Source organism: Leopardus geoffroyi, chromosome D1, assembly GCF_018350155.1.
Source record: "Leopardus geoffroyi isolate Oge1 chromosome D1, O.geoffroyi_Oge1_pat1.0, whole genome shotgun sequence".
NCBI classification, from domain to species: domain Eukaryota; kingdom Metazoa; phylum Chordata; class Mammalia; order Carnivora; family Felidae; genus Leopardus; species Leopardus geoffroyi.
Window position 1 is genome coordinate 45,035,071 of NC_059329.1, and position 576,716 is coordinate 45,611,786.

The 576,716-nt window shown below is 38.2% G+C and overlaps 1 protein-coding gene and 3 long non-coding RNA genes across 7 annotated transcripts in view; 2 read left to right on the forward strand and 2 right to left on the reverse strand.

Moving 5' to 3' along the window:
* Positions 1 to 44,406: 44,406 nt before the first annotated feature.
* Positions 44,407 to 200,019, forward strand: LOC123601051. 2 transcript variants are annotated; one of them, XR_006713953.1, is made up of 5 exons: positions 44,407 to 44,514; positions 179,161 to 179,332; positions 184,405 to 184,517; positions 184,769 to 184,866; positions 199,737 to 200,019. It is a non-coding gene; the product is annotated as an uncharacterized LOC123601051 (long non-coding RNA). The 2 variants fall into 2 exon arrangements; XR_006713952.1 differs by lacking the exons at positions 44,407 to 44,514; positions 179,161 to 179,332; positions 184,405 to 184,517; positions 184,769 to 184,866 and adding an exon at positions 188,774 to 189,093.
* LOC123601049 lies at positions 96,195 to 274,158 on the reverse strand. Of its 2 annotated transcripts, none has more exons than XR_006713949.1 (5): positions 273,994 to 274,158; positions 193,910 to 193,979; positions 178,697 to 178,791; positions 136,000 to 136,116; positions 96,195 to 96,381 (listed from the first exon to the last, which is right to left on the reverse strand). It is a non-coding gene; the product is annotated as an uncharacterized LOC123601049 (long non-coding RNA). The 2 variants fall into 2 exon arrangements; XR_006713950.1 differs by lacking the exon at positions 96,195 to 96,381 and adding an exon at positions 132,797 to 132,907.
* On the forward strand, positions 274,141 to 325,688 carry LOC123601050. Its single transcript, XR_006713951.1, has 4 exons — positions 274,141 to 274,198; positions 275,145 to 275,254; positions 280,121 to 280,265; positions 325,502 to 325,688. It is a non-coding gene; the product is annotated as an uncharacterized LOC123601050 (long non-coding RNA).
* A 146,597-nt stretch (positions 325,689 to 472,285) lies between these two features.
* TMEM135 (transmembrane protein 135) overlaps positions 472,286 to 576,716 on the reverse strand; it is a 264,516-nt gene continuing 160,085 nt past the window's right edge. For both annotated transcript variants that reach the window (XM_045483689.1, XM_045483690.1), the window contains 10 exons: positions 560,204 to 560,250; positions 510,278 to 510,319; positions 499,386 to 499,532; positions 496,397 to 496,466; positions 492,860 to 493,027; positions 489,026 to 489,089; positions 487,961 to 488,037; positions 481,746 to 481,844; positions 480,889 to 480,956; positions 472,286 to 478,443 (listed from right to left, as the gene is read on the reverse strand). In XM_045483689.1, coding sequence (XP_045339645.1) covers positions 478,311 to 478,443; positions 480,889 to 480,956; positions 481,746 to 481,844; positions 487,961 to 488,037; positions 489,026 to 489,089; positions 492,860 to 493,027; positions 496,397 to 496,466; positions 499,386 to 499,532; positions 510,278 to 510,319; positions 560,204 to 560,250 — 915 coding nt within the window. In that variant the 3' untranslated portion in view covers positions 472,286 to 478,310. The remainder of the gene's footprint in view (positions 478,444 to 480,888; positions 480,957 to 481,745; positions 481,845 to 487,960; positions 488,038 to 489,025; positions 489,090 to 492,859; positions 493,028 to 496,396; positions 496,467 to 499,385; positions 499,533 to 510,277; positions 510,320 to 560,203; positions 560,251 to 576,716) is intronic.

The window sequence follows — 576,716 nt, forward strand, 5'->3', positions numbered from 1 at the left end:
TGATTTTCAGATGGTCTTCATATATCCTATATATTAATCCTTTATTATATAAGGTGAATATATTTTCTTCTAAACTACCCTTTTCCTTGAAACATTATTTATGATATTCTCATATAGATGTTTTAAAATTTTACTAGTGACATCTGCCAAACATTTTCTCTATAGTTGATACATTTTTTGTCATGTTTAGAGGTTCTTCCTAAAAGCATATTAACTGCCTTAAATTTTCAAAATTTTATATTATACTTTATTTTTTAATTTTAATTTACTACTTGCTTTTTGAAACATTTAAAATATTTTTTTAAAGTTTTCTCTTATTTACTATTTTCTTGGTATATTTGACACACAATGTTACATTAGCTTCAGGTGTACAACATAGTTATTCAACAACTCTATAGTTTATGCTATGCTCACCGCAAGTGTAGCTACCATCTATCACCATATGCCATTGACTATTCATTTGGTTGTATATTGTGAGATAATATATAATAAGTAACCAGTTACTACATACATACATATTAGTTAAATAGTTCATTCTTTCTCAGTGATTTAAAATGCTATTTTCATCATTTGTTATATTCTTATACCTAAGTGTGTTGTTTGATTTTATTCTGTTTCACTAATCCATTTTACATTTTTACATTTTGAACACAGATGCACAAAATTGTATTAATCATATCCCTTGTTTTATGACATGTTGCCAACATTGGTACATGAATTACATGGTTTCATTTATTTGGTTGATTTGGCAATTTAAACAACACCTGCAAATCTAGTACTGAGAGCAAAATCCAGGACTTTGACAATGACCTACATCTAATTATTTGGTTATCTTCTTCCAGTCTTTTTTTAAAACAAGTTTTTATTTAAATTCCAGTTAGTTAAACGCACAGTGTAGTATTAGTTTCAGGTGTACAATAGAATGATTCAACACTTGCATACAACACCCTGTGCTCATCACAGCCACTGCACTCTTTAATCTCTATCACTGTTATTTTTTTCCTGTCTAAATATTTATTTTAATGGAAGTGGTTTTAGTATTTTTCACCCTTGAGAACAATATTTGCTGTTAAGTTTTAGTACAAATCCTTCATTATATTTCAGCAGTTTTCCTCTTTTTTCATTTTTACTTAGGATTTTTATTAGGAATTGTATCAAATTAGGCTGGCTCTAAATATTAAATATGGGAGCTTTCCTTCTTTTTTATAGTTTTGACTAAATTAAATGGCATGGAAGTTATCATTGTTTAAGAATAGATAAAAGCTAGCTCTGGTGATATCTATCATCTTTTTAACGCACCCTCCCACCTAACTTCCTTCTGGTAACCATCAATTTGTTTTCTATATTTGAGAGTCTATTTCTTGGTTTGCCTCTCTCTTTTTTCCCCCCTTTTCTCATGTGTTTTGTTTATTAAATTCCATATATGAGTGAAATCATATGGTATTTGTGTTTCTCTAACTTACTTTGCTTAGGATTTTACTCTCCAACTCCATCCATGTCATTGAAAATGTGAAGATTTCATGGCTGAGTAATATTCCACTATATATATGTATATATATATATATATATATATATATATACACATATATATGTATATACACATACATACATATATATATATATATATATACACACACATACATACACATACACACACACACCACCACCACCTCTTTATCCATTCATCAGTGTCAGTGGACACCTGGGCTAATTCCATGATGTGACTCTTGTAGATAATGCTGCTATAAACATTGGGGTGCATGTATCCCTTTGAATTAGTAGTTTTGTATTTTTTGGGTAAATACCTAGTGGTTCAATTGCTGGATCATAGGGTAGTGCTGTTTTTAACTTTTTGAGGAACCTCCCTACTGTTTTCAACAGTGGCTGCACCAGTTTTCATTTCCACCAACAGAGTAAGTAGGTTCCCTTTGCTTCATAACCCCACCAATACCTGGTGTTTTTTTTCTGTTTCTGAAAGTGAGGTGATACCTCATTGTAATTTTGATTTCCCTGAGGATCAGTGATGATGAGCATCTTTTCATGTGTCTGTTGCCCATCTGTATGTCTTCTTTGGAAAAATGTCTATTCATGTATTCTGCCCAGTTTTAATTGGTTTATTCATTTTGGGGATGTTGAGTTTTACAAGTTCTTTATATATTCGGATACTAACCCTTTATCAGATACATCCTTTGAAACTATCTTACCCCATTCCATAGCTTGACTTTTAGGTTTCTTGATTGTTTCTTTCACTGTGCAGAAGCTTTTTTATTTAGATGAAGTCCAAATAGTTTACTTTTGCTTTTCTTTCCCTTGCCTCAGGAGACGTATCTATTAAGAAGTTGCTACTGCTGATGTCAAAGAAGTTACTGACTGTCTTCTCCTTTAGGATTTTTATGGTTTCAGGTCTCACATTTAGGTCTTTAATCCATTTTGAGTTTATTTTTGTGAATGGCATAAGAAAGTAATCCAGTTTTATTCTTTTGTATGTTGCTCTCCAGTTTTACTAACACCATTTATTGAAGAGACTGTCTTTTTTCCATGGGATATTATTTCCTGCTTTGTTGTAGATTAATTGATCATATAATTGTGGTTTTATTTCTGGGTTTTCTATTCTATTGATCTGTATCTATTTTTGTATTAATACCATACTGTTTTGATCACTATAGCTTTTTAATATAACTTAAAGTCTGGAATTGTGACGTCTCTAGCATTGCTTTTCTTTTTCAAGGTTGCGTTGTCTATTCAGAGTCTTTTGTGATTCCATACAAATATTAGGATTATTTGTTCTAGTTCTGTGAAAAATGCTGTTGGTATTTTTCATAAAGAGAGAGACAGAGACAGAAACAGAAACAGACACACTTAAGCAGGGTCCACACTCAACATGGAGCCCAACATGGGGCTTGATCCTCTGACCCTGGGATCATGACCTGAGCCTCAATCAAGAGTTGGACGCTCAAGTGACTGAGCCACCTAGCTGTCCCACCTGTTGGTATTTTGATAGAGATTGCATTAAATGTGTAGATTGCTTTAGGTAGTAACATCATTTTAACAATATTTGTTCTTCAGATCCATGAACATGGAATGTTTTTCCATTTCTTTGTGTTATCTTCAATTTCTTTCATAAATGCTTTATAGTTTTCACAGTACAGGACTTCATCTCTTTGATTAAGCTTATTCCTAGGTATTTTATTCTTTTTGGTGCAAGAATCAGTTTTTTGGTGGGATCTTTGAGTTTTTTATATATAATAATATGTCATACACAAATAATGTAAGTTTGACTTCTTCCTTGCCAATTTGGTTACCTATTATTTCTTTCTCTTGTGTGATTGCTGTGGCTAGAACTTCCAGTACTATGTTAAATAACAATGGTGAGAGAGGACATCCCTATCGTGTTTCTGACCATAGAGGAAAAACTTTCAGTTTTTTCCCATTGAGGATGATATTAGCTGTGGGTTTTTCATATATGGCCTTTATTATGTTGAGGTATGTTCCCTCTAAATCTACATTTTGGAAGGTTTTTATCATGATTCAATGCTTTTTCTGTGTCTACTGAATGATTATACGGTTCTTATCCTATTCTTTTATTAATGTGATATATCTCATTGATTGATTTACAAATATTGAACCACACTTGCAACCCAGGAATAAATCCCACATGATTGTGGTGAATGATTCTTTTAATGTGTTGCTGGATTCAGTTCACTAGTATTTTATTGAGAATATTTGCATCTGTGTTCATCAGGGATATTGGCCTGTAGTTCTCTTTTTTAGTGGTGCCTTTATCTGGTTTTGATATCAAGGTAATGCTGGTTTCCTAGAATGAATTTGGAAGTTTTCCTTCCTTTTCTATTTTTTTGGGAATAATTTGAGAATAGGTATTAACTCTTCTTTAAATATTTGGTAGAATTCACCTGTGAAGCCATCTGGTCTTGGACTTTTGTTTCTTGAGAGTTTTTTGATTACTGATTCAATTTCATTGCTGGTAATTTTTCAAATATTGTATTTCTTCCTGATTCAGTTTTGGAGGTTATATGTTCTAGGAATTTATCCAATTCTGCTAGGTTGTCCAATTTGTTGGCATATAATTTTCATAATATTCCCATATAATCTTTTGTATTTATGTGCTTTTGTTATTTTTTCTCTTTCATTTCTGATTTTGAGTCCTCTCTCTCCTTTTTTTTCATTTGTCATGAGTCTTGCTAAAGGTTTATTAATTTTGTTGGTCTTTACAAAGAGCCAGCTAGTGATTTATTTGATCTCTTATATTATTATTTTAGTTTCTATTTCATTTATTTCTTCTCTAACATTTATTATTTACTTCCTCCTACTGGTTTTGGGTTTTGGTTGTTCTTCTTTTCCTAGCTCCTTTAGGTGTAAGGTTAGGTTGTTTATTTGGCATTTTTTCTTGCTTCTTGAGGTAACCTGTATTGTTATAAACTTCCCTCTTAGAATTGCTTTTGCTGCAGCCAGAAGATTTGGAGCCATTAATTGTGTTTTCATTTTCATTTGTTTCCATGTATTTTTAAATTTCTTCTGTGATTTTCTGGTTCACCCATTCATCGTTTAATAGCATGTAGCATAACCTCCATGTATTTGTGGTCTTCCCAATTTTTTTTCTTGTGATTGACTTCTAGTTTCATAGCATTGTGATCTGAAAGGATTCATGGTATGATTTCAAACTCTTTGGATTTGTTGATGTCTGTTTTGTGACCTAATATGTGATCTAATCTGGAGAATGTCCATGTGCACTGGAAAGAATGTGTTCTCTGCTGCTTGGGGATGGCATGGTCTGAATATATCTGTTAAGTGCATCTGGTCCATTGTGTCATTCATTGTTCCTTTGCTGATTTTTCTGCTAGGTGATCATCCATTGATGTAAATGGGGTGTTACAGTCCCCTATTAAATTGTATTATTATAAATTAATTCCTTTATGTTTGTTATTATTTGTTTAATATGTTTTATAAATATATATATATTACAAATGTTTTATCTTTATCTTGTTCGGTTGTTCCCCTTATGATTATACAGTCCCCTTCTTTGTCTATTTTTACAATCTTTATTTTAAAGTCTAGTTGTCTAATATAAGTATTGCTACTCTCACTTTCTTTTGACATCTATTTTCATGATATTTGTTTTTCTATCCCCTCACTTTCAATCTGCAGATGTCTTTAGTTATAAAATGAATCTCTTGTAAGCAGCATACAGATGAGTCTTGCTTCTTTTTTTTTAAATCCATTCTGATACCTCATGCCTTTTGATTGGAACATTTAATCCACTTACATTCAGAGTAATTGATACATATGTATTTATTGACATTTTTTACTTGTTTTGTCATTGCTTCTGGAGATTTTTCTCTGTTCCTTTCTTTGTCACTTTTGTTCTCTCCTTCACACCCAAAGGGTCCCCTTTATTATTTCTTGCAGGGCTAGTTTAGTGGTCATGAACTCCTTCAGTTTTTGTTTGTGTGGGAAACTGTTTTTTTATCTCTCTTATTCTGAATGGTATCCAGCCTTGCTTGATAGAGTTTTTCTGGATGCAGATTTTTCCCATTCAGCATGTTGAATATATCATGCCACTCCCTTCTGGCTTCCCAAGTTTCTGTTGAGAAACCTCTAGGTACCTTTATGGATTTTCCTTTGCAAGCTAAGGATTTATTTTGTCTTGCTGCTTTTTTAGTTTTTGTTGTTGTTGTTGTTGTTGTTGTTGTTGTTTCATATCACTATATTTTGCAAATTAAACTACAATATGTCTTAGTGTTGGCCTGCTTTTGTTGATTTTGATGGGAGTTCTCTGCATCTTATGGATCTGGATGTCTGTTTCCTTCTCCAGATTAGGGAGGTTTTCAGCTGTTATTTGTTCAAATAAATTTTCTATTATTTCTTCAAATAAATTTTCTGTTCCCTTTTTTTATGTCTTCTTGGACTCCTATAACATGAATATTATTATGTTTTGGTGTCAATGAGTTCTATTAAGTCTATTCTCGTGTTCCATAATTCTTTCTCTCTTCTGTTCAACTTCATTACTTTCCATTATTTTTGTCTCCTGAGTCACTAATTTGTTCCTGTTTCTTCCATCCTGGTGTCCAGTGCATCAAACCTGTTTCCAATCATTTAGTGTATTCATCATCTCTAATTGATTCTTTAACTCTGTTATCTCTGCTTTATGGGACTTACTGATGTCTTATTTTCTCAAGTCCAGCGAATATTATTCATTTTCATTAAAAATTTTTAATGTTTATTTATATTTGAGAGAGAGTGAGACAGAATGTGAGTGGGTGAGTGGAAGAGAGAGAGGGACACACAGAATCTGAAGCAGGCTCCAGGCTCTGAGCTGTCAGCACAGAGCCTGATCTGGGGCTCAAACCCACAGACCATAAGATCATGACATAAGCTGAAGTCAGACACTTAACTGACTGAGCCAAGAAGCCATCCCAGTCCAGTGAATATTCTTAGGTTTGTTACTTTAAATTCTCCATCAGGCATGTTAGTTATATCTGTTTTGCTTAGATCCCTGGTTGTGGCCTTATCTTATTCTTTAATCTGGGATAGAATCCTCCATCTCAGCATTTCATCTACATCTCTGCCTTCTCTGTGTTAGAAAAACCATTTATGTCTCCTGCTTATGAAAGTAATGGCCTTATGAAGAAGAGGTCATGTAGTGCCCAGATCCTGGTGCTTCAGGGATTTTCTCTGGTGTGTGCTATACATACTCTGATATTGTGTTTTGGCTGCTCTATCCTTCAGCCAGTTGTCAGCAGAGGCTCTCCTTTCCTGCTGTGGGCAGTGCTGGGTCCCTGGCCTGCATGTGACCAGTTTTAACCAGGTGGATTTCTCGTCTGCTTGTGAAATGAGACCTGTCACCACCTCCACCGGAACTGAGGCCCTGCAGAACTCTGGTCAGGAGATGTGGTGTGAGAAGGAGTTTGTGCTGGTCTTCTGGGGTAGGGTACTGCCACACTGGTACTGAGGCAAACTTGACTGAGAATGGCAGTCCCACCAGAGTGCAGGGTGTTGAGACCTGGTATATGCAAGTTAGGCAGCCAGTGTTGGTTCTGTACTGCTTCCCACAGGTCGCTCCTGATTATGTTGAGAGGTAGGGTAGGGAAATGGCACTCTCCAGCTGTTTTGTCCCCAGAGAGGCATCTCCATGAACACTGCTTCTTAGAACACATTCCCAGAAGAGCGAAAAATCTTCCCACTCTGTGCCCCAGGCAGTCTTCAGATCATTGTTTCCATGCTGTCTTCCCCCAGTCGTTTCCCTGCCTTCTCTCCAGGAATAGTACAGTTCCCTCTGGGCTCTATCCCAGCCAAGCCTGCTGACCTTTAAAACTTCAGGCGCTAAGACTTGCTGGTTTCAAGAATTCACAAAATTCAACGTCTCTTGTTTTCTAAGCCAAACACTTTGGGGAAGCATTCTTCTTGTGCATTTTCCTATGTGCTCCTCTCTCCCTTGCCCTTCTCTGCAACCAGGATTCTCTCTACTCCACAGGACCTGTAATCCACTTCTACCCTAAACTATGTCTCCATAGTTCCTACTTTCTTTGAGTGGCCTTTTCTTTCCCTTTAGTTGTGGAGTTTGTTCTGTCAGTCTTCAGGTTGATTTCTGGTATATTTAGGAGGATTGATAGTTACCTTGTTGTGTTCCTTAAAGGAAGTGAGCCTAGGATCCTCCTGTTATGTGCCAACTTCCTCTCTTCTACTTCCTCCTACCTTGTTTCCTGACAAACCCTTCATTCTTTTGCTTTCTTTGTAAATACTACATGTGATTTATAAATTCTATATGTACTCTAGAATTAAAATTTTTATTTTAATTTGCTCCTTTTAATATAATGGTTTCAGAAACACCCTTAGGATTTGCAGGGCCTTGGAGAATTTTTTTCGTGAGACCTCTGTCTAAAAATAATTTGAGGGGCGCCTGGGTGGCGCAGTCGGTTAAGCGTCAGACTTCAGCCAGGTCACGATCTCGCGGTCCGTGGGTTCGAGCCCTGCGTCGGGCTCTGGGCTGATGGCTCGGAGCCTGGAGCCTGTTTCCGATTCTGTGTCTCCCTCTCTCTCTGCCCCTCCCACGTTCATGCTCTGTCTCTCTCTGTCCCAAAAATAAATAAAGGTTGAAAAAAAAAAGTTTAAAAATAATTTGAATCACTCCAAATAAGCATTCCAGAAAACTTCTGGCTGCCTAATCTTATGTGATCCCGTGAATGAATTACCTTTCTGGCCTATAAGAGCAATCCAGTTGTCAGACTATCCTCCTGGAGCCAGGATGCTGCCATTGAGTCCTAGGAGGACATCATAGGCATGAGTCTGGAGCTCCTCAGAACATTTGATCAACTCCGCCATAAAGAGTCAGAGAGTTCCCCAAAGGGGAAAAAAGGTAACCAAGGTCCATAGGTTCTAGTCTGGTATCAGGGTCACCCACCTGGATGGCATTTGGGATGAGTCTGGTCCTACTCATTAGAGGGAAACTTAGAAAATTTTGAGAAAGTCCCTCTAAAGCATAGAGTTCTTTGAGGTAAGGGCCCAGGGCAAGCACCCCTTCTTGCCTAGCCTATGGGTAGTATTGATAAGTATAAAGTTATCTCTTGGATATATAGCCAGGAATAAGTAGGTTATATAAATATTCAAAATTAGGAGATAATGCCACATATTTTTACAATGTAGTTGCACTATTCTGTGTTCTTACCAGCATGTGAATCTATGAGTCTATGTTCTGTGTCTCCAAACCTTCTCTAACACTTGGAAATGTTACGGTTTTTAATTTTTCACAAGCAGGTATAAAATATATTTCAATATAGTTTTGATTGGCATTTACCTAAATAATAACATATTAAACATATCTTTCTATGTTTACTTTATTCATTGCTTCACCTGTGAAATGTCTGTTCATGTTTTTGGAATTCTTGTGATATTTCTTATTAAAAATGTATTTACATTTCCTTTATGAATCATTGATATTAAGCCTTTATTGGTGGTATATATTGCTAATGCCTCCATTTACAATTTGTCTATCCTTGTTTTTTGAGGTGTTTATGAATCATAGTTGTGTATTTTCATACAGACACAATTATATATTTTTACTTTTATATTGAATAATCTTGTTATTTTGCTTAAAAATATTTCTCCAAAATTGATCTAAGAGGTATTTAATTATATAATATACTAAGGGTTTTAAAGTTTATTATATTTATTAATCCATCCCAGACAGGGATCAGAATATTTTCTGCAAAGAGGTAGATAGTCAATCCTTTTGGTTTTTAAACCCAAATGATTTGTTTTATTTATTTGTTTGTTTGTTTGTTTACTTATATTTTTTTATTTTTTAAAAATTTACATCCAAATTAGTTAGCATATGGTGCAACAATGATTTCAGGAGTAGATTCCTTAATGCCCCTTACCCATTTAGACATCCCCCCTCCCACAACTTCTCCTGTAACCCTCAGTTTGTTCTCCATATTTATGAGTCTCTTCTCTTTTGTCCCCCTCCCTGTTTTTATATTATTTTTGTTTCCCTTCCCTTATGTTCATCTGTTTTGTCTCTTAAAGTCCTCATATGAGTGAAGTCATATGATTTTTGTCTTTCTCTGACTAATTTCACTTAGCCTAATACCCTCCAGTTCCATCCATGTAGTTGCAAATGGCAAGATTTCATTCTTTTTGATTACCGAGTAATACTCCATTGTATATATATACCACACCTTCTTTATCCATTCATCCATCGATGGACATTTGGGATATTTTCATTCTTTGGCTATTGTTGATAGTGCTGCTATAAACATGGGGGTGCATGTGTCCCTTCAAAACAGCACACCTGTATCCCTTGGATAAATGCCTAGTGGTGCAGTTGCTGGGTTGTAGGGTAGTTCTATTTAGTTTTTTGAGGAACCTCCATACTGTTTTCCGAAGTGGCTACACCAGCTTGCATTCCCACCAACAATGCAAAAGAGATCCTCTTTCTCCGCATCCTTGCCAATGTCTGTTGTTGCCTGAGTTGTTCATGTTAGGCATTCTGACAGGTATAAGGTGGTATCTCATTGTGGCTTTGATTTCTATTTCCCTGGTGATGAGTGACATTGAGCATTTTTTCATGGGTCGGTTGGCCGTCCGGATGTCTTCTTTGGAGAAGTGTCTATTCATGTCTTTTGCCCATTTCTTCACTGGATTCTTTGTTTTTTGGGTGTTGAGTTTGATAAGTTATTTACAGATTTTGGATACTAACCCTTTATCTGATATGTCATTTGCAAATATCTTCTCCCATTCTGTCAGTTGCCTTTTAGTTTTGCTGATTGTTTCCTTTGCTGTGCAGAAGTTTTTATTCTGATGAGGTCCCAGTAGTTCATTTTGCTTTTGTTTCCCTTGCCTCCAGAGACGTGTTGAGTAAGAAGTTGCTGCAGGCAAGATCAAAGATGTTTTTGCCTGCTTTCTCCTCAAGGGTTTTGATGGCTTCTTGTCTTACAATGAGGTATTTAATCCATTTTGAATTTATTTTTGTGTATGGTGTAAGAAAGTGGTCCAGGTTCATTCTGCATGTTGCTGTCCAGTTTTCCCAGTACCACTTGCTGAAGAGACTGTCTTTATTCCATTGCATATTCTTTCCTGCTTTGTCAAAGGTTAGCTGGCCATACATTTGTGAGCCTATTTCTGTGTTCTCTGTTCTGTTCCATTGATCTGAGTGTCTGTTCTTGTGCCAGTACCATAGTGTCTTGATGATTACAGCTTTGCAGTACAGCTTTAAGTCTGGGGTTGTGATGCCTCCTGCTTTGGTTTTCTTTTTCAAGTTTCCTTTGGCTATTTGGGGTCTTTTCTGGTTCCATAAAAATTTTAGAATTATTTGTTCTAGCTCTGTGAAGAATGCTGGTGTTATTTTGATAGGGATTGCATTGAATGTGTAGATTGCTTTGGGTAGTGTCGACATTTTAACAATATTTATTCTTCCTATCCAGGAGCATGGAATGTTTTTCCATTTTTTGTGTCCTCTTCAATTTCTTTCATAAGCTTTCAACTTTGATGTTGTAACATGTAAGAAGTTATAGGCATAAATTAATGTGTGTGACTGTGTTCCAATAAAGCTTTATTTATAAGAACAGACAGTAGCTTGGATTTGACCAATAGACCATTGTTTGCCAACCTCTGATCTAGTATTTTTATTTTTATAAATGACGTGGAGCAGGGAACTAATATCTTTTTTCATATAGATTTAGCAATTAATTTAATTTCCAGTCATTCAATAGTTATACTTTTCCTCACTGATCTGTCATGAAACCTTATTCATATGTCAGGGTATATATATATATATATATATATATATATATATGCATCTGTATGGACTCTGTTCTATAACATTAATACATTTATTCCTATAGCATTATTATATTTTCTTGATTAATATAGCTTCATAGAAATTTATATATCTTATAGGGAAATTTTTATTTCCTTCTCTTATTCTTCATAAGTGTTTAGCTATTCTTGGCTCTTATTCATCTAAAAGTAGATCATATCCTTTCTTTGTCAAATGAAATATTTACCTACTAGACTGAAATATAACTTGTAGCTTACTTAAGTACGATAATCCCTGATGATGATTTCATGACATAATTCAATCCCCATCTTATTTAGAAACAGTTATTCACAAGTTATACTCTAATGGGAACAAGGCATTCTAATGATAAATTTGAATTATTTCAATTATTCCCAGGTGTGATGTAAAGTTTCTTTCAATAATAAATTTATCTAAAACTTTTAGTATTTGTTATTATTTTCAGATACTAAAGTCTATATAAGATATTATGATAATTATGCCTAGTTGCTGAAAAAATAACCTTGAAATCTTAATGGTTTTAAAATAATAAAGGTTTACCTTTTGCTCATATCATAGTCCAATGTAAATAGGTAATAGCTGTACTCCATGCAGTCATTCAGGAACACAGAATCTTTCCATGTCATGTAAACTCCATCTTTAAATAACATTTCAGTAGGACAGGAGAAGAGTATGTGAAGAATCATCTAGATGGTCTTATGTGTCAGTCATGGAACACATCACTTCCACTAAATTCTGTTGGCAAGAATGAAGTTTATCATGCTAAATTTACTGCTAATGGTTACGATATGCAATCTTCCTGTTTAACCAGGAAGAAATGAAGTAAATTTTGTAAATTTATAGCACTTTCTCTGCCACAGATGATCTCTTATATGTCACAATGTATGTTTTTAATTGGTTTAAGTTTGTATTTAAGTGCATCATGGTGTTTTATAAAATTATGTTGACTTTTAGAAAACCATTAGTTTAAAAAACTTAAGGAACACTTAAGTGTTGGAAAGGTCTGAGTGTTTTACTACCAAATGCATATTTCCCTGTAAAAAACATATAAAAATCATAGACAGAAATATATAAAGATAGATCTGCTGAGCAAATATGCTGAGGCTATACTAATTCACTAGTAGAACTATAAGAATTATTCATGTTTATTTAAAAGATAAATGTAATAAATAAATAAATATCTAAATATCTATTACAACTGGAATGTAGAAGGTATTTTCTATGTAGGAAAAGACTAAATGCTAACACCTTCATTTCTATTTTTATTTCATAGGTTAGGTGTTTATTTTATAAAACTTTTTATGTAATTTTTCTTCTCTGATATCTTTGCAAATAGGTATAAACCACTATTTATGAAGTCATATTTTAAAACTTCCACCTTACCTTCTTAATTTTCCACATTAACTTTAATAACTTGAATAGATAAAATTGAAACCATGGTTTACAGTAAATAGTGCCTCCATTGTCATGACAGAAAAAAATTATGACTTGTTAATAACTGCATGATGCTGACATTGCCACTGTTCTGAGTGGATTTATAACCTTAGTGAGCCAGTAGAAGTCTACAGGGTATTGTTAAAATAGAAGAGCAAGAGATTATTGAAAAAAAGAAGATCACCAAGGAAACTGCCTTTCCCTGGATATTTCACCCAAAGACTTTTATGGAAACATTCATATACATTGAATAAATAACGAAAAATTTTAGAAAAGATTAATTTTGATGAAATCTGAATCTTTAGAACAATGGAACAAAACAGATTTGCTCTGCTTACTAACAGAAATATTTTCTGAGGGAAAATAGAGGGAATTACTACCCCAAATTTCAATAAGCTTATATTTTTAAGGAATCTCAGCAAGTTGAACAAACACATAAAATACCCACAGAAAAAAATAACACTATAACTCTCTGTATTAACCTTTTTTAAAAATAAAATTAAGGAATGTTTGTAAACAAGATGTTTTATTTTTAATTCAATTATTTTTAAAATAAATTTTGGTACTTCCATGGCATAAAATGTATTTTTGTAAACAGAGGTCCAATTATAAAATTTTGCTGCTAGGAATAAAATACTTCACTTATGGCTTTACTTGTGGATGTTATCCATGGCGGGGGGGGGGGGGGCGGCGGGGAGGGGAGGCAAAAGACCAAGGGAAGAGAAATGGCTTCCTATTAGATACTCAATTTTCTCAAAATTCATATTTAAATAGCAACTTTACATGCTGAGAATGAATCATTTCCCCATTCATTATCACATGTTAAGTTTATTCCGTAGAAAGGAGAGATAAGAAAAGAAATTAAAGCAAAAGAAAGTAGATTCTTCCAATTTCCTAGATCCTCACAGCCAACACTCTTCTATGTGTTCAAAGGACAAATTAGGCTTGAATATTATCCAGATACCACATTTTCAGTCAAGTTGTATAGAATCAACTGAAATTCTTCATTTACCAGCTGTGGTTGGCAGAATAATAGTCCCCCAACGATGTCCACATGCTAATCCCTAGAACCTGTGAATACATTACCCTACAGGGCAAAAGAGACTTTGCAGATGTGATCATGGTTCAGGACCTTGAGATGGAGAGATTGTCCTGGACCATCTAGGTGGGTCCTATCTAACCCATGAGCCATTAAAAGCAGAGAATCTTTCCTTGATGTGGAGAGAGATGCCATGTGAAAAGGACTCCATCTGCTATTGGTGGCTTTGAAGATGGAGTGAGAGAACATAGGCTTGAGCAGCCTCTAGAAACTGAAGAGGCCCTCACCTGGCAGCCAGTAAGAAACAAAGGGGGAAAGGGGTGGAGGGGTGTCATCAATTCTGCCTACAACCTACATGATCAGAATTGGATCCTTTCCTAGGGCCTCCAGAAAGGAATGCAGCAGCTCTGCTGACACCTCGGTTTTAAGCTAGTGAAGCTCATGTGATACTTCTGGCCTACAGAATTGTAAGTTAATAAAGTTGTATTGTTTTAAGATGCTAACTTTTTGATTTGTTTTAGCAGCCATATAAAAATAATATACAAGCACTTCAGTCCCATCCAAGACTTTTCTGTATTAAAGATTCAAATTTTTGGCAGCTCCATCTTCTATTACTCCCATAACACAAATATCTGCTCCGATCAAATTTTTGGTTCCCAGACCACAGCATTCATTTTATGCTTCCACGCTTTGGCCCATGTTACCACTTCTGCCTTAAATGAAATGTCATGTCTTTTGTGCAACCTACACAAATCTTCCCAAATATAGCTGACCATTCCCTTTCTTTTAATCCAAATGTGTGTTCTACTCCACCTGTGATATCACAACTATTACCTGTTAATTTTAATAATTTCATTTTAATAGGCAGACTTTAAAATTTACCCCACAATTATTAAAAGTGTTTTTGTTCGTTAGGAAGCATTCCATTTTGTTGTGAAATATATCTTAAACAGTCAACTTCAGGTAAATGTGTAGCACCAAGATCTGGATCTTGGGTAATGTCAAGGCTTTAGATAAAGGATAGTGTTTAATGGAAGAAGCATCATTGAGAGATCCAGGGGGGATTTGAAAAAAGGCAGTAGAAGGAGAACAAGAGAAGGTATTAGAGGAGATAATCAGGAGGACATGACCACCAGTTGACCTTCAAGCTAAATCTGGGCTATCAGAGAGTCCTCCCTCCCTGCCCTGTCCTTGGAATGTACACCCACTGTTTCCACAACTGGAGCCATTTTAGGGACACAACTTGAGAGAGATTGAGACCATGTAGATGGTACATGCCACTGAATCCTGTTAAGGTCTCTGTATAAACTCATCAGATTCTGGTGAGTAGATGCAGATATGTACTTGTCTTGCTACTGCCTGAGACAAGCCTTGTATGTAAGTTCTCTTGCTTGTTAAAACTTCCTACCAATCTGGAATAGTCTGCCTCTTTTTTTTTCCAGTCTCTCCTTGACTTCCATGTACGGGGGCTATTTTGCAAACCAACAGAAGGGGAGAGGAGAAAAACAAGAGTGTGTGCTGTATTATATTATATACTACTCTGCCTAACCCTCAGTGTTATTTATTGAATATGTAAACCATCCTCTTTTCAGCATCATTTGATTTTAGCCCTGTGGAAAAAAAATATAAAAGATACTTAATGCAGAGATGGAGAAAGAAGACCTTATTTTTACACTGAAACTTTCTATTAGAATTACAATCTCTTGCTCGTCATTGAACCATGTCATATCTCAATTCAGAATCTTTAGGATAAATTTTAAGAAAGACACATTAACCAAACATTTAAAAAAGAGTTAATACCTCTTCTTCTCAAATTATTCCAGAAAATAGAAAAGGAAGGAAAGCTTCCACAATTATTCTATGAGGCTGCCATTACTCTTATACCAAAACCAAATAAAGACATTACAAAAGAAGAGAACAACAGACCAATATCTCTGATGTACATAGATGCAAAAATCGTCAACAAAATAGTAGTAAATCAAATCCAATAGTACATTAAAAAAAATCACTCACCATGATCATGTGGGACTTATTCTCAGGATGTAAAAGTGGCTCAATATTCACAAATCAATCAATATGATACATTACATCAACAAGAGAAAGAATAAGAACCACATTATCATTTCAGTAGATACAAAAAAGGCTTTTGACAAAGTACAATATCCATTCATGATAAAAATCCTCAACAAAGTAGTTTTAGAGGAAACACCTCAACATAATAAAGGTCAGATACAACAAATCCACAGCAAGCATCTTACTCAATGGTGAAAAACTCAGAGCTTTCCCCCTAAGATCAGGAATAAGACAAGGATGTCCACTCTCACCACTTTTATTCAACTTAGTACTGAAAGTCCTAGCCACACCAATTACACAAGCAAAAGAAATAAATGGCATCCAAATTGGTAAAGAAGAAACAAAACTTTCACTATTTGCAGATGACGTGATTGTATATGTAGACAACACTAAAGACTCCACCAAAAAGCTACTAGAACTGATAAACAAATTCAGGATACAAATTGTAGGATACAAAGTCAATACAGAAATCTGTTGCATTTCTTTGTATTAATAATGAAAAATCAGAAAGAGAGTTAATTATAAACTACATTTACAATTGCACCAAAAAGAATAAAATACCTAGGAATAAACTTAAGACCTGTACCATGAAAACTATAAAACATTAATGAAAGAAACTGAGGACGACACAAACAAATGGAAAGATATTCCATTCTCATGGATTGGAAAAACAAATACTGGTAAAATTTCCATAGTATCCAAAGCAATCTACAGATTTAATGTAATCCATACCAAATGCCAATAACATTTTCACAGAACCAGAACAAATAAATCTAAAATCTAGGGGTGCCTGGGTGGCTCAGTTGGTTAAATGTCTGATTTCCACTCAGGTCGTAATCTTGTGGTTCGTGATTTGGATCCCCACATCAGGCTCTGTGCTGACAGCATGGGAGCCTGGAGCCTGCCTCAGATTTTGATTCTTCTCTCTCTTTGCCCCTCCCCTACTCAGGCTCTCTGTCTCTCTGTCTCTCTCTCTCTCTCTCTCTCTCTCTCTCTTTCTCAAAAATACATACACATTAAAAATAAAAATCAATTTTGTATGGAACCACAGGAGACCTCAAATAGCCAAAGCAATCTTGAAAAAGAAGAGAAGAAAAAACTGGAGGTATCACAATCTCAGATTTCAAGATATACTACAAAGCTGTAGTAATCAAAACAGTATGGCACTGGTACAAAAATAGACACATTATTTGCAAGTTTTTACTTAAATTCCAATTAGTTAACAGTGTAATATTAGTTTCAAGTGTAGGATTTAGTGCTTCATCACTTACACACAACACCCAGTCCTCATCACAAGTACCCTCCTTAATACACATCACCTATTTAACCCATCTACCTACTCACCTCACCTCTAGTAACTCTCAGTTCATTCTCTACAGTTAAGAGTTTGTTTCTTGGTTTGCCTCTCTTTTTTCTCCCCTATGTTCATCTGTTTTGTTTGTTAAATTCCACATATGAGTGAAATTATATGGTATTTGTCTTTTTCTCACTGACTTACTTAGCTTAACATAATACTCTCTAGCTCCATCCATGTCATTGTAAATGGCAAGATTTCATTCTTTTTTATGGCTGAGTAACATTCCACTGTATACACACACACACACACACACACACACACACACACACCTTTTTTATCCATTCATCAGCTGATGGACATTTGGGCTCTTTCCATAATTTGGCTATTGTTGATAATGCTGCTCTAAACATCACGGTGCATGAATCTCTTCAAATCAGTGATTTTGACATATAGATCAATAGAACAGAAAAGAGAGCCAAGAAATAAACCCACTATTATATGGTCAATTAATCTTCAACAAAGGAGGCAAGATTATGCAACAGGAAAAAGTCTTTTTAACAAATGGTGTTGGGAAAACTGGACAGCAACATGCAAAAGAATGAAACTGAACCACCTTATTTTACCATATACAAAAATAAACTCAAAATAGATTAAGGATCTAAATATGAGACCTGAAACCATAAAAATCACAGGCAGTAATTTCTCTGACATTGCCCATAGCAGCATTTTTCTAGATATGTCTCTTGAGACCAGGAAAACAAAAGCAAAAATAAATTAGTAGGACTATATCAAAATAAAAAGCTTCTGCACAGCAAAAGAAAAAAAATCGATAAAACTACAAGACAACCTATCGAGTGGGAGAAAATATTTGCAAATAACATATCTGATAAAGGGTTAGTATCCAAAATATATAAAGAACATACACAGCTCAACCCCCCACCCCCAAACAAATAATCCAATTAAAAATCAGCCAAAGACATGGACAGATATTTCTCCAAAGAAGATATACAGATGGTCAACAGACACATGAAAAGGTGCTCAACATCACTAATCAGGGAAATACAAATCAAAGTCAGAATGAAACATCACCTCACATTTGTTAGACTGGTTAAAATCAACAACAAAGAAACAACAGGTGTTATTGAGGATGTGGAGTAAAAGCAACCCTTGTACACTGTTGGTGAGAATACAAACTGTTGCAACCACTGTGGAAAACAGTATGGATGTTCCTCAAAAATTGAAAGTAGGATTACTGTATGATCCAGCAATTCCACTACTTGGTATTTACTCAAAGAATACAAAAAGACTAGTTTGAAAGATATATGTACCTCTATGTTTATTGTAGTATTATTTACAATAACCAAATTGTGAAATAAGCCCAAGTGTCCATTCATAGATGAATCAGTAAGGAAGAGGTGGTGTAAATGTATATATATATATATATACACACATATATATATACACAGTGTGTATATGTATATATTATATTATATTATATTATATTGTATATTATATTTATTATATTTATTATATATATAGTGTATATATATATATATATATATATATATAAAACGGAATATTACTGAGCCATAAAACAGAACAAAATCTCACCATCTGCAACATCATGGGTGGATCCATACAGTATTATGCTAAGCAAAGTAAGTCAGTCAGAGACAGTCAAATACCATATGATTTCTGTCATATGTAGAACTTAAGAAACAAAACAATGAAATGAACAAAGGAAAAAAGAGACAAACGAAAAACCTAACTCTTCATTATATAGAACAAATAGATGGCTACTGGAGGATAGGTCACTGGGGGAATGGGTGAAATAGGTGAAAGGGATTAAGAATACACTTCACTTGACGAGCACTGAGTAATGTATAGAATTATCAAATCACTATGTTGTACATCTGAAACTAACACAACACTCTATGTTAATTACACTGGAATTAAAATTAAAACAAATTTTTAGAAAGAAAGATACATTAGGACCAGAAACAAACATCATTTTCTTAAAAATATTTTGCTCAGGATCTTTTCAAACAGCATTTCTTTTCAGCAGCGAATTTGCTTTGATATTGTTGTTTCCAACATCTGTAAAAAGGAAAAAACAAAAGTAAAATGAGTAGGAGCAGATGTCAGTGAATTTCCGAGGTCAGTTAACCATTCCAGGTGGTAGGTTCCCCAGAAGGGCCAAGGGTCTGTGCGAATGGTGAGTTTGCGGAAGGATCCAGGCTCTGCAGAGAGCTACAAATGGCAAAGTTAATCTTGCGATTAAGATATGACAACTTTTACCTCACATATTTTTTTTAAATTTAGAAAATGGAAACTACTCTCCCTTTCCAGCTATGTAGCAGCAGTTTTTCTTACTTGGTGTTTCAACGCCATTAGGTTTAACTTGTCTTCATATGTAGGTAATAACTGGGAAAGAGTGAGGTAAGCAAATGACCCAGATAATTCAGACCAAGCAAACAAACAATAACAAAAAGTTAACCTCTAATCATCAACTCATTTAGCTATGAAATGCCATTCTAAACACTATTTGTAGGTAGTAAAGGCTCTGTAAATTGTGGAAAAAATAACTTGTAATTCACTTTCATTTGAAATGGTGTAGCTTTGGGGCACCAGGGTAGCTCAGTCAGTTGAGTGTCTGCTTTTGGCTCAGGTCATGGTCTCACCATTCGTGAATCCGAGCCCTCAATGGGGCACGCTGCTGTCAGTGCAGAGCCCACTTAGGATCCTCTGTCCCCCTCTCTTTCTGCCCCTCCCCCACTTGCATTCTGTCTCTCAAAATTAAATATTTTAAAAATAATAAAAATAAAATAGTATAGCTTCTATGATGTCAAAATCGTTCATTTTCATTAACACCTACTGTGCCTTGAAATAAATGCATGTCATGCTAGATGCTGAAGTCAGCAAAACACAGCCTCTACATTCAAAGGGTTTACAATTTAGTTGTAGGTGTTGGGGAAGGAAGATGGGCAACAAATAGGTGCCCTCAAGTTAACAGATACTAAATTCAGTCTCATAAGTTGTCTTACTATCATTTTCAATTGCAGGTATAGGAAATTTCTGTGAGACTGTATTTTTTCCAGAGAAAAGGCTGGAAATTCATAGTGCATTAAGGTCTAAGTGCATCCTGCTCTTTTACCTCCAGATCTGGAGCTATTATCCCAACCATAAAATGCAGACCCTCAAAGCTAAGTTGGTTTTAATGGGTGTATTTGAATTTTAACAATAGCAATGAATTTCTACACAGCTCAATGAAAAGGACAAGCCCTCCGATGCTCCAAGATGCAGGTGATATGTGTTTGGGAAATCAGTGAAGCATTAAGTTAAAATTCTTAAGATTAAACACAAAGAAGTACTTTTAACACTTTGATGGTAGGATGCAGGCATTATTTGTGTGTCTTCTGTTGTGTGTGTGTTGGTACTGTGTTGGATCATCAGAATTTAATTCTTCAATCAGTTTTTGGTGCCAAATTTTGGGAGTTGGGAGAAAAGATTAAGAAAATATATGTGGTGCCTAAAATATTTTGACTAGCAACCCAAGGACTGCAAAATTGAGTGAGACTTTGACCCACCACAAAGAGGAAGACCCCATCACCCCCGCACCCACCCCCCACAGATGCTTCTTTAGAGGGATTATATGTGGAGAAAGGGAAGTATAGTTAAAAGCAACAGAGTTATGGGGATTCAGTGAGGGATTTGGAACCTCTAAATTTATGAAGTGTGCATATGTTGTGTGTTAAAGGGAGAAGCAAGGAAAGAGACTCTTTCCATTTCTAGGAAAAATCAACTACTATAGGATGATATTCCTGGGGAAAGAGGCTGCAGCAGAATTGATAATATTTTGCTGAATCAGTACTTTGGTACTTGAGTTGTGGTTTATTTTATGATGACTTGGTACTTTTGCAGACAAAATTAAATTGGTTGAGTGAGTTACTTTGCTAACTTTGAAAGATGTTAATGTAGGATGTGTGTGTGCATGTGTGTGAGAGAAAGAGAGAGAGAGAAGATATGTGAACTTAAAAGGAAGTTTACAGTGGAGCAGAACTTTTTTTTTTCTTTTAAAGAGAACAGCCATTAAAGATGCTTGCTATTTCTGTTGATAATGGTGGCATGACCAAGCTACGTGTGACCAAAATGTTACTGGTTTTTAAAATGTTTATTTATTTTGAGGGAGGGAGAGGGAAAGGGAGAGGGAGAGGGAGAGAGAGAGAGTGAGAGCGAGAGCCGAGAGCCGGAGCAAGAGCAGGAGCATGAGTCAGGGGAGGGGCAGAGATACAGGAGAGAGAGAATTCCAAGTAGGTTCCATGCTGTTAACACAGCGGGGGGGGGGGGGGGGCTGGGGGTCATTCTCATGAATTGTGAGATCATGACCTGAATTGGAATCAAGAGTTGGATGTTTAACTGACTGAACAACCCAGATGCCTCAGAATGTTACTATTTTAAAAGGTCATCATAAGGATCCTATTGTTATAGAAAGCAAAGTGAATACCCACAAATGGTTGGGCTGGTGGGGGTGGGGGAACAGGATCCTTTTTTGGCTCTGGGAGATTCTAGGCTTTAAATCCTATTTGAAGATGAAGTTCCAGGATCTTTACTTATTTCTCATTTATTTGACCTAGTTTTTCAGGTAAGTTTCTAGAAGGAAAGATGGCAGGATGGAGATTATTTCTCTTTGAAGACTAAAGTTATTAAGCACTCTAGCCAGCTGGCAGAAAAGGACAACAAAGCCTTCCAAATAATATTCATAATAAGTAAGGGGTGAGCTATCTGGTTTCAACATGAAAATCCATATTGTTCTAGGGAGGCAAAGGGTTCATGGCTGGTGCTGAAACCCTTCTGAGGCATTACACTGATACCATAAAGGGACCTTATAACTTACAACCCAAACGAAGAGCTGTTTAAAAGTGGTAGTATGAGGGAAGATTGCTATTAATAATTATACCAAGAAAAGAGGCATAAATTGAGGCTGTCCTGGGAAAACTGGGGTACAAAACCCTAGACATTTGAACTGGATTAATGGGGTGGTGCGTCTCTTTTGCTACAGCAGTTTCCATGGTGCACAAAATTTTGCACCAATGTATGAACTCCCTGATTTGAAATTAATACTCTGTGGTGGTGAAAGTCTTGATATTGGGTCCCTTTGATTTGTTGTGAGGAATACAAAGTATTGCTGGGATTTGAGTAAGCCCTGGTGTGAGAAACTGGAACTTATTCCTGAGCCCACAGTAAAAAATACCTTCTCACCAGTGGTCTAGAGATACCATTTTTATCAGCATAAAAGAGGACCTGACTTACAAATACAGCAATATTAATGTTGGACTCAATGCTTGACTATGTGAATCAAAGATTAAATTAATGGTAACATTGCTTGTTCCTATGCAATAAACTAATAACTCCTTTTCTTCCTAAGGTATGCAATGATTTTCTAATAATCTGTTTCTAAACCATCTAAAGCTTTTTCAGTCTCAGGTGTGGACCTGATGGATTGGTGCCTTGGTTAAGCTTTACTGTTTTTCCTGGTAGCCTGGAGAGATAAGAAACTTCAAAGCTGTGTGAGCACAAAATGTTAGTGTTTATTGAACATTCATTAGCATGTGAAAGAAAAGCATTTTTAAATTTGGTGTTTATTATTTTAAGTCTTTGTTGGCTAGATCTTGTTGTGGAAAACAGAGGAATGTGAACATATGTTTGAGATTTTGAATTGGAGATACATAGGATGATAAAATATAAATAAAAGTAAAACCATAAATTATAAAAAGGATGATGCTGAGATAGTCAATTAATTAGGCTTACTTAATAAAGTAATTTTAATTGCCATTCCTTTCTTATTATCAGAAGGAATACTAACTTCCAACATTTTTAGGAGAAACAACTTGTTTTTTCTGTTATTATAAATCACCAGACCAGGAGAGATTGGGAGAGAGGGTCAAAGACTGCACACTAACATTAAGGATACACCTAATTGAGTAGCAAGAAACCTCTGGGAGGGGAAACTAGATGCTGGCTGTCCTTTGGTACCTTCTTTACCCCTGTTTCGATGAACATGCTAAATAGAAGGTGATCTATTCCCCTAGATGGTAAAGCTACAAACTAGGGATGGGATAGGAAGGTGATGGATCAAATTTAGATTAAAAGCACAACTAGGTATAGGAAATTGAGGGTTCACTGGTTACCCTTTCCTGTTTTAAAAAAGTGGAAAAATTAAGTTAGGAAATGATTATAATAGAATAAAGATCTCTTAGATTTAATTGTGTTCCTTGATGTTTAGAGACTCATTTATTAGAGATTATTGGCCTTTGGTTAAGGATCTCAACGCTTCTTTTTCTCTTAGCTCTTTTATTCTGCCCTACATTTTATTCTTTAGGGAAAGTAGTGTACGTAAGTTTGCTTCAGGACACTGACATTTATTATTTATTGCTTCTCAGTGAAAGGACTGGTCTTTCCCTCCTTTGAGTTTCCATTTCTCTGCCTTGATTTGTGGCCCAGGTTAAATTGATAGTGTAACTAGAGAGAGGATTTTTTTTCTAGCCAAGAATTCAAGCATCCTCTACATGAGCCTTGTCCTGCTACAGCCCCCTGTATACTGGCTCCATACTCCCACCACCCTTCCCTCCTCACCTCCTATAGGAAATATGCAGTGATGTCCCCAGAGGAAGTGTATTCCAAGAAGACTGCCAATCTCACAGTGAAAACCCTAAGTCTGGAGTTCCACTTTTGGGTAACAAATTCAATTTCTTTGTTTGACATTAAGACTATCATTCAGCTTTTTGGTTTCCTTTCCTGTCAATTATTATGTTTTATCTTTCATGAAATATGTCCATTTCATGTAATTTCTCACATTTGTATCCCAAAGTTCTCTTTTCTTTTAATGTGTAGAGTCTGTGGTGACAAATCCTACAATAAGTATTCATTGCTCATATTATTAGTTTGTTATTTATCTCTTTTTATTTTTTTTTTAATTTTTTTTAACGTTTATTTATTTTTGAGACAGAGAGAGAGAGAGAACATGAACAGGGGAGGGTCAGAGAAAGAGGGAGACACAGAATCTGAAACAGGTTCCAGGCTCTGAGCTTGTCAGCACAGAGCCCGACGAGGGGCTCGAACCCACGGACCGCAAGATCATGACCTGAGCTGAAGTCAGATGCTTAACCGACTGAGCCACCCAGGCGCCCCTATCTCTTTTTAATATAATTTATTCATACTCTTTACTAACTTTCTTTTATTGACTTTGTTTTGCTTTTCTGGTTTCTTCAGATGGAGTTTTACACTGATTGTAGATCTTTATTCTTTCCTAATATATGAGTATTAAAATTTCCACTTACTATGTTTAGCTGCACCCTACACATTTTGATATGTTGTATTTTAATCATATCAGTTCAAAATATTTTATAAATTTTTATGTAATTTGTTTCTTTTATTTTTTAACATGAAATTTATTGTCATATTGGTTTCCATACAACACCCAGTACTCATCCCAACAGGTGCCCTCCTCAATTCCCATCATCCACCCTCCCCTCCCTCCCACCCCCCCACCAACCATCAGTTTATTCTCAGTTTTTAAGAGTCTCTTATGGTTTGCCTCCTTCTCTCTCTGTAACTATTTTTCCCCCTTCCCCTCCCCATGGTCTTCTGTTAAGTACTCAGGATCCACATATGAGTGAAAACATATGGTGTCTGTCTTTCTCTGTATGACTTATTTCACTTAGCATAACACTCTCCAGTTCCATCCACGTTGCTACAAATAGCCAGATTTCATTCTTTCTCATTGCCACATAGAATTCCATTGTACGTATAAACCACAACTTCTTTATCCATTCATCAGTTGCTGGACATTTAGGCTTTTTCTATAATTTGGCTATTATTGAAAGTGCTGCTATAAACATTGGGGTACAAGTGCCCCTATGCATCAGCACTTCTGTGTCACTTGGGTAAATTCCTAGCAGTGCTATTGCTGGGTCATAGGGGAGATCTATTTTTAATTTTTTTGAGGAACTTCCACACTGTTTTCCAGAGTGGCTGCACCCATTTGCATTCCCACCAACAGTGCAAGAGGGTTCCCGTTTCTCCACATCCTCTCCAGCACCTATAGTCTCCTGATTTGTTCATTTTAGCCACTCTGACTGGTGTGAGGTGATATCTCAGTGTGGTTTTGATTTGTATTTCCCTGATGAGGAGTGATGTTGAGCATATTTTCATGTGCCTGTTGGCCATCTAGATGTCTTATTTAGAGAAGTGTCTATTCATGTCTTCTGCCCATTTCTTCACTGGATTATTTGTTTTTCAGATGTGGAGTTTGGTGAGTTCTTTATAGATTTTGGACACTAGCCCTTTGTCTGATACGTCATTTGCAAATATCTTTTCCCATTCCGTTGGTTGCCTTTTAGTTTTGTTGATTGTTTCCTTTGCTGTGCAGAAGCTTTTTATCTTCATGAGGTCCCAATAGTTCATTCTTGCTTTTGATTCCCTTGCCTTTGGAGATGTCTCAAGTAAGAAATTGCTGCGGCTGAGGTTAGAGAGGTGAAACTCCTCTAGGGTTTTGATAGTTTCCTGTCTCACATTCAGGTCCTTCATCCATTTTGAGTTTATTTTTTGTGAATGGTGTAAGAAAGTGGTGTAGTTTCATTCTTCTGCATGTTGCTGTCCAGTTCTCCCAGCACCATTTGATAAAGAGACTGTCTTTTTTCCATTGGATATTCTTTCCCGCTTTGTCAAAGATTAGTTGGCCATACTTTTGTGGGTCTAATTCTGGAGCCTCTATTCCATTGGCCTATGTGTCTCTTTTTGTGCCAATACCATGCTGTCTGGATGGTTACAGCTTTGTAGTAGAGGCTAAAGTCTGGGATTGTGATGCCTCCCGCTTTGGTCTTCTTTTTCAAAATTACTTTGGCTATTTGGGGTCTCTTGTGGTTCCATACAAATTTTAGGATTGCTTGTTCTAGCTTCGAGAAGAATGCTGGTGCAATTTTGATTGGGATTGCATTGAATGTGTAGATTACTTTGGATAGTGTTGATATTTTAACAATATTTATTCTTCCAATCTATGAGCACAGAATATTTTTCCATTTCTTTGTGTCTTCTTCAATTTCCTTCATAAGCTTTCTATAGTTTTCAGCATCCAGATCGTTTACATCTTTGGTTAGGTTTATTCCTAGGTATTTTATGATTCTTGGTGCCATTGTCAATGGGGTCAGTTTCTTTGTTTGTCTTTTTGTTGCTTCATTATTAGTGTATAAGAATGCAACTGATTTCTATACATTGATTTTGTATCCTGTGACTTTGCTGAATTCATGTATGAGTTCTAGCAACTTTTGGTGGAGTCTATCAGGTTTTCCATGCATAGTATCATGTCATCTACAAAAAAGTGAAAGTTTGACTTCATCTTTGTCAATTTTGATGCCTTTGATTTCCTTTTGTTGTCTGATTGCTGATGCTAGAACTTCCAGCACTATGTTAAACAACAGCGGTGAGAGTGGGCATCCCTGTCGTGTTCCTGATCTCAGGGAAAAAGCTCTCAGTTTTTCCCCATTGAGGATGATGTTAGCTGTGGGCTTCTCATAAATGGCTTTTATGGTGTTTAAGTATGTTCCTTCTATCGCAACTTTCTCAAGGGTTTTTATTAAGAAAGGATGCTGAATTTTGTCAAATGCTTTTTCTGCATCTATTGACAGGATCATATGGTTTTTATCTTTTCTTTTATTGATGTGATGTATCACATTGATTGATTTGCGAATGTTGAACCAGCCATGCAGGCCAGGAGTGAATCCCACTCGATCATGGTGAATAATTCTTTTCATATGCTGTTGAATTCAACTTGCTAATATCTTGTTGAGAATTTTTGCATCCATATTCATCAGGGATATTGGCCTGTAGTTCTCTTTTTTTGCTGGGTCTCTATCTGGTTTGGGAATTAAAGTAATGCTGGCTTCATAGAATGAGTCTGGAAGTTTTCCTTCCCTTTCTATTTTTTGGAATAGCTTGAGAAGGATAGGTATTATCTCTGCTTTAAATGTCTGGTAGAATTCCCCAGGGAAGCCATCTGGTCCTGGACTCTTATTTTTTGGGAAATTTTGATAACTGATTCAATTTCTTCGCTGGTTATGGGTCTGTTCAAGTTTTCTGTTTCTTCCTGTTTGAGTTTTGGAAGTGGGTGGGTACTGAGGAATTTGTCCATTTCTTCCCGGTTGTCCAGTTTCTTGGCATATAATTTTTCATAGTGTTACCTGATAATTGCTTGTATTTCTGAACTATTGGTTGTAATAATTCCATTTTCATTCATGATTTTATCTTTTTGGGTCTTCTCCCTTTTCTCTTTGAGAAGCCTGGCTAACGGTTTATCAATTTGTTTATGTTTCAAAAAACCAACTCTTGGTTTCATTGATCTGCTCTACAGTTTTTTAGACTCTATATTGTTTATTTCTGCTCTGATCTTTATTATTTCTCTTCTGCTGGGTTTGGGATGTCTTTGCTTTTCTGCTTCTATTTCCTTTAGGTGTGCTGTTAGATTATGTATTTGGGATTCTTCTTGTTTCTTGAGATAGGCCTGGATTGCAATGTATTTCCTCTCAGGACTGTCTTCACTGCATCCCAAAGCATTTGGATTGTTGTATTTTCATGTTCATTTGTTTCCATATATTTTTTAATTTCTTCTCTAATTGCCTGGTTGACCCACTCATTCGTTAGTAGGGTGTTCTTTAACCTCCATGCTTTTGGAGGTTTTCCAGACTTTTTCCTGTGGTTGATTTCAAGTTTTATAGCATTGTGGTCTGAAAGTGTGCATGGATCTCAATTCTTTTTACTTATTAAGGGCTGTTTGTGAGCCAGTATGTGATCTATCTTGGAGAATCTTCCATGTGCACTCAAGAAGAAAGTACATTCTGTTGCTTTGGGATGCAGAGTTCTAAATAGATCTGTCAAGTCCATCTGATCCAATGTATCATTCAGGGCCCTTGTTTCTCTATTGATCCTGTGTCTAGATGATCTATCCATTGTTGTAAGTGGGGTATTAAAGTCCCCTGCAATTACCACATTCTTATCAATAAGGTTGCTTATGTTTGTGATAAATTGTTTTATATAGGGGTGCCTGGGTGGGTGGCTCAGTCAGTTAAGCATCCAACTTTGGCTCAGGTCATGATCTCGTGGTCTGTGGGTGTGAGCCCCGTGTTGGGCTCTGTGCTGACAGTTCAGAGCCTGGAGCCTGTTTCAGATTCTCTGTCTCCCTCTCTCTCTGACCCTCTCCCGTTCATGCTCTGTCTCTGTCTCAAAAATAAATAAACGTTAAAAATTTTTAAAAAATTGTTTTACATATTTAGGGGCCTCCATATTAAGTGCATAGACATTTATAATTGTTAGCTCTTCCTGATGGATAGACCCTGTAATTATTATATAATGCCCTTCTTCATCTCTTGTTACAGCCTTTAATTTAAAGTCTAGTTTATCTGATATAAGTATGGCTACTCCAGCTTTCTTTTGACGTCCAGTAATATGATAGATAGTTCTCCTTCCCCTCACTTTCAATCTGAAGGTGTCCTCAGGTCTAAAATGAGTCTCTTATAGACAGCAAATAGATGGGTCTTGTTTTTTAATCCATTCTGATTCCCTGTGTCTTTTGGTTGGAGCATTTAGTCCATTTACATTCAGTGTTATTATTGAAAGATATGGGTTTAGAGTTATTGTATTATTTGTAGTTTTCATGCTTGTAGTGATGTCCTTGTGGTCCTTGCAAGGATTCACTTACAGAGTCCCCCTTAGGATTTCTTGCAGGGCTGGTTTAGTGGTGATGAATTCCTTCAGTTTTGTTTGTTTGGGAACACCTTTATCTCCCCTTCTATTCTGAATGACAGACTTTCTTGGTAAAAGATTCTTGGCTGCATATTTTTTTCCATTCATCACATTGAAGTTTTCCTGCCATTCCTTTCTGGCCTGCCAAGTTTTAGTAGATAGGTCTGCTACTACCCTGATGTGTCTCCTTTTGTATGTTATGGCCTGTTTATCCCTAGCTGCTTTCAGAATTCTCTCTTTATCCTTGTATTTTTCCAGTTTCACTATTATATGTCATGCAGAAGATCGATTCAAGTTACATCTGATGGGAGTTCTCTGTACTTCTTGGATTTCAATGCCTGTTTCCTTCCCCAGATTGGGGAAGTTCTCACCTATGATTTGTTAAAGTACACTTTCAGCCCCTTTTTCTCTCTCTTATTCTGGAATTCCTATGATATGGATATTGTTCTGTTTGATTGCATCACTTAGTTCTCTAATTCTTCCCTCATACTCCTGGATTTTTTTTTATCTCTCTTTTTCTCAGCTTCCTCTTTTTCCATAATTTTATCTTCTAATTCACCTATTCTCTCCTCTGCCTCTTCAATACGTGCTATGGCTGCCTTCATTTTATTTTGCACCTCATTTATAGCATTCTTTAATTCCTCATGACTATTTTTTTAGTCCCTTGATCTCTGTAGCAGTAGATTCTCCGCTGTCCTCTATGCTTTTTTCAAGCCCAGAGATTAATTTTATAACTATTATTCTAAATTCTTGTTCTGTTATATTGCTTAAATCAGTTTTGATCCATTTGTTAGCTGTCACTACTTCCTGGAGTTTCTTTTGAGGAGAATTCTTCCATTTCATCATTTTGGGTAGTCTCTGTGGTAGCTCCAAACTGTAAGGCACTTCTCCTGTGCTGTCTGGAGTAACTTGTGTTGATGGGCAGGGCCACAGTGAGACCCAATGTCTGCTCCCAGCCCACTGCTGGGGCCACAGTCAGACTGGTGTGTACCTTATTTTCCCCTCTCCCAAGGACAGGACTCACTGTGGAGTGGTGTGGCCCCTGTCTGGGCTCCTTGCACACTGCCAGGTTTGTGGTGCTGCTTTGATGGGATCTGGCCAAGGGAGTATTGGCCAGGGTGGATTCGCAAGGTACACAGAGGCGGGAGGGGCAGGCTTAGCTCTCTTTGTCTTTGGTGGTCTCCTGTGGTAGGGGTCCTGCTGCACCTGGAAGGCGCAGGCCCCTGGGAGGGATGGATCCACAGAAGCACAGCATTGGGGTTTTTGCGAGGTTCAAGCAAGTTCGGTGTCAGGAACTTGTTCCCTTTGGGATTTCGGCTGGGGGATGGGAGAGGGAGATGGCGCTTGCCAGCGCCTATGTTCCTCGCTGAGCTGAGCTCTGTCTTCCGGGAATCAACAACTCCCTCCTGGCATCCTCTCACCCTCCCAGTTCTCCGAGAGCAAAGCTGTTGATTTTTAACATTCCAGGTGTTGAGTCCCGATGGCTGTCAGAACTCACAGAGTCCAGCCCCTCCACTTTTGCAAGGCTCCCTCCCACCAGTCCATGTAGCACATACTGCCTCTCCACCCTTCCTACCCTCTTCTGTGGGCCTCTTGTCTATACTTGGCTCTGGAGAGTCCATTCTGCTAGTCTTCCGGTGGGTTTTCTGGGTTATTTAGGCAGAAGTGGGTGGAATCTAAGCGATCAGCAGGACAAGGTGAGCCCAGAGTCCTCCTATGCCATCATCTTTTTTTTTTTCTCATTTTCGTGTAATTTAGTCTTTGACCCATGAATTATTTAAAAGGTGTAGTTTAATTTCCAGATGAATAAGGCTAACTCAATATTTATTGTTATGTAGTTCAAATTTAATTACACTGATGTTAGAGAATACACTCTGCATAATTCAGATTTTTTAAAGTTAATTGCCTTGTTTTATATTCCAGAGGATGGTCTGTCTCAGTGAATCTATCATGTGTACTTGAGAAGAATATGCATTCTTCAGTTATTGGATGGAGTACTCTATAAATATAATTAGATTAAAGTGGTTCATAGTGGTTTTGAGATCCTTTATGTCCTTGTTGAATTTTTACTTAGCTGTTTTATCAATTGCTCAAAGAAAGTTGCTCAAATCTATTGATGAAAAAATTATCTCCTATTAATTCTCTCAATTTTTGATTTGTGTATATTGAAGTGCTGTAATTAAGTGTGTAGACATCTTTGTTATTTCTTCCTGATTATTTCTCTCATTTTTATAAAATGTAATCTGTGGTATTTCTCTTTTTATTAGAGTCTATTTTATCTGATATTAGCATAGCTAGTTCAACCTTCTTATGGTTACTATTTGCATATCTTGTTTTTTTCATCTACTCATTTGAAACCTCTCTGTGTCTTTATATTTTATGTGTGACTTTTATGGCAGCATATAGTTTGGTCTTGTTTTTACCCATTTGTCAGTCTCTATTTGTTAATCGCAGTATTAAAACCAATAATGGTTCCTGTAATTATTAATATATTTTAATTTAGTCCTGATGTTTCCTTATTTGTTTTTTGTTTGTATATTTCCTTATTTTTTATTTTTTGGGAGAATATTTTTAGTATTTCATCTTAATATTATTTGGCTTTTTTCATATATGCAACTTTGTGTGTGTGGGGGGGGGGTCATTTTTTTTAAATTTAAATTCAAGTTGGTTTAGTTAATATACAGTATAGTTTTGGCTTCAGGAATAGAACCCAGTGATTCATCTCTTACCTATGATACTCAGTGCTTATCCTCAAAAGTGCCCTCCTTAATGCCCATCACCCATTTAACCCAGCAACCCTCAGTTTGTTCTCTGTATTTAGAGTCTGCTATGGTTTGCTTTCCTCTCTGTTTTTATTTTATTTTTTTCTTCCCTTCCCCTATGTTTGTCTGTTGAATTTCTCAAATTCCACCTATGAGTGAAATCATATGATAACTGTCTTTCTCTGACTAACTTATTTAGTTTAGTATAATACATTCTATTTCCATCCACATTGTTGCAAATGGCAAGATTCATTCTTTTTAATCACCAGGTAGTATTCCATTGTATCTGTATACCACATCTTCTTTATCCATTCATTAGTCAATGGACATTTGGGCTGTTTCCATAATTTGGCTATTGTTGCTAATGCTGCTATAACCATTGGGGTACATGTGCCCCTTTGAATCAGCATTTTTGCATACTTTGGATAAATTCCTAGTAGTGCAATTTCTGGGTTGTAGTGTAGTTCTATTTTTAATTTTTTGAGGAACTGTTTTCCAGAGTGGAGGATATTTTATTTGTAGTGGTTCCCTGGGGATTACAATGTACATAACTTACCTTCTACATTAGAATTCTACTTAGAATTTCTATTAGCATTCCCTACAGGAAAGATTTGTTAGTAACAGTGCTTTTCATTTTATTTCATCTGAAAATTTCTCTATCTCATCTTCATTTCTGAAGGATATTTTCATTGGATGTAGCATTACAATCCAATAACATAGTTTTCTTTCTTTTATCACTTTAAAGATATTTGTCTTCTGGCCTTGGAGCTTGCTGTCCTCCTGTAAGCAGTATGTTATTTTCCTCTAAATGTTTTCAGAACTTCATATTTGAATTTAGAAGTTTATTTGTAATGTGTCTAGTGTTGTTTTCTTTGAATGTATCCTTTTTAGAGTTCACCAATCATCTTGAGTCTATAAACGTATGTTTCTTAAGAGAATTGGGCATATATCATGAAATATTTCTTTTGTTCCAATATCTTTCATTTTCTGGAATTCCAAACATACATATATTAGACCTTAGATATCTTATATGTCCATGAGGATCTGTCCAATTTTTTCTGTCTTTGTTATTTCCACTGTCATATCCATTTTGCTTTTGAGTCTATCTTGTGTATTTTTTATTTCAGATATTAAAATTTTAGTATAAAAATTTCCTTTTTGAAAATATTATTTTTATTATTTCCTGTTGAGATTTCTTATCTTCTAATCTCATTTCATGTGTTTGATTTATTTTGTTTGTTTTTGACCTCATAGAGCATAGTATTGCCTTAATCTTTGTCATGTTGGCATTGTATACCTTGCTTTTTTTCGTGTTTTCTTTTTTAGAGAAAGAGAGAGATGGGATATATTTTCCTGGTCCTTTGTATGTCACATAATTTTGGATTGTATCAGACTCTATGACCTGTTATAATATTCTGTAGAACACTGATATTTTTATATTAGCAGACAATCAACAAGTGAGATATGGACCCTAAGTTTTGTCCTGTTTCCTGTGAGTGGTGGTTCAAACCTCAGTTCAGATCCTTAAATCATTGCTATGCTTGTTTATAAGTATTATTGGAATGCATAATTTAAAAATTACTCTGAGACTTGTACAGATGACCCAAATCTATTTATTTTTCAAAACTTTTGCTGTGATTATTTGAATCTGCCCAACCATTTGTATTTCAGAAGTTAGGTGCAGTCTTGTGTTAGTGGTTCAAACCTCAGCTCAGTTATCTAGGTCTGTGCTATGTTGCTTCGGGTCTGTCCCATGCATGTTTGTTCAGAATTTTGGCTAAGGTTTGCCAATTAACTTTAAATTTCCCCAAATACACAAGGCAGATTAATTAGGTGAAAGTGAACTTTTGTTTTAGATTTACTTCCAAGTTAGCCACTTATGGATGAAGAGTTGTAGAAAGCTCAATGCTGAAAATGGCAAGAATAGCCAATGAAAATTAGTAAGGTATATTTTGAGAAAAGTAAAGGACATGATATAAATCTGAGAGGGAGTTCAGCATACTGGTTAAGAGCATAAGACCTGGGATCAGGCCAAATTGGAATAAAGCTTCACATCTCCTATAATATAGCTCTGTAATGTTTGGGAAATTAGCCTATTTGAGCCTTAATTTACTCAACTACAGTGGGAATAATGATTCCTCTCTCATAAAGTTCTCATGAGAAGTCCATATAATTGTGCAAACTGCTTGGCATAAGGCCTTACACATAATGACTTTTCAATATATTGCAAGAAAATATTAAAAGAGCACCTGAAACAATTTGAAATAATGGTAGTGTTATGGGTTAGAAAAACCATGAATTCAAAATGAGTATGTTTCTGTATGTTTTAGTTTCCATACGCATCAACTTGAAAGAATCAGAATCCTTGTTCTCTTATTAAAAATTTTTAAAATGTTTACTTATTTTTGAGAGGGAAAGAGACAGAGTATAAGCAGGTAGGGGTGAGGTGGAGGTGGGGAGGAGCAGAGACAGAGGGAGACACAGAATCCAAAGCAGGCTCCAGGCTCTGAGCTGTCAACACAAGAGCCTGACACAGGGCTCAAACTCATGAACCACAAGGTCATGACCTGAGCCAAAGTCACACACTTAACTGACCAAGCCACCCAGGTACTCCAGTCCTATGTCTGACCAGTGTGGGATTTGGAGAGGTGGACATAATTGGGTGTAGCTGTCTACAAAACATGGAGGCATTAACATAAGTTTTGTGGTGCCCCCTACTCAGTGCATCTCGGTAGGGCCAAATGAGCTGTCTAAACAAGGAATCTATGATCTAAGAAAAACAAAATGTTTCTGGGTCTCAGAATGGAGGGAATATGGAGGAGGTGGGGAAAAGCTCTGATATCCCCTAGCTAAAGCCCCCACTCTGCCTATTTCAGCCAATACACTCTCCTACAGCTTGTTTCCATGGCTTCAAAGCCCAGCCTGGCCAAATATAAACTTCCCATTGAGACAAATCTCATACTTTTTATGAAAAATGCCTTTCAAATGGTAGTGGATCGTGTGTATGGTAGAGGTGGAGGTTTGCTGATAAGGGCAAACTATTTTGACCAACACGGAAACTTGTATGTTTCAAAGTAAAGTCATTTCCAGGAGAGTCAGATTGAAGTAGAGATAATATGCAAAAGATAATATGCAAAAAGAAAATAATGAACTGGTTAGTTTGGGTCAAAGGACTATGAGAGAGTACACTCATTTGTGTAGTTCACAGTTTATTGTAATTTTTGCATACACATACTTGTAGAGCTATTTATGGCACACATTAATTTTCCAGATACCCATCAGGAGTTGCTCTCTGAATAGGTCAGTGAGAATGGAAGCCTCCAAATGTACAAGAGGTTCCTTTTGGGCTTAGGATGTCATTAAATGGGGGGAGGCCTAAGAGCCTCTTCGCACAACTTTACTTGGAATGCAGGATTTCAACTTGTCTCATGTGACCTTTCACCAAAATATAGCACAAACAATTTAAAATTTTATTTTTTTCTTCTCTCTTTCTCTCTCACTAACACAGTTTAATGATGCTTCATTGTTTCTTCTCTAGGGAAATTCTTGACCTTCTCTAGGGCTGCAGGTTCCCCTGTCATCTTCTTCTTCCACATTATTTACTCTGGTATAGTAAGCTGAAAATCCTTATTCTTTCTCTGAACACCCCCTTAGGATGTTTTTCTTTGTTTATTCATGACACTTCTCAAATTTCACTTTATTTGGACAGCAAAAAATCAGGTTATTCAACAATAATTGCATCCGTCAGCCTCTGAGCCCTATCAGCCTCTCTTCCTGTGACAAAATGTATCAAACAACAAAAAGAAAGGGGAAAATAAAGGGAGGAAAGGAAAGATAAAATATAGCCAGGAAAATTTCAGAAAACAGAGAACTACTTATGTAATTTATCCTTCTAATGTCCCTTAATAGAAAGCAGAAGTAAGTTGCAGGTGAGGTGACCACACATCCAATATTGCCCAGGACATACTGGTTTATGATTGTCCTCACATCCAATCCAGTTAGCACCATCTTTTATTCTCCACGGTGTCTAGATTTGTTATTCTCCACGGTGTCTAGATTTGATAAGAAGAATGAGTTTTTCATATCAAAGTTGAATTGTACATTCTGAGAAGCAGGCACAGCATATCTGAAATTCAAGACTGTCTCTGGTCTTTGGGAGGCCTGGTCTTCAGACAAACATCCAAGCTCAGAAACATTCATCAAGAAAATGTGTTCTAGACAGAGAACATTCACTCATCTTTTGGAAGGGATTCTACCCTCGTGCCCAGAGTATTTACCAGGTAGCTACAATTTAGGAACAAAACCAAGCCCAAATAAGAGATTAGAACATCTCTATTCAGGACATGTGTGTTTTTGGGGATGAGTGGGTGAGAAGGGTGGGGATTTGGATGTAAATAAAGTTAATGTGTTAATGGATGTAAATAAAGTTAAGTTCAGAGAAAAGGGGAAGGACTTTAGAACCAGGCACATCTGAGTTGAAGACCCATATGTACTACTTATTGGCTGTGATGCAAACTTCCTAAGCCTCAGTTTCTTCATCTATAAAATCAAGCCAACAAAATGGAGATGAAAATATAGATATTAGAGGAGTTATAATGATTAAATATAAAGTATAATTACTTGAACAGAATAGTAATGATAGCTTATATTTTTACAAATGCTTAGAAGTATCAGATACCATTCTAAGAACTTTATATTAATTCATTTAATCCTTACAAAAACCATAAGATGAGAACCTACTGTTATCATTATCATTTTACAGGTGGTGAACAAGAGGTCAAAGTCCCAGGTGGCCAAGAATAAGGGAATCTGGATTTGATCCAAGCAGGCTGTTTTCAGAATTGTTCTTGGTCTAGGGGTTAGGCTGTTTTCAGAATTGTTCTTGGTCTAGGGGTTAAGCATGACCTTAGTATTTACACAGGTGTTCTCTGGAAAGCAAGCAAAAGATGTTATTAAGAGGGGCAAGGAAAAGAAAATTAATTGTGAATAAAATGGAAAATGTACACAAATAATAATAGTTGAATGTGAACCACCCTATATAGATAACTGTCTGAAAAGCTCTAAGTCAGATTTCCGTATGCCTTACACAAAAGAAACATTTATGTACATCAATAAATTTTACATTACTTTTGATGATAATGCCATTTTAGCACATTTCTCACTTTTGGAATTTTAAGAAGTGAATTAATATGAAATTAGTGAAATAGAAGAAGTGAATTAATATGAAACAGAAGCTCTTAAAATAGATACATCACTGGATTAAACTGTGACTAACTACTACCTTAATTTAGGATCAGTATAAAATATTGCAAATAAGCTTTCCTCCCAGGATGCTGTACTAGTGATTCTGAGAAGAGAACCTATGTTGTACTGAATAAACAGGTGGGCAGTCCTTCCATTAGACTTTGTAGAAAAGAAATCATCCTGATTATCATTCAGGAGTGCCCCACTCTCTGATATTCAGGAAACCAGTAGTCAATTATGTAAAACTTACTTAGGCATCTTAGCTCTGTGCTGTTTGTTTACTTTGAAACCAAAGGCTCATGCTAACTTTCCATGTTTTTCAATGTCACCAAAGGAGGAAGGGAATTTACTTCTTTTCTCTAGTTCAAGCTCCAACAAAGTTTAATAATCCCTTCAGCAATCACCATCCATTTTCATTTGTAATGTCTAACATCTCCCTCTTTCTTATGTCTGTTATTACTTCTCTGTCCTTTCCCTCTTTTTCTTTTCTTTATCTCTTCCTCTTTTCACAAAGATAAGAATATTTCTAGCCTCCAAAAGAAGGTGGGTTTTTTTTGAGCAAAGGAATTTGCAAGTTATTTTCCTATTTCCTGGGGCTCAATCTCACTGATGACATTATGTAGACTCACTGGACTACATAATGAAGCTATGACATACATCACAACGATCAACCTGACAGAAGCCATTTGAGGTACCGGAACATCTTCCTGTACTGGCTACATAAAGATTCATTCTTGGTATATACTAAGAGTTTGGTTCAATTTCTGGTATTAACTTGGTTATCAATAAATTATTATGAATGGATTATGCTGGCCCAAATGCTAGCACAAGAACCTTGCCCCAAATTTATTAGTGGCCAAATCAGATGCATCTCCTATCTTCTATTTCATTGTTTTTTTTTTCTAATAGTAATATTAAGAGGGTTTCTTCAAATATATCTCGATAAAAATCCTGCTGCTCCTACTTGTCACTTAGAAACTTTAATAGTGTTATCCCATGAATATAGAGTAAATCACATAATTTTACTCATTCTACTCAATATAATCTTGGTAATATGTAATTAAGGAAAGAGCTTGGCTAGTTTGGTAATTGTTTTACACTGAAGAACAGTAAATGAAAAAGCAGGCAGTCACAATTAGAAAGAAACCAAGTATAACCTATAGTCTGGTATTCTTATGTTTGATAACCACAGGTCAGAACTGAAACATGTGGACAACCATCTGCATGAATTATGAGTTTTCTGCAGCATTTCTGGTCATTTAATTAACAATGTATTTATTGTGTGTCTTTACCTGCAAAGCTTTATATAACGTAATTAGAGATATCAACAAATAAGACCATGGTCCTTGATCAAAAGATACATGACAGAAATCTATTAAATACATATAAAAGAAAGAGGCAGAGACAAAAGCACCAGTAATTCACTTTCTAGTAGCAAAATTTGTGAAAGCCATTAAATAGAGGATCTTTTACTAGACTATTGACTGCATAAAAGTTATTCCATTCTAACAGCTCTCTAGTATCCTGTGGATAGTAGCACACTTTACCAAATCAATTATATAGCATAGTGGTTAGAAACATGGGCTTTTGGCTAAGCCTTTTGTTGGCTGATGGAGCTTGAATAAGTGACCCGTAAAATGGACAAAATACTAAAATTTACCAGCATTGTTATTAGGATTAAGCAAGATGGTGACAGTAATGAGTTTTATTCAGTGTCAGCACATAGTAAGTACTCAGTAAATGTTAGCTATTTTTAAAGTTAATGGAAGATGAGCTGGCAGAACTATTTTAGGATGTCATATGTTGTTTCCATAGTATAGGATTTGAATTAAAACAGAGAAATATGAAATGACAAATACCCACCATGAGGTTCAGACACACCCACATCATTGGCATTTTCTTCATCCCAGAAAAGCTTTGGGCTAGCCAGGATACTTCTTGGTGATAAAGGAAGAAAGAACACCAAGATTTCAGGGGGATAACTCGATTCCTCTTAGATATTTTCATCTCTACAGAAAAAGTCAGATCGCCCAGAGTCACATCTTCACCAGTTGAAGAAAGATCTAACATCGGTTTGAATTCGAGGGTGAAAGATGATTATTGTTAATAAGTAGCTACTGATTCCTGAGTCCAGTTGCTGCATAAAATGAGCACAAGCATTGTTTTCTATACTGAATTCACCGGGAAGTGCTGGACACATATCACAAGGTATTAAGCAACATTTACACGTGGACTATTCACCAAGTATTTACTGATAGCTTGCTAAGTGCCAAACACTGATTGTTTAAGAGTAGTTAATTTGTGGAAAGATTAATTCAAAAAAGGTAAAAACTATTGATTTGTAATCTTAGATGCCAGGAAGATCTTCAAATATCTTTATATATGTGCTTAATATTCTATATTTTCATCACTGCTTTACCCTATGGGGAATGACTATTTAACCTAGTAAGATGGGAAGTGCAAAAGCTTTAGTCAAAAATTAGTTTGGTGGTAAGTACTAACATTATCTGTATGATCTGGAACAAAAGTCTTCATTTACTTAGTCATCAGTTGGATCATCTATAAAATTGGAGGAATAATGCCTGACTCATTTAGTTGTTATAAAGTTTGAGTCATAACCATTGGCTAGCATCATTTTGACCCTCAGTAAACATTAGTTTACTTTGGCCCTCTCTTCATGGCACTAACTTATGCCTTTAATTTTCTGCTAAATACTTGTGACTGGTGCAGGTGTAGATAATCAGAGGGACATTACCGAGCTTTAAGTCATGCCTACCAAAGCAAATTCTAGGTCAACCTTGATGCCTCTATTGGAAGAACTGACAACAGAAAAATCTCATTCCTTCAAGAAAAATGTATTAGGTATCCACATTATGCTTGGCATTAAAGATACAAATGTGCCTTCATGGAGCTCACGGATAAGCCATACAGTACTTTAAACAAGGTATATGTGCTCATATGGGGGAAATGTGTGGTCCAATGGAAGTATACACGAGGCATTCCAAGGTCAGTTTTGAGTTCAGGCGTGAAGTGATCAAGGAAATCTTGCTAAAAGAGAATAATGAAAAGAATTGCAACAGCAGCCATTTACTGAGTGCTTGCAGTGGTCATTTTATAAAACTTAACCCTCTTATTCTATACAATGTCTCAATGAAGAGGATTCCATTTTATACCCATTTTTTTGATGAAGAAGATAAAGTACCCGTTAGGTATTTTTATAATGACACATCTAGTAAATGAGGCACAGAGATCTGATATCTAAATAGAAACTTTAAGTAGTTAAAAGAGGAATTCTGGAAAGAGGGGAAAAAGGTTTTAGGCAGAGGGGATTCGAGTACAAAGGGCCAGAGACAGCACAAAAACAGAGACTGGTAGTGTAATAGGAACTAAGAGTGGGACTGGGGGAGAAAGTAGAGGTAAAACCTCAAAGGGAAGCAAAGACCAGATACTCAGGAACTGAATACATCAGGCAAAGAAGTTTCAGCGCTCTAGAGGACCGTGAAAAGTCAGTGAAGGATTTAAATACTTGCCAGAGCTGAGTTTGCAGTATAGAAGAAACACTTTAGCTAGAGTACAGAGATAAGATTGGAGGAATGCAGTCAGTAGTGAAAACGGACAATTAGGATTTTTTTCAGTGGCCTAAGGTAGGAGCAGAAAGGACGATAAAGTGGATGGGGCAGACAACTATTTTAGATAGTTGAGTCAACAGCAGATGGTGATTAACTGAAGAATTTGAATGAGACAGTTGTCAAAAATATCTCACAGGTTTCTGGACTAAGAAGCCAGGTGGAAAGAATTTTCATTTGTTGGAAAAGGGAGTGCCAGAGAAAGGACAGATTAAAGAGAAATATATTGAGTTTAATTATCTAATTGTACAATTATCTGTGCAACACCTAAAATTGGTTTTAAATGGGATTTTCAAAGGATAATTTGTCTGAAAGGTTCAAGTCTTTCAAAAAAAGTCAGTGTGAAGGATTTTATCAGTACTTTTGTAATGGAAATTGCATTACCATAAAAGCATTCCCCGCATTATCATGGCTATAGATTATGTGGAAAATTTAAGACTTGTTGAAGGAAAAGTGCATGTTAAAAGCTATATTTAGTATCCTGGACCTAATTCTAATGTGAAGAAGAGTAGATGTCCTGACGTCAATGGAGAAAATTCAAGCATCAGACCATGTACTGGATGACTGTCTTTTGTATCTGTATTGGTTTTCTAGGGCTGCCCTACCAAAGTACCACAGACCAGGCAACCTGAACAATAGTAATTTATTTTCTCACAGTTATGAAGGCTGGAAGGTCAAAATCAAGGTGTTGGCAGAGTTGGTTCTTTTCTGAATGCCCTGGTTGAAGGATCTGTTCCAGGCCTCTCCACCTGGCTTGGAGGTGTCTTCTCCTATGTCTGAACATGGCCTTCCCTCTGTACATGCCTATGACCAAATTTCCTTTCTTATAAGGACACCAGTCATATTGGGTTAGGGCCAACCCTAATGATATCATTTTAATTTGATTGTTTCTATGAAGACCCTATGTCAAAATATGATCACATTCCAAGGTACTAGGGGTTAGGACTTCAATATATGACACTAGGGGCAGGGAAGACACAGTTCAGCCCATAATAGTATCTTTGGTAATATACCCTAAGCCAAAATCAGAGACAGTAGGGAGTTTATTCCAGAGGTTTCAGAGATAGTAGTCACAACATCCAGGTTCCAGATTCGTGGTGACAGTCAGCATGCCCAATACTTAGTGCCTTTAGTGGTGACAGTGCCAACCACAAGGCCTAATTCCAGCTGCTGACACTGGTAGGCTCACTTAGTAGTTCTTCTGGCTGCTTCCAGCTGCTTGGCATCCTTGGTTTCTGCCCATTCTTTTAGCCTATTTCTCCAGCTTTTCTAGGATTCTACAAGGCACCCAATGCTTTACTTTCTTTAATTCAGTTAATCATATATGGTTTCTAATGTTTCTAATCTAAAACCTTCACAACTAGAAAAAAGCATTCATAGATTTTTCTGCATGTTGAATTAAGACTTACTCTTTTCTATGGTACAGGACCAAGAACAGACTGCAGAGCCAGCAGATCTGGGTTTCAGTCTTGGCTCCATTATTTGCCAGACACATGCACAAGTTTCTCAAATTGAGCATCAGTTTCCTCATAAGGAAACTGGAAATCATGTAATACCAAACATTTATTGGGCACCTATCAAATTATAGGCACTGTTCTCTTATTTTATATATGTTATGCCATTTGCTTCTCATAACAACCCATGACCATAATTAGTATTAATATTAATATCAGTTTTTTAGATAAAGAAAATGATGCTACATGCCAATGACTCCCCAAATGCTTGTCCCAAACCCAAAACCTATCTTTTGAGCTTAAGTCAATATACCCAATGACAATTATGACATATTGAAAACCTAATGTATTAATAGCTAACTCTTCTTCTTCTTTCTTTTTTAATAAGCTCCACACCAAGCATGGAGCCCAATGTGAGGCTTGAACTCACAACCTTGAGATCAAGACCTGAGCTGAGATCAAGAGTTGAATACTTAACTGACTGAGCTACCCAGGTCTCCCTTAAAAACCTAACTCTTCAGCTCTGATTCCTTCCCTGACTCAATAAATGAGGACAGTCAAGTTTTTCAACCCTAAAACCTTTGTTATTATTGATAACTCACTTCTCCTACTTCTAATCATAACTAAGCCCTGATTAGTTCACCTCTGTATTAGTGTTCTATTACTACAATAATAAACTACCACAAATTTAGCAGTTTAAAACAACATCGATTCTCCCAGTTCTGAAGGTCAAAAGTTTGGGCACAGTATGACTGAGTTCGTTCATAGCCTAGAGTCTCACAAGTCTAAAATCAAGATGTTGGCAGGGATGAGTTTCCTTCTGGAAGTTCTGGGGGTGAATCCTTTTCCAAGCTCATTAAGACTGCTGGTTGAGTTCAGTTCCTTGTGGTTATAGGACTGAGGTCTCAGTTTTGTTGCTGATTATCAATTGGGGGCTGGTCTTTGATCCTAGAAATTGATAGCATTTCTTCTCATACCTTCTGCAGGGTCCCTTCAGCAGTAGTGGCTTCAGAGCTCCCTCATGCTTTGACTCCCTCTGCTTTCCCCTTGTACTGTATACCTCTGCTTCCAGCTGGAGACAATCCTCTGCTTTGAAAGGCCTTATATAATTAGATTGAGTCCATCCAGAATACTCTTCACATCTTAATGCCAGCTAAGAAAAAAAATGCAATTGCCTCTGCAAAATCAATTTTGCCATGTAATGTAACATATTTACAGATTTGAGTGTTAGGATATGGACTTCTTTGGAAGGAAATTATTTTGCCTACTATAACAAGCTGGCAGGTAAATCTCTTATTACGCATAGATAATAGCAATGTTACATATTTTTAATGTTTATTTATGTTGAGAGAGAGAGTGAGCAAGCAGGGGAGGAGCAGAGAGAGGGGGAGAGAGAGAATCTCAAGCAGGCCCCATGCTGTCAGCACAGAGCCTGACATGGGGCTTGATCTCATGAACCATAAGATCATGACCTGAGCAGAAATCAAGAGTCCAACGCTTAACCGACCGACTCACCTAGACACCCCAGCAATGTTACATATTAAGAGTTATACACTGTGGAGCTGGACCCCTTGAAGTTCTTTTACCTATTGGCTATTAACTTGGACAAGTTAGTTAACCTCTTTGTGCTTCAGTTTCTTCACCTGTAAAATGGAAGTAATAATATTGTTTGCATCATAAAATTCTTGGTAAAATTAAATGCATCACTGTATTTATGGTTTTTAGAATACTGCCTAGTACCTTGTAAGTGCTATGCTTTTTCTATTGTTACAAATTGATACTTAGTATGAAGGGAAGATCTGTGGGAAGGGACTGGAAAGAGTCAAGCACAAAAGCAGAGAAACTGGTTAGAAGACCATGGGAACAGTGCACATGAAAGACTGATTTGGGCAGTGGAGATAGAATGGAATATATTTGAGATATATTTTGAAGGTTGTAGTAGGCTGAATAATGTCCTCAAACAAAGATACCTATATCCAAATGTCTGCAATTTGTGAATACGTTATGTTACATGGCAAAGAGGAATTTGAAGATATAATCAAACTTACTGACCTTAAAGTCAGAGGGAGAATAGCTGCAATTACCCAGGTAGATCCAATCTAATCACATGAGTTCTTAAAGAAGAGAATTGTTTCCAGCTGGAAGAAGAAAAGGGCTTCAAAGAGACGAGGTATAAAGAGAGGTCAGAGATCCCAAGCTTGAGAATGATGTGGCGGATTGTTGCTCGCTCTCTGTCAGAGGGCCTTGTTTGTAAGGCTGGAGAGAGACTTGAAAATTTAAGGCAGGCCCCCACTTAACAGCCAGCAAAGAAATGGGCCTTAGTCCTACAGCCACAGGAAACTATATCCTGCCAACAATCGAATGAGCGGGAAGCAAAGCCTTCCGGTAAAAGCCCAGCTGGCTGATGCCTTAATTTGGGGTTTGTGAAACCAGGAGCAGAGACACCAACTGAAGCAGCCTAGCTTTCTGAACTACAGAACAGTGAGTAACAAACTTTTTTCAGGTATTTTATTTATTGTTTTTGTTTGTTTTGTTTTAAGCCACTAAACTGACTCATTGTGGTCATTTGTTATGGCAGCAATAGGAAACTGCTGCATATATATATTGATATCAGTTATCCTCATAGACTGAGAGTTTCATAAGCACAGGGATTGTTTAGCTCACCACTCTACCCCAGAGACCTATTCCACTGTTTAGCATTATACTAGGTGCTCAATAAGTATTTTGTTGCAAAAATGAGACAATGAAAGTTTGTATAACTTGACTAATGTCACACAATTAGTGTTTGAACCAGGCCTTGACCTCATGCAAGAACACCATCTATAACGAATTGTTCTGAACACTGGAGAGTGTATATAAAGTCTCTGATGTGCAGTTGACATTCAGTAGCTATTAAATCCTCCATTTCCCCTTAATTATCCTGACCCCAGTTCAGACTGTCCTCATTGTACTTCTGGCTAATACTAATGTCCTAATGGGCTTCACTGACTTTAAGCCCTCTCTCTTCCAATCAATTTCTTACCAGATTAATATTCCACAAACACGTTAGGTGAGACAATGTCTTTGCAAGAACAGGGCCAACTGTAAAGTCTATGTGTTATTACTATTATTACCATCACTCCTGCTTCTATGCTGCATTAAATCTGCTGAGCCAAGCTTCCAAGGTGCCAGTGTCACAGACACTTCCCCTGTTCTCCCAGATATGTTTCTCAGCATTCCTCAGTATGTACCCATCATGCAAGCAAAGCCATCTCTTCTCTTTTGGAGAAACAGCCTAGACTATGACCCTAGACCGTTGCTTATACCCTTTTTGGCTCCCCTTTGTAAATTTTGCTCTGGCCTCAGCTTTAAAACCCACCTCCTTCTCACAAAGTTTTCCTTAACTACGATAACCATTGCTGGTCTCTGAATTCCCATAGTACTGAACTCTGATCCATGCTCTTTTGTATTTATTTATCTGGTGTATTCCACATTCCTAAACCGAATGCCTTTTATATAACAAATATTTTTCATGGCATAAACTGTGACCTTTGCTCAATACTGTTTTGGAGATAGGTTTTGGCTCGTTGATATGTGTGGGTATGAGTCTTGCCAGCTCTACAGTAAACCCCTTGCAGAGTCACTTGAGAAGCTGACCTCTGGAGTCAAACAGGTTGCATTCAAATCCCACCTATATCTTACAAGCTGATTGACCTTGGGGAATTTCTTTAATTTCTCTAAAACTTAATTTCCTCGTCTATAGAAAGGAGAGAATAATGATATACTTCATTGGGTTGTTGCGATGGGAAATACATTTGTGTAAAGCTCTTAAAATATTCTCTGGCCTACAAGTGTTTGATACACATTATCCATTGTTATTTTTTACTACTTTAACCACTATTCTGTGTCTTCCACAATGTCTCTTACAATGCTGAGCACATGGTGTTGGATAAATATCCCTCACTAAATAATTATTGAAAAATAAGCTATATCAGATGGCTAATCTAGCAAAGGAAAATCAGGGGGAAAAGGTTCAAAGAATTATCAGCTGGGGGCGCCTGGGTGGCTCAGCTGGATAAGTGTCCAACTTTGGCTCGGGTCATGATCTCACAGTTCGTGGGTTTGAGCCCTGTGTCAGGCTCTGTGCTGACAGCTCACAGCCTGGATCCTGCTTCAGATTCTATGTCTCCCTCTCTCTCTGCACCTCTCCCACTCACACTTTCTCTTTATAAAAAAAAAATAAATATTTAAAAATTAAAAAGAATTATCAACTGGACTGAACATTCAATTGACAGAAGCCAAGAATTAATTAGGGAAATGAAGATAGCCACAAATTATTCCAGTGTATATAAATCAAGCTAAGAAACAGGAAAGTCAGGATTATAGGGTAATTTTATTTTTTGAAAAATTTAAATTGCTAATTAAATGTGTTTTCAGTAAAAAAGAAATTCCAGCAATAGAGAAAGTTGGTAATATGACCTTTTATCCTCACCTCCCACTATTCCCACAGCTCAGAGGTACCTACTAGGAAGAGTTTGTCTGGTTTTCCCAGAATGTTCTGTGTGTGTCATTACTTACCTTTCCAATCCTCTATTTGCTCATTTTGAGAATGAGCAAATACAAATTTTTTGTAGGAATGTTCCAAAAATTTAATAAACTACACAATATAATAACCAAAGTTAATTTGAGGACAGCATAACTTTATAGGCATAGAGGGAAAAGAGCAGAGATCTGTCAGAGTATTTTTAAGGTGAATCAGAGATTAATTCTCATGAAGGTAGTAAATCTCAAATGTATCACTAAAGATTATTATAGAGCATGCTCTTTCCTAAATCCATTCAAGTGATTGTACTGTTCAAACAGAAGGTTGTAGATGAATTAGCTTTTAAAAATGTTTAAGAAAGAAAATAAATATGTGCATTTATAATTATTCATCACAAAGTCATTGTGCCAAATTTAAAGCATGTTGTTTAGTAATCAGAAAAGCTGATGAATAAATTGGGAAAAAAAAATAGAGAAAAAGAAAATGAATAAGCAATCACTGGATAGCAAAAGAGTAAATGAGGAAGTTAGAGCATGGAGCCCATGCCCATGTGCACAGGATGAGTCTCTGCAGTGTTATTGTCCAGCACTTGCCCTTTGAGCAAGAACAACCTAGTGAACTTCCCCTGGCCTCCTCGTCTGCTGGCAGTATGCCAGACAGAGAATGAAATGGACTACCATAGCTTTCCCTTTCTACCATGCATCTTCACCTCCTCTTGCCCTGTTTCACTCTTTGGACTCCTACTTCACCTCTCAGTGTTATATGATGATGATAATAAAGACTGATGGTGACAGCGGTGATGATGGCAGTAGTTTAATGACAAGAGTATCAATGGCAGGCTAGAAACATACATATTCAAAAAATGTACCTTTATTTTATTCTTCTGCATCTAAATCACATTTCTATTTCAAGTTGCAGTTCCTCCAAGTCCATTTGAAATCTCCCCCGACTCTTTTCCCAGGGTTGTGTCTGTGTTATCACATGGTGACAAGGCAATGGGGTGTAGGTGGGTGGCCTTTAGGATTCATCACTCTTTCAACCCAGCTTCTATTCCTGTCTATAGATCCTTCTGATATTCTTAAGCCATCTGGGAATTAAAAAAAAACCCTCTGGTGTTATCTCTCATCCTTTACCATCTCTAAGACTCTGTTGGGTACACAGGAGACATTCTACTGCACCTGCCCACACTGGGGTACCTTGGAACTCTGTGAGCTGCGTTAAACCCATCAGTTTAGGCACAGCCCATACTATGTTCAGGAGGCAGCATGGCCTGTCAAATCATTCTCACACTTTGAATATCTGACGTCTCCTTATACCACATGTCTCTAAAGTCCTCTTCTATTTCTAGCTGGACAGAGTTTTAAGAATTCTCCTTTTAAGCATTAATGTGAATAGAGTAGATCGGACCTCCATGGCTAATACAAGGTAATGTCCTCATTTTAAGGTACATAACCTGAATTACATCTACAAAGTCTCTTTTGCCATGTACCATAACATATTCCCAAATTCTAGATATTAGGGTATGAACATCTAGGGGTGTGGGCTGGATTATTCAGGCTAACACAGTCTCCAAAATATACAGCAAATATGTTCAGTTATCTTTATTCCCGTTGCCCCAAATAAGTCTTTTATTTGGATGGTTTCATTGACTTCTCAGTTTCCCTGCTTTTGTTCTTGCCCTTTTCCAGTGTCTTCCTACAGAGTAGTCAGAATGATCCTCTAAAATATGTTACTCAAGTACTGCCACTCTGTAGCTTCTATCCTTCTAAAGTCTAAGTTCTTCAATCTGATCACAGGGACTTGTGGGCTCTGATGTCCTTTTATTATCACTAGTCTTTTGTTTTTCCTCACTCTACCCCTTTGTCACCAGGCTGTAATCCCACTGACTGCTTGGAGTCACTGAGATCTACCAGTATTGTCTTACCCTTGTTACTGCCTATCCAGAATTCTCTGTGTGGGCTACTTCCTCCTTACCATACTTCTCTCTACAGCCTGCCTTAGCTGTCTCGATTTCTTCTTTCAGTTTTGCACTTAAAGAGCTTTTTGTGGCCCACCATTGAGAAAATTGGTCTGCATCTGTTTGTGATTCCTATGGTTCTTTCTCCCTCGCTTGGACCATGTCCAGAAGGCAGCATAAAAATTCCTCCTTATTAAGGGCCCCACTTTTACTCTAGCTTTTCCTTAAAGTTTTCCCTCCATTCCTGTGTCAGGATGCTATCTAGTTTCTATGGTGTGATGCAGATCTCTGAGACTGTTTTCTGTGTTCGATGTTTCTTTAGGACTTGAACTTCAGAAACTCAAAGTACTTTTCTATAAGTTTATTAGAACTTCCCTCCCCTGAATCAGTGGATGACATGGACCACATGTCAATGAATAAGTTACAGGGCAACAAGCTTGACTGAAAAATAAATCTGTTAATATTTTAAAATATCATCCAGACATAACGATAAAAATCATGAAAAATAACTACCATTCACTGAGTACTACTTATTGCCTGTAAAAGTACCACTAAATGCCATATGTTTTGTTTTAATATTGATTTATTTATTTTGAGAGAGACAGAAATAAAGAGAGACAGCCGAAGAGGGGCAGAGAGAGGAGAGAGAGAATCCCAAGCAGGCTCCGTGCTGTCAGCATAGACAGAGCCTGACAGGGGGCTCAATTTCATGAGATCATGACCTGAGCCAAAATCAAGAGTTGGTTGCCTAACCAACCAAGTCACCCAGGTGCCCCAATGCTACAGTTTTAATCTTCAAAATAGTCCTGTGCCATAGGTAATATCCCATTTTATTGATGAGCAACCTGAGATTTCAAAAAGATAACAAAGTGCTATTTTCAAAGGCTTCTAATCAGAAAGATCAGTGTCTCCATTCTGGCAAAAATGTTGAGTTGTTGTTGTTGTTGTTGTTCATACCTGCTTTGGGCAATAGTCTTTTTTGTTCCTTATAGGCCCTGGAGCCCTCTTAATGACTTTTTCTCTTGGAATTTGAGGAAACATCTTGAATGCCTTTCTCATGTATAGTAACTGTGAGGAGACGTGTGGTATATATATTTGACAACATTGTGATTCGTCATCAAACATATTAGAACAGGTGGTTTGAGAGTGCAGTCACCATGCAGAATTTAGAGAACTTAGAAGATTTGAGTTCAAGGATGATAGACATGATCAAGAAATGCTGATGAAGCAGTCAATTCTCCAAAAGAGAAGTTGTGTCCAAAGCTGGGAATCTGTGGACATCAAGGAGCAAGAGTTACTTGAAAGAGCCAGAGAGATAAGGGAGAAAAGCTGAGGCAAGGTGTCTTTTAGGTGGAGGGGTCTTTAGAGGGATTACTCAGGGTGTCCCATTTAGCATCACACAGTCCTCAAAGAGCCTTGCTTTTATGTTCCCAAGAGCCTTGCTTTTCTGTTCCCAAGGAGGCTCCAGGCTTGATACTAACCAGACTGAATTCTCTGTGAATATTCTGTGGTGCAGACCTTGAATGATTTACAAGTAGAAACTTTTGAATCTAAACAAAGAGTCACAGGAAGAGAATACTTCTCTCACTTTAGTTTCCTAACATGCTTAGGTGTTTTATGCCAGCAGGGAGGGATGCAAACCCACATCCCTATAATACAGATGGAAGATAGTCATATATCTTAAACATTTTTAACTGCCAACCTGAGTAGGGTTTTAAAAATGGATACCTGCCTTAAAATATCCAGATGGAACTAGACCAAATATTTAATAAATGTAACAGTTATTAATAATGAATTAATAAGGCATTCTGAATATCTAAGTAAGAAGGAGAAAATTTTAGAAAATCTAAACATACTTTATAATAATTTTAAGTCCTCTTTGGTGATTTAGCATCAGATCAGCAAATATTTATGTTTTCATAAGGTTGAAGTCAATGATTTTAACTATTTTTAATGTTTTATTTCAAAATAATTTTGGTTTACAGGAATGTTGTAAAGATAGTACAGGAAGATCCCATATATTCCTCATTCATTCTTTCTGATGCTAATTGTAAATTACCATGGCACATTTGTCATAACTAAGAAACTATCATTGGTAAATTAATATTACCTAAACTCTAGACTGTGTTTGAATTTCATCAGTTTTTCCACTGAACTCCTTTTTCTATTTCAAGATCCAACCCAGGACACCACACTGTATTTAGAAGCTGCTGGGTTTCTAGAAAGCTAACTATAGCAGACAACCTATTTCTTCATTTTGTAAGGTGCAGTTTACAGCAGTTTCTTCATGTTGCTAGAACTTGTTTGAAAAGAGATACATTCAATCTGCTGATGGGTTTTGTCTGAAGTTCTGCAAATAAGTCTTGTCTCTAGGTGTACTAATTATTTTGGTAGTGGGAAGACCAACTGGGTGTTAAGAAATTTTTGGAGATAGGTCAGTATGCAGCAGTAATATAAACTTGGGGATTTTTGTTTCCTAGTTTAGACCAGAGCTTCTCACCCACTGACATTGTTCCTAAATCAACACTACTATTGGTTCAGATGAATATATTTTCAGTATGGGGTCAATAAAAGAAAAAAACTATGATTAAATTTTATTATTATGGTTATGTGTAATGATATTTCCTTAGGGGTAAATAACATTTAAAACAATCTGACCAATCATGTTCTTCTCAATTAGATTCATATTTTCCATGGAGTACTTCTTAAAAACTTTAAAGACTACTAATGAGAGAGAGAATCCAACTCGGACCCTTGAGATCTGGCAGCTTATTAAAAGAGCCTTCCAAAAGAGAAAAAAAAATACATATATCTTTGAAGTGTTTAGCTTTGACTTAAAAAGTCATACATTTTGCATTTTATTCCATGATGTATTTGCTTTGTTTTCATATAAAATTAGTGTTCTAAATTATTTAATACCAAGTCAAAACTGAGTTCTGTTTATCCTGTGCCTTCATAAACCATCTTGCACCCTGATGGTTGAGGGTATGGCTGTCCCTTCTTGATGAGCAGACCTGTTAATGGAAGTCCATGCTAATCCAGGTGTTTGTTTAATTGCAGCCCTGATTAACCTCTTTAACCAAATCTCTTTGTACAAACATTATTATATTTTATACTCAGGAGAAAAATGTCCTAGTTCCAGGACTTAAGTCTTCATACTTCTGAATTAATAAATATGTGGTTCCTTCTGTCTTCAATGTACTTCCAACTTTATTCACCTACCAACTCATGTGTATGATGAAGAAGTTACAGACATAGGCCTTGGAGTCAGGGAAGCTGGGCATCTGGTCTACTCTAAACCAACATGTAGGACACTCTTTACCATGTAGTCATGGCATTTAAACTTCTAGCACTGTTGTATATCAGCCAAATGACCTTGAACAAAAACTCCACTAAGCCTTAATTCCAACAATGTTAAATTGAGATTGATCATAGTAACTAGCTTTCAGATTTATTATGAGAATTAAATGGTATGGTGCATGGAAAGCATTTAGCCAACTGTCTGATCCATAGTCACAGCTCAGTTATTTTGTTAGTATATTTTAAGACCCAGTTCCAATGTCATTTCTTCTGTGGAGTCTTCCTCTTTTTTCCATGGAGAATTAGTGGCCTTTACTTTGGGTCTCATTGCATTTTTGTTTTACTTAAAATATAGAGGATTGTCATAGGTGAATCATCATATGCTTTTGAGTAATGAGATTATAAAACAGCAGGTACATTATATGTGTGAGATAACCATGTTAACAGTGGAGTGTTTTCTTTCAACACCTCTGTATTTTTCAAACTTTCTATGACATGCATTTTAGAATCTGAAATGAAGAAAGCAATGTAATACTGTTCTAACCATCCACATTAAATTTATTTTATCAAAGTAACACATGCACATATTTCCCTTTTCTGCCACTCCCTAACTACTGAATCCTGATCCCCAAAGCATATCATTTTCAAATCTTTTGATTGTTTCTCCCATTTGAGATTCTAAATAACATGCACATATTATTCCTCCATTTTTCCATCTTAAACTTCTTTTGGCTTTCTAGTATAGAAAGTCTTGGACCACTTCTCTCTTGAGCCACAACCTAATTTTCCAATATCTTTGTCCATCCTCTCAGTACAGTTAGATTATAGGAGTTTTCATTAAATCATTATACCACATTGTTATTATGACTAAGTATAATTCATACCTTCACTATGCAGTTTATTATGTTTATCTTGTATATTTTGGTTTCCTGGAATTAATCATTGTTACATTATTTGTTTGTTCAAAGATTATGTACCTATCATTGCTTCTTCTCAAACTCTCCCAAGAAAGAGCCAATTACCTCTTAATAGCAAATGCATCCAATGGTCTTCCCTGCACCACCCCCATTTCCACAGACCTCTTTCCTAGACCCCTTGTGCTTTTGATCACTCGGGACTGCTTCCTGAGATTTCTAGGCCTCTCTCGTGGACTGAATTCTGTCCCTCTAAAATTCATGTTGAAGCCCCCAACCTCCAGTACTTCAGAATACTAGGATATTTGAAGATAGAGCCTTAAAATAAGTGATTAAGTTAAAATTAGGTCATTAGCATGGGCCCTAATGCTATCATTATCCTATATTTCTACCTTTTATTTTTTGAATCTCCAATATTTTATTACGTAGTCAGTGTTTGTTGCTATTTAGCCACATATTTACTACTTCTTTTGCTTTAGTTGCTTCTTGCAGTTCTATCTGGGAGAAACTCCTTTCTGTTTTAAATACACCCTTAAGAATTTCTTTTGTGTAGGGCTATTGCTGGTAAAGGCTTTCTGTTTTTGTTTGTCTGAAAATGTCTTCATTCTACTCTTGTTTTTCAGAGATGTTTCTAATGGGCTTAGAAATCTAGATTGTAGTTATTTTCTCTCAATACATGGAATATATCATTCTGATTTGTATTGTTACTCCTGAGAAATTGTCTCCCCTTTTATCACTACTTTAAAAGCCTGCCTGCTTTTAAGATGATCTCTTTTTCTTTATTGTTCTGTGTTTCACTGTAATGTATGTAGGATCTTTTTGTTTATCCTGCTTGTGATTTATTTGGCTTCATAAAAGTGTGGATTTGTTTCTTATTTGTACTACAAAATTGTCAGCAGAATTTCAGTTCAGTTTTGCTAATGTCCATCCCTTTTCTTCTCTTGGAACTCTGAGATGTGTTAGATGTTCTTACTCCAGTTATCTGTGTCTTTTTGCTCCTCCTTTATATATTCCATGTCATTTCTCCATACTGGTTTGAGATAATTTCTTCAGATCCATCTTCTACTTTATGAATTCCCTATTCTTTTCACTCTAATATTTGGCTCAACATGCCTGTTCAATTTTAAGCTATTTTCAATCTTGTTGATTTTAGTTCCTCCTCTCTAGACATTTTCAACGTGTTTTATTTCTTTAAGCATATTATTTATTTTAAGCACTGTTACTTGAAATCTATATGTGATCACTTACTGTGATTTTTTTTTTTTTAACTCTGGATCTGTTATATGTTGTTTACAGTACTTATTAATGGTACTTTGTTTCCTTGTGAATCTAGTTTTTATTTTTATTTTCTTTTTCACGAGCTTATTTTCCTTGGAGGTTTATTTGAGGAGAATTATTTGAGGCCTGAGATGAAAGTGAATACTACAGAGGTGACTGGCCAAATGCTGGACCACTCTAAATCTGTGACTGGGTTTCTTTTGAATCAGAAGTTGAAATTACATATCAAAAACTTGGGTAAAGGCTATGTTATGGTTGTCAATTCTTGGTCATTTTTCATTTGGGATTCAGGGTCAAGGTTCAAGACAAAAACCTTTCAGTCCACTGAAAGAGATTTTATTGGTTTTGGATTTGGTGCTAGATCATCCGTATCCCGAAGAAGTCCTTATACTTTTATGGGCCCTAGCTTTACCAGAGAAATCCATTTGGCTCCCTGTTTTTGGCAGTACTTGGACTTTGTTTCCTGTCTTTTTCATTCCTTGAGTCTATGAAAGCCAGAACTCAAGTTCATATAGTTTGGCAGTTGTCCTCAGAGTGAATTCCAGCCACAGAGCTCTACTTAGTTCTTCAAACTAAGAATTTATTCAAATTAATATTTGAATTAATAAACAATAAATAAATATTGATTATTTATTCAAATAAATGTATTCAAATTTATTTTTATTTTTTTCTTGTTTATTTATTTCTGATATAGAGAACCAGAGTGCAAATAGGGGAAGGGCAGAGGGAGAGAGAGAAACACAGAATCTGAAGTAGACTCCAGGTCTGAGCTGTCAGCACAGAGCCCAATATGGGGCTCAAACAGCAAAATCATGACCTGAGCTGAAGTCAGACACTTAACCAACTGAGCCACCCAGGTGCTCCTTCAAATTTATTTTTAATATCTTATCCAGGATTTTTAGGTTGCTTTAGCAGCGAAGGTTGATTCAAGAAACTGACCTCTTGTGTTATCAATAAAGACACTCCTGCTGTTGCTGATACCACACTATCAATTATAATGTATTGAATGTACTTGCTGGTGTTTCTTTTTCCTACTAGACTTGGAGCTTCGTAAAGACCGTTGTTCATCTCAGTGGCTGGCTTATAATAGGGATTTCGTATATCCCTATAAATAATAAATAAATATTAGTAGGATATTATTCTACATCAAATTACATGTTTCATGCCCTTTATTGATTGACTTATGTAGTACATTTCTGACTTATGATTAGGAAAGATAAGGAAATTGGAATTTGAAATTTCAATTGGTTCAGTTGTCGTTAAGTGTTTGTGTTCCTCTTTTTTAATGGAGATATAATTGATATATAACATTATTTTAGTTTCAGGTGTGCAACATAATGTATGTTTTCTGTGGCATAACATACAGGAGAAATTTATTAATGTAATTATTAATTCAGTGTATCACCTCATTTAAATCCATAAGAAACGCAAACCAGTTGCCCTCACAGCATAAAAACAAAAATAAAATTAAAAAATCCTGTTATATAACAGTGACTTTTTATTGTCTCATTTTTCTGGTGGCCTGTTGCTATGGAAATCTCCCCATATATCTGCAGACGTGAATCACCGGGTAGCACTACATCTGCAGTGTACCATATGGCAAATTTACTACAGCCAAAGGAGGCAAGTAAAAACTCCTTAAACAAATGGATTCACCACTTCGAAGGTTGAAGCAACTATTAAGTAGGCTACATTGCTTGTTTATTGGCAATATCAAAGTTCACAAAGGCATTTGTCCTGAACAACTGAATACATAGGCGATGAGCTGGTACTTGGAATGAACAGGCCAAAGGGCTGCTGGGCGGGGTGCTCAGGAGAAAATGCCCAACCCCATTTGGTAAGCAGGGCCTCTACCCTTTGCAGTTGTCTGGTCTCCACCTGAATCCACTTCATTTGTAGTGCTCATAGAATGATCCTGCTGTTTAGATCTATAGATACATATCTATAGCTCTTGGAAAACAACCCCATGTTGGTTTCATAATAAATATTTAACATACAATTGGATTGGTGGATAGTAGACTTGGGAAGTTAATTCTTGATGTGTCTGCAGTTACAGCTGCTGTGAGCAGGGGATGGTTACCATTTGTGGACCACCACACATGCTAGGCTTTCATCTAAGTGTTTTACTTACATTATTCAATTTTTATTTTCGAACCTTCCTGCCAAGATATGATACCCATTTGATTTATAAGGGCACAACAGTTAAAAGATACTAATCTGTTATCTATAGTTTGCAAACGTGTTGTGAAGTTTAGGTTCTGCTGCAATTCTGACTTCAAGGCCTGTTCTCTTGTCACTGTATAACAATTTCTCTTTAAGAGATGTTTATGAAGAGCAGAGGTCAACACTGTACTCCAGAGTCGGACTGCCCAGCCCAAAAGTCAGCTGTATCTTTTACTATCTTTGTGACTTCAGGCTACTTACTTGACTTCTTCTATCTTCAGTTTCTCCATCTGTAAATAGGGGTAATGAAAGTACTTACCTAGGGGGATTCTTAAGAGAATTAAATGACCTATGGCAAAGGGCGTAGCAAGTACTAGGTAAGTGCTCAGTAAGTGTTAATTACTATCACTATGTTCATTCACTAATTTTAAAATATAGCATACTAGTGTTTGGATACACAAGGATGAGTAATTTTTTTTTTTTTCTTTTAGGGCAGTAGTTCTCAAACTGTGGTTCCCAGACTAGCAGCATTACCATCAACTAAAAACTTGTTAGAAAAACAAAGTAGCAAGACTTATCCCAGATGTACTGAATAAGAAACTCTAGGGATGGAGCCCAGCCATCTGTGTTTTAACAAGCCCTCCAATGATTCTGATTCACGCCAAAGTTTAAGAAGCATTAGTGTGGGAGAAAAAACGTTGTCTTTCCCAGTTTTACCCAAGGCCAACTCTGCTCAAAGGATGTTTTTGGAACCAATCCTGAGACACTGATTTTTCTAGAATCAATCCCCATGTCTTCAAGTGGGTGATGCAATCACTTTGTTCTATGGGCCCATCTAATCACTCAGATTCTTGATTAAGAGTTAATCATTTTGTCTTGACTGCATTTGAAATGATCAATTATTTTATAATGATTTGCTCTTCTGTGGAATGAGATCTAATGCTGTGATTATCATAGCCATTAGAAGACACTGCTGGAATTTCTCCAGGGTTGAAGCAGACAGAATATTTGAGGTGCCCAAAAAAACAGGCTAGCCTCTATTTCTCCATGAAAACCTAACATTTGATTAATTTTTCTGACTAGGAATTATTTGAACCAACTTTGTAAGGCTTTTTCTAAGTTGCACATTGTTTGTGTGGGTTCATAAGTGGAAAATGACACATTGGCAAATTTTCAGACTTAGCCTGCTTCAATGCAAGAAAAAAACTCCATGCATCTGAGCCTCAGTATGATTAATTTAACACCATCCTCAAAAATGAAAATTAAACCACTCATTTTACCAAAGTCAAAAGAGAGGCAATGAAATTAAAATCATTTTTATTAAGACTGTTAAACAAATAAGGATGTTTAAATGGTTTAAATGTTGAAATCTCCCTAAAAGTTTTAAAGCTATTTACCTTTCCTAAATCTCTTTACTTAATCTATAAAACAAAGGGGGTTATTTCAGTTGATTTCTTAGTGTTGTTGTTGTTGTTGTTGTTGTTGTTGTTGTTGTTGTTTTTCCCCTAGCTGTCAGAAAAGAATGGTGCAATGAGTATGTGGAAAACTATTATTTACATTTAGAAATAGAATGTTTAAGTCCTTTGGGAGTCCTTTGGGAGTAGACCCACATCTAACTTGATAAAAATTTTAAGCAAGTCCTTTTGAGATCTCCACAAAAACTATCAAGTTGGTAGACTTCATAGCAGTTCCTGAAACTGTTGGCATCTAGTAGCTATACAGAAGCTTTTGATTTCAGCAGATGGAAAATCCCAATTAGGTTGAGGTTGTTTATCTGTCCAGCAGAGCTTCAATATTTTTATTTCATAAATAAGTATATTAATATTACCTATCTCATAAAGTTCTTACAAGGATTGCATAAGGTTATCAGTGTTAATAAACCTAATGCTTGATTCACACATAGAAAGAGCTCCGCATACATGTCATTATTGTTCCAGCACAGTAGTTTCTAAACTTTGTCATGTATCAGAATCACCTGGACTGATAATCGTTTTAAAAAAAAGATTCTCAGGTCTCCTTCCAGAGATAAGGCGGATCTACCAAATCTGCATTTTTATTTTATTTTATTAAAAAAAATTTTTTTTAATGTTTATTTATTTTTGAGACAGAGACAGAGCATGAACGGGGGAGGGTCAGAGAGAGGGAGACACAGAATCTGAAACAGGCTCCAGGCTCTGAGCTGTCAGCACAGAGCCATGACGTGGGGCTTGAACTCACGGACCGCTAGATCATGACCTGAGCCGAAGTCGGCCGCTTAACCGACTGAGCCACCCAGGCGCCCCAATCTGCATTTTTTTTTTAAATTTTTTTTTAACGTTTATTTATTTTTGAGACAGAGAGAGACAGAGCATGAACGGGGGAGGGTCAGAGAGAGGGAGACACAGAATCTGAAACAGGCTCCAGGCTCTGAGCTGTCAGCACAGAGCCATGACGCGGGGCTTGAACTCACGGACTGCTAGATCATGACCTGAGCCGAAGTCGGACGCTTAACCGACCAAGCCACCCAGGCGCCCCCAATCTTCATTTTTTTAAAAATATAATTTATTGTCAAATGGGCTAACATACAGTATGTAAAGTATGATCTTGGTTTTTGGGGTAGATTCCCATGGTTCATTGCTTACATACAACACCCAGTGCTCATCCCAACAAGTGCCCCCCTCAATGCCCATCACCCAATTTCCTGTCCCCCCACCCCACCATCAACCCTCAGTTTTTTCTCTGCATTCAAGAGTCTCTTCTGGTTTGCCTCCCTCCCTCTCCGTTTGTAACTATGTTTTCCCCCTTCCTTCCCCCATGGTCTTCTGTTAAGTTTCTCAAGATCCACATATGAGTGAAAACATAGGATATCTGTCCTTCTCTGACTGACTTATTTCACTCCACATAATACCTTCCAGTTCCATCCATGTTGCTGCAAATCACATGATTGCATTCTTTCTCATTGTCAACTAGTATTACACTGTATATATAAACCACGTCTTCTTTATCCATTTATCAGTTGATGGACCTTAAGGCTCTTTCCATAATTTGGCTATTGTTGAAAGCACTACTGTAAACATTAGGGTACATATTCCCCTATGCATCAGCACTTCTGTATCCCTTGGGTAAATTCCTAGTAGTTCTATTACTGGGTCTTAGGGTAGTTCTATTTTTAATTTTTTGACAAACTCGCATACTGTTTTCCAGAGCCAGCGGCATCAATTTGCATTCCCACCAACAGTGCAAGAGGCTTCCCATTTCTCCACATCCTCACCAACATCTGTAGTTTCCTGAGTTGTTCATTTTAGCTACTTAGACTGGTGTGAGGTGGTATCTCAGTGTGGTTTTGATTTCTATTTCCCTGATGATGAATGACATTGAGCATCTTTTCATGTGTCTGTTGCCCATCCAGTTGTCTTCTTTGGAAAACTGTCTGTTCATGTCTTCTGCCCATTTCTCCACTGGATTATTTGTTTTTTGGGTGTGGAGTTTGGTAAGTTCTTTACAGATTTTGGATAATAGCCTTTTGTCTGATATGTCATTTGCAAATATCTTTTCCCATTCTGTCAGTTGCCTTTAAGTTTTGTTGATTGTTTCCTTTGATTTGCAGAAACTTTTAATCTTGATGAGGTCCCAATAGTTCATTTTTGCTTTTAGTTCCCTGTCTTTGGAGATGTGTCAAGCAAGAAATTGCTGCAGCTGAGGTCAAAGAGGTTGTTGCCTGCTTTCTCCTCTAGGGTTTTGATAATTTCCTGTCTGACACTTAGGTCTTTCATCCATTTTGAGTTTATTTTTGTGTATGGCATAAGAAAATGGTCTAGTATCACTCTTCTGCATGTTGCTGTCCCAAAAGACTCCACCAAAAGGCTGCTAGAACTGATACATGAATTCAGCAAAGTTGCAGGGTAAAAAATCAATGTACAGAAATCGGTTGCATTTCTATACACCAATAATGAAGCACCAGAAAGAGAAATCAAGTAATTGATACCACTGACAATTGCACCAAGAACCATAAAACACCTAGGAATAAACCTAATCAAGGACATAAAATATGTGTACACTGAAAACTATAGAAAACTTATGAAGGAAATTGAAGACAAAAAGTAATGGAAAAACATTCCATGCTCATGGATTGGAAGAATAAATATTGTTAAAATGTCAATGCTACACAAAGCAATGTACACATTCAAAGCCATCCCAATCAAAATTGCACTGGCATTCTTCTCAAAGCTAAAAAAAAAATCCTAAAATTTGTATGGAACCACAAAAGACCCCCAATAGCCAAAGTAATATTGAAGAAGAAAACCAAAGCAGGCATTGCAATCCCAGACTTTAGCCTCTACTACAAAGCTATAATCATCAAGAAAGTATTCTATTGGCCCAAATCTGCGTTTTTAATAAACTTCCTAGGTATTTGGAATACAGCTCATCCTAGGTATTAAGATTTTCCAAATAAATAGAACAAATAGAAGATAGATATCAAGACAGAATGAGAGGGAGAAATACATTTATTTTAAGTAATGCCATCAAACTAGAAATTCAGACAAGAATTGATGCTTCAGTCTTGAATCTGAATTCTACAAGGCAGCATCCTGGAAATTCAGGGAGGGTTTTATGTTGTCATCTTTAGGTAAATTCATTCTTCAAGAAAGCTCAGTCTTTAGCTCTTAAGACCTTAAACTTATTAGATGAGGCCCACCCATATCATGGAGCATAATCTGCTTTACTCAGAGTATACTGATTTAAATGTTAGTCACAACATAAAAAATATCTTAATAGCAACACGTAGTTTTTGACCAAACAAGTGGGTAGAAGGAGAAGGAATGGTAAATTGGACAGATAAGAAGAAGTAGGGAGAGCAGTTTTGTTTGGGGGTTTGGGATTTTTTTTTTAAGCATAAAGCCCAAGAGCAATGTTGTAACCTTTTGGAGGTTAAGCACATTTAACCCTCTTCTCAATAGATATGTACAGTTCAAGAGACCTGGAAGACTATGGGGTTGTGGGAAGAGTCCATGAGTGGTTTGAGGAGTAGGTGGTATATAAGAAAAGGCATCACTATTTACCTTACATTATTAATACTTTTAATGCTGTAGGTATTGCTGATGCTTATAAGTAAAAAAAAAAAAAAAAGTGTGTGGGGGGCGGGGGGTACACATGGGGAAAGACAACACAGAACCTGATTCTAGTGCCCAGTCACTATCAGGGGACTGGGGCCAAGACTAAATGGGTCAGAGGTTGGGAAGAAGCAGCCAAACTAACATTTTTGAGCTCCTGTCACTCAGAAACCATGTAGCTACATCATAAAGATTATCTTATTTAATTCAAAAAACTTTTTGAGGTTTTTACAAGTGAGACACTTGAACCTCAGATTCCTCAGGTAAATTACCTAAAGAGGGAGAGGGAGACAGAGGATGCAAAGCGAGCTCCAAGCTAACAGCAAAGAACACGATATGGGGCTTGAGCTCACTAATAAACATGAGCTGAAGTCAGATGCTTAACTGACTGACCCATCCAGGCGTGCCTGTGCAACTTTTTAGTAATAGATCCATAGTTCAGATCCAAGTCTCTCTGACTGGAAAGACCGTTCTTTCACTGCTTCCTCATGAGGTAGGGTGCTGTGTCAAATTTACACAGACTGCTTCAGTCCAAGGTGGGCCTCTCGAAAAGATGTGGATTCTGTGTTCCTTACAGTACATACTTCTCTCATAAACTAGCTCAGCCTCATTGTCTCATCTCCTTGTGGACAAGTGAGAATATCTATGACAGCCCAAGGTCTGAGGTCTTAGGCTTTTAAATTTGGTTTGTGGAAAGACTAAGACTGGAGTGTGATCTGCAGAGTTTGAAGACAAACGTGTGTGAAAGGATGTACCCGGGGTTGAAACTTAAATTAAAATCCTGGCAAATAGAACCAAAGCAAACATCTGATGGAGTCAGAAAATATCAAAGTCTGGGGCTTTTGGAAAGAAATGAGGTTTGTCAAACCAGAGCAAGAAGCATAAGAACAGAGGAGAGGGTATGTGTGTGTATGTACTTGAAGCTTCCTGGGGTAGTCAAAACTTAATAAATAGAATCAGATCAATACATTGTGTTATATCCTTGTTCCCCATCATTTTAAGCTGTGTGACCTTGGACAAGTAACTTATACTCTGTAGAACTCAAGTTTTTGCATGTAGAAAATGGGTTTAAGGTTCAACGAACAAATGCAGGTGAAATATCTAACCTTGTCTCCATAAGTGCTCAATACATTGCTGCTGCTTTTGTTAATTATTATTAACCATAGTTGAGAAGAAGAGCTATGAGGCTTAATATGTTTGGTGCTTCAGGAGCCACACTTGACACCATGTTCTCCCAGAAGATCCTGGGAAATATCCTTGACTTATTTCCCTAGTATTGGAGAAAACAGAGAAGCAGTTACATGGATCTCCAAGGGCCTAGGTGGGGCAAGAGACTGGGTGATTGTCAAAAGTACCTGCGATGCTATACATCTCCTGGAAGGGAGCTAAGCTGGAAGAAATCCAAACTTGTTTCTCCACAAAAGGAGTTAAGAAGTCAATGCTCACAGCCAAAACCAAGAAACTGGGAGGAACCAGGAAAGCTGAGAGTGAAGACCAGAGAACGGGTATTCAGGAGTCAGCTAAAATGGATCCCCAAGATTGGGTGACCACTCTGGGTTTGGTAACGTTTTAAGAGGCTCTAGTGAGTGGGGTTATTTTTCTTTCTTTTTTCTTTTTTCTTTTTGGTTCTAAACAAACAATTTCACTTAATAAGAACAGGAGAGATAGAAGAGGGGATAACTGTTAATATCTAGATTGTGACTACTTGTGAGAGCATTGCTCTTTGAGAATCCTATGCCTGAATGCAAACATTAGATCTTACACTATCACTCAAGACTTTAATCCTTGAAGTGGAGAAAGACATTTGGCAACTGTTGTCCTCTATCTCAAATCTTAAGACTTCTTTCTAGGGTCATAAGCACATTCTGGTGCTCACCCACCCAAAGTACCTTCATTTCCTGCATCAGAGCAGATAAACTAAGGGCTCTTTATCTGATTTTCTCTCCTACTCTTCTCCCCTTGGTTACATGCCTCCTGGAAAGAGAGAAAGAACAGTCTTAACCTTGAACATAATAAATTGATTTCACCTTCAGACTGGCACAGTTCTCCATCAACATACTGTGCTACCTTAATGCCTGGGTGGATTTTGAAGGGCTTGGAAATCTTCCTCCTCATATCTTATAAAATTCATCGCTTGAATAAATTCCTCTGAAGTTCCTCAAATGGTCTTTTCTGCTGTTCTTCTTGGACTGAAGATATGAAATACCATATGCATTCTCTTAGGTTTAAGGTATCTTACAGAGCCACAAAATTTTACCCCTCACCACTCCTCTTTACTGCTATATGTTACTAATGGGGAGTGGGAAAACAACTATGGCTTTGGCTGTGGCTGGTGGGAAGCAGTGTGTCTTTCTTTTATAAAAGCTTGAATTTCTTGCTATAAAGTGGCATTGCTAATTTTCAGGGAATTTCTTTAGAATATAGTCATTAAATTTTTTTTTTTTCATCCCTGGGGAAAGAAAAGGGAGAGCCCAGTTCCTGTATTCAACAAGACCATTTAGAATCCATGATTGGCTATATTTCTCTAATTTGTAGGGGATTAATGAACTGCTGACCTAAATTTTTTAACAGTGGCAAAATGAGAATTGTTTCCAAGCAACCAGAAATTACTGACAGGAGGATTAAATATTTAAGCATTTTTCACAAAAGCCGAGAAGTCTATTCTGCTGGTGAAATGAATGGAAGATATATGATGAGAAGCCTGGGCCTTCTTCAAGACCCAAATAGGGGCTTGAGAGTCAAGCATACACAGCCCCATTTATTGAGGTATCCCCAAAACCCCTCCATCATGTTATCTTTTTCTGATTGAATATAAGTAATAGATGTACATAGAGTATTTCCCCACAAAAACCTGCAACTAAGTGTCTTCTTCACTCTTATAAACTCTTTTTTTCATAGCCTGAATTTTTATATATATGTAGAGCACATTAAATGAGACAAAATAGTCTCAGGCCAGTGATCAACACATAGGAAATACTCAACACACAGGAAATATTCAACGCCACTTCAGAGGTGATCTAATCGTTGGTGATGGAGGGGTGAGGGGGTTGTTCTTAGGGCAAATCAGAGCCTCACCAAGATTAACAGAAAGCTTTTTCATTTAGCAAAAAAGTTTTTGATTTTTGTTTAAATTTGAGTGACCCTCATTAGGTCAGCCCTCTTCATCTTACAAATGAGAAAAAGAAGATGTTTGCCCAAGTTTACTGGAGGTGAAGTTGATATCTAATTCCTGAGTGCTGAATTCTGCTCTGCTTCCTAGTGAACACTGCTTAACCAGTCTGAAACTCTCTACCAACCTCCAGGCCCATAGTTTGATCTATGGAAAATCATTGGAGCCAGATAGTTCTGAAATTCTAGGAGGATACAAAAGGTGTGTATTTTGTAACAGAAACAAAGAAAGTTTGGATGGTTCCTTGGTAATTACTCCCTGTTTAAACTACAATTTGAAATTATACACCTTAAGCTTTTTCCAGATTTTTATCACCTCTCACACATGAAAGACCACTGGTACATTTCTTACATTTGCTAATTCTTGGATATTTGTAACATAGTAATAATAATCATTTAGAGAAGATACAGTTAGAATTTTTAAAACAATAAGGACAATCTCTGGTGCCTTTTCCTTTGCCCTGAATTTTTAAAATAAAATTTATTGTCAAGTTGGCTTACATTACAATACTCAGTGCTCATACCAAGAACTGCCCTCCTCAATGCCCATCACCCATTTTCCCCTCTCCTTTCTCCCCTCACCCCCCCCCATTCACCCTTAGTTTGTTCTCTGTATTTAAGAGTCTCTTGTGGTTTGCCTCCCTCCCTCTCTGTAACTATGTTTTTCCCCTTCCCTTCCCCCATGGTCTTCTGTTAAGTTTCTCAAGATCCACATATGAGTGAAAACATAGGATATCTGTCCTTCTCTGACTGACTTATTTCACTCTGCATAATACCTTCCAGTTCCACCCATGTTGCTGCAAATCACATGATTGCATTCTTTCTCATTGTTGACTAGTATTCCATTGTATATATAAACCACATCTTCTTTATCCATTCAGGATAAAGGCTGATGGATCTTAAGGCTCTTTCTGTAATTTGGCTATTGTTGAGAGCACTACTATAAACATTGGGGTACATGTGCCCCTATGCATTAGCACTCCTGCACCCTATGGATACCTTCATAGTAGTGCTATTGCTGGGTCATAGGGTAGTTTTATTTTTAATTTTTTGACGAACTTCCACACTGTTTTCCAGAGCTAGCTGCATCAGTTTGCAGTCCCACCAACAGTGCAAGAGGCTTCCCGTTTCTCCACATCCTCGCTAGCATCTGTAGTTTTCTGAGTTGTTCATTTTAGCCACTCTGACCAGTGTGAGGTGGCATTTCAGTGTGGTTATGATTTCCCTGATGATGGGTGATGTTGAGCATCATTTCATGTGTCTGTTGGTCATCTGGATGTCTTTGGAAAAGTGTCTATTCATGTCTTCTTCCCAGATCTTCACTGAATTATTTGTTTCTTGGGTGTGGAGTTTTGGATGTTCTTGGTAGATTTTGGATACTAACCCTTTGTCTGATACGTCATTTGCAAATATCTTTTCCCATTCCGTCATTTACCTTTTAGTTTTGTTGATAGTTTCCTTTGCTGTGCAGAAGATTTTTATCTTCATGAGGTCCCAATAGTTCATTTTTGCTTTTAGTTCCCTTGCCTTTGTAAATGTGTCAAGCCAGAAATTGCTGCAGCTGAGGTCAAAGAGTTTGTTGCCTGCTTTCTCCTCTAGGGTTTTGATAATTTCCTGTCTGACACTTAGGTCTTTCATCCATTTTGAGTTTATTTTTGTGTGTGGCGTAAGAAAGTGGTCTAGTTTCATTCATCTGCATGTTGCTGTCCAGTTCTCCCAGCACCATCTGCTAAAGAGACTGTCTTTTTTCCATTGGATATTCTTTCCTGCTTTGTCAAAGATTAGTTGGCCATACTTTTGTGGGTCCAATTCTGGGTTCTCTATTCTATTCCATCAGTCTATGTGTCTGTTTCTGAGTCAGTACCATACTGTCCTGATGATTACAGCTTTGTAGTAGAGGCTAAAGTCTGGGTTCCTGCTTTGTTCTTCTTCTTCAATATTACTTTGGCTATTCAAGGTCTTTTGTGGTTCCATACAAATTTTGGGATTGTTTGTTCTAGCTTTGAGAAGAATGCTGGTGCAATTTTTATTGGGATGGCATTGAATGTGTATATTGCTTTGGGTAGTATTGACATTTTAACAGTATTTATTCCTCAAATCCATGAGCATGGAATGTTTTTTCCATTTCTTTGTGTCTTCTTCAATTTCCTTCACAAGCTTTCTATAGTTTTCAGCATACAGATCTTTTACATTTTTGCTTAGGTTTATTCCTAGGTATTTAATGGTTCTTCGTGAAATTGTAAATGAGATCAGTTTCTTTAATTCCCTTTCTGTTGCTTAATTACTGGTGTGTAAAAATGCAACCAATTTCTGTACATTGATTTTGTACCCCACAACTTTGCAGAATTCATGTATCATTCTAGCTGCCTTTAGATGGAATCTTTCAGGTTTTCCATGTCATCTGCAAAAAGTGAAAGTTTGATGTCTTCTTTGCCAATTTTGATGCCTTTGATTTCATTTTGTTGCCTGATTGCTGATGCTAGGACTTCCAACCCTATGTTAAACTGAAGTGGTGAGGGTGAACATCACTGTCGTGTTCCTGATCTCAGGGGAAAGCTCTCAGTTTTTCCCCAATGAGGATGATATTAGCTGTGGGTTCTTCATATATAGCTTTTATGATGTTTAAGTATGTTCCTTCTATTCCGACTTTCTCAAAGATCTTTATTAAGAAAGGATGCTGAATTTTGTCAAATGCCTTTTCTGCATTGATTGACAGGATCGTATGATTCTTATCTTTTATTAATGTGATGTATCACACTGATTGATTTGTGAATGTTGAACCAGCCCTGCAACCCAGGAATGAATCCCACTTGATCATGGTGAATAATTCTTTTTATATTCTGTTGAATTCGGTTTGGTAGTATCTTGTTGAGAATTTTCGCATCCATATTCCTCAGGGATATTGGCCTGTAATTCTCCTTTTTAGTGAGATCTCTGACTGGTTTGGGAATCAAGGTAATGCTGGCTTCATAGAATGAGTCCAGAAGTTTTCCTTCTGTTTCTAGTTTTTGGAACAGCTTGAGAAAAATAGGTAGTAACTCTGCTTGAAATGTCTGGTAGAATTCCCCAGGGAAGCCATCTGGTCCATGACTCTTATTTGTTGGGAGATTTTTGATAACTGATTCAATTTCTTCACTAGTTATGGGTCTGTTCAAATTTTCTGTTTCTTCTCATTTGAGTTTCAGTAGTGTGTGGGTGTCTAGGAATTTGTCCATTTCTTCTAGGTTGTCCAGTTTGTTGGCATATAATTTTCATAGTATTTTATGATAATTGCTTGTATTTCTGAGGGATTTATTGTGATAAATCCATTTTCATTCATGGTTTTATCTATTTGGGTCCTCTCTCTTTTTTTGAGAAGTCTTGCTATGGGTTTATCAATTCTGTTTAATTTTTCAAAAAACCAACTCTTCATTGATCTGTTCTACTGTTTTGTTTTGTTTTTGGTTTCTATATTGTTTATTTCTTGTCTGATTTTTATTTTTGCCCTTCTGCTGGGTTTGGGGTTTCTTTGCTGTTCTGCTTCTAGTTCCTTTAGGTGTGCTGTTAGATTTTGTATTTGGGATTTTTCTTGTTTCTTGAGACAGGCCTGGATTGCAATGTATTTTCCTCTTAGGACTGCCTTTGCTGCATTCCAAAGGGTTTAGATTGTTGTGTTTTCATTTTCATTTGTTTCCATGTATTTTTAAATTTCTTCTTTAATTGCCTGGTTGATCAATTCATTCTTTAGTAAGATAGATATTCTTTAACCTCCATGCATTTGGAGGTTTTCCAAACTTTTTCCTACGTTTGATTTCAAGTTTCGTAGCATTGTGATGTGAAAGTGTGCATGGTATGATCTCAATTCTTTTATACTTATTGAAGGATGTTTTGTGACCCAGTATGTGATCTATTTTGGAGAATGTTCCATGTGCACTCAAGAAGAATGTATATTCTGCTGCTTTAGGATGAAAAGTTCTAAATATATATGTAAAGTTCATCGGGTCCACTGTATCAATCAGGGAAATTATTTATTTATTGATTTTCTGTTTAGATGATCTGTCCATTGTTGTAAGTGGAGTGTTAAAGTCCCCTGCAATTACCACATTCTTGCCAATAAGATTGCTTACGTTAGTGATTAGTTGTTTTATATATCTGGGTGCTTTTGAATTCGGTGCATAGACATTTATAATTGTTAACTCTTCTTGATGAATAGACCCCATAATTATTATATACTGCCCTTCTTCATCTCTTGTTATAGCCTTTAGTTTAAAATATAATTTGTCTGATGTAAGCGTGGCTATCCCAGCTTTCTTTTGATTTCCAGCAGCATGATAGGTGGTTCTCCATCCCCTCGATTTCAATCTGAAGCTGTCCTGAGGTCTAAAATAAATCTCTTGTAGACAGAAAATAGATGGGTCTTCTTTGTTTATCCATTCTGATACCCTATGTATTTTGATTGGAGCATTTAGTCCATTTACATTCAGTGTTATTATTGAAAGATAAGGGTTTAGAGTCCTTGTATTATCTGTAGGTTTCATGCTTGTAGTGATGTCTTTGTGGCCCTTGCAAGGATTCACTCACAGAATCCCCCTTAGGATCTCTTGCAGGGCTGGTTTAGTGGTGATGAATTCCTTTAGTTTTTGTTTGTTTGGGAAAACTTTATCTCTCCTTCTATTCTGAATGACAAATTTGCTGGATAAAGGATTCTCGGATGCATATTTTTCCTGTTCATCAAATTGAACATTTCCTGCCATTCCTTTCTGGTCTGCCAAGTTTCAGTAAATAGGTATGCTACTACCCATATGTGTCTAATCTTGTAGGTTAAGTCCCGTTTATCCCTAGCTGCTTTCAGAATTCTCTCTTTATCTTTGCATTTTGCCAGTTTCACTATATGTCATGCAGAAGATTGATTCAAGTTATGTCTGAAAGGAGTTCTCTGTGCCTCCTGAATTTCAATTCCTGTTTCCTTCCCCAGATTGGGAAAGTTCTCTGCTATGATTTCTTCATGTGCATCTTCGTCCCCTTTCTCTCTTCTTCTTCTGTAACTCCTATGAGACAGATATTGTTCCATTTCATTGAATCACTTAGTTCTCTAATTCTCCCCTCGTGACCCAGAATTTTCTTTTATCTTTTTCTCTTCTTCATCTTTTTCCATAATTTCATCCTCTATTGCACCTATTCTCCCCTCTGCCTCTTCAATTCTTGCTGTCACTGCCTCCAGTTTATTTTGTACCTCCTTCACAGCATTTTTTAACTCATCATGACTACTTTTCAGTTCCTTGATCTCTGTAGCAATAGATTATCTTCTGTCTTCTATGCTTTTTTCAAACCCAGCAATTAATCTTATGATTATTATTCTAAATTCTTGTTCAGTTATATTCTTTATATCTGTTTTGAGCAATTCTTTAGCTGTCATTTCTTCCTGGGATTTCTTTTGAGAATTCTTCCGTTTCTTCATGTTGGCTAGTTTTCTGTCCCTTATGTGTTTTAAAAGCTTGTTATGTGCCCTGAACCTGTTATCACTAATATTAAAGAGGGGACATATACTGTTCAGTGCCTGGCCCTTCAGGAGGTTTTTTTTTTTTTTTTTTTTTTTTTTTTGGAGAGGGTTACTTGCTCTCTGTTGTTGTGACTTTGGTTACTTTATCTCCCTTCCCCTAGTGATGTTTTGGACCCTCCACCAGATTTGCTTTGATTTGCTCATTGAAGTAGCCCTGGAAAGGAAAACAAACAGACAAAAACAAACAGAAAACAAAAACATGCACACACACACACACACACACACACACACAATCCAAAAGAAAAAAAATCAAGCAAACATAACCAACAAAACAAAAAACCCAGAAACACCAGCTACAAATAAATGACAGGGTGGAGGTAGTACTGATTGAAGAGGCCTTATCCCACACAAAGAGAGAAATGATGGGGGCAGGGAAAAAGAAAAAATAAAAATTGACCAGGCAGAGAGACTATAGGCTTAATCCAGAGAGAGAGAAAAGTGAAAATAAAGAAGTGGGTGGGGTAAAAGAAGAGAAAATAAAATTGATCAAAGAAACTATACAGTTTAATCCAGAGAGACAGTAAGGAAAATAAGGAAGGAGGTGGGGAAAAAGAAAAGATAAAGTTTCCTAAACTGAGAAACTATATGGCTTAATCCAGAGAAAGAGAAAGGAAAATAAGGATGGAGGTGTAGAACATGTATCAAGAGAATGGATTTGTCTGCTTAAACAGACAAACAACCAGAGTAACCAGACTGGAGGAGGGAAGACAGAAGAAGAAGAAAACGAAGGAAGAATATATATAATAAGAATTGTCCGAAAATTAAACCAGGCAGTGCAATAGCACTGGTCTGGAACAGGGACTGTCTGGTTCATCAGTGTCAATCCAGCTCCAGTAGCTATGCAGTTACCAGGCACAGAGGGGTGTGCTTTAGTGTAAGTGGGCCCTGCCTCCACTGTGGGCATGCTGTCTATTCCCTGAAGTGTCCCACCTATGGCCCATCAGGTTGTCCCCATGGGTCCCTAGAAGCAGCTCTGCCTCTTTTCCTCCCAGAATCTTGGGGTTCAAAGTCCTTTGGCCTCAAGAGGGCTTTGAGAGATGATGGAACTTTGGATCCCGCTATTTCTCTGCCATGTTAGTCCCTCCCTCCAACCCCTCCTTTCTGAGGAACTGCACCTTTGACCCGCTCAGATCCTCTGGGGGAGGGTCTTGCCAAGCAGTGGCTGGGTGCGGGCCCATCCCTAGGAACATTGATGAGACTGTGCTGCTGCCAGTGACCATAGACTGTGGCTGGGTGCCAGCTTGCCCCAGAAAAAGTTCACTTGATCTTGTAGCAGCAGCATTTCAGGGATTATGGAAAATCACAACACACATCTGGAGCCAGGATTCCCCCCTAATGTCCTAGTTCCAAAACAAGTGTATGTGGTTGTTCTCTGGGGTCTGCTAGGAACTTTGCCTGTGGGTTGGCTTCACAGCCTCTACTGAATGTCCTCCCTTCAGGGGAACCACCTTTCCACGTGTGGCCCATGGACGCCTTGGACCTCACTCTCTGCTCCTGGGGATTTGCCCTTCCCACCAGAGAACTGCCATGTATTGAACTCTATTTGTAGAGTTTTGATGGAATTTAAACTCTCTCCTTTCTCCTTTATCCCTTTATTTTTTCAGCCCTGCAGCTGTTTCCACTTTTCCATTTTCTCTTTAGCTGTTTATGGGGAGGGGCGTGCTTTTCCTATACTCTCCCCCTATCTCCGTCCTCTCTCCATAAGCAAAAACAGCTCCCTGCTGTCCCTGGCTTCTCTTTCCTCCACTTCACCTCTCTCTTCTGAGTACCTGCTGAGTTACATGGTTCAGGTTTTGCGAATTATTGTATTAATCATAAAATCAATTTTATAGGTGTGCAAGATGGTTTAGTGTTGATCTGGCTGCATTTCAACAATAAGAGATGCAAAAAAAATCCATGCTGTTCAGCCATCTTGCCCCTTTCCCTGAATTTTAAAAAGCAATAAAGTGGTAAAATAAAGACTTGATTAAGGCAGCCAAAATGAAGAACAATTATATGTAGAGGTGGAGAACAGAAGAAAAAAAATTTACAGGGGAAGTAAGACAAGCAGCCCCTAAAATATTACAAAGAATGTGGGAAATGGAGTAAGCATTCCAAATAGAGGGTCTAGCACTCAAAAGAGGTATAGACCCAGGAGATTCTTGAGGAATTGAGGAGCAAAATACTCATGAAGAGTTAAGAAGCGACGAATAGTTGAGTATGGTCTTCTCTATTAAGCATGATAACATTGAAAATTTTAAGCAGGTGAGTATATGATCCTATTTGCAATTCAGAAAGAAAGATTTATGAGTGGATTCTACTTACTATCTCCATCTGTGCTAATAGAACTTTGCCCTTCTCACAGCAGAAAGAATGTAGCCACTGAGTTCCAGAATTATTCATAACAAAGATGTAGCTAGGATTGGATATCCTCCAACTTTATGATTCCTGGCTAATATAAAATAAAATCTGAGCTCGTTTTGCAACTTAAGCCTCCTCTCTGACTTTGTGTTAATAGGGAATCTAAATTTTTCAGAAATTTTTTAGGTATTGATGGGAAAATATTTTCTCCTACCTTTTTTTTTTTTTAACATATCTGAGAGGTGACAGAATTTGGACAACATTTGATTGGCATGCAATTTAAAGTAGTAGCTTATTCAGGCAGCAACTTCAATTAATATCTGAATTCCTTTTATTTTACATACAAAAGAGATATGTAAGAAATTAATAAACCTATGTTTTCTAGTTTATAAAGAGTAGGAAAAAGCTTGAGAAATAAATCCTCAATATTATAATCAGTTGTTTTATTTTCTGGACTTAGTGTCCTCCAAGTTTTTAAGCAGATAAGATGGAAGTAAAGGATAAAAGGACAGAAAAATAAAACTGGTTTTGGGAATAAACATTAACCCTCTTGATTTTTTTTTCCCCAGAGCTTTTGCTATAGGTAATTTCTGTCCCTCTGGTTAATTCTTTTAGAAAGTGCTATCATGGTCCCTCTGAAAATGAGAAGTCTTCCCAGGGTGATGTGAATATGTGTCTTGATTTGATATTATAAGTCCAACTTCACACCAGTTCAACAGGCTGCATGAAGTTATGGTAAGCAAGAGTCTGACGCCATGACTTACCATTGTGTTGCTGGAGGCACAGCTTGGCAGAACCCCAGGCTGCAGCTTTGGTTCAAGACTAAGAAAAGATTTAGTGTCTACTACGTTTGAAGGATTGAATGTGAAGATTTTTTTGTAGTCTGGGCAAAATAGAAGTTGTGCCATTTTTTTTAGGATTTCCTAGTAAATCTTTTACAACCTCTTACATTCAAAACTTCATTGTCCTTATATTTTAGATGTGGTTCTGGTGAATAGCATATGACTGAATTTTGTTATTGTTTTTTTCCAATCTAGAAATAAGTTTCTTTTAGTTAGATCAGCTATTCCATTTATATTAAATGAAATTATTCTCATCTGTGTTTAAAGCTACTGTTTTATTATATGCATTGTCATTGCTACTTCTGTATTCCTTTTTCTCACTGCTCTTGTCTTCCATTTGATTGATGGCATTTGGCACCTCCAATTCTTTCCTCTCTACTAGTTTAGAGGTTATATGCTACCTGTTATTTTCACAATTAACCTTTAGCATGCATCTTTAATTTATTAAAGCTTAGTTTTAACTGCTGTCTTTATTTTCCTCCAAGAAAATGCAAAGAACTTAGAATGCTTTGATTCTGTTATTCCTCATAACAGATAGGATATTGTTGTTATGCACTTAAATGATACATGTGTGACAATATATTCATATTCATGTTTCATGTACATATGAATATTGATATCTTCTACAAAATTTTTAGTATCTTATACTTGATTTTATTTTAGAGTTATCCACCATTTTTATGGCTTCATTTGCTTTTTTGCTTTCATCCGTTTCTGAGCTTTTCCTGGTATAGTGTTCATATTACCTCAACTGCATGTTGAGAAATCTTAGTAGACTGGATCTATTGGCTGTGAACTCTCATTTGTTTTTATTCCAGAAAAAGTGTTTATTTCACCTTTATTCGTAAGAGATACTTGCATTGTGTATAGGTTTCCATACTGTCAAATACTTCTTTTCAGTATATTGAAGACCAAATTGCACTAATTTGCACTGCTAATGTTAATTTGTGAAGTTAGCTGTCATTTTAGTTGTTGCTTTTTGAAAGGTACTTAGTCTGGCTGATTTTAAGACTTTTTTAAAATTGAAGTATAGTTGACATAAAACATTGTAATAGTTTCAGTTGTACAACATAATTTAATAGTTGATAATTATATACATTACTCAATGTTCATCATGGTAAGTGTACTTACTATCTGACACCGTACAACTTATTACAAAATCATTGACTATATTTCATAGGCTGTATTTTTCATCCTTGTGACTTATAAGTGGAGTTTGTCTTTTTCAATTTCCTTAGAGTATTTTGCCCATTCTCCCCACCAGCTGCCCCTCTGGCAACCACCATCTTGTTCTCTATTTATAAGTGTGTTTTTATTTTATTTTTTATTTAATCTCTTTTGTTTTTTACTCCATATATAAGTAAAATCATACGGTATTTGTCTTTCTCTGTCAGACTTATTTCACTTAGTATAATACCCTTTAGGTCCCTCCATGTTACTGCAGAAGGCAAGATCTCATTCTTTTTTATAACTGAGAAATAGTCCAGACTTTCTGTGTGTATGTATAAATGGTACACATGTATAAAAATGTACATAATCTATACTACATCTTCTTTATCCATTTACCTATTGGTGAATATTTGGGCTGCTTCTATATTTTGGCTATTGTAAATAATGTGGCATTCAACATAAGGCTGAATTTATCTTTTTGATTAGTGTTTTCAGGGTGTTTTTTTTTTCGGGGGGGGGTTGGGTGCAGGTGGTAAACACCCAGTAGTAGAATTACTTTATCATATGGTATTTCCATTTTTAGTTCTCAAAGAATCTTCAAATTATTTTCCAGAGTGGCTGCACCAATTTACATTCCCATGAGCAATGTATTTGGATTACCTTTTTTCCACATCCTCACCAACATTTTTTATTTATTGTCTTTTTTTATGTTTACTTTTTTAAATTTATTTTTTTATTTACATTCAAATTAGTTAGCATATGGTGCAACAATGATTTCAGGAGTAGATTCCTTAATTCCCTTTACCCATTTAGCCCATCCCCCCTCCCACAACCCCTCCAGTAACCCTCTGTTTTTTCTACATATTTAAGAGTTTTAGGTTTTGTCCCCCTCCCTGTTTTTATATTACTTTTGTTTTCCTTCCCTTATGTTCATCTGTTTTGTCTCTTCAAGTCCTGATATGAGTGAAGTCATGATTTTTGTCTTTCTGTGACTAGTTTCACTTAGCATAATACCCACCAGTTCCATCCACATAGTTGCAAATGGCAAGATTTCATTCTTTTTGATTGCCGAATAATACTCCATTGTGTGTATATACATACCACTTCTTCTTTATCCACCCATCAATGGACATTTGGGCTCTTTCCATACTTTAGCTATTGTTGATAGTGCTGCTATAAACATGGGGGTGCATGTGTCCTTTCAAAACAGCACACCTGTATCCCTTGGATAAATACCTAGTAGTGAAATTCCTGGGTCATAGGGTAGTTCTTTTTTAATTTTTTGAGGAACCTCCATTCTGTTTTCCAGAGTGGTTACAACAGCTTGCATTCCCACCAACAATGCAAAAGAGATCCTCTTTCTCCCCATCCTTGACAACATCTGTTGTTGCCTGAGTTGTTAATGTGAGCCATTCTGATAGGTGTGAGGTGGTATCTCATTGTGGTTTTGATGTGTATTTCCCTGATGATGAGTGACATTCAGCATTTTTTTCATGTGTCAGTTGGCCATCTGAATGTCTTCTTTGGAGAAGTGTCTATTCATGTCTTTTGCCCATTTCTTTACTGGATTCTTTGTTTTTTGGGTGTTGAGTTTGATAAATTCTTAGTAGATTTTGGATACTAACCCTTTATCTGATATATCGTTTGCAAATATCTTCTCCCATTCTGTAGGTTGCCTTTTAGTTTTGCTCATTGTTTCCTTCACTGTGCAGAAGGTTTTTTATTATGAGGAGGTCCCAATAGTTCATTTTTGCTTTTGTTTCCCTGGCCTCTGGAGACGTGTTGAGTAAGAAGTTGCTGCGGCCAAGGTCAAAGAGGTTTTTGCCTGCTGTCTTCTGGAGGATTTTGATGGCTTCCTGTCTTACATTGAGGTATTTAATCCATTTTGAATTTATTTTTGTGTATGGTGTAAGAAAGTGGTCCAGATTCGTTCTTCTGCATGTCGCTGTCCAGTTTTCCCAGCACCACTTGCTGAAGAGACTGTCTTTATTCCATTGGATATTCTTTCCTGCTTTGTCAAAGATTAGTTGGCCATACGTTTGTGGGCCCATTTCTGGGTTCTCTATTCTGTTCCATTGATCTGAGTATCTGTTCTTATGCCAGTACCATACTGTCTTGATGTTTACAGCTTTGTAGTATTGCTTGAAGTCTGGGATTGTGATGCCTCCTGCTTTGGTTTTCTTTTTCAAATTTGCTTTGGCTACTTGGGGTCTTTTCTGGTTCCATACAAATTCTAGGATGATTTGTTCTAGCTCTGTGAAGAATGCTGGTGTTATTTTGATAGGTATTGTATTGAATGTGTAGATTGCTTTGGGTAGTATCAATATTTTAACAATATTTATTCTTCCTATCCAGGAACATGGAATCATTTTCCCCTTTTTGTTTGACTTCTTCAATTTCTTTCATAAGCTTTCTGTAGTTTTCAGTGTATAGATTATTCACCTCTTTGGTTGGATTTTTTCCTAGGTATTTTATGGGTTTTGGTGAAATTGTAAATGGGATCAGTTCCTTGATTTTCTGTTGCTTCATTGTTGGTCAATAGGAATCCAATTGATTGCTGTGCATTGATTTTATATCCTGCAACTTTGCTTAATTCATGAATCAGTTCTAGCAGTTTTTTGGTGGAATCTTTGGGGTTTTATATATAGAGTATCATGTCATCTGTGAAGACTGAAAGTTTGACTTTCTCCTGGCCGATTTGGATGACTTTCATTTCTTTGTGTTGTCTGATTGCAGAGGCTAAGACGTCCAATACTGTGTTGAGTAACAGTGGCGAGAGTGGACATCCCTATCTGGTTCCTGACCTTAGGGGGAAAGCTCTCAGTCTTTCCCCATTGAGGATGATATTAGCATTGGATCATTCATATATGGCTTTTATGATCTCGAGGTATGATCCTTCTACCCCTACTTTCTTGAGGGTTTTTATCAAGAGAGGATGTTATATTTTGTCAGATGCTTTCTCTGCATCTATTGAGAGGATCATATGGTTCCTGTCCTTCCTTTTATTGATGTGATGAATCACGTTAATTTTTTACAGATATTAAACCAGCCCTGCATCCCAGGTATAAATCCCACTTGGTCGTGATGAATAATTTTTTTAATGTATTGTTGGATCTGGTTGGCTAATATCTTGTTGAGGATTTTTGCATCCATGTTCATCAGGGAAATTGGTCTATAGTTCTCCTTTTTAGTGGGGTTTCTGTCTGGTTTTGGAATCAAGGTCATGCTGGCTTCATAGAAAGAGTTTGGAAGTTTTCCTTCCATTTCTATTTTTTGAAACTGCTTCAAGAGAATAGGTGTTAACTCTTCCTTGACAGGAAGGTTTGATAGAATTCCCCTGGTAAGCCATCTGGCCCTGGACTCTTGATTTTTGGCATATTTTTGATTACTAATTTGATTTCCTTACTAGTTATGGGTCTATTCAGATTTTCTATTTCTTCCTGTTTCAGTTTGGGTTGTGTATATGTTTCTAGGAATTTGTCCATTCCTTCCAGATCGCCCATGTTGTTGGCATATAATTGTTCATAATATTCTCTTATTATTCTTATTTCTGCTGTGTTGGTTCTGATCTATCCTCTTTCATTCTTCATTTTATTTATTTGGGACCTTTCCTTTTTCTTTTTGATCAAACTGGCTAGTGGTTTATCAATTCTGTTAACTCTTTCAAAGAACCAGCTTCTGGTTTCATTGATCTGCTCTACTGGTTTTTGTTTGTTTGTTTGTTTGTTTGTTTTGGTTTTGATAGCATTAGTTTCTGCTCTAATATTAATTATTTCCTGCCTTCTGCTGTTTTTAGGTTTTATTTCCTGTTCTTTTTCCAGCTCCTTAAGGCATAAGGTTAGGTTGTGTATCTGAGATCTTTCTTCCTTCTTTAAGAGGGCCTGGATTGCTATATACTGTCCTCTTATGACTGCCTTTGCTGTGACCCAGAGGTTTTGGGTTGTAGTGTTATCATTTTCATTGGCTTCCATGTACTTTTTAATTTCTTCTTTAATTTCTTGGTTGACCCATTCATTCTTTAATAGGATGTTCTTTAGTCTCCAAGTATTTGTTACCTTTCCAAATTTTTTCTTGTAGTTGATTTCAAGTTTCATACATAGCATTGTGGTCTGAAAATATGCACGGTATGATCTCAATCTTTTTGTACTTGCTGAGGGCTGATGTCTGTCCCAGTATGTGGTCTATTCTGGAGAACATTCCATGTGCACTGGAGAAGAATGTATATTCCATTGCTTTAGAATGAAATGTTCTGAATATATCCGTTAAGTCCATCTGGTCCAGTGTGTCATTCAAAACCATTGTTTTCTTGTTGATTTTTTTATGTTTATTTACTTGTGAGAGAGAGATACAGAGAGACAGAATATGAGTAGGGGAGGGACAGAGAGAGAGAGGGGAGACAGAATCTGAAGCAGGCTTCAGGCTCTGAGCTGTCAGCACAAAGCCTGATATGGGCTTGAACTCATGAACTGTGAGATCATGACCTGAACTGAAACCCTACGCTTAACCGACTGAGCCACCCAGGTGCCCCAACCTTGTTGATTTTTTGGTTAGATGATCTGTCCATTCCTATGAACGGGGTGTTGAAGTCTCCTAATATGGTATTACTATCAATGAGTTTTTTATGTTTGTGATTAGCTGATTTATATATTTGGGTGCCCCCACATTTAGCACATAAATGTTTACAATTGTAGGTCTTCTTGGTAGATAGACCCCTTAGTTATGATATAATGCCCTTCTGCATCTCTTGATACAGTCTTTATTTTAAAGCCTAGATTGTCTGATGTAAATATGGCTACTCTGGCTTTTTTGTTCACCATTAGCATGATACATCGTTCTCCATCCCCTTATTTTCAATCTGAAGTTGTCTTTAGGTCTAAAGTGGGTCTCTTGTAAACAGCATATAGATAGATCTTGTTTCTTATCCATTCTGTTACCCTACGTCTTTTGATTGGAGCATTGAGTCCATTGACGTTTAGAGTGAGTACTGAAATATATGAATTTATTGTCATCATGATGCTTGTAGAGCTGGAGTTTCTGGTGGTGTTCTCTGGTCCTTTATAATCTCTGTTGGTTTTGGTATGTATGTGTGTATTTATTATTTTTCATCTTTTCTCCCCTCAGAGAGTCCCCCTTAAAATTTCTTACAGGGCTGGTTTAGTGGTCACAAACTCCTTTAATTTTTGTTTGTCTGGGAAACTTTTTATCTCTCTCTCCATTTTGAATGCCAGCTTTGCTGGATAAAGAATTCTTGGCTGCATATTTTTCTGATTCAGCACATTGAATATACCCTGCCACTCCTTTTGGCCTGCCAAGTTTCTATGGATAGGTCAGCTGCAAACCTGATCTGTCTTCCCTTGTACGTTAGGGACTTTTTTTCCCCTTGCTGCTTTCATGATTCTCTCCTTGTCTGAGTATTTTGTGAATTTGACTATGATATGCTTTATTGATGGTTGGTTTTTGGTGAATCTAATGGGAGTCCTCTGTGCTTCCTGGATTTTGATGTCTGTGTCTTTCCCCAGGTTAGAAAAGTTTTCCGCTATGATTTGCTCACATAACCCTTCTTCCCCTATTTCTCTTTCTTCCTCTTCTGGGACCCCTATGATTCTGCTGTTGTTCCTTTTTAATGAGTCACTGATTTCTCTAATTCTTAAATCGTGCTCTTTTGCGCTAATATCCCTCTTTTTTTTCTGTTTCATTATTCTTTATAAGTTTGTCCTCTATATCGCTGATTCTCTGTTCTGCCTCCTCCATCTTTGCCGCTGAGGCATCCATTTGAGATTGCAGCTCAGTGACAGCATTTTTAATTTCATCCTGACTAGCTTTTACTTCTTTTATCTCTGACGAAAGGGATTCTAATCTATTTTTGACTCCAACTAGTAATCTTATTATCGTGATTCTACATTCTAGTTCACACATCTTGCTTGTATCTGTGTTGGTTAAGTCCCTGGCTGTCATTTCTTCCTGCTCTTTTTTTGGGGTGAATTCCTTCGTTTTGTCATTTTGAAGGGAGAAAAGGAATTAATGGGGTAAAAAAATAAAATTAAAAAATTAAAAACACACACACACAAAAATGAATAAATGATGCTAGATCCTAGGTATGTTTTGGTCTGGGTGTTGATGGTGGCTTGATAAATAGAGAAAAAACAGGAAAAAAAGAAAAAAAGAAATCATTAAAATTTGAAAAAATGAATACACTGATATAGACTAAAATAAAATGATGGAAGTAAAATAGAATTTGAACAAATTTACACAAAAGTAAAAAATATAGTAGAAAAATTAAAGAAAAATATTTTTAATAAAAATTGAAAATAAAAATGAATTTTTTGTCTTTCTGTAGTCAAGAAAAAGAAACGAAAGAGAAAAATAAAGAAATAAAGAAAACTGAACAAATGGACTGGCTAACAGATTGAAATATGACTGAAATTACTTCATTTTCCCCTAGAAGTCAGACCATGAAGCACTTTATAGTCCATAAACTAAGCAGGCAGTGAAACTTGTGTTCTTGAAGAGCAAGGTTGGCAGTTTGGTGGGGCTTTGTGTAACAGCTCCATTCTCCACAACATGGTGCTGCTAACCTTCTGGGGTGAATTGTTGTGGTGCTTGTAGGTGCATGCAGGGGAGCAGTGAAAATGGTGTCACCCAGTTACCCAGTCTCTAGTATTGGAACTCTGTTGTCCCCAATCAACAGTTGCACACCCATCCTTTGTCTTCAGTTTCCGTCCATTCCCTGCTTCCACACTGTCTGTGACCAAGCCCCAGGCTACACCTCCCTCCTGAGTTTTGTCTCAGATGTGACTGCTTTCCCTGGCCCCCCACTTCTGAGGGACTGCAGCTTTGACCCACTCCTCCCCTCTGAGGAGAGTCTCATGGAGCAATGGTTGAATGCCGGCCACACCCAGGAAAGTTTGTGGGACTGTGCTGCTGCGGATGCCCAGAGACTGCAGCCAGGTGCCAGCCTGCCCCAGAAAAAGTTCACAAGACAGTGTAGGAGCAGCACTTCAGGGATTATGGAAAATCATAACACACATCTGGCACCCCCAATGACCTTGTTCCAGCACCAGCACATGTGGCCATTCTCTGGGGGTCTACTGGGCCCAGGTGGCCTCACAACCCCTACCAGATGTCCTTCCAGCAGTGGAACCACTTCTCCCTGTATGGCCCGAGAACCTCCCAGACCCTACTCTGTTCCTGAGGATTCACCCTTCCCACCAGAGCACCGCCAGGTTGAGCTGCAGAGTTTCAGGCTCTGAACTCCCCTTGTTTACAGTCTTAATGGAATTTAAACCCTCTCCTTTCTCCCGTTTTAGTTCAGTCCCTGTGGCTGTTTCCAATTTTCCACTTTCTCTCCAGCTGCTTTTGGGGACGGGTGCTTTTCCCATATTCCCCCCCCCATCATGTCTCTGTCCTCTCTCTGCCTGCAAAAGTGGCTCCCTGCCCTCCATGAATTCTGTCTCCCCAAGTTCACCTCTCCATGCTGCATACCTGCTGAATTCTATGGTTCAGGTTGTGCAAATTGTTGTGTTAATCCTCAGATCAGCTTTCTAGGTGTGCAGGATGGTTTAGTGTTGGTCTGGCTGTATTTCATGAATGCAAGACATACAAAAAACTTCCATGCTGTTCCACCTTCTTGGCTCCTCTATACTTACTGTCTTTTTGATACTAATTACTCTGACTGGTGTGAACTGGTGCCATACTGTGGTTTTGATTTGCATTTCCTTGGAGACTAGTAATGAACATCTTTTCGTGTATCTGTGGGTTATCTGTATGTTTTCTCTGGAAAAAAGTCTTTTTAGGTAATTCACCCACTTTTTAATTATACTTATTTTTGGTGTTGACTTGCATAAGTTCTTTATGTATTTTGGAAATTAACTCCTTGTTGAATATATAAATTGCAAATTTTTCTTCCATTCATTAGGTTGCCTTTTTCCTTTTTTTGATGGTTTCCTTTGCTCTGCAAAAGCTTGTCATTTTGGTGTAGTTCCACAGTTCACCTTTGCTTTTGTTTCCTTGGCCTGAGGAGACATATCTAGAAAAACATTGCTAAGACAGATGTCTAAGAGATTAATGGTTACATATTATTTTAGGATTTTTATCATTTCAGGTCTCAACTTTAATCCATTTTGGGTTTATTTATGTGGATGGTGTAAGAAAGTGGCCCAGTTTCATTCTTTTACATGTTTCTGTGGCATTATGTCAGCACCATGTGTTGAGAATACTGTCTGTTCCCATTGTGTATTTTTGCCTCCTTTGTTTTAGATTAATTGATCATATGATCATAGGTTTATTTCTGGGCTCTTTGTTCTGTTCCATTGATTTGGGTCTATACTTGTGCCAGAACCATTCTGTTTTCATAACTATAGCTTTTTAATATATCTTAATCTGGGATTACGATACCCTCAGCTTTATTCTTAGAGTGCTTGGGATATTCAAGGTCTTTGTGGGTCCATAAAATTTTAGGATTATTAGTTCTAGTTCTGTGAAAAATACTGTTGGTATTTTGATAGGGATTGTATTGAATCTGTATATTGCTTTGGGTAGTTTTAACAACATTTTAACAACATTTCTTCCAATTCATCAGCATGGAATAACTTAATATTTTTGTGTTGTCTTCAATTTCTTTTATCAATGTCTTAAAGTTTTCAGTGTATACGTTTGACCACCTGGGTTAAAATTTTTCCTAGATGTTTTGGTGCATTGTAAATGGGTGTGTTTCCTAAATTTCGTTTTTAGTTTTTCCATTATTATTGTAAAGAAACAAAACAGATTTCTGTATGTTAATTTTGTGTCGTGCAATTTTACTGAATTCATTTATTCTGATAATTTGTTGTTGGAGTCTTTAGGGTTTTCTATATATAGTATTATGTCATCTGAAAAGAGTGACAGGTTTTCTTCTTCTTTACCAGTTCAGATTACTTCCTTTTTCTTGTCTGATTACTGTAGCTAGGACTTCCAACACTATGTTAAATAAAAGTGTCAAGAGTTGACATTTTGTCTTATTCCAGATCTTAGAATAAAAGCTTTAAGTTTTTGACTATTGAGTATGACATTAACTGTAAGTTATTTATCTATGTCCTTTATCATATTGAGGTATATTCCCTCGAGACTCACTCTGGAGAGTTTTTTCATAAACAGATGTTGTATTTTGTCAAATGTTTTTTTCTGCATGTACTAAGTGATCATAATTTTTTTAATTTTATTTATTTTGAGAGAAGGAGAGCATGCAAGCAGGGGAGGGCAGAGAGTGAGAGATGGAGAGAGAGAATCCCAAGCAGCCCTGTGTTGTCAGTGCAAAGCTTGACGTGGGGTTTGATCTCATGAACCTCAAATCTCTGGGCCAAAATCAAGAGTCTGTGCACTTAACCAACAGAGCCATCCAAGTGCTCCATAGATGATAATATTCTTATCAATTCTCTTGTTAATGTGGTATATCACATTGGTTGACTTTTGGATATTGAACTGTCCTTGCATCCCTGGAATAAATGACATTTGATCATAGCATATGTTTTTCATATTAAAATTGGTTTCCCAGTATTTTCGTGAGGATTTTTAAAAATTTTATTCTAGGGGTACCTAGGTTGCTCAGTCATTTAAGTGTCTGACTTTGGCTCAGTTCATGATCTTGCAGTTTGTGAGTTTGAGCCCCACATTAGGGTGTCTGCTGTCAGCACAAACCCCACTTTGGATACTTTCTCCCTCTCTTTATACACCTTCCCCACTTTCTCTCTCTCAAAAATAATAAATTAACATTTGATTTTTAAAAATTTTAATTCCAGTATATTTAACATACAGTGTTCTATTAGTTTCAGGTATGCAATATAGTGGTTCAACAATTCTATACATTAATCAGTGCTCATCATGAGCCCAAGTGATGTAAGTGTACTGTGAATATCTTTAATCTATTTCACTCACCACCCACCCATCTGACTTCTGGTAACCACCAGTTCTCTATACTTAAGAGTATCTTTTTTGGTTTGTCTCTTTTTGTTGTTGATCATTTGTTTCTTAAATTCTACATATGAGTGAAGTCCTATGGTATTTGTCTTTCTCTGACTGACTTATTTTACTTAGCATTATACCCTCTAGATCTATCCGTGTTGTTGCAAAAGGCAAGATTTCATTCTTTTTTATGGCTGAATCATATTCCATTGTATACATATATATCCATTATATACCACATCTTTATCCATTCATATATCAATGGCCACTTGGGCTGTTTCCAGATCTTGGCTTGGCTATTGCTATATAACCTAGCAGCATATATCTTTTGGGATGCATATATCTTTTCAAGTTAGTGTTTTCATATTCTTTGGGTACATTGGAATTACTGGATCATATGGTAGTTCTATTTTTAATTTTTAAAGGAATCTCCATACTGTTTTCCCCAGTGGCTCCAATGGTTTGTATTCCCATCAACAGCGCACCAGGGCTCATTTTTTTTCAACATCCTTACTAACACGTGTTGCTTCTTGTATTTTTAATTGTAACCATTCTGATAGGTATGGGGTGATATCTCACCATGGTTTTGATTTGCATTTCCCTGATGATGAGTGATGCTAATCATCTTTTCATATGTTTGTTGACCATCTGTCTGTCTCGAAAAATGTCTAATCAGGTCCTCTGCCCATTTTTAATCATATTTGTGTGGAGTTTTTTGGTGTTGAGTTGTATGTATTTTTTATATATTTTGGATTTTATTATTGGATAAATCATTTGTAAGGTAGATTGCCTTTTTGGCTTAATGGCTTCCTTTGCTTTTCAAATGATTTTTAGTTTGTTGTTGTCCCAATTGTTTATTTTTTCTTTTTTTCCCATTGCCTGGGGAGGCATATCCAGAAAAATATTAATGTTGATGTCCAAGAGATTACTTCCTATATTTTATTTTAGGAGATTTATGGTTTCAGGTTTTAAATTTAATTCTTTAATCCATTTTGAATTTATTTTTGTGTGTAGTGTAAGAAAGTGATCCAGTTTTTTTTGTTTTTGTTTTTTTGTTTGTTTTTTTGCATGTAGCTGTTCAGTCTTCCCAGCACCATTTATGGAAGAGGCAGTCTTTTCCCCATTTTGTTTCTTCCTTCCTTTGTCATAAATTGACTATCATTGTGGGCTTATTCTGAGTTCTCTAACATGTTCCATTGATGTAGGTATCTATTTTTGCTTATTACCATCCTGTTTTCATTACTACAGCTTTGTAGTATAATTTGAAATATGGGGCTATGGTACCTCCTGTTTTGTTCTTCCTTAATATTTTTTCTGCTATTTTTGGTCTTTTGTGGTTCCATAGAAATTTTAAGATTATTGGTTCTAGTTCTGTGAAAATAGCTGTTGATATTTTGAATAAGGATTACATTACATCTGTAGACTGCTTTGAGTAGTATAGATATTTTATATTTTATAATATCTTATAATATTCTTCTAATTCATGATCATGGGGTAGCTTTCCATTTCTGTCTCATCTTTGATCTCTTTCATCAATGTTTTATAGTTTTCAGGGTTTAGGTTTTTCACCTCTTTGGTTGAATTTCTTGCTAATTGTTTTATTCTTTTTGGTGCACTTGTAAATGGGATTGTTTTCTTAATTTTCCCTATTTTTTCATTACCAGTGTATAGAAACAGATTTGTGTATATTGGTTTTGTATCCTGAAACATTATGAGATACATTTATTAGTTATGATAGTTTTGTGAAGCCTTTAGGGTTTTCTATGTATAGTGTGTCATCTGTATACAGTGACAATTTTCTTTCTTACAATTTGGATGCCTTTTATTTCTTTTCTGATTGCTGTGGCTAGGACTTCTAGTACTGTGCTGAATAATAGTAGTGAAAGTGTACATCTTGTCTTGTTTCTGATCTTAAGGGAAAAGCCTTCAGCTTTTCACCATTAAGTATGATGTATGCTGTCGAGTTTTCATATCTGGCCTTCATTATGTTGAGGTATATTCCCTCTAAACCCACTTTGTTGACAGTTTTTATCATGAACAGATGTATAATTTTGTGAGATTTTTTTTTTTTTGCATCTATTGTGATGATCATATCCTTCATTTAGTTGATGTGATATATTCACTGATTAATGGATATTGAACCATCCTTATATCCCCAGGATAAATCCTACTTGAATGTGGTGAGTGATTCTTTTAATCTATTGTTAACCACAGTTTGCTAATATTCTGGTCAGGATGTGGTATCTATGTTCATCAGGGATATTGACCTATACTGTTTATCTGTTTTAGAGTCTTTGTCTGGTTTTCTTATTAGGGTAGTACTGGCCTCATAGAACAAACTTGGAAGCATTCCTTTTTTTATTTTTTGGAATAGATGGAGAAGAATAATTATTAACTCTTCCTTAAATGCTTTGTAGAACTCTCCCATAAAGCTATTTGTTCCCGGATCTTTGTTTTGTTTCTCTGTTTGATTATCAATTCAGCTTTTCTATTTCTTCCAGATTTTATCTTGGAAGATTTATGTTTATGGTAATGTATCAATTTCTTCTAGATGGTAAAACTTGTAGGCATAAAATTTTTCATACTTTCTTAAAAATTTTTGTATTTCTCTGGCACCAGTTGTTATTTATGTTACTTCATTATGATTATGTTATTTTGTTCTTCTCTTGAGAAGTCTGACTAAAGGTCTATCAATTTTGTTCATCTTTTCAGAGAAGCAGATCTTAGTCTCATTGATTTTTTTTTTGTCTTAATCTCATTTATTTCTTCTCTAATCTCTATTATTTTCTCCTTTCTATTAACCTTAGGCTTTGTTTTTCTTTTCCTGTTGCTTTGGGTGTAAAGTTAGATTGATATTTTTCTTGTTGAAGTAGGCCTGTATTGCTAGAAATTACTCTCTTAGAACTGCTTTTGTTGCAACCCAAAGATTTGGGGACTGTTGTTTTCATTTTAATTTGTGTCCATACATTTTTTTTATTTCCTCTTTTATTTCTTTACTGACCCATTGGTTGGTTGGTAGCATATTGCTTAGCCTCCATGTGTGTAAGTTTTTCCAGTTTTTTTTTTCTTGTAATTAATTTCTAATTTCACATAATTATAGTCAGATAAGATACTTGGTATAATTTCAATCTTCTTAAATTTATCCTTTCATTCCTCTCTGCACTTATGGGTGGCCACATCAGAGTTTGGTTCTAAGTCCTGTCTCTGCCTCTCTGCCTCTCTCTCTCTCTCTCTGTGTGTTTTTTAAGGTATTTTCTCTCTATAACTAGCTGTGGAAGGCCTGATTGTCCAATTTGTTTCAGGTTGTTTTCAGAGCGAGATACAATACATGTAGTTGTTGTCACCCTGTGTTCATGAGATAAGACAAACTCAGGGTCCTTCTATTCTTCTGTTTTTCTCTCTTTTTCCCACATTTTTAAATGAAGTGTTCAAGTAATTTTCAATCTTTTGTTTATCCAGGTGAATTTTAGAATTGCTTTGACACTCCCCACCAACCCCCGGCTCCCAAATTCTTCAAAGGTTTATTGACTTGCATCAAATTTAGAAATTAATTTCAAGTAAATAGTGTGTGTTAATAGTTTTTTAAAAGGTTATTCATTCATATTTTTAAATATTATATTTTGTCTTATTTAAACGTTGAAGTAAACTTTTTGTCTGATAGTTTGTACTTTATTTTGTTAAGATAAATATTTTTACCCTTTTGTATTTTAAACTGCTTATTTCTGGACTATAAGAAAGACATTGGTGTTTGCATTTTTATTTTGTTATCTTATTGAACTATTTTTAATTGTCTTTCAGTTAATTCTCTTAATTTTTTTTACTATTTTTTAAAATTTATACCCCTGATTTAGATCTTTAATTTCTCTCAGCAGTGTTTTATAATTTTTTTTTAACGTTTATTTATTTATTTTTTTGGGACAGAGAGAGACAGAGCATGAACGGGGGAGGGGCAGAGAGAGAGGGAGACACAGAATCGGAAACAGGCTCCAGGCTCTGAGCCTTCAGCCCAGAGCCGACGCGGGGCTCGAACTCACGGACCGCGAGATCGTGACCTGGCTGAAGTCGGACGCTCAACCGACTGCGCCACCCAGGCACCCCAGTGTTTTATAATTTAAAGTGTATAAACCTTGCATTTTTTTTGTTACAATTATTTCCCAACATTTACTTTTTTTTGAAGTTATTATGAATGGAACTATTGCCTTAATTCCATTTTTGGATTGTTGCTACCTAGTATATAGAAATATAGCTGATTTCTATATATTGATCAGTTATTCTCTAACCTTACTAAACTTGTTTATTAGTTACAGCCGGTTTGTTGTTGTTGATGGTGGCCTATATTTCATTTCTATATACTGGATAATGTCTGAGAATGAAGTCAGTTTTTTCTTCATTTCAAATATGACACAATAAATCCTTCCCTTCTCCTTTTCCTTCTCCCTCCCTTTATTTCTCCTTTATTTGAAAGGAGGGTTTGTCACATAGGCTAGAACCCACAGGACAATGTTGAGTAGAAATGTTGAAAGCCCATACATTTCTCAATTATTTCTCAGAAAACTTCATGTATTAAGTGACTTTCCTTATTCTCCGTGGTACTTCTATTCACTATACTATTGTATCTCTACCTTTTTTAACATTTATTTTGAGAGAGAGAGAGAGCGAGCGAGAGAGAGAACACAAGTGGAGGAAGGGCAGGGAGAGGGAGACACAGAATCTGAAGTAGGCTTTGGGGTCCAAACTGTTAGCACAGAGCTGGACATGGGGTTCAAGCCCATGAACCATGAGATTATGACCTGAGCTGAAGTTGGATGCTTAACCGACTGAGCCCCCCATGCGCTCCTACTTTTTTTTTTAAGTGTGTTTATTTATTTTGACAACAAGAAAGAAAGCATTGGGAGGGACAGAGAGGGAGAAAGGGAGAATCCCAAGCATTGTGGACTGCACAGTGTGGAGGTGTGGAGCCCAATGCAGGGCTGGAACTCCAGAAACATGATATCATTACCTGAGCCCAAATCAGCAGTCACATGCTTAACCAACTGAGCTACCCAGGATCCCCTCTACCTCTAAAAGGTCAACAGAAATAGTATGGAAAAACCTGAAAACAAGTGAAGATGGAGTAAGAAGATTTCATTTGATGGCTTTGTGAGCGAGGGAGAGATATAGTTTTGAGTAATGATATAGTTTTGAGTAATGATATAGTTTTGAGTAAAGATATAACGAGCACGGAAGTTTTGTTAATTATAACTTATTATGTAAGTGCCAGTTATTAGTGTGATTTTAGAAGGGAAGGGTGAAGAAACACTTAGAATGGGATGATTTACCCAATCTCAGAAACCTACTTATTGCCTAACAACTGTACTCAACAACTCTAGCTTGCTTGAAATGAGTGTGATTTTTCAGCTAAACAAACAAACAAAAGAGCCTTTGTGTGTACATCATCTTACCATGAACTATTACCCTTGTCTAACAAGCCTTAGATCACTGAGTTTCTCCCTCCCAATGTCCTTTTTAGGATAGGTATGGGGTGGAGGCTTATAAAAGTTTATTGAATTAAATGAAGTTCAGATATACCCATTGTTAATGTGCAAATGACCAAATAAGTTACCCTTGGAGGGTATCTCGGTTAAGAACAGAATGTGTTTATTACCAATAACTCTCAAAGACATTTTTAACATAAAGACTGGAGATAGGGGACTTTGAGCTGAAATCATTGAGACTTAATCTCAGACTATTTCATACAGAAATTAGGCTCCCAGTTCTATGAATGGGGAGATGCAATTATTTAGGAATACTTGTTATCAGCTGGCATTATGGCATAATTTTAACTCACAGTGGATCCAGTGAGCCTGAGAATCCATCTTATGGTTATTTACCTGGTTTATCATTTATGGTTTGTAGACTAGCTGACAGAATCTTCTCTTTGATCTATATACCTGTGGAATAAAAGCCACTATTATAGCAATGGACATGCACAAGTCTCTGAAACTGTTCATCTCCCACTAACCAAGGTAGGAAGTTAGAAACAACATCTTATCCAAAGAGAAATTGCAGAGATTAGTGACATTGCCAAAGATATAAAGAAGTGGTAGATGCCATTTAATTAACCTGTAGCCCCTGAAAACCCAGGAGGATTGTGGTTGATAATGAAGGAGCACTGTAAACTTAAACAGGTGGCAACAATCTCAGCCTCTGGGCTGGGTGTGGTCTGGGTATTGGCACAAGTCAACATAGCCTCTGGCACTTGATAGGAAGCAATTTGGCAAATGTTTTCTTCTTGAATCTCCCTCATTGGGGAAAAAAACTGATTTAGCTGCTGCCACTATGAAATGACAAACCTGCCCAAGCAGAAGCCAGTAATAATTCCTCATTATGTAACAGTTTCTTGAGAAGCCCAGCCAGCCAAGTGAGAGCTTGAGTACATTGGACCTTTTCTATTTTATTTTGACCTTATCTGTATTGTAACCTGATGTGTGATTTGACCCTACCAACATGGAAACCTTCTCTGGATATGTATTTCCCCTCTTTTCCTACAGTAATTCTTCAAGAACCATCATCTCAAGTCTGATCAAATGTTTCATCTGTTAATCTTGGTGAACAAAGAGGGTGAGACAATTGACATATGACCATAGCATCCACTAGTCTTATGTTATAGACTAAACCTATAATCCAGCAGTATAATTTAACAGTGGAAGACCTATTGATACGTAGTAATGTGACAGTTCAGGGTTGGAGACTGTACTCCAGGTTATAGTACATGCAGTAAACCTATGCTCATGGTGCTGTGTCTCTATTGACTAGAATACACAATTCCAGGAACCAAGGGTGAAAGTGGTATTATCTCTAACCATCATCATTCCAAGTTATCCACTTGCAGAATTTTGTGTTCTGTCTTTAAAATCTTAGGTCTGCTATGTTTGAGGCCAAGTTTTCAGTGGGTGAAATTTCTACTAAAGAAACTGTAAGGATTCCTTTCAACTTGAAATTGTGATGACATCGTGAGGCTCTCAAAATCCCTAAACCAGCAGGCAAAGAAAATAACTCATATTGGGAGTAACTGACTCCGACGACCATGATGATGGAACTGCTGCCACAAAATGGAATGGGAGCAAGAATGAGTAGATCTGAAGTCCAGGAGGTTTACTGAGGTGTCTATTTTTTTTTTTTTTTTTTTTTTTTTTTTTTTGCTCAAGGATAGATAGACACGTGTTGGAAAGAAGTCCTAACAAAGGCAAAATGATGAAGAAATCAGATTACTTGGAATATAGATGTGGGTTATCCCACCAGACAAATGACCCAGACCAACTCAAGTGCTGACCAAGGGTTAGCAATATGTAGAATGGCTGGTAGAGGAGAGGATGAGGATGATAATTATAGCCATGTGAGCAGCTGTGGCCATGGGGATTATAGCTTATTTTGTTCCCCTACTCCTCTGATTGTCTTTGCAGAGATTGTGCCTGCTAACCATCTAGAAGGGACATCCACAGTAGACTGGTTGAGAGCACAGGTGGATCAAGAGTGGGCAAGAAATCTAGAAAATACCTCTAATGCATTGTTACAAATCTTCTCAGCTACACCTCTTATTACAGCCATGGTTGCTTTGACCAGTTTGGTACAGGTTCCAACCAACTTCATACAGTTACAAACTGACTCACCAGGCTCCTGCTACTTACCCCTTGCTTTGCCCCACAGTGGAAGGCAAATCACCTGCATGTGATGTGCCCACACATGTGCACATCAGAAGTATGGAACAGTCAACCTACAAAGTTAATATTTTACCAATGGGAGATAGAAGCCAATGGACAAATGCTTTCTCCTTATTCCTCCTGAAAGACATCACTGAGGCATATTTTGTACTGCTCCTCAGATGTTCTTGGATCAAACAGCCAATAGTATATTACATTATTATATAATAATTATAATTAATATAATATTACATATTATATATAATCATATATATTATTATATATAATATATAATATATAGTTATATTATATATTATATATTAATTATATAATTATTAATATATGGCATTATTAATATAGATTACATGTTGTTAATATAATAATATATTCCTCTATGTGTTCTGGCTCCTTTCCTGCTTTGTTCCCCTGTCCCCCATGTGTGTTACTGGAATCACACACCCCCCAGTAGGGTACTCCCACAAAAGCCTTTGTTTCAGAGCCTGCTTCGTGGGGAACCAAGATAAGATGCTCTGTCAGAAAGCTATTATTAGATGTGAAGTCCAGATGATAAACAATGCTGTGACTTACCTAGAGTCTCACAGATGGTGATCATCTGATTTCTATCCTTATCCTATTTTATGGCTCAAATCTTGTAGTGTCTACACCAGATCACGTCTCAGTGGGGCTGGTAATGCAATGACTATTGAAACTAGGACGTAGTTAGGCCATTGCCAGTTCTAGTGACTGTGACTTTAATGTCAAATTTTGTGGTGTTTTTTCCTAGCAAAATCAGAGGCAGAAGCATGCAAGAAAATAGCAGATTCTGTATTTTAAACAATACAAAACTGGAATGCTATCTACCTTAGGTAATCCTCTATTTTCCAATAACTGTGAAGGGGCTGTATACAGACACTCGCATCACAGTGTCTGTTTGGAAAAAAAAAATGTGTTCCTGCCCCCGCTTTTAAAAATGATACACTGAGGCCTAGAGAGATTAAGTTATCTGTCTAATTTCATAAGCTTATTAGTGGCAATATTTAAGTTGTGACTAGATAATCTAAAGAACAGTGTAATTATGCTTTTGGTAAGTTTAAATACAGGTCTATGGAGGAATCTGGGAATTTTTGATAAGGCCCCGAGGGCCCTTGTAACACTATATTTCTGTGATCCTAAGTAATCATCACATCCAAAGAATTAATTATGCCACATGATATTTTCCCAGTGCAATACAGATGGCTTCATTTTACAAATTTAGGCTCTAGTCAGAGATGATTCACTGGCATTTTAGAGGTACTGTTGCAACTGTTCCCCAGAAGAAACTCAAATAGGATGCTTCAAATTGCTGTCTATTGAAAAGATATGTTATTTAGTGACAAGTCCCTTTACATCTGAAAGGGAGATCCAGCAATTTCTGTGTGCACACTTAGTATATGCAGCCAAACTGCCCTTCTGAGATTGAGCTACAGTGGGTATACCTGTGCATCAGGGTCTAGAAGCCTATCTTGTACCACATGCCAGATTAGCTCAGAACCAAATGATGAAAGGCACTGTCAAAAGGTCCTAGAAACCCTGAGTCAGGACAGCTAGAGAACATTGGCAGAGTACAACCTTCCATTAAAAATTTGATGCTTAAATCCCTTCCATAGCCTCCCTCTTGTACAGATAGCTAGGCCCTCTCTGAACCCACCCGCTAGCTGAATTAAATACCAAATCTGCCAATGTCCAGATTAAAGTAAACCCCGTTTTACTTACTGCATGTTACTTTTGGCTATAGAATTATCTTCGACATTCCATCCATTTGGCAAATGTTTACTGAACAACATACACATTGGCTTCTTACTGGCAGTAGAGACATAAAATGACCACACAGTTGTGTGTACACCTTGCCTCATTCCCAAAAGGTACTGAAGAACATAAATATCTCCCTCAAAAAACACTAAGTGTGGAGCAGATGCCAAAATGTAAGCCATGGTTACTATAAATATGATAGAGGTGCTTAGAGGAACAGCCTTTCTGCCTGGGTGGTTAAGGACGGTTTCCTGGAGATGGGATGCCTGAGCTGGATATACTGGAGGACTGTCAGGATTACTTAGATAATAATGGAGGAAACAGCCTACCAGTAGCAAAATGTGCAAAGGGTGAGAGTACATGATGCAGTCAAGAGACAGCAGTCAATTCAAGGAAACTGGGATAAGGTGCCTGTGAAAGAGGTGGATAAAGTTGGGCAGGTAGACAAGGCCACATCATAGAATGCCCTATAGGAGCTTCAACTCTATCCTACAATCTAGGAAGGCTGATGATGAGGTTGAAATAGGGTAGTGATAAGTTGAGATCAATCACTGAAAAGGCAGTTAAACTAATTATTATAGCATTTTGTAAACTGGATTATAACTTTGGCAGGTCTCCCCATACAAGTCCTGCCAGTAAGTAGAATAAGTGGAAACTTTATCTGCTACAGTGCTGAGGGGAAGTCCATGAGAACTATAGCTCCCCATTGTCTTCCTTCTACATTAGAGTAAATTTCCTATTTCAGAGAGGAAAGAGATGTAAATTAATAAGTAATTTTAGTGGCAGTACTGTTAATAGATGATTATGTTCTTTCCAGCTGTCCCTTCATTTATTTCCTACCCTGTGTCTCTGGCTGTCACCTTTATGCTATTTGAACATTTCTAAGTCTGGTCATCTCTTGCCTGTCCTTTGTGCATTTAGCAGAGTTTTCCTTTGTCTCTGTCCTTTGTTATCCAAACTCCCTATTAGAGGTTTTGGTATTATCCAAATTCTAGGGTTCTCTTTACAGTCTTAATCTCTTGGAAAATTAAGTTGGTTGGGCTACATTACTATTCCATAAGTGGATTTACATACTGCCTAATGCTAATCCATAATATAAAACTGGTCCTTAGGAAAATGAAAAAAAAATACACTGAGGGATTTGTGGTCTTGTGTTCAGTTTGCCTTTGGATCTCAGGTGACAATGATGGATTAATATTATTACTTTAATAATTATAATTCTTGTGACATATTCCTATCCTACATCCATGCATAACCCTTCTTTCTTTCTTTGCTTGCTTGTTTGAAATAATTGAATTCAATAAATAAATTTATATCTCCTACCCAACATGGAAACTAGAACATGGACCATAACTTTTATTTGTATATGTAATTCCCACTCAACTCATTCCCATGCTTCCCTTTACTTGTGATATTTTACCCTTTAAACAATTGTATATGGGCACCTGGGTGACTTAGTGGGTTAAGCATCAACTTCCGCCCAGGTCATGATCTCGAGGCTCGTGGTTTTGAGCCTCGTGGGTCAGGCTCTGTGCTGAGAGCTCAGAGCCCGTAGCCTGCTTCAGCTTCTGTCTCCCTCTCTCTCTTCCCCTCCCTTGCTTGTACACTCTCTCTCTCTCTTAAAAATAACATTAAAAATAATAAACAATTATATACACAGATATATGCATAAACACTTCTATGGAATCCCTAAAAGTGTATCTTTTATTAAGATTCATACTTTTTACGTGCAGCTGTTCACTTATCCTAACTGTTGTGTATTATTTAACTATGTTAAATATTTCACATGTTTATTCGTTATTATTCTCCTGTAGATGGTCATCTGTATTATTTCCCAGATACTTCTAGTATGACGAAGGCTGCCTTAACATTTCTGCGCACATCTCCTGGGGTATATGGACAATAGTCATTCTCAGATACAAACCTGGAGGTAGAATTGCTGGATATTAGAGTCTGCGTGTTTTCCACACAGAAAGATGCACTCGGTGGAAGGACTCTCTTTAGTCTTTCTTAAATATGCTCTTTTATGGTAGCAAATGCCCATTTTAATTAAATGATGCTAATAATAGATAGCACTTGCTGCTTTGAAGAAAGTATCCACTTTTATTAAAATTAACGACCTCACATTTTATTGGGATGTTTTACTACCCTGTGAAATTCTAAAGTCTAGGGAACCCAAGACAAGATCCTATCTAAGAGAAAGGAAAATTTTATCTCCCTCTGTGAAGGAGCCATCATCATAGCACTTATCTCACTGTCATGAGGATTAATGAGATAAATAAATTATAACCACTAGTATACGGTAATTGTTCAGTAAGCTAATGAGGCTGCCTTGGTTTCAGATGGTAACTTGTGCTTGCTGCAGCATTTAGAAGCCTTGGTGAGAACTGCCTTTCATGGAGTTTTCACTCCTCACCTTTATCTGTGAAACTGATATAGGAGCATTCAGAATACAGAGTTAACCCTTGACTGTGATGCCCTTCATTTTGAGGTAATTCTTTTATATTTATTTTGACATTATGGGGAAAGCAAGGCCACTGCACAGCAGGCATCTTGGAATTGAGTTTCCTCTGATGCTGGGTCTTTGGTCTGCTTCAGTTTCCTTTTCTGAGGATACAAACATTGGTGGGTCAGTGTGGAGCAGCCAGATCTGAAGGAGGCACTAGAAAACAGAAGAGGGAGGAAGCTGTCAGTTTGTTAAAAGAGAAATTAACTTTGCTCCAGTCCCAAGGCTGAGAGTTATCTTCTCTGGAGAGCTCCCTGATGGTCTTCCCTGGTTGGTCACTGAAATCCAGTGGATACCTACATGAATTTAGCTTCATATAGGAAATAATTGTGGAAATGAAGACCTCAGGGCATCCAGACTTCATTTACATTCACTTAAATTATCACCTGCTTGTCCAGTTGTTATTTAAATAATGCAACAAAATACTATTGCATAAACTCCAGCAGCCCTTGTCATTTGTTTACATACAGAGGGAACATTTTTATCTCTTGCTAATAGTTGGTTCTTTGCAAGTGGAACTGAAGACAGAGGTCTGTGTTGATGCTGGGCTGTTTATGCCACGAGGGAAAGGGCACTAACATGATAGGTAGAAATGCTTCCAAAGCAAATTTATATATTTTAAAAATCAATATATGCTTTTCACTTACTGTATGTCAAGCTCTGTGCAGGATACTGAGGATACAAACATGAATAAGACATTTCTTCCTCCCGTGAAGCTATTGGGACATAGGACATGGGCAACTTAAACAATTACACCATAGCTAGTAACTATAAAAACGCTATATGGGCAGGTGCTACCAGAACACAGGAGTGGCAGCTAACTCATGGGGGATGTTTAGGGAGCCATCATATGGATAAGGTGCCATATAGGTAGTGCCTTGAAGCACATGTAGGATATTTACAGGTAGAGAAAGATTTCCTAAGAGAAAACCATTTGAGCAAAAGCATGGGACTGAGAAAATTCAGGGTCTCTTTCAAGATCAAGGCCTTCTTCACATGCCTGAGAACTCAGTGCCATTTTCCTGCTCATTTCCCTCCTGCCATGCCCTACAACAGTGCAGATTAAAAGCCTCAGATAAAACACATGAAGCACACAGTGCTTGGCACATGGTTACTGGTCAATAAATGATGACTGTCCTTATGATAAGGTTGCTAGTGTGTGCCTTCTATGTTTGCCCAAGTTAATCTCTTAGCCTCTGCCCATAGGACCATAATAAAACAACCATCCCTCATTAAGCTCACAGTAAGTAGCACTGAGGCAAAAGCATGTGAATTACAGTTTCTATTTATTGTGTGGATGAGGTGACTGAGCCTCAGGGAAACGGAGCAACTTGCCTAATGGCACAGAGTGGTGGCATTAGAAACCAGTCCAAGTCTGCCAGCCTCAAAAGCCTATGCTTTTTCCATTGCTCCATATGATTTATCATATTGAATCCATGATAGATCTTCTGGGATTGACTAAAGTCAAAAAACAACCCTCAGCATCCTCCAAATCAGCTCCTAGCCTGGATATTTGAAATATCCTGTTTAAGGCACCCACAGTTTCTGCTTATCTTCCAAAAGCATTTGAAAATTACATCTCTTGCTGTGGCACACAGGTCTCCTTCCTGCTACCTAGGTCAGAGCACTTGGAAACTGACTCCACTTAGTATATAAGCAGTTTATGCCAAGGCTTTGAGACTTTAAATGATGTTCTCATCAATACCTTTATTTCTTCTCTTTTCTATTATGCATTTAACTTTTACAGAGTAATCATTACATAGTATTCACTCACTGTCTTAATAATCTATCTCCTACTGCTGACTAAATCCCAAATACTGAGCTTCAGAGTTAAGATGAAAAAACCCTACCCCTCAAGCAGTCTCTTAAAGGCTGCTTTCAAGTGTTTCAGTTTAATTGGGAAGAGAAGAGAAGATTATATGCAGGATTGAGGACTTGCATTTTCCATTTCTCAGAGGACTTATGACTTTCCAAGCCTGTGAAAGAATATGACTCAAATCTAAGAAGTCAGTGTAAGCTACTATCTACCTAAATCAGGAAGCCTCCCAGACCCAATCTCTAATCATCATTAACATTATAATTAATTTCTCCTTTTCTCAGCTCTGCTGTCTGAGCATAGGGTTGACCCTATGAACGCATTTTAGCATAGCCTAATGAACTGTTATTCTTCAGAAGCTCATTGTGAGGGTGAGGACACAATTTTATTCAACTTTGATCACAACATCACAAGGTTTAGACTCAGAAATGTTCAAGAAATACTTGCTAAATTAACAGGACCAAGATAAGAAGTAATTATCTTTCCAGCAGAAGAAGACACATGTCAAAATAGATGTCTTAAAAATGTTTTCATTCAGCTTGTGACATAGAAAATTATCTTAAATATAACACTTCCTGATGTTCCTGCTTCAATATTTACTAAAACTTCTCTAAACATTGATTAAGCACTGATATGAGTCAGGCATGCTGCAAATGTAAGAAAAACAGTCATTCCCCTTAAGAGCTTTGCAGTCTTTTAGTGGAGAAAGCCCCCAAACTCACAAATCTTGTAAAGCAAGATAGGTGTTTCACTTACAGGTATGTGAGGATGCTGAGGGCATGGCTTACAGTAGAACAGTCAGATAACACTTCAAAGAGACAAGGGGGTGAAGGAAGAGGAAGGACATGTAGGGCAAAAGAAACAGAGGTAAAGAAGTGTAATATATTCCAAGAATGTCAAACATCAAGTGTGTCCTGGGCATAGAGATCATGGAGGAAGAACAGGAGATTGAGAGCTGGGTCTAAAGTTTTGTTTTTTCTTTTTAAATTATTGACATATATTTGGAATACAATGTCGCACATAAGTATAGTCACCATCTGTCGCCATACAACATCATCACAATATTATTGATTATAATAACTTTGCTGTATTTTTCATCTTTGTGCTTTATTTTATAACTAGAAATTTGTACCTCTTAATTCCCTTTGCCTATTTTGCCCATTTCCCCACCCCTCTTGCCTCTTCAACTACCAGATCATTCTCTGTATTGGAGTCTGGTTTTTTGTTGTTGTTGTTCATTGTTTTGTTTTCTAGAGCCCACATATAAGTGAAATTATATGGTATTTGTCTTTGACTTATTTCACTTAGCATAATACTCTCTAGGTCCATCCATGTTGTCACAAACGGCAATATCACATTCTCTGTTATGGCTGAGTAATATTCCTTTGTAGGTTCATATATTGCAACTTCTTTATTCATTCATCTATGTATTTACACTTAGACCATGTCCATATCTTGGCTATTATAAATAATATTGCAATAAATGTGAAGGTACATATATCTTTTCAAATTAGAGTTTTTGTTTTCTTTGGTTAAATATCCAGTACAGAAATTATACTGGATCATACGGTATTTTCATTTAAAAATTTTTAAAGACCTCCATATTATGGCATGGTTGCACCAATTTATATTCCCACCAACAATGCACAAGAGTTCCCTTTTCTCCATATCATTGCTGACATTTGTTATTTCTTGTCTTTTTGATACTTTCCATTCTGACTGGTGTGGGGTAATATGGTGATTTTGATTTGTATTTCCCAGATGATGAGTGATGTTCAGCATCTTTCATGTATCTGTTTGCCACTTATGTATCTTTGGAAAAATGTCTGTTAAGGTTTTCTGCCCATCTTTTAATTGGACTATTTGTAAGTGTGTGTGTGTGTGTGTGTGTGTGTGTGTGTGTGTGTGTTGACTTGTATAAGTTCTTTACATATTTTGGATATTAACCTGTTGTTGGATATATCATTTCCAACTATCTTTTCCCATTCAGTAGGTTGACTTTTGTTTTGTTGATGGTTCCCTCTGTTGTGCAAAAACTTTTGAATTTGATGCAGACCCAAGAGTTTATGTTTGCTCTTGTTTCTCTTGCCTCAGGAGACATACTCAAGTATGTTGCTAATGCTGATATACAAGAGATTATTACTATGTTTTCTTCCAGGGAGCTTATGGTTTCCAGTTTCCAACTTAAGTATTAAATCCGTTTTGAGTTTATTTTTGTGCATGGTATAAGTGGTCCAGTTTCATTCTTCTCCATGTAACTGTCCAGTTTTCCCAGCACTATTTACTGAAGTCCTGTCTTTTCTCCATTGTGTTATTGCCTTCATTGTCATAGATTAGTTAGCCATATAAGTGTCATTTATTTCTGGACTCTATTCTTTTCTATTGATCTATATATCTATTTTGGTGACATTTCCGTGTTGTTCGAATTGCTATAGCTTTGTAATATATCTTGATCTGGAATTGTGATATTTTCAGCTTTGTTCTTTCCCCAGATTGCTTTGGTTATCCAAGGTCTTTTGTGGATCCATACAAATTTTAGGATTATTTGTTCTAGTTCTATGAAAAATGCTGTTAGTATATTAATAGGGATTGCTTTGAATATGTAAGTTTCTTTGGGTATATTATGGGCATTTTAACAATATTGATTCCTTCAGTCCATGAGCATGGAATATCTTTCCATTTGTTTCTGTCATCTTCAATTTCTTTCATCTATGTCTTAAAGTTTTCATAGTATAAGTCTTTCACCTCCTTGGTTAAGTTTATTCCTAGGTATTTTATTATTTAATTTTTTTTAATGTTTATTTTTTTAAGGAGAGAGAGAGTGTGAGCAGGGGAGGGACAAAGAGAGAGACAGAATCCAAAGCAGGCTCCAGACGCTGAGCCATCAGCACAGAGCCCAATGTGGGGCTCAAACCCATGAGCCATGAGATCATGACATGAACCAAAGTCAGACATTTAACTGAGCCACCCAGGTGCCCTGGGACTGTTTTCTTTATTTCTCTTTCTACTACTTTGTTGTCAGTATATAGAAAACAAATTTCTGTATGCTAATTTTGTATTCTGAAACTTTACTCAATTCATTTATTCATTCTAACAGTTATTTGGTGGAGTCTTTAGTGTCCTTTACATGAAGTATTATTTCATCTGCAAATAGTGATAGTTTTGTTTCTTCTATACTACTTTGGGTGATTTTTATTTCTTTTTCTGATCTGATAGTTACAGCCAGGATTCCCAGTACAATGTTGAATAAAAGTAGTGGGAAGACCTCCTTATCTTGTACCTTGTCTTGGAGGAGAAGCTTTCAGTTTTTCCTCATTAAGTATGATGTTATCTGTGGGTTTTCCATATACTGGCTTTATTATGTTGAGGTATGTTATCTCTAAATCCACTTTGTGGAGAGGTTTTATCATGAATGGACATTAAATTTTCTCAAATGTCTTTTCTGTGTCTATTAAGATGATCATGTGGGGTTTTTTTCTTTTAATTTACTTTTCAATTTACACCCAAGTTAGTTAGCATATAGTGCAACAATGATTTCAGGAGTAGATTCCTTAATTCCCCTTTCCCATTAAGCCCATCCCCCCTCCCACAACCTCTCCAGAAACCCTCTGTTTGAGAGTCTCTTATATTTTGTCCCCCTCCCTGTTTTTATATTATTTTTGCTTCATTTCCCTTATGTTCATCTGTTTTGTATCTTAAACTTCTCATATGAGTGAGGTCATATGATATTGACTAATTTCACTTAGCATAACACCCTCTAGTTCCATCCACGTAGTTGCAAATGGTAAGATTTCATTCTTTATGATTGCCAAGTAATATTCCACTATATATATATATATATATATATATATACACACACACACACACACACACACATACATACACACTACATCTTCTTTATCTATTTGTCCATCAATGGACATTTGGGCTCTTCCCATACTTTGGCTATTGTCGATAGCACTGTTGTAAACATCGGGGTGCATGTGCCCCTTTGAAACAGCACACCCAATCCCTTGGATAGATACCTAGTAGTGCAATTGCTGGGTCACAGGGTAGTTCTATTTTTAACTTTTTTGAGAAACCTCCATTCTGTTTTCCAGAGTAGCTGCACAAGTTTGCATTCCCACCAGCAGTGCAAAAGAGGTCCTCTTTCTCTAAATCCTCATTAATATCTGTTGTTTCCGGAGTTGTTAATATTAGCCATTCTGACAGGTGTGAGGTGTTATCTCATTGTGGTTTTGATTTGTATTTCCCTGATGATGAGTGACGTTAAGCATTTTTTCATGTGTCTGTCAGCTATCTGCATGTCTTCTCTGGAGAAGTGCCTATTCATGTCTTTTGCCCATCTCTTCACTGGATTATGTGTTTCTTTGGGTGTTGAGTTTGATAAGTTCTTTTTAGATTTTGGATACTAACCCTTTATATGATATGTCATTTGCAAATATCTTCTCATTTCATCAGTTCCCTTTTAGTTTTGCTGATTGTTTCCTTTGCTGTGCAGAAGCTTTTTATTTTGATGAGGTCTCAATAGTTCATTTTTGCTTTGGTTTCCCTTGTCTCTAGAGACATGTTGAGTAAGAGTTGCTGTGGCCAAGGTCAAAGAGGTTTTGCCTGCTTTCTCCTCTAGGATTTTGATGGCTTCCTGTCTTATGTTTAGGTCTTTCATCCATTTTGAGTTTATTTTTGTGTATGGTGTAAGAAAGTGGTCCAGGTTCATTTTTCTGCACATGTTGCTGTCCAGTTTTCCCAGCAAAATTTGCTGAGAGACTGTCTTTATCCTATTAGATAGTCTCTCCTTCTTTGTCAAAGATTAGTAGGCCTTACCTTTGTGGGTCCATTTCTGGGTTCTCTATTCTGTTCCATTGATCTGAGTGTTTTTGTGCCAGTACCACACTGTCTTGATGATCACAGCCTTGTAATATAGCTTGAAGTCCAGGATTGTGATACATCCAGCTTTGGTTTTCTTTTTCAAGATGATCATATGGTTTTTGTCCTTTCCTTTGTTAATGTGATAAACCACATTGATTGATTTGTGGATATTGAATCTTGCCTTCCTAAAATGAATCCCACTTGATCATGGTAAAAGATTGTTTTAATGAATTGTTGAATGTGATTTGCTAATATTTTGAGGATTTTTGCACCTATGTTCATCAGGGTTGTTTTTTTGGGGGGAGGGGGAGTGTCTTATTTTGGTATCACAGTAGTGATAGTGTGTAGAATAGTTTGGTAATTTTCCTTTTTCTTCTATTTTTTTTTGGAATAGTTTGAGAATAATAGGTATTAACTCTTCTTTAAGTGTTTGGTAAAATTTACCTGTGAGGCCATTTGGTCCTGGACTTTTATTTGTTAGGAGTTTTTTGTTTTTTTGTTTTGTTTTGTTTTTGATTACTGATTCAATTTCCTTACTAATAAAGAGTCTGTTTAAGTTTTCCAGTTTTGTCTAATTCAGTTTTGAAAGATTGTGTATCTCTAGGAATTTATATATTTATTCTAGATTGTCCAGTTTGTTAGCATATAACTTTTTATGTTGAGATATTTTCTAATATTTTGTATTTCTGTGGTGTCCATTTTATTTCTATTTTGTTTCTAATTTTGAGTTTTCTCTATTTTTTTAATGAGTCTGGCTAAAGGTTTATCAAATTTGTTTTCAATGAGCCAGTTCTGAGAATCATTGGTCTTTTCTATTGTTTCTTTAGTCTTGATTTAATGTATTTCCACTCTAATTTTAACTACTTTCTTCCTTCTATCAAGTTGTTTTTTTCTTTCTCTAGTTCCTTTAGGTGTAAGGATCAGTTGTTTATTTGAGAATGTTCTTGTTTCCTATGGTATGCCTGTATTGCTGTAAAGTTGCCTTTTAGAACTGATTTTGTTGTATCCCAAAGATTTAGGACCATTGTGTTTTTCACTTTCATTTGTCTCCATGTATTTTTTTATTTTGTCTTATTTTTTTCATTGACCCATTAGTTTTTTAGTAGCCTATTGTTCAGCTTCCATGTTCTTGTGTTTTTTGTTTTTTTGTTTTTTTTTTTTTTCCAGTTCTTTTCTTTTGATTCCTAACTTCACACCACTGTGGTCAGAAAAGATGCTTAATGTGATTTTATTCTTTTTAAATTTGGGGGGGTTTGTTTATGGTCTAGCATGTGATCTATTCTGAAGTATGTTCCATATGCACTTGAAAAGAATGTGTATTCTGTGTATGGGTGGCATGTTCTGTATATTTGTGAAGTCCATCTGGTCTAATGTGTAGATCAAAGCCAGTTTCTTTGTTTATTTTCTAGTTGTATGATCTATACATTGATTTAAGTGAGGTGTTAAAGTCCCCTAATATTGGTATATTACTTTTAATTTCTCCTTTTATGTCTATTAATATTAGCTTTATGAATTTAGGTACTCCTATATTGGGTGCATAGATATTTATAGTTGTTAAATCTTCTTGTTGGATTGATCTTTTCATCATTATGTAATTCCTTTCTTTATCTCTTGTCACAGTCTTTGTTTGAAAGTCTACTTTGGGGGCTCCTGGGTGGCTCAGTCAGTTAAGTGTCCAACTTCAGCTCAGGTCATGATCTCACAGTCCTTGAGTTCAAACCCCATCTCAGGCTCTGTGCTGACAGCTCAGAACCTGGACCCTGCTTCAGATTCTGTGTCTCCCTCTTTCTCTGCCCCTCCCCTGCTCATGGTCGGTCTCTGTCTCAAAAATAAATAAAAACATTAAAAAAAAAGAAAGTCTACTTTGTCTGATAAAAGTATTCCTACCTGCTTTTTTTTCTTGTTAATGTCCATTTGCATGAAATATATATTTTTCCATCCCTTTACTTTTAGTCTATATGAAGTGAGTCTTTTATAGGAAGCACATACATGGGGCTTGTTTTCCTTATCCATTAAGTCACTCTAAGTCACTCTATTTATTTATTGATTTAGTCTGCTTATATTAAGGTAATTATTGATAGGTACCTACTTATGGAAATTTTGTTAATTGTTTTCTTGTTGTTTTGTAGTTCTTTTCTGTTTCTTTCTTTCTCTTGTGTCTTCTCTATTGGTTTAATAGCTTTCTTTAACATTATGCCTGGATTCATTTCCCTTTATTTCTTGTTTATTTCTTTACTAGAGTTTTTTTTTTTTTTAATTTGTGGTTATTATGGAGTTCATACATAACATTCTACATGTAGAGCAGTTGAGTTCGTGATCACTTAAATTCAAAAAATTTCTGGGGTGCCTGGGTGGGTCAGTTGGTTAAGCATCTGACTTCAGCATCAGGTCATGATCTCACGGTTTGTGAGTTTGAGCCCCGCATCAGGCTCTATGCTGACAGCTCAGAGCCTGAAGCCTGCTTCGGATTCTGTGTCTCCCTCTCTCTGTTCCTCCTCCACTCACGCTCTGTCTCTGTCTCTGTCTCTCTCTCTCTCTCTCAAAAATAAATAAAGATTTTTTAAAAATTCAAAAAATTTCTAAAAGCACTCAATTTTTACTCTCTGCTCTATGTATATTATGTCACATTTTACATCTGTTTATTTAGTATATTTCTTCACTAATATTTGTAGATACTACTTATTTTTACTATTTTTATGTTTTAATCTCCATAATGGCTTTATAAGTGACTAATATATTTACTATGTGTTTGCTTTTACTAGTGAAACATTTACCTTTCATAATTTTCTTCTAGCTATGGACTTTTTTTCCACTTACAGAATTTTCTTTAATGTATCTTGTAAGGCTGGTTTAGTGGTGATGAACTTTTGTTTGCCTGGGAATACATTTATATCTCTTCAATTTTGAATAACTTTGCTGAATATTCTTCATTGTATGTTTTTCCCTTTTAATGCTTTGAATATAGTGTACCATTCCCTTCTGGTCTACAAGATTTCTGCTGAAAAACCACCTGATAGCCTTATTGAGTTTCCTTTGCATGTTAACTGTTTTCTTTTGTTGCTTTTTAAAAATATTTATTGATTTTGAGAAAGAGAGTGTATACACATGAGCAGGGGAGAGGTAGAGAGAGGGAGAGAGATAATGCCAAGTAGGCTGTGTGCTGTCGGTGCAGAGCCTGCTGTGCTTGAACTCACAAACCCTAAGATCATGACCTGAGCCAAAATCAAGAGTCAGCCACTTAGCCAACTGAGCTACCTAGGTACCCTTCTTGTGGCTTTTTAAAATTCTCTCTTTTATTTTTAGTTCTTTAATTTTTGCCATTTTAATATGTGTCTTTGTGTAGACCTGCTTGGGTTCATCTTGTTTTGGGTCTCTGTACTTTATGGACATGAATGTCCATTTCCTTACCCAGATTAGGGAAGTTTTAAGCTATTATTTCTTTAAGTAACCTTCCACCTTGTCTCTCTTCTTCACCTGAAACTCCTATCATAGGAATATTACCACACTTGATGATGTAACAGAGGTTCCTGAATTTATCCTAATTTTTTAATTATTCTCTGCTGTTTCAGCTGGTTGCTTTTCATTACCCTGTGTTCCAGATCACTGATCTATTTTTTCTGCATCTTCTAATTGACTCTTGATTCCCTCTGGTGTATGTTTTAATTATTTTTCAGCTCTGACTCATTCTTCTTTTTCTCTTTGTTGAAGTTCTCACTGAGTTTATCCATTGTTCTCTCAAGTCTGATGAACATTTTATGACCCATTACTTTGAATTCTTTATCAGGCATAATGCCTATCTCTGTTTCATTTAGCTCTTTTTCTGTGACATTTGTCTTGCTATTTTATTTGTAACACATTCCTCTGTCTCCTCATTTCGTCTGTTTGTTTCTATATATTAGGTAGTCAGCTAAATCTCCCTGTCTGGAAAGCATTAGTCTTGTGTAGAAAGGTCCTTGTTGTGTCCTATTCAACCCCCCTGGTCACCAGGAACCTGTACTCCAGGGTTGTTCCCTGTGTGGTCTCCATGCTCCCTACTATTGTGACTGAGCTGGGATTGCCGTGAGCAAGCTATTGGATGGGGATGCAATGACACAGTTCACCTGCTGTAGTGGGCAGCATTTGCTCACTGTGTTGTTAAAAGGCCTGGCTGCAGTTGCTGCGGGCTTGCTGGTGGGTAAGTCCAGGGCACAGCCTGGGAATATGAAATTGCTGTGATAGCCAGGGGTGAACCAAAGGGCAAAGTTTGCTCCCTGTACAGCCACCTAAGAGGTCTGCTGCAGGAAATTTGAGCACTGGTGTGTGGGTTTATCTAACCCCTCTACTCGGGGCAGGAGTTATTTTGGAGGCCTGTCTGCTGGGGTGGTCAGGTCAGGTGGGACAGATTGCAGGGGAACGCTGAGGTGGGGCATGTAGTTCCAACAAGGTAGACGGCGAGTGCTAGAACTGGCTTTCAAGCATTGGCTATCTGGACTGGGGGAGAGCAAGAAAAATGGTGCCTGACAACACTGTTGTTCCTGAAGAAATCTGCAGATTTCTGCCCCTCGTGCACATATCCTAAATCAGTCAATAAATCTCCTTTATGTATATATCCTTTATAAATATTTCAAAGTGCTGCTGTTGTGCTGTCTTAGGTTGAGTTATTTAGTATGCTAGCTCTTTAAGGGTGGGACTTGGTTTCCTAATTGCCCTCTAGTTCTCTGAGTTGAGCCTGCTGAGTTTTAGCTCCCAAAGTGTAGCTCAACCTATTTTAAACGCCAGACATTATGGGGACTTGTCTTTCCAGTGCAGGTGCCCAGGGATGTTGGTGTTGGGTATCAGTCTGATCCTTTCATTCCTCTGTGCTTGTGATGACCCTCTTATTTGTGAATAGTCCCAACTGGGGATTTGGTTCCTGTTTGCATCTGCTCCCCATCGACTCCTTTTGATGTCACTTTCTCTTTACAACTAGCTGTGGAAGATCTGTTCTGTCAGTCTTTGTTTTCAGAGTAAGCTGCAATACATATAGTTCTTGCCTCCAAGTATTTGTGGAATGGGTGAGCATAGGATCCCCCTACTCTGCCATCTTCCCTCTCCTTCCCTGAGGTTAAATATAATTGAAAGAATCTGAAGTATATCATCTTGTGGTCATTGATAACCAACTTAAAAAAAAAAACTTGGAACATCACATTTTCACTTTCTCCCATGGAAATAAGCAGTGTGATAAAAATCCCTAGTAACCTGGCATACTGGTCTCTTCCTTTACATTCAAGAAAGCATGGTATAATGCCACAAGAGGAGAGTGATCTTATTTTTGGTATAGTTTTGAATTGGCTATAGTCAAAGAAAATAAGTAAAAGATTTACATTTCCACATTTTAACTCTTTTTAATAGAAATTTGATTTGTGACAGACTTTATTCCCTCCCCTCCCTCACTGTTCCCCAGTGTGCTGTGTGCCAACATCTTAACTGTGATCTGAGAAGTATGTGATTGGAGAATAGGTCTCTATCAGTTAAATATTTTAGGATGATGGCAAAAGGCAGCAATTACGACCGTAACTGTCCCCAAATTCTAATGTTAAAAACATTAGAAATGTCATTTACACTGTGCATATTTGTTCTATTCCCAGGAACTTGAAAAAAATTTAAATTTACTGTCTGTAGCAGGTTTGGAGTTTGCAGACCTCCCCTTCGCCAGATTGCCTTTAGAGGGATGTTTTTTTACACAATACATCCAGTTTTGTTGTTATTTCAAACTGATCTCCCCACCTTGGTAAGAAGTCACCAGTCTAGCAATTAGGAGCTGCTGTGCTCACTTGTTTTTAGCTAATGTCCCATATTGAGAAAATTGCATTTTACTTAGCTTGAGCTCTATTTTTGAGTGATGCTCAAGTTAAAAGCAGGTGTGCCTGATAGCACTTAATTTCTTCAGTGGCTAAAGTACTATAAATGAGATGGCCCATGTAATCAGACTTCCAGTGAACACAGAATCATTAATTTTAATTTTCTCTTCCCCTACTTTCAGTGGGGCCATGCTCTTTTGCCTGGACTATTACACTATCCTCCTAAATGGTCTCCCTGATCCAATCCAAGCCCTCAGTCAATGTCTGTAGTGCTGCAGGAATGATTCCTCAGCAGACTGCTTCCTCTCTCTGCCCTTTCATAAAACTTTTAAGGGACTATCCTGGCTTTTGAGAAACTAAAATTGAAAGTTCCAAGAATTCTTTCAAATCTTTCTGCTAACCTGAGCTATTAGTTTCCTTCAACACACCAATCTCTAAATCTCTGCCTGCCTCATGTCTTTAACTACGTTCTCTGAAATAAGTTACTTCCTTAAATGTCTTCCTATCCCCATTGACTTTACCCTTAAAGTTAAATTGAGGTTTTGTGATGCCATTCAGTCATCTGTCTTGGGAATCTCAAGACTTTCTAGGTAAAGTTCATTGCTCATTCATTCGTGGAGTCAATACTTACTGTCTTCTTTGTGCAAAGGACTGTTACCACTGTTGGAAATACAGAGATGAACCAAGGTTCTTGCCCTCCTTCATCTTCTATTCTAGTGTAGATCATATAATTAAGGCAATAGTTAAATGCTTGAGAGTGTAATTCCGTGTAGTAAAAAGTGCATTGTAAATAATAATTTAGGACACATACATAGAGCTATAAAAGCAGTAAGGAGGCTTTTATATATTCTATAGCTATAGACAGCATATACTACTTAGGGAAATTGTTGCACGTATAAATACGTGTTATAGCTCCTTAAGGTGACAAATCCTATTTACTTTTGTCACCTTTAATCCCTCTGCAAAACACTCAATAGTATGTGCTGATGAATTAAATGTACCTATGTATAAATGGGTAAACAAATGAATTATTCTCAGCTATGTTTTATCTTGAATTCATTAGAAAGGACATCCTTTGTAAACAAGTAATACTCCCAAGATGACAAACTCATTTCTTAACCAATACTGGGGCTCTGGCCAAAAACCAAATTATCTTTAGCACATGGATTACAGTAATAAGATACTTCTTAAAACCATGCATCTGGGCCATTTGATATCCAAGGTATCTTCAAAGAGAGATGGAGCCTCTATTACCTAATCTATGTTCTATAATTTTATAAATGAATACATCATTTTACTTCTTTAAAAACAATAAATCTGTAATATCAGTTTTAAGAATAGTTTAAACTAAGATTTTGTTGTAAAACAATTTTCTGGGGGAAAGAAAGCAAATTTTGGCTAAAGTTTGGAAGAATCCATATTGTAAAGTAATTTTAAATGTAAAGTCATTTTAAAGTCATTTTAAGGGGCGCCTGGGTGGCGCAGTCGGTTAGGCGTCCGACTTCAGCCAGGTCACGATCTCGCGGTCTGTGAGTTCGAGCCCCGCGTCAGGCTCTGGGCTGATGGCTCAGAGCCTGGAGCCTGTTTCCGATTCTGTGTCTCCCTCTCTCTCTGCCCCTCCCCCGTTCATGCTCTGTCTCTCTCTGTCCCAAAAATAAAAATAAACGTTGAAAAAAAAAAATAAAGTCATTTTAAAAGTAATTATATTGCCTAAGCATTATATAAAAGTCCATCCTTTTTTAAAAGATTATTTATATTTATCATAATAAGTATACTCTTTAATCCCTACCACCTATTTCACCCACACACTCACCCTCTTCCCTCTGGTAACCATCAGATTGTTCTCTATAGTTAAGAGAATGTTTCTCGGTTTATCTCCTTCTCGCTTTTTTTTTTTTTTTTTTTTTCTTAGAAGTCGACATTTAGAGTGGACAGCTGATGCCTGGCTCCAGGTTGTCCATTAACTTACTCTAGCACTTATTAAATATTTTACTCATTCTGTCCTTGGTTTCCATGTCTGTATCATGGGCTCCTATAAGCCTGCAATATATCTCAGAGCTCCCAGGATCCTCTGCCCTCTTTATAGATCTATATGAATCTAGTGGGGTCCCCAACTCTCACTAGTGGAATGTTCTAAAACAAGAAGAAATCAGGGTAAGAGTGCAGCATAGAACAAAGCAAGTGTCCCCTTAGGGAATCATTGTTAATTTCTTTTTGTCGTGTTTTCTTTTTGTTTTTTGTTTTTTGTTGTTTGTTGTTGTTGTTGTTTTGTTTTGTTTTTAAACAAAGCATAGTACAAGGCAATATTTGTTGAAGTTCTTTGGTTGCAGGCAATAGATATCCCGTTATCAACTCTACTTAATTTATGCCAAAGGTAATTTATTGAAAATCTGTGAAATAGCTCACAGAATTAAATAAAAATCTGAACAGGGCTCAGAAAGGACCAGAAGTAGGCCAATGCTGAAATTTAGCATAAACTAATGAAGAATCTCCTTAGGGCTTCACCATAGGGAGGAGTAAATCCCATCAATGACCTTGCCATTCTCTATTGCTCAAAATTTTAAATCTAGGGATAGAGGACTTGATTGGCTTTCCTTGGGTCACCCCTATGTCAGGACAGCTGGGTGGTGAGGCATTTTGATTGACAGACTCACTATGAATGTATCTAATAGAAAAGATGCAATTCCCCAATGGAGAAATCAGATGCCTTTAGTAGAAGAACTGAAAACAGATGTTCAAGAAGCAGAATGCTCACCTCAAGCAAGGTTTCAGATCAAGAAAAGGGTTGGCAAAATTGAAAGAGAAATGATTTTGGCATTATATGCCCTGGAGTTCAGATCTGAGGTCTCCTACTTAGTAGCTATTATATGGAGTTTATTTTGCATTCCCCAGAGGTTTGTTCTTAGGATAAATGAATCTATACAAATTAGTGTCTAACTCAAAGTGAGTACTTAACAAATTGCATCTATTACCAAAGAATGAATGTGCTTAGGGTATTTAGGGACAAGAATGCATACATATAATGACATGTCACTGGAGAACCCTGAATGCCCCTAAAAGGACACAGCTGAGAGACATTCAGGAAGCAGCTTCAGGATGTGTGTGTTTCCACATACCTGATTCCAAAAATCAGTATCCTAAATTAATCTTGGAATTGCCTACTGCTGTGTCCTCATTGCAGTGCCGGCCTCCTCTTTTCATTATCTTTGGCCTAAAGATCAAGTAATGGATCTTCAAGTAATGGAAGTTCAAGTAATGGAATAGAGGGAGTAAATTGTAATATTTGATTAAAATAGGAGATGTCATTATTCATGCTCATTCTATTCATTTGATACTTTCCAAACATAACCACATTAAAATCAGTGTTTTTAAATGCAGAGCATACTAAGATATGTGATGGGCAGGAGGAATCTGTGAAGATGTAGGCAATAAATGGATATATTGCCTACAGAGAATTAAAAATAATAATAAAAAAAGCCAACTAAAGGCTATCTGCTTTTTTTTTTATTACCACTATATGCCGGCAATTCTAAATGATATCCAAGATAAAATAATCTCCTCTCTTTTCCTCTCCTTGATTCATCTTTATAGGTGTGTTTTTCCTGTCATATTGCTAAATTTTAGAGAAAAATTTCCATCTCTTGTTCAATTTTGTAGCTTCTATAATAACTGGCATTGACTTTATGCTCACATGAGGGAAATGGGTCTGGAGCTTCAGCAGAGTGATTTATTTGGTTCAGGTTACTCTTTTTAATATAGATCTTTGATTCAATAAAGTCAAATCTCAGATTCCTTGTGTAACAAATAGGATAATAATGCTCACCTGTGACTCTGAACACTGTGATGAAGATTAGCAACAAAATAGGTAAGATCCCTGGCACAATGCTTTCCACTCAGTCTTTCAAAAATGAAGGGTAGTTATCATGATGTCTTTGGAATCATTATTAAGTCAGCAGATATAATAAAAGTATATCACGTGCCAGGCTAATTTACAAGAAAGCAAAGGTTAACGAGACATTTCTGTTGCCCTGGAGCACATCAGCAACAAACATACACTTCAGAGTGGTCCAGAGTCTCTCAGGTCCTATGGAAACAGCTGATGAGAGTATAAGGCAAGGCATAAAACCAAAACCTTAAATCCTATGGGGAAATAAGCCCTTAAGGAGAGGTTTCTTTTTTTATTAAAAAAAAAAAAAAACTTTTTTAACATTTATTTATTATTGAGAGACACAGAGAGACAGAGCATGAACGTGGGAGGGGCAGAGAGAGGAGGAGACACAGAATCCAAAGCTGGCTCCAGGCTCTGAGCTGTCAGCACAGAGCCCGATGCTGGGCTCAAACTCACAAACCGTGAGATCATGACCTGAGCTGAAGTCGGACGCCTAACTCACTGAGCCACCCAGGCGCCCCAAGGAGAGGTTTGTAAGAAAAAGTAACAGGTTAAACAGAGTATATGCTACCTAGAGACATCACTTAATGGAAAAAATCAAGTTAATCATTCAGAAGTTAGAAGAAAATATGATAGGAAAATGCTTCTCTAAAGATGTTAAATTAAAAAAAAAGACACAAATTATAAATTGTGATATGGAAAAACACAGAATAATTAGTGGAATAAATTTGTCAAATTGTTAGAACTGGCTATCTCTGGGTTCTGGGGCCACAGGTAGTTTTAATTTTCTTTCCTGTAAGCATGCAATTTATCACTTCAAAATCAAAAGGGATAACTATAAACTCAGAATTATGGTCTATGAGCTGTTGAAAACTAAAAACTACATTTGCTACACATAAAATTTTATTGACTAGGCCCTAGAGAAAGTGGTGGCTTTAGCCAATAAACTCTGAGGAATCTTTTACTCTTTGGACCTCTCCTGAGTGAGATGTGACTTGTGTGATTTGCTTTTAGAGAAAATAGCACCGGAGGTTACCTTGCAGAAGAGAGTGAAGGGAAGCTGCAGAGAGTTGTGGCAAGCTTGCTGGAATTTCAGAATGTATTTTAAATGCTCAGTTCTTTACAAGAAATTCTGAGCCTATTAGATAATGAGTCATTGATTTTGAAATAGGCTTTCTCATACCTCTCATCCTTACCCCAAATACTTTTCTGCTTTCCCACTGGTGAGAACTTATTTACTTCCCAGTGCCCCTCCATTTATGAGTAGCTCCAAGAAGACTAGACTGGCTCTCCCAATTCCATTTTCAGCACTGAATGTGTGTGTCTTCAAAGTTCATATTACACTGCCCAGAAATATTGTTTGTTGGTATTTTTCTCTTAGTGGAATGTGGTTACCATTATTCTGCTCTAAATATCCTGTGCCTCACAGAGTGCTTGTAACATGATAGAAGATGAATAAATGGTTCATCACCACATGTCAAATCCAAGTAACATTTCAGTCCTTACCTTACGTGACCACTAATGCTGTTGTCTGCCATTCCTTCACAACTTTCTGTCCTCCTTATCCATCTACTGAGGATTGCTCCTCAGTCCTTTTCATTACCAATATCCTGAGTATGTATATTTTCTGAAGTTCAGTTCATAACTCCTTTCTCTTCTGTATGGATACAGAGCAGACTCATTTCCTTCTCTCAATTTCTGTCCACACAAGGGACAATGATTTCCGCATTCCTTTTCCCAGCCAGACCTCACTACTCAAATCCACATCCACCCCACGTGTCCCACCTTTATCCAGATACTCTACAGGCACTCACACTTAACATAGCTATATCAGGACTCTAATTTTATTGTGTACCTACCTCCCTTACCCAAGATCAATCTCTTCTTCCTGAGTTGTGTATCTCAGCGAGTCTCATTCTTTTTTTCAACTTCTTTTCCCTCTTTCTCTGTATTATGTTGAGGAACAATTTCTTCCTATTTTGTATCTTGTAGCTATCCTTTGATTCCCCTCCTTTCTAATTTCAGGCCCTTATCAACTCTAATGTGGACTATGGAAATAATCTAATAACTGATCTACTAAACCAAATTGTTAATAAAGTGATAGTCCTAAAGCACAGTTGTTATCATGGCACTCTCCTGGTTCATGTCTCTTTATCACCTACACAAAACCTCCTTAGGTAGTAGGTTCTGTTCTCAGTGAAGTAAACCCTTAATGGTCAACATTAAGGGTGTTGAGGTCAACACCCATTGAAGGAAGAAGAGCAGGAGAAGGCAGAGGGAAAGGTCAAGCTGTGATGTGGACCCTGTAGCAGCCTCTGGACCGCTCCTTTTCCTAATGCTCTAACTTCCAATCATATCAACCTCCTTACAGTTCCTCATTAGCTCAGCTTAATATTTTCTGTCTTTTCCTTTAGATAATATTCATCATTCTCTCTTTGATCTCCCACAGTACTCAGTACTACTCAGTATTATGGTTTTGATTTTTAGGTCTATTTTTAGTAGATGCTAAGCTTTTCGAGATAAGGTATTCAACTTACTCATCATTAATACTAGGCAAAAAACATATATAACGTGTATCCGGCACATAATACCCACTTATAAAAATAGTATGGAAAAGATGGATGGCTGGAAGGATAAAAACATTATGGCCATGCCCTCTCATGGTATATATGTTGAGACCATTGTGAGATAGTTAATCATTGTTCAATTCTAGTGTAGCATTTCCTGGAAGGATGCCATTCTCTGGTTTTCATTGGAGAGGAGCAAGGAGGGGCAGAGGCAGTGTGACTTAAATAGATGAGACCCAAACCAAACAAGTCAGCAAAGCTAGGAATGTGCAGGGTTATTCAATAGGCAAGAGAGTATTTAAACTCCCACATGGTACAGGCAATAGTGATCAAGACCCTGAGTTGAGAGAGAGAAAAAAAAAAAAAAAAGGACTAAGAACACAGAGTTATGTTTTGTCATAGAATCTCAGAATGCCAAAAAAGATCTTAGAGGTATTCATCAAACCTTTGTTCTTCAGAAGAGAATGTTAAGGTCCTGGGAAATAAGAGATCAGAATCTACCCATCTATCCACTCATCTATGCAATGATCAATCCATTCAATATTCATTTGCAGTTTATGAGAACCTACCATGTTTAGATACTCTGCTAGTCACTGGGGACACAAACATGAGTAAGTCATGTTCTTTTCTATAAAGTAGTCCTCAATATACTAGAAAAGAAAGTGACATAATTAAAAGACTGAAATTCAATGTGATGGGTACATTAATATAAGATTGTCTATCAACTGAAGATAAGAAGGATGAAGTTCTCATCTTTGAGTCTGGTGGCAGGGGGGAATTGTCAAGTGTTATGGTAATTGATAATAAGCATGAGCCCCAAGAATGAAGTCAGATATGGGGCGCCTGGGTGGCTCAGTCGGTTGAGCGTCCGACTTCAGCTCAGGTCACAATCTCACGGTCCGTGAGTTCGAGCCCCGCATCGGGCTCTGGGCTGATGGCTCAGAGCCTGGAGCCTGCTTCTGATTCCGTGTCTCCCTCTCTCTCTGTCCCTCCCCCTTTCATGCTCTGTCTCTCTCTGTCTCAAAAATAAATAAAAACGTTAAAAAAAATAAAAAATAAATAAAAAAAATTAAAAAAAAAAAGAATGAAGTCAGATATGGAGTCATAGGTTATGAGAACCAGCATCTCTCTACTTTTCTCTGGCTTCAGAACAGAAAACCTGTATGAGCAGAATCAAGAAGATAGATTTCTCTGAACTAAAGGAAGAAGTGGAGTTAATTTCTGACATGCTTCTGACATGTATCTGTGCTTAGCTTTTACTTCTGCTTCTTTCCATTCCAGGAATTAACAAGGGTCATGACATAAGCAGCACTGGACTCATTCTAGATTTTCATAGTTGAACTCACTTGAGTCCATTCATCTGTCTTTGTTTAAGTAAGAGAGAGGAAAGAATGAAGGAAGAGAGGGAGGAAGGAAAGAAAACTTCTAGAAACAAAGACTGAAAAATAGCACCTTCTTTTCATAGACTTCATTTTTAACATGGTTTCATGATAGCTTTAGTAGCCTGGTGATTCCACAAGCCTTTCAGGGATCAGGCATGAAGCCAGTAAGTCATGAAATTGATCCTATCCGTTATTTCAATGAATCAGGTCAGGGTGACACAAAATTTCTCAGACTTAACCTTAGAAAATAAACTGAGAAGAGGTGTTGGGTGTGTATTTAATCAGACGAAAATTTGTCTCAGAAAAAGAATTAATTTTCTAAGAAGTCATTCTGATTTGTGACTCTTAGATTTATACCAGCAGCTATTCCAGTACTGAAGTGCTCTTGCTGGAAAAAAGAGCAGGGTGTGGAAAGCATTAAAAGAAAAAGCCAAGGGGGGCGCTTGGGTGGCTCAGTCCATTAAGCATCTGACTCAATTTTGCCTCAGGTCATGATCTCATTATTTCATGAGATCCAGCCTCATGTCAGGCTCTGCACTGACAGCATGGAGCTTGCTTGAGATTCTCTCTTTTCCTCTGCCCCTCCCACCCCCCATACGCTCTCTTTCTCTCTCAGAATAAATATTAAAAAAAAAAAAAAAGCTTCGAAGTTAAAAAAAATTAGGGATGCCTGGGTGGCTCAGTCGGTTAAGCATCCAACTTCAGCTCAGATCATGATCTCACAGCTTGTGAGTTTGAATCCCACGTCAGACTCTGTGCTGACAGCTCAGAGCTTGAAGCCTTCTTCAGATTCTGTGTCCTCCTCTTTCTCTGCTCCTCCCCTGCTTGTACTTTGTCTCTCTCTGTCTCAAAAATAAATAAACATTAAAAAAATATGTTAAAAAATTAGGAAATACAAAATACACTAAATTGTCTCATCTCTGGTATTCAGATACAAGTTGAGTATTTAAATGGTATGTGCTCAAATTAAGCTCAAACTCTACTCAGTTTCACCATAAAAGTGTGTACTGAAGGATGCCAGGTAGTTTACCATATTTCTTTCTTAACATCTTATTCTAATTTTGAAATAGAAAAACAAGATAATGAAGAAATTACTGAAAAAGCAACTACTATTTGTCCTTGAGTTAGTTAGCAGTTAGTATAATTCCATCTCTAGGACCAGATGCTGAAACTTACTGTTACATCACAAATATCATTTATGTCTTTCTCTATTTCTATACTTTGAACATTAGATGTTCTTACTTCATTTGAGCATTGTCTCTGTTTACAACATTTGCACTAAATTGAAAAACACTTATAAACACTCTGGGGATAGGGTGTGAGTCTTTATATCATCTTGCCACAGACCTCACTATGACCAACCATTTGCGTGCCTTCTTGTGAATCTTTCATTGGCTAGACTAGAAACAATGGTCAGTGAATCATTACAGTATCTTCACTCAACAATGAAGTTTCACTAATATTCACTATACTTGTTAAGGCAGAGGCAGTAGGTTCATAGAGACCATGAAAAGATGTTAACAAGAATAGAAATAAAAATTACTTTCTATCTGATCCTATGTAAAATCCAAAAATAAACTAACCAGGCTCTTGACTTCGTCAGTTTTTCAGTCTCAAAATCAGAAAATTCGAGGTAAAAATCAGGAGCATAAATGGAAACGACTGGACATTTTACCAAGGATTCAACAATTTATTAAACTTTCTAGTATCATGTAATTATTTCAGAAAATACTCTTGCTTTCTCAAGTCTAACCTAAACTTCCTTGTGGAGATATAAATTTATTCCTTCCTGCCCTATTTCCAGACATCCTGGGGGATTGCTTTCCCCTCTTTTTATGTAATACTCTTCCTTGGTTTGAGACTTAGGAAGTTTACTCTCTAGCTTTTCTTTCAATATCTATGGCTCTACTAATGAAAAGAATATGCTCCCATGTATACATTATTGTTGAAAATACTTTTGTAGAGACAGAACTAGCGGTTAGGCTCATGTGTATGTAAAACATTACCTGCCTCTCTCCAGAACCTTTCAACATTCTTAGGATGGCCCTCTATGGTGGCTTGCTGTGTTGGATCACAAAATAAGGCCTCTCCAGCTACCAAGTGCCCATAACAACTCAAGGCATTCCTTTTTCCTGAACCCTAAACTCCTTCCAGCCTTTGCTTAGTCCTGGCTGTAGGATTCTATCTAGAATATTGCATACACCCCAGGATTCTGGCTCATAGAACCCTACTGATGCTGTGTCCTTCCTCTCATACTCCTGGATGAGGTGATAATAAGGTACAAATCTGCTTTCTCCATCACAGATACAGACCTGCCCAGTGGATTTGACTGGGCCAATTTTCTACTTGCTAGTATCACAATTCCACAGGGTCCAGGAGATCTACTTATGGGACAGCAAAGCTGTAAATCCATTCTGAATGATAAACAACCTGGGATCAGTCGCTATGGTTGGACAGGGGTCCTAAGAAAGGGAGGAGCCAGGAGAAGAGGAAAGAATAATATACAAATTGATGTCTTTGGAAACAATGGCTTTCAAGATGTTATTCCTGGATACTTTGATTATATTAGAGATGAGGATCTTAAGCTCCTTGTGACAGATTGGGTGATTATATAACTTCCAAAGGCAACCCCTCAGTCAGCCAGTGCCAAGCCCTGTGCAACTCCTGAAGGGGTCTGTGTAAGTACACCAGTGTTCTTACACTTTGGGGACCAATGACTGAGGAGATCCAAATACCCTCATCCTTTGTGTTCTCTAGGGTAGCTTTCATAATGGCATTGTTCTCAGAAGAGCTATTAATGGCAGCATGCTAGGAGCACCATTTCCTTTAATCTTTGTGAAATCACTAAATTTTTCATTTTGCTACAATTTTTCAGTGATAATATTCTAAGCATTTGAAAGCAAGAATAGTTTCTGCTTTTGATAGATGAAGCCAGATGGACTCAATAATAATTCTTTTAAATATATTTTAATTTGGAATCCTGCCTTTAATCCACATATCATAATGTCTCTACCAAAATCTTAAGGCTATGAAACAAACGCTTTGTTAAACTCCCTCCAAAAAAATTTTTAAAAAAAGACCTGGAAATGATGTCAGGGCACTAAGAAAATTAGTTCTTTAGAGTAGATAAGAAGAAGGAATGAAAGGGTGTTGAGGGTAAATCTTGGCTTTCAGAATAGAAAGCCACAAAAGCAGCCAGAAGGAAATGGAATATTTTTAAACTGTGACAAATGGCTTAATGCTTCTTATATTAGCTATTAACTGCTGGGACTCATTAGGCATAGTATGCAAAAGGCAATAATTGAATGTACTAGCACTCTGCGGTGCCACAATGGCTTTCCTATTTCTAGCGTCCACTGTAATTAGGAATCCTCCTCGATATATGGGACTGAGAAAAGAAATGCTGTCCTTGAATCAAGCTGGTCTGGTTCAAGGCATTTTTATTCTAACTTTAACTCATAAAGGTAGACATTCCAATTTACTAGATACAGAAAACCTCTTTTTGGTACTTCTGAGTACAGTACAGAAAATCTTCCCAAATGATGGTTTGAGGAAATAAGGAAGATAAGAGACTTTATGTTCTTTCAGAGCTCAAGTCCCCACAGCCTTTACCAGGCCTTATGGCTGTTCTTCACTGCAGTCCATGTATTCTCTAACCCCTTCACTCTCTCCTGCAAGATGTCCTCTCAAGCAGGGTCCCTTCTTTCATCAGGTCAGTTCCCTGGACTTAAAGCTACTTATCAATCTTTTCAGCCATCCCTACACATACACTCAGCCTGATGGCCTTTTCTACTTGCATTTAAATTCAACCTACCCCCTTTTATCACCATTCATAAAACTTTGCTTCTTTCCAAAACAAACAAACAAACAAGAAAACAAACAAACAAACAACCATATCTCTCCATGAATAGCGCAACAGAACTAATTGTCAAGTCCTGAGTCTCCACTCAAAAAATCACACATGTGTAGGATATGAGGGTTTTGGCCAAAAAGTTCTCAGATTTCAGTTAACAATAAGCTTGGAGTAAACCTGAATAATGGGATGCAGTTGATAAAAATCTCACTTAGCCCTAGGTTGCACTGAGAAACATATAATGGCCTAACAGAAACAATAATCCTTGTATATGTGGTATCAATCATATGTCAGGCAGTATGTAGCACCTGGAAAGTGTGTTCACACCTGGAATATTGACAAAACCAGGTGTACACAAGAGAGAGACAAGAAAATACTTAGTGACTTGAAAAATATGTACAAAAAACAATAGAAACATATAGGGGTATAGAAGACAAATGGGATATTTTCCCATCCAAAATGGTCCCCTTCCTGACTTCTCATTTCCTTTTCTGTCCCCATCCTTACACCAACATTCACTCAGTCCCCATCATACACCATGTCCTGTCATAGGCAGTAAGGAAATCAAGGTGATTGATTAGGGACTGGTCCCTGAAGTTCCAAGCCACTCATCCTCAGAATCCAAACACTGAATGTAACAGTGCAACTCTGTCACAAACACTTCATGCCAGGTTGCTTGTGATGGGTGGCACTTACACACACTTCAGTTAATATTATTATCTGAATGAGGATTGCATAGTGGAAATAACATGGGCTTTCCAGTCAGATATAATAGGGTTAAAATTCATTCTGACCAATACTATCTGTGAAACCTCTATTTGAAGAAGATTTGGATTACATGGTGATAATGATGACCCAAATAACACTGATAAATGCTCCGAGCTAAAGGTCTGCCACATTGTAGTTACTCAAAGGTGTTAGTTTCTAAACCTCTCTATTCTTACTAGTATGAAAGCTCCTTTTAACTTTTTTGAATTTTTTCCTGACCTGTTAATCCAGGGCCTAATGGACCTGACAAACATAAGTTAGGTTATGTGTTTTATTAGATGAGTTATAGTTCTTTGTCTTAGAGGAGTATTAGAAAGATTAACTAGGCTTGCTTTTTAAAAACTATAAAACACCATACCTATATGTGATGGTGATGATGACCATGACCACAATAAGAAGGGCACCATATACACTTATTGACTACAGTATCAGGAAGTCTAAGGGGTGAATAACTGTTAATAATAATGGTAGTAGCTCACCACATTAAGTATAACAACTGGTCTCTCACAACAACTCTTTGAGAGAAGTACTATAGTTTCCCCCATTAAAACAAAGAGATTGTGATACCAAGGGATTAAGGAATCTTCTTAAGAGACACATCTAATAAGTCATGGGTCTGTGATTCATGGTCTGACTTCAGAATCTAAGTAGAAAAAGCTCCATTGTTAGATCCAAAGAGGGTGGTGCCATAGCTTTGGTCAATGGTCTCTGCAGGCTCAATTCATATACATCAAAACAAGCTGCTTTATTTTTCAGAAATCCTGAGACTGTTTCCAGCTCATTCTGTACATCCTTTGCCATGCAAAAATAGGCCTCTTTGCACCCTGAGAATAATGGACTGAACTTGGCAGAGATTATCATGATGAAAGCCACCCTGCTGACTGTGGTTCTATTCATATATTTTCATTTCTTCTGTCAAATCCACTTGTTCCGTGCATTTGCAAATGGCTGTGCTTTTCCCCCAAGCAACTCCTTAAGTAAAGACTGTTGCTCTTTCCTGTCACCAGGCTTCATGGATAATTGGGAAGTATCCATGAGTGTTGGCATTTCCACAGCAGCTGTTGACTCACGCTCACTCACAACTGGGAAAAATGCTTTAATTTCTAAGGAAACAAATCTTCAGTACAATCAAATAGATATGGATTGTGACAGGCCACCATGAAATGACAAACATACTTAAGAAACCTTCCTTCAGCTGTATGGATCCAAATGATCCCAGAAAATAGAGTGAGGCTCCAGATAGGCAGGCTTAATATACCTAAAATGATTGCAATATAGCAAGACAGAATAAAGATAAAATAGAATTTCCAAAGTTTTTCATGAAAATTGAACTATTGACCTATTGGAGAAACTATAATAACTACCATTTGGAGGCTTATTTTGAGCCAGGAGTTAAGTCAGGCATCTTACCTCACTTGTTCTTCCATCCACTGATCCATTCTTTTGGGAAAATGATAAAGCACCTACAGTGTGCCAGGTGCTATAGTAAGGGGTTGGAATAAAAAAATAATATACATGGTCCCTAACATCACAGAGCTCATAACCTAGTAGAGGAAACAAATGTTAGGCACATTGTTATAAAAGTAATTTTTTTCTGAATTCAAGTATAATTAACATACAGTATTATATTTTAGGTTTATTACATAGTGATTCAACAATTCTATACGTTACTTAGTGCTCACCACAGTAAGTGTAGTCACCATCTGTCACCATACAACATTATTAAAATATTATTGACTATATTCCCTATGCTATATTTTCATCTGTGACTTATTTTATAACTGCTAGTTTGTACCTTTTAATTCCTTTTTTCTATTTTTCCCACCTCATCCCAACTCCCTATGGAAAAGCATTTGTTCTCTGTATTTATGAGTCTGTTTGTTGTTCTTTTATTTCTTTGTTTTTAGATTCCATATGTAAGTAAATCATATGGTATTTGTCTTTCTATGATTTATTTTGCTTAACATAATACCCTCTACATCCATCCAGATTACCACAAATAGCATGACCTGATTCTTTTCACAGCTGAGTAATATTCCATTATAGATATATCCCACACCTTTAACCATGCATTTGTTGATGGACACTTGGATTGTTTTCATATCTTGGCTACTGTAAATATTGTAATAAACATATGGGTTCATATATCTTTTTAAATTAGTGTTTTCATTTTCTTTGAGTAAATACCCAGTAGTGGATTTACTGGACCATATGGTATATTTTTAGGATAAAAGTAATTATTTAAAATAAAACTTTAATGTCTAAATAGGAGAATTACTTTGGCCTCTCTATAGTTCCTGATGGAAGAGGCTGTTGAATTAAGAGATTAAGTATAGGTAAAGGTCAGGAGTAAAAGCAAGAAGGAGAGGAAAAGAAGAAATTTCATGGGAAAAGTTCATTTAGACAACTTTAAAAGGCAAGTGTTGTTCTGTTACTGTAGAGCTAAGGACACTGAGGCACAGAGTGAATTTGTAACTTGCTTAGTGCTTTACACTAGTAAATCCTAAATCTCCAGATTTGAGCCCAAATAAACATTTTTCCCTAATAAGTTCTTTTCCTTAGAAATTGTTTAACAGAATATCTTTCTATCCATCATTAATACTTAACCTTTAAAAAGAGATACTTTTTCTGTTGTCAGGGATTTTTTTCCCTCCACACCTATGGATAATAGATGAATGTAACTTTTAACTTTAAAAATGACACCTGTATTCAAGACATATAATTGAAAGGGACTAGCAATAATTGGTTTCTTTTCTATTACTAGTAAAAGAAGTCCTCTTCTGTCCTTTTCAGAATTCTGTCATCAAGAATGATTTAATTCTGATACATTAAAAATAAAATAAACAGATATCCTAGTTTACAGTTGTGTGAGGTCCTGATATCGCAAAGATTGAGATAACAGTGAATAGAGTTGTGACCACCTGAGGGTATCAAGGAAATTTCCTTCCATGTTTGAAGGCATTTTATTACTAGAACTCTTCACTGTGCCAATTTTTTGGTTTTTTTTTTTTTTTTGGCTTACAAAGAGGCAATAATAGTGGTAGTAACACAACTTCCAAAGGTAGTTATCATTTAGTGGGAGCCTATGTACCAGGCACTTAGCATTTTATTGATGTTTAAGATACACATTTTGTGGGTTTTTGTACTCAGTGAAAACTTAAAATTGATTGACATTTTTCTTAGTTGTAAATGAAATAATGCATGCTCTTGTCATCAATGATTTCTTCAAATCAGTAACATATGACAACATATTTATATTTAATCCTCACACCAATGAGGATTCTTCTATGAAGAAGTCTCAATATATTTATTTTACAAATAAAGGAACTAAGTCCTAAAAAGTTTAGGTAACATGTCTCAGATTACATAGCCAGTAAGTGGAAAAACTGTGATTCTGACCCAGATCTGTTTGAGTAAAGTTTGTGTTTTCTTTAATCTTTGAAACACAATTGTGTCCTAGAGGTTTGCTTTAAAATGACCTAGTTACCCAAAGGGTCATCGTTAGATCAATATTGTTTTCTCTTTATGTTACTGCACGTGCAAATTTATTACACGTGTTTGATTTCAGATTTAGCCTATTCAGGCACATAGCATGAGAAAATTTTGTATCGTATTCTACAAAGAAACTTAAAGTTCCAGTTGGGTTTAAAAACAAATAAATAAATAAAGCTTCAATAAAGGAGTCTATATCTCAGCAACTTAGAATAGAGGCTTTGATTTATGCAGCTTGGGTCTGAATTTTGTTCTTAAACTTACTAACTTTGCAAATCTGAGCAAGTCTTGTACCTTTTTTTGAATGCAGTCTCATTGTCTATTATATGGTGCATGCAATGTTTTTTTTTTGTTTGTTTGTTTTTTAAATTTTTTTTTCACGTTTTTATTTATTTTTGGGACAGAGAGAGACAGAGCATGAACGGGGGAGGGGCAGAGAGAGAGGGAGACACAGAATCAGAAACAGGCTCCAGGCTCTGAGACATCAGCCCAGAGCCCGACGCGGGGCTCGAACTCACGGACCGCGAGATCTTGACCTGGCTGAAGTCGGACGCTTAACCGACTGCGCCACCCAGGCGCCCCTGCAATGTTTTTATACAAACGCTTATGGTGTCATCTGGTGACACTATAGCTGCAGCTATAGTCAGGAGAATAAACACAGGGATAAGTCTCCAGTTTCCTTAGCACACTGCAAAGAGCATGCTTTGGAGGAGCCATAGTAGGACACACCGTGGAGTTATGGTCCAGGAAAGGATCCTTTTGTCACAAAGTGACAAGGAAATGCAGTAGCTGTGCCACTGCTGACCCTTCTGCCATGAGTTCTAGTCTACATTAAGTGATTTGTGCTTGCACAGCTGCTGGTATGAAATATCTCTTCTATCAAACAAAGGGCACAGAGCCACAGGCATTACTTGGTACAAGCTGGAAAGCCAAGATAAAAAAGGTCAGCAGTTGCATGACAAATTAACATACCAATTCTGAAGTTAAGGAGTATTTTGAGAATTTAATTAGGATATACAAGTGCTTAGCACTACTTAGGATATGGTAAGGTTACAGAACATGATGATAGCAATGATGGTGATAATCACGATCATGAGTATATGAATAAGACTATTTTATCTTAGATTCTATGAAAACATGATACTTTGACCTATATTAGGCACTATGTTGATGCTAGGCAAATTGTCTTATTTACACTCCATAAAAACCTTGAAAAGGCTATCACTATCTCTATTTTGTAGATGAAAAGATTAGGGCTCAGAGAGAAGACCCAGGCTTTCTGCCTCCAAGCATGCCATGACACTATAAAATCTTAATAAAAAGAGTCCTTTTTAGGGGTTCCTGGGTGGCTCAATGGTTAAGCATCTGACTCTGACTCAGGTCATGATCTCACAGTTTGTGGGTTCAAGTCCCACATTGGACTCTGTGCTGATAGCTCAGAGCTTGGAGACTGCTTCAAATTCTGTGTCTCCCTGTCTCTCATTCTCTCTCTCAAAAATAAACATTAGAGAAATTAAAAATAAATAAGAATAAGATTAAATAAAAAAGAGTCCTTTTTATAAAAATGTTTGTCACAGGATCATTTTCTGTATAATATCTTGTGTATTTCAGAATATTTTATGCACATTTCCTTGGTATTTATTTGCTACCTGTGGAAAGTAGTTGTTGAAAATACGATAATATGTGAATCAGAAACCAGATTTTATCTTTCCCCTTTCAAAACCCAATAGGCTCATTAGTAGAGCTTCTGTTGAAAATTCTGCCAGTGGCGTATATTGCTGAGGATTTAGAGCAACTGGAACTCTTATAAATTGCTGGTTGGAAAACCAGCAATTTCTTAGGAACATAACATGCATCAACCCTGTGACCCATTAATTGAACTCCTAGGTATTTATCCAAGAGAAATGAAATAAATGTCCAGAAAATATTTATACATGAATATTCATAGTCACTCTATTCATAGCAGTCCAAATTTGTAAATGGCCCAAATGTTCATCATAGCAGAATTGGAAAACAAAATGTGGTAACTCAAATAATGAAACACTACTTACAACAACACAAATGAATCTTAAAACTCATTTTTTTTTCCTGTGGATACCATCATTTCTATGATGATGATATTCAGAACAGTGGTTGCCTGGGTGTTGGGGATTGACTTCAAAGAGGCATAAAGAAATGTTCTTGGGTGATAGAAATGCTCACTATCTTAATAGGGTGTGGGTTAGGTCAGTATATAAACTTACCAAAACTCATTAAACTGCAATAGTTAAGATCTGTACCTTGGACTATATATAAATTATATGCAATAATAAAAATAAAATATAGCAGATGCTACAATTAGATTTGCATCAAACTAGTATCTCACTGTATCTCTTCAGATTGAAGATTAGTTTTAAGGATAGCCATAAGGACAAATTCTGAGATAATTTTTATTGCTTAAGTTCCAACCAAAAGTGCTTTTACCACTATGGCAGAGATTGGTAATTACTCCCTAGTATCTCATCACCCCTTCTGCTTGTGTAATTCCCAAGTTTAGCTAGGCACGTGGATCACCAGCTAAAGACCACGCTCCCTAGACTTTCTTGAAGGTAGATGTGGACACATGATTAGGTTTGGCCTAACTGAACATAAGCAATGTATGTAACTTCTGTATTATCACCTTAAAAGGGAGGCAGCATACTTTCTCCTCCCCATTACCCTTTTCTGCTATGCAAAAATGTACTCCCAGCAGATGTGGTGTTGAGCAAATCTCAAAAATGCGGATAAGATAGTGAGGGAACGTTAATACAAAAGGAACTTGGATTCTCTCTCTGGTAAACCACCTCACAGTCCTGGAAAACCTACCGAGATTTCTAAAGCAGAAAGAAACTTCTCCCTTGTTCATGCTACTGTATTTGAGAAGACTTTTTTATAGCCACCTCATCCATAATCGAATCAATGAAACCATCCTATGTCTGGGCAACCTCCTTAGGACCTGCCTAATGCATCAAGGGATGCATTAACATCTGCTTGAGGAGAGGATTGCAGAAAGGTCTGATGGGTCTGAGGGATCACTGTTTCTTGCACTGGATCCTTGGCACTAACAAATGAACCTTCAGCCCCAAATGCAGCAGCATTTTTGAGAGAGATACAGGCTGGACTCTACCTCCAGCTACTCCATGGCTCACAAGCCACGTCATAAACATTTACATCCCAGGTGCAAAGGACTTAAACAGCCAGCAGATGGATCTTCATAATGAACATCTCAGGCTGTGTTTCTCTGGAGGAAAAACTGTGGAGCAAATCCAGCATCCTTGCTCACAGATTTTTTTTTTTCCTCTGCCTGCCCAGAGAGATTATTTCCTGTCGGTTGGATCTGACTTTCAAGATTTCATTCCATCTCACCAGTCGATAGTTTGTTTATTTTAGTGTCATTTGCTCCTGGTTTTGACACAGCAAACTTGTTACATCACACTGCTTTTTAATCTGTCTACATGATGACCTGTGGGTCAATTCTTACTTTGCTGATATGAATGAGCCTAAGCAACTTAATTAACCTCTTAGATATTTCCTTTCACTTGGCAACTTCCAAAGTAAATTCATTTTTTTTTAGAGCACATTTTATCTTCAAACAAGCCTTGAGTTGGGAAATTTTTAGTATCTCCATTTGACAGATGAGATACTTGAGGCACGGTGAAGATAATAAATATGTCCAAGATTACATAAAGTGATGGTGTGACACCAGGTGTCCTGGTTACAGATCTAATACTCTCTTCATGAAGTCATGATCTCTCTCCTTGATATCTTGTTTGAAAGGTAGGATTACAGACATAGGCAGATCACTCACTATCTAGGTGAGGGCCTGATGAGGAAGGACAAAAAAATAAGGGTTTTTAATTCCTACAATTTAATCTTCTTTCCCTGTTTTGGCAAATGGCACCACACTGAATCCAGCTGTCTAAGACAGAAAAATAGATTTTATCCAAAACATTTCCCTTTTAATCATTTCCTACAACAATCATCTGCCGAGTTTCATTCTTTCAACCTCTTTATTATCTCAAAAGGTATGTCCCACTCCTTTATTTTCATTGTTACTGGGTAAGGCTTTTATGATACCCAGCCTGTGTTTAATCAATAACATTAGAACTTTTATGCATGTCTCTATTTTTTATCTCTTCCAATCCATCCTGTCTACTGCTGCCTCATGATCTTTCTATAAGCAGTTCTGACTCTGACACTTCCTGCTTGAGCTACTTTAATTGCTTCCTTTAATTTTCTGGATGAAATTTAGGTTCTTTATCATTGTATACAGGGCTCTTCATATTCAGAGTCACATGCACTTCTGCAGATTCCTTTCTTTCCTTTGCCTGCACTCACCCTTTGTTCTGCCTGTACCGAGCTACTTGAGCCTTCTCTGATGTGTCCTTCTATTTGCTATCTCTCTGCTGACATTTGAAAACTCAAACATATTTAGAGACCAAGTGAGTAACACAAGTGTGTAAAGTAGCCTAGATGTAAGGTGATAAAGAGCAGGGGAAAGTGTGGCGTGTGTGCAGAAAAGCATTGTAAGTCAAATTTCAGCCCTGTGTTAAGATCAAACAACTGCTCTGAAGCACTATTCCAACTGCAGGCTGCCAGATGATAACCCTTAATGTTTCCATGCTTGCTCATTCAAGTATCACCAATGTCCTTCCCCTTTTATTTTGTCTCATTCAGCTCAACTAAATCTTAAGTCTCAGCATGTCATCCCTTCCCTGATCGCAGGCATCCTCATTATGCATAAATCCTCTCCTAATGTGTGGCCCTTTGTCGTGCTTTTGCCACCTCAAATACAAGGTGAGAGCCTTGGTGGCAAAGGCTGTTTATAACTTGTTTAACCTCCACTTTCAGTGCTTAGCAGACAACTAGTGTTCAATAAACGTTTGAGTGGATGACTGTATAAGTAAATCAGTTTGCTTGAATGGGAGGAAAGTCCATGAATAAATGGCCTGGATATAGGATTCTGGGCTACATATCTGGAATGTCTATGTTGATGGAGAATCAGTTTTCCTCTACCATATCCACCCTGGTTTTTTCATGGTAGAAGGAATAGCTTTTCTATAGCTCTGAGGTGTAATTTTTCTCTTTAAGGTCTCCATGTTCCAATTTTGATTTTAAATAGCTAGATGTCTGCTTTCTGGGCTTAAACAGAAATACCCCCCCTCTTTTTTCCCCCTAAAACTCACAACTAGGATTTTGTTTTGTTTTCTTTTGCAGTTAATTGACTGACATTGGATGGTATAAAATAGAGAAATGCCACCTCATCAGAGTTTCATTTCCAAACAAATACCACATTATGAAAAGCAATTAAATATAAAGATCATAATCTGTCTTCAATAATCTATGTGTGTATAATGTAGCAAGTTAACAAAGATAATAGGATCATAATTGGCTTAGAAAATGAGGTTGGAGGAATCAGGACATGAGATGGGCTTCAGGAGGAATTAAGGAGCCAAATATTAAGTGTCTTTGGCATAAGGAAAAAGAAAGTGGCTAGTGGAAAGAATCCTTGTAGGAGGGGTGTGTCTTTATGATCTCAGTAACAAATTAGGTTTGTTCTTATTACCCCCTCCCTAACAGTTGGCCCCAGAAGAAAAGAAAGAAAGGCTCACTTTTTCCCCTGAAAGTTTGGTGTTTCATAAACACTGGGTGTCTAATAACTAGAAAATCATAGCTCTCCTGAATAGCAAGAAAGCAGAAATAGAGGGTGCCTGGGTAGCTTAGTCAGTTAAGCGTCCAACTTTGGCTGAGGTCATGATCTCACAGTTCGTGAGTTAGAGCCCCCCGTTGGGCTCTGTGTTGACAGCTAAAAGCCTGGAGCCTGCTTCGGATTCTGTGTTTCCCTTTCTCTCTGCCCCTCCCCCCACTCACACTCTGTCTCTCTCTCTCTGTAAAAAATAAATAAACATTAAAAAATAAAAAAAATAAATAAAGCAGAAATAGGAGAGACATCCAGAATTGAAGTTTGAACAGACCTCACAAGGCAGATTTGTGAAGGGAATAGGGGCGTCAAGCTGCTGCCTAGTTAGAATGAGATCATTAAGGGAATGTGATTGTAATCAAGCTACTTCTGTGAATGACACCAGGATCCCACATCTGCCTGAGACTGCAAGCTCTGAAGACATCACTGATTGAAGTTGGAAAAATGGTAATAGTAAATTGGAGCCAGATAGACTGCTTTTCTCTGAATTAAATGATCAGTGTACCTCAGAATAGAGAAAGGCCTATTGTAAAACAGTCAGGAGAGACTATAAAAAACCTTTTGTTCTATTCCCCTGACTTTAGGGGGAATGACATCTGAGCCAACATGGGTAGAAGTAAAGATCTGCTTAACTTGGAGCAAAGGAGCTCCTTCCACTAAGCCCTCTAAGGAGTGATTTATAGGAGTATTTACCTAAATGGAGTATTTTTTTTTCCATTTATTGGGCCAAATTTCTGAAGACAGGAGAAGTAGCAAATTTGTGGATTCTCTGTTGCCTATCACTTTGTGGTGCAGTACACAGGGATCTAGTTGGCAGGTCATTGGACACTAGAAGATAGGCACTGGGACTTTTCAGCTGCATGATTGGGGAAGCACCAGCCCATGTGCTGACAAAATCAAAGGCTAGAGTCCAAGCCTTGTGGCTGGTCATGTGGTTATATGACATGGAATGAACCTTGGCCTCCAGCCTTGTTCCATGACCTGAGCATTTATACTTGGAAAAGATACCCACCTTAGGTATGATTAGAGGGCTGAGGTCCCATGCCATTCACCCATTTAAACTACCTCAGTGGTCTTCCACTGCCAGTAGAATAACACCCAGACTCTACAACAGGGCATGTGTGGCCTTTCAGGATCTAAGGCCTAGCCCCCTGTTCAAATGGATCCATACCTCTCCCTCATGTACTCTACTTGGGAACCACTGTGAGGCCAGGCTTCTCCATGCCCCTCAGCCTTTGCACACATATTCACTTTGTCTTCAATATCCCTACTCAAACATATCTATTCAGATTCTTACCTATCCTTTGGCACCTGCCTTGGCACATTATCTTATGATGATGCTTATGATGATGAAATGGATCCCTTCAAAAGATATACTTCCTCCCTTTCTTTGGCCACTATGCTCCTCATGCATTCCTCTATCACTGTTTATATGAATCAACACAAGAAATCGGTTAAAACAGTACTTTGCAAATAGAATGCACTAGTAAATTTTAGGTGGTAGTATTTTTTTAATCACATAATTTTGCAATTATCAGTTTATGTCTGTATCTGTCTCCACTACTAGACTATAAACACCTTGAGAGAAGGGACTGTGTTTATCTTTGTACTCAGTGCTGTCTCTCCAGCTCTGTCTCCAGTTAGAATACAGATAACTCTTATTTTTATGTCCCAGGAAGGATATTGAATTTTGAAGCTTAGAAGGAAAGAAATACTTGGGTTCAAATCTGAACTCTTCGACTTACTACCTGTGATTTTCAGTAAAATTCTTAACTTCTTAAATCCTTATATTCCTCATTTTTAAAATAGGGGAAGAATAACAACATCATAAATTTTTTCTTAGGACTATGTGGGGTCCTATTTATTAAGTATCTGGCCCACAGTAGGAGTACATGGATATACGACTCTGACCTGGAGATAAAAATCATCAGAATGCTAGAGATGGGAATGTGTTAACACAAGAAATTTATTAAAGAGAAAGCTCCTCCAAACTTCAGAGTTTATATATTTTTAAAAACGAGTCATATAAACTTTTAAAACAACTTTGTTCTTTTACTGTGAAATACAAAAGAATGTAATTGTGTGCAGTTGGCAAAGATTCTTACCCTTAATGTGAAAACTTGAGGAAATCCAAACTGCAATCTAGAATTTTAAAATTCAATCCAGAAAAAGTAGTCATTTCCCTTAGAAAGTGATTCAGTGAAGAAGTACTTGAGCTTAAGGGAAAAGAATTTAGGACATTTAAACTTAAAAGAATAATACCTCACTTTGAACCTGACGTTGAAGGAATAAGGAAGATTTAAGTTTTTGGATGAGGCTGTTGCTCTCTTGTCTCTCTCCTCTCCGTCCCTGCCTCCCATTCTCTTCTCTTTGCAGAGCAATAATTATCAAAAAGAATCAAATACCAAAGGCTTTAATTTACTGCAGAATCACTCCAGGTAAAGTCATATTATTCTTTTGTTGCCCATGTCTGTCTTTTTGATTGAAGAATAACAGGAGGAAATAGCTCTATGAAGGAATGAAGGAAGAATGGCTTCTGGTTATTTAACAGTCATTACTGGGGGGTGAACGGTCTCTGCAGTGCTGCATTCTACAGAGCATGAGGGTGCATTTAAAATCTTTTCATCTTCCTGTCAGATTTCCTATGTTTTTAGGCACGGCATTCAACCTCACATATTATTCCTTTGTTATATGTTTGGTTGTTTTATTTCTTAAGAATAATGACCCAGACTTTACATTATTCTACCAAATAAGAAGTCTAATTTTCTTTGCATTATTTTTATTGAAATTCACAAAAAAATTGGTGAGTAAAGGAAGACGGATGTGATGGCTTGCACTTTAAAAGGAAATGGAACTGACAATTCAAGAAGTCAAGTGATTTTGCCCAAGATTACATAATACATGACTCAGACTAGTAACTCTAAGCTCTGGACTTGGTCAGTGCTGCTAGCAGGTGCTGACTGGCTGTGGGCAGGGCAGGAGTACCGGTCCATGAGTGATGTGGATTCTGAACTCCAGGCCTATCTTACCAAGTGTTATAGCTGTTCCACTGATGCACTCATGCATCCTCTCTTGTTTCCATTGCTTTTCTGCTCATGTGGAAGGAAAGAAGCTTACTTCTGGAAGGATGCAGAATCCACAAACTGTTCCCCCACGCTCTCCTCCCCCACAAACACCACAACTGCTACCAGTTGTTCTGATCCTAATTTGTATTCCATACTTAGCAAGTCTCAATTTCTGATATGCATGCAACGAAGGAGGGTGGGAAAAGGGAAACAGGATTTTGAAGCCTTATTGTCTAGTTGAAAAGTGGTGTTGCTCGTGTCCACACTACTACCTTCTGCCTTGAGATGAATGAATCTGTTTGGCTGAGCTTGAGTCAGTCTCCACATTAGTTCAACCATCTTTGGCCAAAAGTTGAGTCAGCTGATACAAATACAGTCATTTAGATGGACTCCTTCATCAAGTCCTAGCAGACAATACCAGAGAAGGGAGGCTAAGGCTGAGAGAACCCAAATAGTGGCATTACTCAGGTAAAGGAGTGGGAGATGAGACTTCTGGCATAGGATAGCAGGGTCTGTCTGGGTGTGCAGGGCATAGCAAATCTGCTTGGTATTGTTCAGAAAAGACATGTTTTCCTTAGCACCTGGGGGCTAAGAAAAGTTTCCCAGTCGAATATGTCTTTGTAGGAGTTGGGGTAGAAAAAGAAGAAAGGTAAACATAAGACATTTGTCTGCTATACTAAATCCTTTAATATGGTTCTATACTTTGACCCTGAACCTGTATACTAACACATATTTGGTGCCATGAGATCCTAAGTTACTCAAACATAGAGCTAACTTTGCTCATGGGATTCATTCATTCCTTTACTTCAGCTGGCACTATTGAAAACTTGGTATTTTTCAAGTCCTGGAAATACAAATATGTATGAGATATAGGCTTCAGGAACCTCAAAGACTGGTAGAGATAATAGGGATGTAAATAACTAAATGCAACACACTTGAATATATACAATATGCCATCAGGAAGCTACAGAAAAATGGATTCCATCTAGATGGTTAGCAAAGACTTTAGAGGGAAACTAAAAGAATCTTAGGAAGAAATTCAACTTGATTTATTCAACAACTATTTGACACTCTGGTAAGTCCTAATGAGTAAAATAATTTGATTCCTTTATAAAGGATTATTACATTAAATAGAGTGGCCATGGATGGACTCTGAGAAGAAGATATTTGTGCTGGTATCTAAAGGATAAGAGGGATAGGTCATGTGAAGGAAGGACAAAAAGACCATTTCAAGTAGATAGAACAGCACATATAAAAGTCTCACAGAAAGAGGGAGCTTGGAATGTAATTAAAATAGAAGACAGGCATAAAGCAGTAAGAGAAGAGGCTGGAGGGCAGTATCCAGATCATGCAGTGTCTGCTACACAGACAGAATAAGTTCAGGTTTTACCTTAATTGCCATGGGCAGCCATTAAGATGGTTTTAAGCAGACCTAAGACCTGATCTGACTCAGTCATGGTTTGTTCCAGGAAACCATAGGTTAAAGTGTTGCTGGAACATAGCATAAGTGCAAAAAGAGATGGAAAACTGTTAGAATGGGATACAAAGGCCAGAACACCTCAGCTGAGTATCCTCCCTTCTCATGATGATAATGGAGGGGACCCAGCAAACAATTTTTTTTAAAGAGGAGCTATCTGATGAGATTTCTATTTTAGATTGTTCTTTTCTAAAGATGGATCAGAAAGGGACAAGAGTGAGCAAGCCCCTAAAGACCTCAGATATGAAAGTACCAACAGCAACAGCATGGGTTTTCACAACACCGTGGCCTTCAGCAACATGGGAGAGATGCAGTTGGTAGTGTAGATAACCCTTCTGAGGTATACTCTCAACTATTTCTCTTAATTTTAGGGATCATGAACTCAATAGAGAAAAATAGACTGGAATATTGGGAAACATAAACATGGGAGATTTTTTCTTTTTCCTTCAATTCTTGTCTATTGCTTTCTTACACTAACGCAGTATCTTAATGGTCTAAACTAATAATAGTGTTATGTGTCCAGTTTGTAACATACCTAGGATTCTGGGAATGGTGCAATTTCTTAAATTTGGTGTATATAGGCTTCTCTTATGATCTATTTAAGTGTCTTATTACCCCTCTAGAAGTTTGGGAGTTTATTGGAGTAATTTAGGATGAGAACATCAGAACTTTGGAGGTGTCATTTCTAGTGTAAGAAATCCATTCAGCAGCTGTGGAAAAAAGAGTTGATGCAACAGGCAACCCAAGGCTAAAATGGAACAGAATTGGAGACACAGGTGGGATGTAGGAGATGTTTCATACATATTTGGGGAACTATTTTGACTTAAAAACTGAGAAAGTATTTGAGAAATTTTAATTTGTATTTATAAACTAAATGACCCTACAGTTAAGCACTTGCTTTATTACAAGGCTGGTGTGAAGAGAGGATAGTCTCTACCAATGTAGCCTAAAAACACACTCATAAGTCAACTCATGTTAAACTCTAAGGGCCTGTTTGTTCAAACTGATTTGACTAGTAGTAGTAGTAGTAGTAGTAGTAAAGGATATAGTGGCATTACCTGTTATACCTTTGTAATATCACATGTTTGTCCCTGGCGGGGAACTCCCATGGTTCATGTGTTTTCCTTTTAGAAGTACGTACTGGCAATTCCACTTAGAACATGACTTGGTTATTTCTAAAATAAATAGAAAAATAGGTAAAATGGAAAGTAATAATTGTGTATATTTATATTAAATGAAGATTACATAAGTAATTGAATTAAAAATACTTTGAAAAATGATATATAAATAAGTATAAGAATATTACTTCCAAAACTTCTAGAGAATGCATATTTTTCAACATAATGAAGGAATAATTAAGATAGTGGTCATCATACTGGAACTGAAATATGTCCAAATCAGTGTTTGACAGTCTAGATTTTTCTAATTTGGTTGCCTCATCATCACCTTACTGATGCAGGGACTTCAGCTATCATTCAAATATGGAACTTGGCTTTGCAATTTCTTGAGCATAACACAATGTTGTAATCAGACATATTCAAATTTGGTATTTCAAGAGTCATTGTCTTCTCATAGAATAAATGGAATTTGATACTGTCTTGAATATCTTGACAGATGGGCTCATCATTTCAGAGCAGATGGCAAGATGATTAGGCTAAACTGAAATCTTAAATACTAGACATATGAGCAGCTATACAGGAGCTAAAGACACTGAAAATACCTCTTTAGACAGCCTGAATTTTAGGGGGATATCTGTTTAAACCTCAAATATTCTTTTGCTCTGAGGGAACTTAGATTTTCCTTATAGCAAATACATTCTGTTGTTGAAAGAGTAGAGACTCGTTGTCAGGTTGACTTGAGTTTGAATCTAGATTTGCTGTTTGCTAATGTGTGATGAGATAGTTCAACTCAGTTTCCACATCTGTGAAGGCTGGGTCAATTGTACTGGCCTCATGGAATGGTGGGCAGGGGAAAATTTACTGATGTAGCACATGTAAAATATCTCACAGATATCCATTCCTCACAAACACCTTCCTTTATTGACCAGCAATAAAATTGTTCTGCATTTATAAATGAAGAAAAAACAGTATATTTTTTCACAAACATGATTGTATGGGGTTTTTAAAGATATTTTAATAAAAAGGACTCTAAGAAACAGAAAATAAGAAAAGGAAAAATACATATATAAATATACCAGCATGCAGGCATACATGTGGGAGATACACAGTCATTTTATCTTTATTTAATACTAAGTACAGATTTTAAAGCACTTTTGCAATCATTATTTCATTTAGTCCTCACAAGCATTGAGTAAAGCAGCAATATCTCCACCAAAATACATTTTTAAGGCTAGAACTCAGAAGTTAATTGAATTTCCCAGTGCAACAAAATACAAGTCAGACTTAAAACTGATATTTACAGATTCTTGGCCCAGATCCAAAGCAAAGGGTATCTGAAGTCCTGCCTAGTCACAGTCTCTGCTTTCCCCAATATTGATGCAGTGAACATTGTTGGTTATGTTCTCAGCATCCGCATCATCTTCCAACCATCAATATACCCAAATTTTGCTTTGGAGGAATCATTACCCATATATTCTCAACCACTTAATTTGAGTTCTATTGATTCCCACCCTCAGATCCATGAGTGGTTCATGATTTGCTAAAGCTAATTTGTGTTTTTAATCCTCCTGGTTGTGATGATAGAATTTGGAAAGAGGCACAGTAGTCGGTCAGGGTCAAAGAGATGCAAAGTGACTTTTGCTGTATAACCTGAGAAAGAAAAGATTTCTCTCTCTTCTTTGAAACTATTTCTCTGGGGATTGTGATGTAAAAGTGTCAGGAATAAAGCCAGCAGGCACTTTATGATAATCAGGGGGAACACTTGAGTGACCAGGGCACTGTAAAATCTGTGACAGAACCCAACCTTGCAGAGATCAGAAAGTCAGATCCTTGTTGCAGCACCTGGCCCCCAGATCAGGCGATGACTGAATTACTACTAAACTTTCAGTTACATTAGCCTTTATTGAATGTCCTTTATTGTTCAGGACAATTTGAATTGGACTTTCTTTCCTTGCAACATTAAGGTCCTGTGTGAAATGCTGTGGCTAAAATTTTGGCAATAAAAATAGATACTACTTGGGGAAACATCTGAATTCCTTGGAAAATCTATCTCTGGAATGCCATTTAAGTCAATCTCGAAAAGAGCTTACTTTTGAAAATTTTACAAACAACTTTTTAATGAATGCACTTGACTATCATTCCATCAGCCTATAAGGGATTTAGCAAATACCTCTGAGCCAAGTGTACAGACAGGAAAAAATATAACCCTTGTGGCTGATCTTAAGGCACTCATAAACTGATTAGGTAAGTAGGGCTAGCAAACATGACCCAGTGAAAAGTACTAGGCTGCATATGCCCATGTTACATGGTGTGGGATAAATTTGAGTTCATAGAAATTCTGAATATCAGTAACTTCTTAGCAGAGTTAGGAATGTTCTCATGGAATAGTTGAGACCTGGTGACTCTGATATTACAACTATAGTGTAATAAGGAAAGAAGTGTTGATAGAGCTGTAATTTTGAAAAAGAGAATTTGGGATGCCTCAGTGGCTCAGTCAGTTAAGCGTCTGACTCTTGATTTTAGCTCAGGTCATGATCTCACAGTTGTGGAATCCAGCCCTGCATCAGGCTCCATGCTGAGCATGGAGCCTGCTTAGGATTCTCTCCCTCCCTATCCCTCTGCCCCTCCTCTGCTTGCACATGAGTGCACTTGCACTCTCTATCTCAAAAAAAAATTTTTTAATAAAAAAAAAGAACTAACATTTCAGATGTGTAGGATGTTCATAACCCTAATGTTTTACCATTGGCTATTTCAATAGCCATGTAATATAGGAGAGGAAAGTTGGTCTGGGACACAAGAGACATGAAGTCTTGTTTTGGTTCTAATATTTATTGCATTATTTTTAAAAACCTTATTTTGAAATAGAGATTCTCAGGAAATAGTGAGAGTGTTCTAAGAGGTCTCATGCACTCTTCATCCAGGTTGCCCCAATGGTGTTTAGCTCTGAGTTATATTTTCATGTGTAGACTAGGTAACTAATGCTTCAAACAAGATGCAGAACTATTCCATCACTGCTAAGACTTCCCTCATGCTCCTTCTTTATAGCCACTCCCTCTTACCACTGGTAAACCATGACAATCCAGCTCTAAAATGTTGTCATTTTAAGAATATTATATAAATGGAATCCATTTTATTTGTTTTGGTTTTGTTTGTTCATTTCTTTTTCCTGCCTTCTTTTGGGTTATTTGAATATCTTCTAGAATTCCATTTTGATTTATCTATTATGTTTTAGAGTATATCTCTTCACATAGCTTTTTTAGTGGTTTCTCTTAGGTATTATACATACATAACTTATCAGAGTCTGCTGCTGTTGACATTTCATCAGCTCAGTGAAGGATAGAAACCTCACCTCCCTTTATGTCCTTTCACCCCCCCCATTTATACTTTAAATGTCTTACATTTTCCTTTGCAAAAACCAATAACACTTGTGATGAGCACTAGGTGATGTATGGAATTGTTGAATCGCTATATTGTACACCTGAACCTAATCTAACACTGTATGTTTACTATATAACTATAGTAGAATTAAAATAAAATATAATTAAAAAAATTTAAATCAATAACTACATCAGTGTTATAAATTTCGTATCAACTGTCAAGCCTAATTTAGAAAATAAAATACAAAATGATAAGTCTATTGTCATTACTCATAAAATTTAATTCTTTACAGTGTATTATTTTTTTCTTTCCTGGTATTTATGGAATCTTTTATAATTTCTGTGTAGAGAACTTCCTTTTAGATGTATTCTTTTATGGTAGGACTTATGGTAACAGATTTCCCTAGTTTTCCTTCATCTGAAACTGTCCTGTGTTTATTTTTTTCTTTCATTTCTGAAGGATATTTTTGTTGGCTATAAGATTGTAAATTGACAGTTCTTTTTTTTTTTTTTACAGCCCTGGGAAAATGTTGTGCCATTTCACTGATACTTCCCTCTGCCCCCTCCATTCTGCTGTTGAATCTGTCTACTGAGTTCTATTTTAGTTCATGTATTTTACAGTTCTAAAATTCCATTTGGTCATTCTTTAAATCTTCCATTTCTTTCCTGAAACCTTTCCTTTTGCTCATTTGTTTCAAATATATACATAATTATTCACTGAAGAATTTTTATAATGACTGCTTTAAAATCCCTTTTAGATAATTCTAACATCTGTGTTACCTCATCCTTAGTGTCTATTAATATCTTTCTCTTTCAAGTTGAGATGTTCCTGGTTCTTTGTATGACATGTGAGTTTCTATTGAAACCTAGACATTTTAGATTCTATGAGGCTCTTGGTCTTATTTAAATCTTATTTTAGTGGGCCGCCTTTGACACTGTGTCAGCAGGGGAAGGAGAGGTCAACCATGTCATTACTGACTGAGTAGAAGTCCAGGTGCCTCACTTGGTTTCAGTTAACACTGTCAAAAGGAAGAGATATCGTATTGCGGTGCTTGGGTGCCTCAGTTCATTAAGGGTCTGATTTTTCATTTCAGCTCAGGCCATGATCTCATGGGTTGTGAGTTTGAGCCCCACAATGGGCTCTGTGCTGATGGCACAGAGCCTGCCTTGGGATTCTTTCTCTCCCTCTCTCTCTGCCACTCCCCCACTCACTCTCCTCCTCTCTCAAAATAAACAAATAAGCATTTAAAAAAAAAGAAGAGATGCCTTGTTACTGCTGCACATGGATGGTAGCTCATGCTCTCCACTAGAATTCTGCTGATACCACATGGCTGGGAGGAGGAGTGGTGCCATTTTGTTGCTCTCCACCTGGCTCCCACTAGACCTGCAGGGAGATGGCCTCATTACTACTGGGTGGTAATAAATTCTTGACTCTCCACCAGGCCACCTCTGATAGAACCCCAGCAAGAGGGGTGGGGAATGCTTCATTGTTGTCAGGTGGGTATGGAAGTCCAGCTCCCTATGTGGTCTCCATTGACAGTCAGGTGGCCTGGGGAGGCCCACTGTCACCTAGCAGGATAAAAGTGCCAGCGACTGTAGGCCTCTGCTCACCTTGCCACTGGGGCTGGGGCATATCATTACAGCTTGTCAATAGTGAAGGTTTAGACTTTCCACTTCATCTATGTTACCTGGAATTTCATACAGGACCTCAGCTCTTTTCTGTGGTGTTTGGCCAGAGCATGTCCTTGTCTAAAAGTTTTTTGTCTTGCTATGATGTCCCTTTCCTCGTCCTATGGTGAGAGAAAGAGAATGGGTTTCTCTTGGGGTATTTCTTTAAATCTGTACCCACTGGTGTTACTGAGTTGCTGATTTCTCTACCATGCAGTTTGGGATATATGATGCAAAAGAAAATCCAAGTAATTTACCACTATGTTATTCCTTGGACTCCCCAGGCCTTGGACTGTTTGTCTTTTTCTATTTTTCAAAGTTATGTTTGTTTGATATATAATGTCCAGGGTTTTTAACTATACTTGGGAGCTGAAATAGGAAAAAGTAAGTCTACTCAATGTTTTTAGTGGTAGAAAGATTTGTTTTATCATTTAAGTAAGCTTAGAGGCTAGCAGCAGTCCAGTGCTGATGCTAAAACTAAGACTAGACACTAATCTAGAGTTATCATAAATATCAAATTAAATAATATGTAAAATTGTAAAATGATGCACATAAAGAAAAGTGGTTGTATGTGTACTTTCCATATATCTATGTGGATGGTCGTATATATGTGTGCATATACACATACATACACACACACAAATATGTGTGTATACACAAATACAATTATATCTAAAAAAAAAAAAAAGCCCCCAGTGTTTCCCAGGGATCTTTAAAAGACTATAGGAAATAACTCAAATAACTAGTCTCTGTGGTTAATTATATACTATAATGCTTCAAAATTTTTACTGTCTGATTATGTGATGTGAAAATAATTTCAAAACTAAAAAATAATGAAACCAGTAATTGAATGGCCATTTGAAAGGGACCATCTCTTCTGCATTATCTGCTTGGATTGCCAGTGATCCCACAAACAATATGATGGTAACATTTCCAAATTAGCTTTGCTGAGAAATCATAGCCTAAAGAGCAAGAGATAATTTTATCTAATTTTTATTTTATCTAATCAACTTTATCAAAATTAGTAGTACTCTTTGAAATATAAATGATAGAAAAATCTACCACAAAATGGTTTAAGCCAAAAGAAAAGAAAAGAAAATTTATAGTCTTCTGTAACTGAACAATTCAGAAAAGAGTCTCTAAATAACATTTGATGTAGTGGCCAAAATGTCTACAAAAATCCAAATTTCCCCCATCGCTACTTCACCTTCATGTTATCGCCTTCATTCCAATACTATCCATCATTACTCTTGACAGTCTAACCCGTTCCAGCAGTTTTAACCTTTATTCTTTTTTGGGGTGAAATACCACCATTTTTAAGAAAAATAATGAAGAAGTTTCCAGCAATTTTTTTCACATGGCCTATAATTTACAGCCCATTATTGGCCTGAAATGGTTCTCATGGAGCTTATTGTCTCTGATAGACTTGATATCTAGTTAAGTTCTATCTCAGAACCAATGCCTCTGTCTGGGGGCTAGAGCACAGTGATTGACTTTACATCTGTTCAGGTTTCACACAGAAATATTTTGAGATATAAAAAAGTATAATTTCCATTTTAGCATGATTTACATTTTATGGATGAGCTGGTAAAGCTGGGAGTCAAACATGGGTGTTCTGACTTTAGTTAAGACTTGTTACACTGCATTATCCTATGTGACTAATGATAAGCTCTCATGGTAACAACCATCAATCAGTAACAGTTAAATGTACACAATTTGTAAAACATACTGTGCAGATGAGCCAACCCTTTGCTACTGTCATCATGTAATGTCAAGAAGTTGATATAACTCAATAATTATACAGTGGTTTGACAACATGAAACACAGGCAAACAAACCCATAGGAAAAACCTGATACTTGTGCAGAGTTAGAAACAGATCCACAAAAAGGAGGAAGAGAGGGTAATATTGCCTAATGAGATTACAATGAATAAATTTGTTGTGTTTTCATTATTATTTTTATAAAAACTACTCAGATAGTCATGGGAACAGAGCAGTTTTCTAAAAATCCAGAGTTATCAGCAGTCTTAAAGAAAACCACCAACTAATATTCTGGGGAATTTAATAAAGACACAGAAATTTCTCATTTGGCAGACATCATTGAATAACAGCTACAAATCCCACCCTCAACATTTATACCCATATGCAATTTCTTTTATAATTCCTGTGAACTAAAATAAGATTATAAGTTTAGATGATAACCTTTCCAGTAACCCTACCATGACTGCTCCTTGCAACTTAACCTCCCTTGTGTTATTCCTACAACTTCCCCCACCCCAAAAATCCAAAGAACAGAAGCACACATATGAAAATGGTAAACTGACAACTGATCTTTGAAAAATGCCAGTCTTATTTGTCAGTCTCAGGCCTAGCAAACCCTCTATGACCCCTCATTGCCCATACATCACATGATTTAAACTCTGATCCCTCTATACAACTTTCAAAAGTCTACCATTGTACCTACCTGTTGTCATTTCTTGCCAATTCTTGTTATTTTTCAAATGTTTATTTATTTTGAGAGAGAGAGAGAGAAAGAACATGTGTGTGAGCAGGGTATGGGGCAAAGAAAAAGAAAGAGAAAGAATCCTAAGCTGGCTCCATGCTCCAGCTGAAATCAAGAGCTGGATGCTTAACCAACTGAGCCATGCAGGCACACCACTTGTGCATCCATGTTTAATCACCCCTCATTCCTGTCTCTTAGATCATTCATTGTTCCCTTAGCACACTCATACATCCATGGCTCTCTTTGATTATACCATACACTCTAACTTCATGTCCTAAATTTTTTCCTCCTCCTCCATCATTCTTTTAAACTTCCCATTATTGCACTTGTTAGCTACCCTTTCTTCTCTCTCAAGGGTGACTTCCTCTGAGAATTTCCCAACTCTTTCATCATGCTCCCATTGAAGCAGTACATTACTCTGTTTTTAGTACATTTTCTGTACTATGTGACCTAATTACCTAAACATTGATAGTCACAAACACATAGCAGGCATGGGATAAAGAGAAGAGAAAATCCCTGCCAGTGAATAGCATACTTTCCATTTGGGAGATAAAATATAACCAGAAAATTTCCATATTATATGGCTAACTGCTAACAAAGCATGTATGTGTGCCATCATAACACAAAAGATATGTAATATAACTGAAGAGGACTTGTAGAGATGACAACAGCTTGGCAGATCTTTGTAGGATGAGTATCCTAATTATTTGTTTACATGATTGTATTCCCTACTTGAGCACAATCCTTTACTGAAATCCCATTCTGATTTTCATAATGTTGAATGATGTCCAGCCAAGTGTAAAACAAAATAAGATATTAGTAAATGTTTATTTGTTGAACAAATGATTAATGAATATATTTATTAGGGGGCGCCTGGGTGGCGCAGTCGGTTAAGCGTCCGACTTCAGCCAGGTCACGATCTCGCGGTCCGTGAGTTCGAGCCCCGCGTCGGGCTCTGGGCTGATGGCTCAGAGCCTGAAGCCTGTTTCCGATTCTGTGTCTCCCTCTCTCTCTGCCCCTCCCCCGTTCATGCTCTGTCTCTCTCTGTCCCAAAAATAAATAAACGTTGAAAAAAAAATTAAAAAAAATATATTTATTAGGCACATTGCCTCATGGATGCTTATAGGTCAAATAGATCATTGCTTATTTTTCTCTGACCAGTTCATGACACTGGCAAGTGAAGATATAATCAATCAAAAAAGGAAAAAAAAGAATTCATCCAAATTAAAGCCATGATACAGTTTAATATCAGCCTATCTCCTACATATTCGTCCTGGAAGAATAATCTACATGACAAATTACGCTGGGATAAAGGGAATTTGATAGTATCATACAGATAGAAAGTTTTGAGGCAGCATAATGTATTTAAAAAAATACTACAAGTCAAAATTTGACTCTGATAGTTGTTTCCTGTGTGATTTTATTTCACCTCTGAACCACAATGTCTTCAGCAGTAAAATAGGGACAATAACAACTTCCTCCAGGTTTACCGTGGATTCAAATGCGACAATGCTTTTGAAAGTATTTATCTCAATATTTAGCACATCATAGGTACTAAATGAATTTTTATTAATACTTTAATCAATATTTTTTTCTTTATAATTCTGATCAATCCTTAACTTATACTTGATATTAGAGTAAGACACATGGAGGTTTACATGCAACCTATAATCATTCTCTATTGATACCACAGACAAAGTCTTTAAAGGAGGTTGGGGTTCTGTGATCCCATTAATCAGGGCCACCAGGAACAGTGGTCCAGGTTTCCCACATGAGCACCAACCTGGGAAGGGCTGGAATGGAGCTGGCACTTTTCACATTAAGTTGCTGGCCTGCTTGCATCCAGAGAGGGTACTTTGTACCAAGGCCTCCAGTGGGCTAGCTCAGTCCTGTCTTTTATTGTATCGCCTACAGCACAACTGTGGACTGTGACAAAATAAGATTGTAAATCTCTTGCCTGATTTGAGGCAAATTCTATGAGCAAGTCACTTTCTATTTTTCAAGCAGAAAGCCAATATAGTTTTTGGACAAAGGCAAACCTCAGTGTTTTGAAATCATTACATATTCTAATCTCTTACTGCATTCTATATTATTAATTCACTTGGGATGAGATTTCAGTTCTTAGGGTAAATTAAATAGAAAAAAAGCTATAAATCTATAGGAAAACAAGGAAAATTGTTAATTGTTCGATCAATTCCAGTGGTCTTCAGACCTATAAAGGGGAATTTGACAAACCATATCAGAGAGAAGAGCAGAAAATGCCGTAATTTTCCTTAGGGACTGAGGAAAGAGGCTGGAGATATTTATTCATGCATGGTTTGGGGGCCCAATTGTACAATTATTTGCTTTTGCATCTTAGTTCTAATTACTTATTTCTATTGGTCATCCAAGACCAGTCTCCACCCAAATCCACTGGGGTGAGGATGAGAGTGGGGGGAATCTTCAACTGGGTGTCTAAAGATGAGCAAAAAACATGAAATGTCTCTCATGTTTTAGACTCTCCCATAAGTACAATTGTATGTAATCATCAAAACAACCCTTCTACTAGGATTTTTATCTCCATTTGCAGACACTAAGCTGAAGCCAGGAATAGTCCCAGAACTGCTAAGAGACCAAACCACTGTCAGAACTGCATTTCCTGAAGTCAGGTTCTATGTTCTTTCCACTTTATCATAATTCCTTCTGATAGCTCTGACCTAGAATGTATCTTCAAGGTTTGCTTCAGCTATGCCAACATCATCGGAGGATTTAAAAAGCCCTAATGCTATAAAAACCTCTCCAGAGCCCAAAGACAAGTTCAGATGAGAGGTGGGGTAGGAGCCAACTGACCAGCATTGTCCACTAGCACAATCCCTCTTCCCTTACCTTATTACAGTGGCCAATGTGGAACAGCTGCCAAATCCTGCCAAACCCAGTGCAGCTCATTTTCCCTCTGCACAGGCGAGCTTCCTGCCTGTAATTCTGTCCCTTTAATGCTTTGCAGCTGGAGAAGAATAAGAAGTCCTCTCTCAGAAGAGAGGACAAAGTAAGGCAGCTGCATTGGCTAGGGGAGGAGGGGAACTTGGGGAAGCTTTCCAGAAAGCAACCATCTCCATCCCCTGGAATTGTCACCCTGGTCTCCTTATTTATTGGTCACATGGAACAGAACACATAATGTGATCCCATCTAGATAACTTCGTGGGCTCCATTTCCAGTCCTTTCAGGTCAACATTGAGTATTCATCACACTTTTCTGGCCCCTGTCCCAAGGACTTACCATGTCATTGCATGTACCTAGAGCTTGTGGCTTCTCTGGAATGACTATTTTCACTTTTATCAATTCAATTTCAACATCTCTCATTTTAAAGGAAAAGAAAAATGTTTGGATGTGTCTGACCTCTTCTAAGTCTTTATGAAATCGTGGTGGAAAAGGAACCACCTACAGAGAAAGAAGGACATTTACTCTTTCATGAGTATATCATTGGTATGCAAAGATTTGGAAGTGATTAAGAGCAACCCTGCATTGGGCTGTGTGCTGACAGTGCAGAGCCTGCTTGGGATTTTCTCTCTCTCTCTCTCTCTCAATCTCAAAATAAATAAATAAACTTTAAAAAAAAGAGCATAGGACTTGGCATCACACTGTTAGGGTTCTGATCCTGGCTCTTCGATCTACTAGTTGTTGGGCAACTTATTTGATACCACTATGTAAAATAGAGATATTACAAATACATCAATCATGCCTACTGCATTGTGGAAATCAATTGGGAAAATGTGCATAAAGCTTCCGGCATGGCACTTCTCAGAGAATAAGTAACCAGCAACTACTCATTGTTGTATGTGTTGATGTGTGGTGGTCTGGTACAGAACTGGGTTTGCAGGAGCCAGAGGTGAGATGTCATCTCTGACTTCAGGGATGATTAACAATTCTAAAACAGGGTAGAAGTGAAATTATAATACAGGAAGTGTTGAGCAACAGATACAGAAGTGATCCGAAACAGGAAGCATGAGGTTTGGTCTAGGGCTGTCCTTCCCCTGAGTTCCTTCAGCATCTTGTTCTTAAATGATGGTGGTACATTCACTCCCTAATAAAATAGCTTATTCATTTACCCTAGGGTACTGAGCCACTTGAGGGCAGGAGTTTTGTCTTGTCATACTCTTTTTCTTAATACTCATGTCTTTTTTTTAACATTGTTTTTGAGACAGAGAGAATGAACAAGCAGGGGCAGGGCAGAGAGAGAGAGAGGGGAACAGAGGATTCAAAGCAGGTTTCATGCTGACAGCAGAGAACCCAATATGGGCCTTGAACCCAGGAACCATGAGATCATGACCTGAGCCAAAATCAAGAGTCAGATGATTAACAGACTGAGCCACCCAAGTGCCCTAATACTCATGTTTTAAACCACAGCTTACATAGAAGCCTCTTGGTAAATATTCAACAAAATAATACATGGTAGGAGGTGATATGTAAAACATGTTCTGGGTACAATAAAGAGGCCATTCAGGTTTAAGTAGGTTTATGTAAAGAGAAAATACGAAGGGCTGTATTATGTTATGGGAAGCCTAGTGTGCTAGAATAAGAAATTTGAACTTCATCATGTACAGCCATTAAAAATTTCAGAAGACAGAAGAAGCAACAAAAGAAGTATTTAAATTTTAGTTTGAATATGGTGCTCAAGGAAGAACATGAAGAAGACAAACCAGGTAACACATTAGGGTAACAGCCCTGAAATTAGGTGCTAGGGGTCTGAGCTGAAGTAACAAGGACAGAAATGAAGTGAGGACATTTTTGAAACACCCCTGAAGAGGAAGGTGTAACAGGACTTGGTCACTAATTGGATACATATGGTAGAAAGAAGTGGGGAGGGGGTCATCTTTGAGCCTGATCATTGCAGTAGTTCTGGCAACCAATGGGTCTTGAACCCTCCCCCTTAGAAAGGAGATATCTAGATGAAAGAGCTGCCCTTGATTTGAGTATTTCTCACTTGTTCTCGCCCTCCTTTCAAATAAGAACCGGGATTAGAAACCCTGTGGAAGCCAGTGACACGGAGCTCGTTCCTAACAGATAGACAACAGGAAAGTCACCATCTCTCACCCTGACAGCAACCATCCTTCCATTTACCTTCTCATCCATCCATGCACTTGTCCATCCAATTCTCCTTCTAACACATTTCTTGAGTACCTTCCGCAGGCCAAACACTGTCCTGCTTTCTAAATACTCCATAATCACAGGCAGTTTGCTGCTCCTTATGAGTCACACGACTGCAAAAGCAACGGTACAGAGTACAGAATGATCTTAATTTTTTTTTATTACATTGATTGGTTCTGTTTCTTCATGGGGACAGCGGTAAATTGCTCTTTTAAATTTAGCTTTGAGACACTATAATTTCAGCTCTAAGTGCAGAAATTGAACTGCTTTTAGGGATAGCAAAATGATGGCAGTATCCTGGTGCTAAAATACAATGACAAGCTAAAATACAATGAACCATTACATTGCGCTATGGGAGCTATGTATCCGTGCTGAGAAGGGCAGCATGCTTTGTGAGCACTATACATAAACACACTCCCTGAGTGTTCCCTTTCTCTCTATAAAGCAGAGATGATAATGCATGCCTACTGTCTGAACTTGACAGGGTTGGTGGAAGGATCACAGGATACAAGATCTGTGAATGTGCCTTGTAAAATGTACTAATAAAAGGGAATATTATTTTTGTCATTAGAGTTTTGGGGAAATTTTTGAGAGGACTATTTGTCAAAACTGTTCCCCGAGTCTCTCTTATAACGTTGTATTTGACTGGAGAAAGCAAAAATGTGAATCCAGAAAATAGTTAAATTGAAAGGTTAATTTTGTTGCTATCTAAGTGACCCTAAACTAAATGTTTAACCTTTCAGTTTTCTCATCCTTAAAACAGAGATGATCATAATACATGTTGTAAAGTATTACTGTAGGTCTCACAGCTCCCCAACCACTCCCTAAATCCATCACCCTGAAAAAAATACCATGTTTCAGATGCAGCACAGAGCTTCACTTCTATTTTAAACTCCTGGGAGCTCCACCCCTCACCTGGGTTTCTAAGCATTCTGTTCATGTCTTAGGAGAATGCTGCCACATTCCTAAACAGTGCCTCTGATAGACACTTATGCCTTGTCTTGCCCCATACTCGAGGTGGCTTGCAGAGTTGTCTCATTTGAACTTGTAGCAACCCACACAGTGCCTACACAAAGCATGTGTTAAATACATGTTCACCCCAGATGAATGAATAAAAGATACATATGACAATGCTTTGTAGACTATAGGAGAGTTAGCAGTTAGGAATAATTCTGAATCTCATTTGTCAAATGTTACAGTGTGTGAGTGAATTCATGCCAAAACAAAAATGGGTTTTAACCAGGAAGAACAGGGCTTTTATAATCTCTATAACTGTGTCTCTCAACCTGGGAGATTTTGCTCCTTAGAGGACATTTGACGGTCAAAACTGGAGGGGGATGCTACTTGCATCTAGTGAGTAGAAGCCATGGATTCTGCTGCTAAACACTCTATAAGACACAGGACAGCCCCCATAGCAAAGAATTATTTGGAGAAAAATGTCAATATTGCCAACACTGAGGAACGCTACCCTAACCTTCTTGTCTCACTTAGAGGATAGGCTGTCTTTTAGGTTGTGCTGGTGATTTGACCTTTCATAAATCTGTTTGACACTCATCATCCATAGATTTCACAGAAGAGACAAACATGATTGTTCCATAGACAACTACTTTTACAAAACAGGCTGAGGTTTGCTCAAGATAATAGTAGCAAGGACTGCAGACAGGACTTAAGTGAGTAATTGCTTTCCGTGTTTTTGCATCCCATGGCAGGCTGCCCTGGTTGGTCTTTGACTAGGGCTACAAACTCTGTCAGGAAATCCAGGGAAGAAACTGACTTACCTCCTTCCAGGAGGAAATGTTTTTTTCTAAAAAACATTAACTTTATAGTGCTATTTCCTCAAGGACTAGGACAATATAACCACAGGAACAAACCTATATAAGGTTTTTTCAAAGTGACTTTGTTTTCCTCTGAAGGCTAAAACCCTTTCCTCTGACTTACCTAATGTCCCTTTCCACCTCACTCATTTCTGCATCACAGCCACAGACATCCTATCTTAATTCCTTGAACATCCTGCATTCTGGCTCATCCCTCTCTCAGGAGCATCCATGCATTGCCTAGTTAATTCCTACTGATCTCTCAGAGCTCAGCTCAAATATCACCTCCTAAAGATTGCCCGCTGTGGCCCTGCATGAAACTAGGCTGCCGGTTGGACCCTCATCTTGTGCCCAGCCATCCTCCCTAATTCTTATCACAGCTATGGTTAAATTCATTATCTGTATCTTCTCTGTAGCAGGAAACATTTCTATCTCTGCAAGTAAGCTTTACATGTATCTGGCATACAATCAAAATTTATTTTCAGTAGAAAAAATAACTTTTTAGGTATAGAGTATCCCCAGTTGAAGTTGAAATGATATTTGGCAGGGAGTTCCTAGTTCAGAATAAAAAAATCTTAAAAAAAGAGCATACAAAGATAATGTAAGTAAAAAAACTGAGGTTGAGTAGAGAAGGGACTATAACTTGTCTCCTACATCTAATTATCAACTAGAGAGGAGATAAGTCCTTTTTACAATTAGCAAAAAAAAAAAATGTTAACTGCTGAAAATATGAAAATATTAAGAAATGTGTGGAAAACTTTGTGAAAACACTAAAAAAATCTATTGAGAGATCTAAAACATTTTGTAAATGAAGAAACCAAACAGTTCAAAAGTGTTGGTTCCCCCAAATCAATTTATTGATCAGTGTAATCCTATTCAAAATCCCAGTAATATTTTTACATAATAAAATGGTTTAGATAATCACCTGGACTACTTTACAGTCTAAAATAGGTAAAAGAATTTTGAAAATGATGCAATCAGAACTGATCTAGTAAATAATAAAACTTACACTGATTTTTTTTTCAACATGGCACTTAGATAGAAATCAAGGAACAGAGGAACAGAATAGAACAAATAATCAAAAACAGACCCAAGTGTATAATAAAACTTGGTAAATGATAAAGGAATCATATAAACCAATGAGAAAAGGTTAATTGCCAAAAGAACCATTGAACATTTCAGGGAAATATCAAGTTACCTTACCTCTTACCATTTACCAAAATAAATTGTAGTGAGTTAAACATAAAAAGTGAGTAAGTAAATATATAATGATGAAAATAAAACAAGATATAAATGAATATTTATAGTTTTTCTTTGGATGTAGACTCTCTGAGGATAAAAGCTATGGGAGAAAACACAAAGGAACAGATTAGGATATTTGTTACATGATATTGGTGACTTATTAAGATGTTCCAGCCATCATACTCTTTGCTTTATCTATGTATTGTTTGATGAAAATTTATCAACCACTATGAACTAAGTGAAATTGATATGCCCATTTTATAGAGAAGAAAAGTAAGGCAGAGAGCTGTTAAAGTAATTTGACCAAGATCACACAGCACAGAGATGGCAGAGCAAGGATTCAAACCCAGTGAAATAACAGAGCCTCTGTTCTTTATCCTGGTGTTCTTTGGGATGCTACAAAAAAATAAACTGTAGATCTAAGCTAAAAATCATTAAAGAAAAAAACCATAAGGTAAAAAATTTTAAAACTCCCATTAAGTAAAAGGCAAATAACAAATTGGGAGAAATATTTTCAACAGATATGACCATAAATATATGTCCATTACTTGAGTCTATCCTCTTTGTTCCTATTCTCCTTATCTTAGTAGTCTGTATAGAGGATACATATTCATGTGTGCATAAGTGTGAGTATGTGTGTGGTATATAAAGAGCTTTCATAAATTAATAAAAAAGACAACACTCAAACAGGAAACAAATGGGCAATAACATGATCAGAAACTTCAGGAAGGCTTAGAAATGAAGTATGGTGTGCCTGGGTGGCTCAGTCAGTTTAGTGTCCAACTTTGGCTCAGGTCATGATCTCACGGTTTGTGGGTTCTGGCCCCATGTCAGGCTCTATGCTGACAGCTCAGAGCCTGGAGCCTGCTTCGGATTCTGTGTCTCCTCCTCTCTCTCTCTCTCTGCCCTTCCCTCGTTAGTGCTCTGTCTCTCTCTGTCTCTCAAAACTGAATAAAAACATTAAAAAAAAAAAAGAAATGGACTATAAACAAACTAGTAACAAATCATCAATATATTATTTTCCATCAATTCAGAAAATATTTACTGATAAATTAGTACAATGTTTCTGGAAACAGTTTATAAATATCAAGAACATATTAAAAATGCACAATTAAAAAAATTTAAGATATTTCCAAATTCTATTAGCCACCCATTTTATAGAAATTTTCTGAGGTGTAATGAGTTATATAGTGGTAAAGCCACAGAAACAACATCAATGGCAGCATATTGTTCAGAATAAACTAAATGTACAATTAGAAATGGATAGGTCAGTCATGTAATATCTACAGCATAAGTTTCTGAACAACCCTATTTTCATGAAATATTTAATAATGTAGTAAAATGTCTCTGATAGAAAATCAATAAAAATATAGCAATATTCATCCTGTAGAGGGCAGACAGACATTTTAAGGAGGCCTAATAACAGCCAAAATGAACCTTAAACTGCTGCCTCTCCCAAGCTGTGCCTAAAGCCCTCAAAACCAGGGAGCTTGGATAGTTGACAGAGCAAGGGTTGGCCTTCCTTAGTGCTTTTCTATCTTGGTTAATTGACTAGAATCCCGTGTTAAGTTTGGGGAACAATGGAGGAACCAGAAGGGGAATGGAAAAGTGAAGTACTCCATCCCACCTATGGCCAAATCTCTCCATTCCCATTGCTACGGAGAACACCACTTAGATTGTGACAAAAGGACCTTAATTCTCTCCTCCCCCCCCTCCTTCCCCTTTTCCTCCTCCTCCCCCTCCCCCTCCTCCTCCCCCTCCCCCTCCTCCTTCTTTCTCTGTTTTAGACAGAGCTCTTAGACAAAGAGATCCTAGTCTTGGATCTCTTTGCAAACAGCTTCCTGGGTTTTGCCCTAAAATGGAAAGTAAAAGAATGCTCAAAAATTTTAACAGGACCTTGTTGCTAGGCAACCATTTCCTTTGTCTCTAAGTATATGGAATATGACATTGTTTGGAATGTGTTTTTAGGCCTGTACCTTAATACAAAGGAGCAAGGTGGGAGGTTAGGGAGGAGGTGAGGGAAGAGGTGGTGAGATAGAAACCTTTAGATTGAGACAATATAAACATATAATATGAGGGGAAGAAAAACCAAAAGAACTCACCATAGACATTTCAACCCACCACCACCATGTGGTGACTAAAACTTCAAAATGGATTTTTTTTTTGGTGAGAATAAACATATGGTTATAAGCATATTCTTACCTTCATTATGATCTGCATATTTTCTCTCTACAGGAAATGTAAATATACTCTTGATATCTTTTTACAGTCACATAATACGAAAGCAGATAAAGATATGTTGTGATTGGACTTGTTCACAATATACCATAGGCTTGAATTCCTCAAGTTGTCTATATTTACAGGACAGGTGGGTCTCAATTATGTACCTACCTCTGTGTTCTCGTTGGCCTGAAGACAGCCTATAAATAAGAACAGACAGTGGTGTCTATTGGCCAGAACAAGTTCACAACTCACTTTTGACTCTGTTCTCAAAAGTATCATTTTTATTTGTTCAAAGGCAAGGATTCTAATTGGGCAGCTTTTTTTGAAGAAATGGGTTGTAGCAGGTTATGAATAAATACATATAGAGATACTTTTTGTTCTGCTTGCTGGCTGGCCTGCCATGGTAAAAGCCATCACCATTGGGGTCACACACAACTCAAGACTTGGGTGTAGTTAGGGAGAATGGAGTGAGAAAGACCCATCAGCTTGCTGTGATTCTAGGGTCTGGCCATTTGCAGCCTAGAAAAGAGAACTTCTCTATCTGTTCTAGTTTACTCACCAGAGATCATACTGGGTTTAGGGCTGAAGGACTTAGCACTGAAGTTTTGCTTCATCAGTAAATAGGACATTTTTCTATGCACACATTTCCCTTTAGGACCTTGTAGTCAGGAATGGCTGGCTGAGGTCAGGATTTAGGAGTTCTCTGGCCAAACACATATTAACCTCATTATGATTCACAACATTGTTAAATGGCAGAGAAGCAAACTTGATGGGATTCCAAAGATTTGGCTTTTAGCTCCTACTTCACCGTAGATAAGTAGTCATATTTTGGATGGTTCTTTATCCTCTTAGTGTCTCATTTTCTATTATTAAATAAATCCTACCCACAGAAGCAGGTATAAAACATATGTTGAGGGTTTCAAAAATAATAAGATAGACAACTATATACCTAATACTCAGACTAAGAAACAGAATACGAGTATGTGAAAAGGTCCTTGTGCCTCGATATGCCCTTCCCCATGAGCATCTCCCTTCTTTCCTTTTTCCTCAAGAGGAAACCCTTATCTTGACTCTTGTTTTAGTCATCCTGCCACTTTTTGGTGATTTTTATTTTTACATGGTTTCAAACTTAAAGAAGATTTGGAAGAATAGTATAAGGAAATCTTGGATATACTTTACCCAAGTTTGCCATTTGTTTACATTTTACTTATTTGTTTTATCATTTTATATATGTATGGACCATTTGAGAAGAAGGTGGAATTACTTTTCTCATTTGCTCCTCAATGTGCCTCTTTCCTAAGAACAAGATCAATGTGTATTCATTCCCTAAACATAAAGACACTCTCTCATATACAGTTATCCAAAATTAAGAAATTTAATATTGCCATAATAGTTTTTCTCATCCATTTTTTAATTTTATTAACTTCTCCAATAATATTCTATAAGCCTTGATCACCCTAGTCCAGGATCTGACCCAGGACCACCAATTTATTTTATTTGTTACATCTCTTTTTAGTCTCCTTTACTCTGGAATCATTTCTCAGTCTTTTTTCACCTATCTTGACCTTGAGAGTTTTCAAGAGAATGGAACAATTATTTGGTAGAATACTCTCAATTGGGTTTATCATATATTTTATCATGGTTACATTTAAGTTATGTATTTTTGTCAGGATGCGAGAAAAGTGACATTATGTCTCCCATAGGAGGCACATAATAGCAGTTTGTACTGATATTGGTGATATTAACATTATAACTTGATTTAGGCAATGCCTACCAGGTTTCTCCATTATAAACATGCCATTTTCCCTTGTTAATAGGTATTTTGTGGGGAAATAATTTGAGATTATGTAAATACCTTAATACCCATCAAAGACTACGTCTTTTGTATCTCTCTATATGTGTTGCAATGCTGCTGAAAGTTTTTTCCTTTTCTCCCATTTATTTATTTATTCATGTTTTATATTGGTATAAATTCATGCGTTTTTTTAATGGGTAAATTGTCATAGATTTGGCCAATGAAGCTGCTAAATTTGTCTCTGGTTTTGCTTTATAATGTTGTCATTATTCTTTGAATAACTCCTTATTTTCTGGCAAAGCAAGATGTTTCAGGGTCAACTCATGATTTCCCTTCCTCAGTCCTGGATCTGTCCATTTTCCTAAGGAATCTTGTTTCTTTTTTAATAGAAAAAGATATTTATAAATGAAGATCTGTGCTGAAGGTGTGCTCATTGCTGTTAATATGTCAATATGTCATGGCCTTTAGACCATCTTGATAGACATACCTAGGGAATATTTCCCTCCCCCCCCCCCACACACACAAATACTCATAATACATAGTAGTGAGAAACCTGGTTTTCTCAACACATTTAATCATTCAATCAAGCTTGGAATACACAAAACATAGTTTCAGAATTGCTATTCCATACCACAGCATAAATCAAACCTACTAATTACAGTTCAATATGATTTACATTTTTACTTATAAAATTTATATTCATTAAACATAAAAACCTTAGATATAAAATTTCATGAGTTTTGACAAATGCATACATGATTCACACATCTGTTAATAATACATAGAATATTTCCATAACTTCAGAACATTTCTAGATACATTTTCCAAATTAACATGCCTACATCTTCAGAGTGTTTTGAATGTTTTCAACTATAGATTAATTTTCCCTATTCTAGAACTTTAAATAATTTGAAGATAATTGTCCGTGGTATCTCATAATCCTTGAACATGGTATATCTTGTTTTTATTTAGGACAAATGAGTTTTTCTTAGCAATGTTTAGTAGTTTCCAGTATATAGGTATCAAACATTTTGTTAATTTGTATCTAAGTATTTTATGTTCCTCTTTTAAGCTACTATGAATACTTTTATTTCATTTTCTAAAAGTTTGCTGCTAGTGTATACAGCTACAATTTTTGTACACTGAACTTTTATCCTGCAACCTTGATAAATTCACTCATTAGTTCTATTACTTCCTTTGTCATTTCCTTAGCATTTTCTATAGAGAGAATCATGTTTCCTGCAATAAGAAACATTTTCACTTCTTTTTTCCTCACATGTAGTGACTTTTATTAGCTTTTAGTGCTCCATTGCATTGTTAGAACTCCTGATAGAATTAAGAATTAAAGTGTGAAACAAAAAATATGATATTGACTTCAGGTTTCTCCATAAATGATTATGGTCAAATTAAGGTAGTTCACTTCTAGTCTTAGTTTACTGAGAGTTTTTATGATGAATCAGTATAGACAGTTATGATTTTTTTTTCTGAATGTGAAAATAGGAAAGGATAAGAAAGGACAGGAAGAGAGGAAAAGGTAAAATTATTCGGTGCCACTCAGCTGGCAACCTTCCTCACATTTCCATCTTTCAGTGATTCCTCTCTTATCTGAACTCAGATTGCCTTAAGAGTCAGTGCTTAATTGTTCTCTATTATGTGTGTGTTGATTTTATCTTTACTGTCAAAGTAAAAAGAACTTTGAGGGTAGGAATACAAAGTTTTGCTTCTCCCTATCCCTTTCTGCCCTTGTATTTGGCTGGGCTCACAGAGATTGCTTGATCACTTTCAACACTGATTTTATAAGTAATAAAGTGCTAAAATTATTTACTATTTTAGAGTTCTGCATCACTGCAGTCTCAAGAACATACCTATATGACTTGTTAGTGACCACAGAACTCATTTGAAACACAGCAAGAAAAAGAACTCAGATTCTTTGACCCTTCATCCACACCCCATCTTAGTGCACCAGGCTGGCTTATCCCCATTGTTCCTCCCAAGACCATCTCTGAGGTCAGTTCTTACATCAATAAGGATCATACTATAGCCTAAAAATTGGGTCAGATCAGGATATATAGACACAGAGCCACCGTTGGCCTCTTATCCTCCATAACCATGGAATTAGCCCATCAACAAGTTTATACTGAAAATGCCCAGTGGCCAAACAGGGTCTTTCCAGACATTCTGCAACTTGGCACAAATTAGTTTCTAGTTAGATATAGATTGTATGTTGTACCCAATTCCTATTTGCATACAGATCTCCTCTGGTGTGGATAACTCTGGAGAAGGGTCCTCCAAAGGTTCAGAGTAGGCTATAGTTAAGGTCACCATATTTGTTTCAACTGCTATAAATGTTGCATCTGTGTAGGTTACGTGGTAGGGAAAATTGTCTGTACCACATTCACATTAGACAGATATCAACTTGACTGAGCAATCCTCAAGACTCTGTCAAAGGGAAACAGAGATCAATGGAGGGTACTTGGCTTCATTTACCCTGAGACTGAAGCAGGGTCTCTACTTAGTTTTCCAATTTTATTTCCTGCCACTCTCTCCTTTGCAGTGCATGGTCCAGCAACTCTAAAATATTTGTCATCCCTACACACAATACTTAGCTGGAGTTTTTTTTTTTTTTTTTCCTTCATAGGCTCATGCTGTTCTCTCTACTGAGAATGTCAATAACTTTTCTCCTTCCCTCCCAATCCTCTCACATACTGCTTTTCACCTAACATCCAGTCACTTCACAGTATTTATTAAGTACTACCTGTGTGCCAGGGACTTTGCTAGGTGTTGGAGATACAGAGGTGAAGATCATGAAGTTCTTGCCCCACGAGAGCTCCCAGTGTGTTGTGGGGCTGACAGGTAAATAAGCACTGACAGTAAAGACTAATACTGTGATGGGGGACCACAGGATCCTGTGAAGGCACAAAGAAGCATCACCTATTCTGGCCTTGCAAGGCCACTGAAGCCTGGTGGAGGTTATACAAGCTAAGATCTAGAAGAACAGGTCTTAGGAATTAGCCAGCAAAAGGGAAGAAATGTGAGAACCCAAGCTATAGAAATTGGACTCCCAGCTTCAGGACAGAGCTCAACTAATTTATCTTCTAGAAGACTTTGCTGACCTGTCCCAGGATGTCAGTTGTCCTCTGATTTTTCATCACTTCTTGTGCAGATTCCAGTTATGACACTTAACCACTCTCTGCCATAATCTTTCATGTGTCTTTCTTCCTTAGTAAACTGGGATGTCTTCAGACCTGAGCTTTATTCACTATACTTGCAATATTTAGTGCTGAAACTGGTACTGTATGATTGTTAATAAGTGTTTGGGGATGTGAATGAATAAATAAATGGACCACCAACACATGTGGAGCTCTTCTAGAGGAGATGATACCACCTGTGTAGCCGACTACACTGCTCCAATCACCCTGTGCAAAATTTGTGACACCAGTCCATACCAGGCTAGGGCAAGGTCTCTGGTGGCAAAGGAGAGCAACCAGGTTTTCACCCCTTCTTGTCATCATTTGTGACTTGTAGAACTACATGGGCCACTATTCTTTCCTGGTTGCAGGAAAGGGATTCCAAAAGATGTAGGCTTTCAGAATTGTATTCTTCTACCTAAAAAAGAGTTCCTGCATCTCCATTGTCACATAGTTTTCATTACATTTTAAGATGTGTAATGAAGACCTATTGTACATCATGAACTATCAAATAAAAATGAAATGGCAATCCACTTTTGACTCTCCTCCCTTTTTCTACAGCCATGATGGGAATCATTTTACCTATATGTTGTTGGTAGCTGACACTCCAATCCTCATGCCCCCTGTGATTGGTGTTGGGGAAGTAATGAAAAACAAAAAATCTCCTGCCAACCCAAGAGAATCCTCTCTACAAAATATAGAAAAGAATGAAACAGTTTTATCGGTGATTAAGCATTAAACCAGGCTGCAATGCAGATCACAGGCAATTGCTAAAGAGATCACAAAGACAAAAAGAAACCTTACCCTTCATAATAGATGGGCAGATACATTCCATTATATACATGTTAATTATCTTTATCCCAAGGAAAATAAACTTTTATGACAAGCAGATAATTACAATTGGAATCAGGTGTCTAAGCTAAACTCACACAGGGACAGGGAGACCTGGGTACCATTCTCCCCATGTTCACATTCCAAAGGGATGCGAGTAGCCTCCCAGGAAAACCACTCTTAGGAGGCAGAGCTGACCAGAGGCTTGTTTAGCTTTTAAAAGATTTACATACATCTGAAGCAGACAGAGAAAGCATTTACAACTTCAAGTTTTCTAAAAGAATGCTAAAAGAAAATGGAAAGGGTACTTTCCTTTCTGTTTTGGAACCAGAGAAAATTTTAAATTCAATTTTTTTCTATACTTGTATATACCCTTATGTTGCCACTTCTCATTTATTTTATTCTTGTACCTGATCTGTCTCTATGTAATCTGTGACTATGATTATCTTTTTCAACTTTTGATTGTTTCTCTCTGTCCGTATTCTGTGTGTTTCTTCTCCATGAAACCTGTGATTTGACCACCTGTCCTCCCAGCCTGTACACAATGATTGGTTAGCTTCAGATAACCCTGGATCCCATCCATCTGTCCTTTCTATTGACTGTGACTGGGCACATCCTTAGAGCAATTCTTCTTAAACTTTAATGTGTATAAGGTCATCTTGGGAGCAGGGTAGGGCTCAAGATTCTGAATTTCTAACAAGCTCTTAGATGAGGCCACTGCTGCTGCTTAGGGACCATGTTTGAGTAGGAAAGCCTGGGAGCAGGACTAGTTTTTTCTACAGCCTGGGACACTGTTTATCTCCTATTGCCTATTTTCTTCATACAGACTGTTATTATTAATTTATTCATTTATTCAGTAATAAATATTTATTGAATGCATTCTTTTTAGGCAATGTCTCTCTCTCTCTTTTGTCCTGCTGTGGCTGACACTCCCATCCCTTCAAACATAACACTGCAACTTGGAACAGATTCCTCTCTAACCACTTCAGCCAATTCCCTGTTCTCCTATGGCATGTCCCTAAGACTGCATTCTTTTCCATGTGGATCTCCCAGAACATTTCACACTACAAATATTTTCTCCCTTTGTCTTTCTATGAAAATTAATCACAAGTTGGAATATATCCCTTTGTCAGAGTATATGCCCTGGCTTTTTTATTTGGAAAATATAGTGTCAGAGCATAGAGATTTTGGCTGTGAGTCTGGTCCCTTACAGCATGCAGCAAGTCATTGCTGGCTTCCGGGCAACGTTATTAAGGCTTCTCTGCTTTGTGGACTGTGGTTGTGGTCCTCTATTTGTCAGAAACGGGGAGACAGGAGGGGTTCTGAGTGCTTTTCAGCACCAGCCTTCCTTCATTATCTTACTCTCTGTGACAGGTAGGGCCAAAACAGAGTTCTCTGTGTCCTGGATGACATTTTAGTGTGTCCCCTGCTGACTGAGTTCCCCTGAGTGGAGACCTCCAAGATCAGCAGGCCCCTGAAGTAATAACCTAGAGGAATTGGTACTGAGTCCCTTAGAACTGGTTACTCCCCCACTTTCAACTGCCATGTGGTCTGATCTTAAAAAATTACTTTTAAAGTATTTTCTTTGATCTTCCAAATCACTGTAAATGCTCTCCAATTGGCATCAATTCACATCAAAGTGATTACTTGCCCAGCCCCACAGGAGTCCATAGCTTTATAGATGTCAGGGTTGCAGGCAGCTCCTTTCTATAGCCTCACTTTTTTGGAGAAACTAATCCAAGCTGATTTGCTGTCAGCCCGGGATTAGTACAGCTTGCTGTCTAGCCTGAAACAGCCTGAACCTGGAGTCCACTTCTCCCACCCTCCCTCACAATAACACCATGTAGTCTCCTCACCATGCAAGGCAAGTGTTCACTAGTTATTAGTCACATACACAAATGTATAATTGTTCATGTACTGAAGTGCTGAAAACTCAGGCAGTCAGGTGCTCAGATCAAAGTGGAAAAAGTTTGCAACAGACCATGTTGATATTGATATTAAGTCAATTTGGGATAAGACAGGGAAGTGTTGCTGAGCATCGCAGACCCTTGCCATCTGTCAACTCAGGAGAATTAAGATAACTTGAGTTTCTATGACAATTCCAAGGTCTAGAAGACAGAGCGCATGCTGCTGTAGACATGGCAGGCTCCAGACACGGTGGCACGAGGGTCCTACCCTTGTGGAACAGGGTTGATCTTCTTGCCCATCCATCCATCCACCCATCCATCCAAAAGGCAGGCCTGCAATGGCTTCTTATTCAGCAGTGTTCCTGAGATTTCAGCCTGTGAACACCAAAGTCCTGCAGGGCAATTAACTCTTGACTCATCAGAAAGCCAGACTCTGTGACCAAAGTGGGTCCAGAGCTCTGGAGGCAGAGCTCAGGTGAAAGCTAAATGGAGTGCCTTCTAAAGGGCTCAGTATGTTATGACAAGCATATTTTACAACATGCAATAACTCATCATCTCAATAATCTGAGAAGGCTTATTTTGGCTTAGATATTTTAGAAAATATAAAGGATGGTTTTCAGTATGAGCTAGGTCATGTTTTTAAATTTTTTTATTTGGTTTTAATCAGAGTAGTCATGATCCGTAGATACAGTTCACTGAAGATGTTGAACCCTGAACAAATAATTGTGAGGAAGGGAGAAGATCATTTTTATATTAGAAATTTTAAAAATCCTAGTATAATAATCCATTATATATATTTCATATTATAATTTTTAATTTATGTATTTTATATTCTATATTTTTGGTCTCTTGGCAAATATGGCATATTACATTCCTGGGGATTTGAAACTACAGTCAAGTTAGGTGTTAAATCTTGGTTTACTAGACTTGAACCTTAACCTAAGTGATGCCATTTTGGTCCTGTGGTTTTCTTTTTTAACAGATATAGAGTACCTATATAGATATATATAGGATATGTATATAGAACACATGCACACACACTAGGATATAATACTCCAAGTGGTTATGTAATGATGCCTACTTCAAGTATATATATATTTCTATACACAGATAGTATTTACAAAAAATATGATTATACTGACTATAAGGTAAACTACCATATATAATATTTTGGACATATGGTATCTGTGCTAATAGAATATATAATAGTATTTAACTATATAAGATACATACTTTCATATGCACAGAAAACTGCTTCTCCTCAAATAAATAATTGGCAATTTCCCTGAATTTAACTGCTTTAAAGTTTCAAGGGACGTTCTAGATAGAAAGACTATGCCTATAGTCTGAGTTAATACATCTTTTTGAAGTTGACTTTTTCATGAGCTTTTATTTAACTAAATTATGCACATCATAATGCATATTTTGCAATCAATTATTCACCAGTGCTTTAACTTTCTCAAGCTAAATTGCTACTCTGTGTGAAAGAAGAATGGCTGTTTTGAACCTCTTCATTACTATCTAAGCCAGAAATTTTTATCATTTTTCTGTAAACCTGCAATCAACTGGAAGCCCATTCACTTTAAAGTTCTTGGCAACAATTCATCCTTCTCTCTTATTAAAGGCCCAGGGCACGTTTCTAAGCAGAATCATGGACCTGGAACAAACTGCATTTTATCTTCACAAGAATCCTAAGAAGTAGATACTATTATCTCCATTCAACAGATGAGCAAACTGAGACTGGTAATATGTTAGCAGAGCCAGAATTTAAACTCAAGTATTTCAGACACAAATCATATACACTGCTTGCAGGGTTATGCTGCCCAACATAAAAAGAAGGAAAGAGTGCTTACAGGTGTAACTGAGATTCCTACACTGTTGTCACATGAGGAAAGGACACAGATGAGGGTTTCGACCAATAATACTATTTTTAAAGTTTCTTATAAAAGTTTATCTCCAAATAAGGGAGATGTTTGCATGCTCCCTTTTCTATCTATGCTAATAGTACCTTCCCTTTTAATTCACTCAGACTGGAAACTCCAATGTCCTATGCTAACCTACTTACCCTTCCTCCCTTGTGACATCAAACACTGAGTGGCCCCCTTTAGAAAGATCTTGCACATCTATGTTTATCCCCTCACACCTACAGTTCTACAGTGGCCTCCTCAACTTTCTTTTTTAAACATAAAACAACATTTTATTAATTTCAGGTATACAACATAGTGATCCAACAATTCTATGCATTACTCTATGTTCACCACAGTAAGTGTAGTCACATAAAAATCTACTACAATATTATTGACTGTATTCCCTATGTTGTACTTTTCATATGCATGACTTACATATTTTATAACTAGAAGTTTGTACCTCTTAATCCCCTTCACCTATTTTGCTTGACTCACTCACCTCCTCTCAGGCAACCATTGCTTTGTATTTGGTTGTTGTGTCTTTTAGATTCCACATATAAGTAAAATCATAGGGTATTTATCTTTCTCTGACTTAATTCACTTAGCATTATACCATCTAGGTTCATCTGTGGTGTCACAAATAGCAACACTTGTTGCTCTCATTCTTTTTTATGGCTGAGTAATATTCTGTTGTATAAAATATACCACATCTTCTTTATTCATCTATTGATGGATACTTGGGTTGTTTCCATATCTTGGCTATTGTAGATAATTCTACAATAAAAATAGAAGTGCACATATCTTTTCAAATTAGTGTTTTTGTATTCTTTGGGTAAATACCCAGTAGTGGAACTACTGGATCATATGTTATTTCTATTTTTAATTTTTTTAAGTTTATTTTGAGAGAGAGAGAGAGAGAGAGCGCACACAAGAGTGAGAAGGAGAGGGGCAGAGAGAGAGAGGGAGAGAGAATCCCAAGCAGGCTTCACATCATCAGCACGAAGCCTGATATGGGGCTTGATCTCACAAACTGAGAGATCATGACCTGAGCTGAGATCAAGAGCCGGATGCTTAACTGACAAAGCCACCCAGGTGCCCTTCTATTTTTAATTTTTTTTTTTTTTTTGAGGAACTTCCATACTCTTTTCCACAGTAGCTGCACTAGTTTACATTCCTATCAATGGTGCATGAGGCTTCACTTTTCTCTAGATCCTCACCAACATTTATTATTTCTTGTCTTTTTGGTACTAGTCATTCTGAATGGTGTAAGGTGATATTTCATTGTGGTTTTTATTTGCATCTCCTTGATGATGAGTGATGTTGAGCACATTTTCCTGTGTCTGTTGGCCATCTGTATGTCTTCTTTGGAAAAATGTTTATTCAGGTCCTATGCCCATTTTTTTAATCAGATTGTTTTCTGGGTGTTAGGTTATATATCATTTGCAAATATCTTCTTCCATTCAGTAGGTTGTCTTTTTGTTTTGTTAATGGTTTCCTTTGCTGTACAGAAGCTTTTAACTTTGGTATACTCCCAACAGCTTATTTTTCGTTTTGTTTCTCTAACCTGAGGGACAGATCCATAAATGTGTTGCTAAGGCCAATGGCTAAGAGATTACTGCTTACGTTTTCTTCTAGGAGTTTTATGGTTTCAGGTCTCAGCTCTAGGTCTTTATCCATTTTGGGTTTCTGTGTATGGTGTAAGACAGTGGTCCAGTTTTATTATTTTAATGTAGCTGTCCAGTTTTCCTAACACCATTTATTGAAGTGATACTATTTATTTTTCCCCTATTGTATTTTCTTGTCCCCTTTGTCACTGATAAATTTACTGAATGGGCATAGATTTATTTCTGAGTCCTTTATCCACTTCCATTGATCTCTGTGTAATTTTTGTGCCAGTACCATACTATTTTGATTACTATGCTTTTGTAGTATATCTTGAAATCTGGGATTGTGATACCTCCAGCTTTGTTCTGCCTTCCCAAGCTTGCTTTGGCTATTCAGGGTCTTTTGTGTTCCATATAAATTTTGGGATTATTTGTTCTAGTTCTGTTAAAAAAATAGTATTTTGATAGGAATTGCATTGACTCTCTAGATTGCTTTTGGTAGTATGGACATTTTAACAATATAAATTCTCCTGAACCAAAAGCATGTAATAGCTTTCCATTTGTTTATGTTGTCTTCAAATTATTTCATCAGTGTCATATCATTTTCAGAATAAAGGTTTGTTTGTTTGTTTTTTACCTCCTGGGTTAAATTTATTCCTAAGTATTTTATTCTTTATGGTGCCATTGTAAATGGAATTGTTTTAATTTCTCTTTTTGCTGCTTCATCAGTAGTGTAAAGAAATGCAACAGATTTCTGTGTATTAATTTTGTATCCTGCAACTTTAAAGTATTTATTTATTAGTTCCAATAGTTTTTTGGTGAAGTCTTAAGGATTTTCTCTATATAGCATCATCTCATCTAAACAGTGACAGTTTTATAATTTCCTAACCAATTCGAATGTTTTTTTTTTTTTGTTTTTTTTTTTGTCTTAATGCTGTGACTGGGACTTCCACTATTATGTTGAATAAAAATGAAGACAGCAGACATCCTTGTTTTGTTCTCAATCTTAGAGTTTGGAAAGTTTTCAGTTTTTCATCATTGAGTATGAAGTTAGCTGTGGTTTTGTCATAGATGGCCTTTATTATGTTAAAGCATTTCCCTTCTAAATCCACTTTATACAGATTTTTTTTAATGAATGGATGTTGAATTTTGTCAGATTCTTTTTCTTCATCTATTGAGATGATCATATTGTTTTTACTCTTTCTCCTCTTAACGTGAGGTATCACACTGAAGGATTTGTGAATAATGAAACATTTTTGAATCCCTGGAGTAAATCCCATTTGACCATGGTGAATAATCTCTTTAATATACTCTTAAATTTGTTTTGCTAATATTTTCCTGAGGGTTTTTACATCCATGTTCATCAGGGATACTGGCCTAGTTCTCTTTGTGTAGTGTTTGTCTAGTTTTGGTATCAGGGTAATGCTGGCCTCATAGCATAAATTGGGGCATTTTCCTTCCTCTTCTATTTTTCAGAATAATTTGAGAAGAATAGGTATTAGTTCTTCAATTGTTTTGTAGAATTCACTAGTGAAACCATTGGTGTGTGGACTTCTTTTTGAGAGTTTTTTATTATTGATTCAATTTTGTTACTAGTAATGGGTCTGTTCAAATTTGTTATTTCTTTCTGATTTAGTTAGAAAGTAGTATGTTCCTAGTAATTGACCCTTTTCTTATAGGTTGTACAATTAGTTGGTATATAATTTTTTTGCATCAGTCTCCTATATGTCTTTGTATTTCTCTGGTGTCAGTTACTTCCATTTTATTTCTGATATTAGTCATGTCCTTTCTCTTTTTTCTTGATGAGTCTGGCTAAAGATTTATCAATTTTGTTGATCTTTTCTAAGAACCAGCTTTTGAATTCACTGAGATTTTCTACTTTTTTTAAAAATCTCAATTTAGTTTATTTCTGATCTGATCTTTATTATTTCCTTCTTTCTATTAACTTTGGGCATTGTTTGTTTTCCTTTTTCTAGCTCTGTTAGGGGTTAAGGTTAAATTGTTTGAGATTTTTCTTGTTTCTTGAGGTAGACCTATATTGCTGTAAACTTCCCTTTTAAAACTGTGTTAGCTGCATCCTGAAGATTTGGGAAGACTGTGTATTCCTTTTCATTTGTCTCCACGTATATATTTTTTTTAATTTCCTCGTTGATTTTTTCATTAACCCATTGGTTGTGTAGTAGCATGCTATTTAGCCTCCATGTATTTGTGCTGTTTTTTTTTTTCTCATATTTGATTTCTGGTTTCTTACTCTTGTGACTGAAAATTATTTCAGTCGTCTTAAATTTATTGAGACTTGTTTTGTGTCTTAACATGTTACCTGTTTTGAAGAATGTTCCATGTGTTGAAAAGAATGGGTATTCTGCTATTTTGGGAGGGAATGTTATATATACATACATACATACATATATATATATATATATGTGTATATATATATATATACACATATATATATATATGTATATATATATGTATGTATATGTGTGTGTGTGTGTGTGTGTGTGTGTTAGGTCCATCTAGTCTAATGTATCATTCAAAGCCACTGTTTACCTATTGATTTTCTGTCTGGATCTACCCATTCATGTAAGTGAGGTGTTAAGTTCCACTATTATTGTTTTGTTGTCAGTTATGTCTGTTATAGTTGCTTTGCATATTTAGGTGTGTCTCTCTTGAATGCACAGATATTTAAAATTGTTATGTCCTCTTGTTGAATTGATCTCTTGATCATTATATAATGCCCTTCTTTGTTTCTTATTACATTCTTTGTCTCAAAGTCTACTTTGATGTAAGTATTGCTATCCAGCTTTTTTTTTTTTTCACTTTTATTTGCATGGAATATCTTTTTCCTCCCTTTACTTTCAGACTATTGGCCTTTAGGTCTCAAGTAAGTTTCCCGCGGGCAACATTTAGAAGGGTCTTTCCTTTTTTTTAATACATCTGGTCACCCTATGTCTTTTGATCAGAGCATTTAGTCCATTACATTTAAAGTAATTACTGATACTGTTGAAGGAGTGTTTTTTGCCATTTTGTTAATTGTTTTCTGGTTGCTTTTGTTCTTCTCCATTCTTCTTTTGTTCTCTTCACTTGAGGTTTGATAGCTTTCTCTGTGTTATGCTTGAATTCCTTTCTCTTTATATTTTGTGTATCTATTGTAAGTTTTTTATTTTTGGTTATCATATGGATCATATATAACATCCTGTGTATATAGGAGTCTGTGTCAAGTTAATGGTTGAATTTGAGCATGTTCTAGAAGTATTAATTTTTTACTCCCCCCTCTACATTTTATGTATATTATGGCATATTTTACCTCTTTATTTTGTGTACTGTTAACTAATTTCTGTGGATATAACCAATTTTACTACTTTTGTGTTGTAACCACCACACTGGCTTTATAGCTATTAATCTACACATTTACTGTATGTTTTCTTTTACTAGTGGAATCTTTTTCTTTAGTAATTTTCTTCAGTTTATGATCTTTTCTTTTCAATTTAAGAAGTTCCCTTACCATTTCCTATAAGGCTGGTTTATTGATGATCAACTCCTTCAACATCTGTTTGTCTAGGAATCTTTCTCCTTCAATTCTGAATAACATTGCTAGCTAAAGTATTCTTGGTTGTAGTTTTTTGTGGGTTTTTGGTTTATTTTTGTGTATTTTCTGGGTTTTAGGTTTTTGGGTTTTTTGGTTTTATTTTCCCTTTCAGCACATTGAATATATAATGCCATTGAATATATAATGCTTTCTCTGTGGTAGAAAAGTTTCTGCTGAAGAAACAGCTAAGAGCCTTACGGAGTTCCCCTTGCATGTAATTGTTTTCTTTTTTCTTGCTGCTCTTAAAATTCCCTATTTATTTTTCATTTTTTCTACTTTCATTAATATGTGTTTTGGTATGGACCTCCTTAGGTTTATCTTGTTTGGAGCTTTCTATGTTTCTGGCCATCAATGTCTGTTAGAATTTTCACCTTTTATTTATTCAAATATGTTTTATGCCCTCTTGTAGTGAATATATTATTATTCTTGATGATGTCATTGACATCCCTTAGCCTATTCTCATTTTTATCATTCTGTTTTCTTTTTCCTATTCAGCTTGGTTGCTTACTATTACACTATCTTCCAGATCACTGATCTATTCTTCTGTATCTTCTAATCTCCTGTTGATTCCATCCAGTATATTTTTCATTTCAATTATTGTATTCTTCAGCTCTGACTGGTTCTTTTTTATATTTTCTATTTCTTTGTTGAAGTTCTTACTATGTTAATTCACTCTTAAAGTTGAATGAGTATCTTTATGACCATTGCTTTAAACTCATGAGGCACCTGGGTGGTTCAGCCAGTTGGGCATCTGACTTTTGCTCAGGTCATGATCTCATGGCTCATGGGTTCAAGCCCTGTGTCGGGCTCTGAGCTGACAGCTTGGAGCCTAGAGCCTACTTCAGATTCTGTGCCTCCTTCTCTCTCTGTCAAAAATAAACAAACATTTAAGAAATTAAAAAAAAAAAAAACCTCTATCAGGCATATTGCTTATATCTGCTTTGTTTAGTTCCTTTTCTGTGATTGTTGTCTTGTTCATTTATCTGGGACATGTTCCTCTGTCTGATTTTGTCTCACTCTCTAGATTTGTTTCTGTATATTAGATAGGTCACCTACATTGCCTGGTCTTGAAAGTAGTAGTGTTGTGGAGGTCCTGTTGCAGCCTGTAGAGCAATACTCCCTGATTACCAGTGGTATCCTCTGTGTGGGCTCTGTGTACCCTCTCGCTATGGCTAAGCCATGCTTGCTATGGGCACACTGGTAGATGGGCCTGGCCCTCAGCTCAGCTGGCTGCAAGACCCACTTTGCCCACATTCGGCGGGGTTTGGTCCCTGTGTGGCAAAAGAACTAGGTGGGCTCAACACTCAGTGAGCTATCTGCATTTAGCCTTTTTGATAGCTTCAGGCTCATTGAAGGGCAGCGCATGCTCCCTATGCAGGCAGCTAAGAGATCTGGCTGTAGGAACTGTGGGTATAATGATATGTGGTGTTATCTATCCCCCAACACATAAAGGGCAGGTTTCACTTTGGAGGGGTGCTGGTTTCAGCAGGGGTTGCTTTCTAGGTGTGGCAGGGAAGGAGCTGCTTTGAAGGGGTACCTGCTGCAGCAAGCAGATTAGGTGAGACATGTCTGTGGGGAAACACTGACTCCCACAAGCACACAGCTATCTAGGCTCATGGAGGGGAAGGAAAATTGTCTGCCAGAGCTTATGTTCCTGGAGAAATCTCTTATGGATCCCTGCCCCTCAGACACATGTCTTAAAATTAGTAAATCTCTGCCAATCATACCTCAGGACCTTTTCAAACTGCTGCTTCTATGTTATCTCTGAGGCTGAGTTATTTAGTATGCTAGCCCTTTAATGGTGGGTACTTGGTTTTTTGTCTTTCCAGTGCAGGTCCCCAGGGCTGAGGGTGTCTGGTGTGGTGTCTATCTTCTTAATTCTCTGTGCCCGTGAGGTTCCTAGTGGGTAGTTGTACTTGGGGGGGTGGGGGGGAGGTTGGTGCCTGACAATGTCTCTATGCCTCCTGTCATTTTTTAAAAAAATGTTTATTATTTTTTGAGAGAGAGAGTGTGGGGAGGGAGGGGCAGAGGGAGAGGGAAAGAGAATCCCAAGTAGGCTCTGTCAGCACAGAGCACAACCCAGGGCTCCATCTCACAAACCATGAGGTCATAACATGAGCTGAAATCAAGATTCAGACACTTAACAGACTGAAACACCCAGATGCCCCACTTTCTGCCATTTTTGATGTGTCCTTCTCTTGACTAGCTGTGGAAGATTTATTCTGACTCCTGAGGTCTTTTTCATAGTTGTAACACATGCAATTATTGCTTTGGTGTGTCCAGGGGATTCGGTGAGCTTAGGAACCTCCTCCTCCACAGTCCCCAAACTCTAAACTTACTTTCTTATAAAATATTTCTGATGGCTTTTCGCTGTCTTCAGGATAAAGTCAAGGCTTTCCAGGTGTGTGAGACTCTAGTTACAAGCTGTCTTCCCCTTGTCATCCATACTCCCTCTACCTTCCCATGACCACAACAGTAAGGGCTGCCACTGTAGAGAAAGTGGTAGGGGCAAGCAGTATGCTCTAACCTTTTCTGTACTCCTGATTAAACTCTCAAATAGCCTCATGGAGGGGACACTAGAGCAGGGCATAGAACCAAGCCTTCTCTCTGACTCTGAAGGCCTTACTCTTCACCACTGCACCACTCTGTCTCTTTTAGGGCATATGGTTTCTCCCCGATTTTTCCAAGTACCCCACACATCGCCATCTCTGTGGCTTGGCCCTTGTCCAAGTTCTTATCTGGAATTCTTTCCCCCTTTCAACCTGTTAAAATCCCACCCATTTTTCAAACCTGTATTATTGTTATATTCACTTAAGAAACTTAGGGTTTCTTTAACCTTAACATTTATTGTGAAATATATCAATACAACAGTTGTATTTGCTCGAGACATTTTTATTAAAAACAAATTTTGTTAAGGCCCTCTGAGTTTATTCTCGTCTATCCCAGAAAATATCCTGAAATTTGTTTTTATTATTGCCATGCGTGTATATTATTGCCAGGCTGCAATAAATATTCTTATACAGGTACCCATGTATACATGTGTGAATGTTTCTAACCTACAATCTAGTCACAGAGGAATCACTCTGTTGTAGGGTATGCACTACTGTTAACCTCTAGCTCTTGCTAAGTCCAAAGTGGTTGTACATATTTATACTCCCACCAGCAAAGGATAAGAGTTTCCATTCCTCATATCCTTGCCAACACTTGGTATTTTCAACCTTTCAGTATTTGCCAATTTGTTGAAGTAACATGGCATATTTTCATTGTGTTGTTTTCCCCTCATAATTAATTAATTTGATCTGTTTTTTGTGCATTTATCAGATCTGGGTTTTTCCTCTTTTCAGGAATTTTCAATCCCCTTTTCCAGTTTTCTTTTGGTTGTTTATAAAATTTTACTCATAGCTATTACATATGCACACTAAATACTAATTCTTGGCTACATATATTATAAATAGCTTCTCCAAGTCTGTCGTTTATCTTCCACTTTGTTTAGAGGTCTTGGCCACATAAAAGATTTAAATTTTAATGCAGTCAAATCTATTTTTTAAATGTTCTGTTTATCAAAAAAATTATTCTTGGGGGTATCTGGGTGGCTCAGTTGGTTGAGTGTCTTACTTTTTAAAAAAAATTTGGGTTTTTTTAAGTTGTTTTTTTTTTTTTTTATTTTGAGAGGGAGAGAGGGAGAGCAGGGGAGGGGTAGAGAGGGAGAGAGGGAATCCCAAGCAGGCTCTGAACTGCCAGCTCAGAGCCTTATAAGGCACTCAATGCGGGGCTCAAGGTGCCTCGAGTGTCTGACTTGATTTTGGCTCAGGTCATGATCTCACTTTGTGGGATTGAGCCCCATGTGGGGCTGCATACTGACAGCATGGAACCTGCTGGGGATTCTCTCTCTCCCTCTCAAAATAGATAATAAAAATAAAAAAATTATTCTGTGCACAGTGTATTTTATGTTACGCATTCAAGGTTTGGCTCTTCATAATTATGTATTTAATCCACTTGGAAGTCATTGTACACAGTGCTAGAATAGAAATCTCATTTTATTTATCTACAGTTTACTTCTTTCCAAGACCACTTGTTGAATAATATATTCTCTTTCTACTGGTTTTTATGCAACCTATATTATAATTTTTTATATATAGTGGATCTGTTTCTGTGTTTTTCTGATAAAGTCATCTATTTATCTTGCATCAAAGTCACATTGTCTTACTGACTAAATTATGTCAGCAAGACTTATCATGCTTGCCCTGACCTTTACATCTGTTCGTTCTTACAGTTAGTTTCAAACAAATTAATCCTCTTGTATACTTTTACTGAATTTTTAATGTTCCAATTTCATTTTCAGATCACTGGACTTTTAATATTGTCTCTGTACCCATGAATATGATTTATCTTTGAATTTAATGTGACTTATTTTTATCTATTTCAGTAGTTTTATACTTTCTTTACAAAGACCTTTCATATTTTTTATCCATTCATCAGTTGATAGACATTTAGGCTCTTTCCATAATTTGGCTATTGTTGAAAGCACTGCTATGAACATTGGGGGGAAAGTGCCCCTATGCATCAGCACTCCTGTATCCCTTGAGTAAATTCCTAGCAGTGCTATTGCTCAGTCATAGGGAAGTTCTATTTTTAATTTTTTGAGGAAACTCCACACTGTTTTCCAGAGCAGCTGCACCAGTTTGCATTCCCACAAGCAACCAATTTGACAATAAATTATATTTTTAAAAAAAGACAAAACATGATAATCATCAACAACAAAAAAAGACCAGACCTTGCATAGTTTTTAGATCAAATCCTAGGTCTTTTTAGAATCATTATGGTTATTTTATGAATTTATAATTTTATAAATATGGTATAAATTTATATTTTATAAATTATATTTTTGAATTATTTATTCTTGTGTGTTTAAAAATCCAATTAAAATTGACCCTTGATCAACATGGGGATTAGAGCTGCCAGTTCCCCCAAAGTTGAAAATCTTTGTATAACTTCTAACTCCTCCAAAACTTAGCTACTAATAGTCTACTATGGACTGGAAGTCTTACTAATAACGTAATAAATTAGCATATTTTGTGTGTTGTATGTATCCTATATTTTTACAGTAAACTAGAGAAAAGAAAATGTTATTAAAGTCATAACAAAGAGATTGTTAGCACTGTTCTGTTTTTACACAAAAAAAAATTCCATATGTAAGTGGACCCATACAGTTCAAATCTGAGTTAAGGGTCAACTATAATTTCATATAATTGTGTTTATCAAACTTCCTAAACTCTGTTCTAAATTTTTTTTCCATAGGATTTCTTGGATATTTTATATGTAGAATTATATCACCAATAATAGCAATTGCTTTGTTTTTACTTTCTAATTGCTACAGTTTTCATTCCTTTTTCTTCTCCCTGAGATGGCTAGGACTTCCAATGTAGCTAATCTGAAGCAGTACGAGAAATTGTCCTTAACTGTTTCTGATTTAAAGGAATCTATTCTGTCATTTTATAATTATATAAGCTTTAGAGTTTGAAACATACTCCTTATCAAGTTAAGAAAATTTCACGCAATTTTGACTTTGTTAAAACTTTTCATCATAAATGAATTTTGGATTTTATTAGTTTTTTTTTGCATCTGTTATACTCTACATAATTTAATATGCTAATAAAATGAATCACATTGGATATTCAGAAAACAAAACACGGTCAAGATTCTTTTATTAACATTGCTAAATTTACTTTGGTAATACTTTAGCAATTTTGTTCTGACCTATAATTGGTCTGTATAGTTTATTTTTATTATGATGCCCTTGATTGATCTTCATATAAGATATAATGTAAGACCAACTGCATTTATCAATCAGAATAATCTAAGCTGAAAAAAAAATCAGTGGTTAAATGCAACTTTTTTTCTCCTACAACATACACAACTATCCTAGCAGGGGCCAGTTCTTCTTCTAAGTCATACCAGAACCCAAACTGGCAGGTACTTTGCCTCCACCAGTGATCTGTGAGCATTCCAGTAGACGAAGAAAACACAATGAATTACACATTTTCACCTAAAAGAGGAACCTGTTAATTTCACACTTATTCCACTGGCCAAAATAAGTCACAATGCCATGCCTGTCGGGTAAGTGCAACCCCCATGTTCCCAGAAGGAAGAGAATCAAAATATTAATGACTATATTGCTTCACAAATAAGAGCGTTTCTTCTATGTTATCTGGGGAAAAAATTGTATAATTTGAGATTGAGATTGAATCTTCCGGAAAACTCCTGGAAACCCATGCAGATCTGATGCATTTTGAAAGGAACGTGGTTGGAAAATTTTAACAATTCATTCATTTTTGTTAATTAACAGAGGCCTATTTGAGTTTCCTGTTTTTCATTATGTCTACTTCAGCTTAGAATTTTCTATGACATTGCCCATTACATCCAAATTTCCCAATCATTGCCCTCAATTGTTCATGCCATTTCTAATGATTTTTAGAAATATCTAACAGTCTTCACTTTTTTTCATGATAATCTTAACAGAATTTTAACAACTTTATTAGTCTTGTAAGAAGCTAGTTTTTGGATTTTTTGATATGCTTTACTATTTCTTTTATGTCATTAATTCTTTACTTTTTAATTCTTAGCTTTTTAATCTTTGGTTTTTCTTTTATATGAAAGCTTTTATTGATTCTTAGAATGTTTTACTATAATTTGTTTTGATACTTTACATATATTTACACATATATATTTTTTAAATAGTATATGTAGCCATATACATTTTGATATTTTCATTTTGACCTAAATATTTTCCAAATTCTATAATGATTCCTTCTTTAATCAACACATTATTTAGCAATATGTATTTTTGGGAAAAAATTGTATTGGGGATAGTTTTTAATTATCTACTTCTTTTTCTGTTTTAAATTGATGTACAGTAGGGGTGCCTGGGTGGCTCAGTCAGTTGAGCATCTGACTTTGGCTTGGGTCATGATCTCTCAGTTGACAAGTTCAAGCCCCGCGTAGGGCTCTGTGCTGACAGCTCAGAGCCTGGAGCCTGCTTCTGATTCTCCCTCTCTCTCTGCCTCTCCCCCATTCATGCTCTGTGTCTCAAAAAGAGATAAACATTAAAAAAAAATTTAATTGATGTACAGTTGACATGATACTATATTAGTTTCTGGTATGCAACACAATGATTCATCAATTATCATGACAAGCATATCATAATGTATACAAATATCGTCACCATCTGTCACCAAAGTTACTAGAATATTGTTGACTATATTCCCTATGCTGTACTTTTCATTCCCATAACTTCTTTTATAATGGGATGTTTGTACCTCTTAATCACCTTCACCTATTTTGCCTACCACTCTACTTTCCTCCCCTCTGACAACTACAAGTTTGTTTTCTATATTTAGGAGTCATTTTTTTGTTGATGTTTTGTTTGCTCATTTCTGTTTTTTAAATATATTTCACACATATAATATTTGTCTTTCTCTGACTTATTTCACTTAGAATAATATCCTCTAAGTCCATACATGTTGTTTCAAATGGCATGGATAAAGAATATGTAGTATATATATACAATGGGATACTCAGCCATAAAAGTGACTCTTAATGTAATTATAATGTCATAAAACATGGTCTGTAAAATTCTGATTTTGGGTTTTAAGTTATATTTTGTACCTGAAAATATGATCAATATTCATAAATGAATCCTGCATAATTTGAAAGGAATACATATTTTTTAAATGTATATATTTGTTTTGGGAGAGAGAGAGTATGAGCAGGGGAGAAGCAGATAGAGAGGGATAGACTGTCAGTGAAGAGCCTGACATGGGACTCAAACTCATGAACCGTGAGATCATGACCTGTGCTGAAATCAAGAGTTGGACACTTAACCAAGTCACTCAGGCACTAATGTCCATTAGATCAAGCTATTGATTATGTTATTCAAATTTTCTATAACCTTGGTATTTCTTTTTGTTTGCTTTAATTTACTGAGAAGTACCATTCTTTAGTAGCTAGTAATGCAAACTGGCTGGATTCCAAAGCTGTCTCTACTATTTACTAGCTGAGATCTTGGGCAATTTCTTTAACCCCTACATGTCTCAAATTCCTGATCTACAAAGTTAATTGAATAATAACAGTTGGCATATAAAGTAGTTGATATATAATTAAAAATAATGGCTAACTTTGTAATTTATGTCAGCCCTAGAAAATTATTACAAACAGATTAAATGTCTCACTAAATCAAGATTCAGAGTTTCTTAGTTCTCCTGAAGACTCTTAAGAACATATCTGATCTCCTATGTTTTAGTGCCTCTCTCATTTTCTTTCATTTCTCACAGTTGTTTTCTCATTATATCTGTTAAATTCTTTTAGTGCAATGGTATATAATTTATCTGTCTCAAGGAATGGCACTACCATCTTACCAATAACTCAGGATATCAGGATGTTGTCCTTGTCACCTATTTCTCCCTCACTTCGTATGTCTAATAAATAACCAGATCCTGCATTACTTTCCCATCTCTTAAATCCATAGAGTTTGTTTTCAGTTCCAATATTACTTCCCTAATCCAGATCACCTTCATTTTTCCAAAAGAATTGTACTTAGGATACTTGTTTCACCCACCTATCCAACAAATATTTATTAAATATATACTGTGGGACAAGCACTTTTCAGGGTGCACTGGATACAAAGATGAATGAAAAAGAGATGTGTCTCTGCCCTGATAGAATTTATAATACAGTGTGGGAAATAGACATCAATCAAACACTTTCACAGACTAATGGAAAACTGTCTAAATAACAAGAGCATTGAAGGAGAAGTTTCATAGTGCTGTGATTGAGGCCCTTTGAAAAGTTTTTTCTTTCTTCCTCTAGACTGGAAGTCAAGGAAAATGTCTGTGAGAAATGAAAAGGGTGTTAAAAAGGGATGCTTGAATTTATGAGTCATTAACTTTACAATGTAGCTCCAGTGGTTTTCCAGGTTTACATTATATTCCATAATAAGCTTTTTTATATTAAAAAAAAAACACACAATAAATAAGATATTTGAAATAGCCTTGGATCCACTACTTTGTTTCACTTGAGGTGTGTTGAGGTGACAACAGCCCTGTGGCCTACCTGTTATTTCAGTCATGATTCTACATGGTAATGCCCATTTATATGTTGATCTCTTCCAATAGGCTGGAACCCTCTGGAAGACAGAGGTATGCCTTAACTACTGTGCTTCAGACACCAAAACCCTGCTAAGCACTTGGTGGGCCCTACATAAATGTGTTTGAATAAGCTCAAAATAACAGACATTTGGACTCCTTTCTAAATAGCTCATTGCATGTGAATGTCCTCAGGATGCTGAAGGGGAAAAAGAACAGCAAGAACTTGGATCCCCCACCAAAGATACATTTTTAAGTAGAGAGGTTTTTTTTAACCTTCATCATTGTTGAATTTCATTCACGAATGAACAAGAGAACGATAAACTTCAGACCTCACTTACTCCCCCTCCAAAGTGTACCTGGTTATCCATTTGTCCAAATGATTCTTTAATGTGAAACCCTCCATGTGACTTCCAAACAGTGCCAATTATTTTCTGAACAGCAACGAGTCAATGAGCCAAATTATGTGTGTTTTCTTATCATACTCTAATTAAAATTCTTCCCAGTAGGTAAAGTTTCTTAGTGCAACATTAAAATATTACTCTATAATTCAAGGTCATGTTTGCACTGAACAAATTAGCTTAATTCAAGTGTCACATTGATTAGGAATATTGAGTCTATGCACAAATTCTTTTAGTGCTTGGAATGCTCATGGAATGGCTGAGTAATCTTTGGATATTGGCGTTAAAAAAAAAACCTCTGTAGAGGAAGAAAGATGTTGCTTACCTTTCCTTGGGTTACAGAGTGAAATCCAGAGCATGTCTTTTTTTTTTTATAGCCATCAATGATGATTTGAAACATGAACAATGAAGTACTTCTTACTGAAAATAGGTAAATAGAAGATGCTCCAGGCATTCTAGAGAGTGAGAAGTTGCTTAGCATTTAAAATATTATAGGACTAAACAAACTGGTTGCAGACATTAATCTAAAATGCAAAGGATAATCTTCATTAGACATATAGTTTGGATATGTGTCCCTTATTTTGTACTAGTTTATACTTAATATGGAGTGTTCAACTCTTTTACGTCATAAGAAAATATATGCAAGTCCCATATATTAATGATTGGGAATATTAATTTATAATTTTTAAGACAACCAATCTCTGGAAAAAGAAAAGTCAGAAAACAAGGGTTCGTTTGGCTTCATCCTTCATTGAGGTCATAGAATGTTGCCTCTGCTTCTTTGCCTAGGTCCATCACTCCCTCAGATCCCTCTAAGACATCTGCAAAAAGGAACAGTGGTTCTTTTAAAAGCCAGCCAGCCTTCCCGCTGAGCATGCAAGTTCTGCCACTTATGGCTGGAGGTTACTTCCTGTGTGCCATCCTTACCCAACTGAAGGTGTCTGACTGATGCTCTGTGTTGGTAAGTACTGCCACTTATTTTTGACGTCCATTGTAAGGAGAGTATAAGTGCCAAATATTTGCATAACTGTCCAGGCCTATAAATAAATGTAGATTTGTGATTGTATCCCACTCAGCCTTGTTGCTCAGGTTGTTGGTTTACTTTTTTAAAGTTGTCCATCAAGTCTCCAGAGAAAGACCCAGTAAGTTACAAGCACACTCATTCTTTGCCCCCTGTCTACAATGCTGATACCCATGTCTTAAAGTTAGGATTGATTCCAGAAATTGAAAGTATTTCTAGCATCCTGCTGTTTGGGGTGGGTGAGTGTTATAGGCTCCATGAGAAAAGATAAGGTTGGTCTAATTTAAAATCAGCCTGAGTTGTTGCATTAGATTCACAATAGGTTTGGCTACATCAAAGAGTCTCACAACCAATGTTTCAACTATTTAATTTTATGTTTTATTTTCTCCAGGCCAAAAGGTACCCTCAGAGAAAAAGAAAGAGGGATTCACATGATAGTAGGTCTGTCCAGAAGTTTCTAGGGCAGTTTGGGCACTACTGAACAAAGAAATAAAAGTTCACCGGTGCAGAAGAACACACATATTTTGGTAAAATTTTTAGAAGCTACTGGGGAAATGCTTGGATATGGGCTATTTAAACAAATTGTAGAATTAAACTTACTGAATCTTACTGAATTCTTTTCCAAGTATGAGCTTCTGCAATATCAGTTGTCCTAGAACTTACCTGACATGAAATGCAATCAAGAAGACAAGAAGACTATGACCTCAAGCAATTTAAAATAGCTTTCAAATACAATTCCACAAGAAATCAGAAAAAAAAAATACAAGTCTGTCCAGACATGGTTAAATTGTTTCTAAAAAGAATTTTTTTTTCTTTATGTTTTGCATACATTGGAAAGGGGAAGCAAAAAGTATGCATGGTATTTAGTCAGGGAAATAGAGGCTAATCCATGATCTTCTCAAGCCTTCTAGGATGACCTCTGCATATGTTAGCACATAGCCTTAGGTTTCTTGCCTTTGTAGATTCTTGAGACCACAGAGCTGCATCCCTGGGTTGTCTTTATCACAGAGTTCCTGGTGAGTCTACAATGTAGGATACACCTTGGCCCTGGGCTACCACAAGCAGCCATCCTGAATGGATATTTACATGGCTGGATCTGTAGAACTCCCATAAGAAAATAACATTCTTTTTGTGTACTGATCTGGAATTTAAAGCAGTATTCTTCTCCTAAGAATAAGAGAAGAAGGAATTTTGATTTAATGCTCCAACTCAGAAAAGCTTAGAAGTAAACATTTCAGCATTGTCACAGACTTGAATTTGGTAAGGAGAATTAACGTAAGAGAAAAATTCAACATCACGATGAGCAAGCAGCACTGAAACAAATTAATCCAAAGAAATGCATGAGACATAAAGAACTGCAGCATACAAAATGCAGTATTTTGCTGGATGAATTACTTTATGACATTCATGAAATAGAAATGAAGTAATAAAAATGTTTCCTCAAAATATTTTGATTTTGAGGCTGCCTCAAATTTTGGCTAAAAATCTATATTTATCTCAATTTACTAATATCTACAAACTCAGGCTCAATCTTCTATAACATACCTTTATGTCTTCTGGAACTCCTAACATGTATAAACTCTGAGTCGGGTCCTATAGGATATATGACATAGTGAGTAATAATACTAATAAATAATAGACACTTACTGAGAACTTTCCAGGTGCTGACAGTTTTAAGCACCTGACATGTAAGAACTCAATCTTCATAACAATTCTATTAGATGGTCACCATTATCATTTGTTAAAGAAGATGCCAAAGTAAGCATTGCTGAGAGAATCATTCAAAATAGGTCCAGGAAGATACTGAGGAAGCAGGACCTATGCACATCTCCTGTTTGAATTTTAAGAACACCATGAACTCTTGACTTTTGTCAATTTCAACTTGTCAGTGGCACCTGGACCAGCTCCTCCAACACATCTTTCCTCTTTGGACTGGAATAGAGATATAATGGAGCAACTTCTAGCTAAGCAGCCAATACTGTGTCAGTCAATTTAACTCTGGCAGTAGGAACCATAATTCTTTCAAAACAATTTATGTAACCTTTTGAGTGTTGCCCTTACAAGTCTGCACTCCCTGTTTGCAATTCAGAGCACATTTTTGATTTCAATGGACTTTATAGACTGCTTCTTCTGGGTTGCAATTCCTGAGACCTTAAAGAAATATTTTTGGTTGCTTTCCTGCCTCTTGATCTTCTTGGGCAACGTTACATGGCTTAATCTGCAGGATCTAAAGTGCCTGACCGCCATCTGTAGCACTGTTGCCATTTGGGTAAGGTCAGAACAATGGCCCATTGTGCTCTGTGCACTCAGGCAGTTAACTCCAAATTTTTGAAAGCTAATCTGAACCTTTCCAAGTGATTCTCAAACTTAGCTGAAGCTTCTCAACCCTTTCTCTACCTCCACCTCCTCCACCTGTGTAACCTAGTTTAGCTGAACTTCCATTCAATATTGACAACTCAGAGGTTTCTCTAGACCCCTAGTCATCCAGGTTCCTTTTAAAGTTAAATGTAATGAAGGATGCTGAAAGGACTTCATCAGTTACCTGTACTTCTTGGACTAAGGCAGAATTAGAAGCCATTTCTAAGGACTTCTCTGTGGCCTTGAGGACCCTTTAGGATTTGCTAAAGAAATTATTTACTCTGACCTATGAACCTGGGTATTCTGACCTTTATCAATTTATCCATATACTTGGACATGCAAGGGAATAGATGGAAAAAGTAAGGTAGACAAAGCCTTTTGAAGACTTTGCTAAGCAAGAAGCTACAGATAAAACAGGAGCTTTTAAGCTAGCTAAAGATTTATGTAAAACTATCCTAAGATTTTTTTCCCAAAGACTGCATATTGATGAAAAATTTAACAATGTACTCAATGACCAAATGAATTTTATTATTATTATTATTATGACAAATGGGAAAACACTTTTAAAGAATACTCTTGAGATTCATCAGGCACTAATAATCAGGGACATGCAAATCAAAACCACAATGAGATATCACCTCACACCTGTCAGAGAGGCTAAATCAATAACATAAGAAACAAGCGTAGGCAAGGATGTGGAGAAAAAGGAACCCTCCTGCACTGTTGGTGGGAATGCAAACTGGTGCAGCCACTGTGGAAAACAATATGGCAACTCCTCAAAAAAATTAAAAACAGAACTACCCTATGATCCAGGTATTCTACTACTGGATATTTATCCAAAGAAAACAAACACTAATTCAAAAAGATATATGTACCCTTATGGTTTTACAGTATTATTTACACTAGCCAAGACATGGAAACAGCCCAAGTGTTCATCCACAGATGAATGGGTAAAGAAGAAGTGGTATATATATACACAATGGAATATTACTCAGCCATAAAAGAAATGCAATTTTTCCATTCACAATGGCAAGGATGGACCTAAAGGGTATAATGCTAAGTTGAATAAGTCAGAGAAAGACAAATACCATATTATTTCACTCATATGTGGAATTTAGGAAAGAAAACAAATGAACAAAGAAAAAAGAAACCAACATAAAAACAGACTATCACATACAGAGAACTGATGGTTGCCAGAGGGGAAGTGGGCGGGGGGGGGGGGGGGAATGAATGAGATTAAGAATACACTTATCTTGATAACCCCTGAGAAGTATATAAATTGTTGAATCCTATTGTACACCTGAAAGTAATACACAATCTATATTAATTATACTTAAATTAAAAATTAGGGGCGCCTGGGTGGCGCAGTCGGTTAAGCGTCCGACTTCAGCCAGGTCACGATCTCGCGGTCCGGGAGTTCGAGCCCCGCGTCGGGCTCTGGGCTGATGGCTCAGAGCCTGGAGCCTGTTTCCGATTCTGTGTCTCCCTCTCTCTCTGCCTCTCCCCCGTTCATGCTCTGTCTCTCTCTGTCCCAAAAAAAAATAAATAAACGTTGAAAAAAAAAAATTTTAAAAATTAAACAGATCTATAATCTAAGAAAATTTGATGTTTATTAAGTAACTTTAAACAAGTTTACCTTACTAAGTGTATTTGTTTATTTTGAAAGTGAGGGAGAGAGAATGAGTGGGGGAGGGGTAGAAAGAGAAGGAGAAAGAGAATCCTAAGCAGGCTCCACTCTGTCAGCCTGGGACCTCATGTGGAGCTCGATCTCACAAACCGTGGGATCATGACTAGAGTCCCATGCTTAACTGAGCCACCCAGATGCCCCGTGGTTTCTTTACTACTAATATAATCTGCCTGGGTAACAAAAATTCTATGTTTTGTCTGCATCACATCTTCGATTAGTTAAAAGGAAACAAAACAAAACAAAACAAAAAAACGAACTGAGTTTTCTCTATTCAAAAAGAGCTAAGGCTTTTGCAGCTATATCTGTCCTTGAAATCTTTTTGTCACTTCAGTGAAGTAGATAATTAAGTAGCCATGCATCTAATGAAACTTTTGACATTTTTTGACAAGCTTTCCCAAATCAAGTTTGAAATGAAGTCTTTTTGACCTGAAAGAAACTTTGGGACTTTTTTTCTAGAGGGTCCCTGGAATATTTAAAAGTTCTATTAAACTAAGTTTATTTGATATGTTAAATTACATGGGAAGCATTGTCAAATAAGAATACTAAACCCTCTTTATGTTGTATTTGTGTAAGTGTATGGTAAGTGTTCCAAAAATTATATGGAGGTTCTAAAATTCTGACATAAGTTTAATGAGAATCTTCTCCTTATAGCAGTATACCCAATACTCCTACCCCTATTTCCTTTGATCCACAACTGATAAAAAGGGATACACTTCAATTTTACAAAAGCCTGATCAAATCCATAGGGACCAATCATACTACCAAAGAACAGTCTTTCCACAGCATGCTCTAGAAATAAAAAGACATTGAACATTACAACCATCAACCTGGAGACATCATTTATTGGAAAAAACACTTGCACAAAGGTTCTCTCCAGTCTCACTGGAAGGGGCCATACAAGATGGTAATCAACCTTTACACCATTAAATTAGAAGGCACAGATTCATGTTTCTTATTTTTTAAAAAGGCTCTCATATCCAGCTGGACTACTAAATCAACTGGAGACCTCAAATTGACTATATTCTGAAAGAAGAAGCAGACAACATCTGAATACACTGCTTTCCTGAAAGTCAGGACCAGGTCAGTACAATAACTCTTTAATATTTGCCAAAAGTATAATGAAAACTTTTAAATTCATTGAGATCTTTGTTCTACTGTTTACCTGGGTAGGAATTCTTATGAATTTTGCTGTTTGATACTCAGTAGGACTTCTTCTCCTGTGGTAGCCAAATCTCAAAGCTTTCTGTATACCTACTGTTGTTCCCTTCCTGATTTTATATGTATAAATATCCAAATGATGAACTTTTTAATCTTACTAGTTTTTCTTCCAGCTTTCATCTCCTTTGGTACCTAGAATGGTTAATGTTATTATTCAAATATATCAATCACTAGTGGATTGGCCATAATTCCTCTACTAAAAGTTTGCAAAGTAAATAACAACTAGTAGTATGCTAATCTCTGAACTTCTCAGATGTTCCCAACTTTACCATAATTTTTGATAAGGAGCCTTCTGCTATAATCTACAGAGTCCAAGCTTTCATCCCCAAACTCCTATTCCATGCTTTCTCTTGATATCCTATCTAGCTTTTCCTCCCTGCCCCCCCCAACCAAATAATGACTATTAAACTCCTAGAAGACAGATTCTAGGCCCTTGTATCTGCAACACATATGCACAGACCCATATTTGTCTGATAATAATTCATCACTTGCTTACCTGACCCATTCACTTGACTACCCCTTCCCAAGCTTGCCAGCCTAATGAAACTTGTGGGCAACTCCCTAAGACTGATCCTTGACTTGAGTTTGTTTCCTCTTCATTTCCTGTAAATGAATCTATAAATACTGTCAACATGTCTGGCTTTCTCTGTGCACTTGATATATTTTTGTTTGTGGATATAGTCATCAATCTTGGGCTTATAAATGTCTTAACAGTTGGAGAGGCCTTAATAGCTTGTGTTTTGGGGAGAATTTAATATCTTCCTTCACTATTCTCAAAATGACTACAGCCACTACTGCCAAATCTCACACAAGAAAAAGAACATTGTTAATACTTGATATTTACCCTGATGAGGAACCTTCAGGATATGAAGACAATAGTTATGGTCATAGCCAATGCTGCTAACTTCCTGCTAGATATTCCACCAGAGATGAGTTTAAATAATATCTTAGAATCATAGGTTCATGGCTTACAGTAGGCACAGCAGACTTTGAAATTTTGAGAAATGTTGAGAAATTTTAAGAAATATATCTGCTTTTATTAGCTGTGGGTCAGAGGAGGTAGAGGCTAAGTGCATTGGATACCCTGGTGACCATCTCAAAGGATGAGAGTCTGAGTTTCAAAGAGGATGGAATTTAGAGGAAATAACAGTAGGGGTTTGGGCCAAGGTATTTGAAGGGTCTCTACAAATTTTGCCAACTGAGTCTTAATAGTGCCATTAGTGTGTTCAACTAACCATGATGATTGAGGATGATCTGCACACACACACACAAAAAGTGTCATAAAACTAGCCAAACAGAGTAGACCTGTCCAAGGCACATGACCAGTAAATTGATTTCCCCTATCACTCTGAAGTTCAAGAGGATTTCCCCAAGTAAAGATAATTTTTTTTTAACAGAATTTTTTAGCTATAGAAGCAGCAGTGGCCTGAATACAAGGGACAGCTTCAGTCTGGTGAGAAACCATGCAAGGACTAAAACATCCATGACATGAGAAATATACATGAAATCCATCTTCATTTTTTTAATGTTTATTTATTTTCAGAGAGAGGGAGAGAGAGAATCCCAAGCAGGTGTCATGTTCAGCATGGAAGCTGATGTGGGGCTGGATTGCACAAACGTGAGATAATAACCTGAGCTGAAATCGAGTCTGATGCTCAACTGCTTAAGCCACCCAGGTACCCCTGAAATCCATCTTGGTGAACAAGTTTCCCTGGATTGTATTTTGAATAGGTAGGACAAGTGAGGTGAACACTTTTTGTGACCTTATTAATATTTCCCTACCAATATTGGTTTATGAATGCTATCATTGTGTTAGTAGTCTAATGGTTTAATGCAGCAATAGTGGTAAATAGTGAAAATTTTAGAATTTCTGGTAGGGCTAGATATTTTAATTGGTCAAAACTAGAATTCCTTTTATTGAATTAGCAATTACTAGATATCTCTTGTCAATTTTCCAAATTATCATTTGGAAGAACACTTCTTTGGATCATTACAGAGATTTGGCTATTGGTTTCCTTGAGAGTAGCATTTGAGGCAGAAATGTCAGTGAGGTGGTTTCCTTTGAACTCCAGTGAGTTGAATTTGGAAGGCCCAGGGCCTTAATAATAGCCAGAGCCACCTTTAAAAGTATCAAGTATCAAGGGGCGCCTGGGTGGCTGTCGGTTAAGTGTCTGACTTCAGCTCAAGTCATGATGTCATGGTTAGTGAGTTCAAGCCCCACATCAGGCTCTGTGCTGATAGCTCAGAGCCTGGTGCCTGCTTCCAATTCTGTGTCTCCTCTCTCTTTCCCTCCCCTGCTCGCACTCTGTGTCTCTCTCTCTCTCACACAAATAAACATTAAAAAAATTATGGCATCTAATAAATTTTGGACATGGGGCCATTTTTAATTTATCCCAGAAGTACAGCAACAAAATTTTCATTATTTCCATAACATTCCAAAGTCATGAGCTATCCCAAAGGAAAACTGGCTATCAATATAAATGTTTTCAGCTTTGCTCTTAGCCTAATTACAAGGATAATTAAAGGGAATCCCAGATTATTTCTTCAGTGACCTTAACTAAAAATGGCAGGAATGGCTCAGAGGTAAAGGGGTTATCCCTGTGCCATGGGTCTAGTTGTTGAAGAGGCAGAGGGGTAGGTGGTGTTCAAAACACTTTGATGTCTAGAGCAAAAGGAAAACTCCTCAACAGTACAGTATGAATAGGAACAGCAAGTTCTGAAAGGAATCGGATAAAATGCCAGCACAGTTCTAATAGGAATAGTCTGAGTCCAAAAAGGAATTGACTAAAGGCCAAATTAGTACTCTTAGAAAGGACAAGACCTTAAAACAGATCTTGAAGAAAGCCTGAAGAGCCAAAACACAAAGAGAGCAGAGCTCAAAACCCAGAAGAAAATTAACCTTCAAATTCCAGAGTCAACAAAAAAGCAGTGAGTCCAATTAGTGCTGTGAGTATAATTTCCTATTTGCACATCAGCCTCACAGTTGTTGGGGGTTGCCTCTGGATCCTATTTCTTATAATTACATAACATTTACCTTGAAAGTTATTTTACCAGCAAAAAATGGGGTTTATTAAGGAATAAGAAAATGGAAATTCAAGACTAGCACCTTAAGGCAAAGCCATAGGTAAGTTCAACAATGTAGAGGAACATTATTTTATGTAGAAGAAGCAGGATCTTATCAAGGATTGTTTTGAATGAAAATCCATGGGAAAAAAGCAAGAATTCAGGGTGCTGATGGTTTTTCATTGGCCGAGTTGCAGGGATAGTTGATTTTGATTTCTCATAGGAGATGCTTTCCCTATTGGGGTTTGTAATTGACATTAAGTGATAGGGCTCCCCCTCTTGCATGCCTAGTCTACTTTAGTGAGGTTTACATTTATTAATTTTCACAACCCAGGATGGTTCAGTCTTAGGTTCTCTTGCATTTTTAACTGGATTGGAGCTGTCTTGAATTCATGTTTTTAAATTACATTGTTGATTATTATTTTAATTTGTGCTTTATTTGCTATTTTCAAATTGCTTATGCTATGTATTTCTGGTTATTGTTGTACTACTACTTAAAATGTCAGACTCAAAAACATTCATCAGATGTACCTTTTGACTAAAGGTAATGAGAACCTAGTTGGTGTCTACACCTTATTTCTTCAAACCTCCTTATTACTCAAATGTGGCCATAAGACTCTAACCTATCATGATTGTTGAACATCTCAAATATCAATAACCTAAAAAACTCCTTGTCTGCAGGACATAATGTACCCAATGCAGGTTGCCAACCACTCTGCAGTGAAATGGGCCTCACAATTGATCATTAATCCTTTCCTGCCAGAAAGATCGATCAAAGGAGAATAAGTAAAAGAAGATTCCAAAGTGAAGTACCTATAAGCATTGCTAAAAGAGTCATTCAAAATAGGGCTGGGGAGAGGTTCAGGAAGCAGGGCCTATGCACATCTCCCGTTTCAATTTTTAGAACACCAAGAACTCTTGACTTTTGTCAATTACAACTTGTCAGTTGCACGAGGACCGCTTCCTGGAACACCTCCTACTTTGGACTGGAATAGACATAATGTAAAAACTGTTAGCTAAACAGCCAATACTGTACTAGATAGTCAGTTTAACTCTGTCAGCACCAATCATACTTCTTTCAAAACAAGTTATGTAACCTTGCAGGTTTTGCCTTTATAAGCCTGCATTCCCTGATTGTAATTCAGAGCACACTTTGTTGTCAGTAGTCTGTGTGCCTCATGGATTGTAATCCCTAAGATCTCGATAAATGGAGAATAAAATAGGAGGCCAGATAATAGCTAATAGGAATTTTTTTTTTTTTTTTTTTTTTTTTTTTTTACAAAAGACCCCTGGTGCAGGAGTGGTGACTGATATGCAGAGGACAATGCAGAAGGAAGTCAATACTCCCAGCAAAAGTCAGGCTCAGGAACTGGAGGTAAAGTATTGGTGAAGGCTTGTAGTAAGACACGAGCCTGAAAATAAGACACCCAGGGCCTCTTCCCATCCACAAGAATAAGTCTCTGGGGGAATACAGAAGAATAAGCTTTATAGTCTGGAGAAACTGGGCCATAGGGGCTGGACTTGGGTACACAATCAAAAAGCAAGGCTGGAGTTCTCCACAGAAACAGGTCATGGACTCCCTCTCATGACCTGATCTTAACAGACATAAAGAGATATATTGATGGTTATACAATAATAGTAGAGTACTTGAACACCCCATTTACATCAATGGATAGATCATCCAGGCAGAAAATCAATAAAGAAACAATGTCTTCGAAAAACACACTGGGCTAGATAGACTTAAAAAATATATATGGAACATTCCATCCCCAAACAGTAGAATATACATTCTTTTCAAGTAAACATAGAACATTCTTCAGGGTGGATCACATGTTACCCCACAAAACAAGTCTTGATAGATTTAAGAAGACTGAAGTCATAATCATGCATCTGTGCTAACCACAACAGTATGAAACTAGAAATCAATCACAAGGAAAAAATGGCAAAAAAAAAAAAAAAAAACCCACAAGTATGTAGGGACTAAACAACTAATAGGTCAATAAATCAAAGAGGATCAAAAAATACATGGAGACAAATAAAAATAAAACACAACAGTACATTTTGAGATGTAGTAAAAGCAATGCTAAGAGGGAAATATATGGTGACACATGCTTCCTCAACAAATGAGAAAAATCTCAAACATTCTAACCTTCCACCTAAAGGAATTAGAAAAAGAATAATAAACATAAAATGCAAAGTCAGTAGAAGGAAGAAAATAATAAAGATCAGAGTAGAAATAGAGAATAATAATTTAAAACCATGGAAAAGATCAATGAAACCAAGAGCTGATTCTTTGGAAAGATAATATTGATAAACCTTTAGCTGGACTCACTGAAAGAAAAATACCTAAGTAAAAAAAAAAAATTAGAAAAAAAGGAGAAATAACAACCATACCAAAAAGGATTATAAAAGACTACTGTAAGTAATTATATGCTAACAAATTGGACAACCTAGAAGAAATGGATAAATTCCTGGAAACATACAATCTTTTAAAATTGAATCATGATGAATAGAAAATATGAACAGACAAATTACTGTAAGGAAATTGAACACATAATCAAAAGACTCCCAGCAGACAGGTCCAGAACCAGATAGCTTCACAGGCAAATTCTTCCAAACATTTAAAGAGTTCATACCTACTCTCCACAAAATGTTCCAAAAAATAGAAGAAAAGCTCCCCAATACATGCTATGAGGCCAGTATTACCCTGATGCAGAAACCAGAGAAAGAAACTGTGAAAAAGGAAAACTATAGGCCAATATCCAATGAAAATAGATGTAAAAATCCTCAACAAAATATTAGCAAACCAAATTCAATAATACACTAAGAGGATTATTCACCATGATCAAGTGGGATTTATGCTGAGGATGCAAGGATGGTTCAATATTTACAAATCAATGAATGTAATATACCACATTAACAAAACAAAGTATCAAAATCATGATCATCTCCATCAGTGCCAAAAAAGGATATGAGAAATTCAACCTCTTTTCATGATAAAAACTCTGAACAAAGTGGTTTAAAGGAAACATAACATAATAAAAATAATATATGATCAGCTAAGATCATAATCAATGGTGAAAAAACTGAAAGCTTTTACTCTGAGAAACGACACAAGGATGTCCACTCTCATCATTTTTTTAACATAGCACTGGAAGTCCTAGCTACAGCAATCACAAGAAATAAATGGTATCCAAATTGGTAAAGAAGAAGTTAAACTGTCACTATTTGCAGATGATATGATACTACACATAGAAAACCCTAAAGGGTCCACCCAAAAATTTATAAGTAATAAATGAATTCAGCAAAGTTGGATTATACAAAATTAATACACAGAAATTGGTTGTATTTCCATATACTAATAACAAAATAGCAGAAAGAGAAATTAAGAAAAAGTCTCATTTATAATTGCACCAAAAAGAATAAAATGCCTAGGAATAGACTTAACCAAATAGATATTGAAGATGACACAAGTGGCAAGATATTCCATGTTTATGGAGTAGAAGAATTAATAGGTTAAAATGTCCATGCTACCCAAAGCCATCTACAAATTCATTGCAATACCTATCAAAATACCAATAGCATTTTTCACAGAACTAGAATAATTGTAAAATTTGTATAAAACCACAAAAGACTCCTAATAGCTAAAACAATCTTGAAAAACAACAAAGCTAGAAGTATTACAATCCCAGATTTCAAAATACACTACAAAGGAGTCTGGTACTGGCACAAAAAAAGACAGGTTGATATAAAGAACCCAGAAATAAATCCACACTTATATAATCAGTTAATCTATGACAAAGGAGGCAAGAATATGCAATAGGGAAAAGACCAATGTCTTCAATAAATGGTGCTGGGAAAACTGGATAGCCACATGCAAAAGAATGAAACTGGACCACTTTCTTATACATACACAAAAATAAACAAAAATGGTTTAAAGACCTAAATGTGAGATATGAAACCATAAAACTCCTAGAAGAAATCATAGGCGGGGCGCCTGGGTGGCTCAGTCGGTTAAGCGGCCGGCTTCAGCTCAGGTCATGATCTCACGGTCCGTGAGTTCAAGCCCCGCGTCAGGCTCTGGGTTGACAGCTCAGAGACTGGAGCCTGTTTCAGATTCTGTGTCTCCCTCTCTCTGACCCTCCCCCGTTCATGCTCTGTCTCTCTCTGTCCCAAAAATAAATAAACGTTAAAAAAAAAAAAATTAAAAAAAAAAAAAAAAAAAGAAATCATAGGCAGTAATTTCTTTCACATTGACTTTAGCCACGTTTTTCTAGATATGTCCCCTCAGGCAAAGTAAACAAAAGCAAAAATAAACTGTTGGGACTAAACCAAAATAAAAAGTTTTTTCATAGTGAAGGAAGCCATCAAGAAAACAAAAAGGCAACTAACAAATGGGACAAGATATTTGCAAATGATATAAATGATAAGGGGTCAATATCTAAAATGTATAAAGAACTCCAACTCAACACCAAAAACAAGAAATAATCTAATTGAAAATGGGCAGAGGACCCAAATAAACTTTTTTTTTCCAAAAAAAATACAGATATCCAACAGATACATGAAAAGATGCTGATCACTACCAATCATCAGGGAAATACAAATCAAAATCACAGTGAGAGATCAGCAGTCAGAATGGGTAGAATCAAAAAGGAATAACAAGTATTGAAGAGAATGTAGAGAAAAAGCAACACTCATGGACTTTTGGTAGGAATGCAAATTTGTGCAGCCACAGTATGGAGGATCCTCATAGAAATACCATATGAACCAGTAATTCTACCACTGGGTATTTACCCAAAGAAAAAGAAACACTAATTCAAACAGATATTTGCATCTGCATCACGATGTTTATTGCAGCATTACTTTACAATAGCCAAGGTATGGAAGCAACCCAAGTGTCCATTGATAGATGAATCAATAAGGAAATGGTATATGTACACAATAGAATACTACTCGTCCATAAGAAAAGAATGAGCTCTGGTCATTTGTGAAAATATGGGTGGACCCAGAGGGTATGATGCTAAGTGAAATAAGTTAGACAAAGACAAATACCACATGATTTCACTTTTATGTGGGGAAAAAAAAAAGAACAAATCGTAAAGAGAAGCAGAGAACAAACTGATGGTTGCCAGAGCGGAGGGGATAGGAGGATGGGCAAAATGGGTGAAATGCATGGGAAGTATTGGTTTCCAGTTATGAAATGAATAAATCATAAAAAGTTATAGCATAGGAAATATAATGGATGGTAATGTAATAATGTTGTATCAAGACAAATGACAGCTACACTGGTGATGAGAATAGTATAAGATATAGACTTAGTCACTATATACCTAAAACAAATGTAACATTGCATATCAACTATACTTCAATAAAAAAGTGGATATGTACAACCTGTGTATTTAGTGGCCCATTCAACAACAGTATTAGATTCAAAACATAAGTGTCCTGAAAATTTGTTTAAAAAAATGGTTAAAAACAATTTAAATCATGGGGTGCCTGGGTGGCTCAGTAGGTTAAGTGACTTGATCTCAGGGCCATGAGTTCAGGCCACATATTGTGCTCCAAAAAAAAAATTAGATCATATTTAAAGCCTCCAGAAGAGGAGTCATAAAGAGGGCCATTGGTTACACGCAGCAAAGTGTTAAAATCCTTTTCCTCAGCTTTTTCCTCATATCCTGCTATTGCCTTAGTTTTCCAGTCCTATTGTATAGAGTTCCTTGAATTTACTTGAAACTCAGCCTAAGGTGCTGTGTCTGTCTCAATCTCACCAGTTGCCCCCCGGCCCCCTCTTGATTCATTCTCTAAAAGACCTCTTTTCAGGCCATAGCTCTACCCACTTCCCTGAGTAGAACCACAAAGGCCAGGGATCAGCAACCCTCAGAGCACAGGAATTCTTACCGAAGAAGCTGGGGTAGTGCAAAGCTGCCTGAACACATTGTGAGCCCATCATATTTGATGCATGACTATTTTTTCAGTCTGTGGAAATGTTATGGATTTTTAGTAACTCTTCGACACCCAGGGTCCCTGGCCTATGATGGAAACTACTACCTCATTTTCTACTTCCTTGAAATCTCTGCAGGACCCAGTTTAACAATTTACACAGGGTGTTTTGTGACAGTACAGGGCAGCAACAATGTCTAAATCCAGACTCATATTGAAACATGTCCACTCCAATAAATCAATGTTCTTACCTTGACTAATTTATTGACTTACTTGGCTGGGAAAAGGTCATGAACAGCATTGGACTGGATTCAAATTGATCTAACCACCAAACAGCAACAAAAAGAAAGCATTTCATTATTTACCCCACAAATTGGTCAGTTTTTTATATATTTTTTTCTTATTTCTATAACAATATCTACAGACTCACATCTGGCACTCTACACAATTTATTTGAAAATACTAAAAACCTCAGCAGAACAAAAGTTAAAAAGTTGAGAAAGGGATACAAGAAAAAGAAGGGGGCAGGAATAAAGTTATCTCATTTATTAGAATTAGAATCCTGGCATCTCATTGTTTTAGCACAAATAGGGAAACCATGTTTGTCCCAACATAAAACCTAAGTCTATAGCAGTCTAAGATGAAAATTTTCTAGGCCTTCCCTTAATTGGACAATGTCACCTTGTCTCCCTGGAAGATAACCAACCAAGAAGGAAAATGAGCAAGAATACAAATAGATAATAAATACATATATAGCATATATCACCATGTGCCATGAATGGAGAGCAGAGAGACAGTGCAATAAGGGACAACATTAACCCAGATTTAAGAGGTTTTGCCTTAAGACTGGGCTCTCCCACTAACGGTCAAGGTGCAGGTAGCAATTCTGTTAATCTTCATCTTTCTAAGGGAATTTTGGCCAGGTGATCCCTAAGATTCTTCTTAACTCCACAATTCAAAATCTCCTTTTGGAGTCATACTCATCCATTTATCTTTAATTCTCAAACACAATTGAAAGAACATCAACTGTGGAGTCAGAAGAAATGGGTTTATGTCCCAGTTAGGCCCTCATTTGTATGATATTGGGCAAGTCATTATCTTCTTGTCTTCTTTTACTGTTTATTATTATTACTTCCTCAATATAAAATAATGTTTTTCTTATATTGCTGAGAGGGGTAACTATAATAGCAAACATATATTGTAAATGATTAAATACTATGCAAATTTTGGTCATTAATATTTTCACGGCTCTGTCAACAGGGTTTCTTCCTCTATTGATAGTAAGGTAGTAATGTATTGAAATTTTCCAAGATAAAGCCTAGTGTGTAATATTCCTCCTCCCCCAAAAATTCATTTGCACAGACCCAGTGGCCAAAATTGTGGATTATTCTTTTGATTAATTATTCTATTTTAGAAGTCTGAACTAATTTCCATAATAAGACATAGGAAAGATCTCTAGCAATATCTCTTCAAGTAATTAAAAACCTATTATTATAATTTCCTTTTTAATTAAATAGGCAGTGGAACAGTGTCTTAGTTCAGGCTGCTAAAGCAAAGTATCATAGACTGGGTGGCTTATCAATGGAAATGCATTTCTCCCAGTTCTGGAGGCTGAAAGTCTGAGTTCAGGGTGCCAGCATAGTTGAGTGCTGGTGAGGAGAGCCCTCCTGTGTGTTGCAGACTGCTGACTTCTCATTGCATCCCTCACAAGGCAGGAAAAGAGCAAGCTAGCTTTCTGGTTTCTTCTTATAAAGGCACTAATCCCACTCATTAGGGCTCCACTTCCTGACCTACTTATTCCCTAAAGGTTCCACCCTCCAGATACCACCACACCAGGGACTAGATTTTAACATATGAATTTAGAGAGACACAACATTCAGTCTGAAACAAATGGTGTTATACAAAAGTAAGAGAGACAATTCAGCAAATTCAAAAATGCTGATGTCATTCAAAAAAGTCTACAATGAAAATCTTCTATTTTTATTCTCTTTATACACCAAAGTATAGGGTTAAAAAAGTTCTTTCTAGATGTTGATTTTCCCTTCACCTTCAGAACTTTTGGACTTTTTTCCCTCCAGACTCCTAAATGATTTGCTGAACCTTCATTGTCTGTCTGACCAAGAGTCACCAAGAGATATTTACTCTGGGGGAAAATAAATTAAAAACCAGCAGTGGCTGCTGTCTTCACATGGAAAGTTATGCAAATGTTCATCTGTTCTTTTGAAGCCTTGAGCATCCTGTGGGACCAACAGTCTTTTTGCCAGAATTCATAATCCTACCGTTTAAAGTGAAGGTGCATTTACTTATCAGAAGGAAGCTAGCCAACAGGTTTTACAGTATCAGAATGATCAGAAACTGCTTCCAAATACTAAATCTCATGGTGGAAATATGGTTCTTTGGGGCTATTGGAAGTATCAGACTCTTTCCCCTGAACTTTCCTCTCACTGGCCCATAAGCTGATTGGAGCAATCTCAGCCAGAGGAGCCTCAGAGACGAAGAAAAAAATTTAGTAAAATCTTTCATGGTGCTTTTCCCCAAATAAAACTTTGACTAAATGAAATGCTCCCAAGGAAGTTGTTAATTGGATTGTTTGGTGAATAAATCAATACGTAAGAATCCATTTTTCCCTCAGCTCCTGGCTAAAAAACATCTTCTCAAAGAAAGAGGCCCAATTTCCTTGCTACCTACAGCATTTGATTCAGTGCCAAACATTTTTGGGAAAACCTGTGTCTTAGCATATTCATAATCTACAGAATAAACGCAATAACGGAGGGTGAGGAAAGTCTCAAAGGCTATTCTTGGGGAAAGCCTAGCTCCATGTATTTTAGCCTCCCTAGAAGGGCAAAGAGGATGGAGATTATGTTAGGAACCTTATTTCTGTTACAGCCTTCTATCTTTATGACCATCCATACAGGCAGGTTACTCAGGCACTCCACAGTTTTAAAAAAAAATTCCTATTATAAGCAATACCTAATGATAAACAATGAATAAAATAGTCTCTGTCTCCTGTCCTTATAGTATGGCAAGACAGACATGCTAAGAACTACAGGTGCGATGAGCTTAAAAAGAAGTGTGGGGTGTTATAAGAGCATATATAATGAACAGGAAATACCTGAGCAAAGATGGAGAAGGTGTGAGGGACAGAACAGTTATTATCTTTTTTGACAGAGTGCAAGTGAAGCCCCAACAGATTAATTATCCCACAAGTGAGTGAAGAGACAGGATCCAGATCCAGATTCCTGTCCTTCAAAGTACAGGTACTCAGAGATTCCCATCTGAGACTCTGAGTATATCTTATCTGCTCAGTCCTGCCTGGGAGCAATTGTCCTCAGGTTTTTCTCCTAAGTTGGGGAAGACACAGGAGGGAATAAATTTAGTCAACTTCATTTTAACAAAGAAAGCAGATAACATCTCTTTAAAATGTTTTCTAGAAGTGATTCTATAAAAGAATCATGTATTACTAGCTGAGACTTGTGCCATAATAACTCTGAAAGTACTAAAGCTTGGGACTCTGGGCAAATTTGGAAAGATCAGCTGTCAGAGCCCACAGCACCCACTTTTAGAATTTGTGTTCATGGGCCCTACACCCTAACCTACTAGGCTCTGGATCACACTGCATCCCAGATGCCTACAGTACAGGCAAATGCTACATAAGCCTCTTGCCAATCTCACAACTCAGGAATCTTTCTTCAAGGACCAGAGAGCCATCTTTTTGAAATGTAGTTACCAAGGAAGATAAAATGCCCAATCTCCCAGTTTGGGGGAAGAGCTGAGCCTAACTTCAGCAATCACCTGACTCCAAATTCCAAAACCTATTTCCAGTCATACATGTAGGAGGTAACTAGCAAGTTTATCTTGAAGACATAAGTGTAATGGGTTGCACCTACTTTGCTATATAACAGAGTGATTTCTTTCTGTCTTTGCAGTATCTTTAGGGGATGGCCTGTAATGTGCATCACATTCTGCTTTAATGCTTACTCAATAGTAAGGCTGTTGGCTTTGTCTTGTAACCTATGTGGAAAGGTGTTGTAATTCGGGAGATTTTGCTTTTAATGATCGTCCTCCAACCACCCCCACTCTGCCATTTTCCCACTGATAGGAAGAGGTGAATTTTATGACGACTGCCTACAGTCCAGACAGAGTGTTGCACTTTCACCAGGCTTGCAAAATCAAAGTGTGAATTGTTCCCATATAATCACGTGAGAGGCAATTTTCAGCAGCATGTTTAGCCACGCTCACAGAACACAGGGTCAAGAACAGCTTGAGTCAATCTCCTTGTCAATCTCCCTCAGTGACAATTTAATAAAAAACAGAATTTAAATTAGAAAGATGAAAGTATCCCCCTTGCAGGGCCAGAGCATTTGTAGAAGGAAGAAAATGAAGCCAGGCTCCCAAATCTATCAAGAAGAATGTGAAGAAAAGCTTTGGAAAGACCAGTAACAACACTCTCAGGCTTGTTGCTTGTGTTATTTTCCCTGTAGTGCTTAACAGTTGACTGCAGTGAAACAAGCCCTGTGCACTTTGACAGCACCAGCAGGATGGAGACCAGTGGAGGCTCTGCTTACAGACTTTGATGGGGAGACGCCCAAAGGATGGGGGTCAGATGTAAGAGGAAGAGAAAAAAAACCCAATACCTAAGACCTCCAAAAGAGGAAAGGAAAGCCAGAGAGAAGGCAAATATCTGTAGGACCCAGGGACAGTGCCCATTTCACAGGATGCTCTGCTGGGACACCTGGAAGACCCCTCAGATCCCCTCACCTGCAGGCTGAAATGCCTGATTTTCTACCATCTGGACCTTGTGGATTTCATTTATGATCTGATCCTTGCTCAGTGGATGAGCACTATTTATTGAGCACTTGGTATGTGCCTAGTAACTGAGGTAGGATTCAAACACTCAGACACACCCTTTGTTTTGGAAGTAAGATAGGTAGATGTATCTGTCTGTCTGCCTATCTGGACTCCTAGATCTTTGTATTCAGGTATTCATTCAAATGTCCCCTCTACCTAGAGGCTTTTCCTAACCACCTATCTGAAGTAGCCATTTCATCTCTTACAACATCCTAAAGGCACTCTCTGCATGGCTCTTATTCCTACTTGCAGAGAAACTTGTCTCTCTCCTTCTCTGTTTCCCAAGGGTGAAGAGCAGTACTCAGTACTGGCACTTGGTAGCTTTGTTTACTTAAGTAATTCACTAGTTGATGGCAAATTCCCAAAGGACCTTTGGGTCCGTTCAGTCTTTTTGAGTTAGAGGGAAGTGGAGAGAAAGCACAAGGGCACTACTGTTTGTAGCCAATAATAAAAAAAAAAGTTGGAGAAAGGATTTTTATGAAAAATAGTTTTCTAATTTCCCAGTTTTTCCTAGGGCTACAAATGGCACCAAAGGAAGTGGGTTTTAGTCAGGAGTCCTATAAATGCAGGGCTGCTGCACTCTGATATCCCCCAGCTGGAAGGAAACTGCTCCTGTAACTTCCCTGGTTGCTCTGTCACTTGTCATCACTTGTCATATGTCACTTGTCATCACTTTGCACTCAAGTCATCTTCCTGCATGTTTGCGTTGCTCCAAGGACCACTCCTGGGTCTGAGTTCACTCCTTCTCCTCTTCTTTCCCTCCAGCCTCCCTCCCTATAGCCTGGGCAGTGGTCAAGGTCAGTCTTACAAATGTGGATGAATGAACTGCCACAAGGCAAACCCTAAATCTTTAATGTCATCTTGTTATTTAATTTTCTCATAAAAGTGTGATAAAAAAAAAAATGATGACATTCTATTTAATTGAAGCCACCAACAGATGGTTCTGGTTAATTGAGGTTTTTTTGGTAGGCTCTCTTTACGAAAGACCCTGTCACACAGGCTTCTTAGCATCTCCTTCCATGCCCCAGAGCCAAGTGCTTGGAGAACATATGCTCTTTTTGAGAACTCTAGTCTGTCTGCTCTGGGAATTCTTCCAAATTCCCACTAGTAGTGCTCATTATGACTCTATTTCCTCATAAAAATACCATAAGGGTAACACCACCACATATTTTTACAGCCTTTTACAATTCACAAAGCACCTTGACATCCATGGTCTCTTCTTTATCACAGGCTGTTTGCTCCTTAGATAAGAGAGGCTCCATTTGAATCAGGATTCCAGAGGAAAAGCAAGGATGTACAATGCCTTCTAGAAGGAGAATAAGGAGTGGACATATCCTAATGCAGCTTCTCATGAGATAGCAAGAGGAACACATCTTTGCCCCTAACATCAGCAAGCTTGAGTGCCAGTGCCTTCAAGTATCATTGTTATCATGTGGTGTCATTATTAATAATGGCTAATTGTTTACCCTGTACCTGCTAGGTAACATGTCCTAATAAAGGTTACAGAATCTCATGTTACTGGTATGGATTTGCTGAGAGGAGCGTTGGGGAATAAAGGCTTTCTTGAAACCAAAGCCTAGGCCAAAGCCTACCATATGTACAACAGAAGATGAAGCTTCTCTGTTAAGTGATAGTGATGGCTCGGCCCTCCTGAATCCTCTTTCCTCCCTTCACTGATGACTCCTGCAGCCATGAAGACAACTCTGGGGACTTCCCAGGGCTATTCAGAGCACACCTGGAAGATGGTTTTGAGAGGACCTTGACTGGGAGAAGCACAAGAGAGGAAAGAGGAAGTGAGAGGACAGGAAGGTCACAGAAAAGCCATTTTCCTGTGACACTCCAGCTCCTCAGAGTGTGAGGGGCTTACGTAACAATAAGGGCACATCCTCATGGCAGACACAAGCCTGTGTTCCCCCAGCACCCTTCCCCACCTGGACACCTGCTGCTGGGAGCAGCTGTCACCCTGGACACTTCCCACATCTCTCCACTTAAGTGCCACCATGGAAGCAGAAAGGAAGTCCTGATTCTGCCTGCTGTCCATCCCCTGACATTATCGAGTCCTTGTAAAATGCATTCATGCCAGTTCAGAGCTCTGCCTGCAGACTTCAGGGAACCTTGAGAAGTCTGACCTCCTTGTGTTTCTCTCCCTTGTGCTGGGCCTGACAGATACTGATCTAGCAGAAACATGGATGGCTCGGGGAACTCACCTTGCCCCGACTTCTGCAGCAACCTCTCCACAGACTTCGGCGAAGGCTCAGGAGCTTGTCATCTATCATACTTACCTTTCATTTTCCAGACAGCCTCCCTGGGTGTTTTCCTACCTTGTCAGTGCTAATAGAGCCTCTCCGTGTGAGAGGGCCCATCCAGTTTCTGCCCTCCCTACAACACAACCCTCCAGAATCACAGTACTGAAAACACATAAATCAAATCCTTGCCTTTCAACATCACGTTATCCTAAAAAGCATATTTGGAATTAGGTGTACATAAAAATATAACCTCTGCATTTTTCTTAGCTCCAAAATTGAGTGAGCCATAGTTGCTACCTCAGAGAATTGTGATTGCTGAGATGTTATGTCAAGTGCTCCGTGCAGTACCTGGCATAGGAAGTACTCAGTAGATAATAATGAGTAAATAGCTTGACATGTAACTCAATACAGAGATAAGTAAATGAACAGATAAATGAACAGTAGAGCATAGGACTCTGGGTTAGTTACCATTCTCTTTCCTTTCCTGTGGAGATGATAATTATTACTAACATTTATACTTTAAGCAACTTTTTGCGATTGCTTAGAAACTCAGATCTCGTGTGAAGTCAAGGCGTATGCTTTAAGATATAACCCAAAACGCGGTAGAGGTAAGTCATTAAGAACATGGGCAGTGGGGCCAGACCACACTGGACCAAATCCCGATGTTGGCCTTAATAACTGTGTTACCTTGTGTAAGTCACTTAACCTTGCTGTGCCTTAGTTTCCGTGTCTGTAAAACAGAGACAGTGATAGTACCTGACTCATGGAGATGGTATGAAGAGTAAAGGGGATAATCCATAAAAGGGCTGACTGCAATGCCTGGCATAAAGCAAGGTGCTCCCTAAATCCACTGATGACATAGAAATCTGCTGCTGCTGTTCCTATTACCACAATGACTCTAAACAGACAGATTTCTACTTGCCTCACTTCAGGATTGCTATCCCTGAACATTCCTTCTGCTCATCTCACCCCTGGATTGGACCCATTTGAGATTAACCCATTAACCCTTGAGATTACCCTCCCCTTTTGGGCAGCACACAGGCACTGCCAGACACCCCACTTGCCCCCATTCAGCCTTCCTTCTCCTCCCTACAACTTGAGCCACTGAAGTCCAGGATGCTTTGAAGGCAAGCCACCCTTAGTTATTGTGGTTATGACAAGGCTATTCTGCGCACCCTGCATATCCCTTGCATGGTGTACGTGTACAGGACTTCTAATCATAGAGCCAGCATAAAAACAGAAGAATAAAAATAAAAAGGATTTGAGTTGTGGGTTGTGAAATTGTGACACCCTGTACAGCCCAGGCTGAGGGAAGGTTAGCTCTAAGACAACCATCCATGACACCGTGGTACCTTCAAAGCAAGATTGGTCTCATTCCCTGGAGGTCTGCTGAGATGCAGGACCTGGGGCTCACCCTGGGGCTTCCATCAGAGCAGCCAGGATCATAGTGAGGAAGTTCATAGGAGCCAGACAATGCCATTGAGGTACAGGTGAACCCAGAGTTAGTGCCTGCTATTGGCCTGGAGAATTTTAAACATACAAAGATAGCTGGAGCAGGTGGTAGATGGAAGGAAGTAAATAAAGACAGCTATGGGGCAGCTTGGACTGCCATCTTTTGGTATCACCAGGATGCCTGAGTTTTCCCAGAGCCCTTGTTGGTGCTAGAGAAGGAAACAGGCTTGGATCACTATCCAAGAAAAAGGGCTTTTAAATAAGGAAACACAGCATCTGGGCAGCTCAGTCAGTTAAGCGTCTGACTCTTGATTTCAGCGCAGGTCATAATCTCATAGTTCATGAGATGGAACCCCACATCAGGGTCTGCACTGACAGTGAGGATCCTGCTTGGGATTCTCTCTCTCCTCTCCCTTTACCCCTCTCATGTTCGCTTGCTCACTCACTCACTCACTCACTAGCGGGAAGGGAAGGGAAAGAGGGAACTCTATTACAAAGGACTATGGTTTTACTGCAGGAAGACAAAAGCTGGGGAGGGTCTTAAAATATCAGCCAAGGAAGCCATCAAAAGGAATGGTGCATTGTGATGGCCCTTTAAGAGCTTCCTAGGAGCCCATATTCCTTCTCCAAGAGGAAGCCGGCAATGAAGGTTTGCCACTCAGCAGCAACAGCCAGATTATAATAGCACCAGTTAAGTGACACCTTTTCCTTTTATCTACTGAGTCTCAATCCCTCCCTTACCCAGATTAACAAAGAGCCAGAAAAAGAGAGGGGGGGGGAGGTAAAAAAAAATAAAAGTTCTTTTCCCCACTACATGGCTCTGAGCAGGAGTCTGCTGCTGACTGTCTCCAAGAGGAAAACCTTGATTTATAGCAATAAGCAACTTCCATGGGGCAGATCCTCCCACCATGGCTGCTGTTCATCCACCAACACATCACTGAATTCAGAGTTGGAGGAGATGGTAATAATTGGCTTTTCCTAAGATCTCCAGCATTGCTGAGCAGAGCATGAGCTGGGGTGAGAAAGGTTGGGGTTAGGAATAGAGGAGAGTTTGAATTAGATAGGAGATTGAAGTTTTTATTTATACTGGACAGGATTTCTTTATAATTGGAAAATGAGGCTTGATAACCAAAGTGGATCTATTCTTATAGTTGAATGTGATCAAGACACTTCTCTCCAGATGGTATCAAGATGTTTGAGATCAGTCAGACTGTTTTTAAGACAGCGATGACTAAGAAGCAAAGGCACTCTTGGTATCTCACAAAGTTCATACTGTTTAATATTCAGGTTATATTTCAGTCCCAAAGGCTCCCTTAGGGGTTTATCATCCATCACATTCCAAAGGAAGAATCAGCCTTTGTGGATACTGTTACCTCTCCCTCGCTCCAATCATCCTCCTTCAGGGAAATGGGGCTGAACTGTTATAATGAGAGCTCATCATGTTTATTTGGAAGAAAATTTTTAAAAACTGAAAGGTATGAATGCATCCAGTTTCCAGTTACAAAATATAATTCCAGGCTAGTGGGAGCAAGACTAGTGTAGGGAAGTCTGTGCCCTGGTCTGGTTGCCTCCACCAGCCCCTGGATTGTCCCTGTGCTGTGCATGTCCATTGTACTGCAGACCCTCTGGGGCAGCTGAGCAAGACCCTCAGGAGCCCACCTACAGTGGAAATGTCCATTGAAGGACATTAGGCCATAAGAACGAAGGATTACTTTGGAAAGAGACATCACTGGGGGCTAAATGACTCTTGACAAGAAGTTCATTAGACCTTGACCCATCATATAGACAGTTATACTCCAGACATCCCCCACAGGCACAAGTATCAGCTTGGGCCAAGCTACCATTATGTCCTACCGGGAGAAGGAGTCTCCCAACTGTACTCCCTAATCCTGTCTTTGCTTAATATAGTCTATTACCTCCACAGCAGTAGAGTTATCCTATTAAAACCTAAGCCAAATCCTCTCTGCTGAAAAACAAAATGAAATGAAGTCTCCCCCATTTCATTCAGTAAAAGCCAAAGTCCTTCTAATGGCCTAGGCCTACATGATCTGCCCAGATAATTCTCTGGCCTCAACTCCTACCACCCTTTGATCAGCCACCCTGATCTCCTTGTTATTTCTCATACCACCAACCAGATCCTATCTCAGGGCCTTTGCACTCTGTTCCTTTACCTGGCAAAACCTTCCCACCAGAGGCCATGTCATATACTCTTCCATTTACTTACGGTGTCTTCTCAAAAGAAGTATATCTAGCAATGGCTTTCTGACTGCCTTATATAAAAAATCTCTTGCCCTGTCCCAGAACTTACTGTCCCCTTCGTTCCACTTAATATTTTTTACACAGTTATCACAAACAATCTGTATATACTACCTTGTTTACTGATTATTGACTTTATATTTACACTGGAATGTAAACCCTCTAAGAAAAGAGACTTTACCTGATTTGTTTTTTAAGATTTTATTTTTTAAGTAATATCTATACCCAATGTGGGGCTCAGATTCACAACCCCAAGATCAAGAGTCAAATGTTCAACTGACTGAGACAGCCAGGTTCCCCCACCTATTTGATCCTTAGCACCTTGATGAGCACTGAGCATGTAACAGCAACATGACAGATATCTACTGAAGGGATAGGTGTTTCTCCTAAGTAATATACGACCAATGAACAAAATCTGGGGACGAATTCCCCTAAGTCTGTGGAGCAAGAGGCATTCCATGAATCACCCCTTTCTCTCCTCAGCATGAGGACCAAAGTGGAAAGATTCACCCAGTTTGGAACCGTTTTTTTTTTGTTTTGTTTTGTTTTGTTTTGTTTTGTTTTGTTTTGTTTTGTTTTGTTTTGTTTTGTTTAGAGAAAGGACACTAAGCCCTAAAGAGAGGAAAATAAACACAACCAAAAATATTAAATTCCTCCAGAGTTCTGTTTGCCCTTATTTAGTCACATTGACCGTGTAATCATCTCCTCCTTTTCATATCTAATTTTTCTTCACTCTCTTGATTCATCCCTTCCATCCACATTTCTCATAATTTGGGAAGTAGTAGCCTCAATAGATCTGCTTAGCAGTGAGCCTATTTTGTGCTTCATCTCCTTAGCAAAGAACTCTCTTAAGCAGGTCAGATGTCCAATGCCTAGCCAGTGAGAAATTTTAGCTGAAATAACATTATTCAGTTTTTTACTGAGGTATAAATTACATATAGTGAAAAATACAGATCCTAAATGCATGTGTAGAAAGAAGTTTATAGAGCTACAAACCTGTGTAGCATGCACACCAGTTGAGACAAAGAACATTTCCATTACCTCAGAACAGTCCCTGGTGTTTCTTACAAGCAAATTACTGTAACCTCTTCAGAAACAACCACTGCTCTGCTTTCCACCCACAACAATTGGCTTTGCCTACTTAGGAATTCTACATAAATGGAATTATATGTACTCTTTTTTTTTTTTTTAATCTGACTTCTCTTGGTTGTATTTTCAAGATTCATCCATGTTGGTGGATTTATCAGAAATTGCTCCATTTTATTGCTTAGTATTTCATTGTGTGCATAAACCACAATGTATTCATTCATCTACTACTGGATGTCTTTGCCCTTTCCACATTTCAGTAATTATGAATAAACCTGTTTTGAACATATGTATACCAATATTTTTGTGTGTAGACAAGGTGTTTTCTTTGGATCTATCACATGTTTGTTTTCTTTTGTTTTTGCTCTTAGGTAAAATAGATATATAAGATTTATATGGGCAGTTCTTAATTTTTCCAATAGAGTTTTACCTTTTAATTGTAGAGTGCTTGCATATTTTTAATAGAATATGTCATATTTTTATGTTATAGCAAATTGTATTGTTATTTAATGCCATATTCCAGTATTGCTAGTTCATAGAATAAAACTGATTTTTGTTTGATTTGTATATATTGTATCTTTGATACATTCACTTGTTAGTGAATTACAATTAGAATTTTAACATAATAAGCAAGTGGTCTGAATATTTATTTTCCTTTCTACTCCTTATGTCTTTTTCTGTGTATTATTGTACTGTCTGGTACCTTCAGTAAAATACTGAATTGTAATGGTAAGAGTGAACATCCTTAAATTTTCACAATCTTACATATTTCATCATTAAGTATTATGTTAGCTTTAGGTTTGACAGATATGACTTTTATCTGGTTGAGGAAGCTTCTGTGAATTCCTAATTTGCTAAGAGTTTTTATTTTTGTTTTATTTTGATGACTGGGTACTGAATATTTAAATTTTTTTCACCTATTGAAATGTTACTTTTTCTTTTACTCTGTAAATATATCGAATGACAGTGATTTATTTAACAGTATTAAGCCAAGCCTGAATTCCCAGAAGAAATTCCATTTGCTCTTGATCCATTATCCATTTGATATATTGTTCTATTTTATTTGGTAATACGTTTTTGAAGATTTTTGCATTTCTGTTCATGACACATATGGGTCTATAGTTTTCTGTTCTAATCTTTGTCTGGTTTTCGTAACAGGTTAGCACAGGCCTCAGATATTTTCTAGAAGAGTTTGCATAAGATTTGTATTATTTCTTCCTTATATGTTTTTTGTTCTTGTTTTTTTAAAGGTTTAAAATTTATTTTGAGAGAGAGAAAGTGCAAGTAGTGGGGGTGGGGGAGCAAAGAGAGAAGAAAGTGAGAATCCCAAGCAGTCTCTGAACCATCAGCATGGAGCCCGACTCAGGGCTCGAACTTATGAACCGTGAGATCATGACCTGAGCCCAAGTTGGACGGTTAACCAACCAAGCCACCCAGGCACCCCTTTTCCTTGTATGTTTGATAGATTTCACCAGGGAACCCATCTGGCCCTAGAATTTTCTTGGTGGGAAGTTTGTTAGCTATAATACCAACTTATTTAGTGAATAAAAAGTACTTTTAAGATTTGTTTTTCTGTCAGTTTTGGTAAGGGATTAATCAATTTATCCAGTTTATGGGTTTACAGTTGTTCATTTCTATTTATGCTGTGTGAATTTCTAAGCAATACAACACTTTCAGATGCTGATAATTTGTGTTTTCCCTCATTATTTTCACGATTCATCTAGCTTCAAGTTTATAAATTTTATTGATTTTTTAATGGACCAACTTTTGCTTTGTTGTTATTTTCTACTCTTTGTTCCTTTTCTTCATTAATCTCCACTCTAATCTTTACCATTTCCATGGATTTGCTATTAGATAGCTTTAGGTTTTTTTTTTTTTTTTAATATTTATTCATTTTTGAGAGACAGAGAGAGGCAGAGCTCCAGGAGGTGAAGAGCAGAGAGAGTGGGAGACACAGAATCCAAAGCAGGCTCCAGGCTCTGAGCTCCAGGCTCTCAGCACAGAGCCCAATGCAGGGCTCAAACTCACTAACCATGAGATCATGACCTGAGCCAAAGTCACAAACTGACTAAGCCACCCAGGCACCCCAATAGTTTTAAGTTTTAATGTTGGTTCTGCCACTGATTAGCTGAATAGGCTTAAGAAATGGATTTACCCTCCCTGAAACTCATTTTCTTCATCTGTAACATAAGGACCATAATTCCCACTTTCCATAGTTTTTGTGAGTCTTGCAGTAGTTATAAGTTACTTAGTACAGTATCTGGAACATAGAAAGGGCTCTGTGGCTGTCAGTTCTTCCCTTCCCCATATCAGGGAGTAAAATGGGACTTGAATAGGGAAAAGTTCATGTATCTAATAGGGTCAGGAGATTTGGGTTATTTGGAAAGTCACTGTGTCTCTGAGTCTCAGGGTGTATTGTTCTTTGTCTCATGAGAGATTGACCAAGGGATCACACAGTTTTCTCCAGATGCAATAAACATTCCATGTGTCTGTGAATAAAGAGTAGGTCTCTCTATAACCTCATGACTCCACTCTCCCAACTAATACTATTCCTGTGACAACTAACAAAAAGGCAATAGAAAAAAGTTAGGGAAACAAAAGATCAAAGGAAAATAGAAGACAGGCTTCAAAGCACAGAGAGAAGAAGGAAAAACAAGGCAGGGGAATGGAAAAGAAGTACAAGCTAATGGTAGACAGCAAATAAGGCTGAGAGCTGTGTTGCTATTGGCACTGTCAGCTGAGAACCTGCTCATCAGAATTCATAGAGATGATACGGGAAAGAGAGAAGCCTGTCTGGGCTGGGGGCTGCTTTGAACAGGGCTCAGATCTTCCAAGGCAGAAACTGCCTAGAGCATCATAGCTTAATTTCTGAACTTCCAAATCACCAACTGAGCTCAGCTTAGAAGTCGTAATTCTAAAGTTTTAAATTTTAACTTTCAGGAAAAAGAAAAATATTCATTTTTCACTGGTTCTGTCCCCAGAATACTTAATCCATATTTTCATTTGGAAGGAGTCAGTGAGAGAAGAGAGTGAAATGAGTGGAAAAGAATAGAGGAAGAGTGATCACCAATAAGAACAGAGTTAGCCAAACTTACTGTGCCCTTAGAATGGGTCAGATACTGTTAGGTGCTTCTGCATATTCAATTTCAATTCTTCTTCACCATCCAGAGAAACAACCCAGGTGGAATAACACTGAAGGGAGAATATTACTGCGCTAATTTGGGGACAGTGTGTTAAATTTTAAGTACATGTATGTTTTCAAACATAGGTCTAGGAGGCAAGAGGCATGTCAGAGAGCCTTACTATGCAACATTTGGTTCAAGGATCAAAGGCATCTGATCACCAGGGAACTTATTAGATGTTCAGAATCTCAGATGTTTTCCCAGATCTTGAGTCAGAATCTGGTCATTTGTATGCACCCTAAAATTTGAGAATCCTTGATTTAGAAAATGAGAAGATAATGCCAATTATCCCTACTGCAATTATAACAGGCCATTTACCTTCAACACTCTGTTTTCATTCCTTAATAGTGATGGAAAGTACAATTAAGGTGGCCATTTTCCATGCTGGGTAGCTACAGAATAGGGAAAGACTTGGGCTGCAAGCTTCGCTTTGTCACCACTATTATGACACAGAGAAAGTTACTTTTTTTAATTTTGCACTTCTGCTTCTGCAAAATGAAGCCAATTCATGTAATTAAGAGTGTCACTGGGTCAAGAGCAAGATATGAAATAGATTATGAAGCATGCTATATCTCTCCCCAGGAACTTTCTTCAGCGTCTCCTAATAGCCTACAAATTAATGAACACTGTCCTTCAGTGACATTCAAACCTCTTTAGCCCTCTTCTGCTTCTCAATCTTCATTTCCTCTTATATTTTCCCATGAATCCAATATTGCTGCCTTTTCCTCAAACATAACACTCACTTTCAGTTTCTACCCCTACTTCCATATTTTTCCTTCTGCTAGGCAAGGTCTCCTCTCTCCCTCTCACTACCAAAATCCTACTCACTCAGGAAGACTCAGGTAAAATACATCTGTTTAATCAAGTTGTTACCAGTAGCACTAATTGGACATCATTCAACATTTTTCTGCTCAGTTACATGACTTTCCCTTTTCTCTACAATAGTACAATTTCATTATTTTTTGAGTTGGAGCTAGTTGTGTATATATCTGAAATCACCTTTGAAACACAAATACTCCAGGAAACGGTTATTACTTGTTATTCATCATTGTTGTCCCCTCAACCACCAGCATTGTACCTTTTACATAATCTATAATAAAGAGTTGAGGAAATTAGAAAGGAAAAAGGAAATTTCAAGACACTGGAGATACTTTGAAAACATCCTTATGTGGTAGAAATAAAGTTGCTAATGAAATATGTGCCTATCTAATAAGAAGGTGGTAGAGATGGTATGCATAATTCTATAGAGAAATCCCATTACATATATCGCAAATGCTTGCTGTGTGCTCTGTGATGCCTAAGTGCACCTCTAAGCTCTCCTTTAGTTTGGGACAATGGAGAGGCAAAGTCTCAACCATTCCCCCTTAGACTGGAATTATCTTGATTACTGCTCATTTGCAGTTAAGGAAGGCTAATGTCTTGTGAAAGCATGGACATCCTTAAAAAGGGCATGGAGGCTAGTTCTCACTAAAAAAATTCAATGAGAGAGATTGTTGCAGAGAAGATGCTGAGAAGGAAATCAATAAATCTGGATTCACGTTCTAATTCTGGAACTATGGGACTCAGGGCAAGTCACTTGACCTCTCTGAGCCTTAGTTTTCTATCTTTCAAAAATGATTCCAGCAATCAAATAGGTACGATTGCTTATCTCTTTGTAATTTATAAATTGTAAAGAACTATGTATATACAGCATATCATCAGTAAATTCAGCTAGCAGGACAAACTCAGAGCAGCAGACTATAAACTACTAGGCACTAGAAGCCAATGACTGCATAATTTAGACCTATCCTTCCCTCTGTGTTGTGAGAACAAGTAAGATAGACAAGTGACACATTTCTTACTATTTTTCCTGTTATGGCCCCAGACAAAGTCCCCTGTCTTATTTCTACTGAGCCAGAGGACCCACGGATTTCCTCTGCACCCCACCTAGTTACTGAAGGAGGAGTTCACTGTTAGAGTCCAAAACACCTTATAAAAATGGCTAAATTGTCAGGAAAAGAGAAAGTGAAGTTGAAGTCACAATTGCCATTTTCCCCCAGAAATACTCTGAATGAAAAGATGGCCCAATGAGGAAGGAAGCAAGATGGTTTTATTCTATTTACATCATTTAACCTCTAAATACACAACTTCTAGCACAAGAGTGAGGAGGTAAAGAACATAGGTTTTGGAGTAAGACTGCCTGGAGTTTAAAGCTAGGTTCTTTTGAGAGCTAGAAGGGGCTGAGATTTGTACTCTACTAGCAAGCTAATAAGTTAGCTTATCACAGTTTCAAGGATGCTGGTATTAAACGTAACACTCCTGGATCAGAGACAAGGGATAGTTTATTACTCACAAAATATCAGTAGAAAGAGCATAAGCATTTTTATCAGTTCTCCAAGCCCCAGTTCCCATGGGGTGATGCAAACATGTACATGTACACCCCATGGGGTTAGCTAGTATATGTATGTGTGTCTATATATATACACACACACACACACAGTAGGCTATGTTCCAGAAGAGGAACTCTGAGTTTGAGTAACCCAAATCTTTTATAATGGGTGGTCAACATGCCTGTCCTATGCTTCATCGAAGAACCTATCTTACTGTCTTCATTGTACTAGACATTAAGCCTGCTTAACCTTTGCCCCGAGGAATAGTATCCTTATTTTCCCAGACTCTTCACCCTGAAAACATGCTTGAAAAGATAGTCCAGAACAAAGGCAATCAGTGGCTCTGCTCACAAGTTGAACAGAAACATGAGAAATCCATGGAGAATTGCCTCTCAACAGGTTCTATCACTTAAAGGATATGATTAAAAATTGTTTTCCTTCCCTCTGATTATTGGTTGTGGGTTTGTCTGTTTCTATATAATGCAGGTAATAGCACATATCTTACAATAGGATGAAAAGTAAATATTAAGTGCTCAGCATATTGCCTCATACCTCAGTGGTAACTAGTTTAATGCAGAATGACAGTGGAGGAGTATGTGGAAATTTCTTCAGACCTTCTCCTAACCCATAGTACATTCTGATGGATCAATAGGTACATAGGCAGCTCAGTATGATTCTCAGGGCTAAGTAAATATAAGAGGCAGCACAATATAGAAAAATAAGTCTATTCACCTCTACAAATTACCAAATAGGTGATGTTGGCCACTCAACCTTGCTCAACTTTATTTTCCTCACCTAAAAATGGTCTAACTTACCAAGTTATTATAGCATTTAAATGAGACAATTATGTGATAGTATTTATCACATAGCAGTGCTGTTCAGTACATAGTGGTGGACTATCATTAAGTACAGGTAATCTCCCAAGTCAGTTGGTTCAAGCTAACACTGAAAGTTGCTTTCAGAGCACTTTCATATCCACCACCACCCTTTTAGAACCCCTGATCCACCCATTAATAAAGAACTGACTGAACAGCCATCATGTACTATGAACTATAGACCTGCAAATTCCCTCCACCTGCCCAAGACTCCACACTTGGTCCATTAGTAGGGACAGGCAATGTCCTATTGAGAGCAGTATCTTAAAATTATATAACATGGCCTCTTAAGATCTAAGAATCCTAGATTTTGAGCTGGAATGATTGGTATATTAGAATCCCAGATCTTTGAGAATGTACTTCTCCTCCATAGAACTTAGTTTCACAACCTTAGCAACCTGAGCTATGACTTACAAAGACTAGAAAAGTCTTTCTCCTTCTCTTACCCACTGACAGCTCATGTGATCACTTCTCATTCTGTCCACCCATCCAGTGTATCCCATTCCCTTTTCTAGCTTTCCTTTCTCTGTTTAATCAAATTTTGATCTATTTATTAAATAGGTATCTGTAACTACTGTGTGTGATCATTCAGCTAAATGTACTCTATACACAGTAGGTAACTATAGGAAGTACCAAAAATTGTGAGGTTATATGATACAGATTCATGAAGAGAATCAACCTAGTTGGGATTGCAGAGATGTTCACATGTGAAAATTTTAAAAGAAATAGCAAAAATAATGCAATCATTCAAGATTCACACACATGTGCATATATATGGAGCCAAGTGCCCATTTTTCTTTAGCAAATTCATCACTTCTCCAAGCTCAAGTCACTGGTATTAGCACATGAAATGAATACTAAAATAGAGACACAACTATGTAATTGTAATTTCAGATAGATAACAGATACACTATGTACTAGTAAACTTCCTAGTGTCTCTTAGAGTTATAGGAATGAAGGTGAGGGGCAGGTGGTAAGACTGACTGTGCCATTGTCAGCTCTCAGGGTAGGAGAGGGGTTAAGAATGTTGAAGAATAGCAAACACCTTTGTCATCCCTAGCCATGAAGTTTCAGTTGAATATGTCAAAGGAAAATTTTTCTTTTAAAACCCCTGAAGAAGCAGGCTGTGTTGATGACAATAGTTCGGTAATCTTTCCTTGGCCAGATGGTGCTTAGCAAGTGTTTGTTGAATGAATACATGAATGTATAGCCCCCATTATCAGTGGAATTTTGCCATCTCCCTTCATCTGGGACACTGAAGGATCCTGGGCAAACAGCCCACCAAGAATTGTTCTGTTTCCAATTATGTCTTTGTCTTATAAACCGTGAACTCATGTATAAACCATGTGGTGCAGACAGCCTAATTTAAATCCTGAAAGACTTAGGGAAACATTATGTCTGCTCAGGAGACTCACAATGTGAAATGAGACTCGCAGGCATTGTTAACCATAAAACGCCAAGGAAAAGGGAACATTTCCCTCAGGCAGCAGCCTCATAACTCCTTTTCTCCACAGAAGCCTCATCTTTTGTTTTCAGAGTTTGGGCAGAGGGGGATGTCTGGGGTGTCCTCACTAAGAATGTAAACTCTGAATTTCAAAGAAGGCGGGAAGCTGTTCTGGGGGGAAGAACAAGAGGATCCACTTCAGATGGAGGGGACAGCCTGGGGATTTTCCACATTATATCTTATTTTAGGGAATATGCTCCATTGTCATCCTGAGAACACATCAGTATATATAAATATATACATTTATATATCCATAGTATTATATTCAAGTCCTAGAACAGTCTATTCATTTTATATTTACTTAATAAACAATTATACATGTCTTATTAGTTACCAAGACCCTAATTATCTATATATACTGTCCCATTTAATCCTCACAACACCCCTGAGAGGTAGGTAGCATTACTGTCACTACAGACATGTTATGGTTCAGATCAGGAAAATGGGGCTGAAAGCCTAATTCAAGCTAAAGCACATAAATTGTACAGCTGGGCTTGGGACGCGGACATGTCTGATTTTAAAGCTCGTATCCCTTGTACAGAAGCAATAGTGACTGCCACTCTTTTTCACAGATCTGAAAACAAATAAAAAGGAAAGGTTATCCTCTGGAACCATGACACATTCATTCAATCCACCTCTGAGATGAACTTCAAAGGAGATTGAAAAGATACAGAGATAAAAGAAAATTCAAGAATGCAGCCTGTCCCAGAAAGTATCATTAGTTTAAGTGACACCAAGATGGTGATAATTCACAAATGTCTGTCTCTGAGCCTCTCCTCTGAACTCCAGCCCTGGATAACCAACTGACTGCACAACATCTCCACTTGAGATCTAGCCACCACAGAAAATCCTAACATTTCCAAAATAGAGTTCCTTATATTTCCCCTAAATGAGCTCCACTAGGCCTTTCCCGTCTCAAAAAACAGCAATTCCATCCTCTTTTCCTAGACCACACCCCATTTCAGAAACTCTCGTTGGTCTTGCCTTTCAAATATATCCCGAATCTAAAGGCTTCTCAGCATCACCTTTACTACCACCCCCATTTAAGCCCCTACCATTGGGTCATTGCAAAGGCCCCTTTTAGTTTCCCTGCTTTTGCCCATATCCCCTTGAGCCTAATTTCAACACAGTAGTAGAGTGATCCAATCCAGCTTCCTCTAATGGCCCACTTACTTGGAAGTAGGACTTAAAACCATTTCAATGGCCTGCAAGTCCATTTGTGATCTGTCACCATTCCCCCATCTCACTACCACCCCCATCACCTCTCTAACCTCATTTCATACTTCTGCCACGGCAGGTTGCCTGGCTCTATCTATCATATATTGGATTCCCTCTATATTGAATGAATTTTTCCCAGATGCCCACATAGCTTTTCCCTTCACCTTCTTCCGGTTTCTTACCCTAATGTCACTTTTTTTTTTAATTTTTTGTTAATGTTTATTTATTTTTGAGACAGAGAGAGACACAGCATGAGCAGGGAAGGGGCAGAGAGAGAGAGGGAGACACAGAATGTGAAGCAGGCTCCAGGCTCTGTGCTGACAGCTCAGAACTCACGAACTGTGAGATCATGACCTGAGCCGAAGTCAGACGCTTAACCGACGGAGCCACCCAGGCGCCCCCCCAATGTCACTTTTATGGAGGCCTTCCCTGGCCACCAAATCTAAAATTGCAGTGCCTCTCACCACACATGTTTCTTATTCCACATTCATCTTTATTCTCCCTCTTAACACTTGTTAAGTATCAGCATGCTATGTATGTTGTTTTGTTTTGTTTTTTAACATCAGTTCATTCCAATTTATGTTCCAAGAGTACAGACCCTCAATAAATAGCAGACCCTCAATAAATATTTGTTGAATAAATGACTCAACGAATACCTGTTGTTGGTTTAAGGTAGGTATCTTTTATTGCTGGCAAGGAGTTTCCTGACATCCTCTGTTTTTTTCTTTTAAGTATTGGATGTTCATTTTTATCAATACTGGGATTATCACATACTTTATTCCATCAACTGTTAATATGAAGATTTTACTTATAAACGTCCTGCTAATTCAATCATCTTATATTCTTCATATAAATACTACTAACAGTAAATGATTTGCTAAACACTCTTTCAAGCTCAATCTGCTAGTTTATTTAACTCCTTTAAACAGTTTTTTTTAGTATGTGCTATGTTTGTCTGAGTTGAGGATAAGCATATGCTATCTTTATCAAATTATTTAGATAGTTTTTCACAATTTTCTATACTTTTATACAGTTTGTGTGATAAAGATATTATAAAAGCATAACTTGTTCCCCCAAACCTTTAACAGTCTAAATGTTTTTGGAGATAATTCTTTAATAATTTGTCCATTTAGTTCTTCGTTATTAATGGATTCAAGTTTTTTTACTTGTTTTTGAGTCACTTTGATAAGACATTTTCATCAGGCATTCATCCATTTCACCAAATTCCCTATATATTACCATGCAGTTTTTTTCTAGTGTATTTTTCAAATGTTAAACTCTTCTGTGCTTGTTATTATAAACCCTTTTCATTGCAGCTCTTGTTCATTTGGATTTCTCTCTTTTCTTTATTAGACTTTCAAAAGGATGAGTTCATTTTTTTTTTTTTTTCAAAGAAATAGCTCTTGGATCCAATTCTATTCTTTTATGCAACTCCTTAACTTTTGCTTGTATCTTTATTTCTGTCCTATTTAAGAAATACCCATTCCTCCAGGGTGCATTTTAAGTTTGCTACCTAATTCTACTTGTTTTATTATTCTTCCTCATGTTATCTTCTTTATCCCTCTCCCTTGTCATTATGAATCATACTTATCTTATAGGGCATCTTTTTTTTTTAATTTTTTTTTCAACGTTTATTTATTTTTGGGACAGAGAGAGACAGAGCATGAACGGGGGAGGGGCAGAGAGAGAGGGAGACACAGAATCGGAAACAGGCTCCAGGCTCTGAGCCATCAGCCCAGAGCCTGATGCGGGGCTCGAACTCACGAACCGTGAGATCGTGACCTGGCTGAAGTCGGACGCTTAACCGACTGCGCCACCCAGGCACCCCTTATAGGGCATCTTAATAGCTTCTCAGTTCTAGCTTCCTGCTCTTGTTTCATGTAAGTTTTATCTTTTTATATCTCACAAAACTTTCCAAGAGTTTTCCAAGCACCTGGGGGGAATCTTCATAAGTTATTTACCAGAGGTAAATTCTTCCTGAGTCCTTAGGTCAATTGCCTTTTTCCCAGTTTTATAAATTTGGGGGATTTTGCTTGTTTGCTGTTTGGGTTTTGTTCTTGTTTGTTTTTTCTGCACAGGCTAATGTTTGCCTTTGGACAGAATGCATGGTGGTGCTTGACCTCATTCACCACTTAAGTTCTAGTGGTATCCTCTTATATTGTTATCAGGAAACAGATCAATCACAATTCCTTGTTCTAGTCTGCTTTACTCGTCTTCTGCTGGCCTGAGATGGGATCATATCTACATTCCTATACTCCTAATTCAGACAATATATGCGATTAAACCTTATAGCCTCAGCTGTGTTACCCCAAGTGTTCTCCCAGTCTCAACCCCTAGCTGTAATACTTTACTACAAGTCTGGCATCTCTTGGAAACATTTATTCATATATTCAACAAATATTTGCTGAGCACTTTACATGTGTAAAGCACAGCTCCCAGCATTTGCCTCCTTATTTTCTGAGAGGCTATCCTCTGAGTCCTGTTAGTCTAAAACAAGTGATCAAAAATTGTGAGCAGATAGGGACAATATTTGCACTACCTCACAATAGTACCCATTTAGAGGAGGCGTAGTGACTTAGTTCAGGCTTCTGTAACAAACATACCATAAACTGGGTGGCTTAAACAACAAACATTTATTTTTTCGTAGTAGTGGAAGCTAGGAAGATCGAGGTACCAATAGATCCCATGTCTGGTGAAAGCCCTCCTTCTTGGCTTGCAGATGGCTGTCCCTTCTCACTGTATCCTCCTGTAGCAGAGGACAAGCTCTGTGTCTTGTGTGTTCTTCTCGTAAGGGTACTAGTCCCATTCTTAATGTTCCATTCTTACGACCAAATTACAGCCCAAAGGCTCCATTTCCTAATACCATTACATTACAGGTTAGGATTTTAATCTATGAACTTCGAGGGTGGGGGGAGGGTGGAAACAAACATGCAGTCCCTAAAAGAGACATAATTTTCTGGATGATAAAGACCTGGGTCTCTGATCCAGAATGAAACAGAAAACAAAGGAAGAAGAATGTTCCTCCCTCTTTCAGGCCAGTGGTCCTGCTGTTTCATGAAGTGACACATGATTCTAATACCAGTTATTGTTATCAATCCATCTTTATGAGTCTTAGAGTAATAGAAATTAGAACTCCTCCTAGATTCTTGTCATAGGGTGTCTCACAGACTTTGCTTTTCCAGTACTTTCATGTTTTTAAGGGAATGTAACATTTTATACTGAAGGTCATTCAGGCCATTCTGAGTATCCCACTTCCACAATCTGGCATCTTCCTAGGCACAGGCAGACCACTCGGGCACTCAGGCATATTCTAGCTATTGGGGCATTAGGAGAGCAACCATGCACCATGGAACTCTGAAATAGTTAAATGAATCAGCTCCTCAGAGTGGAATATAGTTTCAAACCATAAAACCAACATTTCTGTTGTGCTTCAACGCGGAGCCTGCTGATGTCCATTTGGGTAACAGGCACAGCATGTGCTTACAGGAACAGCTGCCTCTCTTTTCCTCCTTTGGCAGCCAGGACACTGAAGTTAAAAGGATCTGCTATTTTCCTTCTAGCTGCTACCAAGTAGGAAGCAGTGCAAGACCTATAATTCTCTGTCCCATGTAGTGTCATCTGGCAGGGGCATGCAGGGGAGAGCCTGAAAGTTACCAGATACCACCTATGCAAAGGATCCAGCTCCTGTATGGACAGTTGTGGTGTATGAGAAGCATTTAGAGTCAGTTATGCCTTCAGAGTCAGAGAGAATGAACTTTGGAATCAGAAATGAAATTTTAGCAAGTTACTCTTATCATTTTCTCATTTCTCATTACTTTCAAAGAATGAAAGTAATGGTCGTTATCTCACAGTGATATAGAGAGGACCAAATAAGATAGTATATGTTACATTTCTGGCATATAAAATATGTTCTCAAAAGGATAGTTCTGACCAAGGCCAGGACTAGGTTAAATCAAGTAAGGTATTCTGCATCGGCACAATGTTTAAGGGGGCACCAAAAGCCCCAGTAACCAAAAGAGAACCCTGTTTTATTTGTCCCATCCTAATCCCAGCCCTGTTTTCAGTACAATTTTATTACAAAACCAGGAGCCATCCAGTGGGGCTATAGTTTGCTGGTTTGATTTCTTAAAAATATTGCATTAAAATATTATTTATATTGATTACTGAGTTGGGGGACAACTGCCTTCAATGTTGTTCCTGAGGTGAATTCCTCATTCACCTAACCCTACTCCAGGCTCTGGTTCTTCTGCTAAGCACCATTTCTTAGTAATCTATTATTTGCTGTTTTTAGTATCACTGAGAAAATCCACATGCTCTCTCTTCCTTCCCCCAAACCTCTCTCCTTTCTTCTTCTCTACTTAGCATCGAGATTATCACCATCCCCCTAGCTATAAAACGTGGACACATTCATTACATATTATTACAAATATTACTATAAAAAATACTACATTGTATTACAAACATGGCCATATTTAAGGAAATGGCCCAAACCTTAATGGTCTTGTCCAAATTGGCTTGGACAGTAGGAGGCCCTGGCTTCTCTAGGAATTCCATACAAAATATTTCCACAGTGTCTAGGGTACTCACTAGTCCAAATGTCCTCAAGGCCCCCAAATTTTATAAGCACCAAGTAATAGGACTTTCCCTCTGAAAAGCTATGATGGAGGTGGAAGGAGTCTTGCAACAAGTTTTAGGGGAAATACGGACATGTGTAAAGTATAGGTATCTTCAGGGAACTTAGTGACTGAAGGATGGAAATAAGAAACGGTGTAAAACAATAACAGCCCTTCATTGGGCATTATGTTAAATTCTGTTATATGTATCATCTCATTTAATCCTCATAAAAGGATGTATAATGTATATATTATCACTCCTATTTTGCTGGTAAATAACTGATTGGGCACAGACTGACTTACACAATCAGCTAGTAACTAGCATTTTTTTCTAGGGTCTTTCCTGCTTTTTCCTTCTTCATCATGTATTCAAGACATACATGTTAAATCTCCACCATGTACAGCCCATGAGGAGCAAAAGTTTATCAAGCCTTCTCCCAGAGAATTCACATTCTGCCTGGGATATGTGTATAATAGAGGTACACAGGGGTTTCCAAGGGAACCCACAGCACCCGGCCAAGATGGGTGTGGTCAGCCTCCCAAACTCAACAAGCCCAAATCCCAAAACCTAGTCCTCTTCTAAGCGCTCCCTGTCTCACTGAATGAGTACCACCATCCACTTGTGCAGGCCAAAAACCTAGGATGAATTCTTCAGTGCCCCTCTCCTCACTCCCTATATGAAATCAATCAGTAATTTTCATAATTGCCTCTTAAAATATCCTTAGAATCTGCTCAATCTCACCCATAATCTAAAACAAGCTACTGCCAGCACTCACTTGAATAACAATTACTTTTTCCATATTTACTTGCCCACAACCCTCTTTCCACCAAGTCATCCTCCATATGGCCTCCACAGTGACCTTTGTAACATGAACATCTTACAGGCTGGCCTGCAATGGCTTTGGTTTCAAATTAAGGAGTGGATTCATTAAAAATGTCCACCATTCCTGATGTGGTTGGGCTCTTGCCTCCCCAGTCTCATCCAAGGACATATTAGCCTATGATCCCCCCTACTCTCCCTCTCCCCTGTACCCCCAACACTCATGTTCTCTCAGACCCCAACTCATGGCCCCCTCCAACACAAGAGACTATTTCCTCTGTAAAGTCTTGCCTCCCCTGTTCTTCACCAGTTACTTCTCGTCCTCCAGGATCCATTCCTTGGGAAAGCCTTGTCTGACCCCTGACTATATCACCCCCTCTGCTATGGGATCCCACATAATGGAGCCTCTCCATTTCATGCCACAAGTTCGCCTTTGTCTGTATTCTAATAGAATAATCCTTATTAAATGAACTTTATTTAAGCATTAACTATGTAATCTGAACATCAAACTGTAACATGAGGGCAGAGACCATGTCTCATTCTGTTCATCAATGTATCCTCAGCTCATAACACAATGCCTGGCACGAACTATCAGTTCAAAAAATATTTGTTAAATTTTAGAACAAAATGCCAGGAAGGAAAAGAAATGTCAGTAACTCCTCCAGATAAAAAGGCTTCCGTTAAGCATCAAAATATTTCATTTTAAAGCATTTCTTAAAATGTTACACTTTCCTTATCTTCTTAAAGTACACTAGAAATAACTCAATATTTAATAAAGGCTCTAAATCTTTATTAGGAACCTTAGTTATCATATTTTCTTGTAACACTAGCTGGCTTTTGACTTCTGTGCTTTTTAGATTCCTCAGCCTGCATGTCAAGGATTCCTGCTCTCTCCCTTCAGAGTTGGCAGTGTCCTTTCTGGCTAGTGTCAGTGTGCCTGCCTCTAACAACCTCTTTCATGATTTCTTATTTGTTGCTTTGAATCTCTGGCAGACTGGGAACTAGATAACCAAGCCGGTTGTATTGAGTGTGAAGTCACATTGACACGTTCCAAATGAACCCAGAGGGTTCTTCTAAACTCGAACTAATAACCTCCAGAACCCCCTGCATGCCTAAGACCAGTCGCTCTCACCCCACTTCTCAACATTCCTTTGCTTCTTTCTCTTTTTTCTCTCCCTTCCTAGCCTTTATTTGGCAATATTGGCCTTCTGTGGACTTGGCAGCTAAGAGAAAATTTCCCTTTCCCCTTATGTAGCAAACCCACTAACATGGCAGACCTAACCATCAGGGTTTTGATGCCTTTGTTGGTTTTCACTATTTTTAGGTACTCAGTAAAATATGCAAGAGTTAATTTCTCCCCAAGTCTCATGCAAAATCTCAGAATTGGAATTTTGTTTTTGGATAAATGGGGTTTTACCGTAAACAGATACCAAAGACATCAAGCAGTTATTTGAAGCATGTGTCACTTTTAGCAGAAGGATCAAGCTTGGTTATCAGTGATAATGAGCGTATTCCTTGCTTAGTCATAAAGAATGTCCCTATTTTTCTATCCAGTTAGAATATTAATTACTTCCACCTTGAGTTAAATGAAAACAGGAGGGAGCCAAACTGCTAATTAAAAACTTGGGAATGGTTTTGCTGGCTATGGAAGAACAGCAAAGCAAAATAAGAGACTGGTATAGGGAATTGCTCAAGTACAGAGCAAATGAGAAAGCAGCAACTCTCAATTCTATCTTGAATTTGAGCACTTGGCCCTTTCAAGTTGATTGCATGCTTTAAAAACACATTAAGGAAAAGCAAGGAAGATGGAGAAAACAAAATTTAGAATGGCAGAGTTCCTACAAGCTAAGATTCAGACTCTGATCCAGAGGGCAACTTCTTAAGTGATTTTGAAGACTTGGTCTAACACTTAGCTTTGCTACAGCAGCCTTTATTATGTTAGGCAATTACCCCCTTGATGCATATCTGATGTTAATGGCAGGTTAAAATCAAAGGTGATAAAAAATGACAGCACTGTCTGTTCCCTGGGGAAAAAAAGTTATGACCACAATTTTATACAAGCTAGGAAGAGGCCAAAGATTCACTGCTTATCCTGGGCTGGAAGGCAATCTGATGAAAAACTAAAAGGCCAGCAAGAATCTAGGTGACTGAGCTCAGCCAACAGCTGGCCAAGCAGGGGACTCAGAATCAGACATACTTACATATACTTACATATCCTCTTGCATTTGTAAAATAACGCTGACTCTAAATATAGTTTATTTAAGGTAAGGTCCCACTCAGGTACATTTTTATACTGTTTTCCACCCAAAGGGCTTGCTTGGCTCTTAGAATGGACTTAAAAATGAGGCTATTCTGAGAAGCTATCTTTGTAATAGGCAAAATTCCTACTATTCCGTTAGTAGAGATAGGAATGATGAGAAGGCAGCTGCCAAGGTGTAGAAGGTGTAGAGGAAAGAGCCCAGATGCAGAGCAGACAATCTGAATGCTAGCTTCATAATGTCATTCAGTAACTAGCTCTGTGACCTTGAACAGAGTGGGTCCTAAAGCTTCTGGTCTAGTTTCTTCAACTTTAAGTAACAGAGTTTGGCCATATTCTTCTAAGCTTATAGTCAACTTAGAGAATCTGTGATTTTTAAGAATTTCGAGAACTTAAATTTTTATTGTTTATCATGGTATTGGGTGTTGGGGAGGATAATGATGAATAGAAATTCTAGTCTGCAATTCTACTGTAAGTAGAAAGAATACTAAACTTGAAGTAACAGGTAGCACTTAAGTTCTCTAAGCCTTAATTTGCATTTCTTAAAAGTGGGCATAACAGTAAGGTACTTTGTAGGGTTGTTGAGTAGATTAAATAAAACAATGTGTGTCTAAACGATTTCTGTAAATGTTTTAGGAAATCATGCTCCAGGCCCTCAAGGACTTTAGGCTAGTTTATTGGGTGGATAGGAGGGGCCAAGTCAACAGAGAACCATGGTTCTCAAACTTGCAAAATACCTGGAGGTCTTGTTAGAGATGCAGACTCTGGGGGTGGAACCCAAGATGCCACATTTCTAACACACTCACAGACATGCTACTGATGCCTAGTTCACATTTTTAGTAGAAAGCCTATCAAATGAACGTGTTTAAAGCAAGACACTGTAGAATAAAGCATGTGCATGATGCATACCATGAGTGAAAGCCTCTATTCCTTTCCACATACCTAAGTCCTCTCCTCCTTTGAAGACCGGTTCAAGCAGTATGGTTCAGACTACTGCAGCCCTCTATAAACCCTTCCTTCTTAAGCGTGGTGCAGTACTCTGGATTCAAATAACTTTCCCAGGTAACTGTGATATCAAATTGGTTCAGCACCAAACACTACAGAGGTAGTTCTCAGCCCTGGCTGCACGTTAGAATCAATTGCAGAGTTTAAAAATGTAGAGGCTCAGCCCCTAGGCCAGCTAATTATATGAAATCCATTAAAGCACCACAGGTGGTTCTAAGGTGAGCCAAGTTTGAGAACCACACACCATACTCAAATCTACGAGTGAGGGCAGGGATCACGTTGACTTGGTTTACCACTGTATTTCCAGTGCCTAACACAGAATTTGGCATTCAACAAATACTTGTTGAATGAATAAGTCAATAATAAATAAGTGAATAATAAATAAACAAATGAAAATTCAGGCTGTCAGCCATTTCCTTAATCTCTTTTCTGATGCCCAGCAAAACTACGTACTAAAGCATAGAGTTGAAGTTAACCTCTGGAGCAAATTGCCAGGATTGCAATCCTAACTCTGTCACTGGACACCCATGCAAACTCAGGCAAGCTTCACAACCTCTCTGTCCTTCAGTTTCCTACTCTGTGACATAGGGATGATAACAGTATTACCTACTGTTTAGAGTTTTGTAATAATTAAATGAGTTAGGACATGGAAAACATGTAGAAAAGTGCCTGGCACACAGTAACAACGTATTAATTGACAACTATTTTTATATTCCATCACTGAGCACACAGTGGTTCTTAGAGTTCTGCAACTGGTCAGATCAATGAGCACTGTCCTGTCATTTACCCGACTGATATTTCTTAAACAGCATCTCTATTCCAGGCACAGAGAATCTGTGACTATAGATATAGCAGCAAAAGGAGAGAAATAGGACTGTTCTTACATTACTTAAAATATAGTGGGCGAGGCGTACACTGAACAAGTTATTTCAAAGTGATGAGTAATAGAAAGTTATTTTAAGTGTACTGACTATTACAAAGGGGAAAAGTATCATGAAGACCTAGAAAGAGGGTGGGAAGGCGACTACAACAATGTACAACATGGGCAATTAATACTTAAGGTTGGAAAGGCCTCCGAGAGAAGGAAGGATGTTCAAGCCTATTTGAGCAAAGAGAGGTGGCAGAGCCTTCCAGGCAGAGAAGAATGTTTATAAAAGCTCAGAAGCATGGAAGAGCAAAGTTTGCTTTAGGCACTGAAAGAAGGCAGGTGTGGCTGAGACATATAATCACGGAAGGCTTTGGGACATATGGTTGCTTAGGTTGGGTTTTGAGGCCAAGTAAGATTGGGAAGGCAATGAACAAAACAGAGGGAGTAAAGACAGGAAGGTGAAAATTAACACAGCATTTATTCATTCATTTTCTACAGCGTGTTAAAGATAGGCAGTGAATGAAAATACAAAATACCCCTGCCTTCATGGAATGTACATTCTAGTTGGGGAGGTGGACAATAAGCAAATAAACCTAGTAATTAAATAAGATAATGAGAGGTCATTACAAGGGCCACGTAGGATATACGCAAGGTGACATGCTGGGGGATAACAAGAACGTATGTGAGTCAGAAGGAGGAGGTATGTCTGACAGAATTAAAGAGGACCTATTGATCACCATGTAATTTGGCTCTATGGGACCAGGCATGCCAAATCATAGCCACCATAGAAAGCCTGGCAGACAACTTCGATGTCTTTAGATACAAGGCTGCTTCCTTTGTGTCAATCTGCACTTCTACCCTCTTTCTCTCTCCTCATGATTCCTTCCTCTGCTCTACTAAGCTTCCTTTATTAACATCGCCTTTCTTTCCTTGTCTTCTAAAAATAAACTGGAGAAGTGAGCATCACATAGAAATCACTGGCATGGCCCAGATGTGAAATCAGAAAGAAATAATTTTGAGGTATAAGCTCCAGTCTTTATTAACTATAGTACTTGAAGCTTCGGTTTCCTTTTCTATAGAATGAAGTAATAATATTTGTATTAAACAGAACCAACAGGATATGCATATATAGTGTGTGTATGTATGTGTATATATATATATGTGTGTATATATATAAATGTGTGTGTGTGTATATATATATATGTGTATATACGTATATATGTGTGTATATATATATACACACATACATATGTATATATATATATATATGTATACGTGTATATATTTGTATACGTGTATATATATATACGTGTATATATACGTGTAGAGAGAGAGAGAGAGAGAAGGGGAACCTGTAAGGAATTGGCTTATGTGACTATGGGAGCTGATTGGTCTGAAATCTGGAGGCAGGCAGATGACCCAGAGAAGAGTTAATGTTGCAGCTGCAATCTGAAGGCAGTCAACAAAAGCCATCTTAAAGTGCTCAACAAATTGGATGAGATCCAACCCAATATGACAGGTAATATAAATTATTCAAAATCTACTGAATTAAGTATGACTCACATCTAAAAACCACCCTCACAGCAACATCTAGATGATTTTTTACCAAATATATGGCCACCATAGCCCAGCCAAATTGACATATGAAATTTACCATCACACTATCCTTTTACCTACACCAAGGATGTTACTTGGATCACACTGGTTAATATACATGGATGAACTTGGGCAGGTCACTTTGTCTCTCTAAACCTCAGTTTCTTCCTCTGTAAAATGTAAGTAAGACTACCTATTATCACAAATCAAAATAAGAATGAGTCATCACCTCACAGCTGTCAGAATGGCTAAAATCAACACAAGAAACAACAAGAGTTGACAAGGATGCAGAGAAAGGGGAATCATCTCGCATTGTTGGTGGGAACGCAAACTGATGCAGCTGCTCTGGAACACAGTATGGAGGTTCCCCAAGAAGGTAATAGAATTATCATCTGATCCAGCATTTGCACTACTAGGTATTTACCCAAAGAACATAAAAACACTAATTCAGAGGGATATATGCAGTCCAGCGTTTATAGCAGCATTATCTACAATAGCCAAATAATAGAAACAGCCCAAGTGACCATCACTGATGAATGAATAAAGAAGTGGTATGTGTTTATATATATGTATAATGAAATATTATTCAGCCATAAACATGAATGAAATCCTGCCATTTGCAATGACATGGATGGAGGTAGAGGGTATAATGCTAATATAAGTCAGTCAGAGAAAGGCAAATGCCATATGATTTTTACCCATACGTGGAATTTAAGAAATAAAACGAACAAGAAAAGGAGGATAAAAGAGACAAAGCAAAAAACGGACTCTTAACTATAGAGAATTGATGGGCATGGGGGTGCAATAGGTTATGGGGATTGAGGAGTGCACTTGTGATGAGCACTGGATGATGTACAGAATTGCTGAATCCCTATACTGTACACCTGAAACTAATATTACACTGTATGTTATCTAACTGGAATTTAAATAAAAACTTAAAAAAAGAAGACTACCTATTTCATAGGGTTGTGATGACAACCAAATGAAGCAATCTAAATAAAAACTAAGCACAGGGACTGACACCTAGTAAACTCCCAAATAATGTTTCCTTTTACTATTATTTTTATGTTAGTATTATTTGCACTGAGCACTTCACATTTTCTTAGCTGTTAACCTTAGCATACCCTGCTATGCATACCACTTTCCTCTTTGACTGAATTCTAACCACACTTCAAGATTCAGCTTACATGTAAATCCTTTCCTGACATCCTTTGCCCTGCATTCTGGATTAGCTGCACTGTTTTCATACATCTTTCATAGCACTGAGCTTACTTTTTTTGTTTTGTTTGGTTGGTTGGCAGATTTCATCACTAACATAAATTATAGAGGTAAGTAGGTGACTTTAATTTCCACGTCCTATCACTTAACACAAAGCAGAACACAGAATATTTGATACAGTTGCAAAATGAACAGAATTACCCAGATCTGCTTATGCTCATGCAATGAAACATATATTTGGAGGCACTTTACCCTCTTCAGATTATACCCATTTGTCCCTCCTCATACATCTATGGGGACCATGAGAGCCCCAGCCATTCCAAACCTCTGGAATCACAACTTTTAATATTTATTCTCTATTTCATTATATTAAGTGACATCCTTCTTCTGTTTATTACAACTCTGTAGTAGGCAAGTAGAAAAATATGTTCGATGTTCATTAAATTGAAATAAATTGACACTGACATACTATAACAGATTCAGTAGGTAGTTGCTGTAGAAAAGTCAGGGATAGCTTGTTTATACTAGCAAGAGGGAATGTTTGGGGGATGACAGAACAGTTCTGTATCCTAATTGAGATAATAGTTACGTGAATCTTCACTTGCATTAAAATTCATGAAACTATATACCCAAAAGTCAATATAACTGTAGCCTAACAGAAATAGAAAAAAATCAATGTGCAGAAAGTGTACACAGTGAGGGACAATATATAGACAAGTCCAGACAATAAAACTTTTATGACAATAAACAATTTTATGACAATAAAACTCTAATCTATTACCCCTGCAGCAACCAAGCCAGGAAGCCAAACCATAACCTCTGTAAACAATGGCCCAGAATGGCCCATGACGTGGTGACAACTGTCAGTTTCTCTACTTTCTGTCCCCACTTCCGAACTCAGGACCAACAAGAGTAGGCCAAACCAATCACTAGGATGCCTTATTTCTAATGAGTCCACCTCCAGCTTCCCTAGGCCAACAATCTGCCATCAGGGCACATCTGAAGCCTTCCCTTTTCTTTGCTAAGATACTTTCCCACCCTCAGTCAAACACAGTGATAGGGGCTCTCTTGCTATAACAAGCTCTAAATAAGCAGTTTCTAGGGGTTTTTTTTTCTTATGTAAATGGTCTTTGTTTATTTCAACAGCAGTATACTATCATTTGGGATAAAATATAATTGTATGCATGTGTTTGTATATGCATAAACTTTAAAGTACACGTGCACACATGAAAACAGAAATGATGTTGCTTCCTAGGAAGGGAACTGGTTGGCTGGGTAATAGACTGATTTTTCTGTATTCTCCTTTTGAACCTTTTGGATACCCCACCACCATTAAATCAATGATTTAAAAATAAAAAGTAAAATAAAAGGGGAACCTGGGTGGCTCAGTTGATGGAGCATCTGACTCTTGGTTTCAGCTCAGGTCATGATCTCACAGTTCATGAGTTTGAGTCCCACCTTGGCACAGAGCCTAATTGGGATTCTCCCTCTCCCTTTCTCTCTGTCCCTCCCCCATTCACATACACACACAATCTCAAAAATAAACATTTTTAAAAAGTAAAAAAAAAAAAAAAAAAAAAAACTAATATAAATAAATAAATAAATAGTAAAAGTGAAGTTCACTAAATTATGAAGACCTCCGGACTAGAAGTATTAATTATTCAAATTCACAAATGATCACAAATAGTCTCTCAAAGTAACCAGCTTGATAATTATTATGTTTAGAATAAATCAGTGATAAGGAATTTGGTGAGTTGTTTGACAGCTCTGAGATTCGCTGCCCCACGAAGACAGTACCAGCCTGGGGGGTGGGGGTCATAGGGAGGATTAATTGCCACTTTATATGTGTGGCACCTGTCATATATTAAGTGCATTTGCTGGAAAGACTAACTGCTGAAGAAAATATAACCCAACACTTATTTTAACTCAGACACAGATGTTTCTTTCTTGCTCACAGACCAGTGAGGGTAAACAAGGTAGCAGGTGGTGCAGTTGCTCAGGAGCACAGACTAACTGTGGTCCTGCCATCTTCAGTGTGGGGCTTCCAGTCTTCCTGGGTAGTGTCCCTATCCATCTAGCACAAATGGGAAGGACACAGGAGGCTCGATAGCCCGTACCTCGGAGTTGGGACTGTCACGTTCACATTTAGGACTGCCAGATTTAGCAAATAACAGACATCCTATATTTTATCTAATTAATTTGAATGCCACATAAATAACAGAGTATTTATCTTATGTTTTTATTATTACTGTTTTTTTTAGAGAGAGTGTACATGCAGCAGGGGAGGGGCAGAGGGAGAAACAGAGAGAGAATCTTAAGCAGGCTCCATGCTCAGTGTGGAGCACGATGTGGGGCGCAATCTCACAACCCTGGGATCATAACCTGAGCCAGAACCAAGAGTTGGATGTTCAACTGACTGAGCCACCCAAGCACCCCCACAGTATTTTTTCAGTATAAATAGTATGTCCCATGTAGTATTTGGTACATATTTATAATGAAAAATATATCTAAAATTTAAATTTAACTAGGTATCTTCTATTTTATCTAGCCATCCTGGGCCACATTCCATTGGTTAGAATAAAACACAAGCCCACATAAAACAACAAAGAAGGCTAGAAAATGTGGTTTTGTTGTTTCCTCAGAAGAAGGGAAGAAGAGTGTGGGTCTTGCTAAGCAACTAGTAGTCTACGCCATGATAAGAAATGAACACAGTTTAGGTCCCTTCCTTTTTCTACGCTACAGGTGTTACAGGACCTACAGAATTAATACAAAATAGTTGTTCTTGAGCTTTTGCAGGAATTAGAATCTTCTAGAATGCTAGTTAAAAGATTCACATCTTTTGTCCCAACCTTGACAATTCCAAATTCTTTCCAATCTTAGAGACCAGAATCTCTCATCTTAAAAATATATGTATTTATTTATTTTGAAAGGGGGAGGCAGAGAGAGAGGGAGAGAATCCCAAGCAGGACCCACCCTGTCAGTGCAAACCCCAATGTGGGGCTCAATCCCAAAACCACGAAATCATGACCTGAGTCCATATTAAGAGTCGGATGCTCAACCAACAGAGCCACCCAGGTGCCCCCAGAATCTTCTTTCCTAACCAGTGCCTCAGGCTCCATTTCAGACAATGGAAGCAACATATCTTGGACTCTTTGAAACTAAGACATAGGTACATAAAAAAATTAAGGACTAATCAAACAGTTTGAAGCGACTCAGGCTATAGTAGGGCACAAACCTGAGGTTTTGTATCACAATAGACAGAGGCATTGTTTCCAACACTACCTGTGCAGGAAGCCAACCTGGAACACTGGCCTCAAACTTTGGGTACAGAGCACAACTCAAACACCTGTCAAAACAGGCTCTGCAAAGGTTCTACCACTTGGAGCAGGTCCTTGGTAGACTACAAAAATCAAATAACAAGAAGACAGTGACACAAGGTTGGCATCCTTCATCAAAGTCAGACAGTCCTGGACCCTGTGCTGCATGGCAAGCCTCTGGAGGCAGCAGTACAGCTGGTGTGGACTCTAATAAACTGCCTCCTTGGAGTGATAGGACTTGTGAAGCTGCTGTCTCAGGTAGTTTAAAGAACAAGAGAATTATTTTTTAACAAATCCTCTTGTGATGGTTGAAATCCCAGCATTCATTCGTATTCATTTTGGAAGCTGGCACCCATCACTTAAGGGACTGGTAATAAAATTGACAATCTGCTACCGTGGAACTCATGCAGGTGTTATTAACTTTAACTGAATTGATCTCAACTAGATCACTGTCAGAGATGATATGGTAACAATTGATTTTTTTTCCAGCTCTGAGAGCATTATCAGTTGACTTATTTCCATTTCTCCAGTTTTATTTTTTTTTTTTTCCTTTTGGTTGAAGGTTTATGGCAGCATTTCTTTCTTCTTACTTTCTCATTTCAATTTGTAAATAGTATGTTTTTAAAGCACAATATTTAGGGAGAAAAGGCAACGCGACTTCAAAAACAACTCATCCAAGCCCATAAATTTGGCAGCTGTAGAATATGTTTAAACAGGCATTGAGAAAGAAGGGCACTTTCTCTGAACGTGATTTATATCAACCATGCATTATGGACTGTTATGCCCACTGTTATGGACAAACTGTGCCCCCCTCCTACAAATTAATATGTTGAAGCTCTAATGTGCAGTCTGACCATATTTGAAAGAGGTAATTAAGGTTAAATGAGGTCATAAGGGTGGGCCCTAACACAGTAGGACTGGTGTCCTTCTAAGAAGCAACACCAGGGATACACACACACAAGGGAAAGGCCAAGTGAAAACACAGCAAGAAAACAGCCATCTGCAAGCCAAAGAAAGAGGCCTCAGGAGAAATCACACCTGCCAACACCTTGATCTTGGACTTCCAGCCTCCAAAATTGCAATAAAATGAGTTTATTTTGTTTAAGCCACCCAGGTCTGTTGTATTTTGCTATGACACAGGGCTTACCAATGCACCCACCTACCCAGTACCTTAGAGGAGTGCAGTTCTGTGTAGTACAGTGTTTCCTAATAGGCTTGGGAAGAGCACTGCATGTCTTCTAGCAGCATCAAGGTGGATGGAGGCACCAAGATGCTTACTCTCTGTTCCCCATTCCTAGAACATGCACCTGCCTCTCCTGTTGTGCTCACCTGAATCAGAAGCCAGTGCAGAAATAAAGGCCCTACAGGGAAAGATGGAGTGTGGAACTCTGATATGGCTGGCCCTGGCCCTGTAGTTTCCTAGCACTGTGACCTTGGGCACTGTGTCCTTGGGCAGTGAAGCTCCACAGACTACTGGGTTATTATTTGGACAATAGGGAGAACAATACCTGCTTCTGAAAAATGTTACAGTGATCCAATAGAATAACAAATGTGAAAGTATCTTGTACAGTGTAAAGTACCAGACAAACTAACAGGCGTAGTAAGGCTCTGATAGTAGAGGATTATAAAAGTCACTCTTTTCATTTGTTACCTCAAATACTTCAAAAATTTATATTTTAAACTCATGACTATCCAGAAGGAGGTAAATCAGCTCTTCTACTGGCTGGAAATTATTTTAACAAAACCAGGAAGACAAGGGTCTGTGCCAATAGGATGCATAAATTAAAGAGTGATTCTGAAGATGTAGGAGTAAACAAGGACAAATCATAAACAATTCAAGGTATAGAGAAAAGTCAAGAAAGCTGTTTCCTTAAAGTACAGGCCCTGGACTCAGGTAGGTCTCAGTGTGAGTAAGCTTTTCATCTTTCTCTTACAAACTATGTATTATGGGCAGGTTATTTAATCTTTCTAAGTCATATAGGTTTATTGAGGGCTAAATAATATTGTGTGTGTATATTATATATATACACATATAACATATATGTGTATATGAACTACTTTGGTGCTTTTTGTATAAGAAATGTAATTACTTCTTGTCCTGATTTTACCAGCAATTCCCTGTGTGACCTTGAATTCACCCTTTTAAGCCCCTGTTTTCTTACCTGGTTTCAAGGACTTCCTTCTGGCATGCTATCATTTTAAAATAGTGAACATTGTGGCTGTATCACAAGGCTGATAAATAATTCAGGGTTCTTATGTAACTATGAAATATAACTTACAAATCAGGACTAAAAAAGAACAAAAAACAAACAAACAAAACCAGTGATTAGATTTGAAAATGGTTCTCCATAAGCATACAAGGTCATAAGCAGAAAACTGCGTCTCATGAGTCTTTTTCCTCCAGACCGAATGGCCATTCAAGAAACGGATACCACGTACCTACTATGGGCAGAGCCCAGTTCTAAAAGCTGAGCATACTGCTGGAGCAAGCTCATGCATGGTGAACTGTACAGTGTAGAGCATTCACTGCTGTGCAGTGCAGAAGACTTTAGGATAGATCCAATGAGAGCAAGCTAAGCACTGAGAGGAGGTTCAAGATGCAGAGTTGGATGTAAGTCTCTAACATTTACAAAGGTGGGACAGTCCTAAATAAGTACAGATCCGCTGGCCTGGAGCTGTCAGTGGAGCAAAAGCCATGTCAGCCTCTATCCTGGTGAGGAGCTGGGGAAACCCTCCACCCCGACCTCACAGTGATGTGCCAAGCATGCTGACAGAGGTCACCCAAGCTTGTCTTTACTTAACTTCCAAAATCACTGTGTTTCTGAAGCCACAACCAGGCCAGGAGGACAGGCAATGAAATCAACCATCTCTGCGTGTGTTTGTTTTTTCTCATCTGTGAAATAAGACCTACTTCACAGGGTTTTTCTAGCAATACAATTAGATAATATATGTGAAAATGCTTAAGGAAGCGGCACAAATACAAATGCTCATCATTGCTGCCATCATTTATCTCAAAAGGATCTGCCATGTGAAACCACCCACTTCAGCCTGGTTTTGCAGCAGATGGCTGCCAGAAATATCAATAGCAGCAATTTTTCCAGTCATTCTTCAAATTCTGCTTAGTGTTCATTATCACCTTTATTGACTTAGCCCAGCTGCAGACACCAGCCCAGCTCCATCATCCTGTCACCGGGATTCGGCTGGGCAATTTGTGCTTTCCAAAGAAGGAAGGATGGTTGGGCAGGAATGCAAGTAGGATTCAACACCACAGCCTGATGACATCCTCCCTCTCACATGTCCTCTGTCCTTGCTGGGCCTCCACAGAGCAGGGGTAGGGCTGTCCCTTCTGATCCTGGGGTCAGGAAGGCCCACAGCTCTAGGGTCTATGTTTGTATTCAGAAGAAGAAAGCTACATCAGGGCCCATCATCACTTAAGAATGAACCCTCTACAGACAAAGAACTTTACAAGCAGTGTGATGTAGTGGGAATAACGGTAATAATGCCCTCTGTGTGCTGAGGAGGTACAAGGAGCCAGGCTCTATGCAGATGCTTTAAAAATTAGTTACATTAGGGATTCCCGGGTGGCTCATTCGGTTAAGAGTCCTACTCTTGATTTCAACCGGGGTCATGATCTTGCAGTTCATGGGTTTGAGCCCCATGTAGTGCTCTGTGCTGACAGTGCAGAGCCTGCTTGGGATTCTCTCTCTCCCTCTTTCTCTGCCCCTCCCCTGCTCATTCTCTGTCCCTCTCTCAAAATAAACTTCTTAAAAATTAAAAAAATTAAATAAAAATTACTTAGATTTGAATGCTAGCTTTGTTCATTCCTAGCTGTGTGGCCTTGAGAATGTCACTCAGCCACTCTGTGCCTCAATTTCCTCATCTGTAAAATGTTTCTGGGAGTATTGCTTTGAGGATTACATAAATATATAGCATATAAAGTGTACATAAGTGTAGACATATAAAATATAAATATGTAAAGTACATGCTATATAATATATAAAATAAAATCTAGAATACCGGAAAACACCTGTGACATATGCATCACATTAAGTATTATTAGTTATTATAAATCTTCTATATTCATTTACTATTGTGGCTGTAACAAATTATCACAAAATTAGTGGATTAAAATGACACAGATTTATTATGTTACAATCCTGGAGGCCAAAATTTCTAAAGTTAAGGTGCCAGCAGAGCTTCCTTTCAGGAGGCCCCAGAGGAGGACACGTTTCCTTTCCTTATTCAGGTTCCGGAGGCACCTACACTCCTTGGCTCATGGCCTTCTCCTTACACCCCCCCCCCAACCTGTGCTTCCATGGTCCCGTCTCCCTCTCTGCCTCTTATCCTCCCAGCACTGTATTACAAGGACTCCTGTGATTTCATCAGGTCTAATAGAGCAATCTGGGATGATACTCCCGTTACAAGACCCTTAACTCAGTCACATCTGCAAAGCAAGGTAACATACTCATAGGTTCTGAGAATTAGTATGTAGACATCTTTGAGGGGCCATTATTTGGCCTCCCACAGCTCCCAAGAGTAAAATATTTGTATGAGGATTTTACAGTAAGGGCTGAGTCTTGGAGGAATTACACAAAGCTAAAAATGCTAAAGGTGGGTTCCAAATATAGGTAAGCCTTGTTGAAAAATCCCTAATCTTTGTACCAGTTGCTTCTAGACATGGACAAGGAAACTCAGAGTTGGCTTCCCAGTCCTGCTACAAGCTGCCCAATGGGACTGGGCCACTAAGAGATGCCAATGAGACAGTGACTATGAAGAAGATTTAAACTGTTTCACAGGTACGAGGCCCTTGACTGGGTGTCCAGATGGGGAAAATCTGCCCAGCGAGCAGAATGACTTAAAGTCACAAACTAAGGAAATAGTAGAACCAGGATTTCACCCTAGATCTGCTTGACTCCAAAGAAAATAACTTTATTCAGTGAAAACTGTAGTTCAAAGAGTCATTGCAAAAGAAGTGTGCTTTTGTGATTTTCAACTTGAGTATACACGGTGTAACCTTTTCATCCTCTCATGTACATAACCTTTCAAGTACAAAGCATAACGTGCTTCTATTCAATCTTGTACTTTATGCACTACAACCTTTATACTTTCAACATGGACACGTCTGGGATTGAGAAGCTAGGACATATGAACACAGAAGGAAAAGGTTATGGCTCTCTAGTAAAGAAAGGGGAAGGTCAAGCGAGGACAGGCTTGGAAACCCGAACATCCTAAGCAGAACCCCAACTGGTCCATCCATTTCTGACAGAAAAGGACAAGAAAACTCCTTAGAATAAGAGGAAGAAGTTTAGGGCCAATTAAATCAGGCTCTTCCCACTGCATGGTGAATGAGAGACTTAATGTATTTCTCTCCTCTTGCCCCAATTAATGGTACAGATTGAAAATATAAATATGTCTGAATGGGGGTAAGTTAAGTCAAATGAATTAGGAGCATTGGCTGGCTCCTAAGAGGAACTAAGCACTACTGTGCCCCGAAGGTTGACCTCCAAGGGGCATGGAATCTGATGGTTTGGATCATGGATTAAATCTCCACTCTGCTTTGTTAGGCTGGATGATTCTTTTTTAAGTTTTTATTTTAATCGCCTCGTGCTCATCACAACAAGTACACTCCTTAATCTCCATCACCTATTTCACCCATCCCCCCACCCACCTCCCCTCTGGTAATCATTAGTTTATTCTCTATAGTTAACAGTGTGTTTCTTGTTTTTTCAGTCTTTTTCCTCCCCTTTGCTTATTTAATTTCTTAAATTCCACATATGAATAAAATTGTATGGTAAAGTTCTTTCTCTTACTGACATATTTCACTTAGCATCATACTAACTCCATCCATGTCATTGCCAATGGCAACATTTCCTTCTTTTTATGGCCGAATGATATTCCAGAAACACACACATACCCCACATCTTCTTTATCCATTTATCAATTGATGGACACCTGGGCTGCTTCCGTTTCTTGGCTATTGTAAATAATGCGGCTACAAACATCAAGGTGAATGTGTCCCTTTGAATCAGTATTGTTGTATTCTTTGGGTAAATAAGTCAGTAGTGCAAATGCTGGATCATAGGGTAGTTCTATTTTTAACTTTCTGAGGAAACTCCATACTGTTTTACACAGTGGCTGCACCAGTTTACATTCCTACCTAGAATGCAAGAGGGTTCCTTTTTCTCCATATCTTTGCCAACACCTGTTGTTTGTGTTGTTGATTTTAGCCATTCTGATAGGTGTGAGATGACACCTCATTGTAGTTTTGATTTGCATTTCCCTGATAAGTGATGATAAGCATCTTTTCATGTGTCTCTTGGCCATCTGGAGGTCTTCTTTGGAGAAACATCTGTCCATGTCTTCTGCCCATTTTTAATTGGATTATTTGTTTTCTGAGTGTTAAGTTGTATCCATTCTTTATATATTGTGGATACTAACCCTTTATCAGATACATCATTTGCAAATACCTTCTCCCATTCAGTAGGTGGCCTTTTGGTTTTGTTGACTGTTTCCTTTGCTATGAAGCAAATTTTTATTTTGATGAAGTCCTAATAGTTTATTTTTGCTTTTGTTTCCCTTGCCTTAGGAAACCTATCTAGAAAAAAAGTTGCTACGGCTAATGTCAAAGAAGTTACTGCCTGTGATCTCTTCTAGGATTTTTATGGTTTCAAGTCTCCACATTAGGTCTTTAATCTGTTTTGAATTTATTTTTATGTATGGTTTAAGAAAGTGGTCCAGTTTTAAGGCACCTAGGTGGCTCAGGCTGCTAAGTGTCTGACTCTTGATATTGACTCAGGTTCCTCAGAAGTTGTTCAGAGGAAAAAAATGAAAAACCATCCATAAATCACTTGGCAGAGGAGCTAATACATTTCATGCATGGAGGTAATGATGGCTTATATTAATTGACATCTTCCCACATTATAACACAGAGACCTCTGACAAACTGACATTTATATTGCAAAATACAAACTCAGAAGAATACAGTAAGAAGTTTCTAGGTGCTTGTTCCAAAAACTATTCAAATAAAAGAAAATAGAAAAATATACAAGAGTGATAGTTAACATTTATTAAGCATCTGTGGTGGTCCAGGTACTCTTTTATATATTTTATTTATATTAATAATTTAATCCTTACACAACCATATGGATTTAATATCAACCCATTTTAGAGATGATGCAACTAAGGAACAGAGTCTGCACTGCTAGGAAATGTAAGAGCCAGGATGTTAACTTGGGCAGTGTGGTTCCATAGCCTACACATTTTGTAACTACACTAAGGTGGCCATATAATTTACCATCCAATCCAGGATACTTTTAGCTAGGAAAGCAGGCAGAAATCCAGTGTTCCCAGGCTAGCCAGGACATATTGGCATGCTAGCTCTACTGCCTACATAATAGCCTTTAAGAACATAAATAGATCTTAGAAATTATCTACTGCTTGTATAAAATGAGGAACCTTAGTGCCTGTCTCATGGTAGGCACTCAATAAATTTATGTTGAGTGAATGAATGAGTTGAGTAACTTGTCAAAGGACTGAAGTATAATTTTCTCTTATTTTTATGATGTGATTGCAGAGCCTGGAAATATCTGGGTTGATGTTGTCTGGGAATTTTCCTGTATTTTCTTTCATAGGACAGACAGTGACTACTAATTGCTTTAGGATTCATTCCATAGGTAAAGCAACTTACTGAGGTCAATGAGGAAAGGATCTGAGAGTGTCACAATGTTGGACAGACAACTCAAACTCTATGCCTGTGGGAGAGAGTCAGGACAAAAGATCAATGTCTGTCTCCCTGGTAATTTATGTGTAAGAAAAATATCATATCTAGTCCCTCTATGTTCCTTACTGCCCTGTGACATCAGAGAATGTTTTGTGTATTTTTCTTCTCATGTACTGCCAGAGGTGCCTTTGGAAAATACAATAATACCTAATATTCATGATGCTTACTATATGCCAAGTATGGGTCTCAACCACTTTACATATATGAATCTCTACCATACCCTATGAGGTAGGTACTTCTGTTACCTATTTTACAGAGGAAGAAAAGGCATAGCTAGTAGCTGACAGGACTGGGAATTAAGTTCAGAAATTATGAATTAAGTAGTTCCAGAGCCTATACACTTCACTGTTCTGCTGTGTTGCCTTGTTATGCTGATGCAGCTGTTATGCGAAGGTTCTGGACAAATACATGGAGGAGGGGGAAAAGAAGAGTTACAGAGAAGGATTATTCTACTAAAAAAATCTCAGGAAAGAAAAATAACAGTTGTGGAAAGATGGGAGTACCAAACTCATGGGCTGGTTACAGAGAGAGTATTCCTTGATATCAGGAGAGTGAGAAACCAGTAACATTTTGGAGAACAGCTCTTTCTTAAGTGGAGCTTTTTGAGAGTATCAGCAATGAAAAGAGAATTTTAAAGTTATTTTTCTGTGTTCTAAAGATGTACTTCACCACCACCTTAAAAGTTAGAGGTGATTTTTAAGAGGCAAAGGAAACTTTTTCATGTATTTCAACTGTTTTTTCATAGAATGTCTGTTTAAATTGACATGAATTTGTTCCATTTGGGTTTCATGTAAAGTATCCCATCTTGTATGCACAATGGGACTATGAGGTAGATACTACTATTGTCATATTGTAGATGAAGAAACTATGGATCAGAGAAGTAATTTGCTTAAGGTCACACAGAAAGTAAATACCAGAAGCTAGGATTTGAACTTAGATCTGACTCCAAAAAGCCCTGCTTTCACTATGCAAACTAAATTGGTTTGTACCTCCTGTGACAAGGCCAGAGTTCACACAGAGACAGAGAAAAGATCTAGAACATCAGCCTCTCAACTTTAATTGTAGAGACATTACAGCTTCCCTTATTGCCTACATTTCCTCCCAAATGTATACTATGTACACTATCAGGACATTTAACACATAGAAAGAAGGGAACTTCTAGACTGGAAGAAAATGATAATTCCCAAAAGAACCTCTTTCAAATGTTTCTGATATTTGACCTTGAACCTCACTTTTTTCAAAATGAAAATACATGTGGGGCACCTGGGTGGCTCAGTCGATTAAGCGTCATCTTTGGCCTAGGTCATGATCTCCCTGTTCCCAAGTACGAGCCCCATGTCAGGCTCTGGGCTGACAGCTCAGAGCCTGGAACCTGTTTTGGATTCTGTCTCCCTCTCTCTCTGCGCCTCCCCTACTCATGCTGTCTCTCTCTCAAAAGTAAATAAACATTAAAAAAAATGAAAATACATGTAATAAATGATATATTCACACATTAAATACATATATCTATGTGTACATACATATAATGCACATAACTACATATATGCAATTTGCCATTCTTTGACTTGTGGTGAAATGGAAGGACGTATACCATATTGGTTAATAGCTTTGACTTTGGTGAGACACACATATGGATGTAAGCACCATTTTGCCTGCCTTTCAGGATCTATGTGATCATGGACATTTAATTCAACTGCTCTGTCTCAACTTTCTCATTGTTAAATAAGGGTAATTATCCCTCCCTTATATTGTTGTGCTGATTAGGTTAAATGTGTAAACCACTTAGCACAGGCCTGGCACCATAATAAGCATAGAATAAAAGATTACTTTCATTACTTCAAATAAAACCTTTGCATTGTTACCAGAATTAAGTTATCAAAATCAATTGAGCTTTTGTCAATACCAATCACAGGGAGCCACGGCCAAAACCGCTAGCCTTAGCATGTAAAGAACTATGAACCCTGTGGTCCCAGTCACTCATCTATCCTAATGATACAACTGAATAAGTCATTTCCTTCTCTGGGCCTTCATTTTTTCACTCAATAATAGAATATTATTATGAGTAAAGCAATGGTTTCTGTGTTCAGTTCTGACTTTAAAATCCCAGTTCCTAGTCATAGTAAATGTCAACAGCACCCTTTTTCAATCTTAAGAACAGTGATTTTTTGATGAAAAAGTCCTCAACAGGTAATCCTGGTTGACACTGTGCAGACACAGGAAATTCTACCTTAATGAACAATTTGTGATTCTGTCAAAAGTTGTAACCTCAATTTCCTTCTAAGGAGGAAGCATTTCCATCCAGATCCTGAGGGAAGGGAAGGGTTAGTGGCCTAGGAAAGAAATTAGACTTAGTTCTGATTTCTTCCCACCGAATGGCCACACAATGGTGATGCCATAGTGATCAACTAAATTCTGCTCTGGAGATAAAGATACATATTAATTATCCTTGGAGTAGCTCTAAACACTGTAATGTAATCCAAGATTAAGTACTACGACTGTGCTGACCACTTTGTTTAATAACGTAGAGTACATATCTATGCAATTCTTTCCACTTCTCATAGAAAACTCAAGCACATATAAGTAACAGGTTCACAGAATCATTCATTTATAGATTCAAGAACCTTTAGTGAATGCCTACCAATGTGCTAGACGCTAAACATATGGGAGAAATTAGAATATAGTTTTTTGCCCTTGAGGCTAGTAGGCAAGACAAAAAAATGCAATACCAGTGGGATAAGGTGGTAAAAGTATTATGAAAGCACCCGAACACAGTTTAGGGAGTGAAGGTGGCAGTGTGGTGATAAGCTGGTTCTGAGGGTGGCAGGAGCTCTTATTTATAACATTTGCTGATTTCTGTGGTGTAAGAACTCCAAAAGGCCTATTTCAAGGCTTCAACAAGACATCCCTGAACACAGAGTTGCGAAGAGGGATGTGTAATTAGCTCTTATAAGCTAGTACACCCTGGCAGTAAAGGGCAGATTCTCAGAAGCACTGACAAAAGCTTTCTTATGTGTTTGACCTTTCTGCTAAGAGATTTCTAAACTGAATGATTCTACCGAAAAGCTGGGGAGCTCAGGACCCACAATATTTATTAAATTCCATGCAGGGAGTCTAGACCAACCTAAGCTCAAAGAGCTCTTTTGTCACTGAGAACAGAGATGCCTGACCACTGAGTTGCACCTATGTTTACCTGTGAGTAGGAAGAGTAGTTAGCATTCTGGTGTGTTTGTTCAGATTATAAACCACATGCCCTCAGAATAAAGATTCAGTGAACCTGCTGTCAGAAGAATTTCCCCTGTGGTGGCAGAATGAAATCAACGTCTTTGGTGGAATACAGTTAAATCAATAAGAAGTGCTGTTTTAACACATTTCAGAAACTGCCAAGAAACCCGACCCGAGTTTAAGAACATCACTGAAGCCAAACTTTCTTGTTTATATAGCAATTCAGGGATATTAGGGGAGTTATTCATGAAATTTAGCTCTGTATATACAGTTTATAACAGAGTTTATAATTCCTTGTTCTAACCAACTCTAAATGAAGCAGAGCCCTTTTGCTCCACCAGTAAATTTTCCTTAAACGAGCCTTTCAAAGTAATAGACCTACGCAGTGTTAAATGAGTAATGCAATAAATAAATTTACCGTCCTGTGGTCCAAATATTTGAGCAACTCTGATTTACTATTTGGTGGGTTTCTCTAGTGGAGAATTTCTCAGAGCCTTTATTCTGCATTAATTATGGCTACTTTATTGAGCCATGTTAAGTTCTATCAGACAATGTGCCAAGCACTTTAAATGTTATCTCATTTAATCTTTTAATCAAATTTTTAAAATACAGATGGTTATCAACATTTTTCTGAGGATGAAATTAAGGCTCATCAGATTGAAATACCTATGTTTAGGATCATAGACCCAAAGAGCGGCTCTTGAACCCAGACCTCCCTGACTTCAGAACCCATGCTCTTAAACTTTATGCTATTTTCTACTTATGCTATAAACCTCTCGCTGTGGGGCAGTGTATGTACCATTTCCCAATGTATCTGAGGACTAAGTACTTTTCCACAGATGCACCAGTGTCCAACACAATATACTTGGTGAAGTACTGTACTATAGGAGCATAACACTAACTTTTATGGCTATAATGCAAAGAAACAAGAAAATCTTGTTTAGCAGTTGAAAATTATGGTACAGCTAGAAGGAATATAAGTAACAGAAGTCATACAGTTGACCCTTGAACAACACAGGAATGAGGGGCACCAACTCTCCATGCAGTTGAAAATCCACATATAACTTTTGAGTCCCCCAAAAGTAATAATAGTCTACTGTTGACCAGAAGTCTTACTGATAACATGATTAATTAATGCATATTTTGTATGTTACATGTTATATTTTTTGTTTTATGTTTTCATGTTTATGTGTTTATATGTTTTACAATAAAGTAAGCTAGAGAAAAAATGTTAAGAAAATCATACGAGGAAACACATTTATGGTACCGTACTGTTTAAAATTTAAAAATCCACAGGGCACCTGTGGCTCAGTTAGTTCAACATCCAACTTCTACTTAGGTCATGACCTCACGGTTCATAGGTTTGAGCCCTGCGTCAGGCTCCGTGCTGACAGTTCACAGCCTGGAGCCTGCTTCACATTCTGTGTCTCCTTCTCTCTGCCCCTGCCCCACTCGTGCTCTCTCAAAACTAAACAAACATTTAAAAATACATTTTAAAAAATCCATGTGTAAGTGGATCCATGCAGTTCAAACCTGTGTTATTCAAGAATCAACTGTGTAGAAGGGGAAAGTTAGGGTCATAAGAAGTGTTAAAGTCTGAAGAAACAGGTTTCTACCCTGGGAGCATCACAGATATAATCTTCAGCAAGTCATTTCACCTTTCAGCCTCAGCTTTTTCTACAAAGTACCTATGTTACATGAGATAAGCTTCCAGCTTCCTGATGTTGTATCCAGTCTGCCATGGACATCTCGCACTCCCTACAATGTGTTGCTGCATAGGCCAAACTGACAATGTCAGGCTCATTCTTTCACTCTGTGAAAGTGTCATTGGACTACTTTTCAGGGTTTTTTGTGCAGTTAGGAATGCTGAAAAGTGAAGAATGCACTACATGGACCTATGCTGCGATGTGCTCTCCCTCTGGTCAGAGAACATTCTTGCTTGCTGCTTGCTACAAAGCAGCATATTCCCTCATCTCAGAGCGTTTTGTAGCACACCCCACTGAGCACGAAGGCTCTACCTGGTCCTCTTTGTTGCATGTCGAATTCAGGGATTGTGGAAACTGGTTTAACTATGCTGATATTCCTGCTACTGATTTTGTAGTGAATAAGAGAGCCCTTCATCTCTAACCCAGGTTTTGTATTTTCTAGCAGCACTCAAGCAACTATGCAACTTAGCAACTATGCTAAGTTGTTAGCTTAAGTGGTTGTCCTGCTGTTAGCGCTTTTCTGTACTGTCAAACTTATTTAAGTAGGGTAAAATCCTAGCAGATGGCATAAGGGAGCACATGGTACTCCCTAAATTTAGTAGAATAAAGAGAAACCATGAAGTGCAAGATGTGACTGGTTGTGAATTGTGTGTGTGTGTGTGTGTGTGTGCACGAGAGCGCGTGCCATTCACTCATTCATTCTTTCAGCAGGCACATTCTGAGTCAATGCCCTGTGTCAGACCCTAAGCAATAAATGATATGGAGGAAACAATCCCTATTTTCAACAAGCTCTTTAAGGAATATAACCCATCAGTTATAGAAGAAGCAATTAAGCAATTGCTAAAATTATAAACATGTCCTTAAACAGATTCACACAGACCAAAATAAAAGGTAAATTCTGAAAAAGTTGTCCAAAAGTTGGATAGCTAATAGAAGAGGAGGGACACTGAGGTTGTCATTGACATAATTAGACCAGACACTGTATGTGAGAATATCTGGCAACATGTAACTTATGTGTGACCCGTTATAGGTGCTCAGTAATTTTTCCTGAATCTTACATTCAGATAGCCTTGATATTTGCACACATTGGTTCCAGTTTTATTTCAAAGCCAGATGGAAGTAGACCAATTATTTCCATGCAAAACCAGACAAAATATTAAAGTCCATTCAAAATCTAACAAAATGTCACTATATTTGAAAGAGCAGTCAAATCACTCATGGTGTGAAATTAACCTGTGCTCTTAACAAAGCAACACACAAAACACCAAGAATTTTAGGATGGTCCTGGGAGACATTTAGGTTTTTTTAATTTTAGTTTTAATGAATTAGAGAAGCAGAGAAAGAGAAATTATAGTATCCTCATGTGAGGAAAACCGTTTACCTTGATGCTGAGAAGGCAAGACCAATGCTTCCTATAGTCCTGAATGTTGCTTGGTGGGTTTTTCCCAGGCCAATTTATTATACAAGTGACTGCTATATAGCTCTCTTATCATTGTGGCCAGTGCAATGGTAAAATAGGATAACATTTATCAAAAAATTAGTGAAAAGAATAGGTAGGTCTATAAAGTTTATTCATATACTAATTCTTCTAACAAATATTTATTGAGTTCCTATTCAATGTCAGGCCATATATAAGGTGCTGAGACAGTATTAATGGAATTATTTGTAATGTGTTTGAGTGTGAGTTGTTAAGGTAACTGAAGCTGACTCAAACACTGCAAAAACTAAGATAGGCTTATGACTCCTGATTTTGGAATCCTTTTGAGTGAATAAACCATATTCCTGTCCAAAAAGACATTCTTGGTGGGAAGTCACCAAAACTAACGTAATTAGAGGTAGATGGCAAATAGCCAACTCAGATCAATTTGTAAAGGCTGCTGGAAACAGCAGCTTAAGAAAAAAAAAAAACAAACTGTGTAGCCTCTTCAATGTGTGGGTATAGGAGGGAAAGCAGAATGGTTATCATACAGGCAGTAGAACTGCAATTTTGAGTTATAGATCTAAGGAGCCAGGAATGCAGAAGACAAAGACAAGTGAATGACTTCCTGGAGTTTGTAAGAGCCAATCAGATTCCCAATTTAAAGATAGGCAGGTAATTTGAGTTGGAGTCCTGGTGTGTCAATGAGTATCCTTGAAAGGCTGAACCCAAAACATTGCTGTCACTTTTTTTTAAGTAGGCACCACAACCAGCGGGGCTTGAACTCATGACCCTGAGATCAAGAGTCAGATGCTCAACCAACTGATCTACCCAGGCACCCCTGGTGTCATGATTAAAATTAGAAAATGAATCCAGATAACATAAAAACCCAATAAAGCATAATTCCTGGCAGAATGGGGAAATAACACAGCAGATAAAGCTCTTACTTCTGGCAACATAAGAATATCTTTTGCTATGGAGGAGGGCCACCCACCCAAGGCTCAAATGATAACATCTGAATGCAAGTACATTATTACCCAGCTGGAGATTTTATTTTACAGCCTTCCTTACAGCTGGGTGTGGTTATGTGATTAAGTGCTTGCCAGTGAAATGGGAGTCCAAGTAATATGTGCATCTTCTGTCTCAGTTGCTTAAAGTTGTTTACCAAGTGGACAAGGACAGTGCCCTAGAGATTGCCATTATGCTCCGGGGCAGAGAAACAAGGTGGAGGAAGCCAGTTCCCTGTGTGACCTCAGGGAGCCAACATGCCCCACGGACCTGGTCTGCTGCTACCTGGGAAAGAATACTCTATTTTGAAATACATTGTTAAAACAACTAACTTAATTTTTTCCCTAACATAGTTATTCAGAGAAAGCCCTCTGAAAGAGACTAACAACATTTGAGCAAGATGTGTGGTCACAGAGCATGAAAGAACACATCCCCGGAGCATAATGGCATGAGACAGGCTCTCTTTCCACATGCGCTCAACCAGCAACGTAAATATTAACCGAAATTACCTCTTAACAAAGGGCCAATTGTGGACACACAGAATCCAGAAGATGGTGTATATATTTCTCCTTATTCCCATGTTAGCCACATTGGCCATTTTGAGGCCTTTTTAGCTCTGATGTTTCTCCCTCTTTCTTCTTCCCTTCATCTTTTCTACATGTCAACTCTCTTCCCATGCACCAGCTCCAGATGGCTGCAGGCTCAATCAAGGAGACAGACATGCTATCATTATCTCCATTTTACAGAAAATAAGGTCCTGATTGAGTAACTGACCAAAAGTCTCACAACTAGCAAGTGATAAAGCCAGGATCCAAACTCACGTAATCTGACACAAAAACCCCCTCCCTTAATTACCATACTCACTGCCCCAGTAAGTACAGCTTTTATGAAATCTTCAAAGCGGAGCATCTTCAAAGCAGTTAAATCTTTATCTTGCTTTTAGTGAATGCTTCTAATAACATAATATCCCTACTAAAAAGGCTTCTTTCTTCCAGGGATAAAGAAGAAAAAAGTGGGGGGGGACGAAGGCAACAGAAAATTCTACCTTGCTACTCTTAAAAAGTATCAATGCTCAGATAATGATGGCCGTATCCATTCTCAAATACTGACACTCCCATGAAATAGCATTATTTCACACATATGTATAAAGTGGCAGAGTTGTACTCCAACTTAGCTCTGTAATAATCACATTTCTGTTGCTTTCTCCAAAAAGGAAGAAAGATTCACAATGTCCAGAGATATACCTAAGTGGCCCTGGCAGTAGTAAAGCAGTATGCATAGAAATGTTGCATGCCCAGTAGTTTCTGGCTGTGTCTACCCCCTTGTTACCCTGCTCTCCTATCTTTGGCATCCTATGGGTCTATAACCTCTCCATACCTGTCAATACTTACTGTGAGCAAGCTCCCTTCCCTAATTAAATTTAGCTTTCAGCAAAGACCCCAGCAAACTCCTTCAGACTAAGATAGAAGTGAACATTACCCACAATACATAACCCAGAATGAGAATATTCACAGTATGACATAAATTAATCTCCAGCCTATGCAAAAGAAAGTTCTCACTCCGGGATTTTAAGCATGGAAGTAGAACTAATGCCTAGCCAACTCTCCTAGCTTGAGGTCACCCATACCCCAGTCTGACTAAAAACCACCACTACCACCACCACCACCAACAACTGTGGTGTCAGGTAAGACTTCCTATTATTTAAATTAAGCCAGGTATCTACCTTCTAAAATAGTGAAACCAAAGTACTCAAAGCTTGAATAAGCTTCATGTTTTTCTCTTCCTCAGCAAGTATTGAGAAGGTGACTTGTTAGAACTTCACTGGGGTCAATCAAGCGTGTGTTTGTATCCGGGCTGGTTAGCAGTGACTCTGACAGCAAGAACAGAACAGGCGACCCAGACAGCCAGGCAGTGACAAATGGCTTTTCACAGGTGGCCACGGAAACAAAGAGTAAAAATGTAATTACATTTGCTGCTATTTAAAAAAAAAAAAGTCTCCACAATTACATTTATTGGCCATTAAATAGTTATTGCTTTGCTTATACCAAAATGGCCAAGTTGCATTTCTTGCTTTATTGGATTTTTTTTTATTTCCTCTAATGGCTAAGCATGCTTTCCTTGGCATAGAATTTGCAGCTCTAACAGCATAGCATGCCCTGTTGGTTGTTAAAAAGCTCCAAAAAGAAAGAAAACAAAGCTGAAAAGCCACGTGGCATTGGTGCTGCAGCTCCCAGCCTGAAGGTCAAGGATTTTAGGGATCTGCAGAGCTTTTCAAGGAGCTGCAGAATCCTCCTTCTGTGTATCAACCACCATCATAGCCTGCTTCAACATCTCACACGTGTCTTACATACACACGATGAATAAAATATTCATTTCCAAGTAGTACTGTAGTCATAGTGACTTCCTGTCATGAATTATAGTAGTATACGACATTTTTTACATGAGAAAGGACTGACTTCGTTCCTGAAACCATATGCAACCACTGTCATTATTACCCACACAATTTAACAAAATGTAAACCTAATGTAAGGATAGTCTTCAATAAAAGTAGATTGGCAGTACAACTGTTCTCAGAACAATGGTCATGTCAAAATGTAGAGTTTTCAACCCTTCAGAATCTTAGTTGAAGTAATGATGGCTCCCACAAGCACAAACTAAAAAGTAAATTTTGGTCATATCATAAACCCACAGATTTCCTTTAGAGAAACGATTATGTATAAACATGGTTTTCCCAAAACAGAATCTTCAGTAGGTCTGACGTCAGCAAAAAAAATGTCAACCTTTTCAAGCCTCTAAATTTAAAAAAGGACATTTCCTCTTATTAATTCACAACCTGAGGTTCCTGGGAACCCAAATTCAACGCGAAACATTGATTAGTTGTCACATAAGAAAAATATAGCTTCCGATTTGTACACACTTCTGAGACTCAACTCTACCAGCAGACCAGTACATCCTTGACAAAAACCAAAAGACCATGTCTGCCATCAATCAACCTCTAAGGCAAAGGACAGTCTCATGATGTTTCCAGCCTTGGAACCCACAGCGTTGGTCTGAATGGAGGGAAGTTGTTGCCACTTTCATATTTTATGACATTAACAGTTGCCTCATGTTCTTTTCTTAATGCCTGGAGTAAAGAAACCTTAATTTGGCCGAAACATGTAGCAGGCGAAGAAGAATCAAATTGTCAAACCTGGGGTCATGCCATAACACCTCATGGGCTGGGACCTACTTTCAGATAAGAATTACATCCCAACCACCACCCACACTGTATTTGGACCATAGTAAAACTTCCATAAATGTTTGTCAAGTAAATTATTGAGTTCTGAATAAGATACTTAAAGCTGAGTTGGACCTATGAGTTGCCCGGCGTCCTGTTACACTGAGAGACTGTTGTTTTCTCTGTGAGGTGCAACATAGGAAGCCCAGTTCTAAGAGGCTGATTCCTTTATAACTACATAAACTGGGTTTGCTATTGTCCCATTTTCCAAATACATAGATTCAAACTGTACATTGAAAAGTCTTGCCCAAATCTAGATTTTGGTGCCAGGAGTTTCCTAAAGCATCAAGAATTCTGAAAAGCCTTACTGTAGCAGATACATTTTACTATTGAAATTTCTAACTTCAATTCCCTTTCCTGAAACTAAAACTATCAGAAAGAGGGAGTGTCTGAAAGTCATAGCTGTGCAGCCCCCTCAATGGCCTCTACCACCACCGCAATGAAGCCAAATAAGCCAAACCCAATCTGTGCCCAACACATACCTGCTCAGAGTTCAGTCACAGCCCTCCCAGTGGTGACTGTTTATGTGTTTGTCTCCCTGAAGAGATTATGAGCTCCTTAAAGACAACAACCTCATTTCATCAGTCTCCATAACTCTACAGACCAGCATAGGGACTGGAAAAGATTCAGTACTCCATAAATATATTCTGGATATTAGTAAATTAATTTTCTGTCTTAGTTCATGCTGCAGTGAAATCTTGCATAAGCTTCTTGACACTTCTATGTTTTTGAGACTAGCTCTGTATCTCTCCTGTCTTTGTGCTTTTTGTTCAGTTCTTGCACTTAAACAATCTATTAACATCACCAAAGAGCCACATTGATAACTCCAGAGATAGAAGTGAGATAAGCAACCAGCAGCAATGACACAGTATTCCCTTACTGTGACCCCAGCCCTGGGCCCTAGACCCACTCTCACTCACAAAAACGTAGACTTTGAGCTGAAACAGCCACCTTCAAAGTAACACTTCCCAGTATTACTGAATCAATTTTCATATAGATTATTTAGGACTCAATAGCAAAGAACTTTCTTCTTTCTTCCAATCATGTGTCATCAACATCACCACCATTATTCATTAAATGTTTACTACAGGGGTGCCTGGGTGGCTCAGTTGGTTGAGTGTCCACCTCTTAATATCGGCTCAGGTTGTGATCTTGCAGTTGTTGGAGGATTGAGCCCCACTTCAGGCTCTATGTTAGGCATGGAGCCTGCTTGGGATTCTCATTTTCTCTCTCTTTTCTCCTACTGTCCCTCCCCACCCCCCCAGTCTCTCTCAAAATAAATTAACTGAAAAAATTAAAAATTAAATGTTCACTATGTATCACACACTGTGTAGTCACATTGGTGCTGGTGGACACCCCCCCCAAGCACACATATATGCATAGATAATTCTCTCAGCATCAAGCTTGGCTCAAATGTCATCCATGAAGGATATCAACAATAATCAGAAAATTATACCTGCCCTTTCCCTCATTCTGTCACTCCTGGTCCCACTTCCCCTGACTCTTTCTCCATAGCATTTATCACCTTTTAAAATTCCATATTTCGGGGCGCCTGGGTGGCTCAGTCGGTTGGGTGTCTGACTTCAGCTCAGGTCATGATCTCGCGGTCCGTGAGTTCGAGCCCCGCGTTGGGCTCTGTGCTGACAGCTCAGAGCCTGGAGCCTGTTTCAGATTCTGTGTCTCCCTCACTCTCTGACCTTCCCCCATTCATGCTCTGTCTCTGTCTCAAAAATGAATAAACGTTAAAAAAATTTAAAATTCCATATTTTAGTGATTTATTATGTTTATAGTTCATCCATTCTTTATCCATCACATCGCTTTCCATGGGGGCAAAAGTTTTGTCTGTTTTACTCACTGATGTATCCCAAGTACTCAAAAAGTTCTATCTCACAATAACTACTTAATAAATACATGTTTAAATGTATTAATGTATACAAGTATTTACACAGTGCTTAGCATATTTTGCTCAAGAAATTGTTAAAACGTGCCCCTTCAAGAAGCTCACAGGATAAAATTTTTTTTTTAAAAAAATAAAAATAAACAAAAATAAAAAATCCTCAATCTGAAGACATTTTCAGAAAAAACTGTTTTTTGTTTTTGTTTTGTTTGGGTTGCAAAGTTTCTCTAACAAAGCTCTTTTCAGTTTGACTGGCATTCACATTTTTCTCACACAGCATGTACCTTTCCTGTATGACAGATTTTTTGGAGATTGATTCTGTTCATGCTGGGCTTTTTGCCAATTTTTCCATATGCTGGGCAGGGACTAGGTAAGAGAAGCTAGCCTCTCTATGAGTTCTCCTGAGAACAGCTTTGGCCATCCCACAAAGTCATTCTTAGACATTTACATTTCTTATCCTGGGGACTGGAAAAGGACTAGAGGAATACATTAAAAAACATGTAGGACATGATCAGTAGTTTCAAGGAGTTCCCTGTACATGCTGTTTTCAAATTTATTTTAATATGACTGAATGTCTATGTTCAAATCATGGCTCTACGCTTCACTAGCCCTGTGAGACCTTATACAATTCACTTAACCTCCTTGAGCCTTGAATTCCTTGCCTGGGAAAAAAGGAGATGATAATCATATTCCTTCATAGAATCATTGTGGAAGGGAAATGATGTTTAGAAAAATAAGAGATTAAGATGCTCAGAGGCGGGTTTGGACTATTGCAGGTACTATTTAATCTTAACTTTTACATTAAGTATCATCTGACAAAACAAAGGCATATGAAATGAGAATAAATATCAAGGGTTAAATATCTCTGTCTTTCTCTGTACGTGTGTGTGTGTGTGTGTGCGTGTGTGTTATTTATTTTTGAGAGAGAGACAGTAGGCAGAGAGAGGGAGACATAGAATCTGGAGCAGGCTCCAGGCACAGAGCCTGATGCAGGGCTTGAACTTACAAACTGAGATCATCACCTGAGCCTGAGCCGAAGTCATATGCTTAACCGACTGAGCCACCCAGGCTCCCCTAAATGGCTTTCTTAAGGTTTCCTTTGATTTCTGTATTTTATTGTCTTTTATCCTACAGTTATTTGAAAAATGTCAGTCCAATTTTTTTTTTTAAATCAAGTGCATTTTATTTCTTTTTTTTTTTATTTTTTTTTAATTTATTTTTTTTTTTATTATATGAAATTTATTGTCAAATTGGTTTCCATACAACACCCAGTGCTCAAATGCAGCCGCTCTGGAAAGCAGTGTGGAGGTTCCTCAGAAAATTAAAAATCCAATTTTTAATTATACCTGTGTTTAGTTTTTCAGACTTGAAATAAAATCAACTGGTAACTTTCTCCTATGAACTATGAGGAATTTATCACATTTTTACATCCTTTGTCCCCTCCCAGAATGTATTCTGCTTGGCCTTTGTTAATTCAATAAGCCAGTTTATTATCAGACTCTCATGATTTCTTACTGTCCCATGGATTTAGCATGCTCCATATTTCTTCCCCACTATCTAATGCCAACTAATTTTACTCCACCAGAATCAGTGGTTGTGTTTCTATAGCCAGAATGATGGAATTTTCAAACTGGAAACTTCTTTTTTTCAAATAATGTCATTGTGGACACTTGACATTCTCTGTTCTTGAGGACACACAGATATGGGTGGTTCTACAGATGCATTCTTTTCTCCTTTTCCCTTACTTTAGCAATTTATCTCCTCTGGGGGCTCTGCTTGTTACATGATATGAGAGGAGCGTTTCTTCCCATGGCTGGTGAGACCAGGAACTATGCCTAGCCATGTGCACCCTCCCTAGATTGTGTTGCCTCATACTACTTGGTAATTTTTTCCCTGGCCTTGAGTATTTTCTCGAATGCACATGAAGGATTTTAGGGGGTTGCCTTTATAGATCTCCAGAAGTCTCTCTGTAACTCTGTCCTCTCCATTCTCTGCATTGCAAATTCTTCCCACTGTGGCCACTCTGAATTCTGAACTCCATCTTCTCAACTCAGGGAGATTGCTGAACCAACTGAACCACCTAGGCACCTCTCACCAAGAATTCTATATAAAAATTCCACACAGGTCTTCTTTTGTTGACCCACCAACATGTGTATATGAATTTCACATTGTTCTCTATCTCCCTCCTTCTTTGTGTGCACGTGTGTGTGTGTGTGTGTGTCTCAAAAATAAACGTTAACAAATTTTTTAATGTTTTTATTTTTAGAGAGAGAGACAGACAGAACAAGTGGGGGAGGGGCAAGAGAGAGAGAGAGACACAGAGTCCAAAGCAGGCTCCAGGCTCTGAGCTGTCAGCACAGAGCCCAACCCAGGGCTTAAACTCACAAGCTGTGAGATCATGATCTGAGCCAAAGTCAGACACTTAACCAACTGAGCCACCCAGGTGCCCCAATGTTAATTTTTTTTTTTTATAAAAAGCATCTAAAGCATAAAACTAACTGGCAACTAAATCTGTTACAACAAATGCAATTCAATGAGCACTTCTAATTCTATTAAAGGAAAAGCATACCTGGTTTTTTTTTTTTTCCAAAAGAAAGAAAACTGAAGCAAGATTGTAATTATATCTTTAAAAAGTGATTGCCCACCTCCCAGGGTGCCTGGGTGGTCCAGTTAGTTAAGAGTCCCATTCTTGATTTTGGCTCAATGATCTCAAGGTTTGTGGAATCAAGCCCCACATCAGGCTCTATGCTGACAGCGAGGAGCCTGCTTGGGATTCTCTCTCCACCACCACCACCCGCCCCGCCCCCCTTGCTCAAGCACACACACGCCCTTTCTAAAAATAAAGAACTTTCAAATGTTTAAGAAAAAGCGATTGCCCCCCCCCCAAAAAAGTGATTGTCCAAAAGGGAAACACAATTGTCTTTTTGCAGATCTTTCTAAATAGATCCTATAAATTATTCTGTTTTCATCCTTTTGCTTAAAGGCAGAGTAACTGATTAAATGACTTTTCAGAGTTCCTTCCATCTGTGATTGCAACAAAACAGATAGAACATAAGCAATTAAAATCAAATATACCAGCTCTTCTGGGGTAGAGTTATATTTCTAGCAGAAATAAATATGAGAAAGAATATCCACTGAAAGACTGATTATACTGGAGAAAATATCTATCACGTGTAAAGACAAGAAGACATTCATCAGAGATAAACACAAAATGAATTATGATAGCAAAAAAAAATTGGACAGTCAGCTACAATAAATAATACCACAGCATCACATTCCAACTGTTTGCACACTTCAGAGCAATTTTGTTGCGGAAAGTAACTCTAAAACATTATCAACTGCCAATCCTTTAATAGAAAATTAATAAACTTGCTTGGTATAGTTGCATATTCATTAATGAGTATATTTAAAATCTAGCTATCATTGTGCATCTTCATGGAGGCTAGAGAAATGGTACATGAATTTTCACGTTAAAGACCTGTCTAATCTCAGAATGTGCAGCAGTATGAAAGAAAGAATAGTCAAAATACCTAGGAAGAAGAAATGAAATGGTTGAAACACGTCTTATTAGAAAAGCCTTTGCAGAAGAAACAAATCGAATTGTGATCTAGCAAATACCAAATTCATGATCAATCCCATTTTTTCTCAAGAAGCATATGAATATAGGATGAGTGGAGATGCTATCTCCCTTGAGGGTGAGATTTTGGCCTAAAGCCCTGTGGAATCTCTAGCATCTAAGAATCATAGATTTGTTCCAGACAATAGGAATTATCAAAATGCCATCTTGAGTGAGCTAATCATTTTCTTCCAAGGAAATATACTTTCAAATAATTATGTAGCACTTAACAGAAAGTATTTTGGCCTGGCTTAAATATGTGAAGCAGGTGTTCTTGTAATTTCCATTTTACTTATGCAGAAACTGAGCTTCCCAGAAACTACATATTTGCTTTTATAAGTCAAGACACAAATGGCAGTGCTGGAGTTTGAGTAGTAGAGAGAACTTGCCGGTGTCCTCAGGAGTAACCCACATTAATAAAAGATTTCATCCTGTGCCCTACACTTCAAGATGATTTGTGTATGTTTGCTATTGATCCGGAGCAGATGAGGCAGGTCAAATGGAATAGATTCCAGAGGACTGAGTTAGGAGAACATGGGCGAAGAGCAGTGTAAGTGGGGACATGTGTCCAAGAATCGGTTCTCAAATCAACGGGAGAGGTTTATGTGCTGGGTAACCAGAAAACCAAAGGTCTGATCTGAAGGTGGACAGGTGGCTACATATCTGTCGGAAGGGAGGCAAGAATGCTACTCAGAGTCCAGGAGAGTTAACCCAAGGAGAACAGGATTTTCCCATTTTAAAAACCTCCTGCTACACATTAAATGAGGAAACTGAGGTACAGTAAAGTTTAGTGATGTATCTCTGGTTAAAAAGGGGCTTAATCCTATTGGGAAATAGGACCCAATCCTTCTGGGTATTTATCCCAAAACCCTAAAACTGAACAAAATTTAAAAAGCAAAGTGTATAGAACACTTGTGAATCAGACCATTCTGCCATGTGAATGGCCAGAGAGAAAGGGAAGCAGAAAAAAAGCTAAGAATTTTACTTTATAACTTGGTAATTTAATATCTTAAAAATGTGGTGATTTAGAGTATTCATTGATTTTGTGCTTGGTTATTTCTAACAGGCTTGAATGTAATTACCTGGAGGTTTATTCTCTGTGCCCTCCTGTGTGGGGAAAGGGAAAGGAAGGAAAGCCGAAGGAAGGAAGACACAGGAAGAAGTGACACCAAGGGTGAGATTGGTCCGGAGGGAACACTGCTTACTCAGCAAAATGACAAAGGCCAGCATGTGAACTGATTACCTTCTGGAGGAAAAAAAAAAAAAAAAAAAAAAAAAAAATGTCAAGCAGAAAATGCTATTGCTCAAATGAGGATAATTATAACAGAGAGGAAAGGAGCCAGACTAAGGAAAGAAAATTAAGCCAAAGAGAATGCAGACCGATCACCAAGAAAAATGGCAAAGCATGAAGACACTGAGCCTGGGAAACTCTCTTCTGAGGGAAATTAGAGGAACCCCATTGCTTGCATAATTAAATACAGATATTGTGCTTTAGGGATCATACCTGAGGCGACAGAGGAAGAAAGGAAAGGCCCATCTGGAGATCCTGAGCTTTCTCATGGAAAATCATGAACGAGGGAAAAGCCCTGCCTATGCACAGGTTTATTGTAAATTTAAAAATAATCCAGCTCCACCACTGTTGTTTGTCTAAAATGGAGTTCAGAGTCTCCTTCCCATTCCCCCAATGGTGCTCACCTGATTTAAGCATCAGTGTTCTGGCATTTTGTTGTGGTTGAGTTTAACAGATGTATCCCACTGTATCAACATTTCGTGTGTGCTTAGGATTCTTCTCAATGATTATCACTCACACAGTAATAGCGAGCCACTGGACACAGCCTAAAGGAAACAGTGATTTGCAGGGCAAGTCACAATAATCATAACAGGCTCTGGAGTCAGAAATAAGTCAGAATCTCTCACTAAGCGTGATCTTGATGAAGTTCATTAACTTTTATGAGGTTTTATTCTATCATCTGTAAAATGGGTATAAAAATCTCTCTCGCTTAAGATTACTGTGGGGTGTAAGTGAGATGATAAAATTTTTTAAAAATGCACTAAAATTAGTGCTTGGAGAAAATATGCCACAGAGACTTTCAATAAAAGTCATCAATAGGGGCACCTGGTGGCTCATTGACTTTCATGTCCAACTGTTGATTTCGGCTCAGGTCATGATCCCAGGGTCATGGGATGGAGCCCTGCCTTGGGCTCTGCGCTAAGTGAACAGCCTGCTTGAGATTCTCTCCCTCTGCCTCTTCCCCACTCATGTGGGTCCTCTATCTAGAATAAAAACAATGTTATTGATAATGCTGATGATGAAAAGACACCACTCCAGATATTAACAGTTAGAAAGAGACCAAATAGAAAATACAAGACGTGTATTTTACCTCATACCTCCAGGTGTTGGGAGTGTGAAAATGGGAAACCTGATGGGGGAGCTCTCATGTTGCTTTCCACAAAACCAGCAAGATTACTCTTACCTTGACAAGGCAGGACACTTTCCACATAGGAACTTCATCTCCTGCTTTTACAACAAAGAAGGAAGATTGCTTCCTACCAGGCAACAAAGCACTAACTACCACCTGCAGCCAATGAGAAGCTGTCGCAACCTTCAACTCCTGTTAGCCCCTGAAATTTTGTTGCAAACAACCCTCCCAATTTCCTCCTAACACCTAATAAAAGCTGACCTTCTGTCTCTTTGGACTTGCCTGTGGTTTGCCAAAGTTTGCTTGTCCTGAATTGCCCTTCCTCTGCTGTTCCCGAAAAAACTCATGTTGCTACTAAAATAACCGACTATTTTATTTTTAAGGTTGGCAGAAGGTGCTCAGTGACTGTTGACTTATGTCATTTAAGCATATGATCATATAGAGTGCTTATGGAAGAGTGATGGCATTCAAGCATTTTCTCTCCTGGGTCATTTCAAGAAAGATTTGGAGTGAAGAGAGAAGGACATTCATTTTTCTTGTGTGTCTATGTAGATGATGAAGAGATGTGATATCTTTCTTTTCCTAATAAAAATCCTAGCCAAAGTTCTGTAATATAAGTAAATATAAGGAACTTGCTCATGTTTTATTGCTGAGATAATCTTAGCCCCTTTTGATGGAAAGAGTGAGAAGTTTAAAATAAGAAAATGAGGGTTTGAGTCCCAAGACCAACATTTCCTCCTCAGTTTAGTGACAACTTCAGTGTGAGCCCTCATCACCCTCACTGCAAAACAGAAATAATCATCTTCTCCCCAACTACTCCACAGGGTGGTTATAAGAATTAATTAATAATGGTTGTGGAGGTGCTTTGTAGCAGCATCATGTCAAAACATTACTTTACCACATTTTTATCTATAGGAAAGTAAAGTTCATTCTTTATGAAGAAAATAGAACATAAGCCCCAATATAGTGGGCTATACGGAACCAGCATTCTGGTATTCAAACATTTATGAGGGACCCACCACCGGTTCCCTCCTATTTGTGAAGTATGCAAGCCACACCCTGTCGAAGCCATTCTGTAGGGGGAAATAAATTATATTTGCATGAAAAACTGTGTATTCTGGGTGTTATATGAATCACCAAATTCTACTCCTGAAATGATTATTATGCTATATGTTAATTAACTTGGATTTAAATACAATTTTTAAATTGAAAAAAAAAACCCTATGTATTATCTAGAAATACCACTCCAGGTTATCTGATTCTACTTTTACTTGTCTTTAAGCTATTTTGCAACTGAGTACATTGTGAGTAACTGCGAGTAATGCAAGATGATTCTTATCTATAAACACATAAGTGTTGTCTTGCCCTGCAGAGATTCAATTGTCTTTCTACCCACTCCAATAAAAAATTAGTTTTGCCTCCATTTATGTATTTAGTTCAATATTCCTGGTCTACAACTATGCCCCTTTTTTTGCATATTCTTTTTTGAATCACATTTGCTTGTCCATCATATTTACCTGATTCCTTTATGAGTTAAAAATCTTTAACACATGTTCATTCTTGTATCTGTATGAGAATAACAAATGTACTCTTTTTTGGAAATTATCTTTGAGCAGTTTGTCCCTTCTTCATCTACCCCACAAACATTTTCTGAGCAACTACTCTGTGGCCAGCTCTGTTTAAAGAGGTCACCAGAGCACTTAGCACGCTGCGGCATACTGTTAATCATTTCCTGACCCAGCCCAGCTTTATTGTGGCCAGCCCACAATAAATACTCAACAAATGGGTATTGAATTAATTTTAAAATGTCTTTTCCTAAAGGCAGTAATTTTTAGTCTAGTAATTTCTAGTCTTGTAAAGGCCTTCCAACTAGAGCCTAGACAGTGCTGGTGACACTGAAGATGTGATAGATGTTTGATGAATGAATGAACTTACAGTAAGCTTTTGAGGGACTCACAGGGCACTGATGTTGCTGCTCATGTGAAGGTAGACCATCCAGGCTTGCACAGTTCCTCTCACTTGGGAGACATGGCAATCCATACCCAATGATGGACTTCCAAGGCATGACAGATATAAAAACCCAACATATATATTTGATCCTTCTCAACGAAATCACCTCCCTGGATCAGCAAACCATTATTGGAGCAGTGAATTTGTGGTATCTTTTCTTTTAAAAAATTTTTTTTAACATTTATTTATTATTAAGAGACAGAGAGAAAGAGAGAGAGAGAGAGCATGAGCATGGGAGGGGCAGAGAGAGGAGGAGACACAGAATCCGAAGCAGGCTCTAGGCTGAGCTGTCAGCACAGAGCCCGATGCGGGGCTTGAACTCACAAACCACGAGGTCATGGCCTGAGCCAAAGTCGGACACTTACCCGACAGAACCACCCAGGCGCCCCTGTGGTATCTTTTCTTGAATGGTTAGATTCCCAAAGTAAAAAAAGTCATTCTTCTAATTATTTAACTTTTTCCTTAGTCCAGTCAGTTAAATTTTTGTCATTGTTTTCAGGAGTTGATGTCATCCTTGCTTCATGGCTAATATTTTTATTCAATTACCATCAACCACAAACCTCGGGTTCATTTTTGTCAAACAGATTCTGACATTATCTCTGTCTTGCGGATACTGACAAGAACACTAACATGACCATTGGTTTTCTTTCATAAAGTGGAAAACAAGAGTTATGTTACAAATTTTCTAAACCCCGTGCACTGTGAGAAAAATCTATGCCTAGAAATATACTTTAGTATAGAGAATTAGATATAAATCTTACCAAAAAAAAATTAAAAGACACTACATGCTTAGAATGAACTACAAATCCTGGTCTCCAAAAGGGAGCTGGCATAAACCTTGAAGAGATTTATTAATAATGCCCACATCTGCCCTGATACCTTCTCAACACCAGAGGTAAAGAATTATTCCTCACTGACCATGCTATAAATATAGCTGGCGGGAGAGGGAGTTTTACAGCTTCAGAATGACCATGTGGATTACTGCGAAAGGCTGTTCCCAACACCGGAGGGAATTAAATTAGCTGTGCTGAGAGTCTCAGAAGGTTGAAATGTGCTATTGTGCTGATATTATGTGTCACAATTGATGTAGTCAGTCCAGCAATTTTCAGCTATACAAAGTGAAAAAATATGGCTAAATTGGCTATTTTAATTAGCCAATTTGAAGATGGCCATGGCAACTGGCACAGGATACACAAACTCAAAATCAGATCATGCCTTTCTGAAGTCGTAGTGTTGTGGGAGGAAGGAGCCTTGAACAGAAATAACAAGGCAAGTAACCACATGTGGGAAATGTTCAGCAAAATAAGAGAAGGAGAAATAAAAAGATGTGATGAGAGGGGGAGAGATTACATTCAGCTCTGGCTTTAGGAGACTTCCTATGGAAAAGGAATTTGAGCTAGGCCATCAGTATGCCATGGTTATGAGGAGATGAAAGGCCAAGCATGCTGAGAATAGGGCACAGCATTGGTACACACCTGGAAAAGAGATAAAAGGACAAGTAGGAAGAAGGGAAATAAGCTCTCTGTGTGAATGTCCTCTGTGTACAGACCTACCCTACTTTGATGGCTTTCTCCTTGGTAAGGCTATCTTTTTGGTGATAATCACTACAAAATTGCCATGTATGGAGACTATACAGGGGAACATGAACATAAGCACCTAGACATGGGAAGGCATTGGAGTATGAACTAAAAATAGCAGGTACTCAGTTTTCTGTAAGAACAATGGTTTTTAAACTTTATAAATCCATGGAAACTCTATTTGAAACAAAACATGTGGGATCACAATAAACAAAATGGAGCTTCTCTGTTTGAGACAGGGATGGGGGTCCAAAGGCCCACCTACTCAGCTTCTTCTAAATACAAACCTCATATAGAAGGCCACAGAGGAATGATATCTCACTGCTTTCTGGAATAGAGTTTAGAGAAAGTACTACTCTCAAACAACAACAACAACAAAAATGTACAGTAGCAAGAATTTAGAGGTTTGGTTCTGATGGAGAGGTTTGGTTCTGATGGTTCGGTCTTTACTCTGGAAGGAATAGGGAGTCGTTAAGAGTTCTTTGGGTAAGAGAAATGTACTGTGAGAGAGAGAAGAGACAACAGGAATATAATGATAGAAAGATGGAAATAATAAATCATTCAGAAAAGATTTGTTCCTCACTGACCATGCTATAAATATAGCTGGTGGGAGAGGGAGTTTTATGGCTTCAGAACAACCTTACTGTGAAAGGTTGTTCCCAAGTGTTCATGTCCCACTTGACCAAGTGATTGATGTGAAGGGGAAGGAAAAGGGAGAAGTCCACAAAATAAGGCAGGACTTCAAGCTGGGTGACTTATGTCATTAGAGAAAAACAGTGACTTGTGGAAGCTTGAAAGAAAAGATGAATTCAGTTTAAGAAATGCTGCACAGGCTGGGCACCAAAGGTAAAGGTGGCCAACCAAGAGCCAGATGTGAGACAATGGACCTTAGTAAATGTGCTCAAACCTTGTGATGCTCAAAAAGCACAGAAGCTACTATTCCCAATATGAACTAGGGGCCATCTATAGAACACAGCTACTAGATAGACAAAATGTGTGAGAGTATAACTCCCATACAGGAAATGTATTGCTAGAAGAACAACCTTAGGTAAAAGTTCTCTTTTCCATCTTCCTCTTTTTTGGGCTGATAGGCTTTCTCAGATTTCAAACTATTTCTTCATACATTCCTTTTTTCATTCAACTTTTACCAATTAATTACCATTTGGGCTTGTGGCATAGTGCTAGAGCCCGTATGAAATTAGAAAACAAAAACAAAAACAAAAACGTAATAGTGGCCCCTGGAGGCAGCTTGGAGCAATAGAAAAAGCATAGATTTGGATGTCTGATAAACCTACACTTGAATTCTGGCCAGGTTAAACTTTCTCTAAATAGGATTTGAATCTAGACCACAGGGAGAAACCAGGATAAATGGTCACCAAGAGATGGGCTGGATTTCCAGAAGGGATCCTACTTTCTCCACCCCTTGATGGAAGACCTACCACTGTGGCTCTGACTTGTATGCACTGAGAGAAAGCAGCACCTAGTGGGTGCCCTGTTTTCTCCAGCCCCTTCCTATGGCATCTCTGCCATTTGTAAAGAAAGGGAAGTGGTATTTTCACACTTTTATTCTTGCTCAGGGTAGAGAAAAGCTCATCACTACATTTTCTTCTTCTTTATTGATCTTAATTCCTAGAAAATCAATCTATTACATGATGCCTACCCTACAGCGACTAAAACAAGACTGTGGACATTTCCACTTCACATAGTCCCAACTAGCACTTTTCTGGAATCTGCCTCACACTGGTTTGGCACCTGTGTGGTCACTGGTTTGGTGGTCTGTGTGGTGTCTGTGTGGTCTATTGAGTTAGAAAGCCAAAGAGATAAAGTCCAAACTTCCAACTCCTTAATTATCTTGACCTGACATACCAGAATAACTGGAAGAAAATGTATTCTCAAATAATACAGATAAACTATTCCTTCTTAAGTCACTAATTATAGCCTAACAGAGCCCAAGAGTTGGGCTAAGGGAAATTTTATACAGACATCTAACCTCTAAAAATTGAGATTTAGAACTAAAAGCAAAGGCAAAAACATAAGTAAACAAAAATAACTGGAACTGTAACAAACTAAAAACCTTCTGCACAGCAAAGGAAACCATCATCAAAATGAAAAGACAACCTGTTGTATGGGATAAAATTTTTCAAATCGCTTATCTGATAAGGGGTTAATATCCAAAAAGCATGAAGAACACCTACAACTCAATAGTAAAAACAATAACCACAACAACAGACCATCTGTTTTAAAAACAGATAGATGAGGGGCTCCTGGGTGGCTCCATCAGCTAAGCATCCGACTCTTAATTTCTGTTCAGGTCAGGTTCTCATGGTTTCTTGAGTTTCAGTTCCACATCAAGCTCCATGCTGACAGTGTGGAGACTGCTTGGGATTGTCTGTCTCCCTCCCTGTCTGTTCCTTCCCCACTTGTGTGCTCTCTCTCTCTCTCTCAAAATAAACAAATAGACTTAAAAAAACAAAAATAGATGATCTGAATAGACATTTTCCCAAAGAAGACATACAGATGGCAAACAGGCTCATAAAAAGATACTCACTGTCACTAATCATCAGGGAAATGCAAATCAACACCATAGTGAGATATCACCTCATGCCTGTTAGAATAGCAATTTCAAAAAGACAAGAAACAAGTGTTGGTGAGGATGAGGAGGAAAAGGGAACCCTCAGGCACTATTGGTAGGAATGTAAATTGGTGCAGCTTCTATGGAAAATGGTAGAGAGGTTCTTCAAACAGTTAAAAATAGAACTACCATATGATCCAACAATTCCATTTCTGGATATTTATCCAAAGAATATAAAAACAGTAACTTTAAAGATATATGCACCTCCATGTTCATTGAGAATTATTTATAATGGCCAATATATGTAAACAGCCTAAGGTCCATCAAAGGATAAATGACTAAAGATAATGTAGAATGTGTGTGTGTCTGTATGTGGTGTTTATAACGGAATATTACTCAGCCCTAAAAAAGAATGAAATCTTGCCAATTACAACAACACAGATGGACCTACAAGGCATTTGGCTAAGTGAAATAAGTCAGAGACAGACAAATACTGTACGATCTCACATGTAGAATCGAAAGAAAGAAGGAAGGAAGGAAGGAAGGAAGGAAGGAAGGAAGGAAGGAAGGAAGGAAGGAAAGCAAGCTCATAGATACAGAGACTGGTGATTATTACAGGTGGGGGTTGGGAGGTGGACAAAATGGGCGAAGGGAGTCAAAAGGTACAAACTTCCAAATATAAAATAAATCATGGGGATATAATGTACAGCATGGTGATTATAATTAGTAATATTGTATTGCGTATTTGAAAGTTGTTAAGAGTAAATACTTTTTTAAAATATTTATTTTGAGAGAGAGAGAGAGAGAGCATGTGCACAAGTGGGGGAAGTGTAGAGAGAGAGAGAAAATCCCAAGCAAGCTCCACGCCGTCAGCACAGAGCTCAACATGGGGCTCAATCTCACAAATCCATGAGATCATGTTCTGAGTCGAAATCAAGAGCCAGACACTTAACCAACTGAGCCACCCTGGTGCCCTGAAGAGTAAATCTTAAAAATTCTCATCACAATAAAATTTCTACAACCATGTATAGTGATGGGTTTTAACTAGATTAATTGTGGCGACCATTTCACAGTATATACAGACATCAAATCATTATGTTGTACACCTGAAACATGTTGTATTACAATTATACCTCAATTTAAAAAGACAAAAAATAAAATAAAAAGGGATGAGAATAATTTTTTACGGGTTATGTTTCAATTTAGCCTTGTAAATGTTAAAAGTAAAGGGTCATTTGGGGGGGAGCTATTTTTATAGTGTCCTTAGGTGTATGCAATGAAATACAGAAGAGTGAAAACTGAGCACACAGTGTATGAGCTAGTGAAAAAGATAAGCTTTCCCAGGAAGCACTATTCATTCTTTATTGAACAAATATAAAGAGACTGTACAATATTGAGAGATTTTCAAAAAATCGAGTCTATCCATATCTCCCCCAGTCCCCCACGATTGAATTACTGCCTCCATTTCCAGCCCTAATATTTAATTCTTTCTGGGAACAGACAATGGTTACAGCAGCTCCACTTTCTCTATGAATCTACTACATTAATCATGAAAATGCAGACACCTCCCCCACTACAGGTGAAGTCAAAATGCCTCCAAGGTTTACTAAAAGCTGCATGGGTAGATTTGGTCTAGGCAGCCAGGGTTTTCCAAATTGTCCCCCCACACCTTTGTCTTCTCATTCCTGTTTTCTATTAAATTAGTAATATTTCTGTTTCAATTCTCTTCTCCCCAGGTTTGAAAATTAAACATTTTATGCTCCTTCTATTTAGTGGTTACTTTGACAAAATCTGAAGTTGACCAGTATTCTGTGCCTCATCTCAAATGATACAGGAACCTTAAGACTCTGATCAGGACTCATCCTTCAATCCCAGTCTTCTATGCTAATTTTTTCTAGCATTGTTTCTTTTGCTCTGCACATCTCTGTAACATTTCTAGCGGTAACTCAAAACCCTCTTCTCAGAGCACTATTTCTTAGAATCATGTATTGACAGAGGCTAGGTTGCATACCAACTTCAACCTTGATGTTTTAAGAGGAAGTTTCTAAATAAGCTCACATTACAAGGTATAAATTTAGCTCTCTTGCTAAAACATCAAGTTTTAAATGATGACTTTCTCTTCTGACCATGGAACAGTTTTTCCAACTTTCTTCTGACTTTGGAGTAATATTCTCAGGACAACCCTGAGTCGGGCTCCATTCCTTAGAACTATGTGTCCAGCATGCAGCAAACATGGGGAGACTGCACACTTATGGCTCAGTACTAGAGAAAAATCTATTCCAAGATGCTGGAATCTATTCTAATTCATGCTGTCCTATTCCTCAAAGATATGGCTAACCTGTGGGAAAGCCCCACCAGTATCTTCAAAAAAATGTTCAACCTTTCTTCCATATGCTCTCCCTGTCTATGCTATCCTTGTGTACACTTTTCTGTTCCACCCCATGTCTTAAGTCATCATACTGTGAATGTAGTAACTTTATAGAAGATTTGGGGTTGTCCTAAAAAGGGAATTACATTATAATTGCACAGCATTCTATAATCTCAAGAACTCTCTCTTCTGCTTTCCTAAACTTACGCTCCTCATACTACCCCACACAGCCTCTAAAGTGTGCATTTCAGTCCACCTTTCCCCACTACCTCTCTCTTAGTGGGGAGCTTACCAGGCTAGTCTGTCATCCTCTAGCTTCTCTGGAACTCCATAGGATCAATTTTTCTCTACTTACTCATGCAGGTAAGATTACCATTATTAAGCACTGGGTACTTGGGCTTTATCCTTGAGGCTTTCTAACTGAGACTCTAGATACACAAAAGTGCCCCAAGAACAATTTCATGGAATAAAAGGAAGTCCAAATATGCTGGCCTCTAGGCCCCCACATCAACCCCATCTACTTATCAGAGATCTTCTAGTAATAAAAGCAGAAATGAGGTCAAGACCTATGACAAGGAAATTTCACTGCAACCAATTATAAATATGCTAAGTTGCTACTTCTTTATAAATACCCTAAAAGCTAAGAAACTTGGAATTAACAATTTTCTTTCATAACAGGCAAAGGAAGATGTCTCCTTCCCTCATGGGTCTTGAGTAGGAACATTGGTGAGAAAAACATTCAGACGAATAAAGGAGTTTTCATCAGCAAGTGAGCACTTTAGCACTACTATGATGATAAAAACAAAATATTTTCCACAGTGTATAGATTTAAGGCATTATTACGCCACAATGATTTTGTCTTGTCACTACTCCCTTACTTCTGCCTTTTAATGATAAATAACCATTTCTTAGTTTCTCATTTTTGCTTTATGGGGTTTGCTTTGCTTCCCAGGCAACAACTATTTACTGAAGATTAAAGACAAAGAAAAAAAGTCAAGAAGCTTTATTCATTCCATGGTAGCTCTTCAGAAGAGATGCGAAATAACTCTTTTAACTCAACTGAGAATAGTCATTATCTACCATGTACGCTAGTGGGCTCACCAAGCCCTGGAAAATTTGGGGGTTTGCCAAACTAAATTCTGGAAGGATAACACAATATAAAAGTGAATATTGCCTTATTCCACTCTCACAGAGAAATGTCTCTTCTCTTTTTAAACCATAGGAACTTGGCAAACTTACGAATGTTAGGAAAGAGAAATACTAGCCGAGTTTAGGTAGCAGAGGGAAGACAAAGGATAAAAACTACAGGGTCCTTTACCTGGATAGATTGATTTTTTTATTATGATTGCGATTATGAGCATTACACTGAAAGGAAGAAAACTTATTTGGGTAGCTAGTATGCAGTTGCAAGCCCTATTGTCAGTCTAAAGTGTTTAGACTGTTAGTTGACAGGTCAAGATGAGGAATCACTTCCGACGAGGTATGAAGTGATTCCAAACTCCCTAGGTCAGAATAGCTTAAGATTTCACTCTGAGTTGAATTCCTACAACATAAACCAGACCTAAGTTTCAGGAAGAAAATAAATACGTCTTATATGAGAAGATGTCATAGATATGTAAGTCAATCTCTGAGTGAACGTTGGGCTACACAATAAGCCACCCCACCTTGGCCCCTACCCCCAACATAGACCATGAGTGGGGAACGGACTCAAAGCAGTAAACGCATTGGCTCATGAGTGACCACTTCAATTCTGTTTGTTGTTGTTCGAATTAAGGGACACAAGTGGAGTGAATGAAAAGGTAAGGGACACAAGAGCAATGAGGTCATTATTCTGTTCATCTAAACAGCACCTTATTTCCATTTGTACACATATCAGGTTGTTGCCTAGGAAATGTTTAGAAACCACTGTGTCAATAGAGAATGAGAGTCCATTGTTACAATCATATTTTCATTCTCACTGACTACATGAGCTTGAATAGGTCATCTTGACCTAATTTATTAAGCTTAAAAAAATCAGGCTTGTAGAAAATAATACATGTGAAAGTGGGATTTGCCACTGTAGCAAAGGACCTAGAGAAATAATTGAACTGTGAGACTTCTGCAAATTCAGATAAGCCAGATATGAAGCAGAAGAGGGGATGTAGGGACACCTGGCTGGCTTAGTGGCCAAGGATCCAATTCTTGATCTTGTGGTCATGAGTTTGAGCCCCACACTGGGTGTAGAGATTACTTAAAAAAAAAAAAAGAGGGGATATAGAAAGACTGGGACGAGGCATCAATTTCCATGAAGGCCAGAATTAAGAAGGAGGAAAAGTTGTTATATTTATCATAATTCATGTGACCATATATTCAGATTTGGGCCTAGGACATTCCCAGTTTATGCCCACTTCCTTGCATGGTTATCCACTACACCATCTTTCACTCTCAAAAATGTGCCAATATAGATGATAAATTACATGGTCACATTAATTACAGTCAAGGTAAAGACCCACAGATTTAGGATATACTGGAGTTTGGTTAACTAAAATCTATATCCTATTTCCTCTTCCTGTAAACTATCCTTCAATTTTAACATGCATTATTTATAGCTTTTTTTTCCTTTTTCAGCTTTGAGGTATAATTGACCAAAGAAAGTAATAGAAAGTACAGAACATGATTTTTATATAGGTATATTGTGAAAGGATTTCCACCATTAAGTTAATTAACATATCCACTACTTCACATATTTACTTTTTTGGTGGAAGAACATTTAAGTTTTATTCTTTTAGCAAATTACAATTATACAATACAGTGTTATCAACTACAGTCACCATGTTATACATTAGAGCCTCGGGCTTTTCTTTGTATTAGAGCTGAAAGTTTGTACCCTTTCTACCAATCTACTTCTACTTTCCTCAACTCCTGGAAACCACGTTTCTGCTATTTCTAGGAGTTTGGCCTTTTTTAGATTCTACATATGATATCATGCAGTACTTATCTTTCTCTGGCTTATTTCATTTAGCATAATACCCTTTGGGTTCATCCATGTTTACCCAACTGGCAGGATTTCCTTCTTTTTAAAGGCTGAGTGGAGCACCTGTGTGGCTCAGTTGATTAAGCTTCTGACTCTTGATTTAGGGTCAGGTCATTATCTCACAGTTTTATGAGTTTGAGCGCCACATCAGGCTCTGGGCTGACAGTGCAGACCCTGCTTGAGAATCTCCCTCTTTCTCTGCCCCTCCCCTGCTTGCACTCTATCTCTCTCAAATAATGAAAAAATAAAAATAAAGGCTAATATTCCATTATATATGGATACCACATCTTCATCCATTTAACCATCAATGGACACTTAGGTTGTCTCTGTATCTTGGCTATAATGAATAATGTTGCAATGAATATGGAGGGGTAGATACCTTCTGCTTTTCTTTCTGCATGTTATAGAAAAGAAACCACCTTTCCCAGTTTTGTCAGACAATTTTAATGTAGTAGATGAACCTCATCATCAGCCCAGCACATTCTTCTCATTGCCTCTCAAACCACCATCTTTGTTTTGGGGGGGATCCCAGTAGTTGGGAGTATGCCAAGACCAGTCAGTGTCTCAAATGAGATGTTTGTAGTCAGCACCTAGATGTAGTGTGATTAGAAGCCAGACACTTAGCAGCTGGGAAAGTATGCAGTCAGACCCATTTAAGGGGAAAACTGTGCATTTTAGCCTGCTCCCTCTGCACTAATCCAGGCTGTATTGCCATGAGTATGGAGGGGGGAGAGTGTTCCTACACCCACTTACAAAAACTCCTTTTCTGTTTGCTATAGTCCTGTAGAACTGTAAATGCAAGCCTTGTGATTTAGGGACCCAGCCCTCAGATGGTAGCTATAAAAGTTGAAGTGCTAAATATGTGGACAAGCATCTTTCACGGAGATGCTAATAACAGTTTTGTTGGAGAAAACCAGAGGGAGAAAAGTGGGGAGGGGAGTAATCACCAGTTCTCTCAAGCTCCAAGTTCAATAACAGTCAACACCTAGATGCCCACTAATCAGATGCCAGATCCTCAGGCAATAACTTGTAAAGTATTCATCCAAAACCCTTCCAGAGAAAGACCAAGAGAATGGGTGCTTTTGCCTGTTCCCTCTGCATTGAACTCTGTGGGGATAGCCATGGCCAAGTGATATCTTTGTTTGCTATAGGTCTGTGGGTCCCATGAATGCAAGCCCCATTTGCTTTCAGCTAAATGATCTGAGGGACCATGCTTTGGGTGACAGCCCTAAAAATTGGGGCACTAGATGTGTGGTCCAGAACTTTCCCTCTTCAGAGAGAAGCTGGGAGTTGGGGTTTCCCCCCTGACTCTATACAGCACTGTATTGGGAGTAGATTTGATGGTAAGAATAGGTGTACCTATTTTGATGTAGGCATTTTCTCAGTCACCCAATACGTGAAATAACTCAAACAGTTTCTGGATTTCTGAGGAAATTGCTCCTTGTGTAACTATAGATTTGGTTCATCCATGGGAAGTGGGAAATTTAGGAACCTCCTATGTTGTCATGTTAGGTTGGAATCCCCTAGCTTTTCTTATGAAATATAAAGTACTTCAGTATTTCTATCCTCCTCCCAAATTAGAAGAACACTGGTATGCTTTCATACTCCTAGTCTATCCAGCTTAGAATTTTATAATTATCTTTTAATGTTAAAAAAAGTGTAAGTAAATTTTAACTAAAGATCATAAAAATGTTATTACTATCTGTGTCATCACATTATCCTCTTCTTTCTGTTTGGTGAAATTTATGCTTTAATAGTTCAAGTAAGGATCTATGTTTGATATTTGTATGCCTAAAAATGTCTTCATCTTTATTCCCTCCATAATGATAACCTAACTGGGTATAAATTCCAGGCCAAGAATTAGTTCCCAACAGCACTTGGATGATATTACTCTATTTCCTTCCCATATCCATTCTTCTTTATCTGCAATCTACCATTTATCTAATTACTGTTTTTTTAAAGGCAATCTTTTTTCCACCTGATAGTTTTTATTATCTCCTTTTCCTTGACATTTTTCATTTTCACTATGACTAGAAATTGGTATGTTTTTACTGACTACATTTAATATTCAGTGCATTTTATGACCTGAGAATGTATGTTACCCTTCCTCAGATATTCTCCATCATTCACATGGAACACTGTTCTGAGTTGCTTTTCAGTATTTTTCCTTTTTAAAAAAATTTTATCTTTCTTTTTGTGATAACCTCTCCAGGTCTAAGAGTTTTGTGATAGGTCCCATCTGGTATTGCAGGCTTTAACAGTATAATGTTAGATCAAGATTCTTGCCGAAAATGATATTGTAGAGATCTTACAATCCACAATCAAAGCTCTATGCAGATTATTTCAGTCACTAGGCTATATTAGAAAACAGTGCTATTCAAGAAGACGGACAGGTCATGAAAAAGAATAGAATAACACATCACAGCATGATGCAGGTGATTTCCTCACCTTCAAAATCATCCTCAGTTTTCACATTACTCCACATTACTCAGAGGAACAGAGATGATATTCTACAAACTCACATGTATCCCCAGTATTTTATTTTAGTGTACAAATTTAAAATACTAGATTGTAAGTTAAACATATCCAACTAGAAATCATTAACATTACAATGATAAAGAAGCAGCAAAAGCCTGTCAACTTTCATTTCACTAAAAACAATCTAAAGATGTCAGCAGGTGAGTGGCTCATCCTAGTGAAACAACAGACATACCATTGGTTTTAAGAGAGACTTCATATACAAAAATTAATTTTAATATAGAAGATAGAAACTAACATAGCTAACAGACTTCCGTTATTGTCATCTGGATCAATTGGACATTGTTGGAAACTTTTGTATCCTCAAACTGGTGACTTGTTCGTATTGATACATTGATTTAAAAGAACATTTTTAACCTGCTCAATATATCCTGATCTTCTCATCAACCTTGATAAAAGCATTTTTCATTACCTAAGTATAACTGACATTTCTTGAATACTACTGAAAACCCTCTCACAGTTTCATCTCCTATTCCAGCCCACTGCTACAAAAACCCATTTCTTTTAGTCACTCAGGAATTTCCCATCCCCACCCCTGTCTACATATCACAATCCAGAAGCAAGAGATTTAACATCAGGCGGCAATCCTTGACCAATGGAACTAGCAGCTAGGAGATAAATGTTTCTCCTTTTTTCCTCAGGTAGATAATTCTTAGGCATCATTTCCCCACAAGATTAAGCAACACATCACCAGTGGGCACTGACTTCCCTCCTCTGTTCATTCCTTCCTTTTTCACTTGTGCTCCTGGAATCATATTCCCATATAAACCACCTGTCTTCAAGCTCTTTACTTAGGCTTTATTTTCAGGGAAATCTACACTAGGATATTTTTCAAGAACCTAACCCTTGGGTACACAGATATATAGTCAATTGCAAAGCTACAACCCATGTAATGAGTCCATTTCTTTTTAATTACAAAGTTAATGTATGCCCACTTTTGCACTGAAAATAAGAGTCTCACCGTTTCTAATCTGATGTTTTTCTGTACAGTATTGGACATCAAATCATTTAAATATAATTGAACTAATTTGCCTAAAATCAAGGCACATTCTTCTAGTCTGACACCCACCAGACAAAATGCCCAGAAAGACTCAAAGAGAAAACAAAGGTCCATTTATGAATTTGCTAGATTAGTAGATTCTGTAAGCATCTGAGGATACAAATTTGAAATAGGAGACATACCTGCCTTCAGTGAGCTCATATTATGGTAAGAGAAACATAATAGATTCATATATATATATAGTATACACACACACACACACATATATATATATACACATACACATACATACATATAAGACACACTCAAATGAAGTATAATTACATGATATATAAAATAAAAAATTATTCTATAGAAAATGAATATACAAACATGGTACTTAGATTCTACCTTCCCCCAAAAAAGATCTTTGCTGCATAATTTTAGGTACATTATTTAATTTCTCTGAGTCTCAGTGTCCTGAAATGTTAAATAGAAACAATTATAACTACTTTAAAAAGTTTTTGCAAAAATTCAAAAAGACAATATGTGAAAAGTGTTTGGCATTTAATATATGGCATCCACTATTATTGTTCTTTGTTACAGACTTTTCATCGCTATCATTAATAACAAATGTCATTTACTATCATTAATGTAAGAGGACATGATTTGTTAATTTATTAATTAATTTATTTATTAATTTACAAATTAATTTATTAACAAATTAATATGTTAATTTAACAACATAACAGGAAAATAACCATGGTAAAAATAAATGAAGTTAGGGTATGTGGTCTAGAGAGAAGTAGGGAAGGCCAGAGGAGGCTTCGAACGTAAAGGTGAAGAGAAGGCAGCAGATCTAAAAATAAGTTCATAGCACAGGTGGGCTTGTGGGTGTTCCAAGTCCTTAGTCCACAGTATGGAGGAACTCACAATTCTAATTTGAGGTCATGACTTCCAGAGCCTGTCATTTGTGGAAGAGCAGCGTCTCCATCACCCCTGGATCCCTGACAAATACACAATTGTGGCTTCACTGGTTTCTCCCCTCAAGCAAGTGTTAAGCTGAAACTCACTCAAGCAGAGCTATTTAGCTGCCCTTCCCTCTCTGTTCTACTGGCTGTGTTGTCATCATGTGTATTCAATTAAGATTAATATCACTACCAAAAGAGTCTGAGTTCTCACCAAGCCCCAAACAGAAATCACTCATTGGGAACCAAAGTCCTATGGCTCCATTATGTTCTGAGGGCAAACAGCAACTGAATGATGAATTACATCCTCCATTTTGTTGTTGTTGTTATAGTTGTATAGATTTAAAATGATTAAGACAAGACCCAGCTGTAACACATCAGTAACCAATGTAAACAAGACTACTCTTTTTATTAATGGATAGATAGTCCTTACATCCTTTTCCATTTTATTTTATTCACAATTATGGTCTCTAAGAACATTCTTGTTCTTACTCTTATTTTGGCTCATTTGAATTAACAAGACTTGTTTCTTCTTGATAAATTATGTTTAATTAATCCTTTTGGACAGCACTGAGGACCAAATATTGGATGAGCTACTTAATCATGAGCCCTGTCAGAGCCCAAATCCACCCCAGACTAACTAATGGAAAATTGTACGAACAATAAGCATGCTAACAGAACAGATAAAGCTGTCCACAGCCACTTGAGAAATGCCCTCCCTCAGGATATGTTTCAAAATTCTGCACGCGTATCTAAAAGGTTCCAGACTTTTTGTCTGGGATTAGTTTTTATAAAGTCAAATAGCAGATTCACCATCGCAAATCCAGATTTGGGGAAGACTGAATCATATACAGTTTGAGGGGCCATTTTGAAGAAAAAGAATAAAAGTAAATAGGAGATAGATATAAATTTTAACATGGATTAAGGCTAAAAAAGGAAATGCTAATAAAATGTAAATTTTTTTAAAGTTGACAAATACCACAAACATCACTGAAGTCAGAAAAATAACATACATTCACTAAATTACTGCGTGATCCATTTCTATAATACTTCCTCATACATATTTTTGCTGGTTTTTCTGGTTGTCTCTTCATATTACAACAATTTGTAGTATCATTTTTTGATAGAAATAAATGGAAAGAGCCTTTTTTCTGGCACAGTTGGTCAAATATTATTTTTTTTAATTATTTTTGATGGCATTAAGTAGGCATCTGTGTTAACTGAATTCTCTACTTACAATGTTACATATCTGATGATGCAAAGAACATTCAACAGACAGGCTTCCAGTTCCTTCCAGTAAGCTCTGCTCACAAAATTCCAGGGCCAGATACAGTAAGACTGTGATGTCACATCTTGGTGTCACAATGTCCAGCATAACAAGCATTAGCAATATTCATGAAAGCCCTTTCTATGTCAGGATGCTTAACAGCTTCACTCTTCACGTAAGTGGCCATTTTTCATAAAAAAAAGCTATTAGCATTCTTCAGCATACTAGTGAAAAATACTGGTCCACATCTTCATATGGTAACTTTAGCCTCATGTTCTCCCCCAAGTATATATGCCATACAATGTCTGGCCTTGGCATTGGAATCCAGATTCATTCATGCTGATATCTTTGTCCTTTTCTGTATCTCTCCCAATCCTCTCTACGTTGAAAAAAACAAGAAAGAGCACGAAGCCTTCCTAAGCACAGAGTTCTTGCTGCATTTAATGGAAGGATTCCCTGGGGTTCTACATGTGTATCAGAGGACCTGGTTCTGCCAAAAACGGCAAATCTAATCATCAAAAGGACATTTAGAAAGGATTTTTCTTAAAAACACACCCTTGAAATTAAAAAAAAAAAAAAGTAAAGGGGAGAGAAAAATATGATTCTTAAGTTACTAGAACATGGTAGCTGCACACTCAGCCGTTAAAAAAATTCTTGAAGGATTAACCATGTATTAGGGATTCTGCATTTTAATTTTGGCATGAGATCTTGGAGTTTTAAGGAAAATACAGTTGAAACCATTATTTTTTCAAGCTATCTGATAATTACATGGCTTACATCCTTTTCTTCCTTTTTTCAGATTCCTGTATTGGTGTTTTTTGTTTTTTTTTTTTTTTTGTTTTTTTTTTTTTTTTAACTCTAAACAGGGCTACATTTGGAAGTGGTGACAAATTTAACACTTACACAGAATTTCTTAATGTCATTTCTTCTCCTAACAAGCTTAGTGAGAAATGAAAATATGAAGGAAAAGACATATCTTACTTGTGTGCTTCTTCCAAGCAAAGCAAGAGAATAGTTGTAACAGATTCCATGCATTAGTGGGCACTCCATTACCCTATTTTGCTAAGAATCAAATCAAAAGAGACATCTGTTCTCAGTAATTCCTCTTTCTTCTGTACCAGCAAACTGCTTCCAGGAGAGGAAGAACTCCACAGTGCCATAAAGAATCCCTCTGGCTTTCAACAAACCATTATGTGAAGGTCAGGTCTATATGCTACCAAGAACAGTTAAGGTAAAAAAAAAATTATATATATATATATATATATATATATATATATATATATATATATATATATATATATAACACACACACATACAGATATATAGACAGATACACACACACACACACACGTACATATAATCAAAAGGGTAACAAATTGATCTTCTATTAATCAAAAATGGCCAGGAAGTCTCTATTAGATTGAATTTTTCCAGTTAATGGTAAACATGGGATACTTGTTATGGGACCTGTTACATGTCACACTATGATAGGACCATGCTTCTCAATGTTTTTTAAACTACATTCCTTCTTGATGAACATAAAAATCTCCACTTTCCTGGAGCTTCTACTCTCTGCCTATGTCCATAGGCCTTGCTCTTGTCTTCATAATGGAATCAGTGAGAGACAAAGGAAATTTTATTTTCTGTATGTTCCCATCAGCCAAGAAGTTCCCTTTAGCTTTTCTGATGCAGTTTACATTACAAAACTAATGGCCTTTTGTGACATTTCAATTTGAAAATTTGTATAATGTTAAATACATATTTTCATATTGCCCGCTGGGAGAGTGATACGTTCTCCTGGAGGAAGAAAGGTCTCTGCTCCGTCCCTACCCACAAGTAAGAAATGCTGCTCAAAGACTAATGATTCCAATTTTCTGCTTTAGTAAATAGGATAGAGAGAGCATAATTGAATTCCATTTAGTGCTTAGGATCTAATAGTGCCTCAGGCTCTGGATGATAAAGTTGGATCTTCACTATACAGCACTATAGCTACAGATTTACAAAATAAGCAAGCTTGACTGGAAGGTGTACCACAGAGTCAGGAAATACCGCAAGTGCCCCTCCTCTATTGTTATTTTTTTTTTTTAAAACAGAGTTTCCGTCACTGTGAGCATTGTTGAGAATTATAACTTGAAAATATTTAAACTACACAATGCAGCTCATATCTTTGGTGATTTCCCCCCAAAGCATCTTTATCATATATGAAGAAAGAAGCTAATCTCTTTTTTAATCTATTGCCTTAGAATCCTCCTTTATTTGCAGATATGTAATGACTTTGCCATGTCAGTATTTGCTCAGACTCTGGATATTAACTTCCATAATTCTTTTCACATGCTCCTGGCAATTAATCCCTCATGCAATATGCATACTTTAGTGCCCTTTTACTGCATGACCTCCACGGTCACATCTCCCCAGGCTAATACCATGCTAACACCTAGATTCTGCTTTCCAATTTTAGGATATATTGAGTTCAGGAAGCAAAAATAGAATGGGCTTGAACTGTCTCGTTTTTGTTCCACCTTTTCATGGTCCCTATGTGTTTCACCTTGAAATTAATTAAGAGAGGACAGTGAGGTGAAATTGCACTATTTCATCTGGATGTTACCCTGTTACCCTTTTTTTCCTTTTTTTTTTTTTTTTTTGACTCTTAAAACACCAAGATTTCAGACATATATTTAAGCAATAATGAAAGGATCACAGCTCATTACAGAGGTTTTTGGTCAAACACAGATGCATCCCCCTCCTTGATTTTTTTTGTTCATAAGAATATGAAACTATTATTATGGCATAAAGTTGCCAAAAGGAGGAAAAGATTTTTTTTTTAAGATGTTCATGAGATGAAGAAGTATGGTTGACTCCAGGTGCATGATGGAAACAGCAGATTCTGTATCCCACAAAAAGGTGTGATACCATTACAGAGCAAGGGACAGTAGTAAATTAAATTTCCGTGCCTGTAGAGAGATGAGGAAACCTAGACGATACTTGCACGGCTGCTCACAGACAGGGTAGCAATTGTATACTTACAGGTGGGGGCTTGTAGGGGAATCAGCAAGATGAGGTAAAAATACTCATTCTCTTTGTTTCAGTATCCTAGGCCTCAGCTGATACCACATTGCTACTACCAGTCCAAAACTCACACACACACACACACACACACACACACCCATAATAGACACAATAGGGTTCAACAAATCATTCAGGCAGTTACAACAGGGAGTACTGCACCTGGCCAGGCTGGAAACAGTAAAAGTAAAGAAAACTAATGTAATAAAGCATAAGCAAGCACCACTGGGGACACCAAGAGAGAATCTAGTATCAGTCAGACCAAGTGTGACTTCTAAACAAGAAATGCTCATCAAGGCATGAGGCATGTTTCCTGAAAGGTTTCCTCACGGTCATACCATGCAAGGGTATGCAAGCTGATTTACAGAGCACTATGGGTATTCTCCCAACAAGGCAATAAGACCTGGATCAGATGATAACTTGACTCATACGCATTTACGGAGGGACTACCATTCATTAGGTGCTATGCTGGGCATGGGAGAAGGCAAGCACAGACCCTTAGACAAGCAACAATCATGTCCTGTGCTGAATGAAACTACAGGTGCTCCTAGGGGTCAGGGAGATGGACATGGAAAATAAACTCATTCTAGAAGAGTCAAGAACAGCTTCGCAGAGGTGAGTTCTCTGTGCGGTGTTTTGAGCATATCACACAGGATTCTTAGCTACAAACAACAGAATGCATTTGCCTATTTTTAGCAGCAAATCACTTTATCAGAGGAAAGCTCACAGGTTTTCTGAGAGACTATGCAGCCAGGAGTAACACCCCAAATCTCATTATGGAACAGCTCCAGTGGAGAAACTGCTACTGCCACCTCTGGGCAGAGATCCAGTCCTGGGCCACAGGACTTGACCAAGTGCTGCCTCTGGAACTGGATGAACCTGCCACCTCAGAAGCTCTACTTTCCAATTCTGAATCTGGGGTCAGTGCATCTGACTGGTGGAGCCCGGGTCATATGCAAGAGAAAGTGAGAAAGCCCACTTTCTGAATTTGAGACATACAGAGTAGAGAATGAATGCTTCAGGAATAGGAGGCATATTTGATGTTTCTGGGCACACAGAAGAGATGACAAAGGTTCACTTCAGAGGCCTATAAAGGCACTCACAACATGAAGCAAGGAGGAATGGTGTGTGCAGGGGCACTGAGAGTGAAAGAGCCTGGCTTACAGCAGATCTGAGAGGTCATTGCTCTAGACTTTCAACCTCATCTTAGGAGAGGGATTCAAGAAGCAGCAACTCAGTTGTACACTATCAGAAGAGATTTTATTACTTTAGTTATTACTATTATTAGCACTCTTATTCCCAAATGTCAGATTCATTGTATCTTGGATGCTCTGTTCACACAGCACCCATCACTAGCCAAACCCTGTGCTCAAGCACTGGGAACTAAGACTGTGGAACAGCCACTGAGACCTTCTGCCCCCTCCCAGGGCCTGACATATTTAGATCTATTAAAGCTAAGACTTTTACAATTATTAACAATATTCTCCTATGCATCCTCAACTGGAATTTGTCTAGAAGTATTTCCTATTAGAACATTTAATAACCAACTGCGTATCATCCCATGCTGTATGAGCACATGGTTTTTGTTAGTTAAGACAGCAGCCATGGTACATGCATTATATAGCCACCTACTATAGAACACAGGCACAGAAGCTTGCTTACTACAAATATTTTATCATCATAAGCAACCCTTTCTTTATGGTAGCTGTCAGAGTGGTTTGCATTTACATTCACACATCTGTCCACCTGTCAATCAGGAAACAATTAGAGGAGGCAAAATGAAGAGAGCAAACCTGCTCCTATTGGCTTGGCTTTCTCATGCAAATGCCAAGCTGACTTGGACAGAATACTTTCAATACTATAATGACCAGTAAGTCAGAACTTCACACATTTTCAAACTTCCCTAACAACTCTGCATAGACACAGACAACACCTTAGGGATCAGTCTAGCTTATTAATTAGTCTTCACACTCTTGTCTGGTTTCTAACATTTTAGAGCCAGCTTGTAGCATCAGCTCAAGTTACAAAACCTGCTGCATCAATAAGTTATTTCCCATAACACTAGAGGCACAATTAAATCAGTCTTTATAGCTTCTTGAAGATTTCATATTCAGTTACCAAATGCACCAGAAATTTCTCACTTTACTGAGCTAGGCATTTCCATTCTGTATTACTGCAATGAACTTCTTTCTGAGCTTTTTCAAGCTCTCCATTTAAATGCCTTGTTGAAAGAAAAAAAAAAAACTCCCAAATGTAACCAAACTGTTCTAGTTCAGTTTATGACTAAGAGCTACCTAAACACCCCTTCCCCCAGCAATCCTTCTTCTGCCTCTATTTTTCTTTCTTATTGCTTTGATCAACTTTTAATTGGACCACCAGAGACAACTCAAAATCTAGGGAAGAAAGCTCATTGTCCTCTACCTCAGTGTCTAATTCTCACTCTAGGATGATCTTCTGCTCTTTTTTGATAGGTCTTTAGGGAGTAATCTCAGAGAAGCCCATTTTTAATAGTTGGCCAACTCAAATAAAACCAGGAAAGATGTGGGAATATGGAAAGATAAGTTATACTCCAACAAAATAGAAATATGATGCAACTCTAACAAATGAGTCCAAACTTTTTACAAAGAATTCTGTTGAGACCATACTTGGATAAGACTTTAGGACAAAGTATAGGGTTATTTAAAAGAAAAGGTTTCAAAATGGATTTATTGCTTATTTATTAGTGGACACGATTTCACATTTTAAAAGAACTATAATTTGTAATTAAACACCCTCACTCCACCTTACCCTAGAATGATACCTACTTGTTCACAAATAGAGATAGGAAACTTCATTGGACAGTTAGGGGTTTACATGACACTTTCACAGAAATTATCTCATTTTATCCTTAACATTAGGTAGAGAAGGTATTCTTAGGTCCATTTCATGAACTAGTAAGCTGAACTCAGCATTTCCCCAAGATCACATATGTAATTAAAGAGGGATTAAGCCTCTAATCTTATCTTCTCACTTCTTACCATTCTCTTTTAAATAGCCTTCAAACTAATGTTTGAACACTGAGTACCTGTGTCAGTCATTCAAGAAGAGCCCAAGGCCCTTACTGGGTCTGCAACCCTTAGCACCACCAAAGTTGAAGGGAATGATGTCAACTGCCCCATCATACCTCAAATAGGAGACAGGTCAGTAAAGCAAATGTTTTCACCTTCATTACATGTTTTAACCACCTTACCCATGGAGGGTGCTCAGCAAAAATACCTTTCCAACAAAGCTTCACAATTTACAAAGGAAACACTCTGCATATCACTGTTCCAGGCCTTTCCCTTTTACCAGCTCTTACTTCCCCATCTTTCCATCTAATACTCTGTTTTAGTTGCCTTTATTTTACTAAATTTTTTTTTGCATTTCCTGCTTGTTATTTTGTCCAGTGATGAACTTTTAGCAAAGGCAAGACAATGAAAGCCACAAAAACCTTCACCTTCTTTAGAAGCAATGAAAGCCAAAGTCTACTATGACCCCAGAGAAAGATTCCATTCCCCACCCATCCTATGTTAACAGCTTTTTCTCCATTCACAATATAGTATATTCAAGAATACATAAATGCTTCAACCCTTTCCTAATTCCGGACTTATGTGCTAACACAGAATCGCTAAGCAACCTAAAGCTAATTCTTTTATTGCTGGCCTCTTATACCAGTGCTTCCTGCCTTGGCTTCAAATGCAAAATCTGAATAAAACTATGTCTGCCCTCATGAGACTTACATTTGTAATGGAATTCATCATAAAAACAAATTCTGTTTGAATTTTCTGGGTCTCTACTATGCCTAATACCATGGACTATATTTGTAACTCACCAAATATTTATTAAGTTGAATTACAATTATGGTAAGAGTCAGGTATAGATATTCTGATAAAATGTCTATTTTAACCACTGCTTCAAAAGAAATATAAGTGGTATATGATGGGGTACGTGGGTGGCTCAGTCATTTAAGCAGCTGACTTCAGCTCAGATCATGATCTCACAGTCTGTGGGTTGGAGCCCTACATTGGGCTTTGTGCTCTGCCCCTCCCCAGCTTGTACTCTATCTCTCTCTCTCAGAAATAAATATTAAAAAAAATAAAATATATACAAGTGGTATATGAGCTTAAAGAGAACAGACATATTAATGTCTAAACTATAGCAAGGTAACCTCAAATGTTCAAATGTCTCTCACTACTGAGTTGTGTCATTTACACTTAAAAGCAGTTTCCAGACAAATAGCTATAATTCTCAGTGGGCCAGTTAGCCATTTCAAAACAGTTTTAAACAGGTTTATCTACATTTCTTTCAAAAATTAAGTGTGTTCTTTAGTTTCAGCCACTCTTTTTTCATTTTTGGTCATTGAACCTCCATAACACATCTATTTGTTTTTAACTCAATACAGCAGAACTTCTATTTTGGACTAGTTTTCATGTGGGCCCATACCTATTCCCAGTGTTTTATATTTTCACATTATTCTTTATCAAAATTACCACATATGTTATACCCTTATTCAAACAGCAAATGATATCTTGGATTAGTTCTATCATTTCCAAATTATTGATGGAGAAGCTGAGGTTCATGGCACCCTAAGCGGCCTCATAGAGGATTTCACAAAGGCATTTACTGAAGATGGTGATGGATGTAAAGAGATGGTAAGCAGGGAAGATAAGCATTCCAGGTGCAGAAAATAGCCAGTCAAGCATAAGTGGAAGTACATAGCCGAGTGAGGACCCAGCTGCCCCAGGATCTTTCATTCATGGGGAAATTCTCCTTTGTCACCATCCTGTAGCTCTTTCCTTGAACCACAGATTTAGAAGGACTACCTTGCCTCTGGTAAAATATAGTAAGTTTGTGATTTTTTATAAAGGAAATATAGAAAATACTCCTTTATTCTATAATACTTATTTCTACTGACTCTGACCCAAGTTTCAAAATTACCCTATTATACACAGAATTACTACCCACTGAGTCTGTATACTGTTTCTTGACACTAATACTATGTAACTTTGGGGAGACTCATGTACAAAATACAGGTAACAACACTTACTGTACATGGTTGTTGTAAGGACTAAACAAGATAATCTGTGAAAGCACCCAATGCCTGGCACAAAGAAGTATTGTTTGGGGATAATCTCAGTGAATTTGGCTATATTTGGCTAATGCCTCCAATCCAGCCTAAAAAACAAAAGGCAGCCAGCTACTGGAGAGTTTATGCAATAACTTTCAATAATCAGTAGCTAGGAATTTAAATTCTACCAGCCGTTTTAAAAAAGTTGTAAAATGTTTTCCATTTCCCTCCAGAATCATGCTGATACCCCCCCAAAAATACATTAAAAATTATGTACAGACAATTGTGTTGAAGTAAATGGCTTAACTTTTTAATACTTCCCTCCTGGTACATCAGTTAAGCCATTAGCACCAAGGACTTCTTCCTGGGATCCCATCTGCTCCCCAAGGTTTATTTTAAACAATAAGCTACTTATTCTAAGAGGAGAGATGCTCCCATCACATTAAACTAAGAAGTCCCAAACACAGTTTGGTGTCCTAGTTATTTTGTCTAGAGACTTAACAACTAAAATAATTTCAACCTAAATATTAGGAGTTGAGGGGAATAGAAACAATCTGGTATTAGATATTAGGCCAAGCAAACCTAAGTCAGGAGGCACTGATGGTCTAAAAAAGGAAATACACAAATGGGTGGGAAAAGGGTCAGATGAGAAGTTGAGTCCAGCAGCCTACAGGCAAGTTAGGAGTTAGGAAGTCAGAGACAGAGAGGCAGGACGGAGGCCAGGCACAGCCCCAGAGTATGGCAGATGAAGCACTTGCTGGCACGAGGTTCTGCTCTCAAAAGCAAGAATGGCCTGAGGTTAGCATTTGAAACATCCGCCCAATGACAGGTGCTGGAATTGGGAGGACACAGTTAGCTGAGGCCCCTGGCCAAACAACCAGTTATCAAATATAAAGGAGAATTTTCAGTTTTCATCTCTCTAATCTTTGTTATCTGAGGACATTAACCAGAGAATTAGAAACCCTTCTCCTTTGCCTGTAGAACATACAGAGGTCCTCATGCTGACTTCTGGCCTTTCCTTTACAGCCGTTTTAGCTGGGCCTGCCAGCTTCTAAACAGTAGTGTTTCCTTCCTGCTCTCTCTAGATGATCACGTCCCTTCATGTTTTAACTACCACCTATTAAGAGATGCCCTCTAGATTAGTATCCCTTCCTAGATCTCATTTCTGATTGCCAGCCCCATTTGTCAAGTGTTTAAAGGACATCATGTGGGTATTTCGTCACCTTCAGCCCATCCATACTTCCACAGAATCATTCTCTCTCTCCCTTTCTCTTTCCCTTCCTCTCTCTTTGCCCTCCCTGCTTCATTTCCCTACACATACATACCCACACACCTACACATACCTATACAAGTAAAAGCTCAAGTTAGTTTAAAATGGTGCTTCTTGAACCTTAATGTGCGTATAAGTCACTTGGGTATTTTGCTACAGCTCAGATTCTGATACACTTAGGCTGGGGTGGGACCCCAGATTCTGCATCACTAAAAGCTCACAGGTTTCATCAATTCTGCTGGTCCCTAGCCCATTCTTAAAGTCACAATGATACACAGGAACTAGGTCACCTAAGTTAGAGTTTCACCTCATTCACTGCCTCCATTCCCCTGTTTGGCCTCAGTGTCTTTATCCATAAAGGCACAACTACACTGTACAATTTATGAGGTTTCCATCCAGCACTTAAAGCATGAATCAAGAGCTGAAGCCTGTTAACTGTAGCTAACAAAATGTACCTCCGTTTCTGTGCAGTGAACCTGATTAAAAAATCTAACCAGGACTTAGTAGCAATGCTAAATTAAACTAGGATTTAGTAACAATACTAAAGTGTTCAGAACACTATCTGCAATAGATATGGGTCCAGGAAATACACACTCTTAAAGACACTGGGCCAGGGGCAAAACTGGCACAGTTAAAACACAGTGCTATTTTGTGAAATAATAACAATTTGAAATGAATTCTCTTCTCAGTGGGTCTGTAAATCAAATGACAGCCATCAGAAATACACTGAGAGAACAGTCACTAAATAAATAGTACTGAAATAAAACCCAACAATAAGGGTATTCCAGGTCTAATGGTTATTTGTACCACCTGTAAGCAAGGTGTTTAGGGCTGTAGTGTATGTTTCCCCAATAGGTAGATGACATACAAGCCTATATTGGCTTTTATTTTAAAAGTGTTTACTTGTTAAAAAGTGTCACCTTTTATGGTGGTGGTGTATAGAAGAAACAAGACAAGGCTTGGAACACTAAGATTTGGGTTCAAGTAGAAGTTCTGTCTCTTGGTCAAATTAACGTGACCCTCTGTTTCTTTACTGGTGAAATACAGATCGTAATAAATCACGTACCAGTATACTGTTTTGGGAATTAGATTAACTAACTGGAAGAAAAGCTTAACAAAAATTACAGAACACCATAGAATACCAGAGAAGAGTGTAAGGAGAGAGGAGCAGCGTGAGAGAGGAATAGTGGTAGTTATTTTGTGTAAACTGAGTTGAAAACAGAACACTTCCTATCACTCCCTTTCTAAAAAACATTCAGTTACTCCACTGTCTACAAAGAAAAAAAGAGCATGCCCTTTGAGGACCACTGCAATTTTTTCTCTGCCTGCATTTCAAACCCACTTTCCACTATACCACATAGGCTTTCTACTGACAAGTGATGGGAGGGTCTCTGTGTTGCGTGAATGAATGAGTTACTACATGTTTAAGAGGAAAATGTAACTGCCATTTGAAATTACCTACCATGTGCAAGATGCCATGTGTTAGTTGCTTAATTTTTACAACCACCCTGTTGAGCTTGTAAATCATGTTAAACTTTATGGTCCCTTCTGATTGCCTTGGTTCTACCAATTAAAGGTCAAGTGACAGGATCTGCTCTGGAAGATTGTTCATTCCCCATATTTTACAGTTCTTCCTTTTGGCTTCTCAAAATGGGATTAAATTTCTCAAAGATTAGAAATGGAATCTATATTCTTCATTTCATAATACACCAGTGAAGACAAAATTTATGCCATGCCTCTCTGTCATTTGTTGATAGAATATTTTCCAAAGAATAACTAAAAGTAGTAACTTTTTTTCCAAAGAGTTATTTTCCAAAGAATAACTAAAAGTAGTAACACACATAGTATTGCACATCTAGTCATATTTACTAGGTTACGTAGAATATCATGTGTTAGATACTACAGTGCAATAATAGATTTACAGCTACTGTTTGGGCACTGGCTGTATAAGAAAGGGGAGAGGTATGAGGTTTGCCCCTTACATAGGGCTAAGTAAAATTGGTTCTAATGTATCCATACCAGTTTACTGGGTGACTTGTACACAATTATCTCATTTTGATTCACTAATTCCTCTCCACCATCCTGTAAGGTAGTTATTCTTATCTCTTTTGATTAGTTGAGAAAACCAAGACTAAAAGGGATCAAGTGACTCCCCCAAGGTCACATAGCCTATAGCTGCAGGGTGTCACTTTTTAAATTTTTTTTTAAATTTTTTATTTTTTAAAATTTACATCCAAATTAGTTAGCATATGGTGCAACAATGATTTCAGGAGTAGATTCCTTAGTGCCCCTTACCCATTTAGCCCATCCCCCCTCCCACAACCCCTCCAATAACCCTCAGTTTGTTCTCCATATTTACGAGTCTCTTCTGTTTTGTCCCCCTCCGTCACTTTTAAATATACATCACTTAAGTCTGAATCCCTGTTCCTTTTATGACCCTACTTATGTCTTTAATAAGCAAATATACAGCACCTGCCATGGGACAGGCACAGATCTAGTAGCTTTGGACTTTCTGAGAAAATCATTTTATGGAGACGAAGACTCAATGCCTGGTTCCCCTACTTTCAAAATAGCATGTGATGTTGGAATTCATTTCTCCCTTGGACCCAGAAATTTAGCAATATCTAAATACCATCAGAAGGGAAGTAATGAATTTGGCATTTCTGGAGACTCAGGTTTTCAATCTTCTCTGTGATCACTAACTAGTTACTAAAGGTTACCAATGTGTTGAAAAAGATGGTCGTTACTTCTCTTTTTTCCTGTTTTTGTCAGGCACAAAAAGAACTCAGGACAGGGGTGGGGAGTAGAAATAACACATAGGAGAGAGAGATTAGAAACTTTTTAACTTTAAAAAGGTCTTTACTTATACACTCATTCATGCCACTGATTCACAGATTCATAAGCTGCAAGGGGACATTAAAAATGGGCCCTTGGCAAGAAACACCGTACATAAACCATTTGCAGTAAAAAGCAGTAGAGTGTAGAGGTTAAGAATATGAACATGGAAGTAGATTTCTTCCTAGCATCAAATCTCAGCTCTGTCACGTAATAGCTGTATGACTTTGGGTAAGTTTTCTAACTTCCCTATACCTCAGTTTTCCATCTGAAAAACAGGGTGGAATATAATAGTGCCTATTTCATAGATTTGCTGTGAAGAGTAAATGAAACATTATGTATAAGGTACTTGGAAGACTGCTTGATAAATAGTAAACACTTTAAAAGTACAATTATTATTGCCATTCTCTTGCTCAAAAACATGCTTCTCTCTACCAACAGGCTAGGTCCAAACCACTCACCTTGACATTCAGGCCTTCTGAGATCCTAAACCATGACTTGAGTTTCATTTCCCACTATCCATTCAATTGTATTTCAGTAGTATTACCCAATCACTAAGCTCTTACTATGGGCTAAGTGCAGTTTTAGGTGCTGGAGGTATAGAGGAGAACAGGCAACACATGCTCCTTGGACTCACAAAACTCAGTTCCTCGGATTCAGCCAGCCCAGTCTCCCCACTACCCCCTTGAAAAGTCATGGTAATCTTGACCTTTATTCGTAATATCCTCCTATCTAACATACTTGAATAGCAGTTAGGATTCTCTCCTCTGCCTAATCAAATTTCATCTTCCTTTCCAAGTGCCCTCTTGCATAAAGTTTTCCCTGACAATTCAACTCAAGGTTGCTCCCCTTGAATTCCTATGTCACAGCATTTAATTAGCTACTGCCTTCTATTCCTATGAAAATATTTTACCCACACTGTAACAGATTACAGCATTAATGGTCAGGAACACTTTAGTGGAAAATCCAGCTCTGCTTCTTAAATATGTGGCCTTAAACAAATTTTTTAACCTCTATAAGCCTTGGTTTCCTCGTCCATAATGGGAACAATAGGATTTACCTTACAGTGTTTTTTTTTTTTTTCCTGTTAGTTTATTTATTTATTTTTTTTATTATATGAAATTTATTGTCAAATTGGTTTCCATACAACACCCAGTGCTCATCCCAAAAGGTGCCCTCCTCAATACCCATCACCCACCCTCTCCTCCCTCCCACCCCCCATTAACCCTCAAGTTTGTTTTTATGACAACAATGCATATAGTGAGATTTCTGAGATATAGAAGATACTACATTAATGGTAGTCTCCCTTTCTTCTCTCCACTCCCATTGATCTTATCTTCCCATCTAACAAGTAAGTCCTCTGATTTGGTCGAATATGGCTCTAATGCCACATATGCAGGGTTGAACATACGTTAAGAATTCAAATAATAAAGGGGAAGGGAAGAGAAAGTGATCTTAGTATCTAGAACTGACAGAGAACCTTCATGTCCTGCCTTGATGACAACATCCTCTTACCTAACAGCACTTTCTATTAAACTCTCTCATGTGACAAAATGTCACATGCAAAGCACTCGTTTCCAGTTTTCCACACATCTATGTTCATAATAGGTACCATGTGTTAAGCACCTCATTTTTGCTAAGGTGATTTACAATCCTTCAATGCCTGCTACAACCCTGTGAGATGGCAATTATCATTTCCATTTTATAGATGAGAAAAAAAGTTCAAAGAATAAATAATTGATTCAAGGTGACCAAGCTAAAAAGTGGCAGCACAAGAATTCAAATACAGATCTGACTACTAAGCCATGATAATACTAAACATTTATATTACATCAAATCTAGAATGCACTTTTTTTACACCTCTGAAATCAGGATGAGCCCAACCCATAACTGATATTTTTATTAAATTACAATTATTATCCTTTTTTTCTATCTTAGTGGCATTAAGTGCATAAAGATGATGCATTTCTCAGCCAATCGTTTATTTGATTCAACAAATGTGTTAACAGTACTTTTTATGCAGTAGGCATCACACCTTAAATCTACTAATTCATCTAATTCTCACAAGAACCTTGTGATATTGTCTTTTATTATCATTTTCATTCTACAGATAAAAAGACTAAGGCATAAGACAGTTAAGTAGCTTGTGTTCTCTCCCCTCTCCAACTTAACAGCTAGAGCACATTGTACTTAGTATTTGAAACCCAGATATGGTTCCAGATTCTGTGATTAAAACCAGTAAATTGCATGCATTGATGCTATGCTATAAACTGCTATGCTACATCAGCTCTCTCTGCACTGCTTTTCTGTCCAAAGATGTCCTTAAGAATTATTTGTAGGTTTTTAACAAGACAGTAGATATCTTCTTCAGCTCTCTATAAATTTCACAGTACCTAGCACAGTGTCTTGTTCATTGCCTCACTGGCAAATGCAGAATAAGTCTTTATTGAGTCTAATCTTAATACAAATATCAAAAGTAAAAATTTAACAGATTTAGTGTAGCCTTTCAGCTTTCCTCAGGTGATGTTTACTGATGGATTCATTTAATTCAGTGGTTCTCAATAGGGCAATTTTCCTCCCAAGAGACATTTGTTGATGTATGGAAACCTTTTTCACACCTGGGGATGGGAATGGAGATGCTACTGGCATCTAGTGAAAAGAAACCCTGAATTCATTGAATAGATATGGAGCACCTTCTCAAGCCACATTTTTCTTATTTATAAATCTAGAAATTCATAGTATCAAAAAAATTCTTTTGATCTGAATGTACTCCTACTCAATACATGCATTCCCTTTTCAGCAACCACATCAGATAGTCTTAAGACTCTATCTGAACACCTCACCTTCAGGAGCCAAAATTTTATAGACTCTGGGGAAGCCCACCTGTTTCTAAAACCATTAATTAGAATTCGTAACTGACATGCAAGAAACATGGCTACAATTCTGCTTAACATCAAATAAACCAGGCTCTATTACTATGGCTGATAAAAGCACTATTAAAAAAATCACCCATGACTTTTTCAAAATTACTGTTCTTTAACATGCAGTCTCAGTTCACTAACTAAACTCTTTCTTCGTCTTAAATGCAATTTTCCACACAGAATATTTCTGACTAATGGTTCTTAGATAATCCTCAGAAATGTCAGTACCCTTCACTAATTCAGATTATCAGAGAAAAGCCAATCTCAAATAAGGACATTTAAAACTTATGACATAGCTATAAAATTGCCTCTTTATTACTTCTAAATGCTGTTTTCATTCATCCATGCAATAAGCCCTTTTGTATTCCCATGCTGGACCTCAGAAATACAGATGGAATAGAACCAAACACTGGAATGAAGGTATCCACAGTCTGTCAGAGGAGGCAATCATACTACATTGTGACTGCAATCAAGGAAAGACTGATGAGGAAGTCACCAATTCTATCTGGGGGACTTGAGAATTTACAGAAGAGTTGCCTGAGCTAAGGTTTCAAAGATTTGTAGCATTTCCTGGACAAAACAAGGGAAGAGCAGGTGCAAACACACCAAGTCTGAAGGAATGAAGAGCATTCTGAGAACGTACATAATCCAGCAGGCTGACACTCAAGCCCTGTGTACAGGATCTCCAAGGCAGGAGATTTTGTGGAAGCTCATATGTGCCCTGGTAGAGAGTTTGGACTTTATCCCAGGACCCAAGAGACCAAGTCAGAATGCACTGTAGAAAAGATCACTGGCAGAAGTGAGAACAAATTGGAACTGAGAGAGACTGGAATGCAAAGGTGATGGTGATTTATCTAGACATCTTGGAAAGGAACTGTCCTTCTTACAACAGTATCTGCCTAGCTTAATGAAGACCTAGAGTTTATTTTAAATGGAGCATATCAATTGCTATCATTGTATTAGGTCACTAAAGGGCATGGAGAACAACTGTGGATCTTATGGAGGAGCCAACTAAGTCCAAGGAAGGAAAGTAGTTGTACTTAAGTGATACAGTAGTTAGAGAAGACATAGGAGGAGCACTCAGGGCTCTAAATATCCAACCCTTTCCACTTTTTCTACTGCTATGAGATTGTTGTTATTTATTTGTGAAAGGCCGTTTTTTTTTTTTTTTATCATGTGAGCAATTAAATGCTTCTCCTTTTTTTCTCTCCCATCATTCACCTGATGTTCTATTTACCCAATTAATTTTTACTGTGTATAAAGAAAGCCCTTTCAAAGCCAAGATAAATTTCAGCCTAGACCTTGTCAACCTGCTGGCTGATTCCTAATTAACTGAGATGAAAATGAATGGAGGTTTATTGTTATTGAGCTTCTGAAAGCCTTCTGCTTACACTGGATATGGAAGCACTTGACAGGAGGATTGTGTGCCTTATATTCTGAACTCAACAATGGACAGATGACAGAGCAAGGGAGCCATCACAGGGCTATAGGACCCAGATGGGCAGGATGTTTCCCAAATTCCTTAGTAACTACTGTATTGATGCAGGGGGAGTGCTCTAGGAAATGGCATTGGAGTAGGGTCAGAGTTCAAACCTTACACTGGTGACATCCTTGCATCTCCAAATTGAATAGTCTTGAGAACCTCAATATTGATTTAAGACAGGATTATCACTGCAAGTTTGTTATCATTTATAATTCTCATTCACACAACTATGGGGGTGATTATGATTCTGTGAAATTGGAAGTAATGACTACCCACAATTTCCTATGCTTTGTAAGTAGCTGTAACAAGAAGAGAGAGAGAGAGAGAGGGTGAGAGTGTGGGGTAGAGGACGGTCAGAGAACACACACTACATAAATTTTCTGAAGGTTGCATAAATTTTCTGAAGGTTCTTCTTTCTTCAAAAAAGAAGAAATAAAGTCAGCAGTTAATTTGTACAAAGTCACTTGGGAGAACCAAGAGTTATTTGCTGCTGAACCCACTCTCTTTGTAAAATCATTCATCTCCACTCCTCTAGTTTCCACAGGTAGTGACCTCTCCTACACAGTGACATTCAAAGCCTCTTTCAAAGCCTATTCCAGGTCTTCCCAGGGTGGCAGAGTTGCTTATCTGTAGGGTTTGGGAGATGGACCTCCATGCAGCCTTTTATTCTCTTAATCAAGGTGAAATGTTAGTGAGCTGACTGCAAACCTTAACTACTTTCTCCAACTTCATTTTATGAGAAATAAACTGATCTCAGTCTTTATCTTGGGCTCCACAACCATCTCCTAATTCATTCTAAATATGAGCAAAGAAATTTATTAACTAAGTACTCCTAAAACACCTAATACTTTAACCACTCTACTGTGAGATACCTACTGCCTTGGAAGACTGACACTCTGGAATATATATAACTGAAAGTCTGGAGAGACTTTACTCTCATCCTGAAACAACCAAAAAATGGACAAAATATATTAAACTATGGTTTTGAAGATACTGGAAATCAGGCAAAGAATGACAGTGGTCCCTGAGAATAGGAACTAAATAAGAGATAAAGTTGCACAACTCTCTTGAGAGTGTTCAATACAGAGGGGAGGAAACCAGACAGAGCCCAATGAACTTAATAGTTGAGAAAATGAAATTGAAAGTCCAGAGGGACCAAGGTGATTAGAGAACAGACTCCTGTAAAGGAAAGAATAGCACAGAGAGAACTCTGAAGATCTGGAAAAATTTTCCTAGATTATTTAGCTAAGTGCTGATCAACATGTGCCTGTAAGGAAATGACCTAACACTGGGGTAAGAGCCACCCAAAGAATTAGAAGGAACACTGCCTGATCTTACATAGGCATATTGGAAAACTTCATAAATCACGGGGAATGAGGTAGAATACCCAAAAAATCTTGCTTTGATAGTGGGAAATAGTTATCTCTAGATTGAGTACTACTTGAAACCCAACTAATAAATCTTAAAAGTAAAACTCACAAGGATCAATCTATATCCAAGGAAAAGGACTGTATCCAGAACAAAGTTCAAGAAAACTTATAGGAATACAAAGATATCAAGCCCCCCAACAAGGTAAAAAAATCCATGTCTGGAATCCAGTCACATAGCAAAAAAGCAGGAAAATACAACCCGTTATGAGAAAAAGCAAAACCCACCCACAACTGACACAAATGTTAAAGTTAGCAGAAAAGGAAATTAAAACATAATGTTATTCCATATGTTAAGCAATAGAAACATAGAAGGTATTTTTTTAATCCCAGTTACACTTCTAGAATTAAAAAATAAAATATGTGAAGTGAAAAACGCACTGGTTGAGATAAACAGCCAATTATAATTTGCAGAAAAGAGGACTAGTAAACCTGAAGACATGGTGATAGAAACTCTCCAGAATCAATCACAAAAATAAAATATGTAGAAGGATCAAGAGGAGATTAAGGCAAGAGCATGAAAGTCCAAATATACAAATAAGTAGATCCCTGAAATTTATGTGTGTGTAGGGGAGGGGATTATTTGAAGAATAAGGACACAAAATTTTTTCCGTATTTGACTGATATTATAAATGTAGAGAGCCAAGAAGTTCAAAATACAAAAAAAAAATGAAAAAACTATACCAAGGCACATCATAATCAAACTGCTCAGAACCAATAGTAAACAGAAAAATCTTAAAAGCAGCCAGAGAAAACACTACAAGTTACATGTACACAGGAATAAAGACAAGAATGACAGCAGACTTCTTATTGGAAACACAAGTGAGGAAAGAGATAACATTTTTTAAATACAAAAGGAAAATATCTGTCAATTAGACTTGTATACCCAGAAAAACAACTTTTGCAAATGAAGGTGAAATTATGACTATTTCACACATAGAAAATCCAAAAAAATTCAACACCAGGAGTTCATCAGTACAATAAATGTATTAAGAAAAAGGTCTTTTAGGCAGAAGGAGAGGAAAATATGAATCTACATAAAGGAAGGAAGAACACCAGATATGGTAATACCTTTATATAAAGATAACTGACTATTTAAAACCAGGAATCAACAGACTACAGCCCACTATGTTGTGGTATGGATGTTGTTATCTCTCCAAATTTCATATGCTGAATTTTGGCAACAGGAATTGCCTAAAGGTGATGGTATTAGGAGATGGGGCTTCTGGGCAATGAGTAGGTCCTGGGAAGTGGACCCCTCATAAATGGGATTAGTGTCTTATCAAAGAGGCTCCAGAAAGATCTCTTGCCCCTTCTTCCATGTGAGGTTACAACAAGAAGTCTGCAAACTGGAAGAAGGCCTTCATCTGACCTTAATCTCAGACTTCCAAGCCTCCAAAACCATGAGAAACAAATTTCTATTGTTTATAAACTATGCAGTCTACGATATTTTGTGATAGCTGCCAAACAGACTAAGACCAAATCCTTCTTGCTTTTTTTAAAATAAACTACTATTCGAAAACAGTCATTCTCACTCATTTATGTATCACCTATGACTGCTTTGAGCTACAATGGTAGAGGTGATTTGTTGCAAGAGACCATACGGCACACAAAGCCTAAAATACTATCTACCTCTTTATAGAAAAAAAAAAATGAGAGTATATGGTTAAGATTCTTCACTATGTGCAAAATGATGTAATATTTTGTGAAAGGTGTAATAAATTAAAGATGTATGCTATAAATCCTTAAGCCACCACTAAATTAAACAAGAAGTTGTAGTTAACAAGCCAATGAAAGATATAAAGTGGAATCATATTCAATTAATCCAGAATATAAGGAAAGTAGAAGGGAAAGAATAGATGAAACAACTAAGAAAAAGAAGGTATATTTATACCTAACATATCAATACTTACATTAAATGTAAATGGCCTAAATACCTCGATTAAATGGTAGATATGATCATATTGGATTAAAAAGCAAGATCAAACTATATGCTGCCAAAAGGAACACACTTTAAACATAAAGACATTAACAGACTAAAAGTAAAGGAATGAAAAATAATATACCATGTTAACATTAACAAAGGAAAGCTGGAATGGCTATATTTGATCAGAATAAAGAATCAGAATAAAGAATACTGTCAAGGGGTGCCTGGGTGGCTCAGCTGGTTAAGCAGTTGACTTCAGCTCTGGTCATGATCTCATGGTTCCTGAGTTCGAGTTTCACATCAGGCTGTGTGTGACAGCGTGGAGCCTAGAGCCTGCTTCGGATTCTGTGTCTCCCACTCTCTCTCTGTTCCTCAACACCACCCCCCTTCCCCTGCCTTGCACTCTTTCTCTCTCAAAAATAAAGATTTAAAACAATTTTTAAAAAAAATAATACTGTCAAGGATAAAGAAAGGTATTTGATAATGATAAGCAGGTTAATTCATGAAGAGAATATAACAACCCTACACATTTATGCATGTAAAAACAAATTAAGCAAAACATATGAAGCAAAAACTAAGAACTGAAAGGAAAAATGAATCCACAATTATAGTCAGATTTAGAATAATGTAATTAAAACTACAACGAGTACCACATCCCACCTATTAGCATTAAATTATTAAAGCTTAATTATTAAATTATAAAGCTTATTTTAAAAGTTGGTAAGGAGGTAGAAGGGCTAGATATCTCATACACTGCTGGTAGGACTTTGGAAAAATAGTTTGGACGTTTCTCAAAAAGTTAAATGTGACCTACCATATGACCCAAACTTCTACTTCTAGATATGCATGCAGGAAAAAGAAAGCGTATGATCATAAGCTTGTGTCCAAGGGCTTGTACACAAACATTCACAGAATCTTTATTTGTAATAGCCAAGAACTGGAAACAACCCAAATATCCATCAATATGTGAGTGAATACACAAACTATGGTATATACATACATTACGACACTCATCAGCAATGAAAAGAAATGAACTACTGGTAAGTGTTAAACTATGGAAGAATCTCAAAATAATTATGCTAAGTTAAAGAAATAAACCCCCCCAAAAAAAGAGAGACTATATACTATATGATTTCATACATAGAAAATTCTATTAAATGAAAACTAATCTTATAGGAACAGAAAGTAAATCAGTCATTACAATGGGATGAAGGTAGAGGAGACCAAGGAGTAGCTAGTGAGATGAATTATGAAGGTGCCATGAGGATACTTCTAGGAGTTATGTTTTTATTAACTTGATTGTGGTAATAGCTTCACAGGTACATGCTTATGTCAAAACTTACCAAATGGTATACTTTAAATGTGGCTTATCATACATCAATTAATCCTCAGTAAAATTATTTTTAAAAATGTACAGAGAGAATCACTGGTCTGTATCAAGGTCAGCCAAAGGTGGCTTGAGAGTGCCCACAAAGCCTAATTGCTTTGTCTGCAGAGAGGTACAGGCCAAGTGGCTCCACAGTGTTCCTGGCCCCTCCCACTGTCACCTTCCAGTGCCTGAGAGAATATTTCTTCTAAACCCCATTTTCTTCCTGTGAGGTCACATACAGCTTCTGTTCCCCTCATCTCAAAGGTGTGGTAAGGAGGCAGTTCTTCTTACCCACCACCATCTTTTCAAAACAACTCTCTCTGCCAGCACCAAACACTGACAGGCACTAGGGGAAAAAGAGCTATCCACAGCTTTCAAAGACTGCCAATGCCTAATTGGCACTGTTAGATTATACAAGGGCTTCTTCTTATGTAATCATTTAGGAAGTATCCATGCTGGAAAATAACTTTTAAAGTACCAACAGTGTAATCCATCATTTTTTTTTTCCATCAGTGTACTTCCCTGCACAAAGAGGAACAGTGTATAAATTAAGGAATTAGGGTAAGATTATAGATGTTTTGCTCTAACACAGTACCTTATATGTGCTTCCCTCTATGTAAAGTCTGAAAAGTTCTTTCCATCAATAAATACCACCCATATTCTATACCAGGTACACAAAGGAGGCAATACTTGATGCACCCCCAAGTGATGAATCAATTGTCAAAATACCACTTATACATTAGCCAGAGGAAGACTAGACCAAGATCTCAAACTAGAAATTGAGAAAATGATAATTTGAGGAATCCAGAATTCTACTGAATACAAATAAAGTCACCACTTGGACTTGATTTTCCACAAATTGACTTTTAAAACTGATAGCACTTAGACTTTGATGTGAAACATATTAATCTCAAATATATCCCACATGTTTTAAGATACAGAAATCTATTTAAGGGATACCAAGATGGTAATAGTCCATTTGGAGAGTGACATTTTCATGGTGGTAGGAAAGATGAAAAAAAAACTTTCCCAGTGTTTGTCAAGCAAAGGAAAGTGGGATCCCACAGCTTCCATGGACCCTCACTGATATAAGCAATATAAGATAGAAAGAGGATTTTCTTCAGCTGAACCAATAGGCAAGAAATCTATCCACAGGCTTATCTTTCTCACAATCAGAAAAGGGCAAATTCTGTATTATCACTATATAATATATTCAATCACATTTCCGTTTCTGAGAGCAGATGAAAAGTGGGAAGCCTGGGATTCTAAATTAATTCCTTCTATTCCTTTTCAAGACATAGCTTCTGTGCTGTAGAAGGGTATCACTGCTCCCTTCTCATTTCTTATTTATAAGTCAAACTCCCTGTCCTAATCATCTCCAGCTCTTCCCCACAGCTAAATGGTTTCAAAGAAACTGAAGTTTGGCATCTTTTGCAAAGTGCCTACTGCTTTACTCCTTAAATACTCATATTGATTTTAGAGTTAAATAAAGTTAGTATGCCCAAGGATAATTCTGTATACCTACTGCTATCTCTGATTCTGACTGCTAATCCAATAGAATCATTGAAATAGTCAGAACTCTTTGATTCCAAGAGATAGAAATCCAACCCTGGGTTTTTTCTACAAGCCTGTAAATATAACCATAAACAACTTCAAGCTTATATCCTTCTAGGCTAATGGCCAGAAAGCAATTTTGAATTGCACATATACAATTCAAGATGCTCAGAAAGGACTCTGATTTCTGCACCCCAAAACTGAGGTGTTATGATTTTCTGCCTACACCAAAATCACATAATTTAGCTGAGGACGTAGCAATTTTTATAAAGGAAGGGGAAAAGGGGGAAGAGTGGGGAATAGGAAGTAGGAAAGGGGGGGAAGAGGTTAGGACACATAAAACCACTTGATGAATAGTTGGAAATTGGGCAACCAGTTTACTACATTTGTTCATCTTACACATTAGGTTTGGTTATTCATCTTACAGACCTTTTGAACCATCATAAAAAGTAACACTGATATGTGTTACCATCAAGCAATGGTAGGTGTCTTAATTTCATGGTCAAAGGAATGGAGTTAAACTATTGGCAGTTTTATTTGAGCTACAGATTAGACATTCTCCCTTAAATTAAAAAAAATTAAAAATACCAAGAATTATGACATAGGTAACAGGTAGAATTCTTGTTTCAAGTAGAATAACCCTACATAAAATTTTGTGCTTGCTTGCTACTTCTTAACTGTTGCTAGAAATCTGAGATTTCTGCCTTCTTTCACCTTAAAACTTCAAAGAGTAAAATAGCTTCTCTCATATTGACCCCTAAGTCTCAAAACTTTGAGGTTTGAACAATTTTCCAAAATGTGCTTTCACTTACAATGCAATTCTCTAAACTGTTTTCAAAGTGGTAGATTTGGGCTTTGTCCTCCATCTGTGTTAGTCATGGGAGGGATGCTTTCAGAAGATGAAAAAGAGATGTGCTTCGTACTGGAAAAATTCACAAGAAAACTCAACTGGGCTAACATCACCTTCTGTGTTATAGTCCCCTGGTGAGTCCTTCATCTTCTTATCCAGAGTGAGACCCCATGATGCTGCCCCACTTGCCACACAAACAGAAACAAAATGATGCTCCCCTATCTGAAGACACCTTAGACACCTTACTAACTTTCATAAAGACCTTCCCTTCATAACATCTGTTATTTCTTCCAGCACAAATTATCACAGTAAGGTTTATTCTTTATGTAAAAAAATGTTTCCTATAGAAAACTGAAAATATAAATAAAATATTTCAAGAGATTACACCAGCTTTTTTCGTTTGACATTGTATCACAAGCATTTTTCATGCAACTAAATGTGAAAACATGGTTGTATTGGCTGCAAACTATAATTCAGTCATATTAATGTGCTGTATTTTACTTACTCATTAGTATGTTTTCATGTTTTTTCTATTAATAACACTATTAAATATCCATACATCTTTTTCTACAGCATTATTACTTTGAAATTTATCCCCAGAAATTGATTTATCTTTCGATCTGTAATTTCTTTTCAAACTCTTAATACATATTGCCAAATTTCTTCTCAGTAAGTATGAATTAAATTCTCACTCTTACTAACAGAATCTGAGAGTAATTATCTTTGCCATCAATGGTATCATCATGTGAGTATTCTCAAAAACAAAATTTAAGCAAAGTTATCAAAATAAAAATTTGAGATGGATTTTCACTCACCAGCTGACTTAATTTGCACCATGACTAGCATCCCAGTAGCTGATGTATTTTAAATGCAGACTTGCTTGTCAGTAACCTAAATGTTTATCAAAAAGGGGACAGTTAAATTATGGTACGTTTATATATGTATTCCAACTATATGTAAGCAATAAAAAAAACTGAGAAATATCCATGCTTCTTTAAAAAAAAAAACCCGAACTATATACGTTTCTACATACAGTAGTAAATGCATATAGTGTATACATATATGTTGTGTATATATCATGTATATAAAACTAAATATTCATAGAAATATAAAAGGTCTGAAGGGATAAGCACCAAACCACCATGAACAGTCTTAACCTAGAAAGAGTGGGTTTCTTGACAGGGGGTGGGAGACTCTAGAGATGGAAATTTCAACTTGGATTTTCCCACAATAAGCATTTATTATTTTGGCAATTATGCCTCAGTTAGAATAGATACAACACTCCATTAGAATTAATAGATATTTTTACTACCCTCTAAGGAAATTTTATTTTATAGATTTTGAAGCCATGAAGTAATTTTTGAGTGAGAAAAACTAATTTTTTATATCTACCTTTATAATATTGTAAGATCTACCTGGTAAATTTAGAAATAAAAAAAAGTGTATTGTGGGTATAATTTGACTTGATCTTAAAATAATAATACTTTGTATATTTGAACATCAATGTGGGAGGGGGAAAAAAACACAAAGCAGAAAATATCAAAGGAAAAATTCTCTGGGAAGATTTATCATCCTCTCAAATGCTCTGGGTACAAGTCTAAGCATTATCCTGTACTCATTTCACTCTGATCTTATGTATCCAACGTGGGTTGTATCTCCCAGTTCAACTCAGATCTATACCTCCTCTTCTCCCAAAGTCAAGGTCCCAATTCAGGCCCACAGTTCTCTCATCCTCAATAGCTTCCTAGAGAACTTTTTGCCTCTAAGTCACCTTCTGCCTCCTGCAGCTTATGTTATTCAGCACTTCACTTGCCAAGACTATTAGATTTTCATCCACTGTAAAGTCAAATACTAATTTCTTAGTACAGCATTCAAGGACCTATGCAATGTGCTGCCTGGTCCACCATTTTTCCATCACTAGCTACTGGATGTGCCTCCCCCATCCCAACTCAACAACCAATTCACATTTCTCTATACTTTCCTTCAAGTCTAACCTCCATGACTCTGCTTGTGTTGAGCCATCTATGTTCCAGTTTTTTTAAATAGATGAGCTATTGTCTAAGGATGTAAGAAAGGAGGAGAAACGAGGACATTCTTAACTTTGATCACAAAGATTTGGAAGTGAAACTGTATTATTTGAATTTGAATGCAAAATTCAAATGAAATTTCAAGGCAGTGATAAGTCTGTTTCTAACTATTCTCTCTAACACCACTACAGGTGGTGGCTGTGGTAGCAGACACACACACACCTCTCCAATCCCAGCCCAGAGGTGTGTGGTCACTGCCTTTTGCTCTTTGGGGTCCTCTACTGGAAATTTTGAGAAGCACCGCTTGAAAATTTTTCCAACCCCCTTCTGTTTGACAATTCCTGTCCATTTTTAAGAGCCAGCTCCTCTACAACACATTCCAAAATCCCTCCAAAAAATAAAACCAAAAATTAAACTCCCTTTCTTTACTCCCAAGGAATATATAATGACTATTACATATATTATATAATTATACATATTCCTATATAATTATATAATATATCCCTATAATATATAGGAATATATAGGAATATATATTATATAATATATATTCCTATAACATATATATGTTCTTATAACATGTAATATATGATATATATGTTCCTATAACATATAATATATATAATATATATGTTCCTATAACATATAATATATAATATATAATATATATATTCCTATAACATAATATATATATTCCTATAACATAATATATATATTCCTATAACATATAATATATATAATATATAACATAATATATACAATATATTCCTATAATATATATAATATATTGTTATAATATAAATGTTCCTATAATATATATAATATATTCTTATAATATATATGTTCCTGTAATATATATAATTATATATAATATATTCCTATAATATATATAATTATATATAATATACATAGTATATATTATAAACTGTTGCTAAGCTTAGGTGGGTTTATGGATTCCCAGTCCCTGCCTGTTCACAAAGCAATGCATCTCAGTAAAGACCAGGAACAGCTTGAGTGAATGCATGCCAGGATGCAGCCTTACCAAGGTGTGGGGAAATAAAATTTCCCAGAATTTGTCAGTGATCCTGCAAAAAGCTTTATCCTTCTGAGCTACAAAAATGTATATGGTCTAGGGGCGCCTGGGTGGCGCAGTCGGTTAAGCGTCCGACTTCAGCCAGGTCACGATCTCGCGGTCCGTGAGTTCGAGCCCCGCGTCAGGCTCTGGGCTGATGGCTCAGAGCCTGGAGCCTGTTTCCGATTCTGTGTGTCTCTCTCTCTCTGCCCCTCCCCCATTCATGCTCTGTCTCTCTCTGTCCCAAAAATAAATAAACGTTGAAAAAAAAAAAAATTTTTAATAAAAAAAAAAAAAATGTATATGGTCTAAAGTAAGGGAAAGCTTACTTTCACTTCTGGAAACGTCTACATACCATAAGATTAGATCTGTAACTTAAAATTTATCCCCAAAAGTCAAGTGGGTACGTCCCAGGATAGGTACCTAGGTTAGGTGAAAAGGTTCTTGGAGAAGGGAGCATTATCTACAAAGGTATTTCTATTTCAAGAAGTATTAAGTAATCCCCGTAATAAGTATCCCTGACCTTGGGATACCTCTTTGTCACAAATCCTAGAGGCAAAGGACTATCAAGTAGTTGGAGTGATTTTATTTGCATATCAAAGGGCTGGAGTCAGAAAGAAACCTTTCAGGAGAGATGGGAGACAGTTGCCTCCTTTCTCTTTGTGTGCAGAAAAAAGAAAAAAAAAAAAGAAAAAGAAAAGGAAAAAAGAAAAAGAAAAAAGTCATTTTCCTCTTCCGTCACCTATGGGGTATCCAGCTACTTGCACAAAACAGCTAAAGTGGCCTTAATCACATCACCCACGGGCCAAGACTAGGGCAAAGAGGAGGCCAGAGCACTTATTTACTTTCAAGTATTTAATAAGGAATGGGTCTCTGTTAAAGAATACTTCATGTGCACATTCAGCCTAAGTTAATAAAGATGAATATTAAAAACCTAAGGCCTATGAGAACTTAAATGTAGCCAATATTTGTCTTCATTTTTCTATTTTGCTACTATTGTTGTTTCTCCTCAACTCTCATCACCTGTCTCCAATCCTCCTGACATCCATTTTGCTTCCAGAAGCCTCAGTTATGTTTACTATTTACCTTGTTGTCCTGATTTTGGCATACGGCTGCTCATTAAAGCACCATTGTTTTCCAGAGGGGAGCTCTTTTTCACAGTGATGCAGAAGTGGTTTAATCTAGTTATAGACACCTGGGATAGTGAGTCAGCTAACCTGTAAGAGGCATGAAAGAGACATGGTAAGTCATAAATCCTCAACCTTATCTCCTTGTACTAGCTGATAACAGTGAAAAAAATGCAAAGGTAGCAAATGAGCATGTGGGAGATAGAGGTTAGTGAGCTATGGCTGCACTATCCATGCTAATCATCCTCCTACTTAATATATTCATGGAAATTCTCACACCTACTTAACATATTCATGAAACTTCTAGTACTCACTTAAAATATTCATGAAACTTGCTCATTTTCAGTCCCACAGTGCTCACAAAAGTTATTACAAATAGATAAGGTGGGAAAGGTAATCTGAGGCCAGAATGTGTCTGCCTCCGTCAATTGTGTTAGCATCTGGTCAGAAGCAGAGACTGTATCTAATGAATTCTGACTTCTCCAAACATCTAATATTATACTTCACACACAATAAAGTTTTACGCGACTAAATGTTCGTCAAATCAAGTCATTCCTACAGGGAAAAAAAATGTGACTAATAGAGGATGAACTAAATCCTGTCAATGAAAAACTTAATCTCTGTAAAAAAACAAGTTATCACAGTGTTGGTAAGTGTATGGAGAGATAATTACAAATACATAGCTAGTGGCCATATAAATGTGTTCATTCTCTTGGAGGACCTCTTTTTGAGATTATCAAAATTTTACTACACACACCTTTGACCTAGAAATTCAACTTCTAAAAATACATCTTGTAATTGTATGCATATGCAAAAAAGAATGTGCACAGATAAATGAATCCTGCATTGTTTTTAAAGCAAAGGAAAAATAAGCTGTACGTGCATTAATAGAGGACTAATAAACTGTATTACTTCCACTTATTAGGGATATAACATACCTACTACTAAGTTATTGACAAAAAACAAAATGTAGCAGATAGGTCTATATGATGTGAAAAAATCTTCAAGATAAATTGTTACTTGGAAAAAAATCAATTAAGATATAGAACAGTATGTTTAGAATAACCTGTGTTTTTTTGTGTGTGAAAGTAAACACACACACACAAATTTACTGAAAGATTATACAACAGACAGTTGATAGTAGTTAAGGATTTGGATGAGAAAACCAACATTTCATTCTTCATTCACTGCTTGAATTTTTATTCTTTTTAATTATGAAAAAGAAAACAATAAAAGTTAATAATAGAAAAAGGGCACTATAAATTCTAGCCATAGCAATCAGATACGAAAAAGATATAAAAGGCATTCAAATTGGTAAGGAATTAGTAAAACTTTCACTATCTGCAGATGACATAATACTATTCATACAAACCCTTAAAGAATCCACCAAAAAACAATTAAAATAAATGAATTCAGTTGGAAAATACAAAATTAACATACAGAAATCTGCTGCATGTCTACACACTAATAACAAAGGAGCAGGAAGACAAATTAAGAAAACAATTCCATTTATAATTGTACGAAAAGAATAAAATACCTGTGAATAAATTTAACCAAGAAGGTGAAAGACTTGTACTCTGAAAACTATAAAATACTGGTAAAAGGACATTGCAGACTCAAATAGAATGATATTCCATGCTCATGGAGTAGAAGATTTAATATTGTTAAAATGGCCAGATGACCCAAAGCAATCTACAAACTCAATGCAATCCCTATCAAAATAACCATTGCATTTTTCACACTAGAATAATCTTAAAATTTGAATGAAACCACAAAAGAACATCAATAGCCAAAACAATTGTGAGAAGTAATAAAGCTGGGAGTATCACAATCCCAGATTTCAAGATCTACTACAAAGCTATAGTAATCAAAATAGTATGGCACTGGCAAAAAAATAGACACATAGATCAATGGAACACATTAGAAAGCCAAGAAATAATCCTACACTTATATGGTCAATTAATCTACAATGAAGGAGGCAAGAATACACAATGGAGAAAAGACAGCCTTTTTCAATAAATAGTGCTGGAAAAACTGGACAGTTACATGCAAAAAATGGAACTGGACCACTTTCTTACACCATACACAAAAATAAACTAAAAATGGATTCAAGACCTCAATATTAGACTTGAAACCATAAAACTACTAAGAGAAAACATAGGAAATAACCTTTGACATCAGCCTTAGCAACATTTTTCTAGATATGTCCCTTTAGGAAAGGGGAACTAAACCAAAAATAAACTATTAGGCCTATACCAAAATAAAATGCTTTTGCACAGCAAAGGAAACAATCAACAAAATTAATAGGAAATCAACTGAATGGGAGAAGGTATTTGCAAATGATATATGCACTAAGAAGTTAATATCTAAAATACATTAAAAAAAAAACTTACACCACACCAAAAAACCCCAAATAATCTGATTTAAAAACTAGCGAGGGGGGGGGCAGCTGGGTGGTTTGTCAGCTGAGTGTTCCACTCTTGATTTTGGCTCAAGTCATAATCTCACAGTTCATGGGTTTGAGCCCAACATTGGGCTTCATGCGGACAGCGTGGAGTCTGCTTGGGATTCCCTCTTTCTGACCCTCCCCACTTGCTGTCTTGGGCATGTTCATTCGTGAGTTCTCTCTCTCTCTCTCTCTCTCTCTCTCTCTCTCTCTCTCTCTCTCTCTCTCATAATAAATAAGTTTAAAAAAACACAAAGGATCTGAATAGACATTTTTCCAAAGATGACTGACAGATGGCCAGCAGACATATGAAAACATGCTCAACATCACTAATAATCCAGAAAATGCAAATCAAAACCACAGTGAGATCGCCTCACTCCAGTCAAAGTGGCTAGTATCAACAAGACAAGAAATAACAACTTTGGTGAGGACATGGAGAAAAAGGAATCTTTGTTCCCTGCTGGTGGGAATGTTAACAGCATGCAGCCACCATATGATCCAGTAATTCCACTATTGCATATTTACCCAAAGAAAACAAAAACAGTAATTTGAAATGACATATGCATCCTTGTGTTTATTGCACCATTAATTACAATAACCAACATATGGAAGCAGCCTAAGTGTCCATTCATAGATAAACAGATAAAGAAAATGTGGGTTGTGTATACACGTACAATCACAGACACAAAGAATATTACTCAGCCATAAATAATAATGAAATTTTGCCATTTGTGACAACATGAATGGACATAGAGGGTATTATGCTAAGTAAAATAAGTCAGACAAAGAAATACAAAGACCACATGATTTAACTTGTATCTAAAAAATAAAACACACAAAACAAACCCATAAATACAGAAAACAAACATAGTTGCCAGGATGGGGGGATGGGAAAGAAGGGGGAAGGGGAGAGGGAGATATAGGCTTTCAATTATGGAATGAGTAAGGCATGAGAATGAATATAGTCAGAGAGAATATAGTCAATGATATTGTAATAGTATTGCAAGATGACAGAAGATATACTTGTGAGCATAGTATAATATATAAATTTGTCAAATCACTATATTGTACACCTGAAATACAGTAACATTGTGTATCAACTATACCTCAATTTAAAAGAAAAAAAAAACAGAAAAAGGTAGTAAGCTATAGAATTACAAAGGTAGAAGTGTCATTAGAGGTAATTATCTCAAAAAGGAGAAATGACAAGTGAGTTGTTAAAGGATACACAGCTGTTATTGGTGCTAGAAATACAACTAGGACCAGGTCCTCTGACTCCTAATTCAGATCCTTACCTAAGTTTCTTTAATAATGTGCATACGAGCTATCATTTATTGAGCACCTACTTTGTGCCATGTACAAGGCATCATACTAGGTACTTTACAGAGAATGCCTAGAATTCTTACAATAACACTGAAGAGTATGGTTTGAAAGTGCTTGAAAGTGTCTTTCAATTTTCAGGACCATTTTATACCTTAGAGCAAATTCCCACGTTAGGGTAAAGTGGCCTAAAGTACTATGTACTTTATATACACTACCTCTGCTAGCTCTATTACCTTAAAAAGGTAGATATTTCCACTTGACACGTAAGGACACCACACATCTTACTAGTGATAATACAGTTGATATGTGGTCAACCTGGGATTCCAACACAAGTTTGCCCAACTCTCAAATCTCTGTTCTTGGTACTACTTGACATTCTACATCCTGAAACTATGGATATTCTGAGAAATTGATTCAAAGTTTTGCTTATTTGTTATAACTTATCAGTTAACTACTGGCAGCAAATTAGTAGGGATACTTTTATATATTGACATGTATGTTCTCTTATGTATTGACATCCCACTCAAAAGCCATACATTTCATTGCCCAGTTTTATCATCTAGCTCTTTCACTACCACACATTCTGTTCTCTGTGATTCTTGAGCCTGAATCTTCTGTCACTAGCATTGCTTGCCAATATGCAAGCCCTGGTTTGATGCAGAAAAATCCTAAAAACACTTCAGATTCCACACCCAATTCTGCCTTTCCACACCTACTTCTCTTTTCAAAGGTATTGAAAAAAATCACCAAATCTTAATGCTATAAACTAATTACTGGACATCTGCCTTAATAATTACTATATTAAGCAACTTACAATTATGACTTCATTCATCTATAATTGGGCTCCACATATCTCACACTGATAGCTATTTTAGTTTCAAGGCAAAATTCAACTCAACAGTTATGTTCGTCATTATGAAAATACATGGCTCCAACTATACATACTAACCAAGTGCCAGGGTGAGCTCAAGTTTCAGGCTTCTTGAACCTACATTTTTCTGTTCTCTATCTTCAGGTCTGAAATCTGGCTATATAACTCAGTTTTTGATATATTTAAATGATATTTAAGTGATAAAAAATACTTTAGACATGGCTAAATTTGTTTTGCTTAGTATCTCTCTCTCATTTTGAACAGAGACCTAAGTTTCACAATATCAATAATTACATCAATAAAGAAATTAACATACAAGAAGAAACACATATTTAGAGTCCAATGTGATAACTTTTCGTATATTTACCTGTGAAACCATCACTACAATCAAAATAATAAACATATCTATCACCCACAATGAACTTATACACCTTTATAATCTCACATTCTACCATTTCTTATTCCAGGCAACCACTGATTCATTTTCTATTACTCTAGATTAGTTTGTATCATCTAGAATTTTCTCTAAGTTGAATCATACTTCATGTATTCTTTTTTGGTCTGCTTTCATTCAACATAATTATTTTGATATTCATCCACATTGTCATGCCTATAAATAATACAAATCTGCTCTTAATATTTATGTAAAAAATCTGTATGGATGTACACTTTAATTTCTCTTAGGTGAAATGACAGAATTATATGTTTGGCAGTTTCTAAAAACCTAACTGCTATCCAAACTGGTTAAACATTTTACACCACCACCAGCAATGTAGAAGAGTTCAAGTTTCTCTACATCCTTACCAACACTTGAAACAGTCTTGTAAATTTTAATCATCCTAAAAGGAATGTACTATTGTCGCATTGGAGTATTAATTTACCTTTCCCTGTGTATCAGCAACATTGATGATCTTTTCACACATTTATTTACCATCTATCTTCTTCGGTAAAGTGTCTGTTCAAAGCTTTTACCCACTTTGTGTTGGGTTGTCTTATCATTATTGAGTTTTGAATGTTCTTTACATATTCTAGATAAAAATTATCAGATGATTTGCAAAAATCTTTCCCAGTATATGGCTTGTCTCTTCATTCTCCTAAGTGTTTTACAAAATACAAAAGTTTTTAAATTAATGTACAATTTATCAATTTTTTATGGATTGTGCTTTTGGTATTATATCTAAGAAACTTTCACCTAAGATTATAAAAATTTTTATCCAGAAATAATAGCTCTGGGGCACCTGGGTGGCTCAGTCCATTGAGAGACCAACTTTGGGTCAGGTCATGATCTCACAGTTTGTGAGTTTGAGCTCCACATCTGGCTCTGTATTGACAGCTCAGAGCCTGAAGCCTGCTTGAGATTCTGTGTCTCCATCTTTCTCTCTCTTCCCTTCCCCACTCACGTTCTCTCTCTCTCTCTCTCAAACATTAAAAACAATTAAATATTATAGCTCTTGATTTATGTCAATGATGCACTTCGAGTTAATTATTCTATATGGCATGATATATACACTGAAGTTTTTTCTTTTGCATCTTGATATGCACTTGTTCCTGCATCCTTTGTTGAAAGCAACATCCTTTCCCCATTGAACTGCTTTTGCACATTTTTCAAAAGTCAGTTGCTTGCTTTTAAGTGTGAATCTATTTCTGGACTCACTATTCTGCTCCACTGATCATTTCTATCTTTCTAAGTTTTTTCCTCTGTGCATTATCCTTTCCTAGCCTTTCACTATTAACCAATTTGTGTTTTGATATTTAAAGTAGACTTCTCATAGGCAATATAGTTTGGTCTTGCTTTTTGTATCCAATATCTGCCTCTTAAGTGATGTATTTTACATCATTTAATGTGATTAATGTGGTTAAGTTTGATTTTATTATTTTACTATTTGTTTTATCTGTTTGTTATATTTTTCCATTCTTTGTCTTATTTGGATTAACTGATTATCTTTGTGATTACCCTTAATCGGCAGAGTTGACTTTTTATTAGCTGTAATTTTGTTTTTGTTTAGATTTGTAGATATTTTTAGTAATTATTCTAGGGTTAATAGTGTTTCTTTTCAGTCTATATTTAAATATTATACCATTTCATGCATTATATACTTTCATTTTTTCTCTCCAGGCTTTTGTGCTATTGTTGTCACACATTTTGCTTTCACACATAAACCCTACTCTATATGGTTTTTATTTCTGTTCAAATCACTACCTTTTAAAGAGACTCAAATAAGACAACAATCTATAGACTACTTCTGGAAAAGATGGTAAAGTTGGAGGATCCTAAACTCACCTTGTCCCACAAATACAACTAGGTAACACCTGCATCAGTGTAAATAACTCAGAAAACAACCCAAAGACTGGCAGAACAGACTCTCTACAGCTAAATGTAGAGAAGCCACATTCAAGAGAGTAGAAAGGGCATAGTTGGGAGCCAAACTAACATGTAGGACTGTTTTCCTTGGTGGGGGCGGGGGGGGGAGGGGGCAGAGGAGGGGAGGGAATGCCATGGGCATGGAGAGGGAAGAGAAATAGACTCGCACACCAGGCACCCAGGCATGGGAGACCTGTACTGGGAAGACAAATCCCTATAATATTTGGCTTTGAAACCAGAAGGGCCTGTGTGACTTGTTACAATTAGTGGGGCTTAACACCTAGAACTTTAAAATTCAGCCACTTGGCTGTCAAAGATCCAGGAGGGCAATAGGAAACTGACTCCTCACCCTTAAAGAGACAGCACAAGGGGCGCCTGGGTGGCTGGTCGGTTAAGCGTCCGACTTCGGCTCAGGTCATGATCTCACAGTCTGGGCGTTCGAGCCCCGCGTCGGGCTCTGTGGTGACCACTCAGAGCCTGGAGCCTGTTTCAGATTCTGTGTCTCCCTCTCTCTCTGCCCCTCCCCTGTTCATTCTCTGTCTCTCTCTGTCTCAAAAATAAATAAACGTTAAAAAAAAAATTAAAGAGACAGCACAACAAACAGCCCCACTGGGGATATAGCATAGAAGCAGCAGTTTAAAAAATGCCTGAGGTATACAGGAAGATTTATTTACTAATCTCAGAGCATGTGCTAGAGGAGCAGGGATCTTTGGGAACTTCAAAAACAAAAGACCTAGAAGGTACTATTTCCCTCCCACCTCCCAGCCTATACACATGCAGCATATAGTGCAGCAAGAACACTCTCCACCTAGCTTGGTAGCAGTGCACCCTGCTCCCAAGTTCTCCTGTGGACATTCCTCCTCTATCCAAGCTTCAGCAGGAGTTTTCCAGGGTGACTACAGGTCTCCTTACATAGTGGACCAGTATCGACCTTGCTGGCACCATGCACCCTACTTCAGCATTCTCCTATGGACTTGCTTCCTCCAACACACCTTTGCCAGGAGTCCACCCAAAGCAGTGTCAAAAGCATGGAAGTGTGCAAGCAGCCCCAACAGAAGCCAGTATCATGTCAAAGTGACTGCTACTCTGGGGAGAAGGGAAGATAACCATGAACATAAGTCTAACTGCAGCCCTAGCAGTGGGCTGGGAGCAGTCATCTGGTCTGACTGCAGGTCCCACCTACACCAGTGAAAACCTCTCAAGGGACAACAAGGGTAAAGTGCCCTGCAGATTGGTGCAGCTGCATCTCTGGCAAAGGCATGGTCTGACTCAACTCAAGCACAAGGCAGCCAGCCCAGAATGGCCCACTAACACAGGACCAAACCCTGTCTACAACAGGCAAAGGAAACCATTACAGACAACTAGCCTGAAGGTAAATGTGGATCAGCCACAACAGCAAGGCACATGCATCACACATAAGAGATACCCCTGAAGCATCAGTTTGGGTAAATGAGGAATACTGCACTACAGGACCTCTTCTTCCTAAGAACACTACTTAAAAGAGCAGGAGATGTAGCAGACTTTCCTAACACATAGAAACTGACATAGATGGTTAGTCAAAATGAAGAGACAAAGTAGTAGGTTTCAAATGAAACAAAGAACAAGAGAACAGGTCAAAAAACGCAACACGGGAGGTAAAGAAACAGAGCTAAGTAATTTACTTGAAAGGAATTTAAGGTAATGGTCATAAAGATACTCACTGGGCTTGAGAAGAGCATGGAGAAACTTGATGAGACCCTCAACAAATACAGAAAGAAGTAATCAGGGATGAAGAACTCAATAAATGAAATTAAAAATAGACTCGATGGAATAAATAGTAGACTAGAGGAAGCAGAAGAATGGATCAGTGATCTGGAATATAGTAACTGAAAGTAATCAAACTGAACAGAAGAGTGAAAAATAACAATAGGAGAAAATATGCTAAGGGAACTCAATGACACCATCAAGCATAATAACATTTGCATTACAGGGATCCCAGAAGGAGAAAAGAGGGAAAAGGGGGCAGAAAATTGATTTGAATAAATAATAGCTAAAAAGTTTCTCAATCTGGGGAATGAAACAGAAATACAGATCCAGAAGGCAGATATCCCCCAACAAAATCAACCCAAGGAGGTCCACACCATGACACATAGTAATTAAGATGACAAAAAGTAGTATTAAAGAGAATTTAAAAGCAACAAGAGAAAAGAAAACAGTTACATACAAAAGAAACCCCATAAGGCTTCCAGTGGATTTTCAGCAGAAACTTTGCAGGCCAGAGGGGAGTGGCAGGATATATTCAAAATGCTTAAAGAAAAAACAGCAACCAAAAATACTCAACCCGGCAAAGCTACCATTCAAAATAGAAGGAGTTTCCCAGACAAGGAAAAGTTAAAGGAATTTATTACCACCAAACTAGCCCTACAAGGAATGGTAAAGGAGACTCTGAATGTATAGGAAAGGCCATAAGTCAGAGTAAGAAAAGTAGGAAGCACAAAAACAGTAAAAATAAGTATATCTGTAAAAATCAGTCAAGGGATTCAAAAAAACAAAAGGGCACCCATTATGACACCATATACCTAAAGGATGAGGTGGAGGGGAGAGAAGAGTAAGTTCAAACTGAATTAACCATCAATTTATATCAGACTGCTATATGCATAAGATGTTATCTATACACCTAATGATAACCTCAAGTCAAAAAATGGTAACAAATATGCAGGAAATAAAGAGAAAGGAATCCAAGTATATCACTAAAGAAAGCTAGCAAGCCATGAGAGAAGAGAGCAAGAGAAGAAAGTAACAGCAAAGAACTACAGAAACAACCATAAAACAAGTAACAAAAATGGCAAGAAGTACATAGCAATAAGCACAATTACTTTGAATATAAATGGACTCAATGTTCAGATCAAAAGGCAGAGGGTGACATGGTAGATGAAAAAGCAAGACCCATCTATATGCTGCCTACAAGAGACTCATTTCAGACCTAAAGAGACATGCAGACTGAAAGTGAGGAGACAAATATTTGTCATGCAAATGGATGTGAAAAGAAAGCCAGAGTAGCAATATTTACATCAAATTAGACTTTAAAACAAAGACTAACAAGAGACAAGGAAGGATCCTATATTATCATCAAAAGAGCAATCCAATAAGATGTAACAATTTTAAGGATGTACCCACCGTGGAAGCAACCAAATACATAAAGCAGCTAATAACAAAAGAAGTAATCAATAGTAATAAAATAGTAAAGAACTTTAAAACTCCACTTACATCAATAAATAGATCATTCAAACAGAAAATTAACAAGGAAACAGTGGCTTTCAATGACACATTGTATCAGATTGATCTAACAGATATATTTAGAACATTCCATCCTAAAACATCAGAGTACACATTCTTTTCAAGTTCACATGGAACATTCTCCAGAATAGATCACATATTAGGCCACAAAACAAGTCCCAGAAAACTCAAAACAATCGAATCTTATCCAACCACAGTACTATGAAACTATAAATCAACCAGAAGAAAAATCTGGAAACAACATAAATGCATGGAGGTTAGAGAATGTGCCATCTCTAAAAAAAGAAAGGGGGGGGGGGTCCAACCAAGAAATCAAAGAGGAAATCAAAAAATACATGGAGACAAATGAAAATGAAAACATAATTGTCCAAAATCTTTATGATGTAGTACAACTGTACATATCAAGACAGACCTATCTCAAGAAGCAAATTACCCTTAGACCTAAAGGAGCTAGAAAACGTACAGCAAACAAAACCCAAACCCAAAAGAAGGAGAAAAATAATAAAGAGTAAAGCAGAAATAAATGAAATAGAAACTTACAAAGAAAAAAAAGCAAACAATGAAACCAGTTGTTTCTTCTAAAAGATCAACAAAATTAATAACCATTAGTCAGACTCATCAAAAGGAGAGAGGGGGAAAACTGAAACAAAATCAGAAATGAAGGAGGAGAAATAAAAACCAGCACCTCAGGGGCACCTGAGTAGCTCAGTCAGTTTAGTGTCCAACTCTTGATTTCAGTTCAGGTCATGATTTCATTTTTCATGAGTTCAAACCCTGCATCGGGCTCTGTGCCAACAATGTAGAGCCTCTTGGAATTCTCTCTCTCCCTCTCTGTCTCTGCCCCTCCTATGCTGTCTTTCTCTCTCTCAAAATATATAAATACTTAAAAGTTAAAAAAAAGACAGCACCACAGAAAAAGATTGTAAAAGAAAATTACAAAAAATTATGTGCCAATAAATTAGACAATCTGGAAGAAATGGACAAATTTCTAGCAACATATGACCTCCCAAAACTAAATCAGGAAGAAATTAAAAAATTGAACAGAATACCAGAGAAGAAATTAAATTAGCAATTAAAAAACTCCCAACAAACAAAAGTCTAGGACCAGATGGTTTCACAGGTGAAATCTACCAAACACTTAAAGAAGTTAATATTGGGGCACTTGGGTGGCTCAGTTGGTTAAGCACCCAACTCTTGGTTTCTGCTCAGGTCATTATCTCACATTTTGTGAATTCAAGCCCCACTTTGGGCTGCATGCTGATGCGGCAGAGCCTGTTTGGGATTATCTTTCTCTCCATCACTTTCTGCCCCTCCCCTGCTCTCTTTCTCTCTCAAAATAAATAATATTAAAATTAGAAAAATTAAAAATATAAAGAACAGCTGATATCTATTCTTCTAAACTATTCCAAAAAATAGAATATTCAGGAAAGTTTACAAATTTATTCTATGAGGACAGCATTACCATAATACCAAAACCAGATAGAGACACTACAAAAAGGTGAGAGAGAGAGAGAATTAGAGGCCAATATCTCTGATGAATATGGATGCAAAATCCAACAAATTATTAGCAAACTAAATCCAACAATACATTAAAAAAAATAATTCACCACAACCAAGTGGGTTTTATTCCCAGGATGCAAGGGTAGTTAAATTTTCATAAATCAATCAATATGATACAACATACTAACAAGAGAAAGGATAAATAATATAATCATTTCAATACATGCAGAAAAAGCATTTGGCAAAGTACAAAATCCATTCATTATAAAAACCCTCAACAGGGGCGCCTGGGTGGCGCAGTCGGTTAAGCGTCCGACTTCAGCCAGGTCACGATCTCGCGGTCCGTGAGTTCGAGCCCCGCGTCGGGCTCTGGGCTGATGGCTCAGAGCCTGGAGCCTGTTTCCGATTCTGTGTCTCCCTCTCTCTCTGCCCCTCCCCCGTTCATGCTCTGTCTCTCTCTGTCTCAAAAATAAATGTTAAAAAAAAAAAATTTTTTTTAAATAAAAAAAAAAAAAAAAACCCTCAACAAAGTAGGTTTAGAGACAACATACCTCAACATAATAAAGGCCATATATAAAAAACCCACAGCTGACAGCACACTCAACAGGGAGAAACTGAGAGCTTTTCTCCTGAGGTCAGGAACAAGACAAGAATGTCCACTTTCATTACTTTTATTCAACATAGTATTGGAAGTCCTAGCCACAACACTCAGACAACAAAAGAAACAAAAGGCATCCAAATTGGTAAGGAAGAAGTAAAACTTACACTATTTGCAGATGACATGATACTGTAGATAAAAACCCCTAAAGACTCCACTAAAAAACTACCAGAATTAATAAATGAATTCAGTAAGCTTGCGAGGATGCAAAAACAATGTATAGAAATCTATTTAATCTATTAATTTACTTAATCCTATACACTACTAAGGAAGAAGCAGAGATTAAGAAAACGATCTCATTTACAACTGCACCAAAAATACTAAAATAACTAGGAATGAACTTAACCAAGGTGAAAGATCTGTACTCTACAAACTCTAAAACACTGATAAAAGAAATTGAAGACAATACAAATGGAAAGATATTCTGTACTTATGGATTGAAAAAACAAAAATTAAAATATTGATACTACCCAAAAGCATTCTACAGATTTAAAGCAATCCTCATCAAAATACCAATTGCGTTTTTCACAGAACGAGGACAAGTCATCTTAAAATTTGTATGGATCCACAAAAGACCCTGAATTGTCAAAGTAATCTTGATAAAGGACAAAACTGGATGTATCACAATCCCAGATATCAAGATACGCTACAAAGCTGTAGTAATCAAAATGGCATGATACTGCTAACAAAAAAAAAAAAAATTAAAAATTAAAAAAGACATAGATCAATAGAAAAGAATAGAGAGCCTAGAAATAACCTATGATTATATGGCCAATTAATCTTTGACAAAGAAAACAAGAATAGCAACGGGAAAAAGGCAGCCTCTTCAAGTCATAACAGGAAAACTGGATATCAACATGCAAAAGAACAAAACTGGACCACATTCTCATACCATATACAAAAAATGCAAGTAGATTAAAGACCCAAATATGAAACCTAAAACCATAAAAATGAGAACACAGGCAATAATTTCTCAGACATTGGCCACACCAACATTTTTCAGATATGTCACGTCAGGCAAGGGAAACAAAAGTCAAAATAAATTGTTGGGTTCACAATAAAATACAATGCTTCTGCACAGTAAAGAAAACAGAAAAACAAGAGACAAGCTACTGAATGGGAGAAGATCCAATAAAGAGTTAGTATAAAAAATATATAAGGAACTCACACAACTCAATACCAAAAAAGAAAAAAAAAAATCCAATTAAAAAATAGGACAAGGACACGAACAGACATTTCTCAAAAAAAGGCATACAGATGGAAAACAGGCACATGAAAAAATCCTCAACATTACTCACCATCAGGGAAATCAAAGCAACAATGAGATATCACCTCACATTTGTCAGAATGGTTAAAATCAAAACATAAGAAACAAGTGTTGGCAATTTGGAGAAACAAACTCTCATACACTGTTGGTGGCAATGCAAACTGGTGTAGGCACTGGGGAAAAACAGTATGTAGGTTCCACAAAAAAAATTACAAATAGAACTACCACAGGATCCAGTAATTCCACTACTGGTATTTACCCAAAGAATAAGAAAACACTAATTCAAAAAGATACATGCACCGCTATGTTTACTGCAGCATTTGCAATAGTCAATATATGGAAGCAGCTGAGTCGATAAAAAAATGAAGATGTGTTATACACAATGTAACATTAGCCATTAAAATAAATTCAATATTTCCATTTGCAACAACATGGATGGATCTAAAGGGTATAATGCTGGGGCACCTGGGTGGCTCAGTCGGTTAGCAAACGACTTCAGCTCAGGTCATGATCTCACAGTCTGAGTTCGAGCCCTGCGTTGGGCTCAGTGCTGACAGCTCAGAGCCTGGAGCCTGCTTCAGATTCTGTGTCTCCCTCTCTCTCTGCCCCTCCCCTGCTCTTGCTCTGTCTCTGTCTCAAAAATAAATAAAAACATTAAAAAAAAACTTTTAAAAAATAAAAGAAATAAAGGGTATAATGCTAAATAAGTCATTGAAGGAAAGACCAATACCTTATTTCACTCAGATGTGGAATTTAAGAAACAAAAGAACAAAGAAAAAGACAAATCAAGAAACAGACTCTTAACTATAGAGAATAAACTGATGGTTGCCAGATGAAAGGTTGGTGGGAGGATGGATAAAATAGGTAAAGGGGCTTAAGAGTACACTTATCATGATGAGCATTGAAAAATATATGGAATTATTACAATCATTATACAATTAGTACAATCATTATATTGTACACCTGAAACCAACAACAATGTATGTTAACTATAGTGGAATTTTTTTTTTCAACGTTTATTTATTTTTGGGACAGAGAGAGACAGAACATGAACGGGGGAGGGTCAGAGAGAGAGGGAGACACAGAATCGGAAACAGGCTCCAGGCTCTGAGCCATCAGCCCAGAGCCTGACGCGGGGCTCGAACTCACGGACCGCGAGATCGTGACCTGGCTGAAGTCGGACGCTTAACCGACTGCGCCACCCAGGCGCCCCTATACTGGAATTTTTTTTAATTTAATAATTTTAAAAATTAAAAAAACTATCTATGCAATTACCATGATCATGTCTGATACTCATTCCTTTGTATACATTTTCATCCAGTATCAATCATTTATCTTCTATCTGAAGAGGTTTAATATTTTTTTATAGTACAAGTACACTGGCAATTAATTCTTTCAGATTCTATGTCTGAAAAGTCATTATCGCACTTTTATTTTTTAAAGATATTTTCTCTGCCTGTAAAATTCTAGGTTGACAGGTTTTCTTTCATTACCATCAAAAGTTTGCTACACTATCTTTTCCCCTGCATAATTTCTAACAAGAAATTTGCTGTTTTTATCTTTATTCCTCTGTTTATAACACGTCTTATTTTCTCTGGCTACTTTGAATTTTTTCTCTTTATCACTGGTTTTGAGTAATTTGATTATGGAGTGTCTGCCTGTGAGTAGTTGTCTTCATGTTTCTCATGCTTAGCATTTTTGAGCTTCATGGATTAATCAGTTTATAGTTTTCATCAATTTGGGGATTGGGGGTAGAATCATTTCTTCAAAAATTTTTCTGTCTCTCCACTTTCTTTTCAGGACTGTAATTACACATTAACAGGCAATTTGAAGTTGTAACTGAGCTCACTGATGCTCTCATAATGTTTTTATTTTTTCCTCACTGTATTCCATTATGGATAGTTTATGCTGCTATGTGAAGCTCACTTATCTTTTTTTCTTGGGTGATGTCTAATTTATTATTTCCATCCTGTGTATTTTTCATTGTACATCTTGTGGTTTTTATCTCTAAAAGTTGAGTTTGATTCTTTTTTATATCTTCCATTTCTCTGAATTTTTGAATGTGTGAACCACCTTTGTAATAACCATTTTAACGTTCTTATCAGCTAATTCTAACATCTGTGTCAGTTATGGGTCACTTATGATTTTTCTCCTTTTATGGGTTGTATTCTCCTTTGAATGCATAGCAATTTTTTTTTACTGGATCCCATACATTAGGAATTTTACTTTATTGAGTGCTGGATATTTTTGTATTGCTATAAATTTTCATTAGCTTCATCTGGAATATGGTTTTATTACTTGGAGTCAGTTTGATCCTTTGGGGCCTTGCTTTTAAGATTAGGCAAGAATAGAGTAACATTCAGTCTGAGGCTAATTATTCTGCACTACTGAGGCACAACCCTTCCACGTGCCTCATTGAGTTGCTATGAATTGTTAGGTTTTCCAGGCTGGTGGGAACAAAAACTTTTCCTGGTACTTTTGTGCATATCTGGTGTTTTCCCCTCTAATCCTTTTGATTAGTTCCTTCCTTGCTTTAGGTGGTTGCATTACCTTCATGCTGATCAATACCCGGCTAAATACTTACATGCAACACTCTGCAGATCTTTGCAGTTCTGTCCATGTGTGACTCTCTTTAGTCCTCTGTCCTGTTAACACTGGACACCTTAGTCACTTCATACTCACAACCTGTCTCCTCAACTCTTGGGGTCTCCCTACGTGTGCCTCCACCTGATTTCTCTCTCTCTCTGCACCACGGCCTACAGCCCTCTCAACCTGAGACAATTTTAGAGCTCACCTCATTTGTTTCCTGTCTCTCAGAGATCATTGTTCTTTGATGCTCAGTAACTTGAAATCCATTGTTTCACAGACTGTATCCATATTTTTTTTTGGTTGTTTGGGGTAGGAGGATAAATCCAGTCCTAATACCCCAATTAAATCAGAGGTAAAATCCCAAGTCAATATTAATCTATCAAGGTAGAATTCCATCTGTAAAACTGACGACAAGAGGCGTGTTATGGTGAAGGAAAATAAGCATGGATTTAGGAGTTTTCAATTCCTGTTCCTGCTCCTAAACTGCCGTGTGGCTTTGGACAAGTGACTGCACATCTGTGAACCTCAGTTTTCTCCTGAATAGAAGATAATTGCAGATTTCATGTCCTAACATTTATTCATTTAAAATTACAACTACTTTTATATATACACCTATATGTGTATAAAGTGAATAGATGAATTCAGAGGGAGAAAGAAAACCCACATTGTGCCAGGCCTTGTCCTGGACTCCAGGAATATAGCAATAAACAACACAAGACTTAGTTTCTGCCTTCATAGAACCTAAGACACTTTTTGAGACACTATTGCATTCTAAGGGGAATTTTTGAATGTTTTGATATATCTTATTCCATCTATGACTGAATATTTTATTCATACTGCACAGCCCAATTAATATTTTATCTCTTCTTTGAGGTATTCTGTAATACATCCTCTTACCTCTAATCTAAAAAAAAAAAAAAATACATACACACAAGCTTTCAGATACATACATATATACTGAGTGTTACGTGCTTAATTTATTAATTCTTTTTAATGTTTATTTTTGAGAGAGAGAGAGCAAGCACAAACAGCGTAGAGGCAGAGAGAGACAGGGAGACACAGAATCCGAAGTAAGCTCCAAGGTCTGAGCTGTCAGCACAGAGCCCAATGCGGGGCTTGCACCCACAAATGTGAGATCATGACCTGAACTGAAGTCAAATGCTTAAACTAACGGAACCACCTAGGTGCCTCTTTACATGCTTACTTCATATCTCTTAAGATATTCATTCATTTATCCATTTATTCATCTGTTATAAATTCAGTACATACTCTAGGCCATGGCATGTGCTAGGTATCAAGGATACAAATACTAAACAAATTTCAGTTGCTTCTCAAAATGTTTACAGTAAAGTATGTAATAGACTAGTATAATGCAGGGTATGTGATACAACGCTACAGTTGGGAGAAGCATACAATGCACTTCTTCATTGGAATATGAAGAAAGGATACCTACCCACACCTGAGAGGATCATGAATGATGTCTTGTTAAGATAATTTTTGGGGCACCTGGGTGGCTCAGTCGGTTGAGCGGCCGACCTCAGTTCAGGCCATGATCTCGTGGTTTGTGAGTTTGAGCCCCGCATCGGGCTCTGTGCTGACAGCTCAGAGCCTGGAGCCTGCTTCGATTCTGTGTCTCCCTCTCTCTCTCTCTGCTGCTTCCCCATTTACACACAGTCTCTCAAAAATAAATAAACATTAAGATAATTTATAAATTGAGTTAAATAAAAATTAATAATTAGCCCACCTGAGTTATCCTGCTTAAAATGTAGAAAGATGACAGACACCTTTACTCTGCCAAACAACATGAAATTACTACAAACACTCAGAGATAGACTGGGACAAAAAAAAGCAAGACCCAACTACATGATGTTTGTAAGAATTATACTTTAACTATAAAACATCAGATTAAAACTCAAAGATTTGAAAAAGATATGCCACACAAACCCTAAATATAAGCAAGCTGGAGTTTTGGGACACCTGAGTGGCTCAGTAGGTTAAGCATCTGACTCTTGGTTTTGGCTCAGGTCATGATCTCATGAGTTCATGAGTTTGGGCCCTACATTGGGCTCTGTGCACAGTGCCTGCTTGGGATTCTCTCTCTTCTTCCTCTACCCCTCCCTGCTAACACTCTCTCACTCTCTTTCAAAAATAAACACTTTTTTAAAAAGCTGAAGTTTTAATGTTTTAAAATCTGGAGTATTGAACAATGTTAACTTCAAGTATATTAGAAGGAGAGGAGGATATTTTTTAAATTTTTTAAGTTTATTTATTTAAATTCAAGTTAACATACAGGGCAGTACTGGTTTCAGCAGTAGAACCCAGTGATCCATCATTTACATATAACACCCAGGGCTCATCCCAACAAGTGCCCTTCCTAATACTCATCACCCATTTAGCCCATACCCCACCCACCTCCCTTCCAGCAACCCTGAGTTTGTTCTCTGTATTTAAGAGTCTCCTATGGTTTGCCTCCCTCTATGTTTTTATCTTATTTTTCCTTCCCTTAGCTTATGTTCATCTGTTTTGTTTCTTAAATTCCACTAATGAGTGAAATCAGAGAGTGTAATTTTATGATTAAAAGATCAATTCACCTGCAAGGCCTAACAGTCATAACATTTATTTAAATTATAGGAAGTGATAGTTGGCAGAGTTGGAGGAGTGAAATAAACACATCAGTAATTACAGTTCAAGATTACAACATTCCTTTCTTAGTAATTAATGCAAGAAATGGGGGGCGGGGAAAAACCCAGAAGATTAGACCAACACTATCAATTTGGTAATGTCAACGTTTATGGAACTACCATCAATAACTAAAGAATATATTTTCTTTTCAAGTTCATGTGAAACATTCAGAAAGATTAATCATATGATGCTGGCTCATAAAAAAAGTTTTTTTTTTTTAATAAACTCAGCAACTGAAATCACAAAGATTATATGCTCTGACCCTAACATTAAATTTTAAGTCAGTAATAGTTTGTATAAAAAAGGTACATCTATTTGAAAATGAAGCAAGACATATCTAATGCCCATAGGTCAAACAAGATATTTCAAAGAAAATTTAAAAACGTATTTAATGGAATAATTCTAAAATATTAAAATTAATGAGATGCAGCTAAAGCAGTCCTCAAAGGAAAATTTATAGCCTTAATGTTTGCAGTAGATAAGGCATGAAATAAATGATTTGTACTTTAATCTTAAGAACCTAGAAATATAAACTAAAATTTAAGTAAAATAAGGAAAATAATAAAGATAATAGGAGACATAAATACTGTTATTAGTTGAAGAAATCAACAAAGAAAATAGTTTTTTGTAAGATTAATAAAGTTGATAAATCCATAGCTAGATTAATCGAGAGAGAGAAAGGGCAAATTTTCTGTCATGAGATCCTACAGTCATAGAACAATGAGGTTATATTATGAATTTTATGCAACCTAATTTAACTGCTTAGGTAAAATGAATAAATTCTTTTAAAAACACAACTTAGCAGACTACAAGAACTAGAAAATTTTAACCATATTAATAAACACTTCCTCACTTTCAGAAAATATTTGCTTCCCAATTGATTTTAGAAGGCTAGCAAAATCATGATAAAAAATCCTTAAAAGGATATAAAAGAAAAACTACAAATACCCTTCATTAATATAGGCACAAAAACTCTAAACAATTTAATCTAAGCAAATTAAATCTATCAACATATAAAATTATAATACATCATGACCAACTGAAACTTATTCTGGGAACGCAAGGTTGGTGCAATACTCATATTAATTAATTCAATACACCACATAAACAGAATAAAGGGGGTAGGAACATGATCACAGTATAGGCAGAGAAGTATTTGTGTTTAAAAATGTTTATCCCTCAGCAAAGAAAACAGGATTTTTCTCGGTCTGAAAAAATACATCTATAAAAATCCTATAGCTATCATGGTGGAATACTAAATGTCTTTACAATTAGAAATAAGACATGTTGGTCCATCCTTGCTATTTCTATTCAACGTTATACTAGAGGTCCTAGCCAATATACTAAGTCAAGATAAAAAGGTTACAGGCATGAAGTTCAGACTATAGTATCAGACATTATGACTGTTTACATAGAAAACTCTAAGGAATCTACAAAAAAAAAAACCTATTACCATCAATAAGAAAAATTAGCAAAGACATGGGATACAAGTTCAATATCCAAAAATCACTGCATTTCTATATAGCAAATGAAAATTAAGAGTACCACTTACAATATCATCTAAAACCAAAATACTTTAGATTAACAAATGTGTATGAGATTTCTTCACTATAAAATATTACAGAGAGAAACTAAAGATGACAAATTAACTTAGGAAAAATAAATCTTATTCATAAATTGGAAGATTCAATATTGTAAAATTGCCAAGTCTGCCAAAATTCATCTAGTTAAAATCTCAGGAGGTATGGCAAGCTAATTCTAAGATTTTATTTAGAAATCTATAAACAACTTTGAATAGCCAAAACAATTTTGAAGAATAAAAATGAAAAAAATTATACAACCTGATTTCAAGATTTACTATAAAGCTATAATAATGAAGTCAGTGTGGTATATGTGATGAACACACAGATAGACCAAAGGAAAGAATATAGATCAAAGACTCACGTATATACAATTAATTTATTTTCAACAAAGCTTCCAAGGTAATTCCATAGGGAAATTATATTCTTTTTGACAAATACTACTGGAAAGTTCTGGTATCAACATAGTACGAGTTGATTCTTGATTCCTACCTCAAACAATACACTGAAGTTTATTCAAGATATCCTAACCATAAAATCTATAATTATAAAACTTCTAGAGGAAAATGATGGAAAATATCACCACATCCTTAGTGTAGTCAAGGTTAATCAGGACACATGAGTTATAAAAGAAAAGATTGATAAATTGAATTTCATCCAAATTTAAAACTTCTCTTCAAAATATACTATTAAGAAAATAAAAGATAAGCCCAGATTAAGGAAAAATCATAATATAAAGATATAACAAAAATGAATTCAGAATATGTAAAGAACTTCTATAGATTTTTTAAGTTAGACCAATAGTGGGCAGAAGACTCATACATTTATCAAAAAAGATATAGGATTGTCTTAGAAGCACATGAAGAAATAATTAATATCATCAGTCATTAGGGAATGAAAATCAAAACCATAATGAGATACCATGTCACAGCCACTGGAATAGTTAAAATTAACAAGATCAACAATACCAAGTGTTGTTAAGACTATGAAGCCACTGGAATTATCACAGGCTGGTTGCTGGTGTAAATCCAAAAAGACACAAGCACTCTAGGAAACAATCTAGGAAACAATCTGGTTAATCCTATATCTACCAGTAATCCTCCTAGATGCTTACTCCAAAGAAAACATGTGATCACAGAGGAAACAGGGGCTCCTCAGTGACTCAGTCTGTTAAACATCTGACTTCAGCTCAGGTCATGGTCTTGCAGTCTGTGAGTTTGAGCCCCACATCGGGCTCTGTGCTGACAGCTCAAAGCCTTGGAGACTGCTTCAGATTCTCTGTCTCCTTCCCGCTCTCTCTGCCCCTACCCTGCTTGTTTTCTGCCCCCCTCTCTCTCAAACAAGAGTACAAAAAAAGTTCAAAGAAGCTTTAATTCATAGTATCCAAAATTAGAAATGTCCCATATAGTCATCAACAGATGAATGAATTTTAAAAGTATGACAAATTCATGCAATGGATTCAGTAATAAAATAACACCAAAAAGAAAAAAACACACACACAAACCCATCACAACATCATGAATGAATCTTAAAAACATTATGGTGAGTAAAAGAATCCAGACACCAAAGAGTACACACTATCTGATTTCAGTTATACGGAACTCTAGAAAAGGCAAAATTAAGCTATAACAGAAATCAAATGATCACCCAGGCCGAGTGTAGACATTGAGTTGATTAATATATCAAAAGAATTTAAGTGATAAAAATGTTCATTATTACAGTGGTGGCTACACCAGTGTATTTATTTGCCAGTACCTAAGACCTGGTTATATTGTCATATGTAAATTATACCTCAAAAGCGTTTAAGAGTGCCAGTCTTAAAACAGATGAACATAAGGGAAAGGAAACAAAAATATAAAAACAGAGAGGGGAACAAAACAAAAGAGAATCATAAATATGGAGAACAAACTAAGGGTTGCTGGAGGGGTTGTGGGAGGGGGGAATGGGCTAAATGGGTAAGGAGCATTAAGGAATCTACCGAAATCATTGCTTCACTATGTACTAACTAATTTGGATGTAAGTTTTAAAAAATAAAAAAATAAAGTTTAAAAAAAACAAAACAAACACTCTTCTAACTACCTACAAAAAAAAAAAAAAAAAAAAAAAAAGAGTGCCAGCCTTGGGTAGATGCAAAGCTTTTCATATAATCGAACCACTTTTGCAAAGGCTCAGAAGGGAAAAGAAAATCAGTGCTGCAAAGTGGTTTATAAACTACCTACTGGATGCTTTATAGCCAATTTTAATCCTAACTTACCAGTGTGTTTTAACTGAATTGTACACTCAAAAAAGTTCTTGGTAGCCTCAGAATATATGCATGTATGGTATGTATGTATATATGATGTGTGTGTGTGGCATGTATGTATGTATATGTATGTATGTATGGTATGGTATAGTTTAGGGCTAGGCTCTGGAGCCAAGATTTAAAACCTAGTTCAAGTCCTGACAATACCTCCCCCTCCTGTTTAGTAGCTCTGAAAGCTTAGTCAAGTATTTAATTTCTCAGTTCCTCTATTTACATATCTCTAAAATGGAGATGATGATAGTATCTCACTTTCAATGTTGTATTATGTGAGCTAATACATATAAAGTAATTATTTATAACATGATGGGCATAAAAAGTAATTATAATTGAGGACGGGGTCTCTATCTCTTATTTACTTCCACTGCCTAGTACATAATAAGATTCCCAATTGAATTTACAGGTTGACAGAGCAAAGTGGTCTGTTGGATCCAGAAAACAAAGAAGAGAGAGACACCAACAATCCATGTCTCTTTTGCAGCCCCAGGGTGAAAAAAAATATACACACACACACACACACACGTATATACACACACACATATGTATATATATACATATACATATATATACATATACATATGTATATATTTCTACTCTTGGTGTTTTCCTTGCAGATGGAAGCTACTTTCAACACCTCTAATACCACATCCACCAAAATCTTCCTCTTCTCCTGTGCAGCTACAGGAGTTAATGCATCCTAAGATGAAGAAAGTAAGAAATAATTTTAGTCTCAACTATCTTAATTTGCTTACCTAACATTTCATAATGTATGAGCACTAAAAACTGTGTACAGTTCTCACTAAGGTACTTTCCACTCATTTATTCAAACCAACATAGCATAAATAAAATCTTTGATACGGCCCCTACTTCTTCTTAGGCAACAAAGTTAATCATAAATCATATTCTCCAAGAAAATTCACCGTAGTCCGTTACCTGCCCCATTCTGCTATTCTCTCAAGGATTTATCATAAGTCCTCTAATTACTGTACTATCCTAACTCTCAGAGTCTGATCTCATTGGAACTGGTCTCCTGATCCAGAATCCCTACAAAAGTCTGGAAAACACAAACCGAGTTAAACCACCCTATTCTGAAACTGAGAGCCAGAGAGGTGAAGTCTCTTAACCAACGCCACACAAGTTGGTGTTCAATACACATAGATGTCAATTAACAAAGTGTATAGAGTGACAACTATGTGGCTTCTATTGGACACACTCTAGATCTTCAGAGAAATAAGAACTAGTCAGAACCCAAGATGCCAGCCTTCCTTCTGTTCACAATGCTTCAAAGGAAGAGAAGGAGAGGAAGGTATCTCCAAGAGGAAGATCAGGAAGAGCAACAATGAGATTTGGAGTGGGTGAAATTGAGGATAGCTTGATAAATCTCCCAAGTCACTTTCATAAGGGGCTGCCTGTGATTTACTCATCTTTGTGTATCCTAGGATGGCTAGCAGTGTTATATCCATAGGAGAAACTTCTGTTTGTTGTTCAATAAACAGAACAGAACAGTTGTTTCAGAGTAAAATTTTCCATCCACATCAATTATACGGAGCTTACAAAATGGAATGAGAAAGACGGAATGGAAGGGGATGGGATGAATTGGGATGGGAGGGAAGAGGAAGTAATCTGATGACCTTTAATGGAATGAAATCAAATCAAGTCCATGATAAATGGGCAGGAATCTATGTTCATCCATCTATATTCTCACTCCCCCCCCCCCTTGTGGCAAGGAGGCTGGCAACATTTGCTGAAGAAAAAAAAATACCACATACCATTTTGGCCTCTGAGCTTCATGTAATAAACTACTGGGTCTACTAGTCTCAACCAGAAAATCTAGGATCTCCAGCATGTCCCAACTAAATTAGAAGAGAGCACTTGCAGGGAAAGAGAAATGCTGAGCCTATTATAACATCTCTTACACAGAAACACAAAGTACAATCAGAAAGTCGTCAGAGTTTCAGCCTACTTTCCCTACACCAAAAAGACAAAGCTCATGACCATTTTGAGGGCAAAAGTTATGTGGATGGATACAGCATTCATTACTTGAAGAAAACAGATCAGTCAATACTGCACATCCTAAAGAGAGAAAGGTATGGAAAAAAGGAGTCCAGGATAGAGTCCGGGACCTTCTCCAGCTTCATCCTGCACTAAGACTGAGGACAGCACTGCTGCCCATATCTGTATCAGGATCTTCATGACTCTGAAATCTAAGGCTGTGATTCATCATTATCTCAACAAGCATTTGCTCCATGCTCACTTCAAAGTTCTCAATACCTTCTTGCAGCTTCTTCAATGACTAGAACAACTTCATGCAGAGATATCACTTCCATTAACACAAAGCAGATTGGCAGCACACCGAAGCATAGCATCTGAGTCAAGCCTGCTCAGAAAGATCATTTTACCTCTTCTTTAATTCCTCATGGCTGCTGTGTCAGAGTATTTTAGATTATTTGTAACTCAGAATACTCTCACTTGGGGCAACAATGTGCCACAGACACAAGGTTTGACTGCCATTGTTCTCTCAATCTCTGTGCATTAGCTCATTGTCCAGCCTGATCTACCTGTCTTGCTTTGGTCCAGCAAGCTCTCCACAAATCCTATATCACCCTGTAGCTTCTGACTTTGCCTAACCACTTAGCCCTGCTACATATAAAAATAGAGAATAAATGTCTCTTTCTCTGTTCTTTTTCAGATGGCAGCTGAAAAAATTAGTCATAGGTTAGAAAACTCTACCATAGAAAAAGATGACTCAGTTAACTTCAACTTGGTGATTTACAATGGGAGTAAAGTAGGGCAGATTTTTGGATTGGGCATTTATTCATTTCTGCACATTGAAAATTTTTACCATAAACGCAGTTACCTGTAATGCATTAAATTCTTTATGGTCATTAAGTCAAGAAAGCAGCTCATTGACTGCCTTCAAATAACAGTAAATGTCCTAGTCACTGGAGAATGAGGTGATTTCAGTTTCTAGCACAGAGAGTGGCACATAGATGTTGTTCCCCACATGTTATATTCTTTTAGAACTATTACATTCACTGCTATTATTGTCAACTCTGCTTGTGGACTTTCCTTTTCTTGGACAGGGGATTTTTCTTACCTGTGGCTGACAACAGTGACCTTTATAATGTTCCTTTCATTATTTCTGCCGGTTACCACCAGTGCAAAGTCCACCTCCCATACATTAAACTTTTCTTCCAGATAATAGAAAGACTGTCTGCTTTTTTTGGCCTCTGTTGGCAGCTTTAACTGGGATTTCTAGCTCCTGTTGCTAACGTATACCAGAACTCAGAAGTCTTACATACTTTGGCAAAGCCTACAAAAACAACGGAACATGTCAAGTCAGTTGACTGGCAAGTCAGCCTTCAAATGAGGCCTGGCCTGTGGTCCCACCTGCTGCTTTACCACTTACAGGTGGTCCTAAGCAACAGTGGGAAGCAAAAAAAAAAACAAAAATTGATGCAAATGACCTGCCATCTTCTATCAAAGTATATGTCACAGCTATCCTACCAAGCTATAGGAAAATTGAAGAAAAATGAGTACAGCTCCTTTGAAAATCTTTCCATGAAAGGAATTTTTGTCCCCTTCCCTTGAAACTGGGCAGGCTTGTAACTTAATTATAACCAACAGAATGTGCTGGACTTCTGAGGCTCAATAAGAGAAGATGATACAGCTTCTGCTTTATTCACTGAGACACTATTTAAGAAGTCCAACTTTCTTGAGGCCACCATACCGCTAGAAAGTCCAGGCCACATGTATAGGCCACCTGTAGGTGTTCTGGTCAACAGCGCTGGCTAAGATCCACACTAATGGCCAGTATAGATTGCCAAACATAGAAGTGAAGTTGCATTCATAGGATTCCAGTCCCAACCATAAAGTCACCACTATTCATTGATGGTGAGATAAGGCATTCCCACTGTGCCATATCTGGAATTGCTGACCCACAGAATCTATGAACATATTACAATGGGTGTTTTAAACTACTAAGTTTTAAATTGATTTATTAGTAGCAAGAGTAACTGGGACAAACAGTGTTTAAAGTCAAACAAGCCTACACTGAAATTCTATCTCTATCCCCTATGTGAAGTTCACCAGCAACTCAACCTGAGTCTATATCTGATGTGTAAAATAGTAATAACAAAACTTATAAAGAATTTGTGAACTAATGAATACGGAAATAGTACCCCTCCCTTGGGTGTCTATTTCCTTTCTCCCTTGCCACTCATTCCTCAATCTCAGAGCTGAGGAACCAAATGGAAGTTCATTAATCATTGCTATCAACAGTGCTAATGTAACTAATGCATTGTCTTTCATCTGAAACCTAATTAATTTATATAAATAAAGAGCAATTGAGGGAATACCTTGCCCATAAATAAAGATTTTCCCTCATCCTGGCTGCTCTCGCAAAAGCAGCTAACTTGGCTTCAGGCCAACTAGAGACATTCCCACCTTCAGCCAATCTTTGTGAGGGCTCTACAATACCCTAACAATTTCTCCCCATTTTCTCATGCATTCTTCACAACAAACCTATGAGCAGGAATGATTCTGCCCTTTCGAGGTTAAGAGATCGTGAAGGAGAGTCCACAGTACAGCACTAGAATTTATGAGGGCAGCAACATCAGGTTACTGTGGGTAAGCAACTGGTGTTATCATGCTATAGCTGGCCCAGGTGTCAACTCAGCTCTTGGTTGGCAGCTATTTCAGAAGATAGCTTTAAGTGAGAAAATAGAAGAGGCTAATTTCGGCTTTTATGTAGCCTAAGTTACTGATATGGGGAGAGAAAATAAACATAACGAGCACTTAGCATGTGTTGAGCATTCTGCTAGCTGTTTTCCTACATTATATATTGCAATTCTCAATACATTTGTTTTACAGATGAGGAAACTGAGGCTCAGGGATAAGCAAATTTTCTTAAATTGACGCAAGAAGAAATGATGGTATATGCTGCAAGGCTAGTGTATCAGATTCTAAACATATAGTTTCCCCTCCAACATCTCTTATTTCCAGGAACAATGATTTATTGAATCAGTGCTATGTCAGTCAATGAACTTGTGCAGATTTGATAGATTGGTTAATTTATTGACAAATTAGTTGATAAGGCTTAGTTGGATTCAATATATCTTTTGGCCAAGTTAGTCCACAGTTTCCTCACTGACTTCCACGGGCTCAAGTCTACCTATAATTGATGTACAAATAAATTAGCCTAAGAGTAGAAGTTATTGTACTGAGAGCCTGGATTTCACTGGGTTCTGCCTGCTCAGGGCTCACTTGTTGGGCTTCTCTCCTACAAACAGAGATTCTCAGTAAAGGCAGCAAACCTGAAGACATTGTCAGCTTGGAATGCAAATTAACTTGAGTCTTTTATTCTCAACTTTCCTCAAATTTCATGGGAACCCAGACTAGATGTAAACATACAAGCCAGCAAAGGGAGAAAGAACGACTTTAGCCCAGAATTGGATAGAAAAGAAGTCAGAATTTATTGAAATTAGATGCAAGATGGCAGATTTCTGAGGGACCTCTCAATAGCAAAGAGAAGTGGGGCAGCAGATGGCCTTAGTTATACCAAGACTGTGAGCCTTTTCATTTGCTCACTGACTTAGGTTTTAAGGAACAGCTTCAAACTAGCTTTAGATGAGGAGGGTTGATTATAAGGAATCAGAAGTACTTTACAGGATGCAAGGGCAGGAAACACAGCCGAGCCATATACAAACCGGAAAATCTGTGAGCTGCTCCTTTGTCCAGCTCTTTCATCACTCTCTGAAGCAACATGGCCTCTTGTCTCTGCTAGAAACTTATTACATTCCTTTATCTTTTCTATGAACTATTTTCTCTTCTTCCTAAAACCTCATAATTTCAATTTGCATGGAGCACCGTGTTGCCATGGTGCTGACTCTAGTTGCAATGTGACTTCACAGCTCCCTTACCAGTTCCCATCTGACAACATCTGGAGCATCAAGTTCTGGAGAGAGAATCTGATATTCAGTTCAGGGTCAGTAACAACGGAGTTGAAAGCACTTCATACGACATTGTTCCATCCTTTCTTGACTTGGGTGGTGGCATGGCTTGAGAGGAACTTCCAAAGAAACTCAAAACGTACCTAGTACATAACTTCGGGGATGGGGGTAGAAATAGCCTAGATAGAATCTAGCCTAAAACGCAATAGAGGCATAAACAGAACCAAGATAAGGTCCCCTCAAGTGTTTATATTTTAGGATTTTTATCTTCTTTTGTACAAACCATCTTTGTACATGAAACATACCCAAACTCAAGCCTGGGCTTGAGTGACAGCTGTACATCCCATGGGCCTTCATTTCCTTATCGGTAAAATGAGCTGTAAGGACACCTGAGTAACTCAGTTGGTTAAGCGTCCAACTTTTGATTTTTGCTCAGGTCATGATCTCACAGTTGATGGGATCAAGCCCCACATCAGGCTCTGTGCTGATGGCTCAAAGCCTGCTTAGGATTCTCTCACTCTCTCGCTCTCTCCACCACACCTGTGCCGTTGGTCTTTCTCCCTCTCAAGATAAATAAACTTTAAAATGAGGTGCAATAAAACCATTAAAATGTTAGTCTTTTTCCCTGAGTCCCTAAAATAATGAGGGCCTGCTCTGTGCTAGACTGTGCTTATCACTGGAGATACTGGTCTGTGCCCAGAGAAGCTAGTGTAATTGCAGAATAGACAGACCACCTAAAACAAATAATTATACTGTCAGATGACACCCCAGGTGGAACAATGAGCTCCAATATTAGGGTTTATAAGAATCTTCTGTGTTCCTGCTTACAAGGCAGATTCCTAGGTCTTACCCTACATACACTGAGTCACAAACTCTGGGGTTGGAGCCCAGGAATCTGTATTTGGGGCAAACTCACAGAAAATTCTTCGAGTGCAATGTTTGAGAACCATTGCTCTCTTAGGTATATTGTCACAGTTGAGACCATGCCCCAGCCACAGGAAAGAGTGACTCCCTGTGCATAAGAGTTAGAGAATGCTTCCTCAAAGGGTGACATTTGAGTTGAGTCCCAAATGTGTTTTCCAGGAAAAGGATAAAGATCAGAGAACCCTAGGCAGAGGGAAAAGCAAAAGCCCAGAAGCCTGAAAGTCAAGGCAGGCTCTCAGAGGGCAGAGAAGACACCAAACATTTGCAGAAGAGCAGGATAGGAAGGAGACTGAAGCCTGTGGGGGGAAGAGCTAAGTATACAAGGCTTAAAAACAAAAGGTTCAAGGAGTCTTTTAAAGGAAAATACAAGTCCGAGAAACTGTTTAATACCATTTCTCCAAAATTCTCTTTTCTTGCCATTGCCCTGGCCCACGAAAGGCCTCCACAATCTTCAAGGAGCTACTCATCAAACACAACTGTTGAAACAAAATGGAGACAGAGACCCTGGAGCTGGTTAGATCTGATGCCATTCACTGGAAGGAGAATTGAAATGCATCTTGAGATCTGTCAGCGCAAGGAAAAAGGAGACTGTTCCTCAAACTTCTCTCTTGAAAGCCTGAGCAGACTGGGGATTGCTTTGGCCGAAATCAAACACAGTGTCAGCCAATGTCCAAGAGCTGCTTTGTCTCTTTGCCAGACAGGAGAGGCTGGGATTCTCCAGTGACTTCCTTCCCCAGGCCAGGAATATCCATTTATCTTGAGCCAAACCTCAATACTGGCTGCTTCCCTCCCAGAATCTGGCATTTCAATTTCTAAAAGTCTTCCAAATAGCCACATGCAGGGCAAAAACCCACACCCAGAAATGTTCTTTCTTTCCTTTTTCAAGAGGGACAATTTGCTTTTAAAATAGTCACCTAAGGTGTGATTGATGGGAAATCAGTACTTGTCGTTTTTGGCTCTGTAGGAAATGTCATTTAGTCAAACTTAACTAAGCCTTTTATTTCCTATATGGGCTCCCTCATGAACTGGGGCCTGTCAGCCACCCATTCCAGAAACAACAGAGAGCCTGAGTATGCTGCAGTATTTTCACAGAGCAATGCCTCCAGCCTAACAGATCAGATTTCTAGGTCTTTTTCTTCTCTCCTCAAAAACAGACACCTCTCCCAGAGCTGCCGGTCTAACTTTACTTAGGTGCCAGTGAGAACAAAGAACAAGGGCTTAATTTTCTGCTTTCCCTTCTCTACACCTCCTCCATCCACCACCTGTATCCAGCAACACTGCAGGAACCCTGGCTTCCTGAGAAAGCCAAGTAATCTTCTGAGATTCCAACATTTTCCCTCTCACACTTCCAATCTATAGAATTTTGAGGAGCTTGCCTTTAGGGCCAGCAGAGATGTCAATGTTCAAGGGCAGATTGAGCCTGCCAGGGCTCACGTGAAGGGCAAGGGCTTTGAAATCAGAACATGCAGGATTTAAATTCTAACTCTCCCAGATACTAGCTGTGTTACTTAGCCAAGGTATTTTCTTTATGAAACTTCGATTTTCTCACTTGTAATGGACAGTGATATTGACATCTGTCAAGTTTTAGCGTGAGCATAATTGGGGCAAACACTGTTTGATGGTCACTTAGCACCTTCCACCTTAGAGGCTGAAAGAGCTTAACCCTCACTTTCCTAGGCTCCCTCTCAGCGAGGAGTGGGTGGCTAGATAACACAGTTATGGGGAATAGCATAGAAACAGAAGACTTTAAGTGGTTCTGCAAAGGTTTCTGCTTTCCTAATAATAAAAGGGACAGATGAGGCTGACTCTCTTTTTCCCTTCCTCATTCCTTGAACAAAGATGTGATGTCTGGAGTAGCAGGAGCTTTCTTGTGGCCAAGAGAATATCAGTATCATCAGCCCTGACGTCAACAGAGACGTCATCAACACATTGAACCAATGCTGAATCCATCAAATTCCAGATTTCTCGTATGTGGGGGAAAAATGGCCCCTCTTAATTAAGCCACTGCAAGTTAAACTTGCTATTTCTTGCCAGCAAATGTATTCCTGATATGTCTAAGTGACATACATACAGCAGCTACAATAGTCACTGGTATTTGATAATTTTAGTTCTGTTATCCTCCCCTCACTCAAAATGTGCAACCCTAATCTCCACCATGGGGTTTTTCATGTTCATGGTAGGGTTTGGGCCCAGAATATGGATCCAGAATGACTTTCGAGGCCTCTGCAATCTGTTTCTTCCTCTCATGGCCACTTGCATCCTGCTGTCAAAATCCTAGTTAATGCCAGCCAAGCCAGTTGGTTACACTGCACATATACTATACTCATTCTATCCCCAACCCTCTACTCTCCATTCTTGCCTTCCTTCCTTCTTCCCCACCGCCCTTTCCTCAGCCTTCCTGAATCTTCTCCATCTTTCAGTTCTTAGCTGCAGCCCTACCACCTCTCTAAAACATACTTTCTGATGCAGTCAGACACAGTCAGGAGATGCAAGAGAATCCTGTGTACAAACATGGTTGCCCTGAAAGGGCGGGCCTATGCCAGCCGACTCCATCTTGTTCTGTGTCCTTCACCTTGACCACACCTCCTCCCCTTGAGTAACCACCCCCCCCCCCCCCCGCTCACCTGCCTAACGGGACTCGGACCCTTCCCCAGCCAATCGGCTGAGGCCATAGCCATTACCTCACCAACTGCCCCTAGGCCCCAATAAAACCTTTGTCCTTTTGAAACTCGCTCTCTTTCCCTGGTATCTCACCACTGCATCAGTGCAGGTAGGGGATTGAGCTCGAGATAGCTCGAATAAAGGCTCTTTGCTTTTGCATCGGACTCAGCTCCCTAGTGGTCTTTGGGGATCACGAATCCTGGGCATAACATTTGGGGGCTCGTCCGGGATCCCCAAGACCCCCGAGGGACCCCTGACCCGGAGAGCCTGACTGGCCACAGTGTCTGTTTGTTCTGTCTTTTCTGTGTGAGCTCATTTCTGGAATTCTGGTAGTGCCCGACGCGGTCTAAGTGGACGCACTGGAGGACCACGGGCCAGGAGTTTCGGAAGACGTTCCGATTCTCCCTTCTGGGGGGACGTGGAATCCCCTCAAAGGTCTGATACAAGGCGGGTCGCTCCCGCTGGTCGGCGTGAGGCCGTCATCTTTGGAGGGACGTGGAATCCCCTCATCGGTTTTGGAGGGACATGGAATCCCCTCAAAGGTCCAAGCTAGCTTGCAGTTTTGCTTCCATGGAGTTGGAAGACTTTCTAGGGGCCCTCTGTTTGTCTGTTTTTGTGTTTCTCTGTTTTGTTCTATGGACTTACTGGACGGACGTTATGGGACAGTCTCAGACTACTCCTCTAAGTATTATGATTGATCACTTTAAGCATGTGAGGGGAAGAGCTAACAACCTCAGTGTGGAAGTCCGAAAGGGTTGGTTGCAGTTTTGTTCTAGCGAGTGGCCAACTTTCAATGTCGGATGGCCACCAGAGGGGACCTTCGACCTCCCTACCATCCACCGAGTCAGGAGTATCATCTCTCAGCCTAAGACGGGCCATCTTGATCAGCTCCCTTACATTATCATTTGGCAGGACCTTGTAGAAGACCCACCCTCTTGGCTTAAGCCCTTCCTAACCCTGTTCCCTCCAGAGCCAAAACCCATTCTTGCTTTGCAGGAGACAGAGAAGAGGAAAAGTCTTACTCAGCCTTCAGCACCCCTCTACCCTGTCCTACAGGGGGGTACTGAAGAAGAATTAATTTTTCCTCCCCCGTATAACCCCTCTAGGATGCCGGAAGAACACCATCCTCCCCCTCTGGGGGAGGCAGACGCTGTTCCGAGAGCGGGAGGCGGAAACGCTCCAGGGGGAAGCCCGCCCTTTACCAGACAAAGGGCTCAGAGGGAGCAATCCGCCTCCGCCGACTCCGCTATTCTGCCCCTGCGAGCCACCGGACCCCCAGGCGCGGAGGGGAATCAGCCCCATCACTATTGGCCTTTCGCCACTAGTGACCTCTACAATTGGAAAGCTCAGAATCCTAAGTTTTCTGAGAAACCGGCAGGGCTTATTGATTTATTAGACTCTGTTCTTTTTACCCATCAGCCCACGTGGGACAATTGCCAGCAGCTTTTGCAGGTCCTGTTCACGACTGAAGAAAGACAAAGAATCCTCAGTGGGGCCCAAAAACTAGTTCCGGGCGCAGACAGGAATCCCACCACCAACCAGGCTCAGTTAGATGCCTCCTTCCCCTTAACTCGGCCCCAGTGGGATTTCAACATGGCAGAAGGTAAGGAGAGGCTCCGGGTCTACCACCAGACTCTAATGGGGGGTCTCTGAACGGCTGCCAGAAAGCCAACCAATTTGGCCAAGGTAGGAAATGTACAACAGGGAATAGATGAATCTCCAGCTGCCTTTTTAGAACAGATCATGGAGGCATTCCGTACCTATACCCCCATGGATCCAGAGGCTCCAGAAAGCAAGGCAGCTGTTATCATGGCCTTTGTAAACCAATCGGCCATAGACATTAGGAGAAAATTACAGAAAATAGATAGACTAGGAGAAAAACGTCTGCAGGACTTACTGGTTGTAGCCGAAAAGGTATATAATAACCGGGAGCCTCCTGAGGACAAGCAGGCTCGCGCCATGGCAGCTGCCAGCAGTAAGCAGACTCCTGACCTGGCCAGAATACTACTAGCTACCACTGCTGACTTCCCCGAGGAACGAGACCGCCGTCTCTAGCAGCTGGCAGACGACACAAGAAAAGGTAAAAGTACCACCAAGGGGGGGAAGCAGAGGCTGCAGAAGGATCAGTGCGCATACTGCAAGGAGATGGGGCATTTGGCCCGAGATTGTCCAAAAGGAGCTGGCGGGAAGGGAAGCAAGACTGATTGAGTAAAAGTCCTAGAGCTGGATGAACTAAGTGATTAGGGGAGTCAGGGTTTGGACCCTCTCCCAGAACCCAGGGCAACTCTTAAAGTGGAGGGGACCCCTATTGACTTCCTTGTCGACACCGGAGCACAACATTCAGTCCTCCGCACCCCACAAGGAAAACTAGCTAGCAAGAAGTCCTGGGTACAAGGGGCAACTGGTATGAGCCAGTATTCATGGACTACCCAAAGAACAGTAGATTTGGGAACGGGCCGGGTATCCCACTCCTTTATGGTAATACCAGAATGCCCCTACCCGCTGTTAGAACAGGACTTACTGACCAAGATTGGAGCTCAGATAACTTTCAGACAAGGGGGGGGCCTCAGGTCACCGATGGCAAGGGCCACCCCATCCAGGTCCTGACCATGAAACTGGAGGATAATTACCTCCTCCACCAGGAGGCGCTCCCGAGAGAGAATAATATAGACAGATGGCTACAAGAATTCCCCTCGGTTTGGGCAGAGACAGGGGGGATGGGACTAGCCGCTCACAGGACCCCAGTCCTGGTAGAGCTCAAGCCAGGAGAGAGTCCGGTAAGGATCAAACAACACCCCATGTCTTAGGAGGCCTGGAAGGGGATCCAGCCACACATCCGGAGACTACGAAGCCTAGGGGTACTAGTTCCTTGCCAGTCTGCCTGGCACACCCCCTTACTGCCGGTCAAAAAGCCTCACACAAATGACTACCGACCGGTACAAGACCTCCGGGAAGTAAATAAGAGGGTCGCGGACATACACCCAACTGTTCCCAACCCATATACTCTCTTGAGCTCCTTAGTGCCCTCCAGGGTCTGGTATACTGTACTAGATTTAAAGGACGCCTTCTTCAGTCTGCCGTTGGCACCCCAGAGCCAACCCTTGTTTGCCTTTGAGTGGCATGATCCGGAGGAGGGCTACAGTGGGCAACTCACCTGGACACAGCTACCTCAGGGATTCAAAAATTCACCCACCATCTTCCACGAGGCACTACATGAGGACCTGGTATTTACAGACACCTTCTCTGGCTGGGTGGAGGCATACCCAACCAAGCATGAAACGGCTCAGACGGTGGCTAAGAAGCTACTAGAAGACCTCTTACCCAGGTATGGTTTTCCTGCCATGGTAGGATCAGACAATGGACCAGCTTTTATCTCGCAGGTAACACAGGCAGTAGCCAAGGCGGTGGGAGCAAACTGGAAATTACATTGTGCTTATAGGCCCCAGAGCTCAGGACAGGTAGAAAGAATGAATAGAACCCTTAAAGAGACCCTTACCAAATTAACCATGGAGACTGGCGGGGACTGGGTGACTCTCCTACCGTATGCCCTTTACCGGGTTAGAAACACTCCTTACACTCTGGGTTTTACTCCCTACGAGATCATGTTTGGCAGGCCACCCCGTTATTCCCAGCCTTCGAGCTGAACTTATTGCTGAGTTTAAAGATCAAGAACTTTTTCTTTCCTTGAGCGGGCTCCAGAGGGCACGCACGAGGACATTTGGCCTTGCCTCCGTGCCATCTACGAGGCTGGCCCGATCCCGACACCTCATCAGTACAGGCCGGGAGACTGGGTCTACGTCAAGAGGCACCACTGGGAGACTCTCGAGCCGTGCTGGAAGGGACCCTACATCGTGGTGTTGACAACCCCCACCGCTCTCAAGGTAGACGGCATCGCGACCTGGGTCCATCACACCCACGCTCAGCCAGCGGACCCCTCCTCGATCCGGAAGGACATTGTCACACGATGGGCCATCAGTCAGGACCAACACAACCCGCTCAAGCTCAAGCTACAGCGCATTCAACCTACCTAATATTGGTAACCCTGTTAACTCTGCTTGTCATTGCTTATGATGCCGGGAGTCCCCATGCCCCCCAAAACATCACCTGGCAGATCATAGACACCAGCTTGGGGACAATACTTAATCAGACATCCTAGAGCCACCCCAGGGATACTTGGTTCCCAGAACTTTGCGTAAACCTCCAAACTCTGTTCCCCTTGTCACCATAAATGCAGCCGGTCCCATGATTGGGTCCCTAAGCTACATGACAAGGGGGGAATGAAAGGGCGGGCCTATGCTGGCTGACTCCATCTTGTTCTGTGTCCTTCACCTTGACCACACCTCCTCCCCTTGAGTAACCCCCCCCCCTCACCTGCCTAACAGGACTCGGACCCTTCCCCAGGACCCTTCCCCAGACAATCAGCTGAGGCCATAGCCATTACCTCACCAACTGCCCCTAGGCCCCAATAAAACCTTTGTCCTTTTGAAACTCACTCTCTTTCCCTGGCATCTCACCGCTGCGTCAGTGCAGGTAGGGGATTGAGCTCGAGCTAGCTCGAATAAAGGCTCTTTGCTTTTGCATTGGACTCGGCTCCCTAGTGGTCTTTGGGGATCACGAATTCTGGGCATAACAGCCCCACGGGGCAATGAGAATGATCAAACAAGAAAACGTGGCTAGTCAAAGGAGCCCTTGGAAAGGAGGGATAAAGAGTTTTAATAATCAATAACAAAAGACAGAGCTGTACAGGGCAGTTGCAAAGCAGATCTCTGGGCTTGACTTTGGCTGCTATATTAACGAAAAGAACTGGAGAGCCAAGGTCACTCAGGCACTGCCCTTGAGGTGGCAAGAAGAGGTGCCCAGGGAATGTAGGATACAAAGACAGAAAGCACAGTGCATGTAGGGTCCCCAGAAGCTCCACATAGGCCCTGACCAAAGAAAAGGATAATCAAATTGCCAAGGCTTTGGAAGACTTCTTCTGCCACAACCCCTCAATACAAGGAGTGGTGGATTACCAGGTAGTTAACCAGATGAACAATGAACAATGACAGGATCAGCTATATTGGCCTTTCAGGCAAACTCCCTGGGGTCTACCAGCAGCTGCCATAAAGTCCCTGTTGTGCTCTTCTTGGGTAAACTGTGACACCTGCTGGTTTACAACAGAGAAAAACCAGGCTTCTGGATTCAGTTTAAAAAAAAAAAAAAAAAAAAAAAAAAAAAAAAAAAAAAAAAAAGTTGCCTGGTGCCAGTGCAGGACAAAGGCTCCCAAATAGATTAGGTTCTTTGCTAGTGAGATATTGTGCATCTTTGAGATTCTGTGGCCACATGCAGATTCAGCTTCCTGTGGCCACAGTTGTTTTAGAGTATTTGAAGGACAGTGGAAGTAACCAGAAGGTGAACCACTATAATAAGAAGATGTGACGGGGAGACTAACCACAAAGGGACTTGATTTTAGATTCTGGCTCTGCCAAGGGGCTCCTGGCTCAGTCATTAAGTGTCCAACTTCGGCTCAGGCCATGACCTCATAGTTTGTGGGTTCGAGCCCCACAGAGCCTAGAGCCCAGAGCCTAGATCCTGGACCCTGCTTCAGAGTCTGTGTCTCCCTCTCTCTGCCCCTCCCCTGCTTGTGCTCTGTGTAGGTCTCTCTCAAAAATAAACATTAAAAAAATTTTTTTTAGAATCTGGCTCTTCCTCTTTGTGGCCTCAGGACAGTCAGTAAACCACTTCTGTTTTGTTGTTCTTTTCAAAGAAGTTAATTATCTGTATTATACCTACCTTATAGTTCTTCATGTAAGGAATGAAATGATATGTTTATTGAAACCACAAATGTGTTTTGTAAGCATTATTTGAGTACCTACCATGTGCTATCTAACATAGTACTAGAGATACACATATACATATATACACACACATACATACTTTTGCACAGTACATATACTGCTGATACACAAACGAACCAACCACAATACTAGTCTAGGAGGACGGACATACATGCAAACCAAAGAATCCTGTTCTCTTTGCCTGAAACTCTTCTCCCTCAGTATCTTTTTCTAGTCTCAGTTCACAGGTCACCTCCTCTGGGATGCCCTCCACGCCCATCAAGACAGGTCCTTTTTATTTATCAAATTTTTAGTTTAATGTTTGTCCCTCCCACAAGACTATTAACTTCAAGAAGGCCAAGGTCATATCAGTTTTGTTCATACCATATTTTCTGCATCTATCACAGTATCTCAAAAACAGTTTCTTCCTCTAGAAAATTCAAACTGTATTTGCAGGGATACTGTAAAGATTAACAGCAATAAAACCTCCAGTCAGCAGTAATGTAGGTAGCATGAAGCCAATACATATGTATGTATTCAGCTGATATTATCAATAAAAATGAAGTCCATACAGTGTCCAGAAATACTATGGAAAAGGTGATGAATTTTACCTGGGAATAGGTAAGGATACCTAAGCAAGGTCTTAAGGGATGGAAGGAGTTAGCCAAACAATCTATGCTCAGTTGTGTATAGAGAGAAATAGAATCCAGTCTCTGCCCTCCAGGAAGCGACAATTCCATGGAGAAGGACATCTTTCCCCCAGCTGAGGGTCCTTTGGATGCACAGAAAAGGACAGCCTAATCCATAACGTCTGGTCAGAGAAGGCTTTCAGAAGGTGACCCAGAGTGGTGCCATACAGACAGAGAGGGGTTAACCAGACTAGGACCCAGAATAAGTTTCATTATGCAAAAGAGCAGGAGACAGTAAATGCCAAGGAACTGCAAAGAGTTCAGGCTTAGGGTATATGGGCCCAATTGGAAAGAGTACAGTTGGAGAAACAAAGTCAGGAGATAGGTAATGAAGAGTCAGGTAATAAAGCCATGCTAAGGAATTTGGATTTCATTCAGTAAGCAATGGGAGTAGTTGAAATATTCCAAAAGCAGGAGAGAGTGATATGGTCACTCTTACATTTCAGATAGGTCATTCTAGAAGGACAGTCAGACAGCAGCTGGGAAATTAGTCAAGAGACTTTTGGAAGAATCTTGATAGGCAATGGTGATGGCCTGACTGAAGAAAGTAGAAGTGATGAGAGATTTGAGTGAATTAAAAATATAATTAGGATGTAAAATCCACAGGACTTGTGAACAAATTTGATGTAGGAAGTGATAAAGAGCAAATGACCCAGAATTTGACTTGGATGACCAGGTAGATTATGGAGCCACACACTGGTTCAAAGATAACAAAAGCAGCAAGTTTGCAACAGGAAAAAGACCAGCATGGTTTTGTATATATTTCATTTGGGGTTTCTAAGGAGCCAATAACAATCCTCTTCTCTTATATAACATCATTTCCTCATGCACAAGCCACCTGCAGAGTTATATAACCATCCCAAATCTTTCTCTTTCAGTTCCTACCAACTCACATATTGATCTGGCAACACCACTGGTTTTCTGGCAATGACTGTGTCACATGGTCAATCTGCCTACTTTCCATAGCTTTTCCCTGGCCTTCAGGATGGTGACTCAGACTAGCAGGCAACCAGGTCCCCAGCTAGCAGCTTCATGGACAGAGCTGGAACACAGGGCAGAATCAGAGCCAGATATATACTGTTGCGAGTAATCAACAGTTTGTGTAAGGGCAGCATGGAAAACAGCTCAGCTCACCCCAGGAAACTGTGCAGGGTAAGAAGATGAGCACAGATGGAAGCCTGAGGAGCAAGAAGAGAAACGTCAAGAGAAGAGCAAGGCGGAGAAGGGCTGACAAAGGAAGAACAGCCAGAATGACATAGGAAGAAAACCAGGATAAACTCAAGGGAGGGGATAACTAAACACACAGTGGTCAGAGACATTCAGTGCCACAGGGAAGTCAGTACCAAAATCAAAATTCAGGGCTTGTGGATGCTCAGGTGGTTTCAGCAGACTGGTGAGAGCAGTTGAAGATGGAGGAAGTATAGACACTATTTTGTGAGGACAACTCTTTGGAGAAATTTGTAAAAGAATAAGAGGGCAAAAGCTAAAAGTAGTTCACTGTAGAAAGTATTTTTGTTTTTTATTTTGGACATTAGTGCTCATGGTGTGGCAGCACGTGTTGAAGTTCATGTATTATAGCTCAGCTTATAGAGCCAGACCAGCTGGGCACCTTCCTCAACTTCTCGGGATCCAATTTTGCTCATTCGCAAGTTGGAGATACTAATAATACTGCCTATATATAGTTGTATTTAATACTTACAAGTGTCAAGTGCTTACATGGTTCCTGAACCACTGTAAATAATAAATATTAGCTGCTTCTGTTGATATTCCTATTTCATAATAGGGAAAAGTGATTAAAAGAATGGAAAGATAAGGAATTAGTGATGGAGCAAAGTTCCTGAAGAGGCAGGAGATGGAGCAGAGCACTAAAGGAGGAGTAACCTTCGACAGGAGGAAGGACTACCCTCCTTCCATCAGTGTGCTCATTGAGAGAGCTACAGGAAATCACCAAGGGAGTTCAGATTCCAATCTGTTGGTCTTGAACAAGACACATAGTCGAGAGAGCCTCCATTTTCCTCTGTGAGATAAGAAACTAGGTCATCTGCCAAGAATGAAGAAAGCAGTGGTGACATGGGGAGAGGGTTGTTGTCAGGAGGCATGAATGAGAAAGGTCTGCTACTGAGGCCATGGAGAGTGTAAGTCTGGGGCATGACTCTGAGGAGGAGTCCAACATTCCCCAGAGCACTAATGCATGTAATATCCTCAGGAATCTCAACAGCCTATGGAAGAGTAGAAATGACTATTGGTTGGACTGCTCCAGAGTTGAGACTTTGAGAGTCTGTGACAGAAGTTAAAGAGATAGGGACACAGAGTGTTGAACCGGTACAGAGTCCAAGCTAGAAGGTGGGGATGTAAAGCCAGAGAGGAAAAAGATGGAGGCACAAAAGAACAGAGGTCTCCACCAGTGGGCACAACAAAATAAGTGAGTGGCACATAGAAGGAAAGGAGCTAGTAGCCAGAGACATTGTTTTCAAATATTGTAACAGATTAAACAGGGCCACAAATTCATTGTCATTTCTCCCAGTGAGAGGTAGAGTCCGATTTCCTTCTGCTTGAATCTGTGCTGGGCATAGTGATTAGCTGGACCAATACAACACGTTATAACTGATTATCTGGGCTTCACAGTCTGGATCATGATAACTCTTACACACAGACCTCTTGGAACACTTGCTCTTCAAGTCCTAAGCAGCATTATAAGCAGTCCAGCTATTATTGTGAACTCCCCATGCTGGGGAGACCATGTGGAGATGCCACAGGGAAGGAAACTGGGATTACAAGAAGAAAGAGATATCTAGCCAGTCGTCCACCACGCCAGGACCAGTTATTTGAATTATCTAGAGGAGGTCCCAGATGCCATGAAACAAAGACTAATTGTTCTTGTTGACTCTTACCACCTTGCAGATTTAGGAGAATAAATGGTGGGAGTTGTTTTGGGTGGTTTATTATGCAGCATTAAACAACCAGAGCAATTGGAAGAGCTAAGCTTTCAGGCATGGTACAGACTAGGCTGCAGAGACAGCAAATGGCCATGATGACTGATAGCTGAAGAAGATGAAACTAACTGGTATTAAGAGTTCAATGGGAGGAATGATAGTAAAGATGGTGGCATAGGAGGATGCTGGGCTCACCTCATCCTGCTGATTGCTTAGATTCCACCCACATCAGGCTAAATAACCCAGAAAACTGTCAGAAGACTAGCAGAACGGACTCTCCAGAGCCAAGGGTAGACAAGAGGCCCAGAGAAGAGGGCAGGAAGAGAAGAGAGGCAGTGCATGCTACACAGACTGGCGGGAGGGAGCCGGGGGGGTGGAGGGGCAGCCCACCAGGCAAGACAGAGCCCCTAAAGTCTGGCTTGCAAAAGCAGAGGGGCCGGACTGCATGAGTTCTGACAGCCAGTGGGACTTAACATCTGGAATGTTAAAAGTGAACAGCTCTGCTCTCAGAGAGCAGGGAAGGTGACAGAATGCTGGGAGGGAGAGTTGTTGAGCCCTGTAAGAAGAGCTCAGCTCGGCGGGTGGAAAAAGGTTCTGTGAAGGGCCATCTCCCTCTCCCATTCCCCAGCCATACTCCAAAAGGGAACCAGTTCCCATCACGGAACTTGCTTGCACTGCACAAACGCCCAACTCTGTGCTTCTGTGGATCCATCTCTCTGATGGGTCAGCCTCCATCCTGGTGCTGCAGGGCCCCTCCCACAGGGGACCACCATTGGCAAAGCAAGCTAGGCTGCCCCTCCCGCCACTGTGCACCTTGCAGATCCACCCCATCTAATACGCCCTTGACCAGATCCCATCAAAGCAGCACCACAAGCCTGGCAGTGAGCAAGTAGCCCAGACAGGGGCCACACCACTCCACTGCCCCTGGGAGAGGGGAAGATAAAGTACACATCAGTCTGACTGGCCCCAGCAGTGGGCTGGGGGCAGATATCGGGTCAGACTGTAGCCCAGCCCACCAACACAAAAGTTTCTCTGGACAGCACAGGGGAAGAGCCCTGCTGTTTGGAGCCACCACAGTGACTACCCAAAATGATGAAACAGAAGAAGTCTCCTCAAAAGAAACTCCAGGAAGTAGCAATGGCAAATGAATTGATCAAAAATGATTTAAGCAATATAACGGACAAAAATTTAGAGTAATAGTCATAAAATTAATCTCTGGGCTTGAAAAAAAGCATAGGGAATGGCACAGAATCTATTGCTACAGAGATCAAGGGACTAAAAAATAGTCATGATGAACTAAAAAAATGCTATAAATGAGACGCAAAATAAAATGGAGGCAGCCACACCTCAGATTGAAAAGGCAGAAGAGAGAATAGGTGAATTAGAAGGTAAAATTATGGAAAAAGAGGAAGCTGAGAAAAAGAAGAAAAAACTCCAGGAGTATGAGCAGAGAATTAGAGAACTAAGTGATGCAATCAAACAGAACAATATCCATATCATAGGAATTCCAGAAGAAGAAGAGAGAAAGGGGTTGAAGGTGTACTGAACAAATCATAGCTGAGAACTTCCCTGATCTGGGGAAGGAAACAGGCATTGAAATCCAAGAGGCACAGAGAACTCCCTTCAGACATAACTGGAATTGATCGTCTACATGACGTATCATAGTGAAACTGGCAAAATACAAGGATAAAGAGAATTCTGAAAGCAGCTAGGGATAAATGGGCCCTAACATACAAAGGTAGACGCAAAAGGGTAGTAGCAGACCTATCTACTGAAACTTGGCAGGACAGAAAGATATGGCCTGAAGTCTTCAATGTGATGGACAGAAAAAATATGCAGCTGAGAATCCTTCATCCAGCAAGTCTGTCATTCAGAATAGGAGACATACAGGTATTCCCAAACAAAAACTGAAGGAATTCATCACCACTAAACCAGCCCTACAAGAGAGCCTAAAGGGGATTCTATGAGTGAAATGTTGCACGGACCACAAAGTACCAGAGACATCACTACAAGCATGAAAACTACAGATGTCACAATGACTCTAAACCCATATCTTTCAATATTAACACTGAATGTAAATGGACTAATTGCTCCAACCAAAAGACATAGGGTATCATAATGGATAAAAAACAAGACCCACCTATTTGCTATCTACAAGAGACTCATTTTAGACCTGAGGACACCTTCAGATGGAAAGTGAGGGGATGGAGATCTATCATGCTACTGGAAGTCAAAAGAAAGCTGAAGTAGCCATACTTATATCAGACAAACTAGACTTTAAAGGCTGTAACAAGAGATGAAGAATGGCATTATATAATAATTGTAGGGTCTATCCATCAGGAAGAGCTAAATTATAAATGTCTATGCACCAAATTCAGAACACCCAAATACATTAAACTAATAACAAACAAACACATCGATAATGTGTTAAATGCAGGGACTTTAATACTCTACTTACAATAGACAGATAATCTAGACATAGAATCAGTAATGAAACAATCGTCCTCAATGATACATTGGATCAGATGGACTTGACAGATATATTTAAAACTCTGCATCACAAAGCAACAGAATATACTTGCTTCTCGAGTGTACATGGAACATTCTCCAAGACAGATCACATCCTGGGTCACAAAACATCCCTCAATAAATATAAAAGAATTGAGATCATACCATGCAGACTTTAGATCACAATGCTATGAAACTTGAAATCAACCACAGGAAAAAATCTGGGAAACCTTCAAAAGCATGAAGGTCAAAATGACCACTAAACAATGAATGGGGCAACCAGGTAATTAGAGAAGAAATTTAAAAATATGTAGAAACAAATGAAATGAAAATACAACAATCCAAATGCTTAGGGATGCAGTGAACACAGTCCGGAGAGGAAAATACATTGCAATCCAGGCCTATTTCAAAGAACAAGAAAAATCCCAAATACAAAATCTAACAGCACACCTAAAGGAAACAGAAGCAAAACATCAAAGACACACAAACCCAGCAAAGAGGAAAAATAATAAAGATCAGAGTAGAAACAATATAGAATCTAAAAAACTGTAGAGCAGATCAATGAAACCAAGAGTTGGTTTTTTGAAAAAATAAATAAAATTGATAAACCTCTAGCCAGGCTTCTCAAAAAGAAAAGGGAGAGGACCCAAATAGATAAAATCATGAATGAAAATGGAATTATTACCACCAATCCCTCAGAAATACAAGCAATTACCAGGGAATACTATGAAAAATTATATGCCAACAAACTGGACAACCTGGAAGAAATGGACAAATTCCTAAGCACCCACACACCTCCAAAACTCAAACAAGAAGAAATAGAAAACTTGAACAGACCCATAACCAGTGAAGAAATTTAATCAGTTATCAAAAAATCTCCCAACAAATAAGAGTCCAGGACCAGATGGCTTCCAGGGGAATTCTACCAGACATTTAAAGCAGAGATAATACCTATCCTTCTCAAGCTATTCCAAAAAATAGAAAGGGAAGGGAAACTTCCAGACTCATTCAATGAAGCCAGCATAACTTTGATTCCCAAACCAGACAGAGACCCAGCAAAAAAAGAGAACTACAGGCCAATATCCCTGATGAATATGGATGCAAAAATTCTCAACAAGATACTAGCAAATCGAATTCAACAGCATATAAAAAGAATTATTCACCATGATCAAGTGGGATTCATTCCCGGGCTGCAGGGCTGGATCAACATTCGCAAATCAGTCAATGTGATACATCACATTAATAAAAGAAAAGATAAGAACCATATGATCCTGTCAATTGATGCAGAAAAAGCATTTAACAAAATTCAGCATCCTTTCTTAATAAAAACCCTCGAGAAAGTCGGGGTAGAAGGAACATACTTAAACATCATAAAAGCCATTTATGAAAAGCCCACAGCTAACATCATCCTTAATGGGAAAAAACTGAGAGCTTTCCCCCTGAGATCAGGAACACGACAGGGATGTACACTCTCACCAATGTTGTTTAACGTAGTGTTGGAAGTTCTAGCATCAGCAATCAGAAAACAAAAGGAAATCAAAGGCATAAAGAGTGGCAAAGATGAAGTCAAGCTTTCACTTTTTGCAGATTACATGATACTGTAAAACATGATACTGTGGAAAACCCCATAGACTCCACCAAAAGCCTGCTAGCACTGATACATGAATTCAGCAAAGTCACAGGGTACAAAAATCAATGTACAGAAATCAGTCGCATTCTTATACACTAATAATGAAGCAACAGAAAGACAAATAAAGAAACTGACCCCATTCACAATGGCACCAAGAATCATAAAATACCTAGAAATAAACCTAACCAATGATGTAAAAGATCTGTATGCTGAAAACTATAGAAAGCTTAAGAAGATATAAAGCAACCTGGATGGAACTGGAGAATGTGATGCTAAGTGAAATAAGCCATACAGAGAAACACAGATACCATATGGTTTCACTCTTATGTGGATCCTGAGAAACTTAACAGAAACCCATGGGGGAAGGGAAGGGAAAAAAAAAAAAAAAAAAGAGGTTAGAGTGGGAGAGAGCCAAAGCATAAGAGACTCTTAAAAACTGAGAACAAACTGAGGGTTGATGGGGGGTGGGAGGGAGGGGTGGGTAGGTGATGGGTATTGAAGAGGGCATCTTTTGGGATGAGCACTGGGTGTTGTATGGAAACCAATTTGACAATAAATTTCATATATTAAAAAAAAATAAAGAAACGGAAAAGCATTCCGTGCTCATGGGTTGGAAGAATAAATATTGTTAAAATGTCAATACTACCCAAAGCTCTCTACACATTCAATGCAATCCCAATCAAAATTGTACCAGCATTCTTCTTGAAGCTAGAACAAGCAATTCTAAAATTTTTATGGGCCATAAAAGACCCCGAATAGCCAAAGTAATTTTGAAGAAGACAACCAAAGCAGGAGGCATCACAATCCCAGACTTTAGCCTCTACTACAAAGCTGTAATCATTAAGACAGCACGGTATTGGCACAAAAACAGACACATAGACCAATGGAATAGAATAGAGACTCCAGCATTGGACCCACAAAAGTATGGCCAACTTATCTTTGACAAAGCAGGAAAGAATATCCAGTGGAAAAAAGACAGTCTGTTTAACAAATGGTGCTGGGAGATGTGGACAGCAACATGCACAAGAATGAAACTACACCACTTTCTTACACTATTCACAAAACTAAACTCAAAATGGATGAAAAACCTCAATGTAAGACAGGAAACCATCAAGACCCTAGAGAAGAAAGCAGGCAGCAACCTCTTTGACAGCAGTTTCTTACCTGACACATCCCCAAAAGCAAGGGAATTAAAAGCAAAAATGAATTATTGGGACCTCATCAAGATACAAATCTTCTGCACTAGAAAGGAAACAATCAATAAAACTACAAGGCAACAGATGGAATGGGAAAAGATATTTGCAAATGACATATCGGACAAAAGGCTTGTATCCAAAATCTATAAAGAACTCACCAAACTCCCCATCCAAGAAACAAATAATCCAGTGAAGAAACGGGCAGAAGACATGAATAGACACTTTTCTAAAGAAGACATCCAGACAGCCAACAAGCACATGAAAAGATGTTCAACGTCACTCTTCATCAGGGAAATACAAATCAAAACCACACTCAGATACCACCTCACGCTGGTCAGAGTGGCTAAAATGAACAAATCGGGAGACTATAGATGCTGGAGAGGATGTGGAGAAACGGGAACCCTCTTGCACTGTTGGTGGGAATACAAACTGGTGCAGCTGCTCTGGAAAACAGTGTGGAGGTTCCTCAAAAAATTAAAAATAGATCTACCCTATGACCCAGCAATTGCACTGCTAGGAATTTACCCAAGGGATACAGGAGTGCTGATGCATAGGGGCACTTGTACCCCAATGTTTATAGCAGCACTTTCAACAATAGCCAAAATATGGAAAGAGCCTGAATGTCCATCAACTGATGAATGGATAAAGAACTTGTGGTTTATACACACAATGGAATACTACGTGGCAATGAGAAGGAATTAAATCTGGCCTTTTGTAGCAACGTGGATGGAACTGGAGAGTGTTATGCTAAGTGAAGTAAGTCATACAGAGAAAGGCAGATATCGTATGTTTTCACTCTTATGTGGATCCTGAGAAATTTAACAGAAGACCATGGGGGAGGGGAAAGGAAAAAAAAGTTAGAGAGGGAGGGAAGGAAACCAGAAGAGACTCTTGAAAACGGAGACTAAACTGAGGGTTGATGGGGGTGTGGGAGGGAGGGGAAAGTGGGTGGTGGGCATTGAGGAGGGCACCTGTCGGGACGAGCACTGGGTGTTGTATGGAAACCAATTTGACAATAAATTTCATATTAAACAATGTTAAATGGGAGAAAGACACCCTTGCCTTGTGGACACAGGGGAAGCTAGATCAGAGAGAGGGTATGAGGAAAGACTTGTCAGAATGTACAAAACCAAGAATAGCTTTATTCTTAAGTACCACAGAAACATCTATTTTTATTTGAACACACTTATTAGGTTTCAAAGCGTTCATGCAAACTGGCCCCAAGGAACATACTTAGCAACTGTTTAAATTTAGAGTGTATGATGTTGCCCTAGGTGATCACTCTATAAATGTGAAATAATAAATTGCACTTCTTTAAAATAGTGCTCTTAAATATAGATGTTGTGTTACTCAATGATTACACCACCTCCCCCTCAACTCCCATGTATTGCCATATATAGTTTTGTTTCTCACTCTTATGATATTAAACATTCAACAAGTCTGTAGGGAGCATCTGCTATGTGCCAGGCTCTGTGTTAGGTGCTGTACTTAGATCTTAATTAGTCAAGAAATGTCCATCTTTGGGGACTGCAATGGAGATGTTTATCAAGCATTTAATATAGGCTAGGCCCTATACTAGGCACTTTATAAGCCTTATCCCATTGAAACAATGAGTGGGTTCTGTTTCAGGCAGGGCTCAGTCAGAGAAACAGAGCCACCATAAATATAGAAAGATTTGTTACAGGGCGCTTGACTTTATACAATCATGGGAGCTGGTTGTTCTCACATCTGATGTTGGAGCTGGAAGTCTGTAAAAGAGACAGTCAGCAAGGGAAGAAGGATGTAACGTGGAGAAGAGCAAGAACAAACTGGAATATACAAAGTGGACTGAAATCGCATCAGTTTGTTTCTGATTTTCATGATATGAGTGTCCTGTAGAAGCCAGGGCCTTGTCCTGGAGCTAAACAGACATACCCGGCCAACAAGTGAGAGAAGCCAAGAGAGGATCTGGGGGAGGCTAAGCCATTGCAAGCCTGATTGCTACCTCCCCCCACCGAGGTGAGCAGATTAACAATGTGTGTCAACGACCAAATGACTGTTGCTTTCCTTGCACTTTGCAAATCTCCCACTGGAATCTCTGTTGGGGCCACTCTAACCAGAAACATACAAGAAAGGAAATTCTGCTAAATGTGGTTCAGCCCCAACGAGCTGTCACATTACAAAGCCACCATAGAAACTATTCAAACAACAGAAACCAGTATGCACTATCATCACTGAAATTTCAACAAAGGCAGAAACAGGTGCTCTGTTCTCAGGAAACGACGCTCCGAGCAGACAGACTTGGACCTGCTTGATAGCAAAGCCTGTGCTTTGAGCCATCACACGCAATATTCTTGGCTTCTACTTCAGGAAAGTTTAAAATGGCAGACAAATAATAAAACATGTTGGTCTCCTTACCCCTCAGCTGACACACACATGGTACCAGAACCTAGGACCTTAGCAGACGCCTAAATAAGTGGAGACCTGACAAAAAAAAAAAAAAAAAAAAAAAAAAAAAAATATATATATATATATATATATATATATATGTATATATATTCATTGCAAAATACAAAAAGAAAACTTACAATCCAAATGAATATATGCTTTATTATATGTCAACACAGTTTTTACTTACCTGAAACTTACATGAAATTTTAAATAAATTTTATCATGCAAGATTTAGATGAACAACATATTTAATTTGAGAGAAGAGCTCCAAAACTAAGACACCTAGGGCTTACCAACTTCTTCTGGACAGAGGAAAATTTAGTGGGGGCATGGGGGGAACACATATTAAAACCCATTTTTTTGGAGACCACATTTGGAGCAGGTACTGCAGTCCTGTCTTACTCAGCAATTCAGAATTGCAGATGTGGCATGAAAAGGAACGGCACTGATATTCACTGGGGTTTTATGTAAAATGAAGGAAAAAATGGGCAGCTTGGTCCTGGCACACTGCCCACCTTGCTGATATGTCGGGAGCATTTTAAACATGTCACTGCGGGTGGCTGAATGAGAACAGAAACCAGAAACGTAGAGATCGAATTTAGCAGCAGATTGAATTGTGCTCACCAAGACGTTTGCCTCTATGCCTGTTCCCTTCTTCCTCTCAGCTCAGACTGCAGGATGCCTAATCACAGAAGGCAGCCTTCTAGCAAATTCAATTAACCAAAGAGATCCTTGTGTGGGTTAACGGATAAGAGAAATGGAAAGAGACATAACTGCACAGAAATGGCCACGGGCAGGGTGGGAAGAATTCAGTGCTCAGCCAGACCAAGCTCATCCTTCTTGGGGAACCAGTTATCCCCCCAGGTATAACAGTTCCATATACAAGGTTGGAGGGTGAGGGAATACTTAGCTCTGAGACAGAAGCAGACTGCATCAAGGAGAGAGTTATACCTCTTCCTCCTCCCTTCCAGATGCCCATATTCTAAGATATAATGACATTTGTTCACTTAACCTATCTCTGTGGTATACCTATCTCATCCCTCTTACCTGGTCTAAAGTGACCTAGGTCTCTTTCTCTGGAAACTTCTGACCGGGCTTAGTTTTTAATCTCAAACTAAATTAAATTGCATCATGAATTGAGAGACAGCATTGGTTAAGAGTGTGGTCTTTGAAGCTACATAGCCAGAGTTTGAATTCTAGCCCTTATCATTTATGGTCTTATATGTACAGTCTTGAGGCTTTATACCTAAAATCTGTCACCCTCTGTTTTCTCATCTTTAAAATGGATATGGTAGTGCCTACCTCATATAAGATGTTGTGAGGAATAGCAAATATATATAACATGCTTAATACATGTCACATAATCCTCAAAAAATACTGGCACCTAGCTCTAATAGAAATTGCTAATGAGTGTGCCGGGCAATGAAAACGACATTAGTCCAAACCCTTAGAAGCTCACACTTTAACTGAGGAAGCAGGCATTTAAGTATATAATCTTAATACAATAGTATGAGTACTAGAAGCCCAGAGATAGTGGTTCACAACCTTCCTTCCGTCTCCAAACTCTTGAGGAATAAGATGGAATCCCATGAGAAGCAGTGGCTCACCACAGGAGTAGCTGACCTACCAGGATGGAGGTATGAGAGGCCACCCTATATCCCATTTCCCACTTTCCAACCAGCCCAAATTACCTGAGCAACTCTGATGACATACAGATTATAGCCCATTGTCTCTTGTCAACAGATGTTTGTTAAACACAAATATGCAAGGTCCTGTTTTACAGCGTGCATAGTGTTTGCAGTCTAGCAGAAGGACAACATTGAGCAAAAAATTAGGGTGCCTGGGTGGCTCAGTTGGTTAAGCATCTGACTCTTGATTTTGGCTCAGGTCATAGTATCAGTTCGTAGCATCGAGCCCTGTGTTGGGCTCTGCACTGACACTGTGGAGCCTGCTTGGGATTTTCTCCCTCTCTCTCTCGCTCGCTCCCTCCCTCTTTCTCTCCCTCTCCCTCCCTGCACCCTCCACCCCCCCCCCACCTTGGGCTATAAATAAACATTTTCTTAAGAATTCCAAGTATTCTGAACATCAACAAGTAAAGGTGTTGAGGCAGAGAACTTAAAACTTCCTAAAGGACAAGAGACCAAGGTGGAATAGAAGTTAGTTCAGAGAAGGGGGTGAGAAGACTTAAAAGCACATTTGTCAAAATAAAGAGACTTCAGTCAAAATTATAATCTATACTATATTTAAATGCAGATGTATAGGGGCACCTGGGTGGCTCAGTTGGTAACCATCCAACTTCGGCTCAGGTCATGATCTCACAGTCCGTGAGTTCAAGCCCCGCATCAGGCTCTGTGCTGGCAGCTCAGGGCCTGGAGCCTGCTTCAGATTTTGTGTCTCCCTCTCTCTCTGACCCTCCCCCATTCATGCTCTGTCTCTGTCTCAAAAATAAACATTAAAATTTTTTTTTTAAACGCAGATGTATAAACAGATGCAGAACCCCTTAGGATGTAGAGTGAGGACAGAACTCTACCTCCTTAATCTGAAAAACTATTTCATGAATAGAACTAACAGTTAAAATCTTCAAGGATACTGTAATAATGTGTAGCCTTTAATAAGGACAAGGAAAACAGCTACTTAAAACAGGTAAGAGTGTAACTGTAAATGCAGTGGTGTATAATTTCAATCAGTAAGAACATGAAACATACATGTAGACAGATATACACACTGTACCTTGGACCTCTTCCTCTCTGCCCCTAGAATTTCTCATATGGTTGGCAATGAATGCTCTTATCTCATGAATTATCAAATCAAAGGCCATTTTATATTCACTCTTGATACAATTAACCAATAAACTAATTAAATAAAGCTGCCACCTTGCTTTTCCTCCAAGACCTAACCTTCCTGCCTTGAGCAGGCCACTGCTGTTTAGATTCTAGTCATGTCCTTCTGGCTGTCTCTACTGTCTCCCAAGAAATGCCATCTGGGGCATCCACATCCTCCCTCACAGTCTAGCAGATTAATGGACCCATCGCAGCACAGGTCAGAGGCAGCCTGGCAAGGAGGCTTTTCATGGTCTCTGAGTTTCTTAGAAATGGAGTGAAGAAGAGTTTAAATAGAAAAGTCTACAAATAAACTGGAATTAGACTAAAATGGCAGCTGAATATACAATTTTAACATACAATTTAGTACACTTTTAATTCCAGTATAATTAAGATACAGTGTTATGTTAGTTTCAGGTGTACAATATAAGGATTCAATAGTTCTATACATCAGTGTTCATTATGATAAGTGTACTATTAATCCCCCTCACCTACTTCACCCATTGCCCCATCCACCTCCTATCTGGCAGCTACCAGTTTTTTCTTTCTAGTTAAGAGTCCTTTTTGTCTGCCTTTTGTTTATTTCTTAAATTCCACATAGGCATGAAATCATACGCTATTTCTTTCCAAATAGCAATCTTAATACCATGAGGACAGGGTGACAATGTGCCCAAGGAGATGACCATACCTCCCCCTCTTCATAGCCTGGCGGTTAGGAGGCTCAAGGTCACAAGCAAGAGAAGCCATGTCAGAGAAGCAATCAAAGCAGTAAGGGTTTTAGAATCATGCAGAGTTCAATTTGAAACACACCCTTCCCACTTAGTAACTATGTATTCTTATACAGGTATCCTGAACCGGGGTTTTACATCTAAAAAGAGAAGAAGTATATCTCATAGGGTAGTGGTAAGGATTATAAACACTTTATTCAAGCCAATGTATCTTGAATCAAAAAGCCCAATTCAAACTATTTTAAACTTAAAAACAAAACGTGTGTACCATGTAACTAGGGAATCTGGAAGCCCAAGGGAAGAACAAGTCTCAGAGACACAAATATTGTTTTCTCCTGTGTGGTGGGCCCATTCTAGCTTACTGCAGACAGCTTTCTTCCATGCAGCAGTGAGAGGAGAGGGGGAGAAACGACCACAGGCTAATCATCTGCCAGCAGAGAAGTAAAGCCTCTCTTGCCCAGCCTCTGCAGAGGATTCCATCAAAGTCATTTGGGCCAGGCTGCACCCTACGCTCATCCCTGTAACCACCACCTTGGCCAGCAGTGTGAGGTACTAGAATGAGCTAAGCCAGGTGCCATGTATGCCCTGCAGGTGAGGGGATGAGATTCCTGGATTCCAATCAGCCTCATCCATTCAATACTTGACCCTCTCCGTCTTCCCGCATTTGAAAAGTGCAACACTCATGCTGCTGAGATAAGACTAGCATATGGAGAAACAATATCCCCCTTGGCACTTCAAACTACTCCATCAATGTGGGGACACTGATCTGTATCTCCACCATCATAATTATCATTTAGGAACCAAACAGACCAGAAAGCAGATGCCTTTTATCTCGGGCCATTCTCTTATGCATGTACTTGTTATTTCATACATCCATTCATCACTTACTGAGCATTTATATGCGTCAGTGCACTAAACCCTTTACGTGCAAGATAACATTTAGTCTTTGCAATAACATTAGAAAGCACTGTTATTAGCCCTATTGCACAGTAAGAACACAGAAGCTCAGAAGTAACTTGCCTGATACTTCACAAAAGCAGACTTGAACCTGGGTCAAATCAAATGCCATGTTCTTAACTGCTGGGCTTAACAGTTGGTAGAGGTTTGAACAAGACAGAAGATCATGGGAAACTGGGATTAATTTTGTCCAGGGGAAGTCTTGAAGGGTCAGACAGAATTTGCCCAACAGGAAACACGGGAAAGGGCACTTGAGGCAGAGTAAGAAGGTGCACAAAGGTGTTGTGTGCTGCAAATGTTCAACATTTCTCGTCAACATCCAGGGGATCCTGCTAACTCAAACTACTAGACAGGACAGTCTTCGTTAGTGAAAGGTAAGAACTACGTCCTTTTATCCACAAAAATAAATGCAGTTTTATTACATTTCATTTGCTTACAAACACAAAATTCTCCAAAGAAAGGACAAGCTTATTAAGAGACCTACCTGCTTCGTTTAGCACAGACTATTTTGGGCTGCATGGACATAGTGGGCAGACGCCAGTCTTCCCTGAACCATCTTAGAAGCATCACACAGCCTTTCTTTCTCTGAATTCCCACAGCCATCTTTCCCAGCCCAATTATTTGAAGGTTACTTCACGTGTTAACCTGCTAATGAAGACCTGTAGAAGACACCACCCATGTCGGGTATTTCGTGAAAATTAAACTTCATTTATATGGAGTTTTTGCCTGTAAGGGGACAAATATTATCTTTGGAAGAAAATCAGGAAAGGTGTAAGTAGTCATAGGAAGTAAAACACAAAGACTGAATTTCCTCTTTCCTGTGATAAACGGTCTCTCCCCCCACCTCAATAAATACTACCTCCTTCACCCAGATTATCAAGTAGGAAAGTACGGCCAACATCATTCACTCCTCAAACCTCACATTCTCTCTCCCTTCCTCATCAGGCAATTCCTTCATTCTGTGGGTTCTGCCTCCATATTTTTGACCTTTCCCTGGCTCACTGTTTCTTCTATTAATGTATCAATTCACAATTCATCGCCTCTCTCCTCCCTGCCTCTGGTCTTGCTGCCTTCCTACCCGTCCTGTGGAGTAAGCTTTTTGGTACCCAAGGCTGTCCTGTATCTCCCATCACTGGCAAGATTGGTCAGTCCAGACAAGGCTAACTGGAGTCCTTCCCCAGATCTGTGATACAGATGCTGACAAATTCAATGTCTCCTCGTGTCTTCTTCCCTGTGGGGAAAACTGAACACAATAGGTGAGGCTAAGGCCAACATTTGAAAAGAAGGAGAGGTGGATGAGCAATGGCCAAATCCTTTTGGATTTGCCAAGGCCAAATCCTTGGTTCTCACCTTAATCTGATTCCTTATAGTTACCCCCATATCATTATTAACCACCAAAGCCAAAAAATTTCTTTTTGCTCAAAAACAAAAATTTCTGGTTGTATCATCCCTGGATCTACGCTAAGTTCAAGCTTGTGAGTCAGCAAGCTATAGCCTTCATAGCACGCCTTCTATCTCCCATGTCCAGACTTATCTTGGCAGCCTTTTTCACCACACTCAAAGTTCAAAGCTGTATTCATACTGAGCTGTTTTGCTGTTGCTTTTGCTATGGCAATTACGGTCATTGGTGCCCGGACTTCACCATCCTCTTTTGGTGCTAGACCTCTGTACTTCACATAGCCATACTTGGATCTGCTGAGCTAAATTCTATCTGTCCTTCTGAAGGCTCCTTCCTGACCAAACCCCTTCTCTACATACCCTTAACCTCTAAACACAGCTCTACTGTAGCAAAATAAACACACCATCTTGTGATCTTATAAATATATTTACTTTTTTGCCTTCTCCTATTCAATGAAAATGGGGAAGGATTGTTTCTTTCTCCTCAATAATTAACAGTGTTGCTTTATAAACTGGCCCACATTCACAGAGGAAAAGGAGCAAATGAAGAGGTAGACCACACCAGAATGGTAGGTGGCAGTTTTAATCCTCAAGTGAATTTACACACAAGGCTGGTTTTTGGTGGCTGTAAGATAGGCAGATCTCCACCCATGCCCACCAGAATGTTAAAAGTTCATGTAGAGGCCTTAATGGGATTGAGGCAGGTCTATTGCCCAGATGGTCTCAATACTCCGGTCTCTGAAGGTTGCATCCTTAAAACAGATGTGGTAATGGTGGAAAGAATGTATTCCAAGGACAGAGGAGATGGCGAGGAGCCTCCAATTGCCCAGACCCACCTCTTAGGTCAACTGGTGGTAACATCCTCTCAATGACCTCCTCCAATATTCCACTCCTTGTGGCTGGCTCTTACACCTTCTATGTTCCCTCTCCTTCCACAGTGTGCCCTGAGTGGTCAAAGGGTTTTATTAGCTTGGAGGTAGCTCATTGGTGGCTATCTGGCTGCACTATCCCAGTAGGACATTCAATTGCCAACTCTAATAGGTAACACCTCTCCCAGGTATGATGAAGCTTGCTGTTCCCAGCAGCATAGCATGCTGATCCACCCTGAGAGGTAGGGAAGTGGTGGTTTCCTGTGATTTCCATACTTTTGTGGTGCTGGGTCCTTCAGCAGGGTCCCCAGTCTGGCATACGGGGTGACAGATCCTATTGGTTGATCATTAAGATATATTAAAGCCTGGAGTAGTTTTTCAGCCCACCAATCCAAGGTGGTTTTGTTAGTGGTGTAATTTATATTATATAAAATATTTAACCAACCATGTTGCTTATGGGTTATTGGGGAAATGGCATCACCACTTAATGCCCTGTTCTTTGGTCAGTTTTGTAGAGTATGACCTTTGAAGTGTACCCCACCCCCATCATGATCTATCCAACAAGGGTATCCATACATGGTATTCAGTTTTTCTAATCTTCTAATGGCTGTACCCTGGTTCACATGGCAAAGGGAGAAAGCTTAAGTCAGACACTGTGTCCACACAAAACAATGCATATTTAGAACACTCACTCAGAGAGAGGGGGCCAATTTCATCAATTTTCTAATCCCTCACCAGTTGTTAACTCCACTGGATGGCTTCAGAATTCTTTGGCAGTTACCTTAGGCATTGTTTAGAACACACAGGATATGCTATGACTGTATTAAATGGCATCCTTGGCTCCCACCCAGGACCAACAGTGGTTATTCTTTTTATGCTCCCAATCTGCTATATCTACAAAAGGGCCAGATCTTAGGGTTCATACCTAGGTTATGGCATCAGCTTCTCCATTGCCGGAGGGTATCAGTGCTTTATGAGCTAGGACTTGGAAACAGAAAGGATTGCCTTAGGCTCTTGCTGGTGAACTTGTCTTATCACATACCCTAAATGCACAGGGGCTTATTCATGACCATCCACCCCTTGGCTTTCCATTGTTCAAGCCACAAGGTTAATCTCTTTAGAACAGCCCAACTAACAGCACAAAGGGTTAACAGCCAGTGATCATGAGTGATTACCAGCCATCCCTGAGTTCAACTCACTAGCTACTGTAGTTCCTTCTAGTTTCTATCCAAATGGGGTCAGTGTTGGGCTGAATAGTGACTGCAGTCCATGTACATAGCTTGCCCAGACCAGACCCAGCTATATACCAGGCATCAGGAGTAATAGTGGTAGGCACATTTGGAAGATCTACATACTCTACAGGGACTAGTAGCATCCACATTTCTAGAGACAGTGGGCTGGCAAACAGGTGCTCCTCTGGGGCCAGCAGGCATGACACTTAGTACAAGTGGGAATTTGAGCCATGGCAGAGGCAGGTTGATGGAATATATTCTTACCCCACTCTTTGCGAAGAAGGGGATTTCTTACCAGGGAGAGCTGTACCTGTAGGAATACTATATACATGGTTAGGACCTGTTGCTCTAGGCACCAAAATCCTAGCAGTAGCCTCTCCTTCTACTGATTGTCACAGTGCCAATCCACACCTTCTGGAGTGACAGATACAGTTAATTCAAGAGGTATCCCTGCTTGGGAGACTTCCAAAGCTTTAATTTATTTCACTGTATTTTTGCCTTTAAAAGCAACTTGTTGCTCTGATCCCTAGTCCCACACATGCCCTTCCTTTACCAGGTATTATCAATGGCAAAGGACAGGTGGAGAACAAAAATTCCCCAAACCCTCAAATCCCTACCAAGGCTGCACCTCTTGCATGTTTTTAAGGGTTGTATAGGCTTGCACCTTGTCAATCACAGCTTTTGTGACAATGCACATCTTATCCATCAAATGGTTCCCAAAACTATGGCAGTGCCTGGGTCTGGAATTTTCTGTGGGTTTACCACGTATCTTCTCCCTTGCAGATGTTCCAGCTAAGTCTACAGAGTATCCTGCAGCAGAATCAAGTCTTTACATGGTAATATACTTGACATAATGGACCCATTTTACTGTTGTGGAGGAGAATGGGGATGTGATCAGGCTACCATCCCAGGACTTATTATGGAGCTATGCCCATAGCTTTGGGGAAGTACTTCAAAGTTCCATTATTGCATCCTCCCACATGAAGGCAAATGGTCTTGTGACTAAGTGGCCAGGGATATCTTGAAACACCCATTTGCTTAATTCAACATGGTACACTCCTACAACCATGGCCAAGGTGTCTAGGATAGTGGTGGGGCACCTGGGTGGCTCAGTCGGTTGGAAGTCTGACTTCAATTCAGGTCACGAGCTCATGGCTCAGGGGTCCAAGCCCGTGTTGGGCTCTGTGCTGACAGCTCAGAGCCTGAAATCTGCATCAGATTCTGTGTTGCACTCTTGCTCACGCGCATGCTCTCTCTCTCTCTCTCTCTGCCCCTCTCCTGCTTGTGCTCTGTCTCGCTCTCTCTCACTCATTCTCAAAAATAAATAAACATTAAAAAAATTAAGATAGTGGCAAAGTTAGGCATAGCTACATGGATGGGGACACAATCCTGTTCAATTTTTGGTAGTCCACAGTCAACTGCCATGAGCCAACCAGCATTGTTACCAGCTGTACCAAGCTATTGAAACCAACATGGGCAGAGTGTAAAACACCCATTCAGTGCAGTTCTCAGATAGTTTTTCTTATGCTCCCCTCACACCCAGGCAGTTTCTGTTGTTTTACAGTTAAACTACTCTTCCCAGGCATGGTAGACTTAATGGTTCCCAAGTGGGGTTTCCCCCTCAGCAGTGCTTTAACTAGTCTAACCCAGAGAAGAAATTCATCAACAAAGATTTACAGAGTTTGAGCTTGTAGGATGTCCATGCCCAGTACGTTCTCTGGTATTAGAAAGATACAAGCCTCATTCTCTTCTAAGTGAGAACACCCAATTTGCAGTTTCAAAGGACCTCTCAGACCATAATCATCTGCTCTTTGTAACCACCAATAGCATTGAGGGGCCAGAAGACTTCTGAGGGTTATGTGTATTAGAGTGTATTTGACTCCAGGATCAACCAGAATTCTTGCTTATTTCAGGGGGAGGCAGCAGAAAACTAGTGAATAGAGAGCTCAACATGATACCCCAATTGTGTCCAATGGCCCTCACCTGGAGACAACCTTGGCCTGGACCCTGGACCCAGGGCATAGGAGGCACCCATCCCATTTGGACTACAACCTAGAGGCCTCTGAGGAAACAGGAGGTGTGTCAGGGACAATAGAGGCAGGGAGAGTAGATTGGGAAGGTCTGTTCAGGTGTTAAGTTTTTCCACATCAAGATCAACATAGAGTTGGGCTACTGATTTTACTTTTTAGGTAGTGTCTCTATAGCAAGGGCAAACCACTTACAGGTTACCTTTCCTGCACACTTTACAGACAATTGGGATAGACTTCTGGCTTTTTGAGTTTCCTCTTTGTCTGGGATCTTTCTTACAGCTGGTACTAGTTCCTGGAATTTGTCAGTTTCCCCCAGATCAGGAGTAGACATCATAAATGTCTTGTCCTACAACTGGACTCAGCAAAGATATCCATGTCCCATACCAGATGCTTGGAGCATTCCTGCAGTGAATGTGGCTCCATCAAGGCCTAGGTGGCCTGGCTCATACCCAGCACCCTCAAGATTTATACCTCCTCTATGGATTTCCAAGACCAGGGAGATGACCCTCACTGAACCAAGCCTACCTACAAGCTAGAATAATCCATTTAGAAGAGCATGAATACCTTAAACTTCCCCCCCCCTGCCCCCACAAGGGGGTACAGGCACTATCAGAGGGCAAGGTGTGTGGTGATGACGCTCATTTTCTCTTCCTCCTTCCCACAGAAATGCCACCTCTCCCCATCCCCTTAGTGGCACTAGCCACACCTGGCTACTTACCCTGGCTTTTTGCTGAAATTTGGCAGCTAAACTAGTGAACTCAGTGGGAATATATTCTTTCATCATGAACATTTCCTGAGTTGGGGGCTGCCCTGTTGGCCAGGGTTCTTGTTGGTGTGCTTTTGTTTTCCTTTGTATTATTAGGGGTTAGACGGCATGGGACATTCCGTCTTCTTCACTATCACAACATCCTCTCCTTCATTCTCCCCACTTTGCCTGGGATCCTCGTCTTGGCCTCAGGCTTTGACCCAAATGCACAGGCTTTAATCCACCGTGGGCCCGCCCAGCTTTGCAAAACTGCAGGCTAAGTTGCCCAGATGATTACTTTGCTCTCCCACCTTGTCTGCTGGCCCCAAAGCCAGCGGAGTAGGGGGCACCCGCCCTTCTCCAACCTCAGCGCTTCCTCCTTTCTAACGCGAGCTCCAGCCCCGAGTGGGGCATCTAGAGCCAGCAAAGCTGCCCCCTTAGAGGCCAGCCCACCGTGGCCGCCACGCGCTTCCCTTCTCTGCGGCAGTGGGCTCGACCCAGTTCCTCAGACAAGCGCGTTTTTGCGGGTGTCCCAGGGTGGTCCACAGCTTCTAGCGTACGGGCCACCCCTCCCCACACAGAGGTGGGTGGCCAGTTCGGGATTTCCCCCCACAGAGGCCTCTTCCCCAAGACCCGTTTCCGCCGACCCCGGCTGGCTCACCAATTGCTGGTTTGCAAGCCGGTTCCGTACCCAGAGGGCGAGGACACGCTAAGGAAAGAGGCCGCTCCTGGATAGGTCCGTGGAAGGTTTAGTAAGGGAACTTACCTGCGGGCTCCTCTTGGGCCAACGCAAGATGACTAAATCTCTACACCCGCCTTCCAGAATCTGAAGTTTATAAAGAAGCCTTAAGGGGGTTGAGTCATTACACCATCCAGATGGTCTCAATAATACATTACCCTCTCCAGGTTTCATCCTTAAAATGGCTCCAGCTGTGAGAATGCTGAGTGAAACAGACATCCCAAGGACAGGGAGGGGTGCTAGGAGCCTCCAATTGCCCAGGTGCACCTGTTGGGTCAACCAGAGGTCATGTCCTCTCAGTGACCTCCTCCAATACCTAGGGCCTGGACTACATAGCAGGTAGCCAGAAATGTTTGTGGAATAAATAAATGAATGAATATACTGAGACACTTCAGTTTGGACATCTTGGAAATTATATGGTACCAACTTGCTTTAGAAAATCCCCTAACTTGGGCCGCCCTGGTGGCCCAGTCGGTTGAGCGTCCGACTTCGGCTCGGGTCATGATCTCACAGCTCATGGGTTCGAGCCCCGCATCAGGCTCTGTGCTGACTGCTGACTCAGAGCCTGGAGCCTGCTTCAGATTCTGTGTCTCCTTCTCTCTCTGCCCCTCCCCCACTCACACTTCGTCTCACTGTTTCTCAGAAATAAATAAAATGTAAAGAAAACAGAAAGAAAGACAATCCCCTAACTTGTGCAAGGCAGAATCTTCTCTCTGCCACTACACCTTCACTGAAGGCTGCAATACACATATATTCAACTCATAGGTTAGATTTTCTTGTGATTGAGCTGATTTTCTTAAAGAGTTTAATATTAGCTTTTAATTACATCCTGCCATGCAACAAGTACTTTAATAAATGTAAGGGAAGAAACCCCTCTGCATATCAACAGAGGCTAATTCAATTCAATAATTCTATTTAATTAAGCATTTTTGTGCTCTAATAGTCAAATTGCTACAGGAGATGTCATTTCCATAAGCTCGTCAACTGGAGAATGCTGAGCAGTTACTTGAATACTTTCTAAGGGCTTCCTGTTTCAAAAGGGTTTTTAAATGATTTCCAAAGGCCAGCCAGTTCCCTCACACCTTCCCAAGAGTCTCTGCAACCTTTTCACTCTCCCTCCCAAAAGCAGCAGTCCTGGGGGCTGGGGGCTTTTTTCATGCTGCTTCCCTCACTTCTCATGCAACATACACCCATCTCCTCGCCTCCAAACAAAATGGTGTCCTCCTTTTCAAAGCTCATTCCAGAAGTCACCTCTTTTATTAAGCCTGCCCAGATTTACCAGGCATTGGTTTGGACCTATCAAAACATCCTCACTGTGATCCCTTAAAGCAGGACTTTCAAGATCATTTAACCCAGTCATGACCTCAGTAAAATGAACGGATCTTCATGATTCACCTCCCTGAACTGTAAGGGAAGGAGTCCTGGACTGGAAGGCAGAGAATCCTATATAGGAACCCTAAGTCTACCGAATAGTTGTGCAAATTACAGCATCTGTCTGGGCCATAGTTTCTGCACCTGTAAAATAGAAAATATTGCTGACCTTCTAGGCGGTAGAGAGGATTCAAAGGCCTAACATGTGAAAGTTTATCACCTCACACCTGGGATTCAATCACTGATCAAATCATTTTTTCCAGCCATGACATGTGGGACTAAAATGGCCATCTGATCATCACACTAAAGAGGACATCTGATAAATACACTCAATTCTCCTTCAACCAGATTTCTCACCCAGTGGTTCTCAACCAGGCTGTGCATCCAAATCAGTGAGCAAAGGTTTTTCAAAATATGAATTCTGAGCCCTACTGAATCAGAATCTCCAAGGTAGGAGCTGTCAAACATGGACATACATTAATTTGTTCTGCTGATGTTGTTAAGTAGCCAGCACAGAAAACTGCCAAACAACCTGCAACAGAAGTACCTCTTCAGCTGAACAGGCAACCAGACAGGAGGAGGTTCCATAACCACAAATTCCCAGCTCACAGTAATGTAGAAGTGAGCAATTATGGAAGTAATTGACTAGAGAAGGGGAAACTCCCCAAACTGTAGGCAGCCATCACATCAGCTCATCCAGGTGCACTGGAATAAAGAGGAAAAGCTCCTGCCTTTCTGACTGAGAGCAGTCGCCCCAGCAGGAGCATGATCAAAAAGACAAGTGTGTTTGGTGCACACAAGTGAGAGCTGGCACTATTCCACACCCACAGTATCTGTTTGGAAAGGGGGTAAATGAGGTGTGGCAATAAGGTTAGCATGGCCTTGCTTGCTTCCACTTACAATGTGCTGGATACCATGCCTCCTACACATACCGTCTCTTACAATTTACACAATAGCTAGCCCCATCAGGTAAGCATTATTATCCCCATTTTACAGAGGAGGAAACTAAGGCACAGAAAGATTAAATGACTTTGCAAGTATGGAGCAAGGCTGGACTCGAACAGAGATTTGCCTGACTCCAAACTCTGTCTCTAAGAGTTTGGGAACAATATGTCATTATTTCAATTCTATGAGCCTGCGTTTCTTTATCTTAGATAATGGGGTTTTTTCCTATTGCAAAGAATAAGAGATTAGGAAGGACACATGGCCATCACCAATAAATGATAGCTAGTATTGTTTAATGCTGCTAAAGGCCTCCTCTGAAATAGGACCACATAAGGGAGTGAGGTCTGAGGAGCAAATATGAAGGCATTTGCAGAGGAGATGTAAAAGCCAAATTTAACTTTTAAAGATGATGGCCTGGTTGAGATTTGTTTGTTACTTATTCACAACAACACACTTTTTTTACCCTTCTTTTTTAGTAACTCTTAGAAAGTGATTAAAACTGTATTCTATTGAGCTTTATATGGGGCTCTGAGCTGAACATGGAGCCTAAGATTCTTTATCTCCTGCCCTCCCCCACTCATGCGCACACGCATGTGCTCTCGCTCTCTTCGCTTTCTCTCTCTCTCGATAAAAAAATAAAAATGGGGCCCCTGGATGACTCAGTTGGTTAAGCATCTGACTCTTGATTTTGGCTCAAGTCATGATCTCACGGTTCATGAGTTTGAGTCCTGAGTCAGCTCTGCACTGACAGTGTGGAGTCTGCTTGAGATTGTCTCTCTTCCTCTCTCTCTGCCTCTCTCCCATGTGCTCTCTCTCTCTCAATAAATAAATAAATAAAAGACTTAAATTTTTTTAAAATGTGTTCTTACTTGCAAAAGTCCTTCAAATTAAAAAGGAGTCAGTTACTCACAGTTGAAAAGGTAGATAATGTTGTAATGTGCTGATACACAAAAACCACAGTCTCCTAACAGAAGTATGATTCTGGACATTTGCTCATCCTGTGGCATGTACACATTTGAGAGTCTGGGTTCCTCTTGCCTACTGAATCAGGGGTATCTGTGGGAACAGAAGGCACCCTTGCCCCATCATGCCTTCTGCCAAATGCCTGGGAAGCTACTGCATGCCTCCTTGCTTCCTTCTCTTTTGTTCCTTCTCTACCCTTGCACCTGGCCATGCTGCAACACTCCATGGGGTTCCAGACCACGGTGCCCCTCTAGGGTAGAGGACAACTTCCACCAGGCCCTCAAGAAGACAGACAATCTAATTGGTTTGCTTCATGTTACATAATTATCCCACATTTGCAACTAGGGTTTTGGTACTTAACCACTTCAAGCCTACTAAGTGCGTCTACCCAGCATACAGCACCTTGAATTGAGTTAGCACTATAAACACTACATGTGTGTAAACTGTGAAGAGCTAAGCAAATGTTGGCCATGTCACTCTTATGTGTGCTGTGTCTTGCTTCTCTGTATCACCAGTGAATGCTCTGCTGTAACTGCCTATTTTGTTTTGAATAAATGTTTGCTCAATGAAGAAATAAAAGACCACAGAGTCTTTTGGAGTAAATAAAGTCCTAGGGAAACTGCCGAGGGCTCTCATTTACAGAGCACTTCCCTGTGTCAGGCACTAAGGATGTCACACATGCTCACAGAGGTGCTTTGATAGGAGTATTATTATTATCAGCCCCATTCTCCAGATGAGGAAATGGAAACAAAGAGGGGGGCAGGCACTACCCCAAGCCACCCCTGAAGTAAGTGACAGAACTGGAGACGGAGCTGAGACACTCCAGCTCTGGAGCCCGCGGCCTTAATTACCATGCTCAGCAAACATAAATTCAGATTTGGAAGAAAATGTGGCCATTTATGGAATCAAGCACACATATTTTGCTGATGATGAATATAAGACACAGAGCAATTCCAAACGACATCTATAGCCCTGAGGAGTGAAAAGAGCTTAGGGTTTTATTCTCAGAACACGGTGGGTTAAAACTCAAGATCTGACACTTAAAAGCTGTGTGGCCTTAGGCATATCACTGAGCCTCTCTGAGCAACAATTTGTTGTTTAAATGGCTGTTCCCTTTGGAAACCCGGGAAGGGGGTATGTCATTTCAAGTCTGTTGCCAGACTTAGAGATGTTGTGTATAAACACTCAACAAGAGTATCACAGAGTAGGTGCTCAACAGATGGTAAAATTGTTAGCTTTTAATAATCTGCTTCATGCCACTATCTCTTTGAACCTGTTTTCCTCTTCTCTCATGTTCCTGACACACTCCTGCGCATCCTTAAAGGCTGCAGCTCAGGGCCTAGGCCCTCTGTGGAACCTCTTCTGGCCCTCTCTCCAGCGCCCCCTCCTCACAGAGCTAGGCCACAGAAGCTTCTGGATGTAGCAGCAAATCTCCGTAAGAGACGGGGGACCTGGCTCTGGGGCCAGGCCCCTCCCCAAAATAAAAGAGGACAAACAAAGACATTGGAGGACAAACTCAACAGTTATTGAACATCTGCCATGTGCCAGACATGGTTCTAAGCACTGAGGAAACAATGTTGAATACCGCGTGCTTCCTGTCCTGCTGCAGATAAATGATAATGTGGAGGAGGATACAAAGTAACTCACCCCTTAACAGTCATAAGGATGAAATCACACTGCAGGTAGGAGGAGTCTGAGGTGGAAAATTCTCCGACTACACTTTGGAAGACAGGCAAGAGTTTGCCACGGAAAGGAAGGTGGGAAGGGCCAAGACCGCTGGTCAATCAGAGCGGCTCACACAAAGTGCAGGTGTAGGAAACTGGGCACCCTGGCCTTGATCTTTAAAAATGTGTGGTGCCCCTAAAGGAATGAAGTGGAAGAAATGGGGTGAGATTGACTTTCTAGATAAATGCCAAATCCCTCCTACCCTCATGGCTCATTCTATTTCTTCCCACACATTCATTAAGACAACACTTCTCTCAACACCCATGCTGAGATTTGTTACTTTCGCCCTCTCAGATGTTGACAAGGACTGAGTCTTGCCTTACAGAGTAGAGATTAATGTAGTCCAACAGCACGGCTTCAATTACATGAAGAAATGTGATAAAGTGGTGAGGAAAGCTGTGAAGGATTTTTTTTTTTTTTTTTTTTTTTGAGAAAGAGAAATACCAAGACACTTGGCAGAACACATTTTATCATCTTGTGTTATTATCAGAAAAAGAAAGTCTTGTTCCCCTGCTCTGTAGGCCTTCTCCACCACTGTTCAGTGAGTAGTCTGCAATCAATCAGGGAGACGGGACTTGAATTCTGGATGGCCTGTCTCTGTCCGTCTCTCCCCGAGATGATTAAGAAAGACTCTTTTCATGACAGGGCCATTTATTAAAAGCAAGGTTTCAATACCCTTTGTGTGATAAAGCAGCCAGAGTCAGCTTTGGGCCCATTCTGTGATCAAGATATTCTACCTCTTCAAACCTCAGCACAAAGACTTACATCAACAAAGCTATTTATCTAAGAAGAGAGGAAGTCTCCCCAAAGTCCCTCATCTAAGATATCATAATTTTTTAACACTTGCTTTCTTATCTCTCTCTGATTTAGTATTTCTCTACCTAGTTCATGGACATTGCTACTTCTTTAGCTAATGCTGAATTCATTTTCTAGAATTTAATGGCATTTTAATAATAATGTCTTATCATTATATAGCTCTTTATGATATACCAAACCCTTTAATTTATGTTACCTGGTCCCCAAACCAAATGACCTCTCAGGTAATAGGTTTCTTGATTTTTTTTTTTACTGCATTTAACAATCCTTGTAACCTTGAAAAACTCCCTCTCTTGAAACCTTTGGTAGGATCTTGGGTCCTAAGTCTATGCCCAACCTACCTGTTGGCTAGCCTAGTGTATCAGTTAGTTTTCACTAGATAATGTTGGGGTAATAAATATTCCTGTCATAACTCAGATTTTTTTTTTCTTAAATCAAGGCCCTTTCTATCACATCAAGACACCTACTCAGCTACAGACAAACTTCATTGAGTTTGCCTTCATGTGCTGTGGAGATGAGAAACTGTGATCCAGAAGAGAGTGTGTTTAAGTAGAATTGTTCCTGGTTGAAAGAATATAACCAAAGAGTACTGATGAATCTGTCCATGCTCATCTTAAAGGAGGTCTCTAGAAGTATACTGTAGGAATATTCTCTAAGTCTTATCTTTGCCTACATTTTTCATATTTACTATATCAACAACATAGAGATCATTCTGTGACAGTCACCGGCACTGTTCATGAAATATCTTTGAGTACATGATAGAATTGCAATTTCCAACCTCCATGTGGTTGATGAGGCCATGAAACTAATTCCAGCTAATGAGCAAAATTAATGTGTATTGTTTGCAGGCATGGGCACCCAGTTGCTGGTGTGGAGTCTTCGAGAGTCTTCTTCCTTCTGCCATCTGAACCAGCAACATTTGAGGTGGAGGTTTCTCTCAACCTGGTTCCTGGAGTGAAGAGACATGGAACAGAATACCAGGCAGTCCACGATGGACTGTAACATAAGCAAGAAACAAGCTTTCAGATTTTACTAACTACTGGGATTTAGAATTTGTTTATCCTTCAATAGAACCAATCCTATTCTGACTCTCATATTAACAAAATCTATTAATATAAAACAAAGGTGAGATAACCAATAGAATGATTGGCTAACTTACGGTGAAATAGGATTGCAAGAGGTTGGGATTAATGACCAAATATTTCAAACAAGATAGACTTTAAGAATGCAAATGTAATTTCCTGTGCTTAGGTTTCAGAAATCAACAACAGTTCCTAAGGGGAAATTGTGACCTATAATCTTAATAGAAATCAATATTACATTCTGGATGCCAAAAATACTAAACTTGTTGTGGTGTGTATGCATTAAAAAATGTAGTATCTAGGGGCGTCTGGGTGGCTCAGCAAGTTGAGCATCCGACTCTCGATTTCAGCTCAGGTCATGATCTCACAGTCTTGGGATTGAGTCCTGTGTTGGGCTCCGCGCTGAGCATGAAGCCTGATTGGTATTCTCTCTCTCTCTCTCTCTCTCTCTCTCTCTCTCTCTCTCCCTTCTCCCCGCTCAAAATGAATAATAAATAAACATTTTTTAAAAGGTAGTATCTAGATATCAAGAAAATGAATAGTCCTCTATACCATAGAAAACATAACAAAAGCACCAGCCTTCAATGAATGAAATATAGCTGATGGAGAATAACTTAAAGGCTGAGGAGCTGAACACTATGCCAGGTAAGGAATGGTTAAAGGATCTGGGCTGTGTATCCCAGAGAAAAGGAGACTTAGGAGGAACATGGTGCCCTTCTGTGAATACCTGGGGGAATGAAATGAGTGAGAAAGTTCTATTCAGTTTTGCATCAAAGTCCATAAAAAGGAGTAGCAAAAACTATAAGAAAACAGAAGCAGGCTTTGGGAAGTCTCCCCTGACTTCCACTGAAAAGCGTGTCAGCTCCTCCCTCAGACCTATAGACAAGCTCGGCCTTTATTGAAACAAAGATCACACAGAATTTGTATGAAGATGTTAGAAAATTGTGAAATTCTTCAGGGGAAGGGGAGTGCATTACTTATCCAAATTCCAATATTCAGTGTACATTCAGTATTTATAGAATAGAGTTCAATCAAAAGAAATGTCCTAATATGCAGAATCCCACAGCAGTGCGAAGGGCACAAATGCCCACATTTTTTGGGAATTCACCCAGTGAGGCAAGGGCTAGAAGAGAATTTTCTAAAATTTGTTCCAACTCTGCTTTCACCCTTCTGCAACTCAACTGAGTCTTCCCTGGAATCTGGCATAGATTAAACCCCACCTCCGATCTATGTTATGTTAAGACATGTGTAATTTGTGCTGTCTTCTTTTACATTTTTTTTATGTTTTTGAGAGATAGAGACAGAGCATGAGCAGGGGAGGAGCAGAGAGAGAGGGAGACACACGATCTGAAGCAGGCTCCAGGCTCTGAGCTGTCAGCACAGAGCCTGACATGGAGCTCAAACTTGTGAACCGCAAGATAATGACCTGAGCCAAAGTTGGATGCTTAACTGACTGAGCCACCCAGGCACCCTGTGCTGTCTTCTTAAGAAAAAAAGAGAAGCTTAGAGTTCAAAATGGTAGACTATACTCCATACCTCGTTTCTTTGACTATATTCCAGTACCTGAGTTTCATTAGATGGATTTGTAAATAAATTAGTGCTATACTTTTCTCTTAGATCCATGTTTGACTTTCAAAGGCAGTGTGTGTACGCGCGTGCGTGTGTGTGTGTGTGTGTATGTGTGTGTGTGTGTTTAACTTAAATAGAAGATCTTGTAGTATTGTATAACATGTCTGATATAGAGACAAAATGAAATCCCTTAGGGTAACTCTATATGAGAAAATATAGGTACATTCACTTAATCAAGAAATATGTATTAAGTTGTATGGTACCTCACACTGTACTAGGCTCTGATCATATAAAGATTAGATGGGTGGAGCCCCACATTCAAGGCACTTACAGTTTAGGAAGAATATAGACAATTATAATATATGAGAAGATGTGCACAAAAATCTAGGTGCAAGCAGGTTAACTGTAATGCTATTAATTAAAAAAAAAAAAAAACTAGGAGAAAAAGCCTAAATATCTAGAAATTAGAAACTGATTTAATCAATTAAATTTACACACACTTAAAAAATACTAAAATTTTAATAATTGACTACTGTGGTAAATATGTCTGAGGTAAAAAGGATTTTGTTTTAATTAATAGAATTTATTTCTCAGAACAGACTTCAGTTCACAGCAGAATCAAGAAAGCATGGAGTTCCCATTCCCACACCCCACCCCAACACATATATGCACGGCCTACATCCTGCACCAGAGTGGTACATTTGTTACAATGGTTGGACCTATGCTGATATGTCATTATAACCCAAAGTACATATTTCGCATTAAGGTTCTCTCTTGGTGTTATACCTTCTGTGGGTATTGACAAATATAGAATGACATGTATCCACCATCGTAACGTCATACGGATTGGTTTCATTGCCCCAAATATCCTCTGTGCTCTGCCTATCCATCACTCCTCTGGCAGGCATTGATCTTTTTACTGTCTCCATAGTTTTGCCTTTTCCAGAATGTCATATAGTTGGACTCACACCATAGGTAGCCTTTCAAATTGGCTTCTTTCCCTTCATAGTATGCATCTACGGTCTCTGTCACTTTATGGCTTGTTAGATTATTTTCTCTTAGTGTTGAAAATATTTCATTGTCTGAATATACCACAGTTTATTTATTGATTCACCTACTAAAAGACATCTTGGTTGTCCCCTATTTTTTCAATTACAAATAAACCTGCTATAAACATCTATGTGCAGCAACTTTTGTGTGGACATAAGTTTTTAACTCATTTGGAGCTAAGGAGTGTGATCACTGGATTACATGGTAAAATATGTGTAGTTTTGTTACAAACTGCAAAACCATCTTCAAAGCTACCAAACCATTTCTTCCACCAACAATGAATAAGAATTCCCATTGTTCCACACTTGCCAACAGTTGGTAATGTCTGTGTTTTGGATTTTAGCCATTCTAATAGGTGTGTCGTGGTATCTCATTATTGATTTTTTTTGACGGGGGAGGGGTGGAGACAGAGGGAGAGAAATTCTTAAGCAGGCTCCACACCGAGCACAGAGCCTGACACGGGGCTTTATCTCATGACCATGAGCTCATGACCTGAGCTGAAATCAAGAGTCAGACACTTAACTGACTGAGCCACCCAGATGTTCCTCATTATTGCTTTAATCCAGTTTTCCAATGACATATAATGTTGACAGTCTTTTAATATTAATGCTTATTTGCCATCTATACATCTTCTTTGGGAAGATCATCAGATGTTTTGCCTCTTTTTTAACTGGGTTATTTCTTATTATTGTCTTTAAGGGTTAGCTATATATTTTGAATATAAGTCCTTTCTCGTATAAATGTTTTGCAAATATTTCTCCCTGTATATGGCTTATATTTACTTCATTATCTTAACAATGTCATTAACAAAACAAAACTCTTTAATTTTAACAAGTCTAACTTAATTTTTTCTTTTCATGATTGTGCTTTTGGTATTAGTTATAAAACCGTATCATCAAACCCAAGGCCACCTAGATTTTTTGTCCTATATTATCCTCTAGATGTTTTATAGTTTTACATTTACATTCAGGTTTTCCATTTTAGTAAAATTTTTTAAAGGCGTGAGGTCTGTGTCTAGACTTATTGTTTTCCTCTTTGTCCATTTTTCCTTTTTTGTGAGGATGGAAATAACTTCTAAACTCTTTATATGTCAGAGCCAAATCCAGAATTCATATTTTCATCAAGAATAAATACCATAAAGGTATAAGAAAATCTGATTTCAAATAATAATGACAGGAAAATGTTTAATTTAATGTAAGATGAAAAACAGCACCTTTAAAAATAGTATGATGAGAGAGAGAGTTTTTTTATCATTGTATATACATACAAGGGGAAACAATGGGTTATCCCAGAGCTGTACATTATCTAACTGCTTTTCATTTTTATATGTGATTTTTTTTTCAAATATGCTACAATAAATATCTATGAATTTTATACTTAGAGAAAAACAGTTAGTATTTTTTTTGGAAAAGTAAAAGGAAATTTTCAAAGGTAGAGAGTATCAAATGCAGCAGGAGAGAATGGGCCAGACGCTTGGGGTCACAGGATGGGGTGGCTACTTCATGCTGACGGATTAGGAAAGTCTTCCCAGGGCCACTCCAGGGCAGCCCAACACACATTCAACCCAACGTTGCCTCAGATAGTTACACCAGGGACAGAGGTCATAGCTTCTGAACTTTACCCAACTGATTTGGAAAACACAGTAAAATCTCTTAGACAGTGTCCATTAGTGTGCCTAAACTCTGCATCTTTCTTTAATCAATTAAAACCTTGGCAGTAAAAAGCTCCCTGGGTTGCTCCCTGTTGCATCAAGTGATTCTTTTAGTTTTCCTTACATTGCCTTTTTTATTATGCAAGGGCTGTCTCTTCATTCTATTTCCAAATTCATATTTGGTATGCAGTCACTTACAGAGGACGGCACCCTTCCCAAATTATCTGGAATGGGCCACAGGATTAAAATGAGCAGCTGAATAAAGGAGGCAACATTATGTAGACCAATGCAGAGCTGGCCCATCCCTAAAGATGTTGTGGGTGCAAGAAGATTTCCAATTCATAGTGGAATAGAGTAGCAACAGACTCCTAGAATCAGAAATACATTTGGGTCAGCCAAGTTTAACACTTCAAGTTAAACTAGCTAGAGCATTATTCCAAATTCAAGATTTGTCTTTAAATGGGAAATCTGCATTGAGAGAGAGAGTTATCAGAGAAACTAGTTCTATTTTAATATCACAATTTTAAAAGATTGTACTAAAGTGACACATAGTAGAAAATAACTTAGGCATGACAGGATAAAATCACTTTAATAAAAAGTCTATCTGGGCTTCTGGTTTAAATGATGGATCAAAACCATATGCTCATCACTGTTTCTTCTGTCTATATTCATTTAAAATGATATCACAAGGATTCAAAAAGTATAAACCTACAAAGGGAATGAATGGGAGAAATACAGATGTCAACACATTTTGGGAAAATAGGAAATGGAAGAAGATGTGAGTGGACCTGAGGAAATTGAATACCAGGTGCTGCAGAAAGGATGTTAGTAAGACATGGTCCATTCATTCTGCACAGCTCCAGAGAAGCCAGCATAGAAGATGCCAATTTCCACCATAAAGGAGTTTAAGGCAAGGGAGTGAGTTGAGGTCTCTCTACCAAATAGCATCTCAGGTTCCCATCCCCATTTGTTGAAGCTAGATAACTACCTCTTCTGCTCAGGCAGGAAACTGGAGGAATATTTATGCCAGAAACTGACATAGAGCAGTTCTTGATTTGGGGTTACCAGGTAGAGTGGAAGAGGGCTATATTGGAAATAAGGAAATTCAGTGAAAGTCTACATACTTAACATGAGATCCCCCTAATGCCACCATGGTTTCAGGAATGCAGTTAGCCAGTGTGTTCTTCTCAGGTAAGAGATTAGTTTCCTGGAAAAATCAAATGCCCCACTGAGAAGATCCATAGACTCAGGTATTTGAGAATCTTCCAACAGAAAGGTCTGGGAAGTGCCCAACAAATCAACCCACAGTGGAATTCACATATGAGATTGGAGAGGGGAAGATGGTGGCATAGGAGCGTGCTGGGCTCACCTCATCCTGCTGATCACTTCGATTCCACCCACATCTGCCTAAATAACCCAGAAAACCACCAGAAGACTAGGAGAACAGACTCTCTGGAGCCAAGTGTAGACAAGAGGCTCACGGAAGAGGATAAGAAGGGCGGAGAGACGATGCACACTACACGGACTGGCGGGAGGGAGCCAGAGCGGTGGAGGGGCAGCCCGCCTGGCAAGGCAGAGCCCCTGAGTCTGGCTTGCAAAAGCAGAGGGGCTGGACTCCATGAGTTCTGAAAGCCAGCGGGACTTAACATCTGGAATATTAAAAGTCCACAGCTCCGCTCTCAGAGAGCGGGGAGGTTGAGAGGATGCCAGGTGGGAGAGTTGTTGAGCCCCGGAAGAAAGAGCTCAGCTCAGCAGAACAAAGGCGCTGGGCAGCGCCATCTCCCTCTCATATCCCCCAGCCGTAATCCCAAAGGGAACGAGTTCCCATCACCGAACTTGCTTGCACCACTCAAACACCCAATGCTGTGCTTCTGTGGATCCACCCCCTGACAGGTATACCCCCCTCCTGGTGCTGCAGGGCCCCTCCCGCAGGGGACCACCAATGGCAAAGCGAGCTAAGCCTGCCACTCCCTCCCCTGTGCACCTGCAGATCCACCCCATCTAATACGCCCTTGACCAGATCCCATCAAAACAGCACCACAAGACTGGCAGTGTGCAAGTAGCCTGGACAGGGGCCACACCACTCCAGAGTGAGTCCTGCCCCTGGGAGAGGGGAAGATAAGGTACACACCAGTCTGACTGTGGCCCCCACAGTGGGCTGGGGGCAGACATCGGTCTGGCTGCGGCCCCGCCCACCAACACAAGTTACTCTGGACAGCACAGGGGAAATGCCCTGCAGTTCTGCGCCACCCCAGGGACTACCCAAAATGACAAAACGGAAGAACTCTCCTCAAAAGAAACTCCAAGAAGTAGTGACAGCTAACGAATTGATCAAAAACTATTTAAGCAATATAATGGAACAAGAATTTAGAATAATAGTCACAAAATTAATTGCTGGGCTAGAAAAAATTATAGAGGGCAGCAAAGAATCTATTACTACAGAGATCAAGGGACTAAGAAATAGTCATGAGGAGCTAAAAAAAATGCTATTAAATGAGGTGCAAAATAAAATGGAGGCTACCAAAGCTCGGATTGAAGAGGCAGAAGAAAGAATAGGTGAATTAGAAGGTAAAATTATGGAAAAAGAGGAAGCTGAGAAAAAGAGAGATTAAAAAATCCAGGAGTATGACGGGAGAATTAGAGAACTAAGTGATGCAATCAAGCACAACAATATCCGTGTTATAGGAATTCCAGAAGAGGAAAAGAGAGAGAAAGGGGCTGAAGGTGTACTTGAACAAACCATAGTTGAGAACTTCCCTGATCTGGGGAAGGAAAAAGGCATTGAAATCCAAGAGGCACAGAGAACTCCCTTCAGACGTAACTTGAATCAATCTTCTGCATGACATATCATAGTGAAACTGGCAAAATACAAGGATAAAGAGAGAATTCTGAAAGCAGCTAGGGATAAACACACTCTAACTTATAAAGGGAGACCCATAAGACTGGTGGCAGACCTATCTGCTGAAACTTGGCAGGCCAGAAAGGAATGGCAGGAAATCTCCCATGTGATGAACAGAAAAAATATGCAGCTGAGAATCCTTTATCCAGCGAGTCTGTCATTCAGAATAGAAGGAGAGATAAAGGTCTTCCCAAACAAACAAAAACTGAAGGAATTCATCACCATTAAACCAGCCCTACAATAGATCCTAAGGGAGACTCTGAGTGAAATGTTGCAAGGACCACAAAGTACCAGAGACATCACTACAAGCATGAAAACTACAGATGTCACAATGATTCTAAACTCATATCTTTCTATAATAACACTGAATGTAAATGGACTAAATGCTCCGACCAAAAGAAATATGGTATCAGAATGGATTAAAAAAAAAACACCCATCTATTTGCTGTCTACAAGAGACTCATTTTACACCTGAGGACACCTTCAGATGGACAGTGAGGGGAGGGAGAACTATCTATCATGCTACTGGAAGTCAAAAGAAATCTGGAGTAGCCATACTTATATCAGACAAACTAGACTTTAAATTAAAGGCTGTAATAAGAGATGAAGAAGGGCATTATATAATAATTACAGGGTCTATCCATCAGGAAGAGCTAACAATTATAAATGTCTAAGCGCCGAATATAGGAGCCCCCAAATATATAAAACAATTCATCACAAACATAAGCAACATTATTGATAAGAATGTGGTAATTGCAGGGGACTTTACACTCCACTTACAGAAATGGATAGATCATCTAGACACACATTCAATAAAGAAACAAGGGCCCTGAATGATACATTGGATCAGATGGACTTGACAGATATACTTAGAACTCTACATCCCAAAGCAACAGAATATACTTTCTTCTCCAGTGCACATGGAACATTCTTCAAGATAGATCATATACTGGGTCACAAAACAGCCCTTCATAAGTTTACCAGAATTGAGATCATACCATGCATACTTTCAGACCACAATGCTATGAAACTTGAAATCAACCACAGGAAAATGTCTGGAAAACCTCCAAAAGCATGGAGGTTAAAGAACACACTACTAAAGAATGAATGGGTCAACCAGTCAATTAGAGAAGAAATTTAAAAATATGTGGAAACGAATGAAGATTAAAATACAACAATCCAAAAGCTTTGGGATGCAGTGAAGGCAGTCCAGAGAGGAAAATACATTGCAATCCAGGCCTATTACAAAGAACAAGAAAAATCTCAAATACAAAATCTAACAGCACACCTAAAGGAAATAGAAGCAGAACAGCAGAGACACCCAAACCCAGCAGAAGAAGAGAAATAATAAAGATCAGAGTAGAAACAATATAGAATCTAAAAAAACTGTAGAGCAGATCAATGAAACCAAGAGTTGGTTTTTTTTTTTTTTTTTAATTTTTTTTTTCAACGTTTATTTATTTTTGGGACAGAGAGAGACAGAGCATGAACGGGGGAGGGGCAGAGAGAGAGGGAGACACAGAATCGGAAACAGGCTCCAGGCTCTGAGCCATCAGCCCAGAGCCCGACGCGGGGCTCGAACTCACGGACCGCAAGATCGTGACCTGGCTGAAGTCGGACGCTTAACCAACTGCGCCACCCAGGCGCCCCTGGTTTTTTGAAAAAATAAACAAAACTGATAAACCTCTTGCCAGGCTTCTCAGAAGGAAAAGGGAGATGATCCAAATAGATAAAATCATGAATGAAAATGGAATTATTACCACCAATCCCTCAGAAATACAAGTAATTATCAGGGAATACTATGAAAAATTATATGCCAACAAACTGGACAACCTGGAAGAAATGGACAAATTCCTAAGCACCCACACATTTCCAAAACTCAAACAAGAAGAAACAGAAAACTTGAACAGACCCATAACCAGCATAAAAATTGAATCAGTTATCAAAAACTTTCCAACAAATAAGAGTCCAGGACCAGATGGCTGCCCTGGGGAATTCTACCAGACATTTAAAGCAGAGATAATACCTATACTTCTCAAGTTGTTCCCAAAAAACTGAAAGGGAAGGGAAACTTCCAGACTCATTCTATGAAGCCACCATTACTTTGATTCCTAACCCAAGCAGAGACCCAGCAAAAAAAGAGAACTATAGGCCAATATCCCTGATGAATATTGATGCAAAAATTCTCAACAAGATACTAGCAAATCGAATTCAACAGCATATAAATAGAATTATTCACCATGATCAAGTGGGATTCATTCCTGGGCTGCAGGGCTGGTTCAACATTCGCAAATCAGTCAATGTGATACATCACATTAATAAAAGAAAAGATAAGAACCACATGATCTTGTCAATCGATGGAGAAAACACATTTGACAAAATTCAGCATCCTTTCTAATAAAAACCCTTGAGAAAGCCAGGATAGAAGGAACATACTTAAACATTATAAAAGCCATTTATGAAAAGCCCACAGCTAATATCATCCTCAATGGGGAAAAACTGAGAGCTTTCCCCCTGAGATCAGGAACACGACAGGGATGTACACTCTCACCGCTATTGTTTAACACAGTGTTGGAAGTGCTAGCATTAGCAATCAGACAACAAAAGGATATAAAAGGCATAAAACCTGGCAAAGAGGAAGTCAAGCTTCCACTTTTTGCAGATTACATGATACTATACATGGAAAACCCAATAGACTCCACCAAAAGCCTGCTAGCACTGATACATGAACTCAGCAAAGTTGCAGGATACAAAAATCAATGTACAGAAATCAGTTGCATTCTTATACACTAATAATGAAGCAACAGAAAGACAAATAAAGAAACTGATCCCATTCACAATTGCACCAAGAATCATAAAATACCTAGGAATAGACCTAACCAAAGATGTAAAATATCTGTATGCTGAAAACTATAGAAAGCTTAGGAAGGAAATTGAAGAAGATATAAAGAAATGGAAAAACATTCCATGCTCATGGATTGGAAGAATAAATATTGTTAAAATGTCAATATTACCCAAAGCTATCTACACATTCAATGCAATCCCAGTCAAAATTGTACCAGCATTCTTCTCGAAGCTAGAACAAGCAATCCTAAAATTTGTATGGAACCACAAAAGACCCCAAGTAGCCAAAGTAATTTTGATGAAGAAGACCAAAGCAGGAGGCATCACAATCCCAGACTTTAGCCTCTACTACAAAGCTGTAATCATCAAGACAGCATGGTAGTGGCACAAAAACAGACATATAGACCAATGGAATAGAATAGAAACCCCAGAACTAGACCCACAAAAGTATGGCCAACTAATCTTTGACAAAGCAGGAAAGAATATACAATGGAAAAAAGACAGTCTCTTTAACAAATGGTGCTGGGAGAACTGGACAGCAACATGCACAAGAATGAAACTAGACCACTTTCTAACACCATTCACAAAAACAAACTCAAAATGGATGAAAAACCTAAATGTGAGACAGGAAACCATCAAAACCCTAGAGGAGAAAGCAGGCAACAACCCCTTTGAACAGCAATTTGTTACTTGACACATCTCCAAAGGCAAGGGAATTAAAAGCAAAAATGAATTATTGGGACCTCATGAAGATAAAAACTTCTGCACTGGAAAGGAAACAATCAACAAAACTACAAGGCAACAGATGGAATGGGAAAAGATATTTGCAAATGACATATCAGACAAATGGCTAGTATCCAAAATGTATAAAGAACTCACCAAACTCCACACCTGACAAATTATCCAGTGAAGAAATGGGCAGAAGACATGAATAGACACTTCTCTAAAGAAGACATCCAGATGGCCAACAGGCACATGAAAAGATGCTCAACGTCACTCCTCATCAGGGAAATACAAATCAAAACCACACTCAGATATCACCTCACACTGGTCAGAGTGGCTAAAATGCACAAATCAGGAGACTATAGATGCTAGAGAGGATGTGGAGAAATGGGAACCCTCTTGCACTGTTGGTGGGAATGCAAATTGGTGCACCCACTCTGGATAACAGTGTGGAGGTTCCTCAAAAACTTAAAAATACAATAGCACTAGCAATAGCAATAGCACTGCTAGGAATTTACACAAGGGATACAGGAGTACTGATGCATAGGGGCACTTGTACCCCAATGTTTATAGCAGCACTCTCAACAATAGCCAAATTATGGCAAGAGCCTAAGTGGGCATCAACTGATGAATGGATAAAGAAATTGTGGTTTATACACACAATGGAATACTATGTGGCAATGAGAAAGAATGAAATCTGGCCTTTTGTAGCAATGTGGATGGAACTGGAGAGTGTTATTAAGTGAAATAAGTCATACAGAGAAAGACAGATACCATATGTTTTCACTCTTATGTGGATCCTGAGAAACTTAACAGAAGACCATGGGGGAGGGGAAGGAAAAAAAAAGTTAGGGAGGGAGCCAAACCATAAGAGACTCTTAAAAACTGAGAATCAACTGAGGGTTGATGGGGGGTGGGAGGGAGGGGAAAGTAGCATTGAGGAGGGCAATTGTTGGGATGAGCACTGGGTGTTATATGGAAACCAATTTGACAATAAATTTCATATTAAAAAAAGGAATTCACATATCAGTTATCAAATCCCTCCCACAGACAGTTAGTTTATCCAATCATCCATTAGGATGTCACTTTTAACCATGATTGGGCAGCAAAGGATCACCAGACATTTGTATAAAGTTTTCTATATGAAAGACAGAGACCAAAATAAATATATGTTTTAAAAAAGTAATTCAACCCAGCAGAAACATAGAAAAGTACATGGGAAAAAAATTAGAAATCTACAATTGATAACCTTGGATGGCTACAAGAGGAAAAATAGGATGCTATTTGTTTAAAAAAAAATTTTTTTAGGTTTGTAACAAAACATTTATAGAAAAAGAAGAAGCACTAGTAAATTAAAAACACGATAAAAGAAATGCAAATTCAATAGAATGATTTGAGAAAGAAAATTGAGAATAGCTCTGGGAAAGGAGACCAGGTGATAGAACATATGGAAAAAATTGTTAAAATGGAGATCAGGCTTCAAGATCCTCTGATCAGACAACCCCATGTAAATCACATAGGAAAAACATAATCTAGTTTATTTCATGCATGTAAATAAAACAAGCTATTTCTTGTAAATACTTCTGATAATCATAATCAAAGTTTACATCATCTTCCTAAATCCATGTAAGATAATCACCTTTGCCAGTTTGGAAACCTCCATCAAATAACAGTCATTGTAAAGGCTGAACAACTTTCTCATTCTCACTTTGGAACATCATGCCTCTGAGCTTCATTCCTGTTATGGGTTCAAAGTCTACCAGTTTGTTTTTTGCTCAACAAAATATCCATATTAAGTAAAGCTCTCTGAGTTTTCTTTTGACAAAAGAAAAGGCAATTTCTTTTGACAAAAGAAAAGAGAATCAAGTAAGAGGTCCAACTGCCGTATTCCAGAATCAGGAAAAGAAGAAAGGGCTAGGTAGGAGGAGGTTATATAAGAAACAATACCAGAAGTTTTTCAGAACAAAAGGATCTGAGTTTCTGAATTGAGTGTTCCCACTTACTGCTTGGAAATGTTAATGGAAAAAGGTACATATTTTTGTCAAATTTCAGAATTTAGGAGACAAAAAGAAGAGCTTAAACCTTACAGAAAAAAAAAAAAACATAAGTGATATACTAAAGACTAAGAATTGGTATTGTATCATTTATAGCAATATTGGAAGCCAAAAATAAATGCATCAAATCCTTCCCAATTCTGAAGTTTCTAACCCAGAGTCATGACCAGACATGCTGTCATTAAAGTGTGAGTGTGGGAAAAAATACATTTTTACACATATAACTTCTCCAAAAAATTTTTTCCTTAAAACCCTTTTCCAGGAACTAGCAGATGACATTCTCCACCAGAGTGAGGAAATAGATCAAGAATGAAAAAATATATATCCCAGAAATAGGAGATCTAACATAGGAGAGCAGTGGGGGGAAGTCCCAGGGTAACAGCTGTCAGGTGTGCCTGGAGAGCCCCCAGTCCAGGCTGTATCAGAAAGACAAAGGATCCCAAAAGAAAGGGATCCAGGAAATAAATAGATTAATAGAGTATATAATACCTGATGAGTTTGGCAATGTGGCTAATAATATTTAAATGAGCTTTTAAAATTAAGTTGAAGCATTTTAAGAATTAATAATAGGATCATAAAAATGTAGATAAAATTCCAGAAAAAATGTTATCACAACACATGACTTACCTCAGCAGTAAAAAACACCTCCTCACACAATCTGACCCACTTCACACAATTACTGGAGTCACTTAAGACCCATGTTATTTCTCTTGTTAAAACACCTTACTGTATTGTTAAATTGGGTTTGCTAGTATTTTTTTGAGAATTTTGGCATCCATGTTCATCAGCGATATTGGCCTATAGTTCTCTTTTTTAGTGGAATCTTAATCTGGTTTTGGTATCAGGGTAATACTGGCCATATAGAATGAATTAAGAAGTTTTCCTTCCTCTTCTATTTTTTGGAACAGTTTGAGAAGAATAGGTATTAACTCTTCTTTAAATGTTTAGTAGAATTTACCTGTGAACCCATCTAGTTCTGGACTTTGGTTTGGTGGGAGTTTTTTGGTTACTGATTCATTTTCTTTGCTGGTTATCAGTCTATTCAATTTTTCTATTTCTTCTTGTTTCAGTTTTGGTAGTTTATATGTTTCTAGAAATGTATCCATTTCTTCTAGGTTGTCCAACTTGTTGGCATACTTTTTTACAATATTCTCTTTTAATTGTTTGTGTTTCTGTGGTGTTGGTTGTGATCTCTCATTTGTGATTTATTTGGATCCTTTTTCTTCTCTTTTTGATAAGTCTGGCTAGAGGTGTATCAATTTTATTAATTTTCTCAAAGAAGCAGCTCCTGGTTTCATTGATCTGTTCTATTGTTTTTTTAGTTTCTATTCATTTATTTCTGGTCTAATCTTTATTATTTCCCTTCTTCTGCTGGAAGCTGGATTTAGGCTTCATTTGTTGTTCTTTTTCTAGCTCCTTTGGTGTAAGTTTAGGTTGTTTATTTGATATTTTTCTTGCTTCTTGAGGTAGACCTGTATTACTACATACTTCTCTCTAGAACCACTTTTGCTGCATTCCAAAGATTTTTGAACCATTGTGTTTTCATTTGCATTTGTTTCCATGAATTTTTTATTTCTTCTTTGATTTCCTCGTTGACCCATTCATTGTTTAATAGCATGTTGTTTAACCTCTATGTGTTTGTGGTCTTTCCATAATTTTTCTTGTGGTAAACTTCTAGTTTCATAGCATTGTGGTCAGAAAATGTGCGTGGTTTGACTGAAATCCTTTTGTATTTGTTGAGGTTTGATTTGTGACCTGATATATAATCTATTCTGAAGAATCTACCATGTGCAATTACTGTTAAAATGTCTATACTATCCAAAGCAATTTACACACTTAATACAATCCCTATCAAAATACCAACAGCATTTTTCACAGAGCTAGGACAAACAATCCTAAAATTTGCATGGAACCACAAAAGACCTTGAAGAGTCAAAGGAATCTTGAAAAAGAAAAGCTGAAGGCATCACAATTCCAGACTTCAAGTTACATTACAAAGCTGCAGTAATCAGAGGCACCTGGGTGGCTCAGTCAATTAAGTGTCCAATTTTGGCTGAGGTCATGATCTCATGGTGTGTGAGCTTAGGCCCTGAATCAGGCTCTGTGCTGACAGCTCAGAGCCTAGAGACTGCTTCAGATTCAGTGTCTCCCTCTCTCTCTGCCCCTTCCTGCTCACATTCTGTCTCTCAAAACTAAAATAAAATAAAATTTAAAAATTTTTTTAAAAAGCTGTAGTAGTCAAAACAGTGTGGTACTGGCACAAAAGCAGACACAGAGAGCAAATAAACTATAGATAACCCAGAAATCAACCCACAACTATACAGTCAATTAATCGTCCACAAAGAAGGACAGACTATCCAATAAGAAAACAACAACCTCTTCAACAAATAGTATTGGGAAAACTGGACAGCCACATGGAAAAGAATGAAACTGGACCACTTTCTTACACCATAAACAAAAATAAATTCAAAATGTATTAAAGACCTAAATGCGAGACTTGGAACCATAAAAATTCTAGAAAAGAACACCGTAACCTCTTTGACATTGGCCGTAGCAACTTTTTCCTAGATATGTCTCCTGAAGCAAGATAACAAAAGCAAAAATGAACTACTAGGACTTCATCCTTCATCCTGTAAAAAGCTTCTACACAGCAAAGAAAACAATCAACAAACCTAAAAGGCAGCCTACAGGATGGGAGAAGATATGTGAAAATGACATATCCAATAAAGGGTTAGTATCCAAAATATGTGAGGAATGAATATGACTCAAAACCCAAAAAATGAAAATCCAATTAAAAAATGGGCAGAAGACCTGAATAGACATTTTTTTTCCAAAGAAGACATTTAGATGGCCAACAGACACATGAAATGATGCTCAATATCACTAATCCTTAGGGAAATGCAAATTAAAACTACAATGAGCTATCTCATCACTCCTGTCAGAATGGTTAAAATCAGCAATACAAGAAACAACAGATGTTGGTGAGGATGTGGAGAAAAAGGTACCCTCTTGCACTCTTGGTGGGAATGCAAACTGGTGCAGCCACTCTGGAAAACAGTATGGAGGCTCCTCAAGAACTTAAAAATAGAACTACCCTAAGATCCAGCAATTGCACTAGTAGGTATTTACCCAAAGGATAAAAAAATACTGATGCAATGGGATACATGGGCCTCTATGTTTACAGCAGCATTATCTCAATAGCCAAATTATGGAATGAGCTCAGTTTCCATCAACTGATGAATGGATAAAAAAGAGGTGATATATACATACAGCAGAATATTACTCAGCCATAAAAAGGAGTGAAATCTTGCCTTATGCCATAACATGGGTAGAGCTAGAGAGTAAGCAAAGTAAGTCAGAGTAAGACACATACCATATGATTTCATTTATATGAGGAATTTAAAACAAAACAAATGAGTAAATGGAAAAAAAGAATAAACTGAGGGACAGACCCTTAACTATAGAGAACAAACTGATTGTTACCAGAGTGGAAGGGGTGATGGAATGGGTTAAATAGATGATGGGGATTAAGGAGTGCACTTGTCCTGATAAGCACAGGATGATGTCTGGAAGTGTTGAATCACTGTGTTGTACACCCGAAGCTAATATTACACAGCAGGTTAACTGACAGGAATTTAAATGAAAACTTAAAAAAAAATACCTCAATGACTTACTGTGTCTTTCAGGGCACTCCATTTTATGAACTTAAATGAATTTCCTCACTTCAGTGAGTAAACTAAGTATCAGAGAGGTACGTCCTGCCTTACCCAAAATGGTTAATCAAGTCAGGATTAAGCCTGAAAGAATCCAGATCTCTGTCCCCCAGTTTATCACCCCTTCCACTGTCAGCCAGGCTGCAGAATCACATCTCCTATGATTATTTTACAGTGATCTGTGTTCTGACATTCCCAGTCATGCACAGTTCCCAATTAGAACATACACTCAATTCCAAGAGCTAGTCCCTCTTATTCAGCTATCCCAGCTATCCCCTAGCCATTACATACAGAACAACAGAGGTTTGTTCCTTAGATACAATTATGTGAAAACCTACAGAGACTTGAGAAACTGGAATAAGCTACCATGAGATGCTCATTAACTCTGGTTAGGCTCTCTCCTGCCTCTGTCATGCTGCGTCACCTACACTTCCTCATTCCCAGTTTGAGCAAGGCATGAAATAACGGGCAGTTTTAAGAAAGATAACGGGGACAAGAGGCATCTAAACCTCAGTGCTCATGACTTAAGGCTGCCTTGATCCATGTCAGAACACCCCCCCACCCTCCACTTGCCATTCATCAAGGTTCCAGGCCGCTGCTGCAGTAGAAGTGTTGTGGGAACACTGTTCTTTTTCCTTGGCATTTATTCATTCACTAACCACATTTTTATTGGGTGTCTGCTCTGGTTCAGGCAGTGCTAGCATATACAGCAGCGAGCAAGAGAGTCATAGTCCCTGGCGAAGATTAAGGGCAAGACTCTGGTGAAAGTTCACAGTGTGCACATGTGAAGGTGGAGCATGGTGGGTGAGAAAAACTGCCTCACTCACAGCAACATGCCCTCCTTAGCATAACCATGGTCTGCCTGACAAACCCAGGCTCTGAAATAATGGATCAGAATAGGCTGCTGCCTTGGAGCAGAAAACTCCCTATCATGAAAGATGTTCAAGTGTAAGTTGATTGGCCACAGGTAGAGGATTTAAGCTGCAAGCCTGATTTTAGATGGAAAGTCCTCTACAATTTCTGCCCTTTCCCACTTTGCAATGCCTGATAAAATTCTGCTCTTCCTCCATCAGGAACAGGTTCACACATCCTGCCATGAGTCATATTTATCCTGATACCTCTCAACAGTGTCTGTTATCTCCACTCTGGGCTGCTCTAGCATGCTGGTCTGTTCACTACTGTTTCCCTTGCACTGTTTCCCGGGAGTGCTTGGAGCATAATTTTTTGTTTTTTTTTTATTCACAAACCTATCTCTTCCACCAGGGAGTGGATGGTGTTTCTCTTATCAGCAAATTCCTGGTGCACTGTAAGTGCTCAACCTGTTTTGTTAAAGGAATGAATCCAAAGCTTCACCATAAAACCAATCCTACCCTCTCTAATCTGTGGCTGATGGTCCTCAGCCTCCTCACATGCCCCAAACACACCAAGGTCACCCTCACTTTCTGATCTTAGCATATGCTGTTGGTCCTACCTACAATGAATGCCCTCAGCTTTCATTATTTCAATGAAGATTTTTTGAAAGCTTACTGTGTGACAGACCCGGTGACAAATACAGACAAAACACTTTCTCCTCTCACATGGAGTGTACATTCTAGAGGAGAGGCAAGTAAGCAAGCAAATAACTGTGAATTGGCATGAGAAGTGGGGATTCAAGGACACACAGGGCACTGTGGGAGCCTACATTTGCTCCTAGCCCCATCTCATGGAATCAGAAAACTGTTACCAGAGGAGGTGGCAATGTTGCCAAATCCTGAAGGAGCAGCAAAGAAAGACTTGGATTCAAGCTCTTCTCGGCATTTTTCCTACCTTGAGGCCCACCTCCTCCAGAAAACCACTGCCCCCTTCCCTGCCACTTTAGCTCTCACTGAGCACTCTCTTCATTTTATCCCTGCATCAATGTCATCTATGACTGTGGTTCCAGTAAGGAACTGATTCAGATGGTTATTTAAGGGGTGCCTGGGAGGTTCAATCAGTCAAGCATCTGACTCTTGATTTCAGCTCAGGTCACGATCTCATGGTCATGAGTTCAAGCCCCTTATTGGGCCCATGCTCATGGTGCAGAACCTGCTTGGGATTCTCTCTCTCCCTCTCTCTCTGACCCTCTCCTGCTTGCATGCTCTCTCTCTCTCTCTCTCAAAATATTAAATAAACATTTAAAAAAAGAAATAGATGTTTAAAAAACATAAGGGAACACAAAGCACAGATTTCTGGGTCTATCCTCACATACCCTAATTTGATAGAAACATATAGTTTCTGTGGGCTCCCCAGGTGAATCTAGTGTCTACCCAGGCTTTGGAGTTACTATGGTACACCATTCCTTTTAGTATATTCTACGTTGAGCTATGTTTATTTTCTAAGGAGATGTTAACACTATTTTCTCACCTCTGTTAGAATCTTTTTGATCTTGAACTTGACATAAATTCTGTCACATCCACCGTCAACCTTATTTCCAACATAATGCTGCCATAAAACAGGCACTCAATAAATAGTTTAAGTCAATGAAGAACATATACGCATAAGAGCCAGAAAGAATAGAAAAAGATAGACATTTGCCCTTTGAGACTAAAATTCATACCATATCAGTGAATGATTTTGATATACGACATTTATATGGTACTTTGCAATTTAAAAACTGTCTTCCCAGATGATTTTGTAGATGATCCAGCTACCCCATGGGGTGGGTAGGCAGGAATATTATTTTTACAATTTATAAATTACCAAACTTAGGCTCTGAGACAGTAAGAGATTTGCTCAGATTCAAGAAAGAATCAAAACCTAGTCTTAAAAAAATCCAAAAATCTCCTTTGCATTTCTTTCCCACCCATCACCTGTACAAAGAATCTTTTTTTAAAAAAGGGAGGTAAAACATTATTTTCCCAGCTTAGATGGAGGGTGAAAATATTGGGGGTGGAATAAATCTCATGTAAGGGATATGTTTATCCATCGGCTAGCCAGTAATGAATTTGTGGGTACCAAGGAATCATTCCAGTCTGGTAGGAAGATAAATGTTTGCATTTGGCAGGAAAAAAAGATGACTATGGCAGATAAAGGCCCAGGAGCCTCCAGAAGATTTTGTCGTTGTCCTCTGTGACACGATATCTGAAATGATTAATGGAAACTTTTTGTACAGTGATAGTTAATCTCTGAGTTTGGGGAGTTAAATTTAAACATTCAAACAGTGAAAAAAATTTCTCATCAAAGGCAAGATCTTGGGCTCACAGACAATATGGAAATGGAAGAAATTTGGAGAGCTCAACAAAGTTACAGGGAAATGTGGACAACCATGCCTCAACTTATCCAGCTGCTGGTTCTAGGACTTTCTTTTGGGGAGGATTGGTCAGATTATCAACTCCTTACAGGATATTCTCTCCCTGAAAGATGGCTGCAAACTGGGCTTTTGACTTAGGTGGAAACAGTGTTCCCTTCTGCTGGAATAGCAATGGACAGAGATACCCTTAAGCTTCACAAACTTGCTTATCATCACAAGCTTGCTCAATCATTTTCATGCAAAACAAAATGTGATACTGCTTGGGAACCTTGAGTCAATCAGAGGGTCTTGAAGACAGAAAACGCTGTCAAGTAAGCAAGCATACATACTTCAAGCCCTGGGGCCCCTCACCTTCTCCTTCAGAGTCACAACAAACTTAAACAGAGATGGTGTGCACCCCACACATTGACAGTGGAAGCACACTGTTTCCACGCCCACACCCTTTTCCCAAGACCATCCTCAGCATCTCCTTCCTCCTCACTCGGCATCAGCTGAGCAGTAAATTGTGTCAGCTGGCTCCCTTCTCTTCCTTCTCATGGCCACAACTCTCACTTTTGTTTGGAGTGTTTCTGTTGGGTGGAGAGGCGGTGACCACCATTGGAACCTCCAGAGTGGTTTTCCTCCTTTTGGGTTTTCTCTCCGTTTCCTCCTCTAACCTCCTGCCTGAGTCATTCTCCTAAAGCAAGCATGGCCAGTTGCTTCTCTGCTTCAAATGCATCAAGAGCCCTTTCTTGTTATGGAGGCGGGGCGGTGGTAGGGGTGGCAGGGAGAGAGAGATCCGGAGGTACACAAGTTGCTTGCATGCCTTTAAAGTCCTTCTTGATCTGAGCCCAGACTGCCTGTTTAAACTTCCTTTCCATCTACCCCCCCCCCCTGCCCTCCCCTTCAAACCCACCATGGACCCTCAGGGCCCTATCACCATTCACCATCCCTCCTGTCCATTCTTGTGGTCCACATCAGGTCTTTATTCCTGATGTTCTTCTTGCCAGATCCACCCTTTCCTTCTCTCCACTCCTCACCTCTGTGTTTCTCAAGGCACAGCTCAGGAGTTCCTGTGCTATGACATCTTCCTAGAGCTACCCCCTCGTGGTTGCTGGTTCTTGACTCGGGTGTTCACATAGGCTTCTGTTTACACTTATGTCTTGGAATGTGGCATTTTACATGTATTTTAGTTAGTGCGTATGTGGGGTTTTTTTTTCCCCTCACAAGATCCTTGAGTATAGTTCATGTATTTTTCGTCTCTGTTTTACTATAGTGCCTAGTAGGGAACAAATGCTTATTAAATTAGTAATTGTGGAACTGCATGGAACTGAACTGAAAAAACATTAACTGATTTTAATTGAAGACCCTTTTGAACCACTAGAAATAAGCTTATCATTCCTTTAATCTATTGCTTTAGCAAACTCAATCTCTCAAGATCAATTCAAGCACAAAGTAAGAAATTAAAAACATAATCCTGCTATGCAGAAATAACCGTATTTTGCATTTTAAAGCTAAAATGGTCCTACAACTAACTCTGGTCTGTAAAGCCCTGTATTAGACTTCCTAATTCCCACTGATGGAGACCCTCCTCCTTTCCCCTTCCTCCCTTCTCTCTAAACCTGATTTTCATGGTCATTCATTGCTTTCTTTCTTTTTTCATACTCACACAACCCAAGTTCACAACCCTAAATGCTATTGTCTAGATTTGCCCATTTCTGGACTTTACATAAATGTATTCATACATTACACACTCATTTTGCTCAGTATTATGTTTTGAAAGCTCATCATGTTGTCCTGTATAGCTATAGTTTACTCATTCTCATTGTTGTACTATATTTCATTTAACTCTCAATGGACATTTAAGTTGCTTCCAAGTTCTACCTATTTAATGTTGCTATGAACATTTTTGCACACATCTCTTGGTGCATGGGTCCACACCTTTCTGCTGGGTACACACCTAGGGTATGTACTTAGGGTAGACTTGCTGAATATTTGCAATAAAAGTACAGAGTAACTTCCATCAATAGGGTAACAGTCCTTAAAGGAGATAAATATATGTCATATAAGGTAATACATGCTGTCAAAGAGGACATGTGACCACACAAGATATCATGGAGACCCAAAGATGAACATCACATATTAGCCAGAATGTGAAACAGTGGTAACTCTTATCCAATGCTGGTGGGAGTAAAAATTGGTATGTCATTTTGAAATTATTTTGACATTATCTAATAATGCTACAGATATGCATATTCCCATGACCCAGAAATTTTCTCTGCCTGATATATTGCTAGACTACATTTCCCAGCCTCTCTTGAAACTGGAGAGAGAAGGCACACAACTGAGTTCTGGCTTTAGGAGTACAAGTAAGTAGGAATATTTGCCATTTCCAGGACCAGTCCATAAAAACCTGACACATATTATGCTCTGTGCTCTCTCCTCCAAGCCAGTGACTGTGAATACCAAGTACTTGACAAATTTAATTGCACAAAAGCTTATAAAAAGAAGGAAGTTTTAAGCAGTGTGGTTGCACTCACTGCACTCAAGAAATGCGCATAACTAGCCCAGGCCATTTTGGCATTACTTTTGATTACTGGAATGTGATTATCTACTTACTACAACACTGTAGGATTGGACTACATGCATAATAGTTCCAAAAGAAGTAGAGATCAGTCAATACATTTTTAGTGAAAAACTATGTGTCAGACTCTGAGCTTGGTGCTAAAGAAACAAAATTGAATATGATATAGGCCCTGCCATCAAGATGCTCAAATACTAGTGGAAAGGACAGAAAAGTAACCAACTGAATGCCCTAGAGTGGGGTGGGTGCTCTTGTAGAAGTGGAGGCGGGGGGCAGGGAACTAGCCTTCTTCCACCTTGTGGCCCAGCCACCTTCTCAGGGGAGATGGTAAGGACAAAAGTACGCAAGGGTTTAGGAAAAAGTTAGGGAGAGAAGAAAGGAATAGAGTAGAAGGAGAGACTTGTTAGAGCCATAAAGAAAAATTAATATTGGCCTAGGAAAAAAGGGGAGAGGATGAAAGAGCTGAGAAGGACCTTCCTGACAAAGAAAACAGTGCATAAAGATGCACACCAAGAGAAAGGGTGGTGGGTGCATCATGCAATTTGCAAGGACAGCAGACCTTGCTTAACCAACTGGTTTTACAGACCTTGCTTAACCAACTGGTTGGTTTAGCTGTTATTCTCCATTTCCTGTAAAATATATGGAGTGATGCCCATGGTACCCAGATGCCCACAGCTAGTCAGCTTCCTCCTCATGTGTCTGCTCATGCTGTGCCCCCCAGTTGAGTTGTGTGCTACAGAGAATCTGTCTTGTCTGCACCTACATCTGTGCAATCCAGTTGTACTTGATATTGTCATTAAATCATTTCATTAAATCCTAGGTAAAATTAGGAACTTCCGGAATGAAAAGAAAGAGAGTTGTTTTTTCTATGGAAACTAAATACTTTGGGAAAACTTGATAAAGTTATAAGAGAAACATCTGTAAAAGATACAGGAAGAAAACATAAGTATCCAAAGGATGATAAGCTTAAGTTGATTGATTTTTAAGTATCCTTAGGATCTTAGTCTACCTTAAAGGAATCAATACTAAAATTGCCAACAATGCAGTAAGGATGTGTGGCTTGTGCAAGGAAGATAATACGTAATTTCAATAGTGGAACATGATCAAGGAAAAAGAGACTCTGAATTCCTGTCTGGGATGAGGTGAAGGGAGGACAACCTCAGGGCAGCTGCTCAGCATCCCAGGACACAGCCCTAAAGAAACTTCCTCTGCCCACATTCCCTCCAATGGCTTTCATTTCCTATGCCTGACATTTCCCCCCATCTTTCAGGTCAGGACTGTCTGTCTGCAGAGAACCTGGCCTTCAGCCATCATGAGAGCAGTGGCTTCCCACTGTCACTGTCAGGAGCACTGTGAAAATGGTATAGGTTAATTTTCATAGCAGTCTTGCAGGGTAGGGGCTCAACCCCCCCCCCCAATTTGCTGGTGAGACAACTGAAACTCAGATGAGACGATCTTGACAGATCTCTCCAGCTGTAACTGCTCTTTGTAAATGATCTGTGTGTTCAAGATGCATTGCTCATTCCTAAAGAGCTCATTCCTAAAGACAGTTCCTTTTTGAACTATCAACCTATTACAATTAAGTGATAAATAAATAATCATTATTATTACAAAAAATCGCTGACATTTCTTGAGAATTTATTAGGTGCCAAAGTGAATGCATTATTTCACTTCATCCCACAATAATCCTTCCGTGGAAGGTATTATCATGACCCCATTTTATAGACCAGAAAGCTAAGGCTTAGAGGGTTAATAATCCAGGTTGGTGTGTCTCAGATACTGGCTCCCCAGCCTCAGATAAAATGCTGCCTCCCTGGCTCCTCCCCATGTATGTTTGCAGATGCCTCTCTTGAGTCATACTGTGATCATTCTTTCCTTTGTTTCTCAAGTTTACAAAACTCACTCAGTATTGGAGAGTCCTGGCGGGTTATAATTAGTCACAACAGCTTGTCAATTGGGCCAAAAGTGGCTTGTCATCATTTCCCCTCACCTCCAGCACCAAGGACCTTACCATCTGCCACCCAGCAAGGATGAGATTGCTCTCTCGCTTGAGGGAATGAATCGATGGAAGTTTTCACTTCAAAGAAACTGGGCTCAGAGAAGATTCAGGCCACCTTGTGGCCTTGACAAGCCTGGCTGCTCAGCATCTATCTGCCAGCATCTGGGGCTTCATTTACCTGGAAGCAGGCAATGAAACGGCATCTCCAAGACCCCAGTGCACTCAGTGAGGGTGTACCCTCCAGTCTTGAGGGTAGAGCCCATTATCCATCCAGGCTAGGAGTCACATCAGCAAAGTCCTGGCAGATGCTCCATCAGCCAGAATGATTGTGCCAGGGAGACTCAGAGCAGTGAAAATACAACCTTTTGTCCCCAGGACTCAAATCTGTTACTGGTAGGAAAGGGTTTAAGGCTGGAAAGGTAAGAGGGGCACTTGGATGGTTCAGTCAGTTAGGCTTCTGAATTCATTTCAGGTCACAATCTCGTGGTCTGTGAGTTCTAGCCCCGCGTCAGGTTCTGTGCTGACAGCTCAGAGCCTGGAGCCTGCTTTGGATTCTATGTCTCTCTCTCTCTCTGTTCCTGCCTGCTCACACTCCATCTCTCTCTCTCTCTCTCTCTCTCTCTCAAAAATAAAAATTAAAAAAATATTTTTAAACGCTGTAGAGGTAAGAATCATGACATCAAGTCTGGGGCCATGAGGCTGGAAGGGACCTTTGTCATCATCAAATCCAACCCTGTTGTTTTGCAGATGGCAAAGTTCTCGCTTCCTGTTACTTGCTGAACCCATAGCTAATCTTTAGATCTCAGATCAGATGTTGTCAGCCTTCTTCAGAAAACCTTCCCTAACTCTCTCTAAATTAGATAGGATCTCCTGATGCACACAACCATAGTCCCTGCACTCTCCCTAACATGGCTTATCTTTTTGTCTACATACCAACCTCTTTGTTAGACTTGGAGTTAGTCCTGCTCACAGGATATAGCCCTGGCCCTTGTAATAGCACCAGCAAATACTTGTCCAATGATTGGGAAGCAACCCACTCATTTTGTCCAGGGGAGCTGGGACTTCAGACTCAGTAAGTGAGGTTGAGTCACAGCCTCCTCTTTTATTCAAAATCAGGGCTTCTACCTCCCTCCTGCACACAACTGAAGTCCTCACAAAACCTCTACCTGCCCAAAGGTCCCAAGGTGTCCCGTGCAGCCTCTCCTGGGTTGACAGTCTCTTCCCTAGGTCTCTCTCCTTCTCCTCTCCATTCTTGGAATGCCCTCAGTCCATATTGCACAGTCTCATGGAGTCTCAAAAATGAATCCTCAGAGGGTCTCAGTAACTGATAACAAATGTTGCCTTCCAGGAGTGTTTCCACAACAACAGAAAAGTTGTAGAGATACAGTATGATGCTTTAATTAATCTCTAACTATGCTCTGTTCTTCAGTTTATTGCCCTTTGTGACCTTGACAATTTGAACTTATTTTGTAGAATGTCCCCCAGTTCAAGTTTACCTGATGCTTCTTCCTAATTGTTTTTAGAATCAACCTTCTTTGTCAGAAATACCACAGATGTGGTGTTTGTCTTTCTTTGTAGACCATTTCAGGAGACACAGAATGTTGGCGATCATGTAATCATATGTACACTTCTGGTATATGTTTTCAGAACTCTTCACCCAGGATGGAGTGGTAGTTTTCACCCCACAGGGCAGCCCCAGCACAATGTTGTGACTGCCCAGAACCACACAATAAGAAGGACTGTCAATACTCTGTGGAAAAGAGGGCCATGATCGGCCAGTATTGTCTGCCTCAAATACAGGTCACCAGAGAGGTGGAGCCGACATCATAAATGTGCTTTCCCTACTCTAACTCATTCAGCCTTTTTAAGTATGAATTATTTTAATGTTTATTTATTTTTGAGAGAGAGAGAGACAGAGTGCGAGCTGGGGAAGGGCAGAGAGAGGGGGAGACACAGATCCCTAAGCAGGCTCCAGACTCTGAGCTGTCAGCGCAGAGCCTGAGGCAGAGCTCAAACTCACAGATCACGCAAGATGATGACCTGAGCTGAAGTCCAACGCTTAACCAACTGAACTACCTGAGGCGCCCCTCATTCAGTCTTGATAGAAAACCTGAGGGGTAGGCAGGCCAGGAATCCATATCTACCCTTCACAGGTTTTATTTGAGAAAGCCACAGGCAGAGATCCAGACTGGGTTGATTGAAGGTGGGTAGAAAGCAGTGACATATTTATGCACCTAACAAAGAGGGCGCCCTTGGACGGGGGTGAGGAATGTTTTTGAATTTCACTTCACACTCACCAAAACCTTTTTTCAAGGGGTGAATCTCATCAACAAGGATAAATGACCTTCCATATCCCCGCTGTGAATAAGCTTTTAAGGAAACGTATGATTTTAATTAAAATGAGAAACTTTCGGTGAGTTGCTAAGAAACAAGACCCTATCTGTGGCCGTAGGAGCTCATGCCAATAACTTCTGGTTATAGATGGGTTTCCTTGGAAACAATTCACAGGCATTCTCAAGTATTAATGCTGAGCAAGAATAAAGTCATCTAACAGATGTAGATGAAGGCAGTAAAAAAGAATTGCTAATTGAGCAAACTGGCCAACAGAAAAGGTAAAATATGCCAGTAAAAATGATACTCAAATGCAATAACCTTCTCTCAATCTGTTCCCTGTTATGTTTCATTCTGTTTTTTTTTTTTTTTCCTTTATAAGTTTATAGGGAAATAATTCAAATAGTAAGGAAGGGACTAAAGTGAGAGTAGAGCTATCCTTTTCATCCTCCACTCCAGGGTTCTTCCTAGAAGTAGCCACTATTAACTGCTTCTCAGGTGTCCTGTGAGATATTTTCTTCTCAGGCACAAACATGGATATGTATAGTTTTATTTCATACAAATGAAAATTGTATATCCCCTTCACAGAGACTTGCAATTCTTTTTCTCTCACAAGATGTCTTAAAAGGCTTTCCATGTCAGGATATAGAGACCTGCCTCATTCTCCTTGACACCCGCCCTCCAGCCCGGACAACACTGAAGAGAATGCTCACAACCATTCTCTAATATTGGCTCATAGTGTTTCCATTGTTTGGCTATCGCAAACAATGCCGTTACGAATGCCCTGCGTCTATCTCCACAGCATTAGGGTAAATTCCTAAAAATAAAATAGTTAGGTCAAATTTCATACATGTAATTTCTCACTTTTCTCAAAATCACCCTCCAAATACATAACACCAATTTATTCTACCACCGACAACATAGAAGGCTTCCTATTTCTGGCCCCCATTCCTGCCCCTGAGCAACATGGGGTATCATGGAATCTAAAAGGTCTATGGCAATCTGATTAGGAGAAAATAATACCTCACTTTTTACATTTAGCATCTTTTATTTTGAATGGTATTATGCATCCTTTCATATGCCTGTTGTCCATTTACATTTCTCTCTTTATTGACTGCCTGTTTGCAGCCTTTTGCTCACATTTGCATTGAATTCTCTTTTCCTTACAGATGCCTAAGTACCCTTTGCTTACCAAGAAAATGAGCTCTTTATGTTTCCAAATATTTGTTTGCCTTTTCCCTTGAACAGAGGGGTCAGGTCTGCTGGCTTCACAGGGCTGTGCTAAGACTGGGTGATATAATGGCATACGTGAAAGCGTTTTTTACTGATGCAAAGCCCTACCTGGTGTATATATTTTTATTACTATTATCGTTTTGTTTATATTCTCAAAACAGGAGAATCTGGTGGAAAAAGCACACCATTTGGAATCTGAAGAAAGCAGCTGAGATCCTGGCTCCTGCCACTACTCGCTGAGGTAGACAGAGCAGATGAATGGCCCGACTTCACAGCCTCCCTCTTCCTGTGCCTACAGCCCTGCAATCCACAGTCCCCTCCCCCTGCCTCTGGCCTCAGCAGGGTGACTTGGTTTGCCTGTGCAGCACTAGCAAGCTCAAAGCCTGGACTTGAAAAAGTGCTCCATCATTTCTGCTTCCTCTGTCGCTTCTGTGCCATCGCTGTGAGGACATAATCGTGTTACCCTGAGAAGAGAGACCATGTGGAACAGAGTTCCTCTCAGCCAAGACTCCAGGCATGTGGAAGAGTCCAGCCAAGATCAGCAAGGTCATTCAGCTCCCTATAAACTCATGAGCAGCGATAAGCCACTGATGAAGGGGTTGTGGATCTGCTCTGCCATAAGAGCTGGCTGATATACTATTTGTGTAATTAAGCTCACTGCATCTCAGTTGTCAAATTTATAAATTAGGGATCACATCAACTTCAAAGGGCTATTATGGGCATAAAATTTCACTTATCCTAGTATTGATGACAGCCCAGTTCTTAATACCAGGGAGGAAACTCAACTACACGTAGTGTTTGGGAAAGTGGTGCAAGGCATATCGGTGGTTATATGTGCAGCCCCATGAAATAAAGGGATTGCTACAGCATGCATTTATCACTAAGATCTTCTGCTAAAATGTCCAGGTCTACCAGAGTTGCTTAAAAGTACATGTTTAAGCAAGTGGCTTGACCTCTCTGGGTTTCCCACAGTCTCCTCCATCTCCCCACTGCTTTCCAACCTGACACATTCTCTCAACTCTTGGACTTAATCTGGGTTTGCAAACGTTTGTCTTCATGTCTTTGTTCATAAATCCAAGCCCTCCCCAACCCCCCAGCTCTCCACCTCAGTGTATCCCTCAAACTTCTATTACAGTAATAATTCTAAAATACAGGCTTGCTTTTGCAATGGGGCACTTAGCCCTCCACAGCTTGTAGCCATGAGAAAGAAATGTACTGTACTCCTCAATGCAAGGACCCCACATCCCGTCTGACCTGTCTGGCCTCTTCCCTGGTCATTGTTATTGCCTGTGCCAGCTTGCATGTTGTCACATAGCTCCCAGGAAGTGCCTGCTTAGAGTCTCTGGGCCATCAGATATGCCATCTTCTCTGCCCTGCAGTACCCTCTCCATCACCTTGGATGTCTTGCCAATTTCACCCGCTAAGAAGCTTTTTCCAATCCAGAGTTGCTCAAGCTCAGTGCTATTGACATTGAGGCCAGATAAGTCTTCGCTGTGGGGTGCTTTCCTATGTATTACTGGATATTCAGGAGAATCCTTCCCTGTCTTCTCCCCACTTGATTCTAGTATCACCCCCTCCCAACTTGTGACAACCAAAACGGTCTCCGGACATTACCAGATATCGCCTCTGGACAAAATCATCCCCAGTTGAAAACCAATGCTCTAAGCCTACTCTCGGTCCTACCTCCAAAGGCAGATTTAATGCCTTCCTGGGCCTAATTACACTGAAGCACTTATGCTATAAGGTACATGTCTCTTACCATCCTGTCTTTCCCATTAAAAATGACACAAAAATGGTGCCTTTTATCCTTATATTCCTAGGTCTTTTCCCAGGTTCTAGAACAGGGAAGGTGTTCAATGAATATTATTAAAGATAAATAGAATAGCAATGTAAAAAAATGAGCAACTATGGTTCCCAAACCTGACTGTAAATTACAGTCACCGGAGGGATGTTTTTAAAGTACAATTCCTATATATAAGCCCAGACTCTTGAGTCAGTACCTCAGGGAGCAAAAACCAAGGAATGTTTACTGTTTGAAGTGATTTTAACGCAGCTCTTCCACAGGAAAAGCTGATCCAGAAGACAAATGGAAGTGACCAACATTTACCATCTCTGCAGACTATCTGATAATGACTTCCACGACAGAAAAAAAAAAAAAGATAAAATATTCCTCCAGAGAAATGTAAATTGTTGTTTTATAAGGTGAGTGAAGAAGTCTCCAAGAAGCTTCCAGAAGAGACTAAGAGGACCTCTACATATAGTCAGAGGGACCCTCCAATCAGGATGACAAGTAGAATTTATGAAAACATTCCCTTCTGAGGCAGAACATTTTTCCTATTCCCATGGCCTTCCCATGGCCAGTGGAGCCCTGCTCTTTAAACTCCATGGACCATGCATGGCTCCTCGCTCTGGTAGCCTGCTCATTCTCAGCAGCCTTTCCTTCCAGCAGAACTCAGAGGAACTTTGTGGCATCAGCTTGCCCCTGGAGAACGGGATGAGGGCCTGAGTTAACTCAGAGCAATTTATTATAAAAGTATGCACCAGACAAAGCAATGCTGAAAATACATTTCACACTAATAGAGTTGTGCCTGGTGAAAATTGCTTTGTGAGAGGCTATGGAGGCCAGGTCTGAAGGAATGACTGATAGCCAGAAATTCATCGGGAGGCAGGGCAGTGGGGTGGAACTGGGTTGGGAAGTTGACAGGCTTGAAAAGAACATCCTCATTCACTCATCCCTGACAGGCTATGACTAAATGTTAATGGGGTAGGCCATCTGAGCATGCAGGAAGTTCTCTCTCTCTCCCACTGAGGGGACCAGCCATCTCTGGAATCTTTAATGATGTTATCCATTCTGAAAGCTATGGCTCTGTCAGAATGCTTTTCAGTCCAGGATGTCTGTATTAGTTTGCTAGGACTGCCATAACAAAGTACCACAGGCTGGATGGCTTAAACAACAGAAACCATTGTCTCACATTTCTGGAGGCTGCAGTTGGAGACCTAGGTGTTGGCAGGGTTGGCTCCTTCTGAAGGCTGTGAGAGGAGGGTCTGGTCTCTCCTTGGATAGATGGCCATCTTCTCCCTATGACTATTCACATCATCTTCCCTCCTCATGGGTCTGCCTCCAAATTTCCCCTTTTCACAAGTGATATGGGATTAGCACCCATCCTAATGTTCTCAATTTAACTTGATTACCTCTGAAAAGACCCTATATAAGGCCACATTCTGAGGCACTGGAAGTTAGATCTTGTATATGTGAACTGGGGAGAGGCTGACATGCTTCAACACACAACAATATCTGACCCTTCCAACCTACCCGCCCCCCTCTCACATCCTGGGCATGCCCGGCTGCTCTTGTCTTCTCCCTTCCTCCAGGTCCCTCAACTGTTTCTGTGTGGCATCTTGAGGAACCTTGGGAATCCACCTCATCCCACCAAAACAAATTGTGATAAACTAGAACCATCATGTGCTCTTGGAGAAAACAGACCTGGGTTTAAATATTGGTTCTGAGCTATAACAGCCTTGTGCCTAGAACAAGTTGCTTATCTGTTCTGAGCCCCAGAATCCTCATTTTATAGAACACGTGCCTGACGAGCCATATCTTTAAATTACTAGTCATCTCTGTATCTGGAAGTGAAAGCCAGGAGTTGCCCAGAAGCAAATTCTGTTCTTGTTGAGGAAACAGTAATTAAAGTGGCCTTTCTGAGTTTCCAAGTAGAAAGGAGTAGTCGACACCTATTTCTCTGGGGAAAGGGTACATGGAACCTTTTTTGTGGCCTGTCAAAATCAGATCCTTGACCATAACTCAGGGTATGATCTCTGAGAAGGAAGTGAGCATATTTTCCTAAGGCCAGGAAGGATCCTTAGTATAAAAGTCTAGAAACTGCATTCCCTCCTTTCAGGTATAAAGAAGGAATTCTCAAACTACCAGTAGCAAATGATATTTAAAAAAAAAAAATCCCAATCCATCAGAGATGCATATTTTAGAAAATGCAATGAAAATGTATTATTTAAAAAATTAAACAAAAAATAAAACGCATGTCATTATTTTCTATTATGAGATTCAACAGAATTTAATAATAACTATCCAAATTGCCATACAATGTTTCTAGATGCTTGCTGTCAATTTCTAAATGCATGTTTTTACAGGCTAGTTACAAAAAGTCCATGGACAGGTCCCTGTCCAGGCACCACATGTGAATTAACACCGGTTTAAGGTAGAACAAGGGAGTCTTCAGCTCCCATTAGAATCAACAGAAGACATCTATCTGTGGTGGTGGGTGATAAGGGTTGTAACATTAAGAATGCAATATTCAGCTTCAGACATTCAAGTAAATTTTTTGTCATCTATAGCAAGAAATCCAACTTGAAAGTCAAGCTTTGTCAAGAGAAGGAAAGAATAGGGGCTCCTGGGTGGCTCAGTCGGTTAAGCGGCCGACTTCGGCTCAGGTCATGATCTCACAGTCCGTGAGTTCGAGCCCCACATCGGGCTCTGTGCTGACAGCTCAGAGACTGGAGCCTGCTTCAGATTCTGTGCCTCCCTCTCTCTCTGACCCTCCCTCATTCATGCTCTGTCTCTGTCTCAAAAATAAATAAACATTAAAAAAAAAGAGAGAGAAGGAAAGAGTAGTAAAGTTGTCTCTTTCCACCTTTAAAACATAAAAAGCAAATAATCCAACTAAAAAATGTAGCGGACCTGAATAGACATTTTCCCAATGAAGTCATACAGATGGACAACAGCAACATGAAAAGATGCTCAACATCATAACCACCAGGAAAATTCAGATCGAAACCATAGTGAGGTATCACCTTATACCTGTCAGAATTCATAGAATCAGAAAGACAAAAATAGCAAGTTCGGTGAGGATGTGGAGAAAAAGGAACATTTATGCACTGTAGGTAGGAATGTATATTGCTGTAATCACTATGGAAAAGAGTATGGGAGTTCCTCAAAAACTTAAAAATACAAATACCATATGATCCAGTAATTCCATTTCTGGGTATTGACCTAAAGAAAGCAAAAGCATTAATTTGAAAAGATATATGCACCTCTGTTTATTGCAGCATTATTTACAATAGCCAAGATATGGGAACAAACTAAGTGTCCATCAATAGATAAATGGATAAAGAGGATGTGGTATATATATTCAATAGAATAATACTGAGCTATAAAAAGTAGTGAGACCTTGCCATTTGCAACAACAAATGGGGTATTATGCTAAGTAAAATAAGCCAGACAGAGAAAGACAAACACATATGATTTCACTTACATATGGAATTTTTTTAAAAAATGAACAAACAGACAAAGCAGAAATAGACTCATAAGTTCAGGGAACAAACTAATGTTGCCAGAGGGGAGGGTGGTGGGGGGGTGATAAGCAAAATGGGTGAAAGGGGGTGGGAGAGACAGGCTTCCAGTAATGGAATAGATAAGTTTTGGGGATAAAAAGTACAGCAAAGGAAATATGTTTTAAAAATCAAGATGCAAATAAGAAAGATCAATTTTTGCTTTATGTCCAGAGTAAGGAGAAAGTGGTCCACTTCTCAGGGAAGCGTGAACATTATTATTAATATTTAAGATCACAGTGTTAATATAAATAACATATTCCAGGGGCACCTGGGTGGCTCAGTTAGTTAAGCGTCCGACTTCGGCTCAGGTCACGATCTCACGGTCTGTGAGTCCAAGTCCCGCGTCGGGCTCTGTGCTGACAGCTCAGAGCCTGGAGCCTGTTTCAGATTCTGTGTCTCCCTCTCTCTCTGACCCTCCCCTGTTCATACTCTGTCTCTCTCTGTCTCAAAAGTAAATAAACATTTTTAAAATTTTTTTTAAAAGAAATAACATATTCCATATGTATAATGACTAACAGCGTCCAAAGTGCTTTCACAAATGATGTACATTTACATCTCACTTCCCCTAAAGTCATATTTTATCCCCATCTTATAGACAAGGAAACTGAGGCAAGATTAGACTCAGGGCACTATTATCTTTCCCAGACATGGAAGGAAGGTGAGGTGTATTTTAAAGAGTCCCTGTGGGAGAATACTTGTGCAGATTACACTTGGGAGTGGAGCAAAGGAGTAACTGGTGTGAGTAAGGGAGACATCTCATCCTTGTCAGAAGTCAGATGCCCTCATCATCATCAAGAACCGGCATTTGGTTGGCCCTATCATGTCCCAAACAAATGGAGACAATGGGAGGTAACACAGAGTCCCTGCCCTCAAAGACCTGCTGTGTGATTTCAGGCAAGTCGCTGAGCCTCAGTTTTGTCAATGGCAGATTAGGATAACAAAACCATCTACCTCAGTGTGTTGTGAGGATTTAATATAAAATGCACATAAACTATTTAGCACGGTGCATGGTGAACAGTAAATGTCCCCTATTTCCAACCAATCCTATACGAATTAGCCAAATAGAGATCTGTCTACTAATTTGAATGACTAGCACACCATTTTGCCTCTAGTCATTTCTATATGCTTTGTCTTTCAAATACGTTTCATTTTCAAAATCCCTAAAGAATTCTATCTACTGTGAAATTAAATAACCAACCATCAACTGAAGAAGATTCTACAGAGGAACCCATCCTTGGAGCATCTTGATATTACATGTTTCCACCAAGCACTTTCAACAAATTCAGAGTAAGCTCTGTGTTCCATTCAGAACAGACTCTCCTGACCACTGCCCTTTGCCAGGAGTCTCTGTGTGAATTTCCTCCCAGCCCCTAGCTCAGGCTCCTCCCACATTACATATGGTCCCCTTTGGTTCCATTGCCACAATCTTCTCAGCTAGGGGTGGGATGATCTCCTGTAAGGGACTGAGCCCCTGAGATGACTCTAATACTTCCCACCACTGCACCTACTAAGAATCATTTGCAATATAATGTTAATGTGAACTGTCAAATCAGTCCTTCAAATGGGGACAAAGACAATTGCTCTTGGCCCTGAGCTGGCATGGGGAAGGGTGCAGGTGCTGGGTGCATGCAGAGGAGGAGCGGCTTCTCCAGAGTGCTCCATCCCACCTCTACTTTCATTCTTAAAGCAGAGAAAGTATGACTCTGCTTGGACACATTCTCAAGCTTCCCCTCCTATTGTTTTGTTCCTCTCCAAGGTTGCCTTTGTGTTCACTGTAACATAATTCTACCCTGTTGAAGTTGGTTTGTCCTGCCATTAGGAAAGGAAGAATGAAGAAGAAAGACTTCTGAGCATCAGAAAACCTAGATGCTTGGCCTGGCTCTGGGACTAATTAGCTCTTTGGGCTGGTCCTTTTCATTCTCTGGGCTCAAGGAAGTTTAACCAGTGTGCTTCTATGATCATGTAGTCTGGCCCTAAACATAATCAGACTGGATGTGTGCATGTGTGTGTGTGCACACACATACAAAATGGCAATAAGAACGGAAAATTTAACAAAGGCTTAATTATAAATACATTATTGTCAACTATAGGCACAATGTGGTTTTGACAGTCCATCCACTCCACCCTAGAGACCAGTAGTCCCATCATCATCACAGAGTCCTGACCTACCAGGGGATAGGAGGTCACAGATGACCTGGAAGGAGCCGGACATCTGGTAAGTCCTTCTTACACCACTAGGTGTCACTGTCCTACCTTAAATGCCCCTCGTCAAATTCTCAACCAGATTAACTGGAAACCCTCCCATGAACTTCTTGGTTCTTGGCACATGGATCCAATTTGCATCCACCTTTCTAGGCCTTTTTCCCCCTCTCCCAAAAAAGACTCAACACAACTATTTACAACACAACCTTATCTCCCTGCCTGACAGGTTTTTTGAATTGATCAGTGACATGGAATGTGAAGTGTACATCTGCCCAAGCTAATGGGACTACCACCTTTATTCATTCTCATTAAATCATGAATTTAATGAGCACCTGCTATGTGCCAGGTCCTGTGCTGGGAGCTAAAGACTCAAAGAATAAAGGCACATCCCATGCCCTCAAGAACTCACAGAAGACATGTCAGTATTACTACAATCTTGGCAAATCTTGAAAAGAAGACCCCATGCTATGAGCATACAGGAAGAGCCCTTGGGTAGGCCTGCCTTGGGTAGGTAGGGAGGCTTCACAAGATTTGTCACAGCATTTGGGCTGAGACTTTAAAAATGTATAGGTCTTGTGCAATTCATAGGAACAGACCATTCTAGGCTGAAATCAACTTAGACCTAGTTACCTTGCATGGCAGAAAGAGAGGCCCCTACCCCATTTTCAATTTACATACAGTCACAGTTGTCTGTCTTACCCTTGAGAGCAGAGATGTGACTTTTCATTTTTGTTTTGTATCCTCAAAACTGACCACAATGGAGAATAATATATTCTGAGTGTACGAATGTATGAACAATTTGTTAGCTAAGCTACTACAAAGACCATTCAATTTCAAAGAGGCCTTTTTCAGAAGGGAAACTGAGGCACAGGCCCACCATTAGAAGAGCCATACATGCCTCCTTTCCTCTGAAGTACTCTCTGAAGAGCCTGTACCAGCTCAGTGTTTCTCTGGGTAATTGACTCTTCAGGCTGATCAAGCTTAGAGAATTTCCTATACTTTTTTTCCTTCCATAGATTGTCTCTACTTCCCTTTCAGGAACACTGCCTGGGGGCAGGGGGTGGTGTAAGGAACTTGTGAAAACACAGAAGTTGAATCTAAGAGCAGTGCGAGGTCATCCACAGGCTATTCTCACAATCTAGACCCCTTGGCCTTTAACAGAAGTTAAATAACCCAATAATTTATACTGAGGCAATTTTTTTTTTACTCCCAGAAAATTATTATCAAGTTTTTGCTTCTGCCAAAACTTATTAGGAGCTTTGATTCCTGGAAGAGTACACACTAGAAGAAAGGTAGGGAATGGAATGTGCAAAACACAGGAAGGAAAAAGTAAAGGGACCACAAGAATGAGTCTGGCTCTGACCAGGTGTTGTGAATATTGGCTGAGGAGAGCTTGGTTGGGGTGTGGGAGGGAGGAGGTCAAAGTAGGTGAAAAGAAACTCTTCAGTCTGGCTCTGACAAAATACTTCCACAGATAAGCCCCATTTCCAATGGAATGACGTCCAAACTCCTTAGCCCAGCATTCATGACCACTCTGGTCTAGCCCTGACCTACATTCTCAACACTTGCTCCCACTAGTTTCCATTCTTTGCCCACACACCAGCGGAATGGTCCTGCCTACCCTCACCAGAAAGGCCTGTTGGTTGCCAGCTACCTCTCAAACTTAGCTCTTGAGGTCTCCTCGTAGATCCATTTCATTCCACATCTACCTCTCCAGGTGGTCCATGCCCTCTCATACTACATTTACTTTCCTTCTTTAATTGCCAAATTTCTACTTAACCTATTTAAACTCCACATCATTCCATTTGAAAGTCTTCCCTGATTCACCTCCTGCTTGAACTTTAGGACCCTCATCTTGCACACCTTGTACCTACAGTTATCATAGCTTTCTTTACCGTGCCGAGAAATTATCAGTTTGCATGTCTCTGAATTCTGAGCATCTTAATGACAGGTGTCATGTCTCTTATTGTTACAGCACCATCTCTAGCATAAAGCTTAACACATAGTAAGTACTTAAGTAATATTTAAGCATAGAGTGCTAGGGCAGAGACTAGATAATATTCATCTTTGTGTCTCTAATCTCTAGATCATTGCTTGATGTGGAGAAAGACTTCAACATGTTTGTGAAATTAATGAATCTGCTACATGAAAAGAGGGTTAGTTGTCCACATTACAAGAGTTATTATGGTGGGGTGACCAGCTTATCCCAAGACAAGTACTGAAAGTCCCAAATCCCAGGAAATCCTTCAGTCCTGATCAAAACAGCTGGTCATCCTATGCTATGGCCACAACCCACTATGAGGATGGACCAGTAGCAGCTCTGCACATAAATTCATATTTATTTTTTCATTTATTTGTTTTGCCAACAAATATTTCCTGAATATATACACAAAGAACAAGACTCTAAAAATATAGTAATTTACAAACATGTAGATCCATTTTGTTACTTTTCTCAATTCACTAGTTAGAGCTAGTCATAACCTGGGGCTATGCTTCACCTTGACCAACTTTGGCAGAATGAATAAAACTAACCCTCTCACTGAGCAGGAGATGCTAAAGGATCCCACTGAAAGGAAGAAACATCATGGTCTGCACTGGAGCCCAGGGATCTAGTTTTACTCCAGATAGTGGTGCCCTGGCTAGTTGGTTTATCTATAGAAGAGGAACTGATAGTAATACTGGAGCTTGTTTGAAGACCTTTTGTGAAGAGCAAATGAAACCAAGACTTTGTAAGTTAAAAAGCAAGCAGCAAATACAAGCATCCTCAGTTTCACCAGCCTTTGAGGTGATTATAATTTTGACTTTACTACAAACTCCTGATGGTGGGTAAATTCTGTTGCCAGCTAATTGCAGGAAGTCAACCTTTTCCCAAAATCCTACTTCCCAAAAATTTGAGGGGAATTCCAAGGAATGCTTTATACTCTTATCTCAAGATCAGTGAATATGGCCACTCCATGTAGCAGCCAGTGCTGCCCCAGATACCAATAGTTCCACAGAGGCTCTATGCCAGCAGTGAATCTGTGTCCTGAATGCTACTGCTGATATGGAACAAGCTGCTGCCCCTTGAAGCCAGGAGGAAATAGTTCTTTCAGTGTTTTATGCAGATGACGGCAAAGGTTCCCACAGCAACAATGTTTCAGCCCAAAACCTCATGAGCATTAGTGACCCAATGCTTACCTTCCGGGATTTATATAAGCCAACATAGTAGATGGAATAGGGTAGGTGCTGACATCAGCCACCTCCATGTATCCAGAACCAGCTCTCTTTTCTGGCATTCAGGACTTTCCTGGGATCTGTTCACTCTGTCGCATATTTTCTTAGAGTGGTTGTTCTCAACTGGGGATGATTTTGCACCACGAACCCAGGGTACACTTGATCATCTCTGGAGACATTTTGGGTTGTCACAACTGGAAATGAAAGCTACTAATGGAATTAAGTGGGTAGAGGCTAGGGATGCTCTAAAACATCCTATAATGCATAAAGAAAAGCCCTCCACATGAAAGGTCAATAGTGCTGATATTGAGAAATTCTGTCTTTGAGTAATTTCTTTCTCAGGAATCCTGATGTTCCGCCTTCTTATTTGGCCTCCATGGAAACCATTCTTGTATATCAAACATGTTTCTTTGAATCTAACTCCAAGGTGGATGGATTTAAATCTTAGTCTCAGTCCTTGGTCCTTACATAAATTAGCAGATAAAAGTAATTATGTATGAGGCTTTCTCTTAACTGTTTCACTCATAACATGTAAGCCCCCCAGCCCCTGCCCAGTTACATTATTATGTTGAAAGTAAGTTATTACAGATTCTTCCATTCAACAAATGTTTGATGGGAACCTACTACATACTAGGCATGATACTAGACACTGGATACACAGTGATTAGCCAATAGACATTGCCCCAGCACTCATGGAGCTTACAGTATGGCCTGAGAATAAAAGTTAACACATGGATATATAATTACAAATTTTAATACATACCATGAAGGAAAGGTAGAGGGTACTTTGAGGGCATATAATAGCTCAATAGGAAAGGCAGAGAATGTCTCTCTAAATAAGTAACTCTTGGGCTGAGGCCCGGGGGAGGCAAAGAAGTGAGTGTACTGAAGAAAGGGTGGGAAGAACATGTGCAAAAAGTTCTTGAGTGGGAAAACAATGGTGCCATCAAGGAGCAGGATGTGTGGCCAAGTGTGATGAGATCTAATTTATATTTTTTAAAAGACTGCTCTGGCTGCCATTTGGGTGATGGGTTGAAGGGTTATGGGTGGAAGTGAGAAACCCATAGGAAGGCAGTGGTCTTGGAGGTAGACAAGGGTGGCCTGGATCCCAGGATAACCGTGGAGACAGAACTGACAAGTCAATGAATGAGGTGCTGCTCTCTGAGGCAAAGAAGTCTATATCCGGGGCTGGGCAGTGGCTGAGACACTTCGAGACACCAAATATCACCACCTAAACAACTTTGGAGAGTTGTCATTCCTCAGAAATCAACACTCGTCTTCCCTGCTCAGCATTTCTGTTGGGAAGGAGCCACAGACATCATGGTTGGGTAAATTTTCCTACACTGCCCTCGGGTTTTGGCCATTTCTTTTGTTTTTTTTTTCCTTTTTTTTTTTAATTTTTTAAGTGATTATTTTTAAGAGAGAGAGAGAGAGTGCAAGCAGGGAGAAGGACAGAGAGAGAGGGAAACACAGAATCTGAAGCAGGCTCCAGGCTCTGAGCTGTCAGCACAGAGTCTGACACAAGGCCTGAACTCATGAACTGAGAGATCATGACCTGAGCCGAAGTCAGAGGCTTAATCAACCGAGCTACTCAGGTGCCCTGGGTTTTGGCTATTTCTTCACCTGGGTGAAATACTGAGTGGAATGTTTGTACATGTTTACTTGTGGCTGTTGGGCTGGAGGGAGGGGGAAATTAGTGATCTGTCACAAAACCCAATTTCCTATGTTTTCAAGAACCATTCATCACCATCTTGGTTTGATACCATTTCCTTCTGGAATGAGGCTAACCAGGAGCAACCTGTAGCCAGGGTCTTGGAAACTTCTCCCTGGAAAACCTCACTGCTGGGCCTGGGCAAGGCCTCCTTAACCTCAAGTTGAGCCCCAACAGAAGCAACTAGTTGGGTAGTCAACAAGACCTCTCCTTGCAGGGAGATCCTTGCAAGCCCACTCTCAGGGGGGTTGACAGCACCAAAGAGCCTGAACTCACAAGGAAAATCATCTCATCAGCCTTCATGGCCATGGGTGGCAACCTTCATCTCTTCAGAGAGGTCCATCCAACATGTCAGTGCCACTGCCATCCAGACCAGAAGGAATCATCAGGCCTGGCCTAGATATGAGAGACTGGAGGGTCTGTGCTACAGCAGGGATCACCTACCTGGGAACAGCTGAGCCCCCAGGGCAGATTGTCGAGGACATCTGTAGTTCAGCAGCATTCACGTATGCACCAGGAGCCCACTAGAGGGGAAGTCCAGGTGGAAGGATTTAGTGAGCACCTACAGGTAGCAAGGCCCGAAGAAAGATGAAAACCATAGTTCCTGCCCTCAAGGAGCTGGTATTTAGTACGAGAAGCAGACGAGTAGATGAATAGTACTAACACGATGAGTCCTATGATGGAAGTGAACACATAGTATTAGGCAGCTGGAAGGAGAGAAAGGAAGGGGTTTATGACTCTGCCTTAGGGTATCAGGGAAGACTGGCAGGAGGAGGTGATGTTTCTCTGTTTCAAAGACAGCCCACCTGAATCTACAGGGTTTAATTAACTATGCTTAGAGTAATGAAGAAATGCGAAGGGCACATTTTTAAGGGTATACCAGCTCCATTATCCTGTTAAAAATAATGACCAAGCGAAATTAATTTCCCTCATTGATTTTTTACCCTATAAAATTATCCCTGAAGGGTGAGTTTTCAAATATAAAAATATTCCTTTAAAGGCAGATTGCTTTAGGGGCACCTGGATGGCTCAGTTGGTTAAGCGTCTGACTTCAGGTCATGATCTCACGGTTCACGAGTTCGAGCCCCGCTTTGGACTTGTGCTGACACCTCAAAGTCTGGAGCCTGCTTCAGATTCTGCATCTCCCTCTCTCTCTGCTCCTCCCACAACTTGTGCTCTCTCTCCATCTCTCTCTCTCTCTCTCAAAAAATGAATAAGTGTTAAAAAAAATTAAAGGTAGATTGCTTTAATCTTGGCATTTAAATCCAAGCTCCAGCAGTGTCCAAGCTATGCAGGAAATCTGCCCTTGAGATGCACCTGAAAAGATTTCAGGAACAGGGGCTTTGTTGTGGGGAGATAACAGATAAAATGTGGATTGAGCCACACTTGTCCAGCCCTGGTCTCCTATCACAGACACATTTCCAGGACCAATGTATGGAGGTGGGGAGAGGCAGGGAGAAGCAGGAGTAACCTCCATTTGATGCCTATGTCCCAGGCTGCAGAAACAGGTGAAATTTGAAGCCCTGAGCAAAGACCCTTATCAGAAATAAAGAAAATTCTGGGATTATTTTTTCTAAAATAAATCTTCTTTTTTAAATTATTTTAAGTTACTTTATTTTAAGAGACAGAGCAAGTGGGGGAAGGATAGAGGGAGAGAGAGAATCCCAAGCAGGCTCTGCACTGTCAGCACAGAGCCTGATGTAGGGTTTGAACTCATAACCATGAGATCATGACCTGAGCCGAAACCAAGAGTCAGATGCTAAGCAAACTTCTTTTTAAAATTTGTATTTCTTTATTTTGAGAGAGAGAGTGCATGCACTCATGCAAGAGCACAAGCTGGAGAGGGACAGAGAGAGAGGGAGAGAGAATCCCAAGCAGTCTCCTGTGCATGCTGTCAGCACAGAGTCCAACACAGGGCTCGAACTCACAAACCATGAGATCATGACCGAGCTAAAATCGAGAATCCGATGCTTAACTGACTGAGCCACACAGGTGGCCCCAAAAGCAAATTTTAAAGAAAAATTTAAGTGTCATACTTTATCTTGTTTGCCCCAAAGAGTAAACATGATATAAACTGACAGATACAAAAAAGAATTAATAGTCCACTTCCATTCTCTGCCGTCCTCCTAGTTTTTGGGAAGAGAACCAGTAAGTCATTTGTATATCATCACTGCCCACTCTGTATGGGTGACACTGAAGTCTGCAAGGCTAGGGATATGCAGGGATGCAGAGATGGGGTGGGGGTGGGGAAGGAATTATAGCAATTCATAAGAATATAACATTTTGCCATTTATAAAGTGTCTTCACTCATATCACCTGATGGGGTCTCTCCAATCATTCCCTGAGGTAGCAGATCACAAATTTATTAAAGAGTGGAGAGAAGATTCAAATAAATTCATGAAATAGGTGAGCTATGAAATCAAAAGAAATTATTCCGACACTAAGATACAATTATAACAAAAAACAAAATTCACATCACAAACAAATGTAGCCAAACCTGAAAAGGAAGAGATCAATTCTGAATAGAAGTCATGAAAAAGCTCCTGAATTATTTGATAATCCAATTAATGAAGAGGAGGGAATCATATAAATCCATTGGAAGGTTTTTGCTAGTTGACACATTGAAAATGACTACATATAACATCAAAGACAAACTGATTAAAGAACACTCTCATTTCAGAGAGTGTTTAATACAAGTACTATCCAATGGGGTGCCTGGGTGGCTCTGTCAGTTAAGCGTCCAACTCTTGGTTTCCGTTCAGATCATGATCTCATGGTTTCATGGGTTTGAGTCCCACATCAGGCTCTGAGCTGCCAGCTTGGAATTCTCTCTCTCTCTCCCTCTCTCTCTACCCCTCCCCCACTTGTACTGTCTCTCTCAAAATAAATAAACTTTAAATAAAAATACAAGTATATCCAAGAATACTTGAATACAGCTTATATATATATATATATATATATATATATATATATATATATATGTATTTTTTAATTGACAGGCTTCCCAAAATTTTACACACTAGTGAAACTAAGAACCTCTCAATACTCTAATAATAAAATAAAAATGTTGATGAGCATACAAGAGGAAAGAATATAGTATCTTTCTATTCTCTCTACAGACATTGATATTACAAAATTATTATTCTATGAAAAGGTAATCAGACAGGAATAAGGCACAAAAGGTGAGGAAAAACAGTATTGCCAAGGTATGCCTAGCAGCTAAATAATGATAGTTTATTATTTTTCTAAATTATATGATATTTTTGGTATTTTTTTAAATTTGGTTTTTAATTTGTAGTTTGTGGTGATTTCCTTTCTCATTCTAAATGTAAGCTTTGTAACTGATTTTGTATTCATAATCTTGTGTTCTTTTTCTTAGGGCTCCCAAATTTGGCTCCCACAAAACCTGGATTTTATGCCCATTTCCAAGTGGGAAAATAAACCCAAGAGAAGTCTCACCCTCACCCTGGGTCACAGTGATAGAAAGCAAAGAAGCCAGAACCCAAAGGTCATGTTCCTCCTTCTCCACCACATTGTCTCTGCCAAGGGCCATTAACGCACCAGATCACCCCACACACATTCCCTTTGGAGAGGCACTAATAAAAGTAAGATAGGACATTTAAAAAACCCACAGGACTCGCTCAACTTTCTAAAGAAGGACCCAACATGACTTATAGTGCCCATCCCTTCTCCCTTCAAGACCCGTGTCTGCACAGAAGAATTCAACATACTGTCAGCACCCAAGTCACTATCACAGGCTCAAAGCAATGCAGGAATCCAGCACATGGGGTGGGGGTGGGGGATAAAGATGGGGCCCATGAAGTGCATTCTAGAAGTACAGGCTGACTAATTCTTCCTGAACGCCTCCAGACACTCACACCTGCACTTGTCTTTATCCACATGAACAATTCTCATCTTTCTAAGGACAAGAAAACAGACACTCAGAGTGGCCCCACTTCTCACAGCTAGTAAGAGACAGACATAGACTGCAAATCCAGATCTGCGCTGCCCCGAAGCCCACACACCCAGTTCTCCAGGAGCAGGTTTTGCACTAGAGCTGGTTCACACTTGGGCAGGTCACTTCCAGTCAGGTGACGCTGACAGTGTCACATGTCCTTGTTTCTTGGCCCCTTGCATGTCAAAGCAGTCAGGTGGTCATGTTCTTCTGCAAGCCCAGGTGAGCAGATGAAAACAAATATCCCTTTAAACCATACCTGGCACTAACTCCCCACCAGATGTGAGGTGATTCCTCCCAACCTCACCCAAGACCAGAGCCATCTGTGCAGGGTAGGAGACACCAAATCACAAGGGTAATCCCAATGTCCTGAGGCCGCACCACTGTGGGAAAACAGGGTCACACTGTTTACAAGTGGTAGCTCTTGGCTCTTGCTCTCATCTAGTATGAAAACTGGGAGCCCAGGCCTCCCTGGAAAGCATGGTGGCCACCAGCCTCCCACTATTTCTGGGGCTCCCCAAGGACTACCTACCACTGTGTCCTCTCAGCTCCCTCCATCCCACCCTCGCCTTCCATGCTTCTGAGGAAATTAGACTGCTAATGCCAGTGCTTAAAATCCATGCCAAAAGCCACCAGCATCTGCTACTGACAGAGGTTCACTTCTGTGCTAGCCCACTCAAACTCGACGTTCCTCAGTGTGCTGCCCCTTGTCAGACCATGTTCACTCTCCCCAGCTGACCTGATGCGTGGCCGGGACTCCAGTCACAGCGGACTTCCCTGTAAACCCTGGAACCTTACTGGAAGTCCACATCTCTCTCCTTGGCAGCTTTCAGGATGCATCAAATTGGAGGTCCCACAGGCATCTCTAACCCGGCATATCCAAGTTAGATAAACCCCTCCCCACCAGTCTGCCTCTCAGTGGGTATTACCTAGCTCAGAGAAGGGCACCCCCCTCTACGAGGATGCCTGTGCCAGAAGCATGGGGGCGATCCCTGGTCCTAGTCTCTCTTCCACCCTTCCGCTGAATCCTCACCCACATTCTGTCACTTCTACCTCGTCATGATCTTTTCAGTCTGCCCTGTTCTCTCCAACCCCACTTCTCTCTCCTTACTTCCTCCACCGTCATCCTGGCTGTGTGCTATCAGACCCCTAACCTTCTCCAAACAAAGTGTTTATCCATATTATGTAGTACATAATGCCAGGTTGAAATTGTTTTCTTTATCTTCCTGCAAGAACGAACTGTTTCTCAGTCAGTGTTGTGTCACAGGTTCCGGGACTGTACTGGGCACAATATAAGCCCTTGATTAGTATGATGAATGAGTGAAACCCATTCTTTCCAAATCCACAAATGCTTGTTTCAGCTTAATGCTATCTCTTGGCTCGAGTATTTCAAAGTCCTAAGGGAAGGGCATTCCCAACTTCAGGCATTCTTTCAGGGATAGCAAATCCCTCAGGCCAGAGGTGCAAGAGGATTGGTCACCCTCTATATCAGGTTATGGTAAAATGTTTCTTTGTTAATTCATTCATGACATCAGTACATTCAGTCATTACATCAGTAACAGTTTGCTATGGCAGTTATTTACTACTTTAAAAAGATTTTCCACGGTATTTATTTCTTATTCTCTTTATAACCAATTGTAATAGTCTGACTGCATTTTTGATGTTTGCTGATTTCTCTTAGGCCTCACCCTCCCTTCCCTTTGGCCTCACATCTGGACAGGCTGATAAGAAGGCCTATGACCTCACCTCCTTTGGCACCAGCAGGAAATTTAAATCTCCCAAGTGCAGGAAATTCTCCCCAGTCCCATTCCTTAGCCACGATAAAGTCTCAAACCCACTACTTCTGCTTTGCCCAAGCCAACCTGGACTTGCTTGCACGTGCTCCACTCTTCCCCGGAGTCCCTCCTGGGAGTAATAAACTTTCTCTCCAATTCTTTTGGTGTGTGGACTGTCATCAGCCTCAACATCCAAACCAAATTTTGGGTGGGTCCTCCTGCTTCTACAGGGGGACAATACAACACCAGTGACCTGCATTAAACATACACATGCACACTGAACTACATCACATGTCACAACAGTTTGCTATCAGTTCCATGTTGATTCAGGTTTACATTCCCATCTGACATGTTAATATAGCCAGAAATGGATTCCCATTAATTCCATTTCTGCCACAGTGAAAATTGTGACAAGGTGAAATCTAGGAGGGTCTAGAAGGTGTCTCAGAGAGTAGGACGGCGACTAAATTCCTGCCTGTGATGTCTTCCTACACTCACCCTCTCACCACACATCTGAATAAGGCACAAGTTTCAATAATTAGTAATAACAACAGCTACACTGAGCTTTTACTAAGTGTCAGGTATTGTGTTCGGCATTTTAAACATATTTTTTTCCTGTGTTCAGCATCTTGCATAACTAAAACTTTATGCCCATTTATGGTGAAGCTACTCTTCACCTCCCCTACCCTGTAACCCCTGACAACCACCACCTTCCTCTCTGCTTCTATGGTTTGACTCTTTTGCATTGTACATCTAAGTGAGATCGTGCAGTATTCATCCTTCTGTGCCTGGCTTATTGCCTTTAGCAGAACTGATATCAAGTCAGTCATCTGCTCGGAATCCTTCACTGCTTCCTATTTCACCCTGGAGTAAAAACCAAAGACATTTTAGTGCCCTGCAGTGGCCTGCACTCTGCCACCCACCGCCTCTGTGACATCATCTGTTACTTCTCAGCTTGTGCCCTCCCAAGGCCCAGCCACACTACCGTCTGTGCTGCTCCATCAATCTGCCAGGCCCACCGTCACCTCAGCACCATCATACTGGCTGCTCTCCTGCCTGGAACCATCTTTCCCCAGCCTCCACCTCCACCTCCAACTCTACATACCCAATCCCCCTCTATGCTTAATTTTTTTCCTTTTGTTAATTTCTTTCCATAGCTCTTGTCACCTTCAAATGCCAAAGCTCCATGAGAACAAGAGATTTTGTCTGTTTGCTTTCCTGGTGCAGTCTAGCCCCCTAGGTGAGCAACGGGCACATAGTAGGCACCCAATAAATTGTTACTGCATGAGTGAAGGACAACGTAGAATGTAAGAACTCTGGCTCTGAGTCCACTGCACCTGGCTTCAAAGTCCAGGGCCACCACTCATGAGCTGTCTGATCTTGGACACATGTCCTGAGCTCTCTGTATTCCCATCTCCTCAGCTGAAGAAAGTCCTTTTGGTTGAAGGAGTGCCCTTTTGTTAGTACATATCTTTCACCCTGAGCACTAGTCCACCCTGTTTTAGCCCTGAGGAGAACGATTTTTAGGGAGGTTCTGTAACCTGCCAGGGCCACACAGCTAGAAATGTACAGCTCAGATTTGCTATACCATATGTGACGACCCAAGAGAGATTGTTGATATTTCCTCCACAGTACAACCATTTTATAAGCATCTTAAGGACTCCATACGATGTAGTCCAGTGAGGACACTAACAGTCTTTCACATTTGTGTGGAACTTTTTAGTGAGAAGCAGATGTTCTCTCTAGGCAGGAGTTTGGGGTGAGTTAGGGTACATCAGAATTACCTGAGAAAGCCTTGCTGAAACACATATGCCTATGTGTATCCCCAAACCTCTAGGGGTGGCCCTGTGCAGGGACAGGTTCAAAATGTTTCTCAGATGATTCTGACATATTTCCTGCTAAGCACCCACTGCTTTAAATAACTGAAGTTGGTCCTCAAAACAATCTCATAAGATATATTTCATTGTTACCCCAGTGTGAAGGATTAGGGAAATGAGACTTAGGAACACAGAGGGATGTGTACACAGCCATACAGCTGGTGAATGGTATGCCTGGAAACCCACCTCCCTCCTGTGATTCAAGTCATGTTTGACAGAAAGCCAGTGACTGGAGGTCAGTGGGTCTGGATCCTAGTCTTGATTTCTCCCTTCAAAAGTTAAGTGAATGCAGCAGGTCATTTCACTGCTCACCTTTCATTTTGGGGACAAAATATTATTGCTTATTTCTTTGAGGCAAAGAGGATGAGGAACAAATGGGAGAATAGCTATGAAATAATAAAGGCATTGTTTATCAATTATCTATTGAAAAAGAGAAACTCCCTACATTATCACACTCAATCTTCATAAGTGTCCAGCAGGACAGGTTTTATTACCTGTATTTTATTGAGAGAGACAGAAATACAAGCACAAGGCTGATATGGGGCGGAGAGGGATTCAAAGGTCTGTCTTTCTGATCCCAAAGCGCACATACTTTCCAATAGGCCTTCCAAAGAGGATACCAGGAAAATTAATATCTGTAAGATAAATATTAGATATAAAAGGGTTGGCAGGCCATATATTACAAGTCCTATATATCTACTACACTGTACATAAGCAGTACAGCTTTTGTTGACGAGATCACACAAACATTGATTTACAACTACAAATCATATTCAGTTAAATTCAAATGATACTTCCTAGGCACCTTCTAGGCACTGTGGTGGTCAGAGAGATGAATAGCATTCAGCTCTTCCTGCAATTAGCCTGGCACATTTTCCCAGCAACGGCACGTATAGCACTAGCTCTCAGTTCAGATTTACAGCATGCAGCAGCACTCCTTCATACCTCTTTCTTTAGAAACAGTGAATGCATATTTGTTGGGTGACTTTGGACAGGTACCTCCAGGGCATGGAGGCTGAGTAGAAAATCATCTGTTCCGAGACTGTTAGGACCCTGCCTACGGCACCTCATGATTGGTCAGATCCATCTGAGGCCCTGGGATTCAGAAAGACACTCACCTAGTTATGCCTGAAGGCTAAACCAGACAACAGTTGGTAGAAGGCAGAGAGATGGGCAAGTAGTAAGCACTCTCTGGTTCCTTCCAAGTCCCTGGCAAATCCGATAGTGGTCCTGGCATTCAAAGGGCTCCAGGAAGCAGCAAAAGTAGGAGAGACCTTTACCGTGAGTATCCCAAGCCCACAACCCAGTGGGATAATGTGAGTTGTAGCTATGCGTAAAGCAAGTATCAGTACAACACAGAGCAAGAGATCTTGAGCTAAGATCAGGAGCAGGTTGGAAAGCAGGTTAGAAAGGTAGATCAAAGGTTTCAGAAAGCAGGCAATGAAAAAGTCACAGCCAACAGATTTCTGTTAATTTTTGTGTGTGTGTGATAAACATGTTAAATACCATGTTTCCATGGGTAATGGGAAGAAAAACGATGCTTTGTTTTACAGTAAATACTGGCCATCCATGAGTCCCTCGGGCTGACCACGTGGGGCATCAGCAAGAGTATTATACATTGACCTTTGCTGAGTATGTCATTAAATGCACGCACAGGGTGGGCTACTTCAGGACAAGGCCATGGAATATCTTATCTCCAGAGAAGGCCAAGGTTAGAATCATGAGACTTAATGCTGAGTTCATAATGAAAACTAACTCCAAGTATATGGTTGTTTTTATTTGTTTTATCTAATTCTTAAGCCCGTCTCTATGGTTGTATTATTAATAAAAATCCCACTGGACACCATGGCCTTAACAGCAATGGACTAGATTGAACCTAATATAATAGTTTGGACAGTTGAAGTTAGAAGCATTAACAAGACAACTGATGACTTCCAAGTGATTTAACTGACATATGGCCCCTGGAATTCAGACAAGCAAAGCCTCAGGGAGGCTTTGCTCTGAAGGGAACTGGAGAAAGGACTGGGAGCCTTTCCAAGACTAGAGGAACTTGGATGGATCCAGGGGGATGAAAGGCATTCCTTTGCAGCCCCAGCCCCAGCTCTAAAAGAGCCTGGAGACCTTGGGAGCCAAGGTCAGGAAAGGAACAGCTTCTGCTCCCTGACAGAGGCAAGTAGGGCCTGGGGAGCTTTACATGTTTTATTTTCCCCAACCCTTACCCACAAATTCAGGGTGACCTCTTCTCTCCTTTAACAACCTTGTGGAGCAAAAGGCCTGATCCTTGGCCCAATAGTCCCAAACTACTCCTGGAGAAAGGGAAATTCCAGGTATCCTTAGAGGTGTCTGAGATTGAAAAGAAGGAACACTGTTTATAGAATCCAAACTCCTGGCTATGTGCATTCCTCTAACCTGCCACTCATTCAAATTTTAACTAAACCAAAGTGGATTCACTCCTTGGCAAGTCAGAAACTGCACCAGGCTGAGCTGTTGCACAAAGAAGTTTTTATTTGCAGCAAATAGGGAGATCAGGGCAATGGATTCCAGAGCTGTGACTCCCAAGAGAGGGACAGAGGGTGAAAGGGTTCTTTGGTTTAGGGTTAGGATGAATACTTAGATATTAGATAGGGAAGCCTTGTCATTATATGTAGAGGCAGACACAATGTCACCTATGCACCTTCAGGAAATGTGCCTATGCATACATTGTATGTTATGTAAACAAGGCTGAGGCTCTTCCCAGGGTGAAGATTTCAGTATTATAATGAGGTAAAGGTGCTGTAGGTCATTTCAGAGGTCACTCCATGACCCATCTGTGCAGGTGAGTCTCGGGTTTAGCTCAAAGGGTCTGGGTGGTCTGGGCCAAGAGAGACTTCCTCAGAGCAGTCAGTCTCCCACGGGTGGTTTCAGGTTTCCCTTACCTGAGTGAAGGGGAAAGCCTAAAGAAGAACTTAGGAAAAATTTTAGACAAATGTTAGTGAGTACAAGCAGGTGGGCGATATAGGCCAAGTCTTGGGATTTAGCTGGTGACAAAATCTTATGCCTTTGCCCTTCATGAACAATTTCCTCTGTCCCAAAAAAGTAATACATATTATCAGCACTTTTCCCAATTCGCAGTAAGCATTACTGATAGAAAAATTACCAAAAATACAACAATGAAACAGATGACAATGAAAACTCTACAGGCTAAAATTGGTTATAGGCAAAAAGAAACTGAAGAATCACATATTATTGAGTACATTGCAAAATGCAAAAAGAAAAAAAATAATCTGAGGGGGAAAAAAAATCTGTTTTGAGGAAATAACAACAAAAAATAAAACTGTCAAAAGTTAAAACTTCACTCAGTAAATCTAGCAAAATAATCAAATATTGCAAATTTTACATCTAAAAAAGTTTTATCTGCAAAAATTCAAGTTAATAAATCAACAAAAATTTGCAATAGCAAAACAAATGGCAATAATAAAATTAATGGCAACATCAAAGTTTGTTGTAAAATATACACAGAAAGCATTAATCCATGTCAACATTGGTAAAATAAAAGTAAAACTGGAACTGGTTTGACTGCAGTGTACAAAAAAATTCATCAAAGAACTAGATTAGTGCAGAGACCTTCCAAAGAAAAATGTTTTTCTCAATAGACATTCATCACTAAGGCACAATCCTGATTTAGATCTTTATTGTTTTTAAATGTGGAGGTTAAACACGCTAAAGGTCAAAACAGCCAGATCCAAACACCCAGGAAGTCCAAACAAGAGTCAATAGAATCAAAATATCTCATATTCATCTCACAGGATTGAATCTTGGCTCTGAAGCACATGGCTTTGATTCTAATAAACCATGTGACTTTGGCAAAGTCACTTAATGTCTCTAAGCTTCAATTAAATCATCTGTCAAATGGACATGTTAATTCTATAATACTCTTCCTCTTAGTGTTTATACTGGATATTCCAAGAAAAGCCATGAGAGGCCTTGCACATACCTTTCTTCTGAGAACTTCCCTACCCCTAGGTTTCCATGCTTTGTGTCATATAACCTCAGGCTCTAACCATGAGCTCCTGAACTAAGGATGAGTACCTGACCCAAAGATAACTTCCTCTGGAATGGCCAGCAGCCTGGTACAAAAGCATTACCCAGAAAGACACTTTATATTAAATATTATCAGATAATCCAATCCATTAACTCCACTCTTAGGAAATTTTCCTACCGGATGTGCAAAAACAGTGAGCAGAGGGTAGGATCAATCAGCAGAAGCAGAGGGAGGCAAATAGAAGGCAAGAGGCAGAGGCCATGTGGGGACATGACTAATGAGTAAGTAAAAGGCATGAGCAAGCAAGGTAAAAGAAAGGTTGAGAAGTGAAAGGAGAATGAGTCAGGAATGAAACAGGAAGAAGGTGGTGGGGAGAAACACAAAGATGGAGTTGCTGTATCATAAACTCAGAAGACTTCTCAGATTGTTATTGGGGCTCAGAGCTATTGACAGACTCTTGGTGCTGCTGTTGAATTATATGTGGTGACAATGTTCCAGGTCTCTGGAGTCCTGGTGCAGTCTTCCTAATTCTCCCAGGTGTCCTTAAAATAGATGCCCAGTGCTAGAGAGAGCAACCACAATAACAAAAAAGCAAATGGTCTTGTGGCATATGAAAAAACACTCACCTTCAATCATAAGATAAAAAGATAAATGTAAATTAAAACTAAGCTCAGGTTTTTTTTCTCACCTCTCAGGCAGGTATTCAAAAGTTTGTTAAGAAATCTGTGATCAAGGCTTTGGGGAAATAGGTATTTCTTTGCTGGTAGGAGAACAAAATATTACAACTCATAAGTAGAGGAATTTGGTAATATCTAGCAAAATTACATATGTATTTATCATTTGACACAACAATCTCATTTCTAAGAATCTATGCAAGCAGCCATGGGCAAAAATATAAAAAGATGTATGCACAAGACTATATATGTAAAAAAAACAAATCCTAAAAGTAACATAAATATCTAATCTATAGGAGACTAGTTGACTAAATGTGGTACATCTACACAATGGTATATGGTGATCTTAAAGAATAGGGAATGTTTCTATGTACTAAGATGGAATGATCTCCTGGATTTAATATTAAGTGAAAAAAAATCAAAGTAAAGAAGGGTACACATAGTACGTTAGTGTTTATCTAAGAAAGGAAAGTACTGGAAGATGGTGGCATAGGAGGACACTGGGCACACCTCATCCTGCTGATCACTTAGATTCCACCCACATCTGCCTAAATAACCCAGAAAACCACCAGAAGAGTAGCAGAACTGATTCTCCGGAGTCAAGTGTAAACAAGAGGCCCACGGAAGAGGGTAGGAAGGGTGGAGAGATGGTGCACACTACACGGACTGGCAGGAGGGAGCTGGGGCCAAGGAGGGGCATCCACAGGGCAAGGCAGAGCCGCTGAAGTCTGGCTTGCAAAAGCAGAGGGGGTGGACTGTGTGAGTTATGACAGCCAGTGGGACGTAATTTTTGGAATGTTAAAAGTGCACAGCTCTGCTCTTGGAGAGCAGGGAGGGCAAGAGGACGTCTGGAGAGATAGTTGTTGAGCCCTGGAAGACAGATCTGAGTTCAGTGGGGGAACAAAGGCAGTGGCAAGCACCATCTCCCTCTCCAATCCGCCAGCCAAAATTCCAAAGGGAACCACTTCCTGTCACCAAACTTGTTTGCACCTCGCAAACACCCAACGCTGAGCTTCTGTGGATCCATCACTCCCACAGGCCTGCCTCCCTCCCCGTGCTGCAGGGCCCCTCCTGCAGGGGACCAGCCACAGCAAAGCGAGCTGAGCCTGCCCCTCCCGCCACTGTGCGCCTTGCAGATCCATCCCAGCTAATACACCCTTGGCCAGATCCCATCGAAGCAGCACCACAAGCCTGGAAGTGTGCAAGTAGCCTGGACAGGGGTCACACCACTCCACAGTGAGTCCTGTCCCTGGGAGAGGGGAAGGGAAGGTACACACCAGTCTGACTGTGGCCCCAGCAATGGGCTGGGGGCAGACATCGGGTCTGACTTCGCCCCTGCCCACCAACACAAATTACTCCGGACAGCACAGGGGAAGTGCCCTGCAGTGTGGAGCTACCACAGGGACTACCCAAAATGATGAAATGGAAGATTTCTCCTCAAAAGAAATTCCAGGAAGTAGCGACAGCTAACAAATTGATCAAAAATGTTTTAAGCAATATAACAACAAGAATTTAGAATAATAGTCATAAAATTAATCGCTGGGCTTGAAAAAAAGCATAGAGGATAGCAGAGAATCTACTGCCACAGATATCAAGGGACTAAAAAATAGTCATGAGGAGCTAAAAAATGCTATAAATGAGATGCAAAATAAAATGCAGGTGGCCATAGCCTGGATTGAAGAGGCAGAGAGGAGAATAAGTGAATTAGAAGATAAGATTATAGAAAAAAAGGAAGGTGAGAAAAAGAGAGATTAAAAAATCCAGGAGTATGAGGGGAGAATTAGAGAACTAAGTGATGCAATCAAACGGAACAATATCCGTATCATAGGAATTCCAGAAGAAGAGAAGAGAGAGAAAGGGGCTGAGGTATACTTGAACAAATTATAGCTGAGGACTTCCCTGATCTGGGGAAGGAACAGGCATTAAAATCCAAGAGGCACAGAGAACTCCCTTCAGACATAACTTGAATCAATCTTCTGCATGACATATCATAGTGAAACTGGCAAAATACAAAGATAAAGAGAAAATTCTGAAAGCAGCAAGGTATAAACAGGCTCTAACTTACAAAGGTAGACACATAAGAATAGTAGCAGGCCTATCTGCTGAAACTTGGCAGACCAGAAAGGAATGGCAGGAAGTCTTCAATGTGATGGACAGAAAAAAATATGCAGCTGAGAATGCTTTATCCAGCGAGTCTGTCATTCAGAATAGAAGGAGATATAAAGGTTTTCCCAAACAAACAAAAACTAAAGGAATTCATCACCACTAAACCAGCCCTACAAGAGATCGTAAGGGGGACTCTGTGAGTGAAATGTTGCAAAGTACCAGAGACATCACTACAAGCATGAAACCTACAGACATCACAATTATTATAAACCCTTATTTTTCAATAATAACACTGAATGTAAATGGACTAAATGCTCAGACCAAAAGATATAGGGTATCAAAATGGATTAAAAAAAACACCCATCTATTTGCTGTCTACAAGAGACTCATTTTACACCTAAGGACACCTTCAGATGGAAAGTGAGGGGAAGGAGAACTATTTATCATGCCACTGGAAGTCAAAAGAAAGCTGGAGTAGCCATACTTATATCAGACAAACTAGACGTTATATTAAAGGCTGTAACAAGAAATGAAGAAGGGCACTATATAATTATTACAGGGTCTGTCCAAGGAAAAGCTAATAATTATAAATGTCTATGTGCTGAATATGAGAACCCCCAAATATATAAAACAATTAATCACAAACATAAGCAACATTATTGATAAGAATGTGGTAATTGCAGGGAACTTTAATACTCCACAACAACAATGGATAGATCATCTAGACACAGGATCAATAAAGAAACAAGGGCCCTCAATGATACATTGGATCAGACTTCACAGATATATTTAGAGCTCTGCATCCCAAAGCAACAGAATATACTTTCTTCTCGAGTGCACATGGAACATTCTTCAAGATACATCACATACTGGTCACAAAAGAGCCCTTCATAAGTTTACAGGAATTGAGATCATACCATGCATACTTTCAGACCACAATGCGATGAAGCTTGAAATCAACCACAGGAAAAAGTCTGGAAAACCTCCAAAAGCATGGAGGTTAAAGAACACCCTACTAAAGAATGAATGGGTCAACCAGGCAATTAGAGAAGAAATTAAAAAATATATGGAAACAAATGAAAATGAAAATACAACAATCCAAATGCTTTGGGATGCAGCGAAGGCAGTCCTGGGAGGAAAATACATTGCAATCCAAACCTATCTCAAGAAACAAGAAAAATCCCAAATACAAAATCTAACAGCACACCTAAAGGAAATAGAAGAAGAAGAGCAAAGACACCCCAAACACAGCGGAAGAATAGAAATAATAAAGATCAGAGCAGAAATAAACAACATAGACTCTAAAAAAACTGTAGAGCAGATCAACGAAACCAAGAGTTGGTTTTTTGAAAAGATAAACAAAATTGATAAACCTCTAGCCAGGCTTCTCAGAAAGAAAAGGGAGATGATCCAAATAGATTAAATCAGGAATGAAAATGGAATTATTACCACCAATCCCTCAGAAACATAAACAATTGTCAGGGAATACTATGAAAATTATATGCCAACAAACTGGACAACCTTGAAGAAATGGGCAAATTCCTAAGCACCCACACGTTTCCAAAACTCAAACAGGAAGAAATAGAAAACTTAAACAGATCAATAACCAGCATAGAAATTAGATCAGTTATCAAAAACTTCCCAACAAATAAGAGTCCAGGACCAGATGGCTTCCCTGGGGAGTTCTACCAGAAGTTTAAAGCAGAGATAATACCTATCCTTCTCAAGTTATTTCAAAAAATAGAAGGGGAAGGAAAACTTCCAGACTCATTCTATGAAGCCAGTATTACTTTGATTCCGAAACCAGACAGAGACCCAGCAAAAAAAAAGAGAATTACAGGCCAATATCCCTGATGAATATGGATGCAAAAATTCTCAACAAGATACTAGCAAATCAAATTCAACAGCATATAAAAAGAATTATTCACCATGATCAAGTGGGATTCATTCCTGGGATGCAGGGCTGGTTCAACATTTGCAAATCAATCAATGTGATACATCACATTAACAAAAAAAAAGAGAAGAAACATATGATCCTGTCAATCGATGCAGGAAAGGCATTTGACAAAATTCAGCATCGTTTCTTAATAAAAACCTTCGAGAAAGTCGGGATAGAAGGAACATACTTAAAGATCATAAAAGCCATTTATGAAAAGCCCACAGTTAACATCATCCTCAATGGGGAAAAACTGAGAGCTTTTTCCCTGAGATCAGGAACACGACAGGGATGCCCACTCTCACCGCTGTTGTTTAACATAGTGCTGGAAGTTCTAGCATCAGCAATCAGACAACAAAAGGAAATCAAAGGCATCAAAATTGGCAAAGAAGAAGTTAAGCTTTCACTTTTTGCAGATGACATGATATTTTACATGGAAAATCCGATAGACTCCACCAGAAGTCTGCTAGAACTGATACATGAATTTAGCAAAGTTGCAGGATACAAAATCAATGTACAGAAATCAGTTGCATTCTTATACACTAATAATGAAGCAACAGAAAGACAAATAAAGAAACTGATCCCATTCACAATTGCACCAAGAAGCATAAAATACCTAGGAATAAATCTAACCAAAGATGTAAAAGGTCTGTATGCTGAAAACTATAGAAAGCTTATGAAGGAAACTGAAGAAGATATAAAGAAATGGAAAAACATTCCATGCTCACGGATTGGAAGAATAAATATTGTCAAAATGTTAATACTACCCAAAGCTATCTACACATTCAATGCAATCCCAATCAAAATTGCACCAGCACTCTTCTCGAAACTAGAACAAGCAATCCTAAAATTTGTTTGGAAGCACAAAAGGCCCCAAATAGCCAAAGGAATTTTGAAGAAGAAGACCAAAGCAGGAGGCATCACAATCCCAGACTTTAGACTCTACTACAAATCTGTAATCATCAAGACAGCACGGTATTGGCACAAAAACAGACACATAGACCAATGGAATAGAGACTCCAGAATTAGACCCAGAAAAGTATGGCCAACTAATCTTTGACAAAGCAGGAAAGAATATCCAGTGGAAAAAAGACAGTCTCCTTAACAAATGGCGCTGGCACAACTGGACAGCAACATGAACAAGAATGAAACTACACCACTTTCTTACACCATTCACAAAAGTAAACTCAAAATGGATAAAGGACCTGAATGTGAGACAGGAAACCATCAAAACCCTGAGGACAAAGAGGAAAAACCTCTCTGACCTCAGCCACAGCAATTTCTTACTTGACACATCCCCAAAGGCAAGGGAATTAAAAGAAAAATTGAACTACTGGGACCTTATGAAGATAAAAAGCTTCTGCACTGCAAAGGAAACAATCAACAAAAGTAAACGGCAACCAACGGAATGGGAAAAGACATTTGCAAATGACATATCGGACAAAGGGCTAGTATCCAAAATGTATAAAGAGCTCACCAAATTCCATACCCGAAAAAACAAATAATCCAGTGAAGAAATGGAGAGAAGACATGAATAGACACTTTTCTAAAGAAGACATCCAGATGGCCAACAGGCACATGAAAAGATGCTCAATGTCACTTCTCATCAGGGAAATACAAATCAAAACCACACTGGGATATCACCTCATGCCAGTCAGAGTGGCTAAAATGAACAAATCAGGAGACTATAGATACAGGCGAAAATTGGAGAAATGGGAACCCTCTTGCACTTTTGGTGGGAATCCAAACTGGTGCAGCCACTCTGGAAACCAGTGTGGAGATTCCTCAAAAATTTAAAAATAGATCTACCCTATGACCCAGCAATTGCACTGCTAGGAATTTACCCAAGGGATACAGGAGTGCTGGTGCATAGGGGTACTTGTACCCCAGTGTTTATAGCAGCACTTTCAACAATAGCCAAATTATGGAAAGAGCCTAAATGTCCATCAACTGATGAATGGATAAAGAAGTTGTGTTTTATATATACAATGGAATACTACGTGGCAATGAGAAAGAATGAAATATGGCTATTTGTAGCAACGTGGATGGAACTGGAGAGTGTTATGCTAAGTGAAATAAGTCATACACAGAAAGACAGATACCATATGTTTTCACTCTTATGTGGATCCTGAGAAACTTAACAGAAGACCATGGGGGAGGAGAAGGGAAAAAAATTTAGATAGGAAGGGAGGCAAACCATAAGATACTCTTAAAAACTGACAATAAACTCTAGGTTGATTGGGGGTGGGAGGGAGGGAAAAGTGGGTGATGGGCATTGAGGAGGGCACCTGTTGGGATGAGCACTGGGTATTGTATGGAAACCAATTTGAGAAATTTCATATTAAAAAATAACAAATAAATAAATAAATAAATAAATAAATAAATAAATAAATAAGAAAGGAAAGTACTAAGTACTCACACACACACACACACACACTACAGAGTCAATTCTTGTTATTCTTATTTTTGGCAGTTATGTTCTATAAAGCCACCATGATCACTGAATGAGCAAATACTGAGCCTTTTCTCCTAGGGGGTATATAAGGGTATGTTCCTGTAAAATTGTGGTCACATTGTTGCCGAACAGTCATTTTATAATTTTATTTTATGTATGTTTCTGTTTAAAGACATCTTATTTATATATATTTTAATTTTTTAACCCTGAACTCACAGCCAAAACGCACTATAACTAATGCCTGAATGAAGCTAATCCCACACATGTATTTTCTCTGTAAGGTATATCACAACCTTCTTATACTTAGGGACATTTCAGCAATATGCTTGGGGGCCATTTTAAACAGTGAAATCACCAGCAAAAAGCATAAAATGCAGCCCTAAATACACTGCAAAAAGGACACTTGATTACTTATGAGAGCTGAAACAAGAACAACATTCTTTGTTCAACATCAGCTAGGAATGTCCACATCACATTGAGGTGACTCAAATTTTTCAGTGCTCTACACATGTCCATGAATGACCATGAAATGCTACAAGTAATGATTTCAGGGTTACAAATACATTTTAGCATGTTAGTGAATTTGCAAACATAGAATCTGTGAATATTGAGAATTGACTCTGTATTTTTCATATTTAAAAAAAAGGAAAAATAGGGGCGCCTGGGTGGCGCAGTCGGTTAAGCGTCCGACTTCAGCCAGGTCACGATCTCGCGGTCCATGAGTTCGAGCCCCGCATCGGGCTCTGGGCTGATGGCTCGGAGCCTGGAGCCTGTTTCCGATTCTGTGTCTCCCTCTCTCTCTGCCCCTCCCCCGTTCATGCTCTGTCTCTCTCTGTCCCCCAAAAAATAAATAAACGTTGAAAAAAAAAATTAAAAAAAAAAAAGGAAAAATAAACTATAAAGTAAATAAAATGTGAGAAAGCAATAGTGCAGGGATAGAGAACTAGAAGATAAACGTTTCTGTATATTCCTTGCTTCATGATTTGAACTTTGAACCATATTGAAGTTTTGTAAAATGCTAGAACAATATATGGGGGGCCTGAGTGGCTCAGTCAGTTAAATGTCTGACTTCGGCTCAGGCCATGATCTTGTGGTTCGTGGGTTCAAACCCTGGGTTGGGCTCTGTGCTGATAGCTCAGACCCTGGAGTCTGCTTTGGATTCTGTGTATCCCTCTCTCTCTGCCCCTCCTGCTAGTGCTCTCTCTCTCTCTCTCTCTCAAAAATATGTAAACAATAAAAAAAAAGTTTTTAAATGCTAAAGTAATATAAACCAAACTGAAATTAAAAACTGTCTAAAGTTGAATATGAAATATTGGCATTATATCATGAGGTACTTTCTTTTTAAAAATGCCTTTCCAGGGCTCCTGGGTGGCTCAGTCAGTTAAGCGTCCGACTTGGGCTCGGGTCATGATCTCGCGGTCTGTGAGTTCGAGCCCCACGTCGGGCTCTGTGCTGACCGCTCAGAGCCTGGCGCCTGTTTCGGATTCTGTGTCTCCCTCTCTCTCTGACCCTCCCCCGTTCATGCTCTGTCTCTCTCTGTCTCAAAAATAAATAAACGTTAAAAAAATTTTTTTAAATGCCTTTCCTAGCCATTTTCACTGTTAAGACCTAGAAACAATAACCAATCCAGTAACTTTGAGCACTTTCATAACTTAATTATGGTCTCTAGTATTTATCACTAAAAGAAAACAGACCCCTTTGAAAAAATGGCTGGTCTAGATCTGGGGCCAGAAATCTACAAGATGATTCTAAAACATCTTTACATTCAAAAAGTAAAGAAGCTACCAAAGACTACTACAGTTCTGTCAGAAGGACTCCAGGGACAAATTACAGAGAATCTCATTGCCTAAAGATGAGATTATTTGTGTACCAATAATAACTCCAGTTATATATATTATTATCAAATATATTTAAATCCATTGAGTTTATAATCACACACATACACATCCAACTCATTGTCTATTTTGAAGGATACTAGGAACTAATTCATAATTCTAAAAATTGTTAATTAAAGGTAAACAATCAAGCACTTTTTTCTCCCTTTCTTATATGAACTGAACTTTAGAACAATAAAATACATGCTGAAGAAAATTTTCTTTCTCTAGAAGCATTTCAGCTTACAAATAAATGAGGAATGATAGAATGATAGAATACATTTTGCAAACTCCAGACATAAGGATATGGCAATAAACATTAATTTCCACCAACTTCACAAAAGACAGATCAGACTTTATTATTGTTATTATTACTTCCTCATGGAAGCACACATCACCATGAAATGGTTTTGTTTTAAAATTTCATACACCCAAGTCGTATGAAGGGTTAGTTAGCTATAACCACTAATTAAAAGAAAATGGAAAGAATAGAGGAACTTGCTTCATGACACAGTAAGGCTGCAACCAATGCAACTCAGAATATGGAAAAACGTATACATCAAATGACTCTGTTTCTTCAAGAAAATAATACAAGAAGGAGAAACTACAGAATAAAAAATATCAACCAAATGCAAAATATGGGCCTTCTTTAGATGCTGATTTGAACAAACCAAAAGTGTGTGTGTGTGTGTGTGTGTGTGTGTGTGTGTGTGTGGTGTGAGAGAGGAGAGAGAAAGGGAAAGAGAAAGAGAGAGACTTGAAATTTCACTAGATATTTGAGCATATTAAGTAAATTTTTAGGTTAACTTTTAAATTCTTGATATAATATATCTAGTATTTGCTTCAAAATAATCTAATTGTTCAGTAGGAAAGGATGAGAGAATGTGGGGAATAAGCTTAGGAATCCCCCGGGCTTACATCAATGGGTTAACAAGGCATAAAGAAGTACAAAGCATAGGATGCTCACACCAGAGTTTAGGTAAACAACGTTAGCACCCAAGAATAGGGAGATACAAAGGCACCAAGAATAGGGAGATGTAAAGGCAACAAGAATAGGGAGGTGCAAAGGCACTCCAGAATAGAGAGGGGGTGCAGAGCCCCCAGAATATTGAGGGAGGGGCAAAGGTCCCAGAATAGAGAGGGGGTGCAAAGGCACCCAATATAAAGGTATATGAGGTAAGCAACATTAGGCATTCAGGGCAAAAACGCTTTCGAATTTAGTACTATAGCAGAAAGCTGCTTTCACAGGAGGGAAGGACCAAGTTAGGTAAACAGGTAAATTGGGCTATAGACTGCTGTGCTGCACTGCAGGTGAAGCAGCCCAGAGAGGAGATGATTAACAAAAGAAAAGGTGCTTTGTTAACCCTGAAGCTATTTCCCCCCTCTGTCTTACCCCCTAAGCTAGCTAAGATAAATAGACACGGTGCCTCCTGTCTGCCATTAACAACCATCTGCCCATCTGCCTGACACCAGGATTTTGTTTTATGTTGACCTAAACCTCAAACACCGTCTATCTTCAAAACCCTCTTTCCCTCATGCCCATGAGTTAATGTTCACAGATTCACTGTCTCTTTGTGCACATCCGTCACGTTTGTAAGCCTTCTGATCTTAATAAATATGGGCAAGGACCCTTATTCAGGGCTCTTGTCTTTTCCCAGACACTAGCCCTCTCTCGTTTTCATCCTGCATCCTGCTCTCTTGTTAAGCAAGAGAGAACTTTACACCCAGAGTCTATGACAAGACAGGGTGTACATAAAACAAGAACTTTTGTGGGGCGCCTGGGTGGCTCAGTTGGTTAAGTGTCAGACTTTGGCTCAGGTAATGATCTCACAGTTCATGAGTTTGAGCCCTGCGTCAGGCTCTGTGCTGACAGCTCAGAGCCTGGAGCCTGCTTCAAATTATGTGTCTCCCTCTCTCTCTTCCCCTCCCACCACTCGCACTCTGTCTCTTTCTTTCTCTCTCAAAAATAAATTAAAACATTTAAAAAATTAAAAAAATAAGAGCTTTTGTGAATTAAGGTAGGAATTGTGATAGGTACACAGGCTCCATTTTATAAGTCTAAGTTTAATATAAGTTTGAAATTTTTCATATTAAATTTTTAATTAAACATTTAAACCCCCATTAACCAGCAAACAATATATCTTTGTTTCTTGTATATTGAAAGAATCCAGTCAGTATAGAATTCTTGTCAAGATTGCATGAAGTAGCCTCTGTAGAACAGAGTCTGGTGGCTGGCAAAAAATAAAGCGGAGCTCCAGATATTGTGGTTAAAATATTATTATGTGTCAGGATTTCAGCCTACTTCTGTTTGTTTGTTTGTTTGTTTGTTTGTTTACCTCAGCCCTATACAATTCAAAGAAATACTATTCAGCCCTATGCAAATAATATAGAATCTTCTCAAACACTGGTGTCCAGCCAGGGAGGCTTCCTTAATACCAACCTACCTGATGCACACTGTACTCCCAGACTCGGCACTGAATAACTGAGTAGCTCCTGACATCATTAATTTCTATTGTTCCTTTTCCCTGCGCAGTGCACAACTGCCCATTGCTTCCTTCAAGTCTGATACATCAAGTTACTCTCTCCACCTTGATCTTGCTTCCTCTCAGGGCCCATTTCATTTCTCCAGCTAGACTCAGCTCCTCAGAATAGCACTTCCAACTCCTGAGGCATGGGTAGCTCTGCCACCAGCTTCATCATGACATCCCATGTCAAAGCGGACATACATTCAAAATGCTTCATCCCTGTCCATCCTAACACCCCAGACCATCTCGCTATCCAGCCCAGCTGGTGTAAGTACCCCTTTGGTGTCTCTCTTTCTGCAGACACTTTGCATCCATTTTGCAGTGGACTTTGTCCAGATTTTACAATAATCAACAAGTTCAGGATAACAAGTACAATGGTCTCATGTTGCCCCCCTAAAATTGTTACCACATTGTTGTTGACCTAGTTATCACATTTTACTGTTACCAGAAATCAAATGCTTAGGCAACTGTGAGAGTATTTTGCATCTATTTATTTTATTTCACTAAGGAGGATGACCTTGTAGAATTCAACTGTTTATTCCCAAAAGTGGACCTAATGTTTGGCATTCTTAAAGCTTATGCAATTTCCAGGAATGCTGGATTCCATATATTGTTTGAAGGAAGTAATGCAGAACTCTGATTTTCCACCCCTGCCTATTCTAGTTGGGCCAAAAGACTTAAAATAATTTAGTACCCAACAGGATATATATTCAGCATAGAAAGAACAGAGAGATTAGTATTGTCTTCCATTAAATTCCATCTCCTAGGCTTCAGTTTTATCACCAGTAATATTAACAGTTTTTTGAAATTTGTGTCAGTCCCTTTGAAGTCTTGTATGTATCCTGCAAAGAGTCCTTCAAAGTCAGGGACTATATTTCATTTTCTCTGTATCTTCAATGCCAAACACAGTTCTGTCAAAGAGAAGACATTAATTTTGAATGACTGTGCAAGGTTCTGTAAAACTGTGACGTCCATGGAAGTATCCAAACCTCCTGACACCATCAACAGCTCAGTATGGCAGTAATAGCCATCCACTTGTGATGAAAAAGAGCTCTCATCACATTAGAAGCCTGTCCCAAGTTACAAGATTCAATTCGAGGCCATGATCTTGGAGAGGTGATGGAGTACAATGGAAAGTGTGCCAGAGTCTCAGCAATTAAAGGGCGCTCTTGAATCTGTGCTGTCATGGATAAAGACTGACATGAGGGAACCACAAATGACAGGGTCAGAGAGACCTTAATGTGAAGTGGGTTCCATCAGTCCCCCACTTAAGTTTTTGGTTGTAAGAAACAGAACTTTGTTGAGCAATAGTAAGCAAAAGGTGGGGTTTTTTGTTTTGTTTTGTTTTGTTTTGTTTTTGTTTTTGTTTTTGTTTTTTTTTTTTGGATAAGGAGAAATATCAACCCAAACTCATAAGCAGGAGGGCAGACAGGCACCAGGTCTTTCTAAACTTTCAGAACTTCCAGAAACTAAACACATACCCTCCAAACCAGGCCATAGACCCATCCCACTACTGAGTCCCGCTCTCTCTGGGGCCACATGTTCTCTCATCCTGTTTCCTATCCCTCTGTCCCTCTCTCTGCAGAACCATTTTTCTCATTCCACTTGTAAACAGGCTGAATATGGCTGCTCAGACCCTATTTTATTCTCAGTGTGCAGGTCAAGTACCCACAGCAGCTGGCTCGTGGCTCTGAGGTTTATTTCCAATTTTCTGGGAGATGCAGTCTGATTGTCTCCCTCTGTCCTGGACTGATGATCTCTGTGGGCCCACTCAGCAGAAGCTGTAGGAGTCTGCTTTCTGAGGAGGGGTGATTTTATTCAGGGATATCAGATGGTCGGGTTCCCATTTTATGGACTCACACTGCAGAGTTATGAAAGATATCTAAGGCTGAGATTAGTTCAGTGGGCATTGCATCAAACCAGAAATGAAATGATGAGAGCTTAAGCAAAATCAGACAAGTTCTCAGGGGCTTAACGGAGGAAATGAATGTGGGAAGTATCAAAGAATTAAAGTCACAACAGTAGATGTGGGAGATGAGAAAGGGAGGTTTCTGATCTCGAGAGGGAGGAATGGCAAAACTCATCAACCATCAGGGAAGATGAGAACCAGGAGGAACGGCAAGTGTGGGTGGGGTTGGGGGGAGAGGGGAGGGATGAACAAAGGCATTGCATTTTAACAAAGAACAAGAATCTGAATGAACAGATTAGGGAGAGATATCAAAGGTAAGGTAAAGAAAGGATGGTCTGTAATGATCAATTACAACTGTCTCTATTCTTATTTCTGCACTGATTAAACACCCCTCAGCAGCAACTATTACAAGAGGATAAAATCCAGTCTCTTATGCATGGACCTCACAGCCCTTCATTACACAGCTTGTGACCACTTCCGTTTCCCAGGTTTTAGTCACAGCAAGCAATAAAACCAGCTGCAGTTTTCTGAATGCACCATCTTCTCATGTCTCTGCATTTAGACATCTTGCCCCCTCTGTTTTAATACGCTTCTTCCTTCAGCTGCCTTCTCCTTCTATTTGTCCTTCAAGACACCTCACCCATCCAAGGCTACCTTACTTGCCCTTTTCACTTGGTGTTCTCTGGGCCCTTAGCAAACTGCTAAATTGCAATATGACGTTTTGGTCTGACTCCCCAGACTATGAACCCATGAAATCAGGAAGTGCAACTTGAATCTCAGTATCCTCAATGTCTGCCACATAGTCACACCTATCAAATATTTGTGAAATAGCTGGAATGGTAGAATGACCTCTTCACAGTAGGCACACAAAACCCTTAAGGCATTTTCCCCTGACAGTGTAACTCACCTCTCTCTCTCTTTCTTGTCTTTTTAAAAATTTTTTAAATATTTATTTTTGAGAGAGAGAGAGAGAGAGAGAGAGAGAGGCAGACTGTGAGTGGGGGAAAGGCAGAGAGAGAGGGAGACACAGAATCTGAAGCAGGCTCCAGTCTAAGCTGTCAGCACAGAGCCCAACGTGGGACTTGAACTCACGGACCATGAGATCATGACCTGAGCCGAAGTCAGATGCTTAACCGACTGAGCCACCCAGGTGCGCCTCTCTCTCTCTCTTCTTCTTCTTTTCCATTACTGTGCATGTCTTCTTTGCGTGAGGATAAAGGAAAATGGATTCAGCCTCTGCATTGAAGGTGAATCCCCATGGCCTTGGTATTAAAAGAGCCTTTGACCTCACAAAATTGTGCAGGGAAGGAAAAGAAAAAGAGACTTGTTTTAAGTAAATCAAAATATAATCAGGAACTGAGTCTACATGAGCTGCAAATATAAGGAAGAAGAGAAAATGGAATTCTTAAAAATTTACAGTGGATCCACCAAAAGAAGTTGACTCATAGATTTTAGATTTAAATGTTTAAAAGTTGGATACTGTACCCAAACATATCCCCTCTCATTTTTTTCTCAAGCCAGACTGCAATAGGATGAAGAGAATGAGAGACACAGAAGTAAAGAAAGTGAGACAAACTGTTCTTTCAAGAACTTCAGAAACAAGGTACTGAGAACCATGAGGTGTAAGCTTAGAGAAGACTGGAATGAAATAGGTGTGTGTGTGTGTGTGTGTGTGTGTGTGTGTGTGTGTGTTGAAAGATAAGATGTAAGCTTATCTGTTGGTTGAAAGAGAAGATAAAAAGGAAGGGAAGAGCTCAAAGGGGACATTATTGGAGCAAGATCCTGGAGAAGGTCGAAGGGAGTGGAACCAGGAGCACAGAAGAAACACACTTCTTCCTCTCAGATGATAGAGCCCCTAACAGCTTTTCCAGCTCCTCTCTCAACTGCCCTAAGACATCCTCCTTTCTAGGCCTTCTGTCTCTCTCTCTCTCTTATCATGCCATACTTTTTCAGGCCTTGATGGTTTTGCACATATAGTTCCTTCTACCTGGAATGCTGGTCACCTAACTGTTTCCTATTGAATTCTGACTTACCCTTTCAGACACAACTCACAGATCACTTCCACTGGGAAATTTTCCTGATTCTTCCATTTGAGCAAGGTAAATGCTCCTCCTTTGGTATTCAGACTTGTAAGATACACAGTTACTGGTATACTTACTTATTCTGATTTCCCATCAGAGTAGGAGCACCCTGAACAGGAAGGACTGTGCCAGATTTAAAAAGATCAAACACTCAAGAAATGTTGAATGAATGAATGAATGAATGAATGAATGAATGAATGAAAAGCCACTGGGTGCTTTAGGAGTTTGACATGGTGAAGCAAAGCATAGCCCCATGCTGGGCTGAAAAAGGATGAATGAGCTGAAGATTAAGGAGAAAACAGAACTGCCCTGAGCAGTCTCTGTTGGAAAGTCAGAGATTATAGAATGATTTAGAGGCACAGTGAGAGCTGAGCTGAGGTTTGCATGCCAATGGCACCAACTAATAAACAGAAATTCACAAAATGAGGTTCATGACCTTTCTGCAAAGTGAAAAGCAACTTTCCCACAGTCAATAGCTTTATCTGGGAAATAAATTAAGAGTGATCAAATCAGATTTGTGAGACCTCAGGGACAGAGAGTCTCAGACAGCTGGGGCTTTCTAAAAGTCATAAAAATACCAACATTCTGTCCAAGTCCATGATCAAAGGCTTGCCAAACTCACTCATGAAGAAGAAAATCTACTTAACAGTATTAAGATAGTCTTTGATTCCTAATCTTTTTCTGTGCAAAAATCTGAGTTTTATTCACCAAATGGCATTAAGTGTCAATTAGAATGTTTTTAAAGTCTGTATTGTAACTGATGTGTGGCTAGTGAGAAATCACCAGATATAAATCCAATATAAGCTTGAATGGACTTGTCTCATTTCATTCCCTTTCCTGGAACTCTGCAGTTCCATCACACAATGTTAGAGCTCTAAAGAACCTTGGAGAACATCTAGGCCAATAGACTCATTTTACCAGAGGCCAGGGTGGAAGAGTGAATTTCTCAGGCCTCCCATCTCATTAGTGGTAAAAGTGAGCTGGAAACGTGACTTTTCATCATATGGTCTTCCCTTCATACCATGTCACACACACACAAAAATTATCTTCAATGTTCTTATTTCAATTAGCAAATTATTCGGTATAGTTCAAAAGTTTCCTGTCCAAAAGAATTAAGTTAAATAATGTTTTCATACCCAAAATGGTAACCCCTCAGTTAGGCAGAAAATACCGTTTTCTGCAACCCTTCATTTCCTTGGACAGCTTCAGAAAGAAGAAATGGCAAGTGTCCTAGGAGTCTGTGACTAATGTGGGAGATGGTAGTAGATGATGGAGGACAGAAGCCTTGAATGGAAAGCCTGGGAGCATAGATTGACCATGGAGTCGAGCAGAATGGCATTCCTGACTAAGATAAAGGAGGGTATGACAATAGAACATTCAGGGGGCCCTGACTGCCAAATCTGGATTGGAATTAATTTGTTTAGAGCAGTGTTTCTCAGAACACACTCCATAGAACACTAGTTCCACACAACGTGCTCCATAAAAAAATAAGGTGGTGAAAGTTAATTCTGTTTGAAAACAAGATTGAGAAATGCTGTATACCCCACTACACATTAGCATATGAAAAGTACCAGGTTTTCCTATGGTCAAGTTTCTTTATTTCTTATACAGTATTTTAAAAATGTAAAAACTATTCTTAGCTCAAGGGCCATATTGAAACAGGCCACTACTTAATGTTTAGCTCTTAGCTGACCCTTGGCATAAAGGCCTCTTTCATGTTCCTTTTTTTTTTTTAACATAATGCTTATTAATGTCCAATTTCTGCTAAATAGGTTCTTGGACCCAATCTCAACGTGTGTATGAGGGGGTGTGTGTTCCCCACACCACTGACAATCAATGTTCTGGACACAAGCTGGATGTCCTACAATTCACCTCAATTCTGACACTATCTACCCCAAGATAGCATTGGATTCCACGGAGTAAGGGCTCAGTCCTGTAGGCTTGCCTCATCTCAACTTCAGATGCAAAGTGCCAGCCAGAATGTTACCTGCGTTTCTGACTGACCAGCTACAAATTAGAGGTTCCAACAACCCACTTCAATTCAGGATGTCAATAGCAAGTCCAGGTTGTTGCCTATACTTCTGACTAGCAGGCTACAGACTGGAAGTTCCCACAACCTTCTTCTTGAGTTCCATTAATCTGCTAGAATGCCTCACAGAACTCAGAAACATTTTACTTTCTAGATTACCAGTTTATTATAAAAGTATATAACTCAAGAACAGTCAAATGGAAGAGATGCACAGGACAAGGTCTGGGGAAAGAGCACAGAGCTTCCATGCCCTCTCCAAGCATACCACTCTCCCCACATCTCAATATGTCTATCAATGGAAGCTCTTCAATCCCCATCATTTCTGGGTTTGGTTACATGGAGGCTTCATACATGGGCATAATTGATTAAATCACTGGCACTTGGCGACTGATTCAAACTCCAGTTCCTCTCTCTTCCCTGGAGGTCAAAAGGGTGGAAATTGGTTGGTTCCATTGGTGACCAGCCCCCATTCTTAGGGGCTTCCCAGAAATCACCTCATTAACATAACAAAAGGTACCTTTATCTCTCCAACATTAAGGAAATTCCAAGGTTTTTATAAGCTGTGAACCAGGAACCCTGAGTAAAGACCAAATATATATTCTTCATACTTTTTGGTTATCTGAATGACCAAATGTATATTTCTTACAAATCACAGTATCACAGCTTCTAATTCTGCTGGAGACATTTTAGAAAATACAGTTTAGGAACACCTGGGTGGCTCAATCGTTTAAGCATCTGATTCTGGATTTTGGCTCAGGTCATGATCTCACGGGTTTGTGAGTTCAAGCCCTGCTTCAGGCTCTACGCTGGATCCATGCTTGATATTCTCTCTCTCACTCTCTCTCTGCCCCTCCCCTGCTTGTGCTCTCTCTCTCTCTCTCAAAATAAACTTTTAAAAAAAGAAAATACAATTTAGAGAAATGTCTCTCAAACATTGAAGATGACCATCGACCAAAGTGCTGGTTAAATGCAGTAGATTTGTGGATCTGGAATCTATATTTTCAATCAAGCATTCTAAGGTGATTCTGGTACAGGTGGGCCAAGACACATTTAAAGGAAAGCTAACAGTAATGGAAAAATAAAGGTGATGATGACCTTGAGGTTAAAGGTCAAGAGATGACTACATACCATGAGGGCAAAAAAAGGGAGGTAGATTTTAGTTAGAGAACATTTTCAAAGCTTCTTTAGGGAAAAAACTGCCATCTCTCTTAAATAATCAAATGGAAGAATATGTTCCTGACAGGAGAAGCAGCCACATTCCCCACACCCCTAAGATTCCCTATGCCCTTGGGGACGTCTCACCAAGCATCTGTGTCACACCACTTGAAACTGGTCACTTGAGACTAGTGGGTGTGAGCCAGAAAGGTCTTCGTCCCTTTCCGAAATACCCAGTGGTGGAGCTGAGCCAGGAGAGGCATTCATTCAGCGCTTTAGGAAAGTCTTGTAGGAAACAAAGAAGGAAGAGAGCAATATATAATTAAATAAGGTAGCTCTCAAGGTTTTACTCAGCTCAATAACAAGTTTTATTTTCCAGAGCTTGCAGGCTCCACCCCATAGAAGTTTCTAGCTTGTTTCTACAATGTGGGTGACTTCATTCCAGAGGTGTGCTGGAGCTGGGTCACTGTGTGCATCTCTTTTCAGCTCCTGTTCAGTGAGGTGTCTTCATGTTGGCAGCATGAACTTGACCATAGTGGGAATATTTACACCACAGAAATCAGCAAACATCAGGACATTCTTATTTATTTCTGAGAGCTGGTTGTTAAATAGTTACCAGCACATCCCTGCTTCAAATCCACTACCCAGAATGCATAATAGCTCCACGGAAAAAAGTGCAGGCTATGTGCTATGTGTTTTAGAAGACCTGGTTTTGAATCCTATGACCATCCTTTATAGCTATGAAACTCTTAATCTTTTAGAGTCTCAGTATACCTCCTGTAAAAATGGAGATAACTCCTTCCACATTAGGGCTGAGAGTTTTGAAGCAAGTACTATACAAAGAAATTTAGCCCAAAGCCTGGCACGTGGTAAGTACCCACAGGTGAGTCTAGACATCATAAGGACTTAAAAGTAGAACAAAGAAAGGCCCCAAGAAAGACAGGAATTCTCTATCCCTCCTGTGTAAGCTCTTTACTTTCCTGCCTCTTCCATGAAAGACTGACAGTGAGAATATCCTCAGAGAGAGTTCTCTACGCATAAGACCTTTTCCTACCGATTAAATTGACTAATCCTATCAGGATGTGACCTCACAAAGTCCAGCTATCACAAGACACACATATACATTTGAGGTATGTTTTATTAAAGAACCTCCAAACCCATAATAATGCCATGTCTAGAGCACTTACTACTTTCTTCACCAGGTGCAGGTCCAAGGACAAACACTGTGTCTGGGTTTTCTGCATACACTGAACACTGATTTCTTGAAGGACTGATGTGGCAATTAGCAAGAATGTAAAATTTTCGTTAATCTTGAGATAGATTTCACTACTCTGCCTTAGTGGGTAAGAGCATTCTGCATGTGGTCAAGCTATTCCCAGGTGTCTGATGGTGCTCTGGGGCCTCTATGTCCTCCTCATAAACACAGTTCTCCCTTCCTGATACAGTAGCTAGAGACGAAGAAAATTACAATGACACAGTATGAACCAAGGGACAGCTCAGAGACACTGGTTGGGTTTGGACTAAAGCCCTGAAATTCTATCGTTTTCTTGTTATTTGCCCCTCCTAAGAGTTAAGAAGATTTACAGTGGATTGTGAGGCACCTTTCTACAATCCAAATTGATTAAGGTTTCAAAACCCAGATCTTACTTATCTGCCTCTCCTCTGGCCACAATTGGGTGAAAGCAGAGCTAGGAGACCCACAGTTTCCCTCCCTTCTGTCCTTTCCAATCTCTTTGAAAGAGCCCCACTGTCTTCCATGATTCCCCAAAGGGAGCAGGTTTTTTTTGTTCCATAAGACTTTAATTGATTTAGAACAGAAATTAGTATGTAACCCACAGTCCCAGATATGTGAGCAGTGAGACAGATCAACATGTCACTTATTTCATTAGCTACAATTTAATTACAAGCAGAAATTCTTTCCAGTTGTGTTTCCAATAGCCCTTGATGTTTAGAGTATAAGGACAACTTCATTTGGAGGCAGAATAGTTTACAGGAAGAACTTCTGCAAAATCAAGCTTGGGAAATTCAAGTGTCTGCAAGAGATAACTTCAAAAGTATGAGTAACCCAATCCTTAACATCCAACTTTTATTCACTATATATCTAGTAAAGGCCTTCTATCCCTGTGGCATGACGCTGGAAGTACAGGACAAAGGAGACCCCTGTCCCATGAGGGAGCATGCATGCCAATGAAAGACCAAACCTGAGACATGGCTGACACTAATAAAGACGTGATGGTAAATGTAGGTAAACATCATGAAAGACAAGTGCAAGGAGCTACTAGGGGAAGTGGTGTAGCTGTGCAGGAGTTAGGGATGGTCCTCTGAGGAAGGGACATTTAGGTCGAGATTTAGAAGCTGAGAAGTGGGCATGGGATAGCATAGGGACAATTTTAGAATAAAGGACTACCAAGAGGGAAGTCCTGAGGGAAAAAGGAGCAAAACAAAAAACTGAAAGGTCAGTGAAGCACAGTGAGGGCAGACAGGCAGTGCCATGGAATGGTCAAGTTAAGGATTTTGGTCATTATCTGAAGAGCAAAGGGAAGCCATGAAAGGGTCTTCGGGAATGAGTGACATAATCAGCTTTGTGTTGTTTAATGATCCTTCTGGCTATCATGTGGTGAATGTGCTGGAGGGTGGCAGGAAAGATTCTGGGAGGCCAGCTAGGAGGCACTGCTGTAGTCTAGGAAAGTACTATCAATGTGCTCTCAAACCAGAACATTGGAGATGCAGCCCACATGAAGGAAAATTCTATTCAACTAGAGCTGCCAGATCTACTAAGAGGTGGGAAGGAGGTGAACACTGTCCCTCAGACCAGAGACAAGTGGCTCAGTGACAACGATTTCTCGAGTACGAGCCTCAGTGTCCACAGAGACCCCCTGGCGGGGCCTGGGTCACTGGCTGCAAGCCGTCCTGTGTCATTTCTACTGGGACAAATACTCAGCTACACTACACGGCAACCCAAACATAGCTCAGCCTTTAACTGAGTGAAGAGACACCAGGCAGAGGAGGAAGAGGCACAGGAGAGGCACGACTTCAGGTCAGACATGGAGCAGAAGCTATTTAGTGGCGTTGTGATCTTATACCTGCTGCTTAACCTCCTGTGTCGTTTCTTCATCTCACTACAACATGAGGCTGATACAGAGGTCCCACGGAAGTTTGTGGGGGTTCATATAAAGTAAATGGTTTATATGTATAAAGCAGTATTTAGAACAGAACCTGCCCCAAAAGTCTTAGTGAACGGCAGTTGTCGGCTTTCTTATCTGGTTGGCCCCATGGAATGTGGACCAGGCCCATGTTTGAATCCCACCTCTGCCACTTAGGCTTTGTGACTTTGGGCAAGTTAATAAAGTTCTCTAGGTCTCAGCTTCCACGTCTGTTAAAATGGGGGTGAGAAAACCTACCCAAAAAGGTGGTCGTGGAGATCAAAAGCATCAATGCAGGTCACTTTGATTTCTACCCAGGCTTCTTCACCGGGAGCAGCCTTCTCCCAAGGCCAGAGCAAGCACTGCAAGGTGGTGGGTAGAGGGAACTGAAGGGAGACAACTCTGAGTGCAGATGGGAGGACTTCAGGGCATCCAGGTAACACTCTCACTCCAAACACTCTCACTCCATACCTGCATCTCTGCACAAAGGGGGTGAGAAATATTCAGGGTGAAGCTGAATCTGCCAGATATCCCTGGGGGCAGACTCTAATTAGCATTTAAAGAGATGCTAGGAATGGATATCCCTGATAAGGTAAAACCCTTCAGCTTGGAACCCACTGCGCTAAAAATGTGCATCCTGCTCTCTGGGCAACAAAGGAAACCTCCACAAGTCTTTTTCCTGTTTTTCAATTGAGGAAGGGTGGTTTGTGCTTTTTCTGCCAGCTCCAAACTATCAGCGTCCAGCGAGCTTGCTCTGGGTGGTGCATTTTTTTCCCCTTATTCAACACAGTCATGAGCATGGACTGAGAGCCAGACACCTCACTATGGGATGCATTGGCAAGGAGAGGGGCTTGGTGTGTGCCTTGAGGTGCTCACAGTCAGTCAGGGCAAGGACAACAGCTGAAATGTGGGGAAAGGCCTACCATAAGGGCCAGGACACTGAGCAGCACACAGAGACTTTACAGAGGGAACATCTGAGCCATGTTTTGTACTGTGAGTAGAAGGAAAAGCAAAATAGGCACTCTGAACTGGGCAATGTATGAACACCATCCTGAGGTGGGAAGAAAGGTCGTGCAAGTGGAGGAAAGCAGCAGCACAAGCAGAAGTGGAGGGGATCTCAACCCCTGAGCTGAGCCACAAAACATCTTGTGAAATAATAAGAAATATGTATGCTGGTCTCTGCCCCCTGGTTCCCAGCACAGAACTCCTGAAACCCTTGTAAATTTCTAAGTGACAGGAGGACCAGAAGCATCTCTTGTTCGATGAGACGACTCTGGGTGGGCTCCTAGATGGCTCCAAGATGGGGGCTGGTCACCAGAAAGACCGGACCATGATTAGAAGTTTGGAATTTTCAGCCCCAACTCTCATCCTCCAGAGAGAGAAAGGGGACTAGAAACAGAGCTCATAATTGATCATGTCGACGTGAGGAAGCGTCCATAAAACTCCAATAGTGTAGGGTTTGGAGAGCCTCCAGGTTGCCAACACATCCAAACTGGGAGATGATGCATCCCAATCCCCAATCCCCTATGCATGTCATCCATCTGGATGTTTATCTGTGTCCTTTATCATATCTTTTAATAAACTGGTAAACAGGTTTCCCTGAGTTCTAAGAGCCATCTAGCAAATTAACTGAACCCAGGGAGGAATTGTTGGAACATGTGACCTATAGTTGGTTGGTCAGAAGCACAAGTGATAACCTGAGTTTGCAAATGGCATCTGAAGTGTTTGTGTTGTGGGGGGCGGGGAAGGGGACATCGTGTGGGACTGAGCCCTTAACCTGCGGGAACTGATGCCATCTCTGGGAAGATAGTGTCAGAATTTAGTTAAATTTTAGGGCACTCAGCTGGTGCTGAATAGAATTGTTTGTTGTAGTGAAAGACCCCCATGCATTTAGTGACCAGGAGTGTCAGAAGTGAAGCGTGCTTCCAAAAACCATAAAATACCTAGGAATAAAGCTAACCAAAGAGGTGAAAAATCTATACATGGAAAACTGTAGAAAGCTTATGAAAGAAATTGAAGAAGACACACAAAAAAATGGAAAAATATTCCAGGCTCCTGGATTAGAAGAACAAATATTGTTAAAATGTTGATACTACCCAAAGCAATCTACATATTCAATGAAATCCCTATAAAATAACAAAAGCATTCTTCACAGAGCTAGAAAAAACAATCCTAGAAAATTGTGTGGAATCAGAAAAAGCCCTGAATAGCCAAAGCAATCCTGAAAAATAAAACCAAAGCTGGAAGCATCACAATTCTGGGCTTCAAGCTATATTACAAAGCTGTAATCATCAAGACAGTATGGTACTGGCACAAAAACAGACACTCAGATCAATGGAACAGAATAGGGAACCCAGAAATGGACCCACACATGTATGACCAACTAATCTTTGACAAGCAGGGAAGAATATCCAATGGAATAAAGACAGTCTCTTCAGCAAATGGTGTTGGGAAAACTGGACAGCAACATGCAGAAAAATGAACCTGGACCACTTTCTTACACCATATACAAAAGTAAACTCAAAGTGGATGAAAGATCTCAATGTAAGACAGGAAGCCATCAAATTCCTCGAGGAGAAAGCAGGCAAAAACCTCTTTGATCTTGCCCACAGCAATTTCTTACTCAACACGTCTCCGGAGGCAAGGGAAACAAAAGCAAAAATGAACTACTGGGACCTCATCAAAATAAAAAGCTTCTGCACAGTGAAGGAAACAATCAGCAAAACTAAAAGGCAACCAACAGAATGGGAGAAGATTTGCAAATGACATATCAGATAAAGGGTTAGTATCCAAAACCTACAAAGAATTCATCAAACTCAACACCCAAAAAACAAAGAATCCAGTGAAGAAATGGGCACAAGACATGAATAGACACTTCTCCAAAGAAGACATCCAGATGGCCAACCGACACATGAAAAATGCTCAACATCACTCATCATCAGGGAAATACAAATCAAAACCACAATGAGAAACCACCTTACACCTGTCAGAATGGCTAACATTAACAACTCAGGCAACAACAGATGTTGGCGAGCATGCGGAGAAAGAGAATCTCTTTTGCATTGTTGGTGGGAACACAAGCTGGTGCAGCCACTCTGGGAAACAGTATGGAGGTTTCTCAAAAAACTAAAAATAGAACTACCCTACGACCCAGCAGTTGCACTACTAGGCATTTATCCAAGGGATATAGGTGTGCTGTTTCGAAGGGACACATGCACCCCCATGTTTATAGCAGCACTATCGACAATAGCCAAAGTATGGAAAGAGCCCAAATGTCCATCAACTGATGAATGCATAAAGAAGGTGTGGTACATATATACAATGGAGTATTACTCGGCAATCAAAAAGAATGAAATCTTGCCATTTGCAACTACTTAGATGGAACTAGAGGGTATTATGCTAAGCAAAATTAGTCATAGAAAGACAAATATATGTCTTCACCCATATGTGGAATTTAAGATAAAAAACAGATGAACATAAGGGAAGGAAGAAAAAATAATATAAAAACAGGGAGGGGACAAAACATAAGAGACTCTTAAACAAAGAGAAAAAATTTGAAGGTTGCTGGAGGGGTCGTGAGTCAGGGATGAGCTAGATGGACAATGGGCATTAAGGAGGACACTTGCTGGGATGAGAACTGGGTGTTATACATAGGGGATAAATCACTGGATTTTACCTTTGAAATCATCATTGCACAGCTAACTTGGATGTAAATTATAAATAAATAAATAAATAAATAAATAAATAAATGTATGCTTGTGACCTAGTAAAGGAGGATAAACATAGAAGATAAACATACAGTAGGGAAAATGGGGTTTCTCCCTACATAGAAAGGGAGAAACTTTTCTACTATACATCCCTAAGAAGAAAAGCCAGACTGACAGAATGAAGATTGAAGGCTTAAACACTATCCAATATTGGAAACAATCTAAATGTTTAGTACTAGGATAATGATTGAATGAATAACAATGAAACCACTCAATGGACTATTCCTCAGCTATTAAAATTTTACAAATAATAATAAAATACCCATAACATATTAATAAAAAGATATAAAGTAATGAAAATAATATCTAAAAAAAAGAAAACAGAAAAAAATAATTAAAAACTGAACCAAAAATTATTGGAAAATGGTTATTTCGGTAAATGGTAATGAACTAGAAGTGATTTTTAATTTTATTTATTCATTCATTCATTTATTAATTTATTAATTTATTCATTTACAGAGAGCACAAGCAGGTGAGGGCCAGAGAGAGAGGGAGAGAAAGAATTCCAAGCAGGCTCCACACTGTCGGTACAGAACACGATGCAGGGCTCAAATTCATGAACAATGAAATCATGACCTGAGCCAAAACTAAGAGTCGGACGCTTAAGTGACTGAACCACACAGGCGTCTCAAACTAGAAGCAATTTTTAAAACTTTTAATTAGTTTTTTCAAAGTCTTTAATTAGTACGTTGTACCTTTATACTACTAAGGTATGCACAACATATATACGTAAATATTTATCTGCCTATGGAAATTAGGTTTCTCACTTCACCCTCTTTTGCTGGAAATAGTAAGCTAGCCATGTTTCAGGTCAGTTAATAGTTAATCTGTGCACATCAACTTGTGTGCCCAAAACGGTGCAACATACTGTGGGAGATAGAAAATAAAAATTAGGAGACACAGACCTGAGTTCACAATTCTTAGAGAAGCAAGACTAGCCTAAGTGCAGATTCTGGCGAATGGCAGGTCCTCATTACCCCCTGCATGAATGAGTGAATGCATGGATGGCTACAGGTCCATGCCAACTACACATATGTAGGCAGGAGTGTCTGTAATCATCTCAGCAGCATCCTGATCCCAGCCACTCAGGGGAAATGCTCAGAACTAGCACTAGAATCTCTTCTTAGTGTGGTTCTCAGAACTAGCACTAGAATGCCTTTCTAGTGTGGTTCTGGGTCAGTTCTGCCATGGAGAAACTCTTGAAGGGCTCTGGAAGACTGAAGAGAAAGAGAAGTCAATATTCCCCAGGGGCAATTATTTGCAGGAACGGGGGCATTTGGCAGGAGGCAGTGTTTGGGGGATCACCCCGAGAATCATCCTTTTCCACAATGAAAGCCTGAATCACCAACCATTGGCAGCCTTCTGGGAATTATTCCCCTTGGAGACACAGCTGAGGTCAGGGGCAGCTTCCCTGAGAGGGCTGTACTCATGGTTTCCTGAAAACAGAATCTCCATCTTCCAGCAGCCCCAGAAATGGCTAATTCCCTGTGTGAAACCTCTCCCTGTTTGGAATACCTAGAGTGGCTTCTGTTCTGACACAATCATGACTAATACAGATGACATAGAGTGAAATGCAAGACTGAATGGATCCTGATATTCCATAAGCTCTCAGAATCCTTCAATCCTTCCTTCCCTCATTCAGGTTGCTTTCTGTATAGCATCTGCCTCTTTATCATCAGGGGACCTGAGAAAATCATGTCATGTGCTTTTTTAAAGCAACTGCTAATAAATATTGATTCTCCCCAGGAGGATCTCACTTGAGCAATTAGTTTGGTTTCTTGGCAGTGGTGGCGACCTTCCTGAAATAAGCCTGAGGTAAATCTTTGCCAAGTCAGAGACCTCTCAAACCCAGGCCACCCATTTCCTGAGAACCCTATACCCAGAGACCATGGAAGAGCAGAGCAAAGCCCACTCCAGTCTGGAAAATTCACTCAAGGCCAAGGACAGGTTTGCCCATCTCATTCAGACTCAGTGTCCACATATTCAATACACATGTCAACCTTCTACTCTGTGCTGGGCACTGGGTGGGTGACTGACACACAAGGACAGCAAGGCATGGGTCCCGCCCTCCAGAGCAACAAATGCTAAAACTGAAATTGTGGAAGGATGCTTCTTTTAGACTCAAATAGTGTTTTCAACCTAAGTGCTATTATAAAAATAAAGACTAAGAGGCTGAAGATTGAGCACTGAGTGGAAGTCATTTTACTCCCAGGGAGGAGCAGACAGCTGAGGCCCTGGAAGACGAGGCTCGGGAAAAAGAAAATGGAGTTTGTCTTTTAAAGCTGAAAAATAGCTGCAACTCTGTCTCATTTAGGAAAACAAGCCTCCAAATGCCACTGCCTGGCTGGTGACATTGAGGCTTCACGCTTAGGTACACGCAAGTGCCAGGATGGCTGCACAGATTTGTGCTGCATACAGGACACACCTGCCCTAGGACCATGGCTTCTGGCTGCCTCTGCTCCTTACCCTGCATTGTCTAATTTTGTATTATGGCTCCCACTTGTCATTTTAGCAGAAGTCAGGTCTGTACCAGTGGCAGCAGATGACATGGCAGGGTTCATGAACAGGGTGACCATATAATTTATCATCTCAACCAGGACACTATTTAGAGTAGAAGAGTGAAGCTAATAATTATAATAGGACATCACAACAGCTTTAGCTGGGACTGCCCCAAGGAAGGCAGGAATTGGCTAGAAAAAGAATCAGGACTAAAGCACAGAGAATACTGCATGCAAAGGAACAGTGACGTAAAAGAGCCTTTAAGGACACAGAGAAATAATGAATGATTCTGTTTGTCCAGAGAGAAGCGGGGGAGGAACACAAATAGGGCAGCTAAGACCTTGTTCCTTCCACTCAGCACTGCCTGGAGGAAGCCACCCATGGCTCAGCTGTGTCCGCCATGTATCCCAACCACAGTAAATGGGTCAATAGCAGGCACATGTTCCAAAGTGGACCAACAAAGACCTTCCTGGACACTTTTCTTCCAGATCTATTTTTAAAATCTTCATTCACCTGGGGTTGCTAACTGGGTAGTGTGTGAGTGGAAGCTGTTAGAACCATCTTGCCATAGTGTAGAGAAAGCTTGTCAGCGACTTGCAGCCAAGGTTAAAGACACTGAGAGAGACAGATAGAGAAAAGGAGACAGAAAGAGCACCCAGAATACACAGCTTAAAATTCTGGATTGAGCCATGCCTGAAATTTGCATTTTACATGTCTTGTACAGTCCAGTTATATAAATAAATAATTTTGTTTTCTTGAATTCTATGGGCTTTTTTGTCCTAATAAAGTGAATCTAGGATACAACCGGGCCATCCAAATAAGTATGTCCAAAATGTGTCTGTTGTTCAAGAGACAAGTCATGAGGCACCGATAAATTTGGAAATATCACCACAAGAACTGAAACCTCAGAAGTGACGGTCATTGTCAATTGGGGGCACATGGGAATAAAGGGAAGTGGACTAATGTCAGAGCCCTGGGGAGAGTAGTGAAGGGGAACCCAGCCGACAAGACTGAGAAGGAGCCATAGAAGGAAAGCAAGGAAAGAGTCTAAGCCAGAAGCTGAAGGACGAAAGCATAAAGAAGAGGGACTGCTCCTCAGGGCCCCATGTCACAGAAAAGTGAAAGGGATGGTCTCCTTACAGGACAACTGGAAACACACACACACACCCCGCACAAGGCTATAAGGTAGAGTAAGGTAATTTCTATAGGAGGGGTCAAAGTGTAACTGAAGGTCAAAGGCCAGATCCTATGACCATTTCTGCTTTCATCTTATTTGTAACAGTTGCCCATCCTTGACTATTTCTTCTCTCACTTTCGGAGCTACTATCTCCCTCCCCTCCACTGGCTTCTGGTTCCTTTCCTTCTTGGGGTTCTTTAGAGCTTCCTCATTCCCTAACCAACCTTGTCAGGATCCAAGACTCTCTTCTATCCTTGCCACACACTCTTCTTGGGGCCCAGCAGCACCCATGACTGTTAAGCCCCTACTGTAATCCCAGCATCCCCAAACCCACACCTCCAGCATGGGAGCTGATGTGGCTGTGCAGTCCGGAAAGGGCATCCTCTCTGAATAGACCTCAAGTATGTCCATCAAGAATTAAGAACAAAGAAGTCCCCTGATGGGAGAGCCAGGGCCCACCAGAGATAACACCTACAGACGTGTAGGTTGAGCACTGCATAAAAAAATGCCCAGCTGAAACTCAGTTGAGGAGCTGAAATTCAGCCTGTACTCCCTTCTCTGAGCTGCTCTCTCTAGCATGAGACTACGTGCACATTGGAGAAGGGCTTCACGTCTTCATTAGCCCAGAGGCACCTCCAGGTTGCCAAAGTCACACACCAGCGAGGCTGCAAGCACCCAGAGGGAAGCCCTTTTCTAACGTGTACGAAGATGGAGTACGTAGCCATAGAGGCTCAGGGGACACAAGAGGCAATGACTAAGGGAGATCCTTCCAGAGAACAGAACGGGGGGCTGACAGATGAGACAACCCAGGAATCTACACCTCTACGAAGGTAAGGAGTCTTCAGAAACTCTGTCCTGGAAGATCGCTCATCGTGTCAGGCCTGTGACTGTGCCACATCTCCCATTCTGTCCTTCCAACAGTGTTTATAGTGGTTCGCCTGCTGCTACTCCACCACTGCACACTGAACATGGGGGTGGGGGGAGGTGCAGAGGGGACGTGGCCCTCTATCTAGTGTTTGCACCACTAGACAGTAGGGATGTGCGTGCACTGCCCATCATCCAGAGATCCCGCAGTTCAAGCTGGTTGAGGTTTCAGGGTTGTCCCCCTTGGGAGGGGCAAGTGTGTTCTCTGTAAAGGAACAAAGGTGTTTTTGGTAACCAAATGGTGCAGTGGCTGGTGGCAGTTGCTGGCCAGATGATGACACTTCTCAGCCTCCCTTCCACTTACACGTACCCATTTGATCAAATGTCATTCAGTAATGTGTAAACAAAAGTTGCTGAGTAGGACTTAAAAAGAAGATAAGACAGTTGCAGTCGTAGGCATTTTGTCTGGTTTTATCTTTCATCCTTTCTCCTACTTCCTGCCTAGAATGCAAAGATGATGACTGGCACTCTAGCAGCTATATTTGACTAGGAGGCAATTCTAAGATAGCACATACTAAAATGGTGAAGCAGGAAGACAGAAGGGTTCCTTGCTCCCCAAAGACACTATGGAATCAACACACCCGTCCTTTAATATTAAGTACAACAAACTTTCATCTTGTTTAAGCCACTGTTTCTCCTGGTTTTTGACAAGTAACAAATACACTAACAATATACAGAAGACTCCCAGATTCATAGTTGTGATCTCTTCCATTAATTACAAAGCTGCCCTCTAGCTGTCTCAAATTCAAAGTTCTCAAAATCAAATTTATTATCACTGTATCCAACCTCATCCCCCATTGAGTTTGTTCCTCAGCTTGGGGTGTGTGGGGATGAGGAATAGAAGAGCTGGCAAGCAATGAGCCCTGGGACCCAGGAAGAGGGACATGCACAGGACTGACTGCCTGAGAATTCAGGGAGGAAGGGCTTCCAGCCATACAGCAGGAACCTTCCTGGGCTAAGATCCCACTATAGACTCACTGCAGGCTCTGCTTGCTCCAGACTAAAGGTCTGAGGGTATATACGTCTATCATGAGTGGGGAAGGAGGGAATGCAAACCCAGTCTCAAGAGGCTCTGGCTGGTTTTTGTGGGAGTGGAAAAAGTATGGACCAGTTACTACTATTGGAAATGTCTAGTAATAGTTGATGAAGAAACAACCTTGGAAGAAATACGAAGAAAACCTATCTATCATGTAACACAGACATCAGACAGGAAATGGCCATGTTTTCAGGTTTGTTGGGCCTGAGGAAGGGCAAGGGCATATGGGCCGTGTGTGTAAGTTTGTGCAGTGCAGGACCCACAGTTATTTTAAATGGAGGTGGTAAGCAGAAAGGGGAAGCAAGCTAGGGCTGCCTTTCCCGGAACGGAGTATCTAACATGTTGGAGGGGGTGACAATTTATGAAGTATCTTCCTATCTATGCACCCATGTGGGCCCCACTAAAGCTTGTGAGGTCAGGAGTAAAATTGCTCTTGCTTTTTCAAGAGGAGACTGAGGCACAGAGAGGCAAAATCCCATTAAAAGGAATGCCCTTCATGGAGGTGTCACGATGCCAAGCCACAGGAGAGCCATGGGAATGCTGGTACTCTTGAAGGGAGAGGAGATAACAGAGTTACTGAGTTTAGTGTCCATCCATCAGAGGCTCTGGTGTCCCAGATGTGCACTTACCTGGCCATCCACTCCATCGCTGTTCACTGGCTCAGTCTCAAACCTGGATTCGGGCTCTCTTGCACAGCAGGCCCGCTGACCCTGGCTGTGTGACGGGGGGAGACAAGGTGAGAGGCTTGAGTGACCACAAGATGCTCTCACAGGAGAAAACTGGCACAAGTGGGGAGTGAGTGGAGGAGGGAGCATGAGGGACGAGACAGTGGGCAGAATTTAGGTAAATCGTGAATACATTCCAAGCTTTCATTCTTTTACATTTAGGCTCCACCTGGTTGAACTGCAGAGCCCCAGAGATTATGCTCTAAATGCCTTCTAAAATTGGCCCACACAGCCCTGCATGTAGTTTCTGCAACATCCTGCACACGTGAACAGCTGCACCGCACCTGGCCCAGCTGGGAGCGAGAGGGAGTACAGGCCTGGGTGGCCCCAGACAGGCGACTCACCCTTCTGGGTCTCCACTTATTCCAAGTAAAATTAGCAGGAAAGAGAAACTGCTCTCTTGGGGACTTGGGGCGAACGTGCAAGCATGTGTGGGCACGCAGTCCAGCCCGGCACAGGATGACATTGATGGCGTGGGGCCGGGCCTGGGAGCTTCTGACCAGATACCCATGCTCCTTGTTCTCTCAGTTTCCACACCGAGCTCATGAGCTCCTTTTCTCTTCCCTTCCAGATCAGCCTCTCTTTCCGTGCCAGTCTAAGAAAAGTGGAATTCTAAAGAGGTTTACAGGTTTGCAAGAGGCCTCAGCATCCGTCAGTGGAGAAGCCAGAAATCAGACCCTGGACCCCCAGCCATGGATCCGATCACTTCTTCCTTCCTTCTTTCTACACTTCTTGTATATACCTTCTGCATACCAGTCACACAGCAATAACCTGGATGGGGTGCCTGCTGGAGGTACTGAGAAAGGGAAGTCACCGGTCACCAGGTGGTCACACGGTGACAGTGACAGTGTTATGACTAAATAACCAGTCAGCTCCAGAGAGGCAGAAGAGGGTCCGTGCTGGGTTCTGCCCAGGAGAACTGGGAACCACTCTGTGCTTGCCCGGCACTCATCACAGTGGGAGAGTGAGCCATGGTTTGCAGCCCGGTCCTGATGCTGGACCCGGAAGGGGCCGTCCCCATGGGCCTCACTCTGTGCCTCTGGACTCCAGCTGCCCCATCCCCCATCCCCCGGTGTGTCCCCAGACATCCAGGAGGTCCCGGCTTCGATTCCTTCCCAGAACCTTTGCTGCAGGGGCTCAGAACCCAGGAAGCCTCCCTGTACCACTGGGCCCTGGGGTGCGGGGGATTCAGGGATTGGGTATTAAGCTGAGAAGTGCACACTTGCTTCCCTTTTAGTCTTAGCTACTGGATAGGGCTGCTCGGGTCTCTGGGAGAGTTTTATTCCCTTCCCTCCATGTCATTCATGAGTTTTCTTTGTAATTTTGTTTTTAACAAAATATGTAGGTTATTTTTCTCAGCTCTAATCTGTTCCCATCAAAGCTGTTGAAAAAATATATATATTTTTTTATTCTGTTATGGTAAATGTCATGAGGTGAAAATGTCATCTCAACAGCTGGCCCCAGAGTTCCTCTTAAGGCAAGAACTATTCTTGTTTGGGGAAAATAGTTTGACAGGCACCTTGGGGAAGAAGATGAGACTGACAGAAACCACTGGCTGAATGGACCTACAAGAAAACGATGAGAATTTGCTCACTCTGGAAAAGAAGGGGCGGAGTATAAAGCCAAGGGAAGGGGACTGGATGGAGAGAAAGCAGGAGAATTAAGAGTAAGCCTAGGTCTAGACAGTGAAATTCCTCACAGCAGGGTGGAGTCCAGATCCCGACCCCAGAGATGGTTTTGTGCCAGGAAATTGCAAGAACAGGGATGCCTAACATTCAACTCAAAAGTGTTTCATTGCTGTGGTGTAAACCCATCCATCTCCCCAAAGAACTTCAGCAAACTGTGTCATATTCATGAACTTTTGAGCGGGATATTTTTTAAGAACTAGTTTCTTGTCTAAATCATGTCACGGAGAATGAAGTGTTTGTGAGATGCACTGCCCTTACTCCCTGGAAACCTGCAAAAATCTTTGGCTTAACTCTGGACTTCTGCAAAAGAGTTGTGGTTTGAGGAGGCCCAAGTTGACGTGCTATTTCACATAAACGCTAAACAATTAAACAAGTGACTGAGGGCACTGAGCCAAGAATCTAACCGGATGTAACTCTGTGCACAGCAATATCAATGCCCCATGCTTGCAAAGTGCTTTATTCTCAAGCATCGTCTCCTCTCACCTCACACCTCCTCTAGGGGGCAGTTTAGCCAGAGCAGCTGGTCCTTATTTTAGAGGTGCAAAAGAGATGCCTCCTTTTCAGGCCCTTTCTGGCAGGGCCTTTCCCAGGGAGCTAGTAACCCTCCTACTGGGCTCCCCAGGAGTTGGAACCAGTAGGCTTGCTGAGCTATGGAAATTATAAGACCTGGAAGACCAGTATCGTTAGAAGGTACAGGGGTGGAGAGGGGGCTTTGTCCAGCTTGGAGTTTGGAAACAGTGTGTCCAGTGCTTCTGTGGTTTACCAAGATGCATTCTGGTGTAGAGCTCACTGGCTCAGGCATCCCCAGTGAGCAGTGGGTCCTGATGTCGGCCCCCAGCTCCTCATAGAGGGCTCAGGAGAGCCTCCACATTCCTGAAACCTGAACCGTGCTCCTGAGACCCACCTCATTCCCACTTCTCAGCAAGCCCCAAGTTCTGCTAATGACCTTTCTCCTCCAGCTGCTCTCCTATTCTCAGCACTAGGACTCTGGGTGGGATTTATAGGACTTACGCCTCTACTCATGCTTGTTCTCAGGGTTCACCTGAGGACCAGCTGCTTGGCCTCGGATCTGCTAAGGGTCTGAGTCCCCAGGAGGCCCGCCTGGATCAAGGCCCAGAATCTGTGAGCCAACACAGCCTCACCTCCATTTCATGCTCTGAGGCTTGGGGTGCTCTCTCAGATGTAGCCTCATCCTGTAAGTTTTCTTAAGTGGGGGAGAGGGTATTTTAAGCTTTTTGCAGGGAGGAGTCATTTCCTGGCTGTGATCCAGGCACCGCGCGGCTTACTCTACCCTGCTTTCTCTTCAGTCCCTCCCTGCCTCCCCACACCAAACCCAAAGTCACAGCCTTCCTGGTGCTGTGGCTCTTCCTGTGTGACATATCCCCTAGAGTGTGTGTGTAGCAGGGGCGGGAATGGGGACTAAGCACCTTACGTCCTGTGCCATATAGGTCATATAAATGCCTCAAAAGCATCCTCTTGGGTTCCCTGGCTGGCTGTCAGAAGAACATGCTACTCTTGATCTCGGGGTGGTGAGTTCGAGCCCCACTTTCGAGGTAGAGATTACAAAAAAATAATAAATTAAAAATAAAAAACATCCTCTCTTCTAGAATTCTGCACAGAAGATATGGTTGCCATAGATACAGAAATACATGAATATATGAGGGTTCTAACCATTGCCCCTTTGTGACTGAGCATAAAACAGACAAACTAGGGCACCCGGGTGGCTCAGTCGGTTGAGAGTCTGACTTCGGCCCAGGTCATGATCTCATAGTTTGTGAGTTCGAGCCCCGCGTCAGGCTCTGTGCTGACAGCTCAGAGCCTGGAGCCTGCTTCAGATTCTGTGTCTCCCTCTCTCTCTGCCCCTCCCCCGCTCCCACTCTATCTCTGTCTTAAAAATAAATAAAACATTAAAAAAATTTTTTTTTTAAAACAGACAAATTAACCCCTCTATTTCCACGAGTCCATGCACACTTAGAACTCTGGTTTCCACATGAGAACTAACAGCTCCCAACAGCCTCTGAATGGGAAGTGGACAGTCTGGACAGACTGTGCCCAGAGCATGGTACCCACTGACAGCTGAGGGACAAGATGGGAGGGCTACAGAGCCCAGGCCCAACAGGAAAGGAGCCTCTGCAGGGGAGATGAACTTGAGACGCAGCTCCAGAAATGGAATGGCATATGTGGCCAGGCCTGGCCCTGGGCACCCTGCTCACCTGCCTGAGCACATAAGTGTGTCCTCCTTGCAGGAGGCTACCTCCAATCTCCCCCCAACCTGCAGTGCCAGCCTTTTCTCGCAGGTCAGCTGCTATTCAGAGGAAAAGCCAGTTAATGCTGGTCATAACAGGGACTGGCAGATGCGTGGCATTTCTGACAGCGGGCTAGGTGCAGGGAGGCAGGACAGCAGGAGGCTGCCTGGAGAACGCATTTTCCCACACCACTGTAAACACCTTGTAAACACCAGTGAAGGGCAGACTCTATGACTGAGGATGCTGATAGCTCACGGGGTCCCGCAGGCGCTAAGCCCTCCTATGGCCAGACAGGCTGCCTGGGAGAGAGGCCCCCGGCTGCAGGGAACAGAATAAACACAAACAAAAGGCTTGCGGAGGAGGGTCATGGAGCCCCACTTGGGTGAAGACCCAGGCGCGCAGTATAGTGAAGACGGATATCGACTCATGGCTCGGAGAGCTGGGGTTCAGTTTATGGCCCTTTGATTCCATGGGGCAGCGCTGAGCCACCATCTGGCTGGACACTGGATGTCCCCTGCACCCCTGCAGGATTCCCAAGGCTGGTCTCCGGCCAACAAGCAGAGCTATGCCTGAGACCAAGCCTAGCACATTGAGCCGCACTCGTGGAGCGCGGGTGCCACCTGGTGGCCAGATCTGGCATGACCGGCGGGCCCAGAGCCTGCAAGACCTACAGAACCAGCCAGGGCAACGAGGATCACCACTGCAGTGACTGTAATGATAGCCAACACCTTATGAACACCACGCATCTTCCCAGCCATTCTGTACTCTGCCTTCTCTGTGGTTTGGTCAGGCTGGTCCCTCTGTCCCTACAATGATAAGGGTAACATCCACACCAAAAATAACCACAGAATGTCCACCATGGATCAGGAAATTACTTTCTGCCATGCACTGAGCTAGGCACGAGAGTCAAAATTACCAAGCTATGGTCCCTTCCTTCAAGGGACTCCTATGCTCAGATATTTACAATTAACCAAAATACAAGACAAAGGATGATGAGAAATTCAATAAGCTGAGCAGGCCCAGATGAGGTGGTAACTACTGAACATCAGGAGCTTAAAAGGAGGCATCACTGAGGCTGTGAAGTATGGACAAGATTTCAGCAGGTGACCAAAGGGCGGACATTCCAAGCAGAGGAACTGTCCTGGCAAAGGCAAAGACCAGCGAAAACACCCAGTAGGCCCAGGAACCACCAAGTGTGGCCACGGAATTTTGTGGGAGGGGTGATGCACGAAGAGATGAAACTTTGAGGATAATTTGGGATTGAGTTGAGGTACGCCTTATACAGGCTAGGTGCTGGGTGCGAACATTTCTCCTGAGGGCTAAAATAAGCCACTGAAAGGTTTGAAGCAAGGGCATAACTAGGTTGATCTTTAAAAGATCTGTTTTAAGAGGCAAGTGTTCAGGGAGACTGGTTAGGGAGAATGGATGTGGCATTCCACTGACAGGCGAATTCCTTCAACCTTCAACAGACACTTGGCAGGCCTGTGGTGTGCCAGGCACTGTTTGTACAAAACGTCCTTCTCTCTTGGAGCTTATATTCTAGAGCATAATGGAGTGGGTAGGAGGCATGAACAGGAGGTGACAGGCGAGATATTGCAGAATCTGAAGCTCCATGACTTGATGGTCAGTGGTAAGAAAGATGGGAGAAAAGATTTAGTGTAAGTGACAGTGAGAAAGTAAGACCATTCAAGGCTGGACCACAGCAAGAGCAGGTTTGAGAGGGAAGGAAACCAGACTACTTTTGAATGTGATCAGGAAACAGAACACGGAGCTAAGAAGCAAAAACTCCAAAAAAGTCAACTTTACAACGACCACCGCCCCATCCCCTGAAAACTCAGAGTAGGTTTTGCAGAAATTTCTCCTGCCTTTAGAGGTGAAAACTATATTGAATCAATTGTCAAATACAAATGTCTGTAAACAGATTCATTATGTGTTTGCTGAGGGAGCATATGGATAATAGTAACTGCTAATGTTTACTGAGTGCTCAGTGGGAATGAAACACTATGCTCATTTACTGCTTCCTCCAGTTGCCATTTTCCAGTCTCGTAAGTGGGCAACGAGTAGGTCCAAGTCACACAGTTAGCAGGCATCACAAGCTCCTCAAGAAGGTCTGGATCTGTTTTTTACCCTCTCCTCCAGCAGGGGCTGGGTGCAGTAGACAGTTTTCAGCCTGGTGACACATCTCCAGCCATTTTCCTATGGTGGTCAACCTGCCTGAAGCTTTATTAGAAGAAGCTTCCGGCCCTTCCTGACTGGCCACAGTTAAGAGAGGTAAGATACCAAAAGTGAGGGGAAACAGACCTTAGAGAAATAAAGAGCTAGCGTGCTGGTAGCATGACAGGGAAAAGAAGGGTACAGTTGTTCTTCTCTTGGGAAGATGAAAAAAAGGAAATGTGGGTTTCAGTGGTGATGTGAAGGTGCAAGGCTGGGCAGCAGCAGTAATTTCTGCCTTCTAGAGGCTCGGACTCTCCCTCTGGCTCTTCCAGGCCCGTGAAGAAAGCAGTTGCACAACTTCTCCAACTAGAAGGAGCCAGTCCAGGAAAGAAGCCCATCCACACAAGGTTCTGGGCCCTCCTGGGCTCGAGACTCCGGGATAAATGACACTTCAGTCTTATCTTAGATGTGGAAGAATTTAATTTATCTTTGGCAATCCTAACTTCCCACTATTCTTACTGTCATATTGAGCAGATCGCTTAATTAGTATAAAAGCATTCAAAACAAGACTGAAAAAAATGCCTAATTGAGTGAAACCTTTATAATAAGAGTAATAAAAATATATCCCTGAAGTAGCCCCCAGAAAAACTGTCACTTGACCCATATGAGGAATAAATATGGTATATTTATTTATATTTATATATATTTATAATTATATATAATTATAAATATAATTATAAATATAATATATAATATAAATTAAATATATTTATATATATATTTATATATATTTAATTAATTAGAGAAAGAGAGAGAGCATGTACGTAGAGCCCAAGGCTGGGATCCACACAGGGCTTCGTGTGTGACTCAAACTGACAAACCGTGAGATTATGACCTGAGCCAAAATCAAGAGTTGGAAGTTTAAGCAATTGAGCTACCCAGGGGCCCCTGCTTTATGGTTTTTTTCAATTGATTACTCTTATAATCAGGAAGTCCAGTAACCATTTGCCAAACGCTTGCTATGTTACAGAAACTCTTGGGGGCTACCTCTTAGGGACAGGTCAGTGAATGAAACAGATTTCCATCCTTGTGGGGCTTACTCTCTAGCAGGGGAAGAGAGGGAAACAATAGATTTAATAAATAATTTAGCACATTGAAGGCTGTCAGTCGTGTTAAGGATAAAAAAAAAGTAGAGGTGGCCAAATGGGTCTAAGATGCAAAGATGGGGTAGGCCTCCTTGAGAAAGTAACATTTAAACAAATAAAGCACCTTGAAGAAGGTGACTTTGGCCTTCACAAAGCTACAGAAGTCCTAGTTATACCCATACTCCAGGACAAGTATCCAGTGCCTTACATTTATACTATTAAGATGGACCTTTCAAATAGGACTTCTTAGAACAAATTTTTACTTCATTGGGTGCCTGAGTGGTTTGGTTGGAGGGTGTGTGACTCCTGATCTCAGGGTCATGGGTTCGAGCTCCATGTTGTGTGTAGAGATTACTAAAATTAAAAAAAAAAAAATCAAACAAAACAAAACCTTTTACTTCAAAATGACCTACATCAAAAAGTAGCAGCAGTTTCTCTCACCAAAAATGTCAAGTTCTGCTCCCACAACTTACAAAACTAGGGTTATATTCCAAATAATAGCTTCATAGAATACCAAGGCCAGTGGTACATCTGTAGGTCTGAGATCACTCAGAGATATTCCCTTGGTGTTTATTAGAAATAAATCTGTGCGAAGTTCCCACGAGGTGACAGGGCACACAGAGAATGCTCAGCCAATTTTCATGAAAGTTACCCTCCATTTTTCTAAATCTTCCACAACCACTCCCCTGGGCTCAGGCACATGGCTTTAGGAAAGCTCATGTGGCCCCTGTGAAAAGCTTACATTCAGGATCACTGATACTACCTTAGGCCTACAGTCGACTCCCAGTAACGAGAAGAATTACTCTTTTAAAATTGAGAAAGATCCTCTTCCACCCAGAATTGTCTGTAGACATGAGGCACACAATAAATGCTTCCATAAATAATAAATGTTCTGCTTCCAGTAATGGTGGGATAGATATTTCACACACAAAAAAAATCCTCCAAATGAAAAAAGCCATCAAAAATGGGGAAAATATGAAAGAAACAACTTCTTGAAGGCATTACAGAGCCAATTAGAAAATGAATTAATGAGCCAGATCCATAGGTAAGACAAGCCCAGAAAGATGAGCCAAGCATTTGGGGTTGCTTTCGCTGAGAGACTATGAGACAGGACAAAGCTTTGACAGCCACAGAGCTCTGTGGTAGTATAAGCTGGAATGGCCACGTTCCATAGAAGAGGTTGATCTAATAACCTTGAAGGTGTGCAATCTCCTAAGCCCCACCCCCAGGTCTATAACCCATGGAAAAGTGTGTGCAGGGCACCAAGACTCATACACAGAAATGTTAACAGTGGCATCTTTATAATAGCCCTACACAAGAAACAACTCCTGTCCGTGGTATATTCAGAATACTGTAAAAAATAAACATAAACAGATTACAGCGACACACAACAATCTAAAGCTGAGAGAAAGAAGCCGGATACCAAAAACAAAACGAACAAAACAAAAACATCATGCATAATTCGATTCACATAAAATTCAATTCACTAGCCAATGTAATCTCTGCCACTTGGGAATGCATGTTAAGGCAGAAGTGACGATGGTAAAAAGGACACTGGCTACGTTTGAGGTAGATAAGCTTAGTCACTGCAAGAGGGTACAAGATCAGCTTCTTGGTGCTGGCAATTACTTGATCTTGTTGGTGACTACATAATTATTTGTTTTGTGATAAATAGTGAACTCAAGTTTTTGTGGGATTGGAGGTTGTAATTTTGTATGTTTCACGAGAGGTTTAAAAAAAACCCGTTAACATGTTGTTGCATGTATCACTAGTTAATTCTTCTTTATTGCTGCATATATTTTATTGTATGCATATACCAAACTTCATCCTTTCACCTACTGGAAGACATGTAGTTTGTATCTACTTTCCAGCTATTGCAAAGAAAGCGGCTCTGAACATTTACACACATGTCTTTAGTATGGATATAGAATTTTGTTTCTCTTAGGTAAATACTTAGGACTGCAATGCCTGACTAAAATGACACTATATGTTTGATTTTTTTAAGAAACTAGCAAATTACTTTCCAAATAAGTTGTTCCATTTTACATTCCCATCAGCTGTAGGTAAGTGTTCAGGCTGGTCCACATCCTTGCCATCCTTAGTACACATCCTTATTATAGTCAGTCTTTTAGATTAGAGTCATTTTAGTGAGTGTGTAGTGGTATCTCAGTCTGGTTTTAATTTGCAAGGATTATGAGCATATTTTCATGTGCTAATTTGCCATCCATGTATCCAACTCTACTGCCTAAGAAATCAAATTGTTTACTTGCTACTGAGTTTTAAGCACTTTGAATGTGTTATTCCATGGTCTTCTAACCTCCACTGTTTCTGCTAAGTCAGTTTATAACCTTATTAGGGTTCCCTTGTTAAATGATGCATCTTTTCTCTTGCTGCTTTTAATTTTTTTATTGTCTTTAATTTTCAGCATTTTTACTGTGATGTGTCTATTTGCAGATCTCTTTTGAGTTTATCCAACTAGGAGTTCACTGAACCTCCTGGATGTAGGTTATAGTTTTCCAATAAATTTGGAAAGTTTTTAGCCACTATTTCTTTGAATATCTCTTCTGTCTCTTCTCCTCCTGATACTCCCATTGTGTATATATCAGGGCATTGAAGGTGCCCATCTTCCTCAAGGTTCTGTTTATCATTCTTTTTCCTTTCTGTATTCTTTGGCTTGCACAACCTCTGTTGATCTATTTTGAGGTTCACTTAAGTCTTTCTCCCATCAGTTCAAATCCATTGTTGAGTTTCTCCACTGAATTTTTAATTTTAGTTATCATACTTGTCATCTCTAGAATTTCCATTTGGTTCTTTTTAAACATTCAACCTCTTTATGATATTTTCTATTTGATGCTATATTTTCATCCTTTACTTGTTTTAATCAAGCTTTCCTTTACTGTGAACTTACTTGTAATGACTGCTTTGAAATATATTCCCATTAAATCTCACATCTGATTACTCTCACAAGTAGCTTCTGTTGCCCATTTCTTTTCCCCAGGTATACTTCCCTGTTTCCTTGCATGCTTAATAAATTTTCATTGGAAACTGAACATTTTAGATACCTTGTAGCAGCTCTGGGTTGGAGGTCTCCCCACCCCCAAGACATATTGTTCTTACTTACTTATTTGTCTAATGACTGGTTGAACTATTTTAGTGAAGTCTATTTCTCTCTCAGCCTCTGTGGTTGCTCCTGGGGGAGTGGGGGCTCATATAGCTTTGGGTAGCCTTAGTGAACCTGAGATGACAGTAGTAATGTTAAGGTTCCCTTCCATTTTTCCTTGACTATGGAGTTGGGAGTAGAGACAATCGCAAGCTTCTTTTGGAATGACACTTTTACTCTTGGAGCTGAGAGCTCAGTGGAGGTGGGGAAGGGCAGTAGCCTGAGGTCCTCTTGGCTTGCTTTTCACAAGATGGAGAAAAGGCTGTCAGGGCCCCAGTATTCTCAGTGTGCTGCACTCAAGGGAGAGCCCTCACTCCATGATGAGGGTTGGATAGAAGAAGAGAGTTCTCACCTCTCAACTGCACTTGCCAGGGACTTCGCCTCAGCATTAGTCAGCTGGGGACAGGATAAGAACCACTGAAGTCCTGCAACTCCTGAAAGAAAGCCTTCTTGCTAGCAGCTGGGTAGTGAGAGAGACCTATATTCTTGGCTGCAGCAGTATGGAGTGGAGTCTCCACAAAGCTGAGCTGGGAGGGAAGTGGGGAGGACATTGGTTCAAATACAACAGACTTTTTTTTTTTTTTTTTTTACTGAAAGTAAGATTCACCTTTCTTACTCAAAGTAAAATTCATCTTCCTTATTAAATTTTCATAGAATTTCTTGAAGAAATGGTTCTTCATTTGCTGTTTGTTCTTTGGGCCATTTCTAGAGGCTTTAAATAAGTGAATTTTAGCAATAATTTTCACCAGTTTCACTGGAGAGTGAGTCAGCAGAGATGTTCATGCTGTTATGCCAGAAGTCATCTCCCTACTGAGTTTTACAGAGTTCTTCATATATTTGGATAAAGCCCTTTAATAACTGTGATTTGCAAACATTTTCTCCTAGTATGTCAACTGTGTTTACATCTCCTTCAAAGTGTCCTTTGAAGAGCCAGTTTTCTATTTTGTTTGTTTTTGTGTTTGCTTTTGCATATGGCTACCCAAATGGTTCGGCACACGTGCTGAAAAGATTATCCTTTCCCCACTGAATTACCATGACATCTTTGTTAAAAATCAGTTAACCAAAAATATCTAGGTTGATTTCTGGACTTTGCATTATGTTTGACTGATCTATTTGCCCATCTTTGTATCAGTACATAGAATATTTTGCTTTTGGTAGCTTTATAATGTCTTAAAATCAGATAGTGTAGGTCCCCTTTGTTCTTTTTTGAAGTAGTTTTGGCCATTTTATATATTTTGCACTTCTATATACATTTTAGAATCAGCTTACAAAATTTATCAATTCTAATAGTTTTTTATAGGTTTCTTAAGATTTTCTACATAAATGAGCATGTTGTCTGCCACTGAAGACAGTATTTTACTTACTGTTTTCTAATTTGGCTTATTTTTCAAGTCTTACTGCAATGGCTAGAACTTCCAGCACAATGACATATGTGTCATGTTGATATTAGAGGGAAAGTATTAATTAATTCATAATTAGGCATGATGTTAACCATAGGTTTTTTTTTTTCTGGTGGGTGCCCTTTATTAGAAAATTCCTTTCTATTCCTAGTTTGAAGAGATTCTCCCCTATTCCCAGTTTGCTGAGAGTTATGAGGAGGAGATGGTGAAATTTGTCAAACGCTTTTTCAGTTCTCTTGAGATGATCACATTTTTTTTTTTCTTTTTTAGCAGACTAGTATGATAAATGACACTGATTGATTTCCCATGTTTGCATTCTTGGGGTAAATTTCACTTGGTCATAATGTGTTCTCTTCTTTATTCACTTTCCTAAAATTTCGTTAAAATTTTTTGTCTACATGTTCAGAAGGATGTTGGGCTTTGGTTGTCTTGTCATTTCCTCGCCTGTTTTTGTTATTAGGAAAATGTTGGCCTCATAGAATCAGATGTGAAGTGTTCTCTCTTTAACTTTCTGAAAAAGTGTGTATAGAATTGGTATTATGTCTTCCTTAGATGTTTGGTGGAACTCACCAAGGAACTGAGCCGATCCTAGAGTTTTGCTCGTGGGAAGGCTTTTAACTAAAAATTCTATTTAAAAGACTGCCAGCACTATTCAAATTATCCAGTTCTTCTTGCAGAAGCTTTGTTAGTTTGTATCTTTCAAGGAATTTGTCCAGTGACTCTAAATTGTCAAATTTATTAGCACAAAGTTGTTTATAATACTCACAATTTCTGAAAAATCTGTAGTGATGTCATCCCTCTCGTTCCTAATAGTCCTGTGCTGACCTTTTATTTTTTCCAACCCGGCTAAAGGCTTACCATTGCTATTAATTTTTCTCAAAGAAACAGCTTTTAATTTTTCTCTTATTTTTCCATTTTTATTTTGATTTCTGATATTACTACTTCATTTTTTTTATTTAATTTGCTCTTTTTCTGGTTCCTTAAGGTAGAAGTTGAGATCACTGATTTGAGAATCTTCTATATAATACAGGCAACTAGTGTTATAAATTTTCCTCTAAGTATTGCCTTATCTATCTAATAAATGTCAATATATTGTGTTCTCATCTTCATTCAGGTCAAACATTTCTAAACTACTTTTATTTCTTCATCATAAGCATTTTGTTTACTTTCCAAATATTTGGAGATTTTCCAAATATCTGCTATTGATTTTTTAGTTTTTCTTTTGCCAGAGAATATACTTTGTATGATTTGAACCCTTTATTTATTGTGACTTGCTTTATGGTCCAGAATATGGTCTCTGTAGGAAATATTCTCAACACACATGAAAAAAATATATATATATAGTGTTGTTGGGTGATCTATAAAGATCAGTTATGATGGCTGACAATGTTTTTCAATTTTCTAAATAGTTGTGGATGTTGTCTATGTGTCTTATCAATTATTGAAGGTGTTGAAATATCCAACTATATTTATGGGTTGGTTCTTTCTCCAGGTAGATCTATCAGACTTTTCTTCATCTAGAAGTTCTGTTATTATGCACATACTTAGGATTGTAATTTCCTCTTATTGAACTGACACCTTTATCATAAATAGCCATCACAATCCTTAATCTTGGTAATATTCTCAAGCTCTGAAATCTACTTTGCTAGTGCTATAGTATATCTGCTTTCTTTAGGTTATTTTATATATATATATATATATATATATATATATATATATATATATATATATTACATACCTTTAACTTACCAGTTTTCCTTCAATATTATACAACTTCATGTATAGAATTCTATACTATGGTAATCCTTCCATCTTCCCCTCCTTAAACTTTTGTGTAATTATTACATTTTACTTTGACATTTTGCTATATTTGCTTTCAGCATTATCTTTTAAAGAGATTTAAAAATAAAAAAGCTTTCCTTTTTACATGTTAATCATATTTTCACTGGTATTATTTCATATATGATATTTAAAACATTTCTTGAACAGTGAGAAATGTAATACTGTACACCTGAAACTAATATAACACTGTATGTTAATTATACTTGAAGAAAAAATAAATACAACATTTCTTGTAATGTAGGTGTGCTGGTGATATATTCATTTTTTGGATGTTTGAAACATTATTTTGCCTCTGTTGTCTGAAAGATATTTTCACTGCATATAGAAGTCTAGGTTGACAGGTTTGTCTGTTCTTTTTACTAATGATATTTGCTCCACTGTCTTCTGTCTTCCATTATTTACAATGAGAAATTTCCTGTCATTTTTATCTGAAATCCTCTGTATGTGCCATATCTTTTTCCCCTCCTTTACATGCTATAGAAGATTTCCTTTTTATCACTGGTTTAAAGCAATTTGATTAAGACGAGCTCTGATGTGACTCTCTTCCTGCTTCTTGTCCTTGGAATTCAGTAAGCTTCCTGGATCTGTAGGTTTCTAATTTTCATCTAATTTTAAAAGGTGGCCATCATGTCCTCAAATGACTTGAGTGAAGATGAAAACACAAAACATTTTTCTGTACCTCTCTCCTCCTCACACCTATCTTGTGTCCCTTGAAGACACTCCATTATATGTACATCAGGCTGCCTGAAGGTGACCCACAGGTCACTGAAGTTCTTTGGTCCACTTTTTTTTTTTCAGTAATGAATGTTTCACTCTAAAGTTTTGGACAGTTTCTGCTGCTAGGTCTTCAATTTCCATAATCTTTTCTTTTGCATCTAATCTACTATTAATCACACTCAGGTTTTTGTTTTCCTCAGACATTTTATTTTTCATCTCTTACAAGTTATTTTCTGGTCCTTTTTGTTTTTTTTTAAGTTTATTTATTTTGACAAAGAGAGGGAGGGAGAGAATCCCAAGCAGGCTCTGCACTGTCAGCACAGAACCCTATGGGGGGCTAGAACTCACGAACCACAAGATTATGCCCTGAGCCAAAATCAAGAGTGGAACGCTTAACTGACTGAGCCACCCAGGCACCCCTCTGATCCTTTTTATATCTTGCATGTCTCTACTTAACATGCTCAGCCTTCTCTCTTCTTCCTAACTACCACCTTCTTAAGGATATGACATACAGTTACAATACTCTTTTGTACTCATAGTAATTCTACTATTTGTGTCATTCTGGGTCTGGTGTTTTGTAGTGTGTGTGTGTGTGTGTGTGTGTGTGTGTGTGTTTTCCCCTTTTCTTATGGGTTGTATTTTCTGGCACTTTGCAGGCCTAGCAATTTTATTAGATGCCAAACATTTGGAATTTTACCTTGTTCTATGCTCAGTACATGTTTGTATTCCTATGTTCTTGTACTTTGGTCTAGGAGAGAGTTACTTAGAAACTGTTTGACACTTTTGAGCCTTTAGTCCACGGCTAATTTTGCTCTCCTACTGAAGCGACACTTTTGACTCTCCTATCTGGTGCCCTTTGAATTACAAAATTTTCCACTCTGGCTAGCAGGAAGGCAAACTATTCATTGCCTTGTGCAGACTTCAATGATTGGCCTCTCTGCTCCTTTCAGAGGAGGCTGGTTCTTTCTCCAGCCTCAGGAGCTTCCTTCCAAGCATACAGAAGTACTCAGCTTCAGTCCCAAGGGGGACCCCTTTTAAAACTCTCTGCTTCCTCTCTGTGCAGCTTGCTCCTCTCTTGTACCCCGCCTTATCAATGTCACCCATTTTGGCCTCTCTGGACTCCCAGGTCTGTTTCTTCACCTCAGGAAGACCTCTGGGCACCGTGTGGTGCTCCTTCCCTGAGTTGTAACCTGGAATCTCTCTCTGGATACTAGCTGAGGTGATCACAGGAGTCAACTCGTTGATTTTCCTTCCTTCAGGGATCACCACCCTGCAGCGCTTGATGTCCAGTGTCTGAAAACTGTTGTTTTATATACATATTATCAGGATTTTTTGGTATGTTTTGTTTGTTTTTTCAAGTGAGAAGGTAATTCCAGTTCTTGTTCTTCTATCTGAGCTGCAAGTAAATGTCAAAATCATTTTTGGAGGCATGATTTTTATTACAATTTTATACGATGATTTTTAAAAGAGGGGAGTAAAGATGCCACTTCTTGGCAGGGACTGTTATATTCTGAGAGAAAAGAAAAGGAAAAAAAAATTAAAACTTTCAACTCGGAGATCTGAGCTCCAATTCAGGGAATGCCACCATGGGCAAATCATCAGCCACTCTGATTCCCAGTTCTCTCATTGGTAAAACAGAACCAATAATATCTACCTCCTAGGCTCTAAGGTTTGAATGTGATATAAACAACATACCCTCTATCACAGGCACCTCATGCATTTCATTCCCCTTCCTTTCCCCCTAAAAGTATCCAAAGAAGCTATTTGTTAAGGGCCCTGCCTATATTGTTAAGAGTGATCCCAAGCCTTTCTCTCTCAAATATTTAAGATCCTCTCTGTTATAGGGAAAAAATAACCCTAATACACGATTGAAAAGCCAGACATGAAGTGTAATTCTAGGAAAACTGCCTGTGAATTTTTACACTGAGAAAATGAATGGGAAGGAAGAGACTTGTGTCCTGCCCTGTGTACTTCTGGTTTAGATTTGGCAGTTTTTAAAGTGGGGAACAATCCAGAATTCCAGCTCTGTCAGAAAAAAGCAAACAAATGAAACAGATGACAAATCATTTCTCTAAGACCTGAAGCCAAACTGGCTCTAATAGCTGCTGGAATGGTAGTAGGAGCCAATTTCCTGGAGTATTTACAAAATCATTTATAAAGATAATGTTTTCCAGACTTTTACATGGATGGCTCAGGGTAGGTTTTCAGTCTGCAGACTCCACAAAGTTAGCATGTATTCGGTTGCTGAGACCACCACTTCCCACCCTAACACTCCACCCCACCCCTCAATACAAAGGCCTGGTTTAGGCACAGACATGGGGGGATAAGCTGTGATCTTTGCCCTTCACATATACACACAATCTTTTAAAGGAGCAACAGGTGAGCACACAGCTAATGAGACTCAAATGGAATGGGCTTTGTGGGAAGAATTAGCAAACTGCTTCAGGAAGACAGAGATAAACGATCAGCAAAACCTTCCAAGAGGTGACCGAATATTTCAGGACACATGCAGAAGTGAAGGAGGGGAGGAAAGCAGAGCACATTCTAAATCAAGGGAGGAGAGTATACAATGGGAAATGAATCTGAGGTCTGATCTATATAGGATTGGAATGTGTCGATTAGAAATGTTTTTAGCTGGACATAACAGAATCCTTGACTAAGAGAGCCTTAAGTGATGGAGGTTTGTTTTCTCAATTCTCAGAGTTATGTGGTTACTGGCGTTGGTTCAGTGGCAGAAGAATGTCATCTGGGAGGCAGGTTCCTTCCATTTTTCTGCTCTGACATCTTTAACATAATGGTTTTTCATCTTTGTACTCTTCACCTCGTTATCTGCAAGGTTGTTGCCACAGATCCACATCTCATTAACTAGTTTTCTGAACAAGAGAAAAAGGAGAGCTAAAAAAGCTTTCCTTTAATCAGGGAGGGAAAATTTTCCCAAGAGCTTCCCAGATTTCCCATTACATCTTACTGGCCCAAACTGGATCACATGAGCAGCTTCAGCAAAAAGGATGGAAAAATATCTGGACAAGAAGAAAGGAGTGACATATGAAACACCTAGAAAAAGCATGATCCATCACCTCAGCTGGGCATACTGCTGTCTTAAAATCAGTGCTCCATCAGCAAGGAAGAAGGATTAAACAGGCACTAGGTGAGCAATTAACAACGGCTTGCAATCCATTTTTGAAATTTAATTCGAGTTATATGAGGAGTTCTAGTGGGGGAATAAAAATGCCCATATGATTTATTTATACCTCTAGTTTTGTAGATTTATCTATCCTGCCTCTTTAGGTCTTTTTTATTTTTTATGTTTATTCATTAAAAAAAATTTTAATGTCTATCTATTTTTGAGAGAGACAGAGAGTGAGTAGGTGGGAGAGGGGCAGAGAGGGAGACAGAATCCAAAGTAGGCTCCAGGCTCCAGGCTCTGAGCTGTCAGCACAAAACCTGATGTAGGGCTTGAACTTACGAACTGTGAGATCATGACGTGAGCTGCAGTTTGGATGCTCAACTGACTGAGCCACTCAGGCACCCCTATGTTTATTCACTTTTGACAGAGACAGAGACAGCGTGTGAATAGGAGAGGGACAGAAAGAGAGGGAGACAAAGAATCTGAAGCAGGCTCCAGGCTCTGAACTGTCAGCACAGAGCTTGACGCGGGGCTTGAACCCATGAACTGTGAAATCATGACCTGAGGGGAAGTCCCACGCTTAACCAAAAGAGCTACCCAGGTGCCCCCTGCCTACTTAAGGTCTTAAGGAAACCCAAATTCCTGAGAATGATATGTTTTAAAATCTGCAGACTCAGATTTAGATGCAACTGAATTTCTTCCTGTAGTTTTGCAGATTTTACCTAACATACAAATTACAGTTCAAAAGGAGGAATTTTAAAACTTTATTCATATAAAACCTCTCTTAATACATTGAACACATTTTCAAATTACTGTGGAAACAACTGCTGTCAGTCTTAAGCATTACAAGGCCATTCAATCAAGTCATGCCACCAACATTGAATACTTTGAGGAAGCAAAGCACCTTGTTAGTCAATACCTAGTTTGACCACTGGCCTCTAGTCAGGTTCATACACATGTATATATGTATATACATATATACATATATACATATACATATACATAAACATATACATATACATATACATAAACATATATACATATATATATGTATATACCTACACACACTCTCACACACACATATATATAAAATGCTTGCAGACATAGCCCCTACACTAATAATTCTGAGAAAAATTCCCATTCCTTCTCTTTCATAGACTGTGTCTCTTCACTGTGCCAAGTCTGGTAGTATACACCTGTCTCACGTGTCACTGGAATATGACTCTAGATATTCCCATTTTGAATGAATCCCTCTCTGACTCACTTCTGAGGGGAGAGGAGAGGAAGAAAAGCTATCTCTTTTTCTAACACATTCCACAATATTCCTGCAGGCTCTTCTTTGACCGATGCTTAAGTCTCACCTTCAGTTCTCTCAGAAACAAAAAGGAAAATAAGAACTTTCTTTTTCCTTCTAGAGAACTCAAACTGAAGAAATAAATGTCAAAGATGTGGTAGGACAGCACAGTGCTTGGAAGGTAAGAAATAGGGAAGAGGGGAGACTGAAACGTATGTGTGCAGTTTCCTCTCACCCACTCCTTTTGGCACCCCACCCCATAATGACCAATGACAGGAATACTTCATGCTTTAAACTTTTATGGGCCTTTGGCACCAATCCATCCCAATAACCACAGCATCCTCTTGTGTGACCAAAACAATCTGAAAAGAAAATTCACTTGAGGGGTTGACTGATGACTGACTCAAATTTAACAGACACTGGGGAAGCAGGCACCAGAAACTGCCTGGTCCAAATTAAGGGACAGAGGAAATACTCCTGGATGATTTCAGCCATTATAGGCCCACAGGTCCACTTGTGGAAGGCTGGACCTCCCCAGCCACACAGAGCTGCTGACACTTGTATGTTGTGTGCCAAGACCAGGAAACATCCTATTACCCACAGCTTGGGGTTTTCTTACAAGATTAGAATGTTATGCTTTAGGGTGGGGGCAGGGGAGGTGGGCACTAAACTGAACAAAAAACTGAACAGGCAAAGTGCAGGGGCTTGTGAACTGGAGAAAAAGTACAAATTGCACCTGACATCCTGATGCCTCTGCTGTGGATCAGATGAAGTGTGTATGTGTGGTGTGGTGTGTGTGTGTGTGTGTGTGTGTGTGTGTGTGTGCGCTATTACAAGGATTTGCAGGTTTGCAAGGACAAAGGATAAAGCCCAATACATGATTTCACTTAGGACACATCTGGATGAATGAGAGGTGGAAAGAAAATGGAGAAAGCAATAGGAAATAGGAAATAAATTCTTGCTTCTTCCATGTAGCCACAGCAAGTCAGGTGATGTCACAGGTTGTTGAGAAGACAAGGACTGTCTTGAATTTAAAGGCCCCACATTCAAAGAAGCACCTCTTTCCACACATGTACAATTATCCTCCATACGTTCTGCCCAAGAAATGCAGAGCTATATCAAAAGTCACTGTCCCTGAAAATGGTTATTCCATTTTTATGATCCCATTACAGCCTCCCCAACTTCCCAGCTGCCACCAAAGGGAGCAAGAGAATGTTCACATTCAAGGAGATAGTTAGTGGAATGTAACACCAGTTGGCAGAAAAAAGGCAAGAGGCTTGGGGATGAGCGGGGTGGGGGTGGGGGGGCGGGCAACACAAGGTCAGCCAGAAAGATTCCAAGGCTGGGAAGGAGGAGAGAGGAGAGAGCTGGGGCAGAGGTGAAGGAGAGAGAGGCCACGCCACAGAGTAAGAGAGCATTACCAGATATTAACTCTTTCTCTCAGTTAAGTCACTCATTTTTCCCTCATGTAAAGTAGCACACATCTTATTCCCCACAGCTGGAAGCTTAAGGCTATGCACTGCCCTGCTGCACTCCCAGGGCTGGTACATCATGGCCAAGTTCCTGCCCCTTCTCCACTTCCAGAAATCACACAGCAGTGTCAGTCTCATGTCTTTGTCGTTACCCTTTTCACAACCATAGTGCAATAGCAAAGTCACCTGAGGCTACAGATGAAACAGAAGCACAGTCCTGGGGTCCCCATATCACAGGCTTGAGGGAAGAATCATAACCCCAGGATCTATATCCACACCCCTGATCTCAGTCCCAGACACCCCCTTCCTCACCAATTCGACAAGAAAGAAGTGCAGAGCTAGCTAAGGCACCGGCAGGAAAGGAGCTGTGAAAAGGAGGGTGCAGGCTTGAGGCAACTATAAGAACAGTCTCCTGGGCATCCACAAATAACTAATCTTATTTATTATTCATCACAGTTTCAACCCAGCCCTAAAGGAAACACTCATTTCTTACTCTTTTTCCTGTATGTTTTTCTTGGTCGTTCATTTTCAGTTATCCAAGTTCACCCCATGAAACTGAATACCAGGCTGATAAGCAGCAACAAGTGAAGGTGTTAGGGGAGATGACGTTTTTCAGATATCTTAACAATTCAGAAACGAATACTTTTGTAAAAAAAAACCATCCATGTAAGAATGATCTTGTTGCTCTGTCAAACTACCTTTTTTAAAGTTTATTTATTTATTTGAGACAGAGACAGTACAGACATGGAACGGGCAGAGATAGAGAGAGAGACACACACACACACACAGAGGGTCAGGCTCTGCACTGGCAGCCCCTGATGCGGGGCTTGAACTCACAAAACCGTGAGATCATGACCTGAACTGAAACCAGGAGTTGGACACTTAACTGACTGAGTCACCTTCTGTCGATCTACTTTCTGTCTTTACAGTACAGATAAATCACAGAAAGAATTCAAGGAGTATAAGGGCGTGGCGGTGTCTCTGATTCAAGGCAGTAAGAACACCAGGCCAATGGTCCCAGTGGGCCCGCCCCTCTGGCACTGCTGAGAGGCTTCTTGATCACCACAGTGAGGGGGATGTGACCTAAGACAATGGACGAAGCTCTTTGCGGGAAAAGGAAATCGATTTTCATTAACTATACACTGGCAGGGGACTCAGAAACCTGGGACTGTGATACCACACAAGCAGAATACAATTTTGTCAGTATTAACAACTAAATCAAATGTCAGCCTGAGCACAGTCCACAAGGAGACGAATGCTCAAGCTCAACAAAGAAAGTACTAGGACAGCTGACCAATTTGGGTTTAATCACACAAGACATGTTCAATATAGAAAAAAGCAAATTATGAAATCGGAGAGCAAAGAATAAAAAGATACAATTCTAAATAAAGTAACAACTGACTAAACTTCAGATGAGTACCAACAATAAACTACATATCAGCCAAGTGACAACCATGTGCACAGACCAAGAAAAAAGTTACCAAAGTGACCACAGAATTTATGAAACGGCATAACCGAACCAAAGGTTTTATTCCAGAAATGAGTAATAAAATGGTCTAAAACTATCTGACGAAACATTGGCAAGGCTTGAACAAATCGGAGACAATTTGTTATCTTGCAACCTCAGTCTTTACTGGGTTGGTACAAACCCTAGGATTTTATGACACAGGAAATAGCAGTGAAACAACCACACTACTACAAATACTCCGATGCACTGTTTTGCAGTCTACACATTAATGTTCGCTGTAACCAGTTCTGGTAGAAACATAACATAGGCACAATTTCCTTAGTGTATAAATGGACTAAAAAAACCATCTATTTGACTTTATTTATGGTGTCACATGGTTTGTTGATACCTGATTGGTTAGAGGTAGAGAGATATCATTTTGATTGTCTTCAGGAGCACAGACACAGTGTCTGTTTTCTCAAACAGCTACACTGTGCAGTCTGCCTCAATGAAATCAAATTGGATTTCTCTTTTCACCCCTGAAAATTCATTAATTATTCACTAAAGCTATACATTCATTATCATGTTCTGCTTCATGACGGTTATTTCATTTTACATTTTATATTAAAAAATGACTATAGCTTGAAAAAAAAAAGGAAATCATAGAAATGCACCTTTTGACAGTAAGATTTTACTAAACAATCTCATCCAATTTCAGTAGGATTTGCCTTTCAACATCATAGCCTTTTTAATGTTCATGAAAACAGCAACGTATGAATTAAAATGTTTTTCTTTTAAACTGACAGGAAAAATATTATAAACATAATTTCTAAATAAAGAAAATGAGGTACAGGAAGCAGTGCTTTCTTCACTGCTATAATACTTCATTTTTAAAATTAAACACAGTACCAATCATCATTTTGATTCCAGGAATAAAAACTGAAAACTTAATTTATTAAGCAATTTTGAAGTCTGAAACCAAAATGATTCCTTAACAGTATTGCCTAATAGACAAGTCAATTCTAAAAAATTAATCACAATGCAAAATTTTGACCTCATTAAAGTGGCTCTGTTACCACAGTATCAGAGTCTGTCTTTTTGTTGGGTTTCAATTTGCCATAACAACTGAGGACAGGATTACACGTGAACAGAAATATACAGGGCTTGGTGAAATTGAATACGGCAGATTAAGCATTTTAAAAGTCTGGGTTATAATTCTTGTTGCAACACAAGTTCTACTGCATAATTAATTTACAACGGCCCAAAACTTTTCAGCAACAAAATGATATTAAAAAAATATACCATTATCCCTATATGTTGCATTAACTATAGACATCATAACCACTTAAGCCTTTTATTAAGTTAGAAAAGTATGACTTTTCCCTGAAAAACTCTGAAGAGTAATCATATTTCAATCACAGCTGTCCCGAACTAACTCATAATCAACACTTACTACGTTTTGTCACTTCTTTGTTCTAACAGGAATAAAAACAATAAGTTTTTGAAAAGAGGCTAGAGAACCTGAATCCCATAGTGATGAAATGGACTTTTTAACAACTACTGGATTTTTATATTGTTTGTAGCTGTAAAATATCCACTGTAAAGGTGGGATGGTGGAGAGGGAACAAACTGACAAATTTGCCCAAACTACTTTTGATCCCTTCTAAGTCAGCGATGGCAGACAAACCGAGCTATGAAGAATTCAGTCCTTATAAATGCAAACAAACACCGTACACCTTCACGAGGTTTAAAAGCAACTTCATTTGCTTTTAAATATTCAAGTGTAATGCTTCTGTAAAAGATTAAAACATACATTTCAGCTTTATCAGATATGTCAAATTCCATTTGCTCCTAACCTGCCATTAGTACATAGGCTCACTGGGCTGCCAGACAGCCCGACTGACCATGAAGAGAGATGAAGGTATCAGTGGAAGGGGAGCATGGATACCACGGCATTTATCCGAACAGCACAAGACCCGTCTTCACATCCCTGAAGTGAGAATGGCCACTTTCTTCAATTAAATTTCTTCACACTAAAGCAGCATTGTCTGGGAAGAGTTACTTCAGTTCCATAATATTTCACTACTATAGTTACCAATTCAAAAGTTAAAAAAAAAACACAGACCAAATCCATGTACCCGTGATCCTTTGTATCCTAAAACATAGAAATATTCTTAGTTTTAACCAAGAATTATACTGGAATGAACTAAAAACATCTTTTAAAGTAATTTTAAGTATACTCTTATTTGTTACTACATTTCTACGTAGATTATTTAAGATTGCTTGTAGACATAATTTAATCAATAATATATCATAATGTCAACCACTACAAGTGACCCAGAATCAGATTCTGGCTACAGAGGGCGCTTAATTATTAAGCAACACCTTCCTAAAAAGCTTCTGTACTTCTGACTGGTAAGAAAAACTAACAAGAAAAGAGTATCTCTCATTGAAATAACACTGAAGTTCAAGCTCAAGACTCCTTCTTTGTGTTTCAACATAGTTAACTCTTCAGGATAAAATAATGAAACATTAAGTCACATTAATAAATTACAGTCATCTTCAAGAAAACTCGATGGGCAACTCTGGTGTTACAGTTGTATATCTTGGATCCAACCTAGGGATAAAATCCTGAAAGTGTTTAGATGCACCAGTACCAAAAACATCAAGGACTTTTCGGTTCATGACAGCAAATCTGCAAAACAGAGGACACAGTGAACAAGTATTTAATGAAGTTTATAAAATAAGATGATTCACTTGACCTATCTTTCATGGAGTAGGAAAACAGAAAAGATTGACGTGATGAAGAACTCAATGGCAGATTCAAAGTGGCAGAGTCACTTTGGTACTCTACCTCAAGATTCATTGTCTCATATTTTGTTTAAAGAGATCAGAATCCCTAGACCCGAAACCCCAGAAACCACCATTGTTATTTCAAACCCCTCTCAAGTTCTTTCCACCAGATTGTGTCAAACAGAAAAACAGATACATGACAATTTTTCTGATGAATGAAATCACAGGATATCAACAATAAAAGAGCTTAATATTTGCCAATGAGGCAAAGTACTGAATGTAATTTCTTTCATAATTGACATTTTGATGTCTCACAATCCACAGAAAATACATCCGAATGTGTAAGTATTTAATGATTAAAGGGAAAACAGCATATAGGTTTTTAAATTTCTAATAGACATGATGAAGTAAAAGCATACCCTCATTTTATCCATTACTTAATTTAAAAGGTAAAATAATTTTTTTTACTTTTACTTTTATTTTTTTATTTTTTAAAATTTACATCCAAATTAGGTAGCATATAGTGAAACGATTTCAGGAGTAGATTCCTTAATGCCCCTTACCCATTTAGCCCATCCCCCCTCCCACAACCCCTCCAGCAACCCTCAGTTTGTTCTCCATATTTATGAGCCTCTTCTGTTTTGTCCCCCTCCCTGTTTCTATATTCTTTTTGCTTCCCTTCCCTTGTGTTCATCTGTTTTGTCTCTTAAACAGATGCAGAGAAAGAGGATCTCTTTTGCATTGTTGGTGGGAATGCAAGCTGGTGCAGCCCTTCTGGAAAACAGTATGGAGGTTCCTCAAAAAACTAAAAATAGAACCACCGTACGACACAGCAATTGCACTACTAGGCATTTATCCATGGGATACACGTGTGCTGTTTCAAAGGGACACATGCACCCCCATGTTTATAGCAGCACTATCAACAATAGGCAAAGTATGGAAAGAGCCCAAATGTCCATCAATGGATGAATGGATAAAGAAGATGTCATACACACACACACACACACACACACACACACACACACACACACACAATGGAGTATTACTCGCCACTCAAAAAGAATAAAATCTTGCCATTTCCAACTACATGGATGGAACTGGAGGGTATTATGCTAAGTGAAAATAATTTTTAAGGGCATATATTTAGCTAATGTGCAGGATGAACCCATATCTCTATGCCCGATCCCAAGCATTTCTTCTGGGGAGAAGACAACAGGGTTAATTTTGAGCCAATGGCCACCATCACTATTCCAGGAACGATAAACGTAACTTTCGGTGCCTTTCCAAAGTTAACTTCCCTCCCAAAATAATCAACTGCTTAAACTCCTTAATGGGCAAAAATCTAAATGACAAAGAAATAAATGATTAATAATAATAATATAAAGGATGCAGTCTCATGGCTAAGAGGAAGAATGCTAAAGCCAGACTGCCTGGCTCACAGCCCACAGCTCTTTTATTTGCTAGCTGTGTGACTCTGGCGAGCTAGCTGACCTCTCTGTGCACCTCAGTTGACTCAAATATAAAACCAGGATATTAATAGTACTCATCTCATAGAGCCATTTTAAGGATTAAACACATATGCATGTGTACACATGTTGTATGTGTATGTCTGGGACACAGTACAATACTATACAACTGCTGGCTATTAAAACTACGAATGATAATAATAACAGCTACAATTTATTAAGTGCTATTACACAACCATACAAAGAATGTATTACTGTTTCATAGTAGAGAGTGAGAAACTGAGGCTCACGAGGTAAAAAAACTTTCCACCAATAACACAGCTAAAGTTATCAGAGCCAGAGTCAACAGAGTCCATGGTCTCTCTAGTAGGTCAAGCTGCCTCCCAAAGAACTAGATCAAGATCAGAAAATGCTAACTAAAACAATAAAGAACATGATAATAAAGGCAAAGGAAAAGTATTCTTACAGAATCAAGCAAAAGAATATGATTATTTTTCCCCCACTGGAAATCATTCGATTATTTAGGAATGATTTCTAATGCATCTGCTGAGTATTTCTAATCAAAAAGAAGAGATCAAAGATTATAAAAGTGAGACTTAAGTGTGTTATGTAGCAACTAATTAGCAATTTTCAAATCAATACAGCATTTTCCCACAACATTTAAAATATCTAAAATAATACAGGGAAAAGAAAAGTTAAAATAATGTTACCAAAAGAATACCCCATGTTATACATATTAAGTTGGACATATTTGATTTACATGTAGATGCTTACTTTATCACTGGAAGAATATTCCCTCAAAAAGATGAAAAGATTCAAAATCTTTTTAGGGGGAAAATGCTTTTTTTTCTATGGTCAGGTACAACATCTCAGTCACTTACTTGCCCTTGGTGAGTCTTAAAAGAAACTTCCAGTAAGATGGTCGCAAAGTCTGAACTTCCATCACAGCCTAAGATTAGAGTATTCAATTTGAGACTTCTTCAGTAAAGAGCAAATATAATTAGTCATATTAGGCAACAGAGCACTTTTTTATTTTTATTGCTCATTGTATTTTAAAAACAACAGTGATGATAATAACGAAAATATGTATTTATGTTTAACTTGACAACTATCAAGAATATTGCTTATGAAATAATAGTTGAGTTAACTCATTATTATCAGGAAAGCATTTACTGAATATTCATTAGATAGCTGGTACTTCCTTAGTTATAATAAGTTTATAAACTTGGCAGCATTACTCTGAAAAAGTGCAAATAAAAGTGGTCCCCCCGAATTTTGCAACAGTCCTAAAACCACTAACATCAATAATGATGATTACATAATTTCAAGAAATTGAACAATGCTTCTAATAGACTAGATCCTACCTCTATCCTCGCTGCCTGAGTAATATGGGGGAAATGCAATTATTCTTATTTATGTTCATGGTATCTGTCTTCTAGTAGAAGCATAACTAAAATAGGCATTCTAGCCAAGGTACTAGTGTAATAATTTGCCTATAAATTGCACTCAATTTAAACCTAAAAATTATTGTGTTCAGAAAATTTTAAAAATGATCTAGGCCATTAAGTTAGCATGTTTACTGACTTGAAACTTGCAAGCTATCTTGGTAAAAAAATAAAAATAAAAAATAAAATCTAATCCATAGAAATTTTCCCAGGTCTTTATTGCCTACCCCCACCCTCCCATTGATTTAATGTAAAGAAATAATTCATTTCTCATATCAAAAAGCTATACTTACTGCCTGGAAGCAAATTGCTGTAGAGATGGAATAGATGATAGTATCTGCATGGGGAAAATAGGGAACCTTTCCTGCTTCAATGCCTTTGAAATACATTGTCTGTAGAACAAACATAATGTAAGATTTAGAAAAACCCCACAACTTTAAATAGCATTAACAATAGAGTGGAGCAATAGACTCACTTGCTATCTACAACTATTTTGTCTACCTTCCAAACCTAATAATCCTTTCTGAGCTCAAATTACAGGTTGCATCTTCCATGACATTAGTTAAGTGTCAGCCTTTTCCTTCCCTCATTCCCTCACCCCAAACCGAGATACCAGTAATAATGCTTTTCTGTGAATATAGTAACATTGTATTTCTACTTCTTTTATATCATTTATACCTCAATGTTTGTTTGTTTGTTTGTCTGAAGTTTGCCTTATTCTGAGAAGTTTATCTTTTTCTGAGATAGAGTGCACACAAGTAGGGGAGGGGAAAGACAGATAATCCCAAGCAGGGTCTGTGCTGTCAGCACAGAGCCCGACACGGGGCTCGATCTAACGAACCGTGAGATCAGGACCTGAGCCAAAATCAAGAGTCAGACGCCCCAATGACTGAGCCACCCAGGCACCCTTCAATGCTTTTTGTATAATCCTCAGGTCTCCCTTCCCTGCTAGATCTAGTCATTCACTCATTCATTCATTCATTCATTCAACATTTAATGCTGTTAACTAATGCTGTTAACACTATGCTAGGAGCTAGGAATTTAAAAATGAATACAATAACATCTAAGTTAGCGCATAAGAGAAATAGCTAATGCACTTAGATATTTAACTATATATATGTTTAGTATGTGTGTGTGCATTTTTTGCCCCCCCCCCACCCGAGGACGGAACAAACTGCTCTGCTTAGAACAAAGGAACAAGGAGAATTTCAGAAATGACTACATTTGAATAGTGCTTCTCAAACCACCTGCAGTGAAGCAACACTTCAAAAAAATTTTTTTCCAATTGCCATAGCTTGATACTTTTATAATACAATAAAAATAAATTACTAAAAACTGAATTTTAAAAACACAAAGTGAACCAAAATTTCACTTTTGTATTAAAAAAATAAATTACTCTGTCAAGTTGCTACAGAAGTTTCCAAATGCTTACTCTCTATTTCTATGCTTACTATGAACTGGTAATAAACAGGTCATGGACTGGCACTAGTCTGCTGTCCACACTTCCAACAGGGCTGCCTCCTAAAAGGCCTAGGATTAACAATGAGATAAGAGAGAAAAAGCAGAAAAAGCAGGGGTAATGAACTGGGTGAAAGTACACAATACATATGGGGAAGGCCCAGCTAATTTATATGGATAGAAGATGTAATTATTCACGGCAATAGTTTCTCTGAAACATGGGAAAGCTCAAGTAGAACTAGTAAGAAAAGAAGAAAGAACCAAGAAAGAATGATGTTACAATCAGGTGGAGGAAAGTTCAAGAAGACATGGGTGGTTCATGAACTAAAGAACATGAAATAATTTTTCCCCAATCTGGAAGATATGTACAAAAAATTACACTCTACTTAGGAAGGAAGATATACATGCACCACTATTTTGAATATACTATACAGTATATTACAAGGTACAGGTATACTGTAGTGTATTCATGTTGACAAAAATGAAATTCAGATGTGGTAAAATAGCATCATAGAAACATTATATAACACAGGTATCTCCTGAAATATGTAACAATTGTGTTCCTAATTTCTTATAATAAACCTTATCTATTGAACCAGATTCTAAGTTAATGAAGGGTGGGAACCATATCCCATAGTTCTATATGCTCACCAGCACTTCATACAGTAGTGGGAACATAACAGATATTCAATATATACATCTTGGAAATAATTATTTCCAAGATAAAAGTTATCTAGTCAGCTGATTTTTATTTAATATTCACTATATAGTAATGCAGAATTTTAATACAAAATTAACTTCAATCATAGGAAAATGATTGCCTATTACACCACAGTCATTAATTCCACAAAGGACCTATTAGTAAGCTTACATTTGTAATTTCCTAAATTAAAAATAAATTCTTATCAGTACATTTTATATCTAGTTTCTTCTGCCAAGATCAAACATGGTCTGTTGATATAAGAAAAGAGCTATGCCAAGGTGCCTATGTGGCTCAGTTGGTTAAGCATCTGACTCTTGGTATTGGCTTAGGGCATGATCTCACAGTCCTGACATCAAGCCCAGCATGGAGCCTGCTCAAGATTCTCTCCTTCCTGCTCCCTCTGCCCCTTCCTTGCTCGTGTGCACTCTCTATCAAAAATAAAAACAAAACTAAAATAAAAATAAAATAAAATAAAAATTTTAAAAATTTAAAATAAGTTAAAAAAGAGCTATGTCATTGCTTGGCTTAAAAAACTCTAGCCATGTAGGGAAGCAGCTATAAAATACAGGTTTTACAAACCAGATCTCAATATTGGATTCTCCCTGTGTCAAAGAATGTATTTTTGCTAGCTAGGGGATATTTTCTTTCTCTGACACTCCTTTTCCTCTCCATTAGCAAGTCTTGTCACCCTTACCTCCTAAACATATACCAAGTCTGTGTATTTCTCTCTATCCCTACTGCTACTATACTGGCACAAGCCATCATCTGTCTGAGACTAATTGTTCTCCCAGCTTCCAGTCTTGCCTCTATTCCATTCTTTATATAATAGCCAGAATGTTTTCTTCTTCTTAAAATGTGAATTAAATCATGCTATCTCCACACTTAAAACTCTCCAATGACTTCCAATTGCACTGAGAAAAATATCAAACTCACATTCTCTCTCTCTCTCTCTCTCTCTCTCTCTCTCCCCTACACACACACACAGACACAGACACACCTGAATAAAGCAAGTATGTAATCCTCTTAATATCATTAGGGCCACAGATTTTCAGTGAGATAAAATTTTTCTTCTCTTTTTTTAAAATTTTTATTTATTTGTATTTTTTTAGTTTTATTTTTTTAATTTACATCCAAATTATTTAGCATATAGTGCAACAATGATTTCAGGAGTAGATTCCTTAATGCCCCTTACCCATTTAGCCCATCCTCCCTCCCACAACCCCTCCAGTAACCCTCTGTTTGTTCTCCATATTTCAGAGTCTCTTATGTTTTATCTCCTTCCCTGTTTTTATATTTTTTGTTTCCCTTCCCTTATGTTCATCTGTTTTGTATCTTAAAGTCCTCATATGAGTGAAGTCATACGATATTTGTCTTTCTCTGACTAATTCCACTTAGCATAATATCCCCTAGTTCCATGCACACAGTTGCAAATGGCAAGATTTCATCCTTTTTGTTTGCCGAGTAATACTCCATTGTATATATATGCCACACCTTCTTTATCCATTCATCCATCGATGGACATTTGGGCTCTTTCCATACTTTGGCTATTGTTGATAGTGCTGCTATAAACATGGGGGTGCATGTGTCCCTTCGAAACAGCATACCTGTAACCCTTGGATAAATACCAGTAGTGCAACTGCTGGGTTATAGGGTAGTTCTATTTTTAATTTTTTGAAGAACCTCCATACTGTTTTCCAGAGTGGCTGCACCAGCTTGCATTGCCACCAACAATGCAACTTTCTCCACATCCTCACCAACATCTGTTGTTGCCTGAGTTGTTAATGTTAGCCATTCTGACAGGTGTGAGGTGGTATCTCATGGCGGTCTTGATTTGTATTTCCCTGATGATGAGTGATGTTGAGCATTTTTTCATGTGTCAGTTGGCCATCTGGATGTCTTCTTTGGAGAAGTGTCTGTTCATGTCTTGTGCCCATTTCTTCACTGGATTCTTTATTTTTTGGGTGTTGAGTTTGATAAGTTCTTTATAGATTTTAGATACTAACCCTTTATCTGATATGTCATTTGCAAATATCTTCTCCCATTCCATCAGTTGGCTTTTAGTTTTGCTGACTGTTTCCTTTGCTGTGCAGAAGTTTTTATTTTGACGAGTTCCCAATAGTTCATTTTTGCTTTGGTTTCCCTTGCCTCCAGAGATGTGTTCAGTAAGAAGTTGCTGCGGCTAAGATCAAAGAGGTTTTTGCCTGCTTTCTCCTGGAGGATTTTGATGGTTTCACTTCCTGCCTTGCATTTAGGCCTTTCATCCATTTTGAGTTTATTTTTGTGTATGGTGTAAGAAAGTGATCCAGTTTTCCCTGCATGTCGCTGTCCAGTTTTCCCAGCACCACTTGCTGAAGAGACTGTCTTTATTCCATTGAATATTCTTTTCCTGCTTTGTCAAAGATTGGCTGGCCATATGTCTGTGGGTCCATTTCTGTGTTCTCTATTCTGTTCCATTGACCTAAGTGTCTGTTTTTGTGCCAAGAGATAAATTTTTTCTAAAATGAAGTCAAATAAATCTATAATCTTAACTTTGAGTTAGAAATATCAATATGCTCATTATTTTCTCTTTCTCTAAAAAGAAAGGGGGGAAAAAGGATTCTCTAGCTCTTTTTACTGGGAAGGCCAAAAAATAATAACTAGCCTAGAAGCAAGAAGTACCCAAGTACCCAAATTGAAGTCTCTAAATACCATTTCCCACCAAAAGAATAGGGGTCATTGGAGAAAAGACTGATTCTGTTTCTAGGGCAGGAAATGTCCAAAATGAGCCTGGACCATTTTGTTTTATCACAAAGCAAGAAAGTCATCAGAGATATTGGCATTATATAAAAAAGAAACAGAAGTCAACTTGAAGAGGCTCTCATGGTCAAAGATAGTGTAATTCCTGGGTTGAAACAAGACCAAATATTCTAAAATTTACATCTTCATAATGACATTTAAAAATAAAGACTCATAAATAAGTCAGTTTTGCAGAATGCTAGGGGCCAATTCATTCTGAACACTGGTAAGTAAAGGGAAGTAATCAAGCATTTTACTATGACTTTGTGAACAAATCAAACTATTTCAGAGTAACCAAACAGTTGAAAAGGGAAAAGTTTTTTTTTAAAAGAACTCATGGGGCACCTGGATGGCTCAGTTGGTTAAGCATCCAACTTCAGCTTAGGTCATAATGTCATGGTTTGTGAGTTCGAGCCCTGCATCAGGTTCTGTGCTGACAGCTCAGAGCCTGGAGCCTGCTTCGGATTCTGTGTCTCCCTCTCTCTCTGCCCCTCCCCTGCTCATGCTCTGACTCTCTCTCTCTCAAAAATAAACATTAAAAAAAATTTTTAAAAATCTGCACAAGTAAATAATTAGAAGAAACAATAATGTTATAATATCATTTTGCAACTCTCAATGAAATAATAAACCCTGGTAATGATTAATAATGGGTGCTACAACAATTAAGTGAAAGCCTAATGGGGAGCTTTATGTTAGTTGTATTAACAGAGCCCACTGATCAATCTTAGCATCACAAAAAGAGACACAACTAATGTGCTTCCTAATGTGATGCAATAGGAATTCATACACATAGTAAACGTGAAGTATTTCTGTCCCCTCCACCCCCTAAAAATTGAAACTGAATTGTTTAAACCTCTATATCTAACAAACAGTTCATAGGAAACACTTGGGTTAAAGAAACATATTAGTATCACCAGTAAGGATATAATTAGCAAAATCCAAAATGTGGGAAATTTCCCAGAACTAATAACATAGATCTTCAACAAATAAATGGCAAGGAAAAAAAGAAAGGGGGTTAGGGGGAGGAGGTAGCTATTAAAAACTAAAAGAGACTTTGGATCCCAATTAAAACAGATTGCAGAAGACATCTGTGAGATATGAGAATATAAGCTCTAATTGGATATATGATAATATTAAATTACTAGGTTTTTTAAATGTGTGACAGTAGTATTTTGATTGTACTTTGGTAGTAGTGTTGATTTGTTTTTAAGGAGTCTTTATCCTTTTAGCCATAGTCTTTAAGGAGTCTTTACCTTGAGTTATTTATGGAAGAAGTGATATGTTGTCTGGGATTTGCTTTAAATTAATTCAGTACTTGTGGGGTTGGGACAGTACAGGTGGAATAAACTGGTCACATGTTAACTGTTGAAACTGTATGATAGGTACACGAGAGTTAGTTACTTTATTCTTTCTACACTTGTGTATATTTGAAAATAACACACATAAAGAAAGAAGAAGAAACAGGAGAACTGACTTTGTCAGTACTTTTATAGGATTGACTAGCCCTTGTAACTGGGATATGGAAGGCTCTACATCCTTTAGAGCTGTGCATGCATCAAGATGTTTGCTTACCTCTACCAACTTGGAAGCTAAATACATGGAAATTGTTGTACTTTTATAAAACATCATTGATACTCCTGCCAAAAAGCCTGAAACAACAAATAAAGCAAAACTGATCAAATCTCAAAGTATTTCTTTGTTATTAAGTCATTCAGAAATGTTCACTCACTTAAGTAAGACACAATCGATTTGTAGCACTGCCCTTTGTTATACAAAAATAAGGACAGTAATATATGTGATGACATTAAAATGAGGTGAATTTGATACCACACATTTTTAAATTATGAAATTGACTTTCAGAGTTAGGAACACACAGTTTTGACATATATATTACAAAGACACTTTATATTCTAAATATAACTTTAAAAACAGTAGTCTTAACAAATACAATGATTTTCAAAAATAATTTTTAAAGGTTATTGATACCATTTCTCATTTTAAGTGAAAATATTTATTAATCAATTCTTCTAACAGCTCAAATTACTTTTAGTGATATCATCAAACTTCTCTCCGTAGTACTGCCTTTGTTCCATAAATGGGAAACAAAGGCAGAGGGAGACCCGGAATACTGGTAGCAGGAATATCACTAATAAATATCTGTAAACTGTCAATTTTACTTACGTAGCATGTATGCTGTACTTGCAGAAAATGTTAATCTTGAGTTCTTATTTTTATGAAACTAATTAAGTTCTTTAAAAATAAAAATATATATGATTAAAATATATGTCACTTGCCAGTGGCAAAACCAGAATGCTTCAAGCAATATAACTGTGCTTCCATTAGTCACCAAATTTTTTGAGTTTTATGTTCTTTTATAACACATTCCCTAGGATTCCCGGCCTGTAGCAGGCCAGATACCCAAGTCATTATATTGCCATTTCAAAACATCAGATGGCAAGAATGCCTGGGTATGTTCAACTTGGCACATACAAAATGTGTGGACTGGTCCCTCAGTAGGGATTCTATTATGGAGAAAAAGAGTTATACAGAAATCAGATGAATTTGGAAACTATTTCTGAGTCATTCCTACCACGGATTGATGCAACAGCAGTAACTCTTGTGTTATCATTGCCTTACCAGCTATAATAGCATGCAATTCATCATCCAGGTTTCTGACCCAGCGCAGGAAGCAACTAGTACCCTACATCAAGAAAAAAATGCAGTGACTTCAGTTGTTTCATTTCTAGAAAACATGCATGTAACATCTATAATGAGTGAGTCACTAGCAGACCTTGATGGCAAATTGGTGATCTAAATCAAACTATTTTAAATATATGAGTTGGAAAACTATCAACAATAACCTGTTATAAAGTTATTGTTCTGGATAGACTCTATTAAGAAATTATACATAATATTTTTATTGTCAGGGCACCTGGGTGGTTCTGTCAATTAAGCATCTGACTCTTGATTTTGGCTCAGTTCATGATCTCACGGTTCGTGAGATCAAGTCCCACATAGGGTTCTGTGCTGACAATGCAAAGCCTGCTTGGTATTCTCTCTCTCTCTCTTCTCTGTCTCTGTCCCTACCCTGCTTGTGCACTCTCTCTGTATCAAAATAAATTTAACAAACTTTAAAAAAAATATAAATATTTTTATTGTAATTATTTTCCAAAATGAAGGCATAAATTTTCCTTTGCCTAGATGTAGAATCACTCCCACTGTAATAAGAAGAAAAATCAAATACACTATAACTCTAAGCCAGAATTCCATACTCAGAGAAAGTATTTTTCAATATAATGGTGAAATAAAGACTTTTTCCGGTAGATAAATACTGAGACCCACATAGTAGCTCTGTAAGTGATGAATTTTCATAAATGGTAAAAGGTAATTTTGCAGGCAGAAGGAATATAGTATCATTTAGATCTGAAAAAAGAAATGAGGAGCTCTGAAGATGGCAAAATGAAGATAAACTTAGAAGACATTTTTTTAAATATCATTTCTTTATATAAAAATAAACTATCAAAAGAAGAACTATCAAAAGAACTATCAAAGAAGGGGTGCTTGGGTGGCTTAGTCATTTAAGCATCCAACTTCAGCTCAGGTCATGACTTCATGGTTCATGAGTTTGAGCCCTGTATCGGGCTCTGTGCTGACAGTTCAGAGCCTGGAACCTGCTTCAGATTCTGTGTCTTCATCTCTCTCTTCACCTCTTCTGCTAGCGCTCTGTCTCTGTCTCTCTCTATCAAAAATTAATAATAATAATAATAATAATAATAATAATAACTATCTAAAGCAGTGGTCATAAAATATGGCCCACTAGCCAAATCTGGCTTGCCAACTGTTTGTATGTGGTTCATGAGCTAAGAATGTTTTTACACTTCTCAATGGATAAAATAAAATTGTAATACTTTGAGACATGTAAAAATAAAATGAAATTCTAATTGAAGTGTGACAAAGTTTTATTAGAACATAGCTATGGGTGGCTCAGTCGGTTAAACGTCCAAGTCTTGATTTTGGGTCAGGTCATGATCTCACAGCTCATGAGTTCAAGCCCTGTGTTGGGCTTTGGGCTGACAGTGCAGAGCCTGCTTAGGATTCTCTTTCTCTTCCCTCTCTCTGCCCTTGCCTCACTTGTGCTCTCTCTCGCTTTGAAAAATAAACAAATAAGCTTTAAAAAAAAAGAACATAACTATGCTCCTTTATTTATATATTGTCTATGGTTGCTTTCACACTACAACAGCATAATAGAGTAGTTATGACAGAGACTAACCATATCAGCCACAAAGCTTGAAACAGTTATCATCTAGCCAATTACAGAAAACGTTTTCTAACTCTTGGTCTAAAACAAAAATGGTAACAATAGATCATGGGGTTTATAACACATGAAAAGATAAACGTATACCACAAAGGATGAGAAGGAAGAATTTGAGGTACAGTATTCTAAGAGTCATACACTATACATGAAGTGGCATAATATTTGAAAACAATAACTGATGAATTTACAATGCTTATTATAAATGTTAAGGCAGTCACTGAATTAAAAAAGAGGTATAAATAGTAAGCCAAGAGTGAAGATAGAATACAAAAATACAAAAAACAAAAATAAAAAACTAAATACATAATTTTTTTTAAAAAATCCAGGAGGAATAAAAAGGAAAAAAACAATGGAAAAAATACAAAACAATTAGCAAGAGGTAGATTTAAACTATACCATTATCAAAAAGTACATTAAATGTAAATAGCTTAAACATACCAATTAATAGACAGAGATTATCAACTTGGATAAAAAAGGAAGAACCAACTACATGTCATCTAAAAGAATCAACCTTTAAACTGAAGACACAGTTAAGACTAAGGTAAAAGGACAGAAACAATGTACTATCAAATATAATCAAAGGAAAACTGGAATAGCCATATTAATATCATACATTGTAGACTTCAGAGCAAGGAATATTACCAGAAATAAAGAAGAACATTACAAAATGAAAAAAGAGTCCATTCCCTGAGAAGACACTGAAGAAATACGAATTGTTGCTCTGCCCTTCTCCCAATTACATCCTTATAAAGACGTTAATGGCATTGACAATTTTATTTTAAATCCCATATGGCTTTGGAACACACTGTACCATTTTTTTTATAAGGGATTTTCTGACCCGGTTGTATTTTTCTATAATTTAATACCATTAGTTTGTATTACCTGAGCAAATAAATAGTAACAGAAATTAAAGCAAACAAATGATATGCTGGATGGTGGAGAATAACCAATTTGGGATAAAAATGTTGGGAGACAATCCACATGCGACACTTAGGGTTTATGTTAAGAATTAACATAAACACTACGACATAAGAAATGAAAAAGAATATGAACATATAAAGTTACGAATATTCTGTCCTATTTAACTCTTGTATATTCAAAGACAGTAATGTTTCCTAATCAAAACTATTGAAAATATTTTCAATATTAGTAATACTTCATAACAAGTAATTAACTATAGCTTACCATTTGCTACTACTGTTCTCCTTTCCATTTAAAAATACTTCCCCTATATGTGCCTTATATAAATAAACTTTTACATAAAATGATACATAACCATCTTACCCAAAATGACTCCAGAATTCAAGTTTCCCTGCACTATTATTATTATTATTTTTTTTCACTTTAAAAACAATGTGTGGGTGTTTGCATATAGTCAACCTTAGTTAACATATTTTACCATTTGGAAACTACGTTTAGGTTTATAGTCTAAATTTTAGATGCTTAATAAAATGTCAGTAGTATGACTTATATATGAGTGATCCCCATTAAACAAAAGGCCATTACTTAAAATTTCAGAATACTATGTCATGGATGATCCTTACATATGTGTTTAGGTGTGTGCTTATACATGTGCTGGTATGTTTATAGGAACATGCAGAAATGGTGGAAGAATGTTAACAATGGTTATTTGAGAGAGTGTAGTAGGAATAGTGAGTAGATCAAAGAGGGATAACAAGTCATTTCTTACGTAAGTCACAACAGAAAATCTTTACTGGCTCTATCAAGTGTTGATATCAGCTAAAAGGGTCTGAAATATGTTTAAATTAATAACATATGATGTTATGTTCAGTAAGTATGATCAAGAAAAACAAAGAGACCAGATATATTAATATCATTTTTGATGTTAGAAATATAAGTTAAAATTTTTCAGTATCTACATTACTGAAAAAAAAGTAAGTCTTCGAAAATCTTTCATATTATATATAAATGCAAGTATATCTACACTTTGAAGCACATTAAATAACATTTTAAAAGAAATTTTTCCAACCTCAATTCCCAATATATATTGTATATATACTTGGAGACATTAAAACATTTATGAATACAACAGAAAGAAGCATTAAAAAATGATAGATGGGTTAAGGCCATATCTCATTCTAATAATAGCCATGTAATTTATTTCCCATTTTTCTCTCCTCTGCTGAAAGCCTTACCTTGTATATACTAACAAAAGAGCCCAGAAAAGCTCCGAGCTGGAAGTTTTCTTTATTGTAGAAGAGAGAAAATAGCCGGGATGGCTGTGTAAACAGATGCCGAAATGCAGAGGGAATTCGGAGGCAGCACTGGATCAAGTATCCCACGCTAAACATTCTGATGAAACCCTAGAGAAAATTGGGATAAAATTCTGATTTACATCCAAATATTTAAGTCTGACAGATATAAATTTTACTGGTTTAGAATTAAAACAGAACTCAAAAATAAATAAATAAATAACACAAGTTTATATCAAAGCATTTTCAAAATTAAGTCCTAAGACCTCAAATAATTTTAAAACAATTACCTTAAAATAAGGGTAAAATTTTTCAGTGATTACACTTTCTTTGATTTTCAAAACCTTGGAAGTCTCACAAGCACTGGCCAAACTTGTCTATGCAACAAACTTCCATTTCTTGACATTCTGTTAACAATAACCAGGATTTATGATTCCTAAACAACAACTGAATTTTAGGAACAAAAGCAATGAAATTCCAAAAAAATAGTTTACAAAACCAATGTGTTTTGGAAATTTTAACAGGGTACTTTTCTTTTTTTTCTTTTTTTATGTTTATTTATTTTTGAGAAACATAGAGTGTGAGTGGGGGAGGGGCAGAGAGAGAGGGAAACAGAATCTGAAGCAGGCTCCAGACTCTGAACTATCATCACAGAGTCCCACGTGGGGCTCAAACTCACGAACCACGAAATCATGACCTGAGCCGAAGTCAGACACTTACTTAACTGACTGAGCCACCCAGGCGCCCCAATAGTGTACTCTTCTTAATAACTGGTGTAAGCAGGAATTCTTTTGACAGAAAAAAATAACTTTATTTTTAGACCTTTGGTATCAACTTTTTAAATGATCAGGTTAAAAGAATTTTCCAGAAAAAAAAATTATACCTAGGTTTTTATTTCTATGCTCAACTGTGTCAGGCCAAAACATCTCTAAGAATCGGTAGTTTTTAAGGTACACTAAGCAAAACTTGAAAAAGCAAATGCACTACAAAGGCATACTTGCTGCCAACATTTTCCCATATCACCTCCAACTATTTATAGGGCAAAAAAGAACAGAGAGGATGACTAGTGCTGGTCAATTTCATTTCAGTATTTAGGGAAATGAAATTTAAACATCACTTCTTACTGACAGACTGAAAAATTCTTATTAGCACAAAACCAAATGTTATCTGAAAGAAAAGTATTTTAAAAATTCATGTTTATGAATGTTTATGAAGTTTCATGCTCATGAGGAGGAGCACATAAGTCAGTGAACAAACAAAATAACTACAGATTAGTGTAAGTTTATGCAGGAAATAATCAAGACTCTAGGAGGGAAATTAACAGGCAGCCTATATTAAATTGGGTGATAAGGGAAAGCGATGGAGGATGTGTCATTTAAACAGACAGTAAAGGGGCGCCTGGGTGGCGCAGTCGGTTAAGCGTCCGACTTCAGCCAGGTCACGATCTCGCGGTCCGTGAGTTCGAGCCCCGCATCAGGCTCTGGGCTGATGGCTCAGAGCCTGGAGCCTGTTTCCGATTCTGTGTCTCCCTCTCTCTCTGCCCCTCCCCCGTTCATGCTCTGTCTCTCTCTGTCCCAAAAATAAATAAACGTTGAAAAAAAAAAATTAAAAAAAAAATAGAAAAGAGGAGCTGGCATGATGAAAACATTTCAGATAGCTTGGACAGAAAGCACAAAGACAAAACAGAGACTGGCAGGTATGAGGAACCAACAAAAAGTGTGAATGGAGCATAGTGAGTTGAGGGGAAAGTAATTTGTATATTTCCTCAGGGATATGATTTAACATGTGGTGTAACTGAGCTGATGGAATAATGAGGTACACTGTCAAAATATATTTACTATATTTATGGTGTAAATTCCTCACCTACAGGTTTCCAAATAATTTTACATTCACAGACATATTACTCCAATTTATATGAAAATTGCCAAGTTTATAGTATTGGTACACATTTGCTGACACAATGACTAGATTTCTTCAATCCTCAGTAATTCTCCGTAACATTCCCAGATAATTTTTAATATCACTTCCCCTCTTCCCAAACTTTATCAAATACATCTGATTTAATCAGAATATTTCTCTTAGTTACCCTCCTGAAGTCTTCCCTTGAATTAGCAGTACGTCCAGTTGGAGGAAATAATGACTCTGGGAGCTGGCAGACCCTGAGGCTGCCAGCAACGTTGCTCTCCTCCCCATTTTAAAAGTGGGGCAGAAAATCAGATTTAGAAGCAGTGTATCAGAAACCACTGCACAAGTGAAAAAATACTCTACTGCTTTAACCTCTGGTCATATCCTTGGGGACTCTAAGGTAAGTGTTGGCTTAGGCAAATGCCACCATCAACATTAGATCACAGGCACTCATGTTCATAAGCACTAATGTGATACAATCCCTCTCTCCCAGAATGACTGCTGAGAGGCTGTCTTTTTTTTTTTTTATTACTATTATTATTAAAAAAAAATTTAACCTTTTTAAATTTATTTTTGAGGCGGGGGGGGTGGTGCACAGAAAGAAAGGGAGACTCAGAATCCAAAGCAGGCTCCAGGTTCCAAGCTGTCAACACAGAGCCCAACGCAAGGCTTGAACCCACAAACCGAACTGTGAGATCATGACCTGAGCTGAAGACAGACACCTAACCTATTGAGCCACCGAGGCTCCCCCGGAAGGCTACCTGTTGGGGATGCTGTACAACTCTGCTCTTCTCATCATCAACTGAGTGGGGATAAGACATTATAAGGAAGAACATAAACTTTTTGAAGTATCAGGATTGTGAGAGCCTCATCCACAACCAAAGAACTTGTAGCAGATGGTGCCACCTGTGCCAGACTAACTGCAATTAAAATAACTTCCGTCCCAGAGTTGGTGGCAATGGAGGATGGGGGGATGACAGGCACAGAATGGGGGATGGGCGAGGAGAGACACTCTACTACACTATTACGGAGTGAAGAATTTATGCCAGTGGGCATAGCTAACTTCCTTCATATAGAGCAACTGTGGACATGCTCCAGTTACATCCATGCCTTAAAAAACGTAACAACTTTACAAGTCCAACACCAAATGCCACCGTACCAGCTTGTGCACAGTGTTATGTATGAGACTGCTCACCCACTAGTACACAGCATACTCCAGGGACCTTGATCTAAAATGTATTCTAATGAGAATACATTACAAAGTACAAATTTTAATACCTTTCTTTTTCTGTCTTTTTTGCTATGGTTGCTTCAGCTTCTCTTCTGCTTTGAAATTTTAACACTAATTTTTAAATAAGCAGATTTTAAAATTATTTAACAAAGGATCTGGTAAGTGAATACTAAAAGCTAAATTGTTACCTAATTTTCACAAATTCCTTATTTCCCAAGTCAAATGCAAAGCATAATAGCAATTATTGTCAATTTTTCCATTTACTTTGAAATCATGTTTTAATTATAAAGTTATTTCTATACATATTTCCTGCAGCGAATAAAGTGATACTTTCATATACTTACTTTAATGCAATAAGAGATGCAATTATCTTCATAGTGTTTGCAACATCTATGCCTTGGTCCATGCTTACATCTGAAATAAAACACAAATAACAAATTATGTGTTTATATATGTGTATGTGTATATATGTGCTTAAAACTCTGTAACCTAAAAAGGAGAAAATATTACCTACTTGTATTTAAATGCATACATCTTTTGGTTTCTTGGGACATAAAAAAGCAAATATAACAGATTTTTTTTCTTTGCAGTTCAGCATTTGACACAGTGCATAAAATATGTGACTGCAGTCAAAATACTTAAATGTGGAACAGAAAAAACATTGGTAAATATTTGTGACTAAGTATGAAAAATATGTATATATTATCTCTATACTCTGCCAAATCTTTTGGAAGCTTTAAGTTGCTTACTGTAGAGCATAACAGTCATAAATCATCCATGAAGTCAGTACTTGAGCAAAAATCATAATGGAAAGTGCTCAGGTTACTGGAATGTATACTTAATTATATTTGAAAGAAAACATCTGGAAAAGAAACATGATAGAGTATTAGAATTCAAAATTCAATTTTAAAAATAAATATAGAAATAGATCATGTGGGAATTCAAAAGTAGGTTATTTGTGATTTGACTACAAACCACTTGGTCCTCTTGTGTTTAGTAAACCTTTCTGCAAGGAAGACTACTGTTCAAGACACTGAAGATGCTGACTCCAGGACTATATATACATTCACTCGAGGCTTAAAAAAGTAAGTAACATATCTAACATGGGTCTAGCTCTCCCCCTTTCCCTCTGAAGAATTCATGTTCCAAAATGAGTAGTCTTTATAACTCTTGCAGACTGCAGTTAATTATCTTCATGGTTACATTAACTTTCTTGTTGATAATAATTTGTAGAGTAATATTCTGGCTCAAGGTCTCTCTAATTCCATTTGCAAACTGATTAGCAAAACCTTTTGGGAAATCCAATTCTGAGCCACAGCTGGAGTATGCAGGCAGCCTTTCATACACAAGGATGACAGCAGTAGTTCCTACTGACCGTAGCCCTTATGTCATTAGAATGATGGGACATGTCTGGCCATGTGAAGTTGAGGGCTTAAAGCTGGAGCCTAAAAGAGGTAAATCAGAGAAGGGTGGCCATATGTAAACCATCACTCTTCATACTTCTAAGTGTCCTCTTCAAAGACATTCTTCAGCCAGTGCTACTGGAACTACACAGAGATTGTTAAACTCTCTTTGCTAGTGAAGTTAAATTCTGATAGCAGCTATACTGTCATTTAATCTTTCCTTAGTCTGTTCTTAAAACTTCTCAAAACCTGGACTCCCCATCTCCTGTCTTATCTGCTCTGCTTATGCATTACCCTGCATCTGCTTTCACAGCAGTGGGTACTCTGACAAGTTCTACCACGACCTGATTAGCTCTGATACCCAAGGTATCATTCATCCACATAATACATTCTCTGCACTTCCCTCTGATTCTTGGTGAACATGATATCCATGAATAGGGATTCCCTCTCTCTTTTCTCCACTTAGGTGATTCATAACTATTTTGAACTTACTTAAGAAGTTCACTACCAATCACACCACTGGATATTTACCCCAAAATTACAAAAACACTAATTCAAAGGGATATATGCACTTCTATGTTTATTGCAATGGTATTTACAGTAGCCAAATTATGGGAGCAGCCCAAGTGTTTATCGATGAATGGATAAAGAAGAGGCGGTATGTATGTATGTGCGTGTGTGTGTACACACACAGTGCAATATTATTTAGCCATATGATATTGCGCATATGCGGAATTTAGGAAACAAAAAAATAAATGAGCAAAGGGGAAAAAAAGGAAAAAGAGAAAAACCAAAAAACAGTCTCTTAACTATAGAGAACAAACTGATGGTTACTAGAGGGGAGGTGAATGGGGGGATGGGGGGATGGATGAAACAGGTAATGGGGGATTAAGGAGTATACTTATCATGATGAAAAAATCAAAACAAGAAAAAAAGATATACATAAAATTCTTTTAAAAAGTTCACTACCACAATTATTCCTGCCATCTGTTATCCTTTCCTTGCCTCTTACCTTCTGCATGTGGTGTATACTAAAATGAAGACAAACTCTTTAAATTCAGTAAAAATTCTGAGTACCTACACTGTGCTCACGTATGTGAGGCCACTCACATGTTATTTCATTTAATGCATACAACATTCCTTAACAAAGATCGTTAACCCAAGTTAACAGATGAGCACTTTAGGATCCAGAGTGGTTAAATCACTTGCCCAAAGTCACAAAGCCAGCAAGGGGTAAAATGAGAGTCTAACATAGGTCTTCTGATTCCCACTTCAGCTTCCTATAACCGATGTCTAACTTTCTATATTGGTTATTCATTCGATACTCTCTCAAATATCACTACCAAGATTATTTTTATTAACTAATGTTCTAATTTTAAATCATTAAATTAATTTTCTTCAATATCTATACTAGAAATACAAATATTTGTATGAAATTCAGACTTATTTGTATAATATACAAATAAAGTTATCTTATTCCATTTCTAAAGCCCTGAACATTTCCACTCTTGCAAAAACAAAAACAAAAACAAAACCCTTTACTTAAGGTTTGCTCCTTGTACCTATATCTTCTTGAATCTCTCCCAGAACTTTTCTTTCTCCTTCCTACACTTAGCATATTTGATTAGCACATATTAATCTGTTTCCCGAAGTTCCCCATTCCAGCCTCCTGCAACTCTGCCTAGTTAGACACAGAAAACCATTATAAGTTCATATAAATCTATTAAAAAGACCATATGATGGTCTATAGTCCAGAAAAAATAATAAATAACATTGACTTGCTATTATGTGCCTTTTATAAAACTCTATGCATTGTTTTTTGCAAAAAAAAAAATACATCATCACTGAAAAGAAAACAAAAACACTTTGACATGGTACAAATATAGAAAACAGTGACAAAGTGTGCTAAGTATCAAGATAAAGAACTTACACTGAATCCACAAGTTTCCTGATTAGAGCAATTACATTCATTCTTCTTGGCTTTTCCTCATGTTTCTCTGTCTTCTGTTCCACTTTTGCATATGCCACTTCTGGTGAGTAAGAATGTGTGGGAATTTCTTCCTTCCCTACAATAAACCTAAAGAAAAGAGCACAATGTGAAGAATTTTTCACCTTAAAAAACAAAACAAAACAAAACAAAAAACTTGACTTTGTTAATATACAAATACATTTTGGATAGTACCTTATTTAAAATAAGATTTTTCAAAATTTACATAAAATCTTATCCTTTAGAAATACAAGCTTTAAAACTCTGAATGCTTCATAAATGTTGACAGCCATTTCTTTCATAATACAAATTCTTCCACTAAGTTTTTTCTTTTAATTCCAGGATAGTTAACATACAGTGTCATATTAGTTTCAGGTGTACAATATAGTGACTCCACAGTTCTGTACATTAGTCAGTGCTCATCATGGTAAGTGTACTCTTAATACCCTTCATGTGTTTCACCCAATGCCCACAACCCACCTGCTCTATGGTAACCATCAGTTTGTTCTCTGCTTAGTTAAGTTTCTACTTCTTGGTTTGTCTCTCTTTCTTTCCTTTTTTTCCTTTGATCATTTGTTTTTGTTTCCCAAATTCCACATATGAGTAAAATAATATAGTATTTGTCTTTTTCTGACTGGCTACTTAGCATTAATTATACTCTCTAGCTCCATTCATGTTGTTGCAAATGGCAAAACTGCATTCTTTTTTGTGGCTAAATAATATTCGATTATATGTATACACCATTTCTCTATTCACTCATCAGTTGATGGACACTTGGGCTGCTCCCATAATTTGGCTAGTGTAAGTAATGCTGCAATACACATAAGGTGCATGTATGCCTTTAAATTAATGTTTTTCCATTTTTGGGGGCAAATACTCAGTACTATGATTACTAGATTGTAGGGTAGCTCCATTTTTTAACTTTCTGAGGAATCTCCATACTGTTTTCCAAAGTGGCTGTGCCAGTTTGCATTCCCACCAACAGTGCAAGAGGGTTCCTATTTGGAGAAATAGGAACACCAACACCTTTTGTTTCTTGTGTTATTGATTTTAGCCATTCTGACAAGTGTGAGGTGATATCTCATTGTGGTTCTGATTTGCATTCCCCTGATGATCAGTGATGTGAGCATCTTTTCATGTATCTGTTGACCATCTGGATGTCTTCTCTGGAGAAATGTCTGTTTATGTCGTCTGCTCACTTTTTAAAAAATCTTTATTTATTTATATTGAGAGAGAGCACGAGCGGGGAAGGGACAGAAAGAGAGGGGGAGAAAGAATCCTAAGCAGGCTCCACACTGTCAGCACAGAGCCTGATGCAGAGCTTGATCCCATGAACCTGAGATCATGACCTGAGTGGAAACCAAGAGTCGGACATTCAACCAACTGAGCCACCCAGGTGCCTCTCATCTGCCCACTTTTTAATTGAATTATTTGTTTTTTGGGTGTTGAGTTATATAAGTTCTTTATATTCTTTATATATAAGTTCTTTATATATAGTTCTTTATATTCTTTATATATAAGTTCTTTATATTCTTTATATATAAGTTCTTTATATATAAGTTCTTTATATAAGTTCTTAGTATTTTGGATACTAACCCTTTATCAAATATGTCACTTGCAAATATCTTCTCCCACTCTGTAAGCTTTTAGTTTTGTTTATTATTGCCTTTGCTGTACAGAAGCTTTTTATTTGATGTAGTCGCAACAGTTTTGTTTCTGTTTTTTCTTCCCTTGCCTTGGGAGACAAATCTAGAAAAAGTTGCTATGTCCGATGTCAGAGAAGTTACTGCCTGTGCTCTCTTCTAGGATTTTTATGGTTTCATGTCTCACATTTAGGTCCTTTTGAATTTATCTTTGTGTATGGTGTAAGCCAGTGGTCTAGTTTCATTCTTTTGCATGTTGCTGTTTAGTTTTCTCAACACCATTTATGAAGAGGCTTTTTCCCATCGTGTATTCTTTCCTCCTTTCTCAAACATTAATTGACCATATAAACATGGGCTTATTTCTGTGCTCCCTATTCTGTTCCAACGATCTATGTGCCTATTTTTGTGCCAGTACCATACTGTTTTGATTATTACAGCTTTGTAATAACTTGAAGTCTGGAATTGTGACACCTCCAGCTTTGCTTTGTTTTTTCAAGATTGTTTTGGCTATTTGGGGTCTTCTGTGGTTCCATGCAAATTTTAGGACTATTTGTTATAGTTCTGTGAAAAATGTTGTTGATATTTTGATAGGGATTGCATTAAATCTGTAGACTGCTTTGGGCAGTAAAGACACTGTTACAATATTTATTCTTCTGACCCATGAGCATCAGTTTGTGTCATCCATTTGTTTGTGTCATCTTAAATATCTTTTACCAACATTTTATAGTTTTCTAAAAATATGTATTCTATATTTTATAGAATACAAGTCTTATAGTTTTCTAAAAATATGTATTCTGTATTTTATAGAATACAAGTCTTTCACCTCCTTGGTTAAATTTATTCTTAGGTATTTTATTACCTTTGGTGCAACTGTAAATGGGATTGCTATCTTAACTTTTCTTTCTGTTGCTTCACTATTAGTAAATAAAAATACCATGAATTTTTGTATGTTGATTTGGTACCCTACAACCTCACTGAATTCATTTATCAGTTCTGGTAGTTTTTAGATGGAGTCTTTAAGGTTTTTTATATATAGTATCATGTTGCCTGCAAATAGTGAAAGTTTTATTTCTTCCTTACCAATTTGGATGCCTTTTCTTCCTTCTTCTTTTCTGATCACTATGGATAGGCATTCCAGTACTTGTTAAATATGAGCGGGAAGAGTGGACTTCCCCATCTTGTTCTTAACCTTAGGGGAAAAACGCTCTCCATTTTTTGCCACTGAGTGAAATGTTAGCTGTGGGTTTTTCATATATGGCCTTTACTATGTTGTGGTGTTCCCTCTAATCCTATTTTTTGAGTTTTTTTTTTTTTATCATGAATGGATCTTCTACTTTAGAAAATGCTTTTTCTGCATCTATTGAAATGATTTTTTATCCCTTCTTTTAATGATATGATGAAACTCACTGAACCACTCTTGCATCCCAGGAAAAAATCCCACTGGATTGTGGTACATGATTTTTTTAAATTTTTTTTAATGTTTTTATTTATTTTTGAAGGAGAGAGAGACAGAGCATGAGCAGGGTTGGAAAAGAAAGAGAGGGAGACACAGAATTCAAAGCAGGCTCCAGGCTCTAAGCTGTCAGCACAGAGCCCGATGCGGGGCTCAAACTCACGAACTGTGAGATCATGACCTGAACTGAAGTCAGACACTTAACCGACTGAGCCATCCAGGTGCCCCTGTGGTGCGTGATTTTTTAAAGTATCATTGGGTTTGGTTTGCTAATATTTAGTTGAGGATGTTTGCATCTATGTTCAACAGAGATATTGGCCTGTAGTTCTCTTTTTTTGTAGTGTCTTTATCTAGTTTTGGTATCAGAGTAATACTGGCTTCGTAGAATGAATTAAGAAGTTTTCCTTCCTCTTCTATTTTTTGGAATAGTTTGAGAAGAATAGGTATTAACTCTTCTTTAAATGTTTGGTAGAATCCACCTGTGAAGGCATCTAGTCCTGGACTTTTGTTTGCTGGGAGTTTTTTGATTAGTGATTCAATTTCATTGCTGGTAATCGATCTGTTCAAATTTTCTATTTCTTCTTGATTCAATTTTGGCAGTTTATATGTTCTAGGAATTTATCCATTTCCTCTAGGTTGTCCCATTTGTTAGCATATAATTTTTCACAATATTCTCTTACAATCTTTTGTATTTCAGTGGTGTTGGTTGTTATCTCTCCCAGTTCGAATTCTATTGTTTTGAGTCCTCTCTCTCTCTCTCTCTCTTTTAATGAATCTAGCTAAAGGTTTATCAATTTTTTGATCTTTTCAAAGAACTGGCTCCTGGTTTCACTGAGCTGTTTTGTTGGTATTTTTAGTTTTTATTTTGTTTTTTTCTGCTCTAATCTTTATTATTTCCTTCCCTCTGTTGGTTTTGGGTTTTGTTTGTTGTTCTTTCTTTAGTTCCTTTAGATGTGTGGTTAGGTTACTTGGGATTTTTCTTGCTTCTGAGGTAGGCCTGTATTGCTATAAACAGTTTTTGTTATATCCCAGATTTTGGACTGTTGTGTTTGCATTTTCATTTGTCTTCAAGTATTTTTTAATTTCATCTTTGATTTCTTGGTTGACCCATTCATTGTTTAATAGCATGTTATTAAACCTCCATGTATTTATGTGCTTTCCATGTTTTTTCTTGTGGTTGATTTCTAGTTTCATAGTGTTGTGCTCACCATGTCTTTTGACTGGAATATTTAATCCATTTACATTCAAAGTAATTATTGGTATGCATGTATTTATTGCCATTTTGTTACATGTTTTATGGTTGTTTTGTAGTTCCTCTCTGTTCCTTTCTTCTCTTGCTCTCTTCTTTCATGATTTCTTGGCTTTTTATAGAAAAATACTTGGATTCCTTACTCTTTATTTTTTACAAATCTATTACCGCTTTTTGATTTGTAGTTACCATTAGGTTTATACATAACACCTTCTCCATATGAGTCTATATTAAGCTGATGGTTGCTTACTTTTGAACTCATTCTTTATTCCTCTCCTCTCCACATTTCAGATATTTGGTATCATACAACCTTTGATTTTGTGCTTCTCTTGACTGATTTTTAGATATACTTTCTGTTTTTATTTTTGTGTGTGTACTTCTCATTTCTTCTCACTCTTACTTACGGTTTTTGTTTTTCCTTTTACAAAGTCCCCCTGAGCATTTCTTGTAGGGCTGGTGGAGTCGTCATAAATTCTTTTAACTTTTGTCTGGGAAACTCCTTCTACTATTCTTAATGACTGCTTTGCTGGATAGAGTATTCTTGGCTGAAGACATTTCACTATGAGCACTTTGAATATATCATGCCAGTACCTTCTGGTGTGCAAAGTGTCTGTTAAAAAATCAGCTGATAGCCTTAACAGATTTCCTTTGTATGTAACTGTCTCCTTTGCTCTTGTAATCTTAAAATTCTTTCTTTATCACTATTTTTTTGTATCATCTTAATTATGATGTGTCTTGGTGTGGACCTCCTTAGGTTGAATTTGTTGGGGGATCTATATGGCTCCTGAATCAGGATCTCTGTTCCCCGCCCCGCCCCCACCCCCTCCTCCAGCAAGATTTGGGAAGTTTTCAGCTATTATTACTTCAAATACATTTTCTGTGTCCCTTTCTCTCTTTTCCTTCTGAGATCCCTATACTGTGAATGCTATTACACTTGATGGAGTCACTGAATTTTCTAAGTCTATTCTCATACAGTATTTACTTGTCTCTCACCTATTCATCTCGATTGCTTTCCATTACTCTATCCTCCAGGTCACTTATAGGCTCCTCTGCTTTCTACAGCCTACTATTTATTCCATCTCTTGTATTTTTAATTTCATTTATTGAGTTCTTCATCTCTGATATGTTACTTTTTAGCTCTTTGGCAAGGGTCTCATTGATGTCCCCTACCCTTTTGTGAAGTCCAGTGAGTACCTTTATGGTCATTACTTCAAATTTTCTATCAAGCATATTATTTTTGTTTTACTTAATCTCCTGCTGTGATTTTGTCCTGTTTTTCATTTGGAACATATTCCTCTGTTTCCTCACTTTGTCTATCACTCTGTGTTGGTTTGTCTGTGTTAAGAAAGTCAGCTACATCTTCTACTCTGGAAAGTAGTGCCTTTATGAAAAAGAGGTCCTGTAGGGCCTTACAATGCAGTGTCCCCTGTTCACCAGAATCTGGTGCTTCAGGGGAATCTCCTGTTTGTGTTGCTTGTGTCCTGCTGTTGTGTCTGAGTCACTTTCTTTTAGTCCAGACGTCTTTACAACTCTGTGCCTGATGTGGCCTTTGCTTGCTATCTGTGGTGTTAGTGAGACTCTGGCTGCAAGCTCTGAGGAGGCAGGACTGCAGGATGGCTCAGAGGTGGGATGGTGGTGTTAGCAAAATCTACACAGAGCCCAGGACTGAGGCCAGCAGGCTTGGAGTGGGCCAGTCTTCAGGAGAACACATGGGCAAGGCACATCGCTAGCAGGTTAGATAGCAAGTGTCTGTGCAACACCTCCCACAGGTGGCCCTGTGTTTATGCTGTGGGGCAGATGAGGAAAATGGTGCCTGACAGCTCCTTTGTTCTCAGAGAAGTCCCCCAACACACTTGAAATCACTACAAGGAGACCTTCCTCCCTCCCATTTGTCCCAGGCACTGTGCAAACTGTAGCTTCTAGGTTGTCTATGGTCTTTTTAAGGGCAAGACCCAGCTATCACTCACCCTCCCATCTTGCCCAGCACTGAGTCAGCTGACTTTTTTAAGCCCCAGGCTCTAAATCCTGCTAGTTATACAAACCCATAGAATTCAGCACCTCTGATTTTCAAAGCCAGATGTTATGGGGATTCATCTTCCCAGTTTGGGCTCCCAAGTGTGAGAAAGCAAGACCGTTTCTTTGACCTCTCTGCACCCACAGTTCCCTCTCTTCTGTGGGCAGCTCCCAACCACTGTTTCTGCCCTTCCTAATTTCCTCAATGTGGCTTCTTCTCTACATTTAGTTATGGAGTTTGTTCTGTCAGTAGTTGGATTGCTTTCTGTTATTTTACACAGATGTGGATGATATCTAGTTGTAAACATGGGATGAGGTGAGCTCAGGGTCCTCCTACTCCACCATCTTCCTAAACTCTCAACAATGCAGGTATTTTAAAATCAAATTAACCAAGTAAAATATAGCATAGAGCTTTTATGACACACTGTTTTAACTTAAGTCACTACTTTTTAAAGATATTACACACCTTAAAGTTTTTTCAAAGAAGCAAGTGAAATATTTTCTTGGGTCTACTAATTGATCACAAAAATTCTATTTTTGCTCTAAATTCTACTAATAGTTACAACTGAATGAGTTTCTCATTTTTCAGTATAAAGTTATATCCCATCACTTTGAGTCATAAAATAGCCACATTGTGGTAGAAATTCATATAACAATACTCAGGGAAATGGAGGGAGCTGAAGAATGAGGATCATAAAACAGTCAAGAGTCCATGTATTCTCACAAAATTTCATTAGAAAACCTAAAATTCCATGTAATCCTAATCTATTTATTTATCTTTGGAGAAACTTAGTATCAAGGAGAAGACACTATTCTTATCTCATTAAAACTAGACTATTTTTTTCCCAAAGACAATGCGAAAAGAAAAGTAGGGGAAAAAAAGAAAGGAAGAATGAAAGAGTTGCCACCATTAGATATCCCTCAATCAGTATCCTTTATCTGTTTTCATTTTTGCTGTTTGTACCTTCATTATAAGAGTCATTGCTCTTTTAAAGAATAACTAAGCTTTCCCAAGAGAACTCTACCTGCCGAACTTTCAGGAAATACCTTAAAATGCAAACAAAAACTAGGGATCAATAATACTACACTAAGGTTCTGGAACGTGGGACCTATGACAAACACAGTAAGAAAATGTAAACACTCAGAAAAGAGAGGTGAAAAACAGCTATTACTATCAACTGCAACCCAAGTTTGTTAGGACAAACTTGATAAAACATCTGGCTTATTAAATCATAAGGGATATGCAATGAGATTGTGTGCCACAAGATGGCAGTTGTGCAGTCTAAGTAGCTCTTACTCCAAAAGAATTTGGTTCTTATTCATGGGTGTGCATGGACAATTTAAGATCTGTACTACTGTTCTTTATGAACAAGATAAAAACTACGTTGGAACAGTTATAATAATCTCTCTTACACTGTTCATAACACTGTTGCTCTTTTAGCCAGGACTGACCATCTCAGATTAGAGGTAACTTCCTCAGAGAAGCTGTCTCTGCCTAATCTGGAGTGAGTTAGCAATCCTTCCTTTGTGCTATCATGTCCCAATAAATTCCCAATAGTAGACGCACCTTGTTAGTAGGCTACGTTCCCCGTTAAACTGTGGGGTCTTGAGAGACTCTGTACATCTTCTTTGCTATTATACCCTAATGACTGGTATAGTGTCTGGCACACAGTAAATATTTAATTAATATATATTGAATGAGTGACTATAGTAATAATTAGCATTTTCGGAGCATTTACTAAATGATAGGTACAGTAGTGATATTGAATCATTTAACCCTCATAGCAACACTACAAACTAGGTGCCATAATTTCCATGAGAGTAAGCATGAAACCTTGCCCACAGCCAGTAACAGTAACTATTTGAAATCAGAATTGTCTGACTCTAAATCCTGGGTTCTTAACCACCAAGCTGTATATACTTCTAAGTATTAAACTATGTTGATCCAGGCTTACTATACCTTAAGGCTCCTGAACTGGCTCTTCCCCTTTGGTTCTACTCGACTCTTTCTATCTACTCTCATAACTTCTACTAAACTTTAAGCAATAAGTAATAACCATTTTTTTCCAGAACATTTTCCTCTAATACAGAGAAAATTCTAAGTACAACAAGTCCAGCCCAGTCCTTCATTTTAAGTGGGTTTGAAGAAGAGACACAAAAATATCTGACACATTTTAAGTTTTTGTAAGGATTCTGGGAGCCTAAGGAGAGACATGGGAGAAAAGGCTAAGTTTTCTCTTTACGAAAACCAACTTTTGGTTTTGTTATAAACTTTCAATTTAACACAGAATCCATTACAGCCAGTGCAACAACAGCAACAACAACAAGTTATTTTCTAAAATGTTTCATCATCTGTAAAAAAATTTTTTTAACGTTTATTTATTTTTGAGAGAGAGAGACAGAGACAGAGTGTGAGTGTGGCAGGGGCAGAGAGAGGGAGACCCAGAATCCAAAGCAGGCTCCAGGCTCTGAGCTGTCAGCACAGAGCCCAACCTGGGGCTTGAACCCACAAAGCATGAGATCATGACCTGAGCCAAAGTCAAATGCTCAACTGACTGAGCCACCCAGGAGCCCCCATCATTTTTTAATGAAGAATATAATATGAAGAAATCACTGCTGTGTATACTTAGTTATTGCTACTACAGAGTTTTCACAACCAAAGATATTCAAACAGTGGACTCGATCTGTCCCCTCCCAAACTAGTCTTGTCGCATGCATGCCATCTGATTTTCTGTTAATAGTACCTTTTGTCAGGTACTTAGGTTTTCAACACTTGGCTCCTACCAAGGATTGGAGGGAAAGAGAAAAAAGGAAACTATCGGGCATTAGGTCTTCATTTTCTTCTACTGCACGTCTCAACTTTGCCTCTCTCTCTTTAATCCTCCACTATCACCCAATCTCAGTCCTTTTCATTTCATCTTTCTTCTTTCTTGTTCTTTCTTTATACAAGGTCCCAAATACTGTGGCCAGACTAATCTTTCTGAAACAATGTCAACTACCCTGCTCAAAAACCTTTAGTGGACCCTTACTGCTCATCTTATCAAATTCAAATCTGTCTTCTTTTCGTGTTGTTGTTCAGGTCTTCCATAATGTGGCCCTGCTTGATTCATCATAAAAAAAAAAAACAAAAAAACACCTTATAATCCCTAATATAAGCTTTTCATGCCAATTAAATTCCCATTCTTACTTCACATTTCAGGTTTATAATTTTCATGCTTTTGCTAACATAATTCCCTTCCACCCAGAAGGCTCTTCCCTTCCCTTCTAGTTCTCTAAAGCTACCCTTCAAGTACACTTTAAGGCTTATCCCCATAAGAGTACTAATGTAATAGGAAGCGCCTGGGTGGCTCAGTCAGTTAAGTGTCCAACTTTGGCTCAGGTCATGATCTCATGGTTCGTGGGTTTGAGCCCCACGTCGGGCTTTGTGCTGACAGCTCAAAGCCCGGAGCCTGCTTAGGATTCTGTGTTTCCCTCCCTCTCTCTGCCCCATCCCCACCCCCCCGCTCATGTTCTGTCTCTGTCTCTCTTAAAAATAAACATTAAAAAAATTTTTTTAAGAATAATAATAAATAGCCAACATTTCTTGAGCACTGTGTGCCATGCACAGTTCTAAACATTTTTCACGCATTAACTCATTTGATCTTCAAAATAAATCTTCTAGTATTGAAATCCACTCTTTTCCCTCCTATACTTACAATGAATACTACACTGTTAATGTTCACTAAGCATCTACCGTATGTACTTAGGAGAACAAAATAGGCAACATTTATGACACAAAATAGAAGAGCATTGGGTTTCAAGTAAGTATATATATACAGTCATGTGTGAACATTAAATTAGTCAAGCATTCTTAAGCCTCAATTTCTTCTTCGTGACACGTGGGCATAAAAATACCCATCTCACAGAACTGTTGTGAAAATTTTCTAATCGATGTGAAAATGCTTGGTGAACTATAATATACAATATTGGTGCTAACCAACGTTTCCACAGTTATCTACCATCTGCCAATAACTACGGTAAGAGATGGGCTACAGGGTGAAAAGCAGATTCTAGTGACTCTAGTGAAGCTAAGAATCCAAAATGTGTCTGACATGAGCCCTGCCCAAATGAAGTCCAGACTGTGGTACCACAGAATTCAGTATTTAATTTTGCAATCATTGTCCATGTGTAGCTTTGTCTTTCCAAAGCTCCTTAAAGAGAGAGTTCTTGTAATTCTTTTCTAATATCCAATGATTGAGGTACACAATAGGCCCCGAAAGTATTTGGTAATTGACTGGGTTTTAGGGGAAAAGAAATCTAGTAAGTTACTCTTTTAATGAAACATCACAAAAGTGACTTTGTGACTTCTACAATTATTTTGGGCTAGAAAACTGAGTAGATAAATATCTCTTATAATATGTGTAATGGTATTACTTTTTGAAAAAGTTAACTTGCAAATTCTTTCTTAACATGAAGTTAAATAAAATACGTTACTTACCTGAGGGCAGAGAATGTAAATCCTTTCAAACCATCTTTGCATCTAGAACAATAAAAAATTTTATGCTAAGATAACATGTTTTGAGATATAAAGTAGTATATTAAATAGCTATTAAAAATTTTTTCTGAAATAGATTATTTTTAAAAGGTGAAACTCTTGGGGCGCCTGGGTGGCTCAGTCGGTTAAGCGGCCGACTTTGGCTCAGGTCATGATCTCACGGTCCGTGAGTTCGAGCCCCGCGTCGGGCTCTGTGCTGACAGCTCAGAGCCTAGAGCCTGTTTCAGATTCTGTGTCTCCCTCTCTCTGACCCTCCCCCGTTCATGCTCTGTCTCTGTCTCAAAAATAAATAAACGTTAAAAATAAATAAATAAATAAATAAATAAATAAATAAATAAATAAATAAAAGGTGAAACTCTTTTAGGACAGTGATCTGAGCACTATAAATGCAACAAACAATGAAGCAAGCCATCTTACACAGGATGATTAAAATGCCCTATGCCAAATTAACATAATTTAAGGCTCAACTCTCATATTTGCAGGTGGAAGACAGATTTAAGTATATCTTCTCAGAGCTCCATGTGGACTTCATTTTTGAAGGCCGGGAGTGGAGTGTTTCACTTTAGGCAATCCCCAGGGGAGCGATTTGTTGAGAAGAAAAGGCCACATACACCTGCTGGGTATTATGAATAGGTCAATTCTAGGTCCTGACTTCTCCCTACTTAATAATTCAGTGAACGTGGAGCAAGGAAGAGTTGGCAGACACAAAAAGGCTTCAAGTTTAGTTCACAGGTTTTAACTTCTGAGTGAGCCCAATCGGAACGGATAACATATCCTGGGGAACAGAGTGGGGCTGAGGGGAGGGCACAGGTGCAGAAGCCCAAATAATATTTACTGAGTACTTACTATTGCTGGGCATTGTTTTGGGCCCTTGATGTGTGTTGTCTCATTTAATTATATCACACCTCTTTGAATAGGTATTTCTCTAATCCATAGCTGGGCAGAGCCCCCACTCCTGCCCCCAAATGCAGCAACTTCCAAGAGGTCACAAAATAAATAGCAATACGAATTTAGGAAAAAAATTTAAAAATCCATCTGAATTAAAAGCTATGGTTTTCTCTTATACCTCCTTCTGAAACACTGTATTCCTTTTAATTGGGGGAAGATTCAAACTGTGTGACAATTAAGAAAAAATGATTCTCAGATCTGCAAAAAATATTTAAAGAAGATTTTAAAACAGGAAAATTACTAGACTAGTTTTAATGGCCTGCTTTATAAGTTATGATCAAGTTAAAGATAAAGTAAAGAATTATTGGGTATCTAATATCAAAATCCCTTGGAGAAACTATAGAGATTGGTGATACAATGATGCTCTAATGTATGTTAATTTTAGACACTGGATATTCCTGGATAAAATGTACAGCCTCAAATCTAATTGGGCAATTCTCACAGTATGCCTTTTATATGAAAGGTCACAAAGGAAATGCACAAAATATAAGAAACCTATCTTAACAAGTTTAAATATATACATTTTTACTGGAGGACACACAGAATCTCAGAAAAGAATTTAATTTAATTTAAAAGATCAGAGATCTTTTAAAACACTTAAGAATTCATTTTAATTAAGCAACATGATCTACTTTGTGGTCATGTTAGCAGTGAGAAATGTAAGCAAAGAATTTAGCGAACATACTAACATAATTATCCACCCCACACGGACTGAGGGTAAAGGAAAAGTAATTCATACGTTAAGCTAAAAATGTGCACGGGAAAATTGTAGCATTAAAATTCTTAAACTTATCCTTTTCCATCTAAAGAAAGTGTTTCTCAGTAATTTAAAACCCATAATTGGGCAATTTCTAGATAGGTGGGGTGGTGAAGGGGTAGGCTAAGAGTCTATTGACTGGAAAACAGCGGCAGATTGATTAAAAGATTATATACAAGGGGGAACAAATTTTTGGCTTTGGTATGTTATTGTTAAAAGATAGCCATTTATCTTTGTGCAATGCTGAATAGATAAAGGATTCTGACAACTTGGTCTAGTCAGGATTGCATATTTGTGACCTTAAACAATAAATCTAATTGCAGACCAAACATCAAAAAGTAGCTTTCAAAAAAAAAAAGGGGGCATGCACAAATGAATTTGCAATTTCATTATGATGGAAGTTTGGTTCTTTCAGCAGAACCCTGTGGGAAGCACTTCATATTGATAAAGTCTTAGCCCGAATTCAAAAGAGGCTATTCTTTTTTCCATTCATGTGTATAAGGTCTGTTAATGTAATTGAGGGTCAGATGTCTATGTCAAAAGAACAAAAAAGTAATTATTCCCATAAAAAGAATCTTTAAAATAGTAATATCTCCCTGAATTTTGATACCAAGGGTATTGTCTGAGCTTTAACCTAACTAGGAAACACTATTGTAATTGGAATTAAATGTATAAAGTCTGATACACACACAAAGATTTATACAAAACACCCCATTAGAAGGGTGCCTCACTATTTAATGGATTTGGTTATTATAATGCAAATCAAATTACATTCCCATTCACGTATTAAGGTTCACTGACTTACTCAACAAATATTAACTGAATGCCTACTATGAGGAAGCACAAGTTTAAGTTTTAAGGATGTAACAGTAGACAATACAGAATCTCTGTTTTCATACAGCTGACCCTCTATGTCCGGGAAAGGTACGACAAAACAAGTAAATATGTCATGCGGTGATGACTGCTATGGCAAAAAACAAAGCAGGATAAGAGGAGAAACAGATGGGAGTTAGGCCTTATTATTTTACATAGTGTAGTCCAGAAGGGCCTCTCCAAGAAGGTGAAATTTGATAATTTGATCAGAAGCCTTATAGAATCGAGGGAACAGCATTGATTTGAAGGAAGAGCAAGTACAAAGTCCCTGATGAGGAGTGTGCACGGCATGCAAGGAAAACAGCAAAGTAGATTACTGTAGCCAGAGCCGAACAGGGAAGGGAAGCAGTGGTAGGAAATGAGGTCACAGTAACAGTGTGGAGGGAAGGAGTAGTCTACAATTCTTGTATGGCCCTCTAGGCACCCTGAAAACTTTGGGTGGTTCTCAACAGGAGAGTGACAAAGATCTGTCTTAGATTTTAAGATTATCTTTGGCTGCTAGTTGGAAAACAGCAGGAAGACAAAGTTAACAACAAAGAGGCTAATCAGGAGGGGAAAGATGATTGTGGCCTGACTAGATAATGAAGTGGCAGAGATAAAGACAAGTGGGAGGATTCTGAATGCATTTCAAAAGCAGAGTTGGTAGAATTTCTCGATGGACTGAATGTGTAGTACAAGAGAAAGAGAAAATTTACTAATTAGTAGAATATTTGGGGTTTGAGCAAATAGAAGGATAAAATGTCCATTTACTGAAGTGAAGAAGACTATAGGAGAAACAGGTTTGAGGAGAAAATCAAAGTTTTATTTTGGACATGGTAAGTTTGAGATTCATGTTATCTATAAATGGAAATGTTAATGAAGCAAGCAGCTGCTATACAGGTTTGGGTTCAAGGGAAAGGTCTATTCATTTATAAGCAGAACTTGAATCCATAGGACTAGATACAATCATCTAGGAGAGAAGTGCCAATAGAGAAAATATCCTAGGACTGAGAATATTTTATTCCTCCATATTTTATAGTGCAGAAAATCTCTTCTAAAGGGGTGGGGGGAAACAAAGTCCTTTCTCTTTCTAATAAAATCATTCTCTAATACAAAGTCTTGTTGTTATTTTTGAGTGTGCATAAAAATATAATGCATATAATGCATGTATACATAGACTTTTCTATTACAGTTAACCTATGTAAATGACATAAATAACTAGTATGACTCCATCATAGTTAATGAATCTCTACATTTGCAATGTTACGTGCAGGAAAGAGAAGGAGGAAAAAATTGCAGCACTATATCAAACAACTTAGCTGACACAACTAATTATAGAGGTTCAGGCTACAATTAAATGAGAAAGTATAAAGTTTATTGTTATTAGAATATACTTGGTCAAATGCCAATGTGAAGGGGAGCCCACAAACACAATTTTTTTTCAATTATAAGTGTAAATGATAGTTAAAAAAACAATTCTGCCCACAAAGATTCTTTGTTTCATGCTTAACTTCCATGAAATTACTTCCAGGAGATACTTTTATCTTTATTACCACATTATACCAGCAGATGTCACTAGTAAACCATTTTTGGAAGAATTTCAAAATTAGAAAAGATTCCCCTTTGAACCTTGGCAGGAATAAGTTCCACATCAGTAAGTATTACAAAAACAATAAGCAAATATTAGTAATAACATTAATAGCAGCCAGTATTCTCAAGACAAATTAAGGATTTTTTTGTATTTTTTTACGTTTTTTTATTCTCAATGTTGGTGAGATAATCTGTATTACTAGTGATTTAGAAAAATAGTTTAATTTAAAACATCAATACTTGAATACTTAGAAAAAAGATTAAATGGTGCAAAGTTATTCATCTCTATTTCACCAACACAATGCCAGAGAATGTGAACTCAAAGTGGTCAACTTCACTAATAAATACTGCTATCAAAGTTTTGCCAGAAGGCATAAAATTACAAATGAAAATAGATGGTTTAGATTAAATTTTTTTGAAATTATGTTCCCAATGAACATGGACAATTGGGTGACAACAATGATAAAAAAAAAAAACTCATTAAGTATCAATTTCGGAGTTATTTTGTTCACTTTTAATCACTGAATTGGTTAGAAGGAAACTCAAATATTGTTTGAATATTACATCTTCTATCTTTATTGCCTCACAAATCATTAATTTATTGAGCACCTAATATAAAGAAGACACTATACTGCTGATCTCTCTTTTTTTTTTAATGTTTACTTATTTTTGAGAGAGAGAGAAAGAATGCGTGTGAGCGTGAGTACAACCAGGTGAGGGGCAGAGGGAGAGGAAGACAGAGGATTCCAAGCAGGATCTGCATGACAGCACCAACCCCGATATGGGACTCTAATACACAAACCACGAGATCCATGAACTGTGAGATTATGACCTCAGCCAAAGTCATACTCTTAACTGACCGAGCCACCCAGGAGCCCCTACACTGTTGATCTCTTGAGGAAAGCAAAGATAAATTATACACTACCTCTATTAAAAAAAAAAAAAAAAAAAAAAAAAAGGTATTTGCAAATTTATGTGTAGGTTTGTCATATAAATAAAAATAACCTTGACTAAAAGTTATGACACAGTTTCTTTCATCAGTAGTGCTGTCCAAGAGCTTAATTACTCTATTGTACTTTGTAAGTTCAGCTTCAAATTTTAGTCCAGGCTTTTTCTTCATCTATCTCCTTAAATTATTATTTAATTTGACAAAAGTAGCATATGCAATACCATAATTAAAGATGCTAGAAAACTGGAAAAAATAAATAAAGATAAATTTAAAATAGTTGAGTATATTGATAATTCTTAAAATAATGTGTTGATTATATCATAATCACCTAAGTCAATCAGAATCAAAAACAAGTTGCATTATTTTATGTGAATAAAATTATTTAAAACAGAAAATGCTTCGGGGCGCCTGAGTGGCTCAGTCAGTTGAGCATTCGGCTTTGGCTCAGGTCATAATCTCGCAGTTTGTGAGTTCGAGCCCCACATCGGGCTCTCCGCTCTCAGCACAGAGCCAGCTTGGGATCTCTCTTTATCTCTCTCTGCTCCTCCCCCACTCACACTCCCTCGCAGAAATAATAAATAAATCAATATAAAATAAATATTTTTTTTAAAAACAGAAGATGTTTAAAATTCAGTCATACTGAAGGTATAAAAAGAATGACATGGAGTTAATTATGAATAATAGTTACAGACAATAGCTGAATCTTCAAAATTTTGATTTGTCTAATTACCTAATTATTACTGGAACTAAAAACATTAGTATATTTTGGAGTGAATACAACTGAAAAGTTTAATTTGAAATTCAAAAAGCAACCAGAATGCCTATTTAAATGCCTCAAATTTGTGACTCACTGTTGTATTTATTATAAAGGAAACTTATGCAAGTTTACATAGTTCATTTTTAATGAAAGAAAAAGTAGCATGATTTTATTGAAATTTTTTTTTTCAAAGTTTATTTATTTTTGGGACAGAGAGAGACAGAGCATGAACGGGGGAGGGGCAGAGAGAGGGAGACACAGAATCGGAAACAGGCTCCAGGCTCTGAGCCATCAGCCCAGGGCCTGACGCGGGGCTCGAACTCACGGACCGCGAGATCGTGACCTGGCTGAAGTCGGACGCTTAACCGACTGCGCCACCCAGGCGCCCCTTATTGAGATGTTTTAGTACAATGTTGGAAGACCTTAAAATCCTATATTCTAAACCAATACAAGCGCAACAAATGACGTACTTCTGAACCTAGCTGACGTTTTTCTGACAAAGTTATAATATGGGTACCTGTAAGCTGACTAACAGAATTTATGTTAGAGGCTGAGCAGCTTTGGTATAGTCTTATTTCTCGCTCCCCTTTTTGACTAGATATATGCCAAGTCCAGCCCATTCAGCTGAGTTGGACAGGACCAATGTATTTGGTGGTTTCTCAGTGTTAATGAAAACTTAAATGTTTCCACAAGGGATGTGCAAGTTCTGGGAGTAGGCTGCTCTTAAGGCCATCTGCATCATCTTTGTCAAATTGTATAGTTTCTTTTTTAAGTTAAAATTTTCTTATTTTGTTTAAAAAACTAACATAAAAGAATAAACCCCTTTTTCTAATTAATTATCCTAATTAGAATAATTAGAAGTGTAGAAGCCACCTCAGTACTGTTATAATTTAGTAATTGAAACTTGATCAACTACAGGATTTTGACTGACACCTGTTTATCATAAGAATTATCAAAAAAAAAAAAAAGATTGACATAGAATTAATTCCAGCCTTTCATTTTTGTTTAAAAAACAAAAAATCCTCGCCATCCTAATCACATAGCATGCATTTCAATTTACTACTCAGAACTAAGGGTGTGCGATTAAAATACATTACATTGCTTATATACACACAACAGCGTTTTCCTCTTAGGTCTAATATTACTTGAATAACAGAGTTCAGTTTCAGACTGCATATGTCATTTTATATAAGAAAACAAAATAACTGATGTTATGTTCCTATCTTAAGGACATCATACAAAAATCTTAAATTAGAATAGTAACAAATTAAGAAATTTGAGGAAGACTATTTTGTTTGCTTCCCAAACACAAAATAATTTTCAATTGGATTTCCTTAAATACAAATGAAGTCTCCCAGTGCTTTAAAAATATTATTTTTGATTCTGGTAAATACTTTACAGTACTTATTTCCTATGCAATGGAACACTGGTGCTTAGCTTTGTTCTCAAGAACCTAAGAAAGGCTGCAGAAGCAGGCGGCAGTTAAGGGTAATCAAGTGTCATTGTAAATCCCCAGATGATTACTGTGCACTTTTTTCTGCTGCGTCCTAAGTATAAACTGGAAACATTTGGATACAAACTTAAAGTAACCACTCCAGTAGAATTGTATTTCTCCTTGAACTTGCAGAGGCTGGAACTGGTTTTGCTTTAAAATCCAGACTAAGGAAGGTCATACTCCAAAATGTCTTCAATTGCTAAGGAACCAAGAATCCCCTTCAGAATGTTTCTACAAGAAATGTTAATTAGGAGGAATTTCTCTCTCAAAAGGAACTAGTCATAGCAATACTAGTCAAACTTTAAAATACTTGTAAAAGGAGTAGATTTTAGTTGTCCTGGACCTAACCTGGAAGACCTGTTTGCAGTTGCTGAGGAAATGGCACGTTTTTAGATCTGACAAATTAACTAGGGGCAAAAACCAAATTTAAGATCAAAATGGTGTTTTATATACATCCAAGGAAAAACTTAGCAAGCTTCTTAAAATCAAGACACTGCTATGACCACAAATTATTTACATTAAACTTAATTATAAGCACAATTCTGAACCAATCTATTTTTTAAAGACCTCAAGACGGGCAAGTATTTTCATTTTTCCCCTCCTATAATGGTTGTAAAAAAGATTAAAAGAAATGTTTTCAATTTTAGAGTCTTTGAATCAACATTAATTTATTTTCAAACACATGTCAGTATCTATGTCATTAAAATAATGGCAATTGGTTTTCATATTGGAACAAAATGAGCAACTATCAGAAGCTATACTAGGCCATGCTTCTTCATAAGTTTATGCATACTTAACATCAAGGCTCAAATGTAAAATAAATAAAATATGCATCTACAGGTAATGGAGCACAAAGAACACTTTAGAAGCTTTTAGAAAACTACTATCTTCTGATGAACTGATCACTATAGAGAATCCTAACTCTGAAAGAAACTTACTCACTTCAAATACTGCCGCTTACTGCATGCATCTCAAAGACTATGAACTTAACTTGTGCTATGTATAATGGACATTGGGCAAGTTAACACATATTGGAATTTTATTGGCCAAAAGGCACTGAGAAAAATGGAATATTGGAACTTGGGAGAATTATATTCTACAGATTAAGAAACCAAGAGACAGGTTAAGTGATCTGCCTGAAAACAGTTGTTCCTAGATATCCTCAGACAACAGTAAAATCATTCTACCTCCCAGGCAACTACCTTTCTGCCTGCTGAGGTCTCACTGTGAAGGAGAAACACTCCAGAGAAGCAGTGCAATCTTGGGCTATAGAAGATAAACCACAAATCATCTGAATGAAGGGAGAAAGCAATGTTCTTCCAAGTGGAACCAATTTCCATTTCCTCCCTTCCACATGTCTCCTATCTAAACCTGACTTGCCTGAGAGTGGGCTTTGGTCGGGACTCCACGCTGGCTTCTCTCACGCGCTTCCTTGTCACAATAGCTATCATTCACCGCAGTCTTCCTGCACCTCCTGGACAGTCCTCAGGCCTACCCTGGGTATTAATTTGCCACCTTCAGCAACGGAAATTCTCAAAGCACCTCAATCCCAAACATGACTACCAAAAATATTACTGAGTTGAAGCTCCATTGTGTTTCATGTTATAGACCAAGAATCTGGACACTGTCCCTTTTATCTGTCTCTCAGTAGCAAACTCTGCCAGCAGTTATGTTCAGATGCATTTCACACTTTCTCACCTCTCCCATTCCATATGCAATGCCCTCTTTAACAACCCTCCTTTGTTGAGAGAATTCCTTACTAAGCCCATCAGGATGGTATTTTCTCCCACCATTAGATGTGACTGTTTCTTTCTCAAACTCCCTTTGTTCTTTGTATATTTTTAGCAACTTTTATGTAAATCTGACTAATATGACAGTAATTTCCATGGTTATCTAATCCACTCTGAATGCTGGTGATGGCCACCTTCACTTTCCGGGTACTTGGGGGGTGGGCCGCTGGACCTTGGGGACCCCTAAGCTGTAGGTTATGGAGCCTGCTGATAGAGAGGAGAGCATTTGCTGAGCCAGACCTGTCTGGAGCCCATCTTCTGGGTCCCCCAACTTAGTCCACCCTGGGTTACCCGACACCCACCTCTGGCACTAGGGAAAGGGCTAGTAGGGGCCAGGGTAGCAGTGGCAGGGGCCGGTGGGCTCTTGGGCAGGATGGTGCTAGTGGCCGGAGAGTAGATCAGGCCTGGGGGGGCCTGGGATGGCTGGCTCAGGGGTGCTGAGGAGGTGGGTGCAGGGCTGCCAAGGTATAACGCCATGAAGACGGGACCTCCGGGGCCTGTGCAATCAAATTTAGGGTTTCTTCCGGCATTTTGTGTACCCATGCTCCAGAAACCAAAGGAATGGTTTAATGGAGTTTACTTCTTTAATAATGAAGTTGGGAAATATTCTGCATTTTGTTGCTATAACATTTATTGAGTTATTAAAGTATCTAAGACTATGAACTAACAGGCTGTATCAGTCAGGAAAGGCTAAGTCAGTGGTTCTCAAAGTGTCATCCCTGGAACACCTATGCATCAGATAGTAACTTGTTAGAAACGCAAATTCTTGGTCTCCATCCCAGACCTACTGAATCCAGAAACTCTAAGTATGAGGCCCAACAATCTGTAAAACCTGCACAACCATGTATTAATAAAATCTTCACATGATTCTAACGCATGCTCAAGTTTGACAACCACTGGGCTAGGTTATGTTGCAGTAATAAAATTTCCATGGCTTTCAACAACAAAACTTTTCTTTTTCTTGCTCATGTGACATGTCAAACAAGGGTTGGCTATGGTTCAACTTATGTGTCGTCCTTATTTCAGACTTTAGGGTGAGGAAGAAGCATCTATTCAGATCTGATTGTCATAGTAGAGAAAAAAGAGAGAATAAGGACACTATGTTCTGACTTAAAGCTTCTGCTCTCAAGTAAACATAAATCATTTCCACTCATATTTCATTAGCCAAGGCAAAACTAGGGCCTGGCATGATGTCAGCAGGATTGGGCAGTATAATGCTTCCCCAGGGAGGAGCAGCAGAGGTTTTTGAAAAATAACACAGTCTACCACACAATCCAAGTATATTATTGCTCAAGATCAGTTGTATTTGTTTATTATACTTAAGGAAATTAAAATCACAAGTCCCCTTTTCCTCCCAAATCCTACCACCATTTAGTTTTTTTCACAATAACTTTATTATTTCACTTTAAATAATCTTAAAATCTTTTAGTACTGGTTTGAGAAATAGGCTTATCTACAACATATTAATTCATATTTTACATATATGCATAAACACACGTGTATGTTTGTGTATGTGTATACTAGGCTCCATTTTTTCTAGTTACTAAAGCATTCAGGAAGTTAACATTGTTCAGTTATGTATCCCAAGTGCCTACATCAACACATAGCACATAAGTCACTCAACAGACATATACTGAAAGACAGAAATTTTTATAATCTGTGTAGTAACTGAAAACACCATACTTCATAATAATTATATTTCTAATTGGGTACCAACTTTCTTGGATTCATTTTTTTTTAACAGCAATTCTAGAGTTTAGGGTTTTTTTAATATTCAGTTTCTAAAGAAATTGGTATATTTTTAAATCAGCTAACCCAATACTTATTTAAACTTTTTTTAATGTTCATTATTTTTGAGAGAGAGAGACAGAGACAGAGAGCAAGCAGGGAAGGGGCAGAGAGAGAGACACAGAATCCAGGCTCTGAGCTGTCAGCACAGAGCCCGATGCGGGTTTCACACTCACAGACTGCAAGATCATGACCTGAGCTGTAGTCGGCCGCCCAGCCAAATAAGCTACCCAGGCGCCCCAGCTACCCCAATACTTATTAACAGCTCCCAGTGATTGTCTTTAATATCAATTTGTATTAGTTTTTTCACACTAACAATTTGGCATGAATTTACACTTAGACATAAATATGCATAAATAAGGGTCCACATAGGAATCTCTAATCTTTTCTTAATGAGGAGTTTTTTTTTAAGTAGGCTCCACGCCCAACAAGGGGCTTGAACTCACAACTTTGAAGTCAAGAGTTGCATGTTCTTTTATTTTTTTTAAGCTTATTTTTATTTATTTTGAGAGAGCAAGCAGGGCAGGATCAGAGAGACAGAGAGGGAGACAGAATCCCAAGCAGGCTCCGTGCCATCAGCACAGTGTCTGATGCAGGGCTTGAACACAGGAACACAAGATCATAAGCTGAGAGGAAGTCAAGAGTCGGACGCTTAACTGACTGAGCCACCCAGGCACCCCAAGAGTCGCATGTTTACCAACTAAGCCGGCCAGGCGTCCCTGGAGCTTTTTTTTTTTTTAATACCCCAGATGAAACAGAAGTGACTGTAATATAATACTGTCAAGTCTAAAAGGTAGGACTGGGGATGCTGCTATAGATAGCTTTGTTAATTTTCAAGGAATTGTAACTGAGTAAAAAAAGTGAGACCATAGTTTGTAAGATGGGGCATTATTCACATTCATTCATCATGCATTCACATATTCACACACTTCAATATTTCACAAATATTTACTATGAGTTAACTACGTACCAGGCAGGTCGCCAAGGATAGCTGTTGTCCCTGTTTTCCTTAGAATTTCACAATCCAGCATGGCATATATATAAGTGAAAAGTGCTATAACGTTATAGAAAGTACTTTAATATAAGGTCCACGGTGTTATAGGAGCACAAAGGTGAGGTGCCTAACCCTGGCTTGGTCATCGAAGTCTATCCAGAAAAATGACATAGTTAAGGTGATATGTAAAGGAAGGAGTGGAGGAAGAAAGTGGGGAGAGACAATATACAGAATTTAGAGAAAAGAGAACTTTGGGTGTTTTGGGAACTGAAGAGGTTTAACGTAACCTAGAGAAAAAGAAGCAGAGTGGAGAGAGACTGGCACAGGTGAGACCATGCCAAACTAAGTTTGAAATTTACCCACAAGGCAAAAGTCACCATGCTCTAGAAGAATGGCATGACCAGATTTGTGTTTAACAATGATATTCCAAGTACAGTTTTCATGACCTACTACTGAATCTCATCTCGTTGTTTACTTCTAAACTAATCTCACTTAGTAATATTTGTTTAAACTTCTTAGTATGTCAACTTACAAACTTCTGTTGAAAGCATCAGATATTAAAGCCATCTAAAAATTTACATTGTTCTTTAAGATAACAGATTAAACCACGCAAACTTTTAATACCCTAGATTAACAAATAGATTACTCTCAGTGCTTTTAACATAATACAGATCTGTTACTTGCCTGTTACTATCCAAGTAGGAATTCATGCAGACTGTCTCTACCTCAGAAAGTAACCTCATTTTCGGCAACCATAACAGAGTTCTACATATTGCTCTGTGTGTATATGATTAATAAAGTCACATCATTCATTTATTGCGGAAACAGGGAAGGATGATGACAATGAAGACTACCAACGCGTCATAGTAGATGGAGTTATATAGATGCTTTTGTGTTACTGATACCATATCCAGAGAACCCTGAAGTCATGGTTATTCATTTACACATTCACTCATTTGTTCCATAATTATTAAGCAATGAGGCAGCAGAGTTAAAAGGGAGGTCTACAGAATCAGACAAGCAAGATGTATAAATTCTGTGTTTCTCTGTGTAAATTGCAAAAAATAGCACAAACTTCATATGATTATTATACTAAGTGCTCAATAAATATCACCTATTACTACTGCTTCTGTTATTACTACAATAAACTACAAAGATGAATTTGTGGCAGTTACCGTCCTCAGCACTGGAACTATAAAGAAAATACAATAATCCCTACCCAGAGAAGAGAATGGGTTCCTGAAGTCTTAGTCCCTACTATGAGGATCTCTTAAGTTTGATGGCTCTTACCAGCCTTACAACTCCATTGTAGTGAACACTGGGGCGGGGGGGGGGGGGGGGGGGGGGAGGGGTTGAGTAGGGGAGGGAAGAAAAAGGGACTGGTTGCAGGGACACCCTGGTATTTTTTGAGAAAATTAAAGGAAGATGTGTTTTACTCCCTACCCCCCTCCAAGCTTTATTGAAAATATAATTCTATACAGGTAGAAAACTAAAATAAAAAGGCTTTAACTCACCAGATTATGTGGAAAAGCAAAGTTTTTTTTAATACACACATAAAACATGACAATGGATTTATATATAAACTATCATGTTTACCTTAAAAACAAAAACAAACCGTATCTGACCAGCCTAAATGAGGAACCATTAGTGTTGCAATAGAGAGTTTACTAAACAAACAGTAAAGCCATCTGGAAGATATTTCTGAGATATCAATCATGTGGCATTGATAATTTTTTTTTTTTAATTCTGGCTCTTTGAACAATTAAAAAACCTTAAACAGAAATGTTCGTTTCTGAGCTTTTAGTTTCTCCAAGTAGAAAATGAAAGAACTGAATTGAAGGGTCCTTCGGATTCCTCAAAACTCAAAAATTCTGGTACAAAATATTATCTACAAATTTTTATGATTTGCTCAAACCTGATACAGTCCCAATCTGATTCTAGGTTTCAAAGTAAAAAACTATAATTGAATCAATACCAGATTTGTATGAGGTGCAAAGGAACATTCAATTCTACAGACAACTGAACATATATATTCTATGTTCTAAAAGTAGAAAAGAGTATTGTATAATTAACATGCTACCCAAAGTAAAAGAACTTGTAATACAAAATGAATATTCAAATATTCAAAATTATTTTACTTTCAAGGGCTTACCTATTTCTAGATGTCTATATAATATTTCCCTATGTGGAAATCACCTGAGTTCTGTTGAATTAAGTACTGTAGCAAATAACCTACTGTTCACAGTATCATCTATATTTTCTCTAAGCTGACTTTCTGCAACATGCTCTTGCTTTTATCAGCTCTGAAAGGTGAAACATTCATGTGCGACATTTTACAGGAAAATATCTTAGAGTATTTAATGTATATATGATCTAATATTTAGCAAGAAAATGTCTTAGAAGATTTAACAAACCTCCCTTAGGAAGCGTCTGAAAACATATTAAAGAAGCTAACAAGATTTATGCACACACATACTTTTAGGATTATATATGTTCTTTTACAAAGATGGCAAAAAAAAAAAAAAAAAAACACTTCTAAGTGATTCTAATTACATCTTAATTCTCTCTTTAAATACCATACTAGCTAATGCCTATTCTTTATAGTTTTATATTTTCCTTCGCATATGTAAATTGAAACGCTGCTGAGTCAAAAGCAATAATATTATTTAAAAATGCGGGGCGCCTGGGTGGCGCAGTCGGTTAAGCGTCCGACTTCAGCCAGGTCACGATCTCGCGGTCCGTGAGTTCGAGCCCCGCGTCAGGCTCTGGGCTGATGGCTGGGAGCCTGGAGCCTGTTTCCGATTCTGTGTCTCCCTCTCTCTCTGCCCCTCCCCCGTTCATGCTCTGTCTCTCTCTGTCCCAAAAATAAATAAAAACGTTGAAAAAAAAAATTTAAAAAAAAAAAAAATGCAAAAAATATTTTTTCAATGCTACATGATTAGAGGTCCCTGTGGAGCTTGGCAGTAGGGGGAAAATGGGAGGAAAACTTTAAAACTCCAAGCTAACTTAGCTTTTTTCACTATGAGACTAACTTGGTGAAAAATGTACTTTGTCTTCCAACAAGTTTGTATGTGTGGGCTATACTTTAGGTTTTCAGTATCCTGCCAAGCAAATACTTAATACACAAAGTCATTTTTTTTTCTTAATTTTTGGCAACAGTATATCAAAACTCCACATTCTTACAGTTAGTCCAGTGCCCTTTCCTAGAACATATAGTCACCTAACAGTCAAGTGACTAACAGGCTTTGGCCTTAAGGAGCCTGTAACGGTTGCTAGAACTTAAAGATGAGAATTTAATTTTGACTTCAAGCCATGCCTTGTTCTGCATCTCATTTTTGTAGAAAAAAAAGGAAGGAAATTCAAGCTTCAGAGGCAAAATTCCAAGAGGCTAAAGAGGAGGGAGAGTCCAGTGAAAGCACAAAAGACAATCATACAGTATGATAGAAGAATGGAACAGTCTTGTATTTAGTTTGAAATAAAATTACCCAATGTAAGAGTAACACTTCACATATTTTTTTAAATAGAAAAATTGTAGAAGTCTGAATGTAGAGATAAGAGCTTCTCAAATAATCATTCATCTGAATAAAACAGAAGATGAAGAAGAGGTTAAAGGTTATTTATTCTAGAAATACAACAGATGCCTCTTTTTTCCTTTTCCTTTTCCTTAAGGGAAAAAAAGATTTCTTTAGAAACCAGTGCACTTACAAATCATATTTTATAAATGTCCTGTCTGGCCTTCTTCAACATGAGCACATGGACTTAAAAATATGGTATTTATTTCTCAAGAGTTCATTCACTCCTGCCACTAATTCTCCACTTGAGTCAAAATGCAGATTTGCCACAAGACCTCTAATGCACAAAACACTTGGCATATTTGGGGTTTTCTAAAAAGCAAGTCAGAAAGTCAGAAGGTAAGAATAGACTGGTAGAACCTGAGAAAGACATGTATGGGGTAGAGCACCAGGGAGCTAGAAAGCAGAAAAGCATGGACAGAGAGGAGAGCTTTGAGGGAAGCGGGCAGAGATTGTTATAAGCCACATTTGTGAAGACATGTCACATAAGTCTGGAGTTGGCCCTGAAAGTCACAGCAAAATGCCCAAACTTACAATTACCATTTAGCCTTGCCTACCAGTAAGGAGAGTAGCTGGCAGAAGCAAGAGCTGGGTTCTACGGGAATGGGAGCAAGAAAACCAGACATGGAGAGGGTTTCACTTTTAGTGTTCAACAGCTTGCAGACCTGCAAGTTTCACTGACATTTTTAGCCTAGGAAAGGAAGGCCTTCTGAATGACTGCTACCACCCTTTCCACCCACTCTAAAGACTGGCCTTGAGATCTGTTTCCCAAAACAGTACAAAATTCATTTCATAAATATTATATCTATTATCCTTGTTTAAAAATGCTCAAATTTCATTTTGTTTTCTAGTGCACTTGAGACCAACTCGATATACATCATTAGCACAGAACTGGAGTGCCCAAAAGTAAACAGTGCTTACCAAATGGTGGTGGGGATGGGGGTGGGGGGATGGGGGGTGCAGATAAACAATAAAGAGGGACCTGAATAACCTAAAAGCAAGTTACTTAACATGCCTGGTCTGCTGTAGTTCCTTTCTCTATAAGGTAGGAGGAAAAAAACAAAACTCCCTTAACAAATTGTAGTGAATACGAAATAACAAGAGGTAACATAAAATCATTTTTCAAGGGCAGTGCCTAGCACATGACAGGTATTGTCATGAATACCTTAACATCAAAGTGTTATATTCCTTTCTCCCTTCTCCTCAGACCTTGTTTTCTACAATATGTGGTGTTGTCCCTCCTCCCCCCTTGGTGTTTGGAACTGTTCTCTAAATCTATGATATCAGCTATTAAAAATCTACATGCAAATTCCAAGTGATGCTTTCCATTCTGTGGGCAATATTATGTATTTGTTCTATTTTTGTTTACAACTATAGTCTGTTAGAAGGACTGAAGATTGTAGAACCACATCAATGGATGAGGGAAAGAGGAAGACTTAAAATGATAAGAGTAAACAGCAAGGAATAAACAACACTAGGAAAGCACAGTACTCTTGAAGTGAAGTGCTGTCAAGAAGAAGGCTAAAAGGCTACCTCTAAATAAGAACATGGGTAGGCTGTAACAATATTTAACCAGACTTGTCTTTTCCATCTAGATGTTCTGTGAAACCTAAACTTTTAAGAGAAAAACCTCAAACAGCTGGAACCTAGCTTAGATACACAAAATTAATCACTTCTCACTGAAATTCACTCTCAAAACCTCTAATCAGGTTTCCATGAGCAACAAAACAAAGAACGTCAATAACACTAGTAAACTGGGTTTACTAACTGCACAGCAAGAGAAAAAATACAACAGCAAAGAGGAGACAGAATAGAATTGTTAAATCCATAATCATCCATCCAGTACTTTTGAGGCTTAAGGTCAGAATTTCATTCCTAACACTCTTGAAATAAAGATGTAAAGGGTTTTCTCATTCTAATTCAAATCCTAGGTCATTTACTGGAAAATGAAATCACCTAAAGTGTGATAGTTGACAGTGTGTATAATGAACAAGTCATATAAATATTTGTATTCAGACCATCTTTAAAAAAGAGTAGGTATACTTAACCTCCTCTGAAAATAAACAAGACTTTACTTAGCTATCCTGCATTCCAAAGCACACTGTCTTGTAGGGAAATAAGAATATGGATCATGACATTTAGTTTCATATATAGGTTTTTTAAATGTATATCATGCATACTTTCTAATTTCATGAAAACTTTTTACATGCTACCAAAAACCATCATGAAATCCAAGCTGTGAATAAAACAACAAATAAACTTAAGTAACTATTTGAAGCTTAATATTATCTTCAGTGGGGGGAAAAAAAAAATTCCAATGAAATGTTTTTCCTCCAAAATACTTTTGCTTTTCTTTTTCTGTATAATAAAACCTGCACAACTCCATGTGGAATCAAATACAGCACATCATCCACTCTTTAAAAGGGGGTGGACAAGAGTACTTCTCTCCTGAGAGAGAATTAGGAAGGAACTTTCCTCTGATCATTTAGGACTTTCTCAGTTCAATAATCAATCTTTTCCTACATACCTAAATAAATGAACTAAGAATTTTTCATCCACTCCCTTCCCATGTAGGAACAAGAAGCTCAATTTAAAAATACTGCTTTTGGGGCACATGGGTGGCTCAGTCGGTTGAGCGTCCGACTTCGGCTCAGGTCATGATCTCACAGTTCGTGGGTTCGGGCCCCACGTCGGGCCCTGTGCTGACAACTCGGTACCTGGAGTCTGCTTTGGATTCTGTGTCTCCCTCTCTCTCTGCCCCTTCCCTGCTTGTGCTCTCTCTCTCTGTCTCTGTCTCTGTCTCTCTAAAATAAATAAACATTTAAAAAGAAATAAATAATAAATTCGTTTAAAAAGTACTGCTGTTTATTAACCTGTTAACACATTTTATGTGAACGTCTAATCCAACTTCCCTTGTCAGTGTGTGGAAGACTTTTACTCCAAAGGAAAACTACAGTAATTATGACTTGTACCCTCTCCAATTTGCTGTTTGTGCTACTCTCAACTATATGCCATGAGTGCACCCAAATCCCCATTCTATGGTTTCTCAATCCTTCTCTTCACCTGTGTCTGTTATTTAAATTTTCAGTTCGAAATGTGCTGATAAAATCAGTAAAAGACCAGTATGAAAAGATGTGGATACCAAGGATGGTATCTTGCAGACTGCTGGATACTTAGCTAATATCCATTCTCCCTAAGAAACAAATCCATTGTCTGGTTAGGCAAGCCGCTATCCAGAATAAAGGATCGCAATTCCCAGCTTGTATGGCCACATGACTTAATTCTAAATAATGAAATGACAGCAAAAGTGTTGTGTGGGCTTTGTTTAAAGAAAGTGAATTTTTTCAGAAGCGCCCCCCACCCCGCCCCGAGGCAGTGGGTCAGGACATAATGACTAGGGAGTTGACATATGCACGACTGCCTACCTCGGGTCTTCTTTTGTGTAAGAAATAAATTTCTCTCACCTTTAAGCCACTGTATTTTGGGTTTTTCAATCTTAAACACTGAAACCTAAGTAATCCATAGGGACTAAAAAAATAGGAAAGAGAATGTAAAAGAAAAGTTTTATTTTTTTATGGGCCATATTCTTCCTGATATCACAGTTTAACATAATGTTTAAGATCATAGACTCTAGATTCAGACAGCTGGGTCCAGGTCTTGGCTCTGCCACTTATCAACAGGTTGGTTAACCCTCTGTACCTCAGTTTACCTATCTATAAAGTGGGATGATGACAATAATGGTACCTATCCCCACGGGATTGTTTTGAGTATTAATTGATGCATGTAAAATACTTAACTAATACTTAGCACAATATAAGTGTTACATGTATGTTAGCTATCATGATTACAGCCTTCATTATAAATTTGTATTTCAATAGTAAACAGATTTGAGGAAAATGTTCAACACAAAGAAATTTTCTCAAACATATACAGAGTCCAACACTGGAAGATGGGTGCAGCCAAATATATCTGTCTAATAAGAAAAAATTTATTCTACTAGGAAACTTTAAAAAATATTTCCAAGAAACTGTAATGACCTCATTCAATAAGAAAACAATTTTTTTATTTAGAAAAATAAAACAATTTTTATCACTTAGCAGGTTAAATAAATCATTATACAGAAAACAACTTTTATACTATCTTGATAATTTATAAGCATGATCATATGATTATTAACTCAAAGGGCATAAATCTTGGAGGCATGTTCTTGAAACAGCATGAGACATTGAGGAAAACTTAATTCCAACATGTGCATAGTCAGTTCATCACACACACAAATAGAAGTCTACAGTCCTTAGCCTGTAAATGTTTCATTTGACTTAAAAATTTTGCACTGATTTCGCCCATAGTTTCTCTTACCCATCCTAGTACTACTGACCTCATCTCATTAATCTTGAGATGATTAAAGTCTACCTGTAGTATGTATACTCCATTCCAAACACTAATACACATGAACCAAAAGAGATATGGACATAGTATCGGTGTTTAAAATCATCTTTTACAACTCAATATATTACCTTTTACTGGGTACATGTTACTTTGTGTGCCGTCCTATAATCTTAACTCCATCTTGAAAAGGTTTTGTGTGTGAATGTATGCTTTTTTTTTTTTGTCTCTTTGTCTCCAGTGAAAACTAGCTGTTCCTTAAAGACATCTATGTCCTGTAGCCACCTCAAACAAAAGCTATTTGTTTACTAATCACATTCTTCCTTGCTCACTATTTCTAGCTTTATGCCATTTATCTCTAATTCTTTAGTAAAGATCCTGATCATTGGAGGTTCACACCATTCAGTCATACCACACCCTTTGCCTCCTCATCACCATTGTATCTACTAATCTCTTGTCATTCTCCTTTATTCATCAAAGGCTTCGGAATTTAACTCACAGTCTTTCTCTCAATTCCAAATCCTTCCATTATTCTGGGTGACTTCCATATATTCACATGTGTGACCATGTAGTACTCTGGACTTCTCAATTCCAGAGAGTAACTCCACTTCATTTCAGCCATCTATTTCCACGGTTATTACTATAAGCTTGTCATCCTAACGGCTCTTGAATCATTTATTCAAGCAGTCCACCTTATAACCACTTTCTCCATTACTTCTAATTCTCTTGATGAACTACTCACACCATGAAGGTCCTGTGGTCTCTTAAGAGACTTCTAATTCATTAGCTTCATATTTCTTTCCATCTATGAGTGCTTTCTTTCTTCATTATCTTCCTAATCCAGTTTAAATCCCATGATCCTAGAAAACATTCTATTACTCTAAACTCTTTTCCCATTTAGTCCATGCATCGCCTCCATTAGCAAAATTGCAATCATTGTGAAACTAACTACTTTCTCCATAACTATAATGAAGCTAGTGTGTGCTGCTAAGGAAAACTGCACAGCAAAATATAATCACAATGCTCAAATGAATCCTGAACATGGACCAGCAATCCTATTCTTTTCCTCTGATTTTTACAAAACAAATATTTCAAACCCTCTTAATTCTGTTCAGGCCTTTGATGCACTATCCTTAGTTTCATAAAACACCCTACCTTCTACTTTACTGACAAACACAGAGGTTAACAGACATGACTTTTCAATGAAAAGTTGAGGGTATTCATGCCGACAGCTTCTGCTTTGTACCATTTTCTCTTTCTTTCCTCCTACTACATTAGATAGTAGTTAAAGCTATGAACATGGGATAATTCTCATTATCAATATCATTCTCATTATCAATATCAATGGGATAGTCTCATTATAATGAGAATATAGAGAGCTTAGAATCAGTCTCTGAAGAATTCTAAGATTTGATGGCTGAGTAGAGGAGAATGCAGCTTCAAATCAAGGTATGAATTTTACACTAAAAGCAAGTCAGCTACATTTTGGGTTTGTGTATTAATTCACACATTTCAGCTATATTTTGTGTATGGGTATGTATATATGCATTCATACACACATATACACATATTTATACAAGAAACTGGTTTTGAAGGCATATATGACTCTAGTGTTTTCCAACAATATTAAACATTAGTCCTTTGACAGATGAAATTTGGAAATGTTATTATTACTGAGTTCCAAAGAAATCTTTTCCCCTGTGGAAATGAAATAATCTTGGCAGAATTTTACGAGCCAAGGGTGGTGGGGAGAAACATGAAATTATTACCCTTTGTAGACATAAAACTTTCTAGTTGAAACAAAGATAGCTCTTGCTCATCAAGAGCATATGTAGATTTAAGATCCTTAACTATAAACAGTAGGCTTCAGTCTTGGGTGGTCTGTGTTATGTCCAATAATATATAAATTGGCTTATCCTCAAAATAAATATTTCCCTTTTCATAACTCTGAGCCATAAGAAAAGATTCAATCTTTGTTTAAAAAAGAAAGGTTTTCACTAAGGTCTTTTAGATATAAGTCTACATATTCAATAGATAGTTCAGGATACTATACTTCATTTAATACCTGTAAAAAGATCTTAAATGATTTTCTCAGTATCTCAAGGAACACTCAGTAAACTGGGAGATGCTTAGTGAGAAGTGAATCCTCTGCATAGAATGATCACTGATATTTTTTTGCATAGTGTTTAATAATGAGCTATGATCCAGGGGATGAAATGAAGAACAAAATATCCTGTATTTCTGCTTTTATCTCAGAGATAACTTATTACTATACTATACTATTTGGTATAACCTACAAGTCACCTAAAAACTATTTTTAGTGTACATGTCTTTCATTTTCTTTAAATTCTATATTAAATGATAGCTGATTAGTTTAAATGTGTCTTTAAGAGAATATGTGAATATTTTATAAATGATGCATACAAATTATTTTCAAGGTTTCAGATCCTTATTGAAATTTGGTCTAAAGATAAGGAAAATTAGCATAAAGTGAAACAGAATTTGTTTTCTTTCTTTTTTTCATTCATTCTTTTTTTTAAAAAAAAAAAAAAAAGAGGGGAAAACACTGGAGTAATATACTCCATTTATGTACAATATGGCAAAATGGCTCCATGAAACCATCCAAAGAATTGTTTTTCTCTTTCAGGATGAAAAGAGTCCAGTATTCTTCATGCATGATAGGAACTTGGTCTGACTCAGGATTTGTTTCCATACCTGCCTAATGACTTGGCCAGAATATATTCTAAAGTCATAACAGAGACATATCATCAGTGTGTAAAGATTCCAAAATCATCATGACCAGATGTGTAGGACTAAAAATCTTGGCTTCTGGCTGGATTTCTCACAGTTGGTCTATAAAATGAGCATTAAACATTATTTGTTCTAGCTCTAAATTTCCTCCTTCTAAAAGAGCTGATCTAAGTGTGAAACACTTTCTCTATGAAAAGTTAATGAACATTATGAGGAAATGTTTTAGCTGAAACTGGCTGTTTTCCAGATGGTACATATGGACTCAGATGTTCACTCAACTCTTACATAATCCGATTCTCAGAACTACAGTTGTGGAACACTAACTGTACTTTTTCCCCCTATATTAATATGACACTTTTTATTTTATTATTTAAACGTTAAAAAATTTGACCTTCAATTCTTAATACTGCAGTTTTTCCAATAACTGAAATTTGTGACAAACACCATAACCACCTTTTAACTGAAAAAATCTTTATTGTATTGGGATAAAACAGGTAGAAAAAAGCTACACGTTTTTGATACGGAGGAAGGTAAGATTTAGCTTGAGTCTGAATCTAAACATTATGCTAATATTACTAGGTACATTAAACTAAGTCTAAATAAATAGAAACCTAATAATGTTAGGGGGTGGGGAATGGACATTTGAAGTAAAAACTATACATTTTTTAAAAAGAGAATGAATAATAAAGAATACACGCTATCTTTACATTATTCTAGTTAAAAAATGAAAACATTTTCTTTTCTTCCCTATTATAAGACTTTATTAACAGGAGCCATAAGCATGCAATACAGGAAACCTTTCATGTATTTATAGAAAACTTCACTTTAGAATTATAATTTAAACATTAGTAATTGCTTAATAAAACAAATATTTCATCAACTCTTGGATGTGTCCATTCTGGAAGAGTGTATGTTTTCTATAATAAATTTCTTCAAGGATGACCCTCTTTCATATTTGTCTCACTCATAATCCTTACTCTGATTATTATTATACAAAATTCTGGGGTGTAATATACCATGAAAACAATGACTTGATAAATTAGAATTTTATTATAATATCATTTCAAATAGATCAAAATTCTGGATAATATACTGTCATTTTATATGCTAATCAAAAGTAGCATTAGTTATTCAAAAACTAAACATTCTTAATGAAATTCAACTCTTGCAAGGCATGAAATAATAATGAAGATTATAACATTACTCAAACATAAAGCAAGATTATTTCTAAAACTAAACTAGAATTTGTTTTTAATTTTTTTTTATTGTTTATTTATTTTTGAGAGAGAGGGGCAGAGAGAGAGAGAGAGAACGATACACAGAATCAGAAGCAGGATCCAGGCTATGAGCTATCAGCACAGAGCCCAACGCAGGCCTCAAACCCAAGAACCATGAGATTATGATCCGAGCCGAAGTCGGACGCCCATCCAACTAAGCCACCCAGGTGCCCCTAGAATTTGTTTTTAAACTGTTATTAACATTGGCATTTGCCACCAAAGATGCTTCAGCTACGTATCACTAAATCTATTAATTTTGTCAGTTCTTTAGAACCCAAATATATACAAAACTTCCTGACATAGATTAGGATAAATTTGCAATTGTGGGATGTTTTTAACTTCTGCCTAAGTTTCAGCTGAATATCGCCTCTCTTCTCACATGGCAACAACATTCAGAAAGCCCTAAACAGGGAAACAAGATTTTTTCAAATGCAAGACAATAAACAAAATAGGACTTGAGATGAGAAATTTGCTTCATCAACAACCTTTTACTGTCAGATGAGCACAAAGCAAACAGCATTTTGATGATTTAATTTAACAGAAAATTTCAGGACTAATACCTATTCATATAGGAAAGTCAAGAATTAATTATCTCTATATTAAATATGGAGAGTTTGTATGTATAAATATGAGCATGAGAATTATGTTATGGGATATTTAAAGAAGAAATTCAGTGTAACCTACTATTTATTGAGGGACTATACTACAGACAGAAATGAGGACCTATTTTGATAGGGTACTTGGTAGGCTTCTAGAATTAAAAAGAGTTCATGCCCTTCACGAAACTGTCTAGTGAGTTCTATGTAATATTACAGAAAATAAAGGGATTTTATAAAGGATACAACTCACAAGAAAATAAACAGTATTACTCCTTTCTACAATCATGTATAAAAAGACGGTCTTAAGGTATCAGCACCACCTTTTGCAACAAATGTATTTAACAAGAGGGTAGAAGGACTCCAATATTTTTAGCACCTTCTCAATTATAGTCACAGAGCTAAACATTTAATATGTTATGCCATATACATTAGCTTCTATTTTTACATCATCAGAAGGTATTACCCTGCCCATTTTATGAGTACGAAAACAAAACAAAAAGAAATTAAAGAACTTGCCAAACATTAAGCAGCTAGAGCAAATGCTACGCATTTTCACCCAACCCCCAAATCAGGCAAAGCAGATGCTCGGAGAAGCAATCATAACAGCAATCTACGTGGCAACAACGAGCCAAGCATTGTAAAATACTATTCATCTATAGTTCCTCACCTTCTTTTATCTTGCTTTCAGGACCTGTGGTGTTCAGTGGTGTTAAACAACTACTCTCACTGTTATCAGACCTGGGGTACTCCACATTAAATGAAACCCAGAGGTTTTACGGCCAAACAATGTACCCCAGCCCCATGTTACTCCATAAGCATACTCATTAAGAATGTAACTTCTAGATTCCAACATGCCATTTAAGCAACACATTCTTATAAAACATATTCTCTGTTTTCAAAGGCCAGGGTGCTCAAGATTAATTTTGAGTTAAAGAACAATCATAAGTAATTTGTGTTTTCTAAAGGTCAAATCTTCACTCAGACCAAATGAAGACTTTGCTTCATTCAGATAAAAATTGCAAACAATTTCTGAGTAGTTCTGTATCACTCAGGACATGGTTTTAGAGCAGTAAGGAACTATGCCCCAATCTCAAAAGCAAAATACAATAAGTTTATTTCTAGCTCACACTGCAAGGTCAGCAGGAGAGCTCTCTCTGTTCACTGCAGTCACTCAGGAACCAGGCTGGTGGGTGCTCCATCTGGACACATATTTCCTGAATCAGAGAAACAGGAATAGGAGACACGGCAACTGACACACGAGCTCTTAAATCTTCTGCCTGGAAGGGACATACATACATCACATTCATTCACATCCCTTTGGCCCAAGACTGTCTGCAAGTGTCAGCAGAGCACACTCCTACCGAGTAACACAACGTACGTGGACAAATCAAGATATTTAGTGAATAACACTAATAACTACTACAAAACCTAACAAATATTTGTTAAATATTTCCTAAAATGAAATATCTTCTTTAAAAGAAGTGGCCCAATCCCTACAAATTTACTGAGTACTTACTATGTATCAGGCATGGAACGATGCCTTACCAGCATTGTCCCTAATCCTCAATACAATCAGCGTAGGAGAAATTATTGGTATTTTATGAATGAATAAATAGACTCCAAGAGATTAAGTAAATTGCTCAAGGTTGCACAACCAGTGAATGGTAAAAGTGGAATCTGAATCCAGATTAATCTAATTCTAAAGCCTGTGCTCATTCCACTACAAAACCGCTAACAAAAAAGGAGAGAGAGAGGGAGTTTAAGATTACATTTTCCCTCACTCCAAATTCAAACTAAAACGTCAGGAAGGATTATCTAAAATCACTGATAGAAATATAAATAGTAAAAAAGAGAAACCTAATCCCCAAAACTTCATTTCCAAGATGTTATTTAAAGGGGCGATGGGGAATCAGAAGTCACCTGGAATACAAATACACTAACTAAAACAAATAAAAATGTCTGGAAGAAAAATCATCAAAGAAAAAAGTCTTCTTCTATCTGGTATTAGTGAAAAGCAGTAAGTCATATTCCCTTTATAAGCGCTCAATTAACTTGTGAATTGTATTGTCTACATCTCTACAACCTGACAATTAAACACCTAGCTTATAATCTCTGTATCAAAGAAATAGAAAGAACAAAAGACTTTAATATTCTGAAAACTAAAAACTTTTCATAGTTTTGGCCTGCTAGGGCAAGCTATCAAAAAAAATATATATACATATCAAAATTAACTTGTAAAGATTTTTTAAAAGAAAGAACAAAAAGCAAACTGCAATAGGTATGCAAGATAGCAAAATAAATCCGGGATGAATGACAATAATTGTTAGATAATCTTTTCCAATGAAATGAAAGAAAAAGGCATTACCACATAGGTGGCAACCAAAGCCAATCTGTCCTCACAAGAGAATCCAACGTGTTTGGTGTTCAAAAATACAGTACTTGTTGTAACACCGTTTAAAGTCTATTACAAATAAAATAAAAACCCAATATAAACATCCCAAATCTGTAGACAAAACTCCTGTTCCAAATGCTCTCCTTTCATGAAATGTACTAAGCCTACAGAGTCAGACTAAATCAAGCCTGAACAGAACTTCTAAACTGTCAATAGGATATTAGTTCTTTTTTTATATTTGCAAAAGTACAAAAGGCCAAAGAGATGGACATATTTAACACAAGTTCCTCTAAACACAAATCAGAACGTTTCACTTAAAAGCCTGAAGTAATACAACATGTCAAATATTTATGTATTTTTTGCATTTGAACACTGACTATCATATTCCCCCCCAAATCCTTCATGTTACAAGGCTGATGCTTGGAATTTTTTTCTTTCTACTTGCTGAGACTATAATTTATTTGAAGAATATATTTCATGCATAAGAAAGTTTAGATAAATACACCATATTTCATATACACTTAAAAATAACACTACATTGTTGTTAAACACTACTAGAAAAGGAGACAGAGAGAGAAACCATGTGTGTGTGTTTGTGTGTGTGCACTGACTCAAAAGACTTGTGACAGATAAGGAAAAACATTTTAAAACATGAATAATTGGAGGACTTCTTTGTCATCTATCTGGATTTGGATTCCAACTCTACATTTGATCGGACTGCCTAATTTTTTATGCTTCAGTTTCCTCATCTCTGAAACAGCTACAAATAATAGTTCTGAAAGCTCTTTCAAGGAAAATAATGCACATAAAATGTTAACACAGTGCCTGGCACACAGTAAGAGCTCAATAAACATTAGCTGCTGCAGCTACCACTGCATCTATTATCTTTTTTAAAGGACAGATCAAATTTTCATAAGATATCTTCTTCTTTTTTTGAAATCCTATTGTGTTCAAAAGTCTATATTCTCAGTTGGCACCTGGCATATCAACCATTTATATTTTGCTAGTGTGTATCTGCAATAATCACTCATTTCCTCATGCTCCCCACATATGCTGAAATCACAGAAATCTTTGGACTCTAACAAGTGAATGGCCATATTAAGTGACGCCCTAAGAATGGACTTTATAATCATGGATTTGGGTAAGGTAACAATTGCAGTAATAAGAGTTAACATGTTATCAATGAATTACTACCTATCAGGTAATGTCCTAACAACTCTTTCAATCCTAGCAATAATCCTACGCCTTATCATTAGCCCCATTCTTTTCTTGTTTTAATTTTGTTTTTAATGTTTATTTATTTTTGAGAGCAAGAGAGACAGAATGCAAGCAGCGGAGGGGCAGAGAGAGAGGGGGAGACACAGAATCTGAAACAGGCTCCAGGCTGAGCTGTCAGCATAGAGCCTGATGCGGGACTTGAACTCAGGAATGGTGAGATCATGACCTGAGCCGAAGTCAGATGTTTAACCAACTGAGCCACCCAGGGGCCCGTCATTAGCCCCATTCTAACAAAGCAAAGAACTGATGCAAAAGAAACATAATTTGGCCAACATCACACAGTAAGTGGTATTCAAATCCAAGCAGTAGACTCCAATTCCTGGGCACCTGACCCAATTGAAACCAGACCTTTATAAAAGGCCTTATAAATAAAAACACCTGAAAGAGTATAGACTTTACTCTGAGGTCAAAAATTACATTGAATGCTTTAAACTGGAATCATAGGATCATAATACTCTGGTTATAGTTCGGAAATGAACTGAACAGGTGAGACAAGAGAAGTGTGGAGACCTATAAGGCAGTTATGGAATCACGGCAAAGAAGGTCTTGAATAAGGAGTAGAGCAGCAGTAGGGGGCATGGAGAGAGTCTCAAGGATTCGACATATATTAAGGAGGTAAAATAGACAATTCTTGGTGACTAAATATATTGGACTAACTGAAAGGGAGAAGTTTAGGATGGTGGCCAAATTTCTAACTGGTAAGTGGCATTTCCATTCACTGAAATGAACAGCTAAAGAAAAACAGAGTTTGGGGGAGAAGAGGTTAGGGGAGGGGTTGAGACAGATAATAAATTCAACTTGGGGGACACTTATTTGAGGAGCAGTGAGACAACGAAGCAAGCAGTTCAGGAGAGATCGGAGACACAGATATGGATTAGGGGGACATCAGTATATAGATGGTAACTGAACCCAGAGAAATCTGTAAGATTATCCACAGGATGTATGAAGAGTAAGAAAAGCTGAGGTCCTAGAAAAGAATACCGAACATAAGAACACTTAGGGGATGGTACAAGTAAGGAGAGGAATGAAGAGGAATGACGAGACAAGAGAGGAAAAGTGTGACTTCAGAGAAACTAAGGAGAGATTTTAAGGGATGAGACATGGGAAATAATGTCATAACCAGCTGAGAGACCCAATAAGAACATAAAAGTGTCCATCAGATTTAGTTACGGGCTGTCTTTGATTATCTCAGTGAGATCAACCTCAGGTATAATACATGGAAATCAGATTACAGTGGCACAAAAGAAAAGCTAACAGCAAGTGTGGGCAAAGGATTTGAGAAATTTGGCTAGAAAAGGAAGAAAGAAATAAGGTAGTGACTGGAAGAAACAATGGGGCAAAAAAAGGGTTCTTTTCCTCATCTCGTTCCTCCCTTTCTTTTTAACATGTAAACATTGTTCTAAGCATCTAATACTATCAACTCTATCTGCATCACTGCCCTCATCACCAACCTCTTGTGTTTAACTTCTACTAATCTTTCAAAGCTTAGATAAGAGGCTATTCGTTAGTGAAACATTCACTATGTTCACTAATTAAAACCAATCACAGTACCCTTCCTGTTTGTTGCACTTTGTTCATGCCACTGCTACGATACTGCACATGTCATATTAAAGTAATTTATGTACAAATATCTTAGCCCATATGAGCTACAGACTGTGTAGCTCATAAATAATAGAAATGTACTGCTTACAGTTCTAGAGTCCAAGATCAAGGCACCTGCAAATTTGGTGCATGGTGAGGACTTGTTTCCTGGCTCATGGATGACACTTTCTTGCAGTGTCTTCACATGGCAAAAGGAACAAAGTATCTCTCTCAGGCCTCTTTTGTAAGGACACTTTTCCCATTCATAAGGGTTCTACCTGTATAGCCTAATCCCCTCCCAAAGGCCCCTCCTTCTAAACCATCACCTTGAGGGTTAGAATTTTAATCTATGAATTTAAAGGGAGAATGTGAATCTTTTTAACTACCAAAGCACTGAACAGAGAAATACTCAAACGTTTCCTGAATGAACAAAACTCAACCATCAATTATATATGTTGTTATTATTACAGAAATAGGGGGAAAAGAGAGAGAGAGAGAGAGAGAAAGAGTAGTAGAACAGATCGGAGAACACACCACCAATCCAAATTTCCACCACCAGGCCCGTAATGATAAGGTGAGCTGGAGGCATTGTGAACTTAAGAAAAAAGGGGCGCCTGGGTGGCGCAGTCGGTTAAGCGTCCGACTTCAGTCAGGTCACGATCTCGCGGTCCGTGAGTTCGAGCCCCGCGTCGGGCTCTGGGCTGATGGCTCAGAGCCTGGAGCCTGTTTCCGATTCTGTGTCTCCCTCTCTCTCTGCCCCTCCCCCGTTCATGCTCTGTCTCTCTCTATCCCAAAAATAAATAAACGTTGAAAAAAAATTAAAAAAAAAAAAAAGAAAAAAAAAAAGAAAAAAAAGCATTTGCTTCTCATCTCCTATTTTCTACAGAGACAATGTAGTGTAGCACAGAGCTTCCCAAGGATGTGCCTGCCACAAAAGACTGAAGAGGATGACTAGGTACTAAATCCTTCTTTACTTTGACTTGACTTGGTGGGGGGATAAGGGGAGACCTCTATAGTATCCATAACCTACAGGTCAGTTGCCTCCAGTTGTAAGCAGCCTTAGCCACTTTCCCCACCATGTGGGGAAAACATGTGTAAAAACACACATGTTTTCTATGTACAACATGATGTGGAAGAGACTGGGAAGTTCTGGTGTAGTCAGATAGAGTGAGAATTAAGGAGAATAAACTCTGAGATTAGAGAGACCCAAATGCAAATCCAATCCCTTGTTTATCTCTAGTTACAAATCCTTGGCAAGTTACTTAACCTCTCAAAGCCTCAGTCTTCTCACATGTAAAACAGAGAAAATATCAGTACCTACTTTACTGTGTAGTAGTAATAAGGATTAACCCAATACTATTTATAAAACACTTAGCACAATGCCTGGCACATAATAAGCATTCAACAAATATTAGCTAGCTATAATAATTTCATTTTTCATCAAAGCCTCAACATCCACAGCCCTCTCCAACTGCAAAAGAGGGACACACTGGCTCTGAAGCTCTGGGAGACACTGACTACTATAGTGGGTTTTTTGAATCGTGTGAACTTCATATGCTATTTACATAGTAATACATGACTCCTTCAAGTTGGTAAAACTTCAATATCTGTTCCTCAGATTCATGCTATTTGTCTCTTTCATTGGTGTGATATTAATTCTTACCATAAGAATTTAAAACTTCTTCTACTTATGTTGCATACCCAGAAATCAGACTTTCTGCACTATTTCCTATAGAAAAGTGTTTCAAGTATGGGTGAATATGTGCTTAGGGTACATTAGTCACACTCCAAATAAAATTGGGCACTGGAATAAGGCATACTGTGCCCCAAGTGTGGCCTATATAGTGACTCCCACCTTGTACATGACCACTTATATGATAGACATAACTGGCAGGGGAAAAAAAAGGGGGGGGGGGGGGAAATGATGCTTTAAGAGACCTGTTGAATTTAAACAAAAAATTCAATAGCCAAGAGAGGTAACCTAGTTAGACTTGCAGGGTTAGAAACAGGGCACGAGGTCAAGATCTGGAGCAGATCTAGATGTCATTCACCCATAAAAAGTTAAACCCAGAGGAATTATGATTTGGAAAGAATACTTTTATTTATTTGTTTAAGTTTATTATTTATTTTGAGAGGAAGAGCAAAAGGTGGGGGAGGGACAGAAAGAGAGGCAGAGAGAAAATCCTAATCTCCATGCTCAGCGTGGAGCCCAACATGGGGCTTGTTCTCACGACTGAGAGGTCATGACCTGAGCTGATATCAAGAGTCAGACGCTCAACCAACTGAGCCACCCAGGCATCCCTCGGAAAGAATACTTTTAGATATGACAGAACATTATACAAGGTGAATGTGATCAGCCTAATATCCATTTAATTCAGTTATGGGACAAGAGGAAACAATATTTGGCTCTAAAAGAGAGATGAAAGCTGAACAGAATTAGAACTATATTCAGTAAGCTAAAAAAGGAGAGTTGTGAGATGTGTTAGACACACAATAAAATTCTAGTCAATCTCTTTTATGACAACAGCTGTTAGTAACATTCCAGTTTCTGTTCTATGTCAAAGTTTCATATTTCAGTTGTAGTTTATTATTACTATAGTCAACTTGATCTGAAAACCAAGAATGTAGAACCTGTATTCTACAACATAATTTCAGACTCATCTTATGAAATTTCAAATAGTACAAGAGCTTTAAAAAATAACAATTGTTTTATAAACTTCTGTGGAAATCTAGTCATTTATTTTTTAGCACAATAAACTTTAATAGTAGCAATAAAATAATGTCCTCAAAGGGAATAAACACAGAATAAAGTTTAATATGTTTCTGATGTCCTATATTAATATATTAAAATATCTTACATTTATAAGATCAAATTTAAATGACAATTGACTATATGCACTGGCCTTAAGGCTGGAACTACATTGTGGAAATGAAAACAACTGAAATCTTTAACATGCAAAAACTGCTGTTCAAATGAATGTTTAATGCATATTTATTTACATTTCATAAAAAAAATCAATACATGATAAAATTTTAGTGATGATTATAAATATATGCTAATGTATAGTTTCTTCCTCTTAAGCAATTAATAATAATGCATAAAGAAAGGGTAACACAAATTTAATTCCATTCTAAAATGCTATTCATTGACATATTTGGCACATTTAAAATGACCTAATGGATATTTAATGGTAAGTTCATAAAGCAATTCCAGTTATTTCCTTGACAATATATATGAAAAAAAAAAAAAAAAAAAAAACACAAACAAACCAGAAAACAAAAAACAAAAATATTAAAAAAGAAACAGGGTGGTGAAGAAGAAGACAGGTAGGAAGAGAGGGAAAGAGAGACACTGAGACACAGAGACAGAGAGCACAGCAATATGACTACAGAGGAACTTTTCTCCTTTCTGGTTTAAAATCTAGTCATAGGCAAGGAATTCCAAAGATTTCACTTTTTTAAAAAAAATTTTTAACGTTTATTTATTTTTGAGAGAAAGAGACAGAGCATGAGAGGGAGAGGCGCAGAAAGAGAGGGAGACACAGAATTAGAAGCAGGGTCCAGGCTCTGAGCTGTCAGTCAGTATAGAGGCCGATGCCGGGCTCAAACTCACAAGCAATGAGATCATGACCTCAGCTGAAGCTGGACGCTTAACCGACTAAGCCACCCAGGCGCCCCTCCAAAGATTTCTAATGGCAATAATCAGAAATATCATTTCAAATATAAAGACGAAAAATTTCATGAGACACTATTTCTATTATAGTTAAAACTATTTCAAACACAAAATCCAAAATATGTCTGAAGAAAATTTTGACCAAACATCTATCTTCCTTAATTTCTAGGTCTGTTTAATTTCATCTTTCCTCTCAAAAAGACTTTCCATTATATTGTACATTTAAGAGTACAAAAAGAGCTGAATCTTTTGCCAAGTTCCTCACATAAATTTCTAAATATTCAACTGTTTTGGAATAATTTACGGTATTTAATGCAAATTATTCAAAATTCTACTTCTACCTCTGCCCTAACTGCTAACTGAGCGAAGACAAGTCACAAAAATCCTCAGAGATTCCATTTCTCACCAGGAAAGGGATAATGCTATATTACATAATCTCTAATTTGCTCCCTACTCTAAAAATGTATGATCCTCTGAAACATTAAGTATTGGTATTATTCACTTTAAAGGAAAATACTTTTGTTTACGGAATTGTGCAACATATTAAACGACCTTAAAATAATATAGCCCATGAATTTCTGAACCTCAGTTATTTTTAGGCTAGAATAAATAAGCATCAAGATCTATTTCAAATACATAAACTGATTCCTAGAATAAAAGTATTACCGAAGTCTGGTTCTACTAGGATAAATAATAAGCTCCCTCCCCTGCCAAAAAAGGAAGGAAAAAAAAAAACAAAAAAAGGTAAGAGCCAATTTTGAGGGCTTTAAAAGGCATAGAAGAAATCTTCAAAGAATGGAAAAGAAGCCAGTGATGGTGATACTGCAGAGATAAAAGGTGTAGAGTCAGAAGTTGGTAAATATGTTTTAAATGTGCTCCTTACTATAAAAATTACCTAATCTCCATTTAGGAAACTACACTTAATAAGACAAATTTATTTTAGCTTCTCTCTTTTCTCTCTGTATAACATTCTAATGGTCACATTGATTGCTCAGAGATAAAAACACCACTCTCAAATATGACCACATACACATCTGTCCATACTAGTTGAGTTATATGTCTGTCAACAATCAGTTGTGTTTGTCCCCAAATGTGTTAATGTCATTTATATTCACTAATGTAATTATGGAACTGACCTATATATTACATACACCAAAAAGGACTAAATTTTTTTTTTCCATGGAAAAAGAGTTGAATGTTTTGGAACAACAATACCTTACAAGTATGGTTTATACAATGAAAACACCTCAGAAGCCCAGCTAGAGAACTCATACTCAAAGAAAATGTCTTGATAAATGAGCGGGTATTTGTGTATGCTAATACAATATACACACACAAATATTTCGGAGACGGAGTTAGTGAAAACAAATCTCATACCACTGCCATGAGGACATCTTTCCTTGCATAATTTTTGTCCCCTCAGCTTGGGCATCAGAATGAACACACATGAGGAACAGAACTGCCCTAATTGACCCAGAGACCTGCAGTGTGACACAGAGCTGGCCGGGCCAACTTGTTTCTTACGTGGCTATGCTAGATACATAATTTGCAGCTAAAACTGGGATAATAAATTAAAGAAAAATACATATTAAATGCTAAAAGAAGTTGATGTTGAGAAGAATGTAAGAGAGAGAAAAGGAAGCCTAATAATCTCTAAGCATGTAAAGTGAGTATATGAATAGCTATTTTCTGTCTCAACTAAGAGGACTTAGTTTTCCTCTTGTTACAGATGTTTAGGATATTTGAGGGAAATGTCCTGATTCTGTATGTTGTCAACTATTACAATACGTTGCCAAGAGTGGCAATGAGATTAAAGTCTCTGGATTTTTATTTTATTTTATTTTAATCTTATAATTTATTTCTTGAGGTGACTTACAGATTTGCTGCTCAGAATGCGATCACAGGGCAAGCAACACTGGTATCACCTGGGAGCTTGCTGGAAATGCAGGAGCTAAGATGCCATTCCAGACCAACTGCATTTTAATAAATCATCATCTGCATTTTAAGAAAATCCTCAAGTGATCTGTAGGCACATTAAAGTTTGAGAATTCCCTAACAGCTTTTACGTAAGATATCTGAATTTGCAACAGTTCAATTTACACCTCTTGAACATGAGTAACTGTATATTTTGGAATCAATAAAAAGGAATACCTCATTTAACAACAAAACCTTTCTTTACCATCCTTATTAGAACTATTTTATTTCTGCTTTTCTAAAAAATAATTTAAATGAGCTCTAATTCACTAGGCCTATATTCTTTTAAGGTGAAAGCCCTATCAGTTCAACTCATTCATTCACACAGTTCTTCCTATCATTAGAATGTAATAGAAAATTATAAGAGATATGAGCTAAAATCCAAAAGAAAGAGTCAATAACTTTAGTAAAGTGACCAAAAACTTTGATGATTATAAAAGTCTTAGGACTCACGTAATTTCAACAAGGTTGACTTGCTATAATAAATACCTCAACATGTTTCATACCAGAAATTGCTGGTGATTTTAAAAGGCAAGAGGAGTTTCACCTTTCATTAAGAATCCCTGAAGATATCTTAAAATGACACCCTGCCAGAAGGGTTTGTCCAAAATATTAGAATCAGGAATTATCCAGTTGCAAGAGCATCTTTTTAACACTCAAGCAAGAAACAGAAGTTAAAATGGCAATTGTGCTTCTATTATCAGAGCTTGAGGTTTCTTTGATAGAAGAAATTAAATCTGATAAGCTCAACTGCTTTCTATTATCCGATTCTGAATATCACTCTTGTTCTGACTGTGCCTAAGGGGCTCAAATCCTAAATATTACATACTCCATTTTTTTTTCAACAATCACTTCAGAAAGCAATCCAAGGTAGCTTGGATTCAGAGGTCCTGGGCTGCCACAACCAACTTCTTCTCTAAGGCCTGAGAACCCAAAGTTATGTTCTCCTCCTCTTTTTATTTTGCATTTTAGGATGACAGGAACATGATAAACAGCCAGCACTCAATCACCATCCAGTACAAAGAGGCTTTGTGATTGACAACAGAATATAAAAAAGGGAGGAGACCCACTTTTTTCTTCCTCTAGGGAAGACTATGGCTGAAATTTTAGAACTTAAAAGCTTCTCCCGTTTCGACCAGCTCACCTTGCAGGTAAACACCTTCCTGGTTCAGTGACTCAGTCACACATTAGAGACAGAATCTGTGCTGAAAACTGATAATGGTGGAAAAATACTCTTTTAACTGTGAATTTCAGTTCAGGGCAGCTGTAGGTAATGTACTTCCTCTCCCAGTAAGCCCTGTCATTAAACCTGTGCAGCATGAAAAATAAGCCTTCATAAGTGAATATTTTATTTGAAGTTTTAAGGATAGAGATTAGAATAAATCCAAATACTCCTCATTTTTGCTGTGACTTTTTAGAAAATGTCTAGAATAGATCATGAAAGAAAAATAATTAATATTCTATATGATATAAATATTAATATAATTTCCTTCTATGCCTCTCTATTCAAGTCAATAATTTTCTATGGCAAGGACAGTGATTTTGAAACATCTCCCCCCCAAATAAACAGAAACTACAGCAAAATTCTTCAAAATATAATCAATATCAATATATGTATAATCAAATGTAACCTATGAAATACATATTCAAAATATAATCAGGTTATTAACTAATAATTTAAATTCCAAAGACTGTAAATTTAATTTTCATTCAAACTACATTGGAATGTATTAGCAATGAACTTCCTAGGTATTTAAAGAACATCCTCATGATTGGTCTTTAGATGGCAATCCATGGCTTTTCATTTTGAGAAGAATGTATCAGACTTATATTTGAGAACATACTCATTAAAAGCCTGTTTCAGGGGCGCCTGGGTGGCTCAGTCGGTTAAGCGTCCGACTTCAGTTCAGGTCTTGATCTCGTGGTCTGTGAGTTCAGGCCCCACATAGGGCTCTGTGCTTACAGTTCAGAGCCTGGAGCCTGCTTCAGATTCTGTGTCTCCTTCTCTCTCTGCTACTTCCCTGCTCATGCTCTCTCTCTGTCTCTCAAAAATAAATAAACGTTAAAAAGATTTTTTTAAAAATAAATAAATAAAAGCCTGTTTCATAAAAATAAGTTTATTTCATCCTTCATCTTATTTTCTTCCAATTAATAAGTACTTTTGATGTTGCACCATATCTGCATATATTTCTGAAATTAGTCTTCATTGGAAGGCCTATAAAACTTTTAAGTAAAAAAGTTAACACCCTAACTCAGTAAAAAAGTAAAGTAAAAAAGTTAACATCCTAACTCAGAAATATAAAAAACAAAACAAAACAAAACAAATTTCAGCACAATGTTATGTTAACAATCTATATACACTTGTGACTTCTACTGTCGCTTCCTCTCTTGTTTCCCCTGTAACTCCAAAGTGTAGTGTCTCACAACTAAGAGCATGCATATTCTAAACTGCAGTTCTGACAACTCTGGAAAGAGAGCTGACAAGCCTAGCAGTGCACGTGCATATTCTTATTTCTGTCAATCTCCAAGGGAACGCTCCTTCAAATACACCTGAGAAAAAGGTAAGTCTCCCAATGTGCTCTTTCAGTGCATGTCTATGTACCCACAAAACCAAGCAACATCCCTGAGATGCAGCATCAGGGATATTTAATGTTGATAACACAAGAAACACCATGCCACTGTGCAACAAAGATCTGTTTCTAGATCAGATTTTTTAATAACTGCTATGATTTATGTAATATACAACTCCCTATTTGAAGTATATCATTCAGTGGTTTTTATAGTCACAGATTTGTATAGCCATCATCATAATTACGTTCAGAACATTTTCATCACCATTAAAAAAAACACTCATTTGTAGTCTTTCCTCATTCCCTTCAAGCCCCCTTGTCATAGGCAACACAAATCTACTTTCTATCTCTATGGATTTGCCTATTCTGGACATATCACCTACGTGGATTCATACCATATGTGACCGTTATAGCTCAGATTTAAATAATTAAAAATAGCAAACATTTATTGAGTGTGTACAATAATTCTTAATTCTTACTTAATAATTAAGTAATTCTTAATAATTAATTCTTACAGTAATCCCATGAGGTAAGTACTATTATTATTCCCACTTCAGGATGAGAAACCTAAGGCACAGAGTGGCTAAGTAACTTAGCCGCGATCTGAAAACAAGTTAGATAAAGTAAGGATTTGAACATATGCAGCCTGGCTTCACAGTGTACCCTCTATAACAATGCTACTACACTATGGTGTCCTTTAATTACCTCTAAGAAAACTCATGCAGTAGAAAATAATAGAAACATACAGTCAGGCTTGAAAAAAATCATAGTGAATTATAGCATTCCTCATAACCGATAAAATATGCAGTTAACTTTGCTGATGCAAAGTCTAAGAACTTTCTGTGATCAATAATAATTCTCCTTAAACAAGAAAGAGCACACAAAGAAGGATTCCCAGAACTTGATGGAATCATTATTTCAGTCCTGTTCACATTATTAAGAGTTATCACCAGTTTTCTTGGTGAAGAATCGAAGACTAGTATCAGAATCCTTTCTCCCACTTCTAATAATTGGTTACATATGCCTGTGCGAGTGGGTGTGAGTACAGGTGGTGTAATTAAAGAGAAGACTTTCTGCTTAGACTAATCACAGAAAGATCTTAGTCTTTTCTAATGCAGATACGCCAAGAAAAGCCATTTCATCATACAACCTACATGATATGATCTCATTTGAGAAACCAGAGGAAGAACATGAAAATATGTACACGGAAGGAGAGGGGAAACAAGTGAAGGAGGGAGGAAGAAAAGGAGGAAGGAAAGAAGGGAAAGAGGAAGACGAGAGAAGGAAGGCAGGTAGCCAGGAAAGAACGATGTGGCAAATGGCCAGTAAGGATATACACAAGGTGGTAATCTTTCTCCAAAAGATTTTATTTAGTGGTATTTTCCTACAATGAGGAAAAAAAAACAAAGAAAAAAATACATATATTACCAAAAAAAATCAATATAATCTTAATTTGAGGCTATTTGCCCTCTAATGTGTTCTACAAAATTCTGGTTATTTTTCTAATTCACAAGGCATCTGATCTCATTGCAGAGTAAGTTTTATCATTCTCCTAAGCTCACCATAATTCCCAAATTTAAAAATCTCTCTAGGTATTATATCATAACCCAAGCAAATAAAGCCAAAAGGTAATTCTTAAAAGAATCTGCAAGTATTTCTTCATCATCTTTTCACACCTAAATAGCTTCAAGCCTCTATATTTATCACTTATAAATTATATTCAATTCCAAATAACTTTAATCTCATATTTTCAAAAACACGATATTTATATGTCAAGCCCAAAGGGGATGGAGTAAGTTACAATTATGACTATGGTGTGTATAGGTGTGTAAGTTTGTACAGCTGGAATCCCTGGTTTCAGCTAATACAATAAATCTTCTAACAATATTTAGCCACAACGTGGTATTTGGGTCAAAAATGAATAATAAATTCAATTCAAAGAAGTTTATAATTTCATACTTCCTTTTAAAGACCCCTATTAATGATAGGCATTAAGGAGGGCACTTGTTGAGATGAGCACTGGGTATTACACGTAAGTGATATATCACTAAATTCTACTCCTGAAATCATTATTACTCTATATGTTAACTAAATTGGATTTAAATTTTTCAAAATTTAAAAATATATAGAAAACTCCTATTAAAAGACTTTCCTTTAAGAGAAAGAAAGCTTACATGGAGATATTAGCTAGCCTCCACCTTGGGGTAGCAAGCAGGTCTGCAGGCCAATTTTTTTAATAGACACCTGAAATATTAATGCACTAAATCAGAAGGTTGAAAAGCCCTTCCCAGTTGTTTTAGTCAGTTCAAGCCATTATAACAAAATACTAGACACTGGGTGGCTTATAAATAACACGAATCTAGTTCTCACAGCTTCAGAGGCTGGCAAGTCCAAAACCAAGGTGCCAGCCAACAATGCCCACTTATTCACTGGTAGCACGCTTCTCACTGTAACCTCACATGGCAGGAGGGGCACAGGAGCTCTCTTGAGCCTCTTTTATAAGGGCAATCAATCATTCCATTCATGAGGACTCTGCCCTCATGATCTAATCACCTCCAAAGGCCCCACCATCTAATACCATTACCCTGACATATCAACATATGAATTGCAGGGGAACACAAACATTCAGACTATAACACTAGCTTTTTAATCTACCAAGAGGATGACATACCAGCAAATTCTGGAAAAATATTGCCTTTTAACTACATTGAAGATATACAAAAATGAATGTAAATCCTTTAAATACATATGGCTACTCTGGCCAACATAACTTAGGCCTCCTCTTACCCTACTGCTTCTAGCAATTGTTTTCTTTTTCTTATTCCTCCTCTTCTCCAACGTTCCCACCCTTACAGGCAAGAGGTAAAACAGAGTCAACTGTATGAAAACAAGATCAAATGCATGGCAGCTGTTGGATTATGAAAAATGACAAAAAAATGTTGCAGACACTTTCAGGAATCACTTGTGGCTTTATTTCATATATAATATGATGCAGTATGATGCCTAGAGAGATTTGGAACTTGGGAGGGAAAAGGATACCCTGATTGGCTCCATTCTTCTTTCATTAAGTTTTTATTTTAAGTTGTTAGTTAACATACAGTGTTACATTAGTTTCACGTGTACAATATAGTGATTCAACAATTCCATACATCAGCTGGTCGGTGCTCATCAAGCAAGTGAACTCCTTAATCCCCATCCTTTACCCATTTTAACCTTGTTAGATTTTTTTTTAATCCAGTTTTCAATGGATGGACTAGCAGCAACTAGTTGAGAGTAAGGCTGGCAACAGAAAGACCCACCCAGCCAAATCTTGCTGCTCCGGGAATTTGGGGCCAATACACTTCTTTTCTTCTCACTCCACTCCCCGCCTCCTACCCTCAGCGCCCATCCACCCTATACGTCTAAGACCCTTTCTTCTCTAGCCTCACTTACTCTGCTGCCCCAACACCCCTCCAGTCAGATGGCATCAAAGTAGGAAACAGATGGGAGAAGAAAGAAAAAGGAAGACAAGAAAAAGGAAAGCCCCAGGTTAAACCATAATCCCAATCCCATGGCTCTTAAATTTGCAGGATTAGCCTGCTTTTATTTTGTTTTTAACCACTCTCTTCCTAAGAGGTCCAGTTCTGTTCTTCTACCCCTTCACTTCCCTTCTCCTATGCTCTGAGCTCTTGTTGGGACAGAGGACTCTGTGGAATAGCTCAAGAATTGGATAAGTCCCAATCCTTCTGCTTTAGCTCTACCACATTGGAAATGAATGCATTTTTCCAAAAATACATTATCATAAATATTATTTGTTTCTATAGTACCACTGGCACTATACTCCAAGTACATTTTATAGATTCATTTATAGGGTAACTTTTAAAGATTGGCTTGGAAACATAAATATCATTTAAAAAATTATTTTCTTGTAGGAGCATCTGTTCTAAATTCTCATAGCCATAGGGATAACTGTATGAATAAAAAAATTAAAAAGAAACCAAACAAATAACTTGCTGAAGCTACAGAATTAGTAAGTGCTAGAGCCAAAACCTAAAGAGAGGACTGTTCGAATGTGTGGCATCAAAGACTATACAATTTCTATTATACCATAGAACCTCCAAAAATACATCTGTGTTTTTCATTAAGTAAATGAAAATGCTGAAAAGCTAAATTTTTACTTCTAATCATTAGATATTTTAAATTCAGTATCATGTATTAAAACACTTCCTGAGTACCCTTCTACCCAAACCACATCCAGTAATAATCACCAATGCTAATAAACTATTACTGACATTATCAGGGGAAAAAAAAAGTATTTAAATTATTTCAAGAATTCGCCACTATTGTTAAAAATCTATCATATTATTTCTCTTACCTGTGCACATTTGATTTGCTCATACTTCTGTAAAGGGAACAGATTCTTATACCCAGGAAGAATTCCTTATTGCTCAAAACTAAAATGTTTATTGAAAAATGCTTTTCTCAAATCTTCTATCATCATTTCCAAAACAAAACATTTTCATTTCTCCTAACTTAAGAAGAATTATTTATAAGAATAATTACTTTTTTTTCAATAAAATAAATACAACTGTAGAACATGGAACAAAAGACTTTTTGCTCATGACACAGCTATTACTACTATTAAATTCTAGCTAGATCATATCTTACAGATGCATTAAAAAATAAATTCAACTATATACTGCCAACTTGATTTAGCTGAACAATGCTAAACAGAGGTTAAAAGGGTTTTAGGTCAGAAGTGTAAATCAGGCTATTAGTAAAAAAAAAAAATAACATACTTATGGTTTATCCTTTTTAATGTTTATTTATTTTTGGGAGAGAACGAGGGGTAGGGCAGAGAGAGAGAGAGAAACAGAGAATCCAAAGCACACTCCACAGGGTCAGCACAGAGTCCAATGTGGGGCTCTAATTCATGAACGGTGAGATCATGACCTGAGCCGAACTCAGACACTTAACCAAATGAGCCACGCAGGTGCCCCATTTATGGTTTATCCTTTATTATAACTTGAAACTGCCATCTTGATTCACAAAGAGGCTCCAATATCCAGTGCAACCTCAGAACCACTACAGGACTAGAACAAGCCAACTGGCAGTGAATGACAGTAGTACGTTAATGGTATAAACTTTTCACTGATTCAGTAATGTGTAGACATCACCACCTCTTGAACTTTGACATTAGTAAAAATAAATAAGATATTTACACTTAGAAAATCCCCTAAAAATGCCATTTTTAATTTTGAAAATAAAATTGCAAAGACAACTGACCACTTCTACTGTGACTGTGTCCCCTTAGGTCTGTAAGGATTTGCATTTTAAGTTGACAGTATTTCTCCAAACAGTATTTCTCTTTGATTGATACTAAAAACAATAAACATATTAGACATCAAATATTTGAGTACAGTATATTTCTTTATGTGGGCACAGTATATCATGTGGCTGACAGGCAAAAAATGAAAATAGACTTGCCACAACTTCCACCCACAGAGGGAAGTACATTCACCACATGGGCAGACTAATTTTCTCCCCCCAAAAACAAAGATCAGAGTCATATGGCTTGAAAATAAGCTCTCTACTGTCAGAGAAAGTGATTTACAAAATTTATGAACCTATGTTTTCTCACCTTTTCCATTTGCTTTGAGGAAAGCAACAGTCCTAATGATCTCTATATTTTATCTTTGCATAGGGCAGAATTTGCGTTTTTGGTAAGCTCACTAGTTTAGTTACCTATTATGCAAGTACCTCGATTCACTTGCATATATCTTCTGAGGAATACTGGTTTCCCAAGCCCATGTCAATTTTTATTAACAAGTTAATTTACCTTTGGAGAATGGCAATGAATTTACGAAGCCAAAGGCCTAAGATTTTTCTATTTACTACCTCTCCTATGTATCAGTCCTCATCCACTTAAAACCATATGTTCAAGGCTTCCAAACAGAACGTCAGTATCCTCCTAGTCATTTAACATGCTCTCTCCCAGACAAGCAGGTTTAACAATCTAGCTATCTATGTTTACATTCTGCACTGCATGTTAGGCCATTTCTCTCCTCTTTCTCACTCCTCAACTTGTCAATCTCTCCTGCTTGCATAACTTTCTTTTACCCACTGAAACTTTCCCATGGTCTGGTCTCTCTTGTCTAAAAAAATAATAAACTAAGAAAGAATCCAAAAGAAAAACCTTTATCCTGTAACAACTTGCCTTATCCTCTCAAACTTCTTGAGTTTATTATACTCATTTCTACTTCCTCATCTCACACTTTTTTTGCATTTATTTAAAAAAATTTCCCAACTTTCTCAAAAAAAAATTGACAAATCTAACTATATATATTTAGAGTGAACATCATGTAACACAATCTATTCTTCCAACTCAACAAGAAAAACTTCTCCAGCAGTTTACCACTCCCCACTAAGTGGCTAGAGCAAATAAACAATTTTTAGCCCTTATCTTAAAGAATATATTTATAGTATTAACACTAAAAATAATGCCCTCATTCTTGAAATCCTCCATTTTAACTAACATTCTTTCATAGTTTAAAAACAATAATGCTGACTGGGAACTCTACTTCTGCTAAAGTAATAATCATGGTGCTAGGTGCTCACATGTATTAGCTTGGCAGTTTTCTCACTGCTATTGTTACCCATTAATGGTTCAATGCAGCTTCTTAAATAAATAAAATAAATTAGAATAAAAAAGATCCAAGTGTATTCAATGCAGTAAGGCTAAGTATTATTCTGGAAAACTTATGTGTGTGTGTGTATTCACAACATACAATTTAGCTCTTATTTTGGGTCATATTCAAAAAAGTCTGAAAGACACTGTGTCTAATTTATTCACCAGAACCCTACCAGTGAGGTCCATATAATTTACACTTTTTAATAAAGAAAAAACTAAGTATACAAAAGTTGTATAATTTGTCTGTAGTCAACCAGTTGGTGTGACATTCCAGAATAGCCTCTGTTTATCTCCTGATTTCCAAATACCCAAATGGTATCTATATTTCTCTATGCAAATATCTTAAAACACACTCCAATCTCAGAATTAAAAAAAAACTGTACTCAATTTCCACACATTTTCTCATTTGCTAATTTCCAGTGTTTCACTCTTCATCATCCAAGCATCAATCCTCATATCTTAGATACAACCACTCTTCACCATGTCATTACCACAATAACCTTCAGTCATGACCCAACCTTTCTTTCTAGAATAACTGCAAGAGTATCCTACCATTACTTGCCATTATGCTCCCTCCAAGCCTCCAATTCACTCTCTGCTTTGCTGGAAGAAATCTCTTCAAAATATAAATCTAGGGGTGCCTGGATGGTTCAGTCAGTTAGGCGTGCAACTTTGGTTTCAGCTCAGGTCATGATCTCACGGTTTGTGAGTTCAAGCCCCGCATAGGGCTGGCTCTCTGCTGTCAGTGCAGAGCCACTTCAGATCTTCTGTCCCCCTCTCTCTCTGTCCCCCCACCTCAAAATTAAATACACATTAAAAAAATGTTTTTAATATATATAAACGTAATTATTTAGGGCAAACTCTCCTAACTCTACAAACTGTAAAGTTCAAATGCAATACATAATTTCCTAGAATGGATTTTTGTGTACTTTGGGCAGTACTTTAAAAAATAGAACCTAATTGATATTTAAAGGACTTTTATTAAAATCAATAATGGTTGAAAGACCCAGATCAAAAGCTCTTTACTTGCTGTTAAAGTTACTTCAAAGATAATAGGTTACGTTTACATAAGGATAGTTTCAGGAACAATCACAAATGTCTTTCACTCAAAAATTGCAGATAGCTAATAAAATATGCCATTTTCCTGAAAACAAAATACATCCATATCTTGAGACTAATGAAAGGGTTTATTATTTGTACCTTCACAGAGAGTTGACTAGAATTCATCAAATGGCAGGCATCAATGCTGTTTCTAAATAACGTTTCAAACACAAAAACAATAAACTTTAATTTGTGCTGGTTTCTTTTTTTTTTTTAATTTTATTTATTTATTTTGAGAGAGACAGACAGTGCAAGCAGGGTAGGGGAAGGGAGAGAGGGGGAGAGAGAGAATTCCAAGCAGGCTCTGCACTTCCAGCACAGAGCTTGATGGCTCAAAGTCACAAAACCATGAGACCATGACCTGAGCCAAAACTGAGAGTCAGATGTTCAATCAACTGAGCTACCCACACACCCCTGAGTTGGTTTCTAAATAAAAATGCAATGCTTTTCAATGTTTATAGAAGATTAAGATATGTCTACTGTGAATCAGTCATACACAGTCTGTAGATTATCTGCTATGACAACACTTCTGAGCCCTTCAATCTACATGTTTAAACAAACTGTTGGATTTGTTGCTTCTCAAAGACAGGTGAAAAGAATTTCTAGCTAAGTACTCACTAGGATGTGATCAGAGTTGTCAAAATATGCTTTATGATACTATTTTAAATTAAATTCTTTAAAGAAAAGTGAAGCTGAATCATTTTATTTTTCTAAACTATGTGTTCTTCATACACAGATATTTAGTGTTGAAAATAAAACCAATCAAATAAATTGTTTAAAAGTGTAGCATGCATCATTGTTTTTTTGAGCAGGATTAAGTGTAATAGTCTTGGCATGATTTTTGCGTTGTTGTTGATTCTTCCCTTTGCTTTTCAGTTAAAACAAAAAATAAGAGCTAATGATTCAAAAGAAACTCATTTCTTTTCTCCACATGACTATTGGAAAGATCCTAATCAAGCCTGAATCAACAACTATAATAAATCCTTGACTTAAAAAAACAAAATAACAACAAGTTGCTTTACTCACAAATACAGGTTTGTAAATTGAAAAAAAAAAAAGTGCTTTACAGGTATACATGAGACAAAATATTCTACCAAGTTTTCTTTTTTTTTTTTTTTTTTAATTTTTTTTTTTTCAACGTTTATTTATTTTTGGACAGAGAGAGACAGAGCATGAACGGGGGAGGGGCAGAGAGAGAGGGAGATACAGAATCGGAAACAGGCTCCAGGCTCTGAGCCATCAGCCCAGAGCCCGACGCGGGGCTCGAACTCACGGACCGCGAGATCGTGACCTGGCTGAAGTCGGACGCTTAACCGACTGCACCACCCAGGCGCCCCATCTACCAAGTTTTCAACCAGGACTTCTGCTTCATAGTGATAGGCATTTTTCTGAGGCAAAGTTATGACAACATGCAAAATAATAAGACGATTGAACAAAGGAGGCAGAATCATTATGAAGAATGCCCACTAGGGTTGTACAGAGAGACTTCTTTCAAAACATCTTCAAAATATTGTACCCCAGTTCCTAACAGAATTGATTTCTGGTACACAGACTGAAAATCAAGATCACCATGTATGAGAAAATGCGTGTAAAAAAAAAAACCAAAACTACCTCTTAAAAAAAAACAAAAGAACTATTCAAAAGTAAGATACTTTCACTACACATTTAAATAGCCATAATTTCAAAACTAAGAACACTGGTTTGTTTTTTAAATAATTTCATACAATAACCATCACATTCTATATGTCATTTTTAGAAAATACTTATAGAACTATTCCTCAAGTTCCTTCTCTAAATAAATAAAACTGGCACATTTTTCTATTGAGAAAAAATCTATTTCTATTTCCCTCTTTCCCATTTAGAGGCTAGGATAAAAAGACAAGTTGATTAATTTCTAACAAAATGTTTCCCTTATCCTCTCTTTTCCAAAGGAAGTTACTATGAATGGGCGCCGAGGAACAATATCATTTGATATTTATCTAATTTTACACAAGTAAATTTAAAATTGTTAATAAATGGAAAAATGTGACCTCAAATATCCGTACCATACACCTGAATTTTAAGAACAGAATATTCTAATGCAATTAGACTCACTAACTCCTATGTACAATATTGTTTGTTCATTGCAAACACATGCCGGAATTCAGCCAAACATGTAGCAGTGTTTTGTTTGAGTGTAGTACTTTATAAATGGTTTTTTTTTTTTTTTTTTTTTTTTTTTTTTTGCCATTTGCCAAACCTCTTTTGTTGAGTTATTCAAACTAACTTCTGCCAAGAACACTAGGAATTTGGTGATAGTGCTTCTTTTAGGAGAAAACAACCCCTTTCCTCAGAAAACGGAAAATGTTTATCTTGGCACTAAAACCTTGTATTGAGCCTTCTGGAAAGTATTTTAAATTGTTGTTTTTAACCTAGACTTTGTGACTGAAACAGGAAAAGGTTTCATAGCTCTACACCAAAATACATATTTATAGGGCTGATTTTCTTTCTACACCAAAAATACTATGTTGATGGCAGCAATTTTCAAGCACAGTTTCCTAGGACCATGCTAAAGTTTGGGCATTATCACTATATTCAACATACAACTTGTTTTTAAATCTCAAAACTAATGACTAAGAAATGATAAATGATGATCAAATATGCTATCCTTAGGTGTCATATTGGGAAGGATTGTTGCATTTAACTATGTTCTTTTAGGAATTATCACAAAAGGAAAATTTACTAGATATTGTACTCTCCTCCTGTGGATGTCAACAAAAGAAAGGTTTCTACGTTTTCAGCTTTTTTATATTTTCCCCACTAAGTATGCTTTATCTTCAGACTAGATGAACATAAAGATCAACCATGTGAACTTTTTGCAATATTGTCCTACTAATAATCTGAATACAATATGAAGTTTTGGAAAATTGATGCAATGATACAGTCTTTGTCCTTAACACCTCTACCTCGCCCCTAACAGTTCAAACAATTTCACAAAGACCTCTAGAGAGCTGCAATGATTTTTCAGTCACTAATAACCAACAAAAAATACTATGCACTCATTACCAATCCTTTGCAAATCAAGCCACCCTAGCCTGAAATTTGATCCATTTTTTTCCCTTCTATGGGCCTGACTGTCCCTTTACAAGAGTAACAGCAGCAGTATCACTTTATAATGCATGTAAAATAGCTGATAAAGTGATAATAAGTTAAAATCATATCATTGTGCATATCAAATATTTATTAGGGTGTTCTGGAAGAAAATTGTTTTAAAATTCTGGTAGGGTTAAATTGTCTTATTTAAAGGTATCTACAAAATATATCTTATTAAAACATGTAACTGCCTTTGTTAATCAAATACAAATTTTAATTTTAAAAGTTTGGTCCTTCCTGCTGTGATTGAATTCTGCCTATATCCAGAAAAATCATGAAAAAGTGTCTTCAAATTAGTGTAATAAGAGTGAGATAAATGGAAATTACTGGTATCACTGATGGAAATTACTGGTATCACTGACAGAAAGGTTATGAAGGAGTGGACTCTTCCCAGTGAAAAATCCCATCCCTGTACTGCTATGGCTATACAGCGATGGTATCCTTTTTATTGGCCTTGAAATCCTGAGCCATCCTAACACTCCTCCACAGGCCTCACAGTTTCAGTGTCAATGAGAAATATAACTCCGACATTACGGACTAACTCAATACTTCAAAGACTATGACGAATATGCTAGTTTATCCCCACAGAAAATTTAGATTAAGCTCTACCATCACTTTTCTCTCATCTAAATCTAAAATGCTGACTGTTTTACAAGGAGAGTGAAGAATATCTAAAATCAGGTCCAGAAAAAAACAAAAATTCACTTGTCAGAATTTGAGACTATTAATTTACATATTCAGCTTCCCAAGATGAACCTAAAAGTAGAAAGTGAAAAAAAAAAAAAAAAACAAATCTTCTTTCCCTCCCTCTATTCACTAAAAAGCAGTGATTTATCTCTAACTATTCTAGAGGAAAGAAAAAAAAAAATACAACTCATGCCACTTGTGAGAAACGATTATTTAGGGAACAACTTTAGTTATATGGCTGATTCAAAAAACCACAAAGGACCACTATTTTTTGCCATTAAAATAAATAGGTATAACAGTACATACCTGAAAAAGAACATGTACATGGCAGCTGTGATGCAGAACAAAAGGACCTACAACAAGGAGAAAATACATTACTTGTAAAAGACCACTGACATCATTTGTGTGTCTTCTCTTCAAATTTTAATTCCAGTATAGTTAGCATACAGTGTTATATTAGTTTCAGGTGTACAATATAGCAATCAATTCAACACTTCCGTACAACACCCATCGCTCCTTACAAGTGCCCTCCTTAATCCCCATCACCTATTTTACCCATCCCCCCCACCGACCTCCCCTCTGGTAACCATCAGTTTGTTCTCTCTAGTTAAGAGTCTGTTTCTTGATTTGTCTCCCTCTCTCTCTTGTTTTCCTTTACTCGTTTGTTTTGGTTGTTTTTCTTTTGTTTTGTTTCTTAAATTCCACATGTGAGTAAAATTATATGGTATTTGTCTTTCTCTGACTGACTTATTTAGCTTACCATAATGCTCTCTAGCTCTATCCATGCCATTGCATCATTTGTATGTTATGAAGGCAAAATTCTCACTATTAAATCTTGTGCCTGAAACAATTTAAAGATGTGCACAACTAGTCATGCATGTACCACATTCCCTGTCTTTCAAATAAACCATGTTAAGGCAATAATGAGTCTGTTCACACACACACACACAAATGAAATTATACACATTATACAATATGTATATATATTACAACATGTATATGTGTATACAGACTGGGTAGAAAGGTAACATGGTTCAAGAGGAACGATGAATTTTTTTTAATTATCTGTAAGAATGCCTGAAGAAGCATAAGTAACTTAAGAACAAAGACATTTGTTCATTTATATAATGAAGTCAGCAAATAAATCATAAAGCTTATTAACTATTATACCAAGATGACCAGATTTGTATTCAAATGTAAAAAATGTTTCAGTGGTCAGCCAATTCTAATCAATAAGAAAAACTCCTAAAATTATAATCATCCTTTGTGGGATACAGACTAGCTGTAAAACAAAATTCCTCTAAAAGCAGGCATCCGAACACAATAAATCTAAATTTAAAAAGTTCCTCTCAAACACAACATAATAAGGTGTATGTGGAAAGAATCCAGAATCCAAGTCCTGACCAAAAGCTTAGTTATGCCAACAAAGTGGATCTCCGTAAGGTGTTTTAAATCACTGAAAAACAAGTTGTAAAAATGTGTTCTTGTGTTAACAGTATAAACTAAAACATGATTGTCAATGGCCTCACATCACAGATAAATGACAAACGAGCAATCTTTAACTGTAAAAGGCTTACCATAAAGTACAACAAAAATGAATATAGGACAAAATAGTGTTTTGGTACTTCCAACACAATTTCTAGTCAACTAAGAAAAGCATAGTAGTTTTGCTATTACAGTTAAGCTTGACAGGTTTGCCACCTTGGCTTAAGATAAGCATTATAAACATAATCTGAATGGCTTAGAAATCTATAAACCCAAGACCCAAAAGAAAATAGGTATCATTTACTACAAAACAAATATTTCTATTATTATATAGAAAACACAAAAAATCTCCTTCTCTATATAAAATATATAAAATCTCTTTCTAATAAACACACACAAAATCTTCTGTCCTCTCTCCTTCCTTTCCTCTTTCTCTTTTCCATTGCCTTAAAAAATACCCTATCAATGATACGTAAGGTTTATATCACTGTTTTTGTAAACATAACAAAGTGTATGGAATAACTTTCAATTACTGATTAACCAAAACCAATTAAAAATTAAAGTTCAAGTGAGTTTGTGTACTGGCTGTAATTTGACAGCCAATGACCCAGATCATGAAACTCAATTTTTAGTTCCCTATCATTCTATACCCTTTGGGCAAAGCCTTAGTTCCCAGATGTTCAAGGTTTCATTCTTTCCCTGAGCTAGTCATTTTTCCCCCTTGCAAACCTATTCACAAACCTCTCTAGAAGTGTCCCACAAATCTTTTCCACACCCTCCACCTTTCTCTAAGGAAAATTTCCTTAGTTACTTTCTCTTAAAATGTTGCTATGCTCTATCCTAATGTTCTAAACCTATCGATGCTCATGTTAAACTAACATTTATCTTTGCAAATAATACACCTGAAAATGGGAAAAAGTACAATGTTAAAGATCTAAAGCTCTGGAATACAGCAGATCTGGGTTTGAGTCTACTTGTATGTGACTTTCAATGCCTTATATAATTCCCCCTAAGACATAGATCTCTTGTCTATAAAGTGAGAATTGGAGTTCACTTTTTTATACAGTAGAGATTCAAGAGGTAAAAATCTATACAAGCGGCGGGGGGGGGGGGGGGGGGACCTAAAGGATATTAATGTACAATAGATCAATTCATTTAACAGATATTTACTGAATGCCTACTATGTTCCAGAAACTGTTCTAGAACCTACAACAGTACACAAAATGGGCAAAGTCCTTACCCTAATGAAAGTTATCTTTTAGTCAGGTGAAAGAAGATATTAAAAGAAAATACTATGTTAAATAGTGATAGCAGTTTGGGAGAAAAACAAAGCAGGATAAGGAAATAAAGTGCAGGAGAACAGGGGTCGTGGTTTTATACAAAGTGGTCAAGGAAGCCAAGACTTAGTAGAGAGAGTGAGGAGATGAGGAGTAAGCAAGGGGACTGTATCAACAGAACCACTGGAAAGATTCTGATTTTTATTATGAAAGGTATTCAGTACTGTGTTAATTAAAGGTGCTAAAGAAAAGATTTAATTTTTAGTGATGTAGTGTTTTCAAAGCTTTTTAAATTAATTGTGCTAATTTATTAAACATGGTGTCTTCAAAAAAATGCTTTTCCAAATAAATGACAATCTGCAGTTAAATAAGGAAGAATATTTTCTGTTTTTCAAAATTCAGAATTTGAAGGCAAAAGGAACTTAGATAAACCTCTATGTTTTTTTTTTTCATATCAGGAAACTAATGTCCTGAGAAGTTAAGTGATATATCCATGCTTACCCCAATAGCTGTATTTTGCATTTCCTTCATTAAACAAATATTGGTCAAATGAGTCACTCTAGAGCTGCTCTATACAGAGAATATTTAAATACAATTTAGACCCTCAAGAAGCTTACAGATAATGACTGCTCCATTGTCCAAATCTGTAGCTGCTGTTCACATGTGGCTAGTTAAATTTTTAATACCTTTACTGAAGTAAAATTAACATATTTAAAGTACACAATTTTGTAAGTCTTGACATAGGTATATATACCTATAAAATCATCATCATAATCAAGATAACAAACACATCCATCACATCCAAAAAGTTCTTAACCTCATTCCTTTATTATCATCTTCATATCTGCAGAATCTATAGTAATGTCACCTCTTTCATTCCCAGTATTTGTAGTTTGTATCTTATTTTCTTGATCAGTCTGGATACAGATATAGTAACTGCATTGATTTTATCAAAGAACAAACTTTTGGTTTAATTAATCTTCTCTGATGTTTTTCTGTTTTCTATTTCATTGACTTCAATTTGATCTTTATTAGTTCCTTTTTCTGTTTGCTTTAGATTTCACTTGCTTTTGTTTTCCTATTTTCTTAAAGACAGAAATTTAGACCACTGATCTAAATTTCTTTCTTTTTTATTATCAGTATATAATGCCAAAATACCTGTTGTACATGTATTCTGATAATTTTGATAAGTTTGTTATTCATTTTTGTTTATTTAGAATACTTCTCTTAATGTATTTATCTATTAACTTATTTATTTGCAAGGGGTGGGGAGAGAGGGAAAGAGAGAATCCCAAACAGGCTCCATGCTGTCAGTACAGAGCCTGATGCAGGACTCAATCTCACAAACTGTAAGATCATAACCTGAGATGAAATCAAGAGCTCAACTGACTAAGCCACCCAGGCACCCCAATTCAGAATACTTTCTAATTCTGCTTTGGCTTACTTTGCTGTAATCCATGACTTAATTAGAAGTATGTTAGTTCCCAAATATTTGGGGATTTTCAGTGACTTTTCTGTTGTTAATGACTTACTTGATTCTATTATGGTCAGAAAGTACTTTATATGACTTGATTATTTCCAAATTTATCAGGACTTATTTTATGTTCCAGAACACATCAGAATATGTTCCATATATTTGGTAAATACCCATGTGTATTTTATTTATTTTTTTAAAGTTTATTTTCTTCTTTAGTGATCTCTATACACAACATGGGGCTTGAACTCCCAATGCTGAAATCAAGAGTCAGACAGAGCCAGCCAGTTGCCCCTCCAACCATGTGCATTTGAAAAGAATGTGCATTCTACTTTTGCTGGGAAGAGAGTATCAATTAGGTCAAGCTGGTTGATAGTGTAGTTCAAATCTTCTGTATCCTTATTGGATAAAGGGCTAGTATCCAAAATTTATAAAGAACTAACCAAACTCCGCACCTGAACAACAAATAATCCAGTGAAGAAATGGGCAGAAGACATGGACACTTTGCCAAAGACAACCAGATGGCCAACAGACACATGAAATGATGCTCAACATCACTCATCATCAGGGAAATACAAATCAAAGACACTCAGATACCACCTCACACTGGTCAGAGTGGCTAAAATGAACAAATGAGGAGATTATAGATGCTGGCGAAGATGTGGAGAAACGGGAACCCTCTTGCACTGTTGGTGGGAATGCAAACCAGTGCAGCTGCTCTGGAAAACAGTGCGGAGGTTCCTCAAAAAATTAAAAATAGATCTACCCTATGACCCAGCAATAGCACTGCTAGGAATTTACCCAAGGGATACAGGAGTGCTGATGCATAGGGGCACTTGTACCCCAATGTTTATAGCAGCACTTTCAACAACAGCCAAATTATGGAAAGAGCCTGAATGTCCATCAACTGATGAATGGATAAGGAAGATGTGGTTTATATAAACAATGGAATACTACTTGGCAATGAGAAAGAATGAAATCATGCCATCTGCAGCAATGTGGATGGAACTGGAGGGTATTATGCTAAGTAAAATAAGTCAGTCAGAGAAAGACAAATACCGTATGTTTTCACTTATATGTGGTCTTGAGAAACTTAACAGAAGACCATGGGGGAAGGGAGGGGGAAAAAAGTTACAAATAGAGAGGGAGGGAGGCAAACCATAAGAGACCCTTAAATACAGAGAACAAACAGAGGGTTGATGGGGGGTGAGGGAGAGGGAAAAGTGGGTGATGGGCATTGAGGAGGGCACTTGGGATGAGCACTGGGTGTTGTATGGAAGACAATTTGAAAATAAATTATATTTTTAAAAAATCTTCTGTATCCTTAATGATTTGTCTACTTGTTCAATCATTGAGAGAAGTTATCAAAATGTCCTGCTGTAATTGTGAGGTTGTCTCCACAATCTCTCCTTGCAATTCTATCACTTTTTCCTCAGTGTATTCTGAAGCTGTTTTTAGGAACATAAATGTTTAGCATTATGTCTACTTTATCATGATGAAATTACCTTCTTTATCTCTGATAATATTCCTTTGCTCTGAAATCTTTTTTATCTGACAGTAACTCCAGATTTCTTTTAATACTATTATCCATATTTTTACTTTTAACTGATGGAGTCTTTATATTAAAAGTTCATTGTGCATAGGCATCTTGTTGTTTCTTGTTTTCTATTCTATCTGAAAATTCTCCATCTCTTCATTGGCACAGAGTGTTTAACATGACTACTGGTTAAGTCGAGAATTAAATCTATCATCTTGGTATTTATTTTTCTATTGTTTCTCATATGTTTCCTTTTTCCTCCTTTCTACCTTTTCTGGATTGAGTATTTAAAGGACTCCAATTTTTCTCTTTTGTTGGCTTATTTTAGTGTTTGTTTTAGGGTTTACAGTGTAGATCTTTAAACTGATGCAGTCTCCATTCAAGGGATATTATACCACTTAATATATAATACAGAACTTTACAATAGTATTCTTCCATTTCTCTTCTCCTGACCTTTGTGCTACTCTTGCCATCTATCATACTTTAACCTATATTATAAGATGGCTATATTTTAACCCTTTTCTTCAGAAATGTAGATATAAAAATAATTCCTTTGTTTTGAAAGATATTTTTGCAGGGTGTAGACTTCTAGGTTGATAGACGGTTTCATTTCAGTAGCTGGCTCAACAAATGTCACTCTAATATCTTCTTCCGATTACCATGTGCCTTGGAGTAGTCTTCTTCATGTTTCCTGTACTAGGGCTTCATTAAATTTCTTGAACCTGTGGGTTTATAATTTTCACCAAATTTGAAAATGGTTTAGCCATAATTACATCAACTGTTTTTTCTTCCCTCCTTTTGACCTTTAGGAGCTCTAATTAACATACAGTAGGTCTCCCGAAGTTGTCCTACAAGTAATGTTCTCTTTACTTTGTAAAAAAAATTCTCTTTACTCTGTGTTTCATTTTGGGTTGTTTCTACTCTTATGTCTTCAATTTACTAATATTCTCTCCTGCAATGAATGTCGACGCCATTCAGTAAATTTTCCATCTGATGCATTGTAATTATCTCTATAAGTTTGATTTATATTTTTCCCCCTATTTTCCATGTCTCTAACTTTTTGCAACTATGGAATTCAGATATAACAACTCTTTTTAATGTCCTTGCCTGCTAACTCCAACAGCTTTGTCATTTGGGTTTGGTATTAATTGACAGATTTATCTTCTCATTACAGGTTAAATTTTGTTTCTTCTTATTGCATGCCCAGTAATTCTGACTGGATATCAGACATTCTGAATTTTACCTTGGTGAGTACTGGATATTTTTGTATTCTCATAAATCTTCTTGTTTGTTCTGGGACACAGTTATTTGGAAACAGTTTGATCATTTAAGGGTTTGCTCTTAAGATATTTTAGGAGGGAGTGGAGTAGTGCCCAATTTAGAGCCAATTACTCTCCATTACTGAGATAAGACCTGTATGTGTACTTTACCCAATGCCACAAGAATCTTGAGATTTTCCCATCTTTTTCCAGAAACAGACACTATTCCTGCTGCTATCTGAATGCCAAGCAATCAAGTAAGGACCTGGAATCCTTTCAAGTTGTTCTTTCCTTGGCCTAGGGCATTTCCCTCAGGTACAGGCCCTAACTGGTAAGCAGCTGAGCACTTTTCTCTCTGGTCTTCTGTTCTGTGAACTCTATCCACCATTGTTTCCTCTCGCTCTCTACTCTGTTTCTTCAACTCAGGAAGTCCTTGACTTTGTCTGAATGCCTCTTCTTTGATCCAAGCCTAGAAACTCTCGCAAGCATTAAGCTAGGGTACTCATTGTTTCCCAGCTCTGAGGGCCCTCTGCCCTTCAGTGTCTAATGTCCAGGACCTTGAGATCATTGTTTCATGTGTTTGTTTCATGTGTTGCAATTTGGTTGTTGCAGCTGTAAGAGTAAGTGCTACCTGAATCAACCCATAACTGTTATTTATTACATCAAGGACAGAAGCAGAGTATGGTTCTTTAAATTTAAATTATTTACAATTAAATAATATTAAAATTCAGTTCCCCATTCACACTAATCATGTTTCATAGAATCCACAGCCACATGTGGTTGTGGATTCTATAACAGACAGGACAGCCACAGAATATCTCCATTACTGCAAAAAATTCTATTAGACATGCCTGGCTAGTGAATGATATTTTCACTGTGAATTGTGGTAATGTTATATAGCACTTAAAATATTCTCTCTTCGGTTGTAAAGTAGACATCTGCATACATCTATTTTTATACTTTACACTTTTATGTCTAAATCAACACAAAATTTATAGTCCTACCACTTACTTTACTCATTTGTAGAAACAATACAATACCATCTCTTACATATATGTATGGAGTAAATGAAATAACATACATAAAGCCTGCAAGAGTTACTAGTATATCAAACATGCTCAGTAAATAACTACTAACAAGAAATAATTTCTCTGTAATTCTCTTCCATTTCACAACCATTGCACAATACACTTACGAAGGATAAGGAATTTTGCAATTGCTTTTTTCACTTTAATTTTGTAACATTTTTTTAACTCAAAAAGTAATGTAGGGCATGCTATGACATGGATGAACCTCAAAACATTATTTAACTGAAAGAAGCTAGTGACCACATGTTGTATAATACCATTTATATGAATTCCAGAAAAGACAAATCTATTTACAGAAAATAGAGTTAATGGATGTCTAGAGCTAGGGAAATGAGGGGTGACAGCAACTGTTTGCTCATGGTACAAAGTTTCTTCTGGGTGGGTGATGAAAAGTTTCTAAAATTAGATTGTAGGGATAGATGCAGAACTCTACATACTAAAACTCATGTAATTAACACTTCAAAATGGCAAATTTTATAGCATTTAAATTACATGCAAATTTTATAGCATTTAAATTACATGTCAAAAACACTATTCAAATTGCTTTTTACACAGTAATGCATATACACAATAAAAACAAAACTGCAAACTAAACAACAAAAATACAAGGAAACGAAAGTTCCCTCCTATTCCAGATCTCTCATATCCTGTCTGTACATACATCTGTACAGAGACACATATCTAATAAAGTATGTTTTATCCTTTTCTTTTAAATTTTACACACACCCATATGGAAATGCTGACATTTCTTAAAACAGTCTATGAGTAGACATTTGGAGTGAAAGGAGCCAGTAAATACTGAATACCAAAGTACATTTTATAAAAAAGTGCACTTACATCTCTTGAGGTAAATTCTTAGACCTGAATTCACTACATTAAGGCCTACCAGCATTTTTTATCTTGATGCACTCCCATCAACAGTATTGAGTGTATCTACTTCCTTACACCAGCTATTTCCCTATACCCAGAAAAACTGTTTTATCAAACTTGTTTATCCTTGCCAATCTGATGGATGAAAGAGGTGGTCTCTCATATTATAGTTGCTTTTTCTATCAGTAAAACTAAGCCTCCCAGATTTATAAACCATTTTGGTTTTTGGTCGATCGGTTTCTTTTTCATATCCTTTGCCTATTTGTGGATTGTTGATCTGTTAGAAACTATTCTTATTTTTTGAAACTGCATATATTTATATAAAACATAGAATGAATTTCATTATTATCTATTTGCACCAAGAATAGGAGTGGTTAAATAAAAGTAATCATATGAAGGAAATCGCATAATGTACTAAACCAAAAAAACATTTTAAGCCAAGAGTATACACAAAGTATAACAAATGATGTGAAACTAAAGTTCATTCAGCTGAAAAATACTGTTTTTTCTGGAATGCCTTTTTAAGAAGTGATTGTTTTACAATACAGGGCTTCCTGCTATAGAGCTTATAAAACTTCCAAAAAAAAATATGTACTATTCTTCTCCTCACTATGTCATGCAGAATTTTATGAAAACTATCCCTTCTCAAAGCTCTAACAAATAAACAGTATCACAATATATGAATACTTTAAAATCCTAAAAACAACCAGAAATATTAAAAACGTGAATATGGCCCAATGTGAATACGTCCTGGAAAAGAGAGCTGTTTTTAACATTTAAGCCTCAAAAATGGTTAAAACACATATCCTGAAGTCATTTTAGAGCATACTAGAGACCTGAACAGATGGTGCATTTATATATTTCCTACCACAGAGCTCTACTGCTTTTCTTTAACATACTCAAGTAAATGTTCTTTGTCCCTGATCACTTCTTCTTGAGTGTATCCAAAGACAATGATGCCCCTTTGCTGCTTAGCCTTCATTACTCATTAAGCCCATTTCCCCCCACCAATCCATTGAGGCTTCTTCTTCCATTATGCAAATAAATAATGAAATCTCATTTCTGTTTCGGGAAAAGAAGCAACAAGCTTCCCCTTGCCCATGTGGACTTTATTAACATTTTAGCCGTGTATCTAACCCACCCATTCACAAAAATTGATCTGGTGTCTATGTGTTGCTAACACTTTGTGACTTAGCAAGTCAAAAAGAGTGAAAAAGAAGAAAGAACCACAGGTTCTCACCCTCATATTTGCTACATTGCCAGTACACTGGGGAAACAAAATTACATAACACTTGATACCTATTGCCCTTCTGATGTCAGTCTAGGGGGAATGTAGGCATATTAAGAAATCACTCCAATACAATACACTAGGACAGAATATTTACACTTCATCCTACAAGAGACACTCACCAAAACACCTGATTATGTTATTATTGAAATTTTTCAACATATTTAGGCAATGCTTTTTTGGCCATCTATATATCTTTCTTAATGTCTGCACCAGAACTTACTTGAAATACAAAGTACCAAAGGACAGAGCCTTTACTTCGTCTAATTCCACACATGGATACATTTCTTTACATGTAACCTTTTAATAATGATGTTTGTTTCTATTTATAGAATCCATCTTTCAAAAAAATAAACAGTTCTCCTATTCATACACTATTTAAAAGGCTGAACTTTAGACTCTAAGCAACTTTTCATTTTTTTTCACAAACACAAATCACCACATGGTCTCTTGGAGAAACCACTCTTACTGGATGAATGAGTGCATCATAATTTGCAATGTATAGATTTTGACTTTAAACACACAATGTATCATTATCATAATACTGACTGACTTTAGGTAATGCATAATCTTAAACAGCACTATTCCCATGTTAAATAGCTATGTATTGCTTTATAATTTTAAAAAATCTTAGGTAACTAAAATCTCATTTAATATATAGTCCATCTTTATAATCTGTCCCTTTGTTTTAGACTGGCAGTTTTACCTACTGATTTTTTAAACATTTCCCTCCTTGACAAAACAAATACAGGGACAGTACAAAATACCTTAAGAGGAATTTTAGAGCCACAAATGCCAGACTTGAGGTAAGAAAGAAGTCTTGGGTCTCCAGAGTAAGACTATAAACTTGATCAAATCACTTCCATTTTTTTTTATTTCTATCTTTTTTTACTTTAGACAGAGCATACGTGCGTGAGCAGAGGAAAGGGGCAGAGGGAGAGAGAGAATCTCAAGCAGGTCTTGATCCCATGACTATAGGATCATGCATGACCTGAGTCAAAATCAATAGTCCAACATTCAAATGGACTCAGCCACCCAGGCACCCCAAATCACTTCCACTTTTTAAACCTTAACTTTTTCATCTTTAAAAGAAGTTATATTAATCTCTAGAAGTCTTCAGAACTCTAAAAGTCTATGATTCCATGTATCAATTTTTTTCACCACAGAACAAAGTTATTTCAAAGCAAACAGTCACTAATACATCATGAGAAAAATCTCAGAATATATGTGTATAATAAGCAAATTAAAGTATTTGCTCTGAGCGGAGTGTAGGAAATTACACGATGTATGACAAAAACTTGGGGCCAGTCTCTTCCTTGCACTGCTCACTATTCTTGATTTATACCTTCAAGATTAGCAAACAAAGTCTGGCAACACAATAACCTTGAAATTTTCCAGTTGTAAAAGAGTTAGGTTAGATAGCAGCTGGGAAGTATAGCCTATGTGATATCCTGTCCTTTTATGGTAAGTGAGAAAACTGTACTTGTTTTCCATAAAAATAAAACAATTTAAAGTATACAACTGCGAAAAATTTCAGTACACAGGAACTAATACAACTTATAAGTTAATTCCTTATAACAACAAAATTCTAATTTCTGCTAGCAGATTTTTAAAAAACAAATAGCATTAAACAATTCACTATTTAAAAGACTACAGATAAAGGTTTATACATAGAAACAGTGCTTATAAAAAATTGCTTTAAAACTTAATGGTCAAGTAAAAGCCAAGACATGAATTTATTCACTGAACAATACTCATTGAAAGTATATTCTCAGAACTGGGCTATCAAAACCAATTAGACATTATCATTACATACCCACAATATTTTATTTGCACCTCAATTATGATCAAGTAAGGGAAATAAATGCAGTATACTGGAAGTAAGATTTGGACACTGACTTTTATATTTAAAAAGTTAACAAGATACTCAACTGCTTTTTCCACCCCCCATACCCATTTCTCTATTGTATGGTCAATTCACTGGTCATTAAAAGTCATCAAAAATGCACCGGGGTGGGGCGCCTGGGTGGCGCAGTCGGTTAAGCGTCCGACTTCAGTCAGGTCACGATCTCGCGGTCCGTGAGTTCGAGCCCCGCGTCGGGCTCTGGGCTGATGGCTCAGAGCCTGGAGCCTGTTTCCGATTCTGTGTCTCCCTCTCTCTCTGCCCCTCCCCCGTTCATGCTCTGTCTCTCTCTGTCCCAAAAATAAAATAAAAACGTTGAAAAAAAAAATTAAAAATAAAAAAAAAAAAAATGCACCGGGGCACCTGGGTGGTTCAGTCGGTTGAGCGTCCAACTACAGCTCAGGTCACGATCTTGGGGTTTGTGAGTTTGGGCCTCGCGTAAGGCTCTGCGCTGACAGCTCAGACTGGAGCCTGCTTCAGATTCTGCGTCTCCCTCTCTCTGACCCTCCCACGCTCATACTCTGTCCGTCTCTCTCAAAAATAAATAAACATTAAAAAAAATAGTAACAATGTTAACAACAACATCAATTGCTGATGTTATTGAATGCCTGCTATATGTCACATGCTGTTTTAAGTGCTTGATGTGTATGACCTTACATAATCCTTAAAACAGCCTGCGATATAGGGATTATTATCCCCACTTCAGAGAAGAGGTTTAGGGAGACATACATAGTTACGGGATTGACACAGGTTTAGAAACCAGGTGTGATAACAAAGCCCATGAGCTGTCATGGATTTCTCTCAAAGTTTCCTTTTAAAAGCCTCATTACAGCATTACAGCTTTTATAAGTTTCATTCAAATTAATTATGAAACATCCCTTATTTTCATGGACAGCAAAGAAAAATAGTAAGTTAAGATACAGTCTCTGTGTAAAAGAATTATTTGCATAATGAGCCAGATTTAAGAAAAGCAAAGATGACAAGAAAATTCCACAATCCTCAAAACTTGTCTAAAATATTTATTCTAGTAAAGAAAAACACATCTAAAAATATTTTTCATTTCCAAAATAAGTAATTTAAATATTACAATAAAAAACTAAAACAACAACAATCAAAACAAAACTCAAAATCCTCCATGTTTATATATTGAGATGAGAAAAAAGTGGCATGAGCCAGTTTTCCAGTATGTTTACATAGCCTATATAAGGGACTATTCTTTGTCCTAACGTGGCCAAACATGTTACTTTTTCATTTGAGAAAAAAACCAAACAACACAAAAAAGCTTACATGTCATTCAGCACATGGAGGAAAAAGGTTTTATATGGACTCAGAGCAAAGTCGAAGCTGAAAAAATATTGTGTTTTCAGCAGGGCAAAGTAGACAGGTCACCTAAGTGAAACTTCATTATTATAAGTAGACAGTTTGTAGAAGTTTAGTTATTTTCATCCAAATGGTGGTACTCTCCTTAAACTCAAATAAAAACGAGGCTTAGGGTGATATTCTGTTTTTCCCTCAGAGACATTAGAAAAATAAATAAATAAAAGTACCCAGATTATTTTAGAGAGCTCATAGCAGGGCTACATATAAACAGCACATAGCAGTATGCAATTCAGATTTTCATCATTTTTTAATTTTATAATTTAATATAATTTATTGTCAAGTTAGCTAACATACAGTGTATACAGTTTGCTCTTTGCTTCAGGAGTACATTCTCATGATTCATCACTTACAAGTGACCTCCTCGATGCCCATCACCCATTTTCCTCTCCCCCCACCCCCCCAGATTTTGATCATTTGATAAAGGTAAGAAAGACCATTAAACTGAGAGTTATTATTATCCTAACCAAGGTATCCAGTGAGACAGCACTCACTACCTCACCAAACAAAGCTGTGCTGTGGACCAAAGGCCAACAGCTGCCCTCCACCTGGGTTCCAAATGTTTTAGGTGTCCACTGAGAACCAACTCAACCCCAATGCATAACCTCCCACAAAACAGCTATCAACAATAAAGAACAGGATATATAATTTCTTTACTGTTGTTTTAAACACAGCATATGGGTAATTTTACTCATGCATTGGTATAATAAAATGTCATTTAGTTTTCCCAAATAGTATACCCCATGCCCATTCTTTGGGCATATGCTTATTCCAGAACTCATTTGAGAAAATCCTTCCTTGATTAGGCATGGCATTGCTCATATCTTAGTTCTCACTATTTCTTTCCAGCTGCTGATTGCTCTCTGCATAGGTTCCCACTGACTACCACTTTTTCAGGCAGGAAGGTCCAGAACTGATGGGCTATTTTATGTTGTTTTGTTTTTTCCTAATGAATATTTTTAAAGTCTTACAGCATAATGTAGTCAGCATTACCTCTACCAAAAAAGTGAGGGCGGGGCGGGGTGGGGGGAGTGGTTATAGCTTGTGCTTGAATTCTGAATCAGATAAACTATGGAAGACTTTTCAATCATCTCTTCCAAACTGAATCCACACAAGATTATTCCTTTTGAGCTTCCTATGCTTATTACATCAAGAAAACACAACAGATCAAGGCCTCTCGGTTATGCTGGGTTAACAAATTTTAAGAAACCTTCATTTTCTGTGTTTTTTTTTTTCCCTTCCCAATCACCAAGACAGATTCAGTACCTTGTTTATCACTAAGAGACACAATGATACTGAAATGTATACTTTTTCAAAATACCTACAAAAGCATCTTAACAGTTTAACAGAAAAGATAATGATAAAAAGACTTTGAAATAATCACCAATACCTTTTAAAAGTCAACTTTGTTTAATACTTAATGGGTCTAGCAATGGGAAGAAACTTAAATGCTTATCTGGTCTTGTTACAACAGTAAAAATGATTTAAGAATAAACAGAAATAAAAATCTAGCACAAATGTAAAATGAAGTTTACATCCAGTATTAGCTACTAGTTATGGACTGCAAAATGATTTTAAAAAAAAGAATTAAAGAGTGGATGTTATTTCTATCATGGACATCTCTACTGCATGTGGTCAATCAAGATATTGTATGAAATTTGTGTATAGGCAGTTTCAAGGATGAATGTGGACCATATAACTTAATATGCAGGCAGGAAGTGTTTGTCTGTCTAAAAGTCAAAACCACAATTTTAGGCACTAATACCTGGGAATGTTCATTCGGACTCTTCACCCCTTATAAATACATTACTCTTACAACATTGACGTCAGTGTTGTGTAGGTATGTATGCATGTATATATATGTGTCTGTGGAAAGCCAGACAGAGATAGATAGGTACATAGGTTGCTTTATATTCAACAGTTCAGAATTCTCTTACCAAAGGAGAGTATTCCCTGAACTTTCCAAATAAACTCAAAATAATGTACTGGCAAACCTGAGTACAGGCTATATTTGGAGAAATTTCTACCTTGTTTTTTTTTCTCCCCATCTTACTTGCTCTTTTCATAATGCCTCCACCTAAAAGGACGAGGAGTCTTCAGAATGAAGAGTGCTTTAGTCCCTCAACTATGTTCACAACCTGATAATCATCTACTCCTAAAGAAATTGTCACAAAAGGAAAAATAAGTTTTGTTTTTTCTTCTCAATCCTGAAATGAACAAAAGTCTTCTTAAACTTTCTCACAAAAGTATTGTTAATGTTCTCAGTCTTTTCTAGTAGCAATTGGCATAGCTGCAGTTATAACTTACTTCTCTTGCATACTACAAATATATCCATATTAATTTTATTTAAAAATACTCAAAATGTGAATTTATACTTCCTCTAGGTCCTATCCCAAACAAGTGCCTTCAAAATGCATGGGGCGCCTGGGTGGCGCAGTCGGTTGGGCGTCCGACTTCAGCCAGGTCACGATCTCGCGGTCCGTGAGTTTGAGCCCCGCGTCAGGCTCTGGGCTGATGGCTCAGAGCCTAGAGCCTGTTTCCGATTCTGTGTCTCCCTCTCTCTCTGCCCCTCCCCCGTTCATGCTCTGTCTCTCTCTGTCCCAAAAATAAATAAACGTTGAAAAAAAAAAATTTTTTTAAATGCAGATTATTGGACATATAGACATATGGGACATAGATTCATGGTTAGGAACAAAAAAACCCATTCATTTAAGTTATAGACTTAGTTATTTCTCTCATCTGACCTGAATTTTTTTGAGGTAGCTATTTTAAAGATATCTTACAGTTTACAAAGTTACAGCTTTTTCAAAATAAAATTCTGAAAAATAGCATACACAAAGACACTCCTGGCATATTTCTGAAATACCATGTCTGAACACCACTGTTGCCTCCAGCCACAAAGTTACAATGAGGGTATGCACAAGCAGGGTATCAACAGAGCAGAACAACCCAGTACAGGACTGTCATGCTGGGAAGAGGATTAGAAATGAAACAGACTAACATCCTAAAAAATAAGTCTATGCAACACCCAAAGCACTTTGAAACTGATATGACATGGGCTTCTCAGTCTTCAAAATTTAATTAGTAACAATAAACCAAACTAATTGGGAGTAGAAGTTCTGAAGAGTATTTCTAAATGTAATTTTCTCAGTGTATTAAATACAGGGCATGGCAAAAATGAGGTATGCATGTATGTCAGCCAAAATTTTCACATGGAAATTCTGTCTATAACAACAAATAGTCTGATTAATATTTTAATAG